The sequence below is a fragment of the Hirundo rustica genome, chromosome 18 (genome assembly GCF_015227805.2).
Source record: "Hirundo rustica isolate bHirRus1 chromosome 18, bHirRus1.pri.v3, whole genome shotgun sequence".
Lineage (NCBI taxonomy): Eukaryota > Metazoa > Chordata > Aves > Passeriformes > Hirundinidae > Hirundo > Hirundo rustica.
In genome coordinates this window covers 2,434,033-3,003,183 of record NC_053467.1, presented here as the reverse complement: position 1 = coordinate 3,003,183, position 569,151 = coordinate 2,434,033, and the positions used below count along the sequence as shown (strand labels likewise).

Sequence of the window (569,151 nt, the reverse complement as noted above, 5' to 3'; positions counted from 1 at the left end):
GCATTTCTGTGTAACTAAAAACAAAACTGTGCCAACCCATGGCACTTGGTCATCTTGTCCTAAGACACAGAGATGTAGAGGGAGCCTAATGCTCTTTGGGATAAGCTACTCCTACTTGCAGATTTGCTCTACAGCCAGCAAGTCCATGAGGGTTTCTGCACTGGAGCCCAAAGCAGCCATCCTGCAGTGCAGTCAGACAGACTCATGGACAGACACACAGGCAGAGAGGCAGTGACCCATGGGCTCACTGGCTGAGCTCACACACATCAGCCCCTCCACCTTGCCCTAGAGATGGAAATCACAACCCACAGACCAAGGCCAGGACCAGAACTGACACCATGCCATGCAGAGATGGCACTGAGCTGCTGATAACGGGGTACCAGGGACCACTGGAGGGTCCCAGCACCTCTGACTCCCTTGGGGCCATGGAGCTCCAGAAAAAACAACAAATTTCCCCTTCCTCTCCTCAGTGTTTTCTTTCTGTTGCAACATAAACACAAGTTTCTCTCTGAGTTTATGGCAGCAGGGAAGATTTACAGCCTGGGTCATTGCCACATCCTATGATTGTGAGGACGCAGCTCTCTCCTGCACCTGGAGCTATGTCTTAGCCATCTTGACTCACCCCTTTCCAATGTGCCCTGCACCTGGAGCTATGTCTTAGCCATCTTGACTCACCCCTTCCCAATGTGCCCTGCCCTCTCAATTCCGTGATTTAATTTCCAAGCCCAGCTTTGTTCCTTCTTCCACCAACCTGCTCGCTCTGACAAGAGGAAAATTCAATCTCTCTACTTTTTCTTAGAGCCTATGACAGTCAATAAGCCTAATTTGAGCATTTCTTGGGAACGTCACTTCTGAGGTATATTTGCAACCAGCCTCATCCTCCTTCATCTCTTTGTTGTATTCTGAACTGCACAGACAAGGTTTAGTGCAGAGCATGTGTTGTTTTCTTTGTTTTACCACTGTCCCATGACTGGATGTGATCCATGCAGCCACATCAAAGCTGAACCTCAGCCATCTAACCCAGAAATGGCCCAAATACAAGCATACTGCGGCCATGCCCTGCCCCCGCTCATGAAAACTGCTAATGTAGTGATGTCTCACACAAAAACCGCCTGGAGGTAATTTTTCAATCTCTGGGAAAGTTGGGGGTGCACGTTTGGGACCATAATTGAAAGCACTTCCGGCTTGAAGTGAGTCACAAGCAGCTGCCTGCGGGAGAAAGAGCAATGAGCAAATAATTTCAATTCTCCAAAGCAGAGGCCTCTACAGTGTGAGACAGGAGGAGGCAGCTCCAAATGACTGATACCCCAGCTTCAGATTTATTTGTTTTTAGAACCTCATCACCTGGTTTCTGAAGTAGACTGCAACTCACCAAAAGATTCACGGGTCTGAGAAAACAGTGCTGCAGTCCTTTTAATCCCAGCACAAAGGGATTCATTCACCTTCTGCCAGCTAAAAGTCACTGCTTTTTTGCACATCTCTGCCCTGCCAGAGGCCAAGCAAACACAAACACATTGCTGCCTGCGGCAGCGGGATGGGATCTTCCTTCTGCAAGGAGAAACGCTCAAGAAGGGTAAATTCAGCTTTAAGATGCCAAGCCTTCCCCATCAGCCTTTCATCAGACAAAGAACATGTTCCTCAGAAGAGGAGCAGCAGCAAGAGCTCTGCTGTGCTGCAGACTTGGCAACGCCAGCCCACGCCACGTATTTCAGTGTTATTGCCTTCCACCAGTCCAGACCCTGGAAATAATTGGCTACAAGTTCCCTTGGGACCATTTATTGGACAGTGAAGGGTTGTCAGCCTGGAAAATTTGTACATTTGCTTACGGTTGTGTGCTAATTTTTTGAGTCTGCAACAGCCAAGAGGCCTGCAAGCCTAAATGCCAGGATCACCCTGCAGCTATGGAATCCTGGAACCATTTCAGTTGGAAAAGACCTGGATCATCGGGTCCAACCTGTGTCCAATGCCCACCTTGCCAGCCAGCCCAGAGCGCTGAATTCCTTGACACCTCCAGGGATGGGACTCCACCACCTCCCAAAGCCTGGCAATCCTTTCAGTGATGAAATTCTTCTAGATATTCAAATTAAACAACCCCTGGCACACTTTGAGGCCATTTCCTCTCATCCTGTCAAAGTGAAACAGAACATCAGGAAGTATCAGGAAGGAAACACATATCAGAATAAAGCCAGAGCATATCCACATCCCATCATCCCATTAGATCACACTACAATAATATAAACTAGATCTGAAAAATACGCAAATGCAGGAAATGGACAACATGGGAAATACAGGCTGCAGGAAAAAAGGCTCAACAACGAGGTGCAAGAGATGGCCACAAAGATGTAAATGACCCTGAGGAACAAGGAATGTCACCTCCTCTGTCCTTGCAGGACAAGAAAGTGGGGTTCACAAAAGCCACCATTGCGCTCTGTGCTTAAAATGATCGAGAGAAGGGTCTTTTGCTTGGGGACCAGGTGCCAGCCCAGAAACTCTCAGTACCTTTGGGATTGCACAGATCCTTTGGAGCAAGGTGCAGCAACCAGGGCTCTTAAACACTTTGGCTCTGACATGAATCCAGATCAGGGATTCTCCAGCACCTTCCTGCTCAGCAGGTCCATCCAAAAGGAATTCCAGCTACTCACAGGTTGCTGGTCATCCTTAGAGATGGGATGTTGGGATCCAGCCCAGGAGAGCTGGTTTGCCCTCCACAGGTGTCAGGTCGAGATGTTCTTTGCCTCTGAAATAAGCACAAGTGTAAGTGAGCCTGGAGTGTTAATGTCCTTCTTCTGCTCAGAAGAGCATGAGGGAAAGTGGATGAAATGGGTGAGGCAGCAGGTGCTGAATCCAAACAGCTCTGAGATTTTTGAGGATTATGGATGGAACAGAATGTGGTTAACTAAGAGGCACTGTATTTGTATTTTTCCACCCATAAACACACTTAAAAATAATCGAGTAATTAAAAATACTTGTGAAACATCCAAATCACATGCAGAGTACATTTATTTTGACACAATGCTGATTCAAATCCGAATCATTGAAACTTGTAACACAAAACTTCAGCAAAACACTGGCAAGAGACATTCAGTCAGGAGCTACATCAGCACCTCACACCCTACATTTTCTTTAGATTGATTTCCAGAAAGGTTATGACTTTTTATATCAGACCATCCTCAGATCTTCTCAGGGTTTCTTTACATCATCCCTTCCATTTTCATGACTGTGATTTGCTGCAGACATTATCAATCAAGATCTGCTTTTACACAGATGCTCCAAGGAAGGAAAGATCTAGGAAGCTGTTTCATAACAAGACATTCTCATCCTTTTCTATGCTAAACATTCCCCTACTCAAAGGAATAATACCACTTTTTCTCACCAGCCTGTGACCTACTGCTGCTTGCAAAGGTAACCAAGCTTGTGAAGACCTGGAGGGATGGGCAGTGGCACCAAGCACTGTTTTCAGGTGATCAGGAAATCATCCCTTTAGAATTGCTGAGAACCAATCCAGAGGTGAGCACCACAGACTGGAGCGCAGTTGCAAAGAATTAAATCATTCCCATGATGAAAAGCACTTAGTCTCAGCCACCAGCCTGCCTCTTGAGAAAGTTACATGTGACTGTAGATGGCCACAGAAGTGTTCTGCAACAGCTCAAACTGGCCATTGCAACAAAGAAATACCATTGCTTTCTTTTGCTGAAAGATTTCCATCTTTATTGTAGGGCTGGGGGAGGAAAAAAAAAAAAAAAAATCAAGCAGCCAAAAAATCCCATCAACTCCAAAATGTTCAATGCCTGTTTTCAGGCACATAGCTTCACCTGGGAGAGCTCTGATCCCTGCTGAGGAAGCTGATCATTGTTCTAGCAATGGAATAGGAAACCCATGGAATAGATGACATGATAGATAGATAGATAGATAGATAGATAGATAGATAGATAGATAGATAGATATGTAGATAGATGACATAGCCTCAGCATCATCACAGCTTCCTGATGTTATCAATGTTAAAATAATAAAAGCAGAGAGAAATCAATCATGTTGACATCATAATACATTGAGTGAAAATATACTTCCCTCTGGCCACCCCCCGGCTCTCGCTAGCTCAGTTATTCAGGGGTTTTAGGGAAATATATTTCAGAGAGACAGAATAGAGATTTCAAAAGAGTGGCTCTCACCCCCAGCTTCCATCCAAGCTTTATTCTCGATGTGATGTTCCAGGAGGCCGAGGAGAGAGAGCGAGAACCAGGAAGAAACAGGGGTTTATCTAGTTTTGGGCCAAGGAAAGATATTGGCCCTGAGCCAATAGGGTCAGGAGTAGGTATGATAGGGAAAAAGGGTTGAACTACATAGCACAGGTTTCAGGGGGACTCTGAGGGGAAAAACCATTCCTCAGAGGAACACAACAATTGAGAAAACATTTTTTGACACGATGTGATAAGAGCTCTAAAACTGCATTGTGAGAATGCAGCTCCTTGAATATTCAAGGGCCGCTTTCCTTTTATTCTGTCGTGTCAGGGGAATAGGCTGATTTCCTGTAAAAAGCCTGAGTCTTTGACTCCTCCCCTACTGGAGCTCCAGGAAGAGAAACTGAGCTGAATGTTCTAGGGCTGGATCTGTTCCAGAGATAAGAAAGGACTGACAGGGTCCATAGATAAGAAGACTGAAGGGAAGATGTTGATTGTGCAGGATGAAGCTCCCAGGACAGCTGAGGGAGAAATCATTGCTGTTCATCCAGAGCTGAGTTTCAGATTTCTCACTCATATATATTTAGGGTATTCACTTTGTCTCCTCAATCTCCAGCCATTTAACTCACACTTCTCAAACTTCTATTTCCTTCTAATGTGCTGGGCTCCTGGGCAAAAGCTCTACAGTGGATGTTTATTCTCAGAGAGTCCAAAATAATCTACAATTACCACCCTGCTGAAAACCCTTCAAAAACTTCTGCTTCAAATATTTTGTTTATTATTTTAAAATTACGTTTATGACCAGCCACAAGGTCCTGCTCTAAGAGAAAAACTCATTAGCAACCCTAACAGCACAAGGACTGAAGCTTTTAAAGTCTGAAAGGTTGTCTTCTAAAAGCAGCTCCCAATCTGGGCATCTCTGCCTCAGAATTCCAGCAGTAATTCCAGCAGAGTGGGAAAACTTCAGGAGCTCAGCACCCTCCATGTGCCAGAGCCCCAGAGGGGTCCTGGCCTGGTGTAGCCCATGTGTCACTGTCACACAGACAGAGGCTGAGCTTGGGGCTGTGACTCACAACCAAACACAGAGGGAGGGAGTGGAGATGGGGCTGCTCCAAAAAGCCCTGAAAAGAGCTCCACCAACAGATCCCAGCCCATCAGAAATATTATCAATCCCTCCATACATATCTTTAATGAAGATATGAAGTAGCATTGGTCCCAACACAGACCTCTGAGGTCACCTCACTGGTCACAGATGTCCCTCAGGACTCTGAGTCATTGGCCACAGCCCTGTGGAAGTGACCCAACATCTTTCTTATCCATTTTACAGTCCATCCAACCCATCTCTGTCCAATTTAGAGTCACTTTAGGGTCAAGCACCCCTAGCAGCAGGTACACAGGACATCCTTGGAGAACTCTGTGTTCCCCCTTGCAGATTAATTTTTTATTGTTGCAGTCTTAACAGCTGCATTCCTGCGAGCCTGGGGAAGACTGGAGGGCAAAGAATCAGGCTCCATTAGTGTGGGATCTGGTCTGGGGTTTTATTGAAGATTAAAATGTGGTCTCTTTTCTCATAAAAACCAATGAACTGGAGCAAATTTGGTGCACAGCTCTGTGTCCAGGCACGTATCCATTGGCATGGCTGGGCCCTGTGCCACAGCTGGCACAGACAGGGCATGAGGTTCCCTGGGGTGGCAGAGGAGCCACGGCAGAGCTGCTGGGCACCCCCTGCCTGCCAAATGCGTGCCTGGTGCTCTGCCAGCTCACAGAGACCATTTATTGGTCACACAGCCTTGGGCAGAGGGTCAGGACATGTATATTCCTCCCAGGGGCTGGCAAGAGAATAAATCCACATATTGCAAAATCTGTGTGAATTAGAACCATCTGCAGCCTTACAACGCCTGCAGAGCCCGAGCATCGCAGCCTGTGGGTCTGTGCTCCTCACCCTGGCAGGAAACAAGGCTTTTCCTGAGACCAGATCAGCACCAGGAGGTGTCATTGTCACCAGTGTGGAGCAGACACTCCTTCAGGACCAGCAGAATGCTTGTGGCTGTCTGCAGCTTTCGGGTACCCTCACCCCAGCCAGCTCGCAGGAGTAATTTACTCAACAAGTGTGAGACCCTTGTCAGATTTGCCCTGGTGATTGATAACATGAGGTGACAACAGGGAAAGGAAAAGCAAAGCAGGTAAGTCCATCTAGCAGAGAAAAACAGGACCCACATTCTGCTGTTTCTATTTTCTCACTTATTTCTTCTTTTCTAGAACAAATTTAAATAGACAAATGTCTGTTTCCTGCAGAGTAAGATAATACAGTTAATAAAAAAAACAACATCAACATTCATCAAGAGCCTAGGATGTCTATACAATGCCTGACATTCCCAGAGAGAGTCTGTAAATTGGCTGTTTTAGAGACAGGAAAGACAAAGCTTGTGTTTTCCTCCCCAGGAGCTAAGTGCCCTTCACAACTGTTTTTGCCACAACAGAAGTTTCTTTAATGTAAACAGAAGCAGCAACACTTCCAAAGCGGAGGAACAAGTTAGCTGAAGGTCTAACACAACACCTCCCACCCCTGAGACATCAGAGCTGCTGACCAAGTCCCCAGACAGGAGCACTGCTGTTCTTTGTAGAGACAGCCCAGAGCCCAGGAATCATAACATGCACATGTCCCAGATCCAAACACCTAATTCAGGCAGAGCAGGAGCAAAGCTGTGGCTTTGGACTTCAACCATCACCAGAAACTCACTTTCAAACCCTCCCACTCCATTTTTTCCCCACCCCAAGCCATCAAGGCTGCTCCAGCCACATCCAGCTCCTTCCCAAAGTCAGGCAGCATCTCCCAAGCCACGAACCATTAATTCCAGCAGCTCCAGTACTGCTGTCAGAGAAGCACAGATCATCTTGCTGGAAAACTCAGGGAGTTGTGCGAGGCTGGTTCTCCAATATCCAGATAATGGATTTACAACCTCAGTGTTAAATATTTAAAATACAGACCTGGGTAACACACACAGCAGCCACTTCCACCTCAGATCCAAACCAACTACTCAAAAGCTTATTCCCAGGTGGAGCTGTCCTTTCCCCTTTTCCAGCTCTCCATGACCTCTTTTTACCTCAATCCAGGAGGGCAGATCACTCTCCCTCTGCTTATGCTTTCACTGACACAAATCCAGACACTGAATTTTTTCCTGCAGTTCCAGCTGTAGGAATGTTTTGAAGCAGGGCTAGGTGAGCTGTCAGACTATTTATAGATAAAAAACCACCTGGACACAAGATGGCTTTTTATTCTTTTTTCCACAAATATGCTTGCAAGGGAACAATTCCTTTTATCCTTTTTGCAAAAGGGTCCAAAATGTGAAAAGGATTTTGGGGTTCATGAGAAAGCTCCTACCTGGTCTGTGTGTCACAGCACAGTCTCAGTCCTGGCACAGGATCACATTATATACTGAACTGTGCGAATTAGAAATTACTTTGGTTAGTCTTTTGTTTCTGTATTTAGCAATCCTGAAATCAACTTACTTCAAACAAACCAAGAGCAGTAGAAAGGGACAATATCCTCTGAACATTAAATGAGGAACCGATCCTACCAGAGCCATAGTTGGTGTTCCCTGAGGAGCATTTCCTCAGGAGAGAGGCTAAATACACAGCAGATAAGAAGTGTCAATACAGAAGGGATCACAGAAGTTGTCCATTGCAGATTTTTTTGCCTCGAATCATGCACTGCCCAACACAAACCTCTACTGCCCTTGCACTTGTGCATCTTGGGTGCTGTGCTGCATTTCCAGGAAATGCATGCACTAATTGAGGATTAATTGGACTAATACCAAGCATCTCTTCAGTGGCAGCTATGAGCCATAAACCCACCTGAAGGCTGTTTCCTGAGCTCATCTCCCTCCTCCCAGCCTCACCCTTGTCCCTGCAGTGCTTCTGTGCCCCTTTAGTGCTCAGTGTCTGATACCGAGCCCAGAGCAGACACAGCCTCAGCCTGGGCTCTCACTCCTTGGCCAGGAGGGAACAGAGAGAAGCTGCATTCCCCAGATTGTACCATAAGTGGATTTCCTTCCTCCAGCTGCTGGTTTGGAGCTTTTCCCCTGCCCCCCTCCCCAGCCTTGTATTCCCCTCCTGCACTCACTGAGATGTTTCACACTCCAGAGCGTTACGCCAGGCTCCGAGGAGCCTGAACTCAGCTTCCCTGTGTCCAAACTCCAGCCAGAAACTTGCCCAGTGGTTTTGTGCCTTCCAGCCCTTCAGCCTGTAGCATGAGAAGTTTCTTCTGGAGGAAATCCTCGGCTTGAAGATGGAAACATGGTCGTTACTGCCACGTGTAAACAGCATACTCAAAGCATATTCCTTCCTTGGGCAGCCAGACATCAGCCTGCTCCATGTAGCAGCCCAGCATCTGCTCCAAAGCCACTGACAGACGTGTTTGTAGGCTGCTGTTGGAGGCATGAGTGCCTTAGGAAGGGCCCTGAGCTCTTCCTGAAGCTTCCTTCCTGTTCTGCTTGTGATTAGCCTGAAAAAAACGGTAATGCTTAAAAAAACCCAAAACATTTTAAATTGTTCTGGTGAAAATTATCTGGAGAATAAACCTGGCCAGCATAAGAGCTTTACACAAGTCGTTCTGTTCTCACTGCAGAGCATGGTGGACAAGGCTCAACTTTAAAGTGCCATTAAAATAAAAAACGCTTTTGCAGGCAAGCAGAGGGGAATGCCAAGATTCACTGGTCAGTCCACTGCCCAAACAGGGCACCAGGGCACAGATCCCAACAGAAAGACAAGGGACAGGGCACTGAAAGAAATAATTAATACCAAACAAATATTTGGTTATTTTCTAATGATACAGATGATATAGATATAGAGATATAGATATAGAGATGTAGATATAGAGATATAGATATGGATATAGATATAGATGATATAGATATAGATAGATAGATAGATAGATAGATAGATAGATAGATAGATAGATATACACAGATATAGATATAGATATGCAGATCTGAATCAATTCTTTGAGCTGATGGAAATCCCTAGCAGCTCAACCCCAACACAGCTGATCTCCAGAGCAGGCAATATGCTCAGGACAGGGATTGTTCTCCCTTTGCTTTAACCCCTGGAGCAGCAGCTTTCTTGGGCAAGCACAGGAGAGGAAAAACCAGATGAACCCTCAGCTACTGATTGGAGTTTGGCCCAGTGATCGGGATGGAAGCAATCGCTGTGGCCTGACACTCCCTACAGAACAGGACTGGGATTTTTCATGCTCTCCTGGAGCAGCCTGGGATAAAAAGCTCCTGTGCCAGTCCCAACACCAGCCACTTGATGGCCATCCTGCTCTTCAGGAGAGGGACACCGGGGACAGAGCAGGGCCCCGGGGCTGGGGGACCTGCCTGGGACCCCTGAGCTGGCCAGCTGGGAGCAGAGGGGTCCCCTGACAGCCCCGAGAGGCTGCCCCACACCTGGGTGCTATGAACCAGAGATTCGAGATCACTTAATAAATCGCTGGCAAGGGTATGAGCTGAAGTCCGATTTAATACTAAGTGTCAAAGCAATGGCAGCTCTACTACATATAGGAGAGCTGAGTCACAGCAAAGGAGAACAATCAGTGAGAAGATATAGAAGAGATGACGGCCTGGAAAGCTGGAGACTCCCCATGCAAGAAAAAGAGGATAAAAGGATGAAAAGATGCATTGCAAAGTAGCATGAAGAGTGAGAAATCAATAACCAATAGAGGATAGAATACTGATTAATTAAGCAAATGATGTGACTTAGAAACAATGAACATTAATTTCTTTGCTAAAAATGCATAAATAAGTGGAAAACTTCTGTATTGGCATCAATGTGGGGGCCAGAATTTGTCAGCCACCACAGTTGGCCAAAAATAAAGCAACGCCTCACTATCTAACACTCAAAGGCGGTGTTAGAGGGAGTCTTTAACGCGATGATTTGGGAGGTTTTCGGTAAGAGCATCACTGCTGTAAAGAGCCCAAGCCCGAGGCTGCAGACGCTCTGCCCCTCTAAACAAAAGCAGGGCAGAGCGCGCTGGTTCCTCCCCCAGGTGCCCCGGCTGCCCATTCCTTCTCGCTCTGCAAACCCTGGTGCTATTTTTCCCAGAGCCTGGGGATGGCATCACCTCCTCATTGCTCGGGATGTGTGGTGGGGAGCTGGAGGCTTTCCCCAGAGCGTGTGGAGGAAGCTTGTTTGGGTGGAAAACGAAGAGATGCCGCGTTCAAAACAGAGCGCATCACTCATTTCCAGCTTCGTGCTCCCCAGGGAGCTCTGGGACCCGCTGAGGTCCACTCAGGGCTGAGCATTCCCTCATGACTCCATATCCAGTGTGGCTGCCAGAGCCTGTTTGAGGTCCCACAGCTGCACTCCAGGACTCAGTGGTGCATTTTGGAATACATGGAATGGACTTTGGAGTCTGTCCGTAGTCACTGTCCACACTGTGGGGCTCTGCAGAGACGATTCAAGGTCCACGGGAACATTTTGGGGTCTCGGGGATGCAATCTGAGGCCCTCTGCACAAAACCTGGGGCCCTGTGCCTGCATTTGGGTCCAAGTGGGGCAGTTTGGGATGGCAGGGGTGTGAGGGAGAAGCCTGTGGGACAGGCTAAGATGGACACAGTCTGTTCAACACATTCAGGACACTACACACGTGAAGGATACCATGGGCTTGGATGTGTTTCTCCACCTTTATTAATCCACAGAAAGCTGCTGCTCTGCTGAGATCACCGGCACCAGCAGCACAGCATTTGTAGAGTGACCCCCGATCTTCGCTGCATCCTCGGAGCTCTCAGGATCAAGCCCGTGTGGGCTGCCAGGGAGCTGATTGAGATATCCCTGTCTGTCTCCAGGGGCTCAAGGGCTGTGACCAAAAGAAACAGAGCCAAGATGAAGCTGCGTGTCTGCAGAGCCCCTCCGGACTCCCCACAGACCACTCACCGCTGAGGATATGAGTCTGAATCTCCAAATCCTGATCCCTCATGTGCCTCGTGGCGCTCCCTGGGCACAGAGCTCCATCATTTCCTGCTCCCTGAGTGCTCCCAGCAGGGTGACCCCCAGCCCTGCCACCCTCTCACTGCGCAGGGCTGGCCCAGCGGCCACCAGCAGCCGTGGGGAGTGGGACTGAGCCAGGCGGCCACCAAGCAAGGTGGCCACAAAGCAAGGTGGCCCCAAAGCAAGGTGGTCACCAAGCAAGGTGGCCACAAAGCAAGGTGGTCACCAAGCAAGGTGGTCACCAAGCAAGGTGGCCACAAAGCAAGGTGGTCACCAAGCAAGGTGGCCACAAAGCAAGGCAGCCACCAAGCCCAGCTTGTGTCAGGGGGCAGAGGGAGGCTGAGGCTCTGCACAGGGTGGTTGGGGTCACCCCAGGTTGCTGGCAGTGCAGTGCAGGGATGTGGCCACACTGGCCCAAAAGGGGCCGGGGGCTGTGACTCACCGATGAACCTGACGGCCGCCAGGCGCACCGAGGACTGAGAGTCCCTCAGGTAGGGCAGGCTCTGTTGCATGCACTCTTCAGCCTTGGTTCTCCTCTTCATCAGCTGCAGGGAGCACCAGGGATGTCTCCGGGCTTGTCACAGAGCCCCCCCGTTGGCTGGAGCTGTCCCTCCTGCCAGCACCCCTCATTGCTGAGCCCTCCCTCCTGCTGGATGCAGCGAGGGGAGCAGGTGATGGAGAGGAGCCTCTGGAGCTCTGTTCTCAAGGAACAGGTCCTGCCCAGCCCTGTCAGCAGCACTCGGAGCAGCCTCTGCTCCCCTGGGCTCTCATGGGGACAGACACAGGGCAGGGACAGCCCTCACCCACCCTGGGCCCTGTGGCTTTCCTTACCAAGCATTCTCCAAGCTCCCACATCCGCTCTTTCTGCAGCAGGTGCTTGAGCTGCTTCCACTTGAGAAACTCTGCAGCAGCAAAAAGGGCTTCCCTGGAAGCCTGCAGAACAGCTTTAGCTCAGAGGTGGCACCAGGGCTGGGGGAAGAGACCTCTTGCTTTAATTCCTCTGGCAATCCCACCATTAAGAAGCTGTGACTTGTCCTAGCCTGAATGTCTTGGAGTCTCTTGGGGACAGCCCTGGGTGACTGACTGAGGCTTAAAGCCCTGGCTCCCAACACTTGTGGGGAAGCTGAGAAGCCTCTGGGTTTCTAGAGCACACATGTTCAGGCCTCAGGTGCTGCCTCAGTGTCCACGAGCTGCTGCCAAGCCCGGCTGGAGCAGGCAGGACAGGTGCTGGAAATGGCCGAGCCACCTTGTCCACCGCTGCTTGTGCTGGTTCCACGTGGACACTTCCCAGGGGCTGCACTGGGGAGCCCTGCCCAAAGCGAGCAGCCCTTGCCCCAGTGCCCTCAATCCCTGGAGGGGTCAGTCCCCCCCACATCAGTGCTCAGCCCTCGAATCCATACCTTGGCCACACCGGGGTACCGGTCGTTCACGCGGAAGAGGAGCGGGATCAGTGCACTCTGCACCTCCCTCCTCATCTTCCTCTCATCCCTTCTCACCACGGACCTCAGCAGGTCTCTGAGGAGACAGAGGGAGAGCTCTCGCAGCTGGCTGCACTCCTGCCAGGAAGGAGGAGAGGCGATGCTCTGGGCTCAGGTTGCAGAGTGGGCACAAGCAGCGTTGGGCTGCAAAGCGCAGAATCCATTCCAGGAGGGCTGAGCCTGCTCCCAGAGCTGCTTTTGGGGCAGGGCTGAGGGGCAGTTCCTGTCTGCAGAGCTCAGGCTCCCACATCAGCCTCACCGAGTCAAAGAGGGGCAGGATCTTCCCCACCAGTGCCACAGCGATGGAGCTGGCCTTTGACATTTTCAGCTGACCCAGGATGTTTTGGAAGATCACAACGATCTTCAGCTTTTCATCTTCACTGCCAACGTCCAGTATCTTCATCAAGCTTGGCAGGAAGGCTTCAATTTTTTTTGCCTTTATGAAGAAGAGAGTTTCCATTTTCTGACAAGGCCACGTCTGGACACCTCCCAGGGCAGCCACCCCAAAGCCCCACCGTGGCAGGGATGGTTTTTGGAGCAATCACCCCACATCCTGACTCCCAGCCCAAACCAAGTGCTTTGTGCTCAGCCCCAGGCCCTGGCTGCCCCAATACCACCCTGCTCACCATCTCAGCCCTCTCCGACAGCCCAACGAGGACTTCCAGCATCAGGAAGGCCGTCACCACATCGGGATGCTCCTGTTCCCTCCAGATGCTGGGCTCGTCACCAAACTCCTCCCAGTCAATCTGCCCCAGGGATGGCTGGAGGGACAAACACAGCCACGAGGTGCTGGCAGAGGGCTCACGGAAAGGGATCGGGGCCTTTTCTGGTAACTCACAGCTCTGTGAAAGGTGTGGGTGCTTTCTCTGGGAGGGTTGCACCACTGGTTCAGGAGCAAGGTAGCAAACTCCGTTATGACCTTGTCCAAAATCGTAGGTGTGAAGGACAGAGTGTCGCACAGCTCCTGCACAGTGCTGGAAGCCAGGGGGCTGCCTCAGCCACAGCGAGCCACAGGACCAGCCCCACCGAGCAGAGCCCATGCTGGGGGTCCCCGGGGCCCTGCAGGAGGCAGGACAGGACTGAGGGGGAGTTCTCTGCAGGGCTGGGAGCACCGAGCTGGCTCTGGACTGGCTTGGTCGGCTTTGGCTGCTACGGGCCCGGCCAACGCGCCCGAGAGCTGGAAAGGTTTGTAGCATGGAGAGCCAGGCTCCATGGGATGTCCTGCAGCATTCCTTGGATCCGGCAGCCCCAGAGCCTCGGGGTCCCTCTCCCCACATGGAGCAAGCCCTTGAGATGGCCAGGGCCACTACCTGTCTCCTTGAAGAGCCGTCTCACACAGGCCAATGACCACTGCCGAGGAGTACTCGTCGGTCATCAGGAGAAACAGTGACTCCACTTTCCTACAGCCTGACTCTGTGGTGATGCATGGCAGGTTTTGAAGAATGCAGTTCACTATCTTGGGCACCTGGAGAGGATAGAGGTGAGGATGGCACTGCCACTGAAGTGCAGCCATGTCCTCAGCTGCCCTTCCCATTCTTCTCTGCCGCACTTGGACAGTTTCAGGTGCCCAAGTCACCTGGATTTGTGAGGAAGGGATGGAAAGAGGGACAAGGCCTGACAGGGCTGAAGAACAGGGCAATCCAGCCCCAGGGCACTTACATCTGTCAGCCAGAAGTCCGGGTCATCCATGACCGCATCCAGCATGCTGCTGGGCACCTCCTTGTCAAGGATGCTGTCATCTCTCATCGCCTTGATGGCCTCGAGGATGACATCTGTCCTCTCACTAAAGTGGAGGTATTTTCCAAGGGCCTACAGCAGGAAGGAAGGAAGTGCCACTGAGTGCCCTGATGGTGCTGCTTGGCTGGGCAGTGCTGGCAGCAGGCCTCTCAGGAAAGCTGGCAGCAGTCCCTGCAGACCCTGTGTGAGAGAGGGTGAGGAGAGAGGGCCCTCCGCACCAGGGAGGAAGGATCATGGCCATGGGGCGCTGGTCCTACAGAGAACCAGGGGCTTGCTGGGGGCCAGGAGGGCTGGAGCTGCTGCCAGGACACCAGAGTGCAGCCCATGTGTTGTCTCTGGTCAGGGATGGCAGGAACCTTCTTGCCAGGGCAGTGAGGCCCCAGCAATCCCACTGATTCTGCGCCCCTTTGCTCACACAAGTGCCCTGCTGATGCCACGGAAAAGAGTCCCAGCAAGGAGGGGGATCATCACCTGGATGCAGTCTCTGGAGCTCAGGGAACACAGCGAGGAGGTGGTCACAACTTCCCAAGTGAGTTGGTCTGACTCATCCCTTGGCCTTGACTTGTCTGAACAGCAGGACAAAGACAAGTCAGTAATACAGGACTGCTTTGCCAGCAAGGTCATCAAACCACCCAGAGATATGCTTGCAAGACAGCAGGACAGAATCAGTTGAGATTTCTGAAGGGCGTCAGGAATAGCTTCTTGCTCTAGGCAAGAGGCACCACCCAGGGTGGTGGATCTGCTCTTCTCCAACAGGGAAGACTCGGTTTTGGGACCTGGGGGTCAGTTGGAGCTTGGGCTGTGGGGGCCACAAGCCAGCGGGGTTCAAGGACCCACAAGGAACGGGGGGAAGGAGAGCAGAAACAGATCCTGGGCTTGAGGTGAGCACTCAGCTTCTGCAGCAAAGTGACAGCTGGGACGCTATGGGAAGCAGCTGGGGAGGGGCAAAGGAGGTCAAGAAGCAGATCTGTCAAGAGAGGTCTCTGTGCCCAGGGATGAAGGCCACAGATGCTCTTGCTTTTTCACTTACGGAGGAATTCAGCAAGAGAAAAAAGAGCGTGGAAAGCTGCGTAGCTGGTTTGTTCCTTGGAATATCGGAAAAGAATGAGACGTCCCACCAGCCTTCCCATGACTGGGAATGAGATGTCTTCGAGTGAGACAGGTCCAGAACTGCCTCCTCCAAAGCTGACAGAGGCCTGGATGAGGGAGGCACGAGAAGAAGGGCTGAGAGAAGGAAATTGGTGCTGAGCACCTGTACCCAAGAGTATGCCCAGGGTGGATTCCTGGTGAACCTGGGCTTTGCAGGGCTCTATGGCCCCAGATCTTGGAGCAACCAGCTGGGCAGCAGCCATGGCATGGAGAGCGGCAGGGAGGGGGCCTGGGCTGGCTGGAGGGTGCCTGGTCCCTACCTTCAGAGCGGAATAGTTGGACAGCAAATTGGTCAGGACACCGATCCTCCCCACAGCCCTCTCCTGCACAACTTCTCTCTCGGAACTGGTGAAGTCCAGCAGCAACTGCAGTGAGAGGAGCTGCTGGTGAGCACCAAGAACAAATACAGCTCTGCTCCTGGGCCAGACTTGTACCATCGCTCACAGTTTCCTCTGACCTCACACAAAGCCTGCAGTGCGGTGCCCGTCCCTGGGGTCCCTCACAGGCCTGGACAAAGGTCCCAGGACAACCTTTTGGCCAGGCAGGTGGACCCTCTGCAGCCACTGTGCTTCAGAGGAGCCTGGTGCCAGCCCCTGCTGCTGGTGGTGGTGAACACCCTCCCCACACCACGCTCTGCCTGCTCAGCACTGGACTGGGCAACTCCTCCCTCCAGGGTGAGGAACAGCCCTGGGACCCCAACTCTGCTTGTGCCGCACCTCAAAGATGTCCTGCAGCTCCTTGCTGACTCTGGAGGCAGGAAAGCTGAGCACCACTGTCCTCAGCATTGTGTCCATGGCTTTCAGGGTCTGCAAACACAACAGAGAGCAGTGCCTGTCACTCTGCTGTTCTTTCCCCCATGCCCAGAAGACTGAGTTGAACTCTCAGTGCCTGAGGAGGACACCTGAACTGCCCAGGAGAGACACAGGGATACACAAACTGCTGGGGCAGAGCAGCCATGGGAAGGGGGCAGAGCCACAGGGGTGGGAAAGCAGCACCGAGACCTCAGCCTGCCTCAGATCTCTGGTCATGGGGCAGCACAGAGGGACTGGAGGCTCCCGGAGCTCACCCAGCTCTTACCTTGGTGTAGAGGGAAATGCCCTGGTATGGCATTTCCCTTTCTGAGGGAAGCGGGAGGACACTCGAGAAACATGCAGAGAGAAGGCTTTTGGTTTTGCCCTCCAGCACATTCTCCACCAAGCTGCAAGGACAGCGGAGGGACAGTTGGACACTGGTGCTGGCAGCAGCCCCCGAGGCCTTGTGCAGGTGCCCTCAGAGCTCTGGGGCAGGGGGCCCACCATAATTCGTTGATGGTAATCATGGCGAGATACCGGATCTGTGAGGACAGACGCTCCCTCGGCTCCTTTTCCAGGAGGTCCTGCAGAACACAGCCAGCATGGGACCTGGCAGCACCCAGTGCCTCCAGTCCCTGACCCACCCAAGCACTGTCCACACAGGGTGCCAGTGCCGGGGGTGCCTGTCCCCACCCCCAGAACACCAGGTGTCCCCTCACCGTGATATTCTCTACCACTTCACATGTTTGGCAGAATAAATCCAGGCCCTGGGTCAAGCCACGCTTCAAGGCAGTTTTGCACAGGACGTAGGTGCTCTTCAGAAATGTGAACTTGTGGGTGTCCTGGCAGCCAGGGGACAGAGAGACAAGCAGGGGGTGTGGGAGGATGGACACAGCCAGCCGGCCTGGAGCACTGGGGGTACACTGCCCTGTGAGAAGGGCACCTCTGCCCAGCCAGCACCTCTCCACAGCCCAGCAAAACCCCTGCCAGCATATGCCAGCACAGCCACTGTCCAGCTGGCCACAGTTACCTTGTCCAGGCTGCTGACAAAGGCCACGATGAAATCCACAGCGTCCTCAGATACTTCGTATATCGGCAACCAGCTGGCATCTGCCACAGGGGAAGAGCAGGGAGGGCTGCAGAGGCTCTGGCCACAGGAGAGGGCCAAGGAGACCTACCCTCCACCCAGCCCCGTGCCCACACCCCAAAAAGGCACAGCCTCTTTCCTGAGCAGCTCCTGGCTGGAGGTGACGGGCAGAGGAGCTGCTCTGCTGGAGCCAGGAAGGTCCCCGTGCCCCGGGCTGAGGAACACACTGGGATATGGACAGAAAAGCTCCAGAATCCCAGTGCTTCTCACTGCCCACACCCTGGACCCCCTCTGCTCTGTTTCTTCCTTGGGAGAGGCTGTGCTGGGCCTGGCATCCAGCCCCGAGCTGCCCTGGCATTCAGGTGACATCGTGGCTGTCCCCCAGGACAGCTGTTGTCCTCGTGCCAGGAAAACACGATCCTGGCATGGTGCAGGGTGTGCTGCTGGGCCCCAGCCCTGCCCAGCCCCACGGGGCACCACGCTCACCAAGCTGCAGTGGCTGCATCGTGGTTGTGTCGTAGAAGGGGAAGGGCTGTGGAGAGCTGCTCTCCTGGGAAGAGCTTTCCTCCTCCCAGGCCTCCCTGGGGGAGACAGGGGGTCTCTTCTCCATCCTGGGGGACAGACAGTATGGGGGATCCTGGTGTGGGTGTTGGGGCAGTGCCGTGGGAAGCTTTGGCGAAACCCTTCAGCCCCACAGGGCTGCCAGGGGTGGTGGGGCAAGACATGGGCTGCACTCGGGGGCTCCTTGTCTGTTCCAGGCTCCTGCCTGTCACCATCCGCTGTGGGCAGCAGCAGCAGTGGGGTGTCACAGAGGGCCCCGCTGTGACACAGCACCTGCCTCTAGCAACGGGTTCCAGCCCGTGTTGACGTGGGATCTGTCCCCAGAAACGGGTCCCAGTGACCAGTGCACATCCTCCACCCAGGTAGGGAAGGGCAGGGTGTCCCCCAGGGCACAGGCCTGGCATAGCCCTGGGCACCTGGGTGTTCTCGGGGTGCCTCCAGACACCACTTTACCCTCAGGTCCCCTCAGGACATCCCAGGTGTCCTGCAGTGCATCCCGGATCCCTGTGTTTGGACACTCTCATGTGCCTGCAGGACATCCCTTTCCTTTCAGGACGCTGCAGAGCCCGACCTTTCTGCAGGAGTGATGGGGGGAGGATGGCAACCACCAGGATAAAGCTCTAAGGGCCGTGGTCCTCATCATGCTGGGAGCTGTTGTCCTCCGGTCCAGCCACAGCTGGTGCAGGTGCTGTGAGCTTCGGGCCAAACTGGCACATCTAGGACACATCAAAAGGTGCACTGGGGTGCTGGAGGGGAAAATGACCCCAGTTTTCCCCCTGGTCCCTGCAGCAGCCCTCCATCAGCCTCCCCACACCCTTAGGAGCCTTTCCTTGGCCCTCCTGTCACACAGAAGCCCACCCACATTTTGCCCTTCCTGGGGACAGGAGAGTTCCCCAGGCACAGTCCGATCACAGGACGCCTCCATTTGCCCAGTGGGTGTCTTCAGATCACTCTAGATCACTGAATCACAGAATCATTAAGTTTGGAAAAGACCCCCAAGATCATCAAGTGCAGCCTTTGACCAATCACCACCTTGTTGATTAAACCAGAGCACTGAGTGCCTCATCCGCTTGTTTCTTGAACGCCTCCAGGGTTGGGGACACCTGTGCAAAACCTGACAAGTGTTTCCATACAGAAATTCCTCCTGATGATCACACATGGACATCCTCTGAGGCCTTCAGTGCACCCCTGGCCCCCCTTCAGAGTAGAAATGACTCTGGGTGGGGGGCTTGCAACACCGGACTCTACAAAAACACTTTATTCCCCTCAGCAATCCCCCAGAGCTGTTGGCTATGGCCCAGAGCTTTCTCAGGATGCCTCCAGTCCCCTCCTGAGGCACTCCTGGTGATGGAGGCACTCTGTGTGTCCCTGAGCCCCCCTAGGACCCCTGAGGCTGCCCTCTAACCCCTCAGTGCCAGCTCTTGGGCAGCTGCAGGGTGGGAGGAAAGACTCCCCTTGGATATCACAGCTGCTCTCAGCCCCCTTGGTCAGGGACAGGAACATCTGCCCCTGGAGGAGGTTTTTTCATGCAAAAGTATTTACATATTGAAAAAAAAATTGGAGGAGAAAAGCACCTTTTGCTCTTATCCCTTCTCATTCCCGTTGCCTGCTCCTGGAGAGGTTTGGATATTTAATAGTGATGACCTCAAGTGCATCAACAACTTCTGCTCCACTACGAGGCCAGCTTGGGCTGCAGAGCTGATTTACTGCAGGGGAGGTTGGGCAGCAGAAACTGTGGCACCTCTGCATGAGAGCATTAAAATCACAGGCAGTGATTCAGGGGTCAGAAAAGCCACAGCTCACTTCAGGGCCTCAACCCAGACATGTGGGGGTACACATACAGGAGAAAATTTGACTGCTACCACTAATGGTAGCAGCTTTACTAAACCCATAAAAAACAATTACTCTTGGAGCTGGAAAATAATGAAGTAGGTAAATAATTTACTGGGAGGGGAAGAGGGCCTGTTTAAAATCCTATCAATTGTGACTGCTCTGAAGCAGCCTCCAGAGCCTGCAGCAGTCTTCAGTTAGGTGCACATTATTTAATTGGTTTCAAGTGATTTTCTGGACTGCTAATCACCATGATGCAATTAAAAACCTGGGCAGCATGTTGAGTGCTCTAGCACATTAGAGATGTTAAAATCCTGAGAGTTCCTGTACTAGGGATGGCTGCTCCCCTTGCCTGGAGTGTGAAACACCCAGGGTCTGCAGGTGAGGCACAGGAGTGCAGGGCAGGTGGCCACCAGTAATTGCTGAGGAGTCAGTGTGGAATATTCACACAGATTCTGAAAAATATCCACTGCTCATGAAAATACAGATTTTGAAAAGCTGTGAATTTTGGAACGGACAGAAGTTCTTCTTGCAGGCATAGCCTGTCTGACTAAAAAGAAGGGCGGGGGGGGGGGGGAAGGAAAATTGAAGTTTTGCTTCTCAGTTTGAGTTTTTTAACTACTCATCAAATAGTTTGTGGTCTCCAGGATCCTCATGGTGTAATGAATTTTTCATGTTTCTCAGGCCCAGCTGAAAGCAGCTGAATAAAGCCCATGCCTTCACCCCTGTGTGTGCAGGACAGTGGGGGAAGAAAAGGGGACTGAGAAAAAAAGGCCAGTAACTCAGGATGAAGAAGGGATAGAGATTGCAAGCTCTGATGGAGGCTGGAGAACAATTCTTCCCTGGAAAGGCACCATCCAAGCAGCTTCATCTGCCTAAAAACTTCCTGCAACACGATCCTAAAACCACAACGCTTCATCCCATGGCTTTCTGCTGCACAACTCATTTTCCACAAAGCTCCAGCAAACTGGGCTGCAGCCCATCTGTGGAGGAATTTCAGATACGTCCCTTTTTTGTTGTTTGTTTAACTTTCCTTTTTATCCTGGTGTTGATACAGCTAAACCTCAGCAGCAGGGCTGCGTCAGGTTTCTTGCAGAAGCACTGATGTTTGTTTAAACAACTTTTGTAGCAGGTGTATCTAACATTGCTGTGAGGGGCTAACACAGAGCACTCACCCAGCTAAAGCTGCTCTTCCACTTTGTGCAGAGAGTGTGAGAAGATCAAGGGGGGACTCAAACATTCCTCACTCCACAGCAGATTCATGTAATACAATCACTCGTTTGGCAGCGTGGGAGGCAGCGGGAATATTTCCACAGGAAACAACAATTTTAAAATAGGAGCATACTCTCAAATCAACGGGCTCCAGGGAGGAATTGCCACCTCTGCTGACCACCAGAACCATCACCTTTGTATCTCCACGGGCTCTGCTCTCCAGCAAGAGCAGTGGGGGCATCTGGCTCGTGGGACTCACCTCCATCTCAGACATCCTGCAAAGGACAGGACAAAGCCCTCCAGCTCCTTCAGAGTTTGCCTTGTGCCCCTTACTCTCCCAGTGCCCATCCAGCAATCTGCAGAGGTGCCAGTAGGACAGGCCAGGCGGGGGAGAGAGGCTGCAACACCTAAACACTGTGTTTAGTGTCAAGCTCTATTTCTCTCAAAACCCAAAACCGAACCCAAGCATCCATGGGTTTCACCCCCTGAAACATTGATTTCCTCCTGTATGCCATTATGTGAGAAAAAACCCATCCATGCTTCAGGATTCTGTTTACTTATCATCATGTTGGGTTTACTCTAATTTCAAAGTCATACTACAGGGAATTGTCTCCAAAGACTTTGATTGTTATATCTCTGCCCTGATCCATGACATTTTCTAGAGGATGAACATTATCTTTTTAATTTCAGCAGAGAAAAGAAGAGAAGCAAAGCCGGAGAGAAAACCCCAGAACCGCTTCCAGACACCACAGTCCTTACAACACAGGGAGCCTGCCTCTGTGAGAGTTTTGAGGGTTTGTCTTTAAACCAGCAGCCTTTTGGGACAGGAGGAGCACATCCATGAGCACATCAACAGCCCATGACAGACTGTGCACCCTGACCAAATACCCCTCCAGCTCCACTGCTCTCTCCTGGTCCAACAACTCAGCCAAAAATGTTGCCAAAGCACATCCAGCCCCACGTGCTTCAGTCACCAACTGTGATGGTGAAGCATCTCCCACCACGCAACAGAGCTCCTTCCACATTTAAACATGATAGAAAACTGAAAAATGAAAATGCTTTCGCATCCCCCAAACCTATTATGTCCAAAAGAAACTTTTCAGGGAAAACAGGAGGTGAAATTAAAAGCGGCTGTTAGAAAAAACGTGAGTCGTGCTGTTCTAACCAGGTTTGGCTTTATCAGCTCTTCCCAAGCCTGAGGAATCACAGAACTGAAAGTTCTCCTTTTGATGGTTAGATTATTGCTGGGAAGAAAACAGTTTGTGTTTGTACAATTGTTTTGTTGCCTTCTTGTTCTTTCTAAAGGCTTTCCAGATAAACACTTCCCAGCAGAGCTGAATGGGATTCAGGATGTACTGCTGTGGGCTTTGATAACTTGAGACAATTCCCTCACTTCCCCTGCTCCCCTCAGCATTTTGGCAGCCACAGGTAGAAAACCCACACTCTGAGCAGGGATGTAACATGAAAGGAATGCTTGTCTCCATAGAGCAGCTGTCTGGCTCAGCCAGGGAAGATGCCACTCGTTTCTGTGGCAGCACTGCTGGCAGCTGGGCCAGCAGAGCCTTTCCAGAGCTCAGGGGGAGCATCTCCAGTTTGCAGGAGCTGGGCTCAGCTGGGGGGATCCTGGCTGGGGGACTCAGAGAGGTTTCTTGGTCTTAGCAGCCTCCCCCAGCATTTATAGCAGCCTCCCCCAGCATTTATTGCAGCCTCTGCTTCCTTTCACGAGCGCAGTTTAGGATAATGTTGACAGTTGTAGCTCCTGGCCTCGTCATGAGAGGAGTGTGTGTTAAACCCTTCAGCGAGGTCCCTGGAGACCACAGTGCAGACCACAGCCCTGCTTGGCTCCTGCAGAAGCAGTACAACCTCAGTGCACCAAAGACATCCCACCTGCATTTGTCAGCTCAGCACGAAGAGCACCAGCCCCACGAGACTTCTCCCTCGAGATGTGTCCTCCCCATGGGCAGCTCAAGCCCAGACTCCTGCTGGCTGCACAGAGGCTGCCATCAGATGAGTGTAAATAACATTTTTGGCCTAGATCACTAAAGAAAGTCATGGCAGAATCAGATTTAAGAGTTCTCATCCTTTAGCTGCTCTGAGCCAGGAAGGAGAGGAGAAATCCACGCTGCTGATTCCCAAACACAGCGCTTCCAAGTCACAGAGAGTTCCTGAAGAGCTTGCCAAGGAAGCAGCTCTCATGCCTGCAAACAGCTGCTCTTCTGGGCACAGCACACGAGAAGGACATGAAAGAAGAGTTTGCTCTTTCCTACGCCCAGGCAGGACAAGGAAAATGCCACCAGGAGGGACCTGCCAAGGACCATGGGGATGACCAGGGAAATGCTTTTCCCCAGAAGCTGTGGCTACCCCATCCCTGGCAGTGTCCAAGGCTGAGCTGGACAGGGCTTGGAACACTCTGAGATAGTGGAAGGTGTCCCTGCCCATGGCAAGGGGTGGAACTGGCTGGGCTTTAATGTCCCTTCCAACCCAAGCCTTTCTAATATGAATCATACCATCAGCCTGAAATGCAGGAGAAGCACCTGTGTTTGCAATCCTTTATTGCAGAGCGTCACCATGTCTGTACTGACTCACGTACAAGGAAAAAAATAAAAATTATTCATTAGTCACTAGATCAAAATCACTTCCCCACATTATGACTTTGTAAGCATTACTCTGTAAATCTTCTGCAAGAAATGAGGTAATTATTACCACCCCCCCCCCCAAAAAAAAAACCCTCTTTATGAGATCACTGTCAGAAACATAATAGTAGAAGAATCACAACTTCAGTCCTTAGCAAGTAAACAGGAGCAAAAGTCATGAAAAAACAAATATAAACAGTGTAGGCAGAACAATAACTTCACATCCCAGAAACTGCTCCCATTTTCTGCTAGGTTGTTGTTCAACCATGTCCAATCACAGGGGAAAGACTCTCCCAGCAGACTTCCTCCTGTTTGACCCTTCCCAACGAGATCACCAACGGGGTCACGCGTCCTTTTAGTGCCACATCCGAGCTCAAACCTGTCCCTGAGCTTCCATGGCTGTACCCCCAGGAAGAGCCATGGAGCAGCTCAATCAATGCACCAGCAGGGACACAAATAAAGTGAGGGGCCTAAATACAGGTGACAGCTGCCCCAGAGTCCACAGATCATAATCACAGCCAGCAAAGAGGTGACAGCAGCTGAGACGTGCTCAGCCCATGCCTGGGGTGCCACAGGCAGTTGTTTTTCAGCAGAATGTGTCCTCTGCACCAAAGCAGCAGTTTTACGAGAACAGGTGAATCTGTGGAGACCAACTCATTTTCTTAACCACATAATATTGGAAAGATGTGTTCCATCCCAAATTCAAAGGCTGAGGAAAAAGAGAGATTGAGGACGGGACAGCAAATTAGCAAAAGCACAGGTGGCAAAATACAACACCCCTGTGAGGGGCAGGAATACAAAACAAACACTTCAAAGGAGATTAAATTGGATAAGAAGAACATTCAGCTGGAAAAAATAGGGCGACATGCTCTGAGGATGGAGTAATGAATCCAAAAGGATAAGAAGGACAACACATCCTCTCAGGACTGAGCACCTTCTCACTGATGACCTCACTTCATCAGGCCTCCAGGGTTTCTGTAAAAGGTAAGAATGTGTCTCATCTCTCCTCAAAACTCAAGCAGGTGCTCGGGCTGATGACTCAAACGTGAGTCACAGGGGCACAAATCTACCAAAGTGTTTTATACACGTACCAACTCAGAGCTGCACAAGCCTTTGTGGGAATACTTGTAATGGAGGAGCAGCATTTCAAGCACCCTAAATATTGAATGGTCCTCAAAAATGTTTCAAGAATTGCAGTTGATGTTTATTGAACATGGACACTTTTATCTTCTCCAGCCAAGTGTAGTGTTCCCTCCATGATAAATGCAACTCGTTTCTTTCATGAAAACTATTTTAATTGCACTCATAATCATTACAATCACAGATGAGGATTGCTGTACTTCATGGCAGAAGACCCAAATGCCTTGCAATTAATTTTGTCTTTTTATTCTCCAGCAGACTTTTCCTTCAGGCCTACAGAAATACTTCAGTGGTTCCCCAAATGTGAAAATGATATTTACCCCATTCTGCTAACGAGAGCTCTTCCTTTACAATATCACTGCTGAGTAACTTTCCCCTGGCCCTGCACACACTCCTCCCCATGTGCCAATTCACTCTGGAATATTAATGCCATGACTCAGAGGGATGTTGAGTCACCAGTGATGCCAGACTTGTCCCCACAGCCCGGCTCACCCTGACCCAGCAGCAGGAGCAAACAGAAATTCCAGAGCCGCCATCCAAGGGGCAGGGACAGATGTGGCACTTCAGGGACATCCCTCCAGCCCTCCCTGTGCTCTTGCAGTGCCACAGAAACCAAGGGGAGGCAGGACCTGGGCCCTGGGCAGGGCAAGGAAAGGACAGATTTATAAAGACACCCCATTTCCAGTTATCCCCATTGCTGCCCCCACGTACATTCTCCTCCTTTCTGCTCTCTGCCTTCCACCCCAGGGCCACAGGGCAGTTATGGCTGATAAGAATCCAATGACTCCTGCTGGGACAGGATCCCAGGTGTCTCCATCTCACTGGGAGTCACTCACAGGCAGAGTGCAGCCCAGAGGGAGCATCACCACAGCTGAGAGAAGGAAATGACTCAAACCCTGGCACAGACCCAGTTCCTTCCTCCAGGAACCAGCAAATACAGGAATAACCTCAGACAGCCTCATCACACAATCTGGACCTTCCTTCCCTTTCCCTTTGGCAGCTCTTGGGAAGCCTGACAGCCCATCTGGCTCACTGCAGCCTCAGCCTTTGTCTCAAAGTTCTTGTCCCTTATTCACCGTGAGAGCTGCAGAGAGGACACCCAAGCTGCTCCTCCATCCCCCTTGGGGTGAGCAGTGCTGCTCTGAGGATTCTCCGAGTGCCCAAAGAGCTCCTGCACAGCCCCAGTGAACAGCCAAGGACTTTGCCAGGGAGGAGGAATCTAAGTAGCCCTCACCTTTCTGGGAAAAGGAAATGCAGACCTGTAAAGTTTATTCACGGAGCAGATTGGATTTCTTCTTGCTGAGAAGGTCATCACACCGTTTCTCATGAGATTTTATTTATTGCTGCAACTCTCCTGCTGGATCTCACAATTTGAACTCCTATTTAAGCCCTCACCCAGCTCCCCAGTGACTGCTCCAGCTCAGCTGCCAGGCAAAGCAGCCACCCCTTCGAGCAACACCCCCAAAATAGAAATCATCCCCTTGTGGGTCAACCCGAGCTTTTGGGGGGCTGCAGATATGGGAGCAGCTATGTCAGGGCCGAGGTGTCGATGACCACCCCTGGGTGACCCTTTTCCCAGGGAGATGCAGGTCCCACCATTCCTCATGGAATGCTTGGCTGCCTCCCAGCCAGGTACTTGCAGCCTGGTGCTTTTCTAACACAGTTCCCCGCTTCCCCCAGTTAGGAGTGAGACTCTCCTCCCTCTGAGCATCGGCTCAAGGATAAAGCCTGAGGGCTCCAGCTCGACCCGGAGCTTGTGCAAAGGCAGTTTAAAGGAGCTGAATCCTCTTCCATGAGGCTTACAGAAGGATTAAGGGAGCTGGAAGATGAACAGGAACCTCCCGAGTCTCAACTCGGCGCCTCGTTAACGATGTCAGCCTCTTGTGCTCTCTGCAGCAAGAAAAATCTTTATTTAAAAAAAGGTGAAAATAGTAATACCAGGAGAGCCCGCAGCCTGAATGCAGAACTAATCCACCAGGATTTAGTTATGGATTGCTTTGCCGTTGTCTCACTGTCTAACAGCAGTTAAAAAATTTCTGCCAATCAAATTAAAGCCATTTTAGCAGATGGAAACATTTAGCAATGTTGCATGGGAAACATTGAATTTGAGGCTTTATTTCACCATGCACAGAGCCACATAAATTGCCCTCTGCAGGAGAAAAGACAGTCCCTCCTGAACAAGTATTTCCTATATTTAAAAAAAAAAAAATTAAAAATAATAAAAAAATTAAAAATAAAAGAAGATAATTCGGTTTTAAATTTTCCCCTCCCTCCCAGGTGCTGGGTTAATTGATAGAAGGGACTGCAAGAGAGGCAGAGTTAGAGTAACAGAGCACCACTGAGACCAGGAGCACTGAAGCTGAGCTCGAGCAGGGTAGGGCTGCTGGATGGAGTAAACCAAAATTGGCAGTCATTAATCAAATCCATTATCTTAATCTCTGGCTCTTTAGGAATATCATAGAATCACAGAAGGGTTTAGGTCGGAAGGGACCTTAAAGCTCATCCAGTTCCCCCCCCTGCCATGGGCAGGGCCAGCTTCCACCATCCCAGGTGGCTCCAAGACCCTTCCAGCCCGGCTTTGGCCACTTCCAGGGATGAGGCAGCCAAAGTTTCTGTGGACAACCTGTGCCAGGGCCTCTCCACCCTCACAGGGAGGAATTTTTTCCCGATATCCCATCTATAGATAACGATGGTTGTTCTAGCACCCAGAGCTGCTGTTGGGGTAAATCCCAATCACCCGAGAGCTGCCTGCCGCTGACTGAACCCGCACTCACACGGAGACTCAGCGAGAGCTTTCAGAGCTCCGGGTTCAGATTCCGGCTGCTCTCAGCTGGGAGCTGCGATCCAACACCAGCTGTGGATTCTACCCAAACCTCCTGCCCGAAGCACAGCACAGCCCATGCCCCAGCAGATGGATGTGCAGGAGGCAGGGATGGCCCTGCCCTTCCCCTACGGCCCTCAAATCCCTCACCTTTAAACCCATCTGTCCCTGCAGGGTCCTACAAAACTCAGTGAGCAGCAGCTCGCCACTCCAAAGCACCAAAAAACCATCAAAATAAAGTAAATCCTTCCAAAAACTAGCGGATCAATTTTGATCCCTCCTTACAATCAAAGAAACAGAGCCTTGGCCAACGATGCAGCATCCCAAGGGTGGCTGTAACACAAACAGCCCCGTGGGGTCTTTGCCTTTATCCCACAAACATTTGCCCAGGAGAGATGAAGTACCACAGCCTGTTCCCTGGGATGCAAGGCCAGGGAATGGTTCCAGGCTGGCAGCACAGCATCTTTGCCTCTTGATGCTCACAAAACCATCAAAAAAAGCAGCCTGGTTTGCGTTTCTTGAGGTTGCTGATAACCAGTGCATAAATAAGGGAATTAATGTCTTGGTGCCTTCAGTTTGCTGCTTTAAATTCAGCATCTTCCAAAGTGGAACTGGCTATAGCATGCTGGCAAGGTTTTTTAAAGCTGAGACAGATCTACCAAAGAAAGGAGGAAAAAACAGGAAAAAGAATTAGTGTAAATCCTGACCTTGGAAGAGGTGGCAGAGATAAATAAATAATTGATTATGCCATAATCCTGACTACCAGGCCCACCAATATAAAGGATGATTTTTTCACTGCTGCTGCCTCTTGTACTTCAGAGGAAACATCTAATGACAGTATTGAAATGCTGGGCAGGTTTACTCTGGGAGGAATGAGGAAATTATAGCTGCTCAAGCAAGTGCCACTGCTGGGCATGTGCTGATAACACAGAAAAGCCTGGGGGTAAAAAAACTAAACAAAACAAAACAAAAAACAGCCCACCAAACAAACCCCAAAGCCTCCCAGCCCCACATTCCTCTCCCTGCCACACTCCTCTGCCCTGTTGGATTAAGGTTTTCCAGTTTAGGAAGGGAATTACTCAGCCAAATGTGCCGAGATTCAGAGCCAGAGATGAGCTCCGGATGAGGAGATATCTCTGAACTCTTTTGGAGCTCTGAGAAAGGAGCGATCACAAAAGTCATACCCAGTGCCAGGACTGGGTCTGGCTGTGGGCACTGCTGATCCTGCTGGGATGGCAATTCCAGGACAGGATGTGATACAGGGCAGAGGGTACCAACCCCAGGCTGCTCTCATTTGCAGCCCTGTGGTTCCTCCCAGCCAGGAGCACTCCCTGATCCAAAACACTCCTGGGATCTGCAGTAGGAAAATGCACCAACTTCTCCAGGAGTTACTCACAGAGCGCAGCATCCTAGCCCAGCTGCTGCCTGCAGACACCAGCGTGTCACAGCCCCTGCTCAGCCCAGTGCTGGCCCTTGGAAGCTGCTGGTGGGCCAGGACACAGCACCTGACACACCTGCAAGGACCTGGCAGACACCTCTGGCCAGGACAAAGCCCCCCTGGGGGGCAGCCCCACCCAGCAGGTCTGGTGGGGTGCTGCTGCAGTGGGAACAAGTGCTGCTGTAAATCCTTCAGCCTCAGCAACCGGCACAGCTCCCACTGGGTCCCCACAGCCTCCTCTGGGCAGTGCTCTGGGGGCAGGAGTGTCCCAGGGACCCTTGAACTGTCACCTGCTCATACATTTAGCAACTAACACGGTGTGTCCACTCGTATTTCTCCACACCCTGCCTTCACCTCCCTGCAATGTGCATCAGCAGCTCCCAGCCCTCCTTCCAGCCTCTGCTCCACAGGCAGGATAAACACAGGGAGGCTTCCCAAACCCCCCCAAGGGAGATGGCCACGCTTCACCCTCCCTCCACCTGCTCACATTGCAGATTCTCACTCTAAAGAGTCAGCTCTTATTCCCAAAATCATTTAAGACACAGCTGCAGCTAAACCCCCGGTGTAATATTCAAAATTCTTTCCCTTTTCCAAGTGAAAGAGACATCCTCTCCTCGAGAGCTTTCCCAGAAGAGGCAGAACGGGAAATACTTCCAGGTCCTTCACCCTGAGAAGGTTTCAGTGAGCCAGTTCAGGGTTCAGAGGTTTCCATTTCCATTCTGATCTGCAGTCAGGAGACACAAGGGCTGGCTTTGCAGCGATCTCCTCTGCTGTCTGTGCATCCAAATGAACTGTGAAATTGGAAAGGAGGGAGTCTGAGCGTCCTCACCCGTGCCTGGCTGCTGAGCCAGCCTTGCAGCCACCTCAGCAGCAGGAACAGCTGCCACACACGATGCTCAGCCTCCCCCAGCAGCTCCTTGCTCTGCCAGCCCAAGTGTCATGAGAAACCGGGGGGGAAAACAGAAAAAAAAATAAACTGAGGCAAAGCCCATCTTCCTCTTCCCCTCCCCTGGTTATTCCAGTTTATTGTTATTAGAACAATGAACTCAAATCCCAGCAGCTGCTACCAAAGCTGCAAGGGACCTGTGAGGAAGGAGCAGCGCCCTTGCAATGCAGCGTGGCCTTTTTGGAGAGGACAAATCTGCCTCATGAGAAACCCCATGAGGTGCTGCTGTTGGACTGCTGCAAGTTAGCAACGACTCTCTTTTGAGAGACTGTTGAGAGAGATGATAAAATTTGACTTCTGGACCGCTTGCAGTGAGGCAGAGAGGATGCACATCCCTTAGTGGCAGGTCCTGACTGCCCTCTGATTCTGCCACCTGCGCTGGCACCCGGGAAAAGCCTTGGGGAAGCTCCCAGGGCTGCTCTCCAGGGCACTGCCAGCAGCTGGCCCCACCTGCAGAACCACAGCCCCTCAGATCTCCTGCCTTCCCAGCTCCTGGGCAAACAGAGCAACACCTCCAGGAGGGAAAGACAAAATGCTTCACCCTCAGAGTGCGAGCACAAATAAAAGTCTGGGCTGTTCAGAGCAGTTGCAGTTTCCAAAACACGGACACAGAGACGAGATCTGGAGGAGCTGAGCAACCCAGAAGCTTAAAACTTTTATCAATTCTTCATGAATTGCTCTGAGCAACGGCAAGGTGCAACCGCTGTTAATTCCCTAAAGCAGAAAATAATAATGGGAGAATTTTTGAGTCCCATTTTTGTTTTTTCCTTCTCTCTCTGCTAGTAGGAGCCTGGAGAGCACAAACTTGTCATCTCTCCACGTTCCCTTGGATATGGATCAGTGCAGAAATGTTTTCCTTACAGGAGCCAGACAAAACCTCACTTGGTCATGGTCTCATCTCTGCTTCAAAGAGAAAAGTGTCTGGACAGAGCCCAGCGCAGCAGAGTGGGCAGAGAGCCCATCCAGCTGCCAGAAAATAATCACCCAACAGACACACAGAGCAAAGCAGAGACTCAGAGCCCCTGGGTTCGGGGAGCTGTCCCAGAAGTGAGGTCCCCACGGCGCCAGTTTGCTTTGCTGGGCAGGTGACGCCTCCAGGAATGGAACTCTGAGCACGCTGAGAGCTGGGAAGAGAGAATTCCTGATGGGAAAAGGGATCATGCCTGCAGATCTGAATTCAACGCCAGGCCACTGGATTGCTGTCGGTGCTGCCACAGACAGGCTCTGACTGCAGACCACAGCCATTTCCCAGCTTTTCAGCTACCATCCATCAGCCAGGCTCCAGGTGCAGGGGGAAGAGGAAAGCTGCGTTTGACAGCATTTGTGTTTGTCTCTCTACACATAAAAAATATGATTAAGGCTATTAAATTAACCATTTTTTAATGGGATTGTTTCCTATTTGTTAGAGCTAATGCTGAGAAAACCGTGAGCCTCGCACAAAATTCCCCCTGGGAAGCACGAGGCACAAGCTGGTGCAGTGTGAAATTAAAGCTGCACTGGGTAAAAGGAAGAGCATTAATTTTCTTGTAGGTGCTGATTTTCTTTAGATTTAGGGAAATGCTTGCACACACTCATCAGTAAAAACAAGCAGAAAAGAGAATAGAAAAATTTTATGAGGAAAATCATCACTTAGCCCAAAAAATTAATTTAAACCGGGAGTTTAGACATTTGAAATTATTTTCAATTCCAAACAAGAATGGAAAGCTGGAATGCTGAGATCTCTCGTGAGCTGGAAAATGAGACATTAGGGAGCCCTGGAAGAAAAAGTATGAAATTAAATGTTTCTTTTCAAGAGAATCACAGCATTTTGCTAAATACTAACACCCTTAGGCTTGAGGTGAAGCAACAGGAAAAAAAATCTTTTAAAAGTTTCAATGAATATTTACCATGGAAAAGAACAGTGGAAGCACATTTTTTAATTACAGAAGTCTCTTTTCTGCAACATTACTCATCTGTGGTTTAAAGAGGCTTTGGAGAAGGCTGGGATTTTGGAGGAGGTGTATGAATTACTGATTAACTCTGCAGGAGAGCTCCGAGCTGTGAAATCTCGGGGCTGGAAAGCAGCATTTCGACCGGGCACTTGTGTCATCTTTACATCACCTGTAGGCAGGAATTACAGCAAGAAGACAAGGTGAGAAGTGTGGACTGCTCTGCTGGAGGGGTTTCAGTGGAACACAGGAAGGATTTCAGGCTGAGGGAACATCGACAGCACAGGTAGCTGGGAGTTGGTAAGTCAATACCACTGGGACAAGGGCTTGTCTTTTGAAGTCAAAGCCGTATTAGTTACATCTTTAGCTCGTCATTTTTTGGCTTTTTTTTTCTTTTTAGCTAACTCTGCTGGAAAGAGGAGATGGGAGGAAGAGATACCTGAGCAGGGGCTGCTGCCAGACAGAAGCTGTGTGACATGCTGACAGCCAAGTGTCCGTATGTTTCCCCCAAGGACAGTGTGTTACTCCTCAACTATAAATAATGCAAGAGAACTGCCTGCACAGAATTAGCCTGTGGTTATTCTGTTATTCAGTGCACACAGGGCTGAGACCCGGGTTCATTAGCCCAGGCAATGAGAGAACGGGCTGTGGGTTGTCAGCACAGCTGTCAGTGCCACGGCGCGGCCAAAGGAGAAGTGACAGGAGGATTTGGGCAAATGATGCTTCCCACAGCTGGGAGCTTGGGCTGATAACCCACCAGAGTGGGATGAAGGGACGGCCCAGCTCCTAATTTCCAGTGCACAAGCTGTCATTGCCAAGGTACCACATTGTCCAGCCTGTCAGCTCTTCCCTCCTTGGGAAGCCTGCCCACCCCAGCAGCACGGCAGCTCCAGGGCAGGGCTGGGACGTGTCTGTTCAGTGCTGCTTCATCTCTCCACACAAACCACACACAGAGCATCAAACCCAACTGCTGTTGTGCATTATTTGGGTTTATATTGTATTTCATTTTTGTATTGGGTTTTGTAATGGTTTCTTCTGTACCCCCTGTTCCCATGGAAAATGTATCCCGAGGTTTATCCCTGCTCCTTTTCCCTGCCCATCTCCCACACTGGAATGTAATCCAGCTCTGTTCCACTCCCACCTTGTCCCTGACTGGGTAGTGGCTTGTCCCTGCCTCTAGCCCCTTCCCCTTGGATAAAAGCAAGGAGACCAGGTAGAAAAATTTTTTGGCTCTTGGGACGGGGACTGGACTGAGCTCCTGACCCTGCGGGGGAAGGACCACAGGAGAAAGACTGAATAAAGCTGTGGTAAAGATGAGAGAGTTCGAGAGGTGCTGCAGGCCAGGTGCTGGCACACACCAGCAGAAACCACATCAAAACTCCTCAAGTGTCCTGACAAGAAGCTTTGTCAGGGAGTGCTGACCAGTGAGAGCTGGGATATTTTTGCACATGCCGCCAGTTTGGAGAGAGAAGGCAGGAGCTCTTGGCAGAATGGGAGAAAAAACTTTTCCTTACTATTCTCCCATGATATTTTTTAAAATCATCCTGATGGAAGAGGTCTGTGTTGTTCAGCAGTGAGTTACAGCTCCAGGGAATGTCCAGTGCAACTCTGGGGAAAGGCTCCCAGAAAAGAGTGAAGTTTACCTTCTGTTCACACAGGATGCTCTTGTGGGGAAGGGACACAAGTCTGTGCGCGGCTCTGGTTCCAGCCTCATCTGGCTGGGAGCAGGGGAGAGCATCAGCTCCACTTTGGCAGGGGATGGGTTTTCACCAAGCTCTTTCGCCCACTCCACCCAGCAGGAGTCACAGGAGCCTTCCCCACCCTGGCATCTCCCAGCGGTGAGGAAGCCGAGCCAGCAGAGGCACGGCAGCTTTGCTGTCAGACCCGGGGCACGGACAGCCTGCCAGCTTTAAATCCCAAATCCAGGCACTCCTGACATAACCAGCATCCCCTGCACTTTGATCTGCTTTGTCACAGTCTGAGCCAAGGCAGCAGGAGATGAAGGGCTGGACTTTTACATGAGATGGATCGAAAGAAAAAACCCCCAACAAAACGTGGGGTTAACTTTATCTTACCCTGGAAAGAAGACAACGAGAAAACACTGACGAGCAGAAATGACAAATGCAGAAAATCTAAAGCAGAAAGATGACTCACTTCAGCATTCAGACGGCTGCACATAATCACCTGGAAACAGATAGAGACTGTGCAGGGGAAAAGAGGATTGGTTCTTTGTGCAAAACTGAGCTTCCCTGCAGGGACAGGAGGAAGAAAGGATTTCCCAGCACAGGGACCAGCTGAGGGGCAGGCTGGAGCTGCAGACCCCTGCCTCCCATCCAGCTGCTAAGCAGGAGAGAAGGGGCAGCTTGGCCACCCTGCTGGGACACTGGATGCCCTTAGGTCTGAGCCAACAGCTCCCCAAGCTCCCTCAGCTTAAACACACCAATCTGCATTAACATAGCCCGTGGGGACTTATTTTCCAGGCTCATGTGTGAAAAATTGACAGAAAATGCCTCTAGGGATGTGTAAAAACACTAAACCCCTCAGATTCATGACAAGATCTATGATCAGAGGGAGCTGTGAAGGCAGCCTGGAACAGTGAGAGCCTGGGCACAACCAGCCCTTGCATGGAAGAATTTGTTCTGTACCACAGAAAGATGATTTTTATTATAATTTTTCTTCCTATTGTTCCTTTTCTTTCTAAATCCCTCCAGAAAACACCAGGGGTTATGTACAAAAGGCTGCAGGTGTCAAAGAATGCTCCCTGGTGCATTTAACAGCTTCTTTATCACTTCTGAAAGCACCTGGGGTCAACAGTCCAGACTCGATACCTTCAAATGGTTTTTTAAAAGCAACATTTTTCAACCCAAGTATTCTTAACTCGGTGTAAGCGCCACATGCCTTAAAACATAGATTTCTTTTTATACAGTGAGTTAAAAGCCAGAAAATCGATGAAATAAACCAAATACACCTGACTGTGATCTCCCCTGCTGTACGAGCTTCTTTTGTGGAACTGTATTCACCCAAAAGCCGTGAAGAAGCCCAGGGATGAAACTCTGCAGTGTTGCTTCTTGTTCTGTGTAGTGGATAACTAGAAAGTGGTGAATGTGATGCCAGTTTCCCAAAGAAGGTAAGGAGGAGGAGTAAGGATGGTGAATTGAGAGAAACAGGAGTAAAAGAGGGAGAACAGGCACTTGAATAAGCAGAGTGGGGAAAAGGCAGCTCTGGTTCCTGAAAGAGAAGCTCTGCCTCAGGCATTGATTGGAGCTCCCTCAAGGAGCCCGTGAGGGTGTGGAAATACAATTCCTGCAGTTTGTTTGGATCCTCAGAAAGCAGTCAGCGAGGTCCTCCAACAGCTAATCTTCCATGAGCCAAGGTCATCAGACAAATATAACTGGTTAAAAGTTAAGAGACAAAGTGTGGGGGGCAAATGGCCAGTTTTCAGTGGTGACAATCACCTGTGGTGTCCAACCATCCATCACATTCCTGCGTGAGCAGGGAGAAAAGGAGTGAAGGGGGAAATGACAAAGTTCGCCGATGATGACGCAGAGAGATTCTGGAGAGTAAAATCCAACTGAAACATGAAATTTGTTTTGCTTCTTGACCCTGATAATATCTGAGTCTCCCAGCTAGGGCTGCGCTCACAGCAGCAAATGCTCCTCTGTGCTCGCACAAGCCCTTGCAATGTAATTAATGCTTGCAAAGGCCAGGACAAGCCCTTGCAATGTATTCAATTGCCATGAAACAGCCAAGGGTGTCCCTCTGGCTTCCCTGGGCTGCCAAGCCACAGCCAAGCCAGGAGCAGCTCGTGGGAAGCTCTGGCAATGGAAATTTGGAGGCAAAATGCTTCAAACTGCTGGGCAGAGGTGGCACAGGCAGCAAAGGCAAAATTCTGCCCCAGTGAAGCTCTGTCAGCTCCCACTGCTTTCCGTGCACAACCCAGGGATTTCTGTTCGCTGTGCTGGAGGAGGAGGCACAGGCAGATGTTGCACTGGCACAGAATCCTGGACCCTCACTTGGATAACGTCCCAAGGGGACAGGAACTCAGCCAAGGCCAGCACAGGTCACCCAGAGGCTCTTTGCAAAAAGTTGTGGGATATCCAATTGCAGTCATTACCAAATTGAGTCATGCGCTGCTAATGCAGGCTGCCAAAAGGAGCTTCAAGCCACGAAAATCCTTGAATGTTTCGCTTGCACTTAGCACTGGAGGTGTTTGAAGGCTCTCAACAGCCAGGCTCCCGTGCAGCAGGTGCCCAGCCTCTCTCATTTGTGTTGAGCACAGCAAACTTGCAAAGTGGGAAATGCCTCAAGGCTCCCTGCCAGCCCCAGCCCCTGAGCCTGGTGCTTCTCACCTTCAGTGCCCCAGCCTGGAGAATCATCTTGTTCCAAAAACCCTGCTGAAGACAGTGCTGCCTCGTCAGCCCTGCTAAAAATAGCGCTGGCAACACGGGAATAGCCAGGGTGTGGGGTAGCGAGGAGCTGTGGAGGTTTGGGTGGCAGGGATGGGACAGGCTCCCCTCTGCCAGGGGCTCAGGAGGGGACCAGACCAACCTCAAGTGCTCTGAGCCCACAAGATGCACGGGAAACCTCCCTGCAGCTCTGAGCACACGCTTGAGGCGATATTCCCTGCCTGTTTACACACGGAGCAGCCCTCACGGTGGAGTCAGGGTGGTTTGAGCACAGCCATGGTGTGTAAACATGTGAAATGATGCACTTCCTTTCACCTGAACCCCTTCGTCTGCACAGCCCTGGGGTGCTGCAGCAGGAGACAGGATGCAAAGCAGGAGGATTAAACAGCAGAAAGCCATTGCAGCTGGAGCAGCCCCTTCCAGAGACAACAGCTCCATCACGGGGGCAAAAACTGCATCCCTGAAGGGAATGGAGAGGTGACTCAGGGCCTGGAGGTGCAGAAGAGAGTTCCAAACTACTGCTGATATCTGCACTGAGCGGGCTTCCTTTTATCCTTTGGGGTGTTTTTTTCACTAATAGTTTGTACATTTTGACCAGTTTGGAAAACGAAGGATGCTGTTTCCCTGTTTCACCAATAAAATCTTTGAACCCTTCCCAAAACCCAAAACTCAAACCCCTCCCAATATTCAGCCATATGAAGCACCCAAAGGCCATGGCACACTGCAAAGACTGATCCCTGCTTTAAATTTAAACACCTCCAATCGTGCAGCGCTGGTAGAATAAAAATGTACCACGAGCGTGTTTCGTGCTGCAGCTTCACCCAATGCCTTCGTGGGGATTTTTTGTGGCTGCTGCCACAAGTTTTTCTGTGCCATGGCTGGGAAATCAGCAGAGAGAACAAAATATTTACAGTGAGTCCAACCAGGGCAGGGTGCTGTGTCCACACACAGAGTGAGGTGAGAGGAGCTTTGAACAACACCGAGTGCTTGAGGAATAGGAGGGAAATGATCTCAGGGTGCCAGGAGGGCACAGTCAGAGCAGCTCAGCATGGATGAGAGCAGCAAGGGAGGCAGGGTGGGAGCAGCGCAGCTGGGGCAGGGCGGCCAGCACAGCGATGGAAATCCAGAATAAACTGAGCTGCAGCAAACCAGTCACTCTAACAGGGGCAGGAGGGCACTGCCCGGGCTGCAAATGGGCAGTTCCATGGGCTTGCCTGCGCCCCCTTCTCACACCAGTGATGGGGGGAGCCCTCAGCAACCCCCAAGCCCACCCTCAGCACCCCCATCTGCTGTGGCAGCCCCCTCCCATTGAGTGGGGCAGCACCTGGAAATAAAAAAAGCAAAGTATTATTTCAAAGTATTACTTCAAAGTATTACTTCAAAGTATTACTCTGTCAAGCAAAGTGTTACTTTGGACCAAACCAAGGCGAAGGAAAGCATTTTGAGGCAATCAAACACGCTTTCCAGCTGTGGAGCCGGGCCCCTGCTCAGTGCTCCCACTGCTTTTGACCAGGGAATTAAGCCACTTTTCCTACATTAGAGCCATTTCCAGAGGAATTTCCCTCTGACACAAAATTCCAGCGGCCACTTCCCTCTGGAGGAGGGTTTTCAAAATGCAGGAGCGAACAGTGGTGGGAAGGGACAGGCAGGGGAGCGCTGCACCCCGAGAGAAGGGAAATGAAAGAAGAAACCCCAAGAGAGTGAGGCACAGGTGGAGTGCCACATCCACTGCTCACTTCAGCCACAACCCCCCAGCCTGTTCCTACACCAAAAGTGCCAACAGAGTGCCAAAGGCTGCACAGCCACCTCCCCTGTGCCCTTTGCTGCTGCCACAGGTGTCCCTGCAGAGAGGAACCCTCTCACTGGCACAGAGGAGGCATCTGCGCCCTGTTCTTCGCCCCAGGAAGCAACCCATGGAGGGCAAAATGCTTCATTTCAGAACTGGCACATACTTTTGAGTCTTTTAACTAGCACCTGTTGATTTTTGGCTGAGCTTTTAGCTCCAAGTCTCTCTTTCTCGAGGCCTCTGCACAGAGCTGTTCCCACCTGCCTCGGCAGGCAGCTGACAGCGGTGCACAGGAGGTTCATGCACAAATCCCCGAGGAGAGAGACTCAGCTGCTGGATTTTGAGGAGAGGAAAGAGTTTATCTCACTCAAATCACCCAGCCAGTGGGTGACCCAGACCTCTGTAAGCACAGATTGGTACCCAGTGCCAGCACTGTCACTGGATGGCAGGAACACCTCCACCAACTCAGCCTTGAGAGGACATCACTGAGAGGGGGCCTGGGGACCTCATTCCTGGCTGCCAGCATCTGCAGGGAGGGCTCATGTTGCAGCAGCTCCCTCATTAGGGGTAGAAATGAGCCAAGACAGAGTTCTTGTTTCTCATGGCATGAGAAGGGTCCTGGGTTGTTCCTCTTCGCAGCTCTGCCACCCTGACTCTGCTCACTGACCCTGGCTGCAGCAAGCTCCCACTGCAGGGTCCAGCTGCAGACTCTGACTGAGGCTCATTCCCTGCTGGAATGTCACTGCAAGTATTTCCTTGCCACCTCTGACACAGGTTTTTACCGAGCTCCACTGTGGCTGTGGGCTCCAACTCCATCAGACCCAGAGTGTCCTCACTCCACAGCTTTTACAGCAGCAACTCTCTTCCTTGTTTCAGTCTTCTTTATGATTCTCTGGAACATTTCTTCTTCCTCAGACGTCCTCTCGCTCCAGGCCCTGCCCTGACCAGCAAACTCACCCCTTTTATCACACTTATTCTATTTTATAGTCACTGCCGCAACCCATTAAAGAGCGAGGCTGTTCCTCTTTGGTAATCAGTACAACTCTGATTTTTCAGGGGTGAGGTCACCTGTAATCCTTCCTTCTGCACCTACAGGCTCGGAGCAGGGAGCAGGCTCTGCTCCGTGGGGCCCAGCAATGGCACAGGAGGAACGGGCAGAAACCTCACTCGGACACGAGGAGGAACCTCCCTGTGCACTGACCAAACACTGGGTTGCCCAGACAGGCTGTGGAGTCTCCCTCACTGGGGGAATTCCAGAACCTGGACACAATCCTGTGCCCTGAGCTCTGGGAGGTGACACCAGAGGAGCCACGGCGGTCGCTTCCAGCCTGACCCATCCTGCGTGACTGCCATGGCCCCACACGCCGCACCCTGAGCCACGGGGACAAAGCCCTGGCCAGGGGACAGGCAGCTGGATCAGCTGGGGCTGCCCATGGCCTGGGGCGCTCTGTACAGCCCTGCCACGCTGGGATGGCTTTTGGAGGGGGGCACAGCCCTGCCCCTGCTCGGTGACCCCCAAAATGCCCCTGGCACCACGGGCTGGCAGGGGCTGGATGCTCCTGATGCCCTGGAAGACTCGGGGAACACAGTGCAGAGCAGAGAGAGGCTGACACAGCCTCAGGAGGACTCTGGCTCAGTTTGGTGATGCTGCCACAAGGGGGAATAAAGGACTTTATTGTCTCCTTTACTGTCTGCTCAGGGAAGTGAAGGCAGCACCACTGGGAATGGAAGTTACCCATCAGAGTGAGCAAGGAAAACACATTATGGGGGAGTGAGATTTATTGAAGAAAAGCAGCTTTTTAAAGGAGCATTTTAATCAGCATCTGCTGCTCCAGGGAGGTGACCCACAGCAGCACCAGCTGTCACCATCCCCAGCCCTACCCCTCAGTGTGCAGGATGGCAAATGCCACCACCGGGTCCACAGCGGCACGAACTCAGCGCGGTGACATTTGCTGCTCTTTGTGCACTGCCAGACAGCTTCTCACCCTTCGTCTCTTGTCTCCTGTGAGAGGGTTTTGAGAGCTCCAGCAGAAATCTTTGCTGCCAGGCTGAGGATGTGTGCTGCCCTCCAATGCTGAGAAAACCCCTGAGAGCAGCGGCAGGAGCTTTAGCTGGAAATTATGGAGCCTGGCTTCTTCCTTGCAGTCTCCTGGCCCCAGGGCACTTTCCTAAATCTTCTCATTACCAGCTAGGAGGAAGGAACCAGGCTGAGAAATACAGAATAGTGTCCCAGGAGGGAACAGGGCAGGAGAGGCTGAGCACATGGAACCAAACTGCAAAGGGATGGTGTGGCCAGCACCAGGCGGAGCAGAGCACAGAGGTGTTCACGGGATGTTTGGGATGGAAAGTAATGGCAAACAGGTTTTTGTCTCTAGTCCAGCAGCAGCTTCTGGCCCACGGAAGGTGTGTGTCAGTTTGTCTGTACTCCCCGTGGCTTTCCTGATGATCTGATGGATTTCCAGGAGAATTCTGCTGCGATTTTCGTTGTTGTTGATCTGGAATGCTTTGCAATAAAGAGAATTCGGTAACATTTGTCTGTGGCCCTTACCCCAGCACTCAAAAACTGTTGACAAAGAGATGATCAGGTTTGAACTGGCAGAGAGGAAAATGTGACATATTACCCAGGCCAAATCCTGTCCCTGAAGAGGTTCCACGACAGGCATTTGTGAGAGGGAAGCTTTTCTCAGCATACGGAGGGAAGCAGTGACCACTTCTGCCTCCCACAACTTGCCCGCTTTCCCCCGATGATTACACTCACTGCAGCTCTTCCAGGAGCTGAACGTGAGGAGGTCAAGGATGAAGAAGATCAAATAGATCTCAGGCCTTGCAAATAAAAGTGTGACTGGAGCTGTGCAGCTGTCCCCACGCACTCTGGAGCACCTGGCAGGATGGTTTGATGTAAATTTGATGAGGCAGCTGCGCCACGTTGGCCACGCTGTAGGATGCCAAAGGCTGCCAGAAAGCCACCAGTGGATGTGAATAAACAGCACCCAGATATAAGCACGGCCCAAAGAGCTTTAGGCCTGCTCAAATCTCTCCTAAAACCACCTGAGGCTAAGCCAGGCTTATGACAGCAGAGTCATCACAGGCAGGACCCACCGTGCCACCACAGGCAGCAGCACCTGGCTGGGGACAGGTTTGATGTGACAAATCCATAAGCAGTTGTATTCATCGCTGCTGGGAGATACAAAACCACTCACTGCTAATCGTGGTTCTCTCTACTTGCATAAAACTCATTGTAAGGCTCATTAGCAATGATTTCAGCAGCCTTGTCTCTGGCCTCTGCAGTTTTCTGTACTCCAAGGAACAACCCTACAGCAGTGGGGAAGAAGTGAGGGAAACTCCTCCTTGGCAGCTCCTGGATGCTTGGTCTTCTCCTGATGTCTCAGATCCAGGACTTGACCAGTCGTGTGAGAATTTTTAGTGGTGGTGGAAGACCTGAGAGATCGGTCAGGAGGAAAACAAAAGTGTAGGGTAAAGGAGTTCTTAAGTTTGCCCAGAAATGTAATCAGTTTGGGGGAAAGTTTCCAAAAACACAAACTCCTGGAGCTGCTGACAGCCCTGGGAGTGCTCCTGGCCCCAAGGCCAGCACCAGGAGACCTGCAGAGACTCGGACCCATCTGCAAATGTTGAGGCTGCCCAAAGAGGGGCCAAATGATCCCACTCATGCATGTCCCACAGGAAAACAAATGCCATCCTGCCTGCTGTGCACAGCTGGGGCTGGAGGAGACCAGCTGGGGAGATGGAATAACATCCACTCCTAGTGTGCTTTGTCTGTCAGGAGTGTCCAGCCTAACCACAGCCTGGAGTGGTGCCTTGGGCAGGCTGAGCTGGAACAGAGACTGCACAGAGCTGGAGAATAAAGTAGAGATTTATTGAAAGGCCTTTAAGGATTCACCTTGGACAGGACAAGAGCCTGGCCAGGGCTGCACCCAAGGTGGACACAAAATGGACCCAAAATGGGCACAAAATGCACAAAGGGTCACGAGGTCTCACACTTGGATCAGTTTTGGTCCATTTGCACTTTGGGGTTTAATTGTCCAATTGCAGCTCCAGGCTGTGAGGTCCCATCCTTCTTGTTCCTCCCTCCAGCCACCGCTGTTTGTGCTTTTGGGGCTGGAAACTTGTCCCAGTTGTCCTTGGTGTGCATCAGGAAAAGGATTTGTTTTGTGTCGCTGCTGTGTGCAGAGAGCTGAGTGACCCTGAGTGTGAGCTCAGAGCTGCACCCTGGGCAGCACAGAACCTGAAACACATGGAAGATAAAACTGAAGGCATCAGGAGTCCTCTGGGTGAGATGGGACAATCAGTTCCCTGAGCTGCCCTTGTGCCTGCCCTCCCCAGGAATGACCCATGGTCCCTCCCCACTCCCAGCAGTGCAGCGCCTTGGGGAGCACTGAGGCAGCTCAGCCTTGCTGCTCCCTGTCCCACCAGCACCCCAAAAGAGCCTCTGCTCACCCCAATTCCCCCCATCCCTGATGGGCATGGAATGAACCCCATCACACACTTCCCTGGGGGCAGGGGCCTCAGCCTCAAAGGGGGCCCCACCCACAACAATCTGGGGGGCAGTTTGGCCCCCTATACCCCACCAAAGTCCCATATGGACCCCAAAGCACCTCCCAGCACCCTACAGTAAGATTTGGGTCTCACAGGAACCCCCAAATTGTAATTTGTGTAAGAGCAGAGGTGATCTGTGGGATTCTTCAGAGCATCCCTGTAATAACAGCAAGGTGGGAATATCTGGGTTGCTTCTCCTGCTCTGGAGAGTGGCAGAACATGGACCAGGAAAACCACAGACATGGTGACCAACAATCTGGGACTGGCCCTCTCCATCCTATTTCAGCACCACCCTTTGAATTGTCTGTGGAATTCCCACTGTGCAGGGGGAAAGCAGAGCAGTAATAAATCCCAGATCTGGGTGAGGGATCCTGGGTGAGGGAAAGCAAACTGGAGATCTCAGCCCCCGGAGTTTCACTTCCACACAAAGCAGCCAAGTGCAAAGCCATACCAGCTCCAGAAGGACAACTGGAGTCTCACACAGGGGAAAAAAAAAAAAAAAAAAAAAAAAAACAAAAAAACCCCAAACCAACCAAATAACCAGGAAGAAAGGAGACCAAAATTCAAAAATTCTCAGTGAAGTCCTCAAATGCGTTGGCTGAGTTTGGGTGTCTCTTTCACTGGTGGGGACAGACAGTGGGAAGAGTGGAGAAAACAACTGGGGACCAGCTGGGAATTTGAAGATCACATTTGCAGTGTCCAAGACCTTGAGTGTTGGAACAGAGGGATTTAAATGCAGCTTTCCTTGGAAGAGACAAGCAGGGGACTGCCAGGTCTCCCCAGTGCTCTTCCTCAGGAGCTGCTGCCCCTCCTGTGTGTTCCTGGCCACCAGCAGAGCTTCAGGAGGGCTTGAGCTCAGCAAAACACTGCAAATCCCTGCTGTCCCCTGGGCTGATCCCAAAGTCAGGGCGGATTCTCGAGAGCTGATTGGAATTTCTGTGTGACCACGAGCACACAGGCAGTGGACACTCCAGAGATGGATGTTGTACTGTGACTGCTGGTGTGTGTTACAGGGTCTGGAGTTGAGTGAACCAAGCCAGGCAAACAGGAATCACATCTTATCCTGATTCTGCACCTCTTTCTAGACCTCATCCAGACCAAGAATGCCGACACATTCATGAGATTCTTTTCTTTTATCAATTCTGGCTGCATTTGTACAGATTTTTTTCATAGAAGGAAGGAGTAGCCCTTATTAGATTTTTAAAATGTGATACCTAGACAAACTTATATGTCCAGCTTGGAGCAGAAAGAAGCCCTGGGCAGCTGGCAAATTTGGACTCAGAGCTGCCCCAGCAAGAGTGGAATATGCCAAAGGGGCTGGCAGAGACCTGCAAAAGCAGCAGGCAGCTGGTGGGGCACAGCTGGGAGGGCACAGCTCAATTCAAGACACAGCAGAAATTTTATTGTTTCCACGAGGTTTGAATGAGTAACCCAACACAATTAAATTCAGATTGCACTGGCATAAATCCTCCCATCAAAGGGGAGAGTGAGTCTCTTTTGCCCTGTAATTAATAGAATGATTATGGTTATTGCCTGTGCAGTAACTTCAGAAGGCTCCTGTGCAGAACTCCAGCCCTGTAGCAGTGGATGGTGTCTGAATGATTAAACAGACCGGTTTCATATTTTAGAGGACTCCTGTCTTCACCCAGGATTGACTGTGCAGCTCCTGTTACACAAGGGCGCAGGGTCTGTAGCTCTCACAGCATCACACAAACGTTAAAAGCCCTGAAACTCAGAGCACTGGGAGACGAGTGGGTACAGTGATCCCTGCTCTAAAGATGAAATAAAGGGAAGAGAAGCAGCAAAACTACGACCACCAACAGCCCTTTGGAGCCAGGGCTGTGAAGCTGACACTGCCCACACTGCTCCCAGCCACTTCTCTAATGACTGCAGCAGCACGCAGGACTTTTGGGAGCCCAGCTTCCCCTAATGGCAGCCCCGTGGCACCGAGATTTCCTGATAAATTAAATCACCGGCTTTCGAAGGGTTTAAGTGCCACAAAAGGAAGCATCAGGTTAGGATCCACAGGCCTGGAAAACTGATGGATTACCCAGATGCATTACCCTTCCTCCATCCCACAGCTCCTTCCTTTCCCTGGGATGGGTCAACACCAACCTGAGTGGCCCTTTGGGGACAGAGGAGTGGCAGGAGTGTGGCAGCTCCAGTGTAAGTGCCTGGACAGACACCAGGACACACCTACCACGTGCTGGAGGTGCTGAGCAGAGGCACCCATGTCCCCATCATCATCCCTGCCCTTCCCAGCCCTTTGGGCCACATGCAGGCAGTGGGAAAGGGAATCAAGGACAGCAGCAGGTTGTCCCTGCTCTGCCTGGGAGGAGGGCACTGCCACATCAATGACCTCCTCGCTCCCAGGGGGAGCAAATAAAGCACTTTTCCACCCAGGGACTGTTCTGCTCCCTGGAGTCACACAGGCAGTGGGAAGTTGGATCTTGCTCAGAAGACAGCCTGAGAAGCAGCTCCCATCCCACTCTTCTCCAGAGATTTCTAGGGGCCAGACACAAAAATGCAAAGTCAGAGCAAAACTTGTACATTTGAGAGTGTTCTGGCTGAGGTTTCTCAGCCAGCTCTTGTTAGACCTGCTAACATAAAATCTATTTTTACTGCAAAATCCAGCTTCCACATGGATTTGCTCTTAAGCCAAGCCCCCACCCCACTCAAAAGCCTGTCCCTGAGCAGGGCCCTGCTTCCCCAGTGTGGGGACAGACACAGCCAGAGCTCACCAAGCTGTCCAGGTGCTGCCACAGCCACCCCGGGCAGCTGGAGCCAAAATGGGCTCCCACTGCAGGAGGACGAGACCTCAAACACGAGATGCACCTGCAGAGTGCAGAGTGCAGAGGGTTGGGAACGTGGAAGCAGAGATATGAGCATCCAGGGGAAGAGGCAGAGGAGGGAAGAACACTCAGGAACAGCAAGGCAGTGCAGCAGGCCATGGCCTGCCTGGCATCTCCCACACACCCGTGTCCTGCAGGAGACACCTGCCAGAGGTGAGTGCTCCTCCCTTCCCCTGGCACAAATCGGGAGTGATTCCCTGCAGCCCGCAGAGGCAAAGCAGGGAACTGGGAGCAAAAGCAATCCCATGGAGTGCAAGCAACCAGCACAACGCTCAGCTGCTCACAGAACCATCCAGAGCTCAGCATTTCCCAGCCCCATCCAAACGCTGCCCTGATTCAAGGTCGATCTCGCTCAGTGTTTGAGTATCCCCGGGGAAAGGGAACCACGCAACACCCAAACAGCTCAGGTAATATTTTGTTGCTGAAACGTCTCAGATGCTGCTGTGCGCGATCCCACGGCACAGATTCATCTGGTAACACGCCATCCAACCCAAATCAACTTGGGCTTCGCTTCGGAATTGATCTCCGAACCGAGGCGCTCTGCTGTTTCCCCGGGCAGCCCACCCTCCCGCAGGAATCTGACCCTCCCGCAGGATTTTAACCCTCCCCGGCCCACTCTCCTTCCCCAGCCGTGCTGCCTGTGCTCAGGCAGCGTTAGGGATTTGGGAATTTGGGAATTCGCCCTCTCCCGTGCGCTGTTCTGAGGGTGCTTCGCCTTTCACGGCTGCTGGGATGGAACAACCCGGAGCTCTCTCATCCCCAGCGCAGGGCAGGGGGATGCAGCTGCACAATCCGCGCTGATCGAACCCTGCTTCTTTAAACAGGCTCTCCGCTGGCTGCAGGCAAAGCCACGCTATGCCTAACGTCACCGGGGAGCAAAAATAGCCGGCACGAGTGGAGGGAGGGGAATGTGAGTATTAAGAGCGCCCAGATTTCAAACATACTTGGCTTGGCAGCACGCTCCCTCCCTGCCCCTGCCGCTCCAGATGCGACGGAGCACCGGGATCTCTCACTCTCTGCCCGTGAAGAAGGATTCTCTTCTTTCTATTTCTTTCCTCTTTTTCTGTTTTTTTTTTTTTTTTTTTTTTTTTTCTTTCCTTAAGTTTCAGCTTTGATATTACTAGATAGGTATTTTTATTTTTATTTTTATTTTTTAAATTTTCCTTCTTGTAGGAAACTTCGTCTGCCGGATTTAAAAGCAAGGTTTGAGGAGGAGAAATTAATTTCTGTTTACAGCTGTAAATATGCATGGTACTCCTGTGGGATGATGCTGTAGAGGGAAAGGCAAGATTGGCTGGGAAAATCGCCTGGACCGTAAGGTGCTTGAATGGCTGCTCGGAACAAGAAGCTCTCTGTTGTGTGTGCATGTGTGCGAGTGTGTGTTTGTGTACGAGAGCAGCAACGATGGGAACTTTAAAATGATGCAAGGGCTCCCCATTTGGCTTGATTTTCCTCTTCTAGCTCAGTCTGGAGACGGGCAAATTGTCTGAATGGAATCGGTGCTGTAGGAATTTTATGAATGGAGCAAGTGGCAGGTTCAGCAGAAGAGCAGCAGGAGGGGAGATGCAGTGGGCTCGGCTGGCTCCAGCAGGAGCTGTCACTCCAAGGAGCTGCACAGACAGGCACCAGCATGGCATAAACCTGCTGTAAGTCCCTGGGACACCAAGTGAGGCAGCTGCAAGGAGGCAGCACCCGAGCCATGGAAATACGTTCCTGAAAACGAGCTATCACCGGCACACCGAGCTGAGAGCTGCGTGTGGGACCAGCTCGGGCTCAGCTGGATCATCCCATGCAGAGCTGTTCATTTCTGACCGAGGGTGCTGCTGGCTGTGAGGCAGAGGAGCAGCCACAGCCCCCGGAGCAGCCGTGTCTCCTTCACAGGAGTCGCTGCCAGCACAGCTCGGACACCAACATCGATAAAAGGGACAACGAGGGACTGGGACAGACTGGCTACAGCTGCCCCACAGCAGGAGGGCACTGCACAGCTCAGCAGGAGCAGGACGAGGTGGATTTGGGGTTGCAAGGTCCAAGAAATGGATCTTGGTGCTGGTGAAGCTGCTGGGGACCAGCCCAGAGCAGCACTGTCCTGAAGGAGCACTGACCACTGCAGAACCACGCTCATCTCTCGCCTGGACTCCAGGGATGGGGTGGGAGATGGGCTCTGTGTGCTTCTCCATTTTTTTTGCACTTCTACCCCAACTGCTAAGTGAGGGAAAACCTCTCTCTGCACTGGATTGTCCTCTCTTAGAGAGTTTTTTATGGCGTCTCTGTAGTACCTGTCATCCTCAGCAGGTGGTAATGGGGAGAAGGTGAGAGCAGGCCATGAAGAGGATGAAAATTGTCCATCCTCAGGTGCCACCGAGGTCACTGACAGGGTAACACAAGGGAGCAGGGGAGGGCCTGGGACTGTAATCCTCCTGCCAAGGAGACGGTGGGAGGAAAGAGGCAAAGGAGTCAGAGCTGGCGAGGAGGGAAAGGGACACCTAACTCACTGGGAAAAGCTGCAAATTGCCAGGATTAAACAAATCCAGGCTGCCCAGTGGCAGAGGGGAGTCTTTGCCTGCTGAGCCCTACAAAGACAAGGCAGCCCAGCACTCCTCCCCCTCGGCATTTTCGAAAGAAAAAGAGACAGTCTGAGCGCTGTAAAACACACAGAGCAAATGCACTTCTGTATGCAGTGACCTTTAGGATGGCACAGGCTTTTGGTATGCCCTAAAATCTGAGCATTTCAGCTGTTTCTTCAGCATTTCTCTGAGGTAGGTTTGCTCTCCATTTGCCTACACCCAGAATGAATTCAAAGCAACACAGTCCTGATTTGTGCAGCACTGAGTCTGAGCTGAGCAGGGGCTCCCACGTACAGAGTTGCCTCACATGTTTTCTCACACCTCGCTGCTCAAGGCTGTTCAGGCAGGTTCACACCCAGCTCTGGCTGAAATAGATCTGTTTTACAGACACATGGACATCTCTGGTACCACACTGGACAGACAGCATGAAAAAACCTGTGATTACAGACATAGAAATCCCACAGGGAAATACACTTAGCTTTATGAAGTGCCTTTTTCTCTATCACCTGAATAGTGTTTGAAACTGAAGGATAGAGGAGGAGCTTCTCATTCAAGGAAATCTGCTCTGTGAAAACACTGCAGGAATGCTGGACAGGACTTTGAAAGCACACAAATTGGCTGCAAATGATAAATTTAGTTTGCTTTCGCTTTTTAGAGGTCACTTCAGACTTAAGCAATCATGCTGGTAGCTCTGTAAATCATTGTTATGAATTTAGGAAGGATGTTTTTTCCCTCCAACCCCAAACTAAGGACTGCAGTAAGTGGGTCTGGTGAGCCACACAACCTTTCTTGTCTCTTTTCCGTGGACACATCTCCCATCTGGAGGGAGAGCACGAGCCCTACAAGAGTGGCCTCAGTTCCGAAGACCTTTGCCACATTCAGGCAGATGCTCAGGGACAGGTAACTCCTAAATGATCTTTTTGCTCTGGCAGATTTCTAATACGTTGTTTTTGATGTCTTTCCTCCAGTGGAGAATGCAGATGGTCCTTGGATGAGACAGCGCTAAGAAATGGTTCAACATCTGCCAGCAGCCGCGTTCCTCGGAGCAGAAAGAACCCCCTCAGACCCCTGTGACATGAGCACAGCTTCTGGCATCTGAGCCCAGGAGGATGTCCCTCCCTGACGAGCTGGAGAGCCACTTCCCCTCCACCCCGTACATGGTGACAGACACAAGCGAGGATCACGCGTTCAGGATCAGACCCAACGTCTCCGCCAACGCCACCGGGGATGGCGCGTGGGCGGCCGGCTCCGCGGAGGACATGATCGCCATCTGCGCCATCGGGGCCATCCTGTCGCTCATGTGCGTGATTGGGGTGACAGGCAACGTCTACACCCTGCTGGTGATGTGCCACTACCTGCGATCCTCTGCCTCCATGTACATCTACATCATCAACCTGGCGCTGGCCGACCTGCTCTACCTCCTCACCATCCCCTTCATCGTCGGGACCTACTTCATTCAGAAGTGGTACTTCGGCGACGTCGGCTGTCGCATCCTCTTCAGCCTGGACTTCCTCACCATGCACGCCAGCATCTTCACGCTCACGGTCATGAGCACGGAGCGCTACTTTGCCGTGCTGAAGCCCCTGGACACGGTGAAGAGGTCCAAGAGTTACCGCAAGGCCATTGCTGTGGTGATCTGGCTGGTGTCGCTGCTGCTCACCCTCCCCATGCTCATCATGATCCAGCTGGTGCAAAGGGACAACAAAAGCATCTGCCTGCCCACCTGGAGCAAGCTGTCCTACAAGGTCTATCTCACCATCCTTTTTGGCACCAGCATCGTGGGCCCCGGGGTGGTCATCGGCTACCTTTACATCCGCCTGGCTAAGATTTACTGGGTGTCACAGACTGCGTCCTTCAAGCAGACCAAGCGGCTGCCCAACCAGAAGGTACTCTATTTAATCTTCACCATCGTGCTGGTCTTCTGGGCTTGCTTCTTGCCTTTCTGGATATGGCAGCTCCTCTTCCAGTATTACGAGTCCTTCCCTTTATCTCCCAAGGTGATGAAGAACATTAATTACCTGACAACCTGCCTGACCTACAGCAACAGCTGCATCAACCCCTTCCTCTACACCCTGCTCACCAAAAACTACCGGGAGTACCTGAAGAACAGGCAGCGCTCCCTCAGCAGCAGCAGCGGGTACTTCCAGAGGAGGAATCGTTTCCAGAGGATTTCAGGGAGATCCCTGTCCACGAGCAGCCAGCACTGCACAGAGACTTACGTCCTTGCTCATGCTCCTCTGGGAAACAGCAGCGCCTGAAGGTAAAATGCAGCTCCAGGAACAATCAATATTGACTTCAACGTTGCTTTGATTTAAAGTGTACATTGTACAGGCGGAGCCTTGGCAGGCCCAGAACGTGCACACATTTAGTCCAGAGGCTGTGCCGTGTGTCTGTTCTCATTTCTCCAGTGCCACTGATTTGATGCTAGCAGCGCTCAGCTGAACATCTCTCTAAATAGCCTTTCACTTTTTATCTTTGTATTTTATAGTGTATGTCTCCTCAAGTAGCCATCAATAATGAAAGCCCATAATGGGGCCGTGATTTTTAATAGTACCAGCTGTCCCACAACGTTTAAAATTATGTTACCCCATGAATGGCTGTAGTTTGCTCTTTTTTTTTTTTTTCTTTAGCAATAGTGCTAAATTTGTAGTTGTATGAGGACTGAAGACAACGAAATAAAGAAAAAGCAGCTGATGTTTGTGACACGCCATGCAGTTTCCATTTGGGATAGGACTGGACAATGTGGATGAGGCATACCCAGGGTAGCTTGTCCTGGTTTGGGTCATACTCATATTAGTTCTGCACTGCTGTGTGTGCACTGGGCTGGGTTCTCCAGTCTCACAGGTGTGTGCAGGGGAGTTACACCACGGCCCTTGGCAGCAGCACAGGCCTCCCATGACCGTGCCAGAGGCAGGGAACGCTCAGCATCTCCTACTGCACCGACCCCAAACACCCATGTGGAGCAGCATCACCTGTCCTGGGCAAGCATATCCACCCTCTGCCCTCCTCCAAGGAGGAACTGGGAGCCTCTGATGTTGCTGCCCTCAGGCAAACTGCAACATCCAGCCTGAAACACCGGGACCCCCACCAACAAGTCCAGGAGGAAAGGATAGAGAGAAAAGAGGGGGTTGAGGAGATTTGATTTTCCCCGGGCAAATCAATGTTCTCTGAAGGGCTTAATACTCCCAAATATAAAAGTGCTGGTTCTTGATTAGGGAGAAAATTTGTTCCCTTCACTGGAAGTGATTTTGCCTTTCTGCTACAAAAACATAGTCCTGCCTACACCAAGAATACATTGCCTGTCCTGGCTTTCACCAGTGATGAGGCATCATTAGTATAAATATATAATCTGTGATGTCTGGCACTTCCCCAGGGAGTCTAAAAGCACCTTCTCTGGGCTGCTGCCAACATCCCTACAGGAGTCCCCTGCTTGCTGCAGCCCTGCTGCCTCCTTAGCAGGGATGTGAGGATGGAATGCCAACACAACCGAGGTACAGAATTAGAACCAAATGAATGCTGAGCAGCAAACTCAGAACTGCAGGGTGAAGTCCCTCTGGCAGTGAGCTCTGTTTGCTTAGACTGAGCCTGAATTCAGGATTTAACCTTTCAAGGCGTTTAAATGGTCACTGCCCATGGGGACAGGGCAAGATCTGCGTGCAGCCTCCCTGGGGAAAACACTTGGACACGTCGTTGTCTCTTCCATGCATGGGATTGATGTTTGTTATGGATTGGGGAAGATTCACACCGGGAGAGAGGGCTCTGGTGCATGCAGCTCTGCTGGAGAACCCCTGCAGGAGCTGGGAGGACCTTGCTGTGTCCCCACACACCAGCAGCAGTGGTTCTGGGGACAGTGTGCTTTCCCTGAACTCTGCTTGCAGCTCAGCAAGTGCCACTTCAGGATCAGCCCCTTCCTGATCCCAGAGGAGCAGGAGTACCACGAGTCTGGCCATTGCCTGTGCTGACAGCACTTGTTAGCTTTCAGACTACGTTAGTGAAAGCCCATTAGAGAGAGTAAAGCACCTTCAGCTCTCTCTGAGGGAGTGGGGGCCCATGGATGGGGTGAAGAGGTTTGTTATGGAATCATAAAGATGATTCCATAACCCCAGCATCACCTCATTCGCCACCAGTGCCACACACGCACACTTTGAACAATTCCAAGGATCCAGGGATGGTGATTCCACGCTTCCTCGGGCAGCCTGTTCCATTGCCTGACCACCCCTTCATGGAGGAATTTTTCCTACTATCCAATCTAATTTCCTGGACCTGTTCTCCACTTATATAATCAGGTGTTTATCATGAGTCAGAATGCAAAGTTTTGCCTCTTTTTTTTTTCTTTTTCTTTCAAATGGCAGTTTTAGCTTCTCCTTGCTCAGGAAGAACCAGACAAGCTCAGGACGAGCAGTTCCCATGGTTGGAAGGAAAGGTACTGCAGCCTGAGGCTTTAGAGAGCACTGTCCATCTTGCCTAAAATCAGACAGCCGAAATGACAGGGGGTTTGCAAATCTCAGCTCATCCAGGCATCACAGCCAGGCAGGCAGTGCAGAAACTACTGAAAGATACTGGAGCAGATCTGCCTTCAATTATTCAGTCTGACCCCTTCGCCCTCAGCAGCTCTGCTCTGATTCTCTTCTCCAAACCCTGCCCAAGCAACCCATCTCACAGAAAAGCCTTGCAAAATGCCTTTCACGGCTCTGTCAGCGCGGGGAGCACCCTGAACGCAGCAGTGGTGAAGGCACAAGGCTGTGCCAGATGTCCAGGGAAAGGAGCTGGGATTCCCTGTTTCCCTGGAAGGACACACAGCCTCAGCCCCGGGCTGCACAGTCACCCTTCTCCTTTTCGAAGCTTGTGCTGTCTCAGCAGGGGCTGGCCATGTGTTTGTCAACTCAGCACAACAAATCCAAGAGAAAAGACACCCCCGGGGCAGGGCCTGGCTGTGGGTGATGCTCCTGTCAGAACTGGGTCATCTCTGAACGAGGAGATGTTTCATTCAAGCCTTTCCCTTCCCACCCCAGGCTCCTTCAAACACTCGCATACTTCAGCACTCAGCAACAGTAAGGGAAGATTATTCCAAGCCTGCAGGTCCAAGCAATGCTCTGAGCACTTCCCAAGCAGCTGAGTGCCAGCCCTGCATCCCAAACTGACTTTACAGGGCACCAGCCATCCTCAGGTAACATTGGGGACCTGTTCTCCGCCTGAAACCCAAGAGCAGCTCAGCCCCAAGAGCCTGCTGAACGTTTACAGGGGAGCAGGAGCAGCAAGAGAGCCAAAGAAGGAACTGCCTCCTCCGAGACAGAGATTAGTTGTGTTTAATGATAGCCACAAAATTATTGTGCCCTATTTATTCCTCCTCGAACAAACCTATCATCGGTCAAAGACCCAAGAGCAGTCCCTTGCATAAATAAAATCTGAAATTGGTGTGAAAGAGAAGTGTGTGTACGTGTGGGCTTGCATAGCTCAGAGCTGACTCTGTTTGTTAGTTTTCCCCTGTGGGGTAAGGCCAGGAGTTCTTTCATGATCCCAAATCCTTAAGTCCCCCCATCTCTGAGGGGTTTGATGCCCCACTGACTGGAATCACCAGACAGCAAAAGCCAAAACACCAAATTTTTTGCCCATTTAAGCCCGGAAGCATTTACAACGTCTCAAAACTCACAGAAAATACAATTGTAAATGCTCCAAAGTTTTCCAAAAGGGCCAGGGCAAGGATCAGTGCTCCTACAGCTAGGAAAGGCCAGGTACCCACTCTGGTGGCTGAAACAAAGTACAGCTGGGGCCAGGCAGTGTTCTCAGCTGGGTATGGTCTTTGCCAGAAAAGGATGACGTCTCTGTTTACCCAAACGATTTGCAAATCCACCCAGAAATTTAAGAATCCTTCCGGAAATTCTTTTATTCCTTCTTTTTCCAAATTCTGAATTGTCTCCTTTCAGCCTTTAGGAGGCAAAGCAGCACAATTTGTCACGTCGGGACGAAGCTTTACCCATCAGTTTGCTTACACTTCATTTTAAAAAGCCTTTTTCCATTTTGTTCGAAGCACAGGACTCTTACAGAAGTCCTGTGGTGCAGGAGTAGGAAAGCAGGGAGCAGCTGTGCATCCCTCTGTCCAAACCCTGCCTGGGCAGGGTGGTACCCACCAAACCGCCACCCCCTGCCCAATTCCCACGTGCCACAGCACTCACAGGCACAAACCTCTCTCCTCACCTGCTGGTGGAGCCTGATTTAAACTCAAACCCACGCCCACTTTGAGCCCTCTCCTTGTCCCTGCAGCCCAGTGCCTCCCAGGCCACCCTCTCCTCGTGTGAGTGTCCCACCTCACCCGCGGGGACACAGCCAGTCCAGGGGCTCTCCAGCCTCCAAGCACCCAGAAAAACCCCAGCACAGGCTCCCAGAGAGGATCTGGGCAGCACTGTGCACATTTTGGTTCCCTTACAGCTCCAGATGGGCTGGGTGGGAAGGTGGGATTTAAGGAGCACTGTAGCTCTCGGTCACCAGCTCAGTGATTACCCCACAGGGCAAGGGGGTGACAATTCCCAAATTGTCAGGTGATTCCTGTCATTTCTCTGGGGTGTGTGCTCAGAGACTTCTCAACTCAGTGTTTGCTTCGAGACTTTAAAAGGAGATGCCAAAAGCTGAGCAGAGCTTGGAGAGCAAATCCAGCCCTTGGCAAAGCTGCCTGGAAAAACCATTCCTCCTGCCAGGGCTGCCCCACGGGCATCTGCCGCACCAGGATGTCTCCACGGAAATGATCGGCCCCAGCCACGTCTGAGCAGCACACTCACACTGACTGGCCCGGGGAGTTTTCTTTTCTCAAAATGCACAATTAAATCCTGGGGCCTCCACACAGCCACTACTCCTCCTCCAGATCGAGCTCCAGCTGTCTCTGCAGCGCAGCAGTGAGGAGTTAATTGAAAAAAAAATCAGACCCTGTCTTGTGCTTGGCAGCTTTGCTTTAAAGTGACTTTTGGGGACACTGAATATTGTCCTGTGCAGCCCTGGGCCAGCTCTGCACGGGGGTCTTTGCCATCTATTTACTGCCATATCCTGGAGAGCAGTGTCAGTTCTAAATGGTTCTGGCCACTTTTGCACCTCCAAACTCAGGATCTCATCTGCAAATCCTGCTTTGACCTGATTTTCAGCTGACGTTGCTGTTCCAGGCACATCAGAAGTGTGGTGGAATCAAGGGAATCAAGGAGACAGAGCAAGAGCTGAGAATGAATTATGCTGTCAGAATATAGAGAGGTATTTGAAAGCGGGCTGGAAATGGCAAGGCAGAGCAAAACCAGGTGATTTTTTTTTGCTGACTCCCGGTTTTTCAGTGCAGTAAAAATGAAAATTTACTACAAACATCGCAGGAGAAAAAAAAAAAAACCAAACCAACAAATCCCACATCTCTGAGTGAAAGCTGAGCAGCAGATAAATCCATGGCTGGTAGTAACAAAGCAGCTCACTTTTATTCTGGTTTCCCAGGAGCAAACACCCCACCAATGCACTCAAAGATCAGGGAATCCACCTGCCAAAAAGGCAGAGTTTTCTCTGCACACTGAAGGCTTGCTGCCAAATCCACTCTTCCCAAACATTTATCACCTGTGAAGCCATCTGTCTGCAGGAGAGCGCATGTTTTTGCCGAAAGAGAAAGCGTAAATATCACAATTTGTGTTTGAAAGACCAAACCACTCAAGCATGCATAATTTCTACTGTTCCTAGCTTTAATTACATGTCAAGTGGCTGCTGTTATTAGTTTAAAGCTGTCTAGGAAGATGATAAAATAGCACAACAAGAGCAAATATATGACAAAAATCAGTGAAATACCTTGCCTCAGTGATAGAGTGGAACATCCCCTGGCACAGGAGCAGACAGGACAGGATTTGCCACAACCACCCCTGGCCAGTTCTGGCGTCTCCCTTTCACAGACATCCTGAAAGTCCCATAACACAGTTAATTCATTGGCAGCAACTGCAGTTCCAGCCACAAAACATCCAATAATTTTTTTTTTTTTCCTCCAGTTGTGCCAAAGGCAGCACAAGGAGTGCACCCACCAATGGACAGATCCTCAAAATAAATTAATCCTCATGGGAAAGAAAGGCAATGCCAGGAGTGAGGTGTGAGCGTCAGTGAGGAAATTCTTCGAGCTCTATGAATGTGAGAATCAAATATTATGACGAAGGTTTCCAATTCTTCCTCACTATTTCACAAAAGGGGAAAAAAATCTTTAAAGGAGGGAGATTTCATCCATACCCCAGTGGCAACAGGTACCCACATGCTTTGGGAATTAAAGTAGCCACACTCCTTCCAAGGCTTTCCTTTCCATACTGAATTTGGTGCCCAAATCTGAGCACGCTGGGCAGCAGAAGTGCACTTTGGCTTTTTCTGTGTTTGTGTTTATTTGAAACACAACAGGAAGCGCAGGCAGCAAAGCCTCCTGCTGATTGCTTAGTTCAGTTTATGGCTTGCTGCTCAAAGGAGAGCGTAACATCATTAATTCATTAACTGCAAGCATTCCACAAACTGAATTGCTCCATGTTTATGTGAATCTGTGATGTTTATGTGAATCTGTGAGTCACTGGTCCTTCTCTGGTACCCTCAGAGGAGAGATTCCTTCAGGATCCGGAGCAGGGACTGTAGAGAGCTCAGTTCTGAGCACAAGGCACAGGGTGCCACCAGCCCCTGACCCAGCTGCCCTCCCTGGGGGTCAGAGGTTCTCCATTCCAGCCACTCCACCCCGGAGATGCTGGATCCCGGCTCCTCAGAGCAGCATCAACACTGAAGTCTAGTGAAGAAAAAAAAAATTCTCAGGTGGTTTAGCCACACTTTGCAAAACCTGGAGAGGAGCAAGGCAGGAGCACCTGGCATTGGCTGAAACGTGCATGCATCCCAAGGAAAAGAGTCTGAATGCGAGGAAGATGGGCCAAACCACACAGGGAGCCCAGGTCTGACATGTTCAGGCTGAGATTTCCCGAAGAAATACATGTTTAATTTTGCACAGAGCCTGGGTATCTGATGTTTTCAGCTGAGGCTATTAATTTATTTCATGCAAATTAAGCTTTCCAAGGAAAAGCTACAAGTCTCTAAACAATAAAAGTAGGTTTGTTTCCACTGGAGTCAATGCAGTTGTACCTGTTTATACTAAAAACAAACCCCGAACTCAAAACCAAAAAGACCCCAAACATTTTTGACCCTCTGAATCCAATAAATCTGCGTTTCAGCTGCCCACATGGGTAACAGTGAAGATATCAAGTGATCCCATGAATTACAAAGTACTCCATTTACTAGGACCTGAAGTATTCAAGAGTGAGACCTACTCCATCACACCAGAATCTGTGCAAAACCATGTGGAGTGAGGTGGAATTTCCAGTTTCCCAGTGCTTGGAGTATCAGAGAATGGTAAATTTCCTCTCTTTAAGGGCAGCTTGTGCTGTTCCAGCCTCCATCTCCTCCGTGGCTGGGTTTCAGTACAGCAGCTTTGGCCATCTGGCTTCTTTAGAACATCATCCCTGGCTTCTTTGTGATGGGCCAAAAATAGTAAAAGCAGTTTCCCTTTGGGCATTTATCAAGCTAACTGGTGGGCTGATTAAGATTTAGTTTAGCTAATTAAGGAAGAAAACATCTTGGTAAGCTGCTGTGGCTTGATTTGCTTTTCTCTGCCTCAAACTTCTTCCTTGCTTTGAAAGCTGTGTCTGGAAAAATCTGCTGTTGGGCCAACCCGCCCCAGAACAAACCCTGAGGCAAACACCAAATGCTGCCACACTGCAGCAAGGGAGGAGCTTTAATTTGTGCCATCCCTGCTCAATGGATGGAGCAGAAACTTTATTACCCCTAAAGGAAAACAACCAGTACCTGCAGGGTTTTGGACACTCCTGCAGATCCCACTGAAGTTGTTCTCTTTTTAGCAGAGACCTAAAAGCTCTTTTTCCTACTCTGCAGGAACACCAGAACATTAAAATCCTTGATCAAAAAGAGAAACACCCAGGCTTCCAAACCCAGGTTTGCAGTGATTGAGGATGATCTTGCATAGCTTAAGAATCACAAATACCTGCTTTAAACATTTCCTTGGAGGAAAAGAACCCGCTCAAAGGTGATGAAGAGCAAAAGCCCCACTTATATCCCAGCACCTGAAGAACAAAACACCCTTCTCAGGAGCAGGAGGTGGTTATGGTACCCTTCCCACGTGAATAAATCCACATCCCCATGGCATGGAGGGCAGCAATGGAGATGTGCTGAGGACACTTGGCTGAAACTGAAGAAATTTTTGGTGAAACTGTCTCCAACACAGCCTTTTATATGAACCCAGGCCAGCCAAACAACATTTGAGATTCTCATCACCAAGCTGCCTTTTCTTTCCTCCAGTTTTGTCCCTCCCCTCCGTTTAGGACACTAATTCCCCAGGACACTGAGTACTTCTTGCAGATGCCCAGTACAGCGGGGCCACAAATGTAACCAGTGACTTCAAAAAGCAAAGTGACACAAACAACAAATTTCAGCTGCTAATGGTAAAAGCAGAGGTATTTACTAGAGAGAGGCTTTGATCCTGTACAAAGCTGCTGCCCTGCAGTCAGATGCCCACATCCATGCTCCTGAGCAAGGAAGGGACGGGACACGTCTGCAGCAGAACAGAGCTCACCCTGTGCTTGTCACCCCCTCTGTGAGATGGCTCTGCCCTTCCTGAGCCAGGTTATGCATCTGCCTCCAGAGTCATTGCAACAAATATCCTTTTTTTCCCCCCCATCCTTTTTTATTTTTTTCCATTGAGTAATGAAGCAGCTTTTCTGCCCCGCTGTGAAAAGAATGGATATCTCTGGATATGTGCTTATGGAAGAGCTGCACTGGCATATTTAGAGCTTCTCTGACTGGTCAGGTAAATCCATCAGCGACTTGTAAAAATGCTGCCCAAAGGGATCAGCTATCAGTTTGCAGGAAAGGCATAAGTCAGTGAAGCGAGCTACTCAGATGACCCAGGATTAGTTAAGTGCTGTTGTTTCTCCTTAGAGAAGCTGCTGAATTTGCAGCTTTGGGACCTCGAGTTATGCACAGCACTTCCCAGAGCTGCACTGACACCCACTGCAGCTGCCCACAGCCCATCCAGCCAGCTGCACCTGAAAACTGGCTTTGTAGAATTAAAAAAATGCAGAAATTGTCCTTTCTGGGGCTTCTCCACACAAGCCCGTGAGCTCCAAGCTGTGCTGTGCTGAAGCTCAGAAAATTGCAAAATACCACAAAATGCAAAAATGGGAACCTCAGAGCAACCAAATCTCCCCATACAGCTGAGAAACAGAGCAGCAACTTGGTGTGCACAGAGGGTGTTGCAGCTTGGGGTAAGAGTCTGCCGGCCCAGGATGGAGAAGGGCTGTGGATGTGCCCCCTGGGGGTTGGCAAACTCCTCCAGAATAGCTCCTCTCTCAAACTGCTTAGCTCCCAACAGCAGCAGTGTGTGGCAGGATGTCCCCTCTGCCCCTCCTGAGGGAGGGTGAGCTCATTCCCAGGTCTGGGCCTTGAACCAGCACTCCTGCATTTCTGCTGACAAAGAAAATCTTAAAAAAAAAAATTGTTTTTCCATCCTGAAGTCCTTTGAGATCAATGCATGGAACAACAGCGTGCCCTGTACCCCTTGGATCTTCTCTCCGGCGAAAACTAACACACAGCTCTGTGTTTTCCTTATTTCTGGGCAAAATGATCTCCGAGGGAGAGGATCTGCCAGGTTGATTGGGAAAGGGAGAGAGAAACATTTGGGTGCAAGCAGGGAGACCTCAGAGCTCTCCCAAAGGCCACGTGAGCAGAAATCATCTGCCTGGCAAAGTGCACGGCAGCCCCATGCCCGGAGATTTGGCTTCTCCTGGCTGTGGGGACTGGGACAGGCTGAGGAAAAGCCTGTCCTGGGAGGAGAGCTGGAATGGGAGTGTTGCTGGAATGGGAATTCTGCTGGAATAGGAACACTGCTGGAATGGGAATGCTGCTGGAATGGGAACGCTGCTGGAATGGGAATGCTGCTGGAATGGGAACACTGCTGGAATGGGAATTCTGCTGGAATGGGAACGCTGCTGGAATGGGAATGCTGCTGGATTGGGAATGCTGCTGGATTGGGAATGCTGCTGGAATGGGAACACTGCTGGAATGGGAATGCTGCTGGAATAGGAACTCTGCTGGAATGGGAACTCTGCTGGAATAGGAACTCTGCTGGAATAGGAACTCTGCTGGAATGGGAACTCTGCTGGAATAGGAACACTGCTGGAATGGGAATTCTGCTGGAATAGGAACTCTGCTGGAATGGGAACTCTGCTGGAATAGGAACACTGCTGGAATGGGAACGCTGCTGTGTAGAAATAGCTTCATCCTTCCCAACACTGCTGGAATAAGAATGCTGCTGGAATGGGAATGCTGCTGGATTGGGAATGCTGCTGGATTGGGAGCACTGCTGGATTGGGAACGCTGCTGGATTGGGAATGCTGCTGGATTGGGAGCACTGCTGGATTGGGAACACTGCTGGATTAGGAATGCTGCTGGATTGGGAACACTGCTGGATTGGGAACACTGCTGGATTGGGAATGCTGCTGGATTGGGAATGCTGCTGGAATGGGAATGCTGCTGGAATGGGAATTCTGCTGTATTGGGAACTCTGCTGGAATAGGAACACTGCTGGAATGGGAACTCTGCTGGAATGGAAATGCTGCTGGAATGGGAATTCTGCTGGATTGGGAACTCTGCCCAGCCCTCTGCCGCTCCCGACAGCGCTGAGTTATCCTTGGCTCGTCTCCCCCGAGCTGGAGTGATGTTTGTGAGGGTGCTCTTTTAAATGGAAGACAAACACACCCCAGCTGAATGAAATGGCAGACATTTCTTTAGAGTGGAGTCTGGCAGGGGATGTGGAACAGGATTGTTCTGGCACCCTCCAAGGCAGCTCCATTCTTGTGGAGGTTTCTCTGTCTCCATCCCATTTATTTATGTATTCTTGCGAATGTGCAGCTCTCATTCAGGACTTGGCATGGCGTAGGGTGAAAGGGCTCACAGTACCTAATAAGGGGGAATCCAAAACTCTCTGTGGACATCAGAATAACCCCATGGGAGTGCAGATGTGGTCATGTCAGCATGGAAGTGTTTGGAAGAGCCACTGGATGGCCCTTTTGTGCTTGACAGAGGCAGATGAGTGGAGTGTTCAAGGCTGCTGCAGATGGACACGAGCACCCTGCTGAGCCCTGCTGCTCCCATGGGACTGAGCACTGCTGCCTCCAGCCATTGCCCACCTTCTGCAGCACAGGGAGACCTCTCTCAGATCCCCACTTCAACTGATGCCTTCAGTTTTATCTTCCCTGTGTTTCAGGTTCTGTGCTGCCCAGGGTGCAGCTCTGAGCTCACACTCAGGGTCACTCAGCTCTCTGCACACAGCAGCCACACAAAACAAATCCTTTTCCTGATGCACACCAAGGACAACTGGGACAAGTTTCCAGCCCCAAAAGCACAAACAGCGGTGGCTGCAGGGAGGAACAAGAAGGATGGGACCTCACAGCCTGGAGCTGGAATTAGACAATTCAACCCCAAAGTGCAAATGGGCCAAAACTGATCCAAGTGTGAGACCTCGTGACCCTTTGTTCATTTTGTGCCCATTTTGGGTGCACCTTGGGTGCAGCCCTGGCCAGGCTCTTGTCCTGCCCAAGGTGGATCCTTAAAGGCCTTTTAATAAATATCTACTTTATTTCCTTAGCTCTGTCCAGTCTCTGTTCCAGCTCAGCCTTCCCAAGGCATTGCAACTGGGGGTGAAATGAATGCTGCCCCTTCTGGCACAGATACAGACAGGGAAAGCAGGAGACAGCGCACAGGAGGGAGCAAATCTTTTTCCTTTTTCTTCTCCCCTGTCCTGACTACTGGTGTTTTCTGTTACCATTCCCGTGGCATTCAGTACATGGGAAATTAAGGAAGTTGCTATAGGGAGAAACAGCAGGTGTGCACATGGGTGGGAAAGCTTTCAAATAAGCACTTTAAAAATCAATTATTAGATAACAGTGTTGTATCTGAAGCTACTTAGATAATGGCACATTAATAGCTGGGAGGACTGAGTCTTTTCTGTTCACACAGGCACAACAGAAATATTTGCTTTATCTCATACCCATGATGGGTGCAAAGCACATTTCTCTGAGGATTTTGGCTCTCCCCCAAAGCACTTTGAAAATGCAGAGATTTATTTGTCCCATTACACGCCCAGCTCCTCCCTATTCCTCAGTTTGGGCAAAAATTCTGGGTAAACCACCACAAACGTTCTTTATTTGCAGTCCCACACACATTCACTCACCTGCCTAATTCCCAGCCCTTTGCTCTTCTCATCAAACCAAGGCATTTACCTGCACAAGTTTGCCTCAAAGGATAGCAGAAAGAACTACCTCACACTCAAAATATGGAAGCACATCCCAAATCTGAGAAGTCAACCTCTAATTTTACAAAATGCAAGACACTTCCAAATTTTTTCAGCGTTGCCCAAAGGAAAAAGAAGGGAATTGGTCCCCACTTCCTTGGGCAGCTGCGTGACCATGAAGAGCGCCCTTAGAAATGATCAGCAATCAGTCAAATTCCTATAATCACTTTGAGGAAAGCCTTCCTGCAGAGCTGGGGCTGCGACAGCAGGCTCAGATACCCACCAAAGCACGGGACTGGACACAGGAGGAGTTAAGTCCTCCCTGCTGCCAGCAGGACTGGCTGTCCTGGGATGAGGAAAGCATCCAAATCCTGCCTTCTTTGATGCCTGAGGAACAAATGACCATTTCAAGGCATGGTGTCAAGAGATGGATTGTCACCGAGACACACAAAGCAGTCACACGCAGACAAGAGATTTTCGCAGAGGTTCTTCTGATCCAGCTCCCAGCTGAAAGAGCGGAGAGAAGAGACCTCTTTGTTTATTTTTTTACTTTTTATACATTTGTGGGTCTAGCAGAAGATTGGCTTTTTGGGGTTTCCACCCCTCAGCCTCAGTGGCCAGACAAATTGTCAGTTACAATTGTTTTCAGGTTAGAAATATGCAAACAAAGGACAGAGAATGAAAAACAAAGGATTTGTTTATCTTACTTCTGTGGGAAAGGTAGAAAACTGCTTTAATATTCTACAGTAACTAAAAGATCTGACTCCATTTATGAAAATCAAAAGGCTAATAAAGAAACTCAGAAAAACCAGGGTAACAATGGATAGCAAACACTTGGGCTGTTGGTGCTGCTACAGCAATGGCTAGAAATTAAGGAGATAGATGTTTAGAAATCAAGACATCAGGCAAGAAAGGAATCTGAATCCTTCCCTAGAGGAATGGATGTTACCATCACTGATTTTTTAGCCAGGAGTCATCCTGCAATGCCACATTACACTGAAACATTACCTTGGCATCCAGCATGGGCCTTTTCAGAAGGGCTTGGTAGTGTAAGCTTTCTCACAACTGGACACTTTTCCACCTTATGAAGTCACCAGGGTTTTTAATTTCTCTCTCTGTCCAAGAGAGAGCACAGACTGAATTCCCTGCGAGGAGAAGGGCTTGGCCCAGCACTGGGACTGGGAGAAATCCATATTCACACAGAGCCTGCTCTGGAGAGGGCTCATGGTTTCATCTCCCCCAAGCACTGAAATTTATTCCAGGGGTTTTTTTCTTTCTTTTTTTTTTTTTTTCCTCTTTTTTCCTCTAAGTAATCCTAAGTCTCTGATGGGACTCTGCATTTTGTTTATTCCAATCAGCAACAACTCTAATGGTTTTTGGGCTGCAAAAAGCAGAGTGAAAAAGCAGACAGTGGTGGGAGAGGGAACACACAGACATCTTAGTGCCAGCACTGATGTCACGCTGAATGGACATTTTGAAAGAATTTAATGGCTCAGTATCCTTTGCTCCCAGAAGCAGCAGCTATCCAAAACACTCCAGCATGATTTGCATCCAGGAATTCTGATCTCTACGTGCCCACTGTCCAGCTGTTTAATGGCAGTTTAAAAGCCACCTTCACTGGCTGGAATGTGGCAGTCCCCCTCCCCAGGAGGTGACCTGAATCGAGGGGAAGGACTTCATGGGGGGACACTGAACGGGACCCCCGAGTCTCTGCAGAGTTTTGGGCTCACTCAGCTTTCCTCTTTCCTCAGGGGCATGGTCAGCTGGCACTGAGGCGAGTCTGAGCTCCCCAGTAAAGGGTAGGGATGTGCTACAGGCCCAGCAGAAAATAAGAATATCAAAAGGCAGAGTAAGTGGCACTAGGAGATGCTGTCCCTACCTCATCTTCATTGGTCAGACCCCACCCAAGCAGAATTAGAGATATGCTGGAGAGATCAGGGATGGAGCCAGGTGCCCCTGGGGCAGCAGGGACCTGATCACATCAGTCCTGAGCCCCCTCCAGTGAGGTGCCCCAGCCCATGCAGTGCCCAGTGCAGCTGGACAGGAGCAGTCTCACACAGATGTTCCCACTCTGGGAAGGGCTGGAGTCCAGCAGCAGGATCCCCAGCACGGCCAGGAGCTGTGACCTGGAGTGCTGCCCACACCGTGGGGTCACACAGGTGATGCCTTCAGTTTTATCTTCCATGTATTTCAGGTTCTGTGCTGCCCAGGGTGCAGCTCTGAGTTCACACTCAGGGTCACTCAGCTCTCTGCACACACCAGGGACACTTTTCCTGATGGACACCAAGGACAACTGGGACAAGTTTTCAGCCCCAAAAGCACAAACAGCGGTGGCTGGAGGGAGGAACAAGAAGGATGGGACCTCACAGCCTGGAGCTGGAATTGGACAATTCAACCCCAAAGTGCAAATGGACCAAAACTGATCCAAGTGTGAGACCTCGTGACCCTTTGTCCATTTTGTGCCCATTTTGGGTGCACCTTGGGTGCAGCCCTGGCCAGGCTCTTGTCCTGCCCAAGGTGTCCTAAAGGCCTTTTAATAAATATCTACTTTACTCTCCAGCTCTGTCCAGTCTCTGTTCCAGCTCAGCCTTCCCAAGGCATCACAGGCACCACGCTGCCCTTGCACAATCCACTGCCAGCATCGCTGGTGCCAGCAGGATGGCACACTGCCGAGCCTGGCATTGCTTTTCTCCCCCATGAGAGCTGGTTTTAATTGATGGAGTGGGACCACTGACAGGGCTGGGAATGCTGGGAGAGAGTGTCCTGCAGGATAAGAGCACTCCTACTCCTGCTAGTCCACAGCTTTAGCAGTGCATAAGCCTTGTTATTCTCAGCAGGTAAAACTCAAACTGTGCTGACAGCAGGCAAAAGGCATCTGAATCACAGCCTGCAAATGGAGCAAATTAAACCTGGAGCAAAGGGCTCTGCACCATTCTGCCCAGGATATTCAACAGGAACACACCTCATACCAGGTTCCTAAAAGCAGGTGCCACTGGTGTCAGTCCAGTGCCACAGGTTTGGAATAGGTAAATTGCTAAAGGGGGAACAAGGAAAATCTGAAAGGGGAACAGAGAAAATCCTGTGGCCAAAACCAAATCACGAATGGGAGTGTACTGGAGAATCCCTTGGTAGGGAGACAGGGATCCATATTCTGGGGCTGGCCCAGCCAAACTCAGACATTTGGTCATTCCAAAGGAAATTCCTTCCGTGTATTTGAAGGGCTTGGAAAGCACACGCACCATCCCCCAAGCTACTGTACCTAAATACAACCAGGAGCATCAATATTCTTTTACCCAGTATTTATTTATTAACATTTATTTATTACCCAGGTATTTATTAAAATCAGCTTTTCTTCTGCTGGTCCCAGTTGAAACAGATCAAACAGTCTCATAAGAGTGAGTAACTCTGGAGATAATCAGAACATAAAGATAAATCAGCAGCTGTATTTCACACTATAATCTCATCTGCCTGGCTGTAGGATTTACTTCCCTTGGACAGATGAAAGGAAATTTGCTTTACGCTGAAGCACTAAAGCCACAGCACACTTTTCCCTCTCCTGGCCTTTTCTTGATCAGTTGTTATGCACTGTGGAACAGAAACTAAAGTCCCATTAAACTACCAGCATCATGTATTTGCCCCACATCCCTTTTTGCCCCCCAGTTAATGAGTATGGGGAAGAAGAAAAGGGAAAATGTGGGAACAGTTTGCAGGCACCACTATGGATACAGCAATCACCTTCATGCTCTGGCAACCGATGTCTTAAAAATGTGCTAGAAGTGACAGGTTCCCAGGATTCAGGCAGTGGAGTTGGTCCTCGTTTGCCATAATAAAACAGACCATGAAGTACTTGCCATGGGACCATTAACTGCTCCCTGAGCCCAGCTGTGCATCCTGTGGCACGGCTTCTTTGCATCTCTTTATAAAGAGGCTCTTTACACTCCTTTGATGCCCACACAACCAATCAGCAAGTGCAAGGTGGCCAGAGCCATGTCTCAGAGTGAAGCAACGACAGTAATTTCTTATATTTTCCTTGTCCCTTCGTGATTTAAAAAGACCCCATTATCATTTACTCAGCTGGATTCATTTCCAGCAGGTATTTCTTCAGAGAATGCTCTGATTTTTGCCACTCAGTTTGGATTGGACACCCATGTCAGACGAGACTTCAACAGACTCACAGACCTGGGTTTCTGATGAAAATTTTCACACCTGCAAATTGACACATTTGCTTCCTGCAGATCACTCACAGTGACTTTTCCCAAAGGCAATCCTGACAGCAAATGCATTAGCTCAGGTATTTGGGAATTTCACCACAAGCAAGGGCACAAAAACCAGCAGAAGCAAACGCAACGTTTAATTTGACAAATATTTACCAAAAAAAAAAAAAACAACCAACCCCAGCACCCAGTCCCTGTGGCAGCCATCCCACAGGAATTATACTGCCTGTCTAATTTAGAAAGCCTGAATGAAAGGAAATCATCCGTATTCTTTGCGGGAAACTAAATTTACCTTGAGTAAAATCTAGCTTTTATGCAACCAGCCACCAAAAGCCCTGCCAAATTCCCAGCCAGGCCTTAAGGACAAATTTTGCCAGCTGTGGGCTACGGAAGTCTGTGTTTAATAAATGTTGAGCCATCAGTAAGTCCCTGGCAGGAGCCTGAAAGGAGAGCATGGCAGGTTTTGAAAGGCATCAGGCTGAGGGAGCTCACCGATTTACTCGTCATGGATGACAGTGAGAAACCTCTCAGAGGGCAGTCTGAGAAAATTGGTTTATGTAATTACAGAGATTTATGTCTGTTACAGATCCAGAAGTTTCACTGCGTCCTGGGGCTCTCGGCACACAGGAGTGAAAAAAAAGAGAAACGCGACGTCGTTTTTGGATGGAGATTGTAGGATCAACACCCACGGGGTGAATAAAGTGTTTGCTTAGGATGGCACACAGCAACCCCTCCCCTTGGAGGAGACAGAGGTGGCAGAAGAGCCTCGCTGCAGCAAACCACCCTGGTGGGCAGCAAAACCATCAGAGCTGGAACCAGCAGCCACATTTTGATTTATTTCCATGGGGCAGAGAGAAGCAGCTCATTATGGAAGGCGCTGGGTGTGCCAGGACCCCTCATTAGCAGTGCACCCGTGTGTGGCCAGCCTGAGATGATTTCCAGGGCTGGAATGTACTGAAGTCAGTGTTCAGATCTCATTTAGGGGTAGGGTGTCTAGAGTAAACACCTCCAGCTCGAAACCACAAGAGTCTTTGCCGCAGCCCTGAATTTCCCCAGTGTTGTGTAACAGTAAATTTGTCACTTTAACAGCGCCCTGACTGAGATTTCAATGAACCAAATATATGAAAAATAAATGTCCGAGCCCATCTATGTTTTCCAGTGTAACACAAGGCAGAAATAATGACTCCACAGAGATGGAAATCGAGGACTTTTAAAGCCAGATTTGTCATTGCCCTATCAAGCTTACAACAGGACATTGTGCCTGGTCCCTGAAATCCCTGGATTGTTGGAAAACATCACCTCACTGTAAAAAAATACATACAGTTTAGTTTCCAGCCCCTCAGATTACCTCACAGGTGTGACAAAGAAGACCAAGAGAAACCCAGGTCTATTTTTTCATACTGTCCTGTGCCACCTAAGTCAGTCCCAGCCGGAATTCTGGCTCAGCTCAAGGCTGATGCTCCTGCTGCCCAGCACCCATGGATTCACTGCCCTGACCTGGCACATACATCCTGGGAGGATCTTGTGCCAAAGACAAGGGCAGGAGAAAGATAATGAAGAAGAACAAATTAAAAAGCCCTTTTGGGGTCTTCCTGATGCAGCATTTCCTCAGACAGAACTTCTGGAGAAAGGATCCAACCCAAAACCTTGTGAGGGGAGGCTGCAAGGAATTTGGAAAGTTGGCTTTTGACTGCAGTTATATGAGGATGACAATGTACTGGTAGAAAACTTTGAATGAAAAACTCTTAGAATTTAATGCCTGAGCTCCTGGCCAGGGCAGCAGCCCCTTCCCAGGACAGGAAAGCTTGCTCTGGCTGCTCGCTGAGGCAGAGGACAGGAAAGGCTTCACATCAGCACAGTGCTGAGGTTTTCTCTGACTGGAAACGTTCCTTCTGTTATTCTGAACAATCTGTCCAAACTTCACGGCATAAACTGCTTTAGAAATTGCAGCCTGGAATGTAAACCCAGGCCGGGCTGGCTGTGTGCCCTGGCTGCTCCTCCACGCCTCTCTGCCAAAGGGTATCTGGTGTCAACAAGAGGGACAGAAGCATAAAAAAGCAAACACCTGGTTCCAGCAGCCATCCACCCTTCTGACCAGCGCTGTTTGCTTTGTGCCACAAGAGGAGGGAGGGTAGAAGCCACATTTTGGACTGTCGACAGCCAAAACCAGCACATGGACAAAGCACATCCTCCAGCAATCCCACTCCCCTCGCGTGCTTTCCGTCCACATCTGGATTTTGCCCCAATACCGTAGAACTGAGCCTCTTGAAATGGCTCCTTGATCCACCAGCGTGGGTGTGGAAAGCAAGCCGGGAGGTTTTGGGGCGAGAAATGCTCAGAACTGGCGCTCTGAGAGCTCTGGGGAAGGCTCCCCACAGCTGAGGGCAGGGCAGTGCAGGGACCATGAGTGTGCCTGCCCCGGCCCCAGCAGCAGGAACGAGCAGGATCCGTGTCAATCCACCCCAAACACAGCCAGTGCATGGGAATGCAGCCAAGGGCAGCAGTCTGGTCCGAGGCCCAGATGCTGCCAGATAAGATAAACAGCTTTGCCCTGCAGCAATCAGACTTCTCCTCCCCTCTATTAACTCCTAACTTATCAAGGGTTAAGAGAGCTAAAGTTCACACGAGGTTCAGACAGAGTGATCCTCCCCATATTAAAGCAAAAACCCCCAAAGCACAGCCCAGCTAAATCATGCTGAAGGGTTGCATTCCTCAGCCCCTGTGGTGGCTCCCATTTTATCGACATACCAGCCAGAAAAGGGTTTCCGGCCCCAGATGATGCGCAATAATTACATCTTAACAACGGTACTTGAAGGACGCATCTTCTCCAATGCTCCTGTGCTTTTAATGTTAAACTCTCTGCCACCATATTTAAGACCAAAGAGGGTTTACAGGGCAAAAGCCAAATATGTTAAGAAGGTCTCATCACATGAAATTGCATCTTAGGGACCAAAGAGAAAAAATGAGAAGCTGGGTGAAGGCAGAAGCCAGAGTGATGAAGCTAATGCTGGGACTCTTTATCTCACAGAAAAATGACTGGGTAGCTGCTCATTTGATGTGCAGCAATTAAAGACTAATTTACACAGTGCCACTTAGTGACAAGTATAATTATGTCCTACTCAGGGTACATGTCAGATAATAATTGCCTCCAGCTGAGCTGGAGGTTGTAACCCACTAAAAGGGACTTTAATGATGTGACCAAAGATGGATTTCAGCTGGAAAGTTTTTGACTGACCAGAAGAGCACAGGAGTTGCTCACAGCTTTTTTAGGAAAACTGCAATAGGAGCTTGATCTGCTCTACATAGATAATTGCACTGATCGATGCGTGGGTAGATAACAAAGATAAGAATGTACAAAACAAAATAGATTTCTAGGGAAGGTCATACAGGAATATTTGTTCGATTCTGAGGACTCTGGTGCCAGAAGGTTTAAAAAAAATACTCTGCAGTGTCTTATCTGGCTGTGGTCACTCCAAAAGACATCAACTACCACTCCCAGGATGCTGCTGAAATCAACTTTTAATATGCTTCATTGAAATAAAACCCCAAAGCACAGAAACAAGCCTGTCTTGTAACACTTGCATAAAAAATGAAGTCTCAAGTTGTGGACAGACTCGAGCTCTTCCACAGACAAAACTGCTCAGCTGCAGAGTGTGGAAGAGATGTCCAGCGTGGTTGTAGCTCTGAATGTGTCACCAAACCTCCTCAAGGAGAGGCAGGAATTACAAAACACGATGGTGCTTTTGAGCACGTACTCAGTATTTTTCTCCCCAGATTCCACTGGTCTTCCCAGCCCCCAGCTGAGGACTGCAAAGGGAGAGGGGCTGGCATGAGGGTGTGGGAGCAGAGGTGAGGTTAGAGCAGCATCAGTAAAAGCCAAGTTGGTTTCAGAAGGCTTTGGGATGCTGTGGCTCCACACCAAGAATCCAGCTATACCTGCCATAACCATATTGATGCTAAAATCTTATGATTTGGGGTGTACTTCACTTGCACTGAGCAACAAGGAGCACAAAAATAAAGCAGGACAACAGCGCAGGTCACAAAAACTGAGCTCAGCAATAATTTGTGCTGTAAACTAAGCAGCCTTGGGGCTTCTCGTAGATTTTATCAGCCTGTTCAGGGGAACAGCATTAGCAGTAGAGGTAGTTTTGATTAACTGCCATAACAGGACTCAAATGTGCGAGTGTAGAAATGCATCAGAGTGCGATGTCAGCCCAATGGAACAATCAAAGTCACTTTAAATAAAAGCTCAAGGTGCTTTCTCACACACATTTTTCTTCCTCCTCCTCTGACATGACGAGAGATATGAGACAAATTTTGTCTCTACTGCTAGTTCTGGTTTCTAAGCGGAAAAGGATTCTCAAACACATTCATTAAACAGGGGAGGTGGCTCAGGAGTTTCCCATGAGTAGTTACACCCACTCTCACCCTCACCGTCACCACCACACAGAGGAGACACAGCACGACCTGGGGCTGTAACTCCTCGTGACTGTCCCCTGAGCAGGGTCCCTGTCCAGGACAGCCTGGGAGTCCTGCATTCCTCACCCTGCCCCTGGCAGCTCCTGACAGTCTGCTCTGCAGGCTGAGCCTGGCCAAACCAGAGCAGGCAGAGCCTCTGGGCCAGCCTGGTCCTCCACAGCACCCAGATATCGCAGCAGCCCTTGGTGCAGTGGTGTCCTGGGGTGACGTTATGAGGCTTGTATCCCCCGTCCTCTGCTCTGTTTATGATGGATATTGTGTTCCGTACCTTTAAGACTGGTTCCAAGAGCGAAAAGGGAGAAAGAGAAGTGTTATATTTGTGTTTAAAAACTGCACTCACTGCTCCACATTCTGCTCCTGGGCTGTGTTGTCCGCAGCATGGACAGACAGCAGGACAGAGATCTCCTTGGCTTTTAGCTGGTTTAGCTAGCTGAGGCAGAGAAGCTCCCTGGACTCTTTTTTTTTTTCCTTTTTCTTGGGACTGTTTAAACCTGCTCTGGACTGAAAACCCAGAGGAGCACTGGGAGCTCACACCTGCGTCCCACCAGGGCTCAGGACGGCATTTTCCAGCACAGGGGGGACTGATAAGGGTCTGAGTGAAACCACCTACACCCACAGCAAGGACTTTCTGAATTTACCATCTCTTCAGAACAGCGAGAGGTTTTATTGTTTCATATTATTCCTTTTTTATGCTTGTGGATACTTTGCTTGTTAAATAAATAGGAGTTTTTCCACTTTTCTCCAAGGATATCTTTTCCCAAACCAGCTGGGGGAGTGGCCTCTTGAATTTGCTCTTCTGGAGGGACCCCATTTGGAGGGTTTCTCCCAAATTTGCTCTAAACCAGGACAAGTGGGTACCAAGACTTGAAGTTTCACCTGGCACTTCAACTTCACTAGTCCTTGGAAGTTAAGGTCTGCTAAGGTTCTCCTGGGGTGAGGGATTCCTGTGTGATGATCACCATGATTTTGGGAGGATGCCAGTGACTGTGATCATTGGACTAAAACTGGCTTAGCAAGGCTGGGTATAATGTCCTGTGACCCCTTGTGCACTGTCCCCGCTGTAAAAATAACTTCACGTGGGCTCACGCTGCCAGGCAGGAGCAGGGGTGACACACACAGCTCGGGCAGTGCTGTCCCCAGGCTCAGCAGGGATGGACACCCCGTTCCTGCTGTCCCCATCCTATGTTCTGTCCCTGCTTCCCTCACCCATGGATTCTCTCTCAGCTGTTGGGAGATAACCAGGCTTCCCAGGCCATCTCTGGCCTCCCCTGACACAGCCCCAACAGCCCTCCTGTTCCCAGACAAACCCTTCAGCACACTCCATCTCAGATTTTCTGCCAGTTCTTGCTGGATTAGGGAGCTGGCAGCACCCAAGCTCCCAGCACAGGCTCTGGGATGGGTGTGTTTGCTCATACAGACATATCCAGATAAACCACCTCCTTAACTTTGTGTTGATAACGGACCAAAAAGTGACCTGGGCTGTCTCCACAGAGCTTTGGTAATTCATGCCTTGCACTTCTCCCAAGCTTCACAGAAAGAGTTTATAATTAACCTCTTCTTCTTTTCTGCCGTATGGTGCAAAAAACAACTGTTACTCTATCAAGAGCTCAGGAAAATCTATTATGCAGTCTCAGTCAAATCAGGGCAGAAGCAATTTAAAAGACAATTACAGGCAGGAGATGTGAGCTCCATTCTCAGCTCCAGACTCTGTGCCAAGGGTGAGCAGCCTGAGAAAACCTCTCGAGCCCACAGCACAACTGAGAAGGCCTTGAATTGGAGAGGATGAGCAAAACCACTAAAAACCCCAATTATCTAGGACTGATTGTTCTTATAATTGCTTGTTTCCAGGATCACAGCAAAAGCATCGAGTTCTTCACGCTTTAATCTTGGTAACTAAAGTCTGAACGTGTTCTCCTGTGAACCTCATCTCACATTGAGGAATACCTAATGAGCCGAGGCAGAATTGCTGAGCGTGCTGAGCACCAGGACATTGGGAGGGAAGCACAAGGAAAATGGGAAGTGCTGCTGGAGGGCAGCACTCTGGGTAGAGCAGGGTCTGCAGCTGGGGCTGGAAAAACCCCAGTGCCAGCCTGGGAAAGCTGGGTAGAGCTCTGAGGGGAATGTGTGTGAGCTGCAGGACACACAGATGGCTTCTCTTGGAGGGGATGTGGCAATGAAGCTATTCCCACACCCAGCACTGACTCCTGAGCAATCACAGGAGGATATGGCAGAGCAGACACCTGCAGTAGGCAAGAAAACACGCTGTACCTCCAGATAAATCACCAGCTAAGGACATACAGCAGCAGTGTCAATATTGGCTGAAAGTCACGTAGAGAACCCCCCTGAGCAAACCAGCGCACTCAATCAGCAGCAGCACTAACACTGGGGATCAAAAATGACCAGCATGGACAGCAAACATCACACCCCCAGCTGCAGGGGATTGTATCTCATCCAATTGTACAAAAAAAAAAAAAAAAAAAAAAAAAAAAAAAAGATTTTTTTTTTTTTTTAGGAATTCTGCTTTTTCTAACGATTCAAAATTGCATGTTCATTTTCAAAGCTGCCAGGCCAGCACCCCACCACAAAGAAGGCAGTGTGATATTGCTCCAAGTACTGCTGAGCTCTCTGCTGGCTTCCACTGGTGCTTCCATGGTCTTACAGAGCATGAAAAGGTCCAGCAGCTCCATGAGTCCTAAATGCTGTCTTCTTTTATGTCTTACAAAGGGGAAATGTTTTATTCAGAAGGAATGGAGAGCTTAAGAAAATATTACTGTGGTATTGAAGCTGTTAATCACACAGTACTGTAGTGAAAGGTGCACTGAAAATAATCAGGAAAAGTGAGGCTGCCCTGCTGTCTCAGGATGGGCTTTGTCATCCTGCACCACAGGTTTTCTTGGCTGTCTCTGACCTGATGCTCATCCCTCAGAGCCCCGCTCTTGCTCTGAAATCAGGCCCTGCTTTGCGTATTCCAACCTACCAAAGGAAGAAAACAAATCCAAACACAGGAAAACAAGAACGGCAACAAAAAGAACAATGAAACCAGCAGAAATATTTGCCCAAATGAAGCTGCAGTAGCTCCCAACAACACTGGGATGTGTCCAGAGCCAGAGCACCTGGGAATAACCACGTTACTGAGGTCTCTGCACGTGTTTCTGGAGCAAACCTTTGTTGTGTTTTCCCACTGCCAAAGCAATTCCCTGCAGGAAGTGGCACGGACACGGGAAGGGGAAGCAACTTCTCCACACTCACTCAACAGGGCAGTGGCAAAGCTGAAACGTGTCCAAAGCCCAAATCCCTGAGTCCTGGTCCAACACTCCCGGTACCAAGCCACACATTCATCCAGATGGCAACAGGAGCAGCCAGCACAGGATGTGCCCTCGCTGGGAGGGGAAGAGCATCGAGTGGCAAAAGGGTTCAATATTTCATTATCACATCATTCCTCGCCACTTCTAATGTTAAATTAATCTCTGTCTGTCCAGATCAGCTAAACTCATCCTCGAGATAAATTGGGTCAGCAATAGGCTGAATTTTAAAAGGAAAAAAAAAAAAAAAAAAGGGGAAAAAAAAAAATCTGATTGAATGTTGCAAGTTTCTTCCACGGCTGATTTCCCCGTGAATTATTCATCCCAGCAGCAGCTGTGAATTGCTCAACAGAAACATTCCTATAGTCAAGAAAGCACTTCACCAGCAGGGCAGGGCAAATTAAGCCAAATTCCCCCAAAATACGGTGGCAGGACACACCCTGGCGCACTGTAAATCATCCTTCACAGAGCTGCATCCCTGCCCACCACCTTTGCCTTCCTTGTTCAGCAAGCACAAAAGCATTTGCCTTTGAAGATTTGTCCTCAGGGTCAGAAACAGCCAAGACATTCCACCAGGGCATTATATTTTTTTTTTCTTCACCCTGCCAAGAGCAGATTGCTGCAACAGTCATTGATAAAGTGACTCAGAGCCTCTGTGAGCTACAGAAGAAAAATGGAACAGCAAAACCTTGGCTATTCCAAAGCTGTGTCAGATCATTTATTGGCTGCACCGACACGCACTTTAGTTGGTCCTACAAGATTTTAAATGCTTCCTAATACAGTGATGACCCAGATTATCTTTTTATCTTACATAAATGAATTTAGAACTGTTTCAGATGCATAGAAAATCCTCTGCTTGCAAATGAGAAACGTGAAAATGTTCTCTAGCATGAAAAACCACCTTTTCTGAATAACAGACCTGGTTGTTTTAGAACTATGAAGCTTTTACTTTAAGTATTAAACTGTTCTCCAGGGCATAAATCCCATAAGTTTTAAGATAAAAGATGCTCTCAAAGATCTATTTAATTGTTATTAGATGGAAGATTTTAAGACAGTGGATGGGAGATAAGCCTGTACAGAGCCAAAAGCTGTTTTCTAGTTCTAGGAGACAATAAATCATGCTATTGGTCTGTCTCTGGCCTTGTCTGGTAATAGATCACGGACATTTTCATACCCAAGTTCGAAAAAACACACAGAAAACCAACCACAAACTAGTCACGTTGCCAAAACACATCTTAAATAACACACACCAAAAAAATGGCCACAAACCAGTCAAGGGTGCCAAAAATGCATCAAATGTTAAGCAGCCTGTGGTCTTCAGGATGTCAGGGGGAGACAGGGTGGTTGATGATGGCTTTTCAAGAGAAATTCTGGGGGTTTGCAGGCCATTCCTGACCAAGTGAGGCCGCCGCAAAAGGAAAACTCGGTTCTTGGAGATCACGATGTCCAGAGCCATTTTATGAAACTCCCTCTGAGATGGCTGTCTCACCAAGGGTGGAAGGAGGTGTAAAACGTTCGGAGCTGTTAACGTCTCAAAGGCAAGGAGTACAAACAAAAGGCTGCCAGAAGGAGAAGATGGCTTCAGCTGCTGCCCAGACCTCTCCTTGTGGGGACATCAGGAAGAGCCACAGTAAAAAAAGGCAGAGGGGGAAAATGGTGAAAATTAGTGTGTTGGGATTAAAAATTCTGCATCTCTGAGCTGAGAGCCAGCTCCTCAGGCGAGGAAAGCAGAGAAGGGAGGCGGCGGCGTGGTCAGGACTCAGGGACATGTGGGGACAGTGGGGACAGCCTCACACCTTGAGATAAACACTGGAGAGTGGCCTTGAGCTGGTCCTCAGGGTCCTTCACACACAAACCCCCTGCCCTTGTGAGTGCGAAACTGCAGCACACCCAGGGTGGCACCCAACAGGAGAGCCACCACCCGAATGTGTCACCAGTGTCACCCCACCGGGGCACAGCGTGCCGCACACGTGGTCAAGCTGCAACCACAGAAGGGAAAGGAGCATGAGGAAGGTGTCGTCTGGAAGATAATTCAAAGGAAAGCAGCAGGATGCGGCTTCAAAGAACACCAGTGAGTCAACCTTCCAGGAAGAGAGCCGGAGCCGCTGCGCCGCCTCACCCCGAGCCATCAGCGGTGATTGCAGCTGAGAGAAAGGGAGCCGGGCTGGCATCACAGAGCTGACCTTTGTGAAAATTGTGATGCAGACAGAGCTGAGGGAACAGTCCGTGCCTTCACCGGCTAATTCCAGCCCTTCCCCAGCTCCAGAGCAGCAACTTGGTACCCAGCCCACATAAGAGGGCTCTGCTGGCACTCGGAAGGACTCATGTTACTGTAATTCCTCTGTGCTGAGAAGAGATGGAAAATAAACCTCCATTTTCCTGAAATGATCCTCCCTCTCCACACTTGCACGGTATCCGTGGCATGTGGGCGCCGCACCAGCTCCAGCGGCGTCAAGGATGCAGACACCGACTTCCCTGCTCCTGGTGAAGCCATCCAGCTCGGCCTGCTCGGAGCAGTGAGCAGGCACAAACACGCTGAGCACTGAGGGGTGGGGTGAGGGCAGACAGGAGATCAGACACAGACTGCTTCCCAAAGCCCGGATGCACCGGCAGATGCCGGATGCTGCCCCATCGCTTCGAGTATTTTAATTCTGTCGTACCTGGAATTTCTCAGCAGAGCGAGAATGAGGGGAAGCAGCAGTCCGGGGATCCCTCTGCTGGCCTCTGCTGCTTAGACCTACCACGGTGTGCACCTCTGCACATCCCTCCTGCTCAAATGAGCATCCCCTTTGGAAATTCAGGCTTCACTGAAGCAGCAGGCAGTATGCGATCATTTATCCTGCTTTAACGTGGATGCTCAGGAACAAATGTGCTGTGACTGCCACATGTTGTATTCCTCAGCTCTGTTTTCAGTCCTTATCTCCAAGTTTAATACTCCCTGGAATTAGTGAAGCCTGAAAAATATCACTCCTCGTAGGTTCTGAATGAGGACCGGGAGTAGGATTAGCTGACTTCTCTCAGAAGGTGCCAAGCAGCACCAAGAAGGTGTCACAGCTGATGTGACAAATAGCAGGACAAACAGAGAGGCTGGGGCAGAGCTACAGCACAAACATGACACTGAGATGAGAGAGAAAAAGAGCAAGAGTCAAATGGAGAAAGCATGAGACAGTCAGTGGGCAAGGAAAATATAAAGAAGGCAATGCCCTCAAAAGTGACCAGAAAATAGGGTCCCTTACCCCATGACCAACTCCCAGAGGCTGCTGCAGCCCTGCCATGAAGGATACAGCAGGAATGGAGTTGGTCCTGTACATTTACAGCTGCCTTTTACTTCGTATTTCCAGCTTTCTAATTCCACTCATCCCAAGGGGACTCTAAAGATCACAGCTATGTTGTATATTGAACTTCTGCTGCAGAGATCTCCACAGGCACGACTCTGAACTGCCAGTCTGAACTGAGAGAAGTCTCTGGGACACATTAATATGCAGAATAACAAAGACAAGGGAAAAATCCTAACAAACAAACAAAACCGCAAGGTTAATCCCATCCTTTATTGGCTGCTTTGTGATTCATTCAGGTTATGGCTAAACACTTGCAAAGAGAAATGAATTGACAAAATTAAAACTCTCACTGTGACAAGCAGCTGTTCCTATCCCAGGTCAGAGATGCAGTTGGCTGCAAAGGGGACCAGATAAACAACCTGCCTGGTTGGCATGTGGATGAAGATACTTGAATTAAAGTGCTCCTGTACCCTCCTGTGGTAGGGTTGAGGAGAGGGCTTCTTTATCTTCTAAAGGAAAAAAAAACACCTTCCTGAAGTATTCACTTCTTTGTTTTATTCTCTCCAACATAAAGCTTAAGCAAAATCATTTAGAAGTTGCTTCACTCTCAGCATGGGCTCCAGCTCCAAGGGAAGCTCCTCAACTGCCTCCCTCCATGCTAAAATGACATCCAGCCTTTTTCCCCTCAGTCTCCAGAGCTCCTGCAAAAGCTCAGCTCCCTCGAGTCACAGGCTGGCTTTGTGAAACGCCACAGAACTGAAAAGTCTTCAGCCCAGACCTTTGTGCTCTCCCCACGGAAGAAGCGCTGCTCACAGAGACCCACCCCAGGTAACACTGCCAGGACAGTAACAGCTGTGACACCTTGGTGACTCTCTGTCCCTTCTCACAGCACCAGGAATCCTGCTCTGAGCTACACCTGAGGGCTCAGCCTGAGCTAATTTCTGAGACTTTCCCCCCCTCAAGCACTGGTCTTGCTGCTGGCTGCGCTGACACTGGGCTTGTGCTGGCCTCTCATGCTCTCATGCACTACTGCTTAGCCAATCCTTTTCTAGCCCAGGAACTCCAAGGTAGTAAGATTGCATATTTATTAATAAAAGCAAATCACATTTCCCTGTGTGGAGCAGGTGTTCCCATGGAAACGATTCAGACACGTTTATATGAATGGGCAGTTTTACAAACTGCACAAAAATCCCTGACACTGTCAGAGCTGGGGGCAGACTCAGGGACTAAACACAGTTCTTAAACCTCAGTGGCAGCAGTGTGGAGAAAAATAGCCAGGCAGCAGTGGCAGACAGATGCAACAGAGCTGGAATTCCCAGTAATGCTGACTTTGAGCAGTGGGATACAGAAGGCAAGAGCAGCATAAGCAGAGGGTGCCTGAAGTTTCTTTTACCAATAGTTTCTTCTACCAGGTTTTGGACTCATAAATTGTAGTGAAGTCTCCCTGAAGACAGACACATGCTCCCCCAAGAGAAGGTTCTCCATCACCATGAGCACTTGCACCAGGGAACAGGGGACTGTAGAGATGGTTTTCTTTATGGAGCTGCAGAGCCCTCATGAGGAATCAAACCAGAGAATAAAAAAATCACAAGCCAGCAGGGTCTCACAGCGCCCAGTCTGCTTCAGCAGAACCACTGCTGCGCACAGGGAAGCCTTTGGCCTTCACCTGGGCTGAGAACAAAAACAAACCTGGGGGCTAAAGCTTTTGCCTGGTCTGTAAAGAAATTGACACTGAAATGAGCGGGTACATGTTCATCAGCACACGTTGCCTGGTCACCATAGGAGGGTTCACTGGGGACAGTGGCCTCAGTGCTGGCTGGTGGCTCCCAGGAGTGCTAGCTCTGAGGCAATGGCCACATTTGTAAAACATTATTTCTTGTCATTTTTTCAGCCACCTTAAACTGGAGTGCAGTCTCCAGTGGGCCCCCAGTGTAAGGTGAGGCCTGAGTTCATCTCACCCTGATTTCAAGGAGGAAAAATCCTTACTGATACAAACAAGTGGTTTTGGGCATTGTGGAAAGGGGGTTGCAGACCTGCCTGGTGCTTGATCTCTGACAGCTTCTGGGGGTAGTTCTGTGGCCAGAAGTATCTGGGTATTCATTGCCCTTCATGTTTATGTAAGAGGTTCCCACTGCTGTTCCCACAATTGCCTGCAGATCTAACTCAGGGCTGGGTGAGAGGCACAAGCAAGAGTCACAGAGGCAACTGCTCAGAGACCCCCAGAGCATGACAGGGTCCTGCTTTCCTCTGCCACGGGCTCTCAAAGCACCCAGTGCTGCACAAGAGACAGTAAAAGTCATTCTTAGCTGAGGCTGCTGAAAAAACCCCAGATTCTGGTCTGGTCCTACAGCTCCAGCTGCAACTCTCTGCAGCTTTCGTGGCCACCACCATCACACGTGTGGCTCTGCCAGAAGGGACACAGTTGCCATGAAAGTCTTCATCAGGCACATCCAAAGATCACGTTCCCAGCTCCCACCAACCCCTTTCAAAATCCCTTCTGCTTTGGAAAGCTTCTCTGCAGGCCAGGAGGACGGGCTGAAGTAATCAGGATTTATCTCAATCTGCCAGTTGTTTTGCTCCTCTCATTGAGATGTTTTAGTGGGCAGTGGAGTGACGAGACTGTTAACTTCCTTCAGCTGGGATTTCAACTGCAGCTCTGCAAATGCCATCTTACAAAGCAGAGCATCTCAAAGCCACACACTGCCAAGGTTATCAGATTTGGGCAGCACTTGCCAAGTAACACAAGCAGGGCTTGGAGATGAGATTGTGCTAAGTGGCAAAACAAGTTTCAATTCCTCAGTGGGAAGGAGAAGTCTTTTCTATGAGAGATAATTTCTTCATTTGCATATCAACTAATGATCTTTTGACATTCACTTTAAAGCTGCTTCAGAAAACACTTTCTGCTGTAAAAATTTGAGCTGGTCACACTCCAAGCTGCACAAAGAGGAGGCTGTGTCTGCAGTGCCAGCACTAATCAGCAGGGAACCAAACTCAGCTTTTCCATATGTGCTCCTGCGCTGGTCGTTCCAATTTACAAACCAGAAGTTATTTCGTGAACTCCTTTAAATTATGTGCAAGTGTCAGAACTACTTTAAATTATATATGTGTCATCAAACTTTAAACTGCTCATGGGTAATTGACTGCAATTGGGAGAGACTCAAAATACAAAATTTTGGCCAAAGTAATTGCTTCCAAGTCTTTGCAAGCATGTCAGAAGCGAAGAAATTTACCAAATATGGGGCAAATTTGCACTCTGGGTTAGTTCCAGCCTCACCCATAGTATTGGTTAGGGCTACAGCAGTTGGAACCTCTTACATAAACACGAAGGGCAATGAGTACCCAAATGCTCCTGGCCACAGAACTACCCCCAGAAGCTGTCACAGATCAAGCACCAGGCAGGTCTGCAGCCCCCTTTCTGCGATGCCCAAAACCACTCGAGGTCAAGAGTTTGGAAACTACTTGTTTGTATCAGAAAATATTTTTCCTCCTTGAAATCAGGGTGAGATGAGCTGATGGTCTCCTGCAGGAGCTGCTGGTGAGGTTTTGTGCTCATTCCCAGTGCAGGGTACCTGGGGTTGCTGGATCTCTCTTCCTGGGGCTCCTCAGCACTGTTCCTTGTTTAACATCACCTCCTTTGCCCCCTCCATTCTGTTTTTTGCCACTAGACCAGCCCTTGAAGCAACTGTTCCCAATTTGTGGGGAGGAAAATTGGAATTAAGCCAAGGCTTTAATGTAGGATGATAATCATTATCAAAATGCTGTAGCTAATAAACAACGGGCTGGATCTGTGACTACTGAGCAGTTTGCCAACTTGGATTTCTGAATTTGCATTGATTGCTCTTTGCATGCACCCAGAGACTCCTTCAGCCTCACAGCTGCTGACACAACAGATCCCCATCTCCAACCCTCCTGAGGCTGTAGAATCTTGAGGAAGCAGGGCTTGCAGGGATTTTACAGGTAAGAACCTGGCACCTGCTGAGGAGGGGCAGTGGAAGGAATCCTTGCAGCCACACCAGAGCCCAGCTTGCTGCTTGAGGACGAGGAGTCCTGATCTGCGTTTATTTGAAGGAAAAGGGACAAAGACATCGCTCAGTGCAGCTGGAGCAAAAGGAGAGCATTAATTTATGTCTGTGGTAAATCCAGTCTGTCCATACACTCTCTTAAATTCCTCACCAGGCTTCGGGGTAGAATTCTTTAACTCAAGCCCACGGGATTCAGAGAGCTCAGACCTCAGGCCTGTTCCTCAGGAAAGAGGTCTGGGACTCCCCTCTCTGCTCCTTTGGGACACTCCCTCAGAGGCTGTTTGCAGTGGCTGTTCCCTGAGATCCTGAGCACCAAATCACCTTTAAAGGTGCTGCCAGACTTTATTTCATAGAGTCTGAGTGCTCTGCTGCTGCCAGAACAACCCCTAAACAGCACACAAACATTTCTACAGCTGCAAGGAATGTCAAAAGATCCTTTTACTAAACAGCATCCCACCCAAGGGTTTTGAAGGATTCATTAAGCAGATCTAACCATCCTCTTCCTCCAACTATTTTAATTCCTGCAGCGGAAGATGCTGCGCAGGGCTACACAGCCAAACTGGTCCGTGCTAATCACGGCTTTACTGCGTGCTCAATTCACAGTCTCAGCTCCCACTGATCCATGGTTTGTCTGTGCCAAGCAGCTGGTGGGAATCCATAAGGTGCATAAAACCATTGATTGTGGCCATTTGTGTAACAATAGGAGTCATCCCTGTGTTCAGGCCCCGCTCAGGCTGAGATGGGGCCAGTGGCTGCCCTAAGAGAATTCCTAATTTGAGAGGAGGAGAAAGGAAGGCAGGGTGTGGGCAAGGGCAGCACTGCCACTTGCAATGACAAAGGACTTTGTGGCAGGGCAAGAGGTGAAGCTCTCCCACTCTCCCCTGTCACAACTGACCAAGATCCCACCCCTGCAAGTGTTCAAGGCCAGGCTGGATGGGGTTTGGAGCAGCCTGGTCTAGTGGAAGGTTGGAACAAGATGTTCTTTGAGGTCCCTTCCAACCCAAACCATTCTGTGCTTTTAAGAAGACACTTCCCCAGCCTAGAGATGCTCCACTATTGAATATGACACATTCACAGATGCCAGTGAAAAGCCAAGTGCAGCGTGGAATTATTACCTTCCAATATGCCACGTTGGAAGGTTTTTTTCAGAGTTTGTTAAAAAGCGTGCACACGGCCTCCTGCTGTGACTGAGCTGCCTTAATTCCCCCCCAAAGCTCCCTTAGCCAGCCTTTGTGCAAAGCACGGAGAGTGGGGCAGGATAACCCTAGAGCAGGTCCCACTGATCCCTCCGGCTGCTCCTCTCAAACTGCACCCGGACCCCGAACAAACCCACGCGGGGCGCCAGGAATTCGTGCTCTTGCTTTTGTTTGTCACGAGTCTTCTGTGCTGGCTCTGTGGGACTCCAGAGAGCTCTCTGACCTGTGCCTGAGGCCACACAGAGCTCAGGTGGGGACAGCCCCTGGGAAATCACTTTTTGTAATTCAGTCTCATAAACAACTTCGTGAAGGAAAAATATCCGATGAAAAACAAATGAAACAAACAATGATGAAACAACTGACACGACTCAAACCTCCAAACCAGCATGAGCTCTCAGAGGGGAGGAATGCAGAGATTAAAAGCTTTCCCCTGAAGACAGTACTTAGAACAGGGGTGGTTTCCTTCCAAACTGGGACACTAGTCCCATTTTTCAGACTACTACTTTGGATCTATTCCACCTGATAGACCAATTCTTCCACTCATCACATCCCTCAGGGGACCTTCTGTCTGCACTTTCCCTGTTTGCTTCTCTGGGAACAACATCAGCTACAAACCCAGATTTACGACTTGGCAAAGAGAGGAGAGCTGAGCAAAGCAGAGAAGGAACAATTCAGTCAAACAAGATACGGCTGGGATCAGTAGCTGAAGTGCCAAGGGAAACACTGGAGGAGGGGACAGAGGTCTGAACTTGCTCTGCCCTGGGATGTGCTGATGTGCAACACTTTGGGAGCGCTGGAGAAATAAAGACACAGCCAGTGAACTGCCCTGGCCCAGCCCCGTGGTCCCAGAGGAAATGTGACAGCTCAGGGCATGAGACCCCCATCCAGTCTGCAGCACAAAGCAGGGTTTCAGGCCTGGAAAGTTTCATTGCTTTTGGGTTTTTCCCAAAGCCATTCTGGCTGGACATCCCGTGGTGGGCTTTCCTGCATCAGTCTCCTCTTTCCTTGCTATCCCTAGAATCAGTGTTGGGAAAACCAGTGTCCTGGAAAACCCTGCCCTGAAGAAACACACCAAAGTCTCTGCAGCCATCGCTCTTTCCTAAAAGGAGGGGGAAAAAAAAAAAAAAAAAGGTATAAATGAATATATATACTTCAGGGAGCAATGTTCTCCCATGAGCTCTGAGTCAGGAAATTGCATTTATATTTTCTTCCTACTGACATCTTTTTCCCTCACCTCCCTGTAAACACCAACAGCATTCCCTAGCAGCTCTATTCCTTTGACATTTCTCTGTAACATCACCAAGGAAAGAAGCACTTAATTCTCCTTAATGTTTCACAGCCAGGCCCACACTGCCACACACAGCTCAGGCCCACAGAACTGCACAGATGCTGATGATGTTTTGCCACCAAGGCACCACTTCAGGCAGACAGAGCTGCCCACTTTCAAAATCCAATTTGCCAAGGAGCCTACAGAGCATCTGCATTTTCCTTTAATTAGGTGGATGACATGAGACGATATCTAACATCCTAAAATTCCACATATTCTTTTTCATTTCCTCCAATATTTTTCCTCTTGAATTTCTGTCTAAAGGCACGTGGGTATCTCAGGCTGAAGCTCCCGTTCTGGATGAGTTAAAACCCCACTTTTTGGCTGATACACCTCAGTTCTGGTTTCTTGCCTGTGCACTGAGCAGGTCTGCACTCACCCTGAGATCCAAGCTCCAGCACTGAGCTTTGGATCACAGCCACTGGGACACACCTCAAGCAATTCAGTGCTGATCAGGGGTGAGTCAAACCTTAGGGTGATGTATCATCTGAAAGTGCTTATCTCTCCTTTCTTTGACCAAGCAGGAGTTTCGGATGCTGAAACTACATGGAGTAAATCCAGGCTGCCATGGGCATTTGGACCCCAGGTAAAATGGATCCAGCACCTTCTGCTTGGTGATTTTGGCTGCCACACTTCACAAAGTCAAGGCAAAAAAGCCTCAGCTTTTCAACATTTTCACACAGGAATGGCAGAGAAGGCCACAGGCACATTTCATCTTGAGCAGCACCATTCAAACCTCATCTCTGGCTCATGCAAAATGGCTGGAAACTCTTCCTGACCCCAGTTGACTCCTCTTGATTAACAGCCTCTGTCACTTTTATTTTGGTTACTCTGAACACAGTTGCTATTCTATGCCCTGATGTGACATCACCAAGATCCAGGGAATCAAACCAGCCTGGGAAGTGGTATAAAAAAAACAAAACAAAACTGTATAAGACTGGCCAGATGAAAATTAGAAGAGGCTAAAAAACAGTTTGGTGGCACTTTGAAGAGTGAGAATGAACAGTGCCATAACTCATGACATAACCAAAACTCCAGACAGGACAGAATTAACTCCCTGCAAGCTCAAATTAAACCTCTTCTCTAACAAACCCTGATGTGATACAGACTGGAGGAGCCAGGGAAGCAGCAGCCTGTGCCCACCAGCCCCTCAGCACTGCACAGCCCCAAGCTGGCAGCCACAGCCTCTTCTGACTCAAAATAGCTCCCAGAGGGAGCATTCCCAGAAAACAAGGAGATAGAGGTCAGAGATAAAATGTGACAGTGGGCCAGATCCCAGGTATCTTCTCAGCTCAGTGATTACAGTGCAAACCCCACAGCATATTTATCACATCTGAAATTAATAATGGGCTTTCCCCAGGGCATGGAAGCCTTGTCCCTTTCCTGTACCACACACGCGTTCAAAAACAGGACAGAGCCAGAGCTCTCCATCTCAGCCTGGGGTTTGGTAGACTCTGTGTGAACGTGGAGTTGCAGGGCTAATCGATGGAAATTGTTCAGCCACTGCCCAAAGGTGCAGAGGGAAATGGTGCTGGAGGAGCCTGGGCAGACGCAGAGCTTCCCCAGCGTGGGACACACGGGCACAGCAGGTTTCGGTGACACGTGCCACTCCAGGCTGAGATGGACACAGCGGCGTGGGCAGCAGAGCAAGGCAGGAAATGAAAACAGAGTGGGATGCATTAACCCAGAACATTCCAGGTGGAGAGGGCAGCTCCAGCCAAGCCAAACCATGTGTGCATTCCTGCACAACAACTTGGGCACAGGGCGTTGAGACCAAAGACAACCAATAAAGGATAATTATTGTGGAGACTGGCTAAAATAGAACCACCTGTGCCCAAGCTCTGATTAGGAACAGCTTTCCAAACCAATCTCCAGTGGGGTGCCAGTGGTTTGGGCTCGGACTCAGCCTCTTCTGGCCAAGGTCTGAAGAATCAGAGACAACTCACAGCCAGCTCCCAAAGCCCTTCTGACATGTTACCAGTGCAGGAAGGGAGCAGGCTGAATGTAGCAATGTGGTTTGGGGATTTCACTCAGATTCTTTCCACTTGTTTAATTACAAGAGGACCTGATGGAGAGGGAATTTCATTTTCACTGCAGCAGTTCCAGTGAGGAAGCCAAGTGAAGATCCCTTACAGGGACAGAGGCTGACAAGGAGCATTTCTTGGGCATTTTGCTTCAGTATTCTACTTATCTATTGCTTTCTACATTTTCTGCTTTTTCCTTCTTGCCTCACACTCTTCCTTTGTCTTTGAGTGTCTCATCAGGTGCCTCTTTGGCTCCAGTCTGTGGCTCAGATTTAACGAGGCCGTTCCAGCCCTGCAGTAGCTCCCTGCAGCACTGCTCTCAGTCAGTGCCACACAGACAGGAGAGCCCTGACCACAGAGATGCTGCAGTGAATCCTTCTCAGCGTCAAAGCCGAGAGCTTGTGCCCATTCTCACCAGCCCTGGAGACGCCTTTCATCTTTGTTCACCTCTGACCCTCAAAACCACGTCACAGAGGGGAGGCCTGAGACCAGCGCAACTTCTCGATGTTCTTGGGGCTGCATTTGCCCTGCACAGCCCACATGCTGGAGCACAGCCTGTCCACAGCAGCTGCTCCACACCCACAGACCCTCTCCTCCTTCCATTTCCTGCTCAGGATTCCCCCCCTTCCTTGCCACAACACCATCAGCACTTCCACCCCTCCCAAGGCAAGCAGGCAGGGCTTTGGCAGGAGCTCTGTGCCTTCCTCGTGCCTCTCCCTCATGCACAGCCTCAGCCTTTCCCTCAGCTCGTTTGCTTTGGAGCCCAGGCTTATTTTTGCAAATCCCTGCCCCTAGGAACGTTTTTCTAGCAGGCCATTGAAGAGCCTGGCATTTTCCCTGCCCAGGTGTCCTGCTGTTTGTTGGTTCACCCCCCAAAGACCCCCCTCCTCAAACATTCTGTTCAGTTTACTTTGTAAATGTTATGGTCAGCACCTTGACCTGGCCCATCACAGCACTTTGTCACTCCTTCCTGCACAAGTGGCACAAGCCAGCTCTGCAGGAGAGTGTTTAACCACGTAACTGGAGCCACGTCCTCAGCAGGGGCAGCCTGGCAGAGAAAAGAGTGTTTTCCTTGGGAGCAAACACCTGGCAGGGAAATCAGTTCCATCTTACAGCTCTGTCCTGCCTCCCTTGCAGTCAGAAGCGTCTGCCATTTGCTTTGTGCAAAATTATCAGAACACGACCCTGTGCACTTCCCATTCCTGACCTTTACATTTACATCCAAAACACTCACCGAGTGTGAGATTTTTGCAGTATCTGATGTTGACAGCTCATCCCCTGTGTCGATAGCAGGCTGCACTGTCTGAAGAGCATAACCACTTTCACGGCCCATTCCTTGGTAAGCACTGCAAATAAAGCACAGAGCAGATTCTTCAGTCTATTCCTGTCTGCTGCTTTTTGCCCACAGATGCCCAGCGCTTCAGGAGCCAGCAAAACATAGCAGGCAGCAGGCTTTTATGGCTGGGGCCAACAAAACCAAATCAGGGACAAAGTGGCTTGGAGATTTTCGGGGCCTGAGAAGCCCGGTGTTCTGAGGCTGCACAAAGAGGGTCATTATTAAATGCTACATTAAAAAGACAAGCAAAGCACTGCAATCTGCCGCCACAGGAACACAGCTGGAGTCCCCTTCTGTTCCTCACCTTCGTGAGGCTTTCCCTGGTGACTCCCCAGTAATTCCACCGATCATACTGCTCAGATCCCATGCAATTCCCAAAATCTAGGTGGCTCTTGAACACTGTAACACTACATCAGCACTTAAAGGTCTATTCTGACCCTCTTTTTTGTGTTTTGTGTCTTCCCTAAAACCCCCTGAGATGGCCCATGCGACCACCTCCTCTTGATTTGCTGGACCTCACCTGCTTTGGAGCAAATCCTGCACTCATGAGCCAGCTGCTTACACATCCCCTCCAGAGCTTTCCATTATTAATGCCTTTGCTTTCTTTTTGGTCTGCAAGTTTCTCTATCCCTCATTATTTTGGGGTTTTTTCCATTTGACTTCCCTGGAGGCTGATATATTTCTCCCACTCCTCCTTGAAGATCCTGTTGCAACTCACAGGGCCAGTGATTGAAAAAGTCAAAACACACCCTTCTCCTTAGAGCACTAGGGATGATTCCCAGTATTTATGAGCACTTTTTCCTCCGAGGAGGTGCACAAATACAGAAAAACTAAACACACTGAGCTCTGCAAGGGAGGAAATCCATCACAGCCCAAAAAATGTACTAGTCTATTTCTCCACAGAACAGTTATCCATGTTCCTAATTGGACTTAATGTTTATAATCACTCAGTTCGTGTTGAAGAGCCCTGTTCACTCACCAGAAAATAATTGTGCCGAGTCACCTTCATATTTCTCATTTAACATATTGCAAGAGATAACCAAAGGAATTAGGGAAAAGACAATTACAAAGGACGATAAGTAAGCTGGAGACAGGCAAGAGAGCTGGTGGCAGGCAGGGACTGCAGAGGAAGATCCAGAACTGCCAGATGTCCTCCTGCCCTGGGAGGGTTGGGAAAGGTCTGGGAGCAGGGCTGAAGTGTCACCTGTCACCTCCCAGGGCCAAGGAGGACAGGAGGGTTGTGCTTGCTCAAACTGGGACACGCACACACTTCTGCCTGGGGACACCTTACAGCATTCATGCAGACGTGAGGCGATGCCAGCCTGGTCAAACTGCCCCAGTTTTCTGCACACAGGTTTCTATGCCAGCTCCACTTAGGACACGTCGCTGAGTTTTGATGTAACCAGTTATGAACGGGCTCAAGTCCACAGCAGAAGGGGAGCAAAATGGCAAAGGGAGTTATCAAACCTGTCACTGACCAGCAACCTCAAGCTCTCAACTGAAATGCCAAAGGACTTTTCTGGAAATAGGCACCCAGCCCCAAGCTCAAAGATCCCTTGTTCTTCCATGGTTTCTGTGTGGGTGGCTCATGGCTGTAAAGCACAGGTGGCTGTGCAGAAGGCAAGGCTCTGCTGGGGATGATATCTAGCTCAGGACAGGGCTTCTGTCTTATTGTTAATGATGCCTAACTTAAAGTTATCTTAAAAAAAAAAAAAAAGGAAAAAACCTACTAGCAAAACCCCAAACACAAAACAGCACATAAAACCTTGATGTTCTAACATATACATTGAATATATTGACATTATAACATCCCTGTGTGCTGCAGGCTCTAAGCACCACATGAAACACTTCCCTGCAGGCAGATCTTCAGCAACACCAACTTACTGCTCAAGTCCAAGGTCTCTTTTTATGTGATTTTTTTTTTTCCCCCTGAGCTCTACATTAACAGCAACAGCTAGGCAAGATGTACAAAGCCATAGTATAAACTAGAGGGCTTACATGTAAAGTTCAAACTGTACTCCTCCTCTGGAGCTGTGCCATCTGTCCTTTCCCAATCCCATTCCACTCATCTCAAGAGCCCATAAAAATAGAGTAGAACACAGCCACAAAACAGGCACGTCTAAGGACACACAGCCATTTCTGAGGGCACAAAAAGCACCCAAACCCATAGCTGAGAGCACAAAAAGCACCCAAACCCATAGCTGAGAGAACAAAAAGCCCCAAACCCATAGCTGAGAGCACAAAAACCCCAAACCCCACAGCTTCTGGTGATTTCCTGAGAGCACAAAAAGCCCCAAACCCCACAGCCAGCAAGAGGAGGATGAGACAGGGATGAAAAAAGCTGAAGGTGGCTGAGTGACCTTGGTGGGAGCAGACAAGCCCCTGCCCACAGTGGAATCCAACCTGAAGATTTTACAGCTGGGATCCTCAGGCAGGGCTGGGCCCTGCTCAGACACTTGCCAGCTGCTTGCTCAGCTTTAAATGCCTTGGAGCATCTTGTGCTGGTAATTTCATACAGAGAGATGATACAGGAGCTTGGGAATCAGGTTAGGAGTTTACCCTGCTGAGCTGAGCAGGGAGAAGGACAAAACACAGCGCTGAGATAATCTGAGCAAAGCCCATTCAAATGTAGAATCCACAACTCCCTCTAGGGATTCATTACAGAGGGAAAGGAAATTTGCTTCTGTTTGTTTGGAACGCAGATTTATTAATGGCTGTGAAAAAGTTAGCTCTTGCCAGCATTTCCCCAGATAATTTCTTGCAGACCAAGTCTGGTTTAAAGGGCAAAGAGCAGCTCACAGTTCAAAGTGAGAAAAGGATGAGCCAAGATTCAGGTTGGCCTTGATTTTATTTTGAAAAGGACCTTGGGCTACTGCAGGACATTGCCATCACTATTAAAGGGAGTTGCATCATCTGCAATGTGTTTTCTAACCAAAATATGCTCAAACTGTGACTCCTGGAGTGCACTCTAGTTCTGGATGTGAATTTCCAAAGATCCTGATTGGTTCTAAATTCCTCCAGGAGGGGAGCATTTAAGCCAATCCTCACTTTCCTACATACTGAGATTAGATTTGATCCATTTGGTGTTCATGTCCCCCAGACCCCTGGAACAGCTGTGTCCTTTCTCCGCAATTGTTTTTATGGATTGTCGTTACAGTTGCTTATTCCTGGGACAAGAAAAACAGGATCCTCAGCCTCTGATTCTGGCATTTCCCCCATATTTTGTGTGCTCTCCTCCTCTCACTGAAGGGCCACCTGCAGCTTGGTGCCTCAGCCACCCCTTGCATTTTGCATTAGGAGTTACCCAAAGCTTTTGAAACTTCCCTTTTCCAATAAACCTGACTGCCTCTAGGACATCTAAACTGTTAATCAAAATAAGTATCCTGCTTTTCCTTTTTTTTTTTTTTTCCTTGTAGTATTAAAGATTTTCATGTAAATCCTCTCCACAAGCACAACAGAAGAAGTCCCAGATGTTGTACTCCATGTACAACATTAATTGTGATGCCAGCCTGTGAGTTCTGGTGCTCACAGAAAGGAATGGACAAATAATAACACCCAGCACTTAACCCATAATTACTTTCCTCAAAGGAGACCCAGGGGAATATTTACTCAAGGTTTTTTGACTGTTTGGAAAACATAAGTGAGCTATTTAATAAGAAATGCTTTCTTTCCACTGTCTCATCAGTATCAAATGTCTCACTGTCATTAGATCAGCTTAAATAATGGGATCTTAAATTCTCATTAGGGTCTCTAAATGTGACTTTCACACAATCTAATTATAAAATAAATGCTAGGCAAAAAGACATGAAAGTGCATTTCATCAGAAAGTGCAATTCCTTCCAAAACCACGTCAGAAATTTTTCAGAAGACAGGAAATTATGTCCTTAAGCCCTAAAAAAAAAAAAAAAAAAAAAAAAAAAAAAAAAAAAAAAAACACCAACCCATTGTTTTTCTTTTGGAACCAGAAGCTCTTTGCTGTTGTTACTTCTGTATTGTTATAGCCCAGGTAGCTCAATTGCACCCTGTTTAAAATTCCAAAGAGCTTGTCTGGGCATCTGGGGCAGTGTAAACACCTGCCAGTGACAACCCTCAATTGTTCCAATGGGCAGGAACATTTCCGTGGTCCAAGGGAGAGCCAGCAAAGAGGGATGGACCTCACAGCCCTGAAACATCTGATTCTCCAGATGGGGATGGGTCTCTGTTCACAACAGGCCAGGAAACTTCTGCCAAAGGGCAATATTTCCTCTTTCCAGATGTGCATCTAATCTGTTTCTCTCTGCGCCCACAGCTGCCTCCATTACTGCTGTTACAGGACACTGTACCAATAAATTAGTATTTTGGAGCTTGCATTAATTATTCCACTTACTAATATGTGCAGAGTTAATGCTTCACTGGTTTTGACTGGTTACCAATAAATAATTTGGTTCCTGATCAGAGGAGTTTCCAGCAGCACAATTACCTGCAAGAAGCCAATAAAGGCCATCGCTACAGCACAATAACGCATTTATAAATTAAAATTTGCTTTGCCCTTGAGTCAGAGCAATTAGCATCGCACAACCCTCTCAGAGAGCATTGATGTGAGATTTCTCAGAAGCTGTTTACTGTTGCTGCAGTCGATGGCTTGCTCTGGGGACTCCATCGTGCACCACAAACAAGAGTTCAGATAAACTCCAGCATAGCCAGGCTGAGTTAGAAAAGCCTCGGGTTCACCTGGTTGCCAGCTCTGACAGAAGCATTAATTAACACCCTCAAAGACCAGGAGCAAGGACAGGGCAGGTGGCACAGCACCCACCTGCACAGCCCAGGCCCCTCTGCCCACACCCACCTCACTCAAACTGGCACGAGTGCCACTGTCACCTCCAGCTCTGAGTGTGCCCACACCTCACCATTGGCACAAGAAGTGACAAGGTACACCCAGGCACCCTAAACCATGGGTTTATAGGGAGATCTGACAACATCCTCCTCCTCTGCTCGTCAAGAGCTGACAATAAAGGTGCCCTCATTGACTCCCATCCAATCTGCTTCCCTTCATTTCTTCCACAGCCCGTATATTTTTAATTATTTTTTTAATGTCACAAGCACAGGACCTTGTTCTGGGAAATTACTGTGCTGCTATGCTATTTCCCTGGCAAACTGAGGATGAACAGGTATTCTCCTAACCCAAACAGGATTTAATTGCACCAACAAAAAATGCCAAACAACAGAAAAAGCTCCAGGTATTGATAAGTTGCACCCTGCCTGAGGCCATGGAGACAGACATGGGGATGGAGATAAAGCCTGAGATGAACAAAGAAGGAAAAAGGTGTGATGAAATCAATAGCTTCAAGACTAGAAATACAATTCCTCCTTATTTTTTCTTTGCTGATAAACTTCATCACGTTGTTTTAACACATTGTTTGGTAAGACCACCACCCTAAAAACCCAGGAAAAACAGATTCCTTGTTTCAGGTTTGATGTGAATAAAGCCCCCAAAGTCAAAATTTTCCCATTGTAACACGATCCAGAACACACCTCCAAAATCCACCATGATTCCCCAGGCTCAGCATGACAAAAACAATTAATATAATGGCTCCACTGATGCTCACAACCTTCATTCAGTTATTTTACAGTGAAAAAAGTGAAAACTGACGACCTTTAGAAGTAAAATGAACATGTGGACAGGGATTTTTCCTAAAAGACCACATTGTGGGGACACACAGGCTCTGAGGATTTGCTGGAATCTGAACTACTCCAAGGTGAAAATTGTACAGCCCTGAAAATGACTGAACTTTGGGAGATGGACAAAGAAGGAAAGAGGGAGAAGAAAACACAACTTCTGAGACTGCAGTGGAGGGTCATTGGAGCATTGAAGCTTTAATTACTGGTCTTTTCCTGGCAGAGAGGAAAAAAAAAAGAAAATAGCTGTAGCCCAGCAGTGGCACAGTCATTTGCAAGCTTGCACTTCTGATTACCATACAATAGGCAGGGATAATTACAAAGCTCCCACATTTATTATAACCTTGGGACACACTCACCTCGCTGTGCTCCTTTAAAGCACACTGCTCAAAGCGCTCCTCTTTGGCAGCACTACCAGCAGGACTTAAAAGCTAATTTTACTTTCAAGTTCAGCCTTCTTCTTCATGATTAGATGTCGCAGTAAGAGGCAAGAGCTGTCTCCCAAAATTCTAGAAAAGCCAGCCCCGTTGGAGAATTCCTAACTGGTGATGACAAAGCAGAGCTTTGAGTGTGGGGGGTTTCTCTTGACTGGACGATGCCCACAGTACACATGGACACGCTCAGCAGGCACCATGTGGAAGGAAAAATGCTCTCAGAATAATTTCCAGGCTTTTACTGGACAAGCGGTGCCTGATTGAAGTCGATGCAGCATAGGACTCAGCAACCTTTAAAGCCTCAGCGTCAAATAGCCACCAAGAAATGTATTTATAATGACACCCAGCATCTGCAATCCATGTCCAAAAGGGTCCTTATCTCCCTTTGAACTAGAAATGACAAAAATGAGAGCTGTGGGAGCACAGTAATTGGTCTAAAGTTTGCTCTGTTTGATTCTCCTTCATCTGACACCCAAATTATTGTAAAAACCCATCAAGATGTCCCCAAAGGGTATCAGATCAAGTGATACTCACAGTTCAAATAGAAATCACCTGTGCAAGAGCCCTAAGGCTGAAGGAATAAGGCTAAACTGAAAAAGGAGATATGCATTAAATAAAAAAATTCTCCCCTCAGCTTGCATCAGCTTTATTCTAAGACCAAGACACAGCATAGATGTGAAAAGATTTTTTTAAATCACCTCATGGTCTCTGCAGGTTAATGAAATATTTCCACCAAATACAGAACCTCTAACAAGTTTTTAATTTTTTTTTTGTTTGTGTTCATCCTTTCTAAGCAATAAGCGCCACTCAAGCTTTATGAATAATTAATGCAACTATTCCACTTGATCCTTTGGAGCAAAACACTTCCTCAAACTTCCCTGTCCGAAATTTTGCCCATCTGATATGGTTTCTAACACCAGAAAGCAGAAAAAAAACCCCAGAAACGTTGTGGCTGTGTTGCTTTGACTTTTGAAATAAGGCCATTAGCTTAGTTTTCAAAATGTCCATGTTTTTGCCTTCACAACAGCCTTTATGAGGAGGGTTCTTTTGCGTCTCCATGGCAGAAGTTCTTTTTCAACCTCTTCTAGTCAAAAGCAAAAGAAGCCAACTTTCATCTGCTTTGTTATGCTTTGGATTGCTGATAAATGTGGGCCGCAACATCCAGAGATGATTTCACAGTCCGTGTTACAAAAACGGAGCACTCAAAGAAAACCTATCAAATATGCTCAGGAAAAAAAAAAAATTAAAAACTGGAAACCAACTCTGAGCAAGTTTTCCCACTGAGAAATGGGGAACCATTTCCAGCCTCCTGAAATAAAACTGAAATGCTCCCTTAAGAAAGGATTATTTGATTATTTCAAGCAGGAGACTTGTGAGAACTTCCCTGCAACAGAGACAAAAGGAACCCCAAGGAGCTGGAACTCCATTTTTAGGGTGAAATTACCACCCCAGGATCCTTGAATTATTTTAGTTCTGATGGAGTCAGAGGGGAAGGCAGAAGAAAGGTACATTTAAAGAGAGCTTCTAAGGTCACTTGAGGTTGGTTGTCAGTGGAGTGATGTTTGTTCACTAAACATCCAAGAAAACTTCCAAAGCTAATAAAGGCAGGCCTGTGTGAGAACATCCACAGAACGAGGCTGTTTGTGCTCCCAAAACCAGCTCCATTTCAGCTGGGCTTTTCAGGCCAGCTCAAGGAATCTCAGAGCTTAAATCCCCACGGGGGCCAACCTTTATTAGCTTGTGCTCTTAGAAAGGGTCCGTGCTTCTTCCGACAGCAGGGATCCGTTCTAGGCTCGTGCCTTTCCAAGGTGTAGAAATACTTCCTCCTGCTTGCTGCTGAGGACTCCAGGACGGTGCAGATGGATGTAGACGAGAGATCTCTGAAGTTAGGTTTTAGAAGAAGAGATTTATTTCATGGGACGTGAGGCCTTGCTCAGAGCCGCAAGGAGCAGCTGTAGCACGGCCTTGGAAGGTGGGGGCAGTGAGAGATAAAGAAATTCCAAGAGCAAGATGCAAGAGGCAAGAGAGCAGAGCAAAGGAGAAGAGAACAAAGAGACAAGAGAGAGGCCCACTCTGCAGCCCCCGATAAGAGGTCTCGAGGTGGGCTGTAACAGGCTCGTGCCAATGGGGTTACAGATACCTGATACTTCAGGGGGGTTACAGGTGTGGGATGAATTATACATTGGGGGTTGTTTTCGCAGGCATCTAGTAGCTAGGACATCTCAAACATCAAAACTTACTCTCAATTCTATGTCAGTTACAGGTTTCACATTCTCAGAATCTAAGCAATCATATTTATAGGGCTTTCTGGCTTCATCCTTCCCAACACCAAGGAAAACTCCATCTTTGTGTCCCCACTCGGAAAGATTCTTGAAATGCTGAGCAGAGAGATCAGTTCTGCTTTTTTCAGGATAAAACCCAACCCCCAAACCAGGCTCTGCTTGGTGCATGGCAGGAGGACCTGGTGATGTTCAGTGCTCTCAGAGCTGAAATTCCTCTCCTAATAAAATCCAAGTTCAGCAACAGGTGTGTAAATATATATTCGGGTACCAGGGGCTTTTTCCCCGCACCACTTTTCACCCACGCAAGAATCCCCACATAAGCTGTGTAATTGCTGCCCAAAACGGCAACACACGCTCTGCAATTATCATTAGAGTTAATTAAAGCCTCTGAGCAGTAGGCAGCTTGAATTGCTGTTTACTCTCACGTCTCTGAAAGTGCTGCAGGTAATTGAAAGAGAAGCATCAACCCAATATTGCTGATTTTCTTATTGGCAAGGCTTTGATAATTTGATTTTGGTCATCACATGGTTCTAAAAATAAAAAAACAATTTTTTTCTGAAGGCCTGCGTCTCCCCTGCAGCGCACTCTAATAAGGTATTTATTTCCACATTTCTGGGGCCTCTGCTGTACTGAATCTTGGAAGTTCTAAGATAATCAGGCCAAAAAGGAGGTTATAGAGAAAAAAAAAACCCTTCTGTGTACAGGAGGGAGAAGTCTTTTCTGTATTTCTGAGCATTAGGCCAGGTGCGTGCACCCCAGGATGTCAGTCAGAATGGGAGGGAGGCACCGGGTTTGAAAAGTCACTTTGGATAATCACTGGAGGCAATCGATTTCTACAATCACTGAATATCCTCAGGGCCCTTTTGAGTGCAGAAGAAAAAGAAATGCTCAACCACTCTATCCATCAGGGCAAAATATTTATAAAGTGGGCACTTAGAGAAGCAGGATATGTCTACAAGTAGAATCTCCATCCCACAACAAGGACTGGTGGCTCTGGTTTCTGATCTAGCCCTGAGCAGCCCCACATCTCCATTCTGCTCTCCAGGCCACATCCTCAGGACTCTGCTCCATGAAAATTGGGGGTCTGGAGCACAGGGTGACCCAGGCTGGAGGAGGCAGACCCAAGTAATTTAGTAAATAATTTAGTCTCTGCTCAGCTGCCTGTGAATTAACCCTTCCTGTAAGCTGTACTGATTACTCTACACTGGTGCCACGCTGCCCAGATTAGACATTTTGTGCCTCCCTTTCCCCAGGAAATGCTCTTCTCTTTCTTGTCTCCTGGTAAAGCGGCAGAAAGCTTCTGATTACGCCAATATTTTACCACCAGAGCTGGAAACCTGAGCAGGTTCTACAAAAAACACCCAAGGTCACTTGCTGGCAGAGAACCTCTGTTGGCTGCTGTACATTTTGAAACACTTTGAAGGCTGCTGATGCCAACGTGCTGCTGAGCATGGAGCTATTTTTGGGCTGAAAGAGGCCCTGCCAAAGGAGAACAAACTCCTCCATCTCCATTAAAACTCATCTCTTCCAGACATCCTTCCTGCCCTAACCTCTTCAAAAATTCAAGCAGAGAAGTACACACAGAATTCACCCAGCTTTTTCAGCTTGAGATAGAAGAACTCTGCCTTAAACCTGCCTCAGCCATTAAGAAAAATGTTCTCTGTGTCTCTATTAATTTCCTCCTCAGCCACAAAGCCGATTTTCCAGCAAGAAGCTACAGGGAGTGACATGAAAACAAACAGGTTTATGAAAAGCACAGATGAAACATTACCTGGACAAAAGAAAGCACTCCTCCAGGAAGATCAAACCCCAAATGCTGCTGAAAACAAAATGGATTTTAATGAATGGCAGCTCTTAGGTCAGCAATAGCCAGAGAGATTAGTGGAAACCTGATTAGATCAAAGTCTCTGAATGTGGCTCAGAGACCACCACATCTGGGCATGGTCACTGAAACCTGGAGGCTGAATTCTGCATTAAGAGGAATCTTATTTTCTTGTGTGCCTTTAATCAGAGGAAGAAGGAAAGCTGTTTGAAGGGTGCTTTGACAGGTGTGAGGAAGATAAGCTGGAAGCAGATGAGAAAGACAACAATGTTTGATAAAGAGAAGACTGGGGATTATCACCACAAATATGCATAAGCTCCATTCTGTATATCAAAGCATGTCATTATTAATAACACTACTTATCCCTCTTAAAGCATTTTAAGCTTTCAAGTGCTATACAAATCCTAATCACTAAGCAAAGGTGCCAAAGAATCCTTCCCATACCCTGCTGATTGCACAGACTGAAAGCACAATAAGTACAACGTGTGCAATTGCAAACACAGGCCCAAACAATCACCGCAGTCCATAATATTACAAAAGAGATTGCGCTCCAGAGGGAAAGATATTAACGTGCATCCATTAAGGAGCTGCTCCTACCTGCTGCTGGGGGTTAGGAACAGGAGACTTGCTGCTGGGTGGGAGCTGGAGCACAGAGGGGAAATGGAAACCTTCCATCTACAACATCATCTGTAGGAGGTGAGGACAAAAACCTCAGCAGAGGAGGAAACCTGGGGAAAATGTGCAGCTGTGATGGACAGCAAAAAGTAAAGCCGGGACAAAGATTCAGAAGTCAAGTCATTAAATCAGCCAAGAAGGAAGGTGCTGGATCTTGGCAGTTTCACTTGATCAGAGGCGGGAAGGAAATCAAAGAAGCGCCTGGCAATGGGAAGAGCTGATCCGTTCATTCCTTGGCAATGGGAGTGAGGAAGAAATTATATTAATAGTAGGTAATGATGGGAAGCTGTTGCCAATTTTGGTGGATACTGGTTAGAAAGCTCACATGAATGAATCCTTTCTAGTCCTTGAGTCCTCAGGCTGCCCAGCAGCTCGTTCTGCAGGAGTGCTCCAACAGAATGCACAAAAAGCTGGTCTGTCATCACAGACATCCTTCTCACAGCAGCACAGAGCTACCAGAATTCTGCCCAAATGTTAATCACTGCAGCTGCTGACCCTCCCAGGGAGGGCTGCAGGATCCCTCCAGCCTGTTCAGGGGCACAATGTGGATTTTGGCACGAGTGCTCTGCACCCGGCTGGGCTCTGTCCTAAGCACCTATCTGCAACCAGCGCTAGTAAAAATGCTTTTTATCTTAAACCATCTCTCCTGCTAAGTGGGTATCATAAACCTGAGCTTTCTGGCCTCAGCTTTTAGTCAAACATGAACAGAAACCTCAGTTATTGACAAATAGGTCTATATTTATGCTGTGGGAAGAACAGAGAGAGCCCCTGCTCTGATCCGAAAGCAGAAGCTGCGCGAGTGGCTGGAAAGGTGCAGAACAAACTCAAGTGCACTTTTCAGGCAGATCCCCTTCACATCCCTCCAGAAAAGGGCTGTGTTGTCTCCAAGGCAACAGGGAGGCAGACCTCAGGCCTGGATTAAATGAAATTATCTCATTAACCTGTTCCCTTGTCTCATGTTTCTTCAGTTAATACAGAAGATGCTGCAGGTACCACAAAAGGACTCTTCCATGCAGAATGAGGAAACACAACAAGCAGTGGAGAGATCCCAACCTTTTTTCCCCCCTGAAGCTCTGGCAAAGCATCTTGGCCTTCAGGGAGGAAAGATTAATGCTTTCTGCATTAAAAATGATGAGGCACAATTTATGATAAGGCAACCAGATTTTTTTATACCTCATTGGTGATTCCCAGTGCTTTTTACTTGTAAGTACTCACATGGTTGATTTAATTAGTTTGAGTTGTAAAACCATCCTGAGGGTAAGGGTCTTCAATGTGTCCCATCTCAGACACACCCAAATGAGTAAAACGTAATGACATTTGTATCTGTGGCTCCTTCTGAAAGTTTTGACCCTTTTTCCCCCCGTTTTGCTGAACAGACTAAAGATCTTAGCAAGAGGGAGAAGAAAAGAATGTGGTGGATGACAAAGAAACAGCTCTTTAGAGATGCTGAAGTCTCACCCCTTGTTTTCTACCTGCTATGAGGGATTCAGCCCCATCCCATGAATGCACACAACTAAAACACCAACATCTCCAAAACACCACATTTGAGTTTGGCTTGTCAAAAAAAAAAAAAAATATCAGGTTTCCTTTACCAGACCTCCAACTGACAAGTTCCTCGTTCACGTTGCTGTTTTGATGTCTGACATTTGCTATGGGGTCCAGGTCCAACAGCACCAGCGTCACTGGGAACAGCTGTGTGCTCACCCACAGGGTCTGATTCTACTTCAGCCCCTTTTCCCACACCACCCTGGAAATGGCCAGTGCACCGCAGGACCAGCTCCTGCTGTGAAGGAAAGTCAAAGCAAAGTATTCCTTATTTTTCTGTTTGAACTCCTTTGCTCCTAGTTGCTCTTTCGGGTAATTCGCTGCTTGTAACTTTCATTCTTAAATCTGATAATATTTCCCAAATCCCTTCTCATCAGAGAGTTTCCATCTACACGCTGTGGAGCGTCTTCCCTGGGATTGCCGAAATCCTTTCCCCTTCCAAAAAAGCTCAACACATCTTAGCAACAGACAGCAGTACCACTGAATTCCTCCAGTGCCCTTGGATGTGTTTTGGATGTTTAAAATTCAAGGGAACAGCTGCCAAGTGAGATGATAATTGTGCTGTCAGAGTACCGAAGGAGAATTAGTGAAATTACCCTTCAAAGAATGTATGCTACATAATCTTGTAAGCAAAATAAAAAATAAAAAAAAAATTGGGTTTCCTTATCACACAGAAAGGGAGAGGCCTGAAATAAGAAAAACTCCTCTGAAATCAATGCTGTCTGAAAGATGAAGTGAACCACTGGCATTGCTGGAAGCTGTGATAAAAGAGACACAGGAGAGGCCAGCTGAGGCCAGCAGGGACCACGGCAGCACAGGAGCATCACTGCCAGACTCCAGAGCATTGGAGAGAGACTCCAGGCAGCAGCTGCACTGTTGTGACCCCCTGGAGAGCTTGTGGCGCTGAAAGTCCCTACATATCACATTAATGCCCCTTTCTTCAGTGCAACATTGCACAGACATCTAAAGAACCCCCACATCTGCTAAGCTGAGAGCTGGGAGCTGTTAGGATCTCATCCCCTTCTCTTCTGACCCAAGTGACACAGTACAAAGTAATCCTGGCCACTAAGAAGTGACGCCAAGCTCAGGTGAGACCAAAGCACAAAAGGAATTCAGACCCCTCTGCTGCCATTGAAACTTCCAGGACTGATCTCTCCAGCAAAATTTCAAAGGAGGCTTCCACTTTCCAGAAAATCCCAAAGAGCTGTAGCAGACACAAGCAGGGGATTCCTCAATTCCCACAAACTGGGTGTGGCACTGAGCCAGGGTGGTTGAAATGAGACGAGGATCACAGCCACCCTCTAAAAGACAAACGGCTTGAGTGGGCAAGAAAGACAGTCCAGCTTCAAATAAAAGATTTACCATCTCCAGCTGGGAAAAATCAACAGCAATTTTCACATCTTGGAGAGAATCTTAATCAGGCAGAAATGAGGTAAATATGAAAATTGGGGCATGACTTGAGAAATAGCTGCATTTGCCCTGTGGGTTTTCCGACAGCATTTGTACAGAGCCGAGTGCTCCCTTTGCCCCTTTAGGACCAAAGACTCCCAGACTCCGAGGCAGTTTTCAAACTGAAATATTCCTCATTATTTCTCATAATGCAGAGGCAGAAATCAAGCCCTCCCTTGCAGTTATTAAAGAATCATTAATTGTGATTGCTGCTGCATTTGTGTTGCTCCCACTCCCATTGAAGCCACTGATCTGAAAAGAGGTTTTGTCTCTTCTCTGTGTTGGGACAAGATCCAGCCAGAGGCCTCGCATGCTCAGATATTTCCACAGTTTCCCAAGATTCACAGGGACTCTGGAATGGATATAAAAAGATCTCATGCATGCTAGGCTTAGACACTTGAAAGCGGAAAGAAACATAACTTTCCATGGATAAGCACAGACTGGCCTTTGGGACAAGGGCACACATTGAAAACTGGAAAGCAGAGCCAGGATGAGAAGGAGCAGAACTAGACAGAACTGTTAATTCTGGTTAAAGCCATCTACAAACAAAACAAAACCTAAATCAGTGCTGGAGTGAGAGGCAGCAGCTGCCTTCATTTTAGGGGGAAAAATAAGGAATCCTTCCTCTGAAAGATTTTGGCAGGTGACAGCCAATGTCAGAGCACACTTTGAAAAGCAGAGTCAGAACAAGGGTCCGCACGTCACTGTCCCTTGCTTAGTCAAAATTTCCATCACATTCGGGGATTTTTGTCCAGAATTAGATACCAGGCTTTAGCTTGGTGTAAGAGCCTTCATTTCTCACTAGGAATATAAAGTCACCCCCATTTTTTAGCAAAACTACCTTCTGCAAGGAAGCTGGGCTTGAATCTGCTCCATTTTTCTCTCCCCACAAAAATGCTGCACTTGGTTGAAGAAAATGTGGTTTCTCCTTGTGTTTTTTGGAAGAAGTCAGTGCTTCCTGCTGGAAAAAGGGTGAGGAGGGAGAAAAAGATGAAAGAAATGATCACTTTCCAACCAGCAGTTCCTGGTTAGGTCAGAGTCTACATTCAAGGAGAACTGGAAAAAAAAAAGGCCAGACACCAAAGAATCATCCCCAAAGCCAGCTCTACCAAAAACCTCTCCAGCTGCTTCCCTGCTTTATTCTCCAATTCCCCTTTGGAGAGGGAACTTGTTTCACCTCAGCCCCTGCACACAGCATGGTGCTCCACCATGAATAACTGAGTTTTTTTACCAGCTCAGCTGTCTGTTGCCAGTATCTTCTGCTGCCTTATGATTTTTATTTTTTTTTTTCCCCAACGGGGCTCTCCATTCAGTAGAAATCTATTTGAAAGAGTTTCACAGTAATACTTTGCACACTCAGGTTTTGAAGAATGGAAATCATTTCATCTTTGCAAGACTGATCTCTTACCAAAAAGCTACGGGCAGACAAAAGAGAGAAAACAGACAGGCAGATGAATAAAATACAAAGGACAAGGGAAATGTGCCTGCTGGTGTACCCTACCCTGAAGTAAAAAAAAAATCCTTTAGAACTCAGCCAGGTTAATTATCCATCAATGTCTTTCCACTGATTTTTACAGGCTTCCTGTAGAAGACAGCTCTTATAAAAACCTCTGGAAAAAAAACCCAAAACCACAGTTTTAATCTGTCTCTTCTCTTGCCACTTCCATGGAAGAAGAGAAAGAACAGGGAGGTGAGGCACAGACCACAAGAATGCTGTGGTAAAGCAGCTGCTGAAAGCCATTCCAGGAAGCCAAATAACCAAATGAACTGACATATTCAGGCAAAGGGGGACCCAGAAGATTTGCTGAAGTGTCTACACAGATTGAACCCTTCTAAACCCCCAAAGGTCTTTTTCCACCCTTGGAGGGGCCTCACACCCTCTCCATCACACCCAGATGCTGGTGGAAAGGCTGCACAGCAGCATGAGGCATCCTCCAGACCCTCAGCAGAGGAGGCAAAATAAACCCAAATCAGTTTCCAAAGGTGCTTGGAGCAGCAGGTGCTGATGGTCCCACACCAGCAAGGGGAAAGCAGTGTCTGGGTCTGGATTCTGGAGTTACGCAGCTCCTGAGACTCGTGCTGCTAAAAGGAACCTGTTGCTCTAATTTAGCTGCCTCTCTCTGCAGAAAACCCAAGACTCTCTCTGGGTTTCCTTAACATCATCACCCTGCTCCAATTTTCCTCTTCCTTAGCGAGGCTCACTGCTCTCAGCAAGTGGCATTACAGCTCGAGCTTGCTCTCACCTACACGACTTCCTGGCCAGGGAAAATCAGTCTTAGAGGGATTCATTACTCCTGTCCCTTATCAGTGCAAAGCAGGAGCAAGGGAAGCATCCATAATCCCAGAGGGACCTTCCACTGGGCAAACTTCTGCTCTCACAGCGTGATTGACAGCCCTTCTCTCTTAGATTTGGTTACCGAAACCGCTCAAATACATTTGGGGTGTTTCAGCCACACAAGAGCAGAAAATGCATGTGTGTGTGTCCATGTGCACAACTGTGGGTGGGCATAGATGATATATACATTTCTTCCGGAAATCTGCAGGCTGAGCATTAGATCTGCACAGAAAATTGAGATTTTCATTTGTTATAACCAGCCAATAATGCCAAGAAACATATTTATGACTGAAGAACGTGTGGAAGATGACCAGCCCTGCAAGAGTTGTTGGAGAGATTCCTTTCACCAGGAAAAGCCCCCTTAAAGCCATCACAGACCTCCCACCCCAAAACTTGCTGAGAACAGATGAAATACCAGAGGGAGATAAAGCTGGCTCTCACAGGGACCTTTTCCCAGTGCCTGATGAGCCACAGAAACACCTCAGACAGCCCTGTACTTTTAACAAGATGCTGCCAGAGGGCTCTTCCCAACCTCAAAGCCACACACATTTTCCTCCCAACATCTTTTTTAAAATTATTCCTATTTGTAATTGTCTTTTGCCATCTCATCAAGTAGAAAATACTGACAGCAAGAAGTCCCCTACTATGCAGGAGAAGCTGATGATATTAAAATCTACAAGTCACAGTCTTAAACCTTCACAAGCCCTCACCGGCAGATGGATCTTGGTTTCCCATCAATAAATGCAAACTAGTGCCATGCCAAATCCATCTTTTTCCCTCACTTTCTCTCCTCCCCTATGCAAATTTGGAGAGGAAACCACAGGCTGCAGCTGGCACCAGTCCTTAGCACGGAAAAGAGACACTTATGGAAAGTAAACAAACCACTATCAACATCTTTCTCAATATGTCCTGGGGATCCTCACAGTCAGACATCCTCAAAAACACACCCAGGGCTGTTCCAGAGGAGCTGGAGTCACAGTTTGATTGAACACAGCCCCACAACAGGAATAATCTTTCATCATCCCCTCATGCCCGATTGCTTTTCCGTGTGATTTGCATTTCCTGTGTTTTGCCCCATTAACATTTTATCATGGAGCACAGCGAGCTGTGTTTGAGCAGCCGAAGCCAGGCCAGAAAAACCCCGTGTGCACTCCAGCCAGAGGAGATGGATTACACTCCAGCACAAGGAACTGCATAACCACGATATGATTGCATTCAAATACCCATCACTTTATTTGAAATGGGCTTTGATTGGCCACCAGAGCTTCTCCAGCTCTGCCTGGGAGCACAGAGAGCTGCACATCACAGGCAGGAGCAGAGGAACCAGCTGGCACCTGGAGCAGCTGCTCCTGTAAAGCTGCAGGACAAAGGGGGGAAGAAGAAACTCCCACCACCTTTATTGTTATTCCCTGGGAGCCATCCAGTCACCCTGTTCTCTAATGAGCAGAAAGTTCAACCCCAGTAAAGCACAACCTAAGGCTTCAAACAGCTGCTGCTTGTTCTCCCAGCAGGGAGCCCCCAGGGATCCTGCATTAAAGTCATGTTTGAAGATAAAGGGGGAGAAATTCTGCACCAAATACAAAAGGTTGAAGAAAGAGAGACTAAAGACCTAACCTGACAGAAAAAAAAAAATTAAAAAAAAAAAAAAAAAATATATATATATATATGGCGGAGAAAAGGAAGAGGTTTGAAAAGGAAAGTGAAGTGTTTAGATGGCAGAGGAGCTTAAGAAAATAGATATTACTTTTGGGAATATGAGGTTTAGCCTAATAGATAACGCACCTTCCCCACAGCTCCATTAAAACCAGAACTGAGCCTTAGAGGAATAAAGGAAATCAAAATATTTGACAGGAAACCAAGAAAGCAACAAACTACAAGAAAAACCTTATTTGTTTTTCAGTCCCTGCTGGCTTTCCTTCCAGAGCAAACTCCTCGTCCCATTTGTGTCAAGCAGAAAATTTCAATACACAGCACAAGGCCCTCTGGGCACTCAGCTTTGGGGACCCAGGTAATCTCCAAGATAAAGTCCACAGCCACCTGATAAATCTGTAAATTGCTGCCATCAGGGAAATAAGGACATTTGGTTCTGGGAGCAAACAGGATCAATTTTGCAGTGGTGAACCCCAGCTGGAAGAAAGTGGTAAAGGGTTGTTTTTTCCTAATTAAATCTGCAGAAGAGAGTCATTCTACAGAACATTGCCACAGGAATGGAGAGTAAAAACAAAAAGTGTCCTTCGCACCCTGGTGTTAATTTAATGGTGAAAGCTTTGGGAAAATATTACAATATATATGGAAAAAAGAGAACTCTGAAAAAAGCTCCACTGCAGATTAAGCCCCAATGCACAAGAAGAAATACACTGACAATGCCAGAAACCCCAATATGAACCAGGGTAGTAAAAGCTCTGCCAGGACCAATGAGCTATTCCGTTCTTGGAAAACCCCAAACTCAAAGCAGCTTGCAGAGCACATGAACTCCAACCAACATAACAACCACAAGAAGTCACCCCCAGGGTTCCTTCCCAGGGTGCTCAGATGGCTTCCATCCCATTCCGACAGCTGGTGGCACGAGGACATTTCTGTGCCACCAGAAACACGTGTATACTTATTAAACAAATTCATGACAGACTGGGGGACTTAATCAACATCGTATTATGAACCTCATAGGAAATATCACCCAAATCCCATGGATTTACCACTCTCTCTGCAGAACATGGAGAAAACAGCAGCTTCAAATCATATATTGAATACTAACACTCTTGAGCCGATATGGACCACAGGCAATGACCCAATTTACAGCCCCTAGCCTCATGGTGCCCTTCACTGCTCATTTTGTTGCCCAAGGAGTGAAACCACAGACTCAGGAGGAGGAACAGTACCTGGGAGACGCTTCCAGAGGACCTGAAGAGCCAGTGAAGGGAGAAGCAGAGCCCTGGGATAAATACCAGCTGTAAATCAATTGAACTGAGCTGCCCCTCTTCATCCTCCCCACTTAAACCAGCTGGGCGAGGGATTCAGAGCCAGCCCACCTGGGGGGCGCAGGGAGCTGGTGCTGCTTGCTGACAGAAGCAGCAACTCTGGTTTTACTCCAGATCCTCTCGCCAACGAGAGGCGTGTGTCCATCCTGGGAGTCTCGACGCCCAGCTGTTCAGGTTATTTACTGCACAAAGTTGCTCCCAAGATTTGGGCTCCGTTTCCCTGCTCATTATTGCCGGGCTCCCAGAAACACCAGGCTGCTGGCAGCACTCTGCTTTGCTGTTAGGAGAAAGAACCACATCGTTTATTTTGGAAGAACAAAGCATTGTCACAGAGACTTTTTATTTTTATTTTGCCCACGCTAGATGCTCAGAAAGCTGTCAGAAGAAAGCTTCCGTCTCTGACTTAATCTGCGCCGGGAAATGATGAGGCGATGAAGTCGCTGCTAATAAAGAGATGAGCATCTGCCTCTCTGCAGCTGAGAAATCCTTCCCAGCACCATGTGCAGCCCAGGGCAGCGTGCTGGGCCTGATTAACACCATCCCAGTGCCGCAGGTGCTCACACTGGGATTAATCAGGCACACACATGTGGAACTCCTGGTGTACACTGGAGAGGGCATCAGCTGACATCAGCTGGGATGCTCTCTGCTGGGTCCCTGCCTCCTAATAGAGCCTCGTCCCTCCTTAGCAGCCCAGCTATTAGCAATCAGAAGATGCACTAATTGTTTAGGGTCCAATCAGCAGGAAATTTCATTAGCTGCATAGATGCAGCCAGTGCTTTATACAGAGGCCGTGGGGGGGGGGGGGTTGAACAAAAAAAAAGTCCCCAGGTTTATTTAAGGAATATCTAAATGTTCCTCAGACACCTCTCTGAGTGGCCTTTCTAACCGTGCTCTGTGATTCACAGACATTAAGATCATTAATTCCTTTCCAAAAAGGCTTCCCATAAATAGATACCACAGGAGCTTTGCGTCATTAATTAAAGTTATTTTCCTGAGAAGCTGCAAGAGGGGCCTTTGGGCTCCTGGTTGCTTCTGCACAGGAGCAGGGGAGAGGAAAAGAAGGGGTTTAGGTGATGAATGCCTCCCCAGGGACATGGCAGTGGGTAAAGCCACGAGCTGGTTGCAAGTGAGCAGAGATGCAGCCGGGGGATCTCGTGTCCTGTAGCTCCCTTGGGTGCAGAGCCTGCAGCTGAGGGGCTCCGTGCCTCAGTTTCCTTCATTTCTAAACCAGAACTAAATATGATTTTCTGCATTCAGAAATTTTGCTGATACCTGTAAGAGAAGAGGCCTTGAACTTAAGGGGATGTACCAACACTGAGGGGTTTTGTCTCATATTTTCTGTAGAGTATTTGGAAGCATTTCCATCTCCTACAAAAACTGGCTCTCTATAACTAGCTAAGACACCCTCTAACAAGTCCAGCTCCTCTGCTCTGTCACGTCTCTTCTTTTTCTGCGCATTAAAATAAGATTTTCTGCGTTTCATCTGTCTATTCCTGTTCCCTGAGCAAGAAACAGGAACGCAACAATCCATTTGAATTTATTAGTTTCATTTAACTCTTCTACTCTGCTCAAGGGCTGGTGGGACCACTTGGAGATTTTAACCTCTCCTTCCTTGTTCCAGCCTGGCCGTTCCCAAACTTGCCTTTTTTTTTTCCTTCTCAGACTCACCCAGCAGCTCCATTAACCTGCTCTCATTGCATCTGTCAGTGAGAGGTCCACAATTTTATTTGCTCCGTGCCCAGAAGCTGGATCCATTTTTTTTTCCACGTGGACAAAAGGGTGGTTTGAGACCCCTCATGGAAGCTCCTGCTCCGTTCTCCAGCTGCTTCAAAGCTGCACAGCAAATCCCTGCTGAGCAGGGAGCAGCCCAGATTTGGGAGATTTCTTGCCCTTTACCGTCCTGAGCGCTTGTCACTGGTAATCTCATTAGCAGGATTTTGCAAAGCTTTTTAAAAGTACATCAAGGCACTTTATGAGGAGATATGTCATTTTGGACTCCTAAGCTTTTTATTACCTATAAGCTGCTGAAGTAATGAAGTCACACTAGTACCTTGAAGGAGTTTAAATCATGAAAATTTAACAAGAGAAGAAAGCAAGACACTTTGACTCATTAGAATTGCTTTTTTTCCTTTTGGTTTGCTATTTGCAGACCAGTTGGAGGCCCCAGCATGTGAAGTCATGCTCAGACTGATTTCAGGCCTGGAATTCAGCACAAATAACCAGCTAGACTGTCTGGAGGCATCCAGACCTTGGGAGTGGACTGTATTTCCCAAAAAAAAAAAAAATCAAATTAAATAGTAACAAATTAAGAATAGCAAGGCAAATCCTCTGCGCAGAACAGCTCATTTTAAGGCAAAGCCAATTTACAGGAAACAAAAACATGGTTCGCTGTGTTCTCTAATTCATGCTTCCATCCTTTACTCTCCCCAGACTTAGACTAATTATTCCCTCCGACAGGTTGTCAAAACCCTTCCCATTTCCTTTAGCAATTACTGTTGTATGCTTTAATACCTATTCCCCTTGTATATTTTAATAACTCTCTCTTCTGGGAAAATTGGAGGCCCCAGGCTACTTCTGCCCTGACACTTTGCAAATTCCATGTGGAATCAGGAGCTCGAACTCAGAGTTAAATCCCAACAGCAAAGTCTGGAATTGTACGAGCGTGCCCCTCAAATTGTTTCTTTATATTTGTGCCCCTCAAATTGTGTGTTTATAATCTGCAAAGCAGCTGTAAATATCTGGTGGGAAAGGAATTGACCTCTCCTCTGATGGCGCAGAGAAGCCAAGTGGGGGCAAAGCCTCGATCCCACTGTGATTTCATGTCTGTGCTTGTTGCATTAACAACATCCGCCAGCAGCTCAGCTCCTCAAGGACAGGTCAGACCAGCAGGATGAATTCCTTCCCACAGCACCAACCCTTTGCCAGCAAACACTGGGCTTGGGCCACGCAAAAAATTGCCTCACCATTCCCTGTGGGCTTTGCAGTTCTGCATCCGAGAAGCTGGGACTAAGGGAGGGGGCTGGCGAGAAGAACTCCTGTTTTCAGCAGGTTATTGAGTTACTCAGCGTTATTGCAGCGCGCTGGAATTTTTGGCTCCCCTGCTAAGTTCAGCCCTGGCTGGGTTTTGTGCTGCTCTTGAGTTCAAGAGCAGAGTTTTGCTCAGAGAAAGGGTCTGACTTACTCAAAACCTCCCCAGCTGATCAGAGGCAAAGGGAGGAGTACAGGACAGCTCAAAGCCGTGATGGCGAAAGCCCTTCAGTGGAAAGGAGGAATAACCAGCCAATTACACAAAAAAACCACCCAAATACCACCACACCACAGTTTTCTTCAACTTCTCTCCATTTTTGCTGGTTAAAGAAACTCCCTCTGCCATGGGGACAGTTCAAAATCATCAAAGCTCCTCCAGGGCTGAGCCAGAGGGACACGAGCATCCCTGTCCCCACTCTGGCTGAAATCTGCCCTTCAATTTACTGCCTTGGCAGCACAGCTCACAAAGAAAAAGTTTCACCAAGGACAGAGGATCTTTGAGTCAAAATGAGGAGACCTTAAGCTCTGCATTAGAGCTAAAGGTGCCTTTAACTCACAAAAAAATAAACAATTTGACTGCAGTATAAACACAGATGGCAGGGGTGGGAACTGCCAGCACAGACAAATTTTTCCCCAAGTTGTTTCACCTGCTCCAAAAACAAGACAGGAAAGCGGCCAGTGGACCTGGAGTATCCATTCCCTTCCCTGCCATTCCCTCAGTAACTCTGGGTGACTCTCTGATTGCACAATTTGTTTATTCTGGGTCTGCTGCCGCCCCAGGCAGAGCGGTGGGTGTTGCTGTAAAGATGATGGGCAGAACTGGAGCCAAGGAAGAAGCAGGGGAGAGCACCCTGAGCCCCCCAAAACACCTCAGCACCCAAACCTCCCGGAGGCTCCAGTGGCATGAAGGGAGCTGCAGCCTTCAGACCTGTCCTGCTAAATAAAACAAGGTCAAGAACCAAACCCTAACACCAAACCAGCACCTCCTGCCTGGGACCATCCCCTCCTAAGGGAAATTGGGTTTGGAGAGACCCAGAAGCCACATCAGGATTCCCAAAGCAGCTACCTGGATGTGAAATAACAACGGAACTGGAGCCAGGGGGTGCAAAAATGAGCACACAGAAGGGAGCGTGGGCTCACCCACGGCTGCTGGGGATGGGTGATGCTCCAGGGGAAAAGCAGGAGCCAGGAGCAGAGACGTGGTTTGGGGAATACAGATGTGGTTTTTGGAACACAGACGTGGTTTTGGGAATACAGACATGGTTTGGGGAACACTGACATGGGTTTTGGGAACACAGATGTAGTTTTAGGAACACAGACATGGTTTGGGGAACACTGACATGGTTTTTGGGAACACAGACATGGTTTGGGGAACACTGACATGGTTTTTGGGAGCACAGATGTGGTTTGGGGAACACTGACATGGTTTTTGGCAACACAAATGTAGTTTTGGGAACACAAATGTGGTTTTGGGAACACAGACATGGGAATTGGGAACACAGACATGGGAATTGGTACCTGCTGCAGTAGTGACACCTGCCTGATCAGGCTTTGGCCAAGTCACTTCAGCATTTTGCTCTCCTCTTTTACCTTTTAAAGATAAAACCGAGAAAATAAAACACTTCCTTCTCACACAGGGAAGCCACCAGGAAAAATGTAACTATTATTATAAGGCCGAATACTACCGAGTTTGAAAGCATGTCGTTATTTTAAAGTTGTTTCTTAAGGCTAAAATGGGATTTCAGAAATATAAATGTGTAAAGGAAAAGAGCCCCTGTGTGCCATTATTTTTTTGTCCCTTTCCCAGCTTGGGGTGATGCCAGCTGGACCTCCCCAAAGCAGTCCCACGTCACTACAAGGCTCTGCAGCGCTGGGGCAGCTCACACTGCTGCTCGCTGCAGACATCCACACAAATTGCAACTCTGGCTGGCAAAGGGTGGAGATAAATGCAAGTTCAATGCACTGCCATGCAGACCTCGATGGAAGCGTGAACCCCCCTCAGGCTTTTAAACCTGCAGAGAAAAATCAGGGGGTCCAGCCCAAGGGAACACCCTGCACAGACCACAAATCATCAGCAGCACAGCCCAGGGAGAGCAGGGCTCCAAAAGCAGCTTCTCCTCGGGTCTCTGCTGGAATTCTGGGCAAAAAGTTTGGCAGAACAGCTCCTTGCCAAGCCTTAGTCACTGCTGTGAACCCCCCTCATCCTCATGAATACAAAGGTCACCCAAACACTTTTATAAAGAAAGAACCAAGTGCCAAGTCTGTTATATATTTCATTCCATTAGGTGGAATGGATTTTCTTTGGGGTTTTGTGGGTTTTCTTGTGAACCATGACAGAAATTCATCCAAATAAAAAATAGACAAAATGCAACAAGCCCTGCTTTAAAGTTAATTGACTGATGCGTTCACCTCAAAATGTTCTACATCAGCTTGAAAGAGGACCTTTCTATAGAATGAGTCATTTTAATTAAGGATATTAATTCCAGTACTCTCATTGAATGATTTTTTTCTTTTTTACCACTAAGAAATGCAATTTTTTTAGCAGTAACAGCTGGGTGACAGCCTTTGTCCAACATTTCCCAGCCAGGACACTGGTGGCCGTGCATTGGTGACAAATTTGGTGAACAGCAGCTGCTCAGGAGGCCACGGGGAGATGGCAAATTTGGTTTTACCCGTCACAAATCACCTTTTACATCTGGTCCACAGACACCTTTCCTAGAGTCAAACACGGCTGATTTCAGTGGCTGCAAAAAATAATCCCAGATTTTTTTATAGTGTCTGTTCTGGTGCTGCCCATCCACATATGATGAGGGATGGAAGATCCCATGGAAAACCTCCCGATCATTCCCAGGGCAGGGAGTAAAGCATGGACCAAGCAGCTGTCCCTGAAAACTGGATAAAGCAATATCAGGGCTTTTGGAGCACTTGGGGAAGAAAATGAGAAAAGGTAAAGATTAGTGACAGGTAACAAATAGAAATGATCAACAGGGAATGGCAGGGAAGCCTTTTAAGAGTAAACAAAGCCATCATCCTCATCACCACCTCCAAAATTCAGGGAAAGAACAAAGGACCACAGAATGCTGAATTCCTTGAAACCACTCCACCATGCAGCTGCTGTAGGACAGGGATTATTTTTTTCCACACCAGGCATTTCTAGGAAAGATGAAAGCTAAATGACATTTTAGGACTGTTTTCATAGAAAACAAGATACTCAGACTTAGGAGTGACGTTGATTTGGGGTTGGGTGATGTAATTTTATGCCACTTGAGTGTAATCTTTCCAAATATCTCTATTTAATTTATTTTTTAATTTTTTTTTTTTTTTTCTGAGTGCAAGCAGTCAGCTCCCAGGTCAGCAGACACGAGCAGCGTGGCATCAAGAGCTGGTGTTTGGTGTTGACAGGGAGAGAAGGAGCAGCTGAAGACTTTGTTGTGAATAAAAATAAAAACAAGCATTGATGAGAAAATCCATCACTTCTAGTATTTTTTTTCAGTGCTGCCTTCCTCTCCTGTGCACTCAGCCTCCACGTGAGCTTTCCCAGGCTCTGCCATCCTGGTGTGATGCTAAAGCTGCCCGTTGCCTGGAACAGGGAGAGGTCTCTCTGCAGCTTGCATGGATTGAATCTGCTGGAGACACACTGGAGTTGAGCAGTTCCCAACTCCTTGGGCAGGGAGCTGTTCCTAGAGTGGAGCAATAACACACCTGAACTCCCAGAGGGCTCTGATTACTCACCAATCCAAGCGAGGCTGAATTACATCTTCAGCCACAGCAGAGAAGTGATTTTGAGCTGAAGCAAAACAAACAGACCCCCCACACACATTTATAGCAAAGCCATCTGGACAGAAAATTTGCTTCTCTAGCACTTAAAATTCTGCCCAAAGGCACCAGAGAACCCAGAAATCCCTCTCCGGCCTGAGCTGCCCAGTTTAAGTAGGTTTGTGGCCAAAAAGAGGGTGTTTTCATGGCAGCATCACTGCTGGGCAACAGCAACCTTGCTGTTAAATCCTAGCGGAGTGAAGGCAGCTGGAGAAGGTTTCCTCTCCTCCTTTGTCAGTAAACCACCAGTATCTTATTTCAAATAATAGAAGGGAAAATCTGAAGACAGATTTTGCCATTTTGCAAAGAAAAGAGCCTGGCTTTATCAGCGTTGAAGGCAACCCTGCAGAGCAAGTGCTTGTTAAGGTATAGCACAAAGATGGAAGAATAAGATGATTTTTAAGAATTAATGTAACACTGCTCACTTAGAAATCCAGGACCAAATACCTTCCCACCTGAGAGTTTCCTTCTCCCTACCCAATTCCCCTTCCTCCTTTGCTTTTGCTATCGTTGAAGGCAATATTATTAATGTGTAGGATGCACTTCAAGTCCAAACTCCCAAAAACGGAGTCCCAGCATTGGTAATGATGATGAAGGTGAGTTTACCCTGCACAGTAAATACTCCATAGTAGGGCATTAGAATTTCAAGGTTTCAACTCTCTGGACAATATAGGAAAAGTATTAATTTGTAAGGTAACACACAAGGAAAATGCACTCTGCTCACGTGACAGTCATGGCCACAAAGAAAAGTGGCAATACTTACAGGAAATAAAACTCACTGTTTGAAAACAGCTGCACAAAGCCCTCTTTGAACTATTTCTCCCAAAGTATTTTTCCTTCCACAGAAATCATAATTTTGCCTCCAATGGCAATGGCTTCTACCAGAAGATTTCATTTCAAGAGAGGCACCAGCCCTTCTCCCTCACCCACTGCTCCAGCCAGGACCCTCCAGGGACACTGAGACCTGGCTGGAAAAGTGCTGGGATTCACCCCCCAGCACAGAGGAGGCTCTGGTGGGCACAAGCCCCAAGAAGGGAGCCCAGAGAAACATCAGAGGTGCCGTCAGTTCTGGGGAGAACTCAGAGACCTGAGACCCGGGTTGGGCGGGAGGTGAGCAGAGACGACGCGGAGCAACCTCGGACACGCAGCTGAGAGGGTCCCAGAAATTCACAGCGGTCATCTCAGTGCAGCCAGGGTGTGTGGGCCTGACATTCCTACGTCTGAAGAGATTTTGGCCTGCTGGCAGCTGCTAGCTTTTTCCCAAGGGAAAAATTCTCAAGAAAGCTTCTTCTCAAAACCATCTTGGCAAAACAACTCTTCTTTCCCAAAACAATCTTTCTCCAGGTGATGTTTTGCTGTTTCTCTGGTTTAACCAATGGAATTAGAGAAGTGTTGTTCCTGTTCACCAATGGTGTTAAGTCGGTATTGGAACACCTTATAAAAGGTGGCAAGAATTAGACAATAAAGCCTTTTCTATATTCTTTGCCTTCTGAAATATTTGGAGCCTTTTGTCTTTCTTTCATGTCCGGTCACCACGACACACAAAGCAGTCACAAGGAGAGAGAGGTTTTGCAGGGCAGAGGTCCTTCTCCGATCTGGCTCAAGGCTGAATCCAGGCGGAGAGAGAGCCCCTTTGTTTATTTCTTACTTTTTATACATTTGTGGGTCTAGCAGAAGATTGGCTTCTGGGGTTTTTCACCTTTCAGCCAAGTGGTTAAACCAACTGTCAGTTACAATTGTTTTCAGGTTAGAAATATGCAAACAAAGGACAGAGAATGAAAAACAAAGGATTTGTTTATGTTACATACGTGGGAAAAAGGTAGAACTGCTTTTAATATTGTACAGTAGCTAAAAAGATCTGACTCCATTTTATGAAAAATCAAAAGGCTATAAAAAACTGAGAAAAAACAGGGTAACAGTGTCCTACAGCGACAAAGGTGCAAACACGGCAGCACAGTTGGCAAGTTTGTGCCACTCCCAGCCTCCAGCCTGCTGGAGACCCCTCAGCACCTCTGAGGAAAATGACCTTTGACATCCCCCAAAGCATTTCAGAGAGGGCGATGCCCTCCCAGGCTCCCCACACAGCTCCATCTCCCCATCCTCCCCAAAGAAAAAATGTTCTCATCACCCCATTTCTCCTGAGTTAACAATGACACTCAGTGGTCAGGAGGATTCCCTGCAGTCTGTACACATGCTCCAGCGCCCAACAGTTAATATTCATCGTGTATTGCCCACAGCAAACGTCTTCTGTGAGCTTCAGGGTCCTGAGACGGGGTCCAAGTGATACAGAAAGATCATGGAAAGAAAGGCTTAAGTAAAAAGTGAAAGCAAACCATAATCTCTTTTCCAATTTGTGCAGTGACCTGGGAAAAATTTTCCATCAATCCACATCCAGGCTATTTAAAAAAAAAAAAAAAAAAAAAAAAAAAAAAGCAGAGCAGAGGAGGCAGAGGCAGATCTAGATCAAATAATTTACCAGAGGACGTGTAGTCAGAGCGAGTCCCACTGCCACCACAGAGATCCAAACCAAAAGTGAAGTTATTTACTTATAATGTGCAACTTCTGCTTTGCCCTCCTCTTCCACCCCCAAGGATGGATGAGAAACAACTGCACAGCTCCAAGCCCTGCCTCTGGAGCTTGCTTCTGTTGCTTTCTTGCCACAACAGGATTCCTACCTGTGCTCCACATCCACTAAATCACGGTGTGATGTAAAAACCGGAGGTGGAATAAAAGAAAATTCTGTTGTTTGTGGGCAAATAGGTGGTGAATGATTCGAGTCCATTTCCAAGCAGCATTTAATCAGCGGTTTGAAGGATTCCTCCACGTCTCCAGCTGTACAAATCACACTGGGATGATGCCTTGCAGTTTTCACCTAGACACGAGACAGCTTTGCAATGAATTAGGAGTTTGATTTACAACGTTCCTGTGCTGAAAGGAAAAACAAGCAATTAAATATCACACTTCAGCACTGTAAATTATGTATATCCCAGATTCTGTTGCTCAAAATAATTCTCCACCTCCCTAAAGTGCTGTGCTTATTATTTTTTCAGGAAACAGTTTGATGTATTTTTTTATTATTATTATTTTCAACATATGTGGGCTATATCTTAGGTGAATGCACAAAAAGCAGGAATTATTCTTTTAAATTATTTTGCAATGTAAAGCTCACACAATTTTAAGTGCATTCATACATTGACAGAATATTAAACCGTGTATTTTACTCCTTCTAACAATAATAATTCTGCTCATCCAAGATTGCTCGTGTCCCTTTGGACTAGAGCAGGAACACACCAGAAAGAAGGGTTTCCACCCTATTTATTGGCGAAGAGAATTCATGACAATCTCACCCAGGGTTCTGATTTTTCTCCTACCATTGTGGCATAACTGTGCTCTCCATCAACCCAGTGAGAGCACCACTGAGATACACCTTATTATTAAACATTATTACAGCTGCCAAGTCGGGCATTTAAAAGACTGGAAATGCAAGAGCTCACGTTTGGCTCCCAGCATGTTTACATGCAGTAGGATATTAACTTTATAATAAGATCTGTCCCCTAGTTCTCAATGTTTTATGCTCAGAATTGCACCCTCTGAGCACATTTTAGGCTCCCTACAGGCGCCCCTGGCAATGCCCACGTCTCTCAGAGCCCACGGGCGTGTTCAGGGTCTCACCCAGCTGCAGGGAGTATTTGGGAACGCCCAACTCTGCAGGAACAGCGGCTAATAGACACCGGAATATCAAACAGAGAGAGTATTTCAAATAAGGGACTGAAAACCATTTGAGCAAGCCATCAGTGAAGCAACTTTCCCAGCAGCAGCTCACAAGTTTTTTTTGTGAGCAGCTCACAAGAATTATTTGTGAAATAATTCGGAGGGGAACTGGGCTGGCACAGGTGACCAGGCAGGGCCAGCCCCTGTGCCATCCAGCCCATGGCAAGAGCTACAGGACACTCAAACACACTCAGGGACAGAAGTTTTGGGGCATTCAAGGTTGAGGTTGAAGAAGTCTCGTGTGGGTGGCACAGAAAAAACGAGCACAGTTCAGCACTGATGGGCAAATTGCCTTTCCAGCGCTAAAAGGCATTTCATAATTAGCTCCAACTCTTTAAGATGAACAGCAGCCTGGAAAATAACATCCTTAAGCCATGCCCTTCCTCCTTGTTTATCATTCCAGTGATGGAAGGGTAAATTAAGATGCCCCAGCATAAAGAATTATGAGAGAAACTGAAGGTTCTATAGCTCATAAAACTTTAATCAGATTCACTGAGGGAAAAAAAAAAAAAATCTGATTATTAAACTGATATTTAAATTACAATTCAGAAGGGCTCCAGCTGCCCAAAAAAAAAAAGAGAACTCAGTCTTGCAAAGCCCTGACACATTAACATAAATCCCTGCCAGATTAATCAGCTCTGAAAGCCAGCAAAGTGACCCAAAATGTGACTTTTGCCCAGAGAGCTCAGCTCCCCTTGTAAGCCTCCTGCAGGATTGACACCAGCCAGGAACTCAGCTTAGGAAGGAACTCAGCTTATGGCAAAGACTGAGGGCTGGAATTCTGTGCACATGAGCCCCCTGCCCCAGAGACACGCCACACATCAGCCAGGAAAGTCACTTCATTTCCAGGGCAAGTGCTGAGCGTTTAATCCCACCCCGAGACCATCCTGAGCAGGTAATTCCAGGCCACCTGCCAGCTCATTATTTCTCCCTTTCTCATCCTCAGCCCTGCAGCTGCTACAGAGCAGCGATCACACCCCGGCTTTATTCAAACCTTCAATAAACACACCGTTAACCAAGGAGTCCATTAAGTAAATCATAGCTGGTGTTAATATTAATGGCAACTCCATTTGCATGTTGCTGGGGAAATTATTTACTTCCCAAGGCCTGGGGGGGCTGTTGGAAAGCAAATGAAGGTCAGTCAGAGATTAAACTTGCTCCAGGTCTCGCTTAGCTAAAACAACAAACGCCTGGCTCTGTGCAGGTGTTCCACAATGAACCTGCACCTCAGCCAGGGGGTTACAACCAAAAAACCTTCAGAACAAGAGAAGCAGGAGCTCTCCTAAATGTCCTGATGTCTCCCCACACCAGCCCTGATGCACGGCAGAGCTTTTATCCAAAGGCCAGGCACACCATGGAGTCATAAAGCAGACGGTGGGGGGAAATTCTCTCCTTTCCTGCAGCAGCTTTCAGAGGCCACGTTCATGCCCTGAAAATACATCCATTTAATCCTCTCCCTTCTGAATTCTTTTTGAAAGAATTGGGATTTTGTGTAACATCCGAGTGAAAATAAAGGAGATGTAGAAAATAGAGATCACCAGAAAAGGATCCCCAGATGCTGCAGAGGTAAGAAAGGCAAATTGTGCAGCAAGATAATAAAAAGGATTTATTCCCGGCTTTTTAACTGTAGAAAACAAAGCATTTCACAGCGGCGATAAACATTAAAATCCGTTTACAGCAGTGAGACCGAGGCACGGCAAAGAACTTGTTCAAAACCCCACAAACAAGTAAGAGCATCAAGGATTGCAGCAACCTCCCAGCAGCAGCTTCAGCGCTCCTCACCCAGCCCTGCATCAGCCAAGGACATCAGGGAGCTGACAGGTGACTGGGGAAACTGAAACACAGGCAGGGAAGAGGCACAAAAAGGAGATTTCTGTTGTTCACTTCCCCCCTACGACTTTCACTTCTACAGGATTTAAATAACCGCAGAACTCACGTCTTCATCAGGTTTACTCAGGGATGAATCCAAGTCCCAGAAGTGGATTTTTTTTTCCCCCCCTGTCCTCATTTTCAGTGCAAGCTACCTGAGCACTCACGCTGATGCAGACACTGACGCTGCAAGTGTGGGGATTTCTCTGGCAGAGTCTGGTGCCAGAGCTCCGTGGTTTTCTCTCTGCAATGATTGCACCAAGACAACGACTGCACCTCTGAAAGTCACTGCTATTGAGACAGAGGGCTGGGCAAGCGTTTGTCCAAACTTTAACTCTTAGATCCAACTTTTTCATGTATCACATCCCTACAGAAGGGAAAAAAAACCCTATTTTTTCTGCTTTCCATCAACCAAGGTCACTTTTTGAAATAAAGCTTTGAAAACAGACACTTTTCAGCGAAACTTTACAAAAATTCCTGTTCAGCCAAGAACACCCTGCTCTCAATCTGCTGAGAAGTTAGAAGGGTTTGGGGATATAGATTGCTCTTAAAAATAAAAACATCAGCAGCCCAAATTCAGGTGAGTCTGTGCAAGGTGCTGGAAGGAAAGAGGGACAAAGGTGTGCTGGAGGTGGCCTGCAGCAAGGGCCACCAGGTGTAGGCAGGACAGCAGCTGCCTGAGAACATCCTTAGCTGCAGAGAAACTTCACCAACTCCTTCTCCATAAGCAACAATCTGCCCTTCAGTCTCTCTTTTCAGTGCAGCAATAGGGACATTTAAAAAAAAAAAAAAAAATATATATATATACACACACACACACACACACACATATATATACACACACACATATATATACACATACATATATATATATACACACACACATATATATACACATATATATATACACACAAGGCCCTCTAACAATTAAAATCTCTTTGTTTTGTCATGCAAACATAGAGCACTGCAGGATTCCACCTCTGCATGGTCCCAGTCACCCGGGGCAGGTCGGGGGGTGTCCTTGCAGCCAGTGTCACCAGGGGTCAGGGACAATGCCACCCTCACACACCCTCCTCTCCTGGGCACCACTGAGCTCCAGCTGCTCCGACACCTGCAGCACAGCGTACCACAGCATGTGAGCTGGAATCAAAGATGATTCCAGGACATTTCTGAGCCGTCCCAGGCTGCTCTCACACTTAGAGACACAGAGCAAGCCCCATAAAGAATCAATTTTACTTTTGTCCTTGGGATCTTTTGATGAGGCTGCTTAAGGAAGGAAAAAGCTGTTCACAGACACGACTGCAGCAGCTGCCTGGGTGATCATTTCACTGGGGCAGGGAGGACATCTGGATGCTGGAGATGTGACCCAGGCTGAGCCAAATTCAGCCAAAAAGCTGCCACAAACCTTTCCCCAGCTCAGCTTCCTGCAGCCACTGGCAGCATCCCCGTGATTTAGCCAGGGCCAGATCTGTGCTGAGCATTCCTGGACACACTTTCCCCCATCACACAAGCTTCATGCCAAATTTTTTTATGGAATTTGCAGAAAAATCCTTAGTGGAGCTGCAGGAATTCGAGGCTACAAGTATGATTTGAGTTAGAGCTCTGTGGGAAGCTAACCTGGATGCAGCCTTAAGGCCAAAACAGAGACTTTTGCTGTGGAGAAACCACTGAGCCCAGAAAGACTTAAATACAGCTAAGCTTCCTCACTCCTCCAAACCTGTAAAGTAAATAAATGACAGATTTTCTCGGCTGAGGCATCTCCTGTTATCAGCCTGGAGGGATTTTATATCCACGAGTTAAGCCATAAGAAGACATGCTTATGTAACAGAGCAGTTCACAGGGCACCTGAGAGCTCCAGGCACTGCTTTAATGCCTCATAAACTTCCAGGCTTGGGGGCATCATATTTACACTCCCCCCCTTTGTTACCGCCAAGATTTCCTGGGATTTTAGCATAACACCATTGCATTATAGTTAAAAAAAAAAAAAAAAAAATCAGAATCTAATTTCCTGCCACGTTGGCATGTGACTTCACTGCCCGGTCCAAATTAAAAAGAAATCAAGTGTCATGCTCCCGTTCACTGCCTTTGTCATCTATCTGAAGCTTCTTTTGTTAAACAAGGGCTGAAAACGACAGCAAACCACAGGATGTGCCCCCACCAGCCTGTGATGTTCTGTCATTTCATGGATTCAGACAAGCAGAAAGCACAAGGCAGAGCTGGTGCAACGCCTTGGGCCCGGGCAAACTGCTGCTGGCTCCCAGGGCGCCTCCCAAAACATCTCACAAAGTCTTTTTGTTCTTAGGATGGGCTGGATTTGGAAGCAGCGTGCTCTCAGATGATGTTTTGGTTATGAAACGTAGCCTGGTAAAACTGAGTTGTGCAATGAGGGCTGCTGGAGCTGCATAAGCGGCCAAGAACCACAGTGGGATTGAACATTTAGGGTATTTGGCTCAGTCTTTGACCTCTCTCCAGCCACTTTCCTCTCTCCATCCCACAGCTCTCGTGCTCTACAGAGATAACACCGAAACAGCAGAGACCTGGAGCCTTTGAGTCGACCATCATCCAGCCAGGGAGGAGCAGGGGGCACCTGCTCATCCCCCTGCCCTCTCCTGCCCAGGGTCCAGCTCCAGCAGTGTCCCCTGGCTCCCTGCCCAGCTCTGGGGCTGCAAACCCACATCAGTCATCTGGGGAAGGATCTCCAAATGCCACGGTGAGAAATGATTTGGTATTCATCCAAACCCAAAACAAATCGGTCTCACTCACGCCAGGACGTATCACCCTTGAATTCCCTCCAGGCAAGATCAGCAGCAGATAAAACGGTGTCAGGCTTTATAAATGTCACAGAACAGCCCCAAAACTGCTTCTGCCTTCACTGGTTAGAAGGGAGGAGAGGCTGCTGTGCTCATCTGCCTCCCGTGTTACACAAGCCCAGGGAGCTCACCAGGATTTCCAGCAGGTGGAAACTGTCAGGAATCAGTCCTTTAGGATTCCAAAAAGCACATTTTTCCAAGCTGCTTTCCTTCAGAAAAGATTGTTTTATTCATCCCAGTTCAGCATTCTTTTTGTATACCCCCGGAGAATTTCAAAATACAGCTTTTAATGCTGAAGGGAGAGAGGAAAAAGAGTCAGGATTTTTAATCAAGTCTTGGCTAAAGAGCACAAAAAAATGAGCTACCAAAACACCTGTGGCTTTGGGATATTCCCTGCAGCTGGAGGTTGGAGGGTTGCAATTGGAGTGGTACAGCTGATAAGGAAACTTGCAACATGTCTGGGAAAGCAGGAACAGATCAGGAACAAGTCAGGGTGGCTCTCCATGGGATGGGATAATCCACAGCCAGACACTGGAGAAGAACCCAGGAAGGAAAAAAATAAAACAACAACAACAACAACAAAAAAAACAAAAACCCCAAACAAGTTCTCCTTATTGCTGAGCAAAGAGGAACAGGCAGGAACTGATGCTCAGGAAGTTCCACCTGGACATGAGGCAGAACTTCTTCGCTGTGCAGTGATCAAGCCCGAACAGATTGTGCAGAGAGGTCGTGGGGAGGTGGAACCAGGTGACCTCAGTGGTCCCTTCCAACCTCACCCACCCTGTGAAATCCTTCCTGCTGCTCTTCAGGTTTTTTCTGCTGACCTGAAACCCCTCTCCAGCTTTCTCTTGGAGTGGGATGGATTAAAGCTCCTCTTCCTCAGAAACTTTAAATTAAAGCCCTCTCATTATGTCAAAAAAGAAAAGTATGTGTGTGTTTTTAAATGGAAACCACAACAAAATTGTGCAGGGTTTTTTTGTTTTTTTTATTTTAGAGTCAGAAACCAACCAAAATTACCTTTCTTATAAATGAACATGACTCATGCAGGCGTCTTTGTCGAAGTGGTGGATTTCTTTCCAGTAATTTAATAGCTGAAAGAGTTTATCATGAAAACAACAAGCCACCGTCATTAATATTCACACAGAGCAACCAGAGAGGTTTTTACAAAACCTACTTGCATCTGACATTTCTCCCGGCTCCAAACGGCGAGCACGCATTCCATGGGACTGTTTGTTCCTGGAAAATGCAGCCCCAGCTCAGCTCCATATATCAGCTTGTCTAGAACAAACATTTTGTACTTACAAACAGCGCCTTAATTGACTAAATGAACAAAGCAGAACACTTGCTCCACGTAACGAATGGGGACGTTTTTCCTTTGTCTCCAGCCACATTTGATGCCTTGAGAGGTTACCTAGAACTGAGGCTAGGCAGAGTTAAAGGGATAAAGTGGGGATTTATTAAAAAGCCTTCAAAGGATTTTCCCTGGCCAGTACAAGAGCCCTGGTTTTGGCTCCACCCAAAATGAACAACAGCTCATTCGTTTTCACAATTGTGTAAGTTTTGGTCCATTTACACATTGGTGTTAATTGTCCAATTACACTTCAGGTGATGCAGTCCCACCCTCCCAGTTTGCTCCCCTCAATTCGCTGGTGTTTGCACTTTCTGGGGCTGAAGCTGCAGCGGTGTCCTTGGTTCTGGGGCTGGAAAAGGATTGTTCTGTCTGACTGAGCTGTGAGGAGAACTTGCTAACACTTCATGTGAAGTTCAGAGTTATCTACCAATGCAGTACAAAATGTGGAAAATATTAAATCTAAAAGTTAAGGCATCACGTTGCCAAGTATGTGCATCAGGATAAGAAAAAACACTTGAGCATATCAGTAAATCCCACGTGCCAGAACTCGTGCTTGCAGTTTTCATGCCTGGATCTCTACACAGGTCAGGATGAAAACTGACATTTTTCTGGTGTGAAGAGCAGAATCCGTGTCCAGATGGACACATGCTGGGAATGAGAACTCTGTCACCTGGCTCGTGGGACTCTCCAAACTGAGGGATGATTTAATCCATATCTTTGCCTTCCTGCATATTCCTTAACCCCTTAACACTGTTGTCCTGCAAACCACAGCCTGAAGCATATTTCTGTATTAATGCTCCAAATCTCTTTAATGCCTGAGGCGCGTCTATGAAAATTTTCTTTAATTCAAAATTTTTCAGAGACGGTGAATGGGTTTCCAGTGATGAGGGGGAAATAATTTCTTGTCTCACCATACCAGAATCCATAAGTAGATCCTATTTACTCACATCTCCCAGCAGAGCCCAAGGACGTTTGAATTAAGTTTTTTGAGGAATTAACAGAAGATACAAAGCATCATTATTGAGCAGAAAAATTTAATTAAAATCCAACAGCCTGGAAATTAATTTTAGATTTCCCACACAAACGTGCTCATTCCCAAAGATTCCCTCCTCAGACCTGACCTGGCTTCTTTACACCAAAATGATCAAGGGTGGAAGCACTTACACTGTGCACTTTAAAAGTGAAAATCAGTGCTGAAGGGACTGACTGGAGGTGGTTTAACAGAGCCCGACAGGGACCCGGCTGTTCAGAACCTTTCCTCTTCTTCCTGACACCTTGCACCTTGTTTTTGTCCCTGTGATGCCTTGGGCAGGCTGAGCTGGAACAGAGACTGGACAGAGCTGGAGAATAAAGGAGATATCTATTGAAAGGCCTTTGGGACACGCCTTGGGCAGGACAAGAGCCTGGCCAGGGCTGCACCCAAGGTGGAACCAAAATGGGCACAAAATGGACAAAGGGTCATGAGGTCTCACACTTGGATCAGTTTTGGTCCATTTGCATATTGGGGTTGAATTGTCCAATTCCAGCTCCAGGCTGTCAGGTCCCATCCTTCTTGTTCCTCCCTCCAGCCACCGTTGTTTGTGCTTTTGGGGCTGAAAACTTGTCCCAGTTGTCCTTGGTGTGCATCAGGAAAAGGATTTGTTTTGTGTGGCTGCTGTGTGCAGAGAGCTGAGTGACCCTGAGTGTGAGCTCAGAGCTGCACCTGAAGCACTCTCCAGCCACTTCCTCCCCTCTCTCTGCTATGTCAAATGTTCCCATAAATTTATTAATCCAGTCAAAGCACATCCCCCAAGAGCCTATTCCTGTGTTTATGTTGAAGCACCGGAGCTGCCAAGCCCAGAGAGGACCACGGTGTCCAAAGCAGGAGTTATTTTGGCAGTTATTTGTAGAGCCCCGTGTGATGCATCCAGCACCACAGCAAAAACTCCAGCAGCTTTTTCTGATCTCTTTGGAGTGGAACAGGAGGTGTTTTCCTTAAGTGCAAGGCATTTAATACTGCAGCAGCCGCTAAACTCATTAAGCCAGCCCAGACAATGATCACATCATTACCATAATTCCATTTAAAGCACTTGCCTCTTTGAAGAGGACCCACACAACACAATCATTACAACGTTTTTCTGGCAGTTAGCATCCTTGTTTGCTGAGGGAGTGAGAAGTGAATTGAAACCTCCTCATTTTTCCTTGATTAAGAGCTCAATTAGGAAATAAAAGATGTGTTGGTGTCACCACAATATTCCAATTTCCCAGTTTTTCCACTGAAGGCCACAGAAACGTCACAGGACTCCAAAAGATGAGCAAATGGAGCTCCTTGCTTGTGAGCCAGCACCAGTATGAACTCTACCAATCACTTCTGTCCTGTTTAGAATAAAATTCACATTTCTTATGACCAGGAGGTGTTTTGCAAAGGCAATAAGAGAACACAGAAATGTTTTTTACAGAATGCAAATGCAGCACCCGAGGACTCCTCGCCACATCTCACAAAGCTGCATGCCTGCAGGAAGGCACAGTGTTCCCAAAGGAGCAGCGTGGAAAGGAAATACATCCTGAAAATCCCATTACAGAGCCCTGAGCAGAAGGAGCAGGAAGCCATCCTCGATTGCTGCTGCCCACCCGGCGCCTGCAGGGAAGAAATTGCCATGCAGGTGATGAGAGGCAGATCTTTTGTGACAGTCTGACAGCAGGCTAAAGCCACCAAGATGTCAAAATGCCTCTCAGAGAACAGGCTGTCGGTCGGACACCCAGCATCAGCTGGAGTGAACCTCACATCCATTCCTGAGCTAGAAAGACACTAAGTAGTTCTTTTTCCAGGAAGAACTGTGTGCTCTCATATCCCGAAGCTGCCAGGTGAAGGACATTGATGGGTAACTCCATGTCAGTGGGAAAAGTGGGTTTCCACAAAACCCTACCTTGCCCAGCCATTCGCTGCTCCCTGCAATTCATCGAGTGAAACCACGAGGCAGAAGGTTTTAAACAAAGAAAGTGGAAGTGTTTTCTACCCACACACATGGAATTAAACTGGGGAAGGGTCTGCCCTGGTGTGAGGAGGCCAAAATTCAGTGAGGAACCAACACTGCCTGAGCCCACATCTGCCCCTCTCTGATGGTCCCTGTTTGAGGTGAATTTTTACTCCTGATGGATACAAGAGCAGCATCAGCTTGCCATGATTTCCTACAGCAGCAAATCCAGAAAAAAAACCCCAAGAACTTTATGAATAAAAGATCTCCCAATTTTCAGTCCTCTTGATTGATTTCTCTCTAGTGATTTTTCCTTTCCTCTCCTACAAGAGTCAGAGCAAGAATTGAAGGCTCCAGGTAGAGATAACACAGCTCAAATCCACTCTCATCAGTGACAGAGGAAAAGCTGACACTGCCCTGTGAATCTCTGTGGTGCAGATCCTTAGAGCTGTAGGAAATGGTTTGGAGTGTCACCAGGAGCCAGAGCAAGTCTTAACCACTTGTACATAGTTACATTTCTGATTTCAAATTCGAGAGCAGGCTGACACAGGAGATCCAAAAAAATGGGAAGAAATGTAATTACTGTGCTGTGCAGGCACTGGGAGCAGCATGAGTGAAGGGCTAAGGAGGAAATGCAGTGTCCTAAATACAAGAGTAAGCAAAAAAAAAAATAAAATTAAAAATACCTATACTGTTAGAGGAAGGAGTTATTCCAAATGCTGTCAAAATTTATAAATCACAGAATGGTTTGGGTTGGAAGGGATGCTTTTCACTAGACCAGGCTATTCCAAGTCCCATCCAACCTGAATTTGAACACTTCCAGGGATTTTTTTTTTTTTTTTCCTTTTGCACTGGACCTGCAGCTCCTGGGTCAGGGTTCTCCTTACTCCACACCAGAGAATCCAAAGGTGAATGAGTCCCTACCTTTTGTGCTTCTGCTGCAGCAAACTCCTCCTGAAGTTTTCCCACAGCTGGGGGAATTCCTAACACCTCCAACCTTTATAGATACCTGCAAGACGACTGAAATCCCGGACTCACACCTTTCTCCCCTCCACAGATCCTGTAACTGGGTTTTCCTCAACTGCTGTTTATATTTACAAACCCTGCATTTCTGAAATCTTTGCTTGCTTTAGCTGAACCTGGTCAAGGCACTCAAAATTAACCGAGGGAACTGTCAGAGAGGCTGACACATGCAGAGCAAACGACCATAAGGAGTTAATTTTCTTATGAAAAAAACCCTTTTTTTCTTATGAAATTTTCTTATGAAAAAGAGTACCATTTTTCTGGCCACTGTGAGAATTATTTCAAGGAGGGGATTCACAATGAATGGCCAGAACACTTTGATATTGTACATTCTGCTTCTTTTTTTCTTCTGGGCTGCAAGCCTGGATAGCTTCAGACAGAGAAAGTGAAAACTGTGGCAACAAGTCATCTGTCCTGGGTGTGCTGCTTCCTGTCCGTGCCAGCAGCTGGGAGCATCTGCTGCCAGAGGAAATTCTTTTCTAATTTCTTATTTATTTATTTTAAATGGGTTTTTATGAATCAGAATCTCTGAGCTCCTTTCCAGAACGCACACATTTTCTATTTCGCAACACTTCTCACTGGAAAGTCCTTCCCCTCCCCTACCCCAGTGCTTCCATTCCAGCTGTAAATTTCAGTTGGTGTTTAGTCATAGTGGGACTGTCAGCAACAGGGAAACTGTGCTGGATCACCTGCAAACTTAAAAGAACGAAAAAACAAAAAACCCCAACAACAACAAAAAACAAACAAACAAAAAACCCACAACAACAAAAAAACCAACACCCAAAATTGTTGATACTTCTCCATACCCTCCAGTAAGATATTTTTATACTGAAACACAAAAAGAACAAAAAATTACACTCAAAAAGCAGCTCAGGCACCAGGGAAACGTGGGAGTTTGCTGCCTCATTATGATTAAATGAACATTTATACAGCAACCATGATATGCATCAGTGTCAGCAGCAACAGGGGGAGTTGAGAGGAAATCACGACTTGCTGCCAAAAAAAAAAAAATTGGTGTTTTCTTGGATGAGGAATTTGCAAAGGGAATTCAGGACACTTCACAGGTGCGTTCCTGCACCTCAGTGCTCCTGCCTGGGTCTGTCCTACCCTAAACCAGGCTTCCTTGCTCTCTACCCAGAGCCTGAACTGAAGTTTTCCAGGAGAAAAGCGCCACAAGAGCCCACGGAGGATCTGGGGTTTTGCACAAAGGGATGGAGCATCTCTCCTCCAGCCCCGCAGTGAGTTTTAACCCAGGAGAGAAGTGCTGAGCCAGGTAACTCCTGCTGGCCTCCCTGCAAGATCCTTCCAGGATGGGTTAGTTTTTAAAAGATGTTTTGCTCCCTGAACGGTCGTCCAAAACCAGAGGAGGAGAGAAAAGCAGCTGAATTTAAAGCAAAAGAAGCTGCTCTCTGCAGGAGCAAAAGGAGGAGGGAGCAGAGCTCTGCAGTGAGTAAAAGCCACCACGGTGTCCTCAGGGTGAAAAGCAAAGCTGGCCCGATGGCAAATCCCATGGGCTCTGCACACAGACCTCAAAGCACTCAGAAAAGCAGAATTTTAGCTAAAAATCTGCTTATTTCCTTTGGTATTTATAAGTCCTTTCTCTGGCCACACAGAGGATCTTGTCTTGGTGGTATCCCATGAAAACACAGCATGGACACTCACTAATATTTGATGCATATTAATATTTACTACAATGTAAAGATGTAGCAAAGGCAAGGAGCTGGCTCTCACCATTAGATATTGCTGATAGGATTTGCCTTCAGTTCCTGGTGACTGATCTGAAATGCCTCTTTTGAAAAAGGAAATTTTAAATGTCACTGCTGCACATTTTTCTGGTGAAATTTCCCCTTTAAATTTGGACTGGCCAAAAATACAGATTTTCAGATTAATCAGCTCCTGCTGGTTCTCCTGGATGGGCAGCAGGTTAAAATGTTGTAATTTTTTTTCTTTAAGTTTTCCTAAGGAGAGTTTTCTTTACAAATATTGGTCCCAATATCATGTCTCCTTGATAGTGATAAAGAAATTTCACCATATGAAAATGATATTGTCCCAACTAATTCCTCAGAAGAATTCCCATGGAAAGCTCAGGTAGAAATCTGTATTCCTGCAAAAATACTTTTATTTTTCTGAGGAAACATTTCTCCACAAAAAACAGACTCTGGTGAATTTTTAAAAGTGATTTTCAGTAGCTTTCAAATTTGCCATCTAGAAACAAGAATGCAAAACTTTCTAGATAGGTTTTGTTGGTTTGTTTTGGTTTTTTTTTACTTTTTGGGCACTGATGCACACAGACAACCCATGGCATATACCAAATTTCCTTCCCTTATTGATCCTGTCACTGTGATAAAAGCTGCTACACAGCAAAAAAGGCTAATCCAGGCAAGTCTGAAGTGTGAATTGAAAATAAACTAAATAAGATTTCTCAAGAGAACCAAACTGTTAAATCTGCTCCTCCACTTAATAAAAATCTGGTTAAAAGCAATGTTGTTGCAGTATAATTTCTGTCTTCAGCCACCCTTTTTCTGATCCGTTCAGAGACAATTGAACCTGTTTCCCAGGAATTTCACTGCCTGGCACGGGAACACAAGGAGTCATTTTGACTCTTTCAGCTTTTAAAAGAGAACATGTTCATTAAAAAAATGGAAAAATGGGATTGAAGAGATTATCAGAGTGTTGGTGTATTGTGCTTGTCATGCCTGTAGTATTCCCATTTACCAGCAGCAAATCTTTGAATAAACAGTGAGAATTCCATGTGTCACTTTAGTTATTCCTACAGGGAACTCCAAATAAACAGGGAACGTCCAAATAAAACCCCTCAGGCTCACAAAATTACTTTTGCCCCTTCAGCCACAGGCCCTGGGAGAGTTTTTCGCTTTTGGCTGGTCCTGACATCCTCTGCTCTTGCAGCTCCCAAACTCACACCCACACACCTCACTCCTGGTACAGTCAGCGAGATCCTGGCACGGCCTCTTCATCCCCCTGAAGGTTTCCTGCCTCAGCAACCCCACCAAGCCTCAGCACATCCATCCTGCTCCCCACTCTGGCTGCAATGTGCTGGTGACAGGGACTTTTCTCGGATTCTCTCATTACATCAATGATAAAAGCAGGTAAAATGAGAAATCGAGCAAATCTTTGTTGTTTTCCCCAATTTCTGCAATAGTTCCTACAGGTGAAAGATTAAAAATACGCACTCCTGTTCCACCACAGCACAAAAAATCCCCACTTTGATGATCGTGTAACATTCCTCGACCCTGATGTCCAGAAACATAGCACCAACCATCCCTTTCCAAAATACCTGTTTAAATTCCAAGCACTGCAAACACACAGTTGCACACAGATTGGAAAGATCAGGGATTTAACAAAAAAATTAAGCAAACTGAAGATCACGACACTCTCAGCTGCATCAGTGGTGGTGACCAGGTAAGGTGACCAGCTCTTCTGTGTGCAGCAATAGTGGAGAGCTCTCTGCAGACCTCCAAAATAATTAACATGGGCTTCTAGCCACCCCCAAAAATTTCACTGTGTTTCTCAAAAAAAAATCCTAAGAACCTATAAGCTTAATGGATCACATTTCTCAGCAACTGCCACACTCTTTTGCTGACGGGGAAAACCATAATCAGTGTTAATATTTGGTTCCTGAGACACAGCTTCAATTGTCATCACAGTTTGAGTCACCAGCACAGAGTATCAGCCTGGAGTTGGCAATTTTAATTTCCTGCTGGTGCAAACACATGGCCCTGTTCCAAGCCCACAACTTGTCTACCAACACGTGAAGTGGCAGGAACTTACATTTCAATTAAAGAAATTGTTCAGATTCTCTGCTTTCGAGAGCAATGCGATAACCCTGAGCGAAGTTCTTTGTTTTGAAAGGTAAAACCCTGGAGGGTGATGTTACAAATTGCATTTCATTGCTCCCTTTTTACAATAGATGACAGGCAGCACATCTGGCTTGAGATCTACCTTCAGTTTTGGCAGAATCCTCATGAGCTGCAATTACAAATGGGTTTGCACGAAGCTTTTTGCACCACCCAGAAGCTGGAAGTTTGCAGCCAGCCCCCCAGGAAAGCTTTCTGCTCTGCTAAAGCAGATATTTCCCCAGTGGTGCTGCTAGGAGGCTTTCGCTGCTTTTGCATTTCAGGATGGAAATAAAATGCATACAAAAGAGGCTCTGAGGTCCTGCTTTTGTGCATCACACGACACCTGGCAGTCCTTCGTTGTGGTGACAAAAACTGCCCAGTGAGGCAGCAACAGCAAGGTGAAGACAGGCACTAGTCTGGCATTTGGTGACATGGCCCTGGAGAAAAAACACGTTTTCTCTAAGTATTGTTTTCTGCAAAATAAAGAATGTCACTGCAGAAGAAGATGAATACTTGTGCTCATGTATCACAAGGCAGCACACTGAGATGAGGCACTTCTCACACTGCCACGAGCTCCTCTGTGCCTACAGCTGCTTGCAAACATCGCTCCAGCAACCCACAAAGCATTAAAAAAAAAAAAAAAAAATTAGTTAATGTTCTTTCTAATGATCTGTACAAATAGGGAAAGGTCTGGAAGGCTGAGCTTTTTAATCAGAATATACTCTGGAGAGCTGGGAGAAAAGGAAGCAGGATAGGACTACCCCTTCAAACACCAAGAAATTGAAGATGTTCTTCCCCTTTCTGCTGTCCCGTGGAGGTCTCTCCTTAAGAGTTTGAGCAGTAAAGAGGTAAATATTTTGTCCTCAAAGGAGGTCAAAGGGATATTTAATCAGTAAAAGACTTCACTGTAGATTGATTCTACCCATTGATTTTCAAAAGTTAAACCCCATTTCACTGAAGACCTGTCTGCAGACAAATTAGAACAACTTTCTTCCTCAGTTAAGGCTGCCAGAGAGCAGCAATCACACCTGAGGAGCACCACGGGCAAAGGTTTCTTACCTGCATTGAACAATGCAGTAATTCCATCATCAGCTGCACTGTGTGCGTTTATTCACCTGTTCTGCTGTTTGAAAATGCATGTCTTGGTTTGGAAAGACAGGTGTCTGCTAAGGAAGGCACGAGCCTGCCTTAGAATGGAGAATGTAAACCCCTCTCTCTCCAAATCATTATAAATTTTGAAATTAAGGGTCTCTCAGGCAAAGATACGGGAATAGGAAGAACAGTTCTTTACTAGGAAAATTAAAATAAAATTAAAATAAAAATGCAGTATTACAAACAAGCAAAAAACAAAAAGAAATAAAACGCTGACAGAGTCAGAACACGACCTGACCCCTGTTGGTCAGGGTGTTGGGAGCAGCCCAATCCAGTCCTCCTGCAGTGACAGATGTGGTTCTGTTGGAGCAGAGATGATCCTGTAGAAGGCTCCAGTGGTGCTGAGATGGGTCTGGTGTTCCTCTGTGCTGCTGTTCCCAATGCCAGGTTTTATCCAGCTGGGAATGCCGGGCTCCTCCCCTGGGTGGAGCATCTCCCAATGGATGCTGGAATTGTCTCAGCCATGCAGTGAGCCTGGATGGCCCATGAACAGCAGATATCCCCTGCAGGGAGGATGGGTCCTGGAAGGGATAAAGAACACTGCCACAGCTGGATTAACAGCTGCCATTAACAGAACACAGCCGCCCCCTCCCCCTGGAGTTATGAGGAATGGGTTATACGAGAGATAAAGAAATAAAACACCTCCCCAACCGGTTTCAACAGATGGTAAACAGAATACACACTTCTGGTTACACATTGCAACCCCTGACAATGCAACAGACACAACACTTGCCAAGCAAGTGGCATTTCATGTGCCTCAGAACCAGCGTGTGACGTCTCCTAGAGTCGTGCCCGCGAATTTCAAGGCTCTTTGCCCTCTATTTATCTCCCAAAGTCTTACATACTCAAAATGTTTATACATATGCATAATCCCAGCACCTCCCACTCTCACTTTGTATTAAAGTGAGGCCAGAGTCCTTCATGCCTGCGCAATTCTTCACTCTAATTGGGTCGGTGGCCCTTGAATTAGGTCAGTGGTCTTGAAAGATGAAGTCAGGGATGTCTTCCTTGCAGTGGCCTTTCTTCTGGCAGGCTTTCATGACCTCTTGGCACAATTCAATTTCTCCTACTTTGCTTCCAACTATTTCTGTGCCCAAGTGCTGTCATTGGTTTTCATTTGTTCTCCTGCTGGTCCATCTATCTCATTTCCTTCTATAAACACAACTAAGACAAGCACATACTAGCAAGTAATACATCACCTGTGTTCTAGTTTAAACATCTAGTAATTATTAACTCATCTTTGTTCTTCTAACTTGCACCTTAATCAATATAAATTACTTCTATCCTTGGCTAAAATCTTAATTCTTTAAAATCTTGACTCACAATATCCTTTCAGCTCTGACGCCTTTGTGGCACCTGCAGCCCAAGCTCAGCCCTCCCTCATTCCTAGAACAAGCCTGAAAGAAGGACAAGACTGATGTGCTCTTAAATACACCTTAACTAATATTAAAAGTCAACCTTGTGAGGCCAAAATTACTCCCAGTGAGAGAAAATCAGCCGTGTTTCCTTAATTTGCCAGCCAGGCAATCAGGCACAGTTCTTGTTTGTACACAGCAAATCAATAGATGCAGCTGAGCACAACCGTGGAGCTATGATCACTCTTTCCAAGGTAAAACCACACCAATTTCTACATGACGATGATTCTGCCATCACCCAGCAGTGCTGGGAGCAGCTGTAACTCTTGATACCTCTCCCAGAAATGACTACACTCACAAAAGTGTGTGCTGAAGGGAAAGGATATTGTATTTTTCCTCTTTTTCTCAGGCTTTCTTTCTGGTTAATCCCTTCCAGGACCAAGTTTTAACAAATCCAAGAATTTCTGACTATGCAAGAGTTCATTTTCTAACCTTGATCTCAGGTTCTTGATGAAGGTTTCATTACAGGCTCTGTCCTCCTGGTCTTCTCAGCTCCAAAGATTTGAGTAGAGGTGTTTGAATGCACAGTTTTTGGAAGGGAGTGGAAGGGAAGAAAAGAAAACAAAATTAAGAGCTATCTGCTCTATCTACCAATTCATTTCATTCAGAGATTCTTTGCAGTAGATAATGGATTTTGAGTACCAGTAACATTGCATAATCCAGCCACCCACCCTCAGGCTGCTCAGCACAAATTTGGCCATTATTTTATCCCCTTGCCAAAGTGTTCCTGCAGCAGGCCCCTCATTGGCAGTGAGGCTGCTGCTATCCTGGCTGTAGAACGCATTTCTGGGGAACACTTTGTTCCACTGCGTCGAATTTATTCTGGGCAAACCCTTCCTCCCTGCTCCAGAAAAAGCCTCCGACCCCAGAGCAGTCCCAGCCTTGTTCCTGGCCCATCCATCACCCAACTCCACGGCTCCACCTGACACCTTGGGAAGGCTGAGCTGGGACAGAGACTGCACAGAGCTGGAGAATAAAGGAGATATTCATTGAATGTCCTTTAGGGTACACCTTGGGCAGGACAGAGCCTGGCCAGGGCTGCACCCAAGGTGGACCCAAAATGGGCACAAAATGGACAAAGGGTCACGAGGTCTCACACTTGGATCTGTTTTGGTCCATTTGCACATTTGGTTGAATTATCCCATTCCAGCTTCAGGTTGTGAAGTCCCATCCTTCTTGTTCCTCCCTCCAGCCACTGCTGTTTGTGCTTTTGGGGCTGAAAACTTGTCCCAGTTGTCCTTGGTGTGCAGCAGGAAAAGGATTTGTTTTGTGTCGCTGCTGTGTGCAGGGAGCTGAGTGACCCTGAGTGTGAGCTCAGAGCTGCACCCTGGGCAGCACAGAACCTGAAACACAGGGAAGATAAAACTTTCACATCACCTTTTGTTGGGAGCCTTGAACGAGCATCAGAGCCCTGCTGCTGGAACCAGCTCTCCTGAAAGAACTCGTCCAATGGGCAGCATGGGACGTGCTCAGCACAGGACTCGTGTCACGTGGAGTGACAGGAGACACATTTGGATGCTGATCTCCAGCTCAGACTTGGGTTTATTTACAGCTGGGACAGTTAAGTCTTTCTACTGCCACACTTCCCTCGATACAAACTGTACATGATAAAAACCCCCACAAGTGAGGCTGCTGGACAGAATTAATGCAGAGTTTTCTCTAATTTTCTCCTTCCCCTCAGCCCATCAGGCCTAGAGACTGTTGTAACAGCCTACTCTTCTCCTTATGACAGGGTCACAGAATGGTTTGGATTAGAAGGGATCTTAAAGCCCATCTTGTTCCAACACCCTGCCATGGGCAGGGACACCTTCCATATCCCAGGCTGCTCCAAGCCCCATCCAACTGGCCTTGGACACCGCCAGGGATCCAGGGGCAGCCACAGCTGCTCTGGGAATCCTGTGTCAAGGAAGAGTTTCTTCCTAATATCTGATATCAGGAGCAAGTTTGCTTCTGGTCCAAGTTTTCATCATTTTCATTGAGACACATCGACTTAAAAAGCAATGGGAGGTGTTTTGAACCCAGACTTCTACAAAGGGCAGGATCAGGATTTTTCGGGGTTTTTCTTAATGTTTGGGAAGCACCCATTAATTCCATCAATGCTCTTTACTCCTTAAAGCTAGGAGGTAAATCCTTAAACACCTCAGTTCTAGTAGCAGGCTGCAGGCCTTTGAAATACCCAGCACAAAAGCAGAGTCAAGTACCCTGCTCCCAGACTCAGAGACCAGAACCTGCACGGCAATGAAAGAAACAGATGTGCACTGCCACAGAAAAATGGAATAACACAAGCTGTAATATTATCACTGCTTATATGCAACTTTGGCTTAAAACCATTAACCTCTTTATAGCTTGCCTTGTGGCTGAGCACTTTCTGTTCCACGTAATGTTCTTCTGAATACAAAAGCGCCCCTGAGTGAATTTAGCCTAATGAGAGAAGCCTGTGGATGACACTTAACATCATCCATTTATCTTTTGAAAAGAAACAGCATAATTACATTTCCCATACTCAGAAATCTTCTTCAGCATTGTTTTCTGCGGTGAATTCTATCCCAGGGCAGCTCAATTAGCTTTGACTTTGGTGTTTTAGACTGGGTTTTGCTGTTCTTTGGGGACTGGTTTGACATCCACTGCACCCCTGGGACAGGAATTAGCTCAGGGTTAGGGTCAGATGGGCTCCCTGCTCAACACCTGTAAATATCTTTTTCTGTCACCATCACCACCCCCTTTTCTGAGCCTGGCAGGGTGCAAACAGCCAGACAAAGCTCTCTAAAACAAAACCCCACTGAGGATGCTGAACTATGCTTGGCACTCACTGCAGTCAATGATTTTAGCACCCCCATCATTTTTACACGTGTATTACTTAGGTGAAGAGCTTCTGCTCCTGATTCCACCCCCCAGGCTGGGTTTTGTCCAGAGCTGTCTAAATTGAGCTTTGAGTAAAATGTTTTGGTTTTTTTTCCTTGCCAATATACAGGGAAAAAAAAAAAAATCTTACTCTTAAGAATAGCACATTTGTATTTCTGTGTTGAGAAACAACATTATCAAGAGAGCAAATGACATCAAACTGAATATCTACCCTTCCTATACCTAGTTATTAAAACAAAAGGAAGAAGAAAAAAGATGCAGTGACTTTAAAGGAATCACAGAACCATTCTGCCAAGCAAATATCTTGACTTGAAAAATTAGAATAATTACTAATGCTCTCTTACCTTGCTGATGAAGTCTCAAGTGATCCTCAGACCTAAATTGTCCTGTAAATGCAACACAGCTTGAGCTCACAGAAGCGCCTCAGGAAAACACTTTGAGAGAAGTGCTTGAACTTAGTTTCGTTACATAGCACTGAAGATAATTTGGGTTGATTGGCTTCTAAATGATACCCAATGAGCTGGTATAACCCATTTAAGGTGTCACCAGCTCCAGAAGTTAAAGGTAAAGACCCTGAAAATCAGTGAGCCTGAATCCTGAAAATGAGCAGGAACAAATTAAGAAGGAGAGCAGGAAGGAAAATTCCAGCTACCTTGAGGCTGGAACCCCTAAGTGATGCAGTAAGTAAGCAAAAGAAGTTACAGGCACTCTGAATGTTTCTTAAATCAGAAGCAACTCAGCTTGATGGGAACATGGATTCTCTTCCACAGAGTTTCTGAAGCCTGCAGATAAAGAGATGGAAGACATCCTGCCAGAGCCAAACAGCCCCAAACTATACTAAGACAGACAAATTTTTTCATCAGCCTACCTGGATTGCCTGGCTGGGTTAAGGATGAGGAAACCCCTCTACCTCGCAGGATAAAACTTATTAAATTCCATTTTCTGGTGGCTGGAACACAACTCATCCCAATGTGAACAGCTGGAAGCATCAGTGTGAACTGATATAAAAGTAGTCAAATACATTACAGTGACTGTCACTCAGTCAGCAGTAGCTGTGCAAGATGAATAAAAAGCACATTAAATCTGTTCCAAATAATTGGCACAATGTGTTTATATAGGACTAGGGCTGCATATTAAAACACACCTGACTTGTTCTTCATAAGCAATGAGTATTTACTACATCTGTGATGGCTGTATAGATTCAGACCTCATTTTTTAAAATGATTAATTGGTATTTAATTAGCATGTATTACCATACTAGTTATACACAGCCTAGTTGGGAATGCAAATATAATTCTAATAATTACATAACTAGTTATGCTTTCAAGAGCCTACTACATAGTACAGTGCAGACAGCTTCCCTTGGAAGAGAAAACAGCACATAACACAGACAGAGGAACATTTTAAAAATGCCTAAATCCTCTTTTCAAAGTGGACGTTGATCTAAATCAAGAATTCTGAAGTTTTTTATTGTTACAGTGCAGAATTTATGTGCTGCTGCCATTCTCCAACCCTGCTACACGAAACAGCCTGGACAGACCTTTGCATTGGCATCTTTCTGGGAGTGATGAATTGCCTCTCTGAGCACTATCACAGGGATTGGAAGAGGTGTTCTATCCTTCACCAGGAAATGCCTCTGTCACACTGCTTGCCTCTTTCAAGTGCAGAATTGAGGTTCTGGAGAAGTGTTTGCATCTCAGCTGAGGGGCAGAGCTGTGACACCTCAAGGACTGAGCAGAGGGTGACACCTCCAACTCAAGTGCCACCACAACCGCCAGACATGAGTAAACATCTCTGGGAGACAAATATTCCTGCAGTGGTGAGTTAATTCAAAGTGTCAGCGCAGAGATCAACCCCAGAGCCACTGGTGAGGTGAAGATTGGGAGAATCCTGTGGTAACAATCAGTGCTTGCATTCAGTGTTTTGCCAATATCTGAGAAAAGTCCTGGGAGCCCACCCTGGATCCCAGCAGGTCTGTCAGACACTCCCCCACCTTTTTTCAGCTCCATGCTCCCAATGGGGAGATGTTTCTGAACGGGTTAGGAAGGGGTGGGGGGCACAGAGAGCTCTTTGAAAAAACAACAAAATTTGTTGATTCTCCCACTTGGGAAAGATGCTTCAGCCCACAGCTCACCAGGCTGAACCCTGGAAGAGAAAAGCTGATTATAGCCCCTAGCAGAGAAGCTCTCTTTTAGCTGTCTCCCATCCACGCTCTTTGGAGCACAATGTAGGGCCCTGGCTCAGCAGCCACATCTCCCCTGAGGCTGACAGGTACAACTGCAGCTTGGCACTTGTGTCCCCCCACATCCACCCTCTCTGCTCAGGGGAAGGCACAGCAATCCCAGCCCCTTTTCTGCACTTCAGCAGAAAAATCCACCCCCTAATTGGTGGCTGTGATGAGAACCTGTCAGATCCAATTCCTTACTCCAACACCACCTCCCATCTTTTCTTTCCAAGGTCCCACAGGTCACACAGACAGGCTCCTGGTCCTGATTTTGCAAACTTAGAGATATTTCTGTTCCTGACTGTAGCTCAGGGTGATGCCTTCAGTTTTATCTTTCATGTATTTCATGTTCTGTGCTGCCCAGGGTGCAGCTCTGAGCTCACACTCAGGGTCACTCAGCTCTCTGCACACAGCAGCCACACAAAACAAATCCTTTTCCTGATGCACACCAAGGACAACTGGGACAAGTTTTCAGCCCCAAAAGCACAAACAGCAGTGGCTGGAGGGAGGAACAAGAAGGATGGGACCTGACAGTCTGGAGCTGCAATTGGACAATTAAACCCCAAAATACAAATGGACCAAAACTGATCCAAGTGTGAGACCTCGTGACCCTTTGTCCATTTTGTGCCCATTTTGGGTCCACCTTGGGTGCAGCCCTGGCCAGGCTCTTGTCCTGCCCAAGGTGTATCCTAAAGGCCTTTTAATAAATATCTACTTTATTCTCCAGCTCTGTCCAGTCTCTGTTCCAGCTCAGCTTTCCCAAGGCATCAAGGGTACAGGAACTGTTCTGCAGCACCTGACTCAGCACCAGTCCTGCTTCCAAGCCTAGGTGTATCTCTTAAAGAGATGAATGCACTCGCTGTGTGTCTCTGCCCAGAAGCTACAAACAGAGGTTTCTGTGCCTCAGGCCAAAGATGCACAGCCTGCCCTCACCTCCCCACTGTGGGGTGTGAGTTTGCAGCTCACTGACAGGAGGAGGGGACGGGAGTCAGCTGCACACAGAGCATCCTGCAGCTGCAGTAAATGGGGGCAAAAAGGCTGCATTTGTCAGCATGACAAAAAAACCCCAAAGGTGTGGCATTTTCTTGTGTTCAGTGGCTCCCCACACTGAGCTTCCTCTCTCCAAGCCCTGCATCCAGATCCCTCTGCTCCCCACCACCAGGGACAAAAACCCCACAGTTACTCAGATGCACTGACCAGACTCCCCTCCCTGGGCTCAGCCTGGCAGAGTGATTTTTATCTCCCTTTCTCCCCTTGAGTCCAGCACAGGAAAATCGTGCTGAAGTTAAATCTTCTCTTTTAATAACGCCGAGCTTTGACGGAAGCCGTTCTTAGTCGAATATTTGCTGATAGCTCACGGCGAATAATAAAGCTTTTGGTTTATAAACAACTGTGCTTGCATCATCTGGCCTCTCTTTTTGTCAAGAGCCTTCTCTTGATCTTGCAGGGGTGGCTGAAGTGGCTGAAGTTATTGCTCCAAAGAACCCTTTGCTCGTGTCTGTCCAGCGCAGGTGTCACCACGGACCCGGGGCTGAGCAGCACAGGCAGCAGCAGATGTGCTGATGGGAGGGGGACAGAAGCTTGGACAGCTCTTTAGAGAATCCACACTGGCACCATTTCCAAGTGGGGAAAAGGGGGATTCACACCTTCTGGCACAGCTGTGTTCAGTGTTCACCGGACTCTGCAAATCCCAGCCCACCCTTAGGGTTGTGTTCCCCACACCAAACCCACCCCTGGGGGAGGGTGCATCAGCCAAGTGTCACCCCTGGACCTGTCTCAACAACAGCAGCGCCCAGAACCACCAACCCCCTCTTCCCAGTCCCAGGTGTATTTTAGATTTAAATGAATTGGAACATTGCATGCTTTGGGAGGAAATGCTTATGACTTCCTGCGGATAGTTAAAGCAAAGGCACAAATTCCCATCGGGCAGCAGGGAATAGTGCAATGCCTGTGAAGCCCTGCGGAGCCAGGAACATGCCCACAGCAGAATGTGAGCTGATCATATGGCACAGCAGATTTTGGTGTTCTCTTTGTCGTATGTCCCATACTTCAGAGCTTTTGTGCCCACTGCCAGGAGACAAGAAAAACATACAATTAGTGGGGGAGGATCAAATATTCCACTTTCTAGGCAAACTGTAGGGGCATAAGCTGTGGGCTGTCCTCAGTAATGAAATATTAGTGATTGTACATATATATGCTGATCTAGATCCAAGCCTATTAGCAAAGACTTGCAAATGTACCTGGCTCTCTGCAGCCTGCAGGGGAAAAGCTGCACTCCTCATGCTTAGTTCTTAAGGCTTCAAGTCTATGAACACTGATTTTCTGATTGTCTACAAGTAGCCATGAACTAAAAGAATTTAGCCCAAACCCCCCTCCAATAAACAAACAAATCCCTGTGTTTCCTTTATCGCTGCTCCTCTCAGTGCCTCTGTTTTTTCTACACCATTCTGGTGAGGAAATGGCACAGTGACAGGAGGGAGCCCTTGGGGACAGCTGGCAGCTGGTGACACGGAGCCATGGCACTCTGTGGCAGCTCCAGACAAAGCAAAGCCAGCAGCCCAGGCTCCAGCAAACCCCTGTGCCCAGAGAGCCCAGCCAGCAGCTCATGGGGCTCCAGCAGCACAGCCCTGGGTGAGGAAAGGAATGGGACAAAGCTCTTCTGAAGGGAATTTCGGGGCTGGAAGTAAAACACGAGGAGAAAACTTTTCCTCTCCATTTCAAGGCTTTTATAACCACGTTTAATGCAGATCTGGAGAGGCAAAGTCTGATCCAAAGGCAATGGAAAATCATCAGGAGGACTTCACTGCTCTCACTAAAGCTGGCACAGGTACCCACACAGCTGGAGTTTCACTGCCTGAAATCCCCCTCCAGCCGCAACATCTGCCACTGATAGCCTCTGACACACACCCTGACACAATCAAACCAGGGAAACATCAGACTGGAAATATAACAAATGGTTCTGAGCTTTCCCAGAGGCAGTGGAATGCAGAGACAAGAGTCAGCTTACAGATAAAATGGGTGGCACTGAGATCCCCTGGCCTGTGCTGCTGGGTTGCAGCGCACTCTCCTCCTCTGCATAACACACTCACCTGCACCAAGTGTTCTTGAGATGTTCAGGAGGAAGAAACCTCTAAGGGAAGGTAGACATGAGGGGAGAAGTGACTCAGCAGAGGCTTTGAGGCACCCTCCCTGAGCCCAAGAGCTGTGCCAGGAGTCCAAGCACTCCTGGAGAGCTCTCAGCCCTGCTCTGTGGTGCTCTCAGTGTGGCTGCTGCTGGAGGAGTTTAAATGATCCCCCTTTAAAAGGACGTGGTGCTGCCAGCCTCCAAGCCAGAAGCACCGCTCAGTTCAAACATCCCCAAAGCTGGAGCCAGCTCTGTTCTTGTTTGGTTTGTAATCGATGGCTTTCTCCACTGAAATCCAGGAGAAAGCTCACACTGACCCAAGTGAGCTCTGACCCCGACACCAAAGCATGAGGCTTTGCCAGGAATCATTTCTTTGGCAAAAGGAGATTCCTTGGGCTTCCATCCTTTTCTCTTTTTATATTTATAAACCAGTATGAAACAACATCAATTCTATTAACTGTTCCTCCAAGGCAGTGCAGGAGTTTCCCTCTCCACCATGCTGGATCCTTGCAGATCCCCATCAGTGCCTCTCACAGCTCCCATGAAATGCACACTGCTCACCTGAAGACAATTGCTCGGTGTGGACCAAGAAATATCACAGAAGTCAGGAAGTAAGGGAGAGTCTCCAGCATCTGAAGCTCTTTATTAACAACAGGCTGAGTTTTGGAGTTGAGAGCATGCTGTAGGTTTTGCACACTCCAAGTGGAGTTTAGTGGGAAGAGCCAAACCCTCCTTGAGGGAGAAATCCGCAGATACAAAGTCCCTAATTTTTCCATCAGTAGAAAAGGCCATTTAATACGGACAAAAGCCTTCCCACCTTGAATGAAAACAAATCAAGCACCAAAAGCAACACCGCACTGAGCATGCGACTCCCAGAGCTCCTTCAGCAAGACAAAAGGTAACTCAGGTTGCCAAATCAAACCTGCTGCTCCCCCCTGTGCTCTCCAGGCCAGACCTCTGCCAGCTCTTTGGCACCACCACTGCAGTGCCCAGGCTGTGCAGATGCTGTATTGTGGAACAATAAAACCCCTCCTGGAGCCAAGACAGTCTCCTTTGCACTCACATGCATGGTAAAGGAAAAGGATTTTCTCTCTCTCTTTTTTTTTTTTTTTTTTTTTTTTTTTTTTTTTTTTTTTTTCAGTGTACAGTTCTGTCTTTCAGGGGAGGAGAAAGAATTCACATCTAAGTGTAATGGTAGTGGTTTGAGTTTCTGCAGGAAATGACTCGGGGTTGTTAATATGTATTTTTTTCCATTGTAAAATGATCTCAAACACTTTAACACAAGGAGAAGATCCTAAAAATCCAGAGCGGCTGAAAGTCCCTGTAATAGCAGGAAATTTGCACCCTTTATCTTCTGCAAAAAGCAAGGACAAAACCTTTGATCTCCTCACCTGTTCCTGTGGCCGCCGTTCTCTCTCAGGTGTAATCTTCAGTACTGAAAGTCTCAGGCTTATTGCAGCACTCCAAAGGTGTTTGATGGCTTTGGATGCACGAGAGGAGAGGAGCAGATTTTTCTGGGCTCACATCTGTCACACAGGCACTTGAAATGACATGAAACTGGACTCAGTGACCCTGGGAGTGCCTTCCTGTAACTGGCCTGGAGCTGCCTCCAAAGGGAGCCGCCACCACCAGCCAGATCCGCTGCGGGCACAGCCCCCTGTGGCACCTCAGGCTTTACCCTGCCAGGCACTCTGCTGTCCTCACCGGGCATCAGGAGCGCTTGCACAGGAGTGCTGTGATTAAAAGTACAAGAGCAAGTCCCTCCTATGTTCTTTTTTATCTGGGAGGGGTTTTATCCCTGAAATAATATTGGCTGGAACCTGTTACACGGTCCTCTTTAGAGATCTCACAGAGGGCTCTCTCCAGTGGCTCCTCCAGAGCTAGGACACTTGCATCTCAAACCTCTGAGCGAGGGGAGAAAGCTCTAACTTTGAAACAAATGGTACCTGTAAATTTAAATTTAAGGGCATTTTCAACTCTGTAGGACAGATGTAAATATAGAGGTTAACAACACATTCAGAAGTTGGGGATCACATTTGCTCTTCCTCATATCTGTGCAGCTCAGGAGTGCTGCAAGCACATTCCAAGCTTTCGGATAATCCCCTGCACCTGAGTGATGACTGCTTCAGAAACAATTGCAGAGAGCAACAAGGCCCTGTGCACGTTGCAGAGCACCGACTTTGCACCGATGAGGTTCGGGGGCCAAGCTGCAGGGATTATGCACCAGTGGGTGGTAACCTGAGAGAAGGATCTGCTACGGAGTCAGCAGCACAGCCACATCAGTGCCTGGCCGTCCCTGGGACACGGAGCTGCAGTTGCTTCCAATACCTCTTTGTCATCCACTTCCCCTGCAGATACATTCCACTGGCAGGCTCTGCACCGACAGATGATAACTGAGCCTCCAAGTCTGGGATTAAGAAATGAATGTACAGATCTCATCTGACAGCACGTGCTGCTTGGGATCTAACAAACCTCAGCCCTGGGCTTCTCCAGAGACATCCCATCCTCTGCCCTTCCCACTGGGATACTCTATCAGGACCCCTCTGAACCTGGCCAAAGCAAAATACTTCCCTGATACTTTGGCAAGTGATCAGTTGAGTCTTTTCACTCCCTGAACTTCTGATGGGAAGAGGATCATCCATGTGGTGACTGGGCACAAGAGTACCACGAGAAACACCAGTGCCCACCTGGCCAGGCAGGACTTGTACAATCAAATCAAACCCAGCCAAAGGCTGGACCTGCCCTCCACAGCACCTGCCCCCAAAGCTCACATCAAGGACACATCATTTCACACGCTCCCTTTCCCGAACTCAAAATTCACTCTCAACAATAAAATTCCGCCCTGAAGGTACTTCAGGAGGACAACACGTACAAAGTTGGTGCCTAGCAGGGAGCTTCTGCTTCCAAGCACTCATCTGCCTGGACAACACTTAGTCTGGATCCTGCCACAGCTGAATGGAGCATGGAGAGCTGCCTTTCAATTTGCCAAGGCAACAGCCTTCAGCTGCCCACCATATACACCATGACCTTCACAGCCAAACAAAGGAGTGCCACTCATTCACGGAGAATATCAAGGGCTTTATAAGAAAAAGTGTGGACATGGCTGCTCAAACAGCCCTCACCACGGAGACTGCTGCTGTCTGCTTCCTAACAAGCAGAAAAACGTGTTAGGAAGATCTAAAATTAGGTGCTGAGCACCTGAAAAAAGGTTCTGTTCAAGGCAGAGAATAAAAGGCCACCCAGAGTTATTTTTTAACATGTTGGGTATGCTCAGCACGAGCCACCCACGGCTCCAGAGGGGAAATTTTGCACCTGAAGTACACGTGCCAGGTATTGTGCAGAGCAGCTGTGCCTGTCCCGTCCCTGGGAGCGTCCAAGGCCAGGCTGGATGGGACTTGGAGCCACCTGGGAATAGTGGAAGGTGTCCCTGCCCATGGCAGGGGGTGGCACTGGATGGGCTCCAAGGTCCCTCCCAACCCAAACCAATCTGTGACTCCATGAGTCTATGATTCTATGTTTTTTTAGCATTTTCATACCAATACTTTTTAGAACATTACAAGAAAACCACTTAGGGAGTAACAGATCTTGAGGTTCATAAGACAATTTGATCCTTGATGACTTGGCTTTGTGTGCAAGTCCCTGCAGATTTACTCTGACATTAATCATACGCTGAGCTCCCTCTTCCTGTTTGATTAAAATTCACCTTCCAGAAAGGCACTTGCAGTCCTTACTTCACTGGAGAAATGGAAAATTCACCACTTCTTCTGGTAACTTGTCACCCACACGGCTGAAAGATGTGTTCCTTGTGTACACAGACAAACGGGAAACATCACTATTCCAGACTCCTGCATCGTCCCCCCTTTAATTGTGATTGATCACAGCTCTCACACGCTCCAGGCCCGGTTCCACCCGACAAGAAGTGCTCTGATAATGCCTGTGGGTGTGCAGAAGAGGCTCAGGGCATGGTGAGAGCAGAAGTGCCTTTTGTCCAGAGAACAGCTTTTGCTGCACTGCAGAACAACGTCAGGCAACAAACTATTTTTGAAGAGTTTAACGGGACCAAGTTCCCATGGATATGTGTGAGTATCCTACATGTTCAAGAAAACAAGTGTCTCTCAGGCTCACTGAAGCCTGGTGTTTCTGGTGTTTCTTAATGAAATATTCTTGTGCTGGAAGGAAGACTGAGAAGTTGAAATTAAGTGTTCATTAAACAGATGAAGTAATTATCTAGAAGAAGGCATTACTCTGCCTACCTCTAAGACCTCGTGTGATCGCCCAAACCAAATCAGGTAACACAGCAGAAAACAAAATATCTGCTCTGCTTTTTTCCCTCTGCCCTGGCCACTAGATGAAGACAGATAAAAAACCAGAGAGAGAACAACCTCAAACCAAAAGGCAGATGGGACGGCAAAAGTTGCATGCAACCTAATTCTTGGCGATGATCTCTTCGTGCCAAATCCGGATCTCACTTGAGGTCTGTGGCAGTCAATCCCCTCGAGTGCCGTGCAGGCAGGATTTGGGCCCGGTGAAGCATCCGCCTGCATTCCCAGCTGCTCCGTCCAGCTGCCGCCCAGGAATGCTGCCGAGGGGCTGCTGAGGGCGCTGGCACGGGGCAGAGTCCAAACTTCCAGAGAAAAGTGAATTCCACCGCAGCTCCTGGATCTGAACCCTGCCGGTGCTGTGGCTGAATCTGATAAAGTAACCCCCCGGGCCTGAAAATAATTTGTTTTGGTTTCTTCTCCCTCACCAGCATGCAAACCATGTTTGAGGCAGCCCTTTATTGAGCAGAGCTTTGATGGAGAGTGTTGGGGAGAGACACGAACGCTGATGAGCAGCACCAGGAAGGAAAGCAGGGTTGTATTTGTGTGTGTGTTCACCTCACTGCAGATTACAACCGAGTACTCAAGACAATATATTTATAGGGCTGAATCCTGCTCCTACAAGTCAACAAGAATTTCTTCACAACGTGGAACAGAGAATTAGACAGCAGTTTGCACAAAAGCACTCTCAGGAGGGGTTAAAACAAGCAAACAAACATATATCGGTCATTTTAGCACTCTGGTTTAAATGGAAATGTTTGAAGGCATAAAAGCCAGTTAATTCCTATTGGAAATCAATGGCAGCTGAGGGAATACAGCATTCTGCTACCCTTGGAAAGTTGTCCTTTGACTATGGACTGCCCTATCTCTGTTTTCTCTAAAATAAGATGGAAATGCAAGGTGCTTATTGATTTTGCAGCTGCCCCCAGACTTCTTGCCTGAGGGGAAAAGTTGTCTCTGTGAACCTCACATTCATCCCACCCTGTGCCTCCCCCTCTTCAGAAGAACCAGCCGCCACCGAAGCTCGAATTCTAAATCTTATGACAGCATCGTCGCGCTTGTCCGGGTAAAATTCAAAACACGAGCTATTTCCAGGGAGAAAGGAGGCAGTTTCAGCCCGGGTTCGCCATCCACCTCCGCCTCTCTCCGAGCGCATCTGGAGCGCTTTGCGCGGAGCAGCTGCGGAGCGCGGCTGCCTCTGGCTCTCCCGCTGTCACCTCATTGCCTGAGGTGCCGAGGTGCCGAGCCTCACCGCCAGCGGTGCCACCGCGGGAGGGAAGCGCCACATTCCAGCGGAGCGGCCGGGAAAACTTTCCAGGCGGCTCCCGCAGGCAGACGCTGCCCGACCCCGGCGGGGAGAGCCCCATCCTGGGAACGGAGAGCCCCATCCTGGGAACGGAGAGCCCGGTTCCCGGCACGGAGAGCCCCATCCTGGGAACGGAGAGCCCGGCTCCCGGCACGGAGAGCCCCATCCTGGGAACGGAGAGCCCGGTTCCCGGCTTTTGGAGCCCCGTTCCCGGCTTTTGGAGCCCCGCTCCAAGCTCGAGGAGTTCCGTTCCCAGCTCTTGGAGCCCCATTCCCAGCGAGGAGAGCCCTGTTCCCGGCGGGAGGAGCCCCATTCCCGGAGGGCAGCGCCCTATTACCGGAGGGCACAGCCCCGTTCCCCGTTCTCGGAGCCCCATTCCCGGCTTTTGGAGCCCCGTTCCCGGAGGGCACAGCCCCGTTCCCGGCTCTCGGAGCCCCATTCCCGGCTCGGGGAGCCGCTCTCCGCAGTGTCCCCGCCGGGTCTGAGCTGGGCTCGGTTCTCCCGGAGCGCTCCCGTCCCCGGCCGGGCGGGGGTCGAGGCGGGGGTCCCCGCGGTCGCGGAGCAGGGGAGCCCCGGCGGGGCGGGGGCGGCTCTTCCTCCTTCCCCCTTCCCCTTCCCCCTTTCCCTTTCCCCTTCCCCCGAGGGCAGCCCGGTACCGCCCTGCCTCCCGCGGGGGGCGGAGCGGCCGCCGCCGGGGCCGGGAGCTCCGGGGCCGGTGCGACGGTGCCGGGGCCGCCGCCGCCGCCCATGGAGCCCAACGGGACGGCGGCGGCGGGGGACAACGGGACGGCGGCGGCGGCGGCGAGCGGCGGGGCCGGCCCCGGGGGCGGCCCCCTGCTCATCCCCTCGGCCTTCGGGACGGTGCTGTCGGTGATGTACGTGGCCGGGGTGGCCGGCAACGTCTACACGCTGGTGGTGATGTGCCACTCGGCGCGCTGCGCCGCCCCCATGTACAGCTCCATCGTCAGCCTGGCCCTGGCCGACCTGCTCTACCTCTCCACCATCCCCTTCATCGTCTGCACCTACCTGGCTCAGGACTGGTACTTCGGGGACCTGGGGTGCCGCATCCTGCTCAGCCTGGACCTGCTCACCATGCACGCCAGCATCTTCACCCTCACCCTCATGTGCACCGAGCGCTACCTGGCCGTCACCCGGCCCCTGGACACCCTGAAGCGGTCGCGGGGCTACCGGAAGGTCACGGCGGGGGTCGTGTGGTCGGTGTCGCTGCTGCTCACGCTGCCCATGATGCTGATGGTGACGCTGACCGAGGGGGGCAAGGCGGAGGGCAAGGTGAAGAGGATGTGCGCGCCCACCTGGAGCGTGGACGCCTACCGGACCTACCTGACCGTGCTCTTCAGCACCAGCATCATGGCCCCGGGCATCATCATCGGCTTCCTCTACACGCGCCTGGCCAGGACCTACCTGGAGTCGCAGAGGAACCCCCCCCACAAGGAGAAGAGCAAGAGATCCCCCCGGCAGAAGGTCCTCATCATGATTTTCAGCATCGTGCTGGTCTTCTGGGCCTGCTTCCTGCCCTTCTGGATCTGGCAGCTGGTGCGCCTCTACAGCAGCTCCCTGCAGCTCACCACCCAAACCCAAAAGTGCATTAACTACCTGGTGACCTGCCTGACCTACAGCAACAGCTGCATCAACCCCTTCCTCTACACCCTGCTCACCAAAAACTACCGGGAGTACCTGCGCAACAGGCACCGCAACTTCTACAGGTTCACGTCGTCCTTCCGCAAGAGGGGCTCCAACCTGCAGTGCTCCTGGGGCCGCTCCATGTCCTCCAGCAACCAGTACGACTACAGCTCCGAGGCGCTGGGCATGGCCACGCTGAAGGACAAGTGAGGAAGAGGAGGCGCTGCCAGCACGCAGGACCGGCAGAGCGCCCGGCCAAGGTAGGGCTTTGGGACCCCCGAGCCCCGGAGGGATCTCCGAGCTCCTTTCTGGTGCTGTCTCTACAGCGAGGGGCGAGCGAACCCCGATGCCGCGAGATGAGGCTGCATTTCCACCCGGCCCAGGGCTGGTTGGGGGGGTCCTGCCGGGAGCCAGCGGCGGTCCGGGACAAATCCTGCAGGGTTTGGGGTGCAGAAGATGAGGTGGATGCTCTGATCGGTCCTGCCACGAACTGTTTCTGCGCTTTGGCCGAGTTTCGGCTCCAGCTCCGCGCGCCGTTTTCTGCCGTGTGGTTTCTCAGTGCTGTCTTGGGGCTACAGCTGGCTCAGAGCTGCAGAAATCTGAAATTGCCCTGTGTCGCTTAATTGAGCTGCCGGCCCTGTGTGTTACCCTTGTCTGTTTTTGGAGTGTGTAAAGAGACTTTTAAGCCCTTTTTCCTATTTCCTGTTACATTACGGTGCACTACTGTTCTATCAAGCTTAAAGTCTCTCTTTTAAAATTCATTGCAGCAGCACTTTGAACTCCAAGCATTCAAAAACCACCAGGTAAGCTGTCAGAAACCACAGGATTACTTAAAAAAAAAAAAAAAACACCAAAAACCCAACCTCTTGTAATTTTTTTAAGGTTTCTACCTAAGGTGGTTTGAATTTGCCACTGATTTTTTTGTTGTTGTTGTTCTTGAAAAAGTTGGTCCTTTTCTTAAAAGTCAACACAGCTTGACAGACCTGAAAATTTACCTTGGAAGAAATAAAAAATTATTTATAATCCTATCACTCAAAGACCTGAGGCTCTAAGAAAAATGACTGAATCCCATGTCACGGAAATCATTATAAAAAAAGACAAATTTTCTCACGACATTTGATCGAAACCGTTTTGCCTCAATGTATTCTGCTCGTTTTCTCCCTGCTTGGCATCTCACAGTAAACCTTCACCACAGATCCTGGAGATGCCTGTAACAATTGTAAAGTGTCCGTTTATAAATAAACGCTTATTAAAAATGGACCCTCCTCAGGTTTCCCCTCGCCTGGTCTCTCTTCACCCAGCTCAGGGCGCTGTGTTTATCAGGGCACTTGCTATGGCTTCCAGCTGTGGGGATGAAGTTGGGTTCAATATTCTTCTTTCTTGTTCTGGGGCAGACTCTGGGGATAAGCAAAGCACAGAATGAGTTGCACAAACTCTTGTCGGCGATGCCCGGGGAGCTCAGCTGCAGCAGCAGTGCAAGGAGCTGTCATTCCCACTTTTTCATGACTTACTCCAACCCTCATGTGCCTGAGCAGAGTCACCCTGCATTCCCGTGTCCTTGGGTGATCCCCTCGTGTCCCAAAGCAAACTTTAGGGCGTGCAGAGACACCGAGTGCCAGCACCGCAGAGAGCAGGCACAGAGACACACGCTGGATTTTGTGCACTCAGCTAACAGAAATTCACAGGCTGGATGAAGGTGTGGCTGTGCTGGAGTCAGCATTCTCCTGGGATGCTTTTTGGGGAGCAGGGGAATCAGTAACTCGCTGTGCCCATATTATTTTTAACCACGGGACTGTCTTTGAAACCCCGGTGATCACGTTTGTCATATTCCAGCATTGCACAGGCTCCAAGCTGGGCATCGTAAATAGTCCTTATGTTGTCCACTCTTTCTGAAAAAAGGGGAGCTAACACACAATTCACGTTGGGAACTGGCAGGGAGAGCAGGATTCGGCAGATTTTCAGAGCAACTTTTCAGAAATTAATCGATTTTTAAATTATTCATTCTAAACTCATTGTTACTTTTCCTTTGGTTCCCATTTCTGAGGCTGGAAGTCACTCCCATATAAGAATTAAGAAGGTAAGACTGAACTCAGAAGGTGTTTTGGGTAGGCTGGGATATGAATTTCATGTGCAAAGTGTGTCTGGACAGAAGTCCTGGCAGAGCCAGGCATGGCTGCATCCCATGAGCTGGACAGGGATCAAAAAAGAGTTTTAGGGACTTTGTATTTTATAAAATAATAAAAAGCTGAACAGCTTAAACCCACAATTATTAATAAGAGGAGGAAGCTGAAAAGGAGTTCTGCATAGGAAAAAAACCCCAAGGGTGAAAATGCAGAGCAGATGTGCTCTCCAGTTGTAAGCTAACGTGGGGATGAGCAGAGAGAGCTCATTTGGGATGCGCTTCCCAAGACACCTCTCAGGCCCCTGAAGAGATTCTGTCCCTCTGCTCGGTGTCAGCAGCAGTGTCTGTGTCTGTGCTTCCTGTGCCACATGGTGGGGGCACTAAACATCAAAGGGTTGATGGAGGGGCATCCAAACAAAAGGCAAAATCTGGATATTCCAAAAACAGTGCCCAGCTGGTCAGGGAAGGTGATTCTTCCCCTCTCCTCCACTCTGGTGAGCCCAGCCTGCAGTGCTGCTTCCAAATGTGGGGTCTCCAACATCAGAGGGACCTGGAGCTGCTGGAGAGAGCCCAGAGGAGGTCATGGAGATGCTCCAAGGGCTGGAGCCTCTCTGCTCTGGCCAGGCTGGGAGAGCTGGGGGTGCTCACCTGGAGAGGAGAAGGATCCAGGAGAGCTGGGGAGGGACTCAGGACAGGGGATGGAGGGACAGGACACAGGGAATGGCTTCTCACTGGCACAGGGCAGCATTAAATGGGATATTGGGATTAAATTCTTCCCTGTGATGTTGGTGAGGCCCTGGCACAGGGTGCCCAGAGCAGCTGTGGTTGCCCCTGGATCCCTGGATCCCTGGCTTGGAGCAGCCTGGGACAGTGGAAGGTGTCCCTGCCCATGGCTGGCGTGGAACTGGATGATCTCCAAGGCCCCCTCCAACCCAACCCATTCCGGACTCTGTAACATTTGTCACTGCTCGAGATTTTCACCCCATCCCAGCGCTGCTCCTCTCTCCCCCAGGTAAATCTGAAGCATCTCAGGGAAAGTCAGTGGGGCTGTAACTGAGAAACAACAGGAGGAGAGTTCCTTGAAAGCTGTTTTACTGTGGCTACTTTGCAACCCGGGAAATCAAATTCTGTGTACCCCAGGGTCACTTGTCATACCTCAGTCATGGTAGTCCTGTGGTTCTTAATGCTTTGGGTGTTTTTTATTATAAATGAAATGTTGCTGCAGGTTCAGTGACACAGATGCTTCTCCATTTTTAGGGAATTTTAGGAAAGGCAGCGGCGTTTTTCTTGTTGGGGCAGAGGCTGTCACTGCAAAACTCCATACATGCTCTACAAGAAAGAAAAGAAAAATCCCTAAAGATTTTTTTTCCAATGCCCATTAGGATTTTGGGGTTTATAACAAAAAAAACCCCAACTCAGACTGGGAAAGAAAAGCAGTTTCACCCTGAGTGCTCTGAGTGCTCTCCCTTTCCTTTATGGTGGGATCTCCTTCTCAGATGGGAGCTGCTGCAGCATTGGCAACTTTTCCACTTTTACTTGACAAGACAGAGAACACTCCTTTGTGGGGCAGATGAGAATGGCTGTCTCCATCAGACACACAGGAGATCTGAACCTTCTGGAATTTTTGCAGCCTTTACCTTCAGTCACTTTTTTAAAAATCATCTTTCTCCCCACTTTCAAAAGACAAATTTGCAATAAAAGCTCAAGAGCCCCACGTTACAACTCCCTCATGAGCACAGGCAAATCGTTAAGGTTTTAACTCCTATTTCAGCAGTCAGGCTTGGTGCTTGGTGTGTGGCTGAACACCAGGGAAGCCATCAAAAGAGAAGGGGGACTTGGTGAGCATTTTGCACCTTGAGCTGCAAGATGCACAGTGGGATTGACTCTGGGGAACGGGAGGGATGACAGAGTTCATCATCTATTATAATCTGTTATAATATATTCATAATCTATTCATAACCTATTTGTAATATATTAATAATGTATTCATAATACGTTCATAATATGTTCATAGTCTATTCATAATCACCAGGATGATGAGAGAAAAAAGCACATAAAACTCACTTCAGAGGCCAGCCCTGGGCACGGAAAATGTAGAGAACTCCTCAGGGCAGCCCCAGAAATCCGGGAAGCTCTGCCAGGAGTTTGGCTGCCTTGAGGACACTCGGCTTTTCCGTCGCATTTCGGAGTCCCTCTGGTGGCAGCAGCAAATTCCCATCCCGAGGGCTCAGGAAGAAAATTTCCTTTTTATTTCTAGGCTTTAAAACAGAGAGGTTGCCCCGAACCACAGCACAAGGCAGCTACACCAGAGCATTTTATCCCTTTAAAGCAGATTACTTTGGCATCTGGAGGGGAAGAGAAGATAAAACCCCACGTCCAGGAGCTGACTTTCCTCTGCCGTGTTTCTTCCTGTGCCAAACCCAGACTAACTCCATTCCTGTCATTTTGCACAGCATCCTCCCAGCCAGCACCCAAGGGAGCACCCAGAGTGTTTCTAACTCCAGTTTAGCCCAGCTGATTTTTTGTTTTTTCTGCCTGATAATATTGGGGTTTGCTGTTAGTTTCTATGTTTTTTGTTGGTTTTTTTTTTTTCCTGAGGGGATGCTGAGTTAATTACTGTGGCTGATGAGAAATAAATTGCTTTGCCTTCAAAACGGTAGCCACAGCTTCGCAGGGTGTAAGTACCTTGTAAAGTTATTGTTATTAGCATTATATGAGATTTTTGCCCTTCTTTGGGAATGTGTCTAAAGCAGAGCAGGGAGGAAGGATGCGTCAGTTGGTGGCAAAGTGTTGGGAGGGGTTGGATGGCTCGGGCTGAGCTTTGTGGAGGCAGATGGAGGACAGAGCCAAACCTCTGGGATGCGACCAGCTTCTGTCAGACACACAAAATTTTTCAGCCAAAACCCCTCCCCATTTAATTAAAATAAAAATATTAATATAAAATTATTAATAATTAATGGCGAATATTAATGTGTTAATATTATACTATATATAGGTATATTAAAATCTTAAATGCGACATATATCAAAATGGGGGGGGGGGTTTAATCATAAATGTTTCTGCCCAAGAATGCAGCTTTCTGCTCACACTGAGTTTCTGGTGTGGCATTTATCACCTTTGGGGGAGACTAATTTCAATTTAACAAATGTGAATGGTCAAAGCTGAGCTTTGTGATCTGTGGTCACAACTGGAGCCATCTTGACCCCCCCCAAAAAAATGCTCCCAATGGAATTTATCAAAAGGAAAACTGCAGCATCACTTTACTTTGGTCGCCCACACAAGAAGGGGAGAATTGAAAGAGGAAAGGGAGAAATGAATCCTGTAGAAGTCTTCTGGTTTTTGGGCTCTGCTTTTCTGGCTCTCTCCATTTATAACATAAATTTTAATTTAAATGAAACATTTTGGTGAGCACTAGAAATGCTTCTACAGTGAGAGACGGGGTGAAGAGTTAAAGAGCATTCATTAAAGCATTTATTTAAAAAGGCTGAGCTTCAATACTGCAGACGATCCCACCCAGACCCCTCCATTGAGATATCTGGAAGGGAAGCAGTAAATAAGTTTGTGCACCATCAAACCACCAGCAGTTATCAGCCACTCTTGGCAGAGGGAGCAGCTCTCAAACCAGAGCCATGCTAATGCTGAAGAAGTAAAATCTGCCAGGTCTGTTCCAGCTTGTTTTGGCCAATCTCTCTCTCTCTGAGATGCTGTTAGTCTTTCCTTGTGCATTCCTGTTAGGATCTTGAATTCAGCTCCTGAATCCTTAACTAGAACCAAACACGACTCCATCCAAACAAAGCAAGGGAGATTCCTGAAGCTAAATGTGGTGTGTCCATGAGCACAGCCTGTTAGAGACAGTTCATCTGTGTGCTCCTGGACGTCCATCAAACTCCCAGCCCTCTTCCTCTGTTATTCTTTTAAATATCAGCTTGACATTTGAGAAGCACAAGGCTGCCTCTCGCAAGAAGCCTCTCAGGGAAAGGCACTGCAGAGCGCTTACTCTTGGCTGCACTGAGCCTAGCTTTCAAAAACCTGCAAGAATGGGGCAGGTAAATGAACTCTAATGGAGTAACGCTGAAAGGGGACAGGCAGCAGCACCAGCATGTGCAGAGAGGGCACCTAAACCTCCTGGGAGACGCAGGTCCCACCAGACAAGCTGGGCATGGCAGGGGGCAGCGCCAGCTCCCGTGCCAGGCTCCCCCAGCCTCCTCCCTGTGGGGAGCAGCCAGCCCCCAGCACTGCACTAAAAATCCCAGTCACCCCACAGGTTCTCAATCCAGTTTCTCCTTTTTCTTTGAAGCAGGTGGGTTATTTCTTTCATTTAACACCGTAGAAGGCAATGTGTTTACAGAAATGGCGTTATTGTAACATCAGCTGGAGCCCCAGGTTTTGAAAGCAGCGTCCAGGTGAAGGGTTGGGAGCAGGAATGCTGGAGGAGCCTGCAGCCCCTGCCTGCAGCCAGGTGCATTTATTTACCTTCCTTCACCTCACCTGCAGCTGGGCACCCAGAGGCTTCTGCCCCAGAAGCTTTTGTGGTGTTGGTAACTCGGGCTTAGAACAAGAGGGTGAATGAGAGGCAGGAGAGATTCAGCAGGGTTTGATGTCAGAGCCGCCTGTGGAGGCTGAGCAGAGGCATTCACTGAAACAGAGCAGCTCACAACTCCTGGATCCTCCTAGAAAATGACCCCGGGGGGAAATCACTCGGTCTTGTGCTGCTGCTCATTTCCTAGAAAACAGCAGTGGCATTCCCGGTGTCTGTGCAGGTGTTCTGTTGTGTGTGCCGGGTTTGGAGGCTGCTGGGTGAGAGATGCTGTGAATGAAGGGCAAGGATCTCCTTGCAGGGATAACTTAGGGTTCAGGGCAGCTATTCATGGTCAGCCAGAGGAAATGTGCGTGGACCAGGACCTCTCTGCTTTTGATTTACGGCAGCTGGGCAGTGCAGATGCTCCTTCAGCCCCGGCCTCAGCACTTGTGCCCGGCTGGGATCACGGCTGAAATGAGCCTCTGATCGAAACACCATCATTTCAGTGCAGCAGAACCTCTGTAAAACCTTCCTGGGTGAGGAACAATTGGAGGAGATGTGCAGGGAAGCAAAATCCCCTCTTTACCTCCCGGGAGCACTGGGATCAGGGGAGGTAAGAGCACGTTACCCGAGCAGGGGAGGCTGGACAGAGAGAATTATCCCACCGCTCATTACTGGCTGCTAAACACAACAGACCCTCCCTGTCATTTTGCTGCTGGCATCCTTTTAGAATGATTAAATCTGTCGAGGAACCTCTGCCTGCCTGAGGCACAGCACAATTAATTCCCAGCAACAGAAGCAGAGGAAATAACCGACTAACTTTGCTTGGCTGCTTTCGTGTGTTGGGGTTTTTTAATACAAAGGCAAGTTTATTATGGAAAATGTCCCTCCAACTTCAAAGCATTGCTCCAATCCTTGCAGCAGCTTCTTTTAGGCCAGATGAGAAAGTGAAGCCCCACATCCTACAGTGCCCAGTGTTAAAGCTTGCAGTTCTCGTTTAAGTGGGGAGGAACCACAGTGGAGGGATGGGGACAGGGCTGGAGCATCACTTGGGCTTTTACCTCCACCCATATAAGAGAATATTTTCTCTCCTGAGCATTGTGTGCTCTGGGGTATTTGGTGTCTATCTCTGTTATTCAGAAAAAAAAAATCAAGTTTTGGGTTTAGTCCAATAAAAGACAAGAAAAAATCTTTAAATCTACGACTTCATGGTATGGGGAAGGTGTTTGTATCCCCCGGTTCCAGTTCTTGTGTTCACAGTCCAGAAGCAGCACGGGAGAGAGCTCAGGTGTGGGGAGAAGGGCTTTGACAGCCACACTCCCTGCAAAACACAGAGGTGAAATCCTGGGTGTGTCACCCTGAATTACTCAGTGATGAGAGCACAGAGAAATGGCTCTAGGCTGAGAGTAGCCTGAGGAAGGCAATGCTGCATCATCTCCAGGCTGCCTCTGGAAATCAGGTTTACCCCTGGTGAGGGGAATGCAGGGGGAGGAGATGGGCACCCCACAGCTCGTGCCCCAGTCTGGGGACATCTCCCCTCCTGCCAGCACCTCTGTGCAGAACCTGCCCTTGCTCTGACAGCCACTGTCCCTTCCAGGAGCAGCCAAGTCCCAGCCACATCTCCTGCACCTCCCTCCTCCCTTCCTGCCCTGTTTGCTGTGCTCACAGCAAACCTGGGCTCTACAGCAACACCTTCAGTTTTAATTTCATGTATTTCAGGTTCTGCGCTGCCCAGGGTGCAGGTCTGAGCTCACACTCAGGGTCACTCAGCTCTCTGCACACAGCAGCGACACAAAACAAATCCTTTTCCTGATGCACACCAAGGACAACTGGGACAAGTTTTCAGCCCCAAAAGCACAAACAGCGGTGGCTGGAGGGAGGAACAAGAAGGATGGGACCTCACAGCCTGGAGCTGGAATTGGACAATTCAACCCCAAAGTGCAAATGGACCAAAACCGATCCAAGTGTGAGACCTCGTGACCCTTTGTCCATTTTGTGCCCATTTTGGGTGCACCCTGGGTGCAGCCCTGGCCAGGCTCTTGTCCTGAGCAAGGTGTGTCCTAAAGGCCTTTTAATAAATATCTCCTTTATTCTCCAGCTCTGTGCAGTCTCTGTTCCACCTCAGCCTGCCCAAGGCATCAACAGGAGCCTCCAACTTCACTCCAAACCCTCTCAGAGCAGGGTGAGGAGTCCCAGGGGCAGCGTGGGGCAGCAGGGATGGGATGTCCCTGCCCCTCTCCGAGTGTCAGGGCACAGGAAGAAAGAGAGAAGCTGGCTGGCACGAGCATGTTAGCTTGGAGCTTGGAAAAAGGCTTCAAAGCAGCATCTCAATGGACACTTTTGTCTTCTGTCACATTCTTCAGTAAATGTTTGTGTCAGGAGAGCTCCCAGGTGTGTGTCTGAGGCAGTCTGTGGGGTCTGTGTGTAATTCCAGACCCCAAAGCAGGGTCTGCCTTTGCAATGTGCATTCCCACCACAGATGGAATCCCCTGCCTGAGCTGAGAAGAGCTTGAGCAGAAAGATCATGGATCAAAGGTGATGTTTAGGTTATTTGCTTGGTGGAAATGTGTTTGGTTTTGCCATGTTGCTCTCTCTGCTGTTCCTATTTAACCTCATGGGGTTTGTTTTCTGTTCTGTCCCTTCTTTGTGTCCCATTTCCTCCTCAGCAATAAGCTGTAACCTCTCCCAGGGACTCTGCTTCCACCCTTTGCTCCACAGCTCACATTCTGTGAGCCCCCAGTGGGAATCCCAAGGCTTTTGGGGACATTTCTCACCTCTTGGATTTCAGGGCTGTTTCAGGTTGCCCACAGAGAAGGCAGAAGCCTCTGCTGATTTCCACAACCTAATCAGAAAGTGGGCATGCTCCTGCAAGTGTGACTCTAGAAGCAAATCCTTCAGCTCCAGTTGAGGAGTCATGTCTGCACAGACAGGAGGATGATTTAAGAAGCTTTTCCTTTGCTGGTGGCTCCACCTTCCACCTCCTCACTGAGACTGGTACATCTGTCTTTGCAGTTTTATCATTTTAAAAGATTAATCCACTTTACTTCATAGGGTTGAGGGTTGTTTTTCTTTCCCAGTCAAGACAAAAGTAATTCTTTCTTGTCCTGAGCAGGCTCCCTGCCCACCCCCAGGCAGCTGAACTGATAAAACTGATGGGCCTGAAAAGGAGGGCATGTGAAGCATCTTCAAATCTGCCTGAAAAACCATTTAAAAATGATTCAGTGCACTTGAGCTTGTTCTTGTTCAACATATCAGTTGAACTCAGGTCAGTAAAAGGCCACATTCACAATCCCAGCAACTTTCCCTCAACCCCCAGGGAGGCTCTGTAGAGCCTCAGGAGGCAGAATAACCATGAGGAACATTTCCATCCTGCCAGAGCACCCACGAAAGCAGCTCCAGCCCACGCCCATCACCTCCCTGATGGACCTTCACCCTGGGAGGGACACTCAGCACGGGGCAGCAGCTTTCCTGACACTGCCTGGGAACCTGGGGAGGATTTTTTCCTGTTTGCTTTTCAATTATTTGACTCACACTGGCTGGACTTCCATTTCCCAGCACATTAACAGCTGGGGGGTTCCATGGCTGCGCTTGGCGAGGAGTGGAGAGTAATTACTTGCTGAGCTCGTTATAATTGTTCTGTTATTGAATGATTTGGAGAGGCAAGCACGAGGGATATTTGGTTAATTAAGAGCCTGTTTAATCACTGCTAAATTTAGCCTTCCAAAACAGTGCTCACCTTCCCCAGATTTGGGAACCTTTGCCATGGCTTTGGTCCTTGTTTCCTCCCAGCTCAGACTTGAGCTTGAATTAAGATCTCTCTGAAGTCTCCAGCAAGATGTTTAATTAAAAGCAGCCCACCTGTAAGTGCTCAGGTACTTTTGAGACCAAACTCTCCTCCAGGGTTAAAAACAGACATTACAGCAAAGCCTGAGTGCATCACAGAGCCCAGGCAATGTGAGCAGCAGAAAAACCTGTGGAGCCCTTGATGGTTTTTGAGTTGCTGCTGGTCCAACATATTTGCTGGGCAAGTGTTTCTTCTGTTTGAGGGGTTTGGTAATTCAAGGTTTAGAAAGCAGGTTTAGCATCCAGAGGATGCTTTTTGAAGCCTGGACTGACTTCCAGAAGCTATGGGGAGTCTTCAAGGCAGGGTTTGAGACAAGAAAAGTGTTTCCAGCTTACTTTCATGTCTTCACTGTTTTCCAAGGGTTGTCAAGTGTCTGTGTGTGAATTCAGGCAGGCCTGCTGTGTCTGAGGACTTTTGGGAAGAGTTTTGAGGATGGACATAAATGGGAAGCAGCATTACACTCACAAGGAGTACAGCTTCATTTTAAACAACGAGTTAGTAGATCTAAAAGAATTCTTTTGCTTTGGGCTTGTTGTTGAAATGTTTTTATAGTTTCTTCTAGATTGTTTTTATGCATTATATTCTTCATGCACAGTCAGTGGGGTGTAACTACTGCTGCCCATGGGATGTGGCCGTCAGCTGGCACATCCTGATGGAAAGGGGACATTCCTCCCAGCATGGAAGTCAGTGGCAGATGTTTATCGTCGAGATGGTCACAGCACTCAAGAGTGCTTCTTTAAAAACTTCAGGGGGCCTCAAGTATCAGTATCTCATTACCTAAAATACCTTCTCTACACTGCAGTCCCATCTTATTTAAAAAGCCTTCCACACCTTTGCTATGTTGCAGTCCTATGAACAGCCTCACACAGCTCTGGCTCTTTCTCTCTTTCTCCTGCAGTTTCAGCTCGCTGCTTCCTGTCCCCCACACAGTTGCCTGTCCCTGCCTGACCCCTGTACGATGTCTCACCCTTTCTGCCCCTCACACAACCTCCTGTCCCTTCCTCTTCACAGCACAACCAGCAGACTCCAACTGACTGACCACCACCTTATCACTCTTATCACCCACGGCTGTGAGGGCAAGGCTGTTCCCACTCTTTGGTAATTAACACAGCTGCAGTACATCAGGGGCAAGATTGCCTCCAGCGCTGTCTCTATCTGTTCTCCCCAAGATGTTCATAAAGGAGGGAAAAGGAAAAGCAAAGCCCTGGAACCCTTACGGACCACGGGCAGATTTATCTCCGTTGCACTCCCAAAGTGACAAATGTTCAAAGTCTCCAAGAGGTCACGGCTCCTCTGATCCTGTAGGAAGGATGGAAGAGTCTGTTCTGAACCTCATCATTCCTAACACACTTCAGAACAAAGTAAATTTATTTTTTCTGCAAGGGAGAAGGCATTAGAACAACCCAGATCTTGTATCTGTGGCAACACACCAGCCTTTTGGAAAGGCATCCTTGAACTTCTTCTAATCTTGCTTTCAGTTCAAATACTGCAAATATAAAAGGGAAGTAATTTTTAAACAGGTTTTTTCAGGGCAAACTCTGTAGGGTAAATGCTGCAGAACAGAACAGTCATCAAAGCAGGTTGATTTTCAAACCTGACAACGATGACAGCCTCCTTGCAGCAGGGCAGAGCCACGTCAGCTCTGCTGTTACCCGTGGTTACAAAACTGGTGAATGGAATGAAATGGAATCCAAACCTCTCCAGGGCTGTAACTCTCCCACAGGCAGGACAAATGACCTGAATGATAGCTCCTGGAGTATTCCACTGGCTCCTCAACTGAATATCTTGTCAAAGTGCCCTGAATTACCCAAGCTCGCCCATTCTGAGTCTGGGCTGCTGAGAAGATGAAGCTCCTGGTGGGCTCTAGGTGATTTTAAATATCCCTTTCTTTTTAACAAGAGGACAAGGCACATCTCCAAGAGATCCCGGGATTTCAAGCAGAGGAGTGTTAGGGGGTAATCACCCGTTGCCCCAAAGGAAAAAGCATCAAGGTAAAGTAGGAGCTAGAATTAGCCTTTTCAGTCAGTGATTTCTTCTAAATTAATAAGGCAGAGGCAGCTGCTGTAGCAAAACAATTAAACAGCACCTCAATAAAGCAGCTGGTGCCTGACACCAGGTGTTAAGTGATTTCCCACTGGGCATCCCCCAGGGTTCTCTGGGTGGAGCCACACGCTGCCTCGGTCCCTGTAGGTTTTCTGCTGGATTCTGGAGCTCCTGTGCTGGGAAGAGGATGGCAGCAATGCTGTCAGGATCCTCTCTTCCTGCCAAGTGTCCCTGCCAAAGCCTCTTTCCACGGCACGCCCGGGCACTGCTTTCCCACCAGCCTCCTCTCTTTACCCACAAAGCTACAAAAAGCCAACAGCTCCAGAGTCCTGGCAGCAGAGGATGGCTGGAGAAGTGCTGCAGACTCACCTCAGCCCCCAGGACGAGGTGAAATGTCTCTAAATGCCCATCTCAGCCTCTGCTTGCAGAGGGGTCCCACCCTCAGCCGAAGGCCCTGGGACAGCAGTTCCCTTTTCCCTTTCTCCATCCTGTGTGTCCCTGTGATTTCAATCCCTGTCCTTTGGGATGTCAGCACCATCCAGCACCCCATGTCACCCAGATTCAGCATTTGCTCCTTCCCAGCACCTCTTCAGCAGCAGGAGGTGAGACCTCATCCCATCAGCTGCAAGGTGCTGCCGAGTCCCACCAGGAGCCCAAATCTCCTCTCCCAATCCCCCCACGGGGACTTTTCTTCTACCACCACCTCCTTGGAGCGTCCAGATGCGTCCTCCCCATCCCAGCTGCTCGCTGCCTCTTGGACTGAGAGCCAGAGCAAACCCTGCAGCCCCCAGCAAAGCCCAAACCTCCTGCTGGGGTGGTCCCACCACCCACCTGGCACAGGGCGGGGGGACACCAGGCTCTCCTTGTCTGGAGGGGGTGCAGGCAGAATTCTTGTAAGCGCCGGTTTTACCGTCTCCTCCCAACATAAACTGGACAAATTGATGGAGCCCTGGCCCTGAGGATAAACACCAGCCCCAGTGTTTAGAGTAGCTGTCTCCAGAGAGGAGACAGGGCAGCCAGGCTGACACCCCTGGAGCTCCCGTGGGACACAGGGGGGGTCTGCAGCTCCCTGCCAGGAACCTTCCCCTGCTCTCAGATGGGAACAGTCCCCAGGGAGCAGAAAGACTGGGAAAACCTCAAGGATCATCATAATAATCCCGAAGTTATTTTGCAGAAGTGCAGAGGATTCGTGGCACCTGAGGCTCTTGCACAAATTCTTTTTTTGCCAAGGACTGGCTCCAGGCCGTGCCCAGCCCAGAGGGAGCTCCCAGCTCCAACACACCAATGATGCAAAACGTTCAGTTTTATGGAGTTTTCGTACTTCTGATTAGTTTTAGGTGTTTAGGAATGGTAAATCCTCCAGTGGTTAGGAAGCATTCTTGGCTATTATCTCTAAAAAGAACTTGGGTATTTACAGTCAGGCTGGTACTTACGAAGGAGCCTGAGATTAAATAAACTCATTAAGCCAAGCATTCTTTCCACACCTGTGTTCTTCCCAACAGCATAATCATTTTTTCAGTTTCAAGGCTGTTGATTTAGAGACAGATTTGACTTGTCACACTGATGCAAAGCTGAGCCCCTGGCATGCTCCATGACTAAAGCTGGCTCAGATTGCACAAGGCTGGGACACAACTGGAAAATCCACGTCTCCGAAGTGATACAGTCTGGGGAAGCTGGACTATGCAGAATGCATTCAGCAAGCAGGTGTTGCTATGAGAGAACTAAAATCTTATTAATTTACAAGATTTGGAATATCCTTTGTCTCGTCTGTGGTACAAACGAGCCCTCAGCAGCTCGTAGGTGTGGATGTCTGGAGCAGGCAGTGGCTGAACCTTCTCCCAGCCCCACATCCATCCAGAGCCAGAAGGAAATAAACCCAGGGGTCACTGACCCTGTGCAGGGGACAGGCAGACAGCGATACCTGCTTTTCAAGTTAATCGATCCACTGACTCATTCCCTCGGTTTTATTCATTATAAACAGGGCTCCAAGGCTCAAAGATTTCTGGTTTTTTTGTGCTGTCATCTGGTCTAACAAGAGGCCATTGCTGTTCCTAATGACCCTGCCACGTTTGTAAATTTAACAGAGAAACCCTTTCCAGTGCACCACAATTACAGAATTATTACACCTCCCCCTCCAGGGCAGCTGGGCCACCAAACATCTTCACCTCTGCCTTGCCCAGATCCTGCAAATCACAAACCTGGCCTGACAGAGGATGGAATCATTAATTCAGACCTGAACATCTCCGAAGTATCTCCCTGCACAACTCAGCTATGGAAAGCTTTTTGATTACCGCCCTTTTGTGCATGCTTTATGGCCGAAGTACTTCATTCAAAGAGAACGATTAGGAAGAGGAGAAGTGTTAGCAGCCTGCTCCAAAGCCTTAAGTGAAAAATTAGCAAGAGTCAAAACTCGTTGAACTTGTACCGAACGTGCTAATTTCTGCGGCGCGCTGGAATTCACTGACTCACGGCCATCTGGAGGTGCTGAAGGCGTTCAGAAAACAAAGTCAAGAGGTCTCAGGCTGCAGATGTTGAGAGGAAAAGGCTCAGAGGCAGCAGCTGAGAGGAAAAGGCTTCAAGCTAAATGTGACCTGAGTGAGTTCTCATCACCTGTGGCAGCTCCAGGTGGGAAGAGCCCCGCTCAGAAATCCACAGGAATTCGTCTTGTGCTGGTGCCGAGGCAGAGAAAGGAGATTTGTTCCTGCTCGTGGTCTGAAGGGATCGAGGTCTCCATGAAAATGTGCACCTGGAAAGGGAAAATGGGCAGGGAGGGGACTGGATTTCCAGATACTGTGCAAGCCTGTAAAAGCAGAGTACAGTGGAGAGTGCTGAGGTGCAGATTCCTTACAGCCCCCCTAAAGGATTAAGTTCCAAAACCCACAAATATTTCAACACCTCCCTCTCTTTTTTTTTTTTTTCCCTTTTTTTTCCTTTTTTTTTCTCCCCAAGGGGAAACTTCCTGGACACTTCTGTATAGTTATTAATTCCGTTTCAATTTCTTCTTGGATTATTTCTTATTTACAAGTCTAAATTCTGTCCAGAAAAGGAGCAACAGACACAAGCTGTGTGTGGAGGACCCCATCACTTAAAAAAACCCCATTTGATACACAAGATAAACGCAGAAAAAAGCACAATTCATCATTTTTAAATAGGTGGATGCAGCATCACTTATTTTAGCACATTAACTATGCTAGCATATTAACTATTTTAGCACATTAATTTTAGCATATTCATTATTAATCCAAACAGAGGATGGACAGGATAAGGAGCTGAAGCAAATGGGTATCAAGAGGTCCTACTGAGAATTTTATCAAAGGTTTGAACAGGAGGAGCTTTGCTGCCTGAAAGCTCTCAGTTTCCAGTTGTCTGATCTTCTAATAAAACAAAAAAGCAGAGTGAGAAGGAGGAGGAGGAGAAAATGTCAGCGAGGGAGAAATCTCCTGTCGCTGCTCTCTGCCTAACACCAGCTTAAATTGAACTCCCCCCTCTGCTTGGCTGACTCCTGCAGTATTGCTTTTTCCCTGCTAGTCAAAGTTTATTTTGATCAGATTCATCCCCCCGTGGAAAGGAATAACTCCAACAAATTCCTATTTTCCTTTAAAATAAAGAAACCAAGACAACACGCGTTTATGGCCCGAAGCGACGCAGAAATAATCTGAGTGCAAGATCGCTTCTCTCTTTTCTTTTGTGTTGAGAAGTTCGGGGACTAAACGGGCTTTGTCTTATTTCAAGTTTTCAAGTTTTGAGTCACCTGGTAAAACGTGGCCTTCTTTTTACGAGGTGATTCAGCTAAAGCCCCATCATGCAGGGAGGATTCCTGAGTAACAGAAATAAACACAATTCCCCGCCAGAGGGAATGGAAGAAAGCACCAGCCAGAGCCAAGACATGCGGAATGACTCCATCAGGACCTGCCTTTGTTTATCCCCACGAGATTTAATGGTCTGGCTGGCAAGTTAATATGCTGAGGAGGTCACCTCCAAGGTAGGAATCCACCCAGAGTCCTTCTCCTGCCAGGGAAAGGCTCTCTCAAGGAAAACAGCGAGTTGGTTTTTTTTTTCTTCTGTGGAGTCAGCAGCAAAGTGTTTATCTATATAAACGGCTTAAAATAATTTATAAACCGAGGAACGAGAAAGAGACAAATCCTCAAGGTGTCTGAAGAGAAAAATCGTGGCTCAGGAACGTGGTTGGTGCTTTTTTGGAGGGGCTGCTGTGGTCTGTTAATAAAAGGAGAGGAAGGGTAGCCATGTGTAAAATGAGCTTTTTTGAACGCTGGAGGACCATTCCAAGAAATTCCCAGAAACTTTGAACAAGAACGCTCCACAAATCTCAGCTTCTCCCTGTAAACAGAATATTCCCTTCAAAAAAGGGGAAGGTTTCAGTGCAGTTCATTATGAACAATCAATCTGACCTGGCAGCTCGTGGATTCACCCAGCCTGGGATCCTTGGACAGCCTCAGGATTCCCCAGCAGTAAACCAAGATGTTTTTATTTATGCATCGAAATGTTACAAAAATGAAGGAGATGGTACTTCCAGGCTGCTTTATTGATTCCAGAGTGAGAACTACTCAGGCAAGGAATTTCTTGTTGTGAACCCAAGGTCTGGCTCACTCTCTCGAGTATCTGTTTCAAAATTCCCTGCTCCTTGTCCAGGAAAAGACAAGAATGCTCAACTGCAAGCAAAACTGATCCATACCTTGTCATTATTTCAGCTTTACAGAAAACAGGCAAGATGGAAATAAATATTTCTGAAATAATCGGTCTAAACATGGACAATGCTTCCGCTAGAAGAAAAATAGAAGTATTTGGGGAAAAAAAAATGAATGCTGAGGAATAAAAAATCTCAAAAATTGAGTTAGAAATCCTTCATAAGGATTAATACCCCGTGTGGGCTAAAAGGATCAGAGGGAAAACCAGCTCCTCTGCAGTGCTAGCAAGCCAGTCCATGGATAAAAAATGCACTGAGCTCTATCCCCTGGTCAGAACTTGCTGCCTCAAGGCTGAGGTGTGCTGGGACAGAAGTGAGAGGTGAAATGAGTGATTTGAGGGCAGATGATGGACACACTCAAAGAGGTGTACTCGGGAAATTGGACAGCTCTTTGTTTCCTTTGCACAGCCCACCCTGAAAAACTTTAGTCCAAAGCCACCAGCACTCACAGAAAATAAAAAATGGCCACACAGAGACTTTGGGGAGAAATGAACCATCAGGAAGAGAGAGCTGAAAGCAGGGTTCAGCCATGTAAAACGAGCTCTCAGCTTGCTCAGAGCGTTCCCAGGACCAAAGCAAGGCAGAGCTCCAGCTCCTCAGGGTGTTCCATGGGGAGCAGAGGATTCCCACCCCTCCAGGACGCTGCCTTGGCTGGGTTTTCCCAGCCTGAGACAATCCATGTGTGCCAGAGCCACGTGCGGTTCAGAAAGGAAATAACTCTTTGAAATAACTCTTCTGCTGCTCCTGGAGTGTTTGCTTGGATTTCCACAGAAGAGACTCAAAAAGGGAAAGACAGGAGTTAGGATTTTTTTTTTTTTTTCCCCTGGAGAAGGTAGATTGGTTGGATTTATTCCTCCCCACTCAAAGAGCCCTGACCTCCAGCAGCATCTCCTGGCTTTATCCCAAGAATTTAGACAAGACAAAAATATTGCAGAGAGCTCCCCCTGAGCAGGTTAGAGAGAACAAAATCCCCTGCAAAAGGGTATCTGGATGGAGAAGGAACACCAGGAACTCTTACATTAAAAACAGTATCAGCTTTATTTACTGGGGAAAGGAAAGCTGTGAAGGAGCAATGCAATACTAAGAAATGCAACTGAAGAAACAAAACCAGATTTCTTTGGCAGCAGAGTCATCATCAATGCCTTTTCAGCCACTTTTATTTTAATGTGCACTTTATTAGGTACTACAGCCCCCTAAAGCACCCAGCTGTTGACATTAAAAATAAGTAAGACATGAAGCTGAATTTCTGCTCTAAATCCAGATTAAAATCTTTTTTGTAAATAGGGTATCCTTGTAAACATTTCTGGATTTGAAATGGACTGAGATGGACCACAGAATATTTCAGGTGGATGATACATACCAGGAAAATCTCAACACAAATCTTCCCAAACCTTCAGCTGACTTACAGGGAATTAAAAGCCATAATGATTCCACAAGTGCTCACACAATGAAAATGTTATACATGAGAAATGCCAAGGAATCCACCTAGAGTTCCTTGAATCACAGGGGATAAAAAAAAAAATAAAAAATTAATGCATGCTACAGGACTGAGAGGCAGGTGTACACCACAAAACACACTTTTTTTCTGACCACAAAACCTGTCAATTTTTCAAAAGCTCCTGATATTCCACAAAGCATTTGAATGGAAATATGGATTTAATAGCACAACTTCACAGAAGTCCCCAGGAGGCTCCACTCAATCTCACTGCAGGGAGTCAAATCTGCCTTGCTCTCCTGCTGCATTTACCATTCCACTCTGGGACTTTTGCCTTCCCCTTTGCTCAAAGGTGATTTCCTTTCAAAATACAAACCAGCATTCCCAGACACTTGTACCAAGTCTGCTCCCAGGTGCAAAGCTGTAATTTTAACATCAGGGCTCGGCCCCTGCTCACACTGCAAGAGCACTGACCTTTCTTTATTTTAAGTGCAAGGGCTCTTTCCAAAGGTCCTCACACAACTGGGACACCTCCAGCCCTGCTCTGTCATCACCTCTGTTCAATTAAGAGCACTTCTCTGCAGCAGCTTGGCACCACATTCAGGCTACTCCAACAAATCCTGCCCTTGGAGTACTCAGAGTTCTAAGAATCAGTTCCCAGTAGCAACAGGCAGCTGAGCCTCAAGAAGGACAGAAATCAATATATTGCAAGTTCAGTTATATGTCCTTATCCGGAGGGGCCCTCAATAAAAAGTTATTCAGGATATTTAAGTGGCCTAAAATAAATTAAACCAAGTTTGCTCCTATTAAGCAGTGAATTCATCTTCCACTCTGCCCCAGGAGCATTCTGCAGTCACAGCTTCCTGCTGGAGGCTACCTTCAGAAACTTTTAGATTGCACTTCACTCCCTTATTTGCCATTGAAATTTTCCCTAGATCTAGGCATTGCTTTTAGGAGGCTGCATATTGGAAGCTCGAAACAGAAAAATATCAGTAGCACTAAAACATACCAAACATTTTCTTTGGAAAAAAGCCAGAGCTCTCCTACCACGTACAGTGCACAATTTCCCAACAAATTACAGGTGACAGGTTTGGTGATCACATTGACCAGATAAATACCAGCTCGATTTCATTTCTGAACGTCCAGCAGCTCCCAGCAGGAGATGAACCACGGGCAGCAGTTATTACAAGACACAGGATCTTCAAAAGAGGAAAAGCCAAGAGGAGGTGAGCTGAGATTTCCCCCACGGTCTGAGATGATTTTGTTGAGCAGGATTTGACAGAGGGCAGTTCCAGAAGTGCCACTCACAGCTGGCACGACAGGAGGAACCAGCAGATAGAGCTCCATTCATGTTCAGATTCCTATCAGGGATTTTTGGGGAAAAGCTTACATTTAAATCTCAGGGTAATGGCAGGAATCAAGTTCATTCCTGTAAAGCTGCTGGTGATCTCGGTCTGCCTTCACATGGACTGAAAACATGGTGTAATGCAAATTCCTCAGAATAAACAGGCTTTAAGACAAGTATTTCAATACGGAACCCAACTGACTTTATTATTTCCTTGCATCCAGCCATTTTAACAATTCTCCCTTGTCAGCAGGAACAAGGAAGACTTTTTCAGGTTTCAGAACAAAGAAATGAAATTACAGAGGACTCATCTTGCTGGTGTGCCCAATAAGAGCCCTCTCAAGTCCAAGTGTCCTCTTATCATTCCTCTTTATATGGATCTTCAGTGTAATTCCTCCCAATACTTATTACTTCCATAAAAGGGTACATTTTAAAATTCAAACTTAAAACTAAAAAGAAAAATAAAAATCGAAGCACATTCCCAGATTTTCAGTGTTTCATAGAAATTATACATCCAGGTAATAAACCAAATCAACATGGTTACTTCAGAATTTGATTGAGAAAAAAAAATTAGGTTTTTCTACTGTTTATTTATCAACCTCTTGACCCAAAGAAATCTTTGACTGCAGTAAAAATCCCGAAGCATTTGGCAAGATTATGCATGTGTTTGCTACAATGCACACAGCTCCTCTTGGAAGTCCCTGCAATTTAATATTCAGGAAACACCAGTAGTCCTTATTAACAGAAAACATCTTCATGCTAAACTGGAAAAGAGAAGTCCAAAAATAGCTCTTGAGGGACTTCCTGAATATTCAATCAGTAGTAATTAAATTTAAAAAAAGTTCAAGTCCCAGTAGCCAAACCCTGGTGTATTCCCCACTGATCCCACACTCAGGATGATCCATCCCTCTCAACAGAAGGAGTGTTCTTAGAGAGTAACACTCACCTGGCTCAATTAATTTGGGTCAGAATTTCTACACATCAGTAACTGAAGAGACTAAAGAACTGAAGCAGGTAACAGCACCCAGGGAGTCAAGGCCAGGGCATGGCCCAAAAGATTTTTTGTCTCTTTCAAACTGAAGAATTTTTAAAAAGTATTGAAAAAATGAAGAGCCCGCTTTCTCTTCTTCGTGGAGCCCATTCTCTCTTCTTTGTAGCCTGTTCCTTTGGCACACGAAGACAAACCATTTTCAGAACGCATCGAATTTAGGACAGCCCTTAATCCACCATTTGCAACGTTTATGGAAAAGGAGATGTGAAAACCAAGGGGGTGGCGGCGTGTTCCCACAGCTGGGCTGTTCTAGGAGCAGGTGAGGTTCCAGGAGATGGATCCTTTCTGCTCTCCTCCAGGCCCTGGCCAGGAGCAGTCAGCCCAGCGCCGGGTCCCCGATGCCGTGCTCAGGGTCGCAGGTGAAGGAGATGGTGATGGCGAAGCGAGTGCCCCACTGCACCTTCTCCACCCGGTGCAGGTTCTCTGACCCAGAGGTGAAAAACGACACCCGGCCTGCAAAGACAAAGGCTTTTAACCCCTCTGTGGAGTTTGCCACTCAGCTGCTCCTGGACCTGAGAGCCCACAGTCAGCACAGACTGCTGCCAGCTGACACTGCTCTGACAGCTTTTTACTGTTTAAAACATCCATTCATCCGCTGTGCCACCAAGCTGGAGATGTAATCCCATCAAAGATAAATATAAAAGGCAGGAGGAAGCCAAGAACATGGAAGCCAGTTTGTAGTTGCCTCAAAAACCAAAAAAGTGCAACTCTAGTGACTGTCAGCAAAGTGTACTGATTTCCTCCCTGCTCCCCTTCTGGTCCTGGCTCTAATTTTAAACCAAAGAAGCAGGAAACACCACAGAGGTGGCAAAAAGCCTTCAATGACAAAACCTCAGCAGGTCTACAGGCAGCTGGGGCATCTTCTCAGCACTGCACTGAGTGTCTGCTATCGCTTTCTGTGCCTGGAGTGGTCATTTGCTGCTCAGGCAGGTCACAAAGTCACCTAGCAGCCACCTGCAAACTCAACAGTGTGTAACAACCTCTGATAGCAAGCAAGATCTTAATGTTATTAGAGGTAACCACTTCTTCTCCTGACTTTTTGAGAATCCACTTTTTCCCTCATCCACAGGAATCATTATTTAAGAAGACATGCAAGTGCCAGTCACAGGATCCACTGCTGTAAATTTTATGTGACCCCAATTTAGATGAAGAAACGCTGTTATTTTAAGGAGTAATATTTAACAAGCAGCAGAAACAACAGACATTTCACTATGCAGCAATGATGCAGCATTTAATTACTCAAACAAAAACACTGGAGGACTAAATTTACTAAATCCAAGGCTTTGCTTTTCCCTGCTCTTGCTTTCCTAGGTTTAATTCAGAACCACCCCTTAGCAGTGAATTCTTTTAAGATGTACTCAGAGCTACATCACAGAAAAAGTCACTATTCCCAAAAGGCTCACTCTCAGGAAATGTTACCCCTGTCGAATTTTCAGCTGCACTTCCACAAACAAGCTGCCTTCAATTTGCTACCTAACCTCTGTCCAGAGAGGCAATACAGACTGCAGGGAAATACAAAGGAAACAATTTTCAGTGACATCTACCCCCCTGTAGACCTCAACTTTGTCACTTTTTTTCCTTGTTGAAAGGAAACAGAAGTAGTACTGATCTATTCTAACTAGGTTTCTGTGAAAATTAATTAGTAAGCATCATTATAATACTTTGCAGTTAACAGATGCTCTGATTTACAAGTATTACAAAAAAAATGTATCTTCTCTTGTTCCTGCTCCGGCAAGAGGAAAAATCAGTAGGGCACACTAGCTTAAATTGTAACAAAATGTAGGGAATAGATGTGATTTTGAGAACCATAATAAAATTAACAGACCACAATGCCCATAAGAAAAAATATTACATGATTATTATATCTCTAATATTACACATTTGTTGCGTAACAGGTTGGAAGAGCCCTTGGGACGTGACCTGCTCCAATTCCCTTCCCCAAATCAAGGCCAACTCCTAAATTACATCCAACTCCTGAGTCCTACCAGGCTGTCCCTCATGCTCCCATCCTTCACATGGAATTTCCCCTTCTGCTTTCTTGGCAGCACCCTTCTGGCTCCTCTAGTTTAATTCGCTGCCGAATTTCCTTGCAAACTCCTTGGGCCATGAGAACTTGAAGGAGAAAAAGCAAATGATGTGTTAGGTTGTGTCGACCATCACTCAGCCAAGTGAGGGAATGGGAACTGTGCCCTGGCTGAACCCCCTGGGCACCAGGGAAGGGATGAAAAGCAGGGCTGGGGAATGGAAAGGGTCTCACCACCATCCACTGCCCATGGCAAATGCCTGGGGACATTTGAAAACGGAGCTGCTGCTCGGAAGGAAAGGAGGCGACTCCTCTGTGTGGTCAAAGGGAAGCAGGAACGGTTTATCTGGCACCACGGATCTATTCAGCATCTTTCATCTCATGCACTGACAGCTTCCACTGTCTGCCTAACATCTATCAGTCCTAAATGTTCCTCAGGAAAGAAGGAAAAACTGCATCTCATCTGCTGAATGACAGCCAGACAGAAGCACTGCCAGGGGAAATGCACAACAGTTGTGTTCTCATCCTCGGCGTCTGTTTAGGATTAATCACCAATTCATTCTCATGTAGACTGTCCAAGAAAACCCATCATATCATTAGGCAAATAAACTGATAATAATGTCTTCTGCAAGCACACAATAGAACTTATTTAACCAATTCAATTACTTATTTAAAAAATGTTGAATTGGGAGAATTTAAGCAAGTGCTTTAAGCAAATCCCACAAAAGCGATTTTCAGCTTCTCTGAAATCATTTCGCCACAGTTATGTCAAGCACAGAAGAATAAGTGGCCTAAAAATAAAACCCCTAACAAAAAACTACCTGCGATGGGTATCAAATCCTAGTTACAAACTTGTCCCATATTTAGTTACTAGACAGAAATTTCTGGCTGTTATAAATAAAAATCACTGATTCACATAGTGAAGTCTCCCACAGCCAGTTTGCAATTTGCAGTATTAACAATACTCTCAAAAAAGGAGTTGCTTCTACTTTAAATTGAGAAGGGCCTGGAGATCTTCCAAATTACAGTTTTCAAAGAAAATTAATGAACTTATTAATTTCCCGCTAAAAGTACATGAACATTTTTAAATACCAACTGCTGGACTTTCAGAATCCCTGCCTGCTTCTCTCCTACCAGCACAGTTGGCTGCTCAAAATCACAGCAGTCTCCACTCTGTCTGAAGCTGTGACAACCCTGGGGAGTATTTAGAAGTGAAAAATGTGTATTTTCTCTTTCCAGCCAATCTCCCCAAGGCCTTTTGGCTCCATCTCCCCTCCCTAGAGCCAGGAGAAATTGAGGATATCACCCCAGCCAGTGCTGCCAGGTCTGCTCTGTTCTCCCTGTCACAGCAGCTGCACGGGGACTCAGAATTTGACTCCTACAAAAAGTTCTCACTAAGAACAAAGTGTTGCAACTTCAACTACATTAAACAACCTCAAGATCATTTATCTGACTTTTCCTGACCTTGCCAAACATGGCATGTCCAGTAGAGCTGTGGTCAAATCACATGGGTGCACAGGTTTTGAGTTTTGGACTTCTGGTAAGAAGGAATTCATCCTTACATTTAGTAAATCACTGAAGCATAAGCACTCTGCTGCTCAATTATTCCAAACCTGGCCCTTAAAGAGGCTTCATCAGAGCATCTGTGGCCTGTGACATTCACACACAGCTTAGGAACCAAGAAATGAAATCTCACTACTGAATCACACAGCCTAACACAGCTGAACCTGCAGTTACTTTGGTATTTTATTTCACCTGTCACATTACCTGAATTTCATGGAATAACTCTTTGAAGCTGATTTTTCACTGCTTTCTGCCCTCAGCTTTGCTGCATATTTTCTTGACCAGTATCAAATCAAACATTGAAATGAAAAGAATTCAAATGAAACACTGGCCTGCACATGCATTAGATAAAGGCACTAACAGGACATGTTACATGTGCTCATTTATAACCAAGATTTCACGGCAGGGGAAAAGCCTCAGAGGCCAATTCTGAATTCTGGCAGTGCTTCACAATGCTCTGTGCAACACTAACAGAGAACTCCTCCCCCAGCACTCCTCAATCCTTCCAGAGCTCCAGGCAGTGTGAGGTGACCACTGCTACCCCAGGAGCAGCTGCCTCAAGAAGGCAGGGGATTTATCAGAGGTCACTCACAGAAACACCACGTCAGGGGCAGGTCTGACCTGCACTCCCCAGAGCTTATTGCTTCATGGGCCTGATAAAGGGGGGAAATGATGCCTTAATTTTTATCTTCCACATGTTTCAGGTTCTGTGCTGCCCAGGCTGCAGCTCTGAGCTCACACTCAGGGTCACTCAGCTCTCTGCACACAGCAGCGACACAAAACAAATCCTTTTCCTGATGCACACCAAGGACAACTGGGACAAGTTTTCAGCCCCAAAAGCACAAACAGTGGTGGCTGCAGGGAGGAACAAGAAGGATGGGACCTCACAGCCTGGAGCTGCCATTGGACAATTAAACCCCAAAGTGCAAATGGACCAAAACTGATCCAAGTGTGAGACCTCGTGACCCTTTGTCCATTTTGTGCCCATTTTGGGTCCACCTTGGGTGCAGCCCTGGCCAGGCTCTTGTCCTGCCCAAGGTGGATCCTAAAGGCCTTTCAATAAATATCTGCTTTACTCTCCAGCTCTGTCCAGTCTCTGTTCCACCTCAGCCTGCCCAAGGCATCAGACCCAGCTAAAATCGTGTTTCATTTAATGCCATCATTAACCTGGCATCAAACACCATCAGAATACCAAACCTGCCTGGAAGACAGTTATTCTTCCACAGATTAAAAAAAACAAAATCAAGTTTTACTGAGAAATAAGGAGCTGTTTTCTGTCTTCCTGACACGACTGCAGCAGATCCTCCTTTTCCTACCACTTCTCTTTGCAATCACCTCACCAGCCCCAGGCACAATCTGTGATTGTATTGCAAACCAGTACGAATTGCTGTCCTCCGCATGCCTGGGGTTACTGCAGCTGCTAATGCTGGCTCCATTTGTTCCTCACCAGCACTCACAGCAACTTCTGTGCATTTTTTACAGATTATTCTCAGCTTTCAACTGAAACTGATTTAACTTGAGGATGTGCTCCAGTTTTTTCCTGAACAGAGCAAAACTAAATTGGCAGATTATCATGATCTAGACTCAGTCTGGAGGATGTGGATTGAATACAGTTGTCTATACAGGGAGAAGTTCCCAAATATCTTTCTACCTTCAAATCAAGCATTTTACACTTTACTATTCTGACAGCTGTGAGAATACGCTAAATTTGACATTAAAGAATCACATTTCACTCTCCAATGTACAGAATTCATTTTGCCCCACAGATTAGTTTCTTCCAGATACACACTGAAGTGATTGCAACCTTTTCTTCTGCCTTTGTATAATAAATTTCTTGAATGAAGAACAAATTCCCCTGTAAATTGAAAATAAGTGCAGCAAATCTGACCTTCAAACCAAGAAACTCACATGCAAATAAAGAATACAGAACCAGTACTGGGATTTCATTCCAACAGCAGTTTCATCTCCACTTTCTGATCAAGTGAAGTCTGTGACCTAATACTGCCAGACCCCAAATTCACCCCAGATTCTGCAAAATGATGAAATTCTAAGTGTGAAATTTTAAAATATGAAATTTTAAACGCTAACAAGTTTAGCAGCAGCAGAAAGTACAGGAATTTTGTGACTGGAAAAGGACAGCCTTGATGTTTGCCATTTATTCTTATTCCTCCTGTATGTCTTGCAGATTACTAAAACATGTCTCAGACGAGGAAAAAAAGATTTAATATCGAAAGGGATTCGTTTTGAAGGACCTCATTCAAAATGTTGCTCTGTTTCATAGAGTCTCTCAAACAGAGCCAACCCTGGTGCAAGGGGTGGAAAAAAAAAATCAGTATGGCAATTTTTGGGAACAGAATTTCCATACATATTTAAATGGAACAGATACTACTTCAGATCTGCTTCTTTGAAAAGAAAACAGGGTTTTTTTTTGGTGACAAAGTCGTATTTCCTTTGGCACTAAGAGTTTTCTTCCTCATGGTACAGTGAGTTTCTTGTGGCACAGAGAGGTCCTGACTGGAGTCAAAAGACACACATTCACTTCTGAAGCCCGTCAGAGCACAAGAAAGATGTGTTCCTTTGTGCCACGTCTGGTTATGAATTAGCCAAAGGTCTGGACACTTGAACTGGTGCTGACTCGTTCATTTCTGATTTTAAAAAAAATAATCTCAAGAGCCTCAAAGTTAATAAATTGTAATTCCTTCTTAAAGCTAATGTTTGCTAACAACCAAACTAGGGGATGTTAAAGATCCTCCTGCAAATCAGCATCAGTCAACTCAGTGAGAGCCAGGACTCAGAGACTTCTTAGGTAATCTGCAAGTGATATGCACTGAGGGGAGTGAAAAGCATTTTAATTTGGGCTCCACTCCTGGCAGAACAGTTCTCCCTGTGCCCAGCTGCCTGCCTGACACTGATCCTCACAGTAAAGTGCAGCAAATGCATCTGCAGCAGCACTGGGGCTTGTCCAGGCAGCACTTTCAAACACACGCCATCCCACAATGATTTAACTGCTTTTTCTTCTATTTCAAATTACTGCTTTTCTGCTCTGCTGCATCATTAACAATGCCTTTCTGCTCCCCACTGATCCTTGAGCAAATCGCTGCTCACAGGAAAAGAAACCTGCTCGTTTTGGCACACAGTATCAGGTCCCCAAAAATGAAGGCTAAGTGTGAGACAAGCAGCAAGTTTTAGGACTGCAGTGGCATTAGCAATACAGAAAAGTAAATTAGTTGTCAAGCATGAAAACTGAACCAGTGACTATGACAGTCATCTCTAAAAAAGCCTCGAGCTCCAAAATGAGAAGCAGGAAAGCTCATCAACATGTGGTTATAAAAGTTGAACTGGAGTGACAAGAGAAGCACAAAGGATCAAAAGCAGCGTAAAACAAAACAAACAAACGCCAAAAAAGACAGAAGGAGAGAAAAAACATTGCAGAGGAACATTATGAACATGAAAAATACACCAACTTGTACCAGCAACAGAAAACAGCCTGGGGTCATTCCTTCACAAAACATTTTATCAGCAAGAGGAAAAATAAGTGCAAATGCCTTCACATTGTGCTTCACCTCTCAAGCTTTTCTGCTTTGCTCACAGGATGTCAGTGGTGAGTGTGACACGACCACAGGACCCCTTGACAACTGTGCTAACACAGAGATGTGTTAGAAAAGTGGAATTCATTTTCTCTTGTGTCCATGAAGGACATTTGTGCTATTCCTTAGGAGCTGTGCACTGTTTTGTTTCAGAAGGGGTGTCCTGTGGCACAAACTGCCCATAAAACCCCCTGGGCAAAGGGAACAACCAAAAAGAAAATTCTGTATTTCATCAGCTTCCCCTTCTTCCCCCTAAAATGAAATCAAGAGCAAAGACCTTGCAGTAGAAAACCTGAAAATGAAGAGATGGGGCTGAATGGAAGCAATTTCACAGTTACAGACTTCTGGAAATGAAGTCAGGGGCACGATGCACACTGCAGGCAGGCTGAGTGCCCTGCACTGAGGAGACAGCTCTCCTCACAACCTCAAATTCAGCTGGGATTTCCACAGCTGTAAAGATCTGGTCATCTTAGAATTGCACCTGGAAACAAAAGAGTTTAATGTGGTCCCTTTGACAATACTGGCAGCAGCACTTTGCAAAAGATGAAGTTTAGGATTTACTTCCAATCACAAAAGACAAAAAAAGATCAAATATACAACTCTTGCTAGCAAACCCAGAATGCAGGTAATCTCAGAGTTTATCCAAACCAGCATCACTGCAGGTGAGTGGATCACTGTGATGCATAAGTCAAAAAACACCCATCCCAATTTGCAGGCAGCAATAGTCTGAAGTCAGTTCTGCTTGGGGTAACAACTGTCAGCAGACAATTACTGAGGCTCTTTAAATGAGTAAATTTCCATCTTTTCTGTCTTGGGGAAAAAAAAAAAAAGGCAGCACACAGCAGGAATATAAAGTTGTCCTTTTGTTTTTTATCCTGCAGCAGTGTGGCTGATCTTGCATTATGAAAGGTAACACTGCTGGGAAGCTCAGCACTCACCTGCCAGACAGATGAGCTGAGGCTGAGCTCCCCTCCACACAGCCTCAGAGTAATTCCAGTTTCAAATTATCCACGTATTAGAAAAATCTCGAACCAGCCTTAAAGGTTTTTTATTTATTTATAACTGACAGCCATCAGAAGGTGCAGCCCTGCCAGACCTCCTGGGAGCAGGGATGGATTTATACCCAAATAATCATGGCTCATCATGCTGCAGCAGGTCAGCAGAGCTGTGGCAATCAATCACCTTCACACCCAGCCCTCAGCCATTACTGGTATTAAACTCACCTTGAGCAGCAAAGGAATTGCAGGCCAGTCTAAAATAAATTGCTTTAATCTGGATTTGCTGCAGTGCCAGTTAGCTCTGCTCTTGCTGCACAGTGACCTGCTAAGCTGCCAGGACTGCCCACCTCTTCTAAGCCCTGCAGCTTTCAAGAAAGTCACTTATTGTGGCTCAACCCCAGATATTACAAACTGTGGCTGTATTTTAACCCATCTCAACCTTTACTTCTGATGTCATCAATCTGAACACAGAATGCTACACTGCCCCAGGTTATTCCTGCTGACACAAAACACAGTCCCACAGCAAAATGGCACAACCTGCCCAGCTCCCTGCAGCCAACCTGGGCTTGTACCTGCTCGAGGTTCCACTGTCTTGTTGGAATCTGCATCCATGAACACGAAACGTCCACCGCCGAAATCTTGGGAGTAGTCAGAGAGGTAGAGCAGAGAAGTGTAGTCAAAAGAGCCATAAGTCACCTGTGGGGGAAGGTAAGATGACCAAAAATTACTCAATTCTTTATCTTATGTCTGCAGAGCACAGCTAATTGAGCAGATGGATCTCGTGGGGATTTCTAATTTTCAGGTTTTTTATGTATTTAATAAAGGGGTCTTTGAAAACCATGAACACCATTTTCTAGGAATTATCTATGTTTATTCGTCTGTTCTCTTGTGTTTACACACACACTACAAGACTAGCACGTCATGTTTATTATTTCTATTGTTACAGTTTCCATAACTGGAGAAGTGCTCCTATTGATTTCTATCATCCAAGAGCAAAAAACAACGTAGTGTCAGAAGTGCATTGTATCAAAAAGACAGGATTTATACTATTCCCTGATAAAAATTCACCAGGAGGTTAATAAGCAAAAGAAGAACAACCCTTGACTAATGATTTCCACCCATTATCCTGGGTTTAAGGTTTTTGGATAGCTCACTTCTATTCTCTCACCAGCTAGCACACAGGAGATTCATGGTAACAGTAAATCAGAACTTCCAAGTAAATACACATTTGTTGAAGGAGCTTCTACTCTTTTCCATGCAGGTTTTGTTTAAAACCCTTCAAACTGAATGCTGGAAGTCTCTGCTTCTTCTCAGCCTGCAGACCAAACACCCACTCTTAAGTATAACAAGGTGATTTTTTTTTTCCTTCCTTTTAAAGCATTATTTTTGGTCTATACGTACGCTGAAGTTGGAGAAAAAAAAACAACACATGCTCAGAGTGAAGCTATCTAAATATTTAATACTGAGTTTAGCTGATTCTGATAATATTTCCTTTCATATCTACCTGTCACCAGCAATTAAAAAAAAATACTTGAAATCAATGTCTGTGCTCTCCAATTTCTTTGTGTATCACAACTCAGAAGTTCAGCATTACACTGTCAAACAGTGAAATGTGCAGCACAGCAGTGCTGTATAAATACACAGAATTTGCAGAGTGTTTTGCCTGACCTGGTGACTGTTAGAGGTAAGTGCTACTTCCAAACTTAGAAGTTTTCTAAATATTTTCAGTCGTGTTTCAAGTTATACTCATTAGTGCCAGTTAGATTTTTGGCTCAGGAGCAGTTGTACACATTTTTTTCTGTAAGGGCAGGACCAGAGAGAACATAACAGCAGATGGAATAGGGAGACATTTCCATTCATACTCATGTTATTATTCTGACCATAAGGGCTGAAAGGAAAAAAGCCAAAGCTGGTGATATGCTGCCCTACTTGGTGTGAATCACACAAAATGAGAGAAATATTACAGTGATCCCATTCTCCCCGTATTTCCCCAAACCCTGGTGGCAATACAAGGCAATAAATGGGAATTAATGAGCAAGTGCCAGTGCAGCACCTCAAACCAGCCATTCCACAGCCCTTCTAATGCAAATCAGCTTTGCAAAGCTATTTTCCACTTCACTGACCTGGTGATTAAAAACTTCCAGTCAATTTAAAGAAGTCTCCAGCCAGTGAAAAAGTTCATTCAACTCGTACTTGCAAGTTTAATGCATTAGAATTGTTTTCATCAACTCCTCAATGCAGCAGCAATCTTCGCTCCTCTCCAAGGTGGCTTTACCAATTCTAAACCTCCAAGAGCTGACTACCAACCATTTCAGCCTAACCAAACACACCTGATTTCTAGAGATGACTAATTTGGGGAATGAAGTGTGCAAGGGAAAACTTTCTCTGCCTGTCCTTATTTCATTACTCACTCTCAGAAACAGCCAGGTCTGAGAAATGCAACACTGGAATGTGGACACTAAATTATACTCACTTATTTAAAATGCTAGATGTCCCCCCTTGTATATCAAATATATTGTTACTCTGGTAATGATTTCCAGCACCAGACAGATTAATAAGTGAACCGAAAGATCAAACTATGTGAGAAAAGCTGTCATTAAAAGCCACACAGCTGCAAATCAAATTTCTACAGCTCCTCGTAAACAACTCAAGAGAAAAAAATGCAGCCATTTCCATTCAGCCTGCTCTGCCACATGGTTAGCGTGCTCTTCTTGAACACTCCTTATCCAAGAAGTCAATCACAGATAATATTTAATGGTAGATGCTCATAATGATGTTTATATGACATGTCTTTAAAGGCTACTATTAAATGCCAGCATTAGCCACCCCCATTTTGCAGTGGGTTTTTTTGAAGGGACACATTTCTATGCAATTAAAGAGCTGCAGGACCGTGCAAGAGGTCTGCAGTTACTGAGGATATTTAGGACACATCCTCTGCTTTCCAGTGCAGAAGAAAATTCACTTTGCAATCCGCATCGGTCTAGCATGCAGAAAAAGAGTCAAAACTTCTCTCTTCCTGCAAGCCTTCACCTAACTCTGTGTAGATAAGCACCAGAATAGCCTTGAGAGATATTTCCAGTGTCCTATTTATTGGCAGCGCCTATGCAGCAGACAATGCAAGAGCAAAGAGCACATCTCTGATTGCAAGGGGCTGTAGGTGAGCTGAGGTGATGGCTTTGAGCAGAAATGAGAATCAAGCTCCACAATTTTCAGAGATGATGCTGTCCCAGGGCAGAAATGGGATCTTTTGATGTGTTTTATTAAATGTAGGGGAAAAAGAGTGACAAGTGTGCTAGAAGGGACAGCAGCTGCTCTCAGTGACAGACTCAGCAGCCAGAGAGGGCTGCAGGTACAGGGAAGGGTTGGGGAGATGGGAGAGCACACTGCAGGTGAGGAGACTTCAAGGTTTGGCTTGTTCAGCTCAGAGAAATAAAGGCTGAAAAGGGATATGATCCCTACCTATAAACACATGGGGGTAGGAGGATGGAGAACTGGGAGGAGGAACAAAAATAGCTATAAACTGATCATGGACAGGTTTAGGCTACCAAAACCCCAAGCAATTTTGGGAAAACGTGCACTGAAGCGCTGGACTGGCTCTGCTAGAAGAAACTCGAGGAAAACAAACCCCAAACCATCTTATGGCAGAGCCTGACAATTCAGTGAAGGATGCCAGGATCTACAAGTCCCACACTGCTTCCACCAGAGAATGCTGTAACACTGCAGCGCTGACAGCGTGAAGTGTGCAACAGCAACTCCATTATACATCAGCTATTTGACATTTGGAAGCCTCAGTTCCAAACAAATTCCCTCCAAGATGAAACTCCACATCTTAAAACAACACTCCCTTCATTTGATTTAGATGCTTATAAATTCAACAAGATTAAATGAGTCATTTCAAGGGGTGATTTCAGGGTTTCCATTCCTACGTAACTGCAAACCAAGTAAATTTTAGGGGGATAAAAACCAAAGCCTCAGAGAGACACAATAAATCTCTACTACTCCATTATGCTGTTAAAAATCTTCAGGGAGGTTCAGATCGAGAAATAAAACTGCAGTAGACTGAGCAACAGCAGGAAAAAGGCAAGAGGGCTTTTCCTATACCGCAAGAATCCACATCTTTTTAACAGTGTCACTCTGAAACAGAAAATATAATGAACTCTTTGGGCAAAGGCTTCATTTTACCTTTTTTTTTTTTCTGGAAAGAGACAAGGAAAAAATCAGGATGTCTTCTAGGAGTAACCTTCACTGTTAAATTACGCAGGAGTACCTAAAGTGACTTGTTCTGTTCCAAGGGGAGAGCATAAATAATTATCCAACACAAGCATCCAACAAACTGCCGAGTTTTATTGATCCTTCTTCAGCTTCCCAGGATTCACACTTGCTTTGGAGGCCACATAACAACTCTACTGCTCTTTTCTGGGAAGAACCAATAGAAATGTAGGTGTTTTTTTTCCCTTGCTTTCAACTGCAGTCTGGAAAAGTGGAAGGAAGTGAAATATAAGCCAGGCTGACTGCACTGAAGGCAGCCAGGGAAGCTGCACACCTTCATCCTATTTATGATTATCAACAAGGTGTTTGGTAACTGCCCCAACTGGGATAATTCAGACTCACAATTACTTAGGTTGTGCAAAAGGTCTCCAAGATCACTGACTCCAACCACTGCCATAAATCAGATAACACAATTACTCAGTATAGACACTACTCAGGTCTAGATTATGCATTCCAAATCTAAGAGAGCCCTTTCCCTGCTTGTTTTGGTTTTTTTTGAAGCTGGAGATGGGTTAGAAAAAGCTGAGGCAAATCAATTGATGTATATGCTCCCTGAACAGACAGCCTGCAAGATAAATAAAACATGGACAAAAGAGAAGGATAAAAACAGGAAAACATCCAGCCTGCTGTCCATCACGCTCAGGCACTCTCAGGATGACAGGACAGAAAAGCAGCTTCCACAAATTCTCTGCATGTAAACTTATTTGCATGTAAATGACAAGATGACTTGTGCACTATAGGAGATATTTAGGTGGAAGCACTTAATTGAGAGGTTATCCAACCCCCTCATTCATTTCCCAAGGCAAAACACATGCAGAGAGGAATAAAGAGAATACTGGCAAGCAGGGCTTGTGCAGACACAAATCTCACTATAGTAATAAATCACAGCAATAAATCTAAAATTCTAAAATAGGATTTTTGGGGCTGAAATAAAAGAGTGGAGAAAACAGGCAGAAGCTGTTGAAATATACTGCTCTTCCAGCCTTGTGGCAGTCAGACCTGATTCCCTGAAACAGTGGAAAAACTACAAGGAACCGATGAATTCCCTGCACTTCACACAACCAGAATCATCAGTTTCCTTCTTCCCAAGGTCTCTTGGAATTGAGCATAATGTGATGGAATTTCTGTGAACCCCATCAGCACAATTTGCTCCCTACAGCCATTTCCTACCAACACAAACCAAAACAATCAGAACCTCAAAACCATCCCTATCACCTCTGCTCCACAGCCGTTCCTATTCATTGGTTACATCCCAGCTTTTCAAACCACAGGCATCCAAAACCTGCCACGTTCCACCCTACAGGACTTTCTGCTTCCAAACATAAGCTGTGTCATCACTACCACCACATTTTCTACTTTAAGCTGCTTCTGCCCACGTGAACAAGGACACAGGAACCCACACCAATGTGACCAATGAAAGACACTTCCCTCAGAATGGCTTTTTCCAGAAAATATTTTAAGGTAAGGAATATTTCTGTTTGATTTTTTTTCACGTCTCAGGTCATAGACTTCGAGGTACACTGATCACTTACTGACCTGAGCCCTGAGGAATAACTTGGATTTTGCTGGGATTATTTTATTTGGTTCCATCTTGGGTAATCCATCACTCCAGTGACTCATTTATAAATCCTGAAGGCATAAAATGGGGGTATTGTGGAGGGGTATTTTTGTTTGTTTGGGTTTTTTTTTTTGTATTGTGGAGGGTTTTTTCTTTGATTCTTCCGTTGTTTATATTCTGCTGTTCTGCACAGAATCCTTGAACTCAGTGAAATTCAGAAATAAACTCAATACCAAATCATTTAAGTCCATTGAGAAATGGCAAGTATTAAGCTATAAGCCTAGAGATAAGACTGTGCAGTTAGAAGGATCAAAACACCGTGTTATTGAAAGTAGCAGGTACCACATCCCCACTGAAACACAAAAAGCTTCAATTCACATATAGCTGAAATGCAAATAAAAAGCTTTTATGAAGAGCCTTAGATCAATAACAGTGACCAACTAACCAGTGTGAAACTCCTAGCCCCTGCTAGATCTGGCTGAAAGAGCAATTCAGGTCAATTTAATCAATGTTTCTGACAAAAAAAGTGGTCATTCTGAGAAGCCATTCTCACAGTTTACTAATTCTAGCAAAACTAAATTAGAGAAAATTAAATTGGACGGGATTGTCCTAGGTTACAATGTAAAATGTGCCCAAAGTATGTATTCTATCACCATCTACATGAAATGTTGAAACTAAGTTGTGCACTGTTTCCCTTGCCCCCTGCCTCCGGACTATCTTCTGTTAATGGCCCATCAATGCCCTGCTGCATAACTCATAGGTAACTCCCTCCAGGAGCGATCTCTGTTTAATCAATCAAGGCAATCAAGGACCCATTACAAAACTGATAAAATGATATCAGTCCATTGTGAGATGCTCCACCCGGGGGAGGAGCCAAGCATTCCCACCTGGATATAATCTGGGATTTGGGACAGCACAAGCAGCCTTACCCACTGGATTCCCAGAGGACAAGAGCTACCAGACCTTTCTGCAGGAACACTGCTTCAACAAGACCACTTCATCTGGACTGATGAAGTTTCAAGTTGTATTCTGACTCTGTCAGTGATCTTTTGTACCATTGCATGTGCTTTATTTTATTTCACTTTTTTTCCCTCTCCTATTAAATTGTTTTTTTCGGACTTAGAGTCTCTTGCTGGTTTTGCCTTCAAGCCAGCACAGGGATGGAATGGCCTATGTTTCTAAAACTCACTTATATCCCATTAGGTTCATCCCCTGAAGCACCAGTTTTCAAAGCTGTTTGATGGATTGTTTAATGCAAAATTATCAAAGGTGACCTAACATTAATAACAGGAGATGTTTGCACCCCATCTCAGCCTCCTCCTCACCTTGTCCACGTGTGGGTGCCAGTACTCATCGTGTGTTGTCTTGGCTCCCGTGCTGTTCATCCTGGAGAAGAACGTCGGCTTGGTCAGGTACATGGCAGAAGAGCTGATCCCAAACACCTGAGCAATCCTCTGCTGAATCCTGTGCCTCACATCCCTGCAGAGAACACACACAGCACACAGCGCTCAGCCTGCCTCCTGCTGCTTCTGTGCTCCTCAGCCACTCACTGCTTCTTCCTCAGCTGAGAAACACGGGCAACACACACATGTATGTTATTAGCCTTGAGAAAAGAAAGGGGGGCAGATTTTACATGTGAAATATCAAAAGCATTAAATGCAGTCAGGTGGATTTTCAGGGATATATATATGGCTGCATGAACTGAGGTTTCAAGCTGAGAGCTACATAGTGATGGAGTTTGGAAAAATGACACAAGGAAAGAACCAGCAGGTCCTTCCTCTCATCCTGTAGGAGGCTGATCTTGCTGTCTGCTTTTCCCAAGGAGCAGGATGCAGGAAAGGCTCCCAGAAAGCGTGAAATGCAATTACTCATTTTGTGAATTGAGAGCTTTGAACAAGCCAGCTCAAGAATTCATAGGCACAAACAGCAGAGCAGCTGATTCCCTGGGCCCTGCATCAGCCAGGAATAAATCCACCCCCAAGCAGTCAGGCCACAGTCTTGACATAACTAAATCTCCAGCAGTTGTCCTGCTCTGCAAGGAGTCCTCCCTCTTCTTTCAGCCTGATTCATTTTCCACTTCTAAAAGCCTTCTGTTAAGGTTTGCTGTCTGGTGTTTATAAGGCTCTGTTAAAGCTTCACTCCTCTTGCAGGCTGATGTGTGATGGCTTTGGCCAGAATGTGTTTTACAAACCAAACAAGATGCAAAGCCCTACTCAATAAGCCAAATACAGCACGCAGCTGGTTTGAAAAGTAGAATAAAGTCACTTTTTAGCCTAGAAAAACTCTTCTGTACAGTCTGTTTTCTGCTGGCCAGGCCACTTCAGTATTTATCAATATAATTTATCAATATTTTCATTCCATTCCCTGCCCTGCTGTTCCAAACACAGCCTACTGGCAGAATACTTAAGGACAAAAACACTGTCCTTCATGTGTAAACCGACAAGAGAAGCCAAATTTCATCTCAGAAGGTGCAATCAAGAAAGGAATGAATGGGAGAGCCACACTGTCCCCTCAGCCCCTCTGACCCAGAAGCAGCAGGAGCCTCCCTTCCCTCTCTGCTCCTGACCCGGGGGCTCTTCAAAACTCTTGGGAGAGTTCTGGTGGATTATGGCTACAAAGAAAATTACAGAGAAAATACCTCTTCGCGCTGGAGAAGATAAACACTTGTTTTCATAAGCACAGCAACTCTTGTCTCATTCAGACTGCTGAGGTGTGCCCTGGCTCTGAGCAGATGCAATAACAGAGCTCTGCACGTGCAATAAATGCCCAGGAGCAGCACCCAGCCAACAGCACCAGTACCAAATGAATGCTCCCCCCACACCTGTCAGCAGCAGTCCTTGTCCACTTGCACTGGAAAATGCCAAAATGCTCACACCAGACTCAGGGAAAGGCAGAGCAGAACTCCCTGAAAGGAGCCCGTGACCACCAGGTTGTGTAAAAACAGAATCTGGTTTTGGAGTTAGGGTGATGAGGAAGAAAATAAAAAAAAGGCCAGTGAAGCAGCTGGAAGTGCAAGGAACACACAACTCGAGAGGAAGGAAGTTCACTGGCTTGCAAAGCTGCCAGCTTAATGCAGCAGCAGCACAGAGAGCTGAAAGTGCCACTGAGAAGTTTCTGTGAGACACAGGCTCTGCCAGACCGACACAAAAAAAAGCAGTTAGGAGCCACTGTAAAGTGTGACTCAATCCTGGTGACAGGAACACTCAAAGCTCAATCCCACACAACATCCTGATTATTCCACTTGTCAGCACTGTCTCAAGGAGCTGACAAAGCAAAGGCCTCCTGCAGCCAGAGAGCTTTAACAGCAATCACACACAGAACAGACACAGGCAGAAAGCAAACTCCCAGCTCCTCCTCCGCCTCTGCCCTCAGAAGCTGTAAGATTTTGGCAATAAATCTTTGTTTGTGCTCTTTTCTGCTCAACTCACCCCTTCTACAAAGCATCCTGATTAAAGGTCTCCCTTCTGGATAAACATTTCATTTATTATGTGGAACAAGAGGGATTACTGTAATGTGCTTGGCAGATGGTGGTTAAAGTATCAGCCTAGAAACCATAATTGAGTCTGAAGCAATGTAATTTTGACAGAGACGGTTTAGAAATCAGCCCCCTGGCTCAGGATGCCTTCTCAGATTCGTTATTGTTGCAATCAGTAATACTCAGACATGAAATACACTCAGTTATCTCTCTCAAGAGTGTATTTTTAAAGTGACCTTGGTAGGTAAGGGAAAGTAACGAAGATAAATGCTCCCAGAAATAGCATAAAATCATTCATTAAGGCCATAAAGTACTACAGTCCATGTTAAAGCACTGCCATTAATAGGAGCAGAAGCATTTAATCATATACTTTGTATTAGCTTCGTATCCAGCAGACTGAAACATCCCTATACTGGTATGAAATCCCAATGGAATATTGACATTCCCTAGCAGCTGTCTCATCTTGCAGCATACAGTTATAAAATCATTGAAAAATTGAATGCTTCTGTTCATGTGAAACAGAAATCATACATTTTCTTTATGCAAAGCTCAATAATAATCAAGGAATCATCTAATTTTTGCAATATTGGGATCAGAAGTAAAAACATTTTAAAGAAGTTCACCTCTGAAGACAATGACATGTAAAACCAGCAGTGAAAGAGAAATAAGCCTAAAGTGATTAATATTTTAGGATTATATTAATTAATTACTATTTTAATAAAACTAATAAACCCATTTGGCTACTTAACATTCCTTCCACCACTAGAGGGAGGTCAGATTCCCTCACACAGGCAAGGGAAAAAAAGACAAAAAAAAAAAAAAAAAAAGAGTTAAAATGTTCAAATCAGGGCCATTTTAAATTCTGCGAAACCAAATGAAATGCATAACCAAAGAATTACTGTGTCTAGTCAACAAAGAATGCTTGTTCCTAAACTTTGGCCACACACCTTCCCAGCCACATGGAACTCGTTAGGTTTGTTGTGTTTGTTCAGTGCATGAGCAGGGCTGCAGGAGAGCTGAGAGCATCAGGAGCCAGAGCTGTTCCATTACAGAATTATTTCATCCTCTGCCTGCTTCTCCAGCCACAACATGACCCATCTGAAATCCTTCCACTTCCTGCTTTCCCATTTTTTAATCCTACACGCTGCCTCAAAAAAAAAAAAAAAAAAAAAAACACCAACCCAAATTCCTGATGTAATCATCTCCCAGAACTGCATCTATCATCTCACATAACCCCTTGGATAAGGTGTGAAAGAGCAGGTAATGAGGAAGGATTTTCTATCCCAGCTCACGTGTTCCAGTAAATCCTCAGAGAGCTCAGAGGAGCTCTCTCCTGGCTGCCAGGGAGGGAAATGTGTGGTGCTGCCATCACCCTGAGGACATTCACACCATAAAACTCTCCAGATGTGGCTGATGCAGCTCAGACGTCATCCATCAGTCACCAAAAAGTCATTTTAGTTCTCTTCCTCAAGCCATCTTAATTCTCAGAGACTTATAATTTATTATTAATTGTTTCTTATTATTCCGAGCTGCAAAATCCAGTGTATGAATGCAAAGGGCAATCCCCTCCCAGGCTGCTCAAAACCACAACTATAAAATGTTCTGGTTTGTGGTTCATTGAGCAGTTATTGAAAATCTTTACCGGTATAATGCAAAATCCTCTTCTGTGAAGATGTCTTGAATTTTGTCCCCAAAGTACCTGAAAAATTAAACAAACAGTCTAAAAGAGGAGTTGCTGAATCAGACTGAGCAACAACACACCTCACCCCCACCTGTGCTTTACACCCACAATCAGAAAGTGAGAACACAGCACAAAAAAAAAACCTTACAAATGCTTTTGAGCATGATGTCAAAAGCAATGCTAAAAAAACCAAATGTTAAAAGATTAAAGGATTGAAATGCTGCAACTGGATAGCATTCCTCAGGCATTAAAAAAATCCCCTCCCACATCGTGAAATAAGCACATGGATTCACGTTTTCAAGGGTTCAGGCTATTTGATTTCTTCCACTGTTTAGAAAGAAACTATAACTGTGAAAAAAATACCAGAGCAAGAACATAAAATTAAAGATAATGGCAGTTTTCAAAGTACCCAGTTCAACAAAAGATCCATTTTCATGCCAGGAAATGTCTTTAAGTGGTCATGGAAACTGGTGAATCAAGCCAACTTCTATAACTTCTCATCACTAACCCCAGCCTCATTTTACCTGTACAGATTAACAAAATGCTTCCCCAGGGAAAGAGCTCCGGAGTGCAAGTCCAAAATTGATGCCTGGAAAAGGAAACAAAGAAGGAAAAATGAGCACGAAAAGGTTTTGCATTATTTAACTATGACCTTTAATAACTGTCCCAAGTTGCCTCTCACTTCCCACAGCCTCCCAAGTAAAAGCAGTTTCCAGCCTTTGGGTCCACAATAGAACATTGATTTTCCAACTACAAACCTCCCTCAATCCCTGCAGAGGTGCAGAGATTATTAAGGTACTATGAAAAAAAGCACAGGACTGTTATTCCTGAGATTCAGATCTGACAGGGAATTGCCAGAGCCTCCCCTAAAGGGTTTGGGGTAAATCCTTCTGCTCCAGGATCCCTCCTTGAAGACATTTCCCTTCCACACAAAGATGACTCATTTTCCAGTATTTGTGATGTGCTCAAGTAGCAGCACTAATATTTATCTTGCCCTGCATTTGTTATTAAAATTTCTCCTTCACCATGGGACCGTGTATACTTCTCATATTTAATACAGACATTAAAAAGTCTGTTTAAAAGTACAATTAGAATTCCAAGGCTTACTAGAGCCAAGCTTTCTTTTCCTCAGTTTCTAAGCTGCTGGAAAAGAAAACCACATGGTGAAAAGTTTTTTTTTCACATAGGAAAAATCAATCAATTTCTTCATCCAATTCAAGCCAAACTCTTCTGCAGAGCTCCCAACAAGTTGCAGAGATTAGTATTCAGATTTACCAGAAGACAGAGCTACCCCTCAGGATTCTAAAATGTTCCTCTAAATTTAATAAACTACACTTTCGTATGTCCCTTGCTGTCCACAAAATACATGTTTGTTCTGCATCAGTTCAAAAGCGTTTAAAAATATAACTAATAGAAGTCTTTTTGTCTTTTACACTGGAAATACCAAAGAGCCACAGTTAATGAACCTGACTGGCAGTGAAGTACTGACATCTCTGATGTACAATATCTGGCACTCATCTTGGAACTTGGCATTGTTTTGATGCACCACAGACCATTCACATTATTCTAACAAAATCCCAGCAGCAACAGCACTGGTGACACAGGAACACACTCAGAACAGTCCCTTGGAAAATCTCTGCAGCCTGAATTGCTCTGAGCTCCAGAGCTGAACGAGGGGAACCCCACTAACAACTCCTATTACAAGAGAGAATAACAACTTCTTAAAAATAAACCTACACAAATAAGCTTATTTATCCCTTGAAAAATACATCAAGTCAGGAGTTACTCGAGTGGACACAGCACAAGCTTTTCAGATCTGCCCTTGCCACTGCTCTCCAAAAGCTCCGGAGGAATTAAGGAAACCATCTCCCACTCAGCCCTGAGGATGGCAGATCCCCTGTGCACTACCAGGAGGCTCAGCAGGAGGAACTCTGCAGCCTGCAGGAGATGTGTCAGACAGCACAGGGATTCTGCACAGGAAAGGCAGCATTTGGAGCTGCAGCAGCATTCTGAGGACTTCAGGCCTTGGCTGGGAGGGCTGAAAGCAGAACAAGGGATAAGTCTGCAGAGGCACTGGGCTGGAGGGCCCACAGCAGAACCCCTTGTTTGGCATCACGGTTTGTTTGCTTCTCCCAGTGACTAAACAATTTAATTTTCCCCTGCAAAGGGAGAGGTCTTGCTAGTTCTGCTGGAAGGCAGGACACACTGCAGCTGACTGGCTCACCAAGGGATTTCTCTCCTGAGACTTTGAAATAAATACAAATAGGTGTGATGGCAAATGAGCTGTCTCATTTACAGAGGCTTGCTGTGATGGCAGCACCGACAAGACCTGAGTGAATGAGTCAGGACTGAAGTGTTCATACAGTAGGGCTGATGTGCAGAAAAACAATCAGGGAGGGAAGAATTACAAAATCACAGAAAGGAAATATCATTATCTACACAAAGAAGAAAAAAACTGAGGCAAACATCAAGAACACTACTGCAATTCCCATTCTGTGAATAAGGAACAGAGTATAAAATGACTTTACAGAGGCAGATGTACAAGGGAAAGCAGCTTGCTGGGGGAGAAAATATTCCTGTTTGGAGTATTTCTTCTGCTGGAAGTTAGACCAGAAGATTACCATGGCCCTTCTAGCTTCACTCTGTGTGTGTCTGCATAAATAAATATAAACTCAGGAAAAGTTACAAAGGAAGGTAAAAAAGCATGACAACAGGGATGTGACCCCTGGGAGGTTTCAATAATTCGGATGTTTGTTAAGACTTTCTCAACATAAAAAGATGGAATGGGGAACAAGTTTTGGTGCTATGCTTCAGTACTCCAGGGAAGGGCAGCAAACAAAGGGAGGAGAGAATTGACAAAGTCACAAACTGCAAGTTTAGACCTTTAAATTAATAAATTATATCTAGATACACAGACACAAATCCACTTCTGAGAATTCAAAATCCATCAACTATGACAGGCAAAAAAACCCAAAACCCCAGACATAATGCTTACAAAGGGGTTAAGAGGAAACCCCAGGCAATGAAAATGCAGTCTGAATCCCAATAGAAACATGCAGAAGTTTTATTTTGAATAGCAAAGAGAACAAAGTGGCTAAAGTAAGAATTAAAAATATTTAAACAGCAACAGGAATTTTGAGGTATTTTAAAGGAAAAAAACAGTCTTACAGCAGACATGATTGGATAGAATTACTAAATACCCTAAAGCCAAAGAAATTTAAAGCAACAAGCCAGACCTCCTGCAAGTGGCTGGAAGCTTGGGAGCACACATAGCTGGGCAGAGTAATTGAAATATTCTTTATGCTCTGTGGGTAAGAGACTGGAAAAGATGAAAGGCTCAAACTAAGACAGTTTCATCTAAAGCCCATCAGCACACACCCAGCAGGATCCAGTGGGATCTGAGAGCCAGGACAGCACTGCCAGGAAGAGATTTACACCATGACACCGGGAACATGGGCTGGCACACGGGGAAAAGGAAAAAGGCAGGGCAGGAGAAAGGTATAAAATAAACTGGGTAAGGAGAGTGTGCTTCAAGGCTTCTCCTGAACATGATTCTTCCCTGTGAGTTGGTGAGGCCCTGGCACAGGGTGCCCAGAGCAGCTGCGGCTGCCCCTGGATCCCTGGAGGTGCCCAAGGCCGGGCTGGGCAGGGCTTGGAGCAGCCTGGCACAGTGGAAGGTGTCCCTGCCACGGCAGGGGTGGCACTGGGTGAGCTTCAAGGTCCCTCCCAACCCAAACCATCCTATTACAATTTCCCAGAAACACCGGTCAGCTCTTGTTTCTAACATCTTTCAGTTTTTATCCATTATTTTGGTGAAGTGCTCAATACAACATTACACTTCCTTCTTGAACCTTTCCCTAAGGATTAAGAGCACACATTATCTACAGATAATGAGGAGGCTTGTCTCAGAGCCCAGACCTCTCCACAGACATCAGATTTTTAACAGATTTCTTTTATTGCAGCAAGAGAGAATCATCTTCCCCTCTCCCTCATCTTCCTTCCCCTAAAGAAAAAACAAACAAAAAAAACCACCCCAAAAAACAAAAAAACCATCACAGTGAAGCTCCCAAAACACCAGAGATGATGGATTTGTAATTGTCTGTCACTCTGGCTTCTTGTCCAACTAAGCCAGCTCAGGACCCCTGCCCAGCTCAGGGCTTTGGGCAGCAAGTTTACCTCCCCGTCTCATCTCTTCCCACCTTTCTCTGCCTCAGTTTCCCCAGTTCCTGACCCCCAGCTGGACAATTGCTTTCTGTGGATCTCCAAATCCAAGCTCTGTGTGTCCAACCTTGCCATCCTAATCCCTCTTTGTGGGAGTGCAATGAAAAATCCCACGTGGGTCCCAAAGCAGAGGGAAGCAAAGCCAGGTGACAGCCCCAGCAGCCCAACAGGCAGAGCAGTCCAGGGAAAGTGGCAAATTATGCAGGCACAGAACTGAAAAACAAGCCAGGGGATCCCAACAGAATGGAACACAGAATGTTAAATCTTTTAAACACATTGAGATGGGCAGCACTGCTTAAATTTCTCAGTTTGTACTTTTTGCAGATCTTGCTCAGCTGTCACAAGGACAATAAATTCTTATTTTTTTTCCTCCACTGAAACCCTTCTTCTTTTTTTGCTAATATATGCCCTAATTCAGCAGAGGCCTAAAGAAGTAGCTGTGTTTAGAAATACTCAATAAACAGTTCCTGTTCACATATAAAAACATTCTGAGAACAAAGATGGGGGAAAGAAATGAAAATAAATGTACTTGTTAAAGAAAAGTGGGATTCTTTCAATTTAAAGAATATTATTCCAAGGTCTACTTAAGACATTACAAGATTTTTTTTTGGCACTACACAAAACCAATCTTCACATGATGCTGTGAACCACTGTAAATTACTTTCAGAAGACAAACTTTTGCAGATCTGCTACAGCAACTGTTTCCAGATGAAGACAAAATCAGTTTGAGAGAGATGACTGAAATAATTAAATATAAGGAAATGGTAACCGCATTGCAGAAGTCAGGAGTTACACTGCTAGCAGAGGTATTAATGGAAAATAACTTTCCAAACCGCTTTTTCTTCCAAGTCTGAACAGAAGGAAAAAAAAAAATCTTCAACTCCTCACCTCAGCCCCAAAAAATGCATTTATAATCTTGCTTTGGCAGTAAAAGAATGTAGAAAATAACAGGACACTGCTCACCCCTCCATCAGATCCTCCCAAGGACAGTCCCCTCTCTGCTATTCTGCAGGCAAAACAATAATCTCAGATGAGAACTGAAGTCTGATTACTTTGTCCTTTAATGTCCTTATTTACAGCATGTAACTCCTCAGAGAGAGTGGTATTTGATGCATCAGGTATAACCCAAGTGAGTTAATAGCAGCTCCCATTTATTTGGAACTGAACCTTCCAGGCTGTCATGAAAATAAAGTATCTGTGTTGCAGAACATTTCTGAGTTTGCAGCTCCCGTCCACAAATCCCAAAAATATCCCAAAAACATCCCCCAAACAATCCCTTCCCAGAGGACTACAGGGTCAGCAGTGATTACCCAGACAGAGACACAGCTGCAAGAAGGCTTACATTGTTTTGTTCTGCTTTTAAAGGCTAAATGGAGGCCAAGTGAAAATCCTTTTAAACTTATTTAATTCATTTTCCATTCTTTCTGTGAAGTGCTCATGGCCCTCAGAGCCAGGCAGATTCTGCGTGAAAGAACTGCCCTCGCTACAGTAAAAATGGAAAATGGCTTTAGTAACAAAAATTTCATGTTTTAGTCAGTCTAACCCATCCTGCTCACGCATCCTACACACCTCAGATTGGCACAATGTCATTAAAATCAGTACTTCTGAAAGTTAGAACTAAAAGGAAAATTACCTACGAATTCTTTCAGCTTCTTCCCTTGTGATTACAGCATCTGTCACACCTCTTCCACACTTCCTAGGAGTGCAACCTGGAACAGAAAGAGGAAAAGAACCCATTGAAACCACTTCAACCACCTGAAGGGCAGGTTTTAAAATGAGACTTTGCAAAAAAAGCCTCTCTTGAAGTCACTCTTGAAGCACACACTTGGATATAAAAGATTTTAAAAGTCTCCTAAAATTTACTGCTAAGAAGTCTAACACTAAACTTTAAAAGCTCCTGGGAATAACAAGTCAGCAGCAAGGAGTTCCAGGTGAAGAATACATGAAAGTTCTTGTAAGTCTGCTTGACAACAATCTTCAGGCAAGAAGAAGAAATCAAATCAGTTCTGAGCCACCAGGGACCTTGGGATGTTACATTTGGCACTTTTCTGAGGAAAATCCATTTACAGATGTAAAGCCCCAGGAGAGATAGGCCAAGTGTGTTTTCTGACACTTGCCAACACACTTAGTGCTCCTGAGTGTCACTTCAAGAATTATTTATTTATCAGAACACAAAATTGCTGGAAAGAAATCAATCAATTCACCCATGGAAGACAAAAGCATCTCATAACATCATCAGGCTGACAGGAGAAGTTTTGCCAGGAATTTTGTAGGAATTTCCTGTTACTGGATATACCCCAGCTATGTCTCAGGTGGGCTGCAGGGAAAGCTGACGTTCAAGTAGAGAAGAGCTGGGGAGGAGTAAATCCAAGGAGAAATTCCATACTCCAGGACAAACCTGGCTATTGAGAGCTTCCTTTCCACAACATTCTGCAAAGATTTCTGATTTCAGATGAGATTTGTTCCTTTTCCAGCTGCAAATATCAGCACAGCTCTTACCCTTTTGGAAAGGCCAGCACTGGAGAGTGCAGGCTTGGCAAAACTCCAGAGTTACCTCAGACAATTGTTAAATGTCTGAGGCCTCTGACAGAGAACTGGCAGAGAGTACTGGAAGCTTTCAGGAGGTGTACTGAAAGCAACAGCATAAGCTTTCCCAAATGGAGAAAAAAACTCCAACAAACAGAAGAATGTAGTCAAGCATAAAGTCAGTCAGGTACCAAGAGTGCAGCACAAACACTGGGTGAATGCTGAGGAAAAGTCAGAACAGCCTGAAAACTATTTCAGCAGTAAGAAAAGTGTCCTCTGTCTCAGAGACCATGGCACGTGTGAGCAAGGAAGTGTGCAAGGCATACCTGGAGAATCTCAGGAGAAATTCAGATTAGGACTGCAAGTACCTGGTAGCTTCCACAAACTTGTGCCCAGTAGACACAAACCCATCCTTTTATCTGATACGGCACCATCAGCTTTGGCTATCAGGTAAATCAAGTTAAAGGAGGAGCATACCAAAACATGTAAAAACACAAGTTCTGCCATTGGGCCCTGCTCCCATTCAGCACAAAAACCAGAATGTAACACTAAGGATCAAGTGCCCAAACTGCAGCTGTATGTCCTACTTCATGGCATTAGCCAAGAACCACTCACTGCCGAGACAGAGAGAATTCATAGGAGAAAAAAAGCTCTGTTAAGATTTTCCCCTAAAGTACAGTTCAGTTGGAAAGGACTCTGGAGATCATCTCATTCCACCCCCTGCCCTGGGCAGGGAATAATCCCTCTCCAAGCCAGGCAAAGATTTACAGCTGCCATCCCCAGAGCTGTCTGAGTTAGACCTTCCTCTGTTTCCACATCCCCTGGCCTTGCCTCTGGAAAAGCACCTTAACTCTGTCTCCTGGGCAGTGACCACGGTGCTTTGTGCACTGACACAAAATGTCAACACACAGCAGCAGTAAGATTTCACCACAGTGGCCACGGTAGGTTTAAGCAGTTACCTGTGTCTCAGGAGAGCAGAAATGGCCAAGATCTGCACACAGAGTTTAGAATGCAGGTGAGACTGTGCTCACATAACACCCCACCTTCTGCAAATATAGTAAGTTAACTGCGTGGCCTCTGAAAAATAGCAGATTTTATTTGGTATGAAGCATGTTTACAGGCAGTGCTATGGAAACAAATCCTGCTCTGACACCAGCTACTTGAAACAAACTGGAAGCTCAGTCGCACCAAGTTCAGCTGGAAACAGGTGCATAAATAAAAAGTTCATTTTAGCTGTGGAAACTTCCCAGCTGAGCATCAGACACCGAGCGGCGACAGGAATGTGCCCCCTCCTGCCACAGAGCCTGCAGCTGTGGGTGCCAAACCAGGCTAAGGACTGAGAATGAAGAGCTATTGAGTGACAGAAACCTATTTCCCAAGTGCTAAAGCTGCCGAGCTGATCCATAATCCACATTTTCTGCCTCGCTGCCTCCCACACAAACCTCCTCCGCAGCTCATCACCACCCTCACGTGGGGAAAAGCCCAGGCAGAGCTCTTATCACAGCCCGGCGTTAATTAACCAATTAACAGCTGCTCACGCGCTGATCCTCGGAAAGCAAGGTCACAACACCTGCTAAAAACCCAAATAAATCACGGAACTCGAGCGGCAGCACCGAGCAAACACCTAATTAGAGAGGTGAGACCTCACCCTGCAGTGAGCACTTGCTGCTGCTTCCCCATGGCACCCCCAAAAATAAAGAACACGTTCACTCCTGTTCCTGGACAGATGAGCTTCAAGTTCCTGCTTTCCTTACAGTGAAAAGAATAGAATGAAAAAGAAGGACTAGAAAGAAAACAATGAAAAGGATAACTGGAGAGATGGCCCAGACCACAAGTCCACAGCTCAAAAAAATCGCTCTTGCAAACCAGGGAAGGGAAAAGTAAGGTTTTGTTGGTTTGGAGGGGATTCTTTTGGTAAGCAAACACTTCAATAGTGGAATCCAGAGACTTTTAGCCCCAGTTCAATCATAATCAAATCACCAGGTGCAGTTTTCTCTGGCCTTGCACTATGCAAATAGAGTCAGCAGCAGTTTCCCCTTATAGTAACTATGAAAAGTTAAAGCAGATCATGTGTTCTCACACGTCCTGTCAAAAAAACCCAAACCAATTACCTTACCAAGACAGTTTTTCTGTTGGTAGCTTCCTGACATCAGTTTTCTCAGCCTAAATATCATTTGGGATGAATCCTCAAAAAAAAAAAAAAAAAAAAAAAAAAAAGAAGATGCGAAGATGCTCCAGTAGGAGCACTGAGGAAAAACTATGTGACCCCAGACTCCACACAAACTTCTCTTTTGTGTTACAAGTCTTTTTGACCAACAGCACCAGCTGAAGAACACAGGGGGCTGCAATTTGCCAAATGCTTTTTATCAGAACTGGCACAGAAGAAAGCTAAAAATAACAGAATCACAGAAGAGCCCAGGTGGGAAAAGACCTCCAAAGATCATCTGGGTCAGCTTTTTGTGGTCCAGAGAGCCTGGATGAGGTTATCTAGCACACCTGGAAACCCTCAGTCACAGCGTCTGCACAGCATCCCTGAGGAGGTTGTTCCAGTGACTGAGTGTTCTCTGTGTAATTGTTTTTTTTAGTCAACATGAAACCTTGCCTAATGCAACCTGTACCCACTGTGCCTCTTCTTCTCTGTGCAGCTCCTTGCAAAGGCAGAGCTCCTGTCCTCTGTAGCTTCCCTTCAAGCACTGGAATACTGAGATGTGTTCTCCCTGAGCCTTCTCCAGAGAAAGGAGACCCAGCACCTGAGATTTTCCTTACAGGAGTGGTTCTCCAGCCCTTTGATCACCTTTTTTCTTCCTCAGCTCACAGCAGCTTCTTCCAGCCTGCAGCTTTATGTCAGTGTTTTCTCAGCCACATCACGAAGCAGATACAACCACCAATTTGCCTAAAACTAATTCAGAAGGTTGTTTTTTTTTTGGATTCAACAGCTTATCAGTCAACACACAGCCAGACACACTGACACAAACCAAGAGCAGAGCTGCTCTCTGGCAGCTGTACCAACTAAAAACGCTCATCACAACACACTTTGCAAAACTGAAAGAGAACATCAGCACTGCTCATCCATGGAAGCTGCAAGTCAGACTCTTACTACTCATTGTTAAAATCTTCCACACCTCTTGAAGAACCAACCTCAGCACTTCAAAGAAATAAGTGCCAGGGGGGACAGATACCAATTTGACAGAAAACAGGCTCAGCTGAAAAGACACAAAGACAGAAAAGTGCTTTGCAGGCGGCCCCCAAAGCTACTGGCAGACACACATCTCAGACAAGAGTGTCAAAAGCTGGCACTTGTGCAGTCACCACACGCTGGTGGCACAGACAGTGATGTCCTGAATCAGAAGCCCATCATCATCAGAAGATGGTACGGTTCCACTCCATAGCCTGTATGGTACTGCCCAGCAGCAAACTCGCTCACAAACCTCCTACAGGAATCAGGAGAGTATGAAAGAAACTAGAAACAGACTAACCAAAAGGTCTATCTCACAGAGCACTTGCAGTTTCCGAAGAGAGCGTGGGAATGACAGGAAAACCTCTCAGAATCAACCTCTGGGCTGGCTCGAGGGGCACGAACCTTTGGGGCTTTAGGCAAGAGACAGCGAGCAGGAGTTTGCTGGAAACACGGGAGTTTGCAGCCCAAGTTTGGTGCCCAGGGAGCAGCCAGGCTGGCCCTGCCCTCTGAGCACGGCCATGCGCTCCGGACAGCCCTGCCCGCTTACCTGCAAATCGTTTGTGGCTGTCGTAGTCCTCCGAGCAGGGGATCTCGATGAACTTGTCCCGCAGGTTGTCGCTGCGATGTGCCAGCACCTCGGTGACCCCATCTGCAGGGATTTCACCCTCGGGGATCCCATCCTGGGTGGGGAGGCGGCTCCAGACCACGAGGCCGCCGCCGGCCGCGGCGGAGAGGAGGAGGAGGATGGCTGGCTTCAGCCACCTTCCCCGGGGATCCTGCTGCAACCTGCCCTTCCTGGAGCTGCGGAGGGAGCACAGAAAGGGCCCCGTGAGCGAGGGACAGTGCGAGCGGGGAGAGAGCCCCGGCCTGGAGCACAACACCCACGTTACGAACACAAACACCCGCGGGTCCCTCCCGCTCCCCGGCCCGGCGCTGCCCGACCGCCTCCCCACCGGGGCTCCCCCGAGAGCCACAGCGCCGCCGGGCCTGGGCACCGCCACCCCCGGGACAGCGGCCAGGAGGTGACGGTCAGGGCGCCGCGCTGGTACCTGCTGTGCCGGCGGCCGCCGCGGCCCGGCCCCGGCCCGGCGCTATCGGGGCCGCGGGGCAGCGCCCGCCGCTGCGGAGCCATCGCGCCTCCTCCGCCTCGAGCGACGCGCTCGGTGCGCCTCGCCCTGGCCTGCCGGCCTGCCTGCTCAGGGAACGCGCTGGGCCGCCGAGAGGGAGCGGGAGGATCCAGCGCAGAGCCGGGAGCGGCGGAGGAGCGGCACCGGCACAGGGGGACAGCGGGAAAACGGGACACCTGGACGGCAGGGCGCGGGCGGACGGCGCCGGGACAGCGGGGCAGGGACAGCGGGCCGCGGCCGGGCGAGGTGTGCCGGCACTCGCGCCGGGAGGCCAAAGCAATCGAGGCCAGAGCATGCGGCGGCGCCTGGTGCACCTGGACCTGAAGGGCGCCGCGCCCCGCGCGCAGTACCTGGAGCAGGTGAGGGGTGACCCTGAGGGAGGTGAGGGATGTGACTGGGGCAGGGGAGGGGTGTCCCTGTTGTAGGTGAGGGACGTATCTGGCACAAGTACGGGATGTATTGGGCTCAGGGGAGGGGCGTACCTGGTATGGGTGAAGGATGTCCCTGGCGTAGGTGAGGGGTGTATTGGGCTCAGGTGTGGGATGTCCCTAGCACAGGTGAAGGATTTATTGCGCTCAGGTGGTGCAGGTGATGGATGTGCCTGGTGCAGGTGACAGGAGCACAGGGTGGTGGCACTGCCTACAGCCCAGCTGCATCCTCACTGTCCCCTCTCTCCTTCCCGCAGGTGCTGCCGCTGCTCCACTCCCTGGGTGCCACCGGGCTGCTGCTGGAGTATGAGGACACCTTCCCGTACACGGGGCCGCTGGAGCTGCTGCAGGCACCCCACGCCTACAGGTACCGTCATGTACCCCACAGGCAGCTCTGAGTGCCCCGGGCAGTGCCCAGCGGGCACTGACTGTCGCTGTCCCGCAGCCCCGCGGAGCTCCGGGCGCTGCTGAGCCAGGTGCGGGCACAGGGCTTCGATGTGGTGCCGCTGGTGCAGAGCTTCGGGCACATGGAGGTGAGCTGGGGGTGCTGAGCCAGCAGTGGCCGGGGGGATCTCGGGGTGCAGTAAGAAGAGCATTGCCAGCAAGGTAGGGAGTGATCCTGCCCCTCTGCTCAGCCCTGGTGACATCCGGAGCGCTGTGTCCAGTTCTGCGCAGAAACTGATGGCCAGGAAGTTCTACCTGAACGTGAGGAAGAACTTCTTCCCTGTGCAGGGACCAAGCCCTGAACAGGTTGTCCAGAGAGGAGTGTGTGGAGTCTTCCCTACTGGGGATATTCCAGAGCCCTCTGGACACAACCCTGTGCTCTGGGATGGCCCTGCTGGAGCAGGGGGGTGCGACCAGATGAGCCACTGTGCTCCCTTCCAGCCTGACCCATTCTGTGATTCTCTGCTGGGAAATTTGCAAGTCCCGGTGCTCTGGTTCTGCAGCTCTGCCAGCTGCAGGATTTGACACCAGGGTCACACTGCAGTGACGTCCTCGTTTCCTTCACACACCCTGTGAGGTGCTTCATGGTCAGACCCCCCCAGCAGCAGCTGTGCCCCCAGCCTGTCCCTGGGACTTAGTCAAGCCAAACCCCGGGTTTAGCAGGACACTTGCCTCCAGAGCCTTGGGGACAGGAGGACACTGCTGTCCCCTGGTGTGGTGGCTGCCGCTGAGCTCCCCTTTCCCTTGCAGTTTGTGCTGAAGCACAGGGAGTTTGCTCATCTGCGGGAGGTGAAGGCGCTGCCCAACGCCCTGAACCCGCACAAGGAGGAGTCACTGGCGCTGGTCAAAGCCATGATTGACCAGGTCATGGCCCTGCACGAGGACTTACAGTGGTTTCACATCGGATGTGATGAGGTGGGACTTCTCTTCAGCTGGGAATGTTTCTTCTCTTTTGAGGAATGATAGCAAGGGCTGAGGCTTCTGCATTTCACTGCTGCCCAGGCCATGTTTGGGTGGGATTCTGGGGACAGAAAACACCACTTGAGCCAGTGTAGGAAAGTCTTTTTGACAAGAAATGATTCCAGTAGCACAGGTTGTCATTGCCATAGATACAAGCGTACTGAAAGCAGCTTCCTAAATCTAACAGCATTTGGGTTTAGGTCAAGTGAGTATTTGAAGTGAGATATAATTAGAGCTGTTCTTTAAGAATCCTGTAAGATTGGTGTGAGATGTTGGCTCATTGTTCTGGTCAAGGTACTCAAAGCAAAACCCTTCTGTGGTTGGAAGTGTTGGGTTTTTTTTACCTTGGTAATTTGTCTCCTTGAGAAGGAGAAAACTCAAGCTTCTCTTTCTCATAGTTTCTTAAAACCATCCTGATGGCACACAGATCCCTGGAATTCATTCTTATGAATTCCAAAGTATAAGAAAGAACTCTTTCTTATACAAGAAGTCAGGATGATTTGCTTGGTGTTTCAGGTCTACTACCTTGGCGAAGGAGAGGAGTCAAAGCAGTGGCTGCAGCAGCAAGACAACACTCCAGAGAAGCTGTGTTTATCCCACATAAAAGCAGTTGCCACTTGTTTGGCCTCCTCCTACCCCATGGTGACACCCATCGTGTGGGACGACATGCTCAGGGGCATGAGTGAGGAAACACTGGCAGGTGTGTGACTAGCCATGGGGTGAGGCAGGTTCACACAGGCAGATAAAACAGATTGGTTGGCAGCTGAGTGTGAGGAAAACAACAAATCTGGCAAGAGCTGAGGTGTGTTGAATCTAAATCTCTGTGCCTCTCAGCACGTTCTAATGTTCGTTGCTGCCCTTTGCAGCACCTGATCCCAAGTGGTGCAAACTCCCACGGAGAAGCTACCCTGTGAGCGTCTTTGTGATCACGGTGCACATCGTGAGCACTTTGATGCTGAATTGTGGGCTAGCTCCAAGGTCTTGACATCACAAGTCTTGTTTGTGGAAAAATATCAGACTACTGCTCAAATTTGAGTAGTCTGAGCACAGATGGAGTTCCAGTATTTTCAGAACCACCTTACATGGCTGCTGTAAGCAGATTTAGATGGTACTGGGAAGAACTGTGCAGCTCATCCAGCAGTGATTGACCTGCTCAAGGCTGTGATAGTGGTAAATCATCCCCAAAAATGCAGGTGAGACCCGTGGAGTTACTGTACAAGAACAGTACAGCATGTAGTGCCCTCTAAGTGCACTCTACTGCCACAATAACGGAATAAACAAATTAAAATGTCATGCGTTAAAATGCTGAATTTCTGCACAGTTTACTGCAGTTTCTCTAGGGGTCGGTTTCACATGTTTAAAACTAGCTGAGGAGTTGGTGATAAGAGGAGTTAAAGCTGAATTTGTATTTTTACTTGTACTTGAAAAGCTACATTCTGTGCAAACACAGCCCAGGCACTCTGTAAGTGAAAGGCTGAATGTTACATTTGAATTTAGCTGGATCTGGTGTGTAGAGCTTGTGGCTCTGCCAGTGGAATCCAGCTGCTACACAGAGAGAGGCAAGGAGCTAAGAATGAGGTGGGCTTGGGACAAATGGGATCTCTGAGAAATTGTCACTGCTCCTCCATAGTAATGGTTTCACAGTGCCTGAGGACAGAGTCCCTGGGCATGGGCCAAGTCCTGGCCAGGCTGAAAATGCCCAGGGACACTTCAGCTGTAAGTGACAAGCTGTAGTTATAGTCACATGCTGCTGCCCCAGTAACCTGTACTGAGTTCTCATTTAACCAGCTCTTTTCCATGACTTAGAAGAGCTCTGTTCCTTTCAGAGTCTGGGGTCCCACAGCTGGTGCAGCCGATGATCTGGGACTATGCAGCAGATATCAACGTGGAGGGCAAAGGTTTGTAGTTTTCTGCTGAGCTGTTTAGAAGCAAAATTCTATCATTAAAACCTACCTTAGATGGACACCAAAATATTCTGGTTTTGTTGAATTGTTTTTTATTGCTTTAATAGCATAAAGACAGCCCTTGTTTGATTTCACATCATAGTTGCTGTTACTTATTTTCTTTTTCTGTTTGTTTTCCCTATGAATTACTTGCATTGTAGGCTGCCTAATTATTTTCAGCCGAGCTATGGAATCACTGATAGGAGATTCAGAGGTTTTCCACAAGCACTGTTACATTGATTCTCCTTGCATTAGCACCAGTAGGAGCACGTAACTGTATTGAACGGCTCTGCAAAGTAAGCTTCAGGGCTTGATAAATCTATAGAACTCAGAGGGAAGCTCCTAAAGGCTCCAGTCAGGCATCTAACATTCATGCAAATATGTCTTTGTTGCAAGAACAATCAGCTGTTAGATGCTGTGCATGCTTGTTACAATCTCACACCTCTTAGCATGGTAGCAGTACAAGAGAGTGGACTAACACATGAAAATAGGAGGACAGCCACTCAAAAGTGCTCAGAGAGGGCATCAAATCCCCCATCCTTGCCGATGCTCCAAGGCTGATAGGAAAAGGCTCAAAGGCTCAGCAGCCTGTTGGATCTGGAGCTGTGTTCCCCTTCACTGCAGCATTGCAGTCGGGGCTGAAACTGGAGAAAGCTCATGTTGTGCATGTTCCTTTGTGTCTCACTGCAGTGCAGCTCATAGAGAAGTACCGCAGGTGTGGCTTCTCCAAGGTGTGGTTTGCAAGTGCCTTCAAGGGAGCCACGGGAGCCAATCAGTCTCTGACACTGATTGGGCACCACCTCAGGAACCAGCTGGAGTGGCTGCAGGTGGCCAGCAGGAGCCCCGCTGATGCCCTCGAAGGCATTGCGCTGACCGGCTGGCAGAGGTGAGGAACGGCCTCTTGTGTGATTCCAAGGGTCACAGATAAATAAATTTCCACCCAAAAGCCCCCTAAGAGGTACAGGGAAGCTGGGGATTTAGAAGGGAACTTTGCAACCCTGCAGTTCTTCCTGTCTGTCACTGCTGGGCCTCACCCCCAGACTGTGAAGGGTGGATTTGAGAGTTGTAGTTAGCTGTGCAGCACTGACCACAGGAAGGATAGCTTTGGGGACACCACCAGCAGCAGATTGGGTTGGAAGGCTTGAATGGATTTTGTGCCACCTTGAACTGCTCGTAGGCAATAGCAGTTCATGCATGGTGTGTCTGTCTGAATGTCGGATGGGAACTCAAACACAATACAATCGCGTAAGAGATGAGAATTTGTTAATGTGATGAAGGAGTAAAATATTTTTATGCAGTCAGGAGCTCTTGGGGAATACCAGAGAGCTAATGTTCAATTTCTGACCCCAATTTGCCTTGAGAACAGAATTTGATTTTTATCCGTTCTTACTTGTAAAACAGGAATACTTCACATTTCGGAGATAAGTGATTTCTTCCTTGAGACAGAAACTGATGTTTCTAAAGCTCTTGGAATTTTAGCAATTGAAATATTAAAACTTCCCACTTGTTTAGTATGCTCTAACAGTAAAATGTGTAATTAATGGACATTTTCCTACATAGGTATGATCACTTCTCTGTTTTGTGTGAGCTTCTCCCTGTGGCAATTCCATCACTGGCCGTGTGTCTGCAGGCACTAAGGAATGGTACAATGACAATTTTATCCTCTCTCAGATAATGCCTAGCACAGCAGTGAAGTGACCTTGCCCAAAGATTGATACAGGCTTGTTATATTTTGAGGTGGTTTGCTGAATTGATCATAGCCTGAATTATAAACAATAAATTACAATTTGCAGTAGGGGAGCAGAGAAGGCTCTTGCCCTAAGTATTTAAAAATAGCCGTTGCATTCTCTTCATTTAGTTTGGTCTAACACACAAATGGTCAAAAACTTCATGCTTATATAAAAAAAATAAATTTAAGATACAGAATTGCTTTTCAAACTGATTTGAAACAATAGTGATATATAAATGAGACTAAATCTAATTTAGTTTAGATTGAGAATATGCTCACGTGTAAAAGTTGTTTTAACTAATTGTTTTTCTTAAAATGGATCTAGGAAGGACACTGGTAAAATACTTCCTGTAGTTTCTGCTTTCTTTACAGACACTTGCCAACAGAATTCTTCTTATTTTCAAAATAAACACTGAGTTTTTAATTAAGGCACTAGAAATATGCAGCACCCTGAACAGAAAGCTCAGAGTTAGGGAAGTGCTCACCTTGCACAAGACATCTGTGTGAAAGGCAATGAGCTCCTCCTCCCATCCACAAGTGTTTTTTCCTTCTTTTATTTCCATTTTACCTTTTAAAAAATTCTTCACCAAAGGGGAACTACTAAGCCAAGGCAGAATACTCCAGAAAACCCCTCTTGTATGAACATTTTGGTTCCTTAGGCTCCTTTACTCATTTCCACTGTCTTCTGTCAGGTGGCTATTCTGAAAAGGTTAAAGAAAATGTGGAAAAGCTCCTGGGAATGTCTAACCTGGAAACTGATACTTACATGAGGTAAAATTCCAGCTGCAGAATTCAGGTGCTTCTCCTTGTGTGGTAAGTTCAGAAACTAACAGATCCTCTTTGGACAGCACAAGTCTGGGGACCTTTCCTGGGAGCAATATCCTCACACTTGTGACAGAAGTTAGTTTCTACCTCAAGTCATCAGTGGATGAACTTCTTGAAAGGAACAGGTAATGAGGCTTCTGGTGATTCTCTCCCTGCCTTCAGGAGTGTTGGAGCTGTATCATCTCAAAATGGGGCACAGCTCTACAAAAGTGATTTAGATATCAAGCTCTGCATTTCAGGTGTCACTGACACCTCAGCAGAACATAATATTTAGATCCAAATTTAAAATATTTTAGCAAAGTTCTTAAATACTGTATGCTGCCTTATTTGAAGCATCTAGTTCTTTCCTTCATTACATTTTAGTGCTATTTAAAGTTAAAATGAAAATTTTGAATGGTGCAGTTACAAAAGAAAGAAGCTGAAAGAAATGAAACTTTTACTGCAGCAGATAATCATCTGATCACTTCCACAAACTAATTCCAAAGATCTGTAGACTGAAATAAACTTACTCCTTAAGCATCATCTTTGTGCAGGAGTTCAGCTAAAGCCTTCCCCACCTCCCTGGCAGTGACAAACAGATGTTGCTGCTGTTTCATCACTGCTCCCACCAACGTCCATTTTCAGGTATGTCACAGGCTGGTTCAGCCCCTACCACAGGAAAAGGAAGATTATTCATCCTATCATAATGCACCACTTCCAGCCAGATGCAGTCAGGTAACACCACTTGCTTTGCATTACAGGGGGAATAAAGTCTGATATATTCTGGGCACTCTGGTACAGAGAATTGTGAGCCCTTACCTCTTTCCATATTTATCTCAGAAACATCAGTGGGAATCAGACAAAGTATCCATAATACATTTTTATACAACTTGTCTGGGTTGGAACTAGAGGATCTTCAAAGTCTCCTTGCAACCCATTCTAAGATTCTAATTTTCATTGCCTTCTGTTGAATGAATTCTTTGAGATCAAGTATGAAATTGGTCTCCAAAAGCCTCTCCCTTGTGACTCCTGTACAGCCCTGCTGCACCTTAAGCTGTGGTGTAGGAGCTCACCCTGGGCCAGACTCCAGGCAGGGCTTGGAATAAAACTAAAGCCAGGCCCTTCCCCCTGCTCCATGTCACCATGGGCTTTTCAGAACTTGTCCTAAACGTTTTGCCAATTCAAGATAAAAGGTTCATTTATACTTCTATGTTTTTCTGTGATAAGGTGAATATCCAATCTCATCTACTCTTTCTGATAAAACCCAGAATTAAATTCCCAACAAGTCTCACAGTGGGTTTCAGTTACACTTAAAATGTGGATTTTGAGCTTACACTTTGGTACTTTAAAAGTCTTTGCATGAGGAAAGTGCCAAGATTAGTGGAACTTAAAAGAGAAACAGCATCAAGCTTTTGCCATCTGAAGAAAATCAAGTCCTTTGGGCTCTTGTAATAGATGCTTCTTTTCCTGTAAAGTGGTTTTAAGAACAATACTCCCTTCCAAAGGCCAGGAAACCAACCTTCCCCTGAGGCAGTGCTCACCTGGAAATGTCATTGTTTTCTTCCTTCTCCTTTCTGCTCAGTCTCCTCTGCAAGTGGAATGCTGTGGTGCAAGACCTCCAAGCAGCCATGGAGCAAGTTTTCCACAGGTGTGCTATAGAGGAATGGATGGAGGAGAATGTCCACCCCAGCCTACAGAAGCTGCAGCAAGTGGTGGATGATTTAGATGAAGCAATAAAAGCACTAAATTAGGGGCATTTCAATTAATCTGACTCATTCCCTGGGAAAACATGGCTAGTGAAAATCAGCAGCTAGTCCTTCAGCTGGAGTTTGTCATCTTGAATTGAAGCATTAACTGTGCTTAAACAAAAGTGACCTGAAGGCATGAAGGAATTTATTAACATAAAACACTTCAACTCAATTTTCCTGCCTTAACACATGCTGAGCTTTAATTCACCTGCCTGTAAGTCAGGTTTGCTCCCCTGGCAGAACAGAATGCAGGAGTGAGTCACAGCTCCCTCCACAAGGCAGGAAAAAAACCCAGTTTCTTCCAAATTCAGGATTTGTAGCAACAGACTTACCTAACAAAGACCTGGGACAGTTCTACCCTAATATTTAGGATACTTCAAACCTGTTTGGGTCATCATGTTCTGTACCATAACTCCTTCACCTGTGCTCTGAGTTGTGTCCCACTGTTCCATCATGGCCAAGGGGGAGCTCCTGAGGCAGTGACACCTGGGCTTGGAGGGAAACCTGCCTCAACACCCTGGGCTGCTTCACTTGCTGCCAGAGCACCACCTAAGGCATCTGTTTACCTGTGTAAAACCTGCAACTGCAGCCTGCACTTTGCAGGTTTGTCCCAATTTGAGTCGTGACTAAAGCTACTAAATATAAGGGAAAAATGCTGGTTTATTCTGCTTTAATGTCATAATGTATAGAAATATATTTTGGGGACTTTGGTGGAAAATTGAGAGAATCACCAAAATGGAAATAATTCAGAAGTATGGGAGTCGAGTATGTTACTCCAGCATGAATATTCAAAATATTTACTTTTGTGCTTCATTTATTCCTTTCTTTCAACTTTTTTGGAAGCACCAGTATTGAAATTTTCTTGGAACAAATCTTGACATCCAGAAAGTAAAACTACAGCATAAGACAAGCTTCAGATGACTCAATGAGAGTCTCAGTAACTAGGTCCACACGCAGATCTTTATCTAAAAACAACCAATTGCTACATATACCTGTCACATAGCTTGAACTAAAGATCTTGATTTATTTTACTTAAATAAAACCTTTGATACTCAAAGTGTTTGTGGAAGGGTGCTGCTTTTTTGTGTGTGTAGCATGTTAGTTTGGTTTAAAGGAGGGAAAATTAAAATATTCACCAGTAAGAGTTGGATCTATCCGTTATCTTATATGGAATTAAAAGCTGGACTGCTGCAAGAGTATCAGTAGGGTCACTTCTAAGCAGTTATTTGTGCTTCTATTCTGTCCTCTCCCTCCTTAACTCCTTCAGTAGATCTGTTCCCAGGAATAATTTAGACAGCCATTAATATTTTAATAATTTTAATTAAAAACAATACAAAATACTACAGCGACGCAAAACAAGTTATCAAAGTTGATTTTATCAATGAACTTTAAAAAAAAAAAATACAACAAGTGCTGAAATTCTACTTGCAGTTTTAAAGTAAAAAAAAAAAAAAAAAAGGCAATTTCTAAACATTTTCCTGCAGTATTTTTGCCTCCCAGCCATCTACGACACTGTCAGAACTAGCACTCTTTATTATGTGAGCCAGCTGAGGTTTTCATATCTGTATAACTTCATAAATACACCCCGAGAGCCAGATCTCAACTATAAATATTTGGATTTTCTTTGAGACTTGCACAATTGATGCCAGGTACGGAATGTTTCATTGTGAAGTACTGGAATAGGAGGTTACACCTCACACAAAGCAGTGCTCCCCCTCTGCACAGATGCACTCTGGCTTTTGCAGCAGCCACAGCCCCAGTGCCATCCCAGCACAGCCATGCGAGGAACTGCCACTGTGCTGCTCAAGCATGAGCTGAAGCATCTGCTAAGTGGCACTTACCATACAGTTACAGTAAAGGACATGGCAAGAGGGCTTGGGTTTAGAGGTCAGGGTGTTAGCTATAACCTAAGGCCTGCTATGCAGGGTTTTAAATCATTTATAAGTCATGCAAACTACAGCTGTCCAGGCACAAGTCTCTGATAGCCTGAGATGCAAAAGTTATTGACTACATCTGGAACAATCTTCTAGGAGTACCTAATTTCCTAATCAAAGCTAGTCTTTCACATGATTCCTTTGAGTCCAAGTCACTTTACGCTAGAAACATGTAAGGCTCTGTTTACTGGGCCCAAGAGAAGTGAGGAAAACCATCCAGGAATGCCTTCAGCAGAATGGTGAGAAGTGGCAGAAAAGGAGGATGAGAAAGGACTTGTCCCAAGAGGGAAGAGTAGAACCGGTCCCGAGTTGCACCTGCTTTCCACAGTTCTGATGCCATTGCTGAGGAGTGCACAGACACTGCCACAACCAAATCCATGTGAACAGCAATTGCACACGCACACAGTAACTGCACTGCATCTGGCCACATCTTCCAACTACAAATGACAAAGGTTTTGAGGGCAGGAAGCTCCACATGTGGATCAAGAGAAAACCCCATCAGCCTGTGCTAACATTGGTGCAGTGTCCCATTGCCAAGCTCAGAGGCTCAGACACATCAGTGCCACAGGAAGCTCCTGGGGGGATCAGCCAGCAGTGCCTGACACATCCCCACAGGCAGCACCCACAGCCTGGCACAGTGTCCTGTTAGCCATCCTGTTAGCTCAGACTGCAGAACACAGCTCCCACTGCAACTGCGCTGCTCGCTACAGTGACAGCTGCCAAATGCAAAATGGAAATGGCACGAGAGAGGATGACGCCAGCTGCTCCGAGGGAAAGGCTGAGGAGTCAAAATATTCCTCCTACACACACAGTGCATGGCAGCAGCCATCCCCCTCCTGCCTAACACAGCAGGACAATGAGGAGTGAGGAGGATACTGGAAAACACCTCTAAAGAGGTGATCACCGACATCAACCTAACATGCAACTCACTCCACAGGATGAGGGTGAAATCACTCCACAGGTTGTATTTCAAGTTACATTGTACCTTACTATAGGTCATTCCCCTTTCTATAGATTCTGTATTTTCCTTATGTTGTTTTAGTCCTTGTATAAAATATTGCATGGTGTTTAAGTATAGACATGAGTGACACCACGAATGCACAGCAAGCAGGATGCACTACAGCTCAGCAGAAGCAGGACACGGGGAGCAGTGCAGGGTCACACCAACAGATGTACCTCTCAAAAGCTGATTTTTAACTGGAGAACTGCAGTAGGTTTCTATCTTCCATGAAATGTCAGCTCTCATGAGAATACAAACAAAAGCCAGTAGAGCTAAGACTGAAGGGAGGTAGTTTTGTGTGTTTTATCCATGGTGCTCCATGGATAAAACACACAAACACACACTCCATGGGCTCAGAGTAACTGCACTGCACACCATGAATGCCCTGTGAATATCACTGATACAAAGCAGCAGCTACCACAGGCTGAGCCCTTGTGCTTACACAGTACCATTACATACTTCCTACTGGAAGTCCTTAAAACACTCACCATTCTCATGTTACAGTGTGGGGGAGAAAAAAAGAGTTCTCCAAATCCCCAATCTCATTGTCCTCTCTCTAGAGTGAGTATCACCTGGGGTATATATGACAGTGGATTTAAATGAGGAACTCTAAAAAAATATTGCAGGGTGTAACACTTTGTAAACAGGTTTGATGATTATGCTTAGCTTACAGCTGTGCTTCAGAATAAAGGCACATTTAGCTAATTGCCTGCAACCTAATTTTCCCAGATTCATACACAGCAGCTTCCCAGTTCCAGTGGTATGGGGTAGGCACTGAAAGCCCCGTGATTACCCCAACAACTCAGAGGACTTTCAGGAACGTGTATTGCAGAGGTCTGTACTGATACCTGATGTGGTTACAAGTTTTTTATCTTGTTTAAAGAAAACAGACCTAGTTCTCTTCTGCAAGCAAGCTACATCAACAGCCATGCCCCTGCTGCAGTGTGAGAACCTTCCACTGAGAGCACCAGCCTCTGCCTCTCTGCTCACATCCTAGGTCTGAATGGCTGAAATCTGTTCTTTGATGAGCAGGTGCTCAGCTTCAAACCAAACTGAAACACACAACAGGATGGGGCTTCTACCAAAAACTCTTCAGAGCCTTTTCTCTGTAGAGAGGCTCTTTTAAAGCACACAGGCTCTTTTAAATCCTGCAGAAACTGCTGCCAGGAGACATTTGCAGCTGGCCAACCATGAAAGGAGACAACACTTACCTCGTACCTGTTCAGATCTCCTAGATTTAACTGTGTAAATATTTTCTAAATCATATCTAAAGACCATAAGATTCCTAAATAAAACCTAGTGAACTTTAGTACAAGCAGCTGTAGCATGCTGAAGGAACTTGCAGCTTTTTACAATTTTTTCTTGTACTGACATGTTAATTTAAGCATGATGGAGTTCTAGTTCTAGACAGAGCATGTTGACTAACAGAGGTAGCTTTTGCTTCAGAAATACATTGAAAAAATTTGTATTTTAACTATTTGTGAAACCATTGGTCAGAACAGAGGACACCACACACCTGGAGTAAAACACAGGTCCAAGTCAAACATTTAGTCTATGCCAGCTACCTTAAAAAAGTTATTATTTAGCACTTCGGTATCATTTCAAGTGAGGAAATACTCAACAGCTCTAGGCTACCACCTTGTTTGACATCAGTCTTTTCCCTACCTGAAGTTACAAATGCCCCTGTTTCCTTTCTAAATACACAGTTTAAATAGTAAACATTGAGGTCTCGAAAAAGATTGTTCCATCCTGCCTAGAAGTTAAGCAGAACAGGATTAAGGTAGAACATCCCAAAGATGTTTCATCATGATTATTTTGACTTTGCTATTTATGGCACCTGGGTGAGTCTGAGATAAGTTAAGACACTGTTACAAGTTATCAACCTGATGTTTAGAATTCCAAGAGAGGCACTCAGACTTTAATTTCCACAGATACCCAATGGCAAGTCAGTAGTAGAGAACATAAAAGTGCCACTACTCTGCAACTCCTAATTGCATGTATTAAAAGGGAAACCTCAAAGCATTGTATTATTACAAATAATGCAATATTTGTAATGTAATAATGTAATAATACAAATATTATTACCAAAAAAAAAGAGTTACAAATGCAACTCTTCTACATTGCATATACTGTACCTGCAGCAAATGTTTGCAGTAAGCAGAAGTTCACATCAGTATCTTCATTAATGGAAATGCAATTATTTCAAACCAATTCATTAATAAATAACTATTCCTAGACAAGTTTGATGAGCTGACAAAGCTCAAAAGCCAGCAGTGTCCACATGCAGGGTTTTGAAGCAGTTTAGCACTAAACAATGTGCCCTAAGACATATTCCACCCATCATAAATGCACGTTGAGAAATGCCCAGGTCAAGCTTGTGAGGGATTTCTTTTTCTGAAGAACAAACAGAATATTTTCCAGATGTGTGAAAGCCTCTGTTTGCTTCAGTTCACAATGACTATCAGTATTTAGCCTCTGGTTCATCTGCGTCACTTGCCTCTGTTTCGCTGCTCTGGGAGAAATCTTGCGGGGTCTCTACTCTGTCCAGGTCCAGAAAACTCGTAATGAGTTTGGCAACTGCTTCCACATCACTGTGGAAAACAAACAATGGAAGAGTTAGTGGAACCGTGGTGCTGACAAGAAAAGAGCAGGCATGCTAATTCCTGAGAATAACTGCCTCAAGGTAAAGTCATATGGGTACAGAGGGTATGGCTGAGAGCACATCACACCACATTCCCTCCACATCAGTCCCCTCCCCAGCTCCTGCTGCAAGGTTCCTTATTATCAATGCTTAAGGTAATTTTTGGTTAACTAATACACCAAATGTTTGCAAAATAGAATTGATCCCCTCTGCCACTGCAGAGCTGGGGAAGACAGCTCCAGCAGACATGTGCCACTAAAGGGATCTTAGATACCTAAACATGATCTTGATAGATGGTGTTACCCAAAGGTCTGTAAATGAAAACATCATGGGGTTTAAAAGTTTAAACTGAATAACACAAGGTCATAACAGCAAGTCTGAAAAATGAGCTCAGTTACAACAGCTGGCAATGACTGAGCCACATGATTGGCACTTCCCACCTTACAAGCTGTAATTTTAAAAAGCCCACACTGCACCTTCTGCAGCCCAGCACTGCGCTCTGGGTGAGCGGGTGTGAGAATCCAGTGACAAAGCGCAGCACAACCAGGTAACCCTTCCCGAAATAGCGCACGGTCTCCTCCTCCACGTTCACATCGCGGATCTCGTTCAGCACAGCCACCACTGCAAGGATGGGCACAACAAGGCAACCGTCAGCAAGACTGCACACCCTCAGCACCGCCACTGCTGGCAGGGTGACAGGGACCCCGCTCTCGGGCACCACTGCTGTCACCCCACACAAGCAGGGCACTCCTGCAGCAGCAAACAGCTGCTGAGCTGCTCAGGCAAAAGCAATGTGCACAGGGTGTGACTGCAGAACACTGTAGCTGGGACAGATCCTGAGGAAAAACATACAGCCAGCCAGGCACTGGGGAGCAAGCTGTTATTACTTCTGTTTCTCACTTGCTTTGATAGCAGGTTTAACTGATTTTCTGTATGGAGTAGGCAAACAGGCGTTCAGTTTACTGAGACTGAACAAATGCTGAAATCTGCATCCTCACATGAATGGTACTAAACCAGATATTGTCAGAGAGGAAGATATATCCTCAGGGATATCTCCATTGTAAACATGTATCCTAAAGGAAAGTTCAGAAACATTAAATATCCTTTTCTCCACATCTTTTATCTTCCATCTCAAAAACAAACTCTTTAAAAACCAATTCAGCAAGGTCATTCCAAATTTGGCCACTCTTCTGAGCTTATTGAGAGCTGGTTCTATTTACATCTGGGAGCAGAACAAAAACTCGGACGTGGAAGAAGATCCTACTTTTGCAACAAAATGAAAGATCCTAGCTTGCAATAGAGCTGCCAACCCACTGTGACTCAACCAAGTCTCAGACTATACTGCAACTTCTGTTAATCCAAGAGGAAGCCCAAAGGACATCAGATCCTGCATTAAACTGAGCCCCCTGAACAGGCTGCTTTAAACGCACATTCTGTATCTGCAGGATGTGACATGCCTGCTTGCATACGGTATCTAAACATTTGCCTGCTCCCCAAAGCAGATGAGATTACAGGATTCTCAACTTCTGGATCCAAAACTGAAGTCTTTCCACCAGTCCCAGCTGCCAAGCAGGCTAGCCAAGGGCAAGATAAACACATTAACATCCCAAAGGAACGGCTAAGATTATTATGGAAAGCAATGTGCAGGCCTACTTACCTTGGATTAAAATAATTAACAAGATGCATTCAGCACAATGAGAAAAAGCACTTGGGCCCAGAGAGGCAGATTGTTACATCTGCTGCTTGGGAACAAAGCAGATCTGGAAACAGATGTGACTTAATCTGAGTCCAGAACTCCAGAGAAGCTATTAAATGGGCACATGTCCATCTCTTCTGCTGCTCACCACATTTTCTGCCACAGATGCTGCTTTCTCACCTTGTTCATTGCCTCCTTTCGACAAGGTCAGTATCTTTTTGTAGAGATTGAATGTTTTTAGGCAGATTGTTCCCTTGTTCTTATCAAATATAGCTTCCTGAAAAAATTGAAAAATAAAAATTAAGATTTTCTTGAAAACACCATCACTAGCTATGCTTCAAAGTAAAATAAAAATAGTTTATGAGAAAAATAATCTTGGTAAACAGCTAGTTTAGAGACATTCCTCTATTACTAGACCATGAAAATCAGATTTTTGCTCTTGGTTTTGAAAGAAACTTTACCATATCTCTTGTGTGACTTCTAGAAGGGAGTTAAAAGCGGGTTCATTGTCCCTCTTGCCATAATCATTGTGTAATAAAAACTCTCAAATCAACATCCACACAATTCTAAACCAGCTTGTCCCAGAGGAAAAAAGCTGAGCACCCTGGAAGGTTAGAGCTCCCTTATTAAGTGGTTGCTCTGCCATTAACTTGAAGGCTACGTTCAAAATCATGTTGTGCAGCTGAATGTCCTGGTCATCCTCCCTCTTTTATGCAAGAGAGCATCTGGGGCCAAGTCTTCCCTTATGTTTAGCTTCACATTTTCATGCTTGTGTATTCAAAGAATTATTGCCCTAATTCTAGTCCTAGTATAGCAACCCAGAGGGTTTCCTCAAACCCAAAACTCGTCTGTTTGGACTGAGCAAGTGCGTGGGGCTGCTGGAATCAGCATCTGCCAAGTGCTTCCTACTCACAGACCTTCATTTCCTGAGTTCAGCATCTTACCTCCCACTGCTCCAGATTCTGGGCTGCCACAAAGAAACACCCAGCCATGTAGAAGAGCTTCCATGCCAAGCTGTCTGAACAATGCAAAAAATGCACAAATTTAGCTTTTTTTTTTTTCCCCCCCCCTTCTTTGGTATTCAAACAATCCTGAAAGCAACATGCTTCCTTTAAAAGCAACAAAAAGAGGAAAGGTTTCTCTGATGGAACATTTTTGCCTTTAGTTGTACTACAAGCTATTTTACAGCTCTTTCCCAGGATGAACATACAGAAAGTCTTCACACTTTTCAGAGGTTTCATTCACACTGGGCTTCAGACCATGCGGAATTATAAGCAAATGTATTATTGGCAAGGTTGTAACATCACATCTTTGCTTCTCTACAACCAAAGGCATCCACAAAACTGCCAACCGGCTGTCAAACACCAAATATTTGTGCTGCAGAGGACAAGGATAAGGACAATGAAAATTCAATAAAGCAAACATGTTTCTGTATAAAAGGAAGCAGTTAGTCCTCTTAGCAAACAAACATTTGCATTTCATGTCCTGGAAATGTTTACATGTCACAGCCGGAGCTATTTGCTCACTCAGGTTTTTAACTGAAGGCACAGTAGAACTGTGCTGAGGTTTCAGAAAACTTTGTTGCAACGTCTTAAGGAAAACAAGGCTGATGGCTCAAGCAGCTTTCACTGCGTTTTGCTCTTTAAATAAAAACCTGTGGGTTATATTGGTAGCACATTCTTACACAGTATTAAGTTTTAACATTTGATGTTAACAGGATGCAGCACAGGAATCACAGGGCAGCTTCCAGGATCAATCCCATGGATGGAAAGCCAGCTGGCATTTGGTGCAGTCTGCTGTACTGCAGGGGGAGGAAGCAGCAATAGCTGTGTGACCTCTAAAGGTGCTTGGATGAGTAATCTCTGCTGGAGATGATCTGACAGTTTCCAGAGAAACAGAGAACTTCCGTCAAAGGCAAAGCAATCATTTCATTATGGTGTCAAATAATCACTACACGTCTTCCCAGGAGAGCTGTGAGGACCAACTAATCACGTTTATAAAACATGGAAAGTACAAAATGCCACAGAGTGCCAATATCATTATTAAAAATACTTGCAAATGGAAAAGGAGGCTGAGTAAGAAATAGAGCATCAAAGCACAGTAAGCCATAGAGGCAACAGTTATTATTGGTTTTAATAGTCACACCACAAAGTGGGAGAGGAACCTCCACTGCCTTTGAAGGGCCAGACAGAAGCTGCAGATGAGTTATCAGCATGAAAAACAGATCAAGGAGAGAAACAACTCTCCCAAAAAAGTGATAGGCCATTACCTGCACTATAATAAGCAGCAGCCAAACCTATGGAGGCTATTCCTAGGAGGAAAGAGGAGAGAATTAGGACAAATAAGCAGCTCAAAAAACATCTCAAAGTCCCTGATTAAAAACATCACTTTTCAAAAACAGGACAAATGTTATTGCAACATAAATTACTATGTGAAAGTCAAGTTATTTTTTTCTCTCAGTATTAAAAAAACTCCCATTCTGCAAGGGGCTGGGGTCAGAAATAAAATGTTGTGACACAACTGGGAACAGAACCTCAGAGGGACTCAATCTAACCATACTTTCTCTCAGCATGGTACAACTTAGAGCACTCAGACAAACATTGCAATGGTTATTTTCCCCTTTAAGTGCTCTGTGGAGACAAAAGAAAACTTTTATAACAAAGTTGTATCAGAAACTGCCAGCTCCTATCTCTTAGAGAGGAGGAAGCACCTGAAGAGTGCCCCATGCCTCAGAGGCTGCTGCAACTGCAAACATCTTCTCAACATCCCTGAAAGCAATGACAATGTGGTGTTACTGCAGTGGGCTCTGCTCAGCTGGAAAGCAGGATATGCCAGATTTTCCCCAGCAGCTCTCTCAGTACAGTCCTAACAAGTTTATTTTTCCTGCATATTCAGTAGTGTTTATAAAGATGCCTTTCAGAACATCCTGTATGACTTCCCATTCTCTACAGTGTCCTTAGGAGCTCACCACCAGCCACAGACACAATCCAACCCCAGCATGGCCACGCTGCAGTTTTCCACTCCTGAAAATCGAGATGTTTTTCAACCTAACTACACACCCCCTTCAGAAGCTTCACATTTCTGTTGCTGCATGGCACATAATAAGCTTTCTGTTCTTGGTCTTTCAGGACTCCCTTAAAATTCCAAGCATTAGCTTCTGAGGTTCTCCAGATGAGACTGCAAGTCTCACAGTGAAACTGCCACACTGAGGCTTCAGACTCATTTAGTGGCTATAAAAAAAGAGTTCAAAGCACAACCAATCCTCCTCTGGAAAGGAAAACTCCTGGAAGGCAGGCATTTCACTAGAGGCTCTTTCAGGAGTTTATTCAATGACCCTCTTCCCTTAGAGCAAGCTCTGAAAGAAGCTGAGGAATGCTGTGATCTTACCAACACAGAGAGACCAGGATCGGATGCCAGGTGACCTCTTTAGATGAAGATGGGAATTTGTGCGTTTTTCAACCAACATATACATCTTCAAAAGGAACTCCCAACAGCCCAGTTTGACTCATGAAACCTCACTGGGAAAAAAGTAAGAATTTTAAATCATTGACAATTCCACCATTTCCCCTTCCTAGCATTTTTCAGGACTTACCAAGCCTTAATCTAGACTCTAAAAGATACCCCAGGGTAAGAACACAGTCTTTTTTGACAGGAAGAGCAATATGTACACTGAAAAAAACCACAAAGTAAAACTGTCATGTGGAGAGTTGCGTAACAACAACAGGAATCTGAATGCTTGGAAGAAAGTTCTCATTTTGGGAATAAGTCTCATTCTATAATAATCAGATTCCAGAAGAAAAATGTGAAAAACAAGAACTTGTTGCTAATTCATGCAGCCCTTCAAACAGATAAAACAGCAAGGGGAATGGAAATCTCTTTGACAGCACTTTTCCTGTGAGCTCAAAGGGTTGTGTGAAGGGTCAGTCTGGGAGCTGGGGCAGGACAGTGCAGCCTCCTGCACCTCTGACATGGGGTCTCATCCCTGCTGGCACACCAGGAAGGGCAACAGCCAAGCACTGCCAGCATCCCATAATGCCACAGACAGCGTTCCCATCTTCCAAACCAGCTCAACAATACAACCAGGAGCTTCCAACAACCTTTGTCTGTCCTCAACAAGACCATTCCTTTGGCCTAGGCAGAAACAGTGGAGACTAAAAAGACAGGTACTAATTAAAACCAGGAAGAGCTGTGTAATCCCATGCAGCATTTTCAGTACATTTTTACTGGTTTACAGCACACAGTCAGGGTTATTTAGAGCCTTTAACATCATGAAGTCCAATCATTAACCCAGCACTGCCCAGTCCATCACTAAACCATGTGCTTAAGCACCTCCTACATGTTTTGTGAACACTTCCAGAGGTGGTGACTCCACTTCCCTGGGCAGCCTGTCCCACAGAACCAGTTCAAGGAGGATGACATTAAACTGCTGTTAGATGCCCATGATGACAGGTTTCCAGAAAATGTCAACATTTATCAGGTTTTGAATAACCATGAAAAAGACAGAGAGAGCAGGTCTGATCACATCCGAGTTCTTACAAAAGGCAAAGATGGGATTTTCAGTCCTCTGGTTATCTGGCTGCTCTTGGATACAAGAGGATGCTCCTGCAATTCTGGTAGTTTTGGACACAAAGCTCCAGGGGAGCAGATTTAGCCAGCTCTTTTCAGTTAAACAAAAAACACCCACGACTTTGATTTTAATCTCTTAGCAACACATCTGAGAGCAACTGAAACTGAAAGAGCCAAAAGCACTTATGCATAAGACATGCTCTATCTCCTCCGGATGTCAAGCATCAAATTTTAATTTTCAAATGACTCCTGTGAGTTGCTCTCAATATACAGGAAAATACATCTGCATTTACAATGCTTTCTCCTGCTCGTTATCAGATACGAGTTATAAAATACATTGAGATCACTGCAGAAATCTTGCTGTATTGAACAACTATTCCACCCTACTTAGAACATCATTCTCACACATATCAGTCAAGTCCATTAATGCAAACTTTGATATCTCCCCCCATAATAATTTAGCGAGGTTCAAGCAGGCAAATGCCAGTTTTGGTTTAATGTTAGACACTCAACATCAGTGCATTGACTCTCACAGGCTGTTGCTTGCAAGAGATGGACCGTGGAATAAAAAGCACCAAAGCAGCTTCTAAAGTTCTACATTTAATAAATAAATCATAAATGTGCCCTGAAGCAAATACAAAAGCTTTACTACACCAATGTTGTGATTACAGAGAAAGAGATGCTGCTCTTTCATTTCCAATTCCAAAACTCAATTTTGCTTGAATTTGTCTGGTTCGACGCTGAACTGATCTCCAGCATCAAAATAACATTCTCATGCTTCCTCCAAGCTCTCGGCTGAGGGCGAGCCAGCAAAAGCCACTGGAAGGCACACCTTGAAATCTTCACCGCCAACAGCCACCAAGTCAGGACCATGCATCAGGCGAATTTTCTTTACAGAGCTCATTTTTCTTTACCGCCCAACCCTGCACCTGCTCCCACCCCTCACAGCCTGGTCCCCCCTCAGGGAGGGGAAGACCCTCCCCAACCAGGGACCGGCCCCGCCAAAACCACCCAAACCCGCGGGTTCTGTTCCCCCACGCGTGGGACCCCGAAGCCCCCTTTACCTTCTCCCAGCCCCGTGCCCGCGGTACCTGCCCGGGCTCCAGCCGCCTTCTAAAGGGATCCGCGGCCGCCCCCGCGTCCCGCGCCCTCAGAGCCGGCCCCGCCTCAGGGCCGGGCGGACGCGCCCGCGGCCATTTTGGGTGAGGGCAGAGGATGGGACATGAATCTCCCTTCCCCTCCCGTGAGGGCGGCGCCGCGCCAAGATGGCGGCTCCCTGCCAGTACTCGGCATGGCGCCTGAGCCCGCGGATGCTGCTGAAGTAAGAGTGTCGATGTTTCCTTGGTTATTTTACTTTAGCGGTGCTTTGAAAGAGCAGAAATCTGGCGTGGTGAGAGGAGTGAACACTCCTGAGAGTGAGAGGGGTGTGTGGGAGAGCCTTGGTGGACCCAGTTGGTGCGACTCGCGATGGGTGAGGTGGACACGGCCCCTTGCATGAGGTGGTCGGGGAGGGCAGGGGAGCTCCTCGCTGGAACAGAGCTCCCCTGGGGACTGTCCCTAGGCTCGGACAGCCCCTGTGGAGGCCAGGAAACCTCTGCGTTCTGGATGGCAGCACTTGGGGCACCACTGCCACAAAAGCGCTGGTGCTGTGCCTCGGCTATGGCAGAATCACGGAACATTTGGGGTTTGAAGGAGCCTCTGGAGATCGCTCAGTCCAGTCCCTGCTGACACACCTTGAACAGCCGACACAGAAACGCGTCCAGGTGGGTTTGGAGTGTCTGCAGAGAGGTGTTGCCGATTTTAGGAGCTCTGTAAACACAGACATAGAGTCTAGTTTAGGAAGGAGACGCTTATTCTGCACAGGGTGCAAGGTGGAGGTTTCCACAGATCAAGCACACCAAAGTTTTTCACTACTTACACATTTTAGCAAAGGCATGAGTGTTCACTGGCTACAAGTTACATAGTTCTCTTTGTAATAGACTCTTCCTAATTAGCATTCCATCTTCTATTGGTTCATGATTCACTTCTCATACTAAGAAGTCTGCATGCTCAGTCTTTCATTCCTGTAGATGGGTTTTTTGTGTCAGTGGTTGCAGATTCCCCTGCCAAAATTATCTTTTAGCCAGTTGGAGCTGATTTCAGCACAGTTGCTGAGTTAGCTTTATTAGTTTCTTCCTTATCTTGGGAGTTCTTGCCACATGGCCCTTAAATCTGCATTCTTTGTGTCCACTGCCAGTGGACATCCTTTTTTCTCAGACTTTGTTAACCTCTGCTAGGTCTGAGATCATTAAAACATGTCAAGCCCTAGACTTTAACAACGCAATTCCACCAACAAGTAACTTGTGTTTTCCAACACCTGGGCATCACTTGTATTTGCAAAGCAGAAATATCAGTGATATTCTTACAGGTCCAACACTGATGTCATGGATTTTGTGAATTGTGCGTCAGCTGAAGGCTTGGGTTTGAAAATGTGTTTTTTGGGGAGGAAAGTTTCTAATTCACTTGAAATACCGGGGTAGTTTTCCTGTTGTGGACAAATAAGCTGCATTTGGAAAATCTTTCATGTTCTAGTCAAACATCATTCACATGGGAAAGCTGCTCCTGTTCAAGCCATTAGAGCAACTACTAATTGGCAGGATGGGTGAAGTGCAGACATCTGTAGTTTAGCTTAACTTCTTAAATTCCCTTTATGTAAGTCAATGTGTAACCTTATCTACAAATGATATTTGGTTCTCTCTCAGTTGTACAGAAAGGTATTTCCTGAATGAAATCCTCAATTTTTGGCTTTTTTTCTGAACACAAATATATTCTGGAGTGTTTGCTCAGGGCCATGACATGATAGAAGTTTCTTTAGCTGTTCTCAACACTCTTCTGGTGTACTAAGATTTTGATCAGTGTTTTTCATAACAATCTAGAGTGAAGATAGGGGGGGAAAAAAAACCCCAGAGTCTGTGGTACATACATTTAAGTGTAAGTACTGGAAAATACCAACTGATGTGCAGTTTCTGTGTAAGTGTTAATGGGAAAAGGCAGTGAGGAACTGCAAGAATGAATTAGCCTGGTTGTGAGTCACAAGGTACCAGCTGCTGGATTTGGATGAAAAATAGGAAGTAATAAGTATCACGTGTGCTCAACCCAACCAAGCAGATGCCTGAGTCTTCTGGGAAGAAATTTCTGTCTAATTAGCTGTCAATCAGTTTTTATAAGCAACTACTTTCTCTGGAAACCAAATGTTAAGCCGTTTTGAGTGATGCAAGACAAAAGATTTCTTGTGTCTAGAGCAGAGTGAAATAAGCAAGAAATTCATCTGTCCCCTCCACTCAGCAGGAACCACACAGCATATTTTATTATGATGTTACTAGCTGCAAAAATATCAGCAACTCTCTACTTCTCCAGTTCTTCAAAGGTCACACTGGGATAACATGATATGACTTAATTTAATTATGAAGTTACAGAGAAATTTTTTCAACCATGGGGAATATCACATACATACACAATCAAAACAAGTATGGCAAGGATCCTTGCAAGCTTCTGCTATCCATTAATGATTCTTACAGCATTTTTTTCTAAAATCTGGGGATCTTACACCAGCTCTTTGAAGTAGGTGAGTGTTGTTATGCCTCCTAATAGAAAAAGGGAGAAGGAACATTTTGAAAGCCTGATCCTGGACTTAAAGAACAGCATAAATTCCAAACCACGTTGCTGCAGAAACAAAAACTATTTTCCAAAATAAACAATTCAGGAATATGTGATTGACTATTTGTAGACTTCTTCCTCAACAATGTAAAAATAGATTCTGTGGAAGTATTTGTGTAGTAAACACACTTGTAACTTTTAAGTCATTGATCTTAACCCAAGAACATGCAGATAGAACAGAACTGGCCTTTATTTTGAGTTACTTTGACATGTCTGGAATTCTGGTGCTTTTTCCTATTTCAGACCATTTTCCTATTCTTTTCTAACTCCTTTTACTTTTTTCCGCCACCCTAAGATCTTAAACTTAGGAATTCAGCTATGCAATTAGCATGTGATCTTACTGACATGCCAGGAGAAATTCCCAGAGTGCTTGGTTGGAAGCAGCCACCAAATACTTTGGCTGGACAGGATTGGCTGCGAGTCCCGTTAGAAATGAGCTCATCCCATAGAACCCCCTGACCTCGATGGGAACAGAGTGTGTGCAGCCTGCAGAGCACAGATTTCATGCAATACATGTTTACCAGCTGTAGCCAAGATTGATTGCCCAATTCTGACAGCTGTGGAGTGGCATGTGCTGTCACTGTGGCAAGGAGGCATTTACAGCTGGCACTGCCCCGCAGGACTGATGCAAAGCCTGTAACATTCTGCAATTGTTTGCAGCACTCTGTTTTCGCTGGGAAATTCTTGTTTCTCCGTTTCATTCAGGGTGTAAATGCTTCAGGTGAAGGGATCAATGTTACATGGAGCCACGGAGGCCGAATACATCAACAGTGGCCATAAAAGCAAGTGATGCCTTTATGAGCTGCCTACTGCTGGCATAGGAAAGCTTTTAGAGAGTGAGGTTTTTGGGAAGCAGCCCTGCAAAGGTGGTAACTGTTACCTCCCCAGGGCAGATTAAAGCAGGATGGTGCTTTCTTGTCTCAGGTTGTCAAGCCTACTGTGAGGGTTGATAAAAGATTCACTGTTCTGTGGGAAAATGGCATCCATAGTTAATGGGAAGCAGAAAGTGCTCTTGGCAATAAAATAAATGAGACATCTAATTATCTAATGATGCCACAAATATAATCTCATACTGTGCACTGAAACAGAGATTCCTTGTACGCTCTTCAGTTCGTATGAATTTTAGCTCTTCTTGTTTGAATTTTTAAATTGAAATTAATTCAGTCCAAGTGTTCCTAAAATGAAGGATGAAATAAGGATACTTAATGTATGTACCTGAGATGTCCTCAGTATTTCTGCAAAATGCTTCGATTGCTATGCAGCTCTCTGTTTTTCATTGTGAATGCAAGAAATATGGGGGGAAATTTAATCTTCTGCCCTTTGATGATGTGCAGAAGAATGTGTTTAATCCAGTCCTGTAACAGATGACTAACTTAGCTGACAGAGATTCCCATCCCTGGAAACACTCAAGGCCAGGCTGGACGGGGCTTGGAGCAACCTGGTCTAGTGGAAGGGAGGGTTGGACCAGATGACCTTCAGAGGTCCATTTTAACCCAAACTACTCTGTGATTCTGTGAAATAAACAATATTTTAAATGTGATCTGTGCAGTTACAGAAATATCCAAAACTGACATGTCTTTTGAAGAATCATTTTATCAGTTTTGGATAATAAATGTAAGTATAATCCAAGTGTGAAACAGGAAAATTTTAGCCGTGCCTTTAAGTGTAAATCTCAACACATTTCTAATTCAGAACTTTTCATCCATCCATCCTATCACTGTATTGGTCAATGCAACTACAGCTGTTGTGTCCTGGTGGAATAAGGTGGGAGGTTGGTGCAGCTTTTCTTGTATGAAAATACTCATCCACAGGAGCAAGAAAGATGTCAGATAATGCTGCATTTCAGCAAGTCTGTAGGAAATGCTAATTCTTAGCTCACATAGGAATTGCTGAGGAGAGGTTGTGGTGCTTTTACAAAGCTTGGGCTAACATGCTAATATGAAATGTGAGAGCATTTTGAAGGGAGAGAACAGAGGCAAGGAAAATTATCAAATGCAAAGCTATTGCAATTTTTATCTCAAGCCAGGTTTAGTGATATTTTTCCAGGGTATATGTAAAGTGGCATCAGCTTACTTTTCTTTAAGTGGTCAGTATGAAAATATTTCTATTTGCTTTCATCATGGTTAAGCTAAGGAATTCTTGATTTCTTTGACTTCAGTAATAACCCACATATTGTCTGCAATTAAGAAAAAATAAAAAAGGCACAACATTCTTCTTTGGGGTTATCTTCAGTATCCTTAAAACGGAGTAAGTGTTTGAAGTGTGTCCTTGGCTAACAAACCTCTCTAGCCATGCCTGTCTCCAGCCCTTGTGCTCAAAAACCATCTGTGGCTTAAAGCATTAGAGGTCACTGTAACAGGAGGAGATTTACCCAGCGTTACAGAAAAGTTGCAGCTTAGGCAGGAAATCGCGTGTTTTTTAGAAGTTCTGTGGTTTAATTTATAAAATGTCATTTTACACTTGAAAAACTTCTCTCTGTACCCGTGGGCGTTTGCCTGAATGTGTATGTTCAGGTGGCTGGGGGTTAAAAAAGGAGCAAAATGTTGATTGAACCTTTCTGTCCAAATCCTACAAGCTGAGGTTCAGCAAGGCAAGAAATCATAAATATCTTGATTAATACTCCGGGGCCTTTGAGACTGTGGAAGGCTGAGGTCTGTTTAATAATCCTGTTCATGAGGATTTGTGATTCCTGTCTGGGAAGAGCATCGCTGGTGTTTTGTTACAGAAATGGGAAATCGCACCATATCGGTTAAATAAAATGGTGATGATGCTGTATTTAGTAACTCTCAGAGTGCCATTTCACTTTAAAGCCATCGGGGAGAAAAAAATGGGGGGGGGGGGGAACCCCTTTGTACGATACAACGGATGAGCGCGTTGTCAAAAATACGCAGGGACGCTCCAGAGAAGCAGCGAAGCCTCGGGCACGGAGGGCAGCTGCCGGGCGGATCAGCGCGGCGCGGGGGTCCCGGTCGGGACGGGGATGGCGATGGAGGGCTCCCCGCGCGTACGTGCGGCGGCGCAGGTCCGCAATGAGCCCGGCGGGCGCGGCCGGGGGAGGCGGCGGAGGAGGCGGTGCCGCCCCGCCCGCTCTGCGGCCACAGGCACAGCCCCGGCGGCAGGTACGGTACCGGCCTGCGCCCCGCTACCCCCTCCAGAGGCTGCCTTGGGGCTTTCGGGGGCATCTCGGTGGTCGTTATTTATTTTTTTTTTCCCCTGTGCGGCTGATGAGCTGCGGCTCGTGCCCGCCCGCTCTGCCGTCACCTCGGCGCGGGGGGCTCTGAGGAGCCGGGGCTGCGGCGGCGGGGGAGCCTTGCCAGCGGGGCTCGGCCAGCGGGGCTCGGCCAGCGCCGTCCGCCCCGCGTCTCCTCCGAGGCCGCTCGGTGCCGCCCGGAGCGCCGGGGGCCGGCGGCGTTTGCGGGGTAATTCCGGGCGAGGGAATTGCGGGCCACGTGAGGGCGGCGGGGCCGCCCCGGGACCGCCCGGCGGGGCGGGCGCACCCACAAAGGGCGGCGGGGACGGGCGGACGGGAGGGAGGACGGCGGGGGCCGGGCTCTGGTCGTGCGGGTCTCACCTCCCGGCCCGCTCTCTCCTGTCCCGCAGCCCCGGCGGTCAGCACCGCGCGGCAGCCGCGCCAGGGCCGGGCTGCGCCGGCACCGCCGCAAATGAAGTGCGAGAACTGCACCAAAAAGGTGAGTGCGGCGGCCGGGTCCTGCCCGCTCCCTCGGCTTGCGGGGGACACCGTCTCGGGGATGGGGGGATGCAGCCGGCCGGGACGGCCTCGTCCGGTGGCCGGGGAGCCCCGGCAGGGGGAGCGGCGCTGGCCGCCGGCCCCAAGGTCACCGAGCTCCGCGTCCTCACCCGCGGCCCGGCCGCGACATCTCCCGGGGGAGCGCCGGGCGCGTTATCGCCGGGATGTGACCGTGCCTGTGCCCGGGCGACACGGAGCGCCCTCGGCTCCTCCTGTGCCTGCGCGGGGCAGCCCCTCAGGTTAACAAACCGCCCAGCACCCTCAAACCGATGAAGCGGGCGAATTCCTGGGAAATTATTTCCATTAGTAACTATTGCACTTTGAACGCAGGGTCTTGCATGTGTTCCAAAACACTGTAAATAACTCTATCGGTGATTAATAATATGAACGGTTCTGGAAAGTGGTCTTACAAAATGGTAAACAGGCTTTGCATAATCCACGCATTTTGTATTTTGTTTCAGGAATGCAGTAAAAAACAGAAGAATGATGAGACGACTGTTGATGCATTGAGTTCAAACGATGGCTCTGAAGAGGTAATGTTCTATTTAAAACTTGTATTAGACTCTGTATTCTTTTGGTTTTTGCACCCCAAAGGAGGTTATAAGGAGACAACTTTCAACTACTGAGTATAACAATAAGCAACAAGCAGTTGAAAACAATTATGAGCTCTTGTAGACATCCCTAAATATGGGAATCAAAAATCTTGTAAAAAGGTGAAATGAAAGCTCTTACTGTGCAAACACAAAACAGAAATTCTAAGTTAAAAATTTGGAGTGCCAGAACTCTGTATCAAGTCTTCAGAACAGAGACAGAGCTTATAAGAAGAGGAGTTTTGGTAGTACAAGTGAACAAAATGTCCACTTATTCTTTATATCCTAGCACTCCTTCTTCTCAGGTGAGCTGCAGATAGTGTCATGGCCAGGATTGTGAAGCTGTTGATCTCACAGAATATGTTCAGTGCAATTGTAGGACTGTTCTGTTTTACCTCGTGGTACAAAGCCTAAGCCACCTTGCTGTTAGAGGGACATCTGGTTAAAGAGCTTTAAGAGTTCAAGAAAGAGTTTTCTCAGTTGCTTGGTGAGTTGATGGGGACTGTCAGCTATGAAGCACAGTGCAAATTAAATTACTAGCATATGGACTAGGGGCTAAATTTAGATCTTTGTTTACGCTTAAATATTTTGCACTTTCACGGTAATAGGAGGAGCAGCGCCATGATTGGGATGGAACATTTTATTTTGTTTACCTGTAAATAATCTTGGATTTTATGCAAATGTCATGGACTGTCCTGCTTTAAACTAAATAGTGATACTGTGTTTGCTTTTCATCTGGCTCATTGTAGAAATCTTGAAAAACATTTGGTTATTATTAAATACTTGTTTACCTTTTTTTTTTTTTTTTTTTGCCACCAGAAAAATGACTTTGATACATTGGCTAATGCTAAAATACTCCTTAGCGACTGCCTAGCTTGTGACAGTTGCATGACATTGGAAGAAGGAGCCAGAGTTTTCCAACAGAATCAGAAGGAGTTCTTTCGTATTCTCAACCTTAATAAGGTAAAGTGACACAAACAATCACCCACTGTTTTCTGGGAGGAGGAGGCAGTTACAGAATGACTAAGCAGCTTGGTTTACCAAGGCAGATAACGTGAAGATTTGTCAGGATACGCTTTTTCCGAAGAGGAAGTGAAAACTTAAGGCAACACAAAGAGTTAAAGTTCTTAAAATAATTTTGTCCTGGAGTTGCAAGGTCACAGCAATTAATGTAAACACCAGAGAAAAGTTAATGCACCTGCAGAAGGAACATTTATTGGCAATGTGATGATTTCATTACTGTACTAATAAATTATTCTGTAGTTCAGTGTTCATAGATATTCATACCTTCGTTGCTAGAACTGTTCTGGGTGGCTTTTGGTGCTAATGTATCCACATTACACAAACCTGTGAAGACACGTTTTTGAAATTGGAGTTCTTTTTAATATCTATTCAACCTGACTACATTTCATCCATATTCTTAGCAAACCTTTTAAGTGTTCTATTGCTGTCTCATTTTCTGCTGAGTTCTGTTTTTTCTGGTAGTTAGTGACTATGTGTAGTGTTCAGATTTTTAGAACCTGATATTAAGTTAAGTATTTTAGTTCTGCTCCTGACTTCTGTGCAAAAGCTACTAGACTTCTGGATCTGTAGTACATGTGTGTCATAAATATGGATTAATTACATAGTACTTATATTTTTTAGAAGGAGTTTAACTCTCCTTACAGAATGATGTTGTCATATATGAGAAAATTAGAAGAGAAGGGGGAGTGAAATAATCTTTTGTCACATGGGTCCTATTAAGGGGGCCTGAATCCTACAGCAGCAGGGCAGTCAGGTACCTTCATCACAGCTCCAGGCTCCAAATGCAGACAGTGAGCAAAGGGCAGTCAGGAGCTCTCCTTGAAGGGTCACTGTCCAGCTTGTGGGCTCTGACCTTTGCAGGGTGACACTTGTCTGTAGCACAGTCCTGCTTTGTCTTCCAAGGGTTCCACGGGTGTGGAAAATGTCCCAGCTAAAACACAAGATTAATCTTCAGCTAAATGCCACAGGCATTAGAGCTGCCCAGTTCCACACCATACACTGGGGTTTTTTATAGGGTTCCTCAGGGCCTACAGATGCTGATTGTTGAGAGTCCCATCTTGCCACTTTCCCATTAACAGCTGCACTGATAAAGACACAGAAGCCTTAACAGAACATAAGATGTGTCATTTGCTGGGTTGTATTTTTAGCTTCAAACGCCCCTGCTTCTGTAAACGTCAATTATTAGTGTTTAAACATACAGCTCTTTACATATTTGCTAGAATATTTCATGCTACTAGAGTATCAGAGGTGCTGAATGTCCCTTAACTTTCCTTATGCCACGTGGAAACCAGCCCCAGAATTGTCCTAGGAGAGATGGATTTCCCCTGAGTTATAGAAAAGAAACATCTCGGGATGATTGGAGACGAACACTGTCAGAGGAACATCCTGTCCTGCTGCAACCTGAGGGTTGTTTCACAAGGGTTTTAATGATACGGCCCACTGAAGCATAAGGCTCTAAGGAATAACTCAAGGAAGGGAAAGCAAGGAGCCTTACCCTGTTGTAATGACATATCTTTTTTTTTTTTTTTTTTTTCCCTCTTTGTTTCCTTTACCAGAAATGTGATACCTCAAAACACAAAGTGTTGGCAGTGTCTCTGTGCCCTCAGTCATTGCCTTATTTTGCTGCTAAATTCAATCTCTCTGTGAATGAAGCAGCCAAGAGACTCTGTGGTTTCCTCAAAAGTCTTGGTAAGTTTGTGTTTGTTATGGTGGTGAAGCAGGAAGGGAGGGATCAATTTGGTTGGTTTTGCTTTCTCAGCAGCCTTCCAGCACCTGGAGAGGCTGCAAGACAGCTGGAGAGGGTTTTTGACAAGGGCATGGAGTGAAACAGGGCAGGGTTAGATTAGATAATAGGAAGAAATGAGGGTGGTGAGGCCCTGGCACAGGTTCCCGGAGAAGCTGTGGCTGCCCCATCCCTGGAAGTGCCCAAGGCTGGGCTGGATGGGGCTTGGAGCAGCCTGGGGTAGTGGAAGGTGTCTCTGCCCGTGGCAGGAGTGGAACTGGATGAGCTTTAAGGTTCCTCCCAAGCAAAACCAATGGTGGGATTCCATTCCATGGCATTTTGTTAATGCAGTCCTAAGTTTGAACTCCACGCTCTGTGAAGTTACAGCCAGGCACCAGTGCCACATACACCAGAGTGAGAAACAGGCTGGAGACATTCCCTGCTCATAGTAAAGGTCACAGAACAAAAGGACATTGTAGAGCTGGCTCCAAGACCTTTGCTACCAAGAAATCAGGGAGGGCTTATTCACAAGCTTCCCATTATTTTAGAACTTGAGGGAGAAGGTAATTCTTTTCCCAAGTTCCCTTTAGTCCTTTTGACACATTGTATCTCTAGAAGATTCTCAGTTTTGCTTTTTTCCTGTAATTTGAAATTACAAAAACTGTTGTATCTGCCTATTTTATGTTAGAGCTATATTTCCTTTGCTCATTATATACAAAGTTTTAAATAAAAAGCAAAAGCCACTTTCCTTGTAAGTTTGAGAGGGTTTTTTTTAATTTACTTGAAGGAAGAAAAAGGTCAGTAATAAACCTATAAACTGTTTCCTCCCGTCTGTATATATTCCTTTATATATTCATGTTTTTTCTGATTCATCTTTACCCAGTGTATATTCTTCATCTCAATGCATTTCTAAGTTCTGGTGAGCCCCAGTTTTCCTAGAATGCATTGATTATCTACCCTCACTTCTGTGGGGACGTGCTCAGTGTTACGTAGGTTTAGAGGGAGTGTGTTAAATGAGCAGCCAGAAGGTCTCTGCTCTGTTGGTGATATGCTCCTGTACCTCTGCAGACAGCTTGAGCAATGGCAGATACACCTCTTAGCTGGATATCATTTATTGGGACTTCAGCATGTCTTGAGAAGAGCATTGCTTTGCAGGAGTCACTGCGTGTCACCCAGGATTTGTGACATCCTGTTCAATTGAGCTCAAAGTGACAGAAGTGAAGATGCAAGGTGCTCAGAAGGAAGCAGAGAACATTTGCCGTGCTGCTTGCAGCATTAGCCACTTCATGGCCCTTTTAAACTCAGGATGTGGAAGATGTTTTTCCAGTGTTTGGCTTTTATTTATGACTCTGTTTGTGAAAATTTGCACAGGGGAAGGTATATACCTGTTGATCCTTCAAGATTTTTCCTAGGCCTGGAATTTTGAAAGGGGTTTGTGTGGTGGAAAACCTTCTGGTGATTCCCTGTTCCTTTCTGCTTGCTTCCCTAGGGGTGCATTATGTATTTGACACCACTATAGCTGCAGATTTCAGTATCCTGGAGAGCCAGAGGGAGTTTGTGCAGCGCTACCAACGGAGGAACCAGGAGGAACATGCCTTACCAATGTTTGCCTCTGCTTGCCCTGGTGAGAACTGATTTATCCATCCTTCCTGCCCTTCAAACTGGTCTCACTACCAAGGAGCTGAGGAAAGGGTGGCTTCCTTCGAGAGCCTCACATAATTTAGAGCATTTTTGATTGGCTTTTGAGGAACACTAAGCACACAGTATTTGTTCCCAGTATCGCTGGTCATCCTGAGTGCATTTCAGTGCTTGGAATTGAGAATCAGAACTGGAAGGGGGGAGTTTAGTGTGTGCTGCTCATGCCTTCAGACCACAAAGTTTAACAGGGTGTTCCCCCACTGAAAAGAATCTTAAAGGAACTTCCATAGAATTAAAGCACAACCTCCGTTATCTTAAGCAAAGTTTAGAACTTGCCACTTCAGCCTAGGGGAAAGTAGCAAGTGACATTCCCTGTGATGAGGACTGTAATTCTCACATGAAATGTCACAGACTTGACTTGCTAAATATCTCACTTCTGAGAACCTTACACCTGAGAACCTGTTCTGTTACGGGCAGAACCTGCACTTGTAACAGCTGAAAAGATGGAGAACATGCAGTCACTGCTTACTTTTTCCACTGTTAGCACAGCACCATTTCAACTCAAGTAAAAAGTCACACTCCTAAAATAGAAGTATGAAAAAGGAGGTAGAAGTAACTCCTTTGCCTAACAGCTCCTCAACTCCACCCAAAAGATCATAGTATTGCTTTTCAAAAGGCTGCTAAAAATACCAAAGTATTTATTGCTAGCTTTGAAATAACTCAAGTGGATTGCATTTATTAAAGAAATGTTAGAGTGATGATGAGTTGCAGTCAGTGATCCCCAGAATCTGCTGCTGTAATTGATTTGAAGTTCAAGTGCTGCTGTTTGAATTATACTTGTATTTTTGTTTGTTCTCTGTATTTTGTAGTGGAAGTATCTGGGTTATGCTTTAAGTACAACATATATGCATTAAAAACATGTCTCTTTTTTTCTGTTACTGTTATCTTAGTGTACACTCTTATCTCCAGGAGCAGACACATCATGTATTACTCTTTTTCATGTAGAACACCCCTGTTACTTAGTTTTCTTGTCTTGTATGTGCTTTAGGTAAAATTCAAACCCCGAGGATTTCTCTTAGAATTTCTGAGATAATTTTAATTTTCTTCCTCTGCTGCTCTCAGTGGAAATACTTTAAAATAGTTAATGGAGCATTTCCCTTGTCCTTGTGTAGTCTGCACAGGATAATTTCTGGTGTCAGTGCTGGTTTTGGTGTCAGCTCTCTCTTGTGATAGAGAAGGTAAAGAGCATGGGTATTTTCCATTTCTGGGAAACCCAGAATATCACCGTAAACCCATTTTGAAAACATGGCATGGTTCTTCGTCAGCAATTACAGAAAGCAAAAATCCTGATTAGTCATCTTTAAAGTGAGGTTGTTCACTCTGTTTCCTGGCCTCATTTGTCTGAGTGCATTTTCTGTTCCTTTTTCTCCTTCCTCTTTCTACCCCCAGATTACATAAATTTGTCCCAGAGATGTTGTTTACTGGGTGTGTTTATCATACAATGGTTTTTATATAGCTCTGTAGGTGCAAGGTCAGTGTGAACTCAAGTATAAATGCTTTACTATTTTTATATCTCAGTGTGTGACTTTGCTCAGATCTATCACCCTCTGCAGCAGTCAGGGGTGTAACATCTCCCATGAGCAAAGAGCAGAGCCTGGATAGTCCAGAACCTGAGCAAAGCTGTTCTCTTGTCCCTGTCTTAATTGTTCACCTCCTGCTGCTCTCTGGGGAGAAACTGAGCTCCTTTTTGGTTTGTTTCCTGTTGAAAGAACAGTCATGTTACTACTGATAGTAAATGGAATATCTCAAGAGAATCAGTTCCCTTCCTTAATGTACCAGGCTGGTGAGCAACGTGAAGCACTTGCTCTGGAAAATTCAGTGTTTTTTAAGGCACTGCCAGCTTCTGTGTCCTCCCAGAAAAACCAATGGGCACACTTGCAGCAGCAGCAGGAAGATCCTAAATATTGAGGATTCCAATGCTTTTGTCCCAATCAATTTCCTTTTGCAGGAATGGGGTTTTACAGAAGCAAAAGTTTTCCTAGTTTTTTTGCACTTCCTACAGATACATAGATGCCCTTCCACGATCTCACAATAAACTACCAAAAATAACAGGTTCTGAGCTACATTTGCAAGAATTTATATGGTAATTTGTAATGCTTTGTGTTCTTTGATGCCAACACAAGCCAGCAAATGGCCAAGAATCCAAATGGATGAATTGATGGGGGTGTCGGTCTGGATGAGTGCAGGGGTACCCTGATACAAGAATGGGGTATCTGAGGTTTTCCCTGACTCTGGCTCTGCAGTTCAGCCCTGTGATGAGTGGAAGCAGCAGTGTGTGTGTGTGTGGAGTGCAGATAAATGCTGTCTCACCCAGGCTGCCTGTACAATTAACCACTGACTAATGAGACTAATGATCTTTGGGAGCTGCTGCTATGAGACACTTGTTCCATCCACTGCAAGGACAGAAACAATTTAAGGAATTGCTTCAGATAATACCTGTCAGAAATCTCTTGGGGTTTAGTGAAATTCCCTTATAGCTCATGACTACAATATCAGAAACATTCCAATTATAAGAACCAGTCTCATAGCAGGAGTGCTGGGGTGATTAATGGTGAGTACAAGTGTTTCAAAAACCGTCCTTGTTCTGTTTGAAGCAGTTTTTGTTCTATTTGGGCAGCACTTGAGACTAAAGCCATTTAAGCATAGGATGTACCTATCATGCAGCATATGCTAAGACAGCTTTTTACCAAGCACCCGTAAATTCAGTGCTTTGTCGTGAGTGATGTCTTGGACTTAAAGTCCCAGTTGAAGGTGGACATTAGGCAAACTTCCAATTCAGAGTCTCAAAATTCAGTACAGTCCTGATGGGTAAATCCATGGTCCTCAGCTTTTCCTACAGCAGGAGGGGATGCTTGTTGAAGATGATGTGTGCCTTCGAGGTTTTTTTATGGAAACCAGCTTGAAGTGTGTACATTAACAAGAACTGGGAATATTTACACAGCTGGAGGATCCTTGGGCTTTCCTAATACTTAGCACCTTTTATTTTATTATACTGGGAAGACTGTTTCTCTGCTAGGGAGAGACAAATCATCTGAACACTGCTTTGCATCCTAGTTTTGTGCTGCTGTTGGCATTTGTGGTATTGTTCTGGCTTAAACAGCACCAGGTGTTTTTACATAAGTGCTAATTTCAAGCTTAAAAATTAACCTCCAGGTTTTCCCCTTCCTGGGTAGCATGTACTGCACAGCAGTTTCTCTTTTATGTAATCACTAATTTTGAAGACAAAGTGTAATTTTTTTTTTTTCCACGATTTCTTAGCACTAAAAGCAACACACCTGCCTTGAAGGCTGGGCTTAACTCTCCTGCACAATGTAGGTGTCATGTAGATGAATAAAACTCCAAACCCTTGCTGTGAAGGATTCTGGGCTTTTCACTAAGAGCTACAGAGCCCAAGAAAGAATTGCACACCCTAAAAAGATTGATTTGTTTCATTTGCTAAGGAAGTAATACAACAGCTCTGGCTGTTGGGGATGCTGTGGGTACCCACCGTTTGCCCCAGCTGGAATGCTGAAGGGATGTGGTAAATGAGGGGGGATTCCTGAGAAACTGAGGACAGTGTTGCATACAGAGAGATTTCAGGTGGTTCCTGTGGGTGTGGGGGAGTGTTGGGGTTTCTGAAGGTGTGGCTGCTCTCACAATAGTAAAAAAAGCCATTTTTTCCTGGGCTTAAATCCATGTGCATCTTGTAATAATGCTTTCATGTGACTTCTGTTCCAGGGGAGGCAAGCTGGGTGCTTGGATGTTAAATCTCAGGAAACACCAGGTTACAGTTAAGCAGCCAAGCAGTGCACTTGTTGTAGTTTGTGGTGATCCAGGGGCTGAGGTCTAGAAGGTCAAATTTCTGTCAGCTGAGGTCTTGTTCTTTCTGCTTTGTTAAATCTGTGCTTGAGGAACGGGGTGACAGGTCATGAAATTCACAGTGGACCTTGGCCTAGAATTACTGACACAGTGAATTATTGATTAAAGCATTATTTACAGAGCCTTGAAGTTTCCTACAGCTCCCAAGGTGGGGCTTCCAGCCAACACAGAAATGTCCTCCCTATTGTGAAGGTGTCATCATTTTCAGGATCTGCTGTGTGACAGCTGCCACTTGCTGTGCCTGTGGGTCACTCCTCTGTACCTGGGATGTTTTTGTGCTTCCAGGTTGGATCCGATATGCTGAAAGGGTACTCACCAACCTGGTGACCTCTCACATTTGCACTGCAAAGTCTCCACAGCAGATCATGGGCTCCCTAGTGAAGGGCTACTTTGCCAGGCAGCAGGTAAGTAATTCTGATTTATTTTTACCATTACATTCTTCTAAATAGAGAAGATGGGCAATAGTACTCAGATACAGATCTTAGTGTATTATATTTGTCCTTTACTTGAAGAGGAAGTGGTGCTGTGCTGATGTACAAGTGCCCATGATGAGAAGAAGGTACAAAGAACCTCATTTCATAGAGTGCAGTGTGAGCTGGCAGCAATCCTTGCACCCTCAGTGTAACGTGGATTTAGATATTTATGGGTAAAATTAAATCCATAGCAGTTAAAGGGCTTTTGGTGAAATGCTGCTTGTTTAGTTGTACAGCACAGCCAGAACAGGACTGGAAGAGAATAATGTGGAAATTGCTCTGTTATCTGAGATCAATAAAAGCATTGTATCCTAGAAACTAACCTTTTTATCTCCTCGATTTTGTAAGTTGAAAAAGTTGCTGTTCTTTACATATCATACCTAAATGGAAGCACGGGCACATTCTGTAGGGAAGTGCTGCTGCCTACACACGTAGACAAATTCTGAAGGGCTTACTTTGGGTGAAAGTGAGTGAGTGACAGCCAGAAACTCTGAACTCCTGACTTGTATTCACTTTCTAAGGCAATCAAAAAGCTGCACAAAACGTGGTCTGAGGGAACATGGTCCAGCCAGACCAACTGTGGAAGTTTGTTGCTGATGCTTTGTGACTTCTGGCAAATCGTTATTTGTGTGCAAATAAATTACCATTATTCCTGGTAATGCCTGCATGAGGGTTCTGTCTCTGTTTTTGTCCCTGTCATCCTTCAAGCTGTCTTTTGCCCTTCACGGAGTTCACGTGTGCTCCCTTCTGTGTTCCACAGAACTTGTCTCCTGATAAAATCTTCCATGTAGTCCTGGCACCATGTTATGACAAAAAGCTGGAAGCCTTGAGGGAAGATTTCTACTCTGCCTTGTATAATTCACCAGAAGTTGATTGTGTCCTGACATCAGGTTAACTTTTTTAAACTTATCATCTATAAATATATAAGTGAATCACCATTTTTAGAATAGCCTTTATGCCAGAGTTTGCTTTTTCAAGTCTTCTTTAGTCATAAGGTTGGCTTTTTTCTGCTTTAAAGATTAGTACGTATTTTTATGCTCCTGGTAGTACAGGTAGTGCACAGGGAAGGCAACTGACATCCTTTCCAAGTTGCTGTTCATCTAAAAAATCAGGTATTTTGTCAGCCTGTTAAAGAAGGTAAAAGTTACGTAAATTCGAATTTAAAACAATTGTCTGGCTTGCCTGTGGTCATTATTTTATTAGAAATTATTCCTACTTCATGGCACCAGTTGCCTCTTGGTGAAGATCTTGTCTTCAGCCTTAGTGTCTGAACATCCTGCATTGTAGTTTGGATATTTCCAAACTTGGCCTTACAGAAAGGCTGAGGATTTAAACAGAGTTTGGGCAAGCTGAAGGCCCCTTTTCATTGGGGCTGGAAGTGTCAGGCTTCTCAGTTACTGGAGGCAGGAAGAGCTTTAGAGCGTGACACCAAGCACATGCAGGTGTTGGGATGATGATCTCTGGAACAGAGGCACAGTGTGTGTTCTGCTTTGTGCTGAAAGTGAAATGTCTTTTGTTTTCCCACAGGTGAGATTGTCCAAATAATGGAACAGAAAAATGTGTCTCTGAAAGATGTGTCCGAAGTAGCTGTAGATAGTTTGTAAGTAGTTTTGTTGTGAATTGCTTTGATGACAAATGACATGTTGGAGCATGTTCAACATAAATGTAAAACTGTTTAGAAGAATGGTTTTTCTTTTTAGAGGAAAAAAAATGTGCATCAGAGCCTGAGGATACCATAGCTTCACCCTTTATATAGTGGCCAAACCCAGAAAAATATTTTCATAGATGTTCATTGCTATATATGGAAGTAATATGAAATAGATAATATGAACCTGCATGTACTGTCTAAATACAAAGCAGATAATTTGAGGTAATGACCCTTATACAGTAACTCCTTTAAAATTTATGACTTGCAGATTTGTAGCCCCTGATTTATATTTTAATGCAGCTATAATAGATTTGACTGTATGAAGTTCAAGCCTTGCCAGTCTGGGGGTGCTGACCCTGTTGAGAGCTCTCCTGTGCTCCTTGTGTGGAGCCCCCCAGTCTGATCTGCCCTTGCAGCTGCCTCCCACAGAGCTGCAGGGACACGGTCCTGGGGCTGCCCATCTGCTCTGGGCTCTCCTCTCTTTCACAGCAGCCCCTGACAGTAAATTTCCACTTCCCCAATATGTTCATGGAGATTGCCAGAAGCTGCACTCTTTCAGGAAATGGTAATTAATTGGTTTTTATACTGAGGACAGCAGTCAGGGTTTCAGGATTAGATCAAACCGAACTGTGCTTTAGATGAGACACAAAGGATTGAAGAGGTTTTGTTTCCATCCCTTATGCTTGGCTCAGGGAGCAGCGTGTGTGGTGTTTAATTCTCAGACTTAGTTACAGAGGCTGCTCTCCCTGATCTTTGTTCAGCTGTGACAGATGTTCCTTGGTATCCTTCCAGAGGGCTGCTAGTGGAGCAGTAAATGTGCTGTCTTGCACAAAACAGAAAGCTCTGGAAGTTTTGAAAAATCCTTTTCAGTTCCAGCTGGTATCCTGCTTGGACCTAGAGGGGAGAAATTTGAGTGGGTCAGTGGGAGCATGCTCAGAGCTGTGTTTGTAGTGCAGCTCCTGTGATTGTTTCTACCTGAGATTGTCACACAGAAGGAAAAGGAATAAAGTTCTTGCAGTGATGATCACAGAGACAGTCACATAATTCTCTATCAGAATCACATAGAGACAGTCTTTTAATTCTGTATCAGCCTGTTCAGTGAAAGGACAAGCTGTTTCTCACAATGTGCCTGGTTCATTAGTTCCATTTATAGAATCACAGCATATCCCGAGCTGGAAGATCACCCAGCCCAGCCCCTGTCCCTGCCCAGAGCCCCAACAATCCCACCTGGGCATCCCTGGAGCGCTGGCCAAGCTCTCCTGGAGCTCTGGGGCTGTGCCCATTCCCCAGGGAGCCTGGGCAGTGCCAGCACCCTCTGGGGTTGAATCTTTCCTTGATAGCCCACCCAAACCTCCCCTGGCACAGCTCCAGCCATCCATGGGCTGTGTCACTGTCACAGCAGAGCTCGGAGCTGCAGATCCTGGTGACGTCTGACCTCGGTCTCCTCCGGGCTGAACAAGCCAAGTGCCCTCAATTTATGTTGGAAAATGATGCTAATTTTTTAAAAGGACTAATCTGATAATACTGGTTCAACTGTGAGACCTAATGACGTAAATTTTTGCTCTTCTGAGGTCTTAAAAGTAGATCTTGCAGAGAAATTTAAACAACTTGAAGTCTTCCTCTTAAAACAAGTCCCAGCACCACAGCAGTTTGTGCTAAAGTGCTGGGTATTAAAGCAGTTGTGTGAATGTGGGCTCTTCAGAGCTGCTTTTAACTGGGGCAGAGGTGAACTTCCAGGAGATGCCCTTGGGATATGAGCTCCCATTTTCTCTCCTCAACCATAGTGTAGCACTTTCTTTCTTTTCAGTGTACACCGTTCTAACCTGGTTGCAGCTGTACTGATTTGGTGTGATTTTACTGGCACAGTGTCACAGACTGACAGTTCCTAAAGCAGGAGAACTGTCAGCAAAGACCTGTAATTCTGAAGTAGTTTTGTATTCTCAGAGGCAGAAGATGGTAATTTATTTAAATAATTTTATTTAAGTAATTTTTCCCCAAGATGGCTCTTGAGCAGTAAATGGCTGTTACCAAAATCTTCAGGTTGTGATGAAGGTGCATTCTTATAAATTACATTTGCTTGGTATTTCTCAATATGGAAAGCTCTGCATAGTTTTGGTTGTGGTTTTGTTTGTTTGTTTGTTTTGTTTTTGTTTTGTTTGGGGTTTTTTTTGGTTTTTTTTTTGTAATTAATTTTTTTTTCATCATCTCACTGCTGTCCTGAATAATTTACATTTTCTAAGCTGTAATAAATTAAAATGTAATGTGTTCTCAGTGCCACAAAACACTTTTTGGTGGGGGAGACAGAGAAGGGGAGCAACACACTACTTTATTGAAGTGAAAGAATGAAATTTTTGGAGTTGATCTTCCATTCTGTTGTTTCCTAAGGTTTGATGACCTAAAGGAGGGAGATGTAGTAAGGCATGATGGGAAGAGATCTGATGGTTACCTGGAGCACATTTTTAAACACGCTGCAAAGGAGCTTTTTGGCGTGGATGTCAAGGAGATTACCTACAAAGCATTAAAGTAAGTTAGAGTTTTGTACCCTTGTTATGTAGGATGGATGAGCCAGAAAAGGAGAGGGTATTTTCAGTTGGAAGGGACCCACAGCAGTCAATCCAACTGCCTGAGCACTTCGGGCTGACCAAAAGTTAAAGCATGTTACTGCGGGCTTTGTCCAAATTCCCCTTAGACACTGAGGGCTTTGGGGCATTGGCCACCTCCCTGGGAGGCCTGTGCTAGGAAAACAGGAGTTGATGCAGTTGGTGTGAAATAACTTGGGATTTCTTTACCTTGTGCTGGGGTTTGGCCACCCTCTGGGCAAGGAACTGCTTCCTGAAGCCCAGGAATTCCCTGCTTTGGTTGGTGCTCAGTGAAAGCAGTTACTGCTCACCTGCTCTTTGCCTGACAGGCAATTACAGGCTCTAAACCTGCAGGTCTCTCACTGCAAAGCAGCTCCTGCTGTACTCATTTTATAAAATAACCTTACCTGCACTTAAAGTAGAATGCTATTATGAAGATTCTACCCCAACTGCTGCGGAACTCAGTTTAGAAAGAAGAGTTCACCTTGATCTCAGTGTTAAACTTGTTCTGTTCCCTTTGGAGCATCTGAACTCAAACTGGCACAGTTGGATTGTCCCTCTGGGAATGCAAGGGTTAAAATGTTCTCTGTGTGTCTTGACAGGAACAAGGACTTTCAAGAAGTTACCCTTGAGAAGGATGGGGAGACAGTGCTGCGTTTTGCGGCAGCCTATGGCTTTAGAAATATCCAAAACATGGTCCTGAAGTTGAAAAAAGGAAAGTTTTTGTACCATTTTGTAGAAGTCCTTGCCTGCCCAGGAGGTAAGAATAATTGTGGATCTGCAGTTGTTCTGCACATGTATCTTGAATCTCAGAGGAAGGCTGCCTTACAGGCAGACACTTCATTCCTCTTCTTAATAATCTAAAATTTCACTATTTATTGAAGTGTCCAAAACACCAATTAACAGGGGCAGGGTTTGCTCAAAAAATGATTGAGTTTTCTAAAATTAGTTACAATGTTATCTTACATTTGTTATCTTCTGACCTATAAATAAGTGTCAGCACTACACTGCCAAACCTCAGAGGATACTCTGAAACGGTTGTCACGGGCAGGGAAAGACAAGGAACATAATTAGGATCATAAAACCATGGAGAACGCAGAGAAAGATTGTTGATATGGAAACCTCATTTCCATTAAGATGAAGTTGATATCGGAGTCACTTTAGGTAAATACAAACTGTACCAGTGTGGGAGGACGTTAAAAAAAAATAACTCTGAGTTACCAGAGACTTTTCTTTTCATATCAAATCTCCATCACCTTCCATCTTTTTCCATTTATTTTTTCCCTAAGGGTGCCTGAATGGCAAGGGCCAGGCCCAGAGTGAGGATGGCAAACCAGACCGAGCCCTGCTTGCCCAGATGGAGGAGGTGTACGCTGCCATTCCCGTCAGGCTGCCAGAATCCAACCTGCACGTCCAGAGGATGTACCAGCACTGGCTGGAGGGCGTGGACTCCAAGAAGGTGCAGGACACTTTGCACACCACCTACAGTGCGGTAAATCAGAGCCCCAGCAGCCTGGATATCAAATGGTAACGAGCGCGGTGCAGAGCTGCGCCGAGGCTGCGGGGCAGCAGTGCGGCCCTCCGTGCAATCGCAGCTCCCGGGCACCGGCGAGGGCGCGAGCGAGGCTCTGCCCAGCTCGGGATTGCTCCCGGGGAGAACCATTGCTTTGCACAGCCAGAGAAGTCTCCAAAAGCCCTGGTTCCTGCCATTTCACTTGTACTGTTTGTCATTTCCTGCGTCCAGTGGATTTCTTCATCCTAAAGCCTGATCTTGCAAGGTACATAAGCCCTTTCTGCCAGGGACAGGGAGTGTAATTCCTGGTCAAGTTACTCCCTAAAGTGAAGAGTTCATGAAATGGGCTCCTCCAAGAGGGTGAGATGATTTTATTTCTAGGTCTGCAGTCCCTATCATCACAGGAAAAGGCAAGAGGAATTTCAGTATTGATGCAGTTGGTGTGAAGTAACTTGGGATTTACTTACCTGTTAAAGGAAAAGGCCCTTTTAAAGGACAAGTGAGTACATGGAGAGATGTAATGAATTTCTATAAGCCTTGTACCCATAATTCAGCAAAAAATACTAGTTCTAAACTAGCCACCATTTCTTACTGATGTAGTGTCACAGAATGAGTCACAGAAACTGAATCTGGGAAGCTAATGCTAAATGGTTCATTTAAAATAGTTCCACAGAGGTTGGTTGTTACTAAAAGAGAACTTTATTTCCATGTAAGTTTTCGGCCAAGCTTGCAGCCAGGAGGATTGGTGCTGCTTGCTTTGGCTTCTCTCTGAGAGTGGAACATGCCCAGATTGTTCTTTCATTTGTCTCCATGTTGAAAGACTTCTGCAAAAAAAAAATCTTCCTGGGGTGCCTCTGAGAAAAAATACTGAGCAATGCTTGTGAGCTCATCAGAGTTAGGGTACGTTGGCATCATGAATTTCGATGCACTTATTTTTATAAATACGCTATAGAGGTTCATTTAACAGACATTGTGAAGTGGTACTGCCATGCAGCTTGTCTGCAACGTCCCCAGTTGTCAGAGAGTTATTCAAGAACGTGATGGACAAAAGAAATAAAGACTCCTGCCAGACTTCTTCAGATTTTCCTGATAGCATCAGATCTGTTTGTGATTAATGGCTGTTTGAAGCTAGCAAAGTTCTAGCTTTCCTTATGCAGCCTGAAAGTGTGGATGGGCTTTTTTAACCATTTCATGCTGTTTGAATGAATCTTCTTGCAAATTTCTTCAATATTACAACTGCTTGTGTGAGTAAGAAATCTTGCAAAAAAACCTGTGAGTGTTTAAAATGCACACAGTGGAATGGGGTGAAGCATCAGCAAAGGCAGGGCAAGACCTGGGAGGCTGAAAAGGAGAGAGACAGTGAAGTGTCACCCTGCTGACAAGAAATAGCTCTCTTATGTGGAACTGTTAAAAATTGCAGCTCTCCATTAAATAACAAAGCACTGCACTTGGAGGGAGGTTTTCTTCGAAGTGCAAACAAATTTGATTTACTGCACTGTCTGAATGCCCACAATGAGATTATGCCCATGAATTGTATAAATTAGCCTCTGCAAGTTGTTCCTTGTGGTAAGAACGATACTTAACGTGGTGCAATATGAGAACATCGACAGAAATCTACCTCTGTACGGGAAGGGAGTCCAGGAGTGGTGGGAAGAGCTGTGTGTAGCTGGAACTGTAATGGATGTCTGCTAGAGGGGTGGGGGTGTTGTGTGACATTTTAGAACAGATTACTTCCAGAAGCAACATCCACCTCCTTCGGTCTGATTTTCTCTATCTGCCGTGATTTCCTCCAAAAGCTCCACCAGAATTCTGATGGAATAAAGTGGTCCTGCTCTGTTTGTATAGGCCTGTTTCTCTGTATATATGGTTTGTAGCTGGATGCATGTTTAAATTATATCGCTGCTGCTCTTTGTACAGTGTGCTTATTTTTTAATGTGTGTATACTGGGTGAAGTGGTACAAAACCAGTTCGCTTTTCTGAGGAAATCTTCAGTAAACTACACAAGAGCTGCCTTGCTGTTCTGAAAGCAGAGCCCTGAAGTGTTTGTACAACAAACCCCAGGGCTGGGTGGCACTTTGTGCTTGCCTGCTGCACTCCCTGTGCTGCTGGAGGAGCCCAGGAATGGGCTGGGCACTGGGTGGAATGAATCTGCTCTGCTCCCACTGCAAAGGAAATGGGTGGCTCAGTGTCTAAAATAACCTGTTTCAGCTGGATCCACCATCTCTTCCATCTGCTCAAGGGTTTTAACCTATTGAGGTAGTCACAGTGCAGAGTTGTTGATGATTTCTCTGCTGCAGAATTCTTTTTTAAAGACAAGGAAGACATTTAACTGAGCTGTAGTGGCTACACAGAATGTATTTATCATTAGTGACCTAAGTACCTGAGACTTGTCTTTTTTTTTTTTAGTCAGCTTTTGTTTTATAAGACTTTTTGGAGTAAAATGTTTTAGTTTTTTAAAGGCCTTTTCTTTAAAGTGCCAGTTTAAAAGGAAAGAAAAGTTCTATCCTGTAACTCTTTCCACCTGTACCTGCTTTCATTGAAATTTTAACATATATCAGAAAACCTTGTTGCAGCTTCATATTTAGTGAAATACTCGCCTAAGGTTTGAGTCTGGCTTTTGAACCTGCAGTTGGAAAGTCCATTGATGTTGACAATATGTGTTTGTAGCCACATTTCTGAAATTACAGCACTATTTAATTCCCTGGTTCCCGAATAATTTCTATTGCTGCCTTTTCGGCAGGAGGAAAAGCTCCTGACGTGGCCACAGCCATTGTGCTTTACCTCTTCCTTGAATGTTGTGCTGAGACAAGAGAATCTTTAGAAAATGTAAACTGGAGCGATTGTGGGAAAGCAACTGGACACAGTAAATGAATTAATAAAATTGTCTTGGGATGTTCTTGACTTGAGCATGTCAGGTGCTGGATTCTTGGGGTTGTGCTGCTTTGCTGTGAGGCTGCTCCAGCGTGTTGTGGAGTCCCTTTGCCTGGTGCAGGAGGTTTCCCTCAGCCACAGCCCCTGTGTGACCCCTGTGGCCAAGGATCTGGGCTGTGCTGTCCCCCAGAGTAATGCAGATATCCAAATGCAGTCTCAGCTGGATTATACCTGGATGATGTTCAGTTACCCACATTTTGGTGCTTTGTTCTCAACTGCAGCATGAATTGTGAATAAATCTCAGTACTCAATTCTGTGCTGATTCTGTCTTGTTCCATGTAAAAGTTTAACTCTTTAAGCACGCCTGGTTTCACCCAGGGGGTTTTTCTGGGGCACATCTGTGGCACCAGTACTGCATCAGCACTTTATGGGATGTTTGGATTACAGCTGCACCTCAAACTCTGCTAAATGGAAGAGGAGGAAGTTGCCAGATTGCTGTAGGAAATGATAATTTGCTCTCTAGAATTGTCAATTAACAGATTGATTCCTTGCAAGGCAGACAAACCCCCGTGGCTTTAAAGCCCTTGTGCCTGGGGAAAATGGGTTTTGGTGCCTGAAGCCAGCCTGTGAGAGAGGCTGGTTGTGCTGAGGTTATTGGACAGAGTAACTTTAAAACTCACAGGAAAAGATCTTCATGTGTGACCTGATCCAGCAGTTGAGGAAAGGATGAAAATCAGCCCTGACATGGACAAAAGGATTTTTTTTTTTTTCACCACTAGGTTGTGTGAAAATTTAATGAATTGAGCAAACATTGCCATATGTTCTCTTGAGCAGTTGGGACCTGGATTTCTACTAAATAATAACTCAATTTGAAGGTGTTCTGCGTTTATTTCAAGGGCCAGCAAGGCAGGGTTACCTGGCACAGAGCAGGCTTGTTCCCGTTGCTGTGTAAACGAGTGATTTGCAGGACAGATTTGGAGGAGGGGAGGCAAGGTGTTAGGATGGCCTTAGCTGCTCTGGAAATGAGAAATTACTATGGAGGGTTTGTGTCAGCAAAGCAGAGGGAATATCCAGTTAAATTGTACAGGGTTTATCCAAAACCACTGCATTTCTGCCCTTATTTTCCAAGTGAATTTTTGGGTGCATCTGAAAAAATAATGTCCAAATACTGCACATCTTCCTAATGACATTTTCCACAGTGTAAATGTCTTTTTTTTCCATCCCCCAAAGGCACTTAATGTAAAACAGCAGTAAAATACAATGAAACACCTAATTTAAAAAGTGAGAATTCTATAAAGTCTTTTGTCAACTTCATTGCACTGAAGAAAATTGGGAAGAGGGTGACAGAGTTGAGGTCGAGGACACGCAGTGGCGCCGAGCTGGAGCTTCATCGCGGTACGCTCTGTCAGGCACGAAAAGAGTGACCTGGGACAGGTTCTACCGAGATTTGAACTCGGATCGCTGGATTCAAAGTCCAGAGTGCTGACCATTACACCATAGAACCGGGCGGTGCCTCAGGCTTCCGCCAGCCCCCACAGTTAATCCACAGCAAAGGAGCCCCGGTGGGAGATCGCTGTGCGTTCTGTTCTCGCAGCCGCGATGATGGACGGGAACGGAACACGACCGGAATATTCCCGTTTGTTCCGACTTTCTGCCGTAGTCGTTGTCTTCGCGGAATCGTGGAATGGTTCGGGTTGGAAGGGACCTTAAAGCTCATCCGGTCCCAGCCCCTGCCATGGGCAGGGACACTTCCCACTGTCCCAGCTTGCTGCAAGCCCCGTCCAACCTCACCTCGGATGCTGCCAGTGCTGGAGCATCGAGTTTCTCTGGGCATCCTGTGCCATCCTCACAGGGAAGAATTTCTTCCCAATATCCCATCGGATCCCTCCTGCGGCGGAGTGAAGCCACTCCCCCTTGTCCTGTCACTCCAGTCCCTCTTCCAAAGTCCCTGTCCAGCTCTCCTGGAACCTTTTTGGGCACAGGAAGGTCACCCCTGGTATAATGAGGGCAGAAAGTAAACAGGAGACCTGGAGAACATCTGTTGTCAGAGACACCCCAAAACCTCAGCCCGGCAGCCCACCGGTTTTGCTGACGCCGAATTCAGAACTCTGTTTCCACAAGGACGATTCAAAGCACAGAAAGAAAAGGAAACATTAAGCTGTGACGTGTCTGAGATTCTTCAGGCGATTTGTCAGTAAGTACTGACCTGGCTGCAATGAAAAATAGAGATGGGTGGGAAAACCAGGAAAACTCTTTGACTGGTCACTCTTCTACTTTAGAGACGTTTTCCACGAGGCATGGGATGTTTATGGCATTCTAAGAGCACGTGAAAAACGCCTTTAAGTAATTTTCCATGGTTCTGAGCGGTAAAGAAATGTGTTTACGACAGAAAAAGTTCAGGTTCCACCGAGATTTGAACTCGGATCGCTGGATTCAGAGTCCAGAGTGCTAACCATTACACCATGGAACCGCACATTATAAGCTGCCCAGCCGCGCCTACTGAGCCAAAGTAGGGAAAGAGGATTCCGTCATTTTTATAGATCTGTAAACAAATCCCCTGCCTTGTTTTTTCTTCCACGTGTTCCGCACGTACTCGTTCCATGTAAGAATTCCACTGTTTATTTCTCACGTTCCACAACGCCCACTGAGAAGCACTGTGGCATTAAGTTCACAGAGCCTTTTTCCTCAGATCCTGAGATCCAGAGGCTGAATACAGACTTCCAACACCTCGAGCATTGACTTCCACATTTTCAGGTTTGTGTTTTCCCTACATTTTGTGCTGAGAATTTGCTTGCTATGTTTGGCATTGCCACAAGATTTTATTTAATCCGGCAAGACAGGGGAAAACTACAAATATGTACAATGAGCTCCGATGCTTAAAGGCATGGACCTCTTGGAGCGAGTCTAGATGAATGAAGATGCTCAGAGGAGCTCTTCTACGAGGAAAGGCCGAGGGAGCTGGGGCTCTTCACCCTGGAGCAGAGAAAGCCCCTGGGGGACTTTGCGACCTTTCAGTAAATAAGGGAGCTTTCTTATGAAAGATAAACTTTTCACCTCAAGGGTGCTGAGGCATAGGCACAGGGTGCCCCGAGAGGTGGCAGATGCACCATCCTTGGAAACATTCAAAGCCAGATCGGACGGGGCTCTGAGGAACTCGGCGTGGCCCTAACTATGGAAGAGGGTGGGACTAAATGATCTTTAAGGGTTCCTTCCCACCCAAACCATCCTGTGACACTACGAGACCTTCAAACGGCGCTAGAAGAAAAGCTGTTGGCATCCCACTGCGCAGCGCTGTCCGTCCTTTACTCGCACCGACAGCTGTACTGCAATCTCGCTAAGATTTTAGGAATAAACAACTGTCCTCGCACTCGCCACACGCAAAAATAACCAGCAGAGAGGACAGGCACTGCGCCGTTACACGGGGGAAAATGAAAACGTTAGTGCTAGCAGAGGATGGTTTCGATCCATCGACCTCTGGGTTATGGGCCCAGCACGCTTCCGCTGCGCCACTCTGCTGCCCGTGTTAGCAGTTCCTCCTGCCCCAGCTAAGAACCGATAGCGTTCGCTCTCCGGCCTCCGTGCACGGTCCTTGCCCGTCCCTGCAGCCACGCGGAACCGCCACAGCTGCGTGCTGCGGGGATACACTCCAAATATATAAAGTGTAATGGTCATGAACGAAAACACAAGAAGTTTCGCCTCAGCAAGAGGAAGAACCTCTTCACACTGAAGGTGGCAGGGCAGTGGCACGCTGCCCAGGGGGCGGTGGAGTGTCCCTCTCTGCAGGTATTCAAACCCACCTGGGTGTGTTCCTGTGTCACCCGCTCCAGGTGACCCTGCTTGGGCAGAGGGCTTTGATCTCCCCGCGGACCTTCCAACCCGAACGAGTCTGTGATTCTGTGAGACGAAAAACGGCTTCAGCCACCCGCATACCGCCACGGGTCAGCAACAGGAACTAATTTAGGCCCAAACCACGGATGTGTCACTACACAGCAGTGTCACACCGCCAGCTGCGCACAGCACAACGCGACCCTCAAGCCCGGCGCGGGTCATGGATACCGAGCGGCCCCGCCCCGTGAGGGGCCCCGGTGCCGCCCCGCCCCAGAGTGCCTTGCGCACATTTGCATACAGGGGGCTATTTACATAACCCGCGTTAGGCCGGATTTGGGGTCTGTTTTCTCCTCTTTCCGCCATCTCCTGCCCTCCAGACCCTCCGTATGTCCTGGGTACCGTGCACGGCTGCTGCCGCTCCCACCGGCGCCCCGGGTCTGTCCTACCCGGGCCACCCTGACCTTGCAGAACCAGAATCTTGGAGGTTTAAATATCGATGGATGGAGACGGGAGTTCGTGCTCGCTTCGGCAGCACATATACTAAAATTGGAACGATACAGAGAAGATTAGCATGGCCCCTGCGCAAGGATGACACGCAAATTCGTGAAGCGTTCCATATTTTTTTCTCCCTCTCATCCAGCCCTCCAAGCCTGGAAGAGGAAGCTTGGGGGTGACCGCGCTCCCCCTGACAGGTGAGGGTCAGGCTTGCGGCAGGAGGAGAGGAGGCGGCCTGGAGCGGCACCAGGGGAGGGTTAGGTTGCACATCAGGGAGATTTTCTTCCTGAAAAGGGTAATTAAACATCAGAATGGGCTGCCCAGGGTGGAGTCACTGCCCTTGGAGGCGTTCAAGAAACAGCTGGACGTTACACTCAGTGCCACGCTCTGGTTGACAAGGTGGTGTTTGGTCACAGGCTGGACACGATGATCTCGGAGGTTTTTCCACTGGAGCTGTTTCTGTGAGCCCCCTCTGGTGCCCCAGCAGGTCCCAGGACCCCCAGAGACACAGCCAGGATAACGGTGCGTTATCCTTTCCTGCTGCTCCCATGCCAAGGTCCTGCTGGCCCTGAAGGCACAAGGATGGGCACTGAGGTGCCAGTGCCTTGGGAGGGTGTCTGACCTGGCTCAGCTCCCCACTGCTCTGCACAGAACTTGCTCCTCCCAAGAGATCCAGAGCCCAGGGCTGTATCCTGGCTGTGTCCTCGCTCAGGGCTTCACTGCAGTAACAAATTCACTATGGTTGCTGCAGAGAACAGACTCACAAAGGAGAGCGTTTGTCCGGACTTTTCTGGCCCGCAGGAACTTGCCTCCAGACTCAGATTCTGGTGCTGCCGCAGGTTAGCACCTTCTTGGATTTCATCTTCTCCTCCTCGTCCTTTGCTTCCTCTGCACACAGGACAGTGCAGGTTCTGGCACTGCCAGGCTCTCCTGACCACTGCATGGCACACACACGTCAAAGATGGGCATTCTCTATTTCCTTCTGAGGATTGTCTCCCCGAAACGGTTTTATTTTCATGCAGGGTGTCTTAAGCAAAGCAGTGAGACTCTGCTCCACAGAACAGCAAATCCCCCTGGGCATTGCTGAGATGTTTCCATGATGGAAGGAGTAGTTCTCGCTCAAGGACTGCACGTTCTGTAATTCACCTTCTTTCTCCACACTACCACATCTCACTCACTCTTATGGGACTCGGTGCTGGCTGCCAAAAGAGCAGGGGAAGATTTGGCAAAAAGAGCAGCACTGAAGGCACAGGTACAACCGAGAGTTACCAGGGGCCAAAAAGCTCGAGTTCCTTTGCCTAGAGGATGTGTAGCAAAGCACTGAATTGAGATGAGCTGCTTCTCTTCAAGATCTACAGCTACTGTAAGAAAAAAGAGAGTTATTTTTGGAAGGTCTTTTATGAAGAGGTAGTGCTTTTTTGGTTTTGGCATTGGGGATTTTGTTTTAATTCAGCTTGAATCCTGTGATGGGGTGAATGAAGCTAAATGAGGTGGATGCTTTTTCAGAGAAAAAAGCCGAACAGAGGCAGATGGTGAGGGGGAGAAAGTAAAGATAGGAAACATGAAACATATATGTTGTTAGAGATGCCATTTTTCTGTAGTAAAAATGCTTTAGCTTCTTGGTTTGATTGAATGTTCCCTTTTTTTTTTTTTTTAAACTTCATATTTTCTGCATGTTAGGTACCACACAGCATAACTCAATTTCTTTTTCAGATAAAAATTATTCATTCTTTTCAAATATGGTAACAGATAAAAGAAGGAAGTTAGAAAGCCCATGTGAAAGAATTTAAATGTGATGAATCATCCAACCTCAGCAGTGAACAATGTGAGGAATTCTACTTTGGTATTACTTGGATTACAATGCTTAAGGTGCAGTCAGAGTGCAGGTCTTGACTTCACTTTCCTTAAAATATTTTAGAATAAAGTAGCTCCTGTGCTGTGTCATGAAAGCACAAATGACCAGGAGCTCAGTCTGGAAATGAGTGTACCCCCCTTTAACTGAATGCCAATTTATCTTTTATATTATATTCTTAACAACTTGAGGTGTTCTGAAAGCACTAAAGACCCAACACAAGCAAAGTCTCCTACTGCTGTGGACTGAGTGGTGATAAACCCTGTGGTTTCCAGTTTTCAGCTTTATTCTTATTTCTATTTATTAAATAGTAGTTTTTATTCTGTCTTGGGTTAGAAACAGGCTGGTTACAAGATGAGAGATGGTCTTTGGGGGGCTGATTCATGTTACTGCTGTGCTGTGTCTTTTAATGAGGTGGCAGTATTGCACTGGAACATGGAAATAAATGGCTTTGTGCCAGTGTCATTACTACCTTTCTAGCTAGAAATAGCAATTATGTAACAAATGCAAAAGGCTCCCTAAAGTAGGACATTATGAAATCTAAAATATTAAGAGGATAAATAAAATAAAAAGGGATTTTGCTCCTGAGGTGTAGGTCTTCCCACAACTGCTTAATGAATTGGTTTGGAGTCACCCTCATCTTCCAAGTCCTTAAATCACAGATACCTGGAATCTGTGAATCCAGTGAAAGGGCTGAGCTTCCCCTGCCTTCTGGAAACAGGATATTTGGCCAGATCAACTTGGTCTCTGCAAGGATTTTTATCCCATTACACAGATACATTAATTACTCTATGAAGAAGTTTGCATTGGCGTTTCCAGGGAGCAGTTTCTCAATCCCATCTCACAAATATTCATAAAAACACAAGATAAATGGGGTGCTTAGACATATTCCTGGGTTAACTGATGGCTCTTGTAGCAACAGGGGGCATTTTGAAATGAGAATTACACTTCAGGAGGCAGAAGGCTTCTTGGGTTTGTAAGGTGCGTTATTGCCATGCTTACAGCTGGGAGCTTAACAAGATGTTTGCTCGGGAAACTGCTGAAGCACGGTGAAATATTCACCAGCAGAAAGGTGAGAGTACAGCCAGGATTTTCAGTTAATGGAAGGGGAGAGAGTGAGTTGATGTAGCTGTGAGAGTGCCATACCTCTATAAATACATATGTTAAATATATATATATATGTATATATGTGTATATATATATAAACCTCTGAATTTCTGCACTTTGGGGTTGGAGGAGGCAGCTTCTGCACCCGGTGCCCTCAGTTCCATGTCTATGCATTGCTGTGGAGAACAAACCCCACTCTCTGGATTTGGCAATTGGCTTTGGAATTTCATTCCTGAGTAGCAGCTGCTGCTTCGTAAGAAACAATTCTATCTACCAAGAATGCTGCTCATTTCGAGACCTGTGTGAAACTGCCCAGGGGCAAAATATTCTTCAGAGCGAAATTCCAGTTTTGCCTCTGAATCTGGCCTTTCAGAAGGTAAGATAAACAGACGGTATTTTGGATATTCTTCCTGCGAATTGCTGCTTGGGAAAACAATAGATTTTCTTATTGTGCATAACACAAGTAATTGAAGTGTGTTATTTAAATATATATATATATAAAAAAAAATTAAATGCTAGGTTACTTCTTCCTCTGGGCTTCAGTGAAGGCCTGAGAACAGTTTTTACCGGAGCGCCACTGGCCGCTCCCTCAGGACAGGTTTCGAGTCATTACCCTGATTTAACACTTAAATCCCTTTTTTTTTTTTTTTTGCGCCTTTTTTTTTACCTTATAACCGGAGCCGGGCCCTTCCCCGCCCTGACGTGTCCCCGCGCCATCAGCACGCGCCGCCGGTCACGTGTCCCGTGTTTACCTCGGTCACTGCCGGTGCTGGCGGCGCGTGAGGGACCGACAGACCGACCCCGACCGACAGACCGACCCCGACCGACAGACCGGCCCCGACCGACAGACCGACCCCGACCGACAGACCGACCCCGACCGACAGACCGGCCCCGACCGACAGACCGACCCCGACCGACAGACCGGCCACCCCGCCGGCGACAGCGGGAGATTGGTGTCGGCGGAAAGGAACGGGCGGCGGGGAAAGGCCGTACCCCGCAGGGGCAGTGTGAGGGCTTGTCCCCTCTCCGGCAGTGTGAGGTGCGCTTGTCCTCCATGAGGAGCGGTGAGAGGGGATGGTGTGGCATGAGGCGGGAATGTGTGTCTGTCCCAGGAGCGGTGTGAGGCGGGAATGGCCCCTTCCTTCAGGAGCGGTGTGAGGCGGGGATGGCCCCTTCTCTCCCCTCAGGAGCGGTGTGAGGCGGGGATGGCTCCTTCTTTCCCCTCAGGAGCGGTGTGAGGCGGGGATGGCCCCTTCTCTCCCCTCAGGAGCGGCGTGAGGCGGGAATGGCCCCTTCTCTCCCCTCAGGAGCGGTGTGAGGCGGGAATGGCCCCTTCTCTCCCCTCAGGAGCGGTGTGAGGCGGGGATGGCTCCTTCTCCCTCCTCAGGAGCGGTGTGAGGCGGGAATGGCCCCTCCCCTCAGGGGCGGCGTGAGGCGGGAATGTTTCCTCCCCTCCGGTGTGAGCGGCTGTCCCGCAGTCCTTCACCGTGTTCCATCTGGAAGGGGTTCCGTTCTCGGCCGCTGCTGCCGGGGAGAGACGCCGAGGGTGGAAGACCCGAGCGGGTGGGCGCGGGTCAGGAGCCGTCGGTACGAGGCTGCAGCGGGTGCTTGACTCGAGGAGGAGCCAAAGCTCTTCGGCCGTCACTCCTCGCTGTGCTGGCTCGGGACGCTGAGGTACCGCCTGTTGTTCTGAGCTGCCTCTCAATAAAGCCTCTCCTTCATTCCCAGGCTCACCATGTCCCTGCCAGCAAAGAGGTGTGGAAGGCCCACAGTGTTGTCTTTTCTGGAAAAGAAAAAGAGAAAGCAAAATCTTGATAGAAGAAGGGGGAAAACAAGGATTTATGTGGGAAATCACATTGACTGGTGGTCGACACTTAAGGAAAAGTTGGATTTCAGAAATGACGCAGAAGTTGCAGGGTTTTTACTGGACATGTGAGTAGATTGTCACGCTACTCCTCCATTTATTAATACCAAGTAAAAAATTCTGAATGTTGATACCAATTGTGTCTTGTCTTTCTAGGTATGACCTAGCTCCACGTTGTCAAAAGCTCCACTCTATCCTCTCTGAGGGTGTGAGAAGGATCACCGGGAAGGAAGAAAGACCATTGTCAGCCAGCGCTCCTTTAATAGCAGCAGATGGAATGTTAGTACTTCCTTTCTTGGGAAGGGTGGATGAAATATTTTTCTTGGTAGCACTCGAAAGACTGTAGCTGATGTTTAAGAATAACAAGATAAAAGTTACATATAAAAAGGAAAATATACAGCTAATTTTAGTTAAGTTGAAGATTTTGAATATCTTTTGTAGGAGATTTTCTCTCTTTGTTTTCTGCTTTGTATAGTTGAACAGATGACACTACTGCAGATGAAACAGTGGCAGAATTTTTTGTAGAAGCAGTGTTTCACTTAACAGCTTGGGTTGTATTTGCAGGTATGTCAGACATGACCAGCTGTGTAAAGAATCTGCTTGTTCTGGATTCGGAGGTGTGAGAATTGTAACTGAAAGAGGAGCGAGAGATTCCGAGGGACTGCACGTTTACGAGGACAGATGACACGTTAGTGATACTGTGGTTTTTTGCATGTTTCTCATTTGAAAGTATTTTGAATTGATTTTATTATCACATTTAAAATTTTGTATTAGAAACTCACATCATTCATGCTCTGCTTCATTATCTAAAAGCATCTTGGTACATAATCGATGGTCCAGTCCCTCTGAGGCAAGAATCTGAAAGAGATATTGGAAAAGTTGTAAAATACCTAAGAGTACAAGCAGCAAACCCAGTGACTGCCTTCCTTAATTGTGGGCAGGGTTCATGAATGGACAAGGTAGCCAGTACTTTACATGTGTTCCTGTTAGCAGTTGGGCTTTTACAGTAGTGCAGTGTCCAGGCAGGTGCGACTGTATGTGCTTTAATCTTTCTCAAAAGAAAGATATTTCATTGTTGGCCGAGTGATGTTGCGCACCAGGTGATGTGTTAAACTGTCTAAAAGGGTGCTGTGCTCAGTGAGGCCACCCCACCATGGACTGCTGGTGTCTGTCCCTGCAGTGCCCTCAGTAACTGGGGCATTCCCAGTTGAGATCAGAGGAGCCTCCTGTAGGTATGCTTGTCCATTACTTTTTCCTTTAGGTTTTGATTATCCACAACAGTCTTATAGCATAATTCATCCATGCCTTAGTTTTTGTTAAAAACTGTATCTTTTAATGTGTACAGGGAGACACAGGGGCTGTAGGACATTGCATTGGCATTGCATGATGTGTCCAAACCCCTCGCCAGTGTGGTGAAGTATGTCAAGTACCATGTTTGTCTGATTCTCATCATCCACTGTGGTTTTCCTTGTGAATTTCCTAATTGTTCTTACTTTTGGTTTTACTAGGTGAACAAGTTGGGGTTTGGAGAACAATTTTGTGGCAGAGAAGAATTCTTGGAGGCTAGGCCAGGAGCAAATAAATAACAGTGAAGCTGAAAAATTCAAGTATATTCTTCAAAATAGTATTTTTCTCTGGCACTATAATTTTAGTTTGGAGTGCAGCAGTAACTGAATTCCTGGGACTGATTTGATACAGGTGAGACAGAGGGTCTGTGTTTCATTGATTGCTTACTTCAGCCTTCTGAGATGTGAGAAATGTCATGAAAAATTGTTTGGTATGAAAACAACTTTGTTGCCCTGAAAGGTGAGGCTTTGAAACAGTCTCATGATACCAATGTGAAGGTTCTAAATCCCACCAAGTACATAAAATGCTGGACAAATAATCAGGCACATATGCAGTGGTAATTGTACAAGGCTAAGGAGCAGCAGCTGCCTAAGGATAAGGAGAGTCAAAAACAAGAGGAGTTTAATGATGCAGGCATCCTAAGGCATGCTGCGTTATTCCAGGGGAATGTTTACCAACCAGGTAATGTATAACCTCACTATGAGGAAAATGGTTTGTGTTTCAGTGTCTGAGCACCACATCAGTGGTGACACTGTCAGGTTTGTCCTTTGTTCACAGGACAGCAGTGAGGTAGAGTGCTGATGGCCCTGAGCTTCTTACTGCCTGGGGGATGTCCATACAGGCGTCAAGTCAGTTGCCCAAAGCCCTTTCGGTAGCTGAACTCGCATCTTAAAACCAACACCAAACTCAATTGGTTACTCAGTGTTTTTAGAAATCTGGGCAAATAGAAAACAGTGAGTATTCTTCAGAAAGGAGCAGTGCTTATGTTAATGTATACTTCTTTCTTGTTTTCAGAGGTGTGGTACTGCACTTCCTATTGAAGGGAGGCGATGCAGGCGGGTATTTCCTGCTTTCCAGCCCTTTGGCTGTCATGTTTTCCTGTTGTTGTTTTGGGCTTTACCAAATATGTCTTTTCATCCTGTGTTGTAAGGGTCAGGAAAAGAGCAAAGTCTTATTGTAGGTGCTTTATTAGCACACTCAGAATTAGTAATCACAAAGCAGCTGTTATATTCTAGGCTTTTTACTCTGGAGTCTAGTTTTAGGTTGGCTAAACACTAGCTACTAAGAGCTGTACACATCAAAGAGAGTAGAGGAGGAACACTTAAATTTGGCTCTATTGGTGGCTTAATGTTTGGTTTTTGGCTTGTTCTTGGAGCCTGATGATACTGTCTTTCAGCAGTTACAGAGAATTAAGATGGTGGAGAAACAGTGAGGGAGTCAAGTGACTTGCAGATTGATGCCAGGTGCAATGGAATGGCGTTTTGAGTTGTGGCTGTTGTGAGGAGTTGGCAGGGTGATACAACAGGAAAGAGAATGTACAGAAGATCTGATTTAAAGGGTCATTAGCAAGGCAAAGCCAAATGGAAGGGTCACCAACCCACATCCAGTAAGGTTTCTGAGGACAATGAGTCCTTATTCAAAGCTGCTTCTGTTATTAGCTTCTAACTTTAACATTTGGAATTTAACCAAGCTAATTTAAAATTCTTTTTTCCAGTTTACACGTAACAATTACAAAGCTGTCAAAGCAGATAATAAACAATGTTTTTAAAAATATATGTTATTTGTTCTAATATTGAAAAGTAATGAGTCAAAGTAGTTGAACAGGGTTTTTTGAGGATGCTTTGGGGGATTTGAGATTCTTTTACTATTGTAGTAGTTGAATGATAGGGATTCAAAAATTCCTTTACCTGTGTTAATAAGACAGATTTTCATTATACAATTGCCCATGACAGGGCATTAGAATAAGATGATCTTTAAGGTCCCTTCCAACCCGAACCATTCTGTGATTCTATAAACTGACTTTTTTTTGGGATTTGATTATGGACTGTATCTTTTTATTCCCCTCTCAATTCAGTAAAAATAAACAAAATACAAATACAAAATATATACTCAGAAGCATCACAGCAGTTTGGTGAGGAAGACTGAAGTGTGCAGTAATAAATGTTGAGTTGGGAAGCCCCAACTGTGTGGGAAGCTTCAGCCTGTCCCTATCTCTCCTAAAATGGCACTGGCAGCACTTTTTGTAATGATTTTTGCTACACAGCTTTCCTGATAGCTGTGGGACTTTGCAACACTCTGTATTGCAGAACTTCTCTTCATCTTGAGTAATGTTTTCTCTGAAGAGCTATGCGATTACTGTCCAGACAAGGCAGTTGTAAAGTGCAGTTCCCTTGGAAAGCAAATAAACAATCTCCAGGGAAGGTCCAGCAAGCTGTTAATGCTGAAGACTTAACATGACAAGGGTGAACAGCTGAGGGGTTTCTTAGCAAGCAGGAAAGTAAAAGTTAAATTTAAAAGAAAAAGGTGGTGAAAAAAAGCCTGATAAATGTGACTTACTTGGTAGGACAGCTTCCTGTGCTCTCCAAACAAATCAAATTTCAGTGCCTTGTTTTGACTAGTTTTTAATTGGCCTAAAGGATTTTGCATGTACCGTTTTTGATCTTTAGTGTTCATAGTTTGTTTTTAATTAAAGAAAACAAACAAACCCAAAAAGCAATGACCCCTCACCCCTGACAAACCACAGTCTGTGGTTGTTTCACTAATGTGACTTCAAAGGAACTGTAACACAGCTTTTCTTTACAGACAGTTGAGTGGTTAGTCTCAGACAAATAATTTATTGTGATGCTGTATTTCACTATAGAGAAACCTGTTTATATATCATAAAACATAAGGTGTTTGCCTCTTTACGTGTATTGCATCAAGAAAAGCACAAATGCACTTACTGTGACATTTCCTCTTATTTCCAAGTTAGAAGATTGTATTGAGGGAATGCACTTGCCTAGGCAGAGTGAAGCAATATAAACATAATTTATGTTTAGGTATTTGAATGTCAAATTGTAACTTATTGTGTTGCTTTCCAGGGTGATCAGCAAGAAGAAAACGAAGCTCTTGCATAACAGTACAGGGGCAGTTTTTACTCCAGTTTGATTTTTCTGTGAAGTTATTGTGAACTGTAAAGAATTACTGTAAGTTGCATGAAATTCCACATTGTGTTGATAGCGCATTAAACTTAATTAACTAAAGTTTTATTGTGTTATGTTAATATTAATAAAGTGTGTGGAGTGGATTATTTACCTGGGAGAGTTTGTACAGAGTTCTCTGAGGGGCAGCAAGAAAAGGACAAGCCAAAGTGCTCATGGTATTGCTAAACTTAGACAGAATTTAATGACTGAGTTCCTTACATTTTATTAGAAACTCCAAACGGTTGAGATAGAGACAACATTGTAGTGTCAGTTGCAGCATCAAGTGTGCTTCCATCTGAATGTTTCTTGGAATGCTTCTCTTTATGGAACAAATTTAACATATCCCATATATTGGAAAGCATTTGTGCAGTCGATTGATGCCCTGAAAAGTGATGGATAAAAATGCTGGACTGTAGATTGCGTCGTGTTGGTGCCTTCGAAAAAATGAGTGATTGAGATCAGCTACTCTGGTGCTTATCTGAAACCTTTTGTGATTGAATCATTTGATCTCTTGCTTTGGCTTTTGATAGTACAAAAGCTGACACATGACCTGATGCATCTTAATTATTTTCTTCTGTAACAGAGATGAAATAAGTGCAGTACTTTCAGTAACTGAAGTTCTACAGAACGCTGTTGGCGGTTTTGAATGTTTTGTAGTGTAGTTACCAAGTGTGAGTAATCCTGGAAAGGTTTTGAGTCAAGAAACTGAGGTTGGTGCAGCGTTCAGGTTCTTCAGTGTACGGTTGTCAGAAGCACAGAAACTTCCAGGTTTCTGATTTTAACTTTTTTTTCTTTACCGCACACTTGCGTAAGCTTTCAGGTCTTGATCTTACAGTATTCGAGCCAGCTGGGCTTTCCCACCAACTTACACTAGAACAGCCTCTCTGTGGGGAGTAATTCCCCTAATTAGATCATTATACTCTGCTTTCAGTTTTTTAAATGAGCTACCACTGGCTGTAAGAAACTGCTGTTGCTCTTAAATACTGATGCTTTTGAAGTATCTGAATTCAATGTTGCTTTATGAACAATAGATTTTTCTCTAAATGTTGCACAGATAGGTCTTAAAAAAAAAACCCAAAAGGTTGAAAAGGCAGGTTTTTTGAGACTTTCTCAAAATGACAATGCCACTTCCTCTGTATTTGTGTTCTCTCTTTGCTCTGTACCTTTCAGATTTTTCTTTGACTACCAAACATTGATTCATGTAAATAACTCCATTTGGCTCACAGAAGTGTGGCTGGTGACACTTACTCTGAGTGAAGTGCCTTCCAGTGCTCTCAGATTTTCGATTGTTGGTGTCACTACAGTGAGAAGGGAAGGGGACTCTGCCTTCTGTTACATTTTCCCCCAAAATCTTCAAGATCAGAAGAATCCACAACTGCAGCGTGTTCTTAGCCAGTTTAGCCTTGTTCTTGTGCCTTTTTAAATGGACACTGCAAATATTTATATTATTTAACAACTTACTGTTATGCAAGTAGGATAATACTGCCAGTACATGATTTGTTGAGTTGCACTCACTATGTAAATTACTGGTGATTATTCTTGTTCATAGTACTGGAATATAGTACAATTCAACCCTTACTAAGGCTTCAGACCTCCCATTACACTGGCACGTCATACTGAAGAAAAATCAAGAGAAAGTAGACTTCTAAACATTTCCTTTTGTACTATTAGAGTGTGACAGATGATATATTTGGGTTGCTATATGAGGCATGTGCTTTTGAATATCTGACTTCTGCAGAGCAGAATATTATGATTGTTATTTTCCAGTAAAGTTAGCAGAATGGTGAATGGAAATGATTCTGAAATAACATTCTTCTCGTGGATATGATGAGGAGTGGCTCTGCTTTAGTTAAAATGGCCAAGTAAGGCTTTGTGCTCCTGTGGGTTTGTGGGAATTGTGGAATTTGGCTATGTTCATGTGTCAGAACCAAACCCATAAGAATTACTTACTCTCCTATTCCAATGATACATTAAAAGTGTACATTTAGAAGAATTACTTTAAACAGAATCCTAAGTTGTGTTGTTGGCAATACTGAATATTTAGGGCATAAGCCTATAATGTTAAATGAGAAAATTATCTGTAGAGATTTATAGTGAAAGGCAAGTAGTAGCTATAAGAACACCAAGTTTTGTTTTGTGTTTGTAAAGTGCCTGTTGGTTTCCTTAGAACTGTGGATCTATCAAATCTTTTGCAGTGTGAGTACTTACATATATAAATTGGGAAACTTCATCCAAATAAGGGCTGTTCTGTGTGGAACTTAAATTTCAAACTATTAGTTAAAGAATGGAAGTTAAAATGCACTGGTTTTCATAGCACTTACTTAATCTTCCATTACTTTGCCTTCACAAGAAGCTATTTTCTAAAATCACAATAACTACAATTGTGCTCTTAGCTCACATAAATGTAGTATCACCTGAAAACTTTGTGTGTCTTGCTGGGGAAAGTTTGTCTGGCCTGTATTGTGATTTACTTTTGTAGTTAAAAAAAAAAAAAAAAAAAGCCCTACAGAACAGGGGGAAAAATTGTTCAAAGTAGCTCTTACAGATTTCTTGGTGAAATAAGGAGTTTTGCAGATCATCACAGACCCACTGGACAGAGAAGCAGACCTGAGGTGAGGTACTGGAATAGGGTACTTAAAGAAGCAGTGTTTCAATGCCCTGTTTGCTTGCCATTTTAAATTGCTGTTTAGTTCTCTGGTTCTTTTCTTTCTCTGAATGCTTACAAGTCTAAAGCTTGATCAGACAGTCGAAAGGAATGCTGCACTGGGGCACGCTATTTAAGAATATAGCAGGGATGCAATTTATTCTGACTTCTTCAGGCTTAGTAGATTATCATGGGTCTTATCTTGTGATAAAATTGAAATATGAAATACAGCTTTTATAAGCCATGATCATTTGTCTGATTTATTAGTATGAATTACTGTCCTCAGTGTGATGATGCTTATTATTACTTTTGCAAGAGGCTTGTGCCTGTTAGTGAGGAATCTTTTGGGCTTCTAAATCAGGACACCCCAAACAAGTTTCAGCTGTGTGTTGTGTTAAGCATGTTCTCATGAGTCACAGCTGAAAACACTGATCAGTGGATAGCAGGAAGGAGAATGCATCAAAGGAGGAATTCCGGAGGTAGGAGAAGTGGAGTTTCAGTTTGAGATGTGTAAATGAAATGTGGGTCAGAGAGGAATGGTGAACCTGAGTGCTGTTTGTGGTTTGAGTGTTCTGTGCCAGGACAAGCTGCTTCCTCTCTTTTCCCCTGTCTCAGCAGAAGTGATTAATTTCATTTGTAATTCCAGCGAGATTCCTCACCACTACAGCACTCAGAGCCCTGCCTGTGAGGATTGTGGTTTCACAAGGCTGAGGATTCAGCAGATAAACTGGACACTTCTAAGATCAGGTGGAGCTGATAACTGTGAGAAGTTACATCTTCACCACCTCACTTAGGTCACAGAGCAGTAGTTCTTGTGCATAAATGTAAATCTGACTTCTATGTAAGAAATCAAAATCAGTCTGCTCTACTCAGTGCTGTGTGTAATCGTGCTCTGAAACTGCCCAGGGTATCTAGAAGTAAAGAGGGCAAGTGTGTGTGTGTGTGTGTACACACACAGCCCCACTCTCCAGTTTATTTTATGAAATCTTAAACTAGCATGGATTGAAAGGGACCTCTGAAGGTCATATCCACCCTGCTTGGAGCAGGGCTGACTTCAGGTTTGGCTCAGGTTACTCAGAGCCTTGGCTTTCTGAGAACCTGGGTATTTCATAGAATTCTGTAATGTTCTTTTATAAAACATAGGATCCAGAATGGCTCCATCTTGTATTGCTGGTTTCCATTTTTCTTTTTTACTCTTATTGCAGTAATCAAAGCACTGATCCATGGCTTTTAAGATATGTCACCTGACAGTATGAGAACGCTTAAAGTACATTCATGGGGGCAACTTAATACAGCTACAGACAATTTCTGATTTGAATAGCTTTGTCTGTGTTAGGTAACAATGTGTGCAGTTGGAGATGTTTAAGATGTATCACAATGACCTTTCTTTCTCTGGCTTTAAGAGAGGATATGGTCTGAAGTGAGATGACCACAGGCACTGTGTTAAGTAATCTTTTCTATGTGGTTACTGTTGTGTGTTCGTAAACATCTCCTGTCTATAGCAGCAAAAATATTTTGGTAAGTGTGTATGCAGGAAGTAGAGACAGTGAAAAATTGGGGTCTCTTGTATGGACATATGTTGCTATTTAGCTTAGTTACATTGGTTCTTTGGCTTCAGTCAGGTTAAGTGACAAACTGCATATGCTTTCCTAAAAAATGTTGGGGTTAGATATTTGAAATCTAACTAAAGGAGCAATTATTTTCTTTTCTGAAGTGAGTGTGTATTCTTCATCTCCGCATCCTTGGAATATCTGTTAAATCTCATGCTTGCTCTTCCTGGTTCTCTGCACAAATTTCTTTCCCCTCCTATACGCTCCTTCTTGGTTGGTCAACCTTGGTGCAGACATCAGAAGACATTTCAGCAGAAGAATTTCATCAGTGTTTTTAAGCTTTGTTTAAATAATCCTTTCAAAGCAGTTTTTGACACGACCTATTTTTCAAATGAACACGGTAACATTAAGACAAGAAGTGCTATCTTCAGTGGCAAAAAATAAAATCCCATTGCAGTAGGATTTTTTGGAATTTAAAAAAGGATAAACTCGACCTGGCTTTGAGAATGGTACAATAGTGTTTAGCTTGTGATTCAGCTGTTGATCTGGGATGACTTTAAGTGAGTTTCCACAGGGCATCTCTGATAATTCTCCTGCTGTTTTAAATCCCAAATTAGACAACAGTACTTGGTGATAATGGACTGCAACATATTTAATATATCCCAATGACTTGTCTTTCCTTTTCCAGGAGGGTAGATGAAAGTACAGGTGACAGTAGATAATTCTCATAGGTGAAAATAATTATTGTCTGTGACATCCTGATTCAGTGTGTTGTGTGAGCTTGCAGATATGAGCTTGGGTAAGATTTGAGCAAAAATACCTCACCAGGTTGTGCTTGGGTTGGGAATTTTGCTGTAAGTTAAGAGAGCTGCAGGTGTGTTTTGTGAACATGTAGAAAAAATAACTGTTCCTGTAATTCATGTAGCTGTTGTTGCCCTATATCTGAAATAGTCCCAAATCATCATTTTTTAAAAGTCTGATCATACGATAAAGATTTGCATAACTTTATTTCAGGATTGAGGACTGATAAATAAATATAGGAAATGCAGGAATAAGGTTCTTTTTTTTTTTTCTTTTTTAGGATAGCTTCCAAAAGCCATGGCCAGAAATGGATCTCAGATGGAAGTCTAGGAATGCTGTAGTGAGTGTGCCCAGTGTTCTGTCAGATCCCATCCCAAGGCCGCCAGGCTATCCAGGGTAACAGTGGCTCTGGGGTGGAATGGGGGCCTGGGCTCATGTTCCACCTCCTACAGCTGCTGCTCTCCCCTTTTTCCAGTCTCCCCACAGCCTCTGACACACTTTGTGAGTCCATGTGGTAACCTGGAGACAGGAACTCGCCTAAATACACCCTCAGAAGGGTGCTGTCTTTGATTGGGTTTTTTTATTCCTGTCATTTCTTTCATGTGGTTTGTTCTCAGTCACACCAGGGAGGTGCTGTGAGGTTGGGAAGCAGTGGCAAGCCCAGGAAATGACACTACCACTGCAAGCTTGGGATTGATCTGTGACATGAAACACCTTTTCACCTTGTAGTCATGCATAAAAGCACTGAGGAAAAAGCTGATCCAGCTATTCAGATTATTATGGCAAGTTATTCTGGGATCTTAGGCAAATAATACCTATTTTTGGTGACAAATTTAAAGCCTATTGAGCATTAGAAATAGGATATTAAGGGTTTAACTTAAAATTATGAGCTTCCAGAATGCTGATTTTAAGAACTTTTTTTCATTTGCCTATTCTGTCTCATACCTTCCTAATACAAAAAACCTCCAAAAAACAAAACTGGTAAACAGGTGTTAAGAAGGGGAAAAAAAAAAAAAAGTTATTGAGGATACTTAGTAAATGTTTTAAATTCACTTGTTTCAAATTTTGATTACTCTGTGATATCAGATCTTTGTGGTGTAAAATGGCAAAGGTGAGTTCCAAACTGCAGGGCAGTGTTGATGTATTTAATGGTGTTCTCAAAGAGGGTGAGCTTTGTGTTTAAAATTCTGTATTGGGAATTGGAAGAAGAAAATATTATTAGATACAAAAATGTGTCTTTTTTGGATGTCCAGTGAGCCTCTCTCCTTTCCTGCTTCCACCCACCCTAATCTTGGTTTATTCAGTTACAGCTGTGAGTGATGTTTTTCTTCCCCTTCTCCTCTTTTGTATTAAAACCCTGCCTCTGCAATTACTGCAACTCTTTTATTGGGGAAAAATAGCCTTTCAGTCTTTTCTTACAAAGGAAGAAAATCAATGGAGTGAGATTTTTCAGCTGCATTTACATGTTTGGCTTTGTGTAAAGATCGAACAGAATCACAGGTGTCTGATTGCCAAAAAAAAGTTGATAAACTGAATGAAAAAAGTTATCTGTGGAAGAAACTGAAGACTGTTACTGGTGTTAATTATAGGAAGCTTGTTCTTACCTGTATTTGCTTTTTTTCTTTACTCAAAATGGAGCAGAAATCAAAGAATGAGAATGTGTAAATCATGTGACATTACAGAAACACATTTTGTTGTACAAGGGCTGTTAGAGGCTTGAAAAGCCTCTGAGATAGTGAACTACCAGTTGCTGTACTTGGGGTGTTGTCATACTGACACAAGCTCAGTTTATAATGCTGCCTTCAAAGCTTGCCCAACCTGAGAGGGGGCCAAAGCCCCCTGCTTTGAAATTGAGAAAGATACCTTTATATTGAGCAATGCTTCTCCTAAAATCTGCAGAAAGTAAAACACTCACAAAAAAGTCAGGCCCAAAGGTCAGGCAGGAGGACCATCAGTGGCCCTAAACTTGCAAATAAAATCATTTCTGGAGAGCTCTGTGCCAGCATGAGGTAAGAAATGCATTGAATGATGTGTCACAGGTCAGTTTGCAGAATTGTGCTTACATCAATAATCAATTTGATTCCTGCAAAGAACTTCTTACTAAGTGTTTTCTGGGGAGGAGAGCACAGCCTTATTAAGTAAAATAAAGGCAATTTGAGTGAAAAGTGCCATTAGGGATGTGATGAAGGAAAATACAAATAGTCCCTTGAAACTGATTAGTAGAAAGTTAAAAATTCATTAGAATCCGGGAGCCTGCCAACACACTAATTAATTAAGTAGTTGAGTTGTTGAGCTTCTCAAGTCATCCCCAGCACTGACCAGCCCCAGGGTAGTGACAGCAGTCTGCAGGGCAGAGCTTGTGTAGCTGCTCTGTTTATAGACAGGTTCTAAATTTAATAGTGTTTTACAAATATATTTTGGGTTAGAAACTTGAATGGTGATGTGTGAAAGTTGACTGATGTAAGTTTGTGTCCTCAGGAGAAAAGGCAATGTGTATGTGAGCTGCAACCTACTAATATTTCAACTCTGTTTTAAACTCTCAGTTTCTGGTTTTATTTATATCGGAGAATCCTGTTAGAAAGCGGCTGGATTTAAGCTGCAAAGTTTTTGTACTTGGCAAGTTTCAGGTGGCATAAACAGCTCATGATAAGTCAAAAAAAGTCCTGTAATCCCATAGCTGATGCTGTGGAATGTGCTCTGCTGTGTAGTTGATGCATGTTGCTGTTCTTCTCTAGCGCTGCAGAATCCATCCTCAGAAAATCTCCAAGTGCATTTTAAAATTATTATTTATATTGGTCTGTATATTTATTACACGTATACAAATGCTTCCCTTTATGTTAGTTTTCCATTATTTCTACTGAGCAAACTTTACTTTTCTGTTGTTTTGGTGTTTTTTTTTTTTCTGAGCCACATGTTAAAGGGAGGTTTGGATTGGACATTAGGAGAAGATTCTTCCTGCAGAGGTCAGGAGACTTGAGTACTGAACAGGTTTCCCAGGGAATGGGCACAGCCCCAAGGCTGCCAGAGCTCCAGGAGAGTTGGGAAATGCTCTCAGGGATGCACAGGGTGGCATTGTTGGGGTGTCCTGGGCAGGGCCAGGACTTGGGCTGTGATCATCTCTGTGGGTCTCTTCCAGCTCGGGATATTCTGTGATTCCTTGTCCCAGTTTTGCACCTCACTCAGTGATTTAATACCAGCCCATGAAGAACTGTGTATTGCTGAGTGTAGTAACTGTAACAATTACAAGCAAATTGTTCCACATTCCTCTTGTGTGCAGTTCTGTCAGTATCCAAACAGGCAGTTCCCATGGCAGCAGGGGTGTCCCACAGAATGCACTGGAACAGAGGGCACTTGGGAACACTGGTGAGAGTGCAGCTCTGGATCCTCCTCGCAGGGTGGGTTGTTTATTTGGAGGTTGGAATACTGTCTGCTGCATCATTCCTTTTCTAACACTGAAATGAAAATAGAATATCATCTTAAATTAACCACAGGCTAATTCAATTAGCAAAATAAATTGAGGTGGCGGAGATGGGTTTTGAAGAACCCAAGTCCTCAGCAGAGAGATTTATTCCTCTGTTAAACATCTGTCACTAATTACTGTCTCTCAGCATCAGTAGCTTCTGGTCACAGACTCTGCTGGCTGTTCCTAACACAACCCTGTGTTGGCCTTTGACTGCTGAGACTCAGCTTCATTTTTCTGCCCCTGATTGAGGTACTGAAGTGCCTGTGTGTTGGTATTCTGAATATCTGCTGAAGGGAACAGTTTTTCTCATGTGTGGCTCTGTTTTCCCCAAGGGACTGACCTTTACAGTGCTTATTATGCATCACCCAGGTGAAAATGTAGAAGTGACATCTTTCTGCCTCAATATTCTATATTTGCAGTAGATATAAATTGGTTTTCATTGATTTTTTTTCTCCCTGTATCAAAAAGACTTTGGTATTGATATTTGGGCTTTTTTTTTTTTTTTTTTTTTAAGGTAATCTCAGACCTGTCTGTGCTGTCCATTTTGTATTGCAAGGCATGTTAACATGAGTCTGAATCTTGAAGAGATTCCTGTCTCTCCTGTTGGAAATGTCTGTATTCTCCCCTCGCCCTTCTGGAGGTTTTTGAACATCTTGTGTTTTGCACAGGACTCAAACAGAATCTGTCCAGCACAGCAGCTGTTTGGGTTTTTTCCCTAAATAGTTTTAAACAGCTGTTTGTATTTTGAGTGTTCCCCTCCTGGAAAGAAGTCAATAGTGTGACTTCCTCTCTCTCTTTTATCAGAACTTGAAATGCTTTATGTTTTAAAGATTAGATCTAAACTTAAGGAAGTTTTGTAGAAAAAGCAATGAAATATGACAACCATTCTGAATATTTTGAGATTTATTTAGAAAATGAGAAAATCTATTGGGACAAACCTGAGACTGAATGTACTTCAGTGTCTTCTTTTGTCTTCAGGAAGGACATTCCCAAGCAGCTCCATCTTATGTCAGTGTTACAAATGCAGTTGTGCAAGACTGGTTCTTGGTAGATTTTGGTATAAACAGAGAACAGTGGTTGGTTCTTGTGTTGGAGGATTCCTAACAGGGATGGAAAATGTCCTATTTTAAGTTGTTCAGGCTTTGGCTACACATTAAAAATACCAATGCTAAATACTTTATATGGATGTGAAAAGCAGTGCTGCTGTCATCATATTCCTTATAGGATCTTGCTTTGTGTGCTTTGAATTCAGCCAGTTTCCTTATAGGCATCTTAAAATATCTGTTTATGGAACTTGAGGTTGTTCTTGCAGTGCTTTTGCCTTATTACATGATTTCAATAGCATTTGTCTCTAGTGAAAACAACTGCAATTTCTTAACCTTTGTCTAAGAGTTTTTCATACCTCAGTATCTCAGTAACTCTCCTCTGAAGTTTGCTTTGTTCTGCAGTTATCCTGTTGGACAGAGTAAGAAATATTTCAAAGACAGACATAAAGAAAACTACCTCATTACTTTTCACTCTTCCTTTCTTTTTGGCTTTCTGTTGGCTTCTGGAAAGGAACTGATTTTAAAACAAACCCAAACCAAACTGATTTTGATAAAGGTTCATTTGTCTCACCCTGAAAAGACAAATTTCAATTAGAAAGCTCTGTCATGAAAAGAATATTTTAAAGCCTGTTTTTCTTATTGATTCTTGTTAGTTTACACTTGGTACTGTTTTGATTTACATTTGGTTATGTTTCACGTAGTTAATTCACATTTCTTTAATTCCTCTCTGGTTTTTGATTAGTGTAAATCATTTATTCATTGTCCTACCCTGTCTTTCTCCACTTCTGATCTGCCTTTTTCTGCCAACCAAGCTACAACTCCTAATCCTGTTTTTGTAGACCCACCCTGTATCTGGCAGGTGTCAGCTGCAGTCACCTTCTTCAGGTGCCTGAAACATCTCTGCCAGATAAGCTGGACCTTGACAACTCAGTCTACTCCTTTTCTTTTTGTTTCTTTTGCAACACTTAGTTTGTTTATGATACCATATCATAAAGGTATATGATGTCATGGTGCTAAAAGGAGACTGAAAAAAAATCAGCTCAAGATTTAGGAAGAGTAAAAATTCAATCATGGTAAATAGACGTGATGAGTCCTAGTGGGGCTGTTTCTCTAAAATCAAAGTGCCAGCCATTCTTAGTTTTTGTGGGAAATTACAGCATTTTATCCAAATACATACAGCTGGGTAAGCATAGAAATTATTCTCTACAATCTGAGCTCTCAGGGAATTTAGGAGCCACAAAGATGCTTTTCATGTCAATGTCGCAGGACTGACCTATTGTGACAGCAGAAATAGCAAAGGTGTCAGTTTGGTTTCAGGTGTGTTTTGACAGGGCCTACTAAGTGTTTACTTCAAACAGAGTTGCTGTACATTTCTTGATCCAGGAGAGAGATAGGATGAACATTTGGTGGCAGAAAAAGGGAAAAAAAAACCCTCAGAAAATTCTTACAGTAGAATTGTGGGTCTTAACTTGTAGCAGTTACTAATGATCAACATTAAATCCAATGAGTGCTGCACTGATGAGGTCTGGTCCTGATTATGCTTTAGGACTTCATTGTGTAGAACTCCTGGTTAGAAAAGGGTAACAAAACTTCGATACTTTTGGATCATCAGGTCCAATTTTAGACATAAAATAGAAGTGTGAAGAATGATTAATTATTTTTTTGGCCAAGGTCTGGGTCATGCAAGGCTGGATTGCAAAGCAAGGGGGGTTTGCACTTCCAGTTAACAGACGCTGCTGCTGCGGCTTCTAGAAATTGTTTTGTGGTGTTGGGGTGTAGAGTTCCCTTCTGAGTGATTACCGGGGGGAATGGAATGGATGCTCTTCTTCAAGACATTTGGGTTTTCATTGTCTCACAGCACATGGAGGATTTGGGGCTGTGGCTTTGTCCTTTTGGTCACTATGAAGTTACTCGGTTCCAGCACGGCTGAGTCGACTGCTCACCTCCTCGAACTGCTTGAGGTCAGTTATGTAATTGCTCTTTGCAGATAAGAATTAATTAGCCTGATTATTTTTCATAGCTTTTGGATGGATTCCCCACCTGGGGAGGAGCAATTCCTCTGTGTCAGTGATTGATTGCTGAGCCAGAAGCTTTCTGCCTTGCACTTGTAAGAAATGCTGACTGGTTCTTTGGGTCATGTTAGGAAGCAGGCAGCCTGTGGTTAGAATGCAGGGGGTAATACAGCAGTTCTACAAACGAGCTGGCCAGCCCAGGGAGCAGCTGGCTGGCTTTGGCTTGTGCAGTGCTCATTTCCCTTCTCTCTGAGGTCAGTAGCACGTTAACGAGTGGCAGGTCGGGTAGCGGTGTTTGCCCTCCTCCCCTTTCCTCCTACAAAAAAATGCGTTCTTCTGGATGTCTTAGGTTTTTTCAGTGTTGCACTTTACAGCTTTATTGCTTAAAAAGATGAGAAAGTCATTCATAAAGGAAAAAATGCCAACATTTGAGGTGTAGCTGTTCATTTTCTCCTGTTATTATTAAAGTCACTTCAGGAACTGACCGGGTGTATCTGAGGAGCTTCCCACCATCCCGGCCATTTGCTGTTTTCAATACTTTGCAGTAATTACACCGTGCTTTTTGAACACTTTTCCCTTGACCAAAATGCATTTGTGAGAAAAAGATTAAATCACAGCACGAGTCCTGCTAAGTTTTACACGCGTTGTTAAATTTTAGCATGTGAAGATCTCCAGGACAGTTATTGGGGTTACTCAAAAATGTGGCTGTGGGTTTGATGCTGTGTTGGAGGAAGCTGTTACTGCTTACAAGGGTCTTCTCACCTAGGGAAAGGGGAAAATGTGCTTGTCAGGTGCAGGGATATTAATGTGGAAAATCTTTCTTCATTCAGTTGTGCAGGGTCTGGTATTTGAATGGCTTATTTTGTTACATCACACATGAATGTTACTGAGGTGGTTCTGACAATTAACTTTGTAGGATTTAATAAAAATCAAATCTCACTGGAAGCCTGGGACACTTGCTATAATAAAAAAGATTATGGATAGCTCCTGATAGCTTTTAAAAGCTGTTTAATTGCTGGTTGTGTCAAAGTAAGCAATTAAGGTCACTTAATCTACTTGATTATTCATCTTATTCCTCTAGTAGTGCTCTGTGCTTGGGATCTGTGAAAATATGCATTTTGAGAAGCTGCTGCACTCATTCACAGCCCTCAGTACAGGGCACATGTAATAAGAAAACCCAAGAAAGGAAACTCCATTCTATGGCAGTGCTAGCCCCAACACAAGCAGCTGTAAATGAGTGCCCTTTTGTTGCTACAGCGTGAGCTTCAAGGAAAAATCAAAAAGTCTAAAACTGTGTAGTCATTTCAAGAAAGGTTGGTCACATAAAGCATTATTAATGGGTTAGCTCTTAGATGGTACTAACATTTTTAACATTTAACATTTCTGTTAAACTCAGGCCAGATTGTTTTAAGATTAGATGAGACAGGTTCTTCATTGCTGTGATGCAGTCAGATGCTGCTGCATAATATAGTGAGGACTGGATCACACTGGGTTACTTGGCGTAAGAAGTGCTCTGAGAGCCTGTTCAGGAACAGAGGCCATTGCAGAAGTTCGTTGGGATGATTAAATTTTGGTCAGTAGCTTCATTCTGTCCTGAATAGTTAAGGTGGATGTAAGGCAGAAAAAGACCTTTTCCTTTCAGTCAGCTGGCAGGGGAAAAAAAGTGTGAACGAGGATGTATCTGCAGTGCAGCTCTGACATCAGGGCCAGGTTTTGTTCAAGGAATGGATTTTTGGGGAACTCAGACACCCAGAAGAGCACTGGAGAACGATCTGTAAGTGTGAACTGTTCCCCACGTGTCCCTGCTCTGATTCCTGCTCTGTGCAGCACGGACCAGACGTGCACATGGGCAGGTCAGGGCGACCTGTACCTATGCTTTTGTGATCACAAAGGAAGTGACTAAATCTGCTCCAGTTTAGAAAAACATGGGCAGAAAGGCTGTCCTCTTGAAAGGAATGGAGCTTCTGACAATGGGGTCTGGTGTTTGCTCTGCAGTGCTGGTCATGCAAAAGCAAACAGACCTTCTACCGGTGTTGAGTTTCTTTTCACAGAGCACCTTAGTGATGGTGGGACCCTTGAAAAGAAATTTCAGTGCAGATTGCAAAACTTCAGCATTCCGTGTCAATGGCTGTGTTCTCTGTGCTGTATGAACAGGACAGGATTTCTGTCAGCTTTCTGAATTCAGTACTGCTTGTTATTAATGAATTAATACAAATTCAGAAAGCCGTGATTCACATAACGGAAAATGGTGAAGTAGCAGCAGTGCCTTTAACTTCTGCAAACTGAGCAACCATCAGGGTGGTGAAAAGTGCTGCTGGCCTGATGGAAATTCACCTGGCTGCTCTCCCATTCTGCCGGTTTTCTCCCTCTGCAGGCGTGGGGTGTGTTAGGAGATGGGAATCCATGGGTAACTCCAGCCAGCAGGGCCCTCAGGATCCCAAACCGATTGTTAGCAAAGCAGGCACAACATTTCTGCAGCCAGCAGAGCCAAGGGATAAAAACAAGCTGAGAATCAGGGAGCCATAACTGGCTCTCTGATGCTCCACATTTTCTGTGCCAAACATATGTTGGTATAGAAGAAAGTCTGATTCTAAATACCAAAGTGTGGGCAAGATTTAACTAAAGTTTTCTGTAAAAGAAACCAAAGCTCTAAACTGTTGCTATATTTTACTGCATCTGCTGTGCATATGAGGTTGTATAAATGGACTGAACCAGTACGGAATTATGTTGTAGCTGCCTGTAAGAAGTGCTGATAAATCCTAAGGGTAAAACTAAGGTTTGCCATCACTTTGCACGTAGCAGGTACCATGTTCTGTTCCTAAGCATTAACAAAATACTTCTACAGTTGAACATCTGTTGATTCAAATGTGCAAACCCAAAAGTTTCAATTTCAACTTTACTGCTGCATGTTTGTTAGCAGGCTGACCGGTTTTTGTCTGAAGAGTAAATATGTTTAATGTCTTCTGAATTTACAGAATGGTTTGGGTTGGAAGGGATCTTAAAGTGCATCCTATTCCCACCTCCTGCCATGGGCAGGAACACCTTCCACCAGACCAGGCTGCTCCAAAGCCTCGTCCAACCTGGCCTTGAACACATCTGAGGCAGCCACAGCTGCTCTGGACAGTTATTTTTATTAAAAAATAATAGTGAGCTTCAGTACTGTAAAAAACCCAAACAACACAAGCCTCTTCTCAACAAACCATGGTGAGGTTATGGAGCTGCAGTAGCTATGTTGGTAAATAGGCACGAATGCATTTTAGCAGCCTCTTTGCAGTTTATAGCCAAAACTTTTGGCTTACTTTTCTGTTTTGACAGCACCTGGTCCTGTAACAATGAGCATTTGGATCAGGTAAAACATTTTAATTGCAGATGCTGTGTTTGACAAGCTGTGTACAATTAATGCCATCTTTTTTTGGTAGCCTGTGACATTTCCAAGTCAAACCCATGGCTGTGGATTCTCACTTGGTGTTTCCATGCCGTTACCTGTGCCATTCCCTTGGAGCAGTGGCGCTCAGCACTCGTGTCTGGGTGTTCGTGTCAGGTCACTCGCTCACTCCTTGTGCCCTAGTTCCTCTGAGAAAACTGGGACTGAGCGGAGGTGTGTGCACAAATACAGCCCGGCTTACCTGGAACTTGGACAGTTGAAGCATTCCACTGATTTTCCATGGATGTTACAAAACTCTGACAACGCAGTTACCTTTAGGTCTAACATCACCCTCAAAAAGCTGTCAGATGAGTATGAGGGATCAGACTTACAGTTTTAGTTTTATTTGTTAATAGTACGGTATTTTGAGGCTAAATTTGAGCAGTTACCCAGCACTCTTCTAGTGGTTCTCGCTCACCCTTTAGCACTATTCGTCTACTTGTATTTATTCTCTTCTCGATTCTTCCCCCTCTCCCCCCGCGCTCGGTGCCGTTCCTGGGGGCGCTGCTGGCGGATGGCAGGTGCGGGGCCCGTGTCCCCGCCGGAGGCTGCAGGTGGCCGAGAGGGAGGGAAGGGTGTGCGGGGCCGCTGCCGGCAGGCGCGGCTGTCCCAGCGCCGGCTCCGTCCGTCCCCTCGCGTTCCGTTCCGTTCCGTTCCGTTGCTGCCGGCGGGCGGGAGGCGCTGCCCCGGCAGCTCCGCCCCGCTCCCCGCGCGCGGCTCCGCTCCGCGTTTTCCGGGCCGCGCCCCTGCGCTCGTGCGCCGGCACTCGGACGTGCGGGGCCGGCGCCGCTCGCCATTGGCCGCGCCGCCGTAGCCCCATGGGCGTGCGGGCCGCGCATTGGCCCCGCGCGCTGCCAGTCAGCGCGCGGCTGCGTCAGGGCCGGGTGCGCGGCCCCGTTCCCTGCTGTGTGCGGGGCCGGCGCGGGGCCGGTGCGGGCGGGGCCGCGCCTCGCTCGTCCCTCGCTAAGATGGCGGCGGCGGCGGCGGCGGCCGTGGCGCGGCTCGAGGGCCGGGAGTTCGAGTACCTCATGAAGAAGCGCTCGGTGACCATCGGCCGCAACTCGTCGCAGGGCTCGGTGGACGTGAGCATGGGCCACTCCAGCTTCATCTCCCGCCGCCACCTCGAGATCTTCACCGCCGCGCCCCCGCCGCCGCCGGCCGGCGCGGACGGGCCGCCGCCCCCGCCGCAGGGGGACCCCGCGGGCGGAGCGGGGGGGCGACTTCTACCTGCGCTGCCTCGGCAAGAACGGCGTGTTCGTGGACGGCGTGTTCCAGCGGCGCGGGGCGCCGCCGCTGCAGCTGCCGCGAGTGTGAGTACGCGGGGCCGGCGCTCCGGGGCCCGCCGGAGGCCGCGGGTGCACATGGCGTGTGACAGGCGAGAGCGGCCCCGTCCTGCCCGCGCCTCCGCCGGCACCGCCCGGCACCGCCGCCGTGCCCTCCGCCGCGTCCTTCCCCCGCACGCCCGCCCCGCCGCGGCCCCGCGCGGAGCGCCCGGTGCGGGCTGGAGCGGCCCCGGCGCTGGCGAACAGAACCGGGTACAGCCCGGGTCCTGTCGGCGGGCGGCAGGGCAAACCAGCCGGGCGGTTCTACGCGGGTCCGGGCTGTCTGGCTTGAGGATCAGCGCCGGGAGAATCCTGTAGCCCCCCCGGTGCTTTGGCAGAACCGGGGGGGTTGTTCTCCCTCGGTGTTCTGGGAGTCGTTCTGGTTTTGGTGCTAGTTTCTGCTGCTTTGCCTGATTTTAACGTTTATTCTTACGGGTAAACGGAATCGTCCACGTGAAATGCTTCTGCTGTCCTTGGCGTTTTAAAATGTTTTCTTTCCGTGACAACAAATGTATTAAGAGGTTTTAAACGGTAATACATTCCTTTGCCATTACCAAACATTAACTGTCTGTGCAAAATGATTTTCTAGGGCAATACGTGAAGCCTGCCCACGACATTTAAGGATGTGTTGAACTGTAAATAAGTGATCTGTGCTCCGAGGAGTCACATGTAGGAAAAGTGAAAGTGTTTTGGTTTAGTGTATTTTAGCTGCCTTGACTAAGAAATACCTAAAACGTTACGAGTGCTGTACCTTTATAAAGCACATGCCATCAGTGACACAGCCTCCATGCCCTAGCCCCTTTTAAACTGTGTTTAGGACATTGATGGTGTATGTTTTCTGCTGGCGGCCTAATGTTAGTTTTCTCACCTAGTTTCTCTGTGAAAATCAAATTGTCTTACCTTGCTGCTTTCTAGGAAATGCTAATTCTGAAGGGCTTCAACAGTGCCAGTGTGTAATCCTGAATATAGGAAGACTTGTTTGACCTTTAACTGTCACTTCTATTTTTGCTTTCTGCTTTTAATATTTATAATTATTTGACATGTGGTTAATCTATATTTTAATCTAGCACATTTATGAAATGTAGATCAAATACTGTTTTCTTTGTAAGCACTGTGGTATAATATACTATTTGTAAGCACAGTTGTGGGTGATCTGTGTTAATTTCAGTCTAGAATTAGTTGGAGTAATTGAGTCAGTAATGTTCTGTAAAATGCTGAAGACGTGAGGAAAAAAGAAGTACTTCTTCATACTGTCCTCTGATTTGTAATTTATTCTGGTTCTTTCCATCAGTGTCGCTTTTCAAGTGGAAAGAGGATTCAGAAGGATTTGTCTCACTTTTGTATTGAACAATGATGAAAAGTTGTGTGTAGTTAAAATTTCTTCACCAGTGAACGTGGGTGGTGGTGCGGGAACTGGCATTTGCTGTGTTCAGAGGTGACACCATTCCTTGTGCACAGCCCTCAGTTTCCAGGGCTGGGGGCTGGTGGAAGAGGTTAACTCCTGGTTACAAATTCTAGGTGTAGGCTGGTAAATAAAAGGTGCCCCTGGCCAGGAGCTGGAGTCACCTTGAAGGGCAGGAAGAGTCTACAGCCCCAGAGTTACGCTGGAGATTAAGAGCAAATGCTACTTTGTTGCTTTTTTAAAACAAAGCCTATTTCTACAACACAACTCCTGAATGGGGAAATAGTAGTTTTATTATTTGCAAGGGTTGGTTTTTTTTTTTTTTGGAACAGTAGTCTTCAGGCAAATTCAAAGTACTGCCTGCTCCTAGGACGTACTTAGTGTGACTTGCTGATGACTAATATTGTTTGTAGTCCTGTTCTTGAGTTCTGTTGTAGATTTAACTGGTCGCGCTGAAGGTGGTCTTCTGGATTTTAAGAGTCAAACTTACTTCAGTATAATGTAAACATTAATTAACGATTGAAGTGTGATGGGAAGGAAGGTAGTTTTGGTGTGAGCTCAGGACTGATGATTGCCAACCTCCAGCTCAAGTAATCACCAGATCTATTTTTGTTGCTGTTTAATCCTACTCTGTTGCCAGTAATAAATATGCTTCGCCTATGACTACACGATCGCTGGAAATTTTAAAGGCAGGTGAAATTTAAAAAATTCAGGGTGGCTTGTTCCTTCTGTTTGTTTTGCTGGAAGCCAAGAATGGAGGGTCCATCTTTGTCTGTTTAATAGTGACTTACAAAGGTCCCAAGTACAATACTCTTACGGACTTGAAATGTCTTATTTGCTTGTCACTAATAATTGTATGTAGTTCCAACATCTTTGGCCTTTTTTTGTTTCAACACTGTTTAAATTTGACTGCATTAATAATGTTACTGAACTCCCTGTTTTCGGAAGGAAAAAAACCAGAAATACACAGTGGTAGTTTCCTGCAAAACACACATTTTAAACATCTGGGGAAATTAAATTATTAATGTTAGAGTATACACTTGCCTGTAATAAAGGCATCTTTTTTTCTACAGATAGAAATGTCATGAAACATGGAATTACTGTGCATTAAGATAAGTGTTCTGGTTGCTATTTTTAATGCTTCCCTGGAAGCCTCACTGGCAATTCAAATGTTGAAGTTATCAAGCAGGAGGTAATAGCAGTGGGAAGTGTGTTTTTGTTTTTGCAGTTCTTGACAGACTCCCATCCCTACTTGTGTATGTACAAACCAGCTGTCGTCTTGTGAGATGAATCAAGTGGGGGTGGGGAGAAAAGAGCCATTTTTGAGTGTGTCCAGCAAGGAGCTCTCCTGTCAATGTCATGGCACACGTGGGATGAAAGAGGTTGCAGGGGCTCCTGCTCAAGACACCCAGATCAAAGCAGATCAATTATTCTTCTACAACTACCTTTGAGATGCGCAGGCTGTCCCTCTCCGGTTCGTAAAGTTCATGTTTTTCAATTGGTTTCATTTGCTGCTTGTGGAATTTCCCTTGCCTTCAGTGAAAGCATTGATTGGATATATTGCTAGGTAAATCATAACATCAATATTTGCTTTTGAGGTACTTGGCTGGAAAAATACCTTTTGTGCTGGGCAGCGGCTGTTGCCGGAGCCGTTGTGTACAGCTTTTGGAGAGGCAGGATTCCAGACAGATGTAACTGATACAGCTGGAAAAACAGACAGAATTCTGGGTACAACTTTGCTCTGAAGGAGTGCTTTTGTTTTGTTTTGATTTGATTTTTGGGTTCCTTGGATGTGCTTTGTGTAATTGGCCTTTGAATTCACAGAACTCGGGACATCTTGGACTTCACTGTTCCGAGGCAGTCTTACTCATTTTGACAAACCCATAGATTTTGTATTTTAGTCATTACTTTTGGTTTTGCTTTTGTGGAAGTAATTTGTGATTCAGAAGCAAGATACCATGAACATAAGAGCAGCAATTTTAAGTCAGATCAGAGATGCGTTTAGTCCATGACCTGCCTTCAAAAGTGGTCAGTAGCAGATGCCCAGGAAGGAGCATAAAAATGGATTAATACAAATGGTTGTGTTTCCCTTGGTTTTTCTTTTGGGTACAGAGTCAGAGTTCAATTCTTTTTAAGTTAAAATATTTTCCTGTTTATATCTTTTTGTAGTAGTTGAGTTTGGGTAAACCTCTTCTATCTGCAGTGTCTTTGGGTAGTGAATTCTGCAACGTAATTGGAGCCCATGTTGGGAAAAATACCTCTTTTTGCTGAGTTTTTGGAACTTGATGCCTGGTAATTTTATTTGATCCAACTGAAGCTCTTTTATAGTAAGAGACAGTAAATAACTCTCCCATTCTGTCATTCATTCTTCAGACTTTTTTTACATTACTAAGTGTGGGTGCTCTTACAGCAAATGACATCAAGTACATTTTACTTTAGCTTAACGTTTACTGATTAATCTTACATTAAGCCTATGTAGCTGAAAACTAAGTTAAATTTTAATTTGTTTGTGTTCTTCTGCTTTTCCTCCTGATAATACAGAGGGCTGAACCCATAGTTCTAATTTGGTCTTGTAGTCTGGAGTTACAAACTGGGGTTTTTGCTGCCTTTAAGCTGATGAAGGCTGGTTGATTCTGAACAAGGATCAAGTATATCTATTCCCTGAGTCAATTCTTCGGAAAAGTTTATTGTATTCAGTGTTACCTGCCCAGGAAACAGATTGTAAAGAGCCTCAAATGTGTCATTGCACTTTTTTCTGTCATGTAATTGCAGCTACTTAAAGTATGTCTGTGTGGTTGGAGCTGTGACTGTACATGTGCTCCATGGAAATTTCTCACTGGAAACATCTGCGGTTTGGTTTAACAGTGGAGGTGAAAGGATCACAACATTTCCTTGGGTAGTGTTCCGTGGTAGCTAAGGAAGAACATGCATTACTTGGGTTTGGGTTATGATTTATGTTCTAAAGGTTTTCTTACTAATATAACTGTTAGATACTTTGAGCAGTCAAACAAAACACATGCTTCAAGGAATTTGTGTTAATATTTTCTTGCAGTCTGTACTCAAGAGTGTGCTGTAAGTCCCTCAGGCCATGTGGGCACCTGCTTTCTCCCTTCCTTGACACCACTTTTGACAGAGACAGTGGCTCGTCAGGGCGACAGCTGCCCGAGAGTTTGGGAGACCTTGTGATTGATTTGCGTTCAGAGGTGTGTTTTGGAGCTCCATACCGGCTGTATTAAACTATCAATTACAAATTACCTCAGAGCATAAAACTAAGGAACATTGGGCTTGGCTGTGACTTGACAGAGTCAGACTCCAGAAACTTTTATTTACTGTCTCTGGCAGATGCTGGTCCTGTGCCATAGTGACTAATAAGGTCAACGGGGCTGTGTTTATAGGTGGGTTTTTGGCTACTTTAAAGTAGGATTTGCAAATGTCAAGCTCAGTAGAAGTAGGGTTCTCACTTAAGCAGATCTGATTGAAAAGGAGCGTAGGAGGAAGAAGGTAGAGCACATATGATTTGAAATGAAAATAGAGATGAGCAGGAAGTTTCTATAGTAATAATTTGTGTTACAGTTGTTTCTATCATCTCCTTTTTTTTTCATATTTGCCTCTCAATTGCACATACCTCCTGACTGATTTTTGTTGTTGTTAATAAAGCAGTGTTGCAAATTGTCAGACACCAGTCAGGTGATTGAGGTGAAGCTTAAACAGTTTATATTTGGATTAATTTGCACTCGACAGGCTTTTTCTGTTGATGATTGATATGTATATGAAACATCCTTACCCAGTTCTACTGATCTACAAATGTTCTCACATCTGTAGTTAGCTATAGAAGTAAGTAGATTCTTTGTGTAGTTTTATGAAATACTACAAACTGGAAAATCATCTTTATAGTTCTTTATAGTCTGTAAAGTTCCAGTTCTATGACAGAAGCAAGATTAGCATCGTTTTGGTTTAAAGGTGCAAAAGTCAGTATTAAAACTGTCTGTTCCAAGAATCTGCAGTTGAAGGAGAGTTCTGAGATTCTTACTTCAGTTATAATGAGGTAGGAGATATGCAAATTAAATCATTCTTTGCATTGATTAAATCAAAATACCAAGGTGCCATGTTTGAGTAGGATGATACTCTTAATCAATAGCAAAAGTAGTAAGTTAAATGAGCTAATAAAGAAAATAAGTTAATCTTTCACCCTTTTCAAAATAAGTGTGTATTATTAATTTGCTTATAATTAGGTAAGGGCACTGTCTTACAAATACTCCTTCATAGAGGGAGATGTGTTTTAGAGATTAATTCTGCTGTGGAGGAGTTCTGCTGCTGTTGGGTTTTTCTTTTTATTTTTTTGAGCATGTGCAATTGTCATGGGCAAAGCAAAAGGTTTTTTACAGTCATGCCTGAGCTATTGAAAATAAGATTATGCCTCTCATTTGCTGTGTTTTTGAGAAAACGCATCAACTCTTCAAGACGTCTCAAGTCCCATTAACTTATATAAAATTACGTAAAATACAGGAAAAAATACCATTTCAAAGAAAACCACGTATTTGTCACGCGGTGTGAGGCCGTGGCTTTTGCAGTTATAAGGAGTTTTCACAACAGTTTGCTAATAAGCTGCTGTCTGTGCTGAAATCCTGGGAAGGTGGTGGGTTTATCTGCTGCCTTGCTTGTTTTCATGATAAAAAGTTGATGTGTAGTGACATTTGTTTCCTGCGACTTCCTGCCTTTAAGGAGTTTTTTGACCTAGATAAAGCAGTCGGAGGGGAGGAACCATATTTATTCTGCAGCTATTCCACTTTGGATGGTATAGGAAATAAATGTCCCATTCTGCAGTTCGGATTCCTCACTGCTGTTTTACCACTGAAGGGAGCTGAGGCTTCAGTGAGTTACGCTCAGTGAGCGCTTGCAGAGCTGGTACAAATTTTTCACCATGTCATTTTTTCTAGGGCAAGAGAAGGTTTGTACGTGGTTGGAGTTTCTTCACATTTGTGTTTGTGATTCTGCTGCAGCCCCTGCACGTGCTGCTCTGTCCTCTTAGGTATTGCCAAGCAGAAGCTTGGACAAAGCATGGTCTCTGTGTGTGCTGGAGTAGTGGTGGGAGGAAAATTTTCAGTATTCAAAATTTCAGAGTGTTTTAATGAATATTAATGGGAATACACCACCTTTGTGTTTGCCGGTGTGCACCGAATGAAATTAATTCTGTCCATGCTGATCCAAACATTCCTGTTGACCTCAGCAAGGAATCTCCTGTGGATAAGGATGCCCATGGAATTGAGAGTTTGGAGAGCCAGAGCAGTAAAGTAAAAAAACCCAGAGTTTTGTCATTATTGGTGTTATGGAGTGGAACAAAATTAGTATAAAATTGACTGGAATTAATTTTAATTCAGTGCTGGTTTAAGAATTACAGAAGGAAGCTCCAGGCAAGGCCTTGCTGAAAGCAGAAGTGACTTCAGCATTGGATCAAACTGCTCAGCACCTTGTCCATTTGGATTCTCTTGGGATGGGGATATCTACAGCTGAATAAAGTGCTTCATCCAACCACAGTCCTATATAGAAAAAAATGTCTGTATTCCCTACAGCAGAATTTACGGAATGCACAGGCTGGTTACAATAATGTGCAGTTTAGTGCTGAATTGTGATAAGAAATACCTGATCACTACTGGATTTTGTGTAGTAATTTGGGGTAAATGCAATTACTGATAAATATTTACAGTGTTGGAAACATTATCCTCTCAAATCATGAGGACAAAAAATAGAATGAATCAATTTAAAAAATCCCCAAACAATGTCATCTGGAAAACTACACAGGGCAGAACTGTAGGGTGGGAAACTGTTCTGAAAAGTGGCAGTAGAGTGAAAGCCATGACTGCAGAGAGATGGTGAGATGCCTGTTCTGAGATGATGATGCTGTGGAAACCTGTGCTGGAGCTTCACATCATTCTGGAATCAAATCTGCCTTAAAGAATCCTGCAAAACTGCAAGGATTTAAGTGGAGGATTGTTAAAAAGAATTGAAGGCTGGAAGAAGTCTCAAGGAGTGGAGGACATGAGGGGTTCAGTGTGTTTGTTTTGTTCAAAAGGAGTGTGATGAGGCTGGGTTGGTTTTTATGGGGCTGAATGAGAGTACTAAAGGCTCGCTAATGGATCACACACAGGTGTGAAACCAGAGGCTGTAAACTAAATTGTCAGGGTTTGAATTGAGCTGTGCTGCTGTAGTTTACTTTCAGGAGTGGTGGGGTATCTGTCTCACCGTCTTCCACTGATAAACAAGAAAACAACCCTTGCTGTGTCAGCCCTAGCGAGGAGGTGCAGAGCAGGAATGGCTGGGTGACATTTCATGGCTTGGGGTTACAAGAGGTAAAGCTGGAGCTTCTTTACTTCCTCTGCAAGTCTCTTTTTAATAAACTGTCATGGGGTTATAGCAAGACACCATTTTATTATGTATTTTAACAAAGAGTCAATATTTGTCTTGCTTTTAAATTAGAATTACTTCTAAAGCATCAAACATCCAGTTGGGTATTTGTTTATTTACACTTGCCAGTAGTGTTCTCACACTGATGTTGATGCTTTTGTTCACTTTGTCACATTCTTTGTATTGGATGACGCTGTACTGTTTCAGAGATAATTTTTGTGTAATATAAAGTGATTCCGTGAAAACTTTTGTTCTTTAAGTAAGTCTTGGATACAGCTCGTGAGGTATTAGCTGCTTAATTCTTGTGTTGATAAAAAATCAGGCCAGTGTATAATGGAAAAGGTCTTTGCACCTTGTAGTGAATTTAAATTCAAGTTTTTAGATCACTTAAGTGAAGATTAAATATATGGTTCTGCTTCAGAAATGCTGTGCATTAATGAATGTATTGGTAGAAGTTACTTTGAAATTTTGATTTTCAGTGGTTCCAGTATGAGAGCAGGTATTTTGCCTACTCTTTTCCTTCTTTGCTTCCTTTTTTCCCTGTCACAGCTGAGAAAAAGTTGTTTAACTTCCTTTGAAGCATCAGTTTCCTCAAGAAGCTGTAGCTGAAATGTTGGTGTCTCAGCACAGTGTACAATACATGTTTTACTACCTCTAAGGTGAAAGTCTGATTGTCTATGAAGATATAAACACAGTTATCTAGCTTTTGTTTGTTTGCTTGCTTGTTTTGATGTTCTCTTTGTTGTTTTTTAAGACTGGGAATACAGGAAAAAGTTGATTTATCACTTTGTATTGTCCTTTGGACATATCTAGGCAGAATATAACTTGAGCAGACAAGGCCTAGACACGCCGTTTATACACTTCTGTAGTAGTCAAGCTTGTTGGTTACAATCAATGCAGTAAACACACAAAGGAACTAATTGGAAAGGATAAATGATGGAAGCTGTCTCTTATAAAAAAGAATTTCCCTCCTTGGGTGATTCTGCAGTCTTCTGGCCTTTCTAGGCAGGTGAAGAAGGCTTGCAGGGCCAATGAAGGAGGTAGAGAAATAAGATTTTAAAATGAGTAAGGCTTAGAGAAGAGAAGGGTGAATTTATTCACATGAAATTCTCTGCAGGGACAAGTTTAAATTTGAATCAGAGCTAACTGGTTATTTAGGTAAGTAAAAATAATGGTAAAGAGGATAAATGCCCTCAAACACACAGTGGGATTCTTGGGGTTGCCACGTTCAGGGCCAGGAGTTGGACTCTGATCTGTGTGGGTCCCTTCCAGCTCAGGATATTCTATAATTGATTGTAGCATCATACCCCATAGAGATTAGAAAAATGGAAAAGGGAAATTCAGTTAATACATGGGAAAGATGATGAGCAAAACCCTTTTTTGCTTTAACATATGGGTAGGGGACTCTGGGGTTTGTAGTTGTGTGAAGAGAAGTGAAAGGGTGTGCTGGGAGGCTTGAAGAAAGAAGGAAGATTAAGATTATCTCAAGTTTGAGGGCTGAGGCTGAGAAGCAATACAGTTGTTATCCTTACAGAGTGTGAGGTGTCTCCGACTTGGAGATTTAATTGGGGAAATGTGATTCAGAAGGATCTGGGGTCTCACTTTTTGGGAACATTGGCCGTGCTTTGGTGAACATCTGAGTTAATCCAAAGAGGGAAGGTCCTCACTGCAGGTTGGGCTGGAGCTCATCAGATGTTCATATGCTGCTGCTCCCTGCTTTTTTTGCTATTTTTGGGTGCTTTGCTGTAGCATTGAAGTGGCTCACAGAGAGGTCTGGCAGGCAGCGGAGTACATGGTGGGCCAGCACAGACTTTGGGCAGCAGTCAGCTGGCTGGAACTTGTGGAATTGTACATCAAGGAGTTGCAGTTATAAGAGCTGTTTATGCTATATGAAATAAAAATGGAAAGGAAAAGAAAGATTCAAAACGGTGTAAGGCCAAAACTAATTTTTGTGTATTAAAAAAGCGCTTGCAATGCAATGTAAGAATGTTTCAATCCTAAAAGTTCTTGTGACAGCATGCTTTTTTTGGTAGAGGGGTATGTTAAATTAAAAAAAAAAAAAAAGTTGAACCATAAGTACACTTAACTGATTTTTACACATCTTTCATTGCAGGGGCTGCATATATGGATAGTGCTTTTTCAGGAAATACATAAATCTGCTGAAGTTGACAACGCAGGTAGATCACCTGGTATTTGGATTTCCTGTGGTGTCTTTTGAGGGCCTCAGCTTGACAGGTTGTAGAAACATCTCAAACAAAGGTGTGACTTGGAGAGAGCTTTTGCTTCTTTATGCAGGAGAGCAAATCCAGAGTGGCCTCAAAGGGAAGCGTGCTTGTAGTAATTCAGTCAGTGGAGTTGATGCAGCCTTCCAAAACTGCTTGGGTAGCAGCCTTGGAATTAACTGTGCGTGGGTTTCCTGATCTGATGGACCTGACTGCTCACCCTCACTCTGAGCCTTCTTCCAGGGGGGCTGAGGGGCAGCATTTCAGGAAAACCGTCCCTTGCAGGAGGAGCAGATGATAGCAAATACCACCTTTCATTTCTGTGCGGTGTTTGGTGGACTTGGGTGCTGACGGGGGTTAGTAGGAGTGAGTTACTTAAATGATCCTCAATCAAACCCTTGTTTATCACTTCCACAGATGAAAGCAGTAAATAATGCATTAAGCAAAGAGGCGTTCAAGGAAGTGAGTTGTTTTCTTTCCTTAGGTGTGTGAATGTCCTGGGTGTGGCTGGGTTAGGCTCGCAGAGAGTTCTAGAGGTGTTTCTCTCTGATCTGCCTGACATGGTCATCCCTTGATACACTTTTTCTGGAAAAATCAGCCAAAAGCACTTGTGTGGTCTGACCCAGGAGGTTTTTTATCAGGTGGTGGGGCTGGTGGTTTGGTCCTCTCAGCACTTTCATATTACTGAACATTTTTTCTTTTCTTAGCATTAGGGGCTGCAAGGCAAATGCTGACTTGGTGTTCAAATGCTATGAAAATCCTGCTTTGAAGAGTATGCAATATATTCTGAGGTAGCTAGCTCCATTAAAATTACCGGATTGGGTGGTATGATTCTCATGGAATGATGAAATGCATCCTCATGCAGCCCTCCTCTCAGTGATACCATCAAGATCCTGGCCCCACTTTTGCAGCTGCATCACTGAGTGGAAGAGCAGATGCAGCAGTTCGAGGTGGTTCCCCTCTTCTGGCAGCGCAGGTTCTGAAATGAATGCAGGGCTGAAGTCTAAGGGTAGGGTGAGCTCTACAGTTTGTGGTTGGGTACAATATTATTCATTCAGCTTTCTAGATATTGATAATTGCCAGAGACGTTTTGGACCTGCAAACCACAGTGTTTCAGTTAAAATGTTCACGTGACAGGCGCGTGTAGCAACACCGGAAAGAGATGCAATAGGTAAAAACCACAGGAGAAGTTCAGTTGTTTGTTTATCCTCTTAAATTGAAATTCAAACCTTTGTTTTTAAAACATTTTCCTGGTATTGGTCTGCCCATAAAGCTGAGAAATGCAACTAGTCTATGGATATTCGCCGTTTCTGTAACATAACTTCATTAGAACTGAGATTCTGCCAGAATTCTGTTAGAACTTTTAAAAATATACCATTTTCTTTATTTCTTTCTCTGTTTTCTTTTTTTTTGAGATTTTTTTGGTGCCCTAAAATGATGTTTTCTCATGTAGTAATTTTTCCTTAACTGCATCATAGGATATAGGGAATATTACCTCAGATAGAAAAAAAAATTGTCACTAATTGTTAAACCATCACAAGATAAAATTAAAAACCTCATTTACAGTTAGGAGGAGAACTCAGATCCTTCCACCTTTCTCTGTTTAAACATGCAAGTTAAATTCAAAGCAACTCCTGATGAAGATTTTCAATTTCCTTCACGAAGTTTGGCCTGTTCTGAATGGCTTTTGCTGTCTCCTGCAGTGCAGGCAGCCAGAGCACTCATCTGCCAGCACACCCTCGTACACAGATGTTGACTTTGCTGTCGGTAGTGAAATAGCCCTGCTTGTTTTATGGGGTGGTTATTCTGAGGTTGGAAGATTGTTGAGCCTGGAAGAGATCACTAACCCCAGCTTGCTACTTAGCTATAAATAAGTTTGGTCTGCTGTGGACTAGTAAGTACTCAAGATTCTTACGTGAGGTTATTCACTCTTATCTAGGGCTATCAGCAAACTGGGTGGTTTGAAGCCTCTAAAGAAAAGAAGCATGCAAGCCTTGCAAAAGAGTCAAAGAAGCATCTGAATATAAATAATTCAACCCTCAGCCAGAAGGATTAAATAAAAATCTGTAAAAGTTTTAAGTTATTTTGGCTTAATAGTAGCTGAAGGAAAGATTATTTGTATTTGTCTATGTACATTCTTTGAGTTAGCTGCAGTGTTGCTGAAAAGTGTGCCATAAAATTATTGAACTTCATCTGAAGAGCTGGAAAGCTTGGTTACATAGAATACAAAATAACCACAGTGTGGGAGAGTGTCATTTTGAGTACAGGGAGAAGAAACTGAGTAAGGTGGTTTAATCAAAAATGTTGGTTGTAAAAATCAGGCTTTTCTACAGTTCTTGAAATGAGAAAAGAAAAATCCTGATGTTGTGGAAATGAACCTGGGAGATGGCAGTGTAGGAATGTGATCCAGGTCCCTTTTTTGGGGGGGCTCGAGGAGGCAGGGTGTGTTTTTGGTAGTTCTCATAATACTCAGACTCTGATTCCATTCTTTTACTGAAAGGTGTTGGTGTGCCTCATCCCCAAGGAAACTCCTGTTTCTACAAGAGTTCTTGTTCTTTTTCAACAACCTTTGATATTACAGCACTTGGTGGTTTTCTTGTTCTTCCAGTAAAATTCCTTATCTGGAAGGTCAAAGCAGTTTAGGGTTAATTACTCCCAGATAAATCTGGGTAAGGCCCAGGGGGGCTGGGAGCCTGTTGCAGTGACATTGCTCTTCAGCTGGCACATCCCCGGGCTCTGGTTAGGGAAGCATTGGTTACTGGGTGTGTTAAACCAGCAATTTTGTCCTTCTTGTGCCTGTTTTGTTTTGGTGGGAGCTGCTTGTTCCAACCTTCCCCAGGAGATGTAAAGAAGAGAATATATACAACTGCCCTGTGTTTTTGTAGGGATGTTTTGTGGTAAATAAATTGCTGACTGAGGACATACTGACAGTGTCTGACTCAGAGCAAGGAGCTGGACTTATCAAGCTCTTCCCTGAATGAAGGAGACTTTTATTTTTAAATCCTAAAGGTCCTTAGATACTTGTGATGGTTCACACCATCTTTAAGTCATTAGAATAACCCTCTTAAAGGTGTTCTAAATGGAGACAGGATTTGACTTGTGCAGGTAATGATTTAATACAAAAATACAAAGGAAAGAGCAATCACTCTGGGGCATTTAAAAGGACAATACTACATGACAGCTATTAAAAAGGAAGTAAATGGATCTAAAATAGCTACTGGTTTGGGTGCAGAAGGGGCTGATTTGGTCAGCAGAGGGGTTGATCCTTCCCCGGAGGATCCGTGTGTCAGCAGCAGAAGCAGCGTTCTTGTACAGCTCTGACAGGAGCGGGGAGGCAGAGCTGGCTGCTGCACACAGCAGGTGTTTGAAGCTGCATGTTTGAGCTCCATGTGAATCAGGGTTTTTCCCCCGCTGTGTTTTGGAGTCTTAAAACATCACCATTGCATTTCACTGTCATCTGGGCCACGGGTGGCATCGTGTTCTGTGTTGCTGTGTTGGAGGTGGTGAGTGCACAGCTTCAAAGGGTGCTGAGCAGTTGAAATGTGTGCCTGGATCCAGGCACAGAGTGGCCTCGAGGAGCCACACACACACACCACAGTAGTCATTTTATGTAATCTTGGATAAACTGAATCTGCTGCTTTTAAAGGTTGCTTCACGCTACCACTGGTTATATTTAATATAAGCTCTTGAAGCGTGCTAGTGCCAAGCAAAGCATTGTTTGGAGTATGGAGAAATAACCTGGGAGCCAAAATTAGCCCGTGTTCGTGTGGAGTGGTGTGTGTTTCGTCAGGGCTGCCCAGATCATGTCGTCCCTGAAGGCAGCACATTTCAGCTCTAAATGTTTGAGCTATTACAACATGGAACATGCTGGTGAGTGGTGCCAGTAACATACGCTGAACATATGACCGGCACATGCCCCCACTTCAGCCTAGGCCATGAATTACTTACTTTTTGTTACTAGCTGGTTATTTTTGAGAGGTTTTCTCACCTCTGTCACTATCAAGCACTGAGCCTTTTGTTTCTTTCTTATTTATTATTTTTTTTAAATCTTCTTTTCTCCTCTTTCTGTTGAGTCTGTGTTTCTAAAATTCTCCGTTGTGTTTACCACCACCCCCGCCCCTATTTTGTTTGTGCTCTTTCTCTTAGGATGCCATCCCAGGTAACTCCTGTGGTAATGTCTTTGAAACTGTGGAGACCAGTCTGATTATTTTCAACTTGTAATTGAGAGATAAAATGACCTTACACTTAATCTTTTGGGACTTGGTCTATATTCATTAGTTAGCTGCGATACCTCTCCTCTGTGTCAATTTTTCACTGTTATGTTTCACGTCTGTGAAATGGCAGGGTTTTTCCCTCATCCCTTGTCATCTTTGGTTAGATAAACGATGTGAAGCAGACACTCCATAGGCCTTTTTTGATTTAAAACTGATTTTTGATGACAGCTCGAGTTCCCAGACTGCTTGTGACTCTTCATTTGCAGCAGCTCCGTGCTGTGGATTCTGGTACAAAATGAGTGAGCACCAACCCAGACTGATGGGCTGGGGAGCTCTGGAGAGCAGCAGTAGATAAAACTTTAATGTACATACAAATATACTGCATCTTTGCTGTGTGTTTCATAACGTTTTAGGGAGTGTTACCTCTTGGATGGGATCAGGCTTGACACAAAATTAATTGGACTTGGTGAGCTTTTCAGAATGAATCATCTCGTAGTTATTTGTGTGCACTGTAGGTAACAGGCTTAGCATTGCATACTTCTTTATATAGATTATTCTTTTTAATTCAGTTTTCTCCTGGAAGTGCACTGAGTTAAAGGATACGCTGTTACAGAAGGCTTTTGCTTCTCATTTTAAGTGTGTTGGTAAACTTGCCTTTTCAAGCATTTGCCGTAATTAAAAGGATTCTTCTCGTGGTTCCTGTTTTTAGAAGCCTTTTTTTAACATTCACATTAGCTCTCTACTGGTACAGGTTCATTACAACAGCACTTTCACCTTGTTTTAACCATACCTTTTAATAAAATTCAGGCCCTGTAGATAAACTGTAAACCTTTGGTTTCTAGGTTATTTAAAACAAACCAGTTGGGAGTTAGAGCTGAAAGAACCATCCTCTCCTGCCCTTGGTGTTCATGTTGTGTGCTCGAGTCAGATTACTGGTGGGCCTGAAAAACAATCCCTGGGAAGAGAAGGGGAGAGGCTTGGGATTAGTTTTCTGTCAAGTCAGAAGTGCAACTTTTTCCATTACCGGACGGGAAGATATTAATGTAAGATTGATAACGCAGTTCTATTAGCATTTCATAGAATCACAGAATTTTTTAGTTGGAAATGATCTTCAAGGTCATTAAGTCCAACCATTGACCCAGCACTGCCAAGGCCACCCCTGACCCATGTCCCCAAGTGCCACAACCACACGTCATTTAAATCCCTCCAGGGATGGTGACTCCACCACTGCCCGGGACAGCCTGTGCTGGGGCCTGACCACCCTTTCTGTGAAGAATTTTTTTTCCTCGTATCCGACTTAAACTTCCCATGGCACAACTTGACGCCGTTTCCTCTTGTCCTGTCCCTCGTTCCGTGGGGGCAGAGCCTGAGCCCCACCTGGCTGCAGGTCCCCCCTGAGCCTCCTTTTCTCCAGGGTGGGTCCCCCCAGCTCCCTCAGGTGTTCTTGGTGCTCCAGCCCCTTCCCCAGCTCCCCTCCCTTCCCTGGACGTGTGTCAGCCCCACAATGTCTTTCTCATAGTGAGGGGCCCAAAACTGGTCCCAGGATTTGAGATGTGCCCAGCACAGGGGACAGGCACTGCCCTGGTCCTTTGGCCACACCATGGCTGGTACAGGCCGAGGGCCACTGGCCATTGTGGCTGCTTGGGCTGATCTTCAGCTGTTGACCAGTACCTCCAGGCCCTTTTCCACCAGGAGCTTTGCAGCCGCTCTGTTCCAGCCTGGATCACTGCGGGGGCTGTTGTGACCCAAGTGCAGGACTCAGCTCTTGGCCTGGTTAAATCTCACAACCATTGGTCTCAGCCCATGGATCCAGCCTGTGCAGGTCCCTCTGCAGAACCTTCCAGCAGAGCAGCATTCCCACCCAGCTTGGCATCATCTGCAAAATGCCTGAGGGTGCCCTCAGTCCCCTTGACCATGGAAAAAGATGTTAAACCTGGGCTGGTGTGAAAGTTGTCTCCTCTTGGAAGGTCTTACTCTGTAATTCCTGATCCTGGCTGCAGGGTCGACCACTGCCCTGGGCAGCCTGTGCCAGGGACTGACCACCACCTTTTCTGTGAGGATATTTTTCCTCATACCTGACCTAAACCTCCCTGGCTCAACCTGAGGCCATTTCCTCTTGTCCTGTCCCTGGGAACAGAGCCTGACCCCACCTGGCTGCAGCCTCCTGTCAGAAGGTCCCCCCTGAGCCTCCTTTTCTCCAGGGTGAGCCTGGAGCACTCCTGGAGGCTCTGGCAGCACTAGATCCCTTGTGGGCAGCTTCTCACACCAACCCCAAAGAATTTTCTTATAAAACATTGTTTTGCTGGTTTGTTGGTTGTATCACTGAGGGGTTTAACAGCCGAGATGTTCTGGCCACCTACTCCTGAGACAGGAGACATCCTTAGTTCTTCTGCTCATGGATGTGAACCACAAACCTTGGAGTAAGAAAAACAAGGGAGACCACTGTGGACAATGAAGTTGGACTGGAAAAACAACAAAGCTGTGCTGGGGCTATTTTTAGTAGGTCCAAACTGTTGGTGTGGTTGATGGTTCTCGTTTTGCACTTCACCACAGACGTATCTTCAAACACAGATAGTTGATAAGCAGTTTCTGTGTTTTGTTTTCTGCATGGTGATGAAGAATTTAAGGTTTCTTGTTGTCTTTCAAGTTCTCTGTATGAGGTGAAGGTGTGTCGTGTCTTGTTACCTTTGCAGTTCTTGGGGAAGTCACTAATTCTGGCACTTCCATATAAACTGGCTGGTGTTTTCTCAGGAGAGGGAGCAAAACTGAGTGAAAGATAGAATTTATAAATCAACTAATTAGTGCTCATAAGGTCTTCCTGATGTAATTCCTGGTGATGATTAAAGGAGTGGTAGTTTAAAAATATCTAATGCATCTTTTTGACTTTCTGAAAAACATAACCAACAAACTTGTGCATTAAAGTTAACATTTAATGAGCAACTTGTAAAAAAATCCTGATGATTTCTTATTTTGAGAGAGGATGTTGGAAAAATGCAGGTTTATACAGACTGATTTTAATCATCTAAGGTGTCTGTTATCTTCATTTTTAGCTTTTTTGACTTAAAGCCTGCGTGTTGTTTTGTAGTGGGAACATGTACATATTATTAAAATCCTGGGTAAGGCCATGGCCGTGCCCTCCAGAATTGTTAAAATGTCTCTTGGATTCATATTTTTCAAATCATCTCCTTTTTTGCTTTGCTGTTCCTTAATAGGATTTAGAATATTACTCTTTAACTTTTCCAGACAGATATTTTTAAGATTATAAAATAATTAGGTGTATGAGTTAAAAACAAGGGAAATGGACTCCACATCTGTAGTGGTATTTGCTGCTATTTCAGTATTTATGGTCAGTTTAACTTTGGGGTCACCTTGGTTATTATGGGAAATGCCACTTTTTTTTATGGTGCTTCCTCTACTGACATAGGGATTGAAAAAAAAATACTCTCAGGATAAAAGTTTTTTGTCATTATTGACAGAAGTGTAGTATAATGCTGTACACATATAGGAAAATAGGAAACACTTTCTGTAACTAGGGATTAACATTTCATTTCACCACAGCACATCTTTCTGAAAATCAAAATCTTTCGGATATCAGTTGGTTCTTAAGTGTAAATGGAAACATGTTAATTTAAATGCTGTGAAAATTAGTGTTTGCAGTTCTCTTTGTGCAGCAGCATATGCATTGAACTCATTTGCATCTCTTCAGCTCTGCCAGACAAGTAGATTCTGCAGTGGAATTTTGAAGTAATCCTATGGTTGCTGAAACTGTTAAATGCGCAATCCTGGGTTGGAATTTCACTACAAAAAGTGTATGAATTTGTAGCAATCAATATTTGTGCATGACAGAAATGTAATTTTAACAGCAAACGCTGTTCTGCTGGAGGGAGGATCCAGCTTACAGATGTGTGGGGAGTTTGTAATTGGTAATTTGCAGGGGTTTTTGTTATATGACTGTTTTGACACTTCCATTGAGGGAAGATGCTCAGTTGATAAAGCCTGACTTGGACAAATGTCCCTTGCTTTTCCGGGGAGGGTGAAAGGAAGACACCTTGCTTTATCTGTATCTCTGGGTAGGAAAGCTTTGCGAGTTTCTGCTCATCCAGTGAAGTTTAATTGTTTGAGCACTTTGGTAGGATCTTCTCCTGCCTAAGAACCTTTCTGGTGTTGATTGCAGCTTTCTTTTTTCATCATTTCAGTAATTGTAAAAACTTGATTACATCAATTTGTGTGCTTTAAGGAAGAGTCAGCTCAATATTAGTTTTTATTCTGGAAGTCTTTAGTTGATATTGTGTCAGTTACTGCCTACAAAGTTGCTTTGGCTCTGGCATGTTTCACAGAATGACCTGAGGTTAAAGCAGGTACATGTATTATGTACCAGGAGCATTCTTTTTTTCCTTTTAGATGTTCTGTTTTTAGAAAATTCAATGGTCTGGAAGAACTAAATCACAAAATAATAACAATGAAAAAAGGTTGGATTTTGAAGTTAAAATAATAACAATGAAAAAAGGTCGGATTTTGAAGTTAACCCAAAGAAGCTGCTCTCAAGCCTTGATTGGTTTATTCTCAGAAAACATCAGATTGGGTTTGGTTCACACAACCTAAGGAGGTGCTTTTGTCATCACCCTCCATCCCTTTGGTGTGTGGGATTGCTCTGGTCATTGTGGATTCCCACCCTGGCTGCAGGAATGCAGTTAGAGTAAAGCCAGGCTGAAGAGTGTACAGCAGTGTCCTTGATTTACATAGGACAAGAAATAAAAGGTGAAAACGGTGCTTTCATCACTAAAGCAGTTTGGTTATTGAAAAAAAAAAAAGTCTGTCTGCTTCTGGCCACTGTGAGATTGTTCAATTTCATTCTGTTTGTATAGGGCAGGGTAGGAGTGTAGTTAATTAAAGACAGTAACTGTAACACAGATAAACAAAATGAGAGTGAGTCCTTCAGTATCGCCAGGGGTAGGATGTGCCCTTGTTGTTGAACACCTCCAGGCATGTATTGCAGGGATGTTTTGGGGTGGTTCTGCACAGGACAAGTTACAGGAGTGAGTAACACTTGTAGTAACCTGACAGCTGTTTGTCACCTGGAATGAGGAACTCCTTGGTGCTAAAGGACAGCAAATGTAGAATTCTTTCTCTCCACATACTTTTCACTATTAAGATAGAAATTTTAGGCTTTTCTTTATTTTTTTCATTACTTGAAATATTGGTTTAATTTTCTTCTGTTCAATAAGGGGGAAAAAAGTCTTGCTTCTCACAGACACATAGGAAATGAGATTTGTGCCATTTAGCATCCTCAAACCCTTCAGTACTTAACTGTACAGATTTTAATTAGAATGTATGCATTTAATAAGCACTTTTCATGGTGTAATAGTAAAGTACTGATGAAATGAAAGTTCCTTTAGCTTTGGGACAATGTGATATATGGCTTAAGATACATGTGTGTGTGTTTGTGTTGCTTTTTGCCATTTGGACTTCACAGCCACTACTTCTGTGCTCCTTAAACAGCTCCTCCTGTGCAACAAACTCTGATTGAGGTACTTCAGCCTAATTTAATGAACTAATCTCCCTTTTCCTGAAGACATGTCTCCCACTTGATGTTTTGCCTCTTAAAGTGGTTGTAGAAAACGGAAGAATTGGGGGATGATCCAATGGTTTAAACAAAGATTGGGTGTTGGGAAAAATACGTTCTGTTCCCAACTCTGTTGCACACTTGCCAAAACGGCTTGGCCAACTCACAAATCCGTTTAATCTGTTTTTCAAAATGGGAATAATACTTCATGGGCAGGCAGATGATGAAATTTCAGTGCTCTTTTCCAGCAGTTTTTATCAGGGAAGAGCTTTGCCTTGTCTTTTAAAACCAATCCCTTGGGTTTTGAAGGGCTTTACTTGGTGTGCAGGGTGATCTCTAACTCCCTCCCTGCTCCCTGTGTTTGAAAACTTTTGGTGCTGGTTTTCCTTGTTCTTCAGGCATTCTTACATACACTATTCCCACGGGAATGCTGCTGTCCCTAAACTTTGGTGTGCCTCACCAATGTTCAAAAAGTTCAGAGTTCAAAAGCCACTGGATCTACTGAGCTGACCTGTGTGCAGTATGTCAGTGTTTTCTAATGAAAGGGCAGCAGTGGCTTAGTTATAGCTAAGACCTTGAAAGTAGCAGAGAAATTAGTTTTGGAAGCTTATCTTTCTATATTAGTTCAAATCTCAAGCTTTCAAAGAGAATGGTTAGAACAGTTCCATATTGGGAGCGTTGTCTTCTGCGATACAGTCCAGCACAGCTTTTGAATTCAGGTCTCAGGTGCCTTTTTGAATCAAGATTAGGCTATGAGGTGGCTTAAACTTACTAAAGCATCAGCAGCCTTCTACATTTCAGCTTGAGTAGTTTTCTGCTGAATCAGTGGAGATAGCAGTGGTTCCTGGAAGCAGGGAACTGGAATTATGGTGGCTGAGACCAGAGCTGGTGCAGGGGCCAGGGAGAGCCTGCCCTGTTTGGGGCACAGAGCTGTCACATCCCTGTGTGCCATGAAACATCCCTGGCATTTATTTTTATTTTATTTTTATTATTAAAAGGTCAGGCTTTTATTGCAGAGAGCCTGGGAGGAACCAGTGCTTTGGGAATCTTGGTTTGTATTCACTACTTTAGTAGATGTTTAGAGTGGGTTTCATTTTGCTTAACGTTGAAGGGGTGTGAGTAGGAGTGTATGTTTGTGTCTGCACCTAAACTCCCTTTACACACAGCCACAGCCATCCCTAGCCCTGATTCAAAGCACTTCAGGCTTTTCCCTTCTGTGTCAAAGGCATTACAAAGTGTCTGCCCATTTTTGCTCGCTCTAGAGACAGATGACAAACACTGGCCCAAGTTTACACTTGGAGGCATTAATCCCTTGCCTTGTGTGGCCCTGCTGTACCCTCTCCTTCTCTGTGCTGGTGCTCCTTCAGTACATGACAATGATTGGCCTGTGTTCTCATGAAAACTTTTATTGAGTCTGTTTTTTTTATTCCTGGACAGATTTCTACTTGCAGGACTCTCTGACTGGTTAAATCATGTCTGTTGTTTTTATTTGCTTTTATCCTTGCTGCCCCTTACACAGCCCACGATTTGAGAACTTGGCATGGTCTCAGAACAGCTCAGGAGAAGGAGGAGGAGTGATTCTTGAAGGCTATTTTCCAATAACAACGTGCTTGTTGTAGATTAGTTTCTTTACTTTGTGGCTTTTCAGACTTTTTGGCATCTTCATTGGTTCTTGAGTGTCCACACAAGCGACAAAGGAACCTAAATTTATGTCACAGTCAGTGCACAGAACATTCCTAGAGGGTCTGCATGTTCAGGAGAAAAGTTTTAGGAATTTGCAAATAGAAGGAAAATTGAAAAGTTGTTCAAACAAATATTCATGCTTGGTTTATTAAAAAAATCTCAGAATATAATACAAAATCTTGGTTTCTGTTAAGATTCCCAGCCCAGCAGTATCACCACAGCGAAGCAGATATGGAATGGCTCTTCACCATCAACATCTTTAGGTAGGCAACTGTGAAATTTAATTAATGCCCATAGCTCTGTGAGAGGAGGCTGAAAAAAGCTGTTCTTTGACCAGACAGGCAGAGTTAGGGGGGAAATTAAGCACTGCTGTCTACTCAAAGTTTGAGTGGGTAGGAAGCAGGTTTTGTCATTCTTCAATGGCCTGAGTTAGTCATGGATTTCTGTGTCAAATAAAAGGTTGTGCTGCTCCTGGTAGCAGAGTTCTGCCTTGAAAAGCCCATCTGAAATAAACTTTGCTTCCTTGAATCGGGAATAATCATTGTGCAGCCCTGCCTCAGAGGGTAGCTGCACTCTTGGTAACGATTGGGAAGCTTGGGCATAATTTTGCAATGGAATGCAGGTCTCTGATGAGGTAATAAATGAAGGCTTTTGTTACTAAAGTAATGCATGAGTCACAAGTGCTTTTTTTATGATTATGCTTGCGTCAAAACACATCATGACAGCGCTTGTTCACTGTACTCCTCCTACTGCTTTAATTGTAAGGAATGTGAGATGCCAGGAACTGTCTGCTTGGCTCCCAGCAGTTTGGTTTGCTTTGCTGATAGCTTTTATTTAAAACTGATTGATCTTATTAGAACCTCAGTGTTTCCATATGAACTTTTGCACCCCTGTGACTGAGGCTGAGGTGCCAGGCACTCGTAAGCAGCCAGCTTGGTGCTAAAGGATGGAGTGGGTTTGGTTTGTCAGCTTTGGCTCAGCTGTGGTTTTAAACCCTGTGCTTTATGGAAAGTTTTGGACTGGCATTTACAGTCACGGAGAAAGTTGGAGCTTGTATATTTATGGTTAAATGCGGTTATCTGGAAGGAAGTAAAAACGATTATTGATGTCTGCTTTCTTGTTGCAAGTGTTTTGTTTGTGTTTTTTAAGCAGGGAGCTGTTGTGTTATATAGAGTGATGTATGTTGGGACTGTTTGCAGTTTGGCAAAGGTAGAGGCACTGAAGCTTTTGGACAAATGTTAAATTGTTTTTATAGTTTAGTCGGAAATGTAGAGCTTGAGACCACACAACCTGGCTCTGCATACGGCTTTTGTGTACGGAGATGCTAAACACCCGAAAATGCAGTGTTTCCATAGGCGGAGTTTCTTTTGTATTCACAGGCTGGGGAGCCTCAAATTCCAGAGGCATTACATGAGCAGTTTTAATGAATTAGTGTCTGGTTTTCCTGCAGCAGATGTGACAAGCAGCTTTATAAGCTGCTTCCCATCGATCGCTGTTTTCCAGCTCTTTTGTGTCTTTCTTTTGCTCAGAGAAAAGCAGGGAAGAGCTCGGTTTCTACAGTAACTGCTGCCTACACTCCTGCCTGCAGGCCAAGTGCTTTCTCAGTCCTGCAGCCTGTGCGGGGCTACTGCATTGAAATTCTGTAGGTTTTGTTTGGGTTCCTGCTTTTTGGTTTGGTTTTTCTTTTCCTTCTTGCTGGTTTAAATATTTTGCCCTTTAAGGAAAGAGGAGAATTCAGTGGAAATTTGCGATTTTGAGACAGGTAGTTTTAATTAACCGCAGCACATTGCTGCTGTGATTGTAAGATAACCTGAATGCTTTTGCTGCTGGTCTGTACCAGTCCTGTGTGGTTGGGATAGAAAGAAAAGAGATCCTGGCTGCTGAAACAAGAACCTTTGAAAATCTCTGATACATCGTGAGCACCCATTTCTGTAGCGTAATAATGCAGGGGAGGAGTGAGCTCAGCTTCAAGTTGTTAATAGAATCCTTTACGTTTGCAGCAAAATTTGCTGTAGTGGAACAACTTGAGCGTGCTCTTTTCAACCTAAACTCTTAAATAGCCTTAGAGAAACTGCTGTGAATACAGGGTTAAAAATGCCCAGTTTCTCATGACGTCAGCTCTGTGCACCATTTCAGATGGGGTCATGTGTTTATTACTCCGTTTGTGTTTGCTGCTGGTGGTTCAGGAACGTTCCTGTTGTCGTCATCGATATTCTGCTGTCATAGGATCATTTTTTGACACAGGCAGGCTTGTTCCAGACCCTTCTGAGGCAGGTCAGCACCGTTCCTGTAAGGAATATCAGCCAACAGCTTTACATACTTAGGCACTTGCTAAAACATGAGCAGGGAAGTCTGTAACCGAGGTTTCCCATGAGGGAGCCGGTAATTTACAGCTAGATTGTATTTCCAGCCTTTGCTTACAATTTGCTACAAGTGTTTTATTGGCCAGCTTGAATTAACATGAGGCTACAGCAGTATTTCATCTGATGCTGCATAGATCTTTGCTTTTGAATCTTAAGAGATCAGAGAATAGAGATAGATGGATCAGTGATCTTGCTCTTTTAGGGTGTTTTCCATCCTGTTAGATGGCATTGTATAAACAGCGATGGCACACCTGCAAAAAAAAAGACCCAAATCCTTGTGAAGACAATGCCCAGTGCTCAGAATAAAAATTTCTGATTGCTGTTTTAAAAATCTGACAGTGTTTTGTTCCTTATGGCGTTAGAGGTCGAGCGTGCCTGAAGCCCTCCTGGTCTCTGTGTGGAGGACATGCTGTGCAAAGATTGATCTTTGGGCACAGAAATCAATTGCAAAGGATACAGGGAATTAAAGGGGAACACATGTGAGGTCGCGATTCAGTCCCCAGAGGAAAAAGCTGCCACTTTAAAGGGCAGTTGTTTTTTGGGTAACCTCTAGAAGTGTCCTGAGTAGTAATGGCCAAGCATAATTGAATGTAAATTTATGGCAAATTAGCCACATCAGGACTTAGTTTCAAAGCAGGGAGGAGGAGGAGGAGGAATCCATCCCATCACAATGGATATGCACATGGAGGAAGTGATGCCTACCGTGATTTTCTGGCTGGGGTGGTTTCTCCCAGGCTGTAGTCAGCTGCAAAGCAGGAGAGCATCAGAAATGTCCTTTCTAAAAATCTACTAGAGGAGCTGAGCTTTGTATTACATGAATGTAAATAATTGTTTTTCATCACCAGTCCCCCATCACTAGAGAAAACCAGATACTCCTATTGCCAGAAATGGAGAAAGGTTTGCAAATACCAAAATATCTGACAGGAGCGCAAGGTGGCACCTCGTGTAGGTGAACAAGCACCTACATGAACAAATTGTATTGAGAAAGTTATCCCTGCTTAAGATTACAAGAAAATAATTATAATCTGACTAGTTTTATACTGGATCACTCCTTTTCAGTGTATCTGTGATAACTTTTCCTATACTCTTAGTGATAGCAAAGTGCTGCAACACTTTTTAAATGTAATCCTAGAAAATACTTTGTAAAACAAATACCTGAACAGTTATTTTTGTTTAAAGAGTCAAGACGATGCCTACTGTAAAAAATTGTGTGGTATTTTCTTAATAACCTTTATTTTATTAGTAATCATTTAGTACTGGGAGTTTTCAGGTGGCTACTCAATATATGACTATTTGGATAGATTTATATATCACCTTTACTGTTAGCTTGGAAGCCCAGACTTTAAATTGTTGGGTACTTTTAGATTATCTTCAATTAAAAACAGCAGTTCAGTTCAATTTGTCTTCTTAATAAGTTTTGGGTTTGTTGATTCTTTTAGCTCTAAAGGTGACGACTCTATTCCAGAAATGGACTGTGGTATTGACTTCCAGTTCAATTAAACACAGCCCAAAGTCCTAAAAATAAATTCTGGATGTGAATAATTCAGTATGCCTGCTCTTGGTGTTGAGCAGTCAGAAACCTTTTGGTAGAAAATTCAGACACTGAAATATGTAATCATACTTCAACTTGTTGAGCTTTTTTCACTTCCACGGTATTTCTAGTTATTCTTGCTAAGATGCATCTTTTAAGGCTTGTTTATTTAAAAACCAGTTTAAAACCACAGCCACATATTGTTTAATCTATAATGAATATCCCATTAATCCATTGTGACAGAATCAATAATAAATGAAGCAGCAAATGGAGAAGAGATGAAATTGGGGTCCTTGTTCTTTCAAACTGAAATTTGCCCATTAGTAGGAAGTCAATCAAATTGTAATTTCCAGTCACCACGTTCCAGTGGGCACTTGCTTGAATGGAGTCTGCTGGAGTGCTCAGGGCAGAGGGAGAGGCTAAAGGACCTCGATTTAATTTAATTTTTTTTTCCTGGAGAAGCCCAAGCGTGGATCTTAGTGCAGCCTTCCCCTGCCTAAGGAGTGAATGCAGAAAGCCTGGGGCCAGGAGCCTGCAGGCTCAGTTTGGGCACAAGCAGCTGTGGAAGTTGCAGTGAAGAGTTTGTATCTGTACAAATGAGAAAACTGGTCACTGCTTGAGAGTGTAATTAGAGGCAATGAGCTGCTCAATTCTGTTTGGAAGACTTCAGAATTTGGAGAGACAAGGCCCTGAGCAACTTGGTCTAAGCTGGAAGTTACCCTGCTTTGAGCAGGAGATTGGCTGGACATTTTCAGAAACCCCTTCCAAACTCAATTTCTCTCTAGTTGTGTCTGAAAGATGTAAAAACTCAAATTTTCCTTGATTTTTGAAATACAAACATTTCCAAAGTGGGCTTGGGAGTGTGCACTGTAGGTGATGAAGTGTGAGTGTGCACATCTTCTACCAGAAGGATGAGGAAATTAATTTGCTGTGCAAGTCTTTTATTGGAGCAAGGGGAAAGTTTGGGATGTAGATCACAAGCAGGTAGGTAAGAGGAATTAGAAAATGGATTAGTTTCAAATCTCCCTTGCGTGGAAAGAAGACCATAGCTAGAAGTATGGTGATTTTCGTGGTTTTTTTTGTTAGTACACTGATCAAAATAGCAGAAGGAAGTATACGAATAGTATCATCTCAGGCTGCTGAACTGTCAGAGAAAAGTGGAAGTGGAAAAGCTGTGTTTGGTGGTGTGGATGTTGATAATGACCTCTGCTTCTCTTTGTGGGGAGTTAACTCTGCCTGTGTTCACCTTGACAGCATTTGAAGTCAAAAATCGACACAAGCCGTCTCCCAGATGCTGACTGGGTTCTTTTTTGAGTCTTGGCTTTTTAATGTGAAAAGTTGAAGCTGTCCTTGGCTCTCAGTAAATCAACAAGAGTTCAAAACCAGGCATCTTGTTATCCTTTTAGATCTGTTTAAATCTCAGGGGATCTTTAAGTTAACAGGGGTTCAGTATCACAGTCAGTGTGAAGGAATTGAGCTGTGCAGTTGTAAGTACCGTGACTTCAGGTATTGAACCTTACATCTATCTGAACCCTTATAATCTATTTGAATGTAAAATCTGGAGGTGCTGATAAAAGAGCCTGCTGATCAAAGTGGCACGGCAGCTTCTGTCTGATTTTGGTCCTGATTCTTAGAAGGCAATTAAACTGGAATAATTCAAAGGATACCGAGGCACTGGGTGTCACAGCAGGGTTTATGTACAGGCAAGAAATTGAATTCTTCTGCTGTGTTTTGGTTTCCCAGATAAAGACAGGATAAAATTCCTCCTTCCCAGTCAGATTTCACACGGTATTTTCACACAGGCAGAACCACAAGTGTATCATCAGCTTTTCCCTCCATTATGGACAGAACTGCTGAGGGAAAGTGAGAAAATACTGGAAATACAGAGGTGACAAAACTCGGCTTTGCACATTTTTACCCTGAGACACATCTCTGGCACCCTGCAAAGTTCCTAAACTCTGTCGAGGTCCTGCGTGGATCAGCATCGCCGTGTTTGGCTGGGAACTGCAGCTACAGAAGAGCTGTCTGTGGAATAGTTTGAAATGATGTGATGCTTGTTGTCTGTTTTCCAGCAGTCAACCCACAATGAGCTTTTTTTTCTATTTATTTAAAGAAGGATAATTGAGGTAATGAGTTGCATTTTAGTTGGGACACCTCTTCTGTGGTTGCCTGGGTCATGCAATGGCTCCGTTGTGATGCTCACCTGGACTTGTAATAAATGCACAAAACAGCTTCCAAAACTGCTTTATTTCTTTGGGATTTTTTTGTAAGTGGATTGTCTAGATGAGTTTTTCCCCCAGCAGCCATCCTGTGGTAATGTATTGTGAAACTACTGTAAACTTTTGAACATTGAGTAAAACCCAATTCAGCTTGTTGAGGACTAAATGTTTGATGAGGTCTCTCCCTGTGGGTGTTTCTGTGGTTTTTGTTTAGTTCATTGTATAGCTAAAGAATATGCCAAAACCAACTTGATTCTGATCAAATTAGAACATCTGTACTTTGATTTTGGATGTAAATATAATACATTTGCATAACTGCAATTTGTTCAGGAATTCTGTTGGTTAGTATGCACTCCTTAATTCTGCATTTTGGCTGAATTCCAGCTATTAAAATAGTCTTCCATTTAAAAAAAGCTATTTGCAAATATGTATCAATTGGCAGATGTGGTCTTTTGATAATATTCAGGTGTTTATTGCTCTAAGCAGACAGGGATTTGTAAGCACACTGTATCTTCCTTCCTTACACCAGCCTTTCAGGCTCCTGGTGGGAAATGTAAACTGCACTGGGGCTACCTCTGGGTTTTCATGTCTGTCATTTCCAGCTTTGTCTGACATGTAAAGAACCTCTGGAGTCCCCCTGAGTGGTCTAAAGCTCCTGTGTTTGGGGCTGCTTTTTGTGAGTGTATTTTTCCAGCTTTGATGAAGATCTGAGAGCCCCGTGTCTCTGTTGCCAGAGATGCCCACCGGGAGATGATGCATTCAGGGCTGCAGCAGGGTAAAAAGGGAGATCTTTTAATATCTGTGTGCCTACATGGAATCTCAAAGGAGCTGCTGAGTGTTCCCCTTACTGCCTTTCCATGTTCCTGGTCCTGCTGTGTGAAGTTGTGGAGATGCGCCTCTTCCCCATCTGGGGTAGGATTGCACTGGGGTGGATTTGACCAGGCAATAAGGACTCTAACCAGGCAATTAACACCTAAAGCATGTTCAGTTCTTCCCATATTTTTCTTGAGTTGAAATAAATTTAGTCTTAAAAGCATTTAAGGTAAATTTGCAGGTGTGGAATAGCCTCATGAAATGCATGGGGAAGGTGGCTGAAATTTAAATGTCTGTGTCAAACAGATGTTGTTCACTTTCTCATAGGGGTTTTTACTTAATCTTTGGCTGTCTTTGCATAAACTTGAGTGTTGGTTTTATTGCTGCTTAAAAGAAATGCTTGGAAAATATTTTTGTTAGCAAAACCACCAAGACCCCTTTCCATTGTCACCAAAATGATACAAGCACAAAATACTTTCTACTGGAAAAAGCAAAGAAATGAGTAGTTACTGAATATATTAAAAAAAAACCCAACCCAGAAATTGGTCCATTTAACTTCCTTGCTGAAATGTGTGTGCAGTTTTTTGGCATAGATTCTGTTCCTAATTTAGTACGTTGAGCATGTTTCAGAAATAGGTCGCCTGTTAAATGCGGACACGGTCCGTACTCAGAAGTAAGACACAGAGAAAAGGAAGGTCACTGGCAATTCTTTCTCTTTTTTCCTGATCCTTGAGTGTGGATTGTAGGGAAAAAGAACCACTGTGGTGCATGTGGCAAGGGACATAGTGAAAATCAAATGCTGCCTTTGTTCTATAAACATCCTTAGGTTCATTTTAAGATATGAAAGACAAAACACATGAGAGTTCATTTCTAAGGCTACTCCACAGCTCAGTGTTCCTGCCAATTCTTACATCACTTTTATGTTTAATATATTTTTCCAGAGAAATGATCGCTTTTATTTACAGTCTCTATTTTGCATTCGTAGCTCATTTCTTACTCCTTGTTCCAGCATGTGCTTCTTTCCTTTCTGTATCAAACTAGATCTGCCTAAAAGCAAAACAAACCCAAACCCCAGCGTTTTGTGATGTTTGTTTCTGGGTTTAGTGTCGTTGGAAAGTCCTTTTCATCCTGTGGGAGGTGTGTAAATGTCATCGTGGGTTTAGTGCTCAGTGTAGTCTAACAAGTAAAGAACGAGGCGGTAGTAAAGTTATTTGAACTGTATTTTTATGGATGCTTTTGTTGAGACAAAGTTAAGTTTCTTATTTGCTCAAGAGTGAGCAGATTTCTTTGCTGAGAAGTTGGAAACGAGCGTGTCCTGTTTAATTGGGTTCAGTTCTAAATGCTGCGCACAGGGATGTAGAAAGGGGATTATCCTAAGGTACATTCAGCGTGTTTTATTTTTCCAGTTTTTAAACAGTTGCACATTGTTAATTTATTGTTCGTCATTAAATGTAGGCATGTAATCCTCGGTAATACACGGAAATAGGCAGTTTACTGAAATTGGGGCTTAAATTCAGCACTGAAAAATGGTATTTGAATGTAGTACTAAAGCAGCAGTATACTGGGTAAAGGAGCAGAATTAGAATTGATAGATGTTTAATTTAATAGGTATTTTAAGGCAAAAGAACCCCAATCTCCTGGACCAGTCTGTGAAACTGGTTAGACCTCAAATTGGCCAACGTTTATGCTTCTGATTAATTCTGCTATCATGGACCAACTTGTTCATGTACTGAAGCCATTCCTTGGCATCATTAAATATTGAGGTTTTGTTTTTAAAATAGCTCTTTGGGGCTACTGCAAGATCAGGATGAACCTCAAGAAATTTTGAGACAATGCACAAACTGCACTTGTTAGAAGGAAATTGCATTTCCTTCACAAATGTCAGTTGCTTACCTGGGGATCTTTCTCTGGTCACACTGATCTCCCTTTATGATCTGTAAAATGAAGATGGTCGTGGGTAATTACATAAATATCGTAGCTTATAAATTCTAAATGAGCTTAGGTGATAATGTGCAAGTTATTCAGAAAGTCTTACATTCTGTAAACAAGTGGCTCATATATTTGTGTTGTGTTTTTGTTTTTTTTTTTCTGTTTTTCAGCTGTACTTTCAGGTTTCCCAGCACAAACATCAAGATAACATTCACAGCTCTGTCCAATGAAAAGAGAGAAAAACAGGAGGCCCCGGAGTCCCCAGTGAAGCCTGTGCAACCCCAGATCTCTCCCTTAACAATAAACATTCCAGACAACATGGCTCACCTGATCAGCCCCCTCCCTTCTCCCACAGGAACTATCAGGTATTTAAACCCTGCAGGTGGGATCAGGGCCACGCACACTCAGGCTCAGCACAACTTTCTCACTCAGTATTTTGCTTTTGAGGTCAAAATTTAGCTGAAGCTCAGCCTTAGCTGCCTCAAGAAACCTTTCTGCTGACATAGTTGCATGAACAGTCTGTGAAACTCTGGTTTAACGTGTTCAATGTGGAACAGTCAGCTCAGGAACCTGGCATTTTTCTTGCATCCCTACATTTTAAATTGCTCTTTGCTCTTGCATGCTTATTGCAACTCTTCAAATGAGACAATTTTAAATGACACCATTTTAAAACCTCCTGATTTGCCACTGTCCTCCTGAAGTTCATCAGGAAAAAGGGTGGATTGGGTTATTATTGGTGTAGAAAATGGACTGATCTCTCACTCCAGAAGATTTGTTGTTGGTTAATCACTGCTGGAAGTGAGCACAACTTCTCCTTAAAGCACGGGCTGAGGTGCAGAGCTCAGTTCAGGATGGCTGATCCCAGGTATGGTGATGCAGGATTTTCCTTGCCCTTGCTGCTGCTTTGGTGATTGCAGCCCTTGTCCCACCTGTTACTTGGGACCAAACTCAAACAAACAAGCAACCCATCCTCACAAATAGGTAAAATTCAGATGGAATTTCTCCAAGTCTTGGAAAGATCAGGAGCAAAACTTCCATATCAAGGCACTGAAAGCTTTTTTGTCCTCTCTCACTTCCTCTGTCTTCACTTGAGTGAAGAGCTGTCTGTGCTTGCTTTTTAAAAAGGTACAACTTGTTAATGAGATTTGAATGGAAGGATAATTGACTTCTTGCATGCTTGCCAAGCTCTTGGTCTCTGTCTGGGAGTGTTTAATGACACCTGCCTAAATGATGGAAGCACAGAGAAAAGATACCTGGACTTGTCTGTGTCACAGGTTTGCTTTCTTATAAGGATTATAAGGGAGAACACATCTTGCCAATGACAGAGCAGCTCACAGATATTTCAGATATTATCCCATCTATCACCACTGTCTCTGCCTCTCTCTGAATTTTGTAATTCTCTTCAGGGCTTTCATGCACCTGTTGAGTAGTTTATTACAGGAAAAAAAAAAAAAGATGACAGTTTTGAGTCTATTTTGAGAGCAAAGCCTGACAGTTTCTCTGCAAATCATCCTGTTTTGTAGAAGACTTGTAAACTTGCTTTGATTGTACCATATGTGTCGCTTTGTCAATATATGCTGAAGAGAGCAGAGCAGAGGGATGTTGTCAGCTGATACGTGAAAACACAGAGCAGGAGTGACCTATATCTAAAAAAAAAATAAATAAATTAGCTACACATTTTGGCTCTAAGCAAGGGTTCTTCTGTACAACACTTAAAAAAATGCCATCTCTCTCTTATAGTAAGTATACCACTAGTGACAAATCATGGGTGGGTTTCTTGGGAAGTGCAGCTTTGATACTTTCAGTATAAGTATTTATTGCCCAGTCTGTAGTGTTTGTCTCCTTTTGTACATAAAAAAGGAGGTAACAAAAAAACTTGAGGGGCCAGGCAGACAAACACACCTTGACAGATGAAAACTGTTGAAGCTTTAGTGTATAGATCTAACTAACATTGTCTAGATGTATTTGTGGTTGGTGTTTTGAGCTATAGATTCAAAGATTAAAGATTATCTTTGGAGATAAGGCCGGTTCTGGGGGCACAGCAGGTGCAGCTATTGAGATTTCTAGTTTTCTGGGATTTCTGAGAGCTGCCTTGAAATCAGCTGCAGTATGAACTGCAGAGAGTGTGTGTCCTTGCAAGAGAGCTGCCAGAATTATTTTGGGGAAGGGGATGGACCTCTCCTGCTGACTTTCTCTTTCCTCAAGGCTAAAAGGAAATCGTAGAAGAAAATTGGCATCGTGCAGCTGCAGTTCCTGTGGTCTCTGCAAGGCAGGGGACCGCTGGTAGAAAGATATTCCAGTGGAATTACATTCACTTTTAGCTGTTTTTCTGTGATGGATGGCAAAATGGGAAGTGTTAGGAGATAACTCTTCTAGTGTTTGGCACCATCTTTTGCTTTCTAAAGATGTATCTGCTCTACTGCATTAAATCAGCTGAGTCAGTGCTGATGCATCCCATTTATAGATAAGTTTTTTATATACGTATCTATGTGTAAGTATGTGCACACACCTGTAAACACTTAAAATAATACTGGTTTCAATTTAAATTAGACTCCAGTGTTTTGTTTTTTTTTTACCTCACTGCTTGCTATGTTTTCTCAAATGTGTAGAAACACTAGGCAGGAGAGATGATTTTTTTGGGGGGCAGACTGAACACAAGCATATGGCAGCAATTCCATGCAAGATGTGCATCTTGCTTCCAACAAACATCTGAAAATTTGTGGTCGCTGATGCAGTTAAGGTGGACTTAAGGTGGCAAATCTTCCACAAATACATTCCAGCCTGATCAGTCAGCTGATTCTCGTTGTCTTGAGGAGGAAAGCCTGAGCAGGGTCTGTTCCTGCAGTGGTTGTGATTCCATGGCTGGCTTAGCAAGGCGTGGAAGGTGGTTTGGAATGAAAGACCTGAGAGCCCTTTAGCTGCAGCCTCACAGCTCTGGTCGTGGCTTTGCTGCAGCAAGAGCTTTTTGATGAGACATAATGTGGTGATCTACTGTATAACAAAATAGTAGGATCTTCTTTTTATGCTCTACAGTGCTGCAAATTCCTGCCCATCGAGCCCCCGCGGCGCAGGCTCTTCAGGGTACAAAATGAGTCGTGGAATAGCGTCTGACCTACATTTGATGGCTGACAATTCCCAGTCAGAAAACGACAAGGAAGCTTCGGGGGGAGACAGCCCAAAGGTAAACACAGCTTGAAAGCAATCCCAGAAATTGCACCTGAACTGAATGGGAGACTTGGGATGTTTTGTTTGCTAAGGCGTATGCACTGAGTGGTAATTCAACGTGCCAGGCTTTAAAAACAATGTGTAGGGTTTTGTGATCAGATGTGAGATTGATTGATTGATTGATTGATTGTTTTACCCCTGTCCCCTCTGAGGGAGGGTATGTGTGCAGTCTCGGTTATAGATCTGTTTGGAGGCTGTTGAGAATTCTTTGCTGTTATACATACCTGCAAAATTCGTTATCCTAAAATTGCCAATCAGAAGAACAAAGCTTTCTTAATTTCTTTTCTGCCTCAAGATTTTGATCGTCCAAAATTGCCTTAAGTCAGGTTTATGACTTTTGATCTAGTAAGCAGTGTGTATCTCTTCCAAGTTTGTTGATGCAGACTTCTCTTGTTTTTGTCCAGGATGACTCTAAGCCACCCTACTCCTATGCACAGTTAATAGTCCAAGCAATTACAATGGCCCCGGATAAGCAGCTTACACTAAATGGAATTTATACGCACATAACTAAAAATTATCCCTACTACAGGACAGCTGACAAGGGCTGGCAGGTAATTTTGATTTCTGGAATATTTTATTTTATTTTTTTTTTTAACATGTGAGCAATACTGGCAGCTGTAAATGGTCATGAGCAGGCAGTTGGGAAGCCTCATAACCCTTCAGAAATAGAATTTGTCAAATCAGTGTGTTGTCTTTCTTCTGATTGTAAGTTTTCCAACAAAGTGGGCAGTTTACATTAGTCTGCATTTGAAATGCTGCTTTATTGATGGAATGGTGTTCTCTAAACCTCCAGCAGGGATGCAGGCAGGCTTTGGGGAAAGCAAAGTGCGTTTGGCACTGGGTTTGAATCCTGTATGCTATCTAGGAATGGTGTCATGTTCTCTAACTTACAGTTGTGTAAACATCCGTGTTGCTATCTTGAGATAAAATGGAGTTATTAAATGCTCCAAGTTCAGTTCTGTTTGAAAGCAGTGATTTTGCCCATGCAGCAGCTGCAGGAACAAGTGTGTTATCTGTCATTATCTCACCCTGCTTCATGCACTGTTTGATTTGTGAACTTGCCCATTCCTGTACCGAGTTGGACCAAACCTTTCAACTCTGCAGAATTAATTTCTGCTTTCTTTTCATTTTCACGAGGCCAGCCTCAGCTTTTGCCAGGATGACTAACCAAGTACAAATCAGTCTGGCAGAGCCTTCCAGACACACGTGAAGGCTCCCAGCCTTTGGTGTTTTGGGGTGTCTCAAAGGCCAAGGAGCGCAGTTTGCAGGGCCTGGAACACCTGGAGCAGCCTGGGCTTTCTGCTCACTCTGCAGTTATTGTCAGGGAGGTAAAATTTAGAGAGATTGGGTGAGGGAGAAAGTGTTAATGTTGGCTGCACAAGTGAAGACTGAAGAATCCAAGCCTTCCCTGTAGGGGAAGAGATTTTTTAAAATATTAATCACATACTTATTTGTCATACAGCCTAGATGAAAGCTGGATCACTCTCCCAAGGTTAGTGGGGAATGTAGCTGTTCCTGGCTGTTTGCTGAGGGTTTGGTTAGTCAAGGACTTGGCTGTTGTGGCTGGGAAGTCTCTTTTGTTTCCCTTTCCCACATAACAGTGCAGTATCCTGGCTGCAGTCGTGTTGTTTTAGCAACAAGACTCTGTTTACAAGATGTTGATGTGTGTTTTGCTTCCTATTTTGCAGTACCTTGAGTATCTATGTAGATGATGTTGCTTTGTGAGCATCATGAACCCAACACACACACACACAGAGTTATGCTGAGGTAAAGAGCTCTGCCATAGAACAGGAATTGGGGGATTTGGGGGTGTAATGCTTCCTAAAGCCAAGGTGATAGGCACAGCAGGCAGTGTGTTCTGGTGTCATTAATCAGCAGCTATTCATAGAAACTATTGGAGAAGCTGAAAATCAGATGCTGTTCAGTCACTGCTCCGCCAGCTTCTACACATTGGGAGTTGGATTGCAGCTCGGGTGACTTAGGGAAGATGTTTCAAAGCATATTTGAGGCTATATATGCACAAATGATTCAAAACATAGAGTCCAAACACATGTACAGTGTCCCAGTCCCCTGCCTTAAGAGACACAGGTATTTATATCTCTTAGCATACAATGGTCTCATTTTGATGAGCATTTCAAGACTCCTTTCTGTGAACTTATTTTAGCAGGTACTTTTGGATCTATTCCTTTATCCTAGCATATGGAGGAATAAATACAATTTATAAATACGTCCTTGGCATCTTTCTAGTTATGTTTCCATTTTTGGCAGGGAAAAAGCCATCTCTGGTTTCATCAGTTTGCATTCAAGAAATCGTATGTGGTTATCACTGCTTTAAGTTTTCCAAACTTACCATCAGGGTCATGAACTCAGATATTTGAGCAAGTTTTACATTTGCTTTGCAAATTTTTGAGAGCTTTTGTTAACAGAAAGTTTTTTCCCATTTACCCCTGTTCCCCCGCAGGTGTTTCAGGGTGAATCCTTAGCATCAGTCTGTTCTTGTTCAGTGATAATATTGAGAGAGATTTTGGGGTTTATCTATGTTAAAAAAATAAAATAAAAAGAAACTCTGTGTGCAAAGCCAAGCCCAGGTAGAGGCACTGGAGGGTGTCAGCAGTTCTGTGCATTGCTCTCATGGAGGAGTGGGGGGATGTTGCAGCAAATTGAGGATGTGGGAACACAAAGGGACCGTGGTGACAGAGATTCTGGAAGAGCTGGTTCAGGACCTGCTGCCACTTGGTGTTTTAATTGTCACGTTCAATTCTTGGCTCTGTTCTTGAGACAAATTGGACTGTGGGTGAATTCACAACAATCCAGCTGCCTTTGGAGCTTTTTTAGCCTTTTCTTGCTGAACTGTGGAACAGTAACAGAGTTACCACACAGGGTCAGAATCACTATGTGCTGTGTTGTGCTGGCCCTCCTGGAAGGAGCTGGGACACCTGGGGAAGGGTGGTGTGCAAGCACTGATCATTTTTATTTTTGTTTTTAACACTGCATTCTGCACAAGTATTTGTAGTGTTCTAAACAATTGGTTTCAATCACCGTGTTTCTCACGAGAGGATGAAATAAATGGGATTCCTGTTATTTCCAATTAGCATACTGGGATTTGAATTGTTGGGAAAAGATTTGACAATTGCAACAGTCCTTTCAGGTGTATGGCACTGCTCGGTAGTGCTCTGAGTTCTGTTAAATTAAGGAATTAAAAGAGCTGAACCCCGAGTCTCCTATAGTACAAACTGCTGCAGTAGGCCACATTCTGACTTGGAAAAGTTATATGAATTCTACATATTTTTTTATGTTCCATAGAATTCAATACGTCACAATCTCTCTCTGAATCGTTATTTCATCAAAGTACCACGTTCCCAGGAAGAACCAGGCAAAGGCTCATTCTGGAGGATAGACCCTGCCTCTGAAAGCAAATTAATAGAGCAGGCTTTTAGGAAAAGGCGGCCTAGGGGAGTACCTTGCTTTAGAACCCCTCTGGGACCACTCTCTTCTAGGTAAGGAAAACCAGATGAACAAAAAGACTATGGCTGTTGTTTAATCTTCAGGCTGCTACAGACTCGATAGCTTTGGATACAGTCACAAGTTCAGTAATTTAATTTCATCCGGACTCAGTGTTTGAATTCTGTGTGTTTCCTTAGGAGGCTGCCCCGTACACCAGGCTGGTGTTTATTGCTTGTTTTTTAGCGTTAAAGAACTGGGTTTGCATAACTAACTATCAGATTGTTAATGTGTGCAAGCCTTGCTGTACCTTTGGTGGGTTTTGCAGAATTATAATTTTAATTTCTAACTGCCATCTACTGGATTTTAAAACTGTTTACAAAGAAAATTCTCAGATACCGGCTACCATTTTATTGACCTTAGAGATGACAATTGTGCGTTCAGTTTGATAATGTTCGAGCAGATTTCGTGATGGGGAAATACCTGGGTTTAAATTATTCCCTCTGTAAAGTTATGGCCTTTCTGCTGGTGCAGATCTTTTTCTACTTGCCCTGTAGCCTCAGATTTGCTCGTTTTCCTTCTCCACCAGAAGAAATGTTCATGTTTCGCAGATTTAGAGTCTCCCTAAGAAGGCATCCAGCCACTTCTTCTCCGTTAACTGTACCTGGAGTTTGCTTTTAAATTCTGTCCCTGTTTAACAGAAGCTTTTTAAAAGATCCTGAGCTCTGGGTTGTAGCCGTGCCCTCCCCTGCTGCGGGCAGTGTGTTACGGTCTCGTTAGAGGAAGGTCATGGGCTTTCACAGTTCGGAAGTTAAACACATCAGCTGCTGCTTTCATTTCTACTACAGAAGTGCCCCAGCTTCTCCTAACCACTCTGGAGTGTTGTCTGCGCACTCCAGTGGCGTCCAGACCCCCGAGAGCCTGTCCAGGGAAGGATCTCCTGTCCCGATGGAGCCTGAGCCCAGCACCATCCAGCCAAAACTCGCCGTCATACAAGAAGCGCGATTTGCACAGAGTGCCCCAGGTGAGGAGCCCTGGGCTGGCGCCAAAAGATTGCCAAGGCTTCACATGTGCACCAAAAATGAGAATATATTTCACCTCTTCATGTTCAGAGCAGATCTGTGAGAAACTCAGAACAGCCAGGGAGGATCTGTTTGAACACCTGGGGCTGCTCCAGAACCTTGGCTCACGTTGCTGAGGAGAGGCTGTGCCTCTGTCCTGTGTAGGACTGTGCTGTCTCGTAACACTTCTCTTGAAAAAACCCCAAAATGGAAGGCTGTGTGTGTTACAGAAATAAGGAAGGGCCTTTCACCCCTCTGTGGTCATGTTGTCCTTCCAAAGTTGGGGGAGATAAAAGAATTGAAGGATAAAGAGAGATAAGAAATTTCCTATTGAAAACCAAAAGAGCATAAGGCATGATGGGATAAGGATGTGTTTGTTTAATTACCTTCTTTGAGACGCATTTGCCATCCAGTTTCTTGGTGATGTGGCACTACAGAGGGCAGACGTGGTCCTGAGCGTTCCTCAGGATTCCCAGGGCAGGCATGCCGCACACCACACCTGCGGCACACACGCGTTCCCTTCTGTGGCAAGGGCTTTACTTAAAGAAGTGCCAACCTCAGCTGTGTTTGGGGGCAGAGCTGGGGTGCCCAAGTGCTGTGTGGGTCTTGCTGAGCCAGTGCAGCCCTTACCTTGAGCCTGGAGCTGGGAATAACCCCTTGTCCTAACTTTCATTGTCCAGCGTCAGCTTTTGGCTCGTTCAGGCATTAGTGAAGGAGCTCGTTAATTCCCTGAGGTTTTCACGTGAAGTTTAAAAGAATGACTGGCTTAAAAGAACTAATGAAAATTGGCAATCTAATTTTGCCCTCTTTCTTGGTAGGATCACCTCTCTCTAGCCAGCCAGTTTTAATTACTGTACAACGGCAGCTACCACAAGCTATCAAACCCGTCACCTACACTGTTGCAACTCCCGTGACAACATCCACCTCCCAGCAGCCTGTAGTTCAGACAGTTCACGTTGTGCACCAGATCCCAGCTGTGTCAGTCACCAACGTGACTGGGTTAGCACCAGCAAACACTTACACTGTCGCGGGACAGGCCGTCGTCACACAAGCTGCTATGGTCACCCAGCCCAAGGTAGAACCTCAAGAGAATGGAGACCACAAGGAAGTCAAAGGTGAGAAGCTGTGGGGTTGTTCTGGCGCCTCTTTATGCAGAGGGATCAGCAGTTGAAACTTAGGATCGTGGAAGCATGGTTTGGTTTGGTTTGGTTTGGTTTGGTTTGGTTTGGTTTGGTTTGGAAGGACCTTAAAGCCCAAATTGTTCCACCCCTGCCATGGGCAGAGATGCCTTCCACTATCCCAGGCTGCTCCAAGCCTCGTTCAGGGAGGGACAAGGCTGGGGCATCAATACTTGCAGGGCAATGCTTGGAGAGTTTGGCTAAAACTGAAGGTTTCAAATCCTAATTTCTCGATAACTGGATGTGTTGGAACAAGTAATAAAACAACACGCTTCCACTGAGGGCTGATTGAGTGAAACCAGCTGGGTCCTGAGCACTCTGGTAATTTTAACCACATTTTCTCTGTTTCCCAGTGAAAGTGGAGCCTCTCCCTGCTATTAGCCATGCTGCAATAGGAGCTGCTGGTCGCATCATCCAGACCTCGCAGCCCACGCCCTTACAGACAGTTACCATAGTGCAACAGGCGCCGCTGGGGCAGCACCAGCTGCCCATCAAAGCTGTCACACAGAACGGAACGCACATCGTGCCCCTGAGCGCCGCCGTGGGCCAGGGCACTGCAGGTACGGGGATCTCCCTCTCTTCTCCTTCTCCTTCTCCTTCTCCTTCTCCTTCTCCTTCTCCTTCTCCTTCTCCTTCTCCTTCTCCTTCTCCTTCTCCTTCTCCTTCTCCTTCTCCTTCTCCTTCTCCTTCTCCTTCTCCTTCTCCTTCTCCTTCTCCTTCTCCTTCTCCTTCTCCTTCTCCTTCTCCTTCTCCTTCTCCTTCTCCTTCTCCTTCTCCCTCTCCCTCTCCCTCTCCCTCTCCCTCTCCCTCTCCTCTGTGGTTTGTTGGAAGCCACCAACAGGAAAACCAGAACTTGCTTGTGGGTTGGCTCTTTGTACTGCTACTTTTTATTATGATTTTATTGAACCTGTACTGAAGAGACCAAAATTCTGCAAGGTTTGGAGGTGGTTCGTGTGTGAATCCATCATTCCCCCGTGGGCTCGGTGGGCAGCAGTGCTTTGTCATCATTGCACATGTTCCCTCTTGCTCCCAGCACGGGCAGGTTTCCTCTGCTGCCAGTTCCTCACAGCTCGTTCTAAGTTTTGCTTTATGTATTATCTGATACTGAAGGAGAGGTTTTTTGTCATATGTTTACAGAAATACTTTTAGGGCTGTCTTACATCAATTTATTACCTGCATTTCTGCTCTAAAGTCTTTCTAGTGGAGTGAATTATCTGCTTCATTTCCTTTTGACTCCTTTGCCATCGCTGACATTTATAGGTCAGTGTTCTGGCTGCTGCCACTTCACTTCCAGCTTAAGAGCAACAAAAGCATCACAGTCAGACTTGAGGTGCACTTTCTGTGTCAGAAGGGATGTGTGAATAGAGCTGAGAGCCATGTGAAATATACTGAAAAGCTATTTTTAAAAGTAAGGAATAATTCCTTTTCTCTTTTTCCTGGATTCTGAAAACTCAGCTGCTTTCACTGTGTTCCCTGACACGGCAGCCCAGGGCTGCAGGGTGTGCAGGGAATGTGGCTGCACACAGGAGCAGAGTTGTGATGCTTCTCCCTCTGTGTGGTGGAGTGAGGTGTGCTCCAGGTCCTGGTCTCTTGTTACAGTAACTCCTAAACCAGCAAGAAACCAGGAAATTCTCAAGCAAAGCATCTGGAGGGGAAGCTGGGCCCACAGAAACACGGATTTGTTTGTGTGTGTTTGCGTGGCTGTGTAACACACACAGCCCTGTTCACGCTCACGTTGGTGTGCTTGTCTTTGGTGAAAGGTTTGCGCCATCTGAGAAGAAAGCAACGCAGAGCAAATCCCGTTGCACTTTGCAAGGATCAGGGCGCTGAAGTTTGCATTCTCTTTTTTTTGCAGCTGCTGCAAGTCCTTTGCACATGCTGGCAACCCACGCGTCCGCATCGGCATCGCTGCCCACCAAGCGCCAGAACGGAGACCAGTCCGAACAGCAGGAACTCAAACGTATCAAAACAGAGGATGGAGAGAGCATAGTCATAGCTGTGAACGTGGACACCCCACCCGTGGCAGTGAGTGACAAAGGCAGCCAGAACTAGAAACTTAGGGGAGTTTTCTTTTTTTTTTAAAAAAAAAAACAAACAAAAAAACCCACAAAACAAAAAAAAAACCAAACACACAAAAAAAAAAAAAGAAAAAAAACCAACAAACAAAAACAAACTCCGTGGTGCCAAAAGGAGACACTTAAATCTAACACCTAAAAATGTTGGAACATGTTCTCACGCAGTGGGGAAAGGGGCCCTGTGATCAGACTTCGACTTTCAGCACTGAAACAAAACCCAACGCAACACAGGTGGCCTTAAAACTTGGTAATCTCAAGTCAAACTGCAGAACCATGTTGTTGTAGAGGCTGTGCCCCCGCCCCTCCTGCCCCACGGACTGTGTGTGCTGGGAGGGCTGCAGCTTTAACAGGATCTGTCAGATTATTCCCAGGACTGAGGATCTCAGTGTAACGGCAGCATGATAGCGCTTAGTGTGACTGGTTACAAAGGATTGTGTATTCCTAAAGGGAACAGAGGCAGGAGCCATTCCGACACCGTGGCAGCTAAGCCTTTCCGAACCACCCACCCATGCAGTTGTTGATAGATATGCAGTATTTTGTTGTTCACATGTGGAAATTAGAAAAAAAATTTTTGAGGTGTATTTTCATTTCTTTGCAAAACGATGGGGTCTTTGACATTTCAAATCACTCCATTTCTACTCCGGAAACTTTGGAATCACACAACTACTTTTCATGTGAAATTTTGTTCGGTAAAAAAACTGAATGTAGGGTTTTTTTTAACCAACGGAATGATTTACTTTTGTCTGTCCTGTTCCAAGTTCAGATAAAGCTACTTTATTACATCTGCAAATTTTCATATTTTAGCAGTTGCCTGATAAATTTAATCAAATTTTATTACCATGTGTAGTGATCAAACGCTTCTTTGGGCTTGCATGTAACTGATTAGAAACTCTGATGTAAATGAGCCGTTAACTGACGTAAAGAACTGCTATGGATTTGACCAGAGCTGCACTTACCTGTTTCTCTCTCTGCTACCTTTTGCTGTTTGTTACTTTGTGTTGACTTTGACTGTCCCTGGCATATTTTTCCAGTCTAAAGTAAAACAAGAGTCTCGCTTAATATTGTGTATGTTTAAGATAACAGACTGTTCTTCATTTAGAAAGATAAAATTCTTTATCACGAGTCCTTTTAAAAAGAGTAAAATTATCTTGTCAGAGGTATATTCGATATTTTTAAGCTTAAGCACCCTTCAGTAGAAATTAATCTGCCCCATTTCTCTGTAACACTTTGATGTCAGACACTGACCTCGGGGTCTCCATGACCAGTAGCTGTTGTGGTTTTCTAACAGTGGCTACCAGATTATGGTAAATTTTTTTTTTTTTTTTTTTTTTTTTTTTTTTTTTTTTTTTTTTTAAAGTGTGTGTTCTGCAGTTGAACATTTTAAAAATGTATCGGTAATTTCTCACTTTAATGTGGTAATAGATTCCACTTTACATTTCAAAATCCAATTGAAAACAAGGCTGCTGTTCAGTCTTCAACTCACACAACGTCTTAGTTCCTCCTGCAGCCAGGTGAGTGGGAGCTGGAGTCGGCTCCATCGGAATCTGGTTTTTGTCCTGTTCTGTAATAAAGATGCATTATTTATATTTCCTTTCCTGCTACGAAAGGAAAAACTGTACTTTCATGATGGACTGAACAGTTTGGAGTGGTTATTTTAGGCAGCTTTTGGAAACTATTTACCTAAAGACCAAATATGAGAAATCTGTACAAGTTTTGTGTTCATCCACACAATGGAACTGTTACAATGTCTCTGCAGATAATACATTAAAAAACTATGAAAAAAAAAACTCTACAAAAGCTGGATTTATAACAGGCATTTAAAAAAAAAAAAAGCATAACCTGAAAAGGAGCATTTCTGTACAATTGCAACGTTTTCTTTAGAAGTTTTAAAAATAAAATAAAAAAAAAAGTAAAGTTTTAACATACTTTTTTTAAGGAAAAAAAAATCCAGTACTAGTAATTTAATTTGGTGTTGAATGAATTGACTAGAATGTGGTTTATTTTCAGAAGTGAGAATCTGTTCACAACTAGGGCTAGGTGAATAATAGTGTATAAGATTTTTTTAAATAAAATTAAATTTTATTCAGCAAATTAACTAAGTTGAAATTACTCACCAAGCGTGTTTGGAATATCAGTGTATATTTGGGGCTAACGCAGCTCCCGTGTCAGCCTCACCGTGCCCAGCTGCCCCTTCCAGGAGGGCACAGGAACGTGTCTGCCTGAGATGCATCATTGCTGTCAGTAAGTTTTAGGAGATGGAACTTTCTAGAATCACTGTCGTGAATGTGGGTTTGCTGTCTGATCCCTTTTTCCTGCATTGGTTACAGTCTGTGTTTCTCAGCAGTTGGGGAAATGCTTCCAAGGACCAGGAAGAGACCCAAAGAGGTTTTAATGATGAATACTTGCAGAAGCTGGGTCAGGTTTTTGTGGCAATGCTTTCAAGAGCTGGGGAGAAACCCAACTCGAACCACGGTGTTTGGAGCTGAATGGGCAGAACCTGTTCTTGAACAGAAAGTGTGGTCTGAATGGTCTGAACAAACACAAGCCTTGGGGAAGAAGAAGAAAATAGCTTAACATGGAGGCAGTGAAGTGGTGTAATTGTAGCCCTGCCCCAGAGGCAGCAGGGCAGTGTGACCCAGCCCCATTCCCTGGCTGCTGTGTCCATCACAGCCCTCCTGCCCTGTCTGCAGGAACTGCTCGTGTCTCACATCTCCTGCACTGATTAATCTTGTATTTCTTCCTTTATTGTGACTACCTAAAGGTCCTGAAAGCAATCCTCGCATTCCACAGTTTCTGCTGGCAGATACCTGGAATTACTGTGGAATTTATGCACTGACTCCTTGGTTTTCCTGTCAGGATTCTGAACTGTGACACAGGTACTGTGGAGATAGATGGCAAAATGGGGAGAGAAGGCGTTGAGTTACTTTTTAATACAAGAGAAAGCGCTAATCCCTGTACTTGAGGAGCAGATGCTGGTGGGAATACATTGTGTTCCAGGAGCAGTCGTGTTTCAGACTCGCCCTGTGAGCTCTCTGCTTTCCTGCTGCCTGGGGGTGATCCCGTGGCTGTGTGGTACCACCAGTGCATCCGTGCTGGGTCCAGGGCCCACAGTCCTCAGAGCAGCATTCCTTTTCCCAAGTGACTGACTGAGCACTGTTCCATTTGATTGTAGAGCTGTGCTGGGTAAACTCATCCACGGGAGGCAGAGCCGCAGCGTGGGAAGCACTGGCAGAGCAGCCTGGAGCCAGCTGGGAAGACTCAGTGCTGTGCTGGATTTGATCTCTGTAGAGCAGCTCTACCTCATCACATCCATTTGCAGGTAGCACGAGAAGCCTGAGGTGTGTTAGGGCATTCCAGGGTTAATGCAGCACTGCTGGCTGCCTGCACAGCAGTTTCATTCCTGCTGCCACGTTGGAGCAGAGGTTTAGGGAAAATTTTACACTGTTAGAAGAGTTTAAATTTTCCCTAGAAATGTGTTTGTAGTCTACTGGGACAGGAGGGCAGGGGGTTGGTGCAGCAGCAGCTGAGGCCCAGCAGAGCTGTTGGAGCAGGGGCTGGATGGGCGAGTTGAGGAATTCCCTGGTGCTGGGATCACAACCAGCTCCCACCTGCACTGGAGAGGGGATTTCCCTCGCCCTGGAGCGGCCTCCAGCGCTTTCCCATCCCATCATCCAGGATGACAGCTCCAGGGCCTTCTGCTGGCCCAGCTGTTCCAAGCTGAGCAGCCTCAGCCCAACAGTGGGGAATGGTGAGGTAAGTGCTGAACAAGAACTGGTTTGCACTGGGAAGTGGGACTTGTTTTGGGACACAGATGTCCCAGGCAGTGGCTCACGTGCTCCTGTCCCCTCTGCACAGCGAGTTCAGCTCCTGTCCTTCACCAGCCTCTATTGACTCACACGTTTATTCCCCCAGCCTGGAGCAATGGGAACCATGGCTGTGACCATCAGTGAATACAGCAAAGTTAGTCACTTTTATTTAAAAGAAATAACATATTACAAATAAGTGTGCAAAACAATTCCTGTGGTTAAATACGCATAAAAGCAACATGCAACCTTGACATCAACGTGGTAAGTTAGTCCTTAGTAGGTTACATGACACTAAAAGGGACTTGTCAAAGTTAGAGTTTGCAACTGAAGTCACGGCGTGTCAGGGCTGAAGCATCTGTGAATTAGCTTTCAGAAGAGCAAGACCTCCCTGCCTCAGAGTTTAGTGCCACAGATGCCAAACTTGAGGCTATCTCAGGTTCTGGGTTAGGAGCTTGTGCCTTAGGTCAGCGGGAAAAAGGGAACAATTTTTGGGGAAGAGTGTACAAGTCAGTGGGTTCAGTCTAACCTACCTGTCCCTGGGCCAGCAGCAATAGTATGCGACAGCTCAAAGGAGAAAATAAAGACAAGTTTGCAAGTTTAAAGCCATTGCAGACATGGAACTTCCTGCCACCTTGTTCAGTTCTTGTGCTGGACATGGACATGGCCTCTCCAGCCTCCCAGCTGCAGCAGTTTGCAGCTCTCACACCAGTACCAACTGTTGGATAATGGAAGGAATCGGCTCTACAGCTACAGGAGCCCTGGGTGCTGGCTGTGCTCACACAGGAGAGGGGAGTTGGGTCAGCCCTTGCCCAAAGGTGCCTCCAGCTTCTTCAGAGATTTGGCACCTTGGACAAGTCAAGCTGATCCCTCACCTGAAGCAGCGGTGGCAGGGCCACACCACCACCACCACCCAGCCCTGGCACCAGGTCAGAGGAGAGGCAGGACTCGAACTACAGCTGTCCCTTGCTCCGTATTTGTCACCTTTTGTTCCCTCAGCTGTGCCAGGGCAGGGGGTCCTGGTGGGGAAAGCACAACCCAGAGTGTTTCCCTGCTCCCAGCCATGCAGTGGAAGTAAAGCAATGCCTAAAATCTTCTGGTTTCACCTCCCTTTCCCTAAGGCCAGCCGAAGGTGTGGACAGCCCCCGCAGAGCTCTCCCTGTGGCAGGCACTCTTGGAGCTCCAGTCACGTCACAGTTTAGACTAAAGAGAAACCCAATAGGCACAAGCTTGTTGAAAGCCACATCTTGAAAACTTGAGTTGGTGACAGTAACCCAAAGAGATTTTAATGATGAATACTTGCAGAAATGAGAACAAACATATGTAGTCCACTACTTCAGAGCTGCTTGTGATCATGTTGAGCCAGGCTTCTCCATGAGCTCTGCTGAACTTCTGGATCAGTACTGACACTCAGATCCTGTCCCTCAAAGGCGTGTGGGGGCCGAGGCAGTGCTTTGAGCCGTGCACTCCCCTCCCCTCAGTCAAAGCTTGTCGTCCGTCATTTCTAGGAACTGAGCGTACACGTCCCTCGAGCATTCCCCTTTTTGGTTGAATAAGAACTTGTAGTAGCTGCCATCTGCACATATTGCTGCAACACAAACAAGCAGGGTCAGGGGGGCTGTGCCAGAGGTGCCTTCCTTTTCTCCAGTGTAGGCTGCCCTGCAGACTCACAGAGGGGCCCCGTGCTGTGCCAGCCCCGTGCCTCCCTCCCTGGGCAGTGCGACAGCCAGAGCTCTCTTGGGTGACAGGGACACTCGGCCCTGGCTCAGCACAGCATTCCCTCCCTCCAAGCCAGCACAGTTCAGAGCCTGCTTCTCCAGCCAGAACCTCCATCACTCACCTATGACAGCATTTGGCTCTGTTCCAAAGGCACAAATGCACGGAGAGCCTGAGGGAACCTGGAATTTGGAAAAACTCCATTTGGAACTGAAGTATTTGGGGAGAAAGGTGGCAGAGGCCAAACTGAAAGAGAAAACAAAGACATTAACAGGTGGGTAAGGTGTCGACTAGGATGGATTCAGAGCTGCTGGAGTAGATTGAACAAGGTGCAGGGTTCACATGATGTTTAACTGGCTTTTTATTATCTTTAATTAAGTACCAGATAATCTGAGTAATTCCCCTTCTCAGGAAGGGAGACACGACAACTACCCTGCTGGCTTTAACTGCAAAAACTGCCAGAAGGATTGATTCTTAGTAGAGGAAAGTGTCCACAACGTATGTTCATCCACTAAAACCTACACCGACCCTCTACTGAAATGCTACAGCCCCACAAAGGACATTAGGAACTTGGCAAATACCAGAGCCCTAAATCTGCAGCTCCAAACCAGCCCAGCAGATAAATTTTTCCCACCTTTAGCAGTGTAGGGATTTTGCTACTGAGTGACGTGGCCAGTGTTTTACAGGCAGTTCAGAGCTCAAAGACCCCCCAGGGCTTCAGAACAGCTCCATCCCTACCTTGACTGCTTATTTCTTTTTGGGTCTTCTGCAGCAAAAATGTGGACTGTGCCGTGGTCACTGGAGACGCAGATGAGGGAAGCATCCTGGTTGAAGTTAATACTGCAGAGAAGACAGAGAGCTGCAGGGTTTCTCCTGGGACAGCCCCACAGTTCTGCTGCTGCAGGCAGGGAGCTGACAGCTGCTCAGGAGGAGCCGGGGCTGCCCCGACCCAGGGCTGCTTTGCGATGAGCAGGCAGCACTCAGGACAGGGCCTGCAGTGGCAGCAGCAGCAGCTCTGACATGGACAGCACTGGTGTGGGGCACTGCTGGAAGGAAATGCACCAGCTCTGCTCTCAGGACAGGGCAGAAGGTGCAACTGCTACCCCACAGGAATGGGAGTTTTCATGGGGAACGGGCAGGGGCTTTCCCTGCTCCTGGGACAGTCACACCTCCGCCCTGGGTGCTCCCTGCACTGCAGGATGTGAGGACAAAGCTCCCCTTGCCCTTGAGCTCGCCCCCCACGTCCCCCTGAGCAGCGTTCAAGTGCGTCAGGGCACTCCTGGGTGTCAGTGGGAAGTTCAGCATCCCCCAGTTCCCAGCTGGGCTGAGCAGAGTCACGGCCTGGCAACAGGCACAGCCCTGTCCCTGGCCCTGTAGCCTGTGCCAGGCTTCAGACAGCTCCCAGCTCCTGCCTTCCCCTCCCAGCAGCGAGCCCAGAGGGAGATGCAGAGGCCCAGGGCAGGCGGGGTACCAGAGCCATCCTGAGCCCTGAGGGGCTCAGCACAGCCAGACCCACGGCTGGCACGGGAGCAGCTGAACGTACCAGTATATATTGGCTGCTTGTGATCCTCGGCGTAGCTCCTGGATTAAATGCCCTGATGAAGTATCAAATATTCTTATGAGGGTCCCCTAGGAAAGGAATCAAGCCTTGTATTAGGAAAGGCAGAAGACTTTTTACATCTGTGAATGCATCCTAAAACTCTGCCCCTGCACACACTGCTGCAGTTTTCTTCTTGGTAGATTTGCAAACCTCTCTTAATTTTGGGGAAGAACTCTGGTTTCCCCACACACCATCACCACAGCGTGGTGCCTTAATGGCGTGGTACCCTAATGCCTTAGGGTACAATCTTGTTACTTAAGTGACTGAGGAAATCTCTTTTAGTTCAGGTCTAGGGCACTGTGGCAGCCCTGGCCCTGATTTGCAGGCACTGGCTGGTGTAGAGTGTGCCCAGGATCCGTGGGTCACTTCTGCTTGCTCGCCCTCAGTACTACTGCATTTTTCATTGATACTGTGCAATTCTCTCCCACTAAGCATAATCAAGCTGTGGCTGGTCTTGTCTTAAAATTGGTTCACACAACCTAAAAGAATCAGTTAGCACCCACTCATGATCTGTATTGATCCAAATCTGAGACACTGCCCAGGTGACAGAACACTGCACTGGGAAATTCCTTCAGCTGGCCTGAAGCCAGCGTGACAGCAGAGCTGCAGAAGCAGCCAGTGTGTCCCAAACGAGTGATCAGCCAAGCAGTGGTGCTTTCCTCTGATGAAGATGGGGTTGTGCATCACCACCTGCAGCTCCTGTTACACACCGGGAAGTAAAAACCCAGCAGAGAAAGACTTGGTGTAAACTCAGTTTTAGTTTTGATTTAAGAGACAGGCTTGAGATGTTTGCTGACTTGCTCAAACTCCTAGTTCAGATGGAAAATAAAAGCTGTTTGAACTTCTTTATGTGAAACAAGGAATGTTTAATACAAACGTAGCAGATAATGGCTCTATTTAGCAATGGAGCTGGCAGCTTTTAGAACTCTGTTTAGAAGATATGCAGTCATTAAGCTGAACAGAAACTCGGGATACATTTTCTTTTTTTAAACTGTTTGAGTGACAGGCTGGGCAGCAGAAACTATGTGAAACAGAGACTAGTTGGATTAATTTGGCTTGTTCTTAAGAAACTGATTTCAGCTGAGTGGAAAAAGGCAGCAAGAGCTGTGCTTGCCTCAGGGACACGAGTCCATCTGCCTGACATTCCCTGGGGAGATGAATGCCCACAGCTCTCTCTGGGTCCCTGGGAGAAGGTAGCTCTGTCATGTTTGCCTCTCTCTGCCCCAGCCCAGCACAGGGGCTCTGCACTGCACCCTAATTTCATGTTCTTGTCAGTGCCTTGTCTCCTCAGCCCCGTGTAACTCGTGGCCACACGCTCCCTTTCTGTGTGGGGGGGCAGCTGCCCTGTCCTGCTCTGTAACAGGAGCTAACCAGAGCAGAACAGAGCCCACCAGTACAACTGAACTCTCTACAAGTATTTCTTTAGCCAGTGGGTTTGGAGTGAATTTAAGCAGAAAATAAAAAAGGTGAAAGAATGCAAATAAGCTTCCCCCCATCTCTCTCTCTTTTTTAAGGAACAGTATCTGTTGTAGAACACATCAAAGATATGAACTACCTGGGCCAAGCTGTGTTCAAATGTCACTGAAGAATCACTGCTACAGCCACTAAACCAAATACTACCTCAGGCACAGCCCTTGGCTGTGGGCTGTTTGGGCATCCCAGAGGAGCAGGGAAGATAAAGAAAGACTGAGAGTGCACAGTTCAGTGGCAGATTTTCCCAGCAGGTATTTATCTCTCTGCCTTTCCTCCAAAGGATGTGACTTGCTGTTTTATCTCACTACCCTAGAACACGCTGTAAGTCAGAGGCAGGGGACATCATTCTTACTTTTTCTGATGCTGTTGCAATCCTTGTTCCCTGCAGGTTTAAAGCAATGCAGCTCAAGACTCCTTCGTGAGCTGGGATGTCCACAGGAGGCTTCTCCGTGTTAGCCAGATCCACGATCTGCACGTGCCCAGTGTGTGTTCCAGGAAATGCAAGAAGAGAATTATTACTATTTGGACAAAGGACACAGAGACCTGAAAGACAAAAAAGAAAAAAAAAAAAAAAGAACAAATGGATCATTTCCATAACCTAATCAACTTTTCAAATGTAAGTTTCTAAAATATTGTTAATTTCAGGATAAGCAAATACCCATGGAGTAAATCAGAATCTCATTTTAATGGCTAGTCCCAAAACATTATCTGTCCATGAGTGCAGAGCACAGTTAAGCAGAGGAGTAGCATAATTGTAACTTGCTTTCATCACTTTATTTCAATGTAATCCAGCTGTGCTTATCCAGAATCCGGGTGGTTTTGCAGATCAGCCCAGTCAGTCCATTACATCAGAGCTATTTTAAGAAGAAGTTAAAAGGTCTCCTTAGCAGCTCAGGAAGGGTAAGAGTTTATCCGAGATGATATCTGAGCATCTGCTCCATCAGTGAAACTATTATTAATTTGTGTTTGAACTTGGTTCTTACAGCACTGGCACTTTTTTTGTAATGCTTTGAGGCCCATTTAAGGTAGATCACACCAATCCCAGGTGTTCTGCTGATGCCAAGTGAATTCCTGAAACCTCAGTGCAAGAAAAAACCTCCTCCTCCTCCTCCTCCTGCAGCCCCTGCCTGTCAGTGAGTCAGACTGCTGGAGCTGCATCCAGGCTGGGATTCCATGGCAGCAATTCCATGTTTGCTCCAGGCAGGCATGAAAACCCTCAAGAGATGGGGCTTCCAATCCTGTACAATCCGATGGAACACACCCTCCTCTCATCCAGGCTGCTCCTCCCCACCCATCAAGCACTGCCTGCACCCCTTGTTCCACGTGCAGCTCTAGCAAGAAGTGTTTGCCCTCCTGTCACTCCTCCAAGGCGCTGCCAGCCCTGCAGAGCCCTTCACAGGCTCCTTGTGCTCTGCTGCCCTCACTGAATGAGCCCCAGGCCCTCCCCTTGGTCCAACAACAGCCACAGCCAGGCCTTGCTATTTAGAAAGAGCAGCATCAGTTTGCTCATTAGGCTCTTTTTAACAGGAGAGATGAGTCTGCTCAACACCTCAGCTCGATTAGGAAGGAGAAATGATGCACTTCACTAGAGTTTGTGTTTATGATTAACCTTCCAGCAAAAATACAGGTTCTGTACAGAAGAAAGCGTACAGCTCTTATGAAAATCACAACCGTAACACGAGCACAGGAAACAGCTTTTCTGGGCCAAGTATTTATAAATTCTAATAACCATTCTACAAACACAAAAGCATCTCCAAAGGACACGACTGCAGTGCAGTAAGTGTTTAATGACTTCTAAAGAACTGACTGAGGCAGCAGAAGATAAATGGCAAGTCAAGAACACAATAAACCTGCTTCCATCCCACAGCCCAAACGTACAACTAACCTTTAGGGTTGTAGCAGGTTTCAAAGACGTGCAGCTGGTGGGGATTGTGTGTGAACGTGAAAACTTTAATCATCGAGTCCAAGACAACCACGATTCTGAAACACAACAGAAGTTCTGTGACTCAGGGTGGGACACAAACATTCACCCAGACCTGCAAAGGCTCTCATTTAAGAGCCACGTTGTCCCTGCTCTCCTCTGTGAGAGACTGGCAGCCTTGCAGCAGCCACGCTATGATAAGCACTGCAAAGCACTTTTATCCAGCCCCTCCACCCACGCATACACAGACTCCAGCTGTTCACAGCTGCTCTTGCTCCAGGGATCTGCTGGAATTTTCTTCACACTCCTCCATACCTAGAAAACCAGCAGGACCCACAGGAGAATACTTCCCTACATTAGGGGACCAGGAAGGCTTGGAGGCTTTTCACCAAGGCTTCACACAGCAGTATATTTAAACTGCGGCCTGTTTACACCTAACACTCGGGCCCCAAAAGCCTGTTTCACCTGCAGTTCCTGGTGTTACAGCTTGATCTTTTTCTTTTTACAAGCAGCTCTAAATGAGTAGAGCACAAAGCCAGGCTGAGTGTCTGGACCCCTGTGCTGTACCCACCTGTCTCTTCGCAGCTTCACTGCTTTGACTTCTGTGGAAAACTCTATCTCAATGACAGTCTTCTTCTTCAGGTCATCCCAGATCATGACTAGAACAGTGCAGAGATTGCATTAGACCACCAAGGCATACTGAAAGATCCACAGCTCCCTTGTAACAACCTGCAGTTCCCCAGCAGTCTGATCAAGAGGTTCATCCAATGGTTAAGCAGCTGCAGAAGGCACTGAGCCCCTACGTATCCACCCCCTAATTCACACTTATAACTTATGCAGGAAGGGGCTGGTCAACTCCAACCACAAAAATTGACAATAAAGATACATTTTTCTAAAGAAAAGCAGCTTTTTTTGCTCTGAGGGTTACGAAAGAACTAATGCAGCAGTTGAAAAGAGTAGTACATTTTCCTCCAAAGCTTGCCAGGCAGGGAGCTTCCTGCTCCTTGCAGAGTTCACCGTGAGAAGGTCAGCAGAGCAGTCCCTGCAGGTGGCAGCCTGTTAGCACTGCACCAGCAGTGATGCAACTCACTGCACCACGGTGACTTAAACCTGCTGCAGCATCCCCTTCAGCCGACCTTCAGGACATCAGCTGACGGCCCTGGCTGTGGGAGTGCTCTGGGCAGTGTCACAGGGGGGCCAGGCAGGCGTTTGCAGGGTCCAGCCCTGCAGCTCACCTTTGTTGGGTGGGTACTTCGGCTTTTTTCCTCCACCTACAAGTGCTAAATAATTGCAACGGAACAGCATTTCGACGTGGCCGACACCACCTTCTAGAAACTCTGCAAGACAAATATGTTATTTAAAAGTGTCAGAACCGGTTAAATTGCCATCTGATTTTTTACCACTCTTCTAAGAAAAGCTCAGCACATTTCTCAGGTACTTGAGAAGAAGAGCATCTTCCTACCCTGGCTGCCTTTAAAAACCAGAGAATGTGGATTCCTTGAAAGTTCTTCATACCGGAGCAGTAAAGCCCTGGATTTCATACGAGCCCTTGTGGTTTCTTCAACAGCACTTCTGAGTGCTCTGTTTCCTTCTTGAACAGTTGTACTGGAACACTACCCCCTTCTGCACCAGATCCTCCTCTTGAGTCCAGTAAAACATTTAAAGCAGGACAGCACGTTCTGCTACGATCACTGTGACAAAAAGGTCTACAACATCTCCAAGGGATAACCTGAAACAATTTAAGAATGTGTGATGTGTTCTGAATCACTGCTTGGATGGGAATTTCTTGGAACTCCTGGATGTAAGACAGACAAGCTGGGGTTGCAACAAGATTTGGTTTCATGCTGGGTTACAGAAAAAATCAAATGGACAAGCTCCAGCTGGGAGTGTCTTGGGCAGGTTTAAACCCACAATGAACAGGATCTCTGTGTACCTACACAGCCAGTTTAGTGAGAGCTCTCAGAATCCACAGGGAAAAGGCAATCTGACTCATAAAAAACTTTTCACTGTAGGAGTCCTGGAAGCCTCTCCATCCAGAGCTACTGGCAGCGAGAGTTTTGACAAGGAACTTCACAGAACTTTAGGCTGAATCCTGACTCTTCGAGCACACTGTCACAAGTGACAGTCCCAAGGCATGTTGCTTACGGAAAAATTTACTGTTAAGAGCTGTATAATTTGTCAGCTTTGGCCATGTGAACAGGGACTAAAATCCTTACAGTGATAGCAAGTGAAAGTGTGCCTGATTTCGTAGGAATTGCTAGTTTAAGTACATTTTTCCTCTTATTAAATCCCTTTTCTCACCACACGCTGGAAGTGCTGGGAAACCTGTTTAGCAGCTCACTTCCTATATTTAGAGTTAGAATGACACAGCTCCATTTCAACTTCCCACATTTTGACTCAGTTTTGTTTGCTTTCTGATAAAAACTCCATTGTTAACACAGCTCATCTACTGACTTCTGTTAAGACACAGGAGCAGCTTTACCACATTGAGATCCTTCCAAATTTTTAAAGCATACATAGAAGGTAAGATTTAGAGCATTAGAGGTCTGAGGTCTTGCAGACAATACTCTTGAGTATTGAAATGTTACACTGAGATCTGCAGGAAAAAGCCCGGAGTTTTACTGCCACACTGGATCATCCAGATCAGCACACAAGAACAGAACAACTTCTGATGGCTGTGGGGAGCGACTCCTCCTGCTCGTAAATACCCAGGAAACCCTTCTCCTACTCAGGCTGCAAACATTAGCCACAGCAAACACAACTCTGCCAGAAGCTGAGACAAACTCCTCATCAGCCAGTTGTGCAAATTAACAGCACAGAGACTTTTGACCGGGCAATGGCACAAGTGAGAGTCCCTGTGGGACCAGCAGGAGCTGCCTTTCCTGAGGCTTTACTCAAAGCCCTCCAGGGACGGAAAAGTGAAAGCTGAGCAAGAATCAGTCAGGAAAAAATGAGAAGGCCGAGCTTCCAACACAGAGCAGCATGGTGTAACAAGTAAGTGTTTTACCTTGTTTCTCTTTTTCTTTGAGTGGATCTGCATTATAAACTCGGAATCCATTTTCCATTCCACATGCAAAGCATCCTGTGGTAAAAAGCACATATATACAAACACATATATAGTAATTGCCAGATACACTCAAGAAGGAAGCAAGAGCCAGAGCGTTAGGAAAGCACTGCTCAACCACTGCATGGTTACACTCAAGCTGAAGAGCACTCACAGGCTCTGCTAGTGATGGCAAGTGAAAATCTTCCAGAGAAGTTGTCCTCTATGCTGGCCCGGTGAAAATGTCTTGGTATTGGTTTTAGGCAGGTAAGAGAACAATAGAAGGAAAGGAAACCAATTCCCAACCCACTTGGATCCTGTGCCATGCACTAGAGTGCAGGGAAACAGCATTTTAATGTTTATGGTGCAATAGTTATGAAGCAGGCTCCCTCCTTTCTCCATAAATCCCAATTCACCTCATTATTATGACTCTGCTGTGGATGTTTCCAGAGCTCAGCGCTCGTCAAACAGCTTTTCCAACTGTGCTAACAAGAGCTGACTGCTGTACCATGCCAATAATTATACGCCAGTAGTTGAAGTCTAACCCAGGACATAAGCACAAGCCAGATTAAAACTCTCTGGAAAATAAGTGTAGTTACTTTTTCATATGGAAGTATGCATGTACTTCTTTAGTGAAATCCATTAAGCTGCCAGTGCCTCGTCCTGCTCCTTGCCCTGCTGACAGGTGAACACAGGCACTGGTACAAAGAAATGCCCCTGTGAAGTCAGAGCAATGACAAGTTACCAAGAAACTGCTGTCACTGGCAGCAGCCTGATGGCAGGTTGGTTGCTCACAGTTTGTGTGTACTGTACCAAAAATGCAGTTAAAGATCTCTGAGGTACTGGAACATAAGTTTCAGTTACTCTGGTTCTATTCTTATGCACTGCAATGATTTGAACCCCTCAAATAAAAGCTGAGGAGCTCTGTCTAAACACAGCCCTTCCCAAAACTCGATACTCCAACAATCCCAGGGCACGTGGGGGAAGAAAACAAAACACAAAAACCTACGCCCTTAACCCAAAAGACTCCCGGGTACAACTTCACCCTGTCCAAGATACTGTAATAAATTAAAGGCACAAAGTTCTTGTTTACACACATAAACACACACACAAAGCAGCTAATGTGAGTGTAATAATTGTAGCAGGATTAACAACCACATTGCAAGAGGCTTTGACATGAACCCTGTTCACGTTCTCTCCTCCCCTCTCAGCACTGGTTTGCTCTGGCAGCCGGGTCCGTAAGCGTGAGCTGCCGTGACATCGCAGCACTGGGACAGCGTTACTGGGACAGCCGGGGAGAAAACTGCAATGGAAACCTTCCCCCTCCATAAAGCACTGCTGTACAGCATGAGAACTGGTCTGTTCTTCATACTGTGTTCCCAGGAAAGTCAAAGGGAAGGGATGCAGGAGCTGTTCTGTGTAAGAAGGCGCTGTCAGGTTTGAGTTGTGCTGATCCCAGCAGCTCCTAACAACCCAAATGGAGCATTCCTGATGCAATCAAACACACACTTTACACTTCCTGCAGCGCCACTACAGCTTTCTGCAGGACCAACCTCATGAGTAAGACGTGGGCTGCTTTAATGCCTTGGGAATATCCACATTTTTAACGGAAGACAACACACCAGAATGTGGGGATGTGAGTAACGGTGAAATTCCTCATGTGGTCGATCACTACCCACAGAGATATGAAGCTCTCAGGCACAGCAACCCCCGAGTCAACAAAGGAAAAAACCTACAGGAAAATTCCTGTTCCTCCTTCAGTTCCAGGTTACAGGAGCAGCTTTGAAGCTTGGTGATTCTCATCTGACTGATTTCTGTCCCCGTGGAATCACAAATTTGATGGCTACAGCTTGTAAGCCCTTCCATGTGAGAGAGCTTCCATCTGACAGAAGAGGGAACACTGCCTTAGGTTCACTTCCTTCTACAAGAAGTGCAACCCTCTTTTCAAGAATGGACAGATGAGTTGAAAAGCCACCGACAAAAGATAACTCAGACACTTTTTTAAAATATTGTTATGATTACAGAGTTATTGCCCTGATCCACAGTCATGCCTGATCCTACAATAAAAATGCTTTTTGCCACCAGTGCCAGTGAGGTCAGAGAGAGTTTTGTTCCTCCAAATCTGCAGAAAAAGGAAGGGTTAAATTAATGACCAGCCTAGAAGATGCCACAGGCGGAAAGGGACAGGTTGGCACAGAGAAACCTGCAGGCTCTAGGGCCTGAGGTCCTGCAGTGGCAGTAGTGAGTCCAGGGAAATGACAATGCCCAGCACAGTTTCTGCCATGGTGGTTTTCCTTGGCACCATAAATGCAGTTTAAAGCCAAGAGCACAGGACCTTACCAACATTGCAGGGTCCTACAAAGCATTCCAGCCCACTGGAGAAGAGTAACCACAGAAGTCAAGTGTTTCCACACCAAAACAAACCTACACCTCAGTTTTCCAACCAGCTTTAGGCTGCAACAGTGACAAAAGAGAAATTTGTCAGCAATTTACAGGTATGGCCATTTATTATGATGTTTTGCCTCTTCATTTCTGAAAAGCACTTTAGTGTCCTTCTCAAAGCATTAGGGAAGGATCTGAAATCAGGAGCTCACAGTCTCAAAATTAAGAAGCTAAAATCAGAATATTCTGACTTCAAACAACCGACAACTTCCATTTCCTCATGTTACATTGTTCCTTTATTTTTTAATATATATTTATATAAACCCAGCATCACTCAAATCAGAGCAAAGGAGGCCCAGGGTAGAACAACTACAGCTGCTTTATCACTTGCCAGTCAGGGAGATTCAGCCCCAGAGAGACTTCCTGGATGATTCCTCCAGTTCTCCCATCCTTGTGGGATCGGCCAGTCTTAAATTACTAAGAAATTAGGTTATTGTGACAGTACATGCAGACACCCACACTTGTGAGCTTCAGCACTCCAGTGACTCACGTTCTATTCCAGGCAGAAGCAAGAAGGAAGCAGGGAGCTTTCCCTCCTCTCTGCCCTCCAGCATCACCTGCCCTTCAGCACTTTACAGGAGCCCTAAACTCATAAAAGGCCACTGTGTTATCTGCACTGCAGCGTCACCATTCCCAACAGGAACAGCTCCAGGAGCTGCCAAACAGAAGCCAATTGTGTTTTCTCTTCATGCTTTTTGTCATCACTCAATTGCCTGGCCAGGTGAGGTAGGATGGGACAGGAATACTGCCAGCTCACAGATTCCCAAGACAAATTCCTTAAGGTGCTTTGGAAGTGATATTATTCAGAGAAGGGGTTTATCTTGCATTTATTGCTGGAGAACTTAAGGAAGCCTTTGCAACAAACAAGTTTTACACAAAAATGATGATCTAAAGGCATTTTGCACTAAAAGAGAAACTTTTCTTCTTACACAGCTCTATAGGCCAAACATCAAGTATCACTGCTCCATTACAGACCCTGCAGATCTGATTTTAAGCTCATCCTCAAAAATCTCTTTCCATCTCATTGCAGAGCTGCTGAGAAAAAACTATCCTATTCTTTTCAAGTCTGTGGGATAGCAGGAAGAGACCTGCCAAGATGCTCTCGCCTCATTACCTGCTTCATGTGCTATTGCCAAGATGTCATCAGAGGCGTTTGACTAAAATCAACATAATAATTCGTGTTTACACACGACTTCAACGGCGTCAGCAACAGGTACATGAGCTGCAGTCTACAGCGACAGAGGCTGCAAGACCGTCTTAAGCAAGAATATTATTTGTTAAGGAAAGAGGATGTTACAAAATTATGAGCTTCTACTCCTTATTCCACAGAAATGACACTTATGAGTAAGACTGGTGCTATTTTTGTATTGCCAAAGCAGGATGAGGTACATGCACCCCCTTTCTGGAGCAGGCCTTCCCCTCTAACAAAGGGAAAAGATAAGCCAAGGATGCACAGGGAGCTGTTGTATCAAGTGCTTGCCTGCCACTGTGATTAGATATCTTAACCACAATTTTTCAAACACGAAACAGGTAAAAAGAAAGAAAAGAAAGAAAGAAAGAAAGAATCAGTTATACCACTCATTTTGAATGTGGAGTACTTACACTGAGAAAAGTTCAACTGTGGGCAGTTCCTAAAGAAGCTCCTGAAGCCCAGGCTTTGAGGAGCCTGATGGAGCCACACAAGGTGAGCAGCCAAGTGCAGCAAGCCCCAACAATCCTGGTCCTGTTTCTTCTCCTCTCCCCCCACCCATTCAACTCTCCGAAGCGCTGGGCACACACACGACCACACCAGCGCTAAAACAACGGGAGAACCACCAAATCCTCCCGCTCCAGCGGCCTTCCCGGCTCCTTCCAGCAGCTGCAGCCGCCACACCTCGGGCATCCCCTAAGGCAGCAGCAGCCTCGGGACGCAAGCGGGACCCCGCAGTGACGGGTCGGGAACCGCGGCAGCCCCGGGCCCAGCCCAGCCCAGCCCAGCCCGGGCTCCGCACCGCCGCCCCTCCGCGGCACCGCCCGGCTCCCGGGCCCGCAGCCTCACCGTGGTCCTGGTTGAAGCCGGCGTAGAGCAGCCCGTTGCCGTGCGGGTTGGCCGGGAGCAGGTTCATGGCTCCGGCTCGGCCCCTTCGCCCCCGCCCCTCACACCATGGCGGCGTCCGCCCGCCTCAGCCCCGCCGCGGGAGCCCGAACCGAACCGGGCCGAGCTGAGCCCGCCCGAGTCGGGTCCAGTCCAGCGAGCCCGCCGGAGCCGAGGCGGACCGAGCCCGGCCGGGCCGAGCTGAGCCGGGCTGAGCGGAGCCGAGTCCGGCCGAGTCCCGCCGGGCCCAGGCAGACAGGCCGGCGGCTGCTTCCGGCCCGCCAGGCACCGCTGCCGAGCGCAGAGCGCATCCAGCCGCCGGCGGGAGGAGCGCCGAGTAGTTGAGTGCCGCGGGAATGGCGGCGGGAGCGCCGGGGATGGAGCGGGACTGACGGCGACGGACCGCCGGGAGTGACCGCGACTGACCGCGACTGACCGCCGGGCCGGAGGAGCGGATGGGTGGCCCGGGCACCTCCCAGCTCCAAAGGACTATTTGGTAAAAGCTTTCCCACCAAACTTTTAAAAACACAGGAGTTGCGGTTGGAACACGCTAAAATAGGGATTCCCTGACTTGACAAAACCTCAAACCAAACCAATCCCCAAACCCAACCACCAACGCCACAAATGCGTCTTGAAAATGTGGAAGTTCTCGAGACCCGAGGCCCTGTGCGCCCCAACTGGACTTAAATAGTACTTTTACTTCAAGCAAGATGATGGACCCGACAGCCCGGTGAGGCCTCTTCCAACCCGGATTATTCCATGACTGTACAATGAACTGGAGCTGTGTGTGCTCACACCAACACTGGCTATTCCCCAGTACGTTCTGGTTATTTCTGTGCGTTCACCTCCTTTTCCGTGCTAGCTCGGGGCTTTCTGCTGATGTCGCATCTCGGATTTGTGACCAGTGGGGAGCTGACCTCAGCTTCTCAGTGCACAACAGCTGAGTGCACTCCAGAGCTCTGCACAGACCAGCTGCTCTAGGATTCTTTGGGTACTCATATATATATAACAGAATAATCACATTGCATCTTCATGAGATTTTGTTTCCTCAGGCAGCCAAGAGACTGGGTAATGTGAAATAACAAACCCTTCTTTGCTTTTTTAAAGCTTCTCCTGCCCAACTAGGGCCCCAGGCTTTACTTAATCCATGTGGGATTGCTGCAGGCATTGCCACAGGAGAGAAGTGCTGCTCCAGCCTCTCCTTACCTTGTGGTTATCGTGGCTGGCAGGAGGAACAGAGACTCTGGCCTTGGGGATGGGCACACATCTGCGGGAACGCTCCCTCCAGCCAGGCATTCCTCCCACATATCACAGGAAAGGACCAGACTGGTGATTGAGGAGGCCAGGGGTATAATTTGGAAGAAATAAACCAACGCAGCCGTGTGCGTGGGACAGAACTGCTCATCCCCGACACTGGGCGGGCATATGCAGAGCGCTGCCAAAGTGTGGGTGTCCCGGTTCGGGTTTAACCCCTCGGAGCTGCAGGCAGCCCTGTCCGCGTCCGGCCGCAGGCGAGATGCAGTTTCAGCATCCCGACAGCTCCATCCCGCCGGCGCTCCCGGAGCTCCCCCAGCACGCACCAGCCCAGCGGAGCTGCTCATCCGCCGCGGACAGAGCCCGCAGGAATTCCGCCAGCGCCCGCGGCTTGCCGGTTTCGCTGTGAGAAGGCTTGTTCTCTGATGGCACTTTTCTCTGAGCTGATGGCTCCAGGTCCCGGCACCGCTCTGGCGTTTTACTAGGCGGAATTTTCACACTCCTGGAGGATGTCAGTGCTGGTCCTGGAGGAACATCACAGCCTCTTGGTGGTATCTCACAGCAGTGGAGATAAAAACTGGGATGAAGCTGCACAAAAAGATTGTTATTACTGAGGAGGAGGAGTCACAACGATCCCTTCACACAGGAAAGACTTGGCTTGAGTTATTCTTCCACATTTCAGGTAACAATTTTGTAGACAGGTGTTGTATCAGAAGGCTTATATGATGCTTAAAGGCTGAGTTCACATTCCTGGTATCTAATTCAGGTATATTGTTCTTCAAATTCTTCTAAAGGAAGATAAAGCCACCCCTCTCCAGTTAAAGAAACCATTTCTAAAGAAAGGATTTATTTTCCAGAAATATTCAATTTATTTATTTTTGAAATAGTGTTCTTCAAGTCGTGTTTCTTTTGCCACAGTGGCATTTTTCTCCTAGAACTTTCTCAGAGTGGTGTGAAATGTAATTTATTCTTATGGGAAAGTATTTAACTTACAAATTAATTCCCCAAATTATTAAAAAACAGACCAAAACATTTATCAAAATAATTATATACACTAATGAGACAAAACCTTGCTGTGCATGTACATAATAATTATAGATCCATTTTTAGCTTGGTGAAGTTTGTCCTTAAAAGTTACTGAGGGAATTTTACAAGGAATCCAAATGCACAATTGTAGCACTACAGAATTTGTCACGCTATTGGTAGAATTTAACACTGATAAATACATTGTTAAGTATATTTAATACATTTTATTGTAATGAACACATTTTAATTCTGTTAATATATATTCATTGTATTTAATGCATTTTAAGTACCTCTGCCTGAATATGCAGACCCATGACTCATTTTTATATTTTTAATCGTTTGCAAAAAAAAAGGACAGGATTTTCTTTTATTTTTATTAGTAAGTCACTGTCCAGATTTCAAGGAATTAAGAATTGAATCTATTGTTATTTATCCCCTGTACAAAACCACACAAAATAGTGAAACCAATGGTATTGTGCACGTCAGAAACTAAAACGCAGTATGAAAATCCAGCAGCAGAATGTCACGTCCTTTCGGTGGCATTGGATGTGTCATTCATTCCAAAGAACCATTTCTGTAATGAGCAAGCTCTAAAATAAGACTTCACATTCTAATTTTTGTCAGTGTGGTACGTACACGGAGTGTGTCCTGCCATTACACAGGAATCCGTGTGTTCGGGTCTGGAGGGCCACGGGGTGCTTGTGTGGAGTGAAGAACAGTGTCAGACTCCCCTCACACCGGGAACTGTCCCCTCACAGCGGGAACACTCCCTCATAACACCGGGAACAGCATCCCCTCACAGCGGGAACAGTCCCTCCTAACACCGGGAACAGCATCCCCTCACAGCGGGAACAGTCCCTCCTAACACCGGGAACACTCCCTCCTAACACCGGGAACAGCATCCCCTCACAGCGGGAACAGTCCCTCCTAACACCGGGAACACTCCCTCATAACAGCGGGAACACTCCCTCATAACACCGGGAACAGCATCCCCTCACAGCGGGAACAGCATCCCCTCACAGCGGGAACAGTCCCTCCTAACACCGGGAACACCTGTTCCCCTCATACTGGGAACAGCCACCCATTCCAGCGGGAATAGCGTCCCCTCACAGTGGGAACACCTGTTCCCATAACACCGGGAACAGTCCCCATAACACCGGCAACTGCCCCTCATCCTGGCGGGAACAGCCTGCCCTCACAGCGGGAATAGCCTCCCCTCACTCCGGTGGCAGCCCCTCTTCACACTGGGAACAGCCTCCCATCGCTGCAGGAGCAGCTTCCCTCTCACACCGGGAGCCGTAACACCAGCCCCCGTAACACCGGGAACTCCTGTTCTCATTACAGCGGGAACAGCCCCCGTAACACCGGGAGCAGCCGCCCCTCACAGCGGGAGCAACTCCCCCTCACAGCTGGAGCAGCCTTCTATAACTGCAGGACCAGCTCCCCCTCACACCGGGAGCAGTCCCCTCACACCGGGAGCTCCTGTTCCCTTAACGGCGGGAACAGCCCCCGTAACACCGGGAGCAGCCGCCCCTCACACCGGGGCCCGGGGGTGCCGCTCACCCGCGTTGTGCCCGCCGGTCCCGTCCCGCAGCCCGGCCGGGATCTCCCCTCTCCGGCAGGAAATTCCGCTGGGAATCGTGGGCTCCAGCCGGGCTCCCCGCCCGGCTCATCCTCCTCCCCGCACCCCGCCCGGCCGATTAGCGAATTTGATCACATCCTTTTGGGTTGAAGCTTTGGATTTCACACCAAATGCCTCCGATACAGCGCCCGCGGCCATCCGTGGGGCTGCCTTCAGCTTCCCTCTAGTGGATTGGCCTAGAACGGCCCTTCTGCGGTGATCCCGGCGCTTTAGAGCCGCTCCAAACTACAAATACCAGCAGCTCCAGCACCGCTGAGAGGCCCCAGGACCCACCTCCTCTAGAATTAATCTCTCCAGTTTATTCTAGCAAATATTTATAAAGAATTTTATTTTTCATGTATAGCTATAAAAGCCCACGGCAAGCAAAGCGTTTTGAAGCATTCTCTCTGGCTGAGCTATTTTTTTTGCTGCCTTTTTTTTTTTTTCCCCCTTTTTTTTTCCTGTGGTGGGTGGCCCTTCCTACATCATCGCAGAGTGACAGTGGCAGAAGGACCCAGACCTTTAATCCTGTTTCGCAGCAGGTTTAGCAGAGGAGCGGCTGCAGCAGCCTGGAAATGACCATGGAGAAGATCCTGAAGGCAGAGCTGAACACCAACATTCTGAAGGCACTGGGGAGCACTGGGGGAGGATGCATCAGCCAAGGCCAAACGTATGAGACAGACAGAGGACGGATATTTGTGAAAATCAACCACAAACCTCAGGTCAATGCCAGCAGATCTTATGATTGCATAGAGATAGCTTTTTTTTATTTTAAAAGCAGCTGATCCTTGATAATACATAATTATTCCAGTTCTCAGTATTCTTTTTAAAGCTGTGTCTGTTTGATATCCAGAATTAATGTAGCAGGTTTGGTTAGTGTGAAATGCAATGTAATGCAATGTGATAACCCTCAACAGCAGGAACGAGCTGTAATTCCTGTAAAAAGGAGGCCAAACACAAAGCTGTTATTGTGACAGTTGGAGTTTGGAAAAGCCCAGAGCTGACTTTGCATTCACTGCATTCTTTTTCATGTTCCAGTTGGGAGGATCGATAATGGGAGGGCACAGTGCTGAAACTCACATAATTATCTTTAAAGCTACAGAAGTTCCAAACATCCCTGTTGTTTTTTGCATTTCTAAAAGTAAAACTTTGGCAGCTTCTCAAGCCAAACTCTTGAATTATCTTTTACTAAACAAATACTCAATTGCTTTTTCTAACACCACAGTGCATCAGAAATTTGCTTTATCAGTATCAAAATCATCCTAAACTGCCGTGAAGAACAGCACCTTTGCTTCAAAAATGCAGAGCACGTGCTGAATATTTGTGCTGTCATCTCCATCCAGTGGCCTGCAAGGAAAGAACCAATTTAAGGGCTCAATGTTACCTCATTTAGAAGTGGCCACGTTATTTTCAGAGGTGCTGTTGCATCTAGGTAGTTTGGTGTCTTCATAAGAAGCTGGAAATCAGGGTGAAATGTGACATATCCTACAACCCTGGAATGAATTTAGGAAGAAAAAAAGAAGTTAGGGTTAAGGCCCTTAAGTCTTCATGTGTGGACTGAAGCCTTGCTGCAGCTCTCTCCTTTTATCAAGAGGAATTAACTCCTTGCCACTTTGTCAAAAGTCTGTTTTTTCCAAAGTACTCATTGTAGACATCCATAGTTTAGCCCAAGGATATTCTTATTCCTTGACAGGCTAGAAAAATGTTTGAAGGGGAAATGGCAAGTTTGGAAGCGATTCAGAAAACCAATATTGTGAGAGTGCCTCAGCCCATCAAAGTGATTGACCTGCCTGGAGGAGGAGCCATGTTTGCCATGGAGTACCTAAAGATGAAGCACCTCAACAAGTATGTCCATCTCTTTTTACTGTTTTGGGGCACTTTTTTTTTTTAATGTCTTACAGTCAGCCAGGGAAATTCATGAGCAGAGTCACTTTATTCTCTCAGAGCTTCTCTCTGTTCAGATCTGTGTTTCTCTGTGTACATATTAATATATATAGAGATATGTATGTATGTATGTGTGTACACACTCCCTGTCCACATTTTGCTTTTCCTGCTCTAGAAATGGCTGTCACTACTCACTTGTGTGCTGCTCCACAAGTGCTGAGATGTGTCTGCAGTGAATGTAGTCACAGCTGAGTTTGGCTCATCATTCTCTCACGAGATATTTTCATTGGAGTTTCTTTTCCCAGCCCAACAGGTTTCTTTAACCTTACAAGCTGCTTAGGTCTTTGAAACCTCTGCTTCTCTAAGCAGAATCTTCCAGTATGATTTAAGCCATGATTAAATTAAGATGACATGAATTTGCATTTCATCTGTCAGCCAACTTGAACATGGAATTCAAGAGTCGTGTGTTGCTGAAAACAGATTTTCAGGAACTGCTGTGTTCCAGGCCTCCATATGGGAACAGTGTCATGCCTATGGTTCTTCTGGTAGCTGCTTGTCTAAGTCATTTTATTCGGGACAATAATGGCATTTCCATAGCCCCCACAAACAGTTTATTCTAATCTATCCCACTGTTCCTACAAAGGATTTCCCAATGTCTAACCTTAGTCCTTCTGGTTGCAATTTTAAATGCATCATTTTCCCCTCATTCTGGGCATGGAGGAGAAATCAATTTCCATCCTTGAAACTCCTGTTAAGATACCTGTGGAATATTTAACTGGTTTTTCGTTGTCTGCCTTCAGCATTAGGCCGCCTCGATTCAATCCCTGCCTAGGGCTTCTTTTCAGACACCCATTCAACTGCTGCTCAGCTGATTTGGAAGGGTAAAGCCCAACAGGAGATACCATGTTCTGTTCTCTGCTGATTTTGGGACTGATAAGGAGGAGCACAGATCCTCCTGCCCTTTCTGCTCCTGTTTTTACCACCTTGTGTTCTGTTTACTTTTCTTGCAAGAGCATTTCTTGTGTTTGCTGTATTATCTGTGTCTTCAGAGCTGTCATCAAGTCATTTGCTCCCTGTTAGGTGCTTGTGAAATTGATTAAGGTTCTATGTTTGCCAATAATAGCCTTGGTCAAATTTAACTGAGGTTGTTTTGGTTTTTTCCGTGTAACATTTGTTAACTTGTTTCAGTTTCATTTTGGTTTATTTGATCCTACAGATACTCTTCAAAGCTGGGAGAGCAGATAGCAGAGCTTCATCTTTACAACCAGAAACTTGGAGAGAAGCTGAGGGCTGAGGGAAGCACGATTGGTAAAGCATTGATGTAATGTACTAAACCAAAAAGGAAGCAATTCCTCTGGCTGTGGTGCAGCACTGCTTTCAACTTTCCTATGTCAAACTGACAATCTGGACTCTTCTTCAGTGTCAGCGAAACCTTTCAGCCTCATGCACTCTCACTCTCTTAAAATGTTCTTCAGCTTACAGAAATCCCATTTTTTGCTCGCTGTTGGTTTAGATAATTAACTGATTACAGAATATTGTCCCTTAGTAAATGCAGAATTAAGATCCCCTTAAAGATGTTGGGAATGATATTTTTGAGCTCAAATAAGTAGCAAAATATTCAAAAATTGCTGCTCCTCAAAGTGAATTAAAGCATTAAAAAACCCCAAAACAACAAACCCAAAAAAACCCACCAAAACAAAAACAACAAAAAACACAAAAACAAACAAACAAACAACAAACAAACAAAAACCCAAAAAACCCACCCAAACCAACAGCTATGTAAAGGATTATTTTTTTGATTTGTTGCTATTAAAATCTTAAGTACCAGTCTGTATCTGTGTTGTTCCTGTGATTTCAGAGGTGGTCTGGGTCTGACTCTTAGTGGTGGGAAAACTATAATCCATTATTTTTGAGTGAAGGCCAAATTACTGGCAGGTCCTACATAATCTATGAATCAAACCCAAGCCACATTTAATGGCAACATGTCCAAGTGCCAGAATAGCAGATTGTGACTCTGTATTCGGGCTCCTTTCCTGAATGTCCAGCTCAGGACAAAGCAAACTCACTGATTGTGACTGACTATGCCTCCATTTCCATTCCTTCAAGTCCAAAAGATTTCTTTCCAGCTTTACAAAGGGTTGTGACCATGAAATAAGTGTAACTTATTGCTTAAAGTTATTTTTTCTGCCTTAAATACTGTGTTTGCAGACTTCACCTTGTGAAGATCTCAAATCCCCTAACATTTATTTTGTTTTGTAGGAAAAGGAGCTGGTCACTCTGAGGCCCAGTTTGTGGATCAGTTTGGATTCCACACGGCCACTTGCTGTGGTTATATCCCACAGGTATGGTCTGTTCCACGGCTCTGAAAGCCAACAGGCTCTTGTAGAGGTCTGTAAACTCCTCATACCTGAGCTTGCTCCATTGGTCTGCAGCTTTCTGACCACAGCTTCCCCTTCCCTGCTGCATCCCTGTTCCTGGTACTGTGCATGCAGCTAGCAGGCACAGAGGGTTGAGTGAGAATTTGGAATGATGTGGTGGTTCTTTAGCGTGCTGATACTTAAAAAAATCAGTGTCCCTTCACATACCATGCCTTGGTTTTATTAACCCCGACTGAATGGATCTCTCCACTGCTTTTGGAGAGCCTTATCATGTAAATCTTGTGAGACATTGCAAAGGGCTCTTGGAGATAATTTCACCATTTTCTGGCTCTGCACGTGTCAGGATTTTATTCTATGACTTAAATGAATGAACCTCCAGTATCTCAAACTCTTTGCAAAGTACAATTTTTCACCAAATTAGAAACCTGTTACCCAGTAAAAATGAATGAATACTTCTGCATATCCAGAAGGATTTGAAACATGACATTGAACAACTGAAATGATCTCACCAGAAACTCTCCCTCTAAAATACATTAAAAAAGTGGGAATGAATGAAAAATAGCCAGAACCTCAACCTATATTAAAGAAAGCGCCACTAAAGTGTGGTGGAGAGCAGCACTCCCAAAACAGAACATCTGCTGTCGCTGTGCATTGGTCACTCTGACATTGTCCAGCCATTGTGTCAGCACTGAATGTTTTAACTGAATCTCTGTTATTAACACCGAATGAACATGTGTGATAACTATGTGTGACAAACTTGTGCTGTGTTTTCCAGGTGAATGAGTGGCAGAGTGACTGGCCATCCTTCTTCATCCGTCACCGACTCCAGGCTCAGCTGGATTTGATTGAAAAGGATTATGGAGACAGAGAGGCCAGAGAACTCTGGTCACAGCTAAAAGTATGAGCCATGGTTTTTTAAATCTGTTCTCTAGAATTTCAGAAAGTGTATATCAGTGGGATTGTAAAGGTGTTTTATAAGGGATTTACCCAGCTTGGAATGAAGAGCAGGGTCTGGATGAGCTTCACAGTGTGTCCAGAAGCACTGTCAGCTGAACAGAAGTCCTGTTACTCTTTCAGTTTTTATAAATAGTGGAAACCCCCTCCTGTAATTCAGCATTAACATTTACTTCTGAGAATACAGCTATTAACAGTAGTAATATGGTAAATCCTAAGAGCTTGGTGTTATGAAGTGGGTGAAATTCTGCTGCGTGGAGAGATTTGTATTTTACCTGGCCCAGGCTTACAGCTGAAGTTGGTTCAGGCCATGTTCCATGCAGCACTCAGAGAGCACCAGGGATGTGTTTCTCTCTTCTGTTCATGGTCCAAATTCTTACTGCAGTCCTTTTTGCCGCTGAAAGTTTTTAGTTTAAATGAAATTATTTTATATATCTCATGACAGCTAACAGTATCAATGTCTAGAAACAATACATCAGTACCAGGTGTTGATACTAGAGTGTGAATTAAATGCTTTGCTAAGCTCTGTCAAGAACAATCCAGAACATTTATCACTGGCTTGTTCTTGTTGCTGTCAATGTCCAAAACACTCCGTGAGGGCTGAACACAGGCAGCATTTGGCCAGCTCAGGCTCTTAACATACTACAGTACTTAATTTTATTTATTGTTTTCTTCCAAACTCTTTAATTGTTACATGTCTGTTTATGCTTTTTCAGCCAAAGATTCCTGAAATGTTCTGTGATGTAGAAATTGTTCCTGCTCTCCTGCACGGGGACCTGTGGGCAGGGAATGTGGCTGAGGATGACTCCGGGCCCATTATATTTGACCCTGCCTCCTTCTATGGCCATTCTGAATTTGAATTGGCCATTGCTGGAATGTTTGGGGGATTCAGCAGCTCTTTTTTCTCTGCCTATCACAGTAAAATACCCAAAGCTCCAGGATTTGAGAAACGGAACAAGTTGTATCAGCTCTTTAATTACATAAACCACTGGAACCATTTTGGGACAGGGTACAGGGGCTCTACCCTAAACATGATGAGGAAACTGCTAAAGTAACCAGGTACATTTGAGAAATTCTGACGCAGTCCTTTAGGAATGAGCCGCCCCTGCTCATTCCAAGTAGCACAAACTCAGAATTGATGGTAAAACATCTGGTGTGGAGAAGGCTTAGTGCACCTTTGAGCCTCACTAAAAGCAATTGTGTAACCTTTAACTTGGGCACTAGTTTCCCTGCACAGATCCCTCCCTGCTGGAGGAAAGGGCTGCGCTATTTGTCAAGGCTCCACTGGCTTGGAAAGCAGCACAGCAGTCAGCCTGTCCTTGCTCTCTCACTCGTGGCTGCTGTGCTCCCACAGCTGCTCCTCAGCTGCATCTTCCCAGTCCTGCTGCTGCTCCATCAGCAGTTTGCAGTGGAGAGCTGCAGTTGTGGGACAGTGGTCCTGAAAGTAACAGCAAGTTCTTATGTCTGCCCTTGTTAGTTCTGGTTTAATTTTCTGTCTCTTCCCAGCCCTTTTCCCATTCATATTTCCATGGTCTTCTGTTTCCCTTTCCTTTCCTTTTGCAGGTCAAATGTCCCTATTCCAAAATTTCAGTCAGATTCTGTGAATCTGAAAACATTCTCTTTTTGATTTAATGAGCAGACAAGGCCCTTTAGCTGCATTTGGCAACCATATGTAATTAATAATATTTCTAATATTTATTGTAATTTAATGTAATTTACATTCATTTTTCTCTTGCTGTAAGAACTGAAATTCCAGTGGTATTTTCTGAAAGGATGTCTAGTTCCTTGGTAATTACCTGTACAGTCAGAAGTGGATTGTTACCACTCAAAGTTGATAATAGCATTTCATCATTTTAGTGTGATATTTCAGTGTGTTGTACTACAATAGTGACATATTTAAATAACTTTGTAAAAAAACATCAAAATGTGGGAGGGAGGCTCCATGGTTGGGTAGAGAAGAAGCACTTGTGGCTGCTGGGTTGGTTGGTGCTTGATGTATTTTCAATTTTAGAAAATGAGTGCAGTGGGCAAAGCTGGTCTGTTGTGCCACCACTGGGTTATAGAAGGAACAGTGTCAAATCTGATGGATTTGTAAGGGGTTTCATTGTTCCTTACTGCTTTATTTTTACAGAAAACACAGGCAGTGGGAATTTGGGGAGAAAAGTGTTCAGCAAAGATACTGGTGTACAATCTGAGCTAGAGTACATTGGTGACTCTGGGGGGATTTAATGGAAGAAAGTGGCAAGGAGAGTAAAAGTAAGTGCTGTCCCACAAATATGAATTAGAAGATTTGGGTACGAATGACCTGAGTGTTCAGGCTTCAGATGGTTGGCATGACTAATACTAAAATATTCTATTCAAAAGTGCTCAAATATGTTTAGGCTTTTTTTCAACTTTAAATGGTAGTGCTATAAAGATTTAATGAAGTTTAAAATTTGGTGTTGTAATTGGTTTAAAACAATGCACTATGCTCTCTGTAAATATAATACAAATAGTGAAAAAATTTTAGTTCCTTTGAATCAGGGGAATATGTCATGGTTGGTTATAAAAGTTAACAGAACTAAAACAGTGGAAAAGTGGAACAGTAGAGTTAGAACACAGTTGGGATTGTAGCTGATGGCTGGAAGATCTAGGTCTGAGGAAAGAGCAAAGTGCATGTGCACTGGTGTTTATGGATGTGAACAAACCGACCTGTATCACACTGGGAAATACTTGTGAACTCAAACTTCTCAAATAAAACACTTGCCTTGCAGAAACCCAGCGTTCGCTGTACATGTGTTTTGTGGCTGTGTTTTGATTGAATGAATTTGAGCCTGATGATAAAAGATTCAGGTGCAAATGGAGCTGCTGGATAGCAGGGAAGAGCAACTACCTTTTCTGACATCCTGGCTGGGCTGAAGTGCCTCCTTGAATTTCCTGTATAATCAGCTGTAGTTGTAGCTTTCAGGGTTTGAATGTTGTTCCCAGAGTTGTTTGAGGTTTAGATAATGTGCTGTGATATTGACCATGAAATGAATGCAGTGTTTTGGTGTGGGTCGGGTAAGGAATGGAGGTCATGGATAACGGCATCATCCAGCCGAGGTTGTTCCCATCCTTGTCTTTTTCCCCTGGGGTCCCTGTGCCCAGGTCCCCATCTGTGTTCCCTTCCCTGGGGGTCCCTATTTCCATCCTCACCCAGTCCTTGGGTGCCCATGCCTGTGTCCCCATCCTTGTCCCATCCCCAGAACGCTATAGTTGGGTTTCCCCTGGGTGGATGTCCCCGTCTCTATCCTAGATGTCCCATTCCTGATGGGCGTCGCCGAGGTGGATGTCCCCATCCCCGGTGAGTGTCCCCATCTCCAGCAGGTCTTGTCTCCGCTGGCTGTTCTCAGGCTGGATGTCCCCATCCCCAGCAGGTGTCCGTGTTTCCGGTGGGTGTCCCCAGGGTGGGTATGTGTCCCCAGGGTGGGTATGTGTCCCCAGGGTGGATGTCCCCGTCCCCGGTGTGTATCCCCAGGGCGTGTCCGCCCCTCAGCTCCCCGCGGCGGGCGGGGCCGGGCCCGCGCTCGGAGGCGCCGCCGCCTTTGGTCCCTCCTGGCGGCCCGTAGCAGGGCGGCAGCGGCGGCGGCGCGGGGCGGGCCCGGGGCGGCACCGGCCGCTCGTCCCGGGTGGTCGCTTGTTGCCGGTGGTCGCGCCGCGCCGCGCCGGGCCGGAGGGGCGAGAGCTGCGGCTCCGGGAGCCCCGCGGTGCGGGCCGGCGGCGGAGGCCGGTAGGGCCGGGCGGGGCTGCGGGACGGGCTGCGGGAGGGGCGCGGCGGCCGCATGGCGGGGCCGGGCGGGGTGTGAGGGGCGGCGGGACCGGCCCTGCCCGCAGCCTGAGGGGCGGCGGGACCGAGCCTTGCCTCTGTCACTGCCAGCGCCGGGCCCGCCGCGATGGACGGAGCGGGGCGGGAGCCGGAGGAGGGCGAGGAGCGGGAGCCGGGTGCCATCAGCGATAGGAACATCCTGGATAGCTTCACCGAGAGCCGGGAGGTCGCGGAGCTCATCGGGAACCTGAGGGAAGTCTTCGGGGAGCTGGTGACCAGGGAAATGGCCGTGGAACGGTTCGTAGGTAAGCGCGGCGGCCGAGGGGAGCGGTCCTGCTATTGCTTGATACAAACATTTTATTATGTATCGTTCGTTTTATTGCTGCTGTTTAACAAAAGAGGGACCAAACCGCTAATTCTTGGTCCAGTGATGGTGCTGGAACTTTATCAACAGATGGTGCAGATTTGGTTTTTTGCTCGTTTTGTTTTCCATATAGATATTCCTTTATTACTTGGTATTTAACTACTGTAAATGAAAACTTAGGTCTTAGATTCCAGAAATCTGAATTCTGACTCGTGCTGGGCCTCCAGTTTCCTATTCAAATTCAGGCCATACTTTAGTTAAAAGTTTGTCTATCCGTTAAATAAGGCAACTTTTTTTTACCTGATTACTCATCAAAACACGCCCATTTTGTGCTTTGAAGTGAATTGACACTTTGAAGTGTCAATTTCCTATTTTTACTCTTTCATTTCATGGGAAATTTGAAGAGCGGCTTCATAACAGAGCATGTAAGTTTTTGCAGGTGGAGGTAACTTGGTTTCACTTTTGTGCCACCTAAGGAAACGTGTCCTGCCCCCGGGTCTCAGCTGGATCTGGAAGGGCCATAACGAGGTGCATGTAGCAGTGTCCTGGGTGACCAGCCTGTTTCAAGACACATCTGTGTGTTGGGTCAATATTCTGATGAGGTGATTCGCAAAAGTTCATTCAGTGCTTCGTGTATTTGCAAAATGAATTTAGCAGTCTGGCATTTTGCGAGTACTTTTGCGAAGGATGGCGAAATTGCAAAACTCACAGTCAAAATATCGACCCAGCAGCTTTGTTTTTGACAACATGAAATGAGGTGGGCAAACAATAAAGCAGAACCCCCCAAATTTGGAGATCTGACCTTGCAGGTGTTTCTCAGTAGGGTTATTGTGGTTGACTGGACTGACTGTTCCATCTAAATGGATGTGTGACTGCTCAGACAGAAGTCCCAGGAGCTCACGTTGGTGAGGTTGTTCAGCATCACGGAGGAAATTCCAGATTTCAGTGGGACAGGAAAAAAAACATTGCTGGAAAAAATCACCTTGCTGTGCCTCTCTGTCTGTCACAGAGTGTGGAGTGTTTCTGTGCATTTAAATTGTATTTATGAGCTTTCTGCCTGTATGTCATTGCCCAGTAAATACAGGCTCAATAAACTTAAAAAAGATACTGTGTATGTGGTTCAGTATTGGGTTATAATATTTAGTGTGTTCTTGGACAAAATGTCCCGAATCTGCCAAGAGGCTCAAAGTGTGGGTTAGAGCACTGAAATATAGGGAATACCTTTTATCTGGGAACAGAGAACTCAGTAATCACCTGTTCCAGAGGATTTTAATGAAAGTTTCCAAAGCATTCAGAAAAACTCATGATGCTCATTTTTTGATGAACCGTTAGAAACAGAAATTTGGGAGACAGTTTAATCTGCAACTACAATTTTGTAGGAAAATAGAGGAAGATCTTTTTTGAAATAATAGTTGTAGAGGATGTAATTTAGGTTCTCTCTTCAGCTGTTATATTTGGGATTTTATTTTATATTTGCCAGGCTGTGATCTGGGAAAAGAATTTGCTCTTCAGTTCCACTTCTGCTGGAAAGCTGTTGCTTTGGTGTTGAAATTCGTGTTCACTGCTGTTTGTATGCAGCTTAAGGCATCATTAATTAAGGTGGGAAGTCAGTGATTAGGAGCTCAGGTTTCCCTCTTGATGGGGTTCTGGTATCCCAGTGGAATTGCACAGGGATGCTCTTGGATGGTCTGGTGTCTGAAAGTGGTTGTGCAGTGTCATCCACTGGTCAACTGCAGCACTGTTGGCTTTGAGTCACGTGTTAAATGTAAGTGTTGATGTGTCAAGCAGAGAAAAAGGACAGAGAGAGAAGCTGTGTGCGAGAAAAACAAATACAGAAAAGGGGAGGTTGAGGAGGTTTTAGTTTTCCAATTCAAAAGCTGTTTTCTGACCAAGTAGCTAAAATGAGCCAGACAATCTCCAGTGCCATGCTGGATCACTTAATGATCTCCTTGGGAATCCAGCTTTCATTTCTGTACTTGCTTTTTGCAGATTCTGGGTTTAAATAAAAAAGCTTTTGTGTCTGAAAGCTCTGGCAAGTTGTTCTTTTTTTTTTTCAATATTCAATTTCAAATTGTCCTTTCTCGAGTCGGTATCCAAAAGGAAGAGGCCATGTTACTGGCAGCAAAATAAAGTAGGGGATGTGGACAGTTTTGTGGAGCACAGTGGTAAGAGCTGCAGTTTGTGTTTGTTGAGTTAAAATTTGTTAAGGATTCTTTGTTCTTTGCTGAATAATTCCCTGTATTCTATTTCAAAATAAGAAACTAGCTCTGAGGATTGTGAGGAGCACCCTCATTGCAAAGTGTTACCTGTGGGAGGTTTGTCCAAGGAAATTGGAGAGACTCCTGGGAGTGGGTTGATGGTTCAGAGAAGGTAAATGAGTGCATGTGAGGGGGACAGACAAGTGCTTTTACTTGGAATTATAGACTGCTCTGGGTTGGAAGGGACCTTAAAGCTCATCTCATTCCACCCTCCCTGCCATGAGCAGGGACACCTTCCACTACATCAGGTTGCTCCAAGCTTCATCCACTCTGTGGTTTTCTAACTTTGTGACTTCACTTGCAGGTAGTGGCAGCTCAGGGCTGCAGAACTCTTCAGCTAAAACTGTTCAGAATCAGAGGGTATCTCACAGTTAAGGCTCTGAAAGAGCCTTGGAGTGGTTTCTTACAGATATCTTTTCATTTTCAGGTATAATGGACAAGTACCAGGAGCAGCCTCACCTTTTGGATCGCCACTTAGGTAGGAATGTCATCCTTAAATAATTTTTGTGTCCATACTTAAAAATCTGTTGCTCTGGAAGATCTGGGCTTGCATTACAAGATTGCTGTGGCTGATATACTTCCATTATATAATTGCTGTCTCCCTCTGTTCTATAAGCAGTACATGAAACTCTGTGAACTGTGTGTAGTCTCAGTGGTTTTTCTCTCCTTTCACCAGAGGGGATGATGAATTCCTTGTTGGAGATAGTACGGGACAGTGGATCTCCTCCCCCACTGGTTCACCTGGCTTTTAAATTTCTCTACATCATTACAAAGGTAAAAAAAATCTTAAATTTAATGCTCTTTAACGGAAATTTGTAAGTTACAAATATTTTCTTTGTTATTTTCAGAAATAATAAAATAAGTGTCTGATGAGATTAAGTATTTTAAACTGTGCTGTTTAAAATCTTTAGATTAGTTGAATATTTAGATAAATTAAAATATGTAGATTAGTTAAAATAAAAGATTCTTAATAACTTTTTAAAAACACAAATATCACAAGGTATTTAAGACTTGAATTTGCATGCTTACTGTCCTTATGACATGAGGATCCTAATCAAGAAATTCTTCCAAGGGTCTTTCCTTTCCCCTCTGTACGTGCTGGTGCTGGATGGGTGACTGAATTCTGGAACTTTCTGCTTTAGGTGAGAGGGTACAAACGTTTCCTGCCACTGTTCCCTCACGAAGTCCGGGACCTGCAGCCTGTTTTGGATATGCTTGCAAAGCAGAACCCGAGAGACACTGAGGTGGGGGCTTGCTGTACTTTCTGTTTGACTTTTATGTCTCCACTGGAAAAAGCTGAAGGAAAAAAATTGGGAAAAAGTACAGAAAGCAGTGACAGACCCTGTCTGGTGTTAACACCTGGATTTGTTGTGAGAACTAACATCTTGTCACAGGAGAAATTCCCTCTCCAAGGAGGGGTCTTGATTTTCTTTCATGGGATTTTTCCAAGGATTTAGAAGCAGTGGCAGTGGAGGTGCAAGTAGAACCTTTAATCATCACTCATGTAAGGAGCAAATTGAGTGTAACAAGAGTAAGAAGAAGGGCAGTGAAAGGCACTGAACCTCTAAAAGGAGTAACTGAAAAATTACCCACTCCCCAGGATACTGTAGTTTATGTTCTTATATTTTTAAATAAGGAAAAAGAAGAACTCCAGAGAGCTGCTTAAGATGGATGAATTTTAAGAGAGAATGTTATCAGTTACAAGTAGCAAAAATCATGGATTTGAAGACAATAATTGTATTGCTGCTCTAAATTAAAGCTTTTTTTTAAAATAAGCGTCAATTCTGACACTTTGCTGCTATAGGCGTACAGCTTTAAAGCTTGAAAAACTTCCTTCTTTCTTCTCAAGTTGTTTCAGTAAACTCATGAAAGCAATACATAAGAAATTAAGGAGAAGAAGATACTTCTGTTATATTTGTGTGTAGAGGCACAGATAGGCCGAGGGAAGGAAAAAACAGGAAAAGGGGAAGGTGCAGTTTTCCTTTGGGAAGCAAACAAGATTTCTGATTGGGGAGAGGGTCCATTAATTTTGTTACAGTTCTGTCTCCTCTGGAGTTTCAGGGCACTCACCCTGGGAGTTTTCTCTTGCTCGTCTTTGAAAGTTCCTTGGAGCCAGGGGGTAGTTTGTGCTCTGGGCACTTCATGTTGAAGAAAATGAAGTAAAAGCCCTTGGTTTTACCATTCCTTTCCAGACTTGGGAAACTCGCTACATGCTCTTATTGTGGCTGTCCATGATCTGCCTGATCCCTTTTGACCTGGCCCGTTTTGATGGAAACCTCGTTTCCGTGGAAGGCCAGGCTCGGCAGCCAACGATGGATCGCATCCTGGAAATAGCAAAGGTGAGGAAAACACATCCTGTAATGCTTTCAGACCTGGGATATTTGGCTCAGTCATTCAGTATGTGATGGATATTAATGTATTCTGTGTATTCTTCAGTGATATTATTTTCTGCATATTATTTAAGCCCATATTTTTGTGTCTAATCTGTACAGAAATTTTTTTTGCACTTCTGGATCTTCAGTCTATTGTTTGCTGCTTTAGAGTCAGGTGAGGCTGGAACTTGTTTCCCCTGATGTAATAAACCATTTTATCTGAGGTGAACCCCTTCCTTTGAATATATTAATGGCTTTCAACACTTAAAAGTGCCAGAGAGCTTCTGAAAGCCAAATCTGAGGATTTCTAGAGGAAATCAGCATTTGATCAGAGTGAGCAACTTTGGAAGCTGTGACTATGTGAAGACTTTTAAACAAATACATGAAGTTCCAGTGGGTGTCAGTCCAGGTGCCTGACTTGTCATGCCTTTGAGATAAAAATAAACCACCTCCCCTTCCCCAGAGGTACCCCAACAGCTCAGGCTTTGACACTTGCAGCATAGGAGGCTTACTGCTTATAGGCCAATGTGTGTGAGTTGAGGCTTCAGTAATAAACCTTTCAGAGGCACACAGAGGGAGACTCTGCCTCTGATACAGTTTGTTCAATGGGAAAACAAACTTTCTACTGTCTTTAAGCTCAGTTTACAATCATAGTAATGACATCATGTGTGTAATCATCGTATTTGTCATGCAAATATTCAGTCGTGTATTATGTACGGGGTTGTTGGTTTTCTATCTCCATGTGTGAATTCTTTTGCAGTCAGTTTTCTTTTCCCTTTAGTGTTACCTGGTTGTCAGTGACAAGGCTCGGGATGCAGCTGCCGTGCTGGTGTCCAAGTAAGTCTCTTTTGTCTCTGGGATATTACTGTTGCTTGGAGTAGATGCAATCGTGATGGGAATACTGCTGCATGAAAAAAAATGCTGCACATGAAAATAAATTACAAAGACCATAAGCAGGGATAGTACACACATGTCTCTTGTTTCACTATCCATTCCAGTCCACATTCCTGGATATTCTAGTAGAAGAAGCCTTTAATCAGCTCAGGTTGTGACTGATTTGGGTTTTTTTTTTTCCTTTCTTTTTAAAGCTGTAGAAGCCCCGACTCTGCACCGCAGCCTGTGCTCAGCAGGGGGCGCTGCCCGCGCAGCTTTGGGGCTGTCACTGGACAGACAGAGGGGCACGACAGGGGGACACGGGGATGAGGGGACACATGGGGACAGAGGGACACAGGGACACGGGGATGAGGGGACACATGGGGACAGAGGGACACGGGGACACGGGGATGAGGGGACACATGGGGACAGAGGGACACGGGGACACGGGGATGAGGGGACACATGGGGACAGAGGAACACAGGGACACGGGGATGAGGGGACACAGAGGGACACGGGGACAGAGGGACACAGGGACACGGGGATGAGGGGACACATGGGGACAGAGGGACACAGGGACACGGGGATGAGGGGACACAGAGGGACACGGGGACAGAGGGACACAGGGACACGGGGATGAGGGGACACATGGGGACACAGGGACACAGGGACACAGTGGGACATGGGGACAGGGATGGGGGGACACAGTGGGACATGGGGACAGCAGGACTAGGGAGTGGAGACAGAGACATGGGGACAGCAGCACTGGGGACCTGGGAATACAGAGACAATGGGATGTGGGGATGAGGCGCACAGTGGAACAGAGGGACATGGCGGCATGGAGACAGAGGGACATGGGGCTGGGGACAGTGGCACACAGGGTCAGCAGGACATGGGGACAGAGGGACAAGGGAATGGGGACAGCAGCACCTGGGGACCTGGGAATACAGGGACAATGGGACACGGGGATGAAGGGACACAGGGACATGGGGAGACAGGGACAGTGGGTAAGGGAAGGTCTCAGCCTTAACACCAGCGTTCATGTGCTCTGGGTTAAGATGCACTAAATTTACGGGATTAATCAAAATAGTTGTTAAATATTACATTTAGTAGAACAGACCTTGTCTTGTCTTTTTAGGAGGTAACCGTCTGTGAACTTACTTTAAATTTATTCTGAGCTTCAGTCACAGGACTCAAGGCTTTAGAAATTTATATTTAGTGAGTATAATGCTACAGGTCTGAATCTCATGACAAATCAAACACTTTTTTTGGTTTAGAATGTACAGTGGCATGCAGAAAATTCATGAAGGACTTGAGACCAGACTAACAGTTCTCTAGTGACTCATCTTGTGCTTTTCTGGTTTATTCTGAAATACATCAGAGCAAAATTCAAGACACTGCATGAATTATTTGTGCAGTCTTGAAAAAGTCTTGCTTGTTACATACTTACTTTGACAAGTTTTGTCTCCTTGTCCTTCCCTGTGAGTTGGTGAGGCCCTGGCAAAGGATGCCCAGAGCAGCTGTGGCTGCTCCTGGATCACTGGAAGTGTCCAAGGCCAGGCTGGACAGGGCTTGGAGCAGCCTGGGATAGTGGAAGTTGTCCCTGCCCATGGCAAAGGGTAGAACTGGATGAGCTTTAAGGTTCTTTTCGACCCAAACCAATCTATAATCATTCTGTGATCCTAATCAGTTTTTATAGTCATTTTGGAATCAATAATTAGAAATTGCTGTTTATGTGTCTGTATGTGTAATCTGCCTTGTCACAGGTTGACTGACCCAGAAGATTTGAGATGAAGGAATGACACAGTGAATTATTCTTGAACATTCACATAGGCCTTCTTCACTTCCTAAAATTCTGGGAAGTACCCAAATTAACCGAGAGTAAGAGATTCTTGAAGGTACACCCAGTATTTGGAAGCCTTCTCAAATGTGATTCTTTCATCACATTATGCTTGATTGAATTTGCACTTTGAATTTATTTATTATTGAATTTTCAGCTGGACTTTAGCTGTAAAATTAGACTTTGAGTGGAAGCATACACAGAGCAACTTTGTTGATTGCATTTTTGTGTTCAGCAGAGCTTTGTGCTCGTGCAGTGCTCAGCCCTTGGTTTCAGCAGGATTTCACCCCTGCCCTGCACCCTCATGCTGGGTCCTATGCAGGCACCTTGTTAGTTGTCTTATCTTCTCTCCACCTCTCTTTATTGGCTGAATTAATTTTAATTAGGAGTACACATTAAGAACAAATACATTGATAGAATACATTAAGCTGGTGCTAGTACCGAGTGGCCAAGGCAGTGATGGTACTGTAGAGTGGAGTTAGAATTATTTAGTTTATTAGGAAAACACCATTTTCAAAAGAGCCTGGTGATTAAGATGCTTTACCAGAAATTAGAGATAGGCTCCAAGGCCTTTCCCTGTTCTCACATCCCCAAAGCCAGTTCTGAGCAGAATCATTCTGACATGAGGTCTGTGTGCCATCTGCCTGAAGCTGGACTGTTACTTGGGTGGGCAGGAGCACAACGGTCCTGGGCCAGACGGAGAGATAAGATACAGAGTCTGACTCTGGAGCACACTCTGGGGAGGAGGAGAAAGTCTGGGCCCCGGTTTGTGCTCCAAGGAGTTTGTGAATTTCAAGTGAAGTTTAGAAACATCAGGATTCAAGACCTCCTGTTTTCCAAAGTGAGCTGTTTCTCACAGGGCAAAGGAGCTGGAGTATATTTCAGGAATTCTCCTTTCTGCCTGCTCAGTGACTGGTTGCAGTAGGAGGAGATGAGGCTGATCCTTATCGTGCTCTTAGTCTGGAGGTTAGGGCACTCCTCTGGGAAAGAAGGATTTAAACTCCTTGGGGCTGAGGAAGGGTCTAGGAACCAGCTCAGCCACTTCACAGGTCACTTCTGTCACATGTGCCCTTGGGCCAAAGGCAGCTTCGTCCTTCAACCCAAAACACCCCTGCTGCAGCTCACCAAGTCCTCAGGGTTCTGCCTCTGAGCTCCACAGCACTGCCTGGGAAGCCAGTCCATGCCATCAGCTCACTGTTGAGGTGCTCTCTGTGTTTAATGTATTTAATACCCTGTCAGTCAGCTCTCAGTGCTGTTCCCCTGTTATCCCTAGGGGTAGGAAGGATCCAGGTCCTGGCTCTGGGGCACATCCTCTTTGAACTCCCTGAGTTGTGCTGGGTGGGCTGGCATTGCCACTGGGTGAGTTGAGAACAACTGTAGTCTGAACCACTCCTGCAACAGGGTCTGGTTTGTTGGTGCCAGGATGCTGAAGTGGTGCCCTGACTGCAGCTTGGCTGCTCAGAGGAGGGCTGAGAGTAGGTTTATGGTGGTTTAACCATGAGAAACACCTTTTCCCTTTTCTAAGACGGCTAAAAACACATCTCTTGACCCATCTAGTCTATTAAATAACAGGTGCTTGACCTTTTCAAATATCTGAAGCCCCAAATGTCACCCTGCTGGTTGCTCATTCTGGGCCTGGCTGCTGACAGTGCAAAAGGGACCCAGTGCTGATTTTCAGATTTGCAGAATGGTGGTTTTTGGTGAGAGAGATGAAGAATCCTCCTATTTGCTTCAGCTTTTCATTAATTCCACTGGAAATAATTTCTTAAAAGCTTTGGAAATTTTGTTGCTTTACAATTAAAATAAGAAATTTCTAGAACACAAGTTTTTGGCTGGGTTTGAAGTGAAAGCAAAATTCCTGATCAGAGCCTTGCTCAGAAGCAGCTGGGCTAAGCATACGATGGTTTGGAGTGTGCCCATCCTCTGTGATTTGGGGAAATACACATTGAAGAATTGTTTCCAGGAACTACAAGCAGTTTGGACAGGAGGAAAAATTTGTTTTCATTGGGTGTCATAAAGTCAATGGCTGCAATATTTCCTTTTTTTCTCTGACAGGTTTATTGTCCGCCCTGATGTCAGGCAAAGCAGGATGGCAGATTTCCTGGACTGGGTGCTCTCCATGTTATCCAAATCCTCCTCCCAGACCATGGAAGGCACTGTCATTGTGAATGGCATGCTCCAGGCCCTGGTAAATATACTGCTTTTCACTTAAAAGATGGACAGTTGGGTTTATGGCCACCCTATACTGCTACAGGAGGCCTTTGACAGCAAATGCACAGAGGAGGTCCTGGCAATGAAAAAAAGAGAATTTCCTTCATGGCAGTTCAGACAATATAATTTCCTGTGCATGTATATTTTCTTTTTTTGTCACCCCGAAATGTAAGTGAAATTGCCAATACAGATACTCAACTCTCAAAATAGCAGTCATTTCAGCAGGTTTGGGTTTGTTTGCTAATCTGAGCAAATTTTTTGTTTCATGCCCTTTCCTTGTGAATTGATAATGATGTGTGACTCAAAAGAGCTGAATGCTTCGTTTGGGTTTTAAATGGACATACTGTGCATGGGAAAAAGATCTGCAGTACCTGAACTGCTGTTCCAGAGCACTGCATAAAAGCCTTGTTGTAGTTTTACATCCTTAAAAGTGCTGGGGTTCTTTAGAAATCCTGGGGTAAGTTCTGGTGTCTGTGCCAGTTTTGATGTCCGAATGCATTTGGGCAGAGTGGAGGTGTTTGTGTGGGTGGAGGAGTTGTTGTTCCTTCTTGGTTTGGTTGTTGACCGAGGCAGTGCAGGTGAAGACAGATCACGAGCCCTTGTGGAGTCTTTGCAGTTGCACAGGTTTGAGGATTTGCTGGTGTTTGTACAAGTTTTGATAATTTGCATAAATTTGCTGCTCTTTTTAACCAGTCGCTAAGAGGACTTGTGTGCAGTGTGGTACTAAACATCAAAGCAAAGGTCTGGAGCAAATGTGTGGGGTGTGGGCTTTTTTTTTTTGGTTGTTTCTTCTTCCTCTCGAGCTCTTCCAAATCAGAAGGGAGCAGAAATGATCTATATTTAGAATAACTGAGGACCTGCTGCTTAAGCAGGAGGAAGCGTTATTTGTGTGCATTGCAGCGTTTCAAAAGGCAGAACGATGTTTCATCATTTTATTGTCAGATCTGGAAAGGGAGACTGACTGTTTGCCATTCCCGGGGCATGATGAGACCTGCAGGATGTATAATGCATTAGTGTTTTGTCATAATTCCTTTGAGTTTGGCTTTGGCTCCATCCACCTGTTCATTAGTGCGCACTAAGCGAAACAGGTGAATACTCAACAAGTAGAATCGAAACCAGAATGTGATACAATAGACCTGGGAGCAGAGCCTGCTGCTTTGCTTTTCTGTGATTTTCTTTTTTTTTTTTCTTTTTCCCTCTCCACAGCTCATAACTCCTGTTCCAGTTGGTAGATGTGAGCAGATTTGTAAAGCTTTTTCTTTCATTTAGTCTTTAATTTCTCCTTTCAGTCACTACAATGAATTGTATCATTAGGGAGTAAAGGTTTTCAGAATGGTATGTGTGCGTGTAGGTGCTTAAAGGGAGCAGGAAATATTTATTTCAAGAGTTAAAGGTTATAAATATTATACTTATATATAATTACCTATATTCTTAATATTAGTATTAAGAATTTTGTCTCATAGCAACACTATGTTGTCAAAAATACCAGCTGAAAATAAGTGTTCAAAATAAGTAAGCACTTCTCTTTAACATGCAAGATACTAAGTATATATAATATATAATATTTATTCTATAAATAAATCTAATATATTTTTTACATAACAAGCAGTCATTAAGTGTGTAAAGCAGAGCACATCCTCATGAGGGAAAACTAAAAGTTATGGCAACAAGCTTCAGAATTCTTTGCCCTTGGATTCCTCCAGCACTTTGTTACTTTAAGAGACAAGCTGCAGCTGCTTGACCATCTGAAGAAGCAGGAGACAAAAAGACCATTTTTCAATTTCTGGTCAGTACAGCAGTGTGGGTTCTGAGATTGTGACAGGTTTTGGGAATGTTGTAAGCCACCAGAGCGGGGCTAGAAAGTCTCTCCACATCAGAGCCGAGTGGGGCTGCCCCGAACAGGTTGGGTTTTGGTTGGGTTAGGATTTTGTGCATTTACCGAGCGGCTCCGAGCGAGGCCGGCATGGAAAAATTGCTCGGAAAAGACACGAAACTCCTGCATTTCAATGAACTGAAACTGCAAGTCAGGGACGCAGTGAGTAGTTGGCCGTGGCTGCACTTTGATCTGCCTCTTCGTGGCCCTGAGCCTGGCTGATCAGGTGTGTGCTGCTGTTTCATCTCACTCAGCGTTCTGTGCAGAACGAGTCCGGCTGTTCCGCGGCTCCTGTCGGAACACGCACCCGGCGTTGCATATTGTAATTGCACTGGGGCCTTTGGCTCTCTGCTGCCTTCCACCTGTCCTCAGTAACTCACCATTTCCCCATGGGGGGCACCAGCAGGCGCCTCTGCTGCCACCGGTTCAGATCCAGTGTTTCAAGCTGCCCTCCTTTGTTGAAACCCGTGTTGCGCTATGGCGTTTAATTCACTTTCGTGCTCCTCTTTGGCGTTTGAAGGACTGAAAATGTCGGATTATTAAGAAATTGCTACTTTTTTTATAACATTTGTTTACTTGAAGGAAACTTCTAGCCTGTTTCAAGAATCTGCATTTTAAATTCTCTTGGTCTGGAGGTTTGCTTTTAAACCTGCCATTATATCAAACAGCTTTTTAGTTATCGCTGCAGGGCGCAGCACTCCCAGTTCTTGCGTGACAGAGATGTCATCACGTTGAGGTAGCCTTGGGCATTGAAACTTATTAAACCTTATTTGTTTTATAAGTGATTCAGTATACAAGTGTGAGTAATAATTAAAAAAAATAAAACGCCCTGCACAGTGATCTGATGAAACTCGAGAGTCTTAAGAACGAGGCATTTCCCTGAGCTGTCTCTAATGCAAAGGTTATTTAGCAATAGCTACATGCTTATGTAAATTTGGCTCCAGGGAAGAAAGAACTCTCTAACTCCATTCTTTCAGACCCAGAGGCACAAAAATAGAATATTTCCAAATAGAATGTTTCCCAAGTCTCTGTACTTTTGGCATTCTCAAAGAATTGATTGTATTAGGATTGTCTATTGGCGTTATTTTTTTATAAAAGGTGTTGTTGTTTAGTGGTTTGGTGATTAAAAGGCGTAGAAAAAGCAGTTTGGTGAGAGATACAAACGTTCTTATGTCTGCAGATACCATGGGCACTGACTCCTTTCTGCTCATTGCCATTTCTCTCCTGACTGTCATGGAGTATTTCTTCTAATGTGGCCTTGTCTGATACTGCTGGGTTTTTCTCTTCCCACCAGAAGTTTTGTGGTTCATTCAAGGTTCAGAAGTTCTATTATCACAGAGCTGCTTCTTTTTCCTGTTAGAATGTAATAATGTAATACTATCTCAAGCTGCTAATTTTTTTTTTTTTTTCCTTCTGAATATTTAAAATCCGTGGGTTTTGGTGATCTCAGGATGGAAAGGAGATACTCTGTCAGCTCTCCATGCGTTAGTCCAAACATTTCAGATGTTCAGCTGATAGATAACAGGGATCACATGAAAGCTGCCATCACCGTGTTGGTGTCTGTCAGCGTTCGTGTCATGTTGATGCTCAACACCCAAACACGTGCAGCCCACAGCAGGAATGCTGCTTGTGTGGAGGCACTGTAAGAACAAGGCCTTTAACCAGCCCATTTTACCATCAGCTGCATGTAGAACGCATTAAATATTCCCCGCTCCCAAGTGAAGTTAGGTTCTGCCAGCGTGCTCTCCCTCGCTGCCCCTGGCCGGGAGGCAGGGATGGCTGCTGGCAACCCCGGGTTGTTGTGTGGCTACCAGGGGGTGCTCCAGAGCAGCGCAAGGAATCATTTCCTGCTCTTCCCAGCGAGGCTGGAATTATCCTCCCCTCGCTTACGACCAGAGGGTAGATCCAGACCTGCGCCTCCTGCTCGGCAGGAAGATCCACTCACTCCCCAGCAGCCAGGCCACCCCTCGTGGTGATTTGTGTAGCTTGGGGAACAAGTCCCGGAGATGATCCCGACTGATAGATCTGCTGCAGGTCGGGCCCAAAGTGGGTTACGCAGACAATTGGCAGGTGTGGTGTCTCTGCTGGGATTATTAAGAAACCGGGCTTTGTTTGCCTTGCCCTGCGCTGTTTCTAAAGCAGAACCAGACTCGACAGTCGTCATTGCTTGCACACCGCTGATTTTCTCTAATTTGTAGGTGGCTTAATTATTTATAAGAGAGGGAGTCGCATACTTTTCAACAGTTCAGCAGGTTGGGTGGGTTGGTTGTGCGCTCCGCGTCCTCGTTAGGCGAGGAGCCCGTGGCGTAACTGCGACTGCCGGGATGCTCCGACAGGCCGGCTCCTCGTGCCCAGCGCTGCCGACACCCGAACGCCCGTGCAGGTGGCAAACCGAGCTTATTAATGGCTTCGTTTGGATCAGATTCTTGGAAATGCTGTGCCTTGGATATTTTTCTTCCTTCAAGGCAGGAAGTTTAAGCTGGGTCCCGCAATGCTGATTTGTCCTTTTTGCTGCTTTTTTTCCTCGTGATTTTCGTTTAGGCATCATGAACGTTTCTTTTTTAATGTGACCTCTATAAGCTCCAGGTTTACAGCATTTTTTCTGAAGGAGTAACTTTGCTGTACATGTCTGACTGTTTGTAGCTTGTGCTGGAAGGAAATACTTTTTTCTGCTTTCCCAAAAGCCAGCATTGGTTGAAGTGCTCTTTTATTTCCTTCGGGAAAAATACACCTGTTACACTCAAAAGTTTTAGAGATTTGGACTTGGGGATGCTTTTGCATGCTTTGACTCATAAATAAATAACCAGCACTTCTCTTCTTGTCCTCTCCACACTCAGATAAAAACCTCAGACACTGGATTTCCTGCTGTGTTAAATATCTGAAGAGGAGTGTTCTCCACAGTTTGACTCTTACCTATTTACTTCTGTAAAATTTCTTTTCCAAACAGCTATTGTACTTCTCTGACACAGAGAAATATCCAGTATATCACTTGCAGAAACACCAGGAGCCTGCTCCTCAATGCACCTCAATGGGTGCAGGGAAAAACTTCTTTCCTTTCAGACATTTGGCATTTTCAGCTGTGTTTGTTCCTAAATGTTGGCTAACGTATTTTATTGATAAAGAGTAATGTAAATATTACGGCCCTTTAAAAAAAGTTTAGTTATCAATTCAAATTAATAATTATTGATTAATTAGCTACGGTGTCCTTTGGGCAATTTTTGCTTTCCCTAAAAACTCGTATCAATAAAATAAAATCCTTTAATCCACATTGCAGTTGAATTACAGCTGTTGTCACAATGATTTTATTACAAAATGTTTATTATAAATCCTCATAGTAGGACTAGATGTTCTGTGTTGAAAATGGTTTGTTATTTAAGTTTTAGTGAAACTGCTGTAGGGATACAATGGCTGTTCCACTTTTCTGTCCAGAAAATAACAGAAATGTTTGTGAAATGGAATCTGCCGAGGTTGCTGTTCTACACCCATTCATAGGTGTGCGAGGAAAAGCATTAAAAGAAAAAATACTGTGCAATATTTGAATTTTTCTCGATTCCTGCTTGTGTGTTGGTTGATTCCTTCCCACGTCTCTCTCAGAGGTGGCGCCTTTCAGTTGTGTTATTCCTGAGGGGTCAGGACTTAATTCAGGCTTGAACTCAAGGGTGTGAAAACACGTGGAGAAGCTTGGAGAAAGGTGCCAGAACTCAGGAGCCGCAGACTGAAAGTGGGTTGGTGTTTTGAGGACTCACTTCCACCTCCCCAGCAGCGTGCAGAGAGCACACATCCAAAGGTGTCCAGGAGCATTCCCCAGGATCTGTTAAAAAGCTCTTTCTTTGCATTATCACTGCTTGAAGAACTACACTGTGCTTTGTTTGAATATGCTTGAATATAATAATAATAATAATAATAATTTGGAGGCAGCCTGTGTGTGCCTTAAAAACAGTGTTTGCTGTTCAGTCAGGCAGAAAGGAGAAGGAGTTGTGAGGATGCAGGGAAGGAGTTGTGAGGATGCAGGGAAGGAATTGTGAGGATGCAGGGAAGGAATTGTGAGGATGCAGGGAAGGAATTGTGAGGATGCAGGGAAGGAATTGTGAGGATGCAGGGAAGGAATTGTGAGGATGCAGGGAAGGAATTGTGAGGATGCAGGGAAGGAATTGTGAGGATGCAGGGATGCTGCCTGTGTCTCCGGCATCCACAGAAAAGTGTGTGGAGAAACCAGTGATGAGATTTTAAAGCAGAGCACAGGAACAAAGTGATGAAATGAGTTTCTGCATGTTTCAACAAAGATAGAGAAATTTTAGAGAAGCTCCAGATTTGTTGTACCAAAGATTTGCAGGTCCTCTTGGCATATTTTTAGGGCTTTTAGTACAAGCAGAGTTTTGTTGTATGTCAATGAGAAATTTTTGTATTGTTTTTAACACTGACTTCATCTATTGCTAAAAGCTGTGCCCATTTATACATTTATAGTGATATTTATTTCTGTTGGCTGGGCCTGAAGTCATTCTATTGCATCTCTGCTTTATAAATGTCACTTTTAAGGGAGCCCTCACACTTGCCTGCATTAAAATGTGAAATACTTCGATATATAATATGGAATTCCCATATATAGCTTGTAGTGGGGCTGATCAGCAGTGCTAATTTGGGATCCTGAAATGCAATTCAGTAACAAACCAAAACAGGCCTGGTACACAGCCCCAAGGTGTTTTTCTTGCCCGTGTTGCTGGCAGCCACGCCTGCAGCGCGGGAGGTGTGTGTGTGTTTGGTATGTGTGAGAAAGTGCCTCTTTTTAGGGGAAGTCTGTTCTTGTTTAACTCCCAGGCATGTTTATCGAGGAAGATTTTGCTTCTGGTGGGTGCCAGAGCAAGGGCAAACGAGTGCCTGGCCAGAGTTTTGATAGGTGAGGAGCTGAGGAAGCTTTTAATGTGTAACCTGGCAGGCGTTAATAGTGCCTTTGTCTGCTGCAGAGCTGGGGTTTAATCTCACTGGGATATTTCGCTGCAGATAAATTTCCCTGGGCACAGGAATTGCGCTTGGCCTGCTATAGGTGTATTTGCAGGTGTTTGTGGGTGGTTTAGTCTCTCACAAGCTGTGGTTGCAGCACACAGAGCTCCTGTGACCCAGCACTGAGCCCAATGGGTCAGTTTGGAGCTAGCCCCAATCTGATCATATTTTTTGGTGGCCTTTTTCTTTTTTCTCTCTTTTTTTTTTCCCCCCCCCCATTTTCTCTGGGTGTTTTTTGGCCACCTCAGTCCCCTGAGCAGACAACAAGAGCTGCACCCTGAGACGCTTCCTTTGACACTATTTAAATCAGCAAACACTACACATTATTGTAAGAACGTTAAAAATATTTTAGAGCTAAGTGCTTGATATATTATGTTATGGAATCTCTGTATTCTCATGTCTGTGTTCCCTATTTTAATTGTAGGCACAGCTGTTTAAACATGGCAAGAGAGAAGACTGTTTACCATATGGTAAGTGTGCAATACCTGGGTTCAGTTTTCAAGCCATTGCAGTAGGAAAGGGAAAGGAGGATTAACCTGGTGACAAGTGGTGCTGGAAGGAGTGAAATCCACAGGGCAGTGATAAAGCAGGGAAAATGAGGGGAGCAAAAGCAGAAAGGACTGTGAGGGAGGAGCAGATGCCACCAGGGAATGTTGTTTTGGAACAGCACATCTGAGGATTTGGCAGGTGATCACACTGGACGTTGCTGCAACACAGGAGCTGAACACAGAGCATAGAAACTGTTAGATGTGGAAAATATTTGTTTGAAATTCAGTTGAGCATAAATTGCTTTTGCACATATTACTGCTGGAAGTGTTGTAGAGAGTCTTCAAGTTTTAATATAAGAATAAGGTTTCAGAAAACCCAAGTTTTAAGAACCAGCTGTGTACAGGATGCAGCTGGAATCATACTGGGGTAATGTTGGAATAAGAGAAGTTTCTTAGTGAATTTAGTACAATTAGGGATAGACAGGAAGCCAAAAAGAGGGTATGGAGGTTTCTGAATAGTGTAGCTGCATTTTGGAATTATGTTTGTCTTGGAGTGAATCTTGAAGTATCAGAACTGACTGCAATGTGATTTTGGGCCTTATTGATAGCAATAAAGGAAGGCAAGGAAAGCTGGTGGCTAATTCCAGAACACTGCAAAAGACCTCTCAGTTTTATGGAGCTTATCCAAGTACCAGAAATTGGGTTTGTGCTGTTCACAGGAACCAAGCAGGGATATAAACTCACTTTAGAGTGTTTGTGGTTTCACTCATGGAATTATTTGACCCCAAGAAGAAGCTCTTTAGTTCTGGTGCTGGAAAATCTCATTCTCCCAGTTCCTAAGGCCGAGATGCAGACACTTCCTTAAAAAAATACCTGAGAGATGGGTAATGATGGAGATAAGATAGTGAAGACAAACAGCATGGAATGAGACAGGTGCAAATACTGGGAATGCCATTGCACAGGAATAGCAGAATCCACTGGAGAAGCTGCCAGAGAAGCAGAAAAATAAACAGGCTGGGAAAATTACCAAAAAAAAATACAGAATTTAGAAAATACCTCTGTATAACACAGTAATCCTTACCAGTATGGAAGGAGCATATGGAACTAACAGCATTAACCCTGCTGGTAAAATCAGAAGCTTTGACTCATGGTATAGAAAGAATAATAAGTAGTTATGAGTCTGGTAATAAAAGAAAAGTCAGGGCCATATCAATAATTGAGTTTACCCTAAAAATTGAGAATGCTCACAGCTGAGAAACAGGGATTCAGATGGGAACTGCTCTGGATAAGAAAATGTGAGAGACAAAAAATATCTAAGATTTTTAATTATAGCAGATCTGAGGATGAAATGGGAAAAAAAATAGGCAAATGTCAAAGCAAGATCCTGTTTGAAGTCACTTGTGACATAGAAGCTGAATTAAAAACAAACACTACCCCTGGACTAATTTACATGGGTCTGTAGATATTTAAGTGATTCAAGAGCTGGCAGGACTTGGAAGAGGCCTTTATTTATATATTCTTAATTTATTTTCTGTCTGTGAATGATGATGTTTCTGCAGCCTCTTCCTGCTAAACTATCAGTCTCTTGGGCTTTTCTAACTGCAAAAAAAAATCCAGGTTGCTGGGAGGTATTGAAGTAATAATAATCATCACTGCCTTGTTGTCTGCATGGATTGTTTCATTTGTATTTTAGTACATCAAGATGCATCACCAGCCTTTGTAAAGACTTGAGGAGATTTTTAAGTCATGTCTTACAGTGTCTCAGACTTTGAAATAATTGCCTTTTCTTTGATCTCTCTGTATTTTGAAAGCCCTGACAAGAGACTGGGGAAGGAGGTTGCAGAGTATTTGGCTGCTGTGATTCCATCTGTGCAGTGCTATTGGAAGCACGGTGGCTCTTTCAGAGCCTGAGTCATTAGTCTCTATTAGCTAATGGTCAACTTCTGAAGAATTATTTTCACCCTAATGAAACTCCAAAAGGGCTTTTTTTATTTGTAGCAGCCACGGCTTCCTTGTGAAAATTTTGAATCCTGAAACTTGATCCTCATTAACCCAAGATTCTCCTTTCTTGGTGTTTTTTTTTACTTGCTGGACAAATAACTTTGTTACCTTTGATGTGCCCAAATGAGAGGTTTTGTGGCTGATTGTTTACATGTCCACAGTGTTTCTCATGTCTAAATATTTCTGGACATCCATCATCATAAGAATTTCGGTGTCAGGATTTGGTGCTGCCTGAAAATACTAAATGAGGGAAAGGGAGAGATTCCTCAGTGTGCAGGAAATTTTCTGAGGAAATTAATTACATTTTCTAACTTCTGGTTCTGTTAGACCACTGAAAATTCTTAGAACCTGAAGATATTTAGATGTGTTGCTTCCAGTGAGACTCAGAGGCATAAACACTGAGAATGTAGATTATAATTTTCATAATCAAAGGTAATCCTTAAAGCCATCTCCCCTATTTGGGCAGTGAAGGATTTTGCCACTATTTGACCAGTGTCATCTACTACAAATTTGATAACCGAGCATTTGTATTTCAGTAATGCCTTTAAAAATAGAAATCTCGTAAAAAACCTTCAAAACTTTAAAATGTTCATACCGAGGTGTTTGTAAAAGCAGGTTTTCTGTTGTGTTTGTTTTCTTTTACAGCTGCTACCGTTCTCGAGTGTCTTGATAACTGCAAGCTGTCAGGAAGCAATCAGATGGTTCTGCGCAAGCTGGGCATGAAACTGGTCCAGAGGCTTGGACTGACATTTGTGAAACCAAAGGTAGCAAAGTGGAGGTCAGTTTAAAGCTGAAAAGTTTCAAAAAAAAAGGAAAATCCAAAAGCAAAAAACCCACTACAAATACATAAATCCATACACTTGCCTTCTGCCCCTCTTAACCTTCCCTTAAAGGAAAAGAAATCCCTGTGGGAATGAACATTCTTCATTTGCATTATTTGGAAAAAAAGGAGGATTCTTCAACTGCATTTAGTTTCCTGTTTTTTGGGTTTTTTTTTCAATTTTGGTACAAAAGTGAGTGCTAGGACAAGCCAGATCTGACTTTGCACGTTGCACAAGCAGAAGCCTGTTCCCATATAATGCATAACTCACTAAATATGGGAAGACGGCGACCTTTGTTCCTGAAGCTGATTTAGTACAATTTTGTAAGAGTGAACATAACTTTTTCCATTACCTGGTCCTACCCTGATTCGATAGAAAGTTCACAGGGGAAAAGTGGTTTGCAATCCCGCTCTGGTTTTGCATATTAGTCAGGTTTTGGTGTCTGGTTTTACGTACTGCCTGAGGGCAAACTCTTTTTTAGATTTCTCGCACTGATATTTTAAAATTGCAGGCTCCCTTGGTGACTATTTTTATTGTATTTATTTTACCGGCTTTTGAGAACATCCTTAGGCATAGAAAATTCTTTTTAGGTGGAGAATGTACCTTGCCCAATGGCAAAAGTCAGTTTAGCATGTAAAGTCTATCTTTTGTACGAATGCATCTACACCACGGGCTAAATATTCGAGTACAGCTTGGTCAGAAAGTACTAAGCTGGCTTTGAGATTTCAAAAGCAATTTTTAATAAGCTGATTTTATTAATTTTTTTTTTTAGTTTGTTTTTAGTTTTTGGGAGATTTTTGGTGCATGGGAATTTTGTCTCTCTTTGTTGTTAGCAGTGGAAAATAGGTTACAGTGAAACAGGAAAGGGAGGGATAATGAAAAGGAACTATTTGAATAGTCTGGCTCTTCTCACCTTGGAAAATAGACAACTGGGTCAGGAGCAAGGAGAATGGGATATTTCTCCCTTTCCTTTAAAGCAGCCGCTAAATACCTGGAGAGCTGTGCCCTGGGAGGTGTGTGGCAGACAGATTTCGCGGCAGTGTGTCCCTGTTTGCAGCTGGCAGTTAAATCAGAAATCACTCAAGTGTGTGTTTGCTGTGCAGGTACCAGCGTGGCTGTCGGTCTCTGGCTGCCAACCTGCAGGCTCAGGGTGCTGCTGTGCAGAACCAAAGGAGAGAAGTTGCTGCTGCTGAAGCTGATGATGATGAGGAGTATGACATTCCAGGAGAGATTGAAAATGTTGTAGGTGTGTTAAAGCTGGAGAGAAATCGTTGCAATGCTGCAAAGTTGCACATAGGTTGGAAAACGATCTGCTTGGAGCTAAAAAAGTGATGTGGGTATCTGTGCTAGTGTGAACAGCTGGAAAGACTCTAAAACTTCTGTTTTAAACTTCAGTCTGTGCAGCTGATTAAAATAGATGGTATTTTGTCAAATGGTTTGGATTTCAGCATCTCAGTGAGAAACTCAATACTGGAGCATTTGTTGTGGAGCTGGCCATGGAGGTATGAACGTACTGGAATATGTTTTACCAGTTTTATCCAGTTATATGAAAGAGATGCTCTGAACCTTTCACAAATGGAAGGGTGAATTAAAATTTATAATGAAACACACACCAAAAAATATGTCACATGAAAGCTAAAGAGTTATGGTTTAATTCTTAGACTGTGGTAGTATCAAAGGAACAGCATTTGTTTCTTAATATGCAGTTGTACAGCGTGTCCTGTGCTAGCTGGCTGGTGGATATTCTGTAAATAAATAGGCAAAAATTGCATCAGAAGACGTTTATAACTGAATAATCTAATGAACCTCTGCAAAAAGCACTGTAACCTCCATTTTGAATCTTTTAGAGCACTTAAAATTTCATTCTTTTTTCATAAACATTTCTGACATATTTCAAGTCATACTTGTGTGACAAATAGGATAAATGTAGATACAAAGATTTTTATACAAAGAGGCGAATGTATTTTGACCATCTTAAGAATTTTTTTCTGTTGTTAAATAAGAATAATCTGTTTTTTGTTTTTTTCTTTTTTCTTAATGAAATTATTTGCAGAACAATTGTTGGTTGGCCTGAAAGACAAAGACACCATTGTCAGGTGGTCTGCAGCCAAAGGGTAGGTTTGTTATGGTGACTCTGCTAAGCTGCAAAAAATACAGAAATGCAGTGTAATCCATGATTGATAATTGCCAGTATTTACTGTTACTGCAAATGGTTTTAGCACAGCCTATGGTGGGTGGGTGCACAGACACATTTGTCTCTTTTTTTGATGAAAGATTGAGTCGGTTTGCAGGGAATTCCAGGTGGGTTTGGAAGTAGATGTTTTGCATAAGACAAGATTTGGAGGGTGCAAAGAAACATTTCTTAAAAATGCTTTTTTTCTCTTTTAAAAAGCATTTCTGTGGGAGGTTCACCGCTGTGTAGTTTTTTTGGAGTTTGAGATTGTTGTTTAAGGGTATCAGTCTTAGGGCAGTGGGGTGGCATCTTGAAGTCAGGAAGATTCCAATAACTGATTTTTTTTCTATAATTTACCAATCAACTGTAGTACTAATGATCTGTTGTATGCTTCTTTTTTTCCCTTCTTCTGTAGAATTGGTAGAATAACTGGAAGACTTCCAAAAGAATTAGCAGATGACGTGATTGGGTCTCTGTTGGACTGTTTTAGGTAAAAATCTTATTTCACACTTTACACACATCTAAAACATGTCTGCTTGTGAAATGGTCTAAAAATCTGTAAATTTTCTTGCTGTCTTTCTCCCACATTTCTAAATCTTTGAAGGCACAGATGGGCTAAGGGTATTCAATAAAGAAATTATTTCTGATCCGTCCTCTTGACCCCATACTAAGGTAATGTGCGAGGACTGAAGTTGAACTTAGGAAAGATAAAAAAATGCTTGTTAACTTGCTACTTTAGAGATTCCTGGTGTGCCCAAGACTCATGTCTTGAGTTTAATGTCCATCCTTAGGAACCCAGTAGAGCTGGAAATGATGTTCTGAGGTTCAGCAGAGGTGAGAAACAATCTCTGTGTATGGGGAGGCTGAAACATGTAGGGAGAGTGAGGAATAAATAGGGAATAATAGAGATTTGTTGATTAGAGATTTATTTAATGTCCACCCTTAGAAACTCAGTAGAGCTGGAAATGATGTTCTGAGGTTCAGCAGAGGTGAGAAACAATCTCTGTGTGAGAGGAGGCTGAAACATGTAGGGAGAGTGAGGAATAAATAGGGAGCAGTAGAGATTTATGCACTTGGGAATGGGGTGGATGTGGTTGCCCTCTAGGTTTTGTGGTACTTCGAAGCAAACTCAAGCATCAGGTGGCAGGCTTAGAATAAAGACAGAGTGATGTTATTCACACAGTTAAACTGTAAAAACTTCCTGCCATAGACCTTGTGGATACTGCAAATATTTACCTGAACAGAAAGTGTGCCTGCCTGCAAGCTTTTCCATGATCTGCCAGAGTTTGGAAGTGTTTAGGAGAGCGTTGCAATGTGCTGGTTCTTAGGCTCTGGCTGAGGGTTCTGCTGTTGGCTGTGTCAGAGGATTTGGGGCCAATGGAAACTGGCTGGGGCACACAGAGCTGTGGGATGTTCTTTTTGTGCACTCCAGTGTTGGATGTCATGGCTTTGCATTCATGTAGAGGACAAAATTAAACAGGTATCACGTGCTTTTGTTTAATACCAAATTGCTCATCATGCCTGCATTGAGTACCTGAAATCTAAACGAGTGGTTTAGAGCCAGCCAATAACAGAAAGAGTTTCTTTATTGGCAGGAAGTGCTGCTCACGTGCAGTTTGTCCCTCAGATGTCCCTAGTATTAAAAAGCTTTTTCACACTGGTTGTGAGAACAAATAAAGGATGCCAACTCAAAGGATGGCCTTAGAAAAAAAGAAGGTATAGAGTCTGAAAGACTTGCAAGGAAAGTATCCACTTAGATGATCCCTCCACTGTGTTACTGTGATTAATTTAAGAGGTGCTGCTGATCTCAATTATCCCTGGAGCTTCAAAGACCTGTACTCACTGTGTTTTCTTTCCTTGTTTTTCAAGTCATGGGGATGAGTAATTCACCTAGTAATTGAGTGACCTGCTTTCTTCAGAAACACCTGGGAACAAACATAGGCAAGGACAGAGAGAACCTCTGCTGGATTCTTTGCACTAAATATCTAGTGACCAAAATAGGAATCAGTCAGGTGCTCATCAGAGGTGCTGTTCTACCTCCTGGGATAAGAGAAAGGATTTTTTGTTATATGTAGACATATCAAAGGACAAGAGTCAGGGAAGAAATAAGTGATGATTTTTCAGTGTAGTGAGATGGTCAGCACAGTTCCACTGGGGTGTGAGCCTTGTGTTGTTTAACATACACATAAAGAATCCTGGAAAAAAGGGGAATGAGGGGCTGAGGAAACCTGATATTTAAAGTTGATTTAATGTAGTGAGAGCTAAAAGTGACAGAAAGAAAAGTGTTGCAGGAGCCCAAGTGAGGTAATAAAATAGTAAATGTCATGTAAAATATAATGTCTAATGCATGCAAACTGATGTACGTGGGGCAAAACACTGCTCACTGTCAAACCCCTGGAAGCCACTGATCTGTCAGAGTGTGTCAGGGGAGTGCTCAGCAGCTGGCAGGGAAAGCAAGACAAATGTAACATTGGAAATCATTAGGAAATGAAGAGCTAAAACTAAATCACTGAAAAGTGGTTTAACTGATGGGGCTTTTTACAGAAAGTGGAGGGATGTGATCTGCTGTGTCCCCACTGTAAATGGGCCCGAAGGAGGGAGAGCGAGCGGCTGTTTACGATTCACTCTCTCCCTGGTGCCAGAGCAGCGAACAGCAGGAAGTGCATTTCCACGCAATTATAATTAACCAGTGGAAGTCATTGCCACGGGATGTTATGGGAGCCAAAAGTGTAAAGGGAGTTCAAAAAGGGATTATACAAATTAATGGAAGAGAGTCCCTTCAGAGGTTATTAAATAATGAATCTGGCTCCAGCCTCTGCCCGAGCTGTCTCCGTGCTGCCGACTGCCAGAGCCAGGAGGGCAAGAAGGGGATTCTCCTTCCTGCTCTTCTTTGGCACCTGCTCTCAGGCCACGTCAAACGTGGTGTTGGGAGAGGTGAGGCTTTGGTGCGACCTAGCCTGGCTGTCCAGCATTTTATTCTCAGATTCCTCCTCCTGGTGTAATACAGAATGAACTCTGTTCAGATTGAATCCTGCAGCGTGCCACCTTTCCTCTTTTCACTCTATCATCTGCCAGCCCACTAAAATTTATTTACCATTTGGGGCTTTTTTGCTGTGTTTGCTGCAAGTTTCTCTGGCTTATGTTTTCTAAAGGCGGATAAAAACCACTGTTTGCTTGCTTCATAAACTCTTGTGATGAGTTTGCCAGGAATTGCCATTTGAGCCTCTTTTGCAGGTTTAGAGCTGCATTTGGCACTAAACTCATTAGTTAATTTTGGGTATGTTTTGTAAATCTGCATCTTTTGCCCATGTACTAGGAAGTTGTTTCCTGTACGAGTTTCAGTTATTGAACGTAGTCATAAATGACTTTTTTGCTTATTTAATCATATTTATAGCAGTATTTACGTCTCATAAATGGGAAGGAAAACATGTTCCTCTTTTCATTCTTCTATTTTACAAGCCCAGTGGCATCAATAACATGCTGCTTTGGACTAGGGGTCTGTTATAATGTTAGGAATTCACCAGAAGAAATGAAATCCTGAGAGGGAGGGGCAGTTTTAACCAAACTTCTTGTTCTGACATTAGTTTCCAGGAAACAGACAATGCGTGGCACGGTGGGTGCCTGGCCCTGGCTGAGCTGGGCAGGAGAGGATTGCTGCTCCCTTCCCGAATTTCAGATGGTGAGTTGGACTTGCTGAACGTAAGTTCGTGAAATAGCAATTTATGTTATTGGGCACCAAATGTGTGGCAATAGACTGGGATTTGCTGATGTGTGTGTGCTGGGTGATGACTGAAGAACTGAGTTCTGCAGTAAAACATTCGCCCATGGGGATAGTTAAGTACTTCTGTTTAAAGCATTGGCTTGGGTGTGCCTTTTTTTATACTTAATAAATATTTCTTTCCAAAATGGAATTAATTTCTTGGGGTTTTCTTCTTTCTTCTTCCCTCCCATGTTTCTTTGTACAGTTGTATAAAACAATTCTGCGTGTCTCCATATTGTGTCAGTGTCATTATTTAAGCAGAATATATTAAATAATTGATGACTAACTTGCACTTTAAAGCCGGTAGCTTCTGCTGTTTGTTTATGGTTAAATTTCAAAGGCCAGTTTCATGTAATTTATACATGAACTGTTTATGTTTTAAATGGGTTTTTGAAATAGCAGGATGGAAAGAAAAAGAACAGGGCAGAGGAATTGTTTCTTTGTGTGTTCTGTAGTTATCAACGTGCATTGAATTACAGAGATATTAATGTAATTTTGGTCAATGCCATACACAGTGGGAATGACAAAGGCACAAAGTAGCAGTCAGCATCCACCCTTGGGTGCTTTTACAGCAGTGTCTCCTTCTAGATGGTTCTTTGGATCCCATCTGGTGCTCCTGTGTTAAACAGAGATGTTGAACATTAAATTTAAAAAATGTTTCAAAGCTGGTGTCTCACTCTAGTAAGTCAGAGTGCTAAATCATTTCTAGTTTGAAGATGTGCTTTAAATTGTGGCATTTAATACAGTTTATTACTCTGTCTCATGGAAAGAGTTCATGTCCATTATAGCATGTGCTGCATGTGAGAAGGTTTGTGCAGTGAGCCTTCACTTGGTTTCCCTTTTTTCATTACTTTTGCCCCTGCACGATAAAGGTGAAACAGTTAAAAACCTTCCAGCTTATAGCTGGGGAATCATGAAAGGGAAATCCTCCCAAGGTAAATCTGTACTTCAGTTCTGACAAAACCAAAGCTGTACACCTCTGTCAGGGAATCTGGATAACCTCATGTCATAGATTTTTATTTAATTTGAAGAAGGCTGATCAGATAGACTTTACCACTGGAGCTGGCTTTTACATATAGTATTTGTATGGAGATGGGAGAGAATAAATTCTTGAATTCTATGGAATTTTTCTTTGTTCACTTTAAAGAAATACAAATTACCAAGTAAAGAGATACACAAGATTTTGTTTTAAAGCTTTCTGCTTTCAGAGATGAGTGAAGCAGATAGCTTAGGGTAGTGTGAGGAGTGTCAGTGGTGACACATGACTGTAATTTCATGTTTGGAAATTAGGGATTTAGCAGCATCTGACCCTAAGATTGAAGCTTTAATCTTGGACTGGAAAGCAGCTCTGTCTCTTTGGTCACGTGCTGATGTAGAGCTCAGTACTCCACACTGACTTACTGCCCTGCTGTCATTTCAGTTAATTGGGCTTTTTCTGTTACTGCATTGCCTTTTTTCAAACCCACATTGATATTCTTGCCTTTTGATAATGTGAGAGAAACTTTTCTCTATGAAAGATTAAGTTCTAGATCAATGTATGTCTTTTTTGTTCCTTGCCTCAGAAACTGAAGGTCTGTCATTTACCCTTCAATTACTAACAACAACGCTCTCTGAGTTCTTGGTTCAAAGCAGCACAGCACAAAACATGAATTAAAAAAATTCTGGCAATTCTGCATTGTGTTGAATGCAGCTCCTCTTCCTTAAGTAGGTTTACACCTATTAGTGATCTGCAGACAGGTGAGGCTGTCCCTCACCTGAGTAGTGATCGGTGAGAAATGTATACTGTGGTTTTGTGTGAACAATGCTTGTTCTGGGTTTGTCCTCCTTACACTCTGCAAATTTACACAATGATCAGCCTTAATTTAGTTGAACTTTTGTAGCAGTTTAGGCAGGCTGGACAGCAGCTTTAAGGCAGAGGGAATTCTGAGCTTTGTTATTTGGAATTAAAGTATGGATGAACTAATCTGTGTAATGAATTTCCATCACTGAAGAATGCTCCTTTTTTTTGGGGAATTGTCTGGAATTGTCCCAAAATTCTGCTTGCCAGTTGAAAATTTAGCTAGCAATTTATTGCTAACTGTTCTTCAATATAGATAGTGTAGTAAATGTTTTTGTGTTCATTAATGACTTTTCATATATTTTAAGTACAGATCACAAGATTTATTTGAAAAATTGCTGGTTTATATACACAGACATAGAAGCAGGAAATAGTTTATGGCTGTATGTAGAAGGACACAAGCTGATAGTGAGTGATACACATGTACTGAAACAAGACCTTCACCAGGACAGTTTGCCTCAGGTGAAATAAATTATATAAATAACTTTTTAGGCCTGGAGTTTGAAGGCTGCCCAGTGTCTGTCTAACCTCAGCAAAGCGAGCACCTGGATTGCTTAGTTCTTCATATTTTCAGTGTTGTTTTCATAGCGATTCACTTCAAGTTGAACATAAACTGCATTTATTAAACCTGTGCAGGCTTTCTTTGCTTTGACTTGAGTCTTGTTCTGAGTCAGTGCGAGCAGAGGTCGCTTACACAGGGTTTGGGGCAGTTTATTTAAAGTGGCATCTGCCTCTGACTAACTAAATTCGATCCATTGTTCTGTCTTAGGGCACAATGGCAAAGTGCATCCATACACAGAGCAGTTTTTACAGGATATTCTAAAAAGCCAGTTTTAATCCTAAGCTTGTTTAAACTACTGCACAGTGACAGAAAAAGATTTTCAAAAGAAAAAAAAGACCAAAAAAACCCACCAACCCATTAGATGACGATAAGGCTGAAAAAAGACTATGACAGTATGTTATTGAGCAATACTGTTTCTAGAACTTAAACATCTCTTAAGAAAAGAAGTTGTAAAAGTTATTTTACATCATACAATTGCAAAAACCCCTTGAAGATTCATCTAATTTACTTTGGCTTTAGTAATGAATGCAAAAATTCACTCATCAAAACCTGAGCTTGTACAAGGCAAAGTTCAATTACTTAAAAATATTAATATAAAATTATGAACATTATTTACAACGGAGAGATTGAACGTATCTTGTCACGGGCCAAGCCCGATGAGCGAGGGTTTGTAGAAATTTCACCATGATGCTGGTTCACCAGAAACTCACTGGAAAGAGGAGAATTAGGACACTCTTGTTCTCTTCCTTAAAGTGAAGACTCTGCTGCAGTCATTGGGCCTGACCCTCTTAGCGCCTTGCTGGGATTTGGCGGACTCTTTTTGGTTTGTCCTTTTTTGCCCTTTCCCCTTTGGATGGCACGGAGTATCCTGAGTATCCGAAGCGGCGCGGGCGGCCTCCGCGGGCGCGGCGCGGCCGTCCTTCGCTCCGTGCCCGTCTCCGTCCAGCCGGGCCGCGCCGGGGCTGTACGCGGCCAGCTGGCACAGAGCCACGGCCGCCGTCTGCTTCTGCTCGTCGCAGCCCTCCATGAGCCCCAAGTCCGCCGCCTCGCCGCGCTGCGCCGCCAAGGATTTGTCGCTGGGGTTCTTGGGGAGGCACGGCTCCGCTCCGGAGCTCTCCTTGTCGGCGTTGGGAGAAGCGGCAGCGGCGCCGGTATCATGGGACGGGCTGTGGAAGGACGTTTTCAGGCTGGCTGTGTTACAGGAGTCCTTTACCGAGAGGTTCAGGGGCACGTCCTGCATTTCCAGGAAGCTCTGCCTGTCTGTTTTGGATGGGGTTTTGTATGCGGGCTCGTGAGCAGGTCCTGTGCTTGTGTCGGCCTTTTTTGAGAGATTGAGGGGAGCTATCCCTGTGTCTTCTTCAATGTTTGCCAGTGAGCCCGCGTTGTTCTGGCTGTCGGCCTGTGTGTGTGAGTCTTCATCAGTGACATTGATGCTGAAAGGAATGAGGAGAAAAGAGAATTCACGATCAGTTGCTCTTTTAGACTGGGGCTGAGGAAGTGGGCAGGAAGAGGAAAAAAATCTAGACTTTTAGGCTAGAAGTCCAACAATTCTGTGTCTTCGCCTTTAAATCCCCCAAGTCTCTTTCACCGTACCCACCAGTGTAATAGAAGTAATTCCCTGAAGTTCTCAAACACATTGGAAGTACACAAACACAGTGGAAATTCCTACATTTAAGGAGCATGAACGGTCTGCTCACTGTAGCACCTGTGTGCTTTGCACAATTAGTACAGAGTTTATCAACTCACTGCTGTAAATATAAAGATATCTAACAGGTATTGCATGAAATGTGCCCATCTGTCTTCGCACGTCCCATGTAAAACTGACAAGAATTTACAAAGTGTTGTTTTACCTGTTAGGTGAATCCCCTCTCTCCTGCTGTGCCTGCACGCCTTGAAGGGAAGACGGTTGGTCAGTGCTTTTTCTCACAGGTCTGAAGGCTGTGAAGTTTTCTTCTGACTGGTCGTACTTGCCCAGGGATGTGGACGATGACTTGTTGGAGAGGTCAAACAAACCCTCGCACGTGTGGCTTGTCTGGGTGAAGTTGGTGGGGCTGGGTCTGCCGGGGGAGCCCGTTGCTGCGCTTCCCGCGAGAGGGCTCATTTTGGCGTTCTCTCTTTCGTTTTGGTCGTCCTTAGGGTTACCTTTGGCATGCAATAGCGTCATTTCTTTTTCGTAATCTGCTTGTTTTTTATGTGAACTTAGAGGGTATTGTTGGGAAGGGCTTAAAGAAGCTGGGTACAGCAAGGTAGTTTCCTCCATCAGATGAGAGTTTTGATCCCTGTTAATACCAGCTACGTGTGAAAATCTGTAAAATGGAGGATCTGTTGGCCTACAAAATCCGTATGGTATCGGTGGAGTGGAGTGGTATTGTTGGAACAATCGATAGTGTTCATATGCTGATGGATTTAGGGGTTTTGGAAGTGGCCCAGGGTGGGGAAGAAAGTGTCTTTGATCTTGTGTTCCGTAGACAGAGAGAGCAGAGCTTTCACACTCCGAGTTACCTGGGAGCAGGTAAGGTGTGTAGATAGCAAGCCGGTGCTCATAGAAATGGGGCGAGTACTCAGGAATCATCGGTTGCATGTAAGGCGAAATGGAACCAAAGCCTTTTGTGGGAGCAACTTTATGTGGAAATTCTGGGAGGAAAGAACCTGCCTTCCACGGGTGAGCTGGTGCGTGAAACGCAGACTTGCTGTGAAAAGGAGAACTTTTGTTAGAGAGGGAGAGGATTTCAGATGCCTCGGTGATTTCCGGGCCTTTGCTGTCTCGGTGTTCTCCGACGGGAACGAAGGCCGAGGGCCTCACCATGCCCTCCATCAGGGGCTGCACGCTGATGGCACCTTCTGCTGCGGAGCTGGCAGGGCTTAATTCCTTGGGAATCGCAGGTTTTTGTCCTTGAATTGCTGCGTTTGCTGCCTGGTTTTGTAACTCAACGTTTTCCTTGGCATCTTCTTTTGTAAAAGGATATTGAGGCTTTGAATCGAGGCTTGACAGTCCGTTTGTGACGGATTTAGAAGAAGTCGGTTTGACGGTCGATTCGAGCTGATTGATCTGTTTGGGCTCCAGGGAGCTGCTCTTTGGACACTTGATGACGCGATCCTGCTCCGACACCAAAGTGATGGAGTTTTTGCAGAGGCCGTACTTCATGTGGTTAAAGAGATGGGATTTCTCATTGCAAGTGAAGGGGCACTGGAAGCACTTGTACTTGAACGGCTTTCCCGGTGGTCTTGGGATGTAATGAGGCTTCTTGGGTTTACGTTCTTTGAGGAGACTCATTTTGTTTTTTCTGCTTTAAACAATTAAATGTAATGGCTCTTTATAAAAACTTTCTTGTGGTTGGCTTCCCTCAGTTTTAGCCTCGTGATGTTTCCGGTTTTTCAGGTTTCTAGAATCCTTCTTCCCAGGTGAGGAGAAGCAGCCAGCTCCTATGGTGTCTCAGGGAAGAGGGTGCCGGAAAACAAGGCTTTTGCCACTGGTGGTGCAGGAACTGAAACACAAAGTTGAAAATGAGCTGTAGTGGAACTTTGGAGCCGAACACAAAGTAGTGCCTTCCCCCTCAAACTGCCTATGGTGTGTTATTTGGGTTTTTAAAACAGAATAAGAAAGGTGGATGTCAGACCGGAGTTAGATGGGCATTGACCTTTGGCATCCTCCGGCACCCAAACACAGTCACACGAGTGGCCTAATTTCCAGCAGCAGCCCTTGTCACCTGCCTGTGCTGCCAGCTCAGGGGAGTTCTCTTTGAAAGCTGGGGGAACATTCATTCAGAAGATGAAAGTAGAAATCCAGGTGGAGCTGTTGAGAGGAGTGGAGTGGGTGGGATGGGAAGAGGCAGGTCCCAGCAGGGGCTGGATGTGGGGCGAGCCCGTCGGGCCGGTCCGGGAGAGCAGGGAGGGAATTTCCTGCTGTGGTGACACGAGGGTGGGGTGGATGGCTCGCTCTTGGGCGGCTGACTGGGCTCTTTCTGAGACTGACCAACCCCTCTCTTCGCTGCTGCGGCGTTTCCCAACAGCCCCGTCTCAATGGGTACCTCAAAAGTGCCCAATCTCTCGAAGGATAAAACCACACCGATTTTCTTCCTCTTCCTAATTCAATTAAGAGAAATGAGCGCTGCAGCGTGTGACTAATGGAATCCTCTGCCTGATAAACACATCTCCCATCCTCCTGCTGCGTCGCTCCGCGCAGATTGCGCATGGTTAACGCGGGCACCCGAGTGTATTAACTCAGGGGGGAAAAAAGTGTTGACAGCAATTGATTTACAGGGGAAGGATCTATCTGCCTTTCTTTGGAAAAATGAGGGTTGTGGATACTTTATCCAGCCCAGTGATTTGCTGGGTAGATAAGTCAGGAGGGCTTGTACCGGCTTGTTCCATTATGTTCGCTGATTCTGAAGGCGTGAGAAACTCTCGGAGTCAAGTTCTCATGATTTTATAGGATGTGTTATGGCAGAGATCTAAAAACTGATGATTTCATCATGAACTACAAGCATCATTATCAAAATGATGACTGTTGCAAAACCACGTACTGTATCTATTGTGTTACCTGAAACTACAGGAATACTAATTGGGAGGGTGACGAGATAGCTCCATTTTTTTTTTCGTTTTTTTTAAAAAAAAAGCTTTTGACATAGAAGTTTGAATTAGTAGTATTAAAATAGTAAGTTTATGAAAAGAACTGCTGGTAATTGTGTGCTGTGAGAATTTAGTTCAAGTAGAGATGTTTTGCATTTCTCTAAATCAGAGATTACTTAACAGAAAATGACAGGCAAGACATGATGAAAACTGAAGGGAAAGCTACAGAATTGCTGCTTGGCTCATCAGGTAATTCTAGCAAATTGTATTAAATGTTGTTTCTGATGTCATAGTAGTATTAATTTTGTTAAAATGGTTATTTTGAAGGCACCCTTAAAAATGCAAAGCTGCTCTGCAAGTAGAAAAAAATAATCAAGCTTTTTCCTAAAATTAACAAATGATTAAATGTGCTTCAGATTAATGAAAATGGAATTTCTAGAGAAGTAGCTTTTTGTTTTTCAGGTTTTAATGAGGTTATTTGAGTTGGATACTGATACTGTAAGAGCAACAAGGAGAAATGCATCAGCATGTTAAAGTTTCATCATTGGAGTATAGCTGAAATGGTAGTCCAATAAATTTTTTTAAAAAATCATATGTGGTATTTTGAAATATTTTAAATAACCATAGCTAGAAATCCTTTGAAATATTAAAAAATATTTTTACATTAAAAAATAAATCAGTGAAATATTGAGACATAGTAGGAGAGGTCGAGATAGGGAACTGGGCTTTTCCTTCTGCCTTAAGTGAGCTTGTTGCACTTAAAACTAAGTGCAAAAAAAAAACCAGTGATGTGTTACCAACATGGAAAATTTGTAATGGACTCAGTCAAGTCAGCTTGTACCTGTTATTCTTTATATCTTCTTGAAAGTGCTTGTACTAATTATTCTTAAAAAAAAAAAGGAATTGTTGTCAAAACTCCATTGCTTTCTTAGGTGAAGCATTTATGATAACGTCCGAATCTGCATTCAGGTGCAGCATTTATAATAAAGGGATGGTAATTAGATTTCCTTGTTCTTCCAGCTTTCCTTTGCTTCATAATGAAAATTCCTGTGTGTCCTGTCCTCCCCCCTCTGACTTTGTACTTGGTATTTAACTTTGATTCAAGTTATTCCTGTTGGACAAAGTATTAACTATCATTTCTTAAGAAGATAAAATGCGTTGCTGCAGTTTTAATGTTAGAAATTTCAAGCCTTGGAGCTCCTCTGCCATGGGTACAGCAGGAGAGCATTCCAACAGCTTTTTATTTCTTTCTATTTAATGTAATTTGATGGCTCCAGAGCCTGCTGCTCTGACTTGCGAGGTGCAGAGAGCAGCTCATTTTAAAGGGTGTTTACCTTTCCTAAACTTAGGTCAGTGCCAGCCAGGTGAATGTTTTCTTTCTCTTCTTTACTATTTAAACCTTTTTTTGCTCCTGGTTTAAAAATGCCAGTAATAAAATTTATCTAAAGTTAGACAAGTAGGATAATTCCCTCTCTAGTCTCTTAAGACACTGGAGTATCTGGCACAGGGGACATATTTTATTATTAAAAACATTAAAATTATTTGATCACTCAGTCAAAAAGGATATTAATGGTTTAAAATAAGTGTAACCAATTAAAACTGTCCCTATATAAATAGTGTTACTTACAGCTGTGCAATGTATGTTTTGTGCTGCCAAAGTTAGAATTTGATATTGGAAAGAAAATATCAAAATAAGTACTTGCTTTTTCCTTTAACTACAATGCCATCACTTGTGATATCCTTTAAAAAAGGGGAAAAATAATCTTCAACAGCAGGATAATTTTTACATAACTTTGTTTTTTTAGATTGAGAATTTATTTCCTGTAGACCCGCTTGTAGAAATGCGGATGGTTATATCTTATTATAATTTTCTAGCTTTGAAACGCAATCGTGCTATTTATTTATATTTTCATTGAAAACAAGTTATTCAGATCATCTTGATTAAACTCGAGGTTATCTTAGTTGTTTGTTTTTGTCACTAGTAACCTCCTCATGGCTTTCGAACCTGTCGCCCTTTCCAGCCTGACACTGACTGCTCCAAGTTTCCTTCCTTCTATTTTTAAAAGCAGGTTGTTGCTCCCTCCTCGCCTTTAACCTGCTGGCAGGTTGTAGAAAGCAGGAATGTAGTTGAACGTTGTGTGTAAATATACAAACAAAAAATGTCCGTGGGGATAAGTGTATACACACATATGCACATGTGTATTCATCCACACACATAGATATGTGCATATATGTCTGTCCAGCTTGGGTTTTTTTAGGGTTTTAAGTAGTTTAAATTGTTTAAGATGCCCAGTTGATCAAAGAGGAAATTTCAAAATGTCTTTTATTACAAGCAGGGACAGTAATTACATTTCTTTTTAGGACACTGCTTCAGCAAAGTACGTAACAGCTGCTCATGCCCACCCCATTATTATTGCAGGCTCCTTCTGGTGATGTGGATCTCTCTGACCAGGAGGACTCACTGGGGTGGAACATTTTGAAGGACATGCTATAATTAAAATATTGTGATGTGGCATTATTGCATAACCCAAGGACATGCCATTGTCACCTACCCAGGGTGTTGCAAGAACAAGATTTGTGAGTTTTATTCTAGCTGAGATTTTCCAGCGATTAACCACCCCTCCCTTCTAAACTTCCAGGTCCTTGAAACTGAAAGATAAATTTTAACGCGGCTGTTTGTTAATTAGGAGGAAACAGGGGTGAGAGGAGTGGGCTGGGAGGGCAGTGTGTGTGTGTGAGGTACAGACCCACGGGGAATGCTCCGTGTGTGTGTCCGTGTGCGTCCGAGCGTGCGAGAGGAAGCTCAGAAACAGAGATTAAATGACTCGCTTAGGCAGCGTGGAGAAGAAGTAAAAATCTTTCTACATACCACGTTAATAAATCAATGTCTTAATACACTTTAATTGGCTAGAAAATAGAAAACGATCCGATTTTCTGCTAAATTTCCAGAAGCTGGAAAAATTAATAACTCGTAGCTGGAGCATGTTATTTTCATGTAAGCTTTTCAGATGAACCTGACACAACTCTAGGGAGCAGAGCTGGCAGAGGAAACACAGCAATTTTAAGCAATATTAAGCAATACATCTTTTTGTCATACTTCAAGATATTAATTCCCTGAATTTAAAAAAATAATAATAAATTTAAAAAGTGCTGAAAACCCTTTGCAGCAACGAGAGTTAATGATTGTAAAAACTTGCACGAGTCAGGTTTTCTCTCAGCCTGAAATATTCCCCTCTCCTGTTGAAACTTTCTGCTGAAAGCCGAGGCTGGTGCCGTGAGTGCACCTGCTGGAGTAACCCTGGCTGCTGGGACAGCTGGGAACTGAGCAGCTCAGATTTACTCCTTTAATAGCAGCAGCTTTTACTTAAAGAAATGCTCTAAAGCCAAGTACTCACCGGGCACTGGCGTGTCCGAGGGCTGCCGGGCGGGCGCTGAGCTGGAGCTGTCACTGCTGGGAGAGCAGTACCTGTTCTCTGCCTGAGCCCTGAGTGAAACTGCAGGAGGCTGTTCCAGGGGAGGGACCTGAGCGTGTAGGAGTTGAGCCCTCGGGGTGTAGAGATGCACCTGATATTACTCCAGCCTGCAGCTACGATTCATTTGTTTGCGTCCACCGCTCTCATTGAGCATTACCTCAGCATCTCGGCTATCGAAGGGAGCTCCCGTCGCTCCGTGCCCTCCAACAACCAAGTTTTGCTCTGGGCTCTGCTGGCTGCTCCTCGGGCAGGCAGTTTACAGTGTGGGGTCAGAAATGGCTTAGTTAACACCCAGGATATTTAAGTTTTGTGCAAGCGACTCGTGGGCAACAGAACTGACTGTACGCAGGGGATAGCAAAGCTTAAAACAATCGTTTTGCTCATTTATTAGCGACTGCCTTTTTTATTGAATGCCTTTGTAGCTTTAATATTCTTGCTCTTTTTGTTTTTTCCTCCCCCTCTTCATTTTTATTTAAATTTTTGTCCTTCATGAGTCTCCTTTCTGAAGGCGGGACTGAACCAACTCCAAGCTCGCTTGCCACAGGAACCTGCCAAAGCTTGTCTATAATCGACAGCCAAATGTACAGGTCCTGGAAAGGGAAAGGAGTCACTGCAGGAAGGATTGATTGGCATGGCTGTGTGTTTGCTCAGGACATGTGAAATCCAACAGTGAAATGGCAAAGTCAACTGCTCACCCACTGCTGAGTGTTGGGACTGGCTTTTAGTTGTGCTTTTTGTTAGTCTGTAAACGACAGATTTCTCGGTGCACGTGTCACTCACCTGGTGCCATGGTTCAGGGAAATGCTTTCCTCTCACATACAGGCTGGCAGAAGGAAAAACTTTTCATACTTGTAGCTCTGTCTAAAAACCACTCCTGTTAATGCATAAGCAAAGGGGCTTTTGGCTACTAATTCCAGTGTTAGAGAGATGTAAAAACTTCTGTTCAAAACTGAACATGAGAAGCCTCTTGTTTCATCTGCTGCTGTGTAGATAAGACAGCTGCAGATCACTGAAACTTTCAGATGTGTGATGGATTTAATAGTTGGAAAAAGTAAGATTTTTTTTTTTTTGAATGAAAATTATTAAGGAAATTGTCACTACAAAACCCGTTTAGGAAGTGGATAAAAATTGTTTGAAAATCAGTCTTTAAAGCAGTGTCTTAAAAATAATTTTAAAGGTGTTGCCTTTGGTTTGGTGGAATTATTTACAGACATCGGCTTCCCTTTGTGGATATGCAGGTTACCATGCTTCCTCTTGCTGGGCTGGTGTTACTTTTTGGGGAAAAAAAAAAAAAATCAAATTATAAGCAATAACTAATTTTAAGGTAAAAGAGTGGCTCTTGTGGTATGTTTTGTTTTTTCCCTTAATTATTTTTTTATTATTGTGTTTCTATAATGCAGCATAGCAGTATAAAAGGTATAATATTACTGTCACATTACTCTCTAGTTTGTAAATCCTTTGGATTAAGATGGGATAAATTCTTCCATTCAGTTGTAAAATATTTGGAATAAAAATTATGTGTATTGGAAATTTCGAAGGGGAAAAGGCAGAAAGACCTTTCAGTATTGAGAAACTGACATTTTTGAAATGCTGTCTGTATTCAGAAACTTCTCAGGAAGAAAATTTTAATTTGTGGCATCTAGAGGAAGCTGTTGGCCTCCCTCAACAGAGCTGACTGAACTGGGGTAACAGACAGTCAGGACTGGAGCTTTGGTTTTATTTTCCCCCCTTGTCCCCATTGCCTGGCTTGCCTTTGGAGGGGAGATGTCATGTCCAGCTGCTGCATTGACCCATGGAAAAGGTTTCAAACCCAGCTTCTTCCTGGAAGCTGCTCTTACCAGTCAGGTCAGTGAAATCAGCTGCAAGCAAAGTAGAACTGGAAGAGAAAGAACAGCTCCTGTAAATTCTCCTTTGCTTGGGGCTTGGATGATATCAAAAATCCAGATCTGGGGAAGAAGATTCTTTGGTGGACCCCAGAACAGGACCATGAGAACTCCTGTTTGTGCAGACTTGTAGAAATACTGAATCATGATTGCAGTGATGTTGTTTCCACACTTGTTTTTACCTCAGTCACATCCTGAGTGTCCTGTCAGTGACCCCAGTCCCCTGTTGGTAGAGCTTTTTCATTTACCTGAGCACAACTCAGATTAATTAAGAGCACCAGGACTGACATGGTAAAATTAGGATTTATTGATAAGTTTCTGCCAAGTTGCTTTTTTTTTAAAAAAAGTGGTTATTTTTGTGTCTCTGATACTGAGAAGCTTTGTGTTATCTTCTTTGGTGTAGAATATACTTCTTTATTTTAGGTTCTTTTTAGAATTCAGTATTAAGTAAGTGATGTTTAGCTGTAGCTGTATTTCTTGGATTTAATTACTATAGCATATTCTGTCATTCCCAAAATGTTACAAACTTCCTTGCATGTGCTTTTATAAGATTTTTTGGCTCAGCTTTAGCATTAAACAGAAACCAAAATGTCAGTTGCAGAAACTCTGCATCCAAATGGGGTAAACTTACCCTGATCTGGGTACACCTCTCATCTCAGTTCTGTTTTCCCCTTCGGAATTCCACTCCCTGGATGTATCAGTGTGTGCCAGGTGTTGCTCACTTATCACCCCCACATTAATCAGAGAGTCCTTGCCCTTCTGCCCTGGTGCCAGGACTGGCCCTGCTGGTTGCACTCAGGACTCCAGTGCTGCTCCCAGGGGTTTTCCATCACCAGTCATTTTTCCAGGTCTTTGCAGAGGTGCCTTACCAATCTGTGAGCTCATTAGTTATTCCAGGAGGGCAGCATGATCACAGGAAATGTGGATATGGTGGATATGGAGCTGGTGAAGCTCAGCTTCCCGCACACAGGAGCTGCAGTGTTCACTTGGGTCACCTCAGCTGTGGCTGGATATGTGGCTGTGAGCTAAGAAAGTCCTTTTTTCTTTCTGGGGTCACTTGAACTGAAGTTATCGAAGGATTTGGCTCTCAGCATGTTTGGGCTGGGTTGTTCCACACCATTCCCAGAAGGGGGCAAATGGATGTGAACATAATTACTGGAACTCACACCGTGCCCCGAAACATGACGTGATTCTCCTACAATATTCTCATAATTATTTTTTTCTATCCCATATGAATAGTTATTAGTCTTAATGCTTTTTGAATAACACCTTTGAAATGTGCCTTTGTTTTTCATAACAATCCAGTCCCTGACTCCGGAGATACGTCTGGGCAGATTACTGAGCTGGTGTTTGGGAGCCACTTGTTCAGGATTACCGGAGCAAATTACTTGTATGGGAAAAGAATAAAAGCTCAGCACTTAATAGCAACTGCAGATCCCATTTTTAGATATTTCTTGTGGCCTGTGCTGTTTGGTCTGGAGCTAGGATGATCTTTCCTTGGGTTCCCATCCTCGCCCTTGGGCAGTGAAACATCTTAGGGGAAGTGGGAAACAGCAGGAATTGGGACTGTAGGCAAAGGGATGAACTGTTCATAATCAGGGTTTTTAGTGGTGACTCTTTTCCCTGTCAGTCATTCTCATAGGGATGCAAAATGCACCTTCAGCTTCTGCTTGACGCTCTGGTTACAATTCTCTTTCCAAATGCATTCTTTTAAAAGTGATTTTTGTACTGAATATTTTGTCCTTTTCTGCTTTAGTTTCAAAACTCGCACCGGAGATTCTGAGCTAGTTTTCTTCCCTCCCTGATGGTTTTCCCTCCCTGATGGATAGAATCCAGCAGCAGGACCTGAGTTGTGCCATGTGCAGTTCTAGGGTATATAAATTCACTTTTCTTTGAGCCATACCTGGCATGGGGCTGCTGTGATGCTGCTCTCACCAGAGCACAGGAAGGCATAGAACAAATATTCTCAAACTCAACATATTTTTAGCTTTCAGTTACTTTCTGAAACATGTTGAATTTTATAAAGATTTGTATGATTAATATATGTTGTTTACAATTTCAATAAAATTTTGAAGTGGGGAATATAAACCAGCAAATACAACCTGAGGTTTTATTTTATTTCATTGAAAAATAGCAATGCTGCAGTTCATGAGCTGCAGCTTGGCTGTTATGGTTTTACATTCAAAATTACAAGTCACTATTTAGCTGTAAAATTTCAGTTGTTATTAGAAGGGACCATGCAGCTGAATTTGCATGAGTGGGAGAAACTTTTTTACTAAAATAGCCTGAAGTTAACTGAAATCTCGTGATCTGATGTTGGATTTGTGTGCGATTCTACATTTGGAATTGCAGCACCCCAAAATGAAATATTCCTTACTCTACGGTGTATGCTAGAACCAAAAACTTACATTTCAGTGTGGTTTCAGTATGATTTCACAGCTTTTGTTTTGTGCTATATTTGTGGTTTTGTAGGCTTCAGACTATTATTTATGGGTTTTTTTTTTATTTAATTGGGTGGGGATAAATACTAAACAAACAAGAGAATCCTAGTTTACTTGAATTTCTGGTTTGCTTGTGAAAGGACGTTATTAAAATTTCTCTTGATGACAGCACAGTATAAACTTTCTAGCTAATAAGGTGTGTCATGTAGAGGAACATGAACCTTCCTGGGCGTTCGTAACGTCTCGGTGGTGAGCTGAAGAATGTTCTGGTGTCACACTCAAGGACTTGCTGAGCACTGAGTAGTCCCAGCTGTCCGTGCTGGAAGCCAGGGACAATCTCTCAAATATAATCCATAGTAAGGTTTCACCAGGAAATAATGCTCACTGTGCTTTCTGTGATCCTGTTTCTGCTGTAAAGTCATGTTAAAGTTGAAAGCATTTGCATCACTGAAGAGTAAGAAAAGGAAGCCAGAGAGGGCAGATTGGAGGAGCCCTGTGGTTACACTTAAAGTGGATTTGTGCTTATTTTGGGAGGATTCCAGCCAGGAAGACGTTACTTTTAATCTTCCTGCTTTCTCAAATACCCTTACCCATTCATGGGGAACAGACTGGAATAGTCCAACAACCCCTTGCTCCTTTTTAAACTGTGGCAAAAATGAAAGCAGCATTTGAACAGAAGGGAATAATGCTGAGTGGATCCAGGGATAGTGGAAGATTCAGGGGTCTGATACTGGTGGATCAGTACAACTGATCTGAATCTGGAATTTGGTGTTTGGTGGTTTTTTGTGGTGTTGGTTTGTTTTTTTTTTTTTTTTTTTATGTCAGAATAAATGAAAAGTAGTAATAAAGAGTGAAAAATGTGCAGAACCAGCTTTAACTTCTTCTGTTCATAAGTCACCTCTAGAATAAAAGGAGCATCAAAAAACTGTAAGAAGGAAACAGAGAGTGTTGAAGGTCTGTTAGTGAGGGACCCAGGACACATTTGAGAGGAGACCTGGCAGGTTTTGATATCATGGGATTTCATGACAAAGTCATGATGCTTTTTACATTTTCAGAGAGGTCAAACACAACTCTACCAGTATCCAAAAAGATCCTGACTTAGGGACATATTTGTGAACTGGTGTGTCTGTGATTTTAAAATTCCCTCAGCTTCTGGTGCTAATACCTTGTTGATTTTCTGTTGTTAATTTTTTCTTGTTAATTTAGTTAGAATGGATAAGTGCTCTGGGGCAGTACCCAATTGTCTGTTCCTGGTACAGAGAAGGCTTGATCTTGTGCTGTTATGGAGAAGAGATTGGATTCCTGTGTATTTTCATCTGAGAGCAGAGGGAATGGTGCTTACTGATACTTATATATAACTAGATATACTCAAAAAAACCCCAAACCCTAAGTGTCCTTTGTGTAGCAAAATTTTACACACAGTGGACAAAAGGGGCATTTTTCGTGTCCAATCCCACTGTGCCATTCATGGGAAAAAAAAACCAAACCAAAACAAAAGTGAACCCAGTCCTGCTTTCCAGTGCATTTTAGAAGGTTTAACTGAGATCAGGATCGGAATTGTCCTATGGAAATGCATTATGTAGCTTCCTAAACTTGTTTACATTCTCTGTTTTGAAGGATTACCTTCTGTGTTTTCATATTCCAGAGTAAGTTGTTTGTTATGGGTTTGCAGCAGCCAGGGGTTGGAGGAGAGGCTTCTGCACGCTGTGTTGGTCTGTTCTGTAGTGGTGGTGAATTGTGAGGCTCTGGGCAAAATTCCAGGTGCTTTTCATCAGAGATACAGGAAGAAGTGAGAAGAGAAAAAAAAAGGAAAAAAGAAAAGAGATCTACCTGTCTTAGGTGGACTCTTTAGAAAATCGAGAACACCCAAACCTGAAAGGCTGGTTATGGAGGAATTCCTTCTCTCTAACACGCAGGTGAACTTTAAAAGTGATGCACGGTCTTGAAAAGAGCCTTTTAAAAAGTTATAATGCCTATGTCACCGTAATAGTTTTCAAATTAGCAAGGAAGCATTATAAATAGTGCAGATTTATTTTTTTTTTTCACTAGCCAGCAGGTATGAGCAGGAAGAAATGCTGTGTCTGGAGCCTCAGCAGGAAAGGTCCCTCCCCCAGCGCCACTGGGAGATGGGGTAAACACTGAGCAGGGAATAAATGACAATGAATTGCTTCTGGCTTTTTCACCGTGGGGTTTATCTCGGTATTGCACAACTTTAGCCTTAAGGCTGGGCTTTTCTTGGGTGATATTTCTTTTCTGACATGCAGTATTATGAGTTTACAGAATTTTTATACTCCTTTAGAGTAAGTAATTCATTTGCTGAGTAGGATTTCTTCACAAGCCTGTTCCTTCGCGTCTTTAGGTGCAGTTTGCTGCTGGTTCAGTCAGAGGCAGAGCTCTGTCAGCTGTACACCTGTGTGAAGGTCTCTGGTCTGGCCGTGGGTGTGAGTGGGTAGGAGAGTCCCCAAAACACGGGGTGTTCTGTGTTTCAGAGCTGTTCCTGGGCCAGCTGCTGCTCTGTGCAAGCCAGGCAGGGGGATTTGAGCTTTCAGGGCTGTGTTACGTAAGGATGTTGGGATGGACTGGCTGGAATCCAGATCTGTCTGCTTCCTGCTTGGCCCCTGGCCACCCTCCAGAGCCCACGCTCCTGTCAGTGCCACAGCCCTGGTGCGAGGCTGCTTTGGCCCGTGGCAGAGGAACCTGGCAACCAGAGGCAGTGTCCAGCTCCTAAACACTGCATTTAAGAACCATGACCGGTATCAAACAGCCTGTGGGGCAACATCCAGCTCAACCACCACCCCCTTCTGTCAGTGTGACAGGCGGCCTTTGCGTTCCGCGCTTCCCACCCTCAGCAGCCGGGCAGACAACAACCTCCTCTGCTGCGCTGCCGTGATTCATCGCTGGAGCAGGTCTGTCCTGTGGGCTGCCTGAGATAGCTCCATGGAAAAACCACCACGTGACCATATAATTAAAGACTCTCTTGATTCATTACGTAGCGAGAGGCTGGAGGGAGCTTGCAGCCGGCCGGACGCGGCCTCGGCGGTGCCGGGGCGCAGCAGAGCGCCGCTCGGCTCTGAGGGGCTGCCTCTGCCCAGCCCCGCGTGGGCCCGGCGCTGGGGGCCACCTGGAGGTTCCAGCACCTTCCGAGACTCCTCACACCCCTTCTGGGCCTGCACGAGCTGTGCTGCTCTTCCTCCTTCCCTGGCAAACTCCTAATGAGGTCAGGCCCGGGGGCAGGAACGGCAGAGGAGAGGTCGCCTGTGGGCGGGTTGGAGGCGCTCGCCCTTGGGGCTGTGGTGTCGGAGCATCTCACAGGAGCAGGGAGAACTTTCCACAGCGCATTTCCTGCTCCCCACTGGAGCCTTCATCCTCTCCATGAAAGCGCCCTTTAAGAGCAGATTCCAGAGTCGACAGCTTATCTAGAAAATGAGAACAATTCAGAGATGATTGGCAGAATTTTAAACAAGTACTTATTTCTGTGGGCCGAACCTGAACGTTCTGGTGTTGGCACCTGTGTTGGTCCGGTAAATGTTAGTACAAGAGCTCTAAGGAAGTTCCAGTTAGGAGCTGCCTCTTTCCAGAGGCTGGGGTGCCGTGGAGGAGTGCGTGGTCTCAAACCTGATTTTCTGTACATGGGGGAGCCAGAGTTGTGTTTTTAGGAAACGACACACTGCAGTGTCTCCACCAGGCTCACAAAGAAGCTGAACCTTCATTTCTGCACTGAGTCTGTTTTCGCTGAAGAAAGATTTGAGGAACAAAATTGCTGTTCTTTGTGCTGAATAAGTTTAAGCTTCATCATTCATTAATTGTAGTGTTTGTAGCTGCTCCTGCTATGACATTGTGCACAATGCACCCTTCAGGAATAGCAAATGTCCACTTTGTAGTCGTTTTTCTTATATAATTCTAAAATAGAAGGATTTGCAAGATATTTTTTATGGATTGAAACAGCTTCGCTGCCTAAACAGTCCCTATAAAAACATAATGCTTGTCTAAAATAACATTGACTTAATCTGTTATAAGGCACATATTTTAGTTTGAAACTAAGTTTGGACAATTCTTATTTAAACCCAGATCCAATGAAAATCTGTTTTAAATTGAATAAGGTTGACTTGACATTTTGCAGTTTTCTTGTGGAGACAAGGCCTAGGGCTGAGGAACAGGTTTTTGTTGGGTTTTTTTGATGGCTGTATTTGTATATTTTATATGATAAACATTGCACTAAATTTTAAAAAATACTGTGTGGAATTAAAGTGACAAAAGGCTCTGGATGGCACAGGTTAGTTGAGGTTGGTGTAAAGTATATTTTTAAAGGAATAATATGAAGCATTTTTCATTTAAATACATTGAACCCTTCAGTATCCAATGTCTCCCACAAGCTTCACCAGACTTCTATCGTCTCTCACCTGCGCTGAGCATCTGACTGTGCAAAATCTGTTTAAAAAGCAGAATATCTCTGCAACCTGTCTGTCTCCAATATGAGGAAAAAAAAAAAACCCAACCCAACCCTGTTGTTTGTAATGCCAGAAGTTATTTCTTTATTTTCCAAGGCTTGAGCACGGGGCTGTGCTGCAAGTGCAGTGACGCTCTTGGGCATGGCAGGGTGGGGTGAAGCAGGTGCTTATTGATACCTTCAGGCTACAGGTAAAGGTGGCTGTGTTTTCTTGAGCATTCACAGACCTGCACAGGTGGATTTTGTTTTTAATAATCAGCTTGAGAGTGGGCGCTATTTATCCTCTGGTTTTGGTGGGACACTTTTAAAAAAAAAAAAAATGTGAAAGAAATGGGAGCTTGTAAAATTAAAGCTAAACTTTTAAAGTTAAACCTGTAAAGTTAAGGAACTGTTCAGATTTTCTCCTTGCTGCATCTTCCAGACTCCTTTTCAATAAAAGAGGCATGTTCAGAATTTCAAAAATCAAAGAATATTTTCTCCGCCCTACCAAACTAAGTTAAGTTTCTTCTGGAAGACTTCTTTCATAAAGTTTTTTGATTTTTAAAACTGTGATTTTTTTGGGTGAAGTGATTTTAGGTTAAGATTTGACATGGTGTTTGAGGAACTCCAAAGCAAGAAATGATGTTGAACCTGGAATTTTGGGTAGTGTTTCTTTTGGGTTTTTATAGCTCTTAAAAACCAACAAGAACTGTAATGCTGGATCCACTTTTTTGAACACTCACATGCTTGTGTCAGGAGCAATTTTTATTCAGCATTTCCCATTATGGTTCACCATAAATATTCAACCAGTGATAGCACAAAACTTTACCAGGTGCCCCCTAGATCAGTATTTCCTTTGTTGTTTTTCTCTTTCTAATCCCTAGTGCTGCACACTTCACCTTGTTCCCCCTGTCAGTCCCACCTCCACAGTGCCCACTGTTGTTTCCTTCCTTTTCTGTCTCCAGGCTTTGCAGTCACACAGAGCAGTGCTGTGAGTCCCAGATGTAGGAAAAGGACACCAGAGAGGTTTGAGAGCTTGAGCTGCCCTGGCCAACAGACCCTGGAGCATCACCACTGTCCCTGATCCTGACAAACTGTTTGGTGCTTCGCCCAGAATTTGGGACATTAAACTGCAAAAAGACGTTTTGTCTTTCACAGAGACAATCCAAATGTGAGGAGCAGCTGGAGGGGCCTCCTTCCCCCTTTTCCTTCCCCTGCACAGAGTGGGAGTGTGCTCACAGTTGGAAGGAGCTGGAGTGGTCACTTACACTGAGGGAAACGTGTTGCAGCTTTGCAAAATCGCCTGTGGCGCCTGCTCGAGTGTTCCTGTAGAACCAGCAAATTCCATTTTTCTCATCAGTTGATGCAGCAATTTTCAGAACAAGCTAGGCAGCATTTTTAAATACTTTCATTGCAGTTTCTTAGGAACTGGGAAATGTTCAGCAGTCCATCCATCTCTGCTGTATCGTGGTTCCAGAATGGGAATTGTGCTTTCTCCCTTGTAGTGTTTATGCTCATATTAGCCAAATCTCACCCATCTCTATATCTACTGCTTGATTTTCTTTAGCAGCTTAAAATGAATTTAAACAGCCTTTTAACACTTCACTTCTGCAGTCGTGGTATTTATCTTTTTGTTTAAAGCAGCAGTACACAGTGATGAACAGCACATAGAAGTTTTAATTATTTTGTGATTATATCCACTCAAGGATATCCAGGCACAGATTGTTAATGAAATACAGCTCAGTGATCCCATTTTTTGTTAATGAGATCACCTTGTGACAAGTATTTTCTAAAGAAAAAAGATGCATTTGATAAATTTGATACAAGAAAGAAAACCGAGAGATAAATTGTTTCTTTCTTTTTTTTTAAGAGGTTGTTTCTTCTGCAGACATTATTCATTTAGTACAGTTGTGCCATCTAGAGAGAGATATATTCAGATTTTCTATCTGGATGTGCAGATACCAGATGCAAGGGAGCCCTGCTTCATATTTCTTGAACTGTTGCAATGTGTTTCTAGAACTGTGTAAAGGAATTTTCCTTATGGGTTTTGGAAGCTCTTTGTTATGGACTCCTGCATGTAGTGACTGGACAAGGGAGAATGGATTTAAACTAGAAGAGAATAAGTTTAGGTCAGATATCAGGAAGAAATTGTTCCCTGTGAGGCTGGTGAGGCCCTGGCACAGGGTGCCCGGAGCAGCTCTGGCTGCCCCTGGATCCCTGGCACTGCCCAAGGCCAGGTTGGACAGGACTTGGAGCAGCCTGGGACAGTGGAAGGTGTCCCTGGGGATGGAAGGAGATGGTGTTGAAGGTGCTAATTGTCGCTTCGTGTGGATTTTCTTTGCTGCACCAGTGGTTCCTGTGATGCTGAAGGCGCTGACGTACGACGAGAAGCGGGGCGCGTGCAGCGTGGGCTCCAACGTCAGGGACGCGGCGTGCTACGTGTGCTGGGCCTTCGCGCGCGCCTACGAGCCCGCCGAGCTCATCCCCTTCATCAACCACATCTCCAGGTGAGCTCTGCCGCTGGGGAACTCCCGCAGGCCGTTTCTGAAATCTGTTAAAGCTTAGGCTGTCTGCTAACACGTGTGCTGAATGGGTTAAAAGTAAAGAATTGCGTATGAGCGGTGATGTAAACATACCTGAGTATTTCTCACTGTGTGGTGGCTCCGCTTCCCTCTGTTCACCTGTTCTTCAAAGGAAAATCCAAATCCAAAGAAACTCACTGTATGATGGATAAGAGAAATCAGTGGAGGCCTTGGCAGGGTGTCATCTTTTGTCTGCTCGATCCACCTCTGTGGGGAGCTCAGTGGCATCAACTCAGGGAGTTTAAGAAGTTTAAGAGAGAAAAGATTTGGAATCTTAGTTCAGTAGAGGTAGAAATAACAAACCATTCTAAAATGGAGGAGTTGCTTTCTGGAGTCATAAAGGGCTGGAAATATTTGGAGAAAACTTAAGGAAAAGGTTATTTCTTACTTTTTCAGGTGTGTCTTGTTCCTAACAATCCAAGATTCCTGGGGCTTCATCAGATGGGTGTTGTGCAAATAATAAAGCTTATTTTTATTGACCAGCTTACAGCTTGCAAATTGAGCAGGTTAAATCAAAAAGAATAAAGTATACCTCAGCTCTACTTCTGTACAAATTATAATTTTCCTTTTTGAAGGAAAATTCCTGTGTTCCAAATCACAGATTATTTTTGGTTAAAAAATAAAACCACTTCCAGTTTCTGAAAGGGAAGAACTTTACATGGCAATACTGAATTCTTAGGAACACAGCACATTTGAATAGTGAGAGTTTTATTATTACTGAGATGTTTGAGTTAAGGTTAACAAATACAAGAAAGAATTTTTCCTCTTTTGATACCTTGTGGTTTTTTAGAGCGGAGCAGAATCCAGGATCTCACTTAGCACTGAATGGAAGTGCCTGGTGTAATTTTTTTTCAGTCTGTGGTTTCTGTTTCAAAAGACTTTCAAAAGTAAAATCTTGAAGAGATTTCCAAATCTGTGCTACTGCAATGGTGGACTAGAAGTTGCTGCAAGTTTTCGCTTAATGCTGTTGATATTTTTCCAGATACAAACTGGTTTTACCTTTTTTCTTTTGTCTGCGTTCTCCCCCTCCTTGGCTGTGGGATTCTCTCTATTGTTTGGTCTCTTTGTTGGCCACACGCTGGCTGACATTTCAGGGTTTCTTAACGTGTGACTTGCACTGCAAACACAAAGGTGGCTTCTAACAGTTTCTTGGCACATTTTTAGTGCAGCCACTGACAGCAGCAACTCAGGCAGCTTTGTCTCCATCAGAAGGGTTTTGATCAGTGGTCATTTAGAATTTTCTTTTTCAGAACAATAGAAAGAAGTTTGGACTATACAGTGATCTGTGGTTTTGGATATCTGCTTTAATTTTTAGGGACTTCCTTGCTTCTAGATTTCTGACAGAACAGTTTCAGTCTCATTCAAAAAGCCTACTTTACCAGCACTGGGCTACCTACTGAGCTCAGCAGTTCCCAAAGAATATTTGACTGTTTTTCTTCTTTAAAAACACTTTTTAAGGTTCCTTGTGTCAATCTGTAAATTAATCCTTTTTTATTCCTGTACACAGTGTCCTGTTTTTCATCCCTGTAGCTTCACCTTTTAGTGCTGGTCCTTCAATGCAGGGTCACCCAGGTCTCTGTCCTGTGCTACTTGCTCCAGGTGTTTTTGGAGACCTTGATAAAGCCTTCCTGTTTAACAACCTGCTGTCCAGCTTCTTAAGGCCAAGCACCATTTGTCTTCCAGTTTATCTATAGTGAGCAGACAAGAAATGCTGAGACATTTTACCCTTGTTTCTCTCATAAAGTGTTTCATGGTGTTTCGATGATGTTTCATCTACACTGGCGCAGATTGTAAAGGAGAGGAGCCTGGTAACTCTAAGCTGTGCTAGGATGTGATGCCATCCACTGTTTTGGGATAACTTTTGGAAAGAGAACGTGAAACTCCAGGATAGCCCTGCTTTACTTTAGCAACAGTGACATTTGCCACAGTAAATTATTAATGTGATATTTTATTTTGAAGGCTCATATTTAATTCACTTCTAGCTGAGTTCATGGTAAATTATATGTAGTATGATATTCTTAACTGAGGGTAGCTGAAGTTGTATTTGCACAGTGAAATAATCCCATGGGTACAATTTTGTATTCTTGTTTTTAATCTAACCAGCTGTAATGGAGCAGTGAAGGCATGCTGACACTCATGACCAGAGTGGTAACAGCTCTGCAGAGTTACATTTATGTTCTCACTGCCAGCAAATCTTTAGTCTTGGTATGGCCAGGCTTGTCCTGAAGTCTGGTTCAAATCTGGTAATTTTTCTAGATTTGGTCAGCAGCTTGATGAAAATAAAACCTCTGCTTCCATCCTCGGAGCTGAAAAACTGCAAAGGTTTCTTTTAAGGTCAGGTAAGCTTGTTGCTTGTAGAAACTTAAGAAAGCCCAGTTGTGAGTGTTCAAGCCCTGTCTTTATCAGAATTCTGGTCTGTTCTGTTTATCACAACTTTTCTTCTGCTCATGGTGCTTTGAGCAATATATTTCTCATTTCATTCACTCCTTTCCCCCTGCCATACTGCAGTGTTGGTCTCCATAGGCTTGATGCAGGTTTACCCTTGTGATTTTTCAGGGTTTGTGGTATTTAGTTTTATGGTCACAAAGCTGTTGGTGGGACCTCTGGAACAGATGTTTATTCCAGGTCTTGTTTCTGAAGAAGCTCTCGTCCTTCCACTTCCAGCCTCTTCTGGAAACAAATTATTTTCTTTTCAGGAAAGTGTCAAATGACGGTATTTGGGATCCTCTGCCTGTGGTATTAAAACCAATGAGCCACCTGTGACAACTTCAGTTGTTGGGAATAAACTGTAGGGATGAAGAGAAACACGGGATGGAAGCTGAAAATTGCTAATGAACAGCTGTAAGGCGTTGTGGTTTGTAATATTTTAGTTTTCCAACAAAGCTGCGAGGTATTTTAGCAAGTATTAATGCTGTACAAGGCTTTACTTAAAAATATTTGTCCTTATAGTGGCCATTCCTTTTCTAAATCAATTCTTGAAGGTAGAATTGCCACTCCAAAGAGAAATGGTGAAAAAAAATTAAAAAAACAAACTTCAAATAAAGTATGACACACAGTTTCACCTATTGTGTCAGCAAGCTGATAATTACATACGGCTTTTTTTTTTAAATCTAGCCTTAGGTGTGTCACTGTTTTACTTAAAGAAGAGTCATACTTCTAGCCACAAGCAAATTGTTGCTACCCTTAAAAAATGCAGCACTCAGCATCTTGAAACAAAGTGCATAATGTCCATTGTGAGCTGAATTACACAGCAAAAACAGCTGCCTGGATAAGGATACACACTCTTAGAGAAAAATAGTAAACACCTTCCAAAACTGTGCTGAGTGATTGCAGTCCTGAACTGCTGGCTTTGCTCAGTGCTGGGAATTGCACAAGGTTTGTCCTGCACTGTGTTCAGCTGTTGGAAGCACCTGGGACCCACTTAGGTACCAAAACACATCACCTGCATCCTGCCCTACATCCCCTCACCAGCAGTTACACATTAAAGCACAGCGGGATTTGCGGGGGATTCTTTTTTCCTTCTCTTGTATCGTTGTGTAACTGAAAGACATTGTGTTTTCTGTCGTCAAGAGACATAAGCATTTCACTTTGGACCAGTGAAAAATCGCTTTGAACTGCATGAAGTCAGATTTTTTTTTTTTTAGTAAAATTTCTGACAGTGCTTTAAAATAAATCCTTCTCTCCATATCTCTCCGTATTCACTGTCAGCTGATTCTTCCCTGTTTTTTAATGAATGTTCTCTTCAGCAATGAAATTGGCAGAATATTGAAGCTGCAAACTTAGATTGCTGTAGATCATAGATCAGCCCTTTTCCTTCCTGACCTTGCCACTCTTTTAGGAAAAACCAAAAAGAAAGAAAAAAGAGAACACTTACTGGAAATACATGCCCAAGAGTATTTCTAATAGCATTTGTTTTTTTTCCGTGTCATTTTTTTTTCCCAATCCATATTTCAACAAGATTTCACTTCCTCACATCTGCTTAATGGTTTGTTAAAGTCTAGTTAAACTGGTTTCTAAAACGTTGCCTCATCTATTCAAACTACGAGACCACAAAGAGAAAATTCTTGGCAATGTCGATGAAACTTCACTTTTTTTGCAGGACAGTGTTGCTCTTTCTTGAGATGCAGACACTGAAGTTGCTGTTCAAGCATATCATTATAAAAGCACTACTTGACTGAGCTTTGTTTCTCTCCCAGTCTCTACATGCAGCTTCCCTTTTTAAGCTTACCTATGAGGAAAGTGAAACAGAATTTAATGACTTGGAAATGTGGGTAATTTGATTCCTGCCCCCTTGGGTGTGGAAGTTGCTGTCTGTGAAGTGGCAGGTGCACAGTAAGGAGTTGAACTGTTTTGTTTAAAACCTAAACAAAAAATAAAGAGGAAAACATTCTTGCGCTCTGTAATACAATTAGAGTGATTAAATGGTTGCTGGCTATCTGAGCTGTGTGGAGCTGTGCAGGGTGCAGGTTCCTTTGGCTGTTGTGGCTGGTGTGGGGGATCAGGAGCTGGGATCTCTTGGGATCCTTTGGGATCTGTTGGGTTCTGTCTCCGTGCGGCAGAGCATGAGCACACGCTGTGGGTGCAGGGCACGAGGGCGGGCAGCTTGGCTTCCCTGGGGTGCTGCCTGGCTTTGGCAGGGGGGAGCAGGCAGGTGTGGCTCAGGATGGATGATGGAGCTTGCTCCAGGGCAGGATTGTCCTGCAGAACTGGGGAAATCTGAAGCATCGCTTTGAGCTATGTCCTGTACTGTGATGAAATATGGAGAATGGCTGTCTGCTGTTGTGTACCTGCAGAGGGGAGCTGGGTGCTGAAGGCACTTGGGTAAAGTGACCTCCTGCAGGAGTATCACAGATCCCTTCCTTTCCCTTTCCCAACCATTTTTCTCATTGCTCTTTTCCACACGTGTATTTCTTACCCTTTCACCATTTCACTTTGTATTTTTGGATTGGAATAACTCACTGAGCAGTGTAGGAGGGTGGGTGGCCAGCAGGACTGTGAGAGCTCTGTGTGAGCTGAGTTAGAGGGGCTGCAAAAGCAGGCAGAGTGGAAATGGGAATGGTCACAGCATTTCTGCTTCTCCTCAGACCTTCTCCTAGGTAAACAGAAGGAATTAAATCTGAGTCACTTGCAGTGTGGCTGGAGCAGGCCCTTGTGCTTGCTCCTTCCCCTGTGTGGCTCCTGCAGTGGTGTAACACAGCTCTGTGGGGTAAAGTGAACAGGGGAACTGCTCTGGTCTCAATAATTAAATCCCCCTGAGTTTAGATGGGTTTTCATCACCCAGTTCACTGTTTAACCCTCCCAGGTGAGCACTGGCATGACAGGAGAGGTGCAGAAGGAGCTGTTTGCAGCAGCAGTGCTCAACAGACCCGAGTCTGACTGCTCTCATCTCCTTTTCTTAATTTGGATTGTTCAAACCCACTTTGCTTATGGTGGTTATTGTGCCCTTCCCTTTCCTAGTGTACAGCAGGGAGGAGAGTTTGCTGTCCTGGTACCACTTCACCCTTTTTAGGGCTCAGGAAGGAAATTTTGCTTTTGTACCAAATAGGCAAGAGGTTTGAGAGTTTATTTTTCTCCTCCAGAGCTTCAAGGTGGCAAACTGGAGTTGATGTAGTAGTTTCCCAGGGGACAGCAGTAGGATCAGCCTCTTGCTGCTTGTGGCTAGTGGAGACTGGAAGTGCCTGCTGTGGGTGGTAAAGGGAATTCAGGTTTATTGCCTGGTACACCTGGTGCTTGTAAGGTGAGGACAGCTGGTGTTTGTGCTTATTTCTGTGTTCTGATGTCTCTCACCTGGCCTGCCTCTGCTCCCTGGTTTTTTTCCACCTTGTCAGGAGGGGATTGAGATCCACATGGGCTGGGGAGGGCCCACTCACATACTCTGAGTCCTGACTTTCCCTGAAGCCAGTAAGGTGAGTCCTTGGGGGAGCAGGGAAGGGATAAGGAGGAAAAGGAGAATCATTAGGTGACTGATAAAATTACAATTTACTTTTTAAGGTCTGTTTGTGTTTATTGTACACTTAACTGCTGTTGTGCATGCAGGCTCCATATCCCTCAAGGAGCAAGGAAAGGTGTTCCACAGGGATTGGAGGGTGTAAATGAGCCAGGAAAGGTGTTCTATAGGGACTGGAGGGTGCAAAGGAGCCAGGAAGGGTGTTCTATAGGGACTGGAGAGTGCAAAGGAGCCAGGAAAGGTGTTCCACAGGGACTGGAGGGTGCAAAGGAGAGAGGAAAGGTGTTCTGTAGGGACTGGAGAGTGCAAAGGAGAGAGGAAAGGTGTTCTATAGGGACTGGAGAGTGCAAAGGAGAGAGGAAAGGTGTTCCACAGGGACTGGAGGGTGCAAAGGAGCCAGGAAAGGTGTTCCACAGGGACTGGATGGTGCAAAGGAGAGAGGAGAGGTGTTCCACAGGGACTGGAGAGTGCAAAGGAGCCAGGAAAGGTGTTCCACGGGGACTGGAGAGTGCAAAGGAGCCAGGAAAGGTGTTCTATAGGGACTGGAGAGTGCAAAGGAGCCAGGAAAGGTGTTCTATAGGGACTGGAGAGTGCAAAGGAGAGAGGAAAGGTGTTCCACAGGGACTGGAGAGTGCAAAGGAGAGAGGAAAGGTGTTCCACAGGGACTGGAGGGTGCAAAGGAGCCAGGAAAGGTGTTCCACAGGGACTGGATGGTGCAAAGGAGAGAGGAGAGGTGTTCCACAGGGACTGGAGAGTGCAAAGGAGCCAGGAAAGGTGTTCTATAGGGACTGGAGAGTGCAAAGGAGCCAGGAAAGGTGTTCTATAGGGACTGGAGGGTGCAAAGGAGCCAGGAAAGGTGTTCTATAGGGACTGGAGAGTGCAAAGGAGAGAGGAAAGGTGTTCCACAGGGACTGGAGGGTGCAAAGGAGCCAGGAAAGGTGTTCTATAGGGACTGGAGGCTGCAAAGGAGAGAGGAAAGGTGTTCCACAGGGACTGGAGGGTGCAAAGGAGAGAGGAAAGGTGTTCCACAGGGACTGGAGGGTGCAAAGGAGAGAGGAGAGGTGTTCCACAGGGACTGGAGGGTGCAAAAGAGCCAGGAAAGGTTCTCCACAGGGACTGGAGGGTGCAAAGGAGAGAGGAAAGGTGTTCCACAGGGACTGGAGGGTGCAAAGGAGCCAGGAAAGGTTCTCCACAGGGACTGGAGGATGTAAAGCCATCCTCTGCTCCACCTGGCAGCAGGCAGGTGTGGTGCACTTGGGGCAAGTCAAGACATGATCCTTTGAGTAGCTTAAAAAAATATCCCACTTGGTTTGACATAAACAGTTTCTTTATGTTAGGAAATCCTGCTGCAGTATCACATAAACTCCCACGATGCAGCAGACAGGTGAAGACACCTTAGAGGTGTTTCCACCCTCTGCACTAAGCCCGGCCTTGCAGAGGATGTGCCTGCACTTCCAAGTGGGAATTAGCCTGAGAAGAGTATTTGTGGAGTTTGATAGAATTCTTCATTAAAAGCATTAAGGTGAAACAGTGATTGCAGCATGATTTCGGAATATAACAGGGCAGTGACAGAATTCCTGGGGTTTTTCTTTTGTTTCACACAGTGTTTGTTTGGAGCACTGAGTGACTTGGGTGCCCTCACAGACAAGATCTTGCTTTGCTGCCTTACACAGCTTTGTCTTAAGGTAACAGTAGAGTAAGAAACAATGGAGAAGTACACTGGGATTATAAGATGAGCTCTTGTTTGATGCAGTGAGGGCAGCACTCAGGAGTCTGAGCTTCTTGGAGTTTTTTGTGGCTGGGTTTTTTTCCTCTCTTCAGAAAATACCAATATTGGAATACTGCATAACTGACAAATTACTGTTCTAGCTTCTAGTCTGCGTGTCCAGAAATGTCAGGCAGAAATTTGCTTCTTTTTGGTTTCAAGGATCATTTTCCTGCCATTTCCATTAGTCTTGAAACTTCTCTAATTAAAACATACATGGGAGCTAGTCATATCATTAAAACTGTATACTTAAGTGTCTTAAAAATAATTTTTAAGTCTCTCAGTGTGCCAGAGAATTAACAAGTGTGGTATGAAGAGTGTGTATCTGACCCAGCAGTTTTTCAGCAGTGAGCCACATGTGCTGCTTCCTGATGGAATGCTTCCTGAGCATTTGCTCTCCCAGGCTCTGTTGTTTGCATGATCTCCTCTTCCCTCTTGTCTTTGTGGCAGAGAAGGGGTATTGCTCCTGCAGGTAGCAATAAGAAAGCACTAACTGTCTTTAGAGCGCTTTATTGGGGTTTGTTTTCATTTCATTCTGGCTTTCTGTCTCCTCTTTTCCCTAATGGAGATAAACTGAAATTACAGAGGCAGAGCTGACTGTGCATTTCAGAGAGTTGGAACAACACAGTATTCATCACTGTAGGGAACTGATAGCCACTACCCAGGGAAGTTTGATATTATCAGTGTAATTAATATCCTTATGCTGAAGCAAAGCTATCTTGAATTTACTTTTCAGCCAGTATTTATTTCCGGTTTTGCCTGGAGTCAATAAATCACGTAATGAAGAGTTTCAGGGTTTGAAAGGAATAATTTTCTGCTTAAATGATTCTCCTGAAGTGATGTTTATTTGTTGCTGGAGTTAATTGAATGCTGGAGGTGGATTTCTAAAGCTGCAGACTGCGTGTCCTGGGATATATTCTCTCTCTGTGTGTTGTGTAGCACATCTGTGAACAGCAGTGCTTTTGAGGCAGAAGAATTACCCCGTGCAGGGTCACCAGACTTCATGCATGAAGGAGCTGTTTTGTATAATCATCCTTCTGTCTCTGCAGGTCACCCTAAAAAACTGCTTTGTGGTTCATCTTGCAGGTTACTTTTTGCCAGGATTTGCATGTTGTTTGATTTTTGTGCCTTACAGGAGGGGACTGTTCTTGTGGAGCTAACTGCAGGTTTCCATTGCCTCACTTTGTGTCGTGTTTACACCTTACACAAGACTTGCTGTACATTTGGCTGTTGAGAAACTGTATTTCCAAGGTTTAATTTAAAATTGCACTGTCTTACATTAGACATGATTATGTCCAGGTTTTAAACCCCTGCTCCATTTAAAACAGAAAGCTTTTCTGTGCAGTAAAACGTGTTTTAAGATTTTTTGTGTTTAGAAATGTGTTTGTGTATTCCATCAATTCCTTTAATACAATGGGTGGCTGTTGAGCTGTGGGAAGTCCAGAGCAAACTAAGGAAACAAGAAAATACGAGGTTACTTCAACTCAGATTTTAGTTCAGGCTTGTATTTCTAAATAATAAGCTCCTTAGAGGACGTGCTGCCTGTTCTGCTTAGAAGGCTAAATGTTGAAATGATGGCATTGCACATTTCTTTTCATGTATTTGGTACTAATGCTCAATATGTTTTATTTCCTCAGTGCGTTGGTTATTGCTGCGGTGTTTGATCGTGATGTTAATTGCAGAAGAGCTGCTTCTGTAAGTTATCATGTTCCACCTTCCATGCCTCTGTTATTTTTTGTTTTCATTTAATAATTTGTAGACTTAACTACGTAGAACTAGAGCAGAGAAACAAAATATTATGTTGGGAGCAAAAAAAAGGCGTTTCTTTAAATCCTTAGAAGTTTCATCTGAATTTAGATGTCAAATTATATAATCCACAGATGCACTTCTTGATTTCTGGCCACAGTTAACAGTCTGCTGTACTGTTGTCGTGATGATCAAGATAAAGTATCTAAGAAAGAATTATTTAACATTTTTTTAGTCACAAGATCACAGACAAAAGGGTCCTACTTAAATACACAGATATTGAAAGTCTCCAAGCTGGGGAGTTTTGTGAGGTTACACTTTCCTGATTGTGCACCTTTAATCATGGTAAATTGAAAATTTCTAGAATAATCTCTCTCCTTCAAACATATTTTTAGTTGTTATATAAAACACTTTCCATAGGGAAATTTTTAAAAGAGTGGCCAATCCATTAGTCAGATGCTCTTAGGCAGTGAATAGAACTGACACCCAGGTATATTCTGTGGAAACTTTTTGTAGAAAATATTTATACTGTTGAGAGGACAGTTCTTAAGAGAAGAGAAATGATGGAGAATTACAGATTGCTCTAGTTACAGAATTTGAGAATAAAGAATGGACATCTTACCTATGAGAATTTAAGTGTGTTGTAGGTATTGAACTTATTCTCTTTTAAAAAAAAAATATTAATTGTATCTTTTAACAGATTAACCAAATTATCTTAAGCAAGTGTTAAAAACTTCACCATATAACTGTATGAACTCAAACCAGGACCAAAGAGTGAGTGTATGCCAAAGAACCGGATGCCAAAGAATAAATGTCACTGTGAATGTAATAATAAAAAGAGACAGTCTTTGCAATATGCATGTTACCAGGTCTGTCTGACTTTTCTGACTGAAATTTTGAAAGCTGATGTGTTTGTAACATCAGGAGGGTTTCTCAGGGATACCTGGACAGCATCCTTACTTTTTGTAGCCACACCTCTGCTGTTGAAGCTGCTGAATGAAGCTGCAGCCTAATTGCTGGGGAAGTGAGTCAGTGCTTGAGCAACCCCAGCACAGCTCCTGGGTCTGAAGGTGCTCAGAGGAGAGCAAGCCAAGGTGCTGCAGATGGCTGAGTAGTGCTAGAACCCTTCCCATACTGTACAACTAATGAATATCAGCAATGCTGCTTCCTCCAGCCTTCAAGTCCTGCAGTTTAGATACTGTAGAATTGGCTGTTCTTGGCTGATGCAAGTCCCTTTATTCAAATCAGTTCCTTAGAGGAGTTTCTGCAGAGAGCATTAGGGAGCACAGGTGAAAAGTGAATTGTTTGTGTGATTCCTAGGAGTTGTCCCCAGAATCAGGGTTTATGTAGACACCAAGGAGAAATCTTTATAACACAGTTGGCACTACAAGTGTGCGGTTCACCTTTGGTGGCTTGATTTAACTGACCTGTGTGACCATCTTTGTGTTTCTACATTTAAACTTGTAGTTTGACCATGACCTGTGTGCTAAACCAGCTTAGTGCAGCCTGAGTATCTGTATTCCTAATTACAAAATTACATTTCTCCTCCCTTTCCTCTTCTGCTGTAGCCCAGGCGCCTGAGCTGTCTGCAAGTCAGCTGCCTCCAGTCTCATTAATTTTTTCACAAGTACTTTTTAATTCAGAGCTGGTCAAAATTCAGAATAGCTGTTTGATAGACATTAATGAATTACTAAAGCCTTTTCTCTTATTTTAGAAAGGCAAAGAAATATTTTGGTTTTACCAGCCATTATTACAGTTTTGAAGAAAAATACCTGGGAGTGCTAAATATTTCCAATCATTACTACAGTTAAACACATATTTAAATAAACAACAGGTTTTACTAGATTTTCCATCTCTTACAATATGCAATATATTATAATGCAGAGCACCAATAAAATAAAATGGTGAATAGAGACATTTTGAACCCTGAGGTTAGAGAGAATAGAACAAGACTCTGCTTTTGAAGCTCCACAAGCATTCTGGGCTGGCTTGTGCAACTCTTTCATGAATAATCAGTATAAGGAATAATCAGATGAATAAGTGATGTTGAATTGCACTCTATTCAGCTCTGACATCTCAAAGAGATGCTGCTTTTTTTTTCCTCTTGTTTGCCTGATAGTGTTTAATGTACCTAGTTTTAAGCTAAATATCTTTAGACTGTTGTAATTTTTTTTTTTTTCAGTTTCTGTGGGAAAGAAGAGTGTTCAGGTTGCCAGACTAGTTGATCACCTTGGTTCTGATTTCACGGGATCTTTAATTTAGTATCTTTGTATCCATCTCAGAAGGGGATTTTGTACAAAAAAATGAAAGAATTACTCTCAAAAAATGCTTGAAGTATTTGGCTTCTCTTAGGAATTTGGCATCTTTTAGGAATTTCAGGACTTTATGGATTTTGTATCTTTTAGGCAGGCACTTGTCTTAGCAGCACATTTTTAGATGACATTGTAATGCAGTGGCTAAAGTATGAAATCCCTTGGATATGAGAATGTCATCCTCACTGAAATGTGCCTGTGCTGAGTAAAAAAGGGACTCAAGCAGCATAAAATACAGAATTATCTAAGTGGAGAAAGACCTTTAAGATCATCAAGCGCAACTGCTATGCCAGCAGTGCCCAGTCTACCAGTAACCCCATTAGACTGGGATTCTGGATACACCAGAGTTACCAGAAAATACCTTCTGCATCCCAAACATACCATTTTATATGGAATGGGCTAAAAGATTATCACCTAATGGCCTTGTTTTCACAAAGGGGGAGCTCAGAGCTGCACAAATAACTGGCTACAGGTGAATGAGATCTGATTGATCTCCAGAGGGTGCGGAACATAAAGCACAGCCTGTGCCCGCAGTAATGCATTGAGGGTAGCATAAAACAGGACCTAAAGCTGGAAGTAGAAAGGAATGAATGCTGCAGAGTGACAGGCACTGCTGTGCTGGCTTGGGAGCGAGGAGAGGAGGGGAAAAGACCCGTGTCAGCAGCTGGGCTGCAGCATCCAGCAAGGAGCAGCCCCGGGGCACCGCTGCAGCTCCAGGGCACCGCTGCAGCCCCGGTTCCTGCTGCATCCCGGGGGCACTGCTGGCAGGGGTGGCCTGCCAGCCTGTGCTCCGTGCCCTGTGCTGCCAGCAGCAGCTGGACCTGCCCGGGCAGGTGTGCAGGGGCTGCAGGCAGGAGCCTGAGCAGGCAGCAGCACCTCGGGAACGCTCCGGGAGGCTCCGGCTCCATCCCGGCTGGCGTCAGCCCTTGCTCCACCTGCACGGTGTGATCTTCATGGAGCCAGCTCAACCTGTTGCTGTCACAGGTGGATTACCACGAGGCTGCTGGGTTTGTGGAGGAAATACAGAAGCTCTGGCTGGCCAAATTCGTGGGGCGTTTCAGGAAACGTTAGGAGCTTCCCCCCTGTCCATTCAAAGTGTTGTCGATCACTGGAATGCCGCGTGTGCAGAGTGGCAGCTCTGTGGAGAAGTGTGATAATAACGATCTCCCCTCTCTTCAGAGTTCAAATTTACAGAAGCTTTTATTAGTGCTTAGGATTTTATGGCCTTTAAAGGGATAGAAGGGATTTTAGCGAGAGAGAGAAAATTCAAGTAGTGAATTAAGCAGGTTTTCCTTCGTATGCCATACAAAACAGACAGATAAACATTATGGTTGTTTTCATTGCATTTTGCAAGATTTTGAGTTTATTTAGTGCAAAATACAGGAGATAAACATGAATTGTGTCTTCAAATTTTCCAAGCCCAGTGTTTCATCGTGCTTTCAGACTCATACCCTGCAGATAAGTATTGCAGTCTCAATGGTTTTTGCCCAAAGTTTTCATCGACAGAGAATTAAACTTTGCCCACTCTTAGCAGATGATTTTGAAGTCAGATGAGAGTGAGTTGCCTCAGTTGCTGTTGTCTACAGGCACTGACTTTCCATCCCAGGGCCAAGCCTCGTGTCACTGCTCCCAAGCACTGGTGTGGGTGTGACGAGTTTAATAAACCTGCGTTCTCAAACTGCTGCCGTGCAACGTACGGCTCCAGGAGCAGCACGGCGGGGAGATGCACAAACAGAACTGCCCCGAGGGCTTGTTCTACTGACAAAGTTTACTTTATTTAAAACAGAAAAGCCATGGGTCATTTATATTGTTGTGTGTTTTTGAATTCATCATCTGGTGTTTATCAAAAAGCAAACCTGACTCGTTTTGGTGTGTTTGTTCTCTGTTCCTCAGGCTGCCTTCCAGGAGAATGTTGGGAGACAGGTATGGTGACTTCCCTGCATCTTCATTCATTTGTGCCTCAGAGGTTACTGTAAGCACAGAGTGCCTAAAATCAAAATTAGACACCGTGTCTTTGGAAAAATTGAGTGAAGGAATGTCGCAAAATAATTGGTTTCATTAGGTGCAGCGAGTTCTTGTGGGATATTTTTCTGAGGTGTGAGTTTTATTTTAGTATTCCAGTTTGGGAAGAAAATGAGCTTGCTGATAATTTTCAGTCCTCCAGAAAAGCAAAACCAGCATTTGAGCTGGTCGTTGTACACCCTGGAAACTACAGTGCTTTTAAAGCAGGAAAAATGCAGGGTTTTGGCTTGGTTTTTTTTTTTTTTAATTGTTTTGTTTCATTGATTTTTCTAGTTTTTACTAGAAGCAGAACAACTGTAGTGGGCTGTACAGTCATTGCTTGTAGTTGATGGTTCCACAGTAAACAAGGCTCAAGAATCTTCAACTCAATTTTTGGGCTTGCCTCTTGTACCATCTAGATATTTTGAGAAATCTGGTGCTTTTGGAGATACCCAAGTCCTTTGGCAAAAGGTATTGTGGTAGGTTCCTATGTAGCTTAGCAACATTTAAGTAGTTAAAATCCTCAAGACAACTTTGGTTTTCAAACTTGGAGGAGAAGCAAATAGGGTAAAGCCTTGGATTTACTGGTTTCTCACCAGGACTTAATAAAGCTGAATGCAGAACTAAGAAAGAGGGGGAGGAGTGGTTCAGTCAGTGTATTCCTGTGAGCAGAGCAGGGCATGTGAGCCTGGTTAAAGCAATTTTGTTATCAATAAGCTGCTCTTTAAAGGATCTTAGTTAAAATGCTGTCACCTGACATCATTCCTGAAAATCTCTGTGCTCTGAGCCAGAATATTATTCCTTTAGAAGTCTGGCTGTTAAACCGTCTGTTCATGTTCAGTGTGTGTTTCTAGACAGAAGTAAATTACTAGCAGAGAAAGGGTGCAAGAGGACAGGAAGAAGAGAGCAGGGATTTTTGGTGACCTGATCCAACTGGGTCTGTGATGAACAGGAGCCAGGGTGACTCTTCCTGGGTCTGCAGTTCCTGCCCTGGAGAAGTTCATCACACAGCAGCCCAGCCTGATTCCACTGCGTGAGGTGCTGAACAAAGTAAATGACACCTTAGCCTGGCTTAGCTCCAGGGGAGAGAGGGCTCCTGGGTGCTGCAGGGTTAGAAGAGCAAAAATTCTATTTTTTTTTTCTTTCTTAATCAGAGGAGTGCAGTCCATGTTAGTTTACAGCCAGAAAGGTTCCTTAGAGACTCTGCTTTGACCCACAATTCAAATGCGTCATCACATGATGATGATTTCAGCCTCTGTGTTGGCACATCGGCAGTGAAACAGTGAGTTTTCATGGCATTGAGGAACTGTCAGGCTCCAGCTGGTTCCTGCAGAAGGTCAGAAGTTTTACTTGCTGAACCATTCCTTGGTGCTTAGGAAAATGGTTGCTAAATGTGTAGATCCACCCTCTGGAGTTCACAGTGTGTTGAAAGAGACACCCTTTCTCTGAACTGGGAGCTGAAATATATTCTTCACCTGAGGTGGAGATACTAAATAGCTGGAGAAAAAGTCACCTTGCCCTCACTTGTTCCCTAGGTCCTCCCTCCTTCAGCTTTGGGATTCCATGGCCCAAATCCAGAGTTTGCTGATGGCCACAGAAGAAGCCATTGTAAAAGTGCCACTTACGCTGTGTGTAAATGGAAGCTTTGAGAAATCTAAAGGCTTTTTTTTGAGCATAAATCTTGAGAAATGCACATACTTCTAATAATACCAACTTCTGTATTGGAGCAGTTTGAACTGTTCTGAGGGAGCAGGAGCTGTTGGCTGTTCCTGTAAAGCCTGACTCTCCCACTGGCCGTGACCTCAGCGTTCCTGAAGTCAGGAGTGATGCTGTCTGACCAACAGGCTTGGTGGCACCGTGCCCTCTGTGAGATGGCATCAAACTGGCACGCTCACAGCTGGGGAACAAATAGCAAGCTGGCAGCTGGAATTCAAATAGTTTGGCTGAGATTTTCCTTAGGTAGTGTGCGTTTTTATATCTTCCATTCTATGTCTCGCTTGTTGGCCTTACATCATACTGAGGTGTTTCTCATGTACCTTTTTGTTCCTCATCAAGGTTTCATGAGGCTTTTGGACAGAGCATTCATTCTGCCTTTGAGTTACCCAGACTTGCAGGCTTGGATAAGCCATAAATGCTCTGTCTCTCCTTGGTCCAGTCAGATTTCAGGCCTTGTTTTTTGGGATTCTGCTTCCCAGAGCAAGACCTTGGCAGCAGCTGGCAGCTCCCACTGCTTCCAGGATAAACTGCTGCAGTGATTCAGGCTCAGATGGAGAGATACGTCCCACTAGTTTTGCATGGCTGGATCCTAATGTGGAAGGGATGAGTGAGCTGTAAACAAGCCTGCCTCACATCCCAAACCTGTACTTCCAGGGAGCCTCATTGTTTTAATACCCTCTGAGTGTCCCTTTTGGAAGTGAGTGGAGCCAGTCTCAGCTGGCTCGTTTCCATTTGTTCTTCGTCGTGTGCTGCCTCTGCTGATGTTCTGTTAAACCGGCCAGAGCTAAGAAAATTCAGATTATCTGAATTGTATTGCTTGCATACAGAAATGCAGATTTCTAAGTCGAAATCTCATACTTAGGAGGACAATCTATCTTCTATGAACGGTCTGGTTTGAGAAGTGGTGGCAGAAGGGGGATCCTTCAGTAGGATTCAGTGTTTCAGGCTTTGCTGGGAACCAATGTACTTTTTAAAAACAAACCAACCCATTTTTTAGTTCATTAAGGAGTCATAAAATACAAGTGTAAGTAGAAACTCCTGTGTATTCTACATGTGGTGCACCTCTTGGTGCCTAAATCTCTCATTTTATATTTCATTAAATTCACCTCGTGCCTTCACATAAACTGAAAACATGTTTATGTTTATCTAAATCCTTCTAGAGGAATCATCTTTTGGGTACATACATAGTCATGCATTAACCAAATATATATTTTGGTATGACTGGGAGGTGTGAAGGGAGCTGTTGCATAGGTTACTGCCTGCTGCCATTTGCTTGGGCTGTTTCTCGTTGACTCACAAGCAGCGTGAGGTATTTTGCTGTTTATACATTCAGTGTCCTTTATACAGGTGATTTTACTATAAATTAAACTGTATTTTTTCAGTGCTTAGGAGAGTAGCAGGAGATGTTTTCAGCCATGTTGCCTGTTTGGGATGTATTATGCATCTTAAAATAATATTTTGTTTGTAGGGCACTTTCCCCCATGGCATCGACATTCTCACTGCAGCCGATTATTTTGCTGTTGGTAACAGAGTTAACTGTTACTTGACTATAAGGTAAGTTTCCAATCATCAGTTCTCCTAAATATTGAGGGACCTCTTGTACCTAATGAAATACCTGTCTGATTGCCTCACCTTGCTGAACATTGTTTAAAACTGATGGTTTTAAGTAAATCAAAATTGTGGTTTTGTTTTTGCACCGAACTGATTATCACACGTGAGGCAGACTGAAATCCTTGACTACGAGGAGGAAGCAGCCAGGAGGTGTCACAAAACTGTCGAAGCTGCTAAGGCTGGACAAGATGAGGAGGTCTGGGGAGTTGTAGTCAAGGGAGAGGCCGTTTTGATGGCAGACAGACTCTGACGTGGGTGAAAAAATCAAGTCATACCCATTTTATAAAAGCAGTTTACCCGAGTTGTTGAATTTGTGGTCTGTGCATAGACCTTTAACTCGAGTGCTTGTGTTAGCTCAGTGGAAAGCTGGCCACAGTGTGCAGTGATGTATTGTCATGGCTTAGCACAGCTTGGGTTTTAGTTAAAGAGGAAACAGACTGATTCTCATTCTTCTTTTAGCGTGTGTTCATAAATGTATCTTTATGCCCTTTAAGTTTGCTTTGCTTTTCTCCTAATCCTCTCTCACAGCAGGGAAAAAGAGTGGGTGATTCTGGGAAATGAAATTGGTGAACGTGAAACCATTTCATGATTCAAAGGGCAAACTGATTTCTGCAGTACTGTCTGCAAAGAGCAGATGGGAGATACCCAGACCGGGGTGGTGTGGTTACAAACCAGGGGCTTGTCCTGCAATGGAGTCAGCTCTGGAAGCACAGAGGTGCTGAAACCAGGGGAGTTTGGAGCCAAACTGGATGGCCAGAAGGAACAGAATGTTGCATTTCCTCACGAGAAAATGACGAAGAGCGAGGGCTGGTTCTGGCTTGAGTTGTCTCAGACAGAGTCTGGCCTCGAGTCCAGGCTGTGTGAGAGCCAGGGTGGGGAGAGCAGCACAGCAGCACCCACGGAGTGATTCAGCCCGTTGGAGACAGGAAATTGCCCCGTGGGGCTGCTCAGGAGCCCAGCAGGTCAGGAAGGCTGGAGCAGATGATGTCCTTGGGGAACAGAAACAGCAGACAGCTGCATGATGGTTCATGCTCCACTGCCAACTTTGTGACTTCTACTGAGAGTTTTTTAAGAGAATCCATACTGGAACCCCCTGTCTTCACCCTGACTATTTTTTTTTTTTTCAATTGATCTGTCCACCTCTGTATTGCCCTTTTTGTGCAGAATCATCTCAGTCTGTTCAGACCTTCGCCTTGTACCAACTGTCAGCCCTTCTGGGGTCCCCACCCTCCTCCCACAGCCTTCCCAGAGCTCCCACCCACGGGAGATGGGGAAATGCAGGAGCTTGGTATTTCCATGCTGCTCGAGAGCCATGTGTACGGCATCCACGTGACTTCTGAAACTCCGGGGTTTTGTACTAATACAAACTTGAAAACATTCACGAGTGACAAAGCAAGTTTTATTTTCTGTCCTCTGTAATTCTGGCCTGGAGACTGATTACGTTCTTTTGACTTTTCAAGAGATGAATTGGTATGGTTTTTTTTAAACTTCTTTCACTGTGATTTCCAGAGTTTTTGTACAAGTGCCACTTACCTAAGTGAAAATATTTTGATGGTTGATTTCTTTCTTTAAACTGTTCAGCAGGAGGAATAAATTTATAAATCTTTTTATAAATAGCCTTTTGCATTTAGAAGTTTGGTTCTCTGAAACCATGTTCAGTGCCATTAATTAAACGATTTTTTTGTCAAATATTTGCCATTTCATTCATTCATTCTATTACTTTCAGAAAATGACACTGCTCTTCAAGCAGGCTGTCATTATTCGGGTCAATACTTCAGTTACTTTGTTATTTCCTTATTTTTTCCCTGAGTAACATTAAAGGAAAAAGCAGCCAGGTATATATTTGGCTGCTCAGAAAATATGTACCACGATAACGTTCATTAGTAAAAACTCACAAAAAAACCCAGCTCTACAGCTGAATTTGGTTCTTAAATGATGATAATATTCCAGTGAAAGGGCAGTAGGATGGGAGCACGTGGCAGTATTTGGTTTTTCTCTTTCTTTGCTTCTGATTGCACCCAGGTATATTAATGGAACATCATTACAGCTGCAAAGTCAATCAATCAATAGATAGGAAAAGGTGAAACTGAGGTAATCCATGAGTCCCTTTGTGCCCTTCTGACACAAACGCGTCCTGCTGATTGTTGGGCTTCCCAAGGTGATCTAACACTCATCAGATGTACTGAAAAAACATTTCACTTCACTTGTGTTGACCTTGGCTTTCCATAGTTGATGCTCCTGAAGATTGGAAGGCGAGTGTGGCTGTGAGTTAGGTAATGCAGGCTCCTTAGGTAATTGTAATTAGTGCTGGTGTTCCTTCATCTCACCCCTGAACTCTGCAGCTTTCGCAGCTCTTGTCACAATTAACTCTTTGCATAGGTTGGATTTTTAAAAAGGACAAATTGAGAATCCCTTTTCCATTTTAGGCTGTTGTATCTCTGAGGATGTAACACATTTCTGCTACTTATTTTTCCTCTTTCTTGTAACTGATATCATTGATGTGTTTCTCCGGTCTGAAATAATTATTCAAGTTAATATGCACATCTGGATTTTCTGGACTGTAACAATGGAATTGAGTGTCAAGCTTGTTGTATGTAGAGGAGGTTTTAGAAACAATTTGAAAGTTTTACAGAAATGATTTTAAGTTTTTTTTTAATAATTCAGGATTTTTCTCATCCTGTCATTCAGCTGCATCTTATTTAGGAGAAGGCACATTTCAGTAATTTTTTGGTTGGCTTTAAAACCTTTTCTTTTTTGAAACCTTTAAAACAGGCTGTGCCAAAAAGCACACAGTTATTGGTTCTGTCTCTGAAGTATATTTCTAACCTATATCTGGGTGTTTTTTTTTCTTTTTCAGTGTGTATATTGCTGGCTTTCCTGAGTATACACAGCCCATGATTGATCATTTAGTTAACATGAAGATTAACCACTGGGATAGGTAAGTTCATGAAATCTAATTATTAATATCCAGGAATTGACTGTTCTGCATATTGCGCTTTTGTAGATGATTTTTGTGAATTTTACACCTGGGTTTGCAGCAGCATTTGACTGAAGGAAACTGGGCAAGCAGAAGGTGCTATCATCTGCACCTCCCAAGGAAATTGTCACTTAAACAGATTTACGAATTTTGTCTTTTGGCCATGACCTCAATCTGTTAATAGATTAATAAAACCCTTTTATATGGTGTATAGTGTATGTGAGGGGTAAACACTGTCACCGTGCAATTATCCTAATTAAAGCAGATTTCATGCATAGAGATGGTGCTTACTCACATTCAGTGTTCACAAAGGTTGAAATGTGTGCGTATCACACCAGTGAGATTCTATCAGTGCTGATCATAGCTTGCATCATGAGAAATAATCAGTTCACTGCTGTGTCCCTGGCAGTGCACAGAACGAGCCCTCAGGTTCCACCAGCCCCACTGGTGTTTTCCCTCTTCTGAGCTCTTCTCACTTCACTGCAAGCTGGCTGCATGAGTGCTCTTTGCTTTTGTTGGCTTTTTTACAAGGGGGAAGCATAGGATGGACAGAGAGCACTGTAATTCTGAATATTTGCCCGGGGTTTGGTTGGGGGCAGGAGTCCCTTTCTCCCATTATTTTTTTAACACGTTGCTTCTGGTGAATTGCTGACCCTCAGAAATGCTTTCTTACAGTGTTATTCGAGAACTTGCAACCAAAGCTCTGCATAACATCACTCCCCAGGCCCCTGAGTACATGGCAAACGTGGGTAGGTACCAGCTGAGCTCGGGCAGGACAAACCTACAAAGATCTAATCAATCTACTGAATAAAAATTAAGATTTCCCCTACTGAATAAAAATTAAGATTTCCCCTGCCACTTAATACAGTGTAGTGACCCTGATGGCTTTACCTGTTTTCAGTTTACATACAAAAACGTATGAATTACTGTCAGCTCGGTTTTTATCTGGGGTGTGGGCCTTGGATACCTGGCTGCCCTGGGCTCTGCTGCTTCTGAGGTGAAGAAATGGGTGCAGTTGTGTGGGAACAGCTCCAGCAGCTACCCCTCAAATTCCCAGCTCCTGCTGAGGAGCCTTTGATGTTGTAAAGAGTGGGGGATCTGTTTTGTCTTGTCCAGCCTGACACCTGCAGAAGAATTCCTTTCTTGGCTGTGTGTGTAATCAGATGTTTCCTAGCATGAGCCCAGGGTCCTTTGCCGAGCCCATTGCAGATCCTGAGGCTGTCCCGGCAGATTTTTCATGTGCCTGGGGGCACAACCCCAGAGAAGCTGCAGTGGCAGGCCTTGCCTGGGCTCCTGTCGTGGTCCAGGAAGGTGGCACTTAACATGGAAATAAAATTCCATTAAAATTCCGTGGCAGTGCAAGCCCCACTTCCCTGACTGCTCAGCCCAGCTCTGTGTGGTTGGTCAGAATTCACTTCATTAAAACTTGTTTTTCACTTGATTTTAACACTGCTTTTCCAGTGTTCTTCTGGGCAGGCAGAATTACATTTAAAACTGTGATCTGTCAATATGCTTTGTGTAAAAAAAAAAAAAATGAAAATTATTTAATCTCTTTCAGTTCTGCCAAGACTTCTGCCTTTATCAGTGGGCTCAGATCTGCACACACGCCATGGGGCAATCCTTGCCTGTGCTGAGATCACCCATGCTCTGTGTAAACTGGCACAAGAGAATAATAGGTATTAATGCAAGATTATCTAGACTATAAATTTTCCTTTCATGTCTGGTCTATTAAAAGCTTCCTGAGTATAATTATGGAAATCTCCATCTCACTGAACTGAGTTTCCATTGAATTTTTGTTTGCTTTTAAGTGTGATACTGAGCCTTCACGTTTGATTCAGTGATTTAAGACTTCAATCTTAAATTCATAATCAGGAAAGAGGGACATTTGTCTCCTTATTTGGAGAATTGAACATGATCAGTTAAATACAGATTAATTCCTCTTTCCCTCTAAATGTGCTGTCTTCCTCGGTATGGACAGTCTTTTGTCTTCAGGGTTGGAGAAAAACCTCCCCAATTGAGTTAGCTTGATTTAAGGCTGATAAATGCTGGTCCAGGTATATATAAAAGAATATCTGTATATTTACACACACATTTGCCAGCAGTGTCCATCAAAAGAATTAGTGTTCGAGTGCAAGAAAAACAGACAGATCATTTTTAGCAGCAGGAAGTACTTGGAACAGATGGAAAAATCACAGAAGTGTTGGAGTCTAAAAATACAACTGAGCAGAGAAGGGTTATCAGTGTATTGGCAATTATAATGTTAGTAGGAAGTGACACTGATTTTTTTTTTTTTTTTTTAATGAGCCTTTTGGAATTTGTTTTCTGTAGGATAAGGAAAGAATTTCTGTTGTTATGTTTACTGAACTATTTAAAAATATTGAATATTTCTGTGGAGCATAATTTGAAAATCAAGTGATTCATTTTCTGTTTGAAAGTACAATGATGTTATGGAAAAAAATTATTTACACCATGATGAGGAGATCTGTATTAAAAATTTTATATACTTTTACAGATCTGTAACATACTACTTCAGTGAAAAATCATTGGAGGGACTCAAGCAAATTCACCAAGAGGTTTGTAGCCAGCATAAATCTATTTTTAAAATCTGCAATAAATCTGGAATGCTGCATGATTTTTAACAAAGATTTATTAATATGTGTTGCCTTTTTTCCCCCCCAGCTCTGCAGTCGTCAGTTGTACAGGTAAGAAAAAAAAAAGATGCAAACCCATCATTTTTCATCTTGGAAAAATGTCAGTTAAAAGGGATGAAACAAGGATCTGGGAAGGAGGGGGTTGTACAAATAGGGGCATCCTTCCAGTTCCTTCCAATTCCTTCCTTCCTCCCTCCCATTCCTGAGTTCCACAATTCCTTTCTTCATCCTGTGTGACAAGCAGGACCAGGAGCGTTGCAAAAGGTTCAGGGCAATTTTTCAACTCTTGCGACAAAGAAAATGTAAATGAGTTTTCACTGAGTTGTTTTTCATTTCCTATTTGTTGGAGCTTCCAGGAAGTTAAGGGATATTGCTTAAGGAACTGTTAAGTAAATGTGAATTAAAATTGGTGTGTGACTTCAGAGTTGGCTTCTAAATTTGAGGAAATCAAATCATGATGATTTGTATTCCCTAATAACTGTATATGCAAGTGAAGGTTTTTCCTCCTCTAACTGACAACATTTTTGGGTCATTTTTACTTCACTTCTTCACACGTGCCTTACCTGAAAACGGTGACCATGAATTAGTTTGGGGTTTTTTTATGTAATTATTAATTACAGGTTAAAGAATTTTTATGCAAGTTTTTTTTTTTCAAGCACAAAACTTTCTGAAGAAATGATAAAATTTACTTCTTGAGGGCTCATGCAGAGAAATGTGACACTTCCAGCCCTGAGTGAGCTTGGGCTGGTGGATGGGCTTAGTGCTGATACTGTATATTCATGTCTTTGTGGGTGGCTCTCTTGGCTTCCATAAATTCTTTAATGTCAGGGTGGAGCTTGGGTGTAATTTGTTTTTGTCGTAATGTGCACTTCTTGCACTTAATGGTATTTATAAGATGCCTACAGAAATGTTTTTGTTCTAGATAAGAGCTCTAATTCAACTCCAAGTGAGATTGGTTCACTGCTGTTTGCTCTCATACTTTAGCTGAGACAGAGATTTCTGCCCTAATCCATATTGTAAAATATCAGTACGCATAAAATATTTGAAAATGGGACAAGAAAAATAAACTAGGTTATAAAAACAAACCAACAATTGGAGTGTTGCTGGGCAAGCATTTAGTGAAACAAGCCAAACTCGTTTCATGATGAGTAATTATTGCACATTATATTCCAAAGATTTCCATTTGAGAAATTGCTACCGGGAATTTTCAGTGTTAACAACATCTTGGAGGAATGTTGTAAACCTGTGTTTTTTATTTGTGTTTCAAGATTTTAAACTGTATTAACAAAGAGCATCTGGCCACATGTCCCAACTGTTTATTAGATATTTTGTTTTCACTTCTGGCCACCAAACAGCCTTGTCAGGGACTGAAGGGATTTTAATGCATTGATCAAGCTGTTCCCAGGAATTTTTTGCCCTCTGACAAAGGGAAAAGGAAGTAAAGTGTAGAAACGCTGGAATTTGGGGTTTTTCAGTATTTTTTTACAAAGTTGCAATTTATAAATTTTAAGCTGGTAGATGGGTCATGAGTTTCTTCATTCTGTTGAATCCATAAAGACCTCGAGTCGAACAAGAGAAAGCCAAAGTGCTGAAATGGAGACATGCATAGAGCTGCTCTACCATCTCTGTTTAGCCATTCTTGCACCATCTTTAGCCTGATTTTGAAAAATGGCCATAAATTATCCTTTACACAGTCCTGTTTTGAGTTGTACCGCAGTCAGCCTCAGTTTTGAATATGCTTGAAATGTTCAATTTTATTTATGCTAACTGTAGAAAATCCCATCTTCTACCGTATTACCATTAAAAAAAAAAAAAAAGGTATTTTTCTGTCCTCCTGCAGAAGTCCTTTCTGGGTTTATCCATAGTACAAAGGAGCCTGCAAGCCCAGGCACATCAGTGTGTACTTCCTTCCATCAGCCTTGATCCTGACACATCTGATGCACTGGTTTGTCTGGAGGAGCTGGTTGGTTCGAGCATTTGCATGTGCACTTCCAGCTGTGGGTTGTGCACCAGTTTCTGGGTTTCTGTGTGGGGGTGACACCAAGGAATATGCAAACCATGCCCTATAGAGCATCTGCCTCCTGTGCCTGTTTTGGGGTTGTACGGGTTAGGAAGTTACAAAACTTGTGCTGTATTTTATTTGTTTTAAATGGCACTTTTATATAAAAACCTAATGGAAACTTGTGGCATTTGTTGCCTTCAGCTGTGTTACCTGAGTTAGGAGTTACCTGAGTTCTGCTTCCACAGCATGGGTTGTAGCTGTTTTGTTGGTTTTTTTGGTTTTTTTTTTTTGTAGCAGATCTGTTTTAGTTGAGCATCTGAGACCTTGGACTCATTCTCAACACTCCCTCTCCCAAGTAACAAGTGATAGGAAAGAGGAAATGGCCTTAAGTTGCACCAGGGAAGGTTTAAATTGATGTTGGAAAAAAATACTTCGCTCAGAGGGTTCTGAAGCCCTTGCACAGGCTACCCAGGGCAGTGGTGCAGTCACCATCCCTGGTTTTTAGTGTCCGTGAAAACCTAGATTTAAAAGATGTGTTTAAAAGGTTTTAACATGTTTAAAAGATGTGTTTAAAAGGGTCAGGTTGGTCTTGGCAGTGGTTAGACTCGCTGATCTTAACAGTCTTTTCTGACCTAAATAATTCTGTGATTCAATAATATGAAAAGTCTTCAAGAAAACAATATTTTAATGGCAGTTGTGTTGAGATTCTCTGAAACTGCCTCCTCTGATCCGAGCTTCTTGAGTGACTCTTCAGCTGAACGCATGTTCAGAACATTTTTTAGCTTCCTTGTAGCCAGTTCTGAGTCCGATACCGGAGGCCTGAACGCCCCAGAAGATCAGGGATGGATCTGGAAGCGCTGGGCTGCCTGCAGGTGGTTGCAGTGCACTTTGGATTTCGGCAGAGCTTGTGTTTGTCGGCCCTCGAGGCTCCCATCCCGGCTGGATGTGTCGGGATGTTCGTCAGCGACTCCCACGCCGGCCAGCGCGGTGCCTGCGACGTGCTGCGCGCCCAGCCTTGCCGTGAGCTCATCCCTGCAGCCTCGGAGAGACTGCCTGGGTGTGGAGCACGTCAGCTGTGGCAGCCCAGCAGATTGAGGAGCTCGGAGCAGCAGCTGGTGTCAGTTGAACCGGCACCTTCCGAGTTTCGGCTTTTCCAGCGGAGTGAGGGAGCCCGCAGGTGTTGACAGGTGCTGGGCAAAAGAGAAACTCGTCTCATTTCCAAGACCTGTAAGGTTGTAACTAATCTTGATGGTTTCAGGGCAAATGTGTTTCTTGGCATTCATCTGCCTAAAAGAGATTTTTTTAGGCGTATGAGCTTAATCAGCAAAGAATTCCAGCTTTGCAACAAAGCTCGTCTTAACAGTTCTTCCAAGTTTAAGTGGTTTTATGCATCCAGGACCCGGATGGCTCTGTGAGATTGTCCTGTGAAGTATTATAAGGTGAAATTCTTCTGCTGCAAACTGAAGTCACTGGGAAAGCTTTTATTTTCATAGAGCCAAGATTTCACCTGTAGCATTCTGATGGTAGAATAAAATGTGGCACGCAAATTTACGGTAGCACAAACCTTGGTGTTTCTCATGTTAGTGTGGTTTATTCTGTGCACCTTGAAGGGCTGGCCGTGAAAGCTTTGTGAATCTATTCAGCTGTGCTCAGGAGTTTCTCTTTCCCCCTTGTGTACCCTCTGATAAAGCCAGTCTGTACCCAGGGAATGTCCAACCTGGACCTTTAAAGACACCTCAGTTCTATTTGGGACAAAGAGTTCCCAAGGAAAATGCTTGCTTGGTGTTCTCATGGAGGTGAAATACGTGTTCTCAGCTTTCCAGAAATCCAGTATTTACAACTGAATCTCTTCAGCTATTCCAGTACTTTGAGCTTCAGATTTGAATATCTGTGAAAACATAGATGCTTTTCTAAACAGCTTCAGTTACTGTTATTTTTATTATCTTAAAGAGGAATTCTGGCTTTCTCACAAAAAGCAGCAGGTTTAAAATAATTAAAAAAAAAAAAAAATCCACAGAAGTACTTTGAACTTCTTTATGCCCTGAGAACAGGACTGTCACTGGTTCTGATTCAGGCCAATGTAATTATAAAATAGGTGCTGTCATTCTTAGGTCAGTAATGTTAATTCTGCAAGGGATTGTATATTTTATTTGCCACACATAAATTGTGACTCATCCCAGGATGTTTCTTGGAGAGAAGCATTGCTGTGGAACTGCATACACGAAGGAATGCTTAGGAGCTCGTGGAAGCTGGGCACTGCATCAGTCAATTTGCAAATTGAATTAATAATTAAAGCATGAAACAGGTACATCTAATAATGTGATGCAACTTGTGGATGTGTCCTTGGAATAAAAAAGAAGGAATACTGACTGTACAGCAAAATTCAGAATCTCTGAATTAGGTAGATCCGTATCTTTTTAATTTAGCGAAATACTGTGGAGCGAGATAAAGTTAATAGGAAGATGTGCATCGTGTTTGACAGACCAGGCACTGGCTGAAGAAGGAGCTGGGATTACCATCGAGTTCTTGGTTCTTAAGAGTGAAGCATGCATGAGCTGTGGAAAGGGGGAAACAATCAGCTGTATTGGTGGACATACAGAGTGTCTGGGCAAGAACCAACTCGGGAAGCTTTGCAGAGGAGCACACACAGGTCATGGTGCCACCCGAGAGGCACTGGAGTGGAGTTAGGGCCACATGGAGGAGTTGCTATGCAAATCCCAGTCACCTTTCTGCATTCTTGCATGGGGACAGCAATCCTCAGAGAGGCTCTAAACTCTGGAATTAAATGGAGTTGGTGAAACGCCAGAGGAAGGGATAGCACTCAAATTATTACCATCAGCACAGCTTGAAGTGGCCTGACTTCCTTCTTGGCAGTGCAGGGAAATGGAGAAGACAGCCTTTGTGAGTCAGTTCTTGCTTTGTAGTTGGAACAGAACAGTCCATATCTGAATCCCTGCATCAGCAGACTCTGCTGCACACCAAACACATTTGCAAGGTGATTATTTTATACTCGTTTGCAGTAAGGCAACAGACAAAAGGCAAGGAATGGGTGAAGGCAGAATAAAGGGGAAAAGAAGTGTGGAAGAGGAAGCAAAGTTTGCCACATCAGTCGCCTGGTTTTGCTGCTGTCTCGACTCCTTGCATCGCTTGTTTTTGTTTTCTGATTTAAATTTTTTAGAAGCTGGAGAGCAGACAGCATGGCAGGAAGGTGGGGTTGGCAACAACACAGACCTTATCGGCACGAGGATGTAGAATCTGTGCTTGCTTCCTACAATGATAAACTGAGCTGGGGATTATTAAATTAAGCCTAATACATATTGATTGTGGAAAGCAAGAATTTCTCAATTAAATGAAGTGCTGACCTATGGCAAATGAGAATATTGTGGAGTTGGCATCTCTGTGTTAGCTGAAACACCAGTGAAATTGTGGAGCAGTCAGAAACCCAGAGCAGATTACAGAGGGGACCTCCTTGTGTAGAATGGGAAAATGTATTTAAAATGTTCAGAGTTTTGAAGCTCGTACGAAGGGCTAGATTGGAGAGCAAAGTTGTAAGAGTTGTTGGGATTGCTAAATTGGCCTTCTGAGCACAGCTATTAATTTTATTGTGGGGAGGGAGGAGGAGAGGAGGGAAGAAAATGTTTAAAAGAAACAAAAAACAACAAGCAAATAAACAAGTCTTTGTTGTTGCTCCCCTTGCTGGGAGTTTCTGCCAGAGCATGGCCATGCAAACAGGTGATTAAGGGTTTGGCACACGCCAGGGGGGAAATATTCCAGCAGAAGTGAAGGGAGACAGTAAGGAGTCAAGGGAGGAAATACCCAAAGGAAGGGGAGGTCAAAGGTTCACGAAATGGAACAATGAAGCCACAGCGGGTGACACTGCGTGGAGCACCTCAGGCATTGCCTTGGGGATGGGTATCCAGACAAGCAGCAGACAGTGCTCACTGGGGTGAGGAGAGCTCTCTGCCCACAGCCAGGAGAAGCCAAAGAATGGAATCAAGCCCTGCTGTTTCCAGGGTGCTTTTCCCTCTCCCCACTTTCTGCCCAGGTCAGATTTTCTTCTCCCAGTGCTGTTACTGGCCAGGCTCATGTTCAGACAGAGGAACTGGGCTGAGATCTGAGCTGGTGAAAGCATCCTTGAGGAACACAACCTCAGGAGGGTCTGAAGTAGCTTGAGCCATTTGTTTCTCTCTTTTCTGATGTGATAAACACAAAATCCCCTGCAAGGGAGCTTGAGCAGAAAAGGAGAATGGTGATAAATTCCACCAGGAGAGGAAACCAGTTAACGTATGTGAAAATGGCAGCTGGGAAGAGAAGTTTCTGTTTAGTTTTACCGAGATGATGATTTTATTAAAGAATTGTATGTAGTTCACTTGTGGAGATCAGAATCTGGTAGAGACTGTGTGACTGGAAAGTCCTTGGCCATTCTCATGGGTTTGGAATGTTTCTGGAGCAAGTGAAAACAAAAGCAGAGTGAACCTGACAGTCTTTTTATTGTTTACAATAAAGATTAGGCAGACCAGGAGTGCATTTTTGCAAGAGGAAAGCTTAATATTCATGAGAGGTTTGTATTAATCACGCCAAAGTCAAGAAAGGTTGATTTAAAAGGAAGCAGAATTGATCAGATACAAAACTGGGGGTATTTTGTGCTTTGCTTTCATTCTGAAATGGTTTTGAAGTGCTCACTATGAGCATAGACACCCGGGCTGCCTGTGGTGGGTTGTTCTCTGAAGGTTGTTTCTGTTTTGCAGGGGTTTAGGAGGAGAACTGATGAGACCAGCTGGTGAGTACCACAGCTGGGGTGGGACAGCACCACAGGTGCCCTGAGGAATTTGGCTGTTTACGTGCTTCCAGTTGGTTTTGCATGTGTTGTGTTGAACGTATAAGTAAAGCCTGCACAGTAATTTAAAAATGCAACCTTTGGAGGCCAATCAGCAGGTGGGTGCACCAGGGCATGGGTGGCCAATACACTTGGAATTACTCTGTGGAAGAGCTGGAGATGCTTCTGGGCTCTGTGGCACACTGTGTCCTTCTGTTGTTGCACACAGTGAAGTTTTTTTCAGGGTTGAACTCTCTTCCTTCAGTGATTTACTCAAATTCCTCTCCAGAAGAGATGTAATCTGCACTTCCAGACAGAAGCCATGGTGGAAATAATGATTTTATCATAACAGGTGTGTGTGCAGAAGTGAAGCACAAAGGCCATATAAACAACAGTCTGTGGGGAGCGTGGCATCACAGAAAAGATGGATTTTGAAGATTGTTATGTGCTGTAAAAAGGAAGGGTGTTGCAGGAAGAAGTAGGCTGGGTGGATGAGGAAATGATGCCGACTTGGTTTCCTGCTTGTGAGTTGAATGAAGGAAGTGCTGCGGAGCAGATCCCAGCTTGGAAGATCTGAAGGCAGCCAGACCTCGTGGGTGAAAGAGCTTCAGCACTGAGGTGGAAGAGCAAGGGGCTTTGAGTGAGATTGCAGCTGAATGACATGAAAATGCAAGCTGAAGGAATAGGGGTTTTTGTGATATGTTTTAATTTTTAAGCAGCTGAACGTTTCATGGGTTTGGAGAAGTATAAATGGCAGTATTTTGGCATGATACAACTGTGTAGGTGGAATAAGAGAAGAACTGAAAATGTTCCACAAATTGCCTGCATGTCTAATGAAAGAAGATGGTCTCAACCACAATAGAGCACAAAGAAGTGCAGAGAGCTAAGGAGGATCCCCAAGAGACTTGGATTTAGTCACATTGCACTTAACCTTGTCTGTGAATAAATATTAGCACAGAGAAGCTGAGAGGATTTTGTGACATTGCCATGGTGAGGAGTGAGTTCAGGAGTAGATTTGGAGCCCAGGAAGTTGATTATAAATGCAGATGATGAGCTGTGTACAGAGCCCAGAGGAAGAGTCAAGAAATCAAGTTGTGGGAGGAGAGGAAAAAACAGTGGCATTGCTTTATATAGCACCTTCTTCTGTCCTCTCCCTCCTCCCCAGCAGCTCTGAAGCAGCCAGGCAGTGAGATGGAGCTATACCAAACTCATTTATTTGAACTGAAGCCCAGGAGGTGAAAGATCATGGTATTCCCCAAGTGCTGAGTTTTCATTTCAGCAATACAGTCAAGCTGTTGGACAGAAAATTCAGTGTTTACTATGTTAATCTTCATCCCCCAAAAAAGCCTCAAAACATTGAAAAAAAAAATACAATTCTCAAAGTAGGTTTGTAAGCATAGAACTCTTATATTTCTTATGAAAAGGAAGTCCTGATGTATTCCAAGTATCAAAGGAAATAAAGCTGCATCCAGTTTCATAGCTCCCAGCTGTGTGCAGTGAGCAAATGCCACTCCTTGGAGGTTCAAAAACAACGTGAATAAGAAGTAGGAGAACCTGTCAGATATATTTGAATAGTTTTTGGTGGCTGTAATATTATCCTTGCCTCAGTTGGTTTACTATCAGTGATGCTACACTGCCATTTCCAAAGAAAAAGTGTGGCTGATAGGTACGTGCACACCTTGAATGGCAGAGGGGGAAAACATCCCACCAAACAAGGGATTTGCATGAATGGTGGGACTAACTCCTGTCAGAGGACAGTTACTGCATCGTAGAGATCTTTGTACAAAGGCAATTTCCTTTCCAGTTTTTAATTTCCCTTATTTTGAACATCTATTTGCAAACATTCTTCAGTTTAAAATGAATGCTAATGTAACTTTCCGTGGTTGTCTCTTCAAAATTGCTACAATTTTCACTTTTCTGGGTGGGTATTTATCTTGTTATCAAACTTATTTTCTTGCAGTCTGCACTTTAATTGAAAAGCTGTCGCTATCAAAAATGCCATTTAGAGGAGATCCAATAATCGGTACGTCCTGTTTTAAATAACCTTCCATGACTGTAATAACTACTCGTTAAACTAAAATATTACCAAATTATGCTTTTCCAAGAAGCTAAATTAATGGGTTTGGGTGGCCTAACACACTAAAAAATACGAAAAAGATAGGCAAATACTGCAGCTGATGCAATTTGAAGATTCGGTTTTTAGCTATTAACTTGACAATAAATGGGATGTGCAGTACTCAGCATCACCAGGTGTTCACTGTGGACATGGTAATCCATGTGCTGGGAGTCACAGCCTTGTTTGGTTTGGAAAAACAAGCACACAGGTTGAGCTCTGTAATTGCTGCTGTGTGGAAAAATTAAATGGAGGATGTTGAAGTTCAGAAAGTAAGAGAAGTTAAAGCTGTTTGTGTTCCTTGCTGTTCCAGGTGGTTGGCAGTGGTTAATAAATGACAGTCTGAGACATCTCACTCTTGTTTCCAGTGCTGCACGACAGCATATAAAGGTACAATAATTCTCCTCCTTCATGTGGTACATTAAATACAGAATTGGAAATACTTTTCTTTGATGGATTATCCATGATCTTACTGGTTCTTGAATGCTTGTTTCTTAGATGTGTGAGAAGGGGTAGTTAAAAAAGTATATTTTGAATTCCTCAAGGTTCTGGTGGGCCTTTCTGTCAAAACTTGAGCAGTTATCCCAAAGGTTGTTCTTGTCCTGACCTCTGCACAGGGAGAGGAGTCCCTGATGGTGCTGGAAGCTACTCCCTGCTGGCTCTGTGGGTACATTTAGAGGGTGTTTTGCTCCTGTTTTGCTCTACCTGCAGTGTGTGTGGTTCCAGAGAACTCTTGTGAGAATTCAAAGTGCTCTGGATGATGTCCACAGGTACTGAGGGCGTTTGGTACCTCTCATTGGTGTGAGTTACCGGAGTTATTCAGGACAAGGAGCTTAAATTTTCCATTAAACTCTGCTGCAAATCCTTTTTCTGTGCTATCAGACTGCTCAGATTCTGAATATTTAATGCATTGGTGGATATGTCTCATGCTGTTTTATTTACATCACCTGAACACCTCTGGTTATTTGCCTTAGTTTTCCCAAGAAATCCCATGGCAGTTTGATCTCGTGCTCTTAAAGGCTCAGCTGAATTATAAAGGCAATTTCTGTCTGCCCTGCTCGAGCTTACAGACAATCTGAATTTAACATACTGTGCTCGTTGTGTTAGGTTTCAGCAGGAAGATAAAAAGACATTTCAGGTACCTCACAGCTCATCTTTTAAAGTTGTGCTTGGGAGACAGAGGAGACTGGAGTGTATCCAAATCACTGAAGGAAATTAAAGAAAGAAATTTGAATTCTTGGGATATTCGCTTGGCATTAACAGTTTATTCAAAGTGCTAGTATGTCTTATAACTGGAACTTCTAAACCAAAAGCTTAGAAGAATTAATTATAGGCTGTAGAGAATTTTGACTTGTTTGGTAAACATCAGTTAAAGCTGAGGAAAGTGTATTTAGTAAATGGCAATTCTCATTTATTTCTGTTCTTGTTTTAGAGAGAAATAATTTTAAGGGCAATGCTGAAGATGTTGAAAAGTAATATTTATTTTTTCTGACCTATAGTATTCTCTTCCAGTTTAACTTCATACATTTAAGGTGAAAAACAATTCGTTTAGAAAGTGAAATACCTGAGCAGCCTGGTCTGGTTCCAGGCATCCCTGCCCATGGCAGAGGTTGGATAATTTGGCCTTTAAAGGTCCCTGATCTCCAGCAGTTGATAATTCTGCATATTTTGTTACTATAATGCCTGTGGTAGTTAGAATATTCTTTAGGTGAGTGCTGGTTTTCTTTCAAGTCCTTGATTTTGCATAGAGAACTTGTCGGAGGTGTCTTTGAGGGCAGAATGAATCAGCTGGGCAGGATTTCTGTGTTACATTTGAGATTTCTTGTACCTGGAGAACATGAGTGTTAATAAACACTGTTGCTATTAACATGAAGTGAGCCATGCATAGCTTTTGTGTGCTTCCAAATTTATTATAATTTTGGGTAACATTATTTTATCAGCTGAAAAGTATAATTCAGCCATAAATTCTATGAGAAAAACTATTGTGTGCTTTCTGAAATAGCAGCTGAGTTATTTTGTGTTCTGTAGGAGTAACAGAAACCACTCTAAAAATGAGGAGGTGTAATACGCAACCATTGCTTCTTTTCTAAAGCAGTTAGGATTGGGACACAAGGCCTGTGGTCCTGGATGCTTGGGATTTTTTGTTTACAACCTTCAGTCCATGTTCTTTTCTGTGTTTCCTTTCCGAAGATCCCTGGGGAAATAGAGTTTGTTTCTTGTCCTTCTGGGGTCAGAATATGGAAGCTGAAATAATGACTTGTGTGTTCTGTAATGCTGTGTCATCCTGGAGGTCTTTCATCTGAGCTGAAAATACATTTCACACATTACTGTTATTGTCTTAAGTGCTAATTTAGCTTACTGGTCATATTGAAGGAATAAGATTAAAATCTGGGTTTTTTTCTTACATAAGTTCCCTTACTAAACCAATATTGGGAAGAAATGTTAAGAAAGGAAATGCCAGTATCCAAAAGGAGTTTATTGTTTGCTTTTTTTAAAATCCACTTTCTTTTCCCTTAAGAATTCTAACAACTTTTGAGGTGAGTAGATGTATTTCTGTGCCTTTGTTGCAGGAATCTGCAGTGTCTGCCCTGGCTGCTCTGTGCAATGAATTTTACATCAACGAGAGGGGAGAAGCTGATCCAGCTCTGCAGGGTAATGATTCATGTTGATCACAGAGGCACAGGATGCTGGGCTGGACCAAACTTGCACTTTGCAGGGATTGCACAGAACGGGGAGGGGCATCACTGGTTTTAAAGGAACTTAAAGTTCTTCAGGAAAAAAATAACTGGCAGCTGAAAGATGTCTGAAAAATGACAGCTGGAAGTGTAGGAAGTGTCTCAGGGGTTTTGCTGGCGGTGAATAGAAGGTACCACTGTAATAAAAACAAGGAAAAAATATATTGCTTTTCTATTCCATCCGGTAAAACAAAGATTATGTGTTTCTAAAATCCTAAATTTTAACAAAGTGAATCTTTTTCACGTCCCATTTTGATAAACTCTGCCAGAGATCATGGCTGATTTACAGAAGAATTGCTAAGGGATAAGAAAAGGATAGAAAAGGACACCCAGAGTTCTGGTAAATGTGCATGTGAAAGTCTGTATTTGAATCAGCAGGACAGGAGGAAGCTTAAACTTCTCTTAGGGGCATATGAATCAGCATCTTTTTTTTATTCTGCCTTTTTTGTACCTGTCTTTGTTTCAAGGATCAGATTGTGTCACGTCCATCAGAGACAAATTGCTGGATTGTACAGATAAATATTTTCAGAATAACAATTTATGTTCTTGTTTTTCTGAATATGACAGTGAATTGACATATGCTTAATAAAATATTGATTTCTTTTCCTATTTTTTGCCATTATTGAATCAGGTAACAAAATACCTTATTATCTATTTGTCTTAGAGTTGTTCCCAGAATGAACTTGATATTGATCACATACCTATGTGATCAAAGACATTGGGGCTGAACTATAAAAGCAGCCTATCCTGTTATTAAAATACTTTATATAGTGCTAAATTTTTATGGTTTTGTCAAAAAAAAAAACCCAAAAACCCAAACTCCAAAGTGGCCTTTTTCTTCCTGGAGTTTGGCCCTGCCTGCCAGATTCTTCGTGGGCAGCATGGGAAGATGTGATATGGTACCAAGGCAGATAAAATCCCCACAACCTCAGGAAAGGGTCATGTGTAAAACCAGAACGTGCTGGGCAGGAGGAGGCAATGCTGAGTCCAAGCAAACAAGCTAAAAATGAGTTGAAAAGGTGATAGGTCATGTTTTATGTAAGGTTGAAGCTGAAAGTTTCTGTAGAAGTGGACAGGAAAACTCAGGCAGGTGCCCAAGTCAGGAAGGAGGAGGGATCTGCTCAAGTCCAGGCTGCAGCTCTTGTTGCTGGACTCATTTACACCCCTCTGAAGCCTCATTGTTTATTTCCTGGATTTTAGATTAACTTTTCATCTGGCTTGTGCTTGAAGGGACCATGACAATGTGGCCTTGATGGTCTAGGGATACAGTTAGGTCCAATCTGTAGATACAGATAAAATTTCTCCTCAAGACTTTTCTGAAGTAGAACTGTGAATTGACCATTTTTCTGTTCTAGAAAACTCTCTGGTCAGCTCCATCTTGAGTACCCTTTTATTTGGCTTTAACTGAACTGCACACATGATAGCAGAAATGCCATTACACGTGCAAGCATCTTTTAAAAACAACAAAAAAAGAGTGTATTTTATCTCTGTACCAATAGAACTTAACACATTTCATGCCTGTCTGTTATGGGATGGAAATCCAGCAGTAAAAGTCCTCCCCGCAGTTTGTGATGGATGTGGGGATGTGTGGAAGCTGCAGTGCAGGAGACATTCAGCACAGTGCCTTAGATAAATCACTTAAAGCAGGTCTGGACATGATCAAGGGGATTAGGCAAAAAAAAAAAAAAAAAAGCTTTTGGTAAAATTTAACCAGCATTTCACTGTTGCTAGATGATTAAAATGGAAACACCAATCAAAGGTGCTTTAGCAATTTGACATTCTCAATCTGTCCTTATAAGGCTGCAGTTTTACTGAATCACTACTTTTGCCACTGTTTGTTTTGACCTTCTCTTTGGGTTTTTTTTTTTGTTTTTTTTTTCTTTTCCTGTCTTAATGTGTTCCGGGTTGGTTTTGCTGACTTTCTCTTTAATACTCTTTCAGGATGGGTTGTGTGGAATTAATATTGCAGAACACTTCATAGGCCCTGTTGGTTTATGAAGCTGAAGGCTCTTAGAAGAATATTAACATTTGCATTACACTTTCCACCGTAATTACTGAGTGGTTATAAGTAAAGAGCTGCTTGTTTGCTTGGCTAAAATGTCAGTCTGAAATTTCCATCACTCACAGTGGAGACTGTCACAGCCTCACTGTTTTAAGATCTTCTTGCTGTCACAGCAAACACTGCATCTTCCTGTGGCCTCAGGACTCCTAACACCCCGGTGGTTTGGGAAGTTTTAAATAATAAATGTGCTTATCTGCAGGTATTGCTCACCTCTGGCCAGGGAGCTGAGCCCCTGATGGGAGGGACGAGCTGGGACCTGTCCACAGCACTGGGGTTTGAAAGAAAACAGCCATGAATTATGATGAATGGGGAGTTTCTTATGGCAACTCTTCTTTCCTCCTCTAGCAAATATTGCTCAACCATTTAAACCTTAGATTACAGTAAGCAGTGGCACAATTATGTAATCATCCCAGCATCTCTGGTTCTTTTTCTCTGAGGATTAAGAAGTGTCTCTGCAGCAAAGGGATCGATAAGACCACCTTGCTCTTGTCTGAGTCAGAGCTGTGTTTATTGCAGCTGTCTTAGAGAAGCTTTTCTGGAGCACTTTGTTTTTCTCTGCATTTTACAGGAGAGTTTAGTGTGAAAACCGAGGGAGTATTGTCTGTAAACCTGAGATCAAGACTGCACCAGAAGTGTGAACCTGTTCCTGACTTTTCCTTTTTTCATACACGCTCATTTTCTCCTTGGTACCACTTTAGGTACTTGTGCCTTATTCTTGTGCCTTTTGACTCTGCTGCTCTTTGTAGGGCCGCTGTCCCCACTGGGTCCTGCATTTCTGCTTGAGCTTTCTCCTCCAAAACAGCCACCTTCATTTATGTCTCTATGAAAAATGATCTGAAATTATCTCCCTGTTTAGGTATGATCTCTGTGTGTGCTTAAAAAGGGCTCCATGAAGGAGTTTCCTAAGGGGAAATAAAAAGAAATTTTGTTTCTTAAAATAACTGACTTTCACAAACCTGGGGATCTCCTGTCTAACACAGAACACTTACCATGATAGAAAATACTGACCTGTAAATATAAAAAGAACTTGCTCCCCTGTGCTTACTCAGAAATTTATGCTTATACTGATTATTTGGATGTCTAAAACTTGGTTATTCTTTAAAATTCAGAAGTTTGTCTTTTTTCTCTCTGAAATGGTAGGCTTAGTCTAAATACAAAGTCAGATTTTTAGACAGAAAATGTGAATGCATTAATGTAAAAGTGAGCATCTTAAAATTTTTATCCTTTTCCTGTAGAAAGTGAAGGTATTCCGCATTTTAGTTTAACAAATTACAAAATTTTCCAGCTGCTCTGTTTAGGACATCTTTTCCTTATTTTTTTGTTTTCCTTAGCCAAATACGAAATTCTAACGATGTGGTGGTTGCTTTTCACGCTGCAATTGTATTTTCTCCAGATGAGCTGGTGACACAGTACGTTTCAGAACTACAAAACGCAGAGGAAATGATTCGTTGTGGCTTCTCACGAGCTCTTGGGGCCCTTCCAAGATTTCTGCTGAAGGGCAGGCTCCAGCAGGTGAGAAAATAGGATCATTGTAAATGAGAAGAGGGCACGAGGCATTTGGAGTGAAACCTGTGACAGTAATCAAATAAATAATAACGATGATAATTAAAGGTCTTTTGTCAAAGGGGTTTGAATGCTAATGTACAGAAAATCATCATGAGTGGAGCCTTGCCATAGTTTCTGATAATTAATGTTTAGTCCTGCTTTAGTAGTGTTAATGGCCAAGCCAGAGGTTGAATTATCCCTTTGCTCTGGGACATTGGTCCAGGGGAAGGGAGAGGTGTTCAGGCCACTCCTGGTGAGAATCCAGCCCCTGCTGCCTGCTTGGTTCTTTCATACAGGCTTGAATTCATTTTGCTGTGATCTCTAAATGTAGCATGGTGAAACACGCTTTGGATTTATGTATCTCAATCTTTGTATTTTTTTCAGGTTTTGGAAGGTCTAAAAAAAGTGACAGTAATTTCCCCTGAAGATGTGAGCTTTGCTGAATCCAGGAGAGATGCCTTAATAGCAATTGCAAAGTAGGTTTCTCATCCCTGCTTTTGTCTGATTTTCAGTTTTTCTGTAGAAGTTTTCTCCTGTTCATTGAGCTGGGAGCATGAGTCTTGAAATCAGTTACAGTGTCACACACACACATCTTGACTGCAGATCCATTACTCATTTTATTTTTGATTCAGAGGATTACCACACACCTGACAGTTTTTTATCAGTTAACTGACTACCTAGTGTATATTTTAATGTTTGCCTTCCTCATGGGCTGCAGCTTGAGCTTTACTGAGAGGGTAGAATATCTATTTTTTCCACAATCTTAAAAAAATTGAATTGATTTAAAGAAATGGTGCCTTTTATTTAAAAGAATGTTGAATGTCACCGTGCAGTTAATAGTATACATTAATATTTTATGCTCTCAAACTGTTACACTGCTAAAACCCTGTGTCTTCAGGGTAAAGAAATTTAACATCATGTTCAATGCACGTTGTGTTGGCCCTTTGCCCTTCTTCCTGATTTCATTTTGAGGAGAGTTCAGGAACTGACAGATACTGAAGCACGTTCCTTTTTGCAGTGTTACAGATGTGAAAGCAGCTCACTTCCCTGCTGAGATCTTCCCTTGAACCCAAACACTGCTCAGAAATCCTCAGGTCAAACACGGCACAGAAATATTCCTCATTCCATCTGCAGCGGACGTTACAGGCGCTGGGAATTTTATTCAACAACGTAACAAAGCTTGACCTTACCTTCCATCCCTTCTATTCCTCTGTTTTTTGAAGGGTTTGCCAGACAGTGGGTGTGGAGGGAGATGGATCCCAGCAGGAGCATGTCTGCAGGGATAACGTCGATCAGATTTACGCCACGCTGCTCACCGGTGTGACCGACTACACCACCGACAGCCGCGGGGATGTTGGAGGATGGTAAGGTGGGGCTAAAATCCAGGGCCAGCTTTGGTGTCTACTGAAAACCTGATGTGTTTTCAAAACCTCTTCGAAACAAGAGCTCCAAGCCTTTGGAGATTGGAGCCGGGTAGGAATTAGGAATGCACAGCAGGAAGAGACGTAGGAAGCGAAAGGTGAGGTTTTGGTTGTCCTTCCTCAGACGTTGGGAATATGGAGGCTGATACATTCAAAACCAAAGTTAAGCTTTTTTTCTGGTTCTGTGGGTGACATTATTTCCTTTTAGTTCCTTTTTCGGAACGTATTCAGTTGCAAAACAGGGATTTAAAACATAAAACTTCTCTTTACTTGAAGCAACACGTTTGGTCTTCCCTGATTTCTCCTGCTGCACGTTCGTGTTGTGGGGTTTTTTGCCAGGAGAGGGAGCAGCTACACAACGTGTTGAGAGGAATAAAAACTCAAATTGAGCTGCAGCATCACCGAATCTTTTGTAAGTTTAGGGTTTCAATGATTTCAGATATGAGACTGCAAGAATAAATCATAAATCTATAGGAATATGTCTGCTGATGTGAAATCTATAGCACAGATAAATAAAGTTTAATAAACTTAATAAGATTAATAAGATCTTAGTAATATTTGGTCTATAGCAGTCTCATTTTCATGGCATTCCTCAGTCTTCAAGGTCCCCTAATATACAAAGAAGATTCAGTGTGTAACACTGCATCCCTCTGAATGCTCTGTGTTCCTTCAGAGATCTGGAAATTTCAAAATTCATGACTGTAAGGGCTCGTGTCCTTCTTTGGGTTTGTGTTTCATTTCCAAAGAAGCTCTAATTTGGGATGTGCCAGAATTTACTGATTGGAAATTCCTGCCAGCTTTGAATGGGAGAGCACATGGAGAGTTCATGTTATTCATGCCATGCTGTGGAATTAGATAGCATGGAAATATGGATCTTACAAACAAAACTTACTCCTGTCAGGGTGCTTTTCTGCACGTATTTGTGAGCAAAATATGCCCAGCCTGAAGTAGTACCTGTTAATAAAAAGCATTAAATTATCCTAATTCAAGAATAAGTCCAGGATCTGCAGCTTTAAAATGCTTTTGATGCCGTGTAGAAGCCTCAGAGCAGTAACACTCAGTATAAAGAAGCCATGAGCTCGGTAAATAAATGTGATAGAGTAATTTCAGTTGTGTTTTATTTGTTGGCACTTGATTTTGAGTAAAAAGCTGGGTTTATAAAGGCCGCTAAATTTTATTGTCTAAATCCATAATTTTAATTTGAAAGCATGCAGAGTAATGTTGCTTTTAGCTACAAAGAATCAGCCCTGTTTAACCTGTGGGTGACACTGTTTGTGTGCTATGCTAATGAAGTGGTAAAATACATGTATTTGACCTGTCTGACAGCTGCATGGAGTATCTCAGGGTACAGAGATGTGTGTTCAGGATTTTAAATTAACAACCTATTGATAGTTCAGATCTAGTATCTGGCTCTGCTTTTGCATTCCAGGCAGGAAGGGACAAATGCCTGAAAAGTACTGGCAAGAATTAATCCTGCTGCTTGAAAACATTTTGTTATTTTCCCAGTTTGTGGAAGAAGTTCTTGTCCAACAGCGCTGAGTCACGTTTGAGTGGATTGTGTCAATCATATCTGTGCAGAGTGCTTGTAGGAAATAAATGCTTTGGACAGTCACTGCCTTCTTCCTTGAAGGATGTTTTCAGCAGTGGTTTATGGCCAGGAAAGTGCCTGTCCCTGGCCAGGCATGGTGACACGTGCTGCCCAACCTGGCAACATTTTGGTTAGGCTCAGCTTTGTTATGCCTTATTTAGAGCTCTGTCCTACTCAGTCTTAACTTCAGGGTCGTTATTTCTTTTGGTAGCTCCAGTTTTGCTTTAAAACGTGAAAGAAGATTTAATTACAGTGCCATTCTCCTTTCCAGGATTCCTGGTCAGGTTTGAACGGGGCAGATGCTGTGAAGCACATTTTTAATAACCACATGGGATGGGAGCAGCAGCACAGCCTGTAACCACCTCTTGTCTTGTGTAGGGACAAAAGCTGCGATTGTGCTTTTATTTCAATGAGTCCCATGCTGGATTGTTCCTTGCCAGTGATCGTGGGCAGGGAACACTCAAACCACAGTCAGACCTTGCTGGTTGTGCTCTGAGAGCCACTGGCAGTGTCAGATCTCAGCAGTTCCAGCCTGGGCTGCAAGAATTGTAAATTGCTTCTCTGTCTTTGCGCAGGAAGGGAAGTGTCAGCTCTGCAGCACAAAGCAGAGGAAAGGTGCTTTGTGCCGCGTTATCACTTCTGTAGCTGCTGAGCCTCATCCCTTTAGCACTTCACTGCAATATTTACAAACGTGTTGGAGGAGTTCGTGGCACAAATCCAGACTGCTCTCAGCTGTAGTTGAGGTTTGGTGTTTGGATTTTCCCTGTTCTCTGTAGAGGTAGCCAGATTCTCAGCGGGTAAAATCGTCCCACAATGGGGAAATAGTAACACAGGGCACGAAATCAGAGCTCAGGAGGTGTTGGACATTTCCTTGGGAGAGGAAATGAGGATGCAGACTGGTGAGGATGAGGAGCAGGTCGTTCCAGCCTGCACAAGGAAGGAGCACATTCTCCCTGCTGATAGAGAAGCAGGAGGGAGGTGAATGTGTCTCTGACACGAGACAGGGCTGGGTGGAGCTGACAGAAAATGCAAGAGCAATAATACAGGGTCGAGAGGCAGAGAAAAGGAAGAGAATACTGAGCTTTGTGCTTCCAAAGCCAGGAGAGATACTGAAGATGAGGACCTGGCTGAGTGTAATTAGGTATTCAACTCAACTTCCACATCTGAGCGCTCCCACTGCAGCTCTCCACAATTATTGTTTATCCTTCATCTGCGTCTTCATTTCAAAACAAAACATAGTGGACTTTCAAAGAAATCCTGAGGAAATTAAATTCCCAACATCCATTAAAATTCAAATGTGCTTTGAGCACCAGATACTTTTTTTTTTTTTTTTTTTGAGCTGCTTTGGGCAATTCCAGCAAAAATCAAGTCAAGAAATATGGAAACCAGAGGGGGCGGGGGAAATCCTTTCTCATGGCAAACTCTTGGCTGCTGCAGGCTTTTGTGGCCTCTCAAATATCAGTGCTTTCTCATTCTATTTCTTCTAAAGCAGTGAATAAGATGGAAAGATATGGAGAGAAATGCTGTTTCTCTGGAGAGATCATGTCTTTTTTGTGTAATTTTTGTCTTTTTTCTAATAGAGTTGTGGGAAAGTTTCACCAACTTTACTCTGCATATGCAAACTTTACCTTTCTTTTGACAGATTGTTTGCTGGGACATGTCTGATCTGTCTACAGGTGTTAGACATGAATATCCAAGTCAGATATGATAGAAAAAAACTAGTAAAACATAACCCTGATGAAAGACTGCCAGACTTGTTTTAAGCTGCTTTGGAAAAAATGATGTAATTTACCTTTTTTTACCATTATAACAAATGTCCCGCCCAGTTTTAGAGTGCACCTGCAACTCTTTTCAAGTTGTTTTGGAAATCAGCAAGAGGAGTATTTCTTTTCATAAAAGGCTGGTGGACCTTTTCAAATATTTATATTTTTTTTTCCTTTTTAAAAAAAATATTATTGAGAAAGGATGCCATTACTCTGAATTACTAATGAACATGCTGGGCCTGGTCTTGTGCAGGGTCATGTAACCCACTGAGGTATTGCCCTTGTCTTAAGGAAAGAACCACTATTAGAACTCATGGGTTGACAAGACGTGGTTTTAAACAAGTATATTGATTATTTTTTTAATTGAAATGATTTTTTTTAATTGTATTTAGAGGTTGTGAAGAGAACGGATCATTATCTAGATAAGACTCACTTCAAGCACAACTTAGTGTTACTTTGGTCAAACATTTAATCCAGTTAGTTATTATTTAGCAAAGACATTTAAGCCACTCTGAGTCACCGCCTGGTTTTAACGTTGGCAGTATTAAGCTTGAAAATTTACAAGAATGTGACAGTCTTGACAGTGTTCCATATCTGACTGTCAAAGTGTGTGTTGGCCTTTTCAGAAAATAACTTGGAGCAGACAGAGCACTTAAGTTTAAATACATCTACTTACACATAATATTATTACTCACACAAAATAGTAGTGATCATTATCACTTTCAACCTTCTTAAAATAAAGAAGGGGCAGGGGTGGCTGCTGGACCCTGGCTGCAATGTGAGCTTTGTTTCATGGAGTGGGACTGGAGGGGACGCTCCTTGTCCTCCCAAAATACGGGAACTCGGAGGACGTTGGTTTTATTATGATGAATTTTTGCTGGTGTCTTCACCTGGCTGATGTATTTATTGAAATAAATGCCGATGTATTTATTGAAATAAGTGCTGCTGCAGCTGCTCTGCTCTGTCTGTGTCTCACAGGGTGCGGGAAGCTGCCATGACCAGCCTGATGGAAGTGACGCTGCTGCTGGTGCAGAACGAGGCAGAGCTAATCCACGCCAGCGTGTACGTACTGTGCTGCTCCTGTCTTGGCTCTTAGAAATACATCCAGGGTGTGCTCATCCACATTCCTGCAGGGGTGCAGTGCCTGGGCACTCGGGGCTCGCTCTGTTAGTAGGTGTGACAGGACTTGGACAGAAGTGCGCCAAGCCCAGGCAGATGTGGAGGAGGAAAGGAAAGAGGAAAGGAAAAAAGAAAAAGGAAAGGGAGAGGAAAGGAAAAGGGAAAAGGAAAGGAAAAAAGAAAAAGGAAAGGGAGAGGAAAGGGAAAAGGAAAGAGGAAAGGAAAAAAGAAAAAGGAAAGGGAGAGGAAAGGGAAAAGGAAAGAGGAAAGGAAAAAAGGAAAAGGAAAGGGAGAGGAAAGGGAAAAGGAAAGAGGAAAGGAAAAAAGAAAAAGGAAAGGGAGAGGAAAGGAAAAGGGAAAAGGAAAGAGGAAAGGAAAAATGAAAGGGAAAGGAAAGGGAAAAGGAAAGAGGCAAGAGAGAGGAAGGGAAAAGGAAAAAGAAAAAGGAAAGGGAGAGGAAAGGAAAAGGGAAAAGGAAAGAGGAAAGGAAAAATGAAAGAGGAAAGGGAGAGGAAGGGAAAAGGAAAAAGGGAAATGGAAAGGGAGAGGAAAGGAAAAAGGAAAGGAAAGATTTGTTGATAGAACCTGGGTGGCAATCCCACCTTAGTAATGCAGCACAGCTGTGGGATTTGGGCTAAACCTGCCACCTCTGTGGTGCTTCCCAGCAGTGCTCCCTGAAATAAAAAGTAAACCTGCTCGCTTATCCAGAGCATCACATCATCAACTTGGAATGGGACCAATGTGAGCATGAGTTTGGACTTGTTGCTTTGTAGAATTATTAGTAAGGAAATAAAAATCAGGAGCTCAGTGTAAATTATTTTAATTTCATGACGCAGTACTCCTAATAGTAAAAGATTTTAATAATAAGTTCCATTTTTAAAACATAGCTTGAGCAGCAAAACTTTTCCTGATAGTGGTATTTGTAGACAGTTTCCCAATGGTTAGGTGAACTTATTCATGGTTTGGGTTTTAATTTAAAAAAAAACCCAAATGTTGAAGGACACCTGGAAGGAAAGTACTGGATTCTCTAAGGACACACTGCTCACTGGTGCCCATTTTCAGGGCCTTCCTCCTGTTCATCTGTTTATACACAAATTGTCCACATGGATCTGAGGAAAGCATTCCTGCCGGCTGGATCCCATTTTCTAAATATTCTAGGCCTTGGTGTAGGAATGAAGGAATTTTAGCTGCTTTTGTCATCATTAGTGTCCCTTTCTGAAGGGTAAAGGGCCTTGTGGGATGCAGTACTGCAGCTGAAAATTGAGTTGTGAACATGAACAAAGTAGGATAGTGTTAAAAACTAGCCACAATTGAAGAAGTGATTTACTTGGGATATATGAGATGCAGGAGAGACCTTGTCCCCTGCTCCATGTGCAGTTTTCTACTTCAAAATGTGCTTTTCTCAAAGTTCTGCTCTATTTCCATCTGAAATGTAGCAGTTCAGCCAAGCCATAAAGCACTTTGTTATCTTTTTGGGTGAAAGGTGGGGCAGTATATGTAAAAGGTGGAGAAAATACTCTGTAACATTAATGTCCTGCTGGTTTTTGATTGATTGATCTGTGGAAGATAAAGCCTCAAGATTCTGTCACCACGTGGATGTCTTAAATCACTTCTATGTTCATTCTGAAGAGTTAAACCAGAGTTCTTTCCTAGCAGGATCATTCTTACTCATTTAATTGAAACAATTTAAATCTAAATGCACATTCTGCTGCTTAAATTTTCTGATGAATTGTTTTCTTCTTTATAGCTGCAAGCAGATTATGTGCTGGCTGGCTCAACAGTCAGCTGAAAAAATCGATAAATTCCGAGCTCATGCAGGGTCTGTGTTCCTCACTCTCTTGCACTTTGACCAACCTCCAGTTCCACACATCCCTCATCGAGCAGAGCTGGAGAGGATATTTCCAAGGTAAGGTATTGAAAAATATCCTAAACCAAGGAAAGGAAAAGATAAATGCACACAGTTACACCTAAACCAAGCAACCTGATGTAATTTTTGTGCTCAAATGCCCAATATCTATATGGAGGAATATTTGATGTTGTTTGTCAGAATTTCATTGAATCGTCCTAGGAGTATGCATGAACATATTTTTTTCCTCAACTGGAAAACATTGATCATAATGACCATTTTTAATGAATTGTATTGTTTTAACCAAGCTCTAGTTGCAGTAGTTTTCCAAGATGGACTTTCTAATTAAAGTAAGAGTGAGAGCAACTCATTCCTGAGTGGTTATTATGATACCTGCTGGGAGTGAGGAGCATCCAGCTCTGTGTTTGGGAGAACCTCAGCCTGCTGTGACTGCAAGTGCTCTGTCTGTGCTGATCATCAGCACCATCTGGGCTGGGAGGGTGTGTTGGCCTCTCCTGGGATGGCTCTGTCCTTGGATCAGTGTTGGGGATGGCTCTGTCCTTGGATCAGTGTTTGGGGATGGCTCTGTCCTTGGATCAGTGTTTGGGGATGGCTCTGTCCTTGGATCAGTGTTTGGGGATGGCTCCGTCCTTGGATCAGTGTTTGGGGATGGCTCTGTCCTTGGATCAGTGTTTGGGGATGGCTCTGTCCTTGGATCAGTGTTTGGGGATGGCTCTGTCCTTGGATCAGTGGATCAGTGTTTGGGGATGGCTCTGTCCTTGGATCAGTGTTTGGGGATGGCTCTGTCCTTGGATCAGTGTTTGGGGATGGCTCTGTCCTTGGATCAGTGTTTGGGGATGGCTCTGTCCTTGGATCAGTGGATCAGTGTTTGGGGATGGCTCTGTCCTTGGATCAGTGTTTGGGGATGGCTCTGTCCTTGGATCAGTGTTTGGGGATGGCTCTGTCCTTGGATCAGTGTTTGGGGATGGCTCTGTCCTTGGATCAGTGTTTGGGGATGGCTCTGTCCTTGGATCAGCTGCTGGTGGGAGAGAACACAGAATGGAACTGCCGATAGAAACTTGTTTTCTGAACGTAGGCAAAAGTGCCTGGGGAAGGGAAGCTGCAGTTCACATCTTACCTGGGTCAGAACAAGGATTTGAAGATTCCTTCACTTCACTGGCAGTGGCTGGAGCTTTGATTTGTATTTTCCCCGTATGCTCAAAAGACCAATGTTTGATTTGATATTTCGGTAATTCAGAGACCTTCCTCACTGGCAGGGAGGAGCAATGTGAGGAGAGGAAAAGCAGTGCACCCACACAAGATGCTTCTTTTCCTTCTCTTTCCAGGTGGGAGAAGGAGACTCTGAACTGGAACGCGGCGTCGGAAGCTTTCCCCCGGATCACGCAGCTGCTGGGGCTGCCAGCCTACCAGTACCACGTGCTGCTGGGGCTCTCTGTGTCTGTGGGGGGACTCACAGAGACCACGGTGAGAGCACCACTCCTGCTTCTAAACCCCGTGGCCTTCTGCAAAAGGATCCTTACCCTGACTTGCTGGGCGTGCAGGGAATGAGTGAGGGCGCTTTGTTTCTCGTCTCCTGGCCCCACAAATCCCAGCCCTGTGCTGGCTCTCCCTGCTGGGATCAGAGGAGCTCCTCAGCTCAGTGCTCTTCTCCAGTGAGGTGAAAGCCAGTTCATTTGTATTAACTGTTATTTAGGTGGTAACAGTTGCGCAGGTTTCTTTTTTTACTTATTTTTGATACATTTTCCAATAGAATACCAGCGAGATGTCAGAATTTCCATTACCAAGAAGTATCATTCAAATGTCTGCCTCAATCCTCTGAGCTTTGCAATCCTTATTTCATTCTTCTGGCATGAACAATCTCTTTATCACTGGCTTTGGCAGTCTGCTATGCTGCCAAAATTTTCCCTACTTTCTTAAAATTTTAGTGTATCCTTCTGTCCTTGTATTACAACTTGCATTAATGGTTTCAGAATCCTTTGTTTGCAGATATTTGGCTTGTAACATTTTTTGATTTGTTGTAGCCAAAGATGTAAAATATAAGGAGACAATTTTAGGGGTAAGGACATGGTTCAATATGAAACCACAGAGAAATATCAGATCGGTAACAGAATATTTTGGACTGTCAGTTAAGTCTTTAAATCCCAGTGGTCCTGTAACATGAGGAGGAGGAGGCTGTGAGTCAGCACCCCAACAGTGGTTAAGAGTGTTTCTAATTAAGATTTCTATGTCAAGAAAACTGATAGAAAAGTGAAAGGTGCTGGGAAACAGAGGTTTTATGGAAGGGGAACAGCTCCTGCTGGGTCACAGAAAGGAGGAGTTAAAATCACCTGGAGCTTGTCTCCCATGGCTTCCCCTTGTCAGCCACAACTTGGCCAAGTGCTGTGGGATCGAGAGATGTCTGTGAGCCTTTGGGTCTGATGGAGCAGAGTATTCTGTGTCTGTGCAGTCCCTCGTGTTTAAACCAATTCTGAGCATTTTAATGTTTCTAAAATGGCAACTAATTAGATGAAAATGGCTATTTTAAAACTTTGAAAACATGTGTGTGTTGGTTTGTGACAGTAATTATCAGATAGACTATGTAACTCTTAACAGATTTCTTTAATAGCAAACATGCCCGTGAAATTCAGCTTTCAGTCAAACACAGTTAATTACAGGAGGCTCCACCAAAACCAAAGTTATTTGTCTTAAGTATAAAAAGGAGGAAAATTTTGGAGAAACAGACATTCTGGCTGCTAGCTGGGGTCAGAGGAAAATTCTTATTCAATATTTTAATTTTTTTTTTTTTTTTAAGTCCTGGTTGCATTTAGTCATGAGAGGTTGGAACAGTTCAGTTACATGCAGCTCCCTGCCCTTGTTACCAGCTGCCAGTGTGTTAAGGGAAACCTTCTGCAGTGTTCTCAAACTGTGATTGTGAAATGTTAACTTTTCTGTGATCCTCCAGTTTTCTTTAACACTGAAGGCTTGTCGTGGCTAAAATATTCTTGAGGGCTTTAGAGAGAAGATGACCTAATTCTCTCTTGAGTCAGCTGGAAAGGCAAGGGAGGGTGTTTACACTTGGGAGTGTATGTGTGTGGTGAATTACTTTTAATATCTAAAATGTGATAAAGAAATTAGAATTGATGTGTTTTACAATGACTGGTGTTCAAACTACTCTGTCAAAGCCTGTTGCATTCTTTGCTCGATATCCAGAGACTGATTTAAAACACTGATAGAAAATTTTAAGAACAATCCTATTAAATCCATATGAAAGGAGCAGCTTTTTAAAATCTGGGATGGAGGAAAAAGATGATTGGAATATTTGTCCTTGCAGTGATGTGTGTGTTCTTGTGACTCTCCTCCCTCTCTCACTTGCAGAACATCTGTGCACACACACACACGGACATGGAAGTTAAAAAGAAGATTCTTGTATATACTGCGAGATAATCTGAGTTCAAATGTCAGTTTGTCTTTTAGTCATCTCAGGGAATTAACAGGAGAAAAGCTCTCTTGTAATTCCGTGCTCAGTGGCAGTTTGGCTGCAGCTAAAATTGCTCTGCAGTATATTTAGCAAGAGTAGTTCTTTGTTTGGCTTTTTGAAGAGATTTTCTGGAATGAGCCGTGTGGGGTCTCTGAAGTGTTCTGGTGGCAGTGGGGCTGCTGGAAGAGTTGTAGCTGAAGCACTGGAAATAATCTGGGAAAACAGAAGATGTCATTCCCTGTGGGATTTGGCACTCTGCTCCATCACCGTGGTTCAAAGGGCACTTTCTCTGTGTAAAAGAATCTTCTAATTATACATCTGGCCCACAGTGATGCATATTTCTGATGGCTGCATAAAACCCCTCAGTCTGTGGAGATCAGATGTACAATGCTGGTCTTTCTCCAGTGCACAAACCCTGCAGTTGCAGGGGTCAGGATATAATTTTGATATAATTTCATTATTGTTGAACTACGTCTCTTGCAAAATTTTGTTGAAGCACAGAATGTCCCGTGATTCCCCCCTCCCCACTGTGGAGTGAAAACTGCATTTTAAAATGGTATAGAAATTGTAAGTAAAGCTTAAAAAAAGAAAAGAAAAAAAGGAACAACATATTCTGAACTCTTAAAGTTCTTCCCAGACAGTACCAGAGCTGTGTTACTGTGTTAGAACTCACAAACAAAAATATTGGGATCTTAGTAGATGATACTTGAAAACATCTGGTTAGTGGGACAAATTGTATGCAAATCAGTGCATATTTGGTGGAAGAAACAGGCCCCAAATCCTCTAGGTTGAGAGTTCTTGGGCAAAACATGCTTGAGAATAATTCCAGGCATTCTTTTCTTACAGAAAATAGTGTGAATTATGATATTTCTGCTTCATGTAAGGTCTCACTGCTGCCAAGTACAAACCAGAGCCCCTGATGTGCAGCAGGTGTCTTAATCACTGATGTGTAGCTGAGATTTTGGATGTAACAGATGCTGTTACACACTGGATGCCTTAGCTCATTCTTTCTGACCATACCAGTCCCACCTGTTGCCTCAGAAGTGGTTTTGGAAGCGCTGTCCCCCTGTGTTACAAAGCTGCCTGTGATGAAGGTTTGTGTAGAAAGAGCTGCCAGTGCCTCTGTGCTTGCTGGAGCTGCACTTCTCATCCTCGTGGTTCAGGAGGTTCAGTCTTCAGGACAGAATTCTGTCATCAGGTGGGGGCTGCCTTTAGCACTGTTCTCTGCACTGTGCATCTCCTGCTGCAGGATCTGCTCTTGGCTTCAGTGTTGGGGGAGCCTTGGCAAACCCTGGTTTCACTGTTCCTAAGAACAAGGTCGTTCTCAGGCCTCCTCTTGAATTTGTAGCCAAAGTTGTCCCAGTTCCAGCCCATTAACCTCCCAATTTCCTTTCCCAGTGCTTGTGGAACCCCAGGGAAAGGTAAATGTCACACGTTTGATGTAGTGTGAATTTGTGTTCTGGGGAGATGAGGAGGACGTTTGGAAATACTCTCTGCAAATACTCAGGATAAGATTACAGCTCTGATACTGAGGCTGGGACAAAAGGAGTTCACCTGAGGAGGAAATAAGGATTTTACCTGGTCATGTCATGTTATTATGCTGCAGTTACTGCCAGTAGTGGGGACATGCCCCGTTTTTCAATCTCCCAAGTAGTTACATGATGGATTATCCACACCTCTGCTTCTGTATTGTTTAATTACTTGTGCTGTCCTCATTCTCCAGTGTTTCTGCTATCCTGCTCTGCCTTGGTTTGACACACCCCACCTGGAGCTGTGCTTTTTGCCTTTTACTTTCATGCCCTTTCTTGCCTTTTCAAGTTATTTGAACCTGCAGAGAAAGCACTGAGTTGTTCAGCTTCCTTCAAAAAAAAAAAAAAAAAAACCCAAAAAACAAAACCAAACAAAAACTGTGTGAGTTCCCTGAGGTTGTTTAAGAGACAAAAGAAATAGGAAAGAAAATGGCACCACCTAGGATTTTTTCCTGAGATGGGTTTTCTTCTGCTTGGCGTTGATCTCTGCTCTCGGGAGTTGTTAAGACAAAATGTTTCTTATTTTGTTTATAATAGTCTTAAATGCACAGAATGTTTTAAAGGGTAGCATACAACAATTGGGCAGGTTTTGAATTCTCAGGAAATCTCTCTTCCAGTTGTATACCCTGTGAAGACCTTTCAGTGTCAGGGCCCAGTTTATACTGGGCACACTGGGACACGCTCCAGTGTTGTTTTTAGTGTGAAAGAGCCATGCTGCGTTCACTTCAGTGTAGCTGCCTTGTACAGATTTTACTGAGATTTGGCTGTCATTCTGAAACTCAGAACAACTGAATAATTTCTCCAAAGTGCTTGACCTTTTTGAAGAAATATTTCTGCTCCTGCGTTGCCCAGGATGTTTCAGAACAAAGTGTTGAGGTTGCAGACTCTGCTGCTTCCCAGGATTTGCTGGGCTGTGCTGTTTGCAGGCTAAAGCTTTGGGAAAATAGTTCAGAGTTTTGAGCCAACAAAATGTTTCTTGTTCTTGGGTGCTGATGCACCCATAAATGTTACTGATATGAGCTTTGTTAGATAAAATGTTTAAATAGAGATTCCTCTCGTTTGCTTTGGGGAAGGCGCTTGGGATGTTTCTCATCCTCCTCCTGTATTTTTCTCTCTTTCCTTGATGAGATGCTCAGGCCTGTGAGGAAAAGGGGATTCCCAGAGAGGCTGTGCCTGCTCTCCTCCCACAGCACATGGAATCAGAGAGTGGTTTGGGCTGGAAGGGACCTTAAAACTCATCCTACTCTACCTCCTCCATGGGCAGGGACACCTTCCACTGTCCCAGGCTGCTCCAAGCTCCATCCAACCTGGCCTTGGACACTTCCATGGATCCAGGGGCAGCCACAGCTTCTCTGGGCACCCTGTGCCAGGGCCTCAGCACCCTCAGAGTGAAGGATTCCTTCCCAATATCCCACCTAATCTGTGGGGAGCTGCTGAGTGATGCTGCAGCCTGTGGCGGCTGATGTGACCCCATGGACTGTGTCCAGCTGAGCCTTGAGCAGCAGCCTGACCCCTCCTCTGCCATCTTGCCCGATGAGTTTAATGCAGTTAAACCAACAGGCAGAATTTCCTTCTGAGGTGTGTGTAATTTTTACCCTGATTTTGCTGGTGGTTTGTGGGGCTGGTCTGCACTGTTCAGTTCCATCAGCTCTTTAATAAATGCTGCTTGGTGAAGTCCTGGTGTGGTCCTGCAGAGGCAGGACAAGCATTATTATCTGAAGCGAGGCAGGATAAGCAGAGCGGTTTGAGGATGTTTTATTTTGAGAGGAAGAAAACAACGAGCCTTTAATGTGGTCTTTCGTCCTTCAGTGGCAAACTTGGGAAAAACAAACCCTTGAGAATGAGTTGTTGCAGGTAAAAGAGCCATGGTCCCGTTGGGCTTGGCACTGGTTTGTGCACGTGGCTGCTGCTGGAGGAGCGTTCCCAGGGCAGCTGCGCTCAGCACAGTCCTGCAGCCCCTGTCTGTGTGTGCCTCTGGCTTTTCCCTCTCCTTACTGGAGCTTCCTTCCCTTGCAGCTCAGATACTCTGCCCAGAGCCTGTTTGACTACATGAAGAAAATCCAGGGTGACCCCAGTGCTTTGGAGGGTTTTTGTGAGACGCTGCTCAAGGTTTTCGAGGACAACCTGCGGAATGACAGGTAATGGTTTTCCTTGGTTTTTTTTTCCTTTTAACAGCTTTTGGAATTCTCCTGTGTGGCACATCTGGTGAATGCCCAGGGCATTGTTTGGTACAGCAGGACCTGTGGTAAAATGTATAACCAAGGAGTGATGGCAAAATATTTTGCAAATTCAAGTTTTTAAATCATAGAATGGTTTGAGTTGCAGGGGACTCAAAGCTCATCCGTTCCTCAACCTTCCACTGTCCCAGGTTGCTCCAAGCCCTGTCCAGCCTGGCCTTGGACACTTCCATGGATCCAGAGGCAGCCACAGCTTCTCTGGGCACCCTGTGCCAGGGCCTCCCCACCCTCAGAGGGAAGAATTTCTTCCTATCCCATCAAAACCTACTCTTTAGTTTAAAGCCTTTCCCCCTTGTTCTATCGCTGTTGTATTTTTATTTTATTTCTTGTCTCAAGTGTTGGAAACATGGCCATGGTTATTCCAGGTGACATGTGTTGGTTCATCTGGTGCTTCATTCTGGTACAGTCTGTGGAATACATTGTTTATATTCTGCAAAACAGATTAGTATTTTCTGATACTGTCAATTGTGGTTTTGGGACCCTGTTAATGAGGTTTTTTTCCTATTGTCCCCATTCAGCCAGCACACACAAGGTACTGAGCAACCCTCCTCTGTATAAATCAGAGCTCTCATTTGCCTGTGTGTAGCTATGTAGGGAGTTTCTTTCTTTGCTTCTGATTAAAAATAGCACACATCTGCATGCCAAGAGTTGTATTTACCTTGTTGAATCATTTTCTTTCCTCAGGGTGTCTGTTCCTCTCCTGACAATGCTGGACCAGATGCTGGCAAATGGCTGTTTTGATATGTTTACTGAGCAAGAGAAGTGAGTTGCTGCGTGTCTCCTGGGTTTATTTCCCACTGTACAACAGGGCTCTTCAGTCTTGCCCTGGGGGTGCTCAGGGCTCTGAGTGTGAGTCTGTATTGCAGCGCTTTAACTTTCCTGAAGTGGGACAAAAGGTCTGGATAAAATCCTTGACTCCCCTGTCCGTGTAGAAATTTGTTACTTGTTCAATTTGACAGCCAGGACATAAATCAAATGCAATTTGCATGTTTCACCTGGCATTCTTGGACCAGTATCAGATCCATTCTTTCTTTTTCCAGCTTCCTAAATCCCTGCTGGTTGGAGCACATTCCTTGCTGTGCTGGGAGCCTTGAGCACTGGCAGTGTCCCTGTGTGGTGCTGCAGAACCCCCTGTGCCTACAAGCTGTGGCTCCCCCAGTCCTGCTGCTCTGGTTGATGTGAATGTCTCCAAAGATGCTAATTAATATTCTAATTAGAATATTAAAAAAAGGCATGTCCCAGCTCTCCCACCCTGAGCTCGGTCTTGTGGAAAATGTTCAGTTTAGGAATGGATAAATGTGAGTGAGGTACTCCAGTGTGAAGTCATGGGGGTTTGCAGATGTTTCAGAAAAGAAGGATTTTAATTTCAGTAATATCAAAAGCTATTCCACAAGCTCTCCCAGGCAGCATCTTGGCACATCTGCAGGTATTTGCAGAATTGTGCAGCACACATCCTGCAAGCACAGATACTGGATCGAGAACTTGTTGGTTCAAGAATTGCTCACAGCAGATAAATCTGAAAAGCCTTCCTCATTCTGAAAGCTTTGATTGAGCTCACTCTTGTCTTGAAGTGTGGTTTTAGATAATATTTCTGCAATTGCATTTGGCAGTCCCTGTTTGAATGGGAATTTAAAGTGAATCAAAGACAGATGGAGTGAATGTCGTTTGTTCGGTTTGGTGATCGTGCCGGTGATCTGGGGCTTCCACACAAGTTCCAGTCATCCCTGCTGGGGAAGGTGAGAGATTATGGGTGGAAATTCCAGTCAAAGTCTTGTCTCCCAGGTCACTGAGCAGAAACCAAGTGGTAGCAGCAATGCCTTTGCTGTGTGAGTGACTCAGCCTCAGCCCTGTGGTGCCATTGTGGTGCTTTGTGTAAAAGGACTGGAATAAAATCCAGGGCTATTATGGGGGGAAAAGATTTTGAAGCTGATCCAGTTGTATTTGCCTCCAGTTTGATGATGAAACCAAAGAAGAAAACTAACAATGAAGCAGCCAAGTGGATCGTGCTCATGTCAGGGGAGTGAAATGCTGGCCTGGAGTGCAGAACTTGTTTCCAAACAGAGCCCAGGAAGGGCAGAGCACTGGCGAGCTGGAGGACAGTTAAAAGATGGAGAGTTTTGTTCCTGCATGTGTCAGATTTTGGGAATGTGGGTGCCTCCTGGTGCAGGGCTGACCATGGGTGGGTTTCTGTGGGCACTTCACAGGGTGAATGAATCCCCAGGGCTCTGCCATGCTGTGTGGATCATGGGTGAGCCCAAACTTCCCATATTTCATGCAATGTTTGCATTTTGTTATTCTGGTGAGTCCTTTGAGTGTAGTTAGGGATGGATCCTGGCTCCAAGGCCTGCCTCTGCTGTTGGATTTCACCTGCTCCTTTTTGAACAGAAGACTCTGACTTTGGGTATGGTCTCTGGGATGGAACCATTTATTCCCTTTCCAGAGCAGCCTCCATAAAAATGTGTAAGATCACAGGGTGGGTGTGAAAATGGAGGCACTGCTTGGTGGCATGGAAAGGCCACGTGTGCCTGCAGTGTCAGGAGCTTTTGTGTACAGTGTGTCTGAAACACAAGATGAGATACATGAGATACATGCTTGTGTTTTTCCTTGGGATGTTCAGCTCCTGTTTCATTTCCTCCCCTCATTATTTTTTTACCATGTTGGGCTGAATGGAGTTTTAGCAAGGGAATTGGCATGGAGGATGTCTGGCATCAGGATTATACCTAAACCAGCTGCCAAATAGGCAACTGCTGCATTGTAAAAAGTGTTTGCAAATGCATTTTGTAGTTTGAAATGGAAACTGTGAGCTCTCCCACACATTTGTTTTCTAATAAAACATCCACAGTCCAGAATGGGTAATATCCATCAGTGCTTAATTTAACCAGGATTAGCAGCAGGATGAGTTTGACCCTTGTGAATGCACCAGTTAAAACCAGTTGCCACAGGGTGTCACTCCTGCCCTGCACAGGTGGAACCCACCAGGCATTTTCCTGCCTTTTCACACCCTACAGCTCCTACAGTCAGAATGTAAAGCTGAACTTTTCTGGTGTGCTTCTGCAGCTGAATCTCAGTGTTGGGGGAGCTCTGTGTGGTTGGTGTGTGCTCTCTGTGCAGAAGGACGAGTGAGCCCTGGCTGTTCCTGCTCCACAGTCGAGGTTTGGGTGCTGGTGCTCGAGGGAGGTGCACTGGCCATGTGTGGGACTGGCATGGGGAGTGTGGGGTAAACATCTGTCCTGTGGGCTTGGAAATGCATCAGCTTTAGTGTCACCAGGGTCATCAAAAGGCTTCCAGAACTGGCTCCTCTGTTGTGCTTGGCTTAGGGAAAAGAACATTCCAGGCTGTAATTTCCTACCTGTCCCAAGGTGACACAAACCTGCTTGTCCAGCACGAGAGGTTCCCCCTCCTGGTGCTGACAGGAGTGCTTTGTATCACTGCAGGATGAATGGAGAACTGCTCTGGGTGAGAAGTGCCCTTCTCCCTCTCACCTTGAGGGGTTTCCTCAGCCTCACAATTGTGCCAAAGTAGGAAGGGAAGGGAGGGAAGTGGATTTCTCCTGGCAGCGGGGCAGGTGTGTGCTGGGCTGAAGTGTTGGTGGTGCTGCAGCATCACCAAACAGGGCAGCAGAGCCCTCAGCTCTGTGGTCTCACAGCCCAAACTCTCCTGATTCCATGCCAGGGCAGTTTGTGGAGTGCTGCTGTGACAGTGCAGCGGGTGTTTGTGGGCTGGGCACTGCCAGGGGCAGCGGGCACAGCTCAGAGCAGAGCTCTCACAGATACAGCAGCGCAGGCTGGGCTGCTGTGAGCTCACCAGAGGCTGCTCTTATAGCACAGAGCTGGCAGCTCCCTGCTGCTGGTGGGACCCTTCAGGACAGGAGAGTGAACTGAGGCCACTGGCAGAGCTGGCACTGGAGTGTCACTGGTCACAGCTCCTGCTGCTCCGGTGGGTGAGGGATGCCAGCACTGCTGGGGCTGCCCAGAGCCCTGTGGACTGTTGTTCTTTTAGAAGTGTGGTGAGATGTGTCTGATACTCAGTGCCATGAGAACAGAGCAATGACAATTCGGGATCTAGTGCTCTCTGGGGTAGGAAGTGGCACTTCTCTCTTACTTGTATGTGGTTTACACATCCAACAGAAGCACCCATGTATTCTCTCTGCTTTTTTCTGGCGAACTTGCAGTGCTTTAAGAAAGTCTGTGATCTCCAGCTGATAATTTCCATGTATCCGCGCTCCCATGGATTATTTTTAAGCAGTTTTACTGCTGTAGCATGACCAGCCATGCAGCAGAGAGCTGGCAGTGCCTGGTGCCAGCTCCACCCTGCAATGCCAGCGGCGCTGCTCAGACCCAGCTCACCTGGAGGTGACAGCCCTGGCAGTGCCACGTGTGCCCAGCTCACAGAATGCAAGGAGCTTCAGGCTGAGCCCTTCTCCCCAGTGCTGATGCTGTTCCTGCTGGCACAGTGCCCACACAGGAGAAGGAATTTTCTCAATTTCCTTTACGGAGGCCAAGCTGTTTGAGTCACTTGAGATCACGCGTAGGTTAGGTTTAGTTATTGCAAATGCGGAATTGGCAACCAACAGAAAGGAAAGCGCATCTGTTTTAAACTCAAAATGCTGCTCGTGAGGTTCCATGTGTTAAATCTATTCCAGATGTTCCAATTGGTCTCTTTGCTGCTCCCCTTCTCGGCGATGTCCCTGTTTTTCCACCAGTTTAAATCTCACCTGATTCACTGCATTGCCTGGCCTGTGCTGAGCCAGGCGTGTACTGCAGGGATTGTAATTAGCTGGGTCTTTGTGTAATTGGGGCGGGAGGAGGAGAAATTCCACCAAGGTAAGGCAAAACAAACCTCAGCATTCAGAGAGCTCTTCCCTCACCCCCCAGAAAAATCCATGCCCACAGACACACAGGGACTCATTCCTGCAGATGTCTGTTGTTCCACCATGTGTAGAATTCTCTGCCTCAGTTTACCATGGTTTGTTCAGTTGTTTTTTGTTTTTTTTTTTAAACAGGGTCACTATTTGCCAGTACGTGCTGGGATTTGGTTACAAATTTTTAAAAAATCATTAAAAACCACTAACTCTTGTCTGGAGAGCTCTACAGAGCAAGGCACATTACCTTAACAAAACATCTTGGTGCTCCTATAAACATCTTCTTTTAAATGTTCTGCCCTTCAACAGATGACAGTGCCCAGCTTTCTTCAGTAGTTTTTATCCACAGCTTTGAATTGTGGCAGCAGAAAATGAATGGTACTATTTCTGCTTTCTGCTTTGCATACACAATTCAGTGGGGTTTCCAAAATACGCAGCCTAGAAGTTATTGTGCTCACCAGACAAATATGAAATAGTTCCTTTTGCATCTACGGCACTTCAGCCTTGAGAGTGGCAAGTAAAAGATTAAATAATTTGAACTGAAATAAAAGCATTAGTCCCTCTTTCCTGCTCTTTGATAGATCCTTGGAATAACTAACAGTACTTGTGTTTGTACGAGTGTCTGGGAAAGAGCTGTGAGAATCACGTTTCCCAGACTGTGTGGAAAAAGAAAAGAATTTGCTAAATATATTTAAAGATGGCTTCATGGCCTGTACACGTAATAGAACTGTGAGCCCTGACTTTAATTACGTTGTCTGGAATCACCAAAGGAATTTGGGCTGTGAAATGGTGGAGTAGTTAAGAACAACATTCATCCCCTTTAATGTAAAGTTTGGTTGGAGACCTTAGGGAATGGCCACGATGACACACAGACTGTTATTTGGCTGCAGGATAATGTAATTCCTGACATGGCATTTCTGATCATTCCACGCTGTTTAAACACAAACCATGGCAAGCCAGTTATCCTGCGTGGCTAAAAGGAGCTCGCTCCTCAGCGCACAGACAATAGCAGTGTAAATAATTAATCATAATTACTTCCCTCTCTTGTTAAAAAAAATGAAATGCCCAGGAACGTGGTGGCCAAACTCTCCTGAGCTGGGGGAAAGCACAAACCACCCTGCAGTGTGTCTTGCCTTGCCTTGGAGTGTGTTTGGCACCCTGATAGTCATGAAATGTCTTGGAAATTCTGCTGAAACCTACTGCTCATCTCTTTTTCTTTTCCGTTTTCAGCCATCCCTTCCCAGTGAAGTTGTTCACCCTCTGTAAAGAAGAGATCAAAAGGTCCAAGGACATCCGGAAGCTTCGCTCCAGCATAGGAGTGTGAGTTAATGAAATCAATCTTTTCTCCTAGGAAGTGAAGAGTATTTAACTTGCCACAGATGTAACAGTGAGGTCTGGTTCATGTGGAATTTCCATGGAAAATACACACAGATTCATGTGATTGAAGGTTGTGAGAGTCCCATCGTTCTGGATGGTTGAAGTGAAACGTGATCTGATAAAGTTGAATGTTCAAGTTTGAGGTTTTTTATAGCCCTAAAGATGCTTAAAGGGAATCATTTGCTTTTTCTTTGTAGAGAGCACAGCTTCCCCTCCCTGCCTTTTTCCCAATGCCCATTTTCATCCTAGCCCTCAAAAAGTACTTGTGCACTTATAGCAGGATCTGTTTTTTCTGATATTTTCTAGGTTTTGTGGCCTGATTCAATTTCAAGGAGACATGAGAGAGAAAGTTTTCTTCCAGTTGTTCCTCCTCCTTTGCCATCCCTTCCCTATTGTAAGTACTGAAGACTTTGCACATCACCAGCTCTGTTCTTTGCAATACTTCACAAATGAAAAATAATTCAAAGTGTATTGAAGCAGCATTGTCTTTAGCAGGTATTAATGTATAGAATGTTTATTTCTCAAGGATCTGCTCTCTGCAGTGCTGCCCCTGACACAGGCTGCTGCCTGTGCCCCTGCCATGTACCTGGCTGCCCTTCCACCTCCTGTTCTCACTGGTTAAACTGGGAGCAATGCAGGTGCCTCAGCCATTTGTTTCTGGGAAAACTTGTTCACCCTTTAGTGCTGAAAGCTCCAGCAGATAAATTACTGTCAGTTCTGTGACATTTCTGAGAGCAGCAACTCTGGAGTAGGGCTGGTTCAAGAGAAAGAAACATCTATTTTGTTATGTGTGCCAAAAGCTGGTGCAGGAAAGTTTAGCAGACTTTTTACCTTTTTCCTGGAACTAACAGGACACGAAAATCTGAGTATGTACAAGAGATCAGGTGTGTGATGGTGTTATTTTAGTCCTTTGAAATCTGTGTTGGCTTAGGAAGCCTTGGGGTTAGGTTTTTTTCATTGCACAAACCTGGGAGCCCTGAAGTTTGGTTTCAGGTTTCTGTTCCATTTCCATGTTGTGTGTACTTGCTCTGTGAGGAATCCTTTGCAGGAGGGACCCAGTGTGAGAAGTGGAGAGAGATCATTTCAGTTCTGTGGTTTATTGGTTTTATACATCAGAAATTGTTCTGTTTTTGTAGATGGGTCAATTTGATTTGTGTCCAGAAATTACCCTGTAATTCCTTTGGCAAAGTTGGGCCCTTTCCAGCTGGGCCAATCTCACGTGTTTGAATTCCTGCTCTGTGAGGGACAGAGGTGTGGGAAATGGGAAATTCTGCACTGAGTGTAGGAGCAGGAATTCCCTGAGGAGCTGGGGTGGAATTCCCTGAGGGGCTGGGATGGAATTCCCTGAGGTGCTGGGGTGGAATTCCCTGAGGGGCTGGGATGGAATTCCCTGAGGTGGAATTCCCTGAGGTGGAATTCCCTGAGGTGCTGGGCTGGAATTCCCTGAGGTGCAGAAATGAGATCCCTTCCTGCAGGAAATCTGTCAGAGGCCTCGGTGTGAGGGACCAGCCCACAGCTCTGGGCTCTTCCCTGTGGCTCAGAGCATCCAAAGGAGGCCAGGAGGATGGAGAAAAGGCCATGGGTCAGAGCATCCAAAGGAGGCCGAGAGGATGGAGAAGGCCTCGAGGCCATGGGTCAGAGCATCCAAAGGAGGCCAGGAGGATGGAGGAGGCCATGGGTCAGAGCATCCAAAGGAGGCCGGCAGGATGGAGAAGGCCTTGAGGCCATGTGAGGAGCAGCTGAGGGCGCTCGGTGCGTTCAGCTGGAGACTGAGGGGAGAGCTCGCTGCAGCTGCAGCTTCCTCATGAGAGGAAGAGCAGGAGCAGACCCTGATCTCTGCTCTGCGGTGACAGGACTTGGGGAAGGGCCTGAGGTGGTGTCAGGGAAGGTTTGGGCTGGATTTCAGGGCGAGTTTCTTCGCCCGGAGGGTGTCGGGCACTGCCCGGGGAATGAGGCTGCTTTGGACACGGCTCCGGGGGTGCACAGGGTGTGGCTGCTGGGGATGGTGCTGTGCAGGAGCTGCGCTGGATGAGCCCTGCGTGTCCCCTGCAGCTCAGCAGCCCCCCGCAGCTCTGCTCTGGCCTTGCTGACGCTGCCCCTCCCCGCAGATCCGCAAGACGACGGCCAGCCAGGTGTACGAGATGCTGCTCACCTACGGCGACGTGGTGGACGCGGCCGTCGTGGAGCAGGCCATGGCCATCCTCAGTGACACCAACTGGTGAGTGCCCTGCTGCCCCTGCGCAGCCCCTGGGCCCTGGAGGGCGCAAAACTCGGGGCTGTGAGAAGTGAGAGCGTAGGTTCAGCTCTTTATTGCTTCCAGGCCACGAAAGCGCTGCTGCGAGGAATTCCTCTGCTCTAAAGAACTCTCCAGGGTTCTGCCCGCTGGAAGGGGGATGTGTAAAATCACCGCTAGATAAAGTACCCAGATTTTTTTCTAACAACATAAAAAGGGAGGAAATCTTGGAAGTTTTCCATGAACCAGAGACTGGGCTGTGCAAACAGTCAAACTTCAAACTGCACAGACAGTTTCTTGGCATTTATGAGCACTGGCAGGATTTGGGGAAAGGAAGGATCTCTGCAAGCTGGAAAACAACAGAATTAGCAGAACAGCTCAAATCTCCCATGAAATGTAATTACTCAACATGCTACAAGCGTTGTATTCAAGCAGAGATTTGGGCTTGGAGCAGTTTAGATGTTTCCCAGGCATAGGATGGCATGAATTAAACAACCACTTCATAGAAAATGTCATTATATTTTTTTCCCTACTCTTATCTGTACTGTCACCTCCTTCCAGGGCAGGGGAAGAGGGTCCTGTTCTTCATGAGCATGATCCGGTGACTTTTAGAGCAAAGGAATCATTCCATGACTCCTCTGCAGTGACACGAGCAGGGAACAGTATTTTAGCACTGGATTTTCCCCTTTCTGCAAATTCTGATGTTGGGTATTATCATCACCTGGGCAGGCTGATGAAAGTTGCATGCCTGGGAGATTTAAGAGATTTAAGAAAATACAGAATTTGAAGATAATAATTAGTTTATTCGTTTTGCTGCCTTGTTAAATATATTTCCTTGTCATAGACCTGGGCTATGGGGGTGCTGCCCCAAACAGCAGTCACAGAGAACAGACAAATATAGAAAAATATATAATTTATTCAGTCATATTAAATGGCTTTTTGTCTTCATTGACATCTCATGGGAATAAATTTATCCCAGATAAACTCAAAGAAACAAATACACCTTCAGGGTGGGTGACAGAGTTGCAGACTGCATGTTACACTGTTTGACTTTTGTGTAGTTTCCAGTTTATTTCTGTGCTTAAGCTTAAAGAACTTCACACTTATGAAAAGAAAGCTGTGTTTATCAAGAGGAGGGGCGGCTCCTGCTCTTTTTCTGAATTTTCCAGTGCAAAATTAGAACCAGAGTCTCAGGTTTGAAGGAGTGATTGCCTGCAGTTCTGTGGTGACTATTCCGTTTAAGTGCAGTGAAGTTTAGGATTTTGCTGATTTTGCCTCAGCCCCATTGGAAAGCTGCCTTTAGGAGCAGGCTTGCTCAGGAATTGCACAAGGAGTTTGTTAAGTGGCCCTGCAGCAGATGAGCTGAGTGCTGTCACCAGGGATGGTTCCAGGGCCAGCACTCACAGTGCTACAGAAGCAGTGGCAGTGCAGCTCTGCTCATCCACAGCTGCCTTCCTAAATCAAAGCAAAACACTTCCCCAGGAAAACACTCCAAGAAAAGGAATATTCTGTTTTCACCCTGTCCTTTTTAGAGTGTGCCTGGCTTCTTCTGGCTTGCAGCACGCCCAGAGTACCCTGCTGCACTGTGCCCATTGCTCTGAGATGAAAGACAAAGAGCTCGTTTACTCAAAACTTAATTGTTTTATCTTGGTAGATTTGGGCTGTCTACAGAAAAAAGAGATTTGAAATTGTTGCTGAGTGTCACAGTGAGCTGCTTGTTTTCCTCAAGCTCTCCCAGTGCTGAAATAATCAGTCTAAATTCTGAATTACCCTAAGTATTAGCAGCAGGAAGCCAAATGAGAATTTGAAGGAATATGGTAATTACTGCAATACACATATTTTCCTTGTTGGGACTCCAGCAACTTTATCATAGAATCGTGTCATGCAGAGTTTAAATAAATTATAAATAATACACTTTGTTTAGCCACAGGAAAGCTTCCAGTAGTAAATAAGACAAATTGTCCAAAGTGTGAAAAATTGGTTGAAGTTATTTCTAACTCACCTTTTTTTTGCCTTTTTTCTATAGAGGGTTGGGAGAGTCTTCTCCAAGTCCAATAACTTTAGAGAATAAATAAATGAACTTCTGATCAAAAGGGTTGTTCAAATAAGTGGGCTTTTTTTAATATAAAACTCTATAAAAGAATAGTCTTGGACATTTTATTAGCCACTGGTTACCTGTGGCAGCTCTGGAGTTTGTTTGTGTTTTATCTGACTTTGGGTGGTACAGAAATGTCCTTTAGTCCTCAGATGGGAGACAACACAAGCTCCTGCCATCTGAAATGTGCATGGAAGCACACACCCACTGTGATGCAGGGGGCAGGGATCACTTAGGGGGCTGTGTGGATGTGCCTGAATTAACTGGAACAACCTTTGCTTGCCCAGGGAAGCAGAGCTGCCCGTGGTGAGGGAGAGACGCAACTGCCTCTGTGACCTCCTGAAAGTGCCCAGGCCCCAGCTGGTGCCCAAGGTGAGGTGGGAATGTGCTCCGGGGGTGCTTTGTTCATGGAGGTGTCCCTGAGGATGTTCCCAGCCAGCTGCAGAACCTGGGGGATGGCTGGAGAGGAGCCTCAGGCCCTTGCAGCCTCATTCCAGAGCGCATTCCGGGCTGGCAGCGCCGCATTCCAGACACAGATGTGCAGCCACGGCTCCTCTGCCCTTCCTGGGGAAAGGGAAAAGACAGGAACTTCTCAATTTCAGCAGCAGGATGATGACATGGGGTGGTGTGCAAACCACAGTATTGCAGCACTGCCTCTGTGGATGAATAGCAGACAAAACCATAAAGTGTGTGTATATATATATATATATATGTGTGTGTGTGTGTGTGTGTGTGTGTGTATGTAAAGGACATTTTTAGATAGTTTGGATGTGCCCACCCCACTCAGTATTTCAGAAGAACAGGACTCTCTGCTTTGGTAGGGGTTCTAGAAGAGGTTTTTAGTTTTTTAATGAATATGTGTTACTGTGTAGATACAAATATTTATCTTTCTTTCAAGACTCATACTTAAGACACGATGAATCCCCTTCAAAGACCTCCTGCTGCCTCGTAGCAGTTTCTTCATTCATTTTCCAGTTTTTACCATCTGCTTTTAGTACAATTTTAAGAAACCTCAGCTAACATTTTTAAAATTCTGGAAAACAAGAGTCTGAACCTCCTGCCAAGACAAGGAGTTGTTTTTAGAACAAAAACTGACCTGAGTGTTGCTTTTAAAGGTTTTCTAATCAAGTAATAGAAAGGTTATGCTTAGAATAAGAGATCTTACAAGATGAACTCTCTGATCTCAAAAAACTCCTTATTTTAATCCTTCGTTATTGAAGGCTGAGAGAAGACTGATACTTTAGGAGAAAACTGTCTCTAGGATAAACAAAATAATAATAAATATCCAAATACACATCCAGGTATCTCTGATGGAGATGGCACAGGTGGCACCTGGATGTTTTGAGCTTAATTTGGAGCTTTACCTCTTGCTGTCCTGGACACAAGCAAACAGTCAGTGTAACTGTGAGCCCAGAGCTGAGCCTGCAGCTCACAGGGCCACTGAAGAGGAGGCATTTCCTGGCTGCTTATTCCTTTAATGTGACTCATGGAAAAATAAGGAAATAGCCAAGTAACTGAAGTATTGACCCAAACAATGACAGCCTGCTTGAAGGGCAGTGTCGTTTTTTTTGAAAGTAATAGAATGAATGAATGAGATGGCAAATTTGACAAAAAATAGTTTGATTAACAGCACTGAACATCGTTTCAGAGAATCAAGCTTCTAAGTGCATAAGGCTATTTATAAAAAGATTTACAAATTTATTCCTCCTGCTGAACAGTTTAAAGAAAGAAATCAAGAGTAAAAATGTTTTCACTTAGGTAAGTGGCACTTGTACAAAAACTCTGGAAATCACAGTGAAAGAAGTTTAAAAAAAAAAAAAAAAATCCCAATTCAGCTCTTGAAAAGTCAGAAGAACACAATCATTCTCCAGCCCAGAATTACAGAAGACAGAAAATAAGAAAGAAAGACCTGCTTTGTCACTTTTGAATGTCCCCATGTCCCCAGTGCTGCTCCCAGCAGTGCCCAGCACTTGGCTCAGCACAAGTGGGAGAAGCCAGAGAGGAGGCTGAGCATGGCAGGATAAAAAGGTGAATGAGGTTGGCTACAGCTGAAATCAACACTTTCTACTCCTTTAAATTTTGTACAAATACCACTTGCTGGAGGGGAGTTCAAACCGAGGTGTTAAAAGGCCTAAATGTTACAGCTTTGTCTTTTCATTTCTGTTCAGGTGAGTTACACAGCTGGGCCAGCAGTGCCTGCTCCACCTGACCTGTCCTTTTCCTTTCTCTCTGGCAGAGTTCAGCATGAGGAGGAGCAGCTCCTGCCTGCTGCGCTGTCCTGGAGCTCCTGCTTCCTGTGCTGCTGGGCTGGGAAGAGGCTGAGCCGTGGCATCCCAACAAGCTGGGTCTCAGCAGAGCTGAGGATTGCACTGCTGGGCAGGAGGGGCAGAGAGATGTGCCACAGGAAGACACCAAAATTCCTTGTTTTCACTTTTTAATGTTGCTGTCTGGCAGGTTCTGTCACACTGACCTGTCTGGTTTGGTGTCAGTGGTTTGTAATTCCCTGACTGAACGCAGCCTGTGCTCGTACACACACCAAGAATTAAACCTGACCTGCTGCTCTGGTCTCTTCAAGATTTCTTTTTCAGAGGTGAGAATGGCAACACTCAGTGATACTGAAATCATCCCAAACATTAAGTGTCCCTGAGGAAAAATCTGTCATTCCTCTGTCACAGTCAAACAAAACCCCCCAGGTTTCATTTTAGCTGGTGTCACAGTCTCTCATAACAGCTCTTTACGTAACTAATTCTGACAAAATGTTCCTGTGATAAACTCAGTTTCAAAGGTGAGTCAGTTCTTCAAGCAGCTGCCAGGAATCCAGCTCATTTCTTACCCCCTACAAAACAAAATAGCTCCAAAATTGATCTTCAGTGAGATCAGTTGGTGGGGAGGTCAAATGCACAGGCCACATCACAGTGTAATTACACTGTTATTTTATGGCTCTAATTAAATGCCACTATCCCAACACTTGAACAGTGGCTGTGTGTCTATGTGGACACTTCTCTAGAAATTTGAAAGGAAGGAAAAATTCAGGCAGAGGAGCAAAACCCAGCTGAGGCTGTTCCCTCTGCACACCCTGGGAAACACCAGCAGTTCTGTGGGAGCAGCAGTGTGTGGCACAAAACTCTGCACAGGCTTTGCCTCAGGCAGCTCTGAGGCTTCCCTGGGGGTGCAGTGCCCTGCTAACCCTGTGCTTGGTGGGTGTTGGAATTAGAAACACAATTTCCCAGTCAAACTGAGCGATGTGCACCAGCCAAACTCAGCACACAGCATTACCCTGGTGTAACTGTGACCTCCCTCACAAAGGGCCTACTCAGCCCTAAGATTAAATTAACAAAGCCCAACTAAAAAGTTATAAACTCCTGAAGAATTTGCTCTTCCTGCACCCAGACACACAGAGAGCAGCACTGGCTCACCTTGGTTTAGTTAAAGTGATAATAATCCATCCCTTCCTTCAGGTTCAGCGTGTCCAGGTTTGTTTCAAAGGCTCCACCTGTCAAGTCCTGTGAGGGAAGAACAAGAAAATGAGATCAAACTCATTTCAGGTTGTAACAGGTTTGGGTTTCTGATTCTTTAGGCCACAGAAGGAAGAAGTTCCCATTTGCAGAACTAAATAAATAAACCAAGGCTCAGGAGAGTTTCTGTTCAAAAAGTCAGAGTATGTTGAAAAGTTAGTGTAGAAATCAGTGTGGGGATATCAGACAACTCCTCAGCACTGCTGTGCTGCTCAGCCCAGCTCTGCTCTTGTGTTGCTGACTCAGAGACTGGCAGAAAATGGGCCAAGGGAGTGAGCTGGACAAAAGAAGGGGTTTGGGTGGATTTTGAGCACTGATAAAGTTGTCTGGTGAAAGAAGCCCTTCATCCAGCAGATGAAGTACTCTGCAGAGTTAAAGGTGTTTCCTTTCGAGCCCCAGTCAAGTTATCAGGACAGGAACTGGGTACATTCGGTCCTTGAGCAACCTCAGTGATGTCGCTGAGAAAACAGGGCAACTTCAGCCTTCCTGAGCACTGGGGTCTTCCTGGAATCCTTAATTACTGATCTTAAGGAATGTCACCAAAAAAAACCCCAAAATTAACACTGACAACACCACAGGTAGGGGATAAAGCTGCTGCTCGTGGTTGTGTGGTTGGCCCAGAACAGCAAGGGTGAAGTTTTAACTGTGAAGCTAAAGAAATGGAGTCCCACTGAAACTGGAATTGAAGGAGTTGGAAAAAATAACCTGCTTTATAGAGGGGTTAAAAAAATACATAAGGGGTCAGATGCTAAATTAAGTGGGAAAGTTAAAGACAAATCTTTCATTTCCCAGAACACAGGAAAAAAACAGGCAGGGCTGTACAATAAGAGACCTAGCCACAAATTTTCTGTAAACTTTATACACTCAAATTAGTTTAATTGCTGTGACAGAAAAATAAAAATCCCTTTCATTTGCAGCCACTGGAATCCAAGCCAAGCCAGGCACAAGGCAGCATTTCTGAGCATTTTGCTTTTACCTCCAAATGGGAGCAAACACGGAGCACAAACCCTTGGGTGAAGTGGCCCTGCAGGGCCAGGCTGCTCTGACCAGCTAAAGCCACACTTGGATTCTCCTCAGCAAAAACTCACACAGAGCAGAATTCCAGCTCCAGCTGTCTGTGGAGCCAGTATAAAATGCAAACTGAGCAAAGATCAGAGGATGCCTGCTTCTTCCAGAACAATTTGCTCTGGTACCAAAGCCCTGCCAGTGCTCACAAGGGAGGAACTGCCTGAAAAAATAAATGAGCTGCTCCAAGTACATGGCCAACAGAGTCACTTCTTGTAAACAACCCACTTCACAAACACATCTGATCTCCAAAATCACCCTCTTGGAGCTGCATAGAAACATGCAGGTTTTGTCTGTATCAAAAGGAAAAATAATCCCCTACCACGAGCAGCAAAATAAAAGCCAATAAAGCCCCTTAAAGCACACTTCCTTCTTCAGAAAATGGTGCTGAACTCAGGTTGGTAAAGAATTAGCAAGGAGAAAATGCTCAGTTGGCCATGAAATCCCAGCTGAAGTCAGAGAGCAGAGTTTGCAGACAAGATGTTGTATAATAGTCTCATTGTAAGGGCTTCACAGATTAAATGTGCTTTACAACAGGTTGCACAGATGTTTTGTCTGGGGACTTCCACCCACTGCTAAATGAAAAATTAAATTAGTTGCAATAGTACTTGCTGATCCAAGAGTTTATCAAGCAACAGCACACGATAATGCCCTGAGGCACTCTCAGTCTGGCTTTACAACCCAGAGCTAGAGCTCAGAGCTGATCATGAGCTTGGGAGTGCAAGTTAAAATCAGAGGAGAGGAGATTCAGCTGATCCATCTCTGAGGAGATGCAGCGTTAGAATGTCAGTGTTGTGTGGAGCTGCAGGGTGTAGTTGCTGTCAGAGGGGTTTCTATTGGTGTTCACCACTGCAATTATTTGTTATTTTAAAGCTTCTGTGTTACAACAGCAGAAGAACTGCTGGTTATCATCTTCTAATTATATTATCAGGGCAATTAAACCAGGTGAAATGAGTTACCACAGTCAGATACATTCAGAACTGGCAGGGCCAAACAAAATGGCTTTTAATGTCTGATTTAAAAACAAAGCCTTTGCCATACATGACGCTGCAAAATACTTGGCCCAAAGGATGTGGGCATGTGCTCATTGGGGTATATTTGGTAGAAGTACAACAGATCCAGCTCCTTTACAGAACCTGTGCCTTTTCTTATTCTTAATTTTACCCAATACTGCTGATTTAAATCCCAAAATACTCTGCACAATCAGTTTGATTAGAAAAAGCCATTCAAGAGTACAGCAAAAGCCTCTGGGAAAAGCCACTCACAGTAAATAGAGACTCATTTTCCTAAGGAGCAAATGCTGCTCCTGCAGCTGAAGCCAAAGGCGGAACTCACCAGCTTCACACAGATCACGAAGGGCGGGCTCGCGTCCCTGAAGTGGCACACGGGAATTTTAGGTTTTGGTCTCTCCTGCAGGAGGAAGGGGTACAGAAGCACTCAGGTTACTTGCTAGCTTGGTTTTAGGAGCTGCTGAACTCAAAAAGGGGAATAAAATATGTTGAAATTTGATGCTAAAGAGACTTTGCTCATTCTCTGTCCGTTTTCAGTGCCCATCACATTTCAGTGCAGTTGTGTGAAGTTAAACCAAATTTGGAGCTTTGAATTTGGAGCTTTCTGCTGCTGAGAGGAGCAGGTCTCACTGCTCCACTGCTTCCTCCTCACCTCCAAGTTCTACTTCCAGCCCCTTCCCAAGCAATTCCCTCTTTGATCTGATGGCAAGGCAGTTTCAATAGCCTGGCCCATAACAAACAATGTTCCTTCTTTTTTTTTGGTTCATTTTTTTTCCATTGTAGTGAGCTGCATCAGTTCCTGTGCCCTCAGGCAGCATCAGAGCAGGCACAAGAGCAGAGACAGGAGGATCTTTCCCTGCTGCCAGGAGCTGTTAAAGGGTTAATGCTCAGCTGGGACTTCACCAGGGATCCAAGCTGCAGGATTTTCTAAGGATTCACAACACTTGCAGTACAGTCTACAGCTGATTGGAGAAAATGGGTTTGTTTTAGGAAGACAAAAGCCCAGGATCTGTGTCAATCACACCCACAGTGTCACTGAACTGCCAGCACTGAGTCCTCAGCATTCCAGGCCCAAATGCTGACCCCCAGTTATTTCCTGCAGCTCAAAGCACTCTGTGTTTGCCGTTTCAGAATTGTACAGCTGCCCCAGGCTAAGCACAAGCTGTACCTGAGGAGGGGCTCTCCTGTCCCCTCTGTCCCTCCTTCCCTCAGTCCCACTCCCTGGCAAACTCAGGGGAATTTGATTCACAAGATAACTTGGTGAAAAACTTCTAATTTTGAGGGTTCCTTCCCATTATCCACTATAAAGCAAATTCTACTCCCACTCAGAAGACAAACCTGTCAGTGCAGACTGCTTTACCCCAGCATCAGAATCCTTTCAGAAGTATTTTTGTCTTTCTAAAGTGACTTCACTGAGTGTGAAGCTGACAGTCCTGGCTCCAGTTTGCATTCCAGTGTCCATTCCCAGCCCTCCAATCTTCTGGCACGGCCTCTTTACCAAAATGAGCTGCTACACAGCATTCAAGAATGACAAATTCCTTCATCACATTCCCCAAGACACTTCTAGATCATAATAAAGAATACAAGAGTGGTTATAACTCACCTCAGATTCCTCGTAAGTGTAGAATCCTTTTGTTATTTTCTTTTTGTCGACATCACAAAATGCAGTTACCTGGAAAACAGGAGCAGAATGTTTCAACAGCAGCATTTCACCTGTAATGTGAGCAAAGCTGCAGGCAGGGAACGGACACAGGAGTAGGGCAAAGCACCCTGGGCCTCCTTTGGAGCTTAAACCCTTGTTAAATCCTGTCTGGGTGTACCTTAAGGAGCTGAGGAAATTCTGCAGTTGTCTTCTGAGCACGCTCTGATCTGAGTCACTGACTGCATAAGGGAACACAACCAACCTCATCCTCAGGGAATAAACTCAACCCAGTCTCCTCGTTTTGGCACTTCCACTAAAACCCCAAAGGAGATGTAATAAAAACCTCTCCTGCCCACCCCAAGCATGGACTGGACCCCCAGACACATCAGGACTGTGGTGCTGCACCGCTGCTTTGGGTGCTCTGCAATGCCAGCCCCAATTCCAGGGCACAGCACACCAAATTTGGGAATTCCTGTGGTTATAGACTTGAATTTTTCAGCTGAAAAGTTCAGCAGATCTGATGTTTAAACACAAATAATCACTGCTTTGCTTATTCTTACTAGAGTTATGAAAGCATTATTTGCAGCCCTAGGTGCCAGATATTTCAGATGGCTTTTTATTTGCATTCCTCATAAATATGCAGGCAGGATAAATGCCTGCCATCTAAAATACACAGTGGCCTTATTTTTGAGCCACTAGGTTGCCAGGAACATTTAGGGAGACTTTTTAAAATAAACATGGCAATGTTTTCCTCTGCCTTCTGTTGGATCTATTCATATTATCTGCATGGAGCTCTTATGCTGAAGCAGAACAGTTGAGGTAGTTAAGGTGGTACAGAAATCAATTATTCTGGTGAAAGCTGGATAACAGCTTTCATATCTTTTTAATTGCTCCATTAAAAATTGATTAACAACACTTACTGCTGAGAAAATCTGAAAAGCCAAACAGCTGTTTATTAATTTATTTAGTTAGAGAAGGCTGAAAAGGCTGGCTGGCTCTCCGTGTCTAAAAACCTCTCTCACACATTTTCTTCCTGTGATTAAGATGGTTTTCTTTTACCTAAAGTGACCTCATTCTGTTTGTGTAGAGGGAAACACTGTTTTTCTAATACCATAATATCACTTCCTTCACTAAACATCAACGGCAAGAGAATGCAAACAAAAAGCATCGAGGGACTGCAAATAAAGCTGCAAAGCACCAGTGGCCAAAGCAATGAGGGAAACGAGCTGATAAACTGGAGAGGGTGGGCAGGGACAGTCCTTGGAACTCCTTAGAGGGAGACAGAGACCTGCAGAAGAGGTTGCCTGAAAACAGGCACCAAAGGAAGGAGAGAGCATGAAGGAAACGTGGAATTTCCACGGTGGGGCTGTGTGAGTGAGGAATCACATCATGGGCACAGCCAGAATTGGCTCTGTGATCCCAATGCGGGGATTGCACTAAGAACATGAACCCTGGGTCAAACACAAAGGAAGGGAATTCAGGAAGGTCCAGGACGTTGTACAAGGTGTTTGTGGCTGGTGCAGCTGGCTTGGATTAACACACACAAGCAGCTCCTCCACAGAGTAACACACTCTACATCCCTGGCACTATTTCCATGCCCACTGCAGTGCTTTGTTGGAGCTGGAAAATCAGGTGGCGTGGATGTGCTCATACACAAAGAGCTATAAATGTGTGTGTATGAAGGGAATCAGTAGGAGTCACTGTGGGAAGAGAAGTTCCCTGGCTGTATTCTCTTCATTCTGCGCTAACCACCTTGAAAATTCCCCAATATCCAGCAAATCTCAGTTCTACCACTTGTGTTTTACTGTCCTGGAAGCTGTGATCATAATAAACAATATTTAGCAGGATATGCCTTCAATGTCAACCCAACAGAGTTCTAGGAACAAATACAGTCCAGTGTGTTGACTTACCACCCAATAAATGAAGCTATTTTTGGAGCTGCTTATGCTCTTATAGATAATAAAAACCAAAATAAATCACCAAAACTTATGACATAAGGTAAAGTGAAATTCTCTGTCAATAACTGAGAATTCTCTGTGTTCACCCTCAGTATGTTATAACCCAGGTAACAGAAACCCCTGACTGCTGCCTGGATTTCTCAGCAGGAATCAATTTCATCCTAATCTCCAATCTCAGTCTCTGTCAGTTCAAAACCATTTCTCCTCGTCCTGTCACTACATCCCTTTGTAAACAGTCTCACCCTAAAGTCACTCCTCGTATCACTGAATTGCCATTAATTGGAACCCTCCCTCTCACCCTGGGCCACCACTCAAATTTCTGGGTGTAGAAAACTCTGCCCTTTTCCACGGCAACTCTCAGCCCCCAGAACAGCCCCACACAAAACCCCTCCGTGGAAAAAACAACACAGGTGAGTCTGTGACAAATTTCCCTTGGAAAGGGATGGAAAGAGCTCAACCTCTTTTTTGTTATCACTGAGGCATTTCCCCTGTTTAATTCTCAGTGGATCCAGGCAGCTTAGATCTGGTATTTACAGCAGTATAAAACAGGTCAGACTTGAATGGGCGATTTTCCTGCAGGCTGCACGCCATGTGGGTGGCCAAAATGGAAGTCAACTCTTTTTCTGACACACACTATTTATTTTCCAATTAAAGCAAAGCTATGTTTGGAGTCTAAATACAGGACTCTGGCACCGTTGTTTATCCTATAAGGAGAAGTCAGGGCATCAGGCTTATGGGAGTTATTTACTTTATACACTATCAGGATAAACCCAGAGACACCTATTTATTTTCCTGCATTAATGGGCTTCTTTCTTGTAGCTTTTATGAGGAACATCTATCCACACATGAACTCCTGTCTCCCTGTGAGCAACCATGAATTATAAAACCATAAAGGAGTCTCAATTTGCTCTTTTTCCCCCCTCTCCTTTTAGCAAGATTACTCTTTGGCAATACCTCTGACAGTATGAGACCACTGAGTCCTCAGATCACACCTCAGTGTTACAAAAATATACAAATTATTATTACATGGTTTTGGTTTGAGCATCGTTTGTATAAAAATCTGCACAATTCCAAAACTTCCAAAGGAAGGAACACTGCTAATTCTCTCAGCCCAAAACTGGAGGAGACAGCTGGGTATCTGCTAAGTCATTTTTATAACTACGGATTGCAACTTCCACGAAGCGTGGTGTAAGGGGGGAAAGGAGAGATCGCCTTCTCCCTCGTAAGAGAAAATTTACATCGCTCACAAGAGAAGATATTTACTCAGAAACAACCTCTGCTAGGGGAAGACACGTTTGAGAAGATCAAAGCCCTTCTCTGGCTGGTTCCTCCTAATAAACACTGGGGCTCTGCAGGGCCAGGCTGGGGCTCTCAGACCTCCCGGGGAAAAGGAGATGAATGGGCAGCAGCTCCTCCTCCAGTGCACATCCTGGGAAGCCACTGAAGGACCAGGAGTGACAGAAGAGTCACCACCTGCCTGCCTGAGCTCTGCTGTGATTGCACAACCATTGCATTGCTTGTTTCCTGTGTGACTGCTTGGCTGCTGCAGAGAATTTCCTCACACTTCCCACTCCACTCAGATTTCATAATGGAAAAACTGAACGATTTCATCAGCTTCATGATGTCCTTTTATGGTGAATGATCCTCACGGGGTTTTATTCCCCCTTCTTATTTTCACCTGTGGTTTGGTTTGGGTCTGTGACAGCCTTTTACAGAAAACAACAACCTGCAGCCAGCACGTTCTCAAGGTGCCTTTGAGCTGGAAGGATGTGAGAGGCAAGTTAGACATGGGAGAGAGAATAACCGAGGGGAACCTGACGGAAAACTGGAAAAACCCTTTCAATAAATGGTCACCTGCACATTTTGACTTCTCCCTCCTCATAACATCAGCTAGTCTCTGCAGAGTCACCTCCAAGCTCCACAAAACCCTCCTGAGCAGATCTTCCCTGCTGCATCCCCTCCACATCTGCAATCCCCCATCTGCTTTAAACTTCTAGTGAACCCTGGTAATTCTTCTATTTATAATTCTTTCACTGAGGCTTGTAGAAAGCCTCGGGAGCACATTAATATACATCTCTGCAGAAGCAAAATCAATTTGGGCCATTCATGTCAAAACAAAGTAACTGAACGCATTGCAATGCAAGTTTAAATAGATACAGCCAATGGCAAACAGGACAGGAGACACACAGAGGCACAAACAGCTTCTGCCATGACATGGAACCACCAAGTCACAATCTGAGGGATTTTCTGTGTCAGGAGCTGCATTTATTTCACCTCTTCAGCACTACAGCCAGGACAGAAGCTGTGGACATCTTTAAATCCCAGGAATGCTTTTCATTATTCCATTTAGACACCTGAAAATTCCACTGAAAATAGCAGCAGCTTCCTCCTTTTGCACATCTCCACAACAAAAGTCACTGGAGAATTTTCACACCAGAATCCAACATGAAAAACCAGCTGCTAAACACTGGACATAAAACATTTCCCTTTTTATTTATAGCATACACCTGCCCTCATAGGTGTGGGACTCACTGCCAGAGCCTCATCCCTTCCGAGCAGATCTGAGTGATGCCAGGCACGTTTTGGGTGTGCACAGCTCTGTGCTGACAAAACAGAGCTTGCAGAAGACATTTCCTGGCCAAGAATTATTCACTACAGTCCAAAACGAAGCCTCGATTTACCCCATGCTATTTGAGGGTGTTTTATACCTGGATTTAACTGAAACTTTCAAATTTCATCTCTCTCCTTGTTCTGGAGGCTTTTATCTTGCTTTAACATTGCCATTGCACTGTCGAGGTGAGTGCAATATTCTCCCCTTTATTCATTTTTCTTTGCTTTCCCCACTCCAGGCTCTGATGGTGCCACTCCCACACTTTTAGAAAGGTTAAAATGCTACAAAACTTGAACTTTCCTTGGCTGTGGGAGTGAGCTGAAGGACCAGAGCTGCAACACAAGGTTTGGTGATGCTCCTCTTGGAAAAAGGCAAAGGGAAACCCATTTGGAAATGGGGAAAAGGCCTTCAAAATACTTTTTGTGTTTGCCCCCAGCAGACAAGGCTGTGACAGAGGAAATGCACGGCCTGGCTGTGTACAAGCTGTTTCCAGCCCACTAATGAGCTGATGCTTATTTGGTCCTTTCCCCTGCTTTTCCATGAGCCACTGGAACGCTATTTTCAGCCATCAGAAATGACACAAAATGTTCATGCCTAAGTTCTCCTTTTAACTCAATGGAGAATAAAAGAGCAGACAAGACAGCTCAGAAAGCCTCCAGGCACATGGAGCATCCCAAAAAACATTTGGTTTCCATCTTCAGCTGCAAATTATAGACACAACGGATGTGCTTTAAACAAAAAAAGGTCTGTTTGACTTCATTCTTGCAGAAATGCTAATACTGAACCACTGTCAGCAGTGTGAACCAAGGAGGGGACAGCCAGGAAACAGAATTTCCCTAAGAATACTGAGATCATGGCAATTAATTCATAAAAAAACCCCTGCTAACGGAGTAATTTTTTTCGTGTGTTGCTGTTTAGCAAAAATACTGAGCCTTGGATTTTTGCCCAGCTCCTTTGGAGACAAAGCATCATTTTAATATTCACCCTACAAATGGCTGAGGGAAAAGGGAGAATTGCTGAGGTGCCCTTTTCTCTTTTAACATAACCATAATTCACATTCACGCTGTTTTCCAAACAAACTAAAGTCATAATTTGTCAGTGAGTATGAACACAGACAGACTGCTGCTTCCTGGAATTGCCTGAATTTTGTTTTCTAAGAAACAATGCTCTTTGGCACAGGGCAGAGCTGGGCTTTTCAAACATCCCACAAAGACCCTGTCAGCATAAGAAATGCAATTGCTTTGTTTACCAGGTTCTAAAAATACTAGAAACATTTTCTTTTTTTGAGAAATAGGTTTTCTTACACACCCTAAGTGTGACAGATCACGTTATTTAATTCTCTTCCTGAGGATTTAGTGGAGTTTTTTTTCAAAATTACAAAATAATACAAGCTGTAGCTAGGTTTTTGGGGGGGTGTTATTATTTATCCTAAGAGTGTGTGTCCCAAATTTTCTACAGGTACTTGGTGCCAATTAAGAAAACAACCCTGAAGAGACTCCACGGCCAAAGTCAGTCAGGACATCTGCTGAAATTCTGCATCTCAATAAGAGCATGCAGTCAAACACAGCAGAGGTGAAATTTGTCAGTGGGGCACGGAGCTCATCCCCCAGGAAAGGAGCTGGGCTTAGGGTCTCGGGCAGGAGAGTGGCAAAACCCCAACAATACTGATTTTCTCTTGCCTGTTTAATCCCCTCTGCTGTGAGATCTTTAAGGTGTCACTCTGTGTTGAACAGGATGTGAAGTCCTGGAGGTGACAGATGTACCCCAAAGCCAGGGAGAGGCTCTGTCTCAGCACCAATTTCCATTTTGCTTTGGTACAAAAAAAGCTGGAAAACCAAACCAAAGAAAATCCCAGCACCTGAGACGGTGAGACACCACCACAAAACCGACATGATCTGTTTTTTCTGTAACATCTCAAAAATCTAGCAGACAAGCTGCCATCCCTCCCCTTGGAATTTATCTTCTGTTTTTCCTAATTTCCAAGAGAGAGAGGGACAGTGGCTGCTGAGTGTCAGCCCAGTGGCCACAGTCAAGTCAGTGAAATCCCAAAAGTGCTCAGCAAATAGTAATGAAAGAGAATATTTCCATAAACCCCCCAAAATCTTGCACACACTGCACTGCATGACTGAGATAAAATCATATTTCATGGACAGGTCTGTCCTTTATCAATGAGGCAAGTGATTCCCAGCATTTAATATCTTTTCATACAGCTCACCCACTGCCACGTGAGAGCCATGACTGAGGGATGGCACTGGAATATCAAGCAGGAAATTCAGTTCAGTTTTTGCTTTGTGCATTTCCTGTCTGAGAGTCTCCCATGCCTACTCAGTAATTCTGACTATGTGTATACAAATGTCTTCTATTTTTTGATATGTGTGTGGTCTGAGGGCCGCAACATTAATCAGGTTTTTATATCTATCTGTCATTTTGTCTTCTCATCCGTATTCTCAAGAAAAGAAAAACACATGCAGCAATAAAATGAACGTTCTGTGGCTCTTTATAAGAAATAGCCATTTGACATTAGCCCTAAAGCCTTTATCTAACACAAAGTTATAGCACACAAGAAAATGCTATAAAAATGAGGTACTCAGACTCCTGGACAAATCTGTCCTGAGAAATATCTGCCACTGCCAAGCAGAAGCATTTCCAGCTGGCTGTGATGGGTCAGTCACACCCAGCAGTTTCTCCTCACCCGTTCAGCCCACACCAACCCCTTTTTTTTTTTTTGGCAATCCAGCTTTCCAAAGGGAGTCACAGTGACAGGGACATGTCCAGTATCCACTTTGGAACTGGGTAAATATTATCCAGGGATGGACAAGGCAGTTCAGTACTACACAACCCAAATAAAGAGCTGCTCTACTCACCCTGAGTACCTGCCTACTACAGCTGTGCTTAGCAGGAACTCGGTGCATTTCTTGCTCTCCATGCCCACCACCATCACGGCATTTTAAAAGAATAAATACATCACACAGAGTATTGAGAATTGCCCCAGTGTATATTAATTATCAACCAGTACTTTGGGGACAAAATATCTTATGAGAATTTCGCTGTGTTAGATTAGGAGCATCGTGGGGAGACATGAAGAAGAAGTGGGTTTGTACAAATGTTACTTTGCAGCTCACCTTTTTCTGATTAGCTGGTGACAAGCTTCTGTAGAGCTTCTTGCCTTGCTTGCCAGCATTCCAAATGGTGAATGATGTCCAGGAGCTCAGGACTCTGTCCTCAAGGAACCTGACTCGGTGATTCCAGATGGTTTCCCTGGAGAGTTGGAAAAAAGGCAGATTTTGACCCCTAAAACTTTTAGCATTATTATAAACCTATATGCATATGTACACACTAATCTACAGGTAAACCTGACTAAAGGGATTCATATAATACAAAACCAAAAAAATCACATCAGAACATTAGATTGGAAATTTCTGAGGGAAATGTAGAAAAGAAATTCTGTGGAATTTCTCAGACAAAAGAACATTCACACAGATAGGAAGCAGTAGCCAAACAACTTGGATTTTCAAGAACCCTCCCAGATCACAGGAATATGAAAAGCTGCAGCTGTGGCAATGAAATTCAAGGCTTCCCACACCTGTACTCACCTATGAACTGCTCTAGAACCCTGCAGTGACACAGGAGAAGCATCTCCTAACCCAAGCTGAGCTCCTCCTGTTCCATCTGCCCATGGGATCATTCTCCTTGGCTGAAGTGAAGTTGGAATCTCACAGATGTCCAAGTCCAGCTTACCCCCAAGCACAAATGCATTGACAGTGCGGTTGGTATTTGGCTGAAGCCTCCAGCAAAGGTTGTCAAAGCTCTGAGTCAGTGACAGCCTCCAGCAACAACCCCTGAGCTGCACAGCTCCACACAAACCACCCAGCTCCTCCATCCACACTGACCAACCTGCACACACACCAGTAAGAGACATTTAACTGGAGAAGTTCCCAACTGTTATTTGGCAATGACACAAAAGTGCCTGTTCCTTTATTTGAAGGCAACTTCCATGAGAAACTGCATTTCCAGGAACAAAAATCATTGGGTTTTTTTTTTTTTTTCCCCCTCCTAAAAAGCAGTATGCCTCATAGAACTTTTTAAAACGCGCTTTAGGGAGAAAAAAAGCAAACTGGCAGATGTCAGTGTGCAATTACACCTTCAAGGATTCATCTTTGGGATAATTTCCACAACATAATGAAGCCAAGTGGTTGAGGTAAACAAGGGTGACACTAATACCAAATGACAAATCCCACAGCTCTGGAACCTTCCACAGCAAGGGACCATCCAACGGCCTCGGATACTGAAGATCTGCTGACATCTTCAACAAGTTCAAGACAGGTTCTCAGCAAGAGAAAACAATGTCAAGGAAGGCAGTTGGTTCATGGTCCATTTCTCCCAACTGGCAAATCCACTTGGACAACTACGGCTTTTTTTTCCTGTTGGAGTGTGTGTGTGTGTGTTCTACCCTATAATGTAATATTTAAGAGTACAGCATTTAGCATGGATTACAGAAAACTGCCTGCTGTTCAAAACGTCGGCTTTATTTCCAGCGTTCATTCAGTATTCATTAACTAGGAGCCCACCTCAGACTTATTGAAGTGTTTCCTACAGACAATAAGTTGATTTCCTCAATTTGACAAATGAATCTTCCTAACCTACATCTCTTGAACAAGGCACCTTGAGCTGTGACTTATTTTCCCAGGAAATTCTGGTTAATCCCTATGGAGTTTCCCATTTGGTTATTTGCATCATTCCTTCGCAGCCCCAAGTTATTTTCTGAAGACCACACAACCCTCACAGGACCCAGTGACTCCACTTCACTTCAGCACAGCCAGATCCTGCTCAGCACTTCATCACTGATCCTGGGGCGATACATTGGAAAAGACCTCGTGCACAAATAACATTTCCTCACAGTTTCAAGGATGATGGCTCTGCACCAGCATTTCGACTAATGGAGAAAAAGAAATTCTTGGATTTGGTCAAAAATCTCTTCTAATGCAACCACAAGATGCATTCCTGTTGCAAAGCTTTAACTGCTGCTGGCATCCTTTGACACTTGCCTTTTTCCATGTTCATGACAGCATACAGTATTCCCAGAAGGAAAGTGTAGGGAACAAATTATGAAAGTCAAGTATTTTTCCAGGATCACTTTACTAGACATTTTAGAGCTCCTGCATGCGTCTCAAAAGGAAGATTATTGCTTTGCACATAAATGGAAAGGTTTTAAAAGTGATTTGCCTTTGAAATGTGACTTCAGAAGGGTAACACCGTATTACATTCCAAAGGAACTTCAGAATCTCTTCTGTTGGCTTGAGTGACACTGGCAAGTTTCTTTCCCACTTGAGTTTGCAACACTAAGAAAGCCAAAGTGAAAAACCAGGCAGCCTTAAAAGGCGTGAAAAGAACTTGTAACTAATTTCTAGGTGCAGTGCAAACACTGCAATCTTCCTCCAGGCTTATAAAAGATGTTTTCATTTTCATGGAGATGAAAATAAAAGCACAGCAGTTACTGGTTCTTCCAGACAGTTCCTGATTGCTGTCTAGGCATTGAGAGGCTCTTGTGCCACAATTTTACCTGCTGCGGTAAAATTCAATCAGAGCAATTCTCAGGGTTTTTAATCACCCGTGAAGATTTCAGACTGAAGCAGATTTACTGACTCATCTCACCTATCAATGCTATCCTGGAAAAGCAAGTGGGGGAAGCTTGTAAGAGAACTGCACTCCAAAATAAAAGGGTAGGAAAGGTAAAAGGGTATAAAGGGTACAAAAGGGAATAAATTAATTGGGTTGACCACAAGAATATTGTCAGACAGCTTCATTTAACACCGATACAAAACCTTCTTAAATATGTACTGTGGGTGGAAAAAACAAAGCCAATATACCCAGCAGTCGGGATTTTTTGCTTGCATCACTATGAGGCATTCTTATGACAATGCCCACAGAAAAGCATTTGCAGCTCACACCTCCATTTTGTGTGTTTTCAATGAAAAAAATAAGTTATATCAAAAACATTGAAGTGTTGAGTTAACCCTGAAATACTTCTCACGGTGCAAGATGAGATATCGGATAAACACAGAACTGAGGGGAGAATTTGTGACTGAGCTTTAGAGTGACACTCAGAGGCTTCATCTTTGTGAGAACTCACTCTGCACAAACAATCCCACACGCCGAGGCAAAAGGGAGCTTACAGGTGTCAGAGGAGAGAGTTTCGGTTATTCCCTTCAGGTTTCCGGTTCACCTAATTTGCCACTTTTTCTTTTTTTTTTTTTTTATGTTTCCAGAATAGATAACTGGGATTCCTGCCTCGAGGGATAAGGGAATGCCATTTTCCCATCCTTCACGAGCCAGTGCAGGTGCACCAGACAGGAGCTGTAGCAACTTGCAAAGGGCAATTAAAGAAAATGCCTGAAACGATCTAGAAGTCATACAAACCACTACTCAGGGATGATTCTCACAGCTATTTTCAGATTATGCATTATTACATATTCACAGCCACCAGCAAAACCTAGGAGGTATTATTACTCTGCATCACCCCCAATCAAGACAGCTTTTCCAACCGACCTCAGAAAAGATTAGAGTAAGCAATTTGCAGCAGCCTTTAGTACCATGTCCAAGCCTGTATTCGGTTCACAAGATTTTCCTCAGCCACAAGGTGGGACAAAACTCTTCTCACTGCACAAATTTGTTCCCATATCCTAATGCTCTTTCTTGACCCTAAGTCTTGAAATACATTTTTTTCATTTTATTGTCACAACTTTGTAAAAGAAATTTTAGAAGCATTTCCACTGGAAATGTCATCCTTGAGGCTTACATTATTCTCCTAAGACCCCACTTGCCGTGGCCCCTCAATGCTCATCAGTTATGGAGCCTGGGAGGAAGAAGAGGAGCCAAAATTCTGCAGGAGTGAAACGAGGGTATTCATGAAGAGGGTGAGAATGACTACGCCGCGTGTTCCTCAGCCCCAAGTAGTTATTACCAGGCCATCCACCCAAGTAATGCAACAATGGAGCTCTGTTAAAAAATGTGCGCTGACCTACTGACTGAATACAGGAGTCGAGAAACATCTGCTCTAGTCCTATTTTGAAATGAAAGATAATGTGACAATAAAAGCAACATGATTTAATGTCTGAGCTCAGTCAAACCTCGCCATATTGGTGCACTGCCTTCCCCCTCCATCCCCCAGTGAGGCCGCATAAGTGAATCCACAGAGCAAAGACAGATGTACAAGCACTTGAGAAATGCAGAAATACAAGCCCAATATCCTGAACAGTACTGGAATTTTAGGCATCGATTGCCATCCGCAGAAATCCTATAGATCCATAAATCCGACCTTTTCTCCCTGTGCTGGCTCAGGTATCGCCAGGCAGGAAGAGGAGCTGCCCAAGTGAGCGGCCTCTTCCAGGAACTTTTTATTGATGGCAGGGTAAGAGAGCTCTGTATGATAGGTGAACCTCACCTGATCGATTAACCAGAGATGGAGGAACAGAAAACTTGGCAATCACAGTGAGAGCTGAAAAAAAGATCTCTTACAGCCAGTGTTGCATGCAGAATTCAAGGCCCTCACCATCCACAGGAAATTCAGAAATAAATCGTGTTTGAACCTTGGCCATACTGGTGAATAAACTGATTTTTTTTTTTTTGCCGTTGTTGTTCTGTTGAACTTCATGTGAACTTATTAATTGCTGGACTATATCGTCCCACTGAGTTATTACATTTACACTGTTAATAGGTTCTATTAATGTCTGAGTTCATCTTCAGGTCACGGGTCATTAGCTGAGGCATGGTTTGCATTGTGGCCTATTTTTCATGAAAGGCTTATTAAGAGAGACAGAGACTATCAATGGTAATGGCATTTACTTTTCAAGAATCTAATGAGGTCATTAGTTTCCATGTTTAATTGAAGTGCCAAATGCAAGCGTAGAAGATAAAAATGCAGTTGACCTCATCTTAATTTCAGCTCTACAGGAATATGTTAGGCTGTTCCTCTCTCCTGCCTATTTTTGGCCACGTATGTCTGTGCAGGAAATGAAGGAGGCATTCCTGTGCTCACCACACGTCCAAGACCCGGCCTCAGAGCACCTCTGAAACAGCCAAATGTGTGTTTCACACTGATGCCTGTTCCTCCTCACTCAGATGACACTGGAAGTTTCCAGTGCCTGAATCCAGATGTTTCCAATGGATTATGTAATTCTGCTTATTTCTGCAGAGCAGTATCATGCTCCTTCTGAGCACAGGGGAAATTACTGAAGGTGCACTTCACTTTTTCTGCGTAAAAGGGAATTACCTGGACCTTAGACAGAAGGTACAAACCTCATTTTCCACCTGTATTAAATCTGTCTTGACTAAAAACTTGTAAACTGCTCCAAGGATTAGCAGCACTCCCCAGCCACCTGTCTTCATGAGCAGCACTACCAAAAGACAAGTGCAATTTTTTATTGCTCACCTCACTCCAAGCTCACTTTCATCTCGCGGTGAGGTATTGTTGTGTATACAGTTCCTTTCTCTCCCCTTTGGCAAGATAAAAATCTATGAATTTTAAGGAGCTTTTATTATACATTAGACTTTCTCACTCCAGTATTCCTCGCTCTAAAGCCAGCTCTGATATGGTCTCACGTCAATTCAATGTGGCTGTGCAGCACTGAGTACACACAGCCCTAGGATACAACACCAAATAAAGTGTGAGCCAAGAGATACGAAAAGTGGGATTTTGTGCTGGGAATTCCTAGCTGAGGAGAACTTTCTCAAAATCCAGCAGGTATCCATCACAGACTTCAGATGAGATGACAATGAGAGCACTCATATTTCTGCATGCACCTAATGAAATCTAAATACGGACACTGAAGTTCATGCAGATTCTGTCACGCACCCCAAACATTTAATAATGCAGACTGATGCCTCCAGGGTAAGGGAGAATGCAAATAAGATTTAGTTTCCTGCTTCACAGATATTCTCAGCTCCAGATATTTGTTCCAGAAGGATACTAATCATAGGAAATGACCTAAAGCACATGAATGTTTACAATTATACATACTAACTGAAAAATAAAAGAACTGAATGTCACTTGCCAAGCAGTTTTACATGTATTTTAGGAAGTCTGAAAATGCAGCAAGGCTTCTTTTCCCCTGGAAGGTTCTGAAAGACACCCACATAAACTGAACCCATCACAGGCTGTGAGTAACTGTTGTCGTTGCTGAAAAGAATACGATGCACCTTTGTATAAAAATGTCCTGCTATGGTTTTTAAGACTGAAACTACTGTTCCTACAAACTGATGTTCCTACAAACATCATTTTGATCTCAGACAAGATATTAATTTGGCTGGTGAGTTACTAATTCCAAATCCAGGTCTAGGCTAACTCAAATTTAAAAAATGACCTGACCAATGGCAAAAAGCAAAACATCCCAGAAAACTTCTCAACAAAACACACCATATGAAGAAAAAGGCTTCCAGAAAAGCCAGGACATGCACTAAATAAGGTGGAATGACCAGCAGGCAAATTAGGCAAGACCCAATTTAAATTATAATCTTAAACCTTTGCGATGAGTCCATTAATCTCTTTTTGCTCAACGTGCACTTCAGACACAAACACCGGGCAACCCTTCACAACTTGGGCAACAAGCAAGGGAATGAGCCAGGACAAGGAGCTGTTGCACAACCTCGTGTTTGGAAAGCCACACTAAATATCACCCCCAGTGGTACCAGCAGGAAGCCAAGAGCAAGAGCAGCTCGCCTGATTTCTTAGAATGAGACGAGAAAGGCGCCAATTTGGACGCACACCGCACACATCTGAAACAGCTCACAGCATTTCCACATTCCCCCTGGATGCTGTAATTCAGGGTGCTTGTGCCACACGACTTTGGAGATCTGAATAAGCAACAGCTTGCAGTAAATTCAAAACAAATTAATTTCCAAGAATTAGATGCTTTCCCACAGATAGAAGGAAAAGGCTTCCAAGAGTTCTTAGCGTCCCATAAAGCGTGGCTGAAAAGTTGGCCACTAACTGCCAAAAGGATCACACAGTAAAGAGAAAAAAAAAAAAAAAAAATCCTGACAATTCAACATGAACAAGAAGGAAAATAATTTATCTCATGTTTGTTGGCAAAATCAAAATCATATGTACTATTTGCTCGAATGACCTTTTCATAGTTAAATGGTTTTATGCAGATTTGCACATTTATATGTATTTATAAAGATCTGTGGTGACATTAACCATGAGTGTGCTATTTATGGGACCTATTTGTTTTACAATATGTTCAACAACACAACAATACAGGGATGGACAGCAAAAATGTACACAGGAATGTTCAGTTCTACAAAGCCATAGAAACAGGACTGACTGAAAAGTGTACCTGTATCATTAATCAGCAAGAAAACAGTTTACTTAATTACCACTGTGATCCTGGCATGGCATTCCTAAAGGATGGTACAACTCACGTAATTTTTTTTATTAATGCCAATGCATAAGAGAAAGGAACAGCTTTGGCTTAGCTTGCAGCACGTAGAGGAATCAGCAATTTAAAACCTTCTTTAGGGGCTGAGCAGCCCAGGAAAGGCAGCAGGCAACAAAGGCAGCTTACAAGGAAGCACCTGAGATAATTACTCCTAAACATCCTCAGGGAATTTTCAAACCTCATTATCTGATTTAGGTGGTTTAGACCCTTTAAAATAAGAAAATAATATCTGTAAAGGCAGCACATTATCAGATTAAAGGTTTGGTTTTGGTCTGGTTCTTGTTTTTCTTTTTTTTTTTTCCAAAAGACCATTTTTGTTGGTATTACAAGTTTCTGTTTACTTTTTAAATATCGAGGCAGTCGATTTTGAAATTAAGCCGTAACGTTTCAAAAATATTTTTTTTCATAATGGTTCATAAGGCAAAAAACCCGTGAGAATGAAACCCTTGTATATCACATATTCAAAATCCCAATTAAAAACCCCAATGCTGCCTATGATCCAAGATAAAATCAACTTTTCAATCCTCCCAAGAAAGCAGAGCTTACTCTAGGACAGAGTGAGTGGCAGCCTGGGGATGGTACCGGTAGAGCAGGAGGCAACGGTTCACTCGAAAGACTCCACCGCCCTTCCAGAGATGTTCATAAAAAAACAACAAATCCTCTGGGACACCCTGCAACAGAAAACAGTTATTGTATCAGTATTCAGGTACATCTGAAGAGGTTTTTATTTTTCTGCCAAATGAATGCGTTTTGACAATTGTTATTTGTAAATACAATTTAAATACAATTTTTCTGTTGCTCAGGGAGGTGTGGACTCCCCATCCCTGGAGGTGTCCAACCTGGTTTTGTAGAAGGTGTCCTGGAGGTGAAACAAAAAGATCTTTAAGTTCCCTTCCAACCCAAGCCCATCTCTGATTCTGCAATATTATTTGTCTATGTCCCACTGAACTTCTCTAATGGATCATGAAATCAGTGCAGCTCATGCTGCTGAATGATCAGTATTTAAAAATGAAATAGGACAGAGAGGGGAAAATCAGCATCGTCTCCTTTTGACTGGGATCTCAAGCTTGGTGCAGGTGAATACAAAAGAAGAAGAAACCCAGCTGCTCAGCAGTTTGTGCAGCCTAAAGTCCCAGGTAACCAAAGAGTTTATACTGCAAAGGATCAGTGACTCGGGAGTGGTCTTTTCTCATTTGACTGGAATTCTCCTTCTTTCTCTGGCTGTCATACAAATACTGGTCTCTACTTAGGAAAGGTGACTCAAGCCCCATAATGATAGACTTCAATAAAAACTGCAATAAAGGCAACCTCAGAATGAGGCAACATCTGATTTTTTTTTCTTGAAACTTCCTCCCATGGTACATTCATCCTTAGGGATTGCACCCACTGCTGCTGAAAACACGACAGGATAAAAGCTCCTGCAATTGTGGATCTAGCAGGCTCGAGGAAAAATGAGGGATTTCACAATAATTTCAAACATTTTCCACTTAAAAATCAGAGAATCTTCATGCAAGTGATGAAGAGTCAGAAGGGCAATTATATGGCTCACAGCACTCAATTCCATTTTGTGGCATATGAAAGCATAAACCCACCTTTAAAGTCCTATACAGAAGGTAAAAAAGCAACATTTATTTATATTTTGCTAAGTTACAACTTCCTGAAATACTAGAACATTTCGTTTTTTCATGTTTAAATACAGATATTTCTTCCCTGCAATATTAGTGTTTAAAAGGTCACATGTTTTTTACCAGACTAAAAAGCTCCCATTTAGAGAACCAGGTGGGTCAAAAAAATATTTAAGTGTAGCAACAATAGAAAGCTGAAAGATAACATGACAAAATTGAGAAGGAAAAGAAAGTGAAGAGATTGAAATACATTTCTTTCTGTAGACAATACCATATACATGAATAACCAGGTGATAAACCTCAGCCTCAATTTTAACCATTCCATTTCAACACAGAAAAATAATAAGAGAACAAGTTAAAAAAAAAAAAAAAAAAAAGAAAGAAATTTTCTCCTATTACTACAGCTTCTGAGGTTCTTCCATAATTAAGAAAAGGAGATTCTCTAATTAAAGTGCTGGACTGGCCCTCTAGTTATGAGAGCAATACAGTTCAGTGACTATTTCTCATACCCTGCAGGCTGTGTAGCCAGAGGGGCGTGGGAGTGGAAGAGAAACGAGAAAAAAACCCCAACAACAACAAAAAAAAAACAACTCTGAACCCTGGAAAACAACTGCAAACCACTCAGCTGAACATGTGTATCTTGGGAGAAATCAGAATCCAATCAAGCTCCAGGCTCTGCAGCTCCTGCCCTCACTGATTCATGTGTGACAGATTTGAGCCACACTCCCACATTCGGAATGAAATGGATTCTGCTCTGGCTGCTCACTAATGGAAGCTCATCTGCAGATATCGGCTGTCTTTGTAGACATTTGCCTGAGTTCTGGTTTAAAAGCTGCAGAAGAAAACTCTGAGATAACCTCATCCAATCTATGCTTTATGTGAACCTACTTTGAAAGCCTCGAAATCTGGGAGAAGCTGGAGTGGCAGCCAGCAACCACAGTCACCAAGAATACAAAAAAACCCACAAAATCAATTTCTTTCCATTTATGTTGTAGCTCTTTCTATTTTTTCCTTATTGTGGACTTCAAGGTAAATACTGAGCCAGCAGAAATGTTTAAACCTTTTTCTCTTTTCCGGTCACGCGCTGGACCATGTCTCAGGGCACAAGTGCAGCAGATATCAGCTTGCTGCAGGAGTCAGGTTTGGATTCAGATCTATGATTATGTCACACACATCTCAGCAATTCCTTCTCTTTTGGATAAGCATTCACATTATTCAAGACAACCATTAATATGTGGATATAAGAAGAGTTACTGCAGAAGTAAAAGGATCTTTCAAAACACTGTTTGGTTCCAAGGGCTCCTTTTGCTTTCCTTTAACTGGCAGAAATTCACTGGAATAAAGTGCACTCAGCCCTAGGAAGGAGCAGGTGCCTTGTACTGCTCAGCAGTGGCCTCTCACATTACAAAGGAGCAGCAGTGCCACGCATTTTTCAGAGGAAAGATGTTGACTGTGTTATGGATCCTGCAGGGATGGGACTTCCTACGGCTCTTGAGCGTGTAAGTTTGCTGCAATACAAGAGTTCCTTCCCAGTTGAGATCTATTATTGGTTCCAGATGGCATTTTAAACACCAGGAATCTTTGTGGAACAGCGCAGCTTTGAAAGAAAAAGCTGCTTAACCACTAAAGGGATATTTTAATGTATTTTTTGAAAATTAATATCCACAGCTAAAAGTATCAATTACTAACCCAGCATTTCAGCAACAGGCTACCACATCAATAGCTTTCAGCAATAGTAAATACAATTAAATTGCACAGTTTACATGTCACTGGACTACATGCAGAATTTTCCACATTATAGGCAAAACCCAATGCCACATCCTCTGCTGCAAAAAGGGATAAACTAATCACAGCTCCCAGAGAAAAGCACAGCCTGCTCTGCTCTAACCAGCCAAATGCAAAATCACAGTTCACTTTATCATGTTCCCACTGAACAGGGGAAGGGTTTCTGCTGAGCCAGTGTTTGGGGCAGGTACTGCTTGCTGTGCTGATGGTTGTACGGATGAGGGGACTGATTTTTTATACACCATGGGGTGTCAAGCAGAACTCTAACTTGGAGTGAAAGTAACTCCTTGTTCAGGGACCAGACTCAATTATCTATGATCCTTCTCTTGCCATCTTCTCATCGCTCGCTGTTCTCACTCCTGGCACCGACCACATTTTCCAAAGAGGTTCAAGCATCTCCCAACAAGAAATCCTGGCTACAGCTCTTGCACCTCCACCATCAGTGATGGTGAGGAGCCTCAGAGGGGAGGATCAGCAATTTCTGGAGGAGTTTTAATGCAAGTGATGCCTGTGCAATGCTGTAACGATTAACAGCTGTAGCCCTGGGATGACCAAGAGCAGCACTTCAGGCTGACAGCACTCCTTTCATTTGGACAGAAACCACCACGGGGCTGTAGAGGCATATACACGATATAAAAGCTGCCTTTTACTGCTAAACCAAATAGATGAGAGTGATTCTGCCACAGAATCAATCTGTCCCAGCTTCCTCATCCATCTCTCTTCAGCCTTGTCTCAGTCGCATCTGCCTCCCTGCCCTCTCCCAGCTCACAGGGACTCTGCCGGAGGTGGCAGATCCTTGTGAGCACAACCAGTGGAAATCTAACCTGTGCAGAGAAGTCTGACTGGTGAAAATGGGATATCTACCATTATTCCGTGAATACACACGCTTGTAACAAACAGCAATGACAAACAAGATAGGAGAAGTACATCAATCCATACGGGAAAAAAGCCTTCAGGTTTGGAAAACCTTATTCCCTCCCTTTTTTAATCAGGGGCATCCAGGAAAACTGGGCTGTAACTTGGTACACATTGTGTAAATCAACAACAGTCACCATCAGGGTAACTGTTGGACAGACAAAAAATCACTTTAATTCCCCAGAGGAGCCTAAAATTGGTGAATGGAAAGAATTAAATAGCTATTAATAGCTTTTCAACAGGATTACCCAAGATATTCTTACGTCTCCCTTTCTGCAGATCTGTCACTTCATTTCTTGGCTCTCATCCAAATCATGCCTTTCCATCATTTTGCCTTGATTATAGGACCTGGAGCCCATTAGCTTTTATTTCATTGTTTGGGTAATAACAGGTTAAAGGAAACTCCAAAAGGTTGCTTTCTTCCAAATGTCTTGGCACAGAGAAATGCAGTTAAACAAAGATAATGGGGAAGTCAAATGGAAGAGAGGTGGTAAATTGTAAATTATATTTAATAACAGACCAGCAGAAAATATAATTAGACATGGGGTATGAGATGAATTTTCAAATAGCTTATAAAGTGTAGTTAATCACTGCCTCCACCACTTTTTCTCTGCTTTTTAGATCAAATATTGATCTCTGTTCAGCTTTAACTATATCAAGCCAAAAACAAACAACACTCCCCCCCACCCCCCCCACCAAGTAGTGCCTGTATTTTATCCCAATTCTCCCCAAAGCATCTTGATAGGTTATTTGACAGACTGACAATAGTTTATTTCATGTTCCAAAAAACCCAAATTCCTACTTAGCCTTTTAGCATTATTTTAACCACTTGCCTTTCTGAAGGGAATGACATTTGTGTGCTCTGGCAGAGAAACATGGAAAATTGCATCAGTGAGCGCTGAACAGCTCCATTTACCTCAGAGCTTTACACCACAGCCTACAGTCTCCTGTGCTCAAAAGGATATTTTGACACCTCCTCAGCCCGTGTTTTTTGTGACCTTTTATCACCAAAGCAGAATGAAACTGAGCTCCACACACTTTGTTTGGAGGCACACTTTGTATTCAGAAAGGCTGGTGGTTTACAATGCACGATTCCATCTGGGGCTCATTAAGAATAATTTCCCCCTGTTTACACTTTTGAGATTAGCTAAGAACTTTGAGGCTGTCACTCCATTTCCAGTTTTCATACACTTAAAAAGGAAGGATAAACACAGGGGTGACAGGAAATTTGGAACCAAGTTGTGGTAAAATCCTAGAGAAAGAGACAAGTTTGGCACGTAACGGTTGTGATGTTGAGAGTAATTCTGCCTGGAGAGAGCCAAGACTGCAATTTTCTATCCCTGCATGGCATGGAGCCTGCAGGGTAGCAAGGCTCATTTATCCAGCTCTCCTTGTACTCAGCATTTCTGCCAGGCACATGAAAAAATAACTTTTCTTCACTAATAACAGGCACCTCATCTCCCACTGCACATGACTGGGGAGCTCCCCACTCCAAGAGCTGATACAGCTTCAAAACCCGCTCTCCACATTAGACCAGAACGTGGGCATTTTTTTCCTCAACACAGTTTTTTTGTGATGCTTTTGGACGTGGTTATTACTTTTTAACAACAGCACTACTTATTAGGAGACACCAAAAACTCCAGTAGCAAAGCCACCCGTGGTATTGTGCCACATTAAGTGTCAAATGAGAGTTCTGGAGGGTTGAGTGAAGTGCTGCTGCTTCTTTCAATAAGGAAGTACCGCACTCTTTTAACCAAAATTGCTTAAAAGATTATTTTCTTTTAGTTTCCTAAAAAAAGTAAGTCAAAAATATGGCTCATCATGTGATTGTTCCTCCAGCAGGGGATACTATTTGAAATGTTACTTCATAGGCTTGTGACCAATTCCATTGCATTATCTCAGTCTCAGAACACCATCAGAGCTTGGTAAAATCTTTGCAGTACTCCTGCTTTAATTATCAGAGATTGCATAAATAAAGCCTCTATCATTTTAGTTAATTAATATATAAAGCAAACCTGTCAGGCTCTTACAGATCATTTATGAAGATACTATTTTTATTTGGACTTAAACAACAACTGCAGATCTTGACCAGAAAGAACTTCATTAAAAATAAATAAATAAATGGGAAAAAAACCCTGTTTCACCTGAAGCCTGAATGGCTGGAGAGAGACATAGATATCTACCTGGAATTAAAAGGGGATCACACCATAGCACATTTATTTGTATTTTATCGGTCCACCCACTCTGTTACCATAAACATCAAATCACAATTTCTCCCATGGAAGCATTACCCTCCAATTTTTCCTAAGCACTGAAATATGAAGAACAGGTGTTTGGATTTAATTTCAGATGAGAAATGCAGCTTTTTGGCAAGAAACAGTTTAGCAAACGGAGCAAACGATGGAGATTTGTTCCTGTGTTTACTTCCAGCAATATGACACTCACAAGTCTCATTAATAAACACTAACTCAAAAATGGAGATGGAAGTGATCAGATTAACACAGATCCTGGCTCAGGTCAGAACAGGGATGAGACCCTTCAGAGTATTCTCAGCTCTCTGACACACAGAGAAAAACTTCCTTGGCCTTGAAGGGATTCTTTTCAAATGAAAATGAACGAGTCAGAGCAATGCTAAATACTTTGTAACATGAAATGCTCAAGATTTAAGACTTGATTTTTGTGTCCTCTAAACCCACAGGAAACAAAGGTTTGACTTCACTGCTTTGTTCAGATCTGTCCTGCTCAAAGGGTGTTTTCTGAAGGTTCTCTGCATCAGCCAGAGGCTGAGCTTGGACACGTTGGACACTGCACAATAGGGACAAACAATATGCTCAACTTATCACTGGTAATTCTTAAAACTAGAAGGACATATCATGCATTGTGGCTGAAAAATCATCAGGATTAAGATTGTCAGTGTACTACAGCTGAATAACCAGTGGCATAGCTCCTACACAATTACACAGAGAGAACAAAACCGAAAAAAACCAACTCATAAAAACAAAACAAGGAGAAAAAAGGCCCCAAAATGAAAAGCAAAAAGCACAGAACAATAGTCTATTTAACTTAACCTCTTGAACTTTATCATTAAGCTTGCTGTTCCATTGTTGCTGCTGCTTTAACTTGCTTGCTTTCCTTCTGGAGCTTACCAACAACGCTCAAGAAGTCAAACATCCTTCAGAGAGTGAAAATACAAAGATAAGGGATAATAATAAAAAAGAAATAAAGAGCATGGGTAAGCAAACGTAGATTGTATGGGGAGCCAGGCACCATTCCCAGCTCTTCCACTCAGCTACCATGTAATTAAAGGCAAATCTTTTCACTGCTCTAAACAATTCAGTTCTCTGTCTGCTGAATCCTTATAATTATAATTTTTTGGCAGCCCAAAGAATAATATTTGTATATCCTCATACATACATACATGTATATATATACACACACACTGCATGGCACTGAAGGGCTTCATTTAAAAGCTATAAAAATAATAATCATCATCATCACATGTTGTAGTTTAAATAATAAAATAGGAAATAGCCTTAGCAGATTTTTTAGAGTGCTAGCAAATGAAAGATTAAAAAAAAAAAAATCAGAACCACCCATTTTAGACCTAAATTCTCACCAAAACCACTGGAAGCAAAACCTCTCAGAACCAAACCACACAAAATGGATCCACATGTGTTCAAGTTAGATCTATTTGTCAACATACTTCAACTACCACAATAAATACTGCTAACAGACATCCATGGATTTTATTCCATAAACACGCTGATGAGCTTAAAGCAATCAAATTGAACTCCCACAGGAAATTCATAAAGACAAAGAACACCTAACTGTCAGGGAAGGAACACTTCTGAGACCACAGGTATTTAATTTAATTAAATTTCAGCCCAGATCCTTGAGGAGAAGCTGCTTAAAATCCTCCAAGGACAAGCACAAGAACTAAGATTGACAAGAGGACACGAGGCAGGGGGATAAATGAGTTTTTGTGGTAGTATTTTATGGCCCCACTGTTTTCCTCTCAGGGATTAAATCTTCCCCCTCAGGTGAATGTACTTTTATCTCTCTGCCATTCTGCACCTTTCTTCTCTTCCAGACTCTTTCAGGAACCACCTCACCTTGCAGGGATAGTTCATAACAAAACTATGGGCTCGCCTGTTTTCAGCATCTCTTCCAGGGACCAAAGAGGAGCTTGTATGTCTGAAACATTTAATTTTTCCAGGTTTGCTGACACATCTAACAGATGTGTTACAATGTCGATCTCAGGTAAGTTCTTCCATCACCAGGGTTATTCCCAAACAACTTTAGTTGGTTGGAGACTTTTTTTTTTTAATGGTATGACCCAGGTTTTTTAGAGCTCAGTTTTCATCTACACCCCTTCCCTTTTGTTCCTTAATAATAGCTAGAGGATTTTCAGAGGCTGTTAAACAAAGGGATGGCTCCTGGGCTACAGATCACCTGCACCACTCACCTTTCCACCCTCATCAAATCTTCCCACATGGAAAAACCATTCTCGAGAGCAGAACCAGGTTGGCATGATCACAGTGGGCCCATGGGAGGTGAACACCTAGGAGAGAGGTAAAAAAATCCAGTCAGTTAACAAAATGTCAAACCCAGCAGATGCTGAGGAACAAAGCAGACCTTACACATTCACCTGAAATTATGCCTATGCATGACCTTCAGCATTTTCAGGCACTGAGAAGAGCAAGGAAATTTAGCAGGTGCTTGGTGTTGGAAATGGAGTGCATAGCAGAATCTCCCAGGTGCCACAGCCCAAAAAGTGAGTCTGGTTCCTCCCTTATATTCCATGACCTTCTCTTCTCTCCCAAGCTGCAACACGTGCAGAGTACTTAGAACATTTTTCCAAATTTAGAGCATTTTGCTGGAGTTGGCACTTTATCGACAATGGTGATGTTGATATGGAAGTGAAGTAATTGAGAAGAAACATGGGAAGTTCAAGTCCTTAAATTGAACCCTACAAATGCTGAGCATTGATTTTTTTTTTTCCATTTTATATTCCTTACACATATATTAAGTATGAACTTCACTGATCTATTATTTCTGCCAAAGACACTTAAATCCTAATCAAGCTTGGACAAGTAAAATGCAATTTGTTTTAAACATTACCTGAGTACTGTGGATTTGCTACCCAGGGGTACCTACGATAAAAGGTTGTTGGAAAGGAAGAGCTTTAAGCAGAGAAAAGGGAGTAACTCTTAAGTTCATCTCTTCATTTGTGACAGCCAAGAACTCTACAAATGGGTCTTTGAAGCTTAAACAAACTTGTTGTAAATACAACTGTGAAATAAGCCAGGTGGATTACAGGAGGTACACCGGTTCGTTCTTTTAGCACAGGATGAAGTATCCAGGCAAGGAGGAGACTGAACTTGTCAAACACAACGTGCACACTGAAGGCAGGAGCTTGTGCCTGCTTCCAGCAGCGACACAGAAACTACAGAGCACACCCTGGCTCATGGAGGTGGAACAAACCAACTTCACAAGTCCTGTCAGCCAAATGACAACGCTGACCCTGTAAACTGACAATTTCATAGCAGGTTACTGTGGTAATCTTGATATTCCGGTAAATCTGAAGTTCTTAAAACTAAGAGCATGGGCATACATTTCTCACATGTATCTCAGCATCTACATTTTAAAGGTGCTCCCCTTGCCTGAGGGAGCTCCACAAACTCTTAAGGCTGGCAACTTCCATTTCCACAGATAAATATGGATTTAAAACCAAATAAAGGCACTTAAATCAATTGTCCAAATTAATTTAATTAGAACTCTAACCAAAATTTGACAGATGACCTACTCCCACTTTTCTTACAGGCATCAGCCCAAACACACACATCCACTCCAGGGTGAAGCGCACAGCATGCCAGCTCCAGGGGAACCATGACAGAACTTCTCTGTCCCCAAAGGCATCCTAGGGTGACTCATTTTCATCCAAACACTCCAGTTCTAGGCACTCATGCTTAGTCAGAACCATCCTATCACCTAATGTGTCTTAGCACATCAGCAGGCTGCCCAGAGCTGAAATACTCTAGTTCAGAGGTGTTAAATGTAAAAATCTCTCCCCAAGCATCAGATGGGAGCTGAAAGAGTCAAAACAATCCCAGAAAAGCAGAGCAGCCACGATTACTCAGTACATGGTTATTAGCTCCACATTAATTACAAGGGCAATTGAGTATGGCCCAACCGAACAATGAGCAAACAGTAATCCCAAAAGAAAACAGCAGGAAGGAGAAAAGCCAGGCCAGAGGGCATTGCACTCAATCTCATTTCTGAAAGAACCAAAAACTTCAAAAGAGAGTCCTGAGCCTATTGGTACTTGTGAAATGTGTCTGGAGAGGGCAGAATGCCATTTCCTCAGAGCTCTCAGGTCCCTCAGAGAACAGAAATGCACTTCACCTTGGGGATGGAGCTCCATGCAATTAGCTGCGCTCACCTGCCAAGAGCATCCCTCCCAACCACCCCAGACAACGTGTGCTGCACTGACGTGGGTACTGCAGTGAAACCAGATTGAACAGATTGGAAAAAATTGAGAGGAAACATCCAAAAGGTGCTTATGCTAACACAGATGATGAGATGATGATTTTACAGCACAGCATCACACACTGCACACACCGATGTCTCTTCTAAATCCAGCAGTGTTCTATGGCTCACTGTCCATCTCAGGAGAGATACCAGAGGAGAATCACATGGGCAAATCAGAGACTGATGATGTCTCAGATGATTTCAGAATCTTACCCTTCAAGAAAATCTTTAAATCTGCACAGCACAGCAGCTGAGAGTCAATGAATTAGCAAATAAACTTTTTCTATATGAATACTTCCAGTATCCACTTCCAAACTAACTTTAGGAAATTTATTTGTGCTGCTGTCACAAAGGACAAATTCTCACTGCCTCGTCCCTTGCTATGTAAGAATAAGTTTTGTGAAGCTGAAATTCTCTTTTTTGTTGTTGTTAGCTTAGTCTTCAGCTGAATCTCCTGATCCAACAAGCCATAAATCAGCAGTGCCACCCCAGAGGAGGACGTAGGAAAACAGGAGCACCAAGCAGAGAGAACAAACCCCTTCTTTCCAGCAGGAGTAGAGATAATCCAGAAATAATCTTTAACCTGATAAAACTGCTAGAAATCTACATTTACACCACGTTTACATTAATTGTAGAGCTCTCCCACTCATCCTGCCTCTGGCTACACGCCCCAGTCCCAGCTCTGGCACTCGCCTGACCCAGGATGGCTCAGAGCACTACCTCAGTAAAAAGCCATTCTTTTCCTTGTTTTTAGGGTTAGTTTTCTACAGCCTTAGTTCTCTGAATCAGTTCACTGTGAGGTCAGAGTAGCAATACCACTGACACACTGGAGAGGGAAGGAAAAGCTCTGGAGAGGAAAACAAGCCCTCCCTTTTTGGTCACTGCCCACAGTTAATGAGTCCAGCTGTAACATAAAACTGCATCCTCTGAATACCCACTCTGATGGGAGGAGCAGTGGCCAGGAAAAACACTAACTCCTAACAACTGTTCTGAAACACTGAGGCATCTGCCAAACTTCTGAAAACCACCTTCCAGAGCTTTTGAAATTTTATCTTCAAGAGGGAAAAAAAATAAATTAACTCAACCTTCCGCACTTTGGAAATTCTATATTTCACCTTGGTTTCATCTGATGGGAAAGTTTCCTCTGTATTTCTTTTTTGTCTGTTCTTGTCATAAACTGTTGCCAAGGTGTTAAAAAATGGTCAAATTGCCTTATTCTGTGATAAAAACTGCAACTTCTCACTTTGTGAGACTGACACTCCAGATTTTATCTATGAATCTTTTAGACTGCATGGACTGGAATAAGAGAAACAAAGAGGACGTGCTAGTCTTCACTTGAAAATCAATCAAAAGCAGAATTTGAATGATGGTGCCATGAACTACGTTTCGTTTTCTTGGAAATTTTCTCCAACTGTGCTTAACAAATGTCTTGTGTCACATTGGAATACCAGTGGGTTTCCAGACCTCCTTGAGAAATTAATTCAGTTATTCTGAGAGCAGGTTGGACCCCTGAACCTTTCACACACAGCTGGATTGAACGATTAATGCTTATTCATAATACTTGTCATTAACTACAGTACACTGTATGCTGTAAAAGCCATCTAAATATATTAATATTTCATGTTAAAAATCAGAAGGTGAAGGTATAAATCTGCTCAGGTTTAGAATTCCTGAAGAACAATGTTGTCATAACCTAACTGGGATCCATCTCCAGATGATGGGCACAAATTCCTATTTCAGCATCTTATTTACTAAATTATTTTGAACTTTTATAACTATCTGGGTTTATTCCAAGGATCAAGTAGCAAGTAATTGGAACTGGTTTGTTCTTGTTCACTGTTTGGCTATCGAGTTACATCCAACTGTTACACAGATTCTCTGAAAATAAATCTAAAGAATACAAAGAGTTGATAAAGTGACTTTCATTGTTGCGTTTCAAAGCTGTCAACAGCACATGGAACTCTGATTCCCACTGATGCTCACTGCAGACCGTGTCAGCATTTAGTGCAAAATTTCAGTTCCAATACAGGGAAAGGCATTTGTGTGTTTACAGTAACCTCTCAAGGAAAGTTCTCCTTCCTGAAGCAGCAAATCAAAGTCCAACAGCAGCGTGACAAAAGCAGACATGCAGATGGTGAAACAACCTTATCACACCAGATATCACTGTGCCATGCAGGACACCCAGGGGAAACCAGGCAGTCCACAAAAGCAACAGATTTAATCACAGGCCCAGAGTGCTTTCCAAAACAACGAGCTATTTCCCCAAAAGTCACCACACATTTAATTCTACTTATGCTAAAGCATTTTTCAAAGTTATATCCACACAAATCAAGGATTAGACACAATCTCCTTCACTGAGATGAATGAAGCTTTCTGATATCCATGGGCACACATTGACACGTTAGAAGGTGAAAAAGAAAAGAAAACAAATCCCATGGGGAGGGCCACAGTGACTCTGTGAGCTGGAGGCGGACCATGGACTGAAGGGCATCATTCCTCGCCTTGAAGCAATGATGGGTTAAGATACCTGTGCATTAATTCAGCAATGAATGTACCAGGTTTACATCCAGAATCGTGTGTGTTAGTGTGAGAGAAGAGGTACAGAGGGTAGGGAAGAGGAAAAAAAACAACCTCCTCCTACTTCAAAAAAGTATAGGGCAAAGAAGATTTTTCAAAAGAAAAGAACTGCAAGGAGCTTTGTTAGCTTATAGGAAGCTAAACAGCCAGTTGGGTATGGATTCCATGCAGTCAGTTTATATTGTACTGAACTGCTGCACCCTTTCCTAGGCATGTACAAGTACCTGCCTGTGTCACCTCACCACTGCAAGCTTCGGGAGCAGCTGAAAATCCATCTCCAAAGAAGCTGGAATCCAGCACAGCAAAAAGTAGATTATTGAAATAAACCATACCTTGCCTCTCTGTGCAGAAAACCTGGCGTACACACAGTAATTCTGGTGCAGGAATGACTGAAAAATCAGTGTACACAATCCCAAACTCTACTAAGCAACAAAACTAATCAAAAAGAGTAAGAGAGTCCTGAGAACTGCTAATGCCAGGGAGAGCAGAGAGCATTCAGCACCTCTGAGAAGGTATTCCTGCTCCTGGAAAATTTAAGACCTAGGGCTCCCTGTGATTTCCTCTGGATTTGAAGCCTGAACGAAGGCTGGAATGTCTCACAGTTTGCAGGAAACACAGAGCAGAGGCAGTGAGAGGAGCTGTGAGATGCTTTCTCCTAATGCAAAGGGCGCAGTAACGGGAGAAAGCTGGGGGAGAACAGCTGAATTTGGCTGAAGTGCTGTCACAATCTCCCTGGTTCCTCACAGTTTATTGCACTTTAGTGCTTTTCACCATGCCAGTCGCTTTCAGAAAAATACAGCAGTCCTCTTTACAGCTAATTCATTACATGATATCAAAATATCAAATTTTTACAAACAGTATTCCCTACGTTAAATAAAATTTTCGTTCCACATCTCTGCAGCGAAACCACCACGTGGAATGAAAAACAGGGCATCCCCTCCTCCTGACATCTCTGGCTACAGCAGAGCCCCCTAAAGAATGAAATGCTGGGTAAACACTGCATACAGCAGGCTGTTCTTTACCTATGTTATTGGATTTTCTTAAAATTTCCTGCTGGAAGCAAAACTGTTTACAAACTTGCTACAAGTAAATATATTAACTTTGGGTTTCTAGTCCAATTCCTATGGATTGAATTGGCTTTGGCTTTGCTTTTTGTGAGCCAGCTCCTGCCAGCCCCTTTGTGTGGGATAATTGAGGGCCCACCATACTGCTGAATATCTCTGTTGTGTAGCTGAATGCCCAAGAGCAAGCACCATTCTTCGGGACATTTTTAGAGTTTTTCCCTATTAATGACGATGAATTAACCTACTGCTGAAGCCAAAATAATAGCTGCATGCAAAGGAAGCAGCCTTTATGATTTTAGCATGTCTTACAGCCTTTTTTTTTTTTTTTTTTTTGGGTCTGTGAGCTCCTAAAAGTGGTCTTTGCAAAAGGTTTCTCTAATTATTGGAGATTTTCCAGTATTTAAAGAGTCAAGTATTTACAATGGAAGAATGACTCCATCCAGTAAAATAAAGCTTTCTGCACCAAGAGGTTGTCTTCTTGGCTTGCTGTTTATGCTGAGGTTTTACTACAAAAGAATGAAAACAATCTGCTTAAAGTCATATTGGCAGGCCCTAAATTGTGATCAGAACAAACAAGAAATCTGCTAAGAAACGACACTGACCAATGCTGATGTAAAATAAGTTAAAAAAAATTTATCTTTCCATTTGACTGTCTTTCCATTTGACTCGTGGACGTTCAGAATTTTTACAAGATGAAAACTGAATTGGTCTTTCATATTTGTGACTTATTAGACAGCATTTAACAGATGACAATATAGACAACAGAAGTATCTCCCTACATGACGTGTAGCTAAAAAATAAAGCTATTCTGGTCTTAAAGTGCATAATTAACAAACTTCCCTAAAATGTGCTAGCAAAGAGGAAAACAAATTCCCATAAAATGCAGCACACTAAACTTTTCTACATACCAGCTCCCAGAACTAAAGTTCAGCTGAAACGTGAGCAAACCTCCTGGCAAATCTCAGCTTCAGCAGATTTTAAAATGCAGGTATTTGGAGAGAGAAACATGAAATACTTCTGAGTGTTCAGGATTATCAGAGAGGGTAACAAATCCTTCATACTAATGCTCACTGATTCTCTTTTTCAAATAAAAGCTCGTGCTATAAAAGTTTTATGCAGCTTGGAAGTGGGGGGCACATGACCCTCAGTTAAATGAAAGAAATGCAAGCACCTTATAAACAAGCATCAAACTGTAGGGAAGGAGATTGCTTTTGAATTTGAGAAGTTCAGCTGTGTGCTAACGTACATGCAAAAGACCCACAGGAGAAATATTAAATATTCATGCAAACTCGCTGTATTTATTCCAATACAAATTATATTTCTTGGGTGGAATTCCCCCCCACCCCCCCTATAGATTTTTACTCTTTAGAGAAGGCAAAAAAAAGAAAACTTAGATCAGATCTTAAAGTACAGATCCTGATTATCTGATTAACAGCTGCGACAGTAGAATGTTTTCTTTAGGAAATCAAAGCAAACTTTACCCTAAATCTCCCCCTCATGTCTTCCATCATATCACAAGTCTTTGGGGAGTATCAAAGCACCAAATGCATTCCAGTGCCTTGAGAGTGTTTGATTTGAGTTCTGTAACCCTTCAAAACCGTGAATGGGAGAACAAGGAAAAGACAGAAAATAAAAATGTATTTTAGAAAAAAAAAATGTCACTGCTAGTGCAGAAACTGCAACAGCAGATTTTACAAGGGGAAAATTTCAGATCTCAGGGTCTTGGCCTTCTCCACACAGTCTCTAATCTTCTATCCCCACAATCACTTTCCCACAATGAAATAGATACGTACTGAGAGTCAAAAAAAAAAAAAAAACAACAAAACCACCCCATCACCTCAGCAACAGTTATTACACAGACCTACATTTTTGATAATGAAAGGGACCCAGTATATGTCCAGAACCCAGTGGTCTCTTACAAGAGTTTATTTTTCAACAGTGCAAAAGACAGAGCTGGAAAGACCTCAACCAACCCTGAGCATTTGCAGAGGTAGAAATTAAGTGCCCATCAATTTGTAAGAGTCTGAGACAAACCAGAGCTGAGAGCACTACAAAGCTTTCCCCTCTCTGCATTCCCCTCTTTCAGCCTCCCTAATAATTTGTTGATGGCTTTATATGTGGGATTTGATTTTGTAGGTTCTTCCCTTGCTTCCCAGCCAGAATCATGACCAACATTTCATTAATTTGTGACTGACTGTAACCTCCAGACTCCCACAGCTTGAAGTCACACTGCACCTCTGAGTCTGGGCCCTGGGTGTGCATCACTCCTGACATCCAGGAGTAAAAAAATTCTGCCTGAACCTGGCATTTCCCATCCCTGCTTTGGAGTTACTGCTCAGTCATTTCATCGAGCCAGCACGTTAAAATATTTTGAAAGAATTCAGTGATAAGAAGGAAGGTAATAAACAGCTTCAGATCTTCCAAGCAGAGGCTGGTGTGAGTTATCAGGACAGCCACACTGCACTAGGACAACACAAAATCAGCAATAATGAGGATTAGGGTCCAGGTTCACCCCAAGCTGGAAATAAAAAACAAGCAGAATTTCTGCAATGGAGCAGCTGAACCCCTGCAAGGTCTCTGGCAGCATCTCCAATGAACACAGAGGAGCTCCAGAGGGATTCTAAATTCACTGCTTCGGGTGGGCACCTTTGCAGGGCCTGCCTGAGCCCCATGGAGCTGTACATTCCTCCAATCAGACTATTATAATTATCCTCAAACCAATGGAATTACTTTCTCCACTAAGATTAAATTGATTTTTTAAGAAATCATCTCTAAAAAGTGGTTTTAGTACACACTGTGAAACAGATACTATGCAAAATGCTGCTAAAATGTCCAAAGAATTAAGAGGACTCCAGTTGCGCTACACATGTGAAAAAGATTTTTTACATTCTTTTTTAATATTATCTTCTTGTCCTGTTCTGAAGAAATATTCACACCAAAATGACAGTAGATATTTACTGTATGGCCCTCAGCATCTACCATCAATAAATTAAAGGGTCTTGCTATAACATCAAAGAAAAGGTATAAAAAACTATCTAAAGGAAACCAACTGACTCAGAGAAGAAAATGTTGATTTTCCATTTGCCAAGAAGCTGAAAATCAGTGGAGGAAGCAGATGCTACAGTTGTATTTAATGTAATTTAAAATTTGAAAGCAGAACAGCAGTTTTGGCTATGCTGAAACATGGTTGTAGCACCAGCTGGGAAGGATCTACTAAGCAGATCTTGTGATTTATATCTTTGAGAGCTCCATGGGTCACTCAACGTAAACACCCTTGTTTGTCTCACACATCCTGCTAAAAATGATTAAGATTTAAATGAGGTTTCAGGTCTCTGAACTACAAATTCTGAGAAAAGGTAGTGTAACACAAAAAAAGCACAATAACAACGTAGCTTAGAAATACTGCGGTTAAAAATACTTAATAATAATTATTTCCCTGTCATTCCTTCACAGAATTTAGATAAAAGCTTAGATAATTTCCCCCAAATTCCCCAGAATTAGAAACAAGAACTTTGTGTGCGCTACTTGTTTATCACGGTGACAAACAACAACAGCTTTGAAACTCAAGTGCAACGGCAGCACAACAAAAGATCAAAAAGAGTAAAATCAGATTTCCCCATAGGGCTTTACCCAACTTAGCTTTGTATAATTAAAGTCAGTGTATCAACAAAACTTATTCCTATTTCTTATAAAATATTTACTATAACCTCTTTCTGGAAATGGGGATTTCTGCCCTTATCAAAACTGCACAACTTCAGAAGCTGATCCTGCATTAAAACAAATCACAGAACCTGAAGGATCTGTGTATACCAATAATGAAGTCCAAGCTGCAAAATCATCAAAATCTGAGAAATAATCTCTTAAACTGATTCAGGAAACCATTCCATCAGCAGTATGTATGTAGGCAAGCTGCAAATGTTTAAATATTTAGCCAGGCTGGGACATTTATGAACAGCAATTTTTCACACATGCACATATGTTATTCTGCCCCAGAAAAAATATTTTGATATTGGAAGGAGAAAAAAGCAGGTTTTTTAAGGAAAAAATGGATGAAAAATGATAAGCCTCTTGAAAAACAGGCTAATTCATCTAAAAAAGATATATATTTATGTTGTGATGGCTACTCACATCATAGCCACTTCTTCTAATTTGAATTCAGGAGAAGAGCAGCAAGCTGTGATCTCCCAAAAATTGGATGAAGCATTTTAGCCACATGGCCAAATTCATGATAATAAACATCATCTTCCCCCCTCAAAAACAAAAAACCAAACCAAACCAACACAAAAAAACCCAAAAAACCCAAAAAACCCCCCAAAAAACAAAACAAAAAAACCCAACAACACCCCAACCCCAAACAAACAAACAAAACCCCCAAACAAACAACAACGAAAAAAGCCCCCACAAAAAAACCCCACCAAACTTCAAATATTGCCAAAAGATGATAAAACTAAAGAGGTATAATACCTTCAGGACTTGTAAATTCAACTAACACTGTGAGAAGTGACACCCACGGGGCCTTTGAAAGCGTGTGTCAGTGTAGGGATGGACCCTGAGGAATCAGCCACAGAGGAGGAATTCCAACTCTCTGGTCTCAAACCTCCAAACTCAGCAACACCATTCCTAAATAGAAAAAATATTGGCTGGCAAATCTCTCTTGTTAATGCAAATGAAGAGGAGACATCGCCAATTTAAAGCTCGTGGGATATGAGAAGTTGTTGTGCTCAGCCAAAATTTCAATTTGTTTTTCTACTTCATTGAAATATGAGAAAATTCTAGGAAGACGTAAAGAACGTGGTGCCCTGTGTTATTGCTGCTTTTTGTACTGTACAAGTGCCATGGGGCTGAGAGAAGAAAATACCCTCCAGACTGAGCAAAAGCTCCCTTTGATATCAGACCTGCCAGCACCAGAGGAACCGAGGGAAGAACACTTCCAAAATCCATGCTCTGGGTGCTTCCCTGCACCAGGTGTGCCAAGATCTCAGCGCTGCAGCAAGTGTGACACTTCGAACACTTTCATGTGAATTGGGCTGATTAGAATAACCCTCCACTTCCAAGGGGAACTTCTCACATGTTTCATACCGTGCCACGATACTGTGTTTTCACCAACTGCCGCTTAGGAAAGACATAAACCAGGTTCATATACGGTGTCTGCAAAATGTAAAGTTAATAAATGTTTCCAAGCAGCTGGACAGTGTTTTAATTCAATGGAAGATGTTTCTGTTTCCACTTATATCGGTGAAAGTCTGGAGTACCTTCGCGGAGTTCAGTGGAATTGCTGCAGCCAGTGCAGAACTGGATGGGGTGTTTGTACTGCTGATCCACCCTAGACCTCTGCTGTACCTACAAGATGCCCTGCAGGCAGGCAGAGGGCTCTGGGAGGGGAGGAGGAACATTAGCTCAGGTCTGGTGTGTCCTAAGCCACATCAAGGAGTCAGCAATGTTAATTTATCTGGGATAAAACTCAAACATACCCAGAACAGGAACATTGCTGCTGCAATGGCCTGTCCAAACCCCAAGTTACCTGCACATCAAGGCCATACCTGAACGTTTTTAAGGAAGTAAAAATATTTTAAAGCACAGCTGCAATTAAAAACCTCCTTTTTTTTTTTTATACACACTGAGCGAAGCAGAATAAATACACTGCTTCAGCTGGAACAGACCTACAATGATCCTCCACTGCCTGAGCACTTCAGAGCTGGTCAAGTTAAAATATGGTTTTAGGGGCATTGTCCAAATGTCCCTTCAACACTGACAGACTCAGAGGATCAACCACCACTTTGGGAAGCCTGGTCAAAAAATAACAGACACTTCTATTTTATCATCACCAAAAGATGACTGGACAAGTTTTACTCAGCCTCATCGTATTACTTCGGATATTTCTGTGACAGGCTGGGCTTATTCTCAATTTCCAACTTGTAAAGCTTCCAACTTCCAAGCTTTCAGCCCGGATACATTTCTGCACATCCTTTCCCTGTTAATTCCACTGGGCCCCAGTGGATATCCCACCCCACTCCTGATCTTCCCTGAGTGCCTGCTCCCACACTGAGACCATGGATGAGACAGCACTGGGCAGCAGTTTGCCTCTCCTGTCACTCACAGCCAAATATCCGAGACTTTCCTCCAGGTAACACAAAACAAACCAGACGTCCTTTGAAGAAAAAGGAAAGGAATATAACAAGATCTTCAAGAAAACAAAAAAGAATAAAAGGGAAAAAAAAAGGCGAAGACGTGAAACTTCCTCTGCTGTCACAGCTGTTCTGGGCTTGGAATTCTGTTTAAATATTGTTCAGTCTAACAGTCAAACATTCAGAAGAATGTACAGCGTTTGCTGGGCAACAACCACCGTCCCTGGACTCTCTCATTTCTGCTGCACCATGAGACCTCTCACCTCTTCACACAACTCCAAGTAAATAAATGAAAGGAAACTTTTAAGATCAATGTCATGATCTAAGTATTTCTGGCAGCAGTACGCTGGAATACCAGCTGGAATACCATGGAATTAGTTAACAAAATTCTAGTTAAAAACATTTGTTCCTTAAAGAGTTAGTTTATCTTTGGGGCTACACAGAGTATTATCAGGAGAGCTATCAGTGATTTAAACCAGCTTATTCAAACTAAAACTCACCATGCTTTCTTCCCCAAACCCATGCTTTTGTTAACCATGGCACTTTACAGAAATTGCAAATTACTCCAGCTTTGGTAGTATTTTACAAAAAATGAATCTCAATGTTGACTGCATTAAACTATAACTCAGAAGTGCTATGAAAGCAGAATTGGTACATAGAGACAACTTTCTTTTACACTGCAGTGTTTTAGCAGCGCTTTTAGAGAGAACCAACTTTTAAATCTCAAATGAAGTTTTTACAGTGATGAACAGTGATACAAAAATTAGCTTTTCAAGGATATTTCATCCCTTCCCTTCTGGGGAAAAAATATCTCTGTCAATGTTCTTTTTGATTGAATGAAACAATGCAGATTTTGGACGAGCTTGGTGTTTCACTCATTTTTTCAGTTTTATCACCTGTTGTCACAATCACCTTGTCATTCTATATTGTTCTAGACATAATTTCTTTTCTTACAAAGACAGACTTACTACTGCTAAGACTTATATGGTCAGTAATTGGTATTGTCGAAATCAGCATCATTTCTCATTAGCCAGCTGCAAACTCAGGATACCCTCAGCACAGCAGCTGCTCTCACAAATCCAACCACGACTCTAAACATCAACACTTAAAACAGCAAAAGAATTTAAAATCCAAATCCATTTCATATTAAAATACATAATCTTGTCAGGAATGTCCTTCGTGTTCTAAATATTTCCGTTTAGCCAGAATAAACCACTCCCTGGACAAAACCAGGAAAGCAGGGCTTTCTGAAGCAGGAGAGAACGAAAGTCTTTATGCTTTATTTTGGAAGCTGTTCCTGAGCATGCAGTTTCAAAACCAGTCTCAACCAATCCAGTAAATGCTTCCCAGCTCCTGGATGTGCCCTCAGACAGCAAACGGACCCCACAGCTTTACAGCAATTGTGGAAATACAGAAATGCATCCTCTGCTACTGTGTGGGCCTGGGCTGTAATTCATTTTCAACAGCTGGAGCAAAGCATTACTTTGCCATTTTTTGCTGCTTTTCATAAACAGGGGGAATTGTCCTGAAAGACTCTGGCCTGTGTCCCACAGCTCCAAGGCTGTGCAGCCCTGGTGCAAAACTGAGCCTGGTGCCCACCAAGCCACTCTCACCTCCCTCCTCAGCAGGATGGGGAGAAAACAACATGAAAAGCTCTTGGGTCAAGATAAAGGCAGTTTCACTGGATTTTTAAAAAGTGTGAAGGCTGAGCGTGGAAGCAAATTAAAAAATAGAAAAAAAAGATGATTTACTCTCTATTTCCCAAGAGCAGGCAATGTTTGGCTGCTTCCTGAGGCCTCAGTATGCAGAGAGGCTGCCGTGGAGAACAAATGCCTTAAATGCCCTCCTTTCCTTCCTCTGGCTTTTATCACACTGTAGGGACATCCCTGGGCTCAGACAAGGTCTGGTGTCCTGGCCACGTCCCCTCCCAGCCCTGCAGGGCTGCAGGAATGTGAGATCTCTGCTCAGCCCTGGCCAAAGCACGGCTGTGGTACCAAAACCAGCCCAGATGTCAGGGCAGAAGAGCATCGTGCGAGGAAAGGTAACTGCAGCCCAGGCAGACCCAGCTTGCCTTGATTTGTACCTGAACAAACCTCTCAACCAAAGGGCAATACTCTGAGGCTGCTCTGGTTCTGAGTGCTTGCAAATATTTGAGGCTCTTTTGTTAGCAGCTAAGGTCAGTGAAGAAAAGCATGACTACACATTCTGTCCTCAGTTAAAAGGAGTAAACAGCTTCCCCCTAAATTCAGCAAAAGTCACAGAAAACTCAATTAAACAGCTCGCATTCTGATGACAGATCACAGGTTTCAATACTGTAGGGAGAAAATTCTTTACTTAAAAGAAAGGCTCTTGGAACTCATGGATGATTTATGCCACCCTTGGGCATTCTTCTCCCGGTCTCAAAATTAAGAGAAATTGTTAACACAACCTTCTGATCAAAGAGAATCACTGGGTAACAGAACATAAATTTTGCTTTTTGTGTTTGAAAAGGTAAAACATCAGTGTCCTCTGGGAAGAAAAGAAAAATAATCACAAGTAGGATTACAAAAGAAAAAGTCAAAGATAAAAGAAGACTAAAAGTCAGGTCTGCTGGATATGCCCTCAGCCTCCTCTGCAGATGCCCCATATCAAAAACGCCCAGACGCTGCTGAGGTGTAGGTGACCAAAATCTCCTCAAGATGACAATTGTAGTCATGGACCTGTATCCAGTAAAACCAAACCAAATTCAAGTTTCAGTATGGAACAGATAACTGAAGCAAAATGAGGAGAGATGAGGAGGGAAATGGAGCAGGGGGGAAAGTGATGGAAATTAAAGCACCCTGTGAAAGGCCTTTGGGCAGGACCCAAAAACTGCAGATAAGAATGAAAAATCTACAAGGCTGGGAACAGCAAGAAAAGCAATTGCTCAGCTTTGCTTCCTTTTGTGCTTTAAGTAGGGAAAACCTCAGATTTTGCATGGGTAAAGAAACTAAACTATGAAAAGAAATATCTGTTGCTTTCATCAGCTTGTCCCATCACAGCAACAACTCAGAATACCCCAAATTTTGCCCATCTACACAATCCAAAGGAGGTGATGCTGTGTGTGTGCCTAATACCTTTCAACATGTCCTAACACATCTCATTACTCCACACTCAAATCTAATTCCCATGAAGTCATTTTAAAGAAAACAAAAGTAACATGATATACCAATTTATTCTATAAATGTCTGCACTTACAGACTAAAACATGTGGATTTGCTTTAAATTTAATCTACCCTGTTTTATTGATGAATTTCCTAAATCAATCCTAAATTAGGCTACAACAAATAGGAACCTGTAAATACATCTTCCCAGCTGTAGAGGCTATTAGAATAGACCAAAAATCTCCTTTACAGATTTCATACAATACACAGAAGATGAAGAGAATAATTTCAATCATTAATCAACAATTACTTCTTGCCATGAACATTTGGGGTTTTTATTCTCTGAAAGTTTAAGTGTCACAGAAAGCAGAGAGGACAGAGGAGTAAGGTTTCTATTTGTCTCTCCACAAACATTGCCTCTCAATGGAATCTGCTCTGAGGTTAGGGTTTAGCCTGGAATCCCCCACTCCCCTGGCTGGAGGAACTGGGATACTGGGCTGATACGAGGGCCACAGTAGCAGCTCAGGAAGAGATCCCAGGGGATGCACTTGTACAGAATATAGATTTGGCATATGCCAAAATAAATCCAACCAAACAGAAAGCTTGTTCACAGTTCCGCCTCATTTTGTATTTGAATATAGCCCACATGTTTGAGGATTAAGCTGGTGAACCCAATCTGTCTCTTCCAGGAAACAGCAATGAAACAACTGGGCTATAGAACTGTCAATTATTTCATACAGAGCAGCTGTGCACCAAGCTGAGCCCCAAACACTTACTACTGGAGGAACATCTTCTGCAACAAGAGCCTTAAACACTGAACACATTCACGTGTAACTGAACCAGTTCAGATCTTTCCACAGGAAGAGAAATCCTACACATCAATACTGCACAGAGGACACCCACAACAGCCCTTCAAATATCCCTTTTTCCATTTAATACTTCATTTACTGGGAGTGTCCCTTTTACCATTTCATATAGCATGGAATCTAAGATGGGGAAATTGCAGTTGTCTTTGCTACATCGACTTTATTGCTGCCCAAATGATGTTTCACCAGACAGCAAGCAGATCTCTATAGAGAAAATAGCCTGCCAAACTCTAGAGTTACAGGTTAAAAACCAGACACAAGCAGCACAGGATCTCAGGCAACACTAAATTGAACTGAAGTTGATTTTTCCTTTTGATCTCACTCAGCAGATTAACCAGGCTTTCTCAGTGATCAGTACCTAATACTTTGAAGCAAGACACACAGAAAAGCTGACAGTTTTTATAATTAATTTCCAATACTGATGCCTTTTTTAAAGTCTTTTCAAGAGCTGACACTTGCACATGACTGCAGAGGTACACAGAAAAGACGGATAGTAAATCCTGATGGGGAAAAAGGCCCCCATTGCTTCTTGCCTTGCACTTCAAAGAAAGTAAATGTTAATGTTATGAGTTATGTTAATGACTTATGTTAGTCACGTTTAATCATATATGTTTTGTAAAAAGCTTCCTGGCAGTAGGAGTTGGAGCAGGAGCCACAATCTTGTTTATGAGGGACAAACTTGTTAAATGAACTATACGAAGAAGCATATGAAGTCTCAGCTAGGAATCAGAACGGACTAGGGGAAATAATCACCTGTACAATTCAGACAGTTCTGACAGCCTGAAAGCAAAACACACTCACAAAGCTACTGAAAATGTGTCTTTTACACAATCAAAAGCTGATTTCTGGATGTGCATTCCCCTCATGGTTTGAAAAGTTGCCCTGTGACAGTATCACAGGAGCAGGGCTCAGTTTCTCTACTCTCCTTAAAACGTGGACAAGAAAAAGCTCTTGCAGTGGAGAAACCATTTGGTCCTTCAGACTGACCTACTGAAACAAATGCATGAGGTCTCATCATCTTGTGTTTAACTTATTGTGCACAGGTACCCTAATTGTGATTATCTAACACATCCCACAACCAAACAGACACATTTCAGAAATGTCAGGCTGGCCAGGACACATCTGTGTTTCTGGATAGGAAAAGACCTGCAGCAACCAGACCCAATTGTTGAAGTTCTGTTCCAAGCTGACACTAAGATTTTGAATCTAAAGATGCAGTGGCCACAAGTGTTTTCACTTACGAGCAACATTACTACCAAGCAGACAGGTGCTTTTTCTTTTAATCATAATAAATGCTTCAGGAATATGCTGATGACAGAAAAAGTCAACAATAAAAGTGCACACCTCATGTTCCAAAAATCTCACTTTTTGTTTGCATGCACCATGTTATTTCCTAACCTAAGGCAAAAGTTTGTGACACAAGAACAGCACCTAAAGAGAATGCTTTAATAGAGTATCACTTCAAGAGATGAGGTAAACATTTAATTTCTCTTAGGAACCCCTGGCACGAGTGGTCCCGGTGCAATTCCAGCAGGTCAGAAGTCTGTCTGCTCTCAGTAATCAATACAGAGTTCTCCCTGTGGGCTTTGGCAGCTTCCCCGTGTCTCACTGTGGTGAGCACGATTTGAAAACTCTGAACATAATTCAGTATTGAGACAGGAAAAGAGATTAGAAATGAAAATCTTGTTCAAAGTTGATACTTATGCCAGACCCACCAAGTTGCTTAGAGAAAGCTTTATGCAGAGAGTTAAAGCTGCTTTGTTAGGCAGCTTTAGAAATATTTGGAGCTGTGGGAATTTCTCCCCAGTTTGCCCTTCTTCCCCCCCTTTTTTAAGTAAGAACTTGTATGAACCAGTATTCAAGGCCAAGCCTCAGAAATCATACAGGGCCACTGGGTCATCTGCATTACAATGCCTGATTCAGCATGTATTTATATCATAAATTATGTTTCATTATAAGAAAATTATTTCCTGACAAAATGGAAGTGCTCGATTTTGACAGTTCATTTATATCCCTGACCAAAAAATAGATCCCAGTAAAAAACTAATTAACTTAATTTTATTTAATGCATGCCCATGTGGAGGCAGAGAGTATAATGAGAGATTCATAATTTTATTATCTGGATCAGAAGATTATTTTAGAATAGACAAAGAATGGCCCTACATAGCTATAAATATATAAATGGCAAAGATCCTGCACAAGTAACCACATCTGTATTGGTTACATTTGTATTTTAGTAATAGTTTATTTTTTTCCTTATGAAATCTACACTATTTACCTTAACAGTTATAGGCTGAAAGTGATCACAATTTTTTCCTTAGACAACTTTTGCTGAGAAAAGAAATATCACATATTACAGGTTATATTTTGTATTGTTCCCTTCCAAAGTAATAGATGATTTCTGAGGCCCTTCACTGCTCTTGCCAAAGCAAAGAAATGCAATGTGTGAATAAAACAAGTTACATTGGTAACATATCTGTGACTATAAATACATCAGTGCTGTCAGTTTCATTTATGAAAATAACTATAATAGTCCACAATGGTGGAACTTACAAAATGCCCTTTTCAAAACGCGAATTATTTCTCAGCAAAAGAGTTTCTGTGATTCTACAGTCTAATCATACTACAAAATATCTAAATTTGAGATACTAAAATTAAGTTTTTGGGTTTTGGGTTTTTTTTTAGGAATATTTCCTGATTTCTACAGGTCTTAACTTTGGTCTTAGATACCAACAATAATTCTTCGGCATACCAGCACTTCCAAATAGCTTGAAAATATAAGCAACACTGAGAGATTTCATTCAATGAAAATGACATTAACTGTCAACAAACCAAGTACTACGAATGAATTAGAATTCCTCCTCTTTATTAAACTCTCTTAATCACACAATTACTGCTTGTTAGGACAAGTTCCCTACACAGTCCTTCTGTCAACAACAAATAATCAGCTTCACCCACCTGAAAATGCAGATAAACTATTAGAACTAATAATGGGAAACCTGCATAAGTCCACTCTTTGTCTCCATTCAAAGCATTTCCAAGCAGATGAAAAGCCCCAAGTGGACTGGACAAGACTGAACGGTGCTCTCATCTGCTCACTTATCTCTGTGAGACACACACATTCTGGGTAGGCAGCCACACAAACATTTCCCAGCTGAAAACACTGATCCATTTTCATCTGACAACTTTTTCAACTTGTCACAGGAACGTCAGTGTTCTTACATCCACTTAACCAGCAGGCAGGGACAGGACTCTGGGTCACGAGCCTGGACCAGTCTTGAAGACACAAAAATCTCCAGCACTAACTCATCAGAGCCAGAGCAGCTGTGGCTGCCCCATCCCTGGAAGTGTCCAAGGCTGGGCTGGATGGGGCTCTGAGCGATCTGGTCCAGTGGAAGATGTCCATGCCCATGGCAGGGGTTGGAACTGGATGAGCTTTAAGGCCCCTTACAACCAAAACCATCCCAGGATTTGATGATTCTATGGAAGTTGCTCTCTACCCTTGCTCACCCATGGCAATTTCCCACATTTTCTCACAGGTGATTGACCTGTGAGGTTCACACACAGTAACTCTTCAGGTTCCTCACCTGGAGCTATGCGCTTTCCCTTAGTCCAGCCCTAATTTTTGCTGCAATCGTGAACCCTGCAAACAGAGATGCTACGCTCGTCAGTCTCCCTGCCACAGTTTAGTGATGGAAATCAGTTCAGGCTCCATCGTCTTCCCCAACACAAAACTGAAGAAGTCAGCTCAAATTAAAAATGTCATGCACAAAAATGCATTTCCAAGAGGCTAGCAGTGCTTTTTAAAGTGGATTATGGAACAAGGCACCGCAAGCTGTGATGATATTAAAATAACCGCACAATGTAGGAGAAGAGCTTTGCTGAAAATCTAACATAAGGGAAAATTCCCAAGATTAAAGGATTTGAACAATGACCTGCCAAACAAGGCTTCAAAGGGTATTTACAAGATGAATTACTATTTTAAAACCCATACAGAACTTTCCTGTACTGCCCAACGAAAGGCAATATGGCCCATCACTCACTCTAACAGCCCAGTCAAACCATGTCACATGAACAACTACAATATTTAATAGACCACAAATGCAGAGGTAGGTGTCTCCTTCCTGTGGGAATGAGACACAAGGACATTAGAATGTGCAACTGCCAGATCCTCAAGGCCTGGCTTTGCATTCTACATAGCTACAATCACAGAAACGACAGTTGGAATATGTAAAACCGAGGAGAAAATAAATTTACTGGAACGACCCAAAGTTTCTGTAGCAGAGTAAACATATCCAGGAATTCTGAGGCTCTGCTGCCTGCACAACATAATCAGGAGAAGATTTTAATTAGAGAGCTGTTAGGAAGAAAGTAAACAAGAACCACATAACCACACAAGTGCTTTTGTCTTCTGCTCTAAACACGCAGCATTTAAGAGGAAAAGGCATTATTTTGCATATTGCCAAAAATATGATGAGAGCTATTACCAGTAATCAGTGAGGTGACACACACAGTGTCAAATGTCTAAAGTTTCTATAATAGTAGTTCCTAACTGAAATTATTCTCTCCTGTCAGATTTAATGCCTCCAAATCATCACCTACATTGCATAACTTCCCGCTATTCCTTTTCTAACTTTCACCCTATCCTATCCTAATGAGAACATTGTAAATACTTATTTCCCCAGTATTTACTGGGAATTTTTCCCAGTTTCCCAGTAAATATATTCCACAACTTTGCTGTGTACCTGAAATGACACAAAAATATGTGTGTACATGCACACACAAACATCTGAGAAACAGCCAGCGCTTGCAGGTGCAGAACTGCATCTGCTGCAACCAGTTGTTTGGATTTTTTATCTTGATACTGGGCTCAGTACCACCCTGGATGCAAGCAGATATATAATTTGCTTTTGATTTTTGAAGAGCTCTAAGAAAGTTAGAAAAGCTCTAAGAAACTTCAGTGTGCACCTCTAACTTTTGTTAGAGCCTTTGGAGATCTCAGCAATGTTTAACTGACTGATGCATTTCCATCCTGTTCAGTCATTCAGAGGTTAAAGGGGAGAGACCAGAGGGAGGAGAGAGACTCAGCAACCTCTTGTCAGTATTGAATTGTAAATAAAGGTTTAAGCCACTCAAAATTCTATCTTTTGTGCAGATTTCATAAAGTCTTCACAGATATCAATTAGTATAATTCAAGGACTACAGGTGTCTCAAATTCCTTAGAAGCCCTGGTGATTTTAAAGTGCTTTTACATGCATGTTTCTATAACCACTGCTATGCTTTCTAAACAAGCAAATTAAAATTCCATAGATTAGGAAGGCAGGGATTGGTTCACTTCATTAAAGTTTGATCCCTTCCATTTTCTGAAAATCCATTTTGTTAGGTAAGGCTAAGCTTCTACTGCATGAAATGCTCACTTCTTCTTTTTTGCCCCCCAAATGCTTACTTCAAATTAGCTCTACAATTTCTTCAAGAAGCTTCTCAAAAGTATGTACTTTTGAGTTAATCCAGGGCACACTGAACACACACACCTTCTACCTCCCCTGACAAAACTAAAGCCAAATTACAATTTCTTTTCTAAAGGGAGAAATCACAGAAACCACTCAAATTTCCAGATATAAGTACTCATTTCCTAACAAGGAACAGTTAAATTTTCCTATGACAAATAAGCATGATGTAGGAATTGGTAGGAAATAAACAGAATAGATTCAAACTAACATTAAGAGAATGTATTTGGATTATCTGTGAATAAATCAATTAAATACCCAGAGGTGTTTCAGTAACGTGGAGGTGATCAATTTATTTGCAAGATAAACTGAGAGTATGTATTTTATTCCTCTGCATCAGCAGCAATCTTTGCTAGCAGTTAATAAAGATATCTGCCCTTTTAGAGGTGTTTTCTTCGTACTTGGTTGTTCAAGAACAGAACCAGAACCAAAACTCATGGGAAAATGCCAGAGTAACAGCTAACATCAAGCTAGGATCAGCTCAAACTGAAGGAGGAAAAGAAAAGGAAAACCATTTGTGTGGGTGATGCCTTTGAAGTTGTTCAATAGACAAATGTCATGTAGGTTTCCCTCACAGTGCAAGAATACTGTAAATTCAGACACATCCTGACTGCCAGCTCAGTGTCCCACACAGCAGAGCAAAAGGGCTGAAAATGCTCTCTTAAATTCTGTGACTAAAACTCAAGGTAGACTTTAGCCCCCAGCTCTGGATTCTGCCTTGTGCTCTTTCCCTCCCTCCATGAAAGGGATGCTTGTGTCTTGCTGGAAGCCTTTAGAGAAATGTGATTGTGAAAGTGAAGCCAGACAAACAGTTGGCACTGCAGAGAAATCTGTGCCCTAAGCAGAGGCCCAGCAAAGAAACACAACATGCTCTGTCCACCTACAAAATATCTGTGACATTTAGAAAAGACATTAAAAACCATTATCAGTTACTAGGAAAGCCTGGCTATACAGGAACTGCTCCCCTGTGTTCTCCTGAAACATATACACAATTCCCAGTCCTTTTTTGTCTTTACTTTACTGTATAAACAGCCTGTTAGAAAAGTCACCATCACCAGCAATCCTCCTCCTCCCTCAGCTAAATCTCTCTACTGGCTCTGCCAGACTGTCCTTTTAAACAGGAAGTTGAAACACACAGGTTATCTTTTTGTCTTTTTAAACATGGATACTAGCTTGGTTTAAACTTTTTTTTTTTTAAATATGACTTTTAAGTCTTCCTCTGAACATACTGCAAACATCAAGATGACCCTTCACCCAACTGCTCCCCCGCACATTGTTAATACAATGCTAAAACAAAAGCAGAACTTTATATTCATATGTCTGTGAATCAAGATTTGATTTTCTTCATTTTTACTTTAAAATTATGTGCAGAGACAACGTATCAGATCAGCTGCAATGGTCAAGTGTAATGTTAAGAACAACCTTGCTTTATTTTGATCCTGTGCATCTAGGGTGAGAACAAGAACTGAAAACCACTGTGTTAGAGGGTGAGAGTGACAGGACCTGGTGACAATATCTTGAGGCAAGGAAGAGCTGCTGACCACTTTGACTATTCACCAAGACAAAGCAGAGTGAAATCTGGATAAACAACTGACTTGTGTCAGGCTGATTTGATTGGAAGTGTTGCACCATGAGTTGGACAGCACTGACCCACAGACAAAAGGGGAAGAGCTAGCCCCATGTTCCCCATGCCCACCACCCCTTCCTGGCCTCAGATGTCCAGCCCCTGCCTGGCACTGGTTTTGGCCCTCCTTCAGCTCCAAGATGGACTGACTCAGCTTGCTAAGCTGGCAAAAAAGGAGAGAGAAAAAAAGGAAGTGAGAGGAACAGGAAGGGAGGATCTTGGCTGGATTTTTTGGTGGCAGCAGGCCATGAGATCAGCTCTGCTGTGTTCTGTGGCTGCTCCACAACGGGAGCCTCTGCAAGGCTGCCTGAGCTGGTGGAGCTGCACCTGTGGCTCTGAGAAGGATTTGCTGCTCTTCCTCTCCTGGCCACACATTCCCCTTGACTTCCTTTCTTACAGCCCCGCTGTTTGAATCCTCAGCAGTTCAGTTCAAGCAAAAGAAAAATATTTCCTTTTCTCTCTTTATCTCCTATCTGCCCAGGAACATCAACCAGCTCCTTCAGGAGAAGACAAGCAAGAGAAATAGCTCAAGGGAGAATGCTGTGCTCCTGCTGGAAGTTTTTGGATGAGAGTGAGTTCTTAGACAAGCTCAGCAGCTCTTCAGGACCCTTTGGCTGCAACCCTACAACAATCTCATTAACATCTGCCTGGTTTCTGCCTCTCTCTCCCCTCCACACCTTGCCATTAAACAAACAGGAAAACCTTTTTCTCTTTTCTTTGTGAAGAGCTGAACTGGCTCATCAAGAAGTCAGCTAAACCCTTGCACCAGCAAGGATGGTGAAAAAAGGAGAGAGAGAGGGTACAATCTGTATAAACTAAAATATCAAAAGAATCACAGCTTAAAAATGCAGTTGAGTGCATTTAAATACACAAGCAAAGACCTTACAGAACTCAATCTGAAATAGGTATTTACTCTAAGACAAACTTTATGCTGAATTTCTCTGCAGCACACACAGAGGTAACAGATCCTAAATTTTCTGGGAACATTAACTATCACCTGCTGTCAGCCATGAGTCCTGAGAACGTGCCTTCCACAGCAAGGACAGGTCTCAGTAGTTCTGTACAAACACAGTTCGACATAATAACATGAAAAAATGTTGGATATCAAAGCTGCTCTTGGTTCATCTGTAAACAGCAAATGACTGGCTGATCACATGGTTTTTACTGCAGATTTCCAAGTACAGCTGGATACTGATGCTCTAAATCAGACAAATCTGGAAACTATACATGACCTCAGCCCAGATCAGACTGATCATCTTTTATTTTTAATCCCACATGTAAAATATAGCAAGTGAGTAAAGTGGAGGTTGTCATTGTAATCTCAGTTTTGCTTTTGTTGCAGATCTCATCATAGTTTTCCTTTCCCCTGAAATCAAGGAGACAGGACTACTCTGCTTTGTGAGAACTAGAAATTTGGAAACGCTGCAATCCTCAATCCTGGTTGAATGCCAGAAACAAATTCTTAATCTGTTTCATAATTATTACCATGGCCAAAAGATGGCCAACACTTACCACTGATAATCACCTTCATAAGTTGGGGTTTATTCTTCTTTTTTTGAGACACAGAACAATAAGGCTGACCACTTGCTTCACCAGAAAAAGAAACCCTAAAAAAAGCCCCACTTCCTTCTGGTGTTCAAATTCATCACATCTACAGATTTGTTTTGAGTTTATGCAGCTGACCAAATTCAGGACAAACATTACTGCACAAAAAATGCTGACACATGGGCTAAACCATAGAGCAGCTGATCTTATGTGCATAATAATGAACTCCCTGATGGAGCTTTCAACTTGGAAGACCTGATGTGTCTTCTATTTTAGATTCCTTTCAACAGCTAAGGACCTCATTCATGAGGTAAATTTATCTTGGGAAATGCTCTGGAAGCACAGACTGTACTTTTCCTATGTACAGTGGCTTACTATTTTCTGAAGATTTATCACTTACATTTCTCAGGAAGAGATTGCATTTCATTATTTCCAAAACTGGTTGTACTATACATATATAATGAAGCACCTTTAGTAAAAAATAGAGGATTTTTTTCACAATCCCTCTTTTCTGAATAGTCTTAACTATTTATATAAACTTCATAATTAAGGGATTTAGGCTCCATCATTTTATCCTTGTTTTTTATTGTTCTGTGTTTATTTATTGTTAAAGCAGCAGCTGAGGGAAACATTTGGAAAGATCTCACAAGGAAAAGTTCTTTTTGGCTTTTCACACTATAAGTGTCCAGCCAGCCCCTGTATAATCACACAATAGTGAGTGAATTAGGAGTGTGGGTTTTAATTTATTGCAAGACTTCTTTTTTAGTCAGTTTGTTGGGGCGGGGTTTTTTGTTTTGTTTTGTTTTTGGCAATGCAGATCTACAATCCAAAAACCACATCCAAAGTGTAGATGGCACGGGATTCTGGTTTCAGTTCATTCTTTGCTTTGGCCACGATGTGAAAGATAAATCAACCCCCCAGTGGAATGTAGCTGAGGTTTGCTAACACTTCTGTGACACTGCCATGCAGGGATCTGCATGAGAAAGCCAAAGAACAAGGATACAGAGACACAGGGGGAATATTTATATAACTATTAAACTTGTTGACTAATTGATCACAGGTTACTCCCTCCTCTTGTTGGGAAAAATTAAAGAAAAATAAACCCAAAAGCTAGAGTAAAGCTTATGCAGGGCATTGCAGGGGGAAAGAACAGAGGGGGAACACTACAGACTTCTCAGGATCCTGTGACAACTGCTCTCACCAAAATGTCTGCTTCAATAAACCCCTAGAAATGGCACATTTTAACCCAGTCTTCAAAGAGCAGACACAACACACACACAAGAACAAGCTAGAATTATCCATAATTCCCCACCACAAAGACAGAGAAACACATAAATCTCATCTCATTTTGCTACTACTGCTCAAAGATACCAGAGATGACCGAAAAGCCCAGTGACAAAAAGAGAAGCCAACCTGCCTGTGGTTACCTCATCTTCTTGCACTCTGCCTCTCACTCAGTTCTTCTGGAAATACACTTTGTGGGGTTCTATAAACATTTTCATTTCCTTTTCAGGGAGTTGGCTATCATCAGTCCTTATTAGTGTGCCTAACTCTGTCAACTCCACAAAAAAGTTTCAGCCTCCTCTCCAAATATCCCTCAGCTTCTTTCTCAAAAGCCTGTGAGGAAACAGAAGCAAACACTATATAAAAGCACTGGAGCATATGTCTATACACTTTCCACCATCAAAATAGAAAAATCACTGACCCAGAAATACCCTGAACTGTGTAAGGTTCTCTAAAGACCCCAAGTAATCAACAGAATGTATCTTGGCTCTATACAAATCAGAATAATATTTTTCTTTATCTTTTTTTTTCTTCCTTAGACAAGTGCAGTGGTAACCTCTCACGCCTTGTGAGGAGGTCTGTGGTGAGAAGGCTGGAAGGAAGACCAGAGTGCCCAGGGACTGTGAAAAAACAGATTTACTGACTTTCATGAAACCAGGACTCTAAGCTGTAAGCAAAAAGGATTGGCTTTAGTATGTGCCTTGATGAAAAACCTTCTAAAACCTCTGTCAAGTGTGGTATCCAACCGAGCCAAGTGGAACAGGACTTTTTGCCCAAAGCACAGGCTGGTGTGTTTTCATAGCAGGTGGAAAGGAACAGAAATAGGTGATGGGGCTACTCTGCTTTTCTAGTAAGGAAAAGTACTTTTTGTTTTCCCTGTGCTGAATTTGTTGGACTCCTACTTACAGAGCACAGGGCTCTTTGCAGCACAGCCTCAAGGACTCTGATTTTCTCCACCTACTTCAACAACACTGAGGGGTTTTTTGTAGGGTTTCAATACTTCATCTCATTAAATAAGCCAAAAAGTGATGCTTTGATTATTTCATAATACAACAGCAGGAAAATAAGCACTTCCAGCTGCTGTCATGTAATGACCACCTTAAAGTGTACCATGGCTACTCTAAAATTCTCTCAAACAACTGTTTACAGTTGTTGCATCTGAGTTGAATTATGCATTTCCTTTGATTCTGAAAGAATCACTCACAAGAAGAACTGCTTGAGACCCAATCCTGTAGTGGATCAAGGAAGTACAAACAAAATCCATCTCTCTTTAAATGAATCAGAGAATATCCTGAGTTGGAAGAGACACACGAGGATCATCAAGTCCAAATCCTTACCTTACAGTACAGTCAGTTTAAATTAAGAATAAACCAGCATCCAGGAAGACAGCACTTCCTGAAACCTCTAGCATATAAAATACTTGTTAATATTGCTACAACTGTCTTGCCAGCAAAAAAAAAGTCAGGTAAGCCCTGAATCTACTGGCTTTAATAACAATTTTATGTGTCCGGTGTAAATATACTAGCTACTAAAATGCAAGCCTTAAAATACAAAAAAACTCCAGTTCTTCTATTATGTTAGTCAGATTGATTCTACAATAAGGACATAGATAACATTATTGAACCTTAAGAGAGGCTGAAAAGTAGGAAAAGCACTGAGTAATCTTATTTTGATACATTTGCATTCATGAAAAATACCACCGAAACTCAGAAAACTTTGATTCATATTTTTTAAAAATTTGGAAAAAAAAAAAAAAATCCTTTGTTTAGTGTCAATAATAGTTTTGTAACAACATTGCATACACAGAATTCTGAGCTGCCTTTGGAGACAAAGCGTCCCAGTGCCAGAAAGTCAGTGAGGCTTTCAGAGCCAGTGCCTTTGATCCACACATGTGAGGAGCTCCCCCAAACACCCTCATTCAGTTTCCATGCCTCAGCTCTCAAGGACACAACAGCAGTTTGTGTCAGACTTGATAAGCAAGAGCAGGAGAATAATCCAGAAACAGTTTCACAGTTTGCTAGTTCCAACCTTAACCTGTATTTTTCATCGATGGTGCTGTACCATTACAACCCATGGCTGGGTGCTAATATTGCTCTTTTAATGCCTCACCAAGTTCACGAATACAACCACGAAACAACCACGAAAAGCTCTCAAGAGACTGGAAAAGATTTGGCAATTTCCATCTCCAAGGCAGACAAACCAGTTAATTTTAACTGGTTTAATTTAACATTAAATTGTTAATTTTGCAATTTTGCCTTCTCCCCTTAGCCTCGGGCATATCAATCACCTTTCTTGAACTCCTCTTGCTTCAGACTCCTCCCTCCCAAATCTCTTAGGACGACTTTCATAACTCCAGTAAGCTTCCCAGTCCTTTTCTTTTGATGGATTCTCTGAAAATCAACCCACATGCACCACATTTCTTATCCCATTCCTGGCCTCTGGCAGCCTCATTCTCCTCTGGACAGAGCAAACCATTCCATTAAATCAGGATATGCTCCAAAGGTTCACAGCAAGCACCCAGGAATGCTCTGTGTGTTTGTGTGTGTGTGTGTGTGTGGAGAGCACTTGTGCATCAGGGCTCAGAAATTACATGCTGAGTTCACCAAAAAGATTGCTGGACCTTGCAACAGCATAAAGAAGCTGTCAGGAAGAGAGAGGGAAAGCCATTCACGCTTGGTGAAGTATTTAGGTTTAAAACTATTCATTTCTGATGGAAAACAATCAAAGGCCAAGGAAAAAGAGACATTCTGTTGTCTAACTGTATTCCAAAATATGCTTTTATTGATGGAACAGAGAATGCCGGCAGGGACTGCTGCATGGAGAGAAGTGGGTGAACACAGGGGATAAGAAAAAAAAGAAATCATCTCCCAAAGGAGGAAAAACCATGGACCAAATGGACTGGGAATGGTAAAGAGGCAGCAGCAGAGGCCAGCAAAACACAAAAATGACGGGACTGAAGAGCAGCAGGACTGTGGTGTCAAAGCCCCACGGCACCGCAAAGGCACAAGTGGGTATTACTGGAGCTGTTTATGCTGCAGGGTGTGAAGGTCAGCTAATTAACGGGCACTTAATGTCAAGGGACATTAACAAGGACAAAACAGGATCTGACTTCTAAACTGACATTTTGTTTTTACTGACTTCTAATGAGATATAATTTGAAGGGCTTTAAGAGGGACAGGCAGCCAGAAGAATTCCCTATTAACCTAAGGGTAAGCAGATAACTGCAATTAGCAGTGGAGAGAAAGGGTTAAACCAGGCAGGTTTGTGCTAAGACAAACAAACAAACAAATAAATCTTTCTTCAATTCAGGCTTAAAGGCTCGCATTTCTTCCATAACAGAGCACAGATGATCCACAGCTGTTTGGCATCTGCTGCACTTCTACCTCGAGAATGTGTTCTTTTTGTCATTAGATATCTCCCAACACATGGATAGAGGACTCTCATCCCCTCCACTGGAGCCTGAATGTTATTAAACGTTCCTTACACATTTCTGATGGTGGAAATCAAGAACTAAGCACCTACAGGCACGGAAATATGTAATCAGGATCTGCATATCTACACCCAAGAAATGACATTTTCACTTAGTACAGGTATTTAATTTGTGAAAGAATCTAAAAGCATCACCCTTCTATTTAAAGCAAGATTTTTATTATGCTCATTGTTAGCAAAAAGATTTTAAAACCCCAACCTGGCAGTTAGAAAGGGCAAAATGTGTCTGTTCCTCCTTCTTAGGTCTCATGTTTACTGCATGATTCAGAAAATGTCGTTACTGAGCTGCAGGATTTTACAAGAGTAAGGTGAGCTAAACTTTTGGTTATTTTGTTCCAAAATGCAGAAGTTTTTGACCACCTGAAAACAAATTCGACCACATTCAAAACAAATTAGAAAAAAAAATTGATGTGTTACTTTTGGCATCAAATTATTCTATAGAAATCACACGGATGAAATAACTCTGTTAAAACAGCTGTGCAAAGTACTCAAATGGGTTTGCTTTATTCCTTTCCAATAAACCTCTAGCCTGCTTGGAAAGTCCTATTTTTTCCAGACTTCAGTTTGGGAGGCTTATTTGGTAATCAGTCATTTTTCACAGGCACATGCTCTCTTATTTTCTAGCAGCTGTGTACATACAAATTTCCATAAAAACCTACACGTATCCACTTAAAAGATCAAATTCAGAGGCTTGAAACCTGGTAAAGGAGGAAAGGGAAACAGCAGAGCACAAGTAGTTGTTAAGACAAATTACAAACAGAAGATATGAAAGCAACATTTACCTATTTTCTCTTCAAAAACAAAACAAAATGCGCATTAAATTTTCATGCTAATACAAGCACATCCACCAGGAGTGTATTTGAAATGAATCAGTGCCAGGCCTGTAACATTGCCCAAAAACATTCAGAAGAAGCACTTTCCCTAAGTGCAGTATTTAAAAATTCATTAACAGCATCAAATGTAAAGTTGTGGTCAAAAAATGCCCAAAGTTAAACCAGCTGGTGTGTAAAGCACTATGAATGGCACGAGATTTGCATACACAGCCTATATGGGGACACATCTAAAATCCAGAGCCCTCATTATTACTAAATTCCTGACAGCGAGAAGCCCTGAAATAACAGCAAATATTTAACAGCACTTAATGCCAGTACAAACACACATCTGCCCAACAGGGCACGGTAAAACAATTCCTTGGCAAAGCATCTCAAATTTAGACAGGCAGAATTAAAACACATTTTAGAAGGTAATTATGAAAACTGTGCCTAAATAAGGCTCTGGTTTTTGTAAAAGGTAGAAAAGTTACTTCTCTTTGTCAGTTGCTCACACATGATTATAGATTGTCACAGATATTGAATCCAAATAACAACTTTTTGCTTTAAAAAAGGGTTTGACAGAAATTTAAAAAGCCTGTTATTTATATTATCATTAAAAACAGACAGTAAATTTTTTGGTTTGCTGATGGTGGTGATGGTGCTGATGGTACAATCACCAAAGTTACCAGGAAAAAAAATTAACCAAATATGTCAAATCCCAAATGGAAATTCAAGCAACTTTCAGAATATGTGAAGCAGTAGCTTCACAGCTTGGTTTTAGAAAGTTTATTTCCTTGTAAAATTTATTAGTTGAGTTTATGGAGCTCTCTGGTAAGGGGTCAGAACTGAGAAAATATTGCACTTCAGGCTATCCATCCCAACTTCTACAGACAACAACAATAAGTCCAGGGTCACAGGGGGGGAGCATCAGGCTGCCTTCTTGCAAAACAACTCTTCAGCTTGGAATTTTGGAAAGATTCTGACTTGGCCAGCAAATATTTGGCTATTGATACACGATCAGAATGAAACAATGGACAGTTTTCAGGTAATTTGCAGGTAAATACCTTGGCATGACCCATTCTGAGTATGTGGTCTGACACAGGGTAGCTTTATGGTTTTACAGCAATTGTTAATTACCAATCCTTAATTGTCCTGCCTTTAGAGGGCTCAGGGTGTCAGTGCCCTGGCTGGGGCTGCTCCAGGAGTTCTCCTTCTCCAGGACTTCCAGCCCTGGAGGCATTGGCATCTTTCAGGTTAAAATTTTATATCTATGAGCATTGCTTGTGTATTATTCCTACCGAATTAGCACAAGCCCTGCCCCAGCAGTGGCAGTTTGCCATCAAGGCTGAAGCAGTGTTATAATTCTCACTGAAGAGACAGTTGAATTGAGTTCCGTGTCTCGCTGCTTGCACCTGGTATCCTGCTATAAAAGGTGATTTTGGACTTCAGCTCCCCTCAATACAGAACTTGAAACTGAAGTATCAGAGAACACATGCTTGCTACTGAGGCATGTAATTTCTTCCTTCCTCTTTATTCTAAAATTATTCATGTTACCTACTTGATGAAAAAAAAAAAAAAAAAAAGCGCCCAACAACTCAAGCTTTGAGCCACAGATTCTTATCACAGAGACCCAGTTCTCAGGCAGCAGTGAAATGCATGCTATCCTGTCAGACAGAAAATAATTTCTTGTTCCTGAATAACAAAACATGTATTTACTACAGATACTGTTTCAGCCATTTAAGAAATATTTTAATGCTTTGCTTTTGTCATTTTATCAATGCTCTATTTGTGTTCAATAGCATCCTCCATTGTGCAGAGCAGCAGGATGACAGACTCAATCACTGGAACTTGACATTAACGTGCTCACATTCCACAGCTACAGCTTGGTTATAAAAGCCATGAAAGAGTGAATGTAATATATGGCAGAACACCCGAATTTTTTGTTTGTTTGTTTGTTTCACATTCTACAAACCATCTCTCTGATCCTGAACAGCAACAAGGTCCACAAAGTTTCCTCTCCTTCCACTAAGCTGGTTTTGTTCATTCTCCTCCGACCATCACCTCCCAAAGGACCAGGGATGATTTCTCCATCACTGCCTGCACCTGCTAAACTTGAAGATCAGAACTTCTTTGCAGACAAAAATGTTTCTAATTTTCCATCACTAATATGTGATTATTTACACAGCTCTACCAGCAAAGAGGAAAATGGGAATTCATTGAATATGGCATTGACACCATCTTTACTTCAACAAGCCCATTCAGATAAGAGACAAAATGAGCTACAGTAAAAATTCCTTTAACTACAGGGAAATTCCTATTTACATGAGTATGCCAAGGAGTGCTGTCAACAGCAGAGGTGCCCCAGATCACTTCCAGCCATCAGAATTTTACAGAAGATGGCTCTGAAGGCAAAAGGATAACACTTCATAATTTTCATTTTGAAGGAAATTGCTCTCATTTAAGTTACCATGTAAAAATACATTCAAATTTAGGAGGGACTGTGCTTTAAACATGGTTCAAGCCTAGAGAATTAAAATGTGACATGACACACTGGCAATTACTGGAGTAAATGAAAGGGTCAGCTGTTCCATGCTTTCTAAAAGGAGGAGGCGAACATCTAGGGAAGAACCACAAAATCCATAAAAAGTTTTCAGCCCGTAATTTTGTATCAATGGACAGAGATCTCTCAGGCCAGAACACTGAGCCTCCTAGCACCATTATTCTTTCAGCCCAGGGACAGAACCAAGGCCGCACAAAAGTGACTTTGTACACTTTGACTGGGCTGCAGCCCCCAGGACCTGCTCTCGCGCTGACAGGAAATTGCCGCTGCCTCGAGCCTTCATCTACCCACGTGAAACAGAGACCACAGACCGGCCTCTGTTCTCTCCTAATTGTCAACATCTGCTCTGCACAGCTATGAATAATTTCATGACACACAAAAAAAATCTTTCCTACTGACTCCAGAGGCTGTTGGGTTTGTGTTTTTCTTTTTTTTCTTTTTGAACGCGAAATTTGACCCTGAAGTTTGGCTTCTAGGTTAAGACTTGCATTCTTCTGAAAGATGCCATTAACATGGAATTCAGGGTAGGTAGGAAAAGCTGATGGTGCTGGTTATTCCTTTCTAAAGTCAGGTGGCCAAATAAATGTCAGCAGTTGAGATAATACATTATTTTCAAATATTGAGGAGAAATGGAGCACCTGCCCACTGGTGGAGGGAGCAACCTCCATGAGAGGTAGCTGTGATCCCTCTGACTGCTTGATTCATGCCAAGTACAACAAACCTCAACTCAAACACCTCAGCCCCAAAAGAGTGAGGATGCAGAGGTACCAATGGACACGTTCAGCATGACCTGAGTTTGAGTTCAGGGAAGAAACACATTTGAGGACAGCTTAGCAGCACTGTCACTTGAAGCCTCCACTCTCCTGCTCTTTCAAGTGACCCACCAGAGGTTCTAAGACTGTCAAACATTTGAATGTAGCAGTTTCTAATTTATTTTCATGTCACAATCACAGACTTATTTATTTATTTTTAGTAGAAGAGTGCTGGTATGAAAGGTGTGGCTGAAACTCCAGGGATATGGCCACACTACAATTTTTGATGGTCACTAGGCCTGGCTAAAAAGGGAGGGGAAAAAGGGAGATGCACATCAGCCTGTCTGCTGCCCTCATTAGCAATGGGACTCTTCATGAGCCGGAGAAGCAGAAGAATAGAAGGAGAAATAATCAAAGAAGAAATCACAAGGGCAGCCAGTCCTTGCCACTGTAATTCTCAGCCACTTTTCCGGGGCTGGAACACAACGTGATTAAGTTTTCTCAACTGACTCCTGCACAAAACAGAGGTTGACTGTTGGCTGCATACAGGACAACACTAGGAGGGAAAAAAAAACAACAAAAAACCAACCTTTCCTCCTTCAGCTGAAATACTCAGGAAATGCACAGAAGGAACAAAACATTGAGAACCTAAAGCTAAGCATGCCTCTTTTAGTGTCTACACTACATCCAGAACCACAGCAATGACTTCTTTATCTCTCCTTCTGGCTTCTATGATAACAGAGCTGAGATCTCCCTGCAGTTTCCCAGTTGTAAATGCTGTGACAGTTCATTTGCTTCTTGCTTGGGTTCAGTATCACCTTGCTGGCCTGGCAGCGCTCCATGTGAAGTGTGTAAAAGTGTGTGAGCACTTGGAGAGTCTGGTTTCTCTCAGAAACATTAAAACCCTTTTAAATGCAGTAGCCAACCAATTTACCCCCTTCCTCTGAGGCTTGACTGTGAGAGAGTATTTCATGAACACAGAACTGATTTCTCCTGAATATTAAGATGACTACTCCTCTGCTACTTTCTTATGGACGGTTACATTTCAATTTCTTCATTAAAAACGAGTAAGCAATCTGCTCCTTGCAAAATGAATGGGCAATTAAGGATGTGGTGAACTTGTGGCTCCTTTGTGAAGCATCAGGGAAAGACCAAATTATACGGGGGAAGAGATGAAACCAAGAATGAAGTGAGAAAGTGAAAGCTGTCGAGTGCTATCATAGCCAGAACAACCAATTCCAAAAGCTGCAGTGGAAGAACATGGCAAAAATGAAGCATAACAACAAAACACACTAAAGAAAATACAGGGTATAAGAGTACAGAGTGTAAGGCCTGCCGATACAGTCCCAACATCCCCAAAACTATACAGTGTCAAACCAATGGGTTTCAGAAAAATAAAAGTCTGGAATGCATGCTCAAAATAAATTTCAATTGTCAGAAACTATTAGATGATATTAAGCACAAACTTGGACCCTGCTTTACTAGCTTTTAAAATAGAACACGGCAAAGGGGCTTAAAAACATAAAACATGTACACTAGATAAGAGAAAAATCAAACCAGAGGCAGAAGCATTTATAGAATATGTGCAGTCTGATGTAAAAACATCAAAAATGTCCAAAAACCAAAAAAAAAAAAAAAAAAAGGAAAAAGAAACCAACAAGATTAACAAGCTACATTATTGACAGCACACTTATTTTGTCTTTTGTGGCTGGATAAATCTTCCAAAGTTATAAAGATTAAAGCATTCTTTTAAGTACAGTTTGAACCATTCACTAGACAGCAAGCAGTTTCCGCTATTTGTCTTTTCTTCCTCATAAAATAATCATAACCCTGAGATTCATATGTTCATGATTATATTCATTTCATTCTGACATTATTACGGTATAGGTATGCAAAGAATTCTCCAAAATAAATATAGACCTCTTGGCATTCTCTGGAATTATACACCTGAAAATAATAATTCCTTTTACTATGCAAACTTTCTGAACACCTATTTTTTATGTTGACAGGCACAATTCAATCCACTCCAGTAAACTCAACACCATCAATGAAAGGTACCAAATTAGCCTAATAAAAAGAAGTCTAGTAACATCTGCTTTTTCTTTTTCGTTGCTCTGAAGAAATCAAAGAAGTCATTTGCAGCAACTCCTAAGTCCTCCTATGCTGCTTACAGCAGCATTTGCTTTTATATATTCTCTATATTCTTTGCATATATATTTGTAGCTCTGCAGTCTATTTGTAGCTAGCCCGAACATTTTTCCCTACCCTGATAGGTAGAAAGACAAAATACATTCCAGAGGCTCCAAGCTGGGGTCCAAGGCCCCTTTCCTATCTTGGCTCTCTGGGATCCAAGGTTGGAGACACGTTTTCATGGAGTTTAGTTCCTATCTAAAGTGGGGAGGATTGAGAAAAGAGTTGAACTGAGGAGGAATTACCTCCCCACTTACGTCTCTAATTGGGGATTTCTGTCAGTTATGCTAATTTGCTAAACTTATCAAACTGTATTCACCCCGTGCAGGGATGGGCATTTTCCATATCTGCCCCCAATAAGGACCAGCCTTTATTCTACCTCCTGTACTGATATTGTCTCCAAAGTGTGTTGTTTCATTTCAAGGTTTTTTTTAAGCATCAGTGGAACTGGATGTGCTACTCACTTTTAGAATGATGAGACTGCCCTAAGTGCACAGACAAATATCCATTCTTTATGAAAAAGGACATGCTCTTCACAGCTACATTGATCCAAGCTAATGCACTGAAAAGCTCACTGTAATTTATTTGCACAATTTCAGCTCAAGAACTTCTAATCACAGTCCGTTTGGCCAAGACTGTAAAAACAGAGTAAAAATCCCATGTCCCAGTTTGTCACACTTGTACTATGGAAAAAAAATACATAAAACCTGAATTACTCATTAAATCTGGATTCTTATACCCCAAAGCTGTCAGACTGGACAATGAATCTGGCTTTTTTTACAACACAGAAAGGAAAAATACAAATTCAAACATAACAGTATAACATATATCATTAATACTTGTGAGAGGATATAGTGGATGTAAATATTTTAAAACTCAGCTTCCTTAAGTAGTTAAAAAATCAGAAAAGCCACGACTACTGTGGAGACAAATGTTAAACATGGCAGGGTGAAGTCAGTATAAAAAAGTATTAAGGAACAAAACCTTGAGTGTGACAGATCAGATAGAATGTGCTTAACTCATGCTCGTACATAACTTTTTAAAACAGTGAAAAACTCTTCAGTGCACAGTTGCAAGAGACAAAGAAAAGTTTTTTCCTATGTGTAAGACTACAAGGGGGATCTGCATTGCAGATAAAATATGTTTGAAATCCATTTTTATTACAGTAGAAGCCACATTAAAAATATTTCCCTTCCTTTTCGGAATCATCACTTTGATGTTCAAATTCAAAGAAAGCAAATTACAGAAGCGAAGGGTGAATCAGCTCTGTGCTCTCACATATGGACAACCAACTAAAAAATAAACATCACTGAGTTGGAAATGTCTATTCGGAGTGGGCTTTTGTTTTGAAGGGAAAAAAAAGTTAGGGCTACTTCAATATCTTATCTATCACTTTAAAATAAAGATTTTTTTTGTCCTTCAAAAAGAGGAAAAAGTATAGCTCCTTAAACTATAAAAGGCAATGAAAGCTCCAAGTGAGGCTTAAGGGCTGTTTGTTTGGAAGTCAGCACAAGAACATCAACAGGATAAATATGGCAGATCAAACAAGAATTAAGTGGAGCACTCAGAAACTGGAAGTTATTAGTTAGCTCCATTCATGCCCTTAACTGCAATTCTAAATTAACAAATAGGTCTTCAATTTATTTTAACATCTTGCCATATTTTTCCAAGTAATTTTCTAGAGTATTGAGTAGACATAAATGGTAATAATAACTTGGAAAGCCAGTTATGCATTTCTGAAAATTCAATCCTGGACAGTTTTACTTTACACTTGGCATTACCTGTCCATCTCCTACATCAAATGTCTACAAAAATGGCATTTAGGATGCAAATCTGTTACATTCCTTACTGGTATTGTTAATTACTAAAAACACAAGAAAATATCATCAGCTGGAATAAATTATAGCTCACACAGAAATAGCTGTTTTCTACCACTTTCATTTCTACGTCCATCAAAGTCATATCAAGCTTTTTCTGCCATACAAGAATCCGTCATGCTGTAATGCTGCATTCACCAAGAACATTCTGGAATAAAGTCAAACTTATTGTAATCACAAATCCCTTTTATACTATATTACAATATTCCTGTCCCATTTTAACATTACCATGTATTATGAGCCACATTCCAGCCTTGTCTAATCATGCAAATTATCAAGAAGATATGAAGAGGAAAAATACAAGCTATTTAACACTCCTTCCCCTATGGGACACCTTTAAACTCATGCAAAACTGCACATGCACAAAGCACGAGCTGTATACATTTCTGAATTCCAGCAAACCTGTTTCTAAGTTCAAAATATGTGACCCTGAGCAGCCTTTTCATAAAGCCTCACTGGGAAGTTCTAATTGTGCTTTGAGTTCACAGATGTGGCTAAGCCACTTCTCATTAAACTTTCTAGAATTCCATGAACCCTTTGACATGTATTTTCACATGTAAATATAAACACTGTCAAGCTTGTGAAACTTTGGTTCATTCTCCTCCAGAGAAGAACAAGGATCAACCAACCACAAAAGGAAGCAGCCAGTTGGTTGTTTGTTTTTTTTTTTTTTAATATGGTACAGGCTCAATCCCATACAAACTGCTGGAATCTGCTGTAAGAACCAGTAACTTTGGCTGTTTCACTCGGCAGAAAACCATCAGGACTTCACTATTAATGCCACATTTTTAGATAATATAGGTCAAGAAAGAGGAAACAGTGATCAAAAAAACCCCGAGGAAGGGTTGAGCATCTTTCTATTGAAAGACAACAAACACAAGCGAGCCATTAATAGTGGCAAAGATGGGGGAGGGAAGGAGGGAGGGGGAGGGTGGAGGGGATTTCAATCAGCCTTTTCATGTTTTATTCATTCTTAAGTAAGAAAGCCTTTCCCTCTGGCCAGTTTTTGCCTTTACTAACATAACCAGACAACAGGCATTCCATATATCCACTGTTAGATTGCTGCCTTGATTATTATTGCAGTTGTGACACGTGGACAGCCAACACCAAGCACTAATAAAGTGGAATTTTCTGTCTGCAGGTAGACAAAACAGCTGCTGTAAGCCAGAGATATTCAATCCGTGGCCCACCTGGAAAATTCATCCTACTTGCAATCTACTCCAACCAGCTTTTGACCACTGAGAAGTTCCCAGCTGAGCCACATGATGATAATGGAACGCTGAGTGCATTGAATTTGTGGAAAAGGTCCAGCCACGCTGTCAGGTCCTTCTTGCCTTTAAAATAATCTACATGCTCTGACTCCATCACAATGCTGGAACTATTTCCACATTGAGCACCTTGTAGTAAATGCTGATTTGTAGCATGAATCTTTATCCAATATTGATTAAACTCTAATATAGGAAGATTTAGTAAGTAGAAAAGCACAGCTTTTAAAGCTGCCAGTGAAATGTAACAGGCACCTATTAGAGCACAGAGAGATGTGTGTGATGAAATGTTAATTACTGCTCTTCTGTCAGGTGGCTGGCAGAGATTATTGCTAAGAACTACAAATCACCTGTGACAGTTTCCAGATTTATCCAAGACCAAGAGCTCCAAGATAACCTGCAAAGTCCAGCAGGTATCAGGAAGTCATACAGACACAGTTGTGCAGAATGGCTGTGGCTTTTTCAGACAGTTATTTATCTACATCAGGACAATCCAGCCTTATCATCCACACGCCCTTCCTTCTCCAAACTCCTAAGTTTGCTGCCTGTTTCCTAAGTAAACAACCACGTGAAGGGGTGGAAATATCTTGTTTTTAGGAGGAAAAAATGGTAGGTCAGATGGGATTGTGCTTCGGGCTGAACAGAATGCTTCACAGGCTGAGAGACTAAACTAACCAAAAGCAGTGATTTAACAGATGTGGGGACATGAACTCAGCTCTTTTACTTACAGTCAGCAACAGTCCTTAAAAATGGCTTGCATAAATATTTGTGCAATTAATCCAACCTTAAAACCATTCAGAACTTTTCACTTACACAGCCCAGTAAACATTTCCAGTGTAAAAGCAGGGCCACATGATCAAACCTCAGTCACATTTACAAGCACAATTTGGGCTCGGATATCCCGTCGGATTAGTTTTAATCTCCATTTTTTTTCCACTTACTTCAACATCAAAACAGCCAGTTCTCTTAATTTGTTTGCTCATTTTCTTCCTGTACCTGTCACTGTGATCTGCACTTACTGAACAGTTACAATTATCCTTTTTTATTTGTTTTTTTTACTCTTGGCCAGAAAGAGCCAGTCTTCCAGAACACAAGTATTTAAGGTTTATATCAGTATACCCATAAAAGTGTGGTTTGATCACCTGTCATTTATACAGAAGATAACATTGAAGACGCGAATATTGAGCTTTTAAAATGTAAGTTTTTTCATTATCATGCTCTCTTTGTACTCTCTCATTCCCACCACACTCTCCGGGGCATATATTCTGAAATTTCACGCATACCCGTAAAGTATCTTTGGAATGTTACAGTATAATTGTTTAGAGAAACATTTAATGGATGAGTAAGCATCAAGAGGCCAGGGCTAAGGGAAAAGTTAAAATGCTGGCAGCATTTTGTACTGAAAGATCTTCTCAGCATGAGGACATGGGATGGACATTTGATCCAAAAATCTGATACTGACTCAAGCAGTTTAAAGCCAGCATCCAGCACAGAGGTGTCTGAAGGCACCTCCCAAAACATCTCCCTTCAACCACAGCTCCCAAACCTGGCTTTGGGCACTGCCCAGCAAAGCAATCCAGTGCCACAGGATGTTATTTGATCAGTAACATAAACATTATGAGAGGACATGACATGATCTTGACAATTCATTCTTTTCCTTTTTGAAATTTCCAGCACAAATAATCTGCATGTGCATGGTGTGGAAACACAGCAGAAGCGACGGGAAAGGGCTGGGCACTGAGTACAGAGACAGCTAAAAAAATGCTAAATGTGCTTTCACTACAGGAATCTGCTGCAGACAACGCTGCTGTAAATTAAAGCAAATTTTCCTGAATTCCCTGAAGAACTGCTCCTCTCAGAGACTCCACAAATCCATTAGCACAGGTCCATCATTATAGTTTTTGGGGGTTTATGTACTGAAGTGAGTTTTAAAAAACACATACACAAAATAAAGCATAGGCTATATCAGGGTAGATGAGTGGGACCTTAGATAATTGATTCATACCCTGATTATCAGAGTACAGCTGAGACGGCTTTTACTCCCAATTCCTCCTCTGCCCCAAACTGTTTTAAGTAAGAAAAAAGCAAAATAATTATGCCTCTACCTGAATTTCAGATCAGAAGATTACAAAAGCAGAAGTGCCACACGCTCAGAGGAACCAAGCAGCTCCTTTAGCTCCAAAGCTGGAAAAGCCGAACTGCCCCAGGCTTATGTCACAGCTGAAGCTTGTCTGATAATTGGGCACTTAAAATCTCCCTTCAAGGGGGTTCTGTGGTGCTTAACAACTAATGAATTGTAGCTGGTGCAGCACAATTTCTCCAAAACTTCAGCCACTCAGAGACTTCTCAGAAATCTAATGTCTTGGAGGAACTTCTGTTTCTGCAATCGACTTAGTGGAGAACAGGTAGCACGTTAAAAAAATAATGAGGAACACATAAATACTGTGAATCTACAAAGCTCATCTTGTTAAACTCATGGGTCAGTACCATAAATTCTGCTAGTTCCAAACCCAATGTATGATCTAAAATTGCTAATCTACCTGTAAATCATGTGACTCTAAATTATTTGTAAAAATAATGCATTTATTAAGGCTTTAAGAGGTATTTATAACATTGCAAGGGACTTCCCAGGTCATCATATTTGCATCCTACTGTTGGAAACACAAAATTAAATAAACTCTTCCAGAACACATTGATTCCCTTCTTATTTAAAACTGGGGGGTGGGGGGGTGGGGTGGTTTGCATAATCTAAAAATCAGGATATTTGTTTCAATTTTCCACTTAATTCATCAAAGATTCAGTGGCCATTTAGATGAAACACTTCAGATTGTGTAGGACAAGCTTTTACATCCTCAAGCTTTTCTTTCTCTTCACCAGCACAGTGATCCAGATGCTGTCATCAGATAAAAGCACTGGTTTAAATCTGTATTTTTTCTAATGCCACACTCGCAGGCAAATCCAAATGTTCCTTGGGTAACTTTTTCTGTAATTCCTTTCCCTTGGTGAATTACAGGGAGCTGTAATGCCACTGGTGATTTTAAAACAAGGCTGTAGATTACTCCTTGTGTTTCAATGACCATAGCAGGGGCTGTTAGTGGGTTTTTTTGAGTTAGGGGAACACAACACAGTTTCTAATGAAGTCTAACAAATAGGGATATGTTAATCTTTTCAACCACTTAAATCCAGGGAAATCAAAACCAAATGTCTTTCTAACACAGCATCCCAAACCCCAAGCCCAAATACTTGGATCTTAAAGCCTGCTGGGATGTTTTCTGCAAACCATCCATTAGATTTCTTATATTCTGTACAACATTCCTCCACAAGCTGGATTGATTTCTTCCACAGCTTAACTTGTTTTTGCCAAAGTCTCTTTTAGTCTCTATTTTAGTTCAGCATTGGCCTCCTGCCTAATGAAACAACCGTTCTTTATGCCAAAACTGTCATCTTCAGTTGCACAAGATGCATCTCACTTACAAACAATGTATAATGAGGCCGATGTTTAATGCCTGAAGAACTGCTGTTTTAAAAGTATCCTAAGCAAAACTTAAACAGATACAGGAGTGGTCATTACCTTGGGTGGGAGAAGATTCATTCTGTCTTGGGTTATGTAACCTAAAAATGTGTATTCTATTCCATCTGTTGAAAGCTGGTTTTTGGGAGGTGTTTTCTCCTTCTCCTGTAAGTCCAGGCCTTCTGATAATGGCTGAGCCATTAAATCCAGGTGGGGATTCTTTCACCACCTCTCCATCCTCCAGGGGGACATCTTTAGGCCCACCAATGACATGACACATTCCACCATCCCATTGTGAGATGCTCCAGCCAGTGTGGGAGGAGCCAGCTATTCCTAGCTAGATAAAAACTGGGACTGAAGGACATAAGGGATCCGGTTTTTCCACTGGATTCCTGGAGGAAGACCAGACCCATCTCACCACCATTGGACTTTCTACTGGATCATCTCTACTCCACAGAACCACATCTGTTACTCCAGGAGGATTTATCTGGACTGCTTCTAACACCCTGACCAACAGGGTGCCAGGTCGTGTCCCTGACTCTCTCCAGGATTTTTGTTTGCTTCCTTGCTTATTTTGTACTGCTACATTTGTATTTTCCTTTTTTAATATTCCTATTAAAGAACTGTTACTCCTGTTCCCGTATCTTTGCCTGAGAGCCCCTAATTGCAAAATTATAATAATTTAGAGGGAAGGGGGTTTACATTCTCCATTCCAAGGGAGGCTCTAACTTTCCTTGGCAGACACCTGTCTTTCAAAACCAAGACAATTCTCAAGATTGATTCCTCCCCCCCCCCCGCTTTTGTATTCAAATCCACTTTTTGAAAAGAAAACCATCATTTTAAAACATGGAAAGCATATGTAGTTAATACAGGCAGCAGTGAGACATGTGGGGCTCACCCCAAACCTGAAAGCTTCATTCTCACTCAGTGAGATCATTGCTCTGTAATGATCATGTGCACCATAACCTTGGCTTCTCTTGAACAAACTATGTTTAAACATGAGAATCTGATAACGTTAATAAACTATCAAGTATTGCTTATGACCGAAAGAAATCCATCCAAATAAGCCTCTTGCTCCATTTTCCTGCTGTAATTTCAGGCAGAGCTGATACAAAGATACCTGTGTAAGAAGTTGTTCCTGGGTTAGGTTATTGATCCAGCGTGTGTATCGTTCAGTAGAGTCCACTGGCTCTCTTCTGACTTGGCAACCAATAATCTAAAGCAAAATGACATAAATCCCCTAGGTTAAACTGCTGTCCACCCATGTGACAACAAAACAGGACCACAAACATTCAAAACATGCCAATTCCAAGAATTAAGATTATCTATACAGTCCTTACTAGCCCCCTTCTATGTTCATAAGATAATATGGCACAGTTGCTCTGTTCAAATGTTAAATATTTACAGGCTTCAAAGGTCTCTAGAAAACACTGAGGAGTATCTTTCCAATAACCTCATTCTTGGGAATATTTGAACCATTTTGGTTGAAATTTTCAAAGGAAATTTTCCATAGGCAGAGATCTAGAATGCAAAATTTCAACCAAAAGTTACTCCAGCAAATGAAAATTGGAACTTGAGTAACACCAGACAATCCTGTCAACAGTCCCATAACGTATAGTACCTCCCATTACTTTTAATTAATATAAAATAAGCAAAATCCCCTGCGTATTCTGATTTGTTTTGTTCATGGCAGAACAGTGTAGACACCTCATTTTGTTTTGGTCACTGAAGCACTGTACACCCTTCTGAGCAGTATCTCCTTATCTAATACTATTCTGTAGCTGCACAAATTAAATATGAATTTTGATGTTATTATGCCAGTAGGTGTTCAGAGATAGCTTCCAATATGCATCAGAGAACATCAGCAGGATTACGTATTACCTGGATCTGCACAGACACATCTTAATGCAATTTCACAGAAACACTAAACTGTTTACAAAAGGAAAAAGCTGAGGAGAACCCCAGGAGTGTGACTGGACAGAACTCTGCTGTTTGCTCCACCCAAAGTCTGCAGTCTACACGAAACCTTCAGGGTACCACAGGATTAATTATTCATGCAAAGTAAGCTGATACTGTTTTATACTGTACTCCCATCATACTCAAACTGTCCATTTCTCTTCCTGATTTTGATCAGGATGTGTTTGAGGATGTGTTTATCCACCGAGAACTAACACCACAGGCTTTTAGTGTTTCTGAACATTAATTTCCAATAATCAGGTTCTGTTCAAGAGAAGGTGGGAAATTTCCTTGGTTTATTTTCCACCCTAAGCATTCATAAATCTTCCAGGTATCTCTGTTTGCAGAGCTTTAAACCACAGAGAGATGTGAGCAGCGAGGCCAGAGCTCTGCATGTGCAGTTGAGAATACTTTTGATGTGGGAACAAAAACACCATGAGAAGATCTCGCTGGAGGACTGCTGGCAATGAAACATCACAATTTAGAGTATGATTAAATATAATCAAAATAACAAGCATGGAGAAAAAGAAAATGTTATTTGCTTATCCCATAAGAATATACCAGAACGTCTCTGAACTAGGAAATATTTCCTCAATGACAACAGCAAATTACTGTGGAAAACTTCAATCCTCATCCTAACTTTATCCTCATATTACAACTAAGACTAAGATATTTTTAGAAGGTTAACTTAAAATTCTTTTAAACTGAATATCAATTAGAAGAGTTCATAGAGATGTTTTTACAGCACGCCATGAAGATAAAAACTTGCAAAAGTCACATCAGGTGTCTGTCTATCTTGTGCTGCAAGGATGATTTTTATTTAAAAATAAAACTCTTTCTAGTATTCATTAATCAATCCCTCATTAGGCTTCTCTTGCATATCCTGGGTTTTTCTAACTTACAAAGACACTTTACAAATCTCTGTATAAAAGGTAAAAGGAAAAAAATTACCTTTATTTTATATTTCAAGCTATTCTATAGCAGCACAAGATGGAAACTGAGCTTCTTTATCTAGAGTCACAGCAAAGCTGAACAGATAAAAAATACAAAGAGCTTTCGAAAGGTGAGAGATTAAAAAGGAGAATTTCAAATTTGTTTTTCTGAAAACCTGGTTTTCAATTACAGCCAAGTAAGAAGTGCAGTCTTCTCTTTCCTGACAGCTGGAAATTTAAATTAGAAGCAGAGGACAGAGTTTCACATTTTTATATTAATTTCTGAGCAGATTGATAATTTTATAAATGCTGTTGGTAATTTAAGCAAACTAGAGTAATTGTTGAATCCAGGTGCTCAGCTAAAGGACTGTAGCCCAAAGAACAACTGGTTCAAATCCCAGCTCCTCACAATTGAAGAGAAAACTGAACAGGTTTGATCAATTATCTGTACACATACCAGGAGAGGTGAAGGCAGGCAGAAGATCTGCTATTAAATTGGATCCTGACAGCTCTTTTCTGGATTATACATCACTGTTTGTAATTTCTAGAGTTTGACTTGAAGTCTTAGCCAAAATTCCCTCCTTCTTCCATCTAGCCACACAGATAACTCCATTGCATGCTCCAATTTACTTCTCTGAATTTTGGCTCATTAACACTGGTTCTGTACTTACTGTATTGTAGGTCTTAAAATGCTTTGAGCTTTTTGGAATTGAAAAAAAAAAATCTGGAAAAAGCCCTCACCAAATGAAGCCATTATTTAGGAATTACTGGTATTAGAGTGAGAAAAAAATCAATGGGTTACATTGAATTTAGCTATAATTCTGAGCACAATCTTTGGAAATGTAACTTTGCAACACAACAGGAAAATAGCTGCAAACCCATAAACATAGCTAACATGATGTAAGAAGTGCCATGTTTGCTCTCCCCTCGGCCCTAAGACCTGCTGCCTTCTCATTTTCTGAACCAGCACCACTCAAAGCCACTTTTATCATCATTTAAGAAGTTTGTTTTACAGGCAAACGTGAAAACTGCCACGATGCAATCACGTTTATTTCTAGATCCTCAGCCAAACAAATCCCACACCTTTCTGCACTTGAGCTGAACCATTCCCCTCCCAGTGGGACTCTGACACGTGACTGGGATTTTTGACTTGTGGTTGCAAAGATAAACACCACCAAGCTGAGCCTTTGATTCAGCATCTGTAAAACCCAGCTCATGTAACCAGCTTCTTTCATACAATGAAAATCAGATTATTTAGAGAACAAACAGCTTCCTCCAGCTCCCCTGTGTAAGGTGTGGCAGCACAAGCAACTGCACACTGGTTCCATTTCCTCCAGGTCTCATAGAGGTTTTATATTTACTTCACTGAGTATTTCCTTAGAGCTTTCAAACTGAAGTGAAAAGTTTTTCACTGTTGCTTCTCTCATAACATTTAGAATACTTTGATAAAAATCTTTCTGGCATATATTACACCCATTTAGACCTTCCAGAAAGCACAAGAAACTCTGCATTAGAAATGTTATTTTCAGTATTTTGAGTATCTGTTTCTATGCAAAAAATAGAGCTCATCCAAGTTTCAACTTTTGGATCTAATTAGACAAGTTTGTTTTTATTATTACAAATACTGTAGAGTGATATATACCTGTACCTAGATTAAACTATGTAATATATACAATAAATGCAATGCTATTCCAACTGGAAACTTGCTGAAATGCAATATTAATATTACTTGTATAGGAAGCAGTAACATGAACAATGAATAAAAGCAATTTCTGGCTCATAGCAAAGGACTATGGCAGTTCAGGAAAAAGTTCTCTCTTCTGAGGAGAGAAAACCATGACAATCCTGTCTGCTACAACAGCAATGAGGTTAACTTGCCTTCTAGACAGACAATTACTTTTTTAATGTATTAAAGGTAACTTAGAGCTCGTTTAGCTTTTTATTTAATTGCAATCAGCATTGGTGTCTCTGGAAAAAATGCAAAAGAATTTATCCTTTGTGGCAGCAAGAAGCAGTAATAGGAAGAACAGTAAGAGCACAAAATAGGGGGGTTATACTAAGTACCAACAACTACCTACACTGAAAGGCAACACAAGTAAATTTTAAAAATAAAAATGGCTTAGAATGAGCTCTGTGGGAAAAAGTGGCCAAATATAGGGATCAGTTTGTGGCCCTACAGTCCTGCCTGGTTTCATCGACTGCTTCACCAAAAGCCTCCAATATCTGCCAGTCCTGTCTAGATGGTCTCAGACAGGAGTCAAAACAGCATTATAGGTCTGTATTTAGGCACCTGAATCTCTCTTTTCTTAGAACTCTACCACTTCACACAATTAGAATTAATGAATTGTATCTAAATAACATCATCAGAATTTATGTCACAGACATGTTCTTTACACCCCTGCATTGCAAACATCTTCAGGATTTAGAGAACTCTAAAGTCAGTACAACAGGATTATGATACAATTAAAACAGTACAAATAACCATAGTAAAAATAACTACGAGGTTCTCCAGGTCACAGTACCCTGGCAATAAATATTCAACGACCACATTCAGTAAATTCAGATTTATGCTCACATTCAGAGGACCTGGGCAGGATTGCTACACACATTACCAAATCCTGCTTAGAGTCACCTATAGTCACTGTCCTGGGAGGTACAAAACTGCTCCACTGAAAAAAAAAGTATTTCAGCCCCATGTCTGCCACGTGCAAAGCCCAGCACTCCATACTCAGTCACTGACATGTAAAAACTTGTTCCAGCTTTCACCAATGGTTTTGAAATGCAGTATTCAGGTAGAGATGTTTCTTATTTGTGTCATTTTAGAGTTTTATGTTTTCCCTTGCACATTTAAATGAAAAAGGAAGTGGGTGAGAGGAAACAAAGTTTAAATGAGTTGGCAATAATTAAAACCAATGTGCTTTCTGCAGATGTGGTGTTTTTGAGTTTTTTAATCACTACAACTTCCTTTACCACAATCAATCTTCCTTATTCAGGAGGCAGCCTATGGGTCAGAACCCATCCGTTGTACTAAAGAGGAAATGAGGATGAAAAAATAATTGGTCTTCAATTTTATCCCAGTATTTTCCACCCTTGTTTTAAAAAAAGAGGAAATGAACAAAGGCAAAAGCATAAACTCTCCACCAGGCAATAGGCACTGAATGTACAAACACACTCAGGAGTTCTTGATGGAATTTATCTTCTCTTAAGGAACTTCATTACTGAAACAAGTATTGGAAAAATATGCATTTTAGCGTGAAAAAATCCACGGCTTTCCTGTACAAAATAAATGCGATTTCAAAGGTTATGCAAAGTACAAGACTTCATTGTACACTCTGAGGAAGAATGTGCAGTGTTGTGTTTCATTTTAGAAATATGACAGAATGATGTAAACCTTCTTGAAGAGAATGCAATTAAGTACTTAGTGATGTTTTAATTAGAAAAATCGTAACATCTGATCCCAGATAACGTTCTGTGAAAAGAAAGATTATCCAAATAACAAGTAAAATAGGGAGAATTATCTCTAGGGCACGACACCTTTTTCCCCAATATGCCTCTTTATGAAAGCCCAGAGATGGAAAAATCCTAAAATAAAAAGTTAACGAGTTATTTACCTTATTCTGAATGTTTAAGAGCAGCTTTAGTTAATCAAGCCCACATCTTTTGTGTTAAGGAAAAGTAGATGTCACCTCTGCTGCCTCTAAACCCTACTTCAATTATTTTTATTGTAGTTATTTTATGCAGTAATTTCCTTTAAGAAAGATTTTGTGATTGCCATTTAATGCAATTAAAAAGGAAAAATAAACTAAAGAAATAATTTTATGTGGTCAAAATCTTTCCAAAATTATATACTGCAGGAAGAAGGTAGCAAAATGTGTTTCCTCTCCTGATAATTTCCAAGGGAGGAAACTGTTCTTCAAAACATGACACCTGTGAGGTAATTTGCATTAGGTGTAAATATACAAAACACACCCTGGTGTATTTAAAGCATGTTTTAAAAATTATAAAATATGTGGATAGTGCTGACTCCCCAAAGAAGCCTTTAGGTCAGATGTATATCCATTTCCACAGATGCTTCTATCTTGGAACAATCCATATTTAAGAACACCTGTTAAACATTCTACTTGACACAAGTTCAACTCCAAAGTCCACAAAAGGATGTTACATTTTTATTTTCAGCACATAAAAAGAGAGTAATCAAAACCCAAGGAAGTCTGAATTTTCTTTAGTGAATTTATATGAAAAACAAGAAGTCAAGGCAGTGTAATCAGAATGAGCCAGGCTGAGCGTCGCTACACAGGAAGATTTAAAAAGATGTTATCACACGTGTGAATTCATGAAGTTTGAACATGACATTTTGGGGAAAACTTCAAGTAAATATCATTGAAGAGATACCAATTTCTTTTGTCTGTAGCTTCACAAAGTCTTGATTGGATTGCAATAGTTATCGCCTCAGCAAAATGCCTGAACGCCAGGAGGAGGGAATCTTGATTTTCAAACATTTTATGCTTCAGATATCGTTTTAAAAGTGAAATATCTTTGCATGAATGAAATACATTACAGTCAGACTTTCATGACTATCAAACTCCAGTAATCACAATCATTTGATGGGGTTATTGGCATGTGGAGGCCATTTTAAACACAAATTTAATTACAAAGTCGTGTCAGTTGGGCTGTTTTCCATTTGGGCTATTTGATTAAATGTAGAACAGACCTAGACCTAGACTGACAACTTTGAAAATGCTCCGTGGTTTTTTTCAGAAATACCAAATTAGAAAAAATCTGTAAGGAAGCTGCCCAATAAAAAGCAAAGACAGCTGAATTCCAGCAGATCTGGATGATACACACTGAAAATGTAAGAATAATACTCTCACATTGTCAAAGAAAGAATTTTCACATTGTTCAGCTCAAAAAAAGAAAAGGAATCATATTTTTTTCCTCTAAACATACTCCAATGTCACCACTTCCAAACAAAACCTTCACACAACTGCTGCTTTAGTTTCTACCCTCCATACCAGGAGATTACTGAACTATTACAAATTACTTTTAAAAGCCTCTAATGACAATTTTCTGAAGTGAAATCTATAAATGTTTTTATAAGTATCTATATTGGATAGCCTTAATTCAGAGTTTTATTTTCCACATGCTGGAGAAGAATGTAAAAGACTTGGTTGTTTGACAGTAGTGTGCAGTAAAAGGGAACTGAATATAAAAAAAAAATCTGCTGACCAGAATAATTAAGATTAGTTCATGAAAATATTCCTCTGGACATGTTTTTCTCTCACATAAAAAAATCAACTAATGCTGGACAATCAGCAACTGCATGTAATCACCTCAGGAATATAATCTCATTTTCCCTTCTGTCTATACCAAAGATAGACCAGAGGCTCTTCAGATCTACACAGCCCCTTGAGTGGAGCAGATTCCTGCTACCAGGTTTATGCAAACAAATTTGATTTGTCATTTAAGACATGACAGTACTCAATTAATGTCTCTTCAATAGGTGGTGTATGAATTAATTCTTCTATTAAAATGAACCTCCACAGGCAGTGCTTGCTGGGACAAGCCTGGGCAGCACACACTGATCTGTCTGAAACATGCTGAGTAAGGGAGGCACAAGGAGAGTTCTGCAAATTAATTACAGAGAAAAAAAAAAAAAAAAAAAAAAAAGATTATTTAAGTTCTAGGCAAAGAAGATTTTAATCGACTTCATGTCCAAAATAAAAGCACTCGTCAAAGGAAAATCTGCTAAGCTATATGCCACAACTGGAGGACAAAGCATTTAAGGGGAGATGGTAAAACCTGGACTTCAGAATTACAGATACAGAAGGAGAGAAGATCACTAACAACCTTGCTGAACACAGTAAGGCTGAAAATTAAATAGAGGTATAGAATTGAATTGAAATGGAGGACAGAAAGGTAACATTCAACATTACATATTTATGCTGTGCAACAGTTTAATAAAACCTCACACACACCCATTTGTCTTTTCACACTGCAAAATAACAGAATCAATGGATCCGATCATTTTAGCCACAGAAAAGGAATTATATGACTCAAACTAGTGCTCTCTGCAAGCAGAGCACTCTCTAAGGGAGGGAGAAAAAACCAATGCTGCTACTTTCTAACACGTGGCAGAAAGGTGTGACAGGTCCTGACAAGCAGAACAGCACAGGGTACAATGACATTAAAAATATATATATATAACTTTCAGAATTAAAAAATGTATGTTTCCAGACCAAAAGAAAAAAAAAAATCCTCTTAACTTCTAAATGTAGTTAATTTGTGAAGTTCAGTAGGGGTGGGAGGGAACAGTCAATGCCTTTGGGCTAGAGCTGCGCCTTAAAGAAAGGAGCAGCTCAGCTCTCCTTCACCTGCTGATTTCTCCAATTCCTTGGCCGATTGAGCAATATTTGTTTCAGCTCTCCCAGGGCAGGTGAACAAGTCTGTGAGCCACCAGGCATTGTTCAAGTTCACTCCATCCCATCAACTATCTTGGAGTCACATTAACCATCAAAGATATGCAGAATTCAGGCTGTTGGTTAACACAGGCAGATAATGCAACAGATAAAAATGCCTTTAAGCACTGCTGCTCTTGATCTAAAGCCAAGCTACAGAATATGCCAAAAATCTGCTTTAGAGATGCAAAACAGTGAGAATTGCTCATTGAAGAAATGCAAATGGTATATTCATGGTCTCTCACATGCCCAGGTATCCTACCTGTTTGAGACAGAGGATTGTAATTTCACAACAAATAGAAAGGTGTTCATTGTGACACCTCTACTGATTGACCTCCTATTGAGCCAGAGAAAACAAAAGGAAATAATGTTATTTCTATTGCCCACATCCTCACCCCAGCTGTTGTTTTCTCACTGAGGTAGGAGACAGTGAGGAAAAGTTTAGCTATTTTATAAGCTCTTTAATGTTACTGGGTGTCTCCAAGACCATTCCCAGATCCAGTGGTTTTCCTCCAGCACGGCCAGAGCAGGGCCTGCTGGAAGCATCCACCAAGGCAACCAGTGAGCAGATACAACTGACATTCCCCTCTCTCCTTGAAACAAAAAGTTTTGGGAGTTCTCAGAGGGTAACACTCTGCTGAAATTAAATAACAGAACAAATGTGAGACAGAGTGAAAGACTCCACAGTGTGTGTGGTTTGGGAAATAATTTCCTGGGCTACTCCAAACTTAAAAAGTTGTTCTGTAGAACATTAGTATGTACACAAGATTGGAGCTCCTCTGGAATAACACAAAATAAGATATGAAGGCATGATTTGATTTTTTTCAGAATGAAGGGAAGTAGAATCTTGAATCTTCCTATTAATTAGCTGCCAACAAACACACGTTTTGTTGTTGGTAAATAAGCAACACCTGGTTGATCCTGGACAAATGGGATAGATGCAGCTTCTAGGGATAAACAAAAACAGTATGATGTCCCTGAGCTTCACAGCTGCTAAAAGTAGGGATTTGCACTGAGCCTTATATTTCTTGAGCAGAACTTAAGAATTTGTAGTATAAAACACAGAGTCTCAAAAACTTGTGTCTTCTGAGAATGTCTCTTTACAAATTTCATGTCAGGGGGACTTAGAGATGATGTAAAATAGTCACCAGAGGACCAGGTGACAGCAGCCACGCTTTAACAAAAAGCACAATGTATTTGTGACCTGTATTTTGAGATCCAAAATCCTCCACTCTGAACATTTCCAAGGACAGAACTGTTCCACCCTACAAGCCTTATTTTTAAAAAGTGTTCCAGATAAGAGCAGTTTAAGAGAATAGAAACTAACTTGCTCTTCAAAGCACAATTAAAGGGAGTCTATGATCCAGGAAATGAGGCACAAAGGCTGCTGCTGTTACCTCAGCCCTGTTCCAGTACCTGAACCTGGGGCAAGCTCCTTGCTTTTTCAGATGGAGACATGGGTTTCTTTAAAGAATAACATGGGAAGATCCCAGAGGCATCTGATATCTTTGGTTCTGCTGTTTAGTAACCAGGCTTCAAGTCAAAGTAAGGAAATTTGCATTTAAGAGTAATACAAAAGAGGAAGAACCTCAGGGATTAATTAGGACCTGGGAGATTTATCTTGGTGGGCAAAGCCGGAGACACTTCCTACCTGTAGATCTATAGAAACAACAACAGCAGCAGACTGAAGCCTACAATATCAGGGGCCACTGGGAACACTGGTCTTCAAACCTGACTCCCAGTAACCATCAGCAGGACTATGATTAGGAATTAAATTTCTGAAACTATATTGAGACTGCATAAAGTCAAAAATCCAGGTCAGGAGAAGTTGCAAAACAGTGGAAAGTGCAAGTCTGCAAATTAGAATTTCAGGAACAAACCAAAAAAGCTCACTGCTTCACAGGCATTTCTCAACCTTCTGCTTTTTTTTTTCTTTTTTTCTTAGTCACTCCACCTACTCTGGTTTATCAGACTGATTGAAGCCAGGCCAGAACTTCAAATACAGAACAAAACTTCATTCAAACCTCCCCAAACATCTTCCAAAGCCAGAAAATTGAATGGCCTGATTATTCTGAGGACAGCAGAGAGATGTTCTTTGAAGAACAGAAGTCCACCCTGTTGGTCTGTAAATTTGTAACCAGGTCAACTTTTCTCAAAGTTGTGTCAGAACTACTGAGGAGCTCTGGACCAAACTGATCTTTTGCTCACCAGAAACAGCTGGATATGTTCCCCTTTCTCCTTCAGGCATTTGAATTAAGAGTTGTGTAAGGTCCAACATTAACCCAGAAGGTTACACCTCACACAGACATCCCACACATTTTCTGTACCTGTAACATGGAAAATGTGCTGGGTCTGGTGGGAATGGAGTTAATTCTGCCCACACCAGCCCTCCCAGTGCTGTGTGCTGGTAACACACCAGTGGTCTGGGATCTGCTCCCACAGAGCCAAGGCTGTCTCTCCAACATTCCGCCTCTCCATGAGGCTGGGGATGGGCAACGTCTTGGAGTGGCAGTCAGGGCAGCTGATCCAAACTGACCAAAGGATTCTTTACTTTTAAGAAATTATCTTGATCTTGACCCACTAATTTTTTTCCACCTTCTCTTTCTCCCACCACCCCATCCTTCTGAGGAGTGACAGAACCCAGCCGAGGCCAGGCCACCACAAGTAGCAGGCTGAAACAGGACCATAAATCCACATGAATTTAGAACATGGCAGTAACAGGTTTGTGTTGCTTAGAATAGATCATAAAGACCCTTCAGTCTACTCAGGTCCTCTTTATTAATACTGAGGATTGCTGGGCACCAAAGTATAACAGAATATAAACAAAACAGTTGAAGTACTTTCTAAAAAGACTACAAACCGTTTGGATGAATTTAGCCTAATTAAAAAAGTCTTAATTTACATCTGTAGAAGACCTATAAGCAAAAAATATGATAGCTCTTAGCACTAATTTCCATAAACCAAACATACTGGATCAACTTGCCTTTCTGGTTTTTTGGCATCTGACAGCAGAATTACATTAACTGATTAATCAGAACAAAAACAACTTCCAATTTATCCTTTTATTGTGTTTGTAATGTGAGTAAGGTTAACTGCTGCTCAGGTACCATTAAAGCTATAATTTAATAAATTCCATGGTAAAGATTATCAGATGTCAGAAGAGCCCTAATACAGGTGGTGTGATGAGCAGGTACACATCCCACCACTGAGCAGCAGGTTGTTTGGCAGACATTCCACAGCTAGAAAGACTGCAATGATCTCTGCTTTGAAGCTAGTGTGTTTTGGAGTTCAAAAAAGTTCAAAAGGTGTTTAGTTGACAGAGAGCAATAATCCCAAATCTGTGTTTTGTTCAGATACCTGCAGGAAACACCTTCATGACAGACCAAGTCAATCAACCTTTGCTTTCTAGAAACCTCTTGCACATTGAAATAAGTATCACTAGAGAAAATGTCAGAGACGTGGAAACAAGAAGGCTGATCTGGCTGAATATTGCTGATAGGAATACAAACTAAGTTTTAAATTTATAAAGGAATAACTTTGTCTATAGTAGTGATAAATTAAATACCTGCCATAACAAGTTATTTATATATAAAGTTTGGATAAGTAGGACATATGCACAAACTCACTCTAAAGAACACTGACCCTAATAATAGAAAATCATATAAAACCAAAATCATATAGATCAGAGAAAAACTATCTCACAGACTATTCCTGAGAGTTTATTTCACAAGAATAAAGAACAGAATTCTAATAATGTTACATTTTATAAGCAGACAGAGAGAGAAACATCAGCTGAACTGTAGGCCAGTTCATCACTGGTAACAACCCATACATTCCCTATGGTTTACAGTTTCTTAATTATTAAAGACAGATAAACCATAGCTGTAGGCAATCCTTTGCAGCTTTTCACATGACTTCGAAAGGCTACATAAAAAAGGCATTCTCCTTTAGATTACAGACACTAGCCAAACCTATATACTTATTTGCAAAAGAGTATCACTGTTGTAATAAGATCTGGTTTTCCGAACAGAGAAAATAAAAGGAAGAAGTTCAATCAAAGCTCCCATTCAGTGCAAGGATTAAAACTAAAGGAAAAGAATACACTGGTTATTGCTTTGCCTTCCCCAGCCCCACTGTGAAATTTTCATATCCTTTTAAAGATGTATCCGGAACTCTGTCAAAGAAAAACCCAGAAATACGCACAAGAAAAAAGTACTCACACTGTTTGGGTGTTGAATGGCAGCTTGGTGCTGCAGCCTAACCCGCTGTGGCATCATCACATCATCCTGGAATAAATAGCACACTGTTACTGAACATAAAAAGGGTCACAGTACAGTACTGACACACATTAGAATATGTTGCTAAATTAACATCATTTTACTGGCTTGCAGTCAGAAATGCAAATGGAGCAGATATTAAGAGACTTCACACTTCTTGTGGATTATACTTGATGCTGTTCGAGGTGGAAGTGATCAAAACTGCTACGTGACAATGGTGCTGTGAGCTCAGCACACATCCACAGGCACACACACATGTAATATTTATTTCTCAAGAAACTCTCCAACTTTCACAACTCCCAGAGCAGCACTGGCAGCGTGAGGACAAGGAACTACCCTCAGTTAAAGCCATGAGATCAGAGACAGCAAGATGAGGAAATGTTCTCTGTAATCTGGCTGTACCTTGTTCCACTGAAAATGAAAAGCCTTTGGTCTCTAGATCTAAAAATGTCATATTTCATGGGCACAAAAAGCAGTACTTTTAAAATTCTAAGGAAAAAAGGGAAGTGCCCACACTCATAAAATGCATTGGCTTTGACACTGGCTTTAAAACACATCACCTAGATTTAAATTTCATGTTAATACTTCTTCCGCTTTTAACATAAAGGTCTGTTTTATTTAAATACAAAAAGATAGATTATTTTGTGAAAAGTCAGTAACTTTGCTATCCTGCCTTGAACTGTTAGGAGAGATTCCTTTCAAAATGATATTATTTCCTGTTCAAAATTAAATCCTTTCTAGACAGTGATTTTACAGTCTATCAAAACTGTAGCACAATTCTTCTTCCCTAAATTTAGGCACCTGAAGTTTCTACCTCAGGGTTTTCTAATTATTTTCCATGTTGGTGCCATATTTCCCCACATTTTAAAGAAGCAGTCTTTTTTAGATGTTGGTTAAAGCTAACACAGCCTATTTCTTCTCATAGTATTTCCAAATAAACTTAATCAGGCAAACATAATTCAAAGGAGCCCTGAATTCCTGTTCTACAGACACTCTTCTAACAGTTCCTCACACCGAAATCATTCTGAGATTCCTATTAAAGCACAAACCCTCAATATTGAATTTCCAACCACTTTCACATTAAAACTTCTCATCAAGTCAGCAGCAACAACAACAAAAAATTAGTGCTTGAATATCTACAGCTTCAAGAGTTGAATGACCTTGCTATAAAGGTGCCACTATAGTTTTATCAAAACAATGCATGATAAAAAAAAGTTTCAGAAGTAGGTCCAACTATTTAATACATTTCAAGGTTAAAGATAAAAAAAAAAAATAAAACTGACTCTTACCCTGCATAAGTTTATAAAAGATGGGAAGACTACATTGTGAAAAGCATTTTTTTGTATTTTGCATTTAGGATATGTTTAGTAATAAGCATGACAGCTGTTCTTGATTTTCAAAGCCAACAGAGCAAAAAAACCCCTTCTGATTTCTCATGAAAACTACAATATTATTTACCACCTAATCCACTTTATCAATAGAGCACCAGAATTCCAGAATCAAGAAAGTGTTCCAATAAAACCTTTACCCTATTTCCCACAAGAAGAACCATAATCCTATTTCTTTACGCCAAACGTGGGGTTGACTTTTGTAAATTAAAACCTGGTTTTCATACAAGCAATAGCAGATATACTTTAACTGAACTTTGTTCACTCCTTTACAAGTTTCTAAGGATCCTTAGATGTTTTCTTGTTAAAATTAAATTAAAAAAAAAAAAAAAAACAACCCACCAAGATTTTCAGGAATAGCCAAGAATTTCAATGCTTAGAACAATGTTACCCTCATCTTTTACAAGATGCAACTCTTTAGCTTTTCTGCTAAAAGATCTCACTGTTCATGACCTCACACAACAGAGAGAGCACTCATATTCACAGAATGAAAAATAATATATTTGATTTAAAAAGGTTAAATCAGCATGGAAAGCATTCAAACCAAATTAAAATAACCTATGCACCAAAGGGGTCGATGTCATGTTTTTGTAACCACCCAATTTGACAGCAATGGCCCCGTTCCCCTCAGAAAACACTGTGTCAGTTTGATGCTATTGGCAAAACTCACACATCTACAGATCTGGGGCTTAGGCTATCAGAGAGCATCAGTATTCTGTAAACTCCAGCTAAAGAGGGGGCACTATAAGCACAAAAAACTTCTAAATGCCTCTTTTTATTAATACAGCTTTGTTCTCTAATGCTGGAAAACTCTATGAACTCTTACCCTGGATGACCTTTATTTCTTTTAATAATTCTGTCTCTTTTTTTATTAGCAGCATTACACACACACTGCACTGCTGTATCCTTCTGTGATACCTTCTGAGTTCATGAAAGATGGGGGAAAAAAGAGAATATAGCAGTTTAGGACATAATCCCAAATACTATAATAAAGCAATTGGATGATGAGGAAGAACAGAACAAAATATAAATCACACCCCAGACAGAAATGAGAGAAAACCTTTGTTCAGCTTTCTTGGACTCAGGTTGGTACCAGAAAAGTAACTACAAAATCCAACTTCAAGAGATTCTTTACTATGGATGACTGGAAAAGTAACCATGGAGTGGAAAACAGAATATACTTATAGTGAAATAATCTTAGGGAACTTGGATGGATTTAACACCGGTATTTAAAAACGAAAATAAATTCTAATGAGTAAAATCAAAACAATTGTACTACAAATTAAGAGCACCTTAAAAAAAATATGGAATTTCAGTAACTAGAGTATTAAACAACTAAGGTGGTAAAATATTTTATCCAACTGTACCTGATGCAATCAGAAATTTTCTATCAAAGCTGTGTTGCACTTATGATATTGAATGCAGCAAATGTGTTGTCAGACTTCAGTTTCTACAGGCAGAGTTTGGTGGTTTGTTTTGGTTTTTTTTTTTTTTTTGGTTTAAAACTGAGAACAAAACCTCAGTAATCAGGCAAACACTTTCCAAATTATTTTTCACTCATTTTAGACAGGAAAAAAAAAAAAAAAGAGGGCCTGTACAAAAAAGGGAAGTATATTTAGTTTGTTTCTGTCTCCTAGGTGAGAGTAGGGAAGATAACAGTAATAGCAGTGACTTACATTGAAAAGTAATTTTAACAAAACAGAAGTTTGCAACAAAATCCAGTTTTCTCTGTTCACATGGAAGTCTCTAATGGTTGGCCCCTAGCAGATATACAGCTGACAGGGTGAAGAGAAACTTCCCCTATGGAAAGAATGGACAAAAGAAAAGAAATTTCAAATAAATGCTAAATAAGTGCATGCCTTCCCCTATCATACACTTGAATACAAAAGCTGCCCTCTTCAGCCAGGCCGTGTGGACCACATTGGGCTCCACAGTGGTAACTTCATCATTTTCCCTTAAAAATTGGTGCTTCTGCACTTCAGACAGTAAAACAAAATGTACAATTTGATGCACAATGCACATCTACTTTTTTCAAGCAAGGAAAAATACACAGAAAACAAAACACTAATTACAGCTCAGTATCGAGGTGGTTTCTTTAGCTCACATTACAGACCCAGCATCTCATGCCTTTCCAAAGTCCTTCATATTTGGCTGCTCAAAATGGAAAAAAAAAAGGACTGAGAGCAGATACACTCCACTCCCATAACAACAGCACCTTCTTTCCATTACAGCCATTAAATGTAAAACACAACCAGCAGCAGCAGCGGGAGGAATGTTTCACTCACTGAGCAACAATATGGCATCTCCAAAATCTTTCAATTCATCAAATGGTCCATTCATTTATCCTGCACCTGCTCAGACTAGAGGGAAAATCTTTCTTTGCTATTGTTCAGTTCAACTCCTTGAACCAGGGAACTGAAATGCCTGGGACCTCCAAAAACTGGCCTGTCAACAGCTCTGCTGAAGGAAATACCCTGATCCCAGGCAGCTCTCCAGGGGCTGGGTTTTGAACAGCCCCACAGTAGCAAACCCACTAGAACCAGGCACTCAAATGGCACCTACAAATCACCTGGGACTAATGATCTGTCAGTACATGCAAGATCATAAGAAAAAAATGTTACTTTTCTGTTTCTGCTCCCAAATTAAACTGAGAAAGAATGGGACAACACAGAAAACATTTCAAATTTAAGAAGCTGACTGCATCGAGCACCTTCCTTTTTTTTGAGCATATCAGCAAACGTGTACATGGAAAGATCTATGTGGTGTTCTTATGAGCCTGACAATCTTTTAATGGAATCTTTTAATTAAGAATTGCTATTAGTTGGTCAGGAAACTTTTGCTGTAGAAGCAGCTCCCACCTTGGTGCATTTATTCAACAAATGCAGACATATGCCTTCCCATATCTCACTTTTCTGTGGTCACTGGAGGTCACCTTTGATTTTTTCTCATAGTTAGATCACTGAAAAAAATTATGTGTTTGCAGTCAAGTGAAGCAGGTAACTCACAAGGTGTTCAGTAGCAAAGCCAGTAAACCCAGACAAGAGTAAAAGTTTCACCAGCAATTCCAAATGCCCTCTGTAACTACTGAATAGATGAAGACACAGGTAGGGAGAGGTTATGGCAACCAGATTCTGAAGGTTTGCTTCTTCATTTAACATTTCATACCAGACAGAGGCATTTAATCTGGTTTTAATACAAGCACATCTTTACAAAACCATGACAGGAATGATGCCTTCAAGCACTCGTGTTTTGACTTTTTGGGGCTCATTATTGATTAGGAAACATGGACAGCTCTTCTGGTAATGGAGTTCACCACTACATCCACACCCCTGCTATTTGTGTAATAGCTTATTTCAGTTTTTAAATCAGAGGGTACATTCCCAAGGAACAATATGTTAAACAAGAACAGAAAGGAAACACATGAACTCTGATCACATCTTCCAGGAATATTTCAGAAGTTCATTAGAGCCTGTAATGTATAATGGCAACTAAGAGGAAATCCATGCTTCTAAACCCAGGAAGTTTCAGAGGCTGGAAAAACAAGCTGTTAATAACTGAATGTGCCTGACACATCTACCACGTCTGGCTAGAGAAGGTCCAACCACCTTCCTCCAAGGCCTTTAGCAATACCCCCTTCTACGAGGTAGGTTTGGACTTGAACCTCAAGGAACACATGGAATTAGAAATGAAGCAATTATGCACACAGCAATTAAGAATTACCATTCCCAACTTAAATCATACAAACAAGTCTCCCAAACCAAAAGGCACGGGTCAGCAGCCGCCAGTTCCATCAGAGGAATGACAGATGTGGGGTGGTTCACCCTCATTTTTGGTGAACTAAACTTATCTGTGTCCTCCTGGCATTTTGGCTATTAGCAAGCAGTGACACTGTGGCAACATGGTTTAAAGTCATATCTTTGAACTGCCTGAGAATCTCTGAAATCGTGATACGTTGCCAACAGAGCCTTTCAAAAGATTAAAACAAGCACGTTAAGTTCTCAAGTGATTATGACTGGGCTTGAAACACTGCAGGTCAAAAAAGGACACATTTTTATGTTTCTGCTTTAACAGTCAGGAACCCTTCAACAGCACACTGAATAAACCTGAAATAATTGGGAAATGCACAGATTATGAGGATGAAATGAAAGCACGATCCTTTTTAAAGAAATACAGTTTCAGACAAGTAGAGGCACGTTTATGTGCACGTCAGTGAAAACGGCAGCTCAAAGCAGAATTTTTAGTGTAAGAGTTGTGCTGGGCTACAAGTGGGTAAATGCTTCTAACAAAGATGGCACCAGCACAAAGAAGTGACAAACTACAGCTACAGTACAATGAAACTGGCAGATAAAGTCATACCTGCAGAGAGTTTGAAGAAGAAATGCTGACAGTGAAATATATTTGCAAAATTAGCCCTCATTTTCCCATACTATAAATGCTATATATGAAAAAAATTGTTAAATAGCTTTAATTTTTCTACTTGTTTTCCCAGAGGGGGAAAAAAATGCCTCAGTAGCTTGGAGGTGAAATCTCTAACAACAAGCACAGTAAAAAAACTCCACAATAGCGGTTAGTCAAACAGCTGCCACTTCATACTAGAAAAGGCTGATCAAATTCTGACAGTTCTGAGATCTGTAACCTTTTCTTTCCACATTTATTCTGAGTTTGTTGTCCTCAGGAATCTGTGTTGAGAGACATAACGCAAGCAGCTTGACTCCAGCTGGAATGGCGAGCGAAAACAGTCTTGCCGGAGCCAGCACTTCCAAAGATGCTCCAAAATCCACTCATTTCACTTCACAGAGAGAGCAAAGGGATGCACAAAAAGCCACAGATGCATTTCTCACCTATCTGTAATGCGCACAAACTACAGCCCCTGCCCCATTCCTCTGCACATCCACCTGCACCAAACCTGCAATTGTGGCTGCACTTCTGAAGGTCGATTCCTCGGCATTGCTGCGGCACATTCCAAAAGGCTGATATCAACATTCCTTCCTAGAGAGCTGGATACTGGGCTGGTGACTGAAATGAAGGAGGTAGGTGGTGTGTGGAAGCAGAGTTGTTAAACAGCTGGCAACATCTGTGTCCCAGCTATTGTCACACAACGTTTACTCACTAGAGCCAAAACAATGAGCAATTTTTGGACTTGTAGCAGTTTCCACATCCATTTTATTTGCTCTGATCTGTTTTCAGCAAAAAATGGTAGTCACAAGGAGAGACAGTAGAAAAGACATTGAAGTAATGCCAGGCATTTAATATTTCTTTTGTAGCAAGATTAGGCTGCTGGTAGTCCAGAATGCCTCTGTTTTGAAGAAGCAATAGAAACTCATGGAACAGAAACTCTTGGTAACTTCTCCTAAGATTATCCACACTGTAAACCATAAAATCCTCAACTCACTTCAAGTAGATTTTGATAATATTAAATATAAACTCCTGCTAATGATAATATTGCAGAAATACAGTATCATTACTAGTTATAATCCTTAATAATTGTAATTTGCTTCCCTGATGTTTTGTTTTCCTGCAATAGTCAGCCAAAAGAAACAACACAGCAGCAGGAGGATTATAATATATGGTAAATAACAAATTGAGAATTCTGAAGAATCACTATGAAAATATGAATTGACTTCATTTACAGAATTTGGTTTTCTAGTTTACTGTTAGTGATTTTGAAACTACTAGATCTGAAAAGAAAGACTAATCCATCATTTATTTCAGTGCATCATGCTATACATATTTGAGACAGAAGATATGAAACTCCATGGGACAAGAGTAGATTAAATTCTCATTCATGTACTCAGGTGACTTCACTCAGTTCAAGCACACACATTCCTCATCCTACAGACTCCCTATGCAATCTGTCCTGGCCTCGAATACCCAGACTTTGCAAATCATAACTAAGTTCCCCCTTTTTTTTTTTTCCATTTTACGTATGTAAACAACTATTTACAGGGTTATCAGCCTCACTGACTAACACTGTATCACAAAAATCTCAACATTTTAACATATGAACAAAAAAAAAATTTCTTCCATCTAGTTGATAAAACCCGTGCAGTTTGCAAACTGCATGATTTCCCTAATTAAAACCTGAGAATGGCTGTAGAGTTCACATACCAGCTCTCACAACACTTTTTGACAAGCACAATCATAATATTCAGTTGAATTGTGTATGAAAACCTACCCTGTCAGCAGCCTGTACTACCCTAACCCACAGTTCAGCTCCGATTCAGAGGGAAAAAAATCAATCTTCAGGTGAAATTACAGGAGATCAGTGAGCCTTGAAGGTCCTGCTCTTCTTGCCTGCACACGGCCTCACTCCTGTGCTCAGCTGGGCACCTTTGTGAAACCATTCCTGCATATTCAGCTGCACCAAGTGAGATCCTTATCTGGGGGTGAGTGAGCTGAATGGCTTCACAGAAGATATCCAACAAAGGACAGGAAAAAAAAAAATTCCAGTTGGAAGGTGAGACCTCTCCTATTTTACATCAAAAAGCCAGTAGATTAGCTCTTAGTTTCTCATCAATACAATTTTCTGAAGAATGTGGGAAAGAAAAATACTTAAAACACCTAAATACCAACCTTGCCCAGCCCTGTTCACAACAGCTTGTGAAATCTGATATAATCAAAGAATGATGTAAGGCTTTCTACAGGTTGGAATACAGCTTTACAGCCATAAATAGCAACCAGCAAATTTAACAACCAAACACCTTTAAGCAGCTTGTCTTTCAACAAATCAACAACTCCATTAAAAAGGAAAGGATTATATTGACAAAACCAAGTTAGACAAAAAAGCATGAACTTACTGAATCCAGAAAGCAGAGATAGGTTCCTGAGCTCTGAATTACTGCTTGATTTTTAGCAAATCCAACTGTTGAGAAAGCAAAGATAAAAATGTGGAGGAGTTTTTACTGTTGCATCTTTTCAAATCTTATTAATAAGTGAGGAACAAATGAAAGAAAATACAAAAATCAGTATCACATAAAGTATCCGTTTTTTCCCATATTTAAAGTAAGGTAATTTGTGGATATTTAAATAGGATGCCCGAGTCAGTCACCTTCTCTGAGCGAGTACCAGAATTCTACAGTCAAGTAGAATAAGACTACTTCTGCCAGCTCTCCCCAAAGACATAATATGTAATGTGTATCTTGAAGAGGGCAGGTTTTATATCCAGAATCTCAGCTTGTAGAATCACAAAATGCTTTGTCCTGGAAGGGATCTTTAAAGGTTGTCTAGGCCAACCCTTTGCAAAGAGCAGATGCTGAAAACCCTTGGCTGTACATACATTCATCTTTTAAGCCCTAAAAAATACCAGCAAATCATAAAAGAGGCAGAGAAGGACCAGAAACTGCTGTTATTCCCATCAGTGTTCTCAGAAGGACTCAGAAAGTTCTGTTCCTTGGTGCTTGTTAAGTAGAAAGTGTAAGTATAAAGTTTGCAAATTCAAAAACTTCATGTGCCATTTATGTAAAGGCATGTGTAATGCAGAGGGGAGCCAAAGCAGGATTATTTATTAGATACATACATGGAGTACAAAGGTAGCTTTTTAATACCATAGCATGTTGTATCATCAATGGAGACCACACTGAAATGTCACTTCAGAGAAATTACATCATTGGCACACAGGGTGAGCTCCCGACACTTGGTGAATCTTTTTACCAACCCGTTCATTTCAGGAAGCTGAACCAAAGAAGAAAAGTGTTTTGTCAACTTAATTTCTGAAGCAGATGACTGTTCTGAAGGATCAAACAAACGACAGAACCAGAAAAATAGGAAGGAGCAGGAATCCACAGCTGAAAGTGAGGATGGGACTGCAGCAACCACTGAAATACACCCACAAGGAGGGAATGCTTACCTGGGATCACTTTTGCAGGAAGACAAGGTGGACCTAAGAACATTCTGATCTCTGAGTCCCTGCCCTGGGCAGAATTGTGAGAAAAGACCACACTAGATCCAGTGTTAGTCTGAAAAATGCTGCAAGGATTCCACTTGGTCACATGTGTATCACTTAAGCTTTCTTTGGAGTATTTATGGAACCAAGTCAGGGAATCCAGCATGATCACCCTGACCTGCTTTGTGAAGACATGGAACACTGTAGGGTTTTTACTCTTTAGGGGGAAATCTTTAGGGGTAAAGCAAAAAAATCTCACCATGAAGTGGCACAGAATAATTTTAAATAATATTATCCATAAAGTTTCTAAAAAATGATTTTGCATTTGAAAAAAAGCAGAGTTCTGTAATTCTCTTATCTTCTTATGTGTTACAAATTTAAGTTTGCTCAGGAAACAGATTTAACTGGGCTCAAAGGTTCCCTTAGTTGTAATGCACGTGCTCCTTGGCTATTTTGCTGAGCTGTCCAAGTACAGAAAAAGACTTATGACTGCATTTCTTACTGCCTCCAAGGAACATTATGTCAACTACCACCAGAACACGACTAATAAAAGCTCTTCCTTATAACCGTGTTATTTTTTCTCATGCACTTTAATCCTCACCCTAACTTCTCTTCATTGTGCGTTTTTTGGGATTTACTATTTTACAGGATGTTTACCCATTACCTTTTACAGACCTGTGAATATCTAATCTCATCTGTACAGTAACTCTCAGTCTCCTTCCTACTGGCAGTAAAAAAGCAGCTGGCAAAGGCACAGGAGCTGCCACAGCAGCAGAGCTGGATCCTGGCATGAGCAGTTTTAGTGGGAAACAACTGATGCAAGTCAACGGGTCTGGACATGCCAAAGCAGCAAACCCCCACTTCTGTGGAGGCCCTTAATAAAGCAAGAGGTAAAAGAACAGCACAAAAACCAAGAGAGAATTAAATTTGCCCAGCATCAAATAAAATCAGTACTATCAGAAGCCATAGCAGCTTTAAAGCAGCCTGGACTTATTTTGTAGTGCTGTCATTGACATACCCAAATATTTCAACAACCTTCAGTGGATAATAATGACTTACAAGGAATCAAAAATGTAAGAAAAGGGTAAAGGAGGCTTCAAGGCAACTACAAGATGGCAATTATAGTACTCTATGAACTTTCTGAAGTACTTCAGATCTCATCTTCGAATAAACCCCTTTAAATAAAATCACGAAATATCTAGTACTTGTTATGAGAAATAGATGGAAAATATTTCTTGCTGTGTTTAAGAGAGAAACATCCTGAGGTTTTTCACATGCCAGATATCTTTTAGAGGAAAGAGAGAGAAGAAAATACATGTGTTTTTTTAAAATTATTAAGAAGATAAATATAACTCCCCACGGAAAAAAAACCTAGGTATTAAAAATTCTTTCACCACAACCAATTCTGTGTTTGGCATGAGTAAAAAAAAATTCTTTAATATTACTCCACTGAACAAAATGAAATGTTTGTGCCAGGTCTCTGAGTTTTGTAAGGCCTGCTTACTTGGTGAAAAGAGCCTGTTACCATGGTTACAGCCATAAAAACTTAAGCCTCAGTGAGATATTAACATTCCTCATTCTTGGAAAGAAAAAGGTTTCCTTTTTTTAGGCAAGTGACCCTTTCTTTTTTCCTAGGTTCTCCCCCTTTCTTTTACATGTTAGAAAAGAATCAGAAATAAATCCTAATCTTGTGTAAATAGTTGAAGATGTGAAGCCTGACTAGTACATTGTTTCTGTACCAAAGCATCTTCTTTTAAAGGCAAGACTCCTTCCAATTGTACCTAGTCCCTAACAAAATGAAAGTAAATCACCAAAAGCAAACAGATACTACGGATTTCAAGTAACCTGCTTCTAAAACTTAACAACCATGAAGTAAAGATGTCCTTGTTTTAATGGTGACCTGAGAGTGTATGCCACATGGATAAGCCTGGGTTTGTATTTTAGCAGCACTGTGCATTTCACACTATTATTTAAATAGTCCACAGCTGCCCATTCCCACCCCTAATTTATTAAAGATCTGTTCTTTATTCAAGATCAATCTCCAGCCACCCAACACTGACAAATACACGCTAAATCAAAAGTAATCCAACATATCCCTAATGGATATGGAATTCAATGGAATTCAAAACTGGAACTCAGTTTTTGGTTCAGTTTCCTGAAGTGCAAAGTTGAACAAACATCAGTATTCTAAAATTAAAAATTAAAAAAAAGGAAAAAAAAAATCCTGCTTGTGTGTTCTGGCAAATTAAAACCTAGTTTATAGACAATTGATACAACACTCAAGTAGAAACAAGTCTTTAGACATAGCAAATGTTCATGAAAATGGCAAATATGTTACACAACACCACGGTATTGGCAAAAACATTACTAACTATCTAAGTATCCAAATTAACAACCTCTGGGATTAGTCTTTGACTCAAGAAATTGTAACCTATTTAGCTTCTTGATCAACTACTAAAAGAAGTCAGTTTTGAAAGGAGACTGACCACCCAACAGAGGTGGGAGGACAAGAAAGAAGAAAAAGTTACAGGGTTATGAGCAATTCTTGACATTGCTCAACTCCAGCTGCATCAGTTGCCCAAAAGAGAAAAATTCCCTCTAAAAACCTTTCTGCCTTTCGTCATTACCAGCCCAATAGTTCTAATATTACAAGCTGCACCGTCAACAACAGTTCATGCTAGAGGTATTAAAATACTAAAAATATTTATAGAAAGGGTTATGCTGTGTTACTTCAGTATTGCTACGTCTGACAACTATTTAAAAACAGATGTTAAGCCTAAAGTCAGGAGAAACTGCAGTAAATAAAGGCAGGGGCCTCTGCCAGGCTGCAGATGAATTCAGTGCACAAACTCCCAATTTATTTGCGTGCCTCAACAGGGGATGAAAATCAAACTTTCTGAAACAGAACTGGGCTTTTGCACAAGTAGATAATTTTGAGGAGACTGTAATAAGCCTGAGTTTCTTTCCACTTTAAACAGGAGTGTAGCTGTCTTGGTTTGGAAGACCAGAAACTGACCAAACTGTGTTACAGTGTTTCCAAAGTGTGACTTTTACAAGATAACTTCAAAGACACAAACTTGGAACCAATGTTTTTACAATTCCTACCTGTCTACTCCTTAAAACAAAGTCCAGAATGACAGAAACATTGGTTACACAACTCCAGTGCAAAATGTGAGCACACTGTTCTTCCTTTGTCCTGCTGTTCTTCCTCAGAACACAGACGTGTTCTTCCAACTTTACTGTCACTCAACAACAGCTTCTCCAAAAACCAACTGACTTTTGTTTCTATTTTACATTTTAGGAAGATTTTGTGCTAAAACCCCCCTAAACATAAACCAATCAAAACAAGCAAGAGAAAATCTGTTTAAAGAGATTTGTTTGTAATCTCCTGCAGTGGGTGTGATTCATATCAGCATGCGAATGAACAGGGGATCACATCATACACCTGTCTGACAGCTCACTAAACATTTTGGTTTAGCCCTCTGAGTGAATACCTGGGACTTTAGAGAGTTTGTAGCTCACATCAAAACTTCTGAAACCTCTGTTTTGATTTGATCATTGAAGCAAAAAATCAAAAAGGTATTTATTTTCTATTTCAGGATCTATTTTACTGGACTGAAAGATACGCATTTACTTTTAAAATCTTTACGCAAGAAATTTTTAATTTAGTTTTTTCTTAAAACCCATATCCTGAAGATAAATCAGGTATCAGAAAGCCACAATAAAATTGTAAGCATTAATAACATTGTGTATACTACAATTAAACAAAATTCTTTTGCAGAGTAGAGCACACAAGTGCTAAGCCAAGTTCTCCTTTCCTTGAACATATAAACAAATTGTACAGGGCCCAGAGCAACAGGGCCAAATTCAAATTGGAATGTGTTTTCAAACAGAGCTCTAAAAAACAATGTGGTTGCTTCTTTTTTTTTTTTCCCCACTGCAGTGCAAGTGGCTACAAAGACAAAACTGAAAACCAGAAGGTGCCTGCAATAAGAACCAAACTCTCACAAAATCACTATTAAGTTACATACCACCTCGAGGCTGAGAGGAATCGTTGTTCCCAACGATTACTGAAACACCAATTTCTTCCAACTTGATCTTCCATTTTTCAATTATTTCAGCTGAACCATCCTAGAAAAAAATTAATGACTTAGATGCAGCTATTTTAATTTGTGTGGTGAAATAAACCAAAAGCTCTTGTCACAGACAGTATTTTAAAGGTTTGAAACGTACCTTACTGGCATCATTAAAAATTGACAGCTCCATGGTTCCTTTAAAATCTTGCTCCCAAACTGACTTTAAGCATTCATCTAACCAGCATTCACTGTTGTGAACAGGCACAATGATGGACTACAAAAAAACAAAGATCCAAATGCACGTCAAGAAGCATATTTTTGTTTACTTACATATATGTATTAAAAAGGAGAAGTAGCAGATCCTTCTGAAACTAACTTTCACCAAAAAAAATACATCTTAAAAATATAAAAGTAGGCAAAGAACCTTTATTTTCATTACAAATATATGATTTGCTTTCTTCTCTATCAAGCTTCTTTTTAAATTAAGTTCCACAAGATGGTTTTTGGTAGAGGCCCAAGGAAACAAGAGAGACCACTGAAGCAAACCCACAAATGAAACATCTGTAACACCACCCTAACCTGTTTCCAGTAATCCTGCATTTCTTAAAACACTCCTCCCTTTTGTCTTCCATTAATACATCTTACTCATTGATTTCTCTTCAACCTAATTGGAGATGCTCTTATATGCAGCTGGACCCTGGGGCTGCAGGCAAGTTTTTGATTTTTTTTTCCATCTACAACTGCTCTAAAGCACATTGGAAGTTGATCTGTGATGTAGTTCCATGCTCCAGCTGCAGGCTTTCCTCCTACAGCCTCTTGGTTCAGTCGTGCACCCAAAGCAGGAAAATACACCTGGAATATTTTAAATTTGGTTAGAAACAAGAGAGGAGGGCTTTATCTGCTCAGTTACTCATCACTGATCTAATTATCCCTAAAAAGCCAACAGCCCCCAAAATTCTTTCAGTGTCTCAAAACAGAACACATTTCCTCCACAGGAAGCAAAGCCCTGAGAAATCAGCCCAGCGATACACTGGGTTTGCAAAGGGAGAGCCCAAGTCTGTACCTGCTAAAATTACCTATAAATGGGGAACTCAAGGGCCTAAACTCATAAAAAATCTCATGGGACGTTTCAAGAAGTCCCTAGAAACACAACTTCATTACATGGGATAACCACAAACGCACTGTTGGAAGGAAGAGAGGATTTGTTCCTATTGTGAGCAGGAGAGAATCCTAAGAAACAAAATACTGGGATACTGAAATCGAATTATTCAAGATTTAGTACCACGTGAACACGTGTACATCGTGTAAATACACACAGGTGCACACATAAAGCAGATTTTTGGACACTGAAGGATGTACACGCAGGTACAACCCAGTCCCGTGTAAGGTACAATGATTAACAATGTTTCACAGCCAAATAAAATAGTAAACATCTAAAATGAATGAACCTCCTGATTTTTGGCAGGATGACAGAGCAGTTCTTAAAGGAAGTAGGCCAAAAGCTCTCTAAAATGTTTTTAACGAAGTATGCCTTTGACTTGTGTTTTTAGAGAGATAAATAAAATAGGGAGAAATAAAAAAAAGTGAAACTGATTACCCAATAATTACAACATATTGACAAAAAAGATTATTTCATAACTGTCTCAGATTAGTACTTTGAGACTAAAAAAACCCCAAAATCTGAGATTCTGCAGTACTATACTCAATTTACTCAAGACTCTAATATTCTTTTTGTGGACATGGCAATTAAAATATGACCCTACACATTCATACCAACCAATCTAACATATTCATTCAGGAAAAAAAGGGTTCCACAATTCTTCCAATGACAATACAAACTTGTGCAGTTTTGCACATCCAGAAAAACCAGTTATTTTTCAATTTGTTTTCTGATTCACCTAGTAAAAATTTGACTAAGCCATCATCAACTAGCTTGCCATTGGTTTGAAAACTGGAACTTCTTCGCTTTTTTTTCCGTGGTGTACTCCTGTTTTAAGTCAGAGCAGCAGTGCAAAACAGCAAGATGATTTTTGACCTCACTGTTTAGCTTGAACTGAAAGCAGAAGAAAAGTACTTTAAGGGCAACACATATAAAACAACCCATAAATACCCAATGGCACTGAGGTGCTCTGAACTGAACTGCTTGTAATATATTATCATGCTCCTAAATGCATTACTGCGAACAAATTCTATTTCCACAGAACCATGACCACCATAGAGAACTGGACACCTGCCAAACTAAGGCCCAGAGCTGAGCTACTGATGATACTTCTGTGTAAAACCTGAAAAATTAACAAGTCCACACAAGTAACTGTACTCAGCAACAGGATTAACGCCTCAGAGTATTGCTGATGTTGCATACTAGATGGTTTCTTAGGTTCCACCATTCTTGCTCAGCTCACTGGTTTTCCGTGTTTAGTTTTAATCTGAGGATAAATCAAAAATCTAGATGTTAATTTCTCCCTCATTCATGACTAGATTTGTACCCTGGCTTAACAGTTGCAATTGGGCAGATATAAATTGGCTTTTAGTGTCATGTGACTGTATCAGAATAATTAATCTCCTTGGACTTAAAAGAGGGGAAAAACATGAATCAGGGCACTATTTCACAGGTGCAGTCTCATAACAAAAATACCAGCTGGTATCAGCCTCCAGAAACTGTGCCTGCTTCTTCTGTCCAAAACAAGATCAGCTACAGCTCTGCCCTTGCTGACAAACCCTTTCTCCAGGGATAAACACCAACCTTGCTAAGGCACTCACTAAAAGCAGGCATAAGGGAGACCTAGAATGGTTTTCCAGTGTCCTTTTGCTACATTTTATGCCAGCTCCTACTTCCCAATTCCAGCACAGATGATTATTGTAGTTCTCCTTGCAGCAGCCCTTCCTGTACTTGAAGACTGCTACCAAAACAGTGAACTACACAGAGTATAAAGCTCTCTCAAAGTAATTTTGAGTATTTGGGGCATAAATTGCAAGCAACTAATGTGCTTTTGGCATTACGAATCATCTGAGTGACAATCTTGAGTCAGAATTACCATTTCATTAGCTGAGGCTGATTTACAGCAGCATCCGACAGAGAAGAGTCTCATGGCCTGTGAGCCAAATGTGACTCTTAAAACACAGCTATGAATCAAACGTGGATTTGAGCATTGTGACACAACTTGCATTTCCCTGAACTCCACACATTCTAGGCGAGTATATATTTCTATATTTTTATATCTCTCTATTCATCTTCATATGTGCTACATAGGCACAGATGGAGATAAAAGTTGTATATGTAACTTTATCGATGCATTTCATTTATACATAAGTGCTCGTATTAAAAAGTTATATATATTATATACACACTATATATACATATACAAAAGATATAATATTTATAGATATGTATATGTTATCAGAGAATATACACACACACACACACACACACGATACATACAGTGTTTGTGTGTATATATAGGTACGGGAAGTAACAAAAGCAGGAAGTGCTGTAGGTAAATTTCACGACTTTCATCGCCAGCCCCGCGTACCCGAACGCGCCGAGGCTGCCGTGCTGCCGGAGCCGGCGGCACCGAGCCCTCCGGGAGAGCCCTCCCGGGCCAGCCCCGGCCCCTCCCGGGCTGCCGTGTCCGCACCGGGCACACCCGGCCCGGGGCAGCCCGGCCCGGCCCCGCCTGTCACCTACCACCTGCACGGGGGGCTCGGGGCTCCCGCCGGCTCTCCCCGGCTCCGCCATCGCCGCCTCCCCTCGGGGAGGAGCGGGAGGAACAACCACAGAGACGGAGGCGAGAGCGGCCGGAAGAGGCTCCGCTGGCGATGGCGACCGAGCCCCGGCCCCGGCCCCGGCCCCGGCCCCGGCCCCGGCCCCGGCCCCGGCCCCGGCCCCGGCCCCGGCCCCGGCCCCGGCCCCGGCCCAGACCCATGAGGAGACTCCCGGCCCATGAGGGGACTCCCGGCCACGGCCCATGAAGGGACTCCTGGCCCCGGCCCCGGCCCCGGGCCCATGAGGGGACTCCCGGCCCATGAGGGGACTCCCGGCCATGGCCCATGAAGGGACTCCTGGCCCCGGCCCCAGCCCATGAGGGGACTCCCGGCCCCGGCCCATGAAGGGACTCCTGGCCCCGGCCCCGGCCCATGAGGGGACTCCCGGCCCGTGAGGGGACTCACTCCCGGCCCCGGCTGTGGAGACACTCGTAGGGAAAATCACGCTATGAAAAACCGGTGTCCACAAAGGAGACGGAGGAGTCTTGCAGCTTCATTCGAATAAAGGGAGAGAGGCCACCGGGGCACACGCCCGCCGGGTTTTTCTCTCTCTCAGCGTTGGAGGAGGCAGGCTCCTTTTATCCCAAGCTGCAAACTTGCCCTCTTCCTTTCCCAGTGCTGCGGTACTCGGAAGGTACAACCTTCCCGAATCGCCTACCTCACATTCCCACCCGTAAACATGTCATTTTCCCCAAAAGTTCAGAAGTTCAGGCTTGTGCCTCCCCATTAGTATATTTCAGGAGTGAAATAGACAGGCTGGGCTCTGTAGCGAACCTGCTTTTGAAATTAACATTAAGACATATTTCAAAGACGTTAACACCCAACGAGTGTTAAGACACTCATCGAGTTGTTAAGACATTAACACACATCTTCCCTTTCACGTTGATTCAACAGATGCTGCCCGTGCTTCCCCACCTGTTCTCTAAACTCAATCCCGTAAATTATCAGCAGTGTTATAATGCTTTTCCAAAGTTATTTCCCATACTGAGGTATGACAGCAGGTAGTAGACTGCTTGAACTGAAATTTGTGGAAATGGAAACAAATTTTTGGCTTTGGAGTTGTTCATCGTACATATTCCTGGAGAATGATAATGCCAATGTTCTCTGATCTCTCCAGTCTGGGCTTTTCTTGGTCTGAACTGCTGTGTTCACTGATTTTTTAATTAAAAAATTCTAATAACCTTTAAAAATGGCAAATTGTTGGTGGTAATGATGCCATTATCATAGAATCATGGAATGTGAAGGGGTTGGAATGGATGGGACCTTAAAGCTCATCCAGTTCCACCCGCTGCCATGGGCAGGGACACCTTCCACTGTCCCAGGCTGCTCCAAGCCCCGTCCAGCCTGGCCATGGACACTTCCATGGATGGGGCAGCCACAGCTTCTCAGGCAATCTGTGCCAGGGCCTCCTCACCTTCACAGTAAAAAAATTGTTCCTGATGTCTAACCTGAATTTCCCCTCTTTCAGCTTGCATCCATTACTCCTTGCCCCTCACTGCAGTTCCTGACAAAGAGTCCCTTTCCAAATTCCTTGTAGGCCCCTTCAGATACCGGAAGGTGTTTCAAAATATACTGGAAAGTATTATTGATAATTTATTAACTGAAATTATGGTTGTGCAACCACTTACTCCCTTGAAAGTATTCACAGCTAAAAGGGATTGCTGCACCAGGCCCTGTACAACAACCTATTCAGAATTTCTAAAATTTGCACAAAGCAATCTTTGTCAAGCAAAATCCTGAGATTATCCCTTGTTTATTTGAAGAGCCTGTTAAACAGCCAGACAATTCAAGGAGCAAACAGAGCAGAGTTATCTTAAAATGTTGGTTGGCACACAGATCCGAGAACTGAGGAGGTGAGGAGGACAGCCAAGCAGTAATTCACCCTTGGAATCTATTTCAAATTATCTGCACAGCTTCTCACCGTCCAGCCTGAGTTTAATCTCTCCATGAACAGCACTGTTAAATGTGATCATTCCTGTTCCTGGCGACAAAGGCTGCTGGCACTGTTATGTTGCCTTTGTGCCTTGCTTTATCTAAGAAAGTGTAGCAGAGTATTGCTTTACTCACCCTAAACCAAACAAAAGTCCCAGTCAGGGACAGCGCCTCATTAAGAGAAGCAAAATGCAGAGCAAAGCCTTGCTGCCTTCCGTGAGGAAAATACAGAACCGGTCAAACCCACCAGAAATGTTTATATTATGTAGCTGACCACAGAGAGTAATTAAATACAAACTTCTGCTTAGAGTGTGATTTTTGTTTGGGGGCAGGTTTGGAGACACATTTAAAGGCTCATAAGCATGTGGAACCTATTCAGTGGGATTGTCAGGGCAACCTGGGCAGCTAACATCCATTGTGAGAGTTCTTACCTACTGGCTTTTGAAATCCCAGCCAGCATTTCTGTGTCCTTAGGCAACTTGGGAAACTAAATAGTTTCCAAAATATAGTCAACTGTGTCACTGCCCATTCCACTTTCATGTGGGTCAGAATGGAAAGAGATCTCCCAACACTGTCGCAACAAACTCATTAAGAAGCAAGCAAAGATGGTTTGGTCCTAGTTCTGCTTCCAACTGCTCTGTGTTTGAGAATTTTCACAGTGGTGGGGGACAGCTCACAAAGCAGTCCTCACAGCTAAAAGCATTGCAAACTCAGACATTTCTCATCAAATTAATGTTTAGCTTTTATTTCTGACAAAATAATCTTTTGAGGGGTATTACTGTGAACCTATACTTGCAATTTCTAGAGGCTTTAGCTACCAAATAGAAATTTTCCTCATCCTAATGGAAAAACATATCTAGAAAGGGGGTTTTTTTGTTTGTTTGTTTGTTTTTTAACTGTTATTTCTAAAATGAGACAGACTCACAATACGAACAACATGGATCTATAGACTTGTGAGGGAAAATCTCAGCTGATTTCATTGGAGTTTAAAAGATGATAAAGCAAGATTGCTTTTGCAGGCTGTCAGTGGGGTTATTGAGGCCAAGTAGTCTAGGGTTTAGCTTATTTTTGAAAAGCTAAAACAGTAACTGGGGTGGTAAAAATGCATTGTACAAACAAATCTGTTGTGTTGTGGAGCACATGGGTGACTTAACTTGGTTGTATCTTTATTGAAAAGACAGAATGAGTGAGTATAGAGTGTTCTTTTAACACATTTGTCACTGAAGTTACAAGCTCTAGTACTGTGGTATTTCCAGAGCACGCTATGTTGAAAGGATCATTCAACAGAATAGGTAAAAAATTCAGCTCAGAGCAAATCTTGAAACCACTTCAATTCGAAGAATGCTTTGAGCTTCCAAAAATGCTCTGTCATTTTCATTAAATGTCACAGTTGAGAAGCAAGAGAAGAGGGGGGCAATATTTCTTATTACAGTACAAAACAGCAGAAGGGGACGTGAGCAGCTCATGCAGTCTTAGCATCCTGAGGTGGGATCAGCTCACAAACGCCTACTGGTCTATGAGGCTTCATAACATCCTCAGCCGCTTTATTGCAGTCCTTGCTATCTTTGCCCATAAAAAGAATTTCTTAATATCCAGCTTAGATATTGCAGCATTTTCCAAGCCTCCTGAAATTCGGCCGGCTAAGATCTTTTCCCTCTGGCTATAAGATGCAGATTTCTGTGATCTCCTCAGTTTCAGAGCTGTTGAGACTGAGCTTATAGCACAACTTATCCCTTTTATACAGATGTTTTTTGCTCTCTTTCTCCCCCTCCATAGTGTTCAGCTCCCAAGGTACAGCTCCTTTCTTTGAATCCTCTGTTAGTAACAGCATCTTAATATTTTACCTTAGGCAAGAATTATCCTACTTCACTCTTATCATGGTAGATTTGGCACTCTGTCTGCATTTTAGACCAGCTATGAAAAGTTTTGCTGGGCTATTAAAAAGAAAACAAGACCCTTACCACCCTACCCTGCCTTTTTTGCAGGCCTAAACCAATATTTTATAATCAAACACCCTGACTAAATACTACCAAGGAGGGCAGTAACCTGCCCAAAGATAAGACTGGAATCTCTTAGAAAGGACAGAGACTCCCATCCCTGCAGCCTGTGTCTCCACCCTGAGAGGCTGCTCAGCCCCTCCTTCGGGGGTCCCCTGATAGCCCTCTCCCAGTGGCTTTATCCCCTGCAGCTGTGTGCCTTCTCAGCTGCTTTCTTGCTAATGCCTACGTTAACCCTTTCTTTGCCTGAGAAGGCTTCCAAATTCCATCACAAATCCTTTCGTCCTTCCCCAGCCTGCACGCATCAAATCCCTTTACGAATTTATGATTTCCTGAATTTGTCAATTGCTGTTGAGTTTCCCTCCCATCCCAACTCTCTTATTTAGGTTATGGACATATGATTTGTTCAGTGATGCTTTAGACCTTTGTTTATTCTCCTGGCTCTGTTCTGGATGCTCTCTGGGCACTTTGCATCTCTGCTGGAGCATAAACTCCAGCACCAGTGCTGGTGCTCCTGCTGGGGCTGGACCAGGGCAGGATTACTTCCCATATCTTGCAAGCCATACTCCTGTTTGCACAGCTTAGTGCAGTGTTTGCCTTTTTCACAATGGCTTGACACTGTTAACTCCTAATCAGCTTGTGATCTATTATATCCCCCAGATCTTTTTTTCTGCATGAGGGAAACAGTATTTTAGCAGTTTTATTCCAGTCAGCCACATGAGAAGAAAATGACTGAAGTAGTGTGAGTGAGATTATCTGCTTTGCGCTTCAATACCAGGATTGTTTACTGGTTTCCAATTAGCTACATGTGTACACCCTGTTAAGGGAGTTGCACAAAGGCTGCTAATGCCTTCCTTTGGCCTTCAGAGCATTTATTACTAGCAGGGACTAGTACCTAATAGTTATTTGGGCCAATTTCCCTGTGTACTCAAGACTTCAAATGCTCAGCTGAAATTACAGGCCTAATTGCTCTTACAATTTAGACATATTGACTTTGGGTAACCTCACCAAAACACACTGCTGCTCCTTAGAGAAGAAATGTTGTGTGATACATTTCTTTCTCTGAAACATTAGCTGTCCTTAGAAAGGATATTGCTTGTTTCTTCTTTCTTCTTTTCAAATGAGTCAACCAGAAGAAGCCGGTGGTTGTTTTCATGAGGTGGCAAACACCACAAATATTCTGTTAGCTGGGGTACTGGACTTGGGTCCCTTTGTGGGTGAACTAGAAAGATCCCATTCATTTCAGTACCAGCCCACACCTCCGAACATACACACTCCTTGACCACAAGTCATGCCACCCCTCGTGTGCTTCCACATCCTCCCCTCATGCTGCTGGGCCACAGCAGTGTGATGTTGTGCAGGTTCCCTGTTCTGCTTGTTCCCTGTTCTGCTCATGCCATCCTCCTCGCTGCTCCAGCTCAGGCTTTTGAGTGTATTTTTATATTTAGTATGATTCTGTGGCATTAAGGCTGCAGGAGATGAGGCTGTGACAAGTGAGAGGCAGAGTTCTTCCAAAGAGCTGAAGCAGATTAGTGCAGGATTTTCTTTGACAAGGGCTTTGATATTTGAGCAATATTATGCAAACTCAGACTTTAATTTGGAAAACTTTTCCTAAAGGAATGAGTCTAAATAATGCAGTATTTTAAAAACAGAGTAAAAGAAACACATTTACATTTTAGCTTGTGAAATCTCCTGGAGGATCTAGTGATAGGCACGTGATTATGATCTTACCACATCAGTTAATACAGTTTGGGGTTGCTATTAACAAACCAAACTGAAACTCAGTAAA

At 44.4% G+C, this 569,151-nt stretch overlaps 12 protein-coding genes, 3 long non-coding RNA genes and 4 other non-coding genes across 38 annotated transcripts; 8 read left to right on the top strand and 11 right to left on the bottom strand.

Annotated features, from left to right (window-relative positions):
* Window positions 1–45,597: 45,597 nt before the first annotated feature.
* LOC120761120 (urotensin-2 receptor-like) lies at window positions 45,598–50,769 on the top strand. Of its 5 annotated transcripts, XM_040082023.2 has the most exons (3): window positions 46,497–46,716; window positions 49,046–49,963; window positions 50,075–50,769. In XM_040082023.2, exons 2-3 carry the CDS (start codon window positions 49,187–49,189, stop codon window positions 50,333–50,335), a joined length of 1,038 nt encoding a protein of 345 aa, XP_039937957.1. In that variant the 5' UTR covers window positions 46,497–46,716; window positions 49,046–49,186; the 3' UTR covers window positions 50,336–50,769. The 5 variants fall into 5 exon arrangements, with proteins under 5 accessions (XP_039937956.1, XP_039937955.1, XP_039937954.1 ...); XM_040082022.1 differs by lacking the exon at window positions 46,497–46,716 and adding an exon at window positions 45,598–45,666 and having other exon boundaries at window positions 49,046–50,769; XM_040082021.1 differs by lacking the exon at window positions 46,497–46,716 and adding an exon at window positions 45,830–45,920 and having other exon boundaries at window positions 49,046–50,769.
* A 28,961-nt stretch (window positions 50,770–79,730) lies between these two features.
* On the bottom strand, window positions 79,731–106,738 carry LOC120761092 (uncharacterized). The gene is made up of 3 exons (XR_005703553.1): window positions 106,658–106,738; window positions 87,483–87,594; window positions 79,731–83,996 (listed from the first exon to the last, which is right to left on the bottom strand). It is a non-coding gene; the product is annotated as an uncharacterized LOC120761092 (long non-coding RNA).
* A 14,323-nt stretch (window positions 106,739–121,061) lies between these two features.
* On the bottom strand, window positions 121,062–122,852 carry LOC120761046 (uncharacterized). Its single transcript, XR_005703542.2, has 3 exons — window positions 122,713–122,852; window positions 122,423–122,580; window positions 121,062–122,341 (listed from the first exon to the last, which is right to left on the bottom strand). It is a non-coding gene; the product is annotated as an uncharacterized LOC120761046 (long non-coding RNA).
* Window positions 122,853–132,533: 9,681 nt separating this feature from the next.
* LOC131378676 (uncharacterized) lies at window positions 132,534–137,240 on the bottom strand. Its single transcript, XR_009208420.1, has 3 exons — window positions 137,008–137,240; window positions 134,234–135,144; window positions 132,534–132,907 (listed from the first exon to the last, which is right to left on the bottom strand). It is a non-coding gene; the product is annotated as an uncharacterized LOC131378676 (long non-coding RNA).
* An 11,076-nt stretch (window positions 137,241–148,316) lies between these two features.
* Window positions 148,317–157,855, top strand: LOC120761107 (urotensin-2 receptor-like). The gene is made up of 2 exons (XM_040082001.2): window positions 148,317–149,537; window positions 157,638–157,855. The coding sequence occupies exon 1, from the start codon at window positions 148,384–148,386 to the stop codon at window positions 149,485–149,487; it is 1,104 nt and encodes a 367-aa protein (XP_039937935.1). The 5' UTR covers window positions 148,317–148,383; the 3' UTR covers window positions 149,488–149,537; window positions 157,638–157,855.
* Window positions 150,559–200,552, bottom strand: OGFOD3 (2-oxoglutarate and iron dependent oxygenase domain containing 3). Of its 3 annotated transcripts, XR_005703555.2 has the most exons (11): window positions 200,470–200,552; window positions 199,968–200,221; window positions 195,350–195,425; window positions 194,680–194,722; window positions 190,020–190,084; window positions 189,457–189,513; window positions 185,665–185,818; window positions 179,085–179,208; window positions 164,416–164,551; window positions 152,555–152,728; window positions 150,559–150,674 (listed from the first exon to the last, which is right to left on the bottom strand). XR_005703555.2 is itself a non-coding variant. In XM_040082002.2 (9 exons), the coding sequence occupies exons 1-9, from the start codon at window positions 200,550–200,552 to the stop codon at window positions 164,412–164,414; spliced, it is 996 nt and encodes a 331-aa protein (XP_039937936.1). In that variant the 3' UTR covers window positions 164,369–164,411. The 3 variants fall into 3 exon arrangements, 2 of the variants coding, with proteins under 2 accessions (XP_039937936.1, XP_039937937.1); XM_040082002.2 differs by lacking the exons at window positions 150,559–150,674; window positions 152,555–152,728 and having other exon boundaries at window positions 164,369–164,551; XM_040082003.2 differs by lacking the exons at window positions 150,559–150,674; window positions 152,555–152,728; window positions 164,416–164,551 and adding an exon at window positions 167,525–170,794.
* HEXD (hexosaminidase D) lies at window positions 200,476–209,156 on the top strand. The gene is made up of 12 exons (XM_040081998.2): window positions 200,476–200,906; window positions 201,233–201,342; window positions 201,421–201,508; window positions 202,170–202,334; window positions 202,896–203,079; window positions 204,206–204,277; window positions 205,013–205,208; window positions 205,883–205,965; window positions 206,744–206,822; window positions 206,900–207,001; window positions 207,501–207,590; window positions 208,438–209,156. Exons 1-12 carry the CDS (start codon window positions 200,841–200,843, stop codon window positions 208,604–208,606), a joined length of 1,404 nt encoding a protein of 467 aa, XP_039937932.1. The 5' UTR covers window positions 200,476–200,840; the 3' UTR covers window positions 208,607–209,156.
* An 887-nt stretch (window positions 209,157–210,043) lies between these two features.
* Window positions 210,044–221,634, bottom strand: LOC120761109 (cytochrome b-245 chaperone 1). The gene is made up of 8 exons (XM_040082004.1): window positions 221,505–221,634; window positions 219,262–219,392; window positions 218,144–218,185; window positions 216,819–216,892; window positions 216,055–216,151; window positions 214,655–214,799; window positions 214,035–214,128; window positions 210,044–213,931 (listed from the first exon to the last, which is right to left on the bottom strand). Exons 2-8 carry the CDS (start codon window positions 219,344–219,346, stop codon window positions 213,878–213,880), a joined length of 591 nt encoding a protein of 196 aa, XP_039937938.1. The 5' UTR covers window positions 219,347–219,392; window positions 221,505–221,634; the 3' UTR covers window positions 210,044–213,877.
* Window positions 221,635–227,668: 6,034 nt separating this feature from the next.
* Window positions 227,669–246,171, top strand: NARF (nuclear prelamin A recognition factor). The gene is made up of 11 exons (XM_040081489.2): window positions 227,669–227,825; window positions 228,346–228,417; window positions 229,294–229,437; window positions 231,054–231,186; window positions 232,710–232,844; window positions 237,062–237,180; window positions 238,010–238,139; window positions 238,777–238,849; window positions 241,283–241,420; window positions 242,079–242,236; window positions 242,766–246,171. The coding sequence occupies exons 1-11, from the start codon at window positions 227,799–227,801 to the stop codon at window positions 243,005–243,007; spliced, it is 1,371 nt and encodes a 456-aa protein (XP_039937423.1). The 5' UTR covers window positions 227,669–227,798; the 3' UTR covers window positions 243,008–246,171.
* A 1,121-nt stretch (window positions 246,172–247,292) lies between these two features.
* On the bottom strand, window positions 247,293–247,364 carry TRNAQ-UUG (transfer RNA glutamine (anticodon UUG)). The gene has a single exon. It is a non-coding gene; the product is annotated as a tRNA-Gln (tRNA).
* An 894-nt stretch (window positions 247,365–248,258) lies between these two features.
* On the bottom strand, window positions 248,259–248,330 carry TRNAQ-CUG (transfer RNA glutamine (anticodon CUG)). The gene has a single exon. It is a non-coding gene; the product is annotated as a tRNA-Gln (tRNA).
* A 974-nt stretch (window positions 248,331–249,304) lies between these two features.
* Window positions 249,305–249,376, bottom strand: TRNAM-CAU (transfer RNA methionine (anticodon CAU)). Its single transcript has one exon. It is a non-coding gene; the product is annotated as a tRNA-Met (tRNA).
* An 828-nt stretch (window positions 249,377–250,204) lies between these two features.
* On the top strand, window positions 250,205–250,311 carry LOC120761151 (U6 spliceosomal RNA). Its single transcript, XR_005703563.1, has one exon. It is a non-coding gene; the product is annotated as a U6 spliceosomal RNA (small nuclear RNA).
* A 3,518-nt stretch (window positions 250,312–253,829) lies between these two features.
* FOXK2 (forkhead box K2) lies at window positions 253,830–326,068 on the top strand. 6 transcript variants are annotated; one of them, XM_058422942.1, is made up of 17 exons: window positions 253,830–254,181; window positions 254,871–255,074; window positions 255,163–255,285; window positions 255,571–255,694; window positions 256,515–256,704; window positions 259,434–259,538; window positions 264,811–264,926; window positions 306,309–306,503; window positions 309,172–309,319; window positions 309,768–309,914; window positions 312,667–312,860; window positions 313,653–313,828; window positions 314,684–314,980; window positions 315,397–315,603; window positions 316,899–319,994; window positions 320,291–320,437; window positions 325,752–326,068. In XM_058422942.1, the coding sequence occupies exons 7-15, from the start codon at window positions 264,838–264,840 to the stop codon at window positions 317,093–317,095; spliced, it is 1,650 nt and encodes a 549-aa protein (XP_058278925.1). In that variant the 5' UTR covers window positions 253,830–254,181; window positions 254,871–255,074; window positions 255,163–255,285; window positions 255,571–255,694; window positions 256,515–256,704; window positions 259,434–259,538; window positions 264,811–264,837; the 3' UTR covers window positions 317,096–319,994; window positions 320,291–320,437; window positions 325,752–326,068. The 6 variants fall into 6 exon arrangements, with proteins under 6 accessions (XP_058278925.1, XP_039937679.1, XP_039937683.1 ...); XM_040081745.2 differs by having other exon boundaries at window positions 316,899–320,437; XM_040081749.2 differs by lacking the exon at window positions 264,811–264,926 and having other exon boundaries at window positions 253,831–254,181; window positions 316,899–320,437.
* On the bottom strand, window positions 321,066–335,470 carry WDR45B (WD repeat domain 45B). The gene is made up of 10 exons (XM_040081754.2): window positions 335,155–335,470; window positions 330,639–330,713; window positions 328,867–328,968; window positions 328,203–328,290; window positions 327,596–327,690; window positions 326,063–326,253; window positions 324,181–324,266; window positions 323,376–323,477; window positions 322,762–322,883; window positions 321,066–322,509 (listed from the first exon to the last, which is right to left on the bottom strand). Exons 1-10 carry the CDS (start codon window positions 335,219–335,221, stop codon window positions 322,403–322,405), a joined length of 1,035 nt encoding a protein of 344 aa, XP_039937688.1. The 5' UTR covers window positions 335,222–335,470; the 3' UTR covers window positions 321,066–322,402.
* Window positions 335,471–335,612: 142 nt separating this feature from the next.
* FN3K (fructosamine 3 kinase) lies at window positions 335,613–347,063 on the top strand. Of its 2 annotated transcripts, none has more exons than XM_040081940.2 (7): window positions 335,613–337,126; window positions 339,634–339,813; window positions 340,785–340,936; window positions 342,192–342,283; window positions 343,235–343,317; window positions 344,129–344,251; window positions 345,024–347,063. In XM_040081940.2, the coding sequence occupies exons 2-7, from the start codon at window positions 339,667–339,669 to the stop codon at window positions 345,360–345,362; spliced, it is 936 nt and encodes a 311-aa protein (XP_039937874.1). In that variant the 5' UTR covers window positions 335,613–337,126; window positions 339,634–339,666; the 3' UTR covers window positions 345,363–347,063. The 2 variants fall into 2 exon arrangements, with proteins under 2 accessions (XP_039937874.1, XP_039937873.1); XM_040081939.2 differs by having other exon boundaries at window positions 335,614–337,126; window positions 339,631–339,813.
* A 979-nt stretch (window positions 347,064–348,042) lies between these two features.
* TBCD (tubulin folding cofactor D) lies at window positions 348,043–462,011 on the top strand. Of its 3 annotated transcripts, XM_040081437.2 has the most exons (40): window positions 348,043–348,055; window positions 348,203–348,396; window positions 351,141–351,191; window positions 351,390–351,487; window positions 351,856–351,957; window positions 352,906–353,052; window positions 353,867–353,922; window positions 357,854–357,986; window positions 365,305–365,350; window positions 368,015–368,147; window positions 369,294–369,436; window positions 370,244–370,304; window positions 370,779–370,853; window positions 373,948–374,042; window positions 395,665–395,821; window positions 405,246–405,303; window positions 409,560–409,589; window positions 412,852–412,937; window positions 415,852–415,932; window positions 416,647–416,720; window positions 417,530–417,647; window positions 418,484–418,544; window positions 418,651–418,673; window positions 425,373–425,404; window positions 427,401–427,463; window positions 427,867–427,943; window positions 430,124–430,205; window positions 433,744–433,862; window positions 434,280–434,371; window positions 435,119–435,259; window positions 439,646–439,729; window positions 441,534–441,692; window positions 442,979–443,117; window positions 448,656–448,777; window positions 449,561–449,638; window positions 454,968–455,057; window positions 455,421–455,508; window positions 457,223–457,332; window positions 459,730–459,814; window positions 461,679–462,011. In XM_040081437.2, exons 2-40 carry the CDS (start codon window positions 348,219–348,221, stop codon window positions 461,688–461,690), a joined length of 3,579 nt encoding a protein of 1,192 aa, XP_039937371.1. In that variant the 5' UTR covers window positions 348,043–348,055; window positions 348,203–348,218; the 3' UTR covers window positions 461,691–462,011. The 3 variants fall into 3 exon arrangements, with proteins under 3 accessions (XP_039937371.1, XP_058278874.1, XP_039937370.1); XM_058422891.1 differs by lacking the exon at window positions 461,679–462,011 and having other exon boundaries at window positions 459,730–459,865; XM_040081436.2 differs by lacking the exons at window positions 409,560–409,589; window positions 461,679–462,011 and having other exon boundaries at window positions 459,730–459,865.
* On the bottom strand, window positions 377,081–379,856 carry ZNF750 (zinc finger protein 750). The gene is made up of 2 exons (XM_040081439.2): window positions 378,373–379,856; window positions 377,081–377,955 (listed from the first exon to the last, which is right to left on the bottom strand). Exons 1-2 carry the CDS (start codon window positions 379,794–379,796, stop codon window positions 377,247–377,249), a joined length of 2,133 nt encoding a protein of 710 aa, XP_039937373.1. The 5' UTR covers window positions 379,797–379,856; the 3' UTR covers window positions 377,081–377,246.
* On the bottom strand, window positions 459,872–563,858 carry B3GNTL1 (UDP-GlcNAc:betaGal beta-1,3-N-acetylglucosaminyltransferase like 1). 6 transcript variants are annotated; one of them, XM_040081441.2, is made up of 13 exons: window positions 563,357–563,452; window positions 559,829–559,945; window positions 559,627–559,726; window positions 554,511–554,575; window positions 546,269–546,334; window positions 533,826–533,921; window positions 490,470–490,565; window positions 482,226–482,350; window positions 474,366–474,501; window positions 466,636–466,704; window positions 465,358–465,432; window positions 462,859–462,945; window positions 459,872–460,006 (listed from the first exon to the last, which is right to left on the bottom strand). In XM_040081441.2, exons 1-12 carry the CDS (start codon window positions 563,405–563,407, stop codon window positions 462,865–462,867), a joined length of 1,077 nt encoding a protein of 358 aa, XP_039937375.1. In that variant the 5' UTR covers window positions 563,408–563,452; the 3' UTR covers window positions 459,872–460,006; window positions 462,859–462,864. The 6 variants fall into 6 exon arrangements, with proteins under 6 accessions (XP_039937375.1, XP_039937378.1, XP_039937377.1 ...); XM_040081444.2 differs by lacking the exon at window positions 459,872–460,006 and adding an exon at window positions 460,050–460,098; XM_040081443.2 differs by lacking the exon at window positions 459,872–460,006 and adding an exon at window positions 461,939–462,278.
* Window positions 563,859–569,151: the final 5,293 nt, after the last annotated feature.

Coding starts and splice junctions, on each gene's coding strand:
- LOC120761120 (XM_040082022.1), top strand. CDS start 49,187: ATGTCCCTCCCTGACGAGCTGGAGAGCCACTTCCCCTCCACCCCGTAC.
- LOC120761107 (XM_040082001.2), top strand. CDS start 148,384: ATGGAGCCCAACGGGACGGCGGCGGCGGGGGACAACGGGACGGCGGCG.
- OGFOD3 (XM_040082002.2), bottom strand. CDS start 200,552: ATGGCTCCGCAGCGGCGGGCGCTGCCCCGCGGCCCCGATAGCGCCGGG. Junction 190,085..194,679: donor TGGGAGGATCTGATGGAGGG/GTGAGCAGTGTC, acceptor TTCCTTTTCCAG/GCATCAATTTTGGACTTGCA. Junction 185,819..189,456: donor GAGGATTTTGCATTATACCG/GTAAAGATTTTC, acceptor TGTTCTCTGCAG/GGATGTGAGGCACAGGATTC.
- HEXD (XM_040081998.2), top strand. CDS start 200,841: ATGCGGCGGCGCCTGGTGCACCTGGACCTGAAGGGCGCCGCGCCCCGC. Junction 200,907..201,232: donor GCGCGCAGTACCTGGAGCAG/GTGAGGGGTGAC, acceptor TCCTTCCCGCAG/GTGCTGCCGCTGCTCCACTC. Junction 206,823..206,899: donor GAAACTGATACTTACATGAG/GTAAAATTCCAG, acceptor CTCTTTGGACAG/CACAAGTCTGGGGACCTTTC.
- LOC120761109 (XM_040082004.1), bottom strand. CDS start 219,346: ATGTATATGTTGGTTGAAAAACGCACAAATTCCCATCTTCATCTAAAG. Junction 216,893..218,143: donor TGCTGCTTATTATAGTGCAG/GTAATGGCCTAT, acceptor TGCATTGTTCAG/ACAGCTTGGCATGGAAGCTC. Junction 214,800..216,054: donor GAAAGGAGGCAATGAACAAG/GTGAGAAAGCAG, acceptor CCATCCTTGCAG/TGGTGGCTGTGCTGAACGAG.
- NARF (XM_040081489.2), top strand. CDS start 227,799: ATGAAGTGCGAGAACTGCACCAAAAAG. Junction 228,418..229,293: donor CAAACGATGGCTCTGAAGAG/GTAATGTTCTAT, acceptor TTTTGCCACCAG/AAAAATGACTTTGATACATT. Junction 242,237..242,765: donor AGTCCTTGCCTGCCCAGGAG/GTAAGAATAATT, acceptor TTTTTCCCTAAG/GGTGCCTGAATGGCAAGGGC.
- FOXK2 (XM_058422942.1), top strand. CDS start 264,838: ATGGATCTCAGATGGAAGTCTAGGAATGCTGTAGTGAGTGTGCCCAGT. Junction 264,927..306,308: donor AGGCCGCCAGGCTATCCAGG/GTAACAGTGGCT, acceptor TCTGTTTTTCAG/CTGTACTTTCAGGTTTCCCA. Junction 312,861..313,652: donor CTGGGACCACTCTCTTCTAG/GTAAGGAAAACC, acceptor TTTCTACTACAG/AAGTGCCCCAGCTTCTCCTA.
- WDR45B (XM_040081754.2), bottom strand. CDS start 335,221: ATGAACCTGCTCCCGGCCAACCCGCACGGCAACGGGCTGCTCTACGCC. Junction 328,291..328,866: donor GAAGTACCCACCCAACAAAG/GTGAGCTGCAGG, acceptor GCACTGTTCTAG/TCATGATCTGGGATGACCTG. Junction 323,478..324,180: donor CAAGCAGCCAATATATACTG/GTACGTTCAGCT, acceptor TCTTCTCTGCAG/TATTAACTTCAACCAGGATG.
- FN3K (XM_040081940.2), top strand. CDS start 339,667: ATGACCATGGAGAAGATCCTGAAGGCAGAGCTGAACACCAACATTCTG. Junction 339,814..340,784: donor AAATCAACCACAAACCTCAG/GTCAATGCCAGC, acceptor ATTCCTTGACAG/GCTAGAAAAATGTTTGAAGG. Junction 343,318..344,128: donor GCTGTGGTTATATCCCACAG/GTATGGTCTGTT, acceptor TGTGTTTTCCAG/GTGAATGAGTGGCAGAGTGA.
- TBCD (XM_058422891.1), top strand. CDS start 348,219: ATGGACGGAGCGGGGCGGGAGCCGGAGGAGGGCGAGGAGCGGGAGCCG. Junction 353,053..353,866: donor GCATCCTGGAAATAGCAAAG/GTGAGGAAAACA, acceptor TTTTCCCTTTAG/TGTTACCTGGTTGTCAGTGA. Junction 425,405..427,400: donor AGAACTGATGAGACCAGCTG/GTGAGTACCACA, acceptor ATTTTCTTGCAG/TCTGCACTTTAATTGAAAAG.
- ZNF750 (XM_040081439.2), bottom strand. CDS start 379,796: ATGAGTCTCCTCAAAGAACGTAAACCCAAGAAGCCTCATTACATCCCA. Junction 377,956..378,372: donor AGAGGGGATTCACCTAACAG/GTAAAACAACAC, acceptor CATTCCTTTCAG/CATCAATGTCACTGATGAAG.
- B3GNTL1 (XM_040081440.1), bottom strand. CDS start 563,407: ATGGCGGAGCCGGGGAGAGCCGGCGGGAGCCCCGAGCCCCCCGTGCAG. Junction 559,727..559,828: donor TTTTTAATGATGCCAGTAAG/GTACGTTTCAAA, acceptor ATTTTTTTCTAG/GATGGTTCAGCTGAAATAAT. Junction 474,502..482,225: donor GCCACTCACTCTGTCCTAGA/GTAAGCTCTGCT, acceptor CCAACTCTCCAG/GGAAACCATCTGGAATCACC.